Source organism: Marmota flaviventris, chromosome 17 (genome assembly GCF_047511675.1).
Source record: "Marmota flaviventris isolate mMarFla1 chromosome 17, mMarFla1.hap1, whole genome shotgun sequence".
Lineage (NCBI taxonomy): Eukaryota > Metazoa > Chordata > Mammalia > Rodentia > Sciuridae > Marmota > Marmota flaviventris.
Genome location: NC_092514.1, coordinates 20,910,693 through 21,487,408, shown reverse-complemented (window position 1 = coordinate 21,487,408; position 576,716 = coordinate 20,910,693). Strand labels below are relative to the sequence as shown.

Here is a 576,716-nt window from a genome sequence, read left to right as displayed (position 1 = left end):
CCGAGTGACAAAAAACTGGCTTCACAACTTAACCTGTTGTTGATCATGCCAACCAACAAGTAAGGCAAGTGCTTGGATTGGAGCGATACATAAACTGAGCAAATTTCCTTCTAGCTGCAGGGAAACCCACGTGGTGATAGGTCCGCCCACAGCCCCAGGGACCCTCCATCAGAATGGGTGTTCACACAGGGCACTGGGATAAATGAGGAATGGAAGGAAGATAATTTATCTGTTCATAATTTAGATTTTTGCTCTGAAATGGAAGACACCCTTCCTGCCTTCTGGGACTAAATGCTGGAAGAAGACATCTGTTTATAGCATTTTCCTAGGCATATTGCAGAAATTCATGTTTAAATAATAATTTCAATTGAATCGTGAGGAAAACAAGGGACAGGAACAGATCTCAGCATAGTCTTCCTCTTTCTAATAGAACCTTCTATTCTGGGGGTTTCTTGACCTCAGCTTTGGGCATTTTGGACTTTGGTGGGGGGCTGCTCTTGTGGGTTGTCAGATGGTTAGCAGGATCTCTAACTTCTCATCAAGGCATCCTCCACCTCCTGGTCCCCATTTACAACAACCAGAAATGTCTCCAGACATTGATTGAAAAATGTCCCCTGTGGGGGCAGAATCACTCCTGGGATAGAGCCATGGTTCTTTGCCAATGTTTCTCAAATTTTAGCATGCACAGAAAGAAATCAACTGGGGACCTCATTCAAATGTAGATTCTGCTTCCTTGGGTCTGGGGGAATGCCTGAGAGTTTGTATTTGCAGGAAGGTCCCCTGTGAGGGCCAGGCTGTGGCTCCAAGGACTGCAGGCTGAGAGGAGGCTAGGTTTTACCACTGCCTATTTTTTTTTTCCTCTTCTACACACACATATTAGCATGAAGGGTGGGTGACAGCAGAGGTCTTACTTGGGGCTCTTCTTTTTGTGTCAACAAGGACACCCACCAAGCAGGGACCCCCTGCCTCATGTCTCAATCCCTATATCCTCAGTTGGAAGGACCTAGAACAGATGGGAGTAAATTAACAAGGCACATTTTAACTTTATTGTTATGGCCTCCAAGGTCATGTAGAAAGCCTTAGGCATCTAGGGATCGGAGGGGTCTGGAGAGGCCTACCCATCAGCCCGGGCAGCTGTGTCTCCGTCCACGGGGTGCAGTTCAGAGGGTACAACTATACTAATGGAGCCAGATGGTCTGCGCCTGGTTTGTGGGCACGTGCCTCCCCAGCCCCCACACTCCCACAGTGATTTCCTCCTTTGTTCTCTCTCTCTGGAAACAGAATAGCCATTTTTAAATTAAATGTGACCCAAGAGTTTCTGTCTTCTCAGTCTGTGTGCCATTGAGCCTTCTGATGTGAATATGTTTAATCCTGGAACTTGCTTTAAAAAAATCCTAGCAGCGTCTTTTTTTTTTTTTTTTTTTTTTTTTTTTTTGGAGAGCCAAATAAGGTCACAATTAGGAACAGAATGAAAAGAAATATGTTCCTTCACTCCTACTTTCCAAGGCAGGATTCCTAGGCAGGGCCTATCTCCCGTTGCATATGAATAATCACAGAAGGTGTCATGTATTAGCACATTACTAAGAATGCATTAGGGTGAAACCTTTATTAAAGCTTTTCCACAGAAGCCAGAGGAGAGCACCTCATTCCAGGTCCCTGCACCCCAAACCTAAGTCATAGCAGGGAGGCCAAAGGTGGTTGCAGGTCTCTCTGTTCTCAGCCCCCAAGTAACTGAGAACCGTTGGAAGTTCTCATCCTCAGAAGACATCCCACCCCTCAAGTCCTTCCAAGCTATGAGACAGGTACTTTCTTCTCTTTTTCCTATTTTCGTATCCCAACATCAACTTTTTAAAAATCAGCATTTTGAAAATGAGGCCAGGCATGTCAAACAAGCTGTGGAGAGCCCCTGAGGATCTCTGGTTTGTACACTTTGTGAATCTGTACATCTGTCTGTCCAGGGCTGGTGATAAAAGTGTCATGCCAGCACTTTGACCCACTTAGCCTTTAACTTCTCTTGAGTCCTGACCAGCTCCTGAATCCATGTTGGGGTAATGGGCCTCTATTCCAGCAACATGCCTTCTTCTCTTCCATCGCCCTGCTTGACCCCCTCTGGTGCTGACTGCTGACCATGGAGTGGGTGGGCACGGCCTTTTCCCTAGGAGCACCCTTTGCCTCTTTGGGATTCCTCCATCTGGCATGACAGTTCTACACGGTTTCATTATTTCTACTGTTTTTCTTCATCTAAAAAATTCATTTTGGGTTTAGGCCATGGAATGGGAGGAAAATCAGTGGATTCATTAGCTCATGGAAACAAGGGACATCATGACACCCAGAGACTAGCAATGGTGGGAAGTTGTTAACACCCCAAGGCCTCATGATCAGGCAGGGGAAGGCATCTTGTTACCAGAGCCAGTTAGAACTGGCACCGGGGAGGGACAGAATTGCCAAAAAGAATCTTAAGAAGATAAAATTCACTGGTCTCTCATTTCTCGGATCTTCCATTCATCTGCCAGTGCCTCCCATTGATGGCGGGCTGGAACGGAAGACCAGAGTCTGCAATCCATAGGGAAGTTTCCTGGGGCCCAGAGCAGGGACAGACAACAGATGGTGGGTCTGATGGACTGGGCATGAGGGGACAAGTGGATAATCATCAGCATTTATTTCTTTTTATTCCCATCATAATCTTTTTGGTGATTGATGAATATTCGGTGATGTTTACACTTAGGAGCAAAACCTCCCGTGACCCAAACACAAAGATAGGTTACATCGTGTAGCTCAAGAGCAACAGGGCAGCAAGACCAACGTGGCTAGCACCATCTGTTGGTAGTAGGCAGAGAGAATGGTTTGAATCCGCATTTTAATAAGATTCCCAGGTGATCCGGTGTGTTCATTAAAATGCCAAAGGCACTGGTGCAGAATTTGTTATGGAGAGAGAAGTTTCCAGCAAACGAAGCATGCACTGCAGGATTGGCTTAATGAGCAGACCAATGACAAGTCCCCATCTTCACTGTGGATGCCAACTGCCCCCTCCAGGTGTTCAGAGCTTCAAGGCCAGCCCAGACAGTCCTCATGACATGTGTTAGAAGTGGTGTGCAGGCTGCCCAAGCCCAGTTCTATTGGCCTGTGTGAAGCAGCTGCCTTTGGCTAGGCTCCATGGTGCTCTCCCTGTTGGTCTGCCTCACTTGCATGGAACTAGCTCCCAGAGCTGCTGTTTAGCAGTTGCAAACATCCTACACAATTATTCTCTTCCCAGTCACAGCAAAATAGCTTCCCTTACCCAACTTCAGCTGGAACGTCTTATTTAAAGTTCACACCGAGGAGATGAGGTTGTTAATGGCTCATTTCTTCTAAACAAGAAAGAGAACAAGGCGACGTCTTCCCTTGGGGTCTGTGTCCATCTGTCGGGACTCTGCCAGCTCTGCTGCTGCATCTGGGTGAAGGACCGCACGGGTGAGCTCTCAGTAGTACAGCATCCCTGCTGTTGATTCAGGGGTGCAGTATACCAGCTCACTCCTAGAACCATGGTGACCCCTTCAAGTTGCTCAGCAAAGTTCCTACTGGGTAACTAGGGGACTGATGTCAATAGTTTTCCTTTCCTCTAAACATTGCAAGAGGACCTGCACAGTAACTAAAGTAGGGATTTCCTGGATTTCCTAGGCTGAGGGAGGTCAAAGCTGGAGGGCAATCTAGCTGAGCAAGGATTCCCCCAAGCCTCAGCCACTCACCCTCATCCTGTGTCAAGGAAGAAGGCCAGAAGCAGGTAAAGAGGGTGCACAGATTGTGAATCTGTGGTCACCAGAGGAGACTGTGCTATGAGGGACTCCTCATAGTTCTTGAATTTTGACATTTTAATTTTTGCTCAATTTCTTAATAACCCCCTACTATTAAAATAAACACGATTTCTAAAAGGAAATGTTTCTAATTGTAACAGAAATACCTGCCCAGTAAGGAAAATTTGAATAACACAGAAGAGTGTTTAAAATTATTTATATTACCTCCTAGCAAACCCCTTGAGAGCAGCTGATATGTTACCCTCCTCCATCCCATATTTTCCACCCCCTTTTTTCTCCACAGATGTAATCACATTATATATTACTTGCAAACATTTTGCTTTCTTAATATGATTTTATGAGCATTTCTTATGGCATTAAAATATTTTGCAAAAGATAACATCAAATGACTGCATGGCATCCATCCTTTGGATGTAGCATAATTTATTCAGCCATTCCCCTGTTGATCAAATTTAGCTTGATCCAGTTTTACACTATTATAAATAATACTGTGATGACAGTCATTGAACATAAATCTCTTCTATGCCTATAATTATTTCCCTTGGATAGATTCCTACAAGTAGAATTATCAAGTCAAAGGGTGTGCCTGTTTTAACACTCCTGATATTTATTGCTGTGTTGCTCTAAAGTGATACCATCCCACTTTCTATCTTCTTTTCTGAATTGTCCATTCATGTCCATGGTCTCCCCGGCACACAAGGAAGTTCATCTCTTCTTGTAAAAAAAAGTTTGTTTGTTTGTTTTTGCTTTTCTTTTTTTTTGGGGGGGGGGTACTAGGGATTGAACCTAGGAGTGCTTAACTACAGATCCACATCCCCAGCCCTTTTTATTTTTAATTTTGAGACAGGTTCTAACTACATTGCTTAGGGTCTCACTAAATTGCAAAGGTTAGCTTTGAACTTGTGATCCTCCTGCCTCAGCCTCCTGAGTCTTTGGGATTACAGATGTGCTCCACCATGCCCAGCCGTAAGAATTTTTTTATACCTGCTAAATATGTTAGCTTTTTGTTTTTAAGGTAAAGCATACATGACATGCAATTTGCCATCTGAACCATTGATAAGTGTACAGTGTTCAGGAGTGTAAAGTCTTCACATTCACATTATTGTGCAATGGACCTCCAGAACTTTTTCCTCTTGTAAAACTAGAACTCTGTACCCATTTAGTAGCAATTCCCCAAACCCCTCTCCCTGTTCAACTTTCTATCTCTATGAATTTGACTAGCCTAGATATCAAAGTGGATTCAGAGTATTTTTCTTTTGTGTCTTGCTACTTCACTTTCCATGATGCCCTTAAATTTCATCTGTCTTGTAGCAGGTGATAAAATTCCCTTCCTTTTTAAGGCAGACACATTTTCTTTATCCATCCATCCATTGATAGATACTTGAGTGGCTTCCACCTTTTGGCTGTGTGGAATAACACTACTATATATGTTCATGGTGAGTTTTGACAACAGACTTCTGAGTTTTTGTTTTGTAAAATCTAATCGGTTAGTTCTTTGCTTTGATACTTCCTCTTTTTCTCTTGGGTTTAGTCATGTCTTGCTTGCCCAAGGTTAGAAAAATATTGACAAATATTATTTTCTACTTCTTTTAGTTTCTCATTTTTTTCGTATTAAATGGTAATAAGCTATAGCTAGAACATGTCTGAAAAAATGGTATATATTCTACCAAGAATATTTTTGTTGGCAAAAAATATAAACCCAATCAAAATACCCCAAATAAAAGCAGTTTGTTCAAAAATACAGGGGCATCTCTGACTATAGGAGCAGCTGTGGCTCCCAGGCTCTTGGAAGGGTCCTGGGAAGTGGGGAGGGGTCTTTCTTTGTGCTCGCGCTCTCTCTCTCTCTCTCTCTCTCTCTCTCTCTCTCTCTCTCTCTCCCTGCTCTCTTTTCTCTGGTCCGGGGTTTTTGGCTTTCATATGGTGTAGAAGTTCAGTCCATAGATGGCCAACTCCATTGTTCTGGTGAGGCAGAACATCCTGGAGGAAGGTTCTGGTGGAGGGAAGCTGCTTTCTTCATGACTGCAAGAAACAGAGCTATAAAGGGAGAGGGAGGAAGGGGCCATAAGAAGATGCACCCTTCCAAGGGATTCCCCAGGGACCCACCTCCTCCAGCTATGCCCCACCTGCTAATAGTTACCACCCAGTCCATTTTAACTAGTAGGGGCTGACTTAGGGTACAGCCCCCACAATCCAGTCATTTCACCTCCGTATAGTCCTACATTAACACAGGAGCTTTGGGGGAACACCTGGCATCCAAGTTATAATACCTTGTGCCTGCCGTCTGTTCACCTAATCAACTCTTGCCAATAAGTGGGAAAGGGTCATGTGACACAAAAGATCCAGGCTCTCCTGGCCCAGCCTTTTATCAGAAAATTAGAGAGGGGCTTCCAGATGGATGTGTGGGTTATGCAAGCAACCTACTGAAAGAAAATGTAGACATTTCTCTTGCTTAAACAGAAATGAGTACTCTTTTATCTCTTTGCTTTTATCTTCAGTTTAACTATAATCTTTTTCCTGGGTTTCCCATTTTCTTCCATTTATCTATTCTTATACTTGTTATTGTTTTGATTATTGTAGCCTTAGCATGTGCATTATCTTGTTCAACTTTTTCTTCTCATATCTTTTTCAAATGTCATGCCTCTTCATTACATTAATTTTTCCTTTCTTGTTCATTCTTGTGACCAAATAAAGGAAATGCAGTTAACCACACTTAGCATCCTCCTGAAGGAATGGATAAAGAAATGCTGGTTTTAATCTATGTACATGGACACTGATTTTATTTTATTATTATTATTATTATTATTATTATTATTATTATTATTATTTGGTGCTGGGAATCAAACCCAGGGTCTCATGCATGCTAAACACAGCTTCTATCACTGAACTACACCTAAGCCCAGTTTCCATGGACTTTGATCCAAGGGACTTAAAAAAAACTGAGATAATGATGTGGATACCATAATTAGAGGGAGGCATCTACTTGGAGGCAAAAGCAGTTTAGAGGTTTTTCTCACCCATTTCAAAGGTCTCATGCCTGTTTTATGACAATTCAGCACGTCCTATATGCAGATAAACATAAATGTTCTATGACTCAGAGCTTCAAATAATTAGAATGTCAACAAATGGTTCATGAGCACGTGCCACATGCCAAGCACTGTGCTAGCTGCAGGGTAGTGCAGAAGGTGGGACTGAGGCCTTGCAGTATTAGATATGGTGCCACTCACCAGTCATAGGAATGGAGGCGGAATTCTCTCAGTGCAATAAAGAACATGATGTGTGCTGTGGGTATGCAGAGATGAGATCAGCTCAGTCTCCAAATTTGGTAATGAAAGCCATAGCCTCCGAATGATGCATGGCATTTTTGCCAGAACAGGAGTGGTTGAGAGGTGACAACAGCAAGCCATTGAGATGATAATGGTTATGTTAAGCTGTGTATATTAGACCCCTGCTGTCCGCCTCAGCCTGCTACTTTGGAGTTCTCGCAGGGATTCCCAGAGAGTTCCCATTGGTTGGGGAAGTGCCGGAGGAGGGATTTCCGGTTTGTGGTTCCTGGAGGAGCCGGGTGGGTGGCGTTCAGGAGAATTCCCAGGGAGCGTGTGTGGAGTGTGCTGGTGGAGTTCAGAAATAAAGTTTGTTTCTGCTTCAGTGGCTCGTGATTTGTGCCCAGCCAGACTGCGGCATTTTGGGGAAACTTTTCCCTCTTCCTTGCAAGGGGGAACATATAATAAGCTGTATCTAATTGATCCCCTGGGGTGTCACCAGCAGGTGCTAAAGCCTGGGATGTAGTGCTCGATGAGACATTCTTCTTTCCACTTCTTACCATGGAGCTTAAATCTTGATCCCATGTCCATCTCCCTGGGCCCAGTTCCCTTGAACATGACCTCTGTTGACCTGCTCTCTGTGGCTTTCACTAATTTCACTTTCTTGCAGTACAGCACCGTCTTTATTCCTAATGGCAGCCTGACTCCTTTGAAAGATCTCAAGCTTTCAGTATAAAGGACAAATGATCTAAAATGAGGAAGATTTTCTTCTTTGTGTGTAGCGGTAGGGGGACAATTAATACATCCATTGGGAGGAGGTTTCAAATGCCCAATTAAAAGAGATTTTACAAAAAGCTTATAGTCAAGTGCTGCACCCAGAGTGGGTACCATTTTACTAATATTTGGCCTTCTCTTTGGATCAGAGTTCTCCTGAACCTAGAGGTTTATCACATGTCTTCTGAGTGGAGCCTGACTTCACCCTTCAGTAAAAATGATTCTTTTTACTTAAGTCACTACATTAGAAGGAGTTGGGAGCCTTCAACTTCCTGTCAACCATTGCACTAAGTTTATTAGAAGAAGAAATGTCTTCAGGCCTGCTGCTGAGATGGATACTCTGCCTCTTGGCATATACAGTCACATTGTTTCAGAGTATCTTTTCCTCATTTCTCACCCACGTTGCAGGCTCAGATACTACGGCTTTATTAGAGGCAGAGTTGACGCCTCTGCTCTGAATCCCAGCTGCTCAACATTGTTCCCATGGAATCCGTTCTCCATTTCTGCCCCGGGGCCGGTTACAGAGTGCAGAGTGCATTTAAGAAGCTCACTGATCTGTTCATTGTTGGGGGGTTGTTTTAGTCAGCTTTTTGTTGTTGTTGTTGCTCTGACTAAAAGACCTGACCAGAACAATTATAGGAGGGGAAGAGATTATTGGCGGGGGCTCCTGGTTCCAGAGATCCCAGTCCATAGACAGCTGGCTCCATTCCTTGGGGCTCAAGGTGAGGCAGAACATCATGGCAGAAGAGTATGGCAGAGGGAAGCAGCTCACATGATGATCAGAAAGCAAAGAGAGAGACTCCACTTGCCAGATACCAAATATACACCCCAATGCCTCACCTCCTCCAGCCACACCCTACCTGTTTTCAGTTACCACTCAGTTAATCCCATCGGGTGATCAATTCACTGATTCGATTCAAGTTTTCGTGACCTGATCCTTTGTCCTCTAAGCCTTCTTGCATTGTCTGACACGTGAGCTTTGGGGACACACTTCCCATCCAAACCATAACAGGGACCCACCTTCCCAGAGTCACATTCTAAATCAGGAGACTGGCGAAATGTATATTTCTGAGTAGTGTTGTATGAAGAAAAGAACATTCACTAGACTGGAAGGGATGAAGTAGGTTGCTTTAGACCCAGTCCTACCCCTGTGAGCACTGTCTTATAATTCACTTTCTCTTTCCAGACTTATTTTGTCATTTTTATAATGAGGGGTTGAATATTGCTGGTCTCTGCCGTTCCCTTGTAGTTCTGATGGCCTATGGTTTATAAACTTAATTAAATATGGGCATTCAGGGAACTAGATTACTAAGAATAGTTGCTTGCATCTTGTTGTTAGTATAATTGAGGTACAAATGAGAGTTTCATGCAAGGATTAAAAGCATGGATTTATAAAACTGAGGTGTAAGATAAATACTAAAATAAACAAAGCATGTAAATGTGAAGTATTTAACTCCACCCTTATCCAAGTGCCTAGGGAAAAAAATACAGAATATTTCCATCACCTGACCAAATTCCTTCATGCCTCTCTTCTATTTAAATTTAAAATTCTGACTTCTGTCATTTATCAAATAGCTTCACCTTTCTTTTGGAGTCTCTTTCAATAGCATTTGATCTTGACCTTCGCTGTGAATAAATTCATCCAACATGGGCTATCTTCTGTTTGGTTTTTCACTTAACATATTTGTGAGCATCATCTATGTTATTGCATCTGTCAATAGTTCACACTTTGCATAGTATTTCACTTTGTAGATAGACCACCCCGGTGTATTTACACAATCTGTATTTGATAAGCATTCTGGTTATTTCCTCTTTTTATTGTTGTAAGTAAAGCTACAATAAATATTCTTCACATGATTGTTTGTGGATGTACACTCCTTGATCTTAGATAAACACTTAGGCTAGAATCGTTGGAATGGAGAGCAAAAATATTTTATCTTCAGTACACACTGAAATAAAAGCTGTTCAAATGTTCATCACCAGCAATGTATGAAAGTTACATTTGTTCCACATTCTTAAGAACTTTTGTTATTTACAGTCTTTAATTTTAGCCATTCTGATAGATATCTAGTGGTACTTTAGTGGTTAAAATCTTAAATGTTTAGGCCATAAAAAAAAAAAAAAACAGTATTTTGGGGGCTGGGGATGTAGCTCAGTGGTAGAGTGTTCGCCTAGCATGCACAAGGCACAGGGTCAGATCCTCAGCACCACACAAATGTAAAATAAAGATATTGTGTCCACCTAAAGTTAAAAAATAAATATTTTTTAAAAACCCAGCATTTTATAATTAGAAAAAAGTAAATATTTTGAAATGCAAAAAATTTTAAAAATACATTTGAGCCTTAGGTCACCACTTAATGGGATCTGTGAATAGGGAGCAAGAAACATAAACACTCTGGGACTCAGTTTTCTCACCTATAAAATAAAGACTGTTCTGGTCTACCCCAAAAGATTTTAGGAAGATTAAATGAGATGATTGCTACCAATAGAGGCTCTGCCTCATAAAACCTCTTGGTATTGACAGTAGGCATTATAGCCATTGTTACTGCTATGGGTAGTATTAGTGCAATGAATATGATTTAGGTAAAGAAATCCCTTATTATTTTAAGGTGGTCCTACACACTGAGGAACATTGTTTTAAAAAATATTTTTTTTTAGTATAAGTTGTTTTTTTTTTTTAGGTAGCTCACATGAATTTAAGGAGAAATTTGTCTAGTCTATTCACCATTACAAGTGTGTCAGGTCTATGGGCCCAGTACCTAGGACCCAGCTACGTACTAGGTCCTCCTTCTGTAGAGGGAAGACAGACCATAGACAGTAACCGAATAGGTGAACAGAATAGTTGTGACACATGCCCAGGATGTAAACAGAAGTGCCATCAAGAACGCTGGAGCATCTACGGTAAATGAGGTGACCAGACAACACCTCTCTTAAGAGGTGACACTGGGAACAAGAATTCAATGATGAAGAAGAATCTGGGCTTCAAAGATCTGTAGACAGAGAGTTCCAGGTAGAAGGAACTAGAAGCCCAAAGTCTGTGAGACAGGCAGAAGCAGGGCATGTTTGAAGACTAGAAAGAATTTGCTGAGGGTCGAAGCCAGCAGATCCATGGCACATAGCACCTACAGACTGTTTAATGTGTTTGAATATGCAGCCTTGGAAGATTTTTAAAGAGAAGTATTGTGCGATGCCTGTTTTCAGATGACTTCATGTGTGTTGTTCAGAGAATAGATGGTTGGAGGTACATACATGAAGGAGGAAGCTTGGGTCTACTATTGCACTTGGTCAGATGAAAGATGGTCATGGAGTGGCTGGAGAGAAAGTGGGCATGAGATGAATTTTGCAGCTAGTCCTGATAGGCCTTGCTGATGACAGGGAGGATAAGGTAAGGTGAGGATCAAGGATCCAGGATTGGGGGAGTGATGATGAGGAATACTAGAAGAGAAGCAATTGGGGTTGTAGAAATAAAATTCTCTTTAGAGCCCTGTTATGAGTTGAATTGTGTTTCTCATCTTAGTTCATTTTGCATTGCTGTAACTGAGTACCTGACACTAGGTAATTTATAAAGAAAACAAATTTATGTCTCACAGCTCTAGAGACCGAGAATTCCAAGATTGAGTGATTGAGGTCCTTGCTGTCTTATTAATATGATGGAGGAGCCGCACAGCGAGAGAGAGAAGAAAGATGCAATCTCAGGTCACCCTTCCTCTCCTTAAGATGTCACTAAATGCCATCACAGGGTCATTCAAGACTTCATCTTACCCTAATTTCCTCCCAAAGGTGTCACTTCTAAATATCATCAAGATATGAATTATAGGGAACCAAGTTTCCAGCATAAAAGCCTTTGGTGGACACATAAAAATTGTAGCATCATCTCCCCAAAAAGGTTATGTTTTTCCTGGTCACCTGGTAAATGTGACCTTCTTTGTCAATTGGATTTTTAGAGATGGACTCAAATAACACAAAGTCATGCTGAATGAAGGTGGGTCTTAACCCGTGATGACAGTGACTAATGCCAACAAGCAGAGATGGATGCACAAGCCTAATAGGAAAGAACTGAGAACAAAATGTGAGGTGAAGAAAGCTACTATCAGCAACCCTTTTGAAAAATGTCACTCCGACAGATAGCAGAGAAATGAGGCAGTGTACTCAGGCGAGGGTTGTAGGTGAAGGGGGGATTGTGTTGAAGGATAGAAAGTCTCCAGAAGTTCAAGTGTGAATGAGCCTGTTGAGGGAGAGAGCTCGCTGATAGAGGACCAGCCCGGTAATTTCAGGAGCTAAGTCCTTGAGAAGATGAAAGGAGATGGATGTTAGGCAATGACAGGAACAAGGATATTTCACTTGCTTAAATAGCAGAAAAGACAGAGTGAAATGAAAAGACAGAGTAGATTCCCCCTGTAAATGAGAGAGCTCCATTTTTACTGCTCCAGTTTCTCCATGGAACATGAGGCAAGGTCATCGATTGAAGGGTACGGGGAGCAGGAGGTGTCAGAGGTTTCAGGAACCAGGAAATAGGGTGTAAGACATTTGGGAATTGGAAGAGCCAACCCTCTAAGGGCAAAGAGCAGAATTATCAAAAGGTTGAGGGGTCTTTGGAGATTTGTGGTCCTCAATTCTGAGAGACACTGGGCAGACATAGTGCTTACCTGCTCCAAGGCAATGTTCTGTTCATTTACTTACTGAATTCTTTCAATAGGGAGAAGATTCTACTCTTTTCCTTATTTTGTTGATGAGTGAACTGGGAGTTTTAAGTAATTTTTCCCAAATCACACAGCTAGCAAGAAGCAGAGCTGAGCTTTTAATCTAGACGTATCCATGTGGCACCAGCAATAAGGACATGTCTTGAGCACTGTGCATCATTTTTCCTAGTTAGAAGCACTTGCTTGGGCCTTGAGTGGCAATGACAATCACTTATTGACTACTTAAGTATGTCTAGTTAAGTCTTATTAAACCCTTTCCAGTTATTAATTAATTAAATTATCACAAACCTTCATTAAGTTCTGTCGTTGATCTCATTTTACAGTGGAGGAAATTATCTCATTTTACAATCCAGGAAATTAAGGTCTACAGAGGGAAATTAATTGGCCCAAAGTTGCATTGCTACTCAATGCAGACTGGTAGACCTTCAATGCCAATAGCTTTGCTGGACAAGCCTGTGGAATGTGGTGGAGGTGGGGGATAGTTACACGGATGGGCCATGATAGACCATGTGTCTCAACTGGATGAGGAGGGAAGGCTGGCTCAGGATAAAAGAGTCCATAGAATAAATCACCTTCCCCTGGGGACTTAAAGTCTGAAAAAATGACCACCTGTCAAATTCTTCCCTGTGTAATTTTTGATCCTGCTCTAAGAGGGTCTCTCTTCAGTGTTTTGCAAGAGGTGGGGTTCTTTGAGCAGAAGCTAACAGAGCAGCCACCCCACTTGGAGTTCCTTCACCCCCTCAAAGTTGAATCCATTGAATCCCTAAAATCTCATGTGACCCACATTTCCAAATAACTAGATCCAGTAGCTGATAAATGCCACCAGATGCCCCACACAAGTGCCATCACTGGAACACTACCCTTCTAAGCAAAGTTCTGTTTCTAAACCAAGGACGTGCTTCGACCCACATGAACAGGAAATGAGGGTCACAGGATCACAGGGGAAACCTGTGCAGGCAGGTATCCGCGGCATGTTTCCTTTTTGATGTGAGATGAGCTAGGTTCAAGAACATTCTGCTTCTGCCTCCTCAAGTGCATGTCCACTAAAACTGGAACAAGTACCCTAAACCTCTGGGGGAGAGTGATACCACCATTGGGAGCCTAGGTACTCTCAGGGAAATAGTGGGTAGAGGTGACATTCCTGGAACTTTTGAATAACATTGAATCTAAGACTCCTTCTTATCTTCCTCCCTGTAGTATTTTGAAATATTTAACACATTTGAGGAAGTCTCCATGTCCTCTAGTCATATTAGTAATAATAACCATTGATTGAATAAATACTCTGTGCTTTATATGCATCAATGCATTTAATTTACTCTTCACCATCTATTTATGAGGGAGGCACTATTCCCATTTTACAGATAAGCAAAACTGATACTTAGAAAGTATGAATGGTTTGTCCAGAGCTACCTAGCTGGTGTGATTTGTTGGCCATTGGATGTTAGGATTCCCTATGAATGAAAGAGACGTGTCTGGAGTCATTTGGCATCTCGGGCTTAGCTTTCCTGGAACAGGAAGTCCCAGCATAGACAGCCAAGGGATTGAGAGTCTATCCTAAACCATGGGTTAGTCATTCTGTGACTTTGATGATTATTTAACTTCTCTGAGTCTGTTTACTCATCTGAAAAAAAATCGAGAAAACATTCATATTTTCCTCTGGATAATAAAAGGCACTAATTGCCAATGTCTCAATCCCAAGGCACATGAGCACGTTATATAAGGTGGTGGCAGTTTCTCAAGATCATTTCATTAAACTCCGTTAATTTGGATGCACTCATAGGAAGCTCAGTGGTTTTTTTCTTGCAGAGTGTAAGAAGTCAAGAAACCGAGAAGAAAGCAGGTCTCATTCTCCCCACGGGCTAGCACGCTGTACCTCTGCAGGTGATAACAAGAGGGACTTGACCACTCCATGTTTTAATGGAGCCCTGAGGTCAAACCTAATCTTGTAAGATGCTGGGAGCAAAGGAAAAGTCACCCTTCCCTGCAGAGAGCACCTGCATCTTCTGCCTCTTCTGCTGGGGTCTTCCTTCAGGACCCTTCCTGGCCAGGGTCCTGCTCATGACAATGAGCCAGCACTGAGATACTGATTGCAGAGATGGGAATTTGGTCAAACTGGGCATCTTTCCAAGGGATTGCAGCCAACGTTATCTGAAGAGAAAATAAATGGCACACTGGGGTCTCCTGGAATGGAAATCAGCCCTGGCACCATTTCCTCCAACACGGAGCAGGCTGTGTGGGCTCTGTGGTGCATTGGGAAGAGTTCTGGTCTGGGAGGTCAGAGTCCAGCCGTCCATGACCTTGAACTGCTTAAGGTCCCTCCCCAGCCCTAGTTTCTTCATTGATACATACAGAGACTAGAAAAGGTGACATCAAATCCTCCTTTAGTTGCTACATCCTGATTCTGTCTTGGCAAGGCAAGATAGAGGGTTTAGATCTCCTAAAAATCTCTAAGGATTAATACTAATACCACCAACAAGCAGTCTCCCCCCCCTCATTCCCTTGGAAAATAATTAGGATACAAACTTTTATTTTTAGACTATGTAATGCTTTATTTAAAAAAAAAAAAAAAGGTCTTCTTCCCAATCCTGCCCTGCTGGAACTCCTCAGTTGTAGTGGATGAGGTTGATTTAGAATTTGTCCTTGTCTACCCTGCTTCTTTGCCCTTGGTCACAGTGTGAGATCTCCGTAGAGCATCTATATATTTATTTATTTTAAATGTTTTTAGTTGTAGATAAACACAATACTTTTTTCCATTTATTTATTTTTATGTGGTGCTGAGGATCAAACCCAGTGCTTCACACATATAGTCAAGCACTCTACCACTGAGCCCCAGCCCCATAGCATATGTTTATGTTTTTGTTTGTTTATTTGGGTTTTGGTTTCAAATACAAAGGATCAGGTTTTTTAAAATGTCATCAACAAAACTCATGGGGGGATGCATTTATTTGTAGTGAAAGGAATTTTTTTTTATGAATAACTTTCTGGTGGGTTAGGTCCCTTCATTGAGTGGTTATCCAATAGTATTCTAGGTTATTACTGGCTTCCGTCCATCCTGCCTGGGCTCCCCATTCTCTTACATTTGATAAGATCTTCTGCTTTCCAAAGGATGAATGAATGGTAAGACAGAGTGCTGTCTTGAAAACCAGTAAGTCCAAGTCCAAAAGATCTCCCTCTGTGACCTTGAGAATGCTACTGTTCTCCTTTCTGGGCTTATTTACTCATTTGTTCAGTCAGAAGTTTGGGCAAGGCAGTTCCCAAACCTCACGGGAATCTGGGATTATTTTTCCAGAGCTCTCACAACTGTGTCCACCTAACTTCACCAGGTGGACTGGTCCCTAATAATGGTCCTCAGCTTATGGGGGGCCTAGGCAGAGGAAAGACCTCAGAGGGGAGATCTTTGGAATTGCCCAATTCTACAAGCATTGAAAGACATTGCTCACTACACTTGTGGGAGCAAACATTAGAATTCTCACATTTCCGGGAGTTACTTGAGAGATTCTTAAACTGGAAAATAGTCCTTGTTAGAGCAAAGCACAGATAGACCAGCTCTGCCCCACTTAGCTTGGTAAGGCAGGCTTGGAAACTGCCTTAGCGAAGAAAAGTGTCTGCATAGAGGAGCACAGGTATCCTGGTTCACAGCCCCCTCCCCATTGGAGAGCCAGGGCTGTAGTTTCTTGGGAACTGAAAGGAGCCCCAGGGTTTCTCCAAGGGAAAGGGCCCTCAGGCCAGATGGTAAACCTGGGACTCTCTGAAGCTCCCTCATCTTTGACATTCTGGCCTGAGGTCAGCTTGGGGAACACACAGAGTGAGAAGACCCCTGGGAGTTCCCGACCTAGGAGAGAGGAAAGACTGTGGTCTTAATGCAAGAGAAGCTCCCATTTTTTGAGGGCTTATTGGTGCAGAGCATTAGAGGAAGCACTTTATACATCTCCCATTTAATTCCCACCACCCTCCCGTGTGGTAGGTATTGATAAGTGACTTGTCATTTACACAAGGAAAGGTGGGCACCTCTCCCTTCCTGACCCTTATACTTCTTTTTATAAAATGACTTTTAGTGGAATTTTCCTCATAGAAAGAAGCCAAAGAGGGAAGCAGAAATATGGCCCATGACCCCACTTCATAATCTCAGATAAACTTCACAAACACTACAAAAATAAACCTAATGCACATACTAGTTTACGAAAATTAAATAGTAAACAGTAATAAAAGTCAAAGGGAGACATCTCTCTCCTTTCATCCTAGTCTCTCTTCCCAAATGAAAGAAATTTTTAATAGTTTGTGTGCATGATTAGTTCCAGAAAAAAAAAATTTCATTATATAAACCGTCTTCCTTGCAGAGTGCCTATAGATACTCTCTTTGTAGGAATTTTAAAAAATTATTACTTATAAAAAGGAACCAGACTGAAGCATTGCTGTTCTTCGTTGTTGTGTTGTTGTTTTTTACTATCTATATTTTGAAAATCTTCCCCAAACAGCACGTATAGCTCTGCGTCATGCTTTTTTATAGCTGCATCGTCTTCCACCATTACAGTTTAGTCAGTTCCCCATTGATTAAAAACTGTTTGCAGTCCATCCTGGACTATTTATCCTGGTTCATAAATATTGGAAAAATCTGAGTGCATCTTTGTAGGGAAAATTTCATGGCAGAGGGAAAATAAGTCAACTAGGCATTACCCATTTATGCTTTCACGAGGGGTAATGAGAGTGTCCATTCCCTTGGCATTGAGGATGGTAGAATTCTTAGGTCTTGTCGATGATTGTTGTTGTTTATTTTTTTTTAAAAGATCTCTATTTTGATTTGCATTGCTTTAATTAGGAGTCAAGGTTGATAGACGTGTGTGTGTGTGTGTGTGTGTGTGTGTGTGTGTGTGTGTATGCCTGAATTTTTTTTTTCCTTTCTTTTTTGGGGTAGGAATGAGAGTAACTGCATATTCCTTTTTTTTTTTTAATGTACTGTTTCTAGTTGGTGTGCATCTTTCTAGATTGATATGCTTGAGCTTTTTGTAAGCAAAGGAGAAAGCCCTTTATCTCATGTGTTCAAAATCTGTCCCTAGGGTTTGTCTGGCTTTCGTCTGTTGTCTGCAGTATGTCCTTCCATAGGGAGGCTTTGGCGGGGCGTGGGGCTGCAGGGCGGGCCTGAGCATCCTTGCAGATCACCCTGCTTCCCAGAGGCCAGTTCCAGGTGCGTTCCAAGGTCGCACTGTGCATTTCAAGCGGGCTCTGAAGATGGAGAGCAGTTCTCCCCATCCCTGAAGCTGCTTTTGGTTTTATTTCATCTCCATAGTGTGTTTTTATTGCTCTGTTTGCACACCAGATTTCCCAGAGCTGCTCCAGCCTCATTTAACTTTGTGTCTGTCCATAAAGACAATTCATTAAATGCTTAAAAGCATGTCATCTAATTTACCGATCTTTTCTCAATGAATTTTTAGATTTCTGTGCTCCTTGAAGATCACAAATAAATGCCTGCCGTCATGGCTTTAGAAATTCTGTAGTTTTGCCTCTTGATTGACAGATTTCATCATCACCTAGTTTTATTATCCCCCACCCCCACCCCACAGTGGGGGACTCAAGAATACTTTAGTCTCCAAGTTCTTAAAACTGAAGATTCTTTGTTACCTTTATTCTTGAAGGGTGATTTGAGAATGAGTGAAAGCCTCAAGTAACACTTACTTAACCAAAAACAGTTGACCATTCTGTCCATCCATTCATCCATCCATCGTCTATCAATTCAGTATCTATCACCTATCATCTCCTTTTATGTTATAAATAAAAATAAAATAAACATTATTTAATAGTTGAAGCTGTCTCCAGCTATCCAGCATAAAAAATAGAATCCAGTAACTCCTATGTGTTATTTCTGTCTTATATTCTACCTCTGACCCATGGAAGTTATCTGTTATCTTGAAATATATAGTTATTGGGTTTGCTGAACATCTTTCATTTGTATATTACTACCTATGTACACGTCCTTAAACAATATAGAGTTATACCGCATATTTGAAAACTCGCCCTATCTCATACCACTCTATTTTTTTCTGCAGTTTGCTTTTATGTGCTCAACTTTATAGCTGAGAATTGTCTCTGCTAATATTTAGAGCTCTGGTTCATTTCATTTCATTGCATTGCTTTTCTCCAGTTGTACAGGATTGCATTATACAAGTATACTGCTGTTTATCACTTTTCTCTTGGAGTAGAGATTCCCCCTCCAGTTTGTCTCTATTAAAACCAGTGTCACACATGAACTTGCTGGTGCAAAGCTCTTTATGTACATGTGTGAGGATTGTCTAGGGCACGTACCTAGAGAAAGAATGGACAGTTCTAAGATACGTCCACATTCAACTTCCTTACCCATTGCTCAAGTTCTTTGCAAAACAGTTGTACCAATTTACATCCCCACCAGAAGGTACGTGAAGGAGACTTCCTGCTTATCCATGTCAGTAGTCTCAGGCATTTTAATTTTTGCCACTCTACTGGGTGTGAAATGACATCTCATTATGGTTTTAATTTGAATTTTCCTGATTATTTGTGAAATTGAACCCTACTCTATGTATATTGGCCCATTGGGTTTTCTTTTCTGTGAGTTGCATATTTGTTTCTTTTGCTTATTTTCTCCTATTTGGATTGTTTTCTTGTTTATTAATTGGGAGTTATTTATGTGTTCTGCATGTTGATATAAATGTATTTTCTAGTCTTTGACTTACAAGTTTCACAATTTTTCGATGTATCATGGTTTAAAATTTCTCCAATGTTCCTTCTCTAGGTTGTACCTTTTGAATCTTATATACTGCTCTGAGATCATTAATATATTTTCCTATGTTCCTTTCTACCATTTTTTTAGGGTTTGCTTTTATTATGTATTTAGGTCTTTGGTCTTCCTTGAATTGACTTCTGTGTACATATTTTTGGGCATATTTCTCTGTGTATATGTAGGTATATTGTTCTACCTCTGTTTAGTGAAAAGCCTGGACATTTTTTTAGTAGTTTTTTTTTATTGTTCTTTCTTTTCATTATTTCCAATGAATTTTGAGTAAGAAAAATGGAATAAAGACATCTTAATTCAAAATATTAGTGAACCCTTAAATAGCACTGACAGTGATAATCTAGAAACAATATATAGTATGAATTATACACATGCATTTTGTGTGTGTGTGTACACTTGTCATTTGAGTTCTAGATAAGATTGTTCCTCAACCAGTACATCATCTTACTTGCAAGGAAATAAGTCTCAAAACATTAAAGAAGGTTGCTTCATGTTTTATAGGTTTCATATCATAAGCAATTGGCTTAAGTTTTTTTTTCTTCTTATTTATTTTATGAAGGCATTTTATCAGGACATGTGTAGGTATGGAGTCCTTCGAATATATAGTCTGATATTTGATTCATTTTTTTTTTCTTTTTGGATCTAGAACTTAAACCGTCCAGCTGCTCAGAAAACACACACACACTATTAACTTTTAGTTATTGCTTCTGAACCATCCCTCCCGCCTCTCCTCTGGGAGTCTTACATTAAGTGGCTCCTGGGTCCTTTAGTCCGCGGGAACTTGCCTTCACTCTCAATGTCCTTTCCCAGCACGGAGAACACGGTGTGCTTCTCTCATTAGATGCTACATCACCAGTTTCCTTCTGCATCCATTCTGTTGTCTGGATCTGCAAATCCAGGCAAACAGTCCTGATTGGTTTGTTTCCCTCTCATGGTTGTTGATCTAATTTCACAGGTGCACAACCCTGTTGAATCTCACAGAGAGCATCATTTAGATTGTATCTCATTTTCCCCCCTCCCATGGCTTGCATTAAATCTCCTGTACAGAGAAATTTTCCCCTCTGGTCACTTCCTTATCAGAGCCAGCAGCACTGCACCACTCCAGAGCTCAGCCTTGGACCTCTCTTAGCTTTAATCTGCCTCCTGCCTGAGGTCAGTTGTCTCTTGTCCCTCTGACTTCTGGCTTCTGCTGAGACTTAGGAAGGGTATGGAATTCTGATGGGAGGTCAAGGAAGTTTGGGCAGTAAGTGAGCTAGAATAAAACCTATCTGGCTTTGGGAAGGGCTATCAATGTGAAGGTCAGGGTGCAGTGGCAGAACTGGAGATAGAAACATCATTAGATGCTGCTTTGCACAGTTGGGTTCAGCAGGTGGTAGCAGTCATGCTCTGAAGCCCGAAACCACCCTTGTTTCTGGCATGGAGTCTGTATTTGTCTCTACTGTGATACAGGAAGTGCTCACACCACTTTACCGGGATGCTTCACAATGCTCTTTCTTCCTTTTGCTTAGAGCTCTGTTGGATATATGGTTGTTTCTGTGTAATTGCAATTTGATCAAAGTCTGTACTCCTTTGTCCTCTGGCCCTGAGAGTTGGCAGTTGGGCCGAGACCCAGGATTGTTGCTACAGGACAGAGAAGGGAGTAGCTCTTTGTGGTACAGCTAATGAATTCTGTGACACCCATTCATGCCATTTATACCAACCCATCAACTCCACGCATCACCAAGAAACAAAGATGACATTGACTCCTCTCTCTTTTGATTATCCACCTGCATGGAGCTTCACTTTTTACTAAATCCCCTTTATTTCATAATTCCCTGGTTCATGGGAGGTACAGAGCATGTAAATAAATCATTGTTGACCTTGTCCATGGGTCCCGCCGAAAAAACTTACCTGTCACTAGCCCTAATATAGTGGTTCATGAAACATGGTCCTGGTACCAAATGGGCATCATCTGCATCACTTGAGAACTTGTTAGAAATGCTCCAGCCCAGTAGACTGGGAATTCTGGGGCTTGAGCAGAGCAATCTAGGTCCATCCAAGGGGGTCTAGTGCATGCTCGAGTTTGAGTGCCAGTGCTCAAATTGTCAAGCTGTCACTCTACATTTTCCACCTCAACCTCAAGGGCAGCTTTCTCAAAAAGTGTCCCAAGAGATGCAGTTGGCAAAGAAAAGAAGGGCTCCAGAGAGAGTTCAGTGCTCATGGCCTTTGAAAAATTCTTAGACTTGGTTTTCAGGTAGCTTTTCATTTTGTTTAACTCGATATTTTTAAACCGATTTAACCATACATTTCTCTATTCCTGCCCCAGTGTCCTGGGTCCTGCCTCTATACCTCAGTATCTATTTCTCTTTCTTTTCTTTTGTCCCTCCCTCCCTACCTACTTCTTTCCTCCTTCCTTCCTTCCTTCCTTCCTCCTTTCCCCCCCCCCCCATCTCTCTCCTCAAAACTTCCAGACTCAAAGCTCAAAACCTCTGAGTTTTCACTTCTATGGACTTGGGTGCTACCAAATGGAATTCTCCTGAACTCACATCTCCACTACATGTCCTAACTACAGTCTTAGAGAAGAAACACTGGTCAGGCCGTAGGGGTGAGGTTGTAGAAAGACTGTGGACTTGGAAGGTAGTTAAGTCTTGGAAGAGATCCAGGATCTACCACTGACTGGCTCCCATTTTTCCCAGGGTTCTGGTGACACATAAACAAAGCTGGGTGTGCACAATAGAATGAACATGGTATTGGGAGTCAGAGAACTTGGGTATGAGTGCTTGCTCAATCATCTACCAAGTTCAGCTCTTTGGTCTCAATTTCCCCATCCATTAAATGGGAAATAATAATAAACCACCTACCAGGCGGTATTAATGGAAATGTTCATAGTGTATGGAAAAGATCTTTGTAATCCGCGAAATACTATAAAACATTTGCTAAATTATTATATATTTTAGAAGCTGTACTATCAAGAGCTCCATCCTTCTGCCTGGCCAACAAGTAGATGATCCGGAAACTTCAGTTCCTTTTCAAACAAACAGAGCCCCAAAGCATTAGAGCGATGCTTAGTCCTGAGGGACCTTGTTCCAGTTGACAGACAAGAATGATTTGTAAATAGCACAGGCCTTGTTTTATGTTCCATCTTCCTTGGTATTGATTTGTTTATCAAAAATTTTATTTATAAGAAGCACAAAAATAAACCAGCCCCAATTCTGCAGGATGTATCACAGGTTGTGAATTAATGAGGTCCAAATTTATGAAAGTTTGGGCTGGGGATATAGCTCAGTGGTAGAGTACTTGCCCAACATGTGTAAGGCCCTGGATTACATCCACAGCATTGCAAAAAACAAAACCCCAAACAAATAAAAACATAATTTATGAAAGTCCAGAGTTGTTCCTTCTGTTTCTTGCTGTTATTGGTGAGGTGGGGAGAGAGTGTTACACAAGCAGGGTCCCTGCACTCCCTGAGGTTGGGAGCACATCTTCCACACATCCCTTGACCTCTAGGGCAGATGCATTTCTCTGGGTACCAGAGTCATGCCTAGAGCTGTCACATGACATGGTTTGGGGTAGAAGTCTTTATCTCAGTTCTGACAACTCTATGAAACTATATGCTGTGACCACAGAGATTTACAGTAAGAATGTTCTTTGTGAAAAGCTGCATGTCCTGAGGAATGAGGTAATTTATTTCAAAGTCCAGGGAACCAGTGGTAAAATGCTCATGATACTCATGCTGCAGGACAAGGGATGTCAGCGTGTGATTCCTGGACCAGCAACACTGGCATTAGCAGGGACCTTGATAGACATGCAAACTCCTCAGCTCTAATCCACATCTTCCAAATCAGGCCCCCACGATCTGTTTTAAGCTTTCCTGTTTATTCTGATGTGAGCTTAGGTTTGAGATCTGGAATAAGAAGGGAGGAGTTGGGGCCAGACTCTACCCTCCAGAGGAAGAGCTTCAGAGTTGTGCACGTCAATAGTGGATGGTGTACCTATAGTGGTCCCAGTTAACCCACCCAAATAAACTCAATTTAGGTTGTTTCTCCACTTATGCAGAGGTTCTCATTGCCTACAGTGAGGAGTTGGAAACCCATGAGTCAAAAATACCCCTGTCTAAGCCTTCACTCCCCACCATTGAATTAGCCTCCCTGGGAGTTGGTCTGGGTATCTATAGTTTTGAGAGCTTCCAAATAATTCCAATATGCACCCTTGGTTGAGATCTACTGATCTAGAAAAGATCCTGGCTAAGAAAAATTGATTTGTTTTGTGTTTGCACTTATCAAGAATTTTTCTGTTGGACATTTACTTTGCCTATTTAGATTATAAAAATTTCATATTCATTCTAGGAAAAACTTGGAAAATATAGGCAAGTTGAAAGGAGAAATAAATTAACACTCATGTTCTAACTATCCAAAGGCAACTTACAATATCTTTGTGAGTTTTCTTTCAATCTTTTCAATTTTTTTTTTTTTGTGTGTGCAACTGGCTTGAATTTTTACAGCACTGTTATCACATTTAAAATCCCGTTTTCTATCCACTTTTTAACTTTATATCTTAAGTGGTTCCACACATTATTATAATTAGAATTTTTCATACATGCTTTTGGTAATGTGAAAAGAAAAAAGACTTTTTCTCCATTTTTGCATGTACCTACTTCAGGATGGCAGTTAGAGAGTTCTTTCTTTCTTTACAATGCCTATATTTCAAGAATATTATAAAACCCTACTTTGAGTGTCCAGAAATAAAATATTAACTTCCTACTCTGAATTTGTTCTCCCACCGTGATTCCCCTGCCCTTGGCCTTTCTCCTACCCCCATCCTATAGGTAAGACGTCTGCATCTGGCTGATGGAAGATACAGTCTTATTGCAGAAATTAAAGAAAGGAAAACACATAAATATTTTCCCAGTGTTTTATAACCTCCATTTGACTTACCAGCTTCAGCTGCTGTTAGATTTTTCTTAAGTTACCAGCCTGTAATCCCATAGGTTGTGTATGATTCATAAACATTCACAAACAGAGCGGTCCCCATCAGGCCCACTCCTGCATGCTTTGAAAGAAAGAAAATAAATGTACAAGGCAAGAAAGAGAAAGAAGGAAGGTGGGACAGGAACAGGATGTCCTTGACCTAGGGTAGTCCAGTGGGCATTTTTTTTTCACTATAATGGTACAAAAGTAACGCACATTCAGTAGCAACCACACTTTGCGTTTTGAATTTTGATTTATTTTCCTGGGCTAGCAATATGTTGTGATGCTAGGCATTGGGAGTGAGCCACAGCCCCCTGGTCAGCCATGGGATCAGTCACAAGGGGAAAGAGCAGATCCTCAGTCTGCTGTGTGGCTGAGCTACGCGTTCAGTCGGGTAGACATAGCAAACGAATTTTCATCATGGGACGTTTCAACTTGCCCTGGGTTTATCAAGAGGCAACCCTATTGTCAGTTGAGGAGCATCTCTAAAGAATGTTCTGGTGTTTTGTACTTGGTTAGAAATGCCAAAATCAATTCATGTGTCTCCTTTTTCCCTTCTCTGCTTTCAACATGATGTTATTCTTTGTTGAACAGTAACAAATATATACACATAAAGGTATCTATGTGTATATATGTATGTGTATGTATATATATATATATATATATATAGAAATATATTCTCAGTAATATATATTGTATATATATTCTATTTTTCCTTGAGTTCTTCTGCCTTCTGACTCAGCTGCTGATTTGAACCTAAGTGCACCATCACTCACTGCTGGTTGATGGAGCTGCCATTGTCTTCTGTTTTGATGTGGTGGATGCGTCAGATAATTGTGCCCCATCTTCTTGCAGGGCATTATGGGAAGGATGCTTACCGAAGTGGAGGACCCGATCTCCATAACTTCATCTCTTCTGGATTTGTCACGTTAGGAAGAGGACACACGAAGGGTACAGTGGAAACCATTTTTTACTAAAAATACAGAGGTTGCCTAGGGAACCCCGGTCTGAAAATTGGAAGATGGTATGGAGGCCAGAGGCTTGGTCCAAGACAGGAAGGAGTAAGTGGGGTGGTTCCATGGCAGCTTGTCCTGGTCACATGCGTGGCTTCCGACAGGAGTGACCAGGAGGTCACAGGTGTGACTTTAGAGGTCAATAGACTTCCGAGAGACATCCATCCTGTTCTGCCCATGGCGGGGGAACAGGACTGAGATGCTCATGGCTCCCCATGGGAAGGGACCACAAACAGCGTGGTGGGAAACACTACCAATGGATGTGGCAGCATTTGATAAGTGTATGTTTGCCTCTCGGGGCTGTTATTCCCCTTCTACTCGAAAGTCCCATTCTATACCCTGATGTCAATGTCCTGTACTGTGGGTTTCTAAGCCAGCGTGCATGTGGAGAGTTTCAGCATCCTAAGTGTGTTTCTGTAAAACTCTATGATGTGGACCCAAAGCTAGAGGTGGCGCAGACCTTCCTGCTGCAAGATGAAAGCTCACCTAGAGTTCTGTGAGCTGCTTTAAGACCTAGCTGACAGCTTGCAGAGCATCTGGGCAGGGGGTCTGGAATCCTCCTCCACTCTCTCTTTTGTTTAAACAAGCGTCCTACTAGTGTTGTGAGCATTCTGTCACCTCAAGAGTAACTGGATCCCTAACTCCTTGATTACCTTCCCAACACCTGTGTGCTGTTATCCACCAAATGTGAATCCTGTTGTCGGGGGAGTATATCCCTGTCTTCCTCTGAAATATGTGTCTGTTCCCAGTGTGAGTGAACAAGGAACTTTGCAATATTTTCTTACATTCCATGCATCTACTTTTTAAATCCTTCTGTGATGTTTGTTCATCCTATAGAGAAAAACAAATCTGTATCTGTGTATGTACTTTCTGTTGTGTCTATTTGTGTCTAAATAAAGTTTATTAAGGATACAGGTGGCATTTCTGGCTACGAAAATTGCAGAATTAAATCGGGACCGACCAAGGGAAACGGGTTGCACGGTTAACCACTGGGAAATACAATCTTAGAGACACTCGGATCAACTCGAACCTGGGGTTGCAAGCCCCCATGTTATTTGCTTCATAATAATTACCCATTGCTGTGAAACAGATCACTCTAAAACTTAGCATCTTAAAACAACAATAAATATTTATTACCTCCTATAGTTTCTATGGGTTGGAAATGTGGGTGCTTCTGAATTGAGGGGGGTGTCTCTCCTGAATTTGCAATCACAGTGTCTGGCGGGGTTGCGTCATCTGAAGGCTTGACTAGAGCTAGTGTATGTGATTCCAAGATGGGTCACTCACATGGTGCTGGTCATTGGCAGGGGGCCTCTGCCTCCATCCCTCCCTGTGACCTTCGTCTCCATGGGTTACTTGAGTGTTTTCCGTGGTATAGTGGATGGGTGATCCAAGAAAGAGAAAGTCACATGCCACAATGTCTTTCGTGACCAAGCCTATTGTTTACACACCATTATTTCATAATATCTGACAGGTTACACAAGCCAGCTCCCTTCAGGATGGGAGGTAGCTCTACAGGGACAGGGACAAGAACATCAAGAGCTGACAAACCCTGGGGCCATTTTGGAGGTGGGCTTTCTCATACCTACAAACCATGGGGTGGAGCTACAAATCTGGATTTTTCAAACAGAACCCAGCAACTCTTACCAAGACCTCTCAACTGCCCGGTTCCCCACCGTTATCCCTACCCCTTGTAGGTGGTTCACCCTGAAACATCAAATGGTCCAAGCAATAGAACTCTTTGTAGTTGATAAATATTTAAGAAGTCTACTGTATGCTAAGGAATAATCAAAAGTAAACAACATAGAATCCATCCTTATGGAGAACTCACATTCCACTGGGAGATACTGACAAAATAAATTCTTGACAGTAAGTGCAAGGAGAAGAATTAAAGCTGGTAAGATTATAGGGAGTGCTGTGGCGGAGAGCTACTCTGGACAGATAAGGGGATCATTGAACGGGGACCTGCAGAGACCAGTCACAGGCAACAGAAAGGCTTGAGGTAGAAAGTTTCTTGTTGTGTGAAGAAATAAAGAAGGGGGTCCACATGCATGAAGCAAGTGCTGGGGCTGCCCTGAGGTTACCTGGGAGATGGAGACAAGGAGAGAATGTGAGAAGCTGCTGATCTATGAGAACCTTTCCAGATCCCACAGAAGGATCCTGAGCAGATCCCTTTTCCTGTTTAAATGATAATCCATGGAGATGAGGCTGGATATGGCCAGTCCTGCTGCCCAGCCAGACGCTCCATGGGATCTGAGGCAGAAAAGAAGGGAGAGGAGTAAATGTTAAGAAAGGGATAAGGACATCATCGAAGTGGGTGATGAGATCAAAGCTGGCAAAGCGACAATCCTGATAGCAATTTGGGAATCTCGCCGAGCACAGGAGTTCAGGGTGGCCCTGTGGCAGTCTAAACCCACAGATCCCAGCAGAGACAGCAGCAGAGCTGGGGGAGTCCCAGAGGCTGACCCAGTGGTACCTACTTTATTACTGACTCCCTGAGAAGGGAATGAAGCCAGGAATTGATTTGAACATTTGGAAAATGTACAGATATACAATGATAATTCTGGATGAAGGTTTCTAGCAGGAGTTAGAGGGCAAGGGCAGGAGGATGCAAGTCTGAAAGGTTTGGGGCCAGATTGGGGGAATGCTAGAGTGCAGGATTTCTGAGGTGGTGCAGTTTTGGGTAATGAGAAGGGCAGAGGATAACTGTGGTTAAACACAGTGGAAGAGTTCACTAGAACTTAGTTCAGGAACCTGCTTCATCTTCTTCAGGTTCCACTGCCCTGTGACATCCCACCCAGCACTCTCCTGGAGGTCTGGGCTCACGCTTGTCTTCCCACATGTCTTCCCCAGCCCACCTGCTAGTCTGATCTACTTGCACCCCTGAAGCCATATTCCAGGACTCCCACCATTCCATTTGACTGGGTGCTCTTATGGTCTTATCTCAGACAGGGAAGAAGTCAGGTCTTCTCTTTAGAAAAGAAAGGAGGGATGCGGATGCACAGGCTTCTGTGGAACCACAGGCTGCCACCCCCACCTCAGGATTTGAGCCAGAACCCTCTGACCATCAGTAGATTGTGGCAAGGAGTTCCCTGAGTCATTTGACTAAAGGAATCCAGCTTGGAGATTTTCAGTCCGGGGAGCCAAGAGAGTGAGTGGGTTGGACTATACTAAGGTATTTGAAGGCTGGACTCCAGAGAAAGCATAGAGCTCAGAAGGCGTCCTATCTCCATGGTAACAGGGAGGCCTGCAGTACAGCTAGAGAGAGAGAGAGAGAGGGAGAGGGCTGGACCTGTTTTTGCCAGAGAATGGCCTCTGTGAGGCTTCACTTCCTGGGGGCATTCTTTCCTGTCCATAAGGGAGGGGTGGGCGGAAGGAGTGGGAGCTGAGCAGGGAGGAAGCTTTCATTCACAGTTGAGGGCACCGAAGCTCTAAGCCATCGACTGGTGGTTTGGTCTGTGCACGTGGGACAGCTCCCTTGTGTACTCTCGGCTTGTTCACTGCTGATTAATGTCGGAATACTGAGCACTAGTCATTAACTTGGTGTGCTCAGCTTTTATTCAGTGGTGTTTCACATGATCCTGGCCAGCACACAGAGCTGTCCCTAAGTATTGCCCTTATGAAAATACGTGGCATCAGTATGGTTTCATGTTTTGTTAAAAATTGAGTCAACCTTGTATGGGGCCTGATTGCTTTGTTAGCAAGGATGGAGCTGCATGAATGGTGAATTCCACCTACACCCAGTGGATCCATCTCCTGATATAACTTCTGTTCAAACAAAATAAAAAGAATTAAGGCAAAAGCAAAACCCAGTGCAATACCTTTGAGATCTTTCAAAGTTGGATACCTCTGTTTGCAAGCTCAGCCATTTTGCTTAAAGGCTGTTCCACAAAACTCCTATTTCCTTATGGCTTTGGTTAACAAAAATATGCATGACCCTTCAGAAATCTGAAAGGATGCTCTGACTCTCCTCCATCCTGCTCAGCACTCTGTTCCCCCCAAGTTTACTTTCAGCAACAATTAAACCATAGCGTCCTGGACCCACTTCCCAAACTACCCACGAAGTTCACCTCTAAGTCAGCACCACCCAGTATATCTTCAGAGACCCACTTGAGGCAGTCAGTCTTCCACCTCATAAGTCAGTACAAGCTGACCAAAGAAATGGGCATCATCCCTCTTTGGCTTATCTCCTCATTCTAATAGAGTATTTGGGTTGAAATGACACAGAGACTGTTGTCTTCATGGGGCATCTAAGCCGTTACCCAACTCACACTACTTTAATAAATATGTCACAGAGAAAAATTTCCATGCACCAGGCCCTATGCTGAGCCGTAGCCCATGCATGTCCCTGTTAAATGCTTCCCTATGGACCTACTCCCATTGGACCATGCAGGTGCTGGACCAGTCTACTGGTACAATCTGCTGGGCTGATGTAAGAAGAAAGGTAGTATAGGACAAAGGATGCAAGTCAGGATGCACTGCAAGTCTCCATGCTTTGGGTAGTTTCAGTTCTTCCTTGAAAAGTGCATGTATATTCAACTTAGGAGGAGAAACCTGGGTACAGCTAAATTTCCCATGACCCTCAGCAATAAGAAAAGAGACAAGACTTTCTGGATCTTGGGATCATCAATGCATCCCTTATTCCTCAGTACCACCAACCTGGCTCTCTATCAGGCAAGAGGGGGAAATCACATGAGGCTTTTCACTCTGAGTATTGGTGCTGTCTTTCAAACCTCTTTGGGAGAGGAGAGAGGATTAAGTTCTGTTTTCATAGAGGCTGGCTTGCCCAGCCAGAGGTCCAACATTTCTGTGCTCTTGTTCTTCTTTTTTTCCCCCCAATCCTTTTTTTAGTGACAGAACTGAGCTGTCTCTTGCCATGACCTTTGGCTCAAGTTAGCTGAAGGAGCAAGTTTGTGGCCAGTACAATCTCTCTTCCTGGCACTGACCAGTCATCCAAGTTGGGAATCTCCTCTCCCAAGGAGCCAACTTTGGCATTTACTCCCCTCATTTTCTTCTCACTGCCAAGAGTCTCAAACACCCTTAGCTTTGGGACTCAGTCAAGTCACAGGAAAATGGTAGAAATAGGAACTTTATGGTACCAAGGGTCTATATGGACCTCTCCATCAACAGTTACCAGAATTCCATGGGGTCCTAGAAGTGGGGCATACGTCTGGTATTGTTAGGAAATTATCATCTAGAACACAACCATGCTATTCTGGGGCTCTGCTCTTACACTGATTATTAACAGGGCAGAATAAAGAATTCCAGTCTTTCCTGCCCAGAATCATGACCTCAGCCTCAGTCTTATTCTCCTCCAAATATGGATATAAATTACCCTCATTAGATCATGGTGAAAGAAAAACAAATGGCAAAAAGAAGAGAGTCATTGCGGGTCAGACATGGTCAACTCCTAGCTCCTCCATTTGCTATGTGACCTTAACCTCTATGACATTCTTCTATAAGCTAAGATCATATGTACCAGTTACCTCTCAGAGCTGCTGTGGAGATTCTAGAGAAACACATGCACCAGATCTCTAAGCACTCAGGCAAAGTAGTCTTCCTTTTGTTCTAGCTTCAGAGAGAAGTAGAATAACAAAACTAGAGTCAGCAGCAAGGGCTGCTGGGCAGCTCGTTAGAAATGCATACTTTCAGGCTCTACCCCAAATCAACTGAATCACAATCAGTTAACAAGATCTCTAGGAAATTCATAAATACACATTAAAATTTGAGAAGCATTGATATGATTTTTTTTTTAATTTTGGATAAGGTCCTCTTGATGGTCTCCAAGGTCACCTCCATTTCCGAGATTCATTTACCATCCTTATGGATTAGAAACCAGATTCTCCTGTAGCTAAGAAGAGAAATATCTGAGCTCAGAGGGGTGATACAAAGAGACCAGAGTTAGGACTCTGGTGTCCTGTCCAAGATGGGGAACCAAACAAAAATGGCAGCACAGATACGGGCATTTTCCCATTTCCACAAAATTAAATATTGGTTGAATAAAGATAAGCAAGACAACATCTGCCTTCCAGAAGCTGGATGGTCTGTTTCCTGTCAAGTGAATGGGGAGTTCCATGCAGCAGATCCAGAGATGTGCCGAAGGGGTTTAAAGGAAGGAAACATGGCCACTGAATGAGGATGTTCCTAAATGGCTTCCTACAGAAGATGGGATTTGAGATGTTCCTTGAGTAGCAGGAAAGTGACCAGAGCCCAGGCACCTGTAGTGAGACCACAGGAAACGGACTTAGAAAGGTAGGTTGGAGATAGTGTCTCAAATCCTCCTGAGCACAAAATATAGGTTGAGTTAAAACTAATGGCAGAGACTAGGGAGAGAAGGGAGGAGGAAGTAATGGGAAGATGTTGATCAATGGGTGCTAAGTTGCAGCTGGGTGGGATTAATAAATTCTGGGGTGCTGTTGCACAGTCAGGTGACTATAGATAATCCCAATATGCTGCACACGTCAAAGAGCTGGGAGAAACCATAAAGCAATGATAAATGTCTGAGGAGACAGATGTGTTTAACCTGATTTGAACATTACCCAATGTCATGGTACCCTACTAATATGTGCAGTTAGTTTTGTGTTTTTATATATTGGTTGAGGAATATTTTTAATTAAAAAAAATTCGAATTGTTTACCCCTTCTTTCTTTCTAACTCTTCTGCTTTATAGAACAAAACTAAGAAGCAAAGTAAACACATGAAAAGCAGGTCTCTGTATGTGGCCGACTCTGAGGGCAGACAGGGACACAGAAAACTGATCTTCAGCTCCTCTTGCCTAAATCAGGGGGTTGGGGCGGGGGATGGGGAGGTGGCTGGGGCTGCAGAGCTGGATGCAGTTGCATGAGCTCAGGGCTTCAGTGTTCTGTGGACGCTCAGTCATGGCCTAGGTTGCAAATGTCTCATTGTGTCCGTTTCCTCATGCAAATCAGAGCACTGATAAAACGCTTCCTTATTTGATATTCTGGGATCATTTCAAGATAAGGCACCTCCTGAACATAGAATTACTGCATAGAATAAAGCAGGAAGTTTTTCTCTCGGAGGAGGTGACCTTTTGGGTTTGAGTACCCCATGTGTTCCCGGGGTGGCCTGTTTGCCTGCACTTCAAAGTATCAGCAAGAAGACCCTCTTAATATGAGCACAGTGATGGAGAGAGATGATTTCCCCCGAGGTTAACAGCGTTTTGTTCATAGTTCACACCTGAAGGCCCTTCCACCAGCAATTCATAAATGTGCAGTCTGGCTTCAGAGGGGCCAGCGCTTATAAAGTATTCATTCCTTGAATAGGATGAATGCTGGAACCTTGTTCTCTTCATCCGCTTCCCAGTGAATCATTTTTGCTTTTGCCCTGGGGGAACAATTCTGAGGGAGCATAATGGTTTTCTGGTTTTTTTACTAAGAGCAATTGAACGCGTATGCCTGAATGCATTCAGCTTGAATATCCAGGGCCGTGGCACAGACTGGAGTGTGGCAGATTCCTCAGAAGCTCCTGATTGTGCAGATGAAGATGTGGGTCCCAGAGCAAGAAAAGAAGGGGGAGTCAAAAAATGTGGACCATAGGGTAATGAGGGAGTGGAACCTAAGCCAGAATCCAGGTGGGCTAGAACTGAGGGAGGCACAGTCTTTGGCAGCCCTGGGCAGGGGTGGTGGTAATTCTAGGAGCAGAATAAGCAGCTTTCTTGGCCAGTTTTTGAATGTGAGTTGATGTGTTCTGGGGAGGCTTTTGAGCATTTGCCCCCTCACCTTATTGTTCTGCCCACATTCTATCATTTGACCCTTTATGTCTGAAACATTTCTAGTTTTCATGAGACCTCTTTTAATAAGTCCCCAAATTTATCAAGGTAGATTCTTCTGTGTGGTTGTAGATTTTTTTTTTTTTTTCGCTTGATTCGGTAGGCAGAGGTTTTAACTGTGCACTGGCTCCTTAATCCCGGTGTGCTCTTCCCTCTGTGTTATCCACCCTACTAGCTACTCAGTTGCTCAAGCAGAACACTATATATTGAATACTAGCCTTTTAGTCTCCCTCTCCTCCCACCCAAGTCCATCACCCTCCATTACTTTCCCTTGGATTTGTACACCATCTGTCCCCTCCTTAGCCCAGCATCCCAGGCTGTACCTCTCTTCCTTCTTATCCTACAACTCACAAAGGCCTCCTACATGGGAATCCACTCTTATCTCCCACTCCAGAATGATCTAATTCACTCTACCCAGATTTAACGTGGCTTAATCCAATTTACTTGCCTACCTTAGAGCTCAGATCTGTTGTGACTCCCCATTTTACAGAATTTCAAATGCTGCCTGTTAGAATAAGAATCTTAAATATTAACTCCTCGGAATAGTGGTGCCTGACATAAAAATACTGGCTGAACCAGGTGGAGCAGTGGACATCTGTCATCCCACCTACTCAGGAGGGTGAGACAGATGAATCACAAGTTGCAGACCAGCCTCAGCAACTTAAGAAGACTCTGTCTCAAAAAAAAAATAATAATAATTAAAAGGGCTGGGGGGTGTAATAAGTGGTAATCAGTTGGTTCAATCCCTAGTACTGAGAAAAATATCCTAGCTGAGTTCAAAACTCTCAAGAGGTATTATGCACAAACTCTCCCTCTTTTCCTAGGTGGACAACAACATAGCACTCAAGGCCCTAAGCCATCCAGCCCCTGCCTACTGATGGAGATTCTTTCTTGCTGACTGCATGCTTGCCAACATGGACTCCTCTCCTTAGAACCTTTGCACAGGGCTCCTTCTGTCTGCAGTGGTCATCCCTGTTGGTCCTTACTGGACCACTACACCCATTGCTCAGGGTCTCAGTTTGACTTTTCCCTTTCTCACATCTTACTTGGCCCTCATCTCAGTTCATTCTGCATTGATGGGACAGCATGCCACAATGTCTATAAATGATATTTAACTCATTAATTGTCTATAAATAATATTTAACTCATGATTCCCGAGGCGGGGAAGTCCAAGATTGAGAAGAGCTACTGGCAAGGGCCCTCTTGCTGCACTGTAACATGACAGAGGGCATCACGTGCATGGTGAGAGAGCACGAGTGCACAAGGTGGGGTGCCAACTCACTCTTCATGAAGACACCACTGTCACAATCACAGTATCAATCCGTTCTTGGGGGCAGAGCCTAAGAGCTGCACATATAGAGCTAGCTTAGTGTTTTTCCCTCTCGATGACTGTTTAATAATCCATCATATCATACCATCATTTATGCAGCCAGTGTTAGATCCACGACCGATTTTTTGTCACTGACTTATTTTTAAATGTTTTTATTTAGGAATAATTTTAGACATATAAAAGTTATGAAAACAGTGCGAATTAATTCCTGTATTCCCTTCAAATTTCCCAAATTTTAACATTTGATCACCTTTGCCTTATCATATTATCTTTGCTTATCTGTCTCTCTATTTATGTGTACATGCACATACAAAATAGATATGCAAACATTATATATATATATATTATATATGTATATACATATATATATATATAACATATATATATATATAACATATATATATTCATATATTTTTCCAAATACATAGGCATGTGTAATTGTATGTCTACAACACTAAAGAGAAGGTTGCCAATATAATGGCCCTTGACCCCTAAATACTTAAGTGTATTCTTCCTAAAATCAGAGACACTCGTTTTATAACCACAATACAATTATCAGAAAATTAACCTTGCTAAAATACCAGCATCTAATCTATCTCTTTTATTTAAATGTACAATGAATATAAAAAGGAAAATGTTTTTCCTGGTCTAGGCTCATATGTTATGTGATTTATTAGTATATATTTAGTTGTCTTTATTGGCATTTATAAATATGGTTCTCTACCATATCTCTAACTGGTTATGTTTGGGTATATGAAGGCTATTGATTTCTGTGTGATAACTATATATCTGGCTACCTAAGTGATTTCTTTTATTGTTTGTTATTTTTATCATTGCCGTTCTAGGTTCACTGTCATATCATAGGCACACAGAGGCAATTTTACTTCTTTATATTCTAATTAATTTATCTTGCCTAATTCTATGGCTTAATACTACCAGCACAGTGTTGAGGATTCATAGATATAAAGGGCACACTTTGTTTCTGACAGTGTGAATACCTCAAGAGCTTTCCTAAGATACAGTCTCTAGAACTGAAGTAGATACATGAAAGTGATAGATAGCTTGATAGACAGGCAGGCAGATAGATCTACAAATATGTAGATATAGATTAATTCATGTTAAAAAATGTAATACTTAATTTCCATTTCTTGAGTTTTTTCCTTATTAATCAAAAATAGGTATTGAAAAGCTTTTTAAGCATCTGAGAAAATAATCATGTTTTTTCCCTTAGATCAACTAGCATGGTGGATAATACTAGTGGATTTTCTAATATTGACTCAGTTTTGCATTCCTAAAATAAATCCCACCTGGATATATTGCATGCTGCTTGTTAATATTTCATTCAGTGTGTATCAATATTAATGAACAATACTAGTCTATGGTTTTATTTCTTGTGATATTTTCATATGCTTAACATCAATGTTCTATTTGCTTTACTAAAGGAAATTAGGAATTTTCCTTCATTTTGGGTGCTGTGGAAGCACAATGTTGAGGCCATCTGGTCTTTGGAGGTTGGAAATAATTCTCCTGTGAGAACATCAGCGAATACTGCTTTTCAAGAATAGTTTATTAATAACTTTTCTCTAAGATGTGCATTTTTTTGCTATTTAGCTAATTTTTAAATTTTGGGTACTTAGATATATTTTAATGTGTTTTTCAGTAGTTATCTTCATTTTTAAGTTTTTATTGCTATTTAGTTTCAAGCATTTAGAACTTTATCTTTTTATCTAGTTCATTAGTTTTTAACAGTGTTTAACTTTTATTTTTTGCTTATACAATAATCAATGTGTTTATCCTGTTTTTATTTCTGTGTCCTTTCTCCCTCCATTTTATTTTATTTTGGATCATTTCTCCTTTGCCACATATTGCATACATATGCCAGTTGTCTACTTTCTGAACCACTTCTGTTTTAACTTTTGATGTGTGTATGCACAGGTATGTGCATACTAATATATCTAATCTATAGATTTTTATTCAAATATACAACAACTATAAAAAGGAAAATTTTTTGCCACCTTTATGTTTCCTCTGAAGTCTGCCCACTGATCTCTCGGTTGGATGAAGTTAATCTGGTAGACTGCTCAAGAAAGGTTCATGGCTGTGCGATTCTCTCTTGAACTGTTGTCCTGTAGACTTGACACTTGAAGGAAAGTTTGCCTGGTAATAAAATGCTAGGTTCACACTTTTCCTGACTCTTTTGAAAATTCTGCTCCCTAGTTGCTATTTTTTTTTTACATAAATCTGATGGCAGTTTAATTCTTCAGATCCTCAGAGCTTATAAATTATTTGATCTTCCTACTTAAAACGTTGAGAATTATTTTCACCTTTAAAGTCTGTTAGTTTTACTAGGACATCGTCATGTAACCATTCCCAGGCCAGCTGTCTAACTAAAGTTCCTCTTTCTGAGCCCTGATCCTTTTATTGAACTTCATTACTAAAGCTTTTTAGCAGAGCAGTGGCATTGGATGTGAGGGAAGGAAAGACCTACTTGCATTTCCTAAGGTGCATCTGCATCTTTCCCCCAAAACTCAACTGCTTAGAGGGGTGAACATGAATTGACATTATTCTCCTCTATTACCCAAGCAGAAAACATGGACAACATTTAGCTTGACTCTTTCGATACGCATTCCTCCTCACTGCTGATCCTTATTCTGTTGACTCCCATTCAGTGCATCCTCAGGTTCTTTTGCATCTGTCCCTTCCCTCAATGCAAACTTTTCCCAACTCATTTCCAGTTTAATTTAATAGCTGCCTACCTGGAGCTCCTGCCCCCACCCATCTGCTCTTCACCCTCTCACAGTCTTTTGCCAAGTTCATGTTCCTTCCATAGAGTTTCTAGCAAAGCCCTCCCCCCTGCTCAGGATCCTAGAGTGTCTCCCAATTTCCCCAATTCCTACATTTCTTCCATTCCCTAGGCACGTTAGTTTCTCCACCTCTCCAGTCATTCTGATTATCTTCTCACTCAGTTCCAAACCTCGTATGGAGAGCCTTCCTTGTATGCCTTACCTTTCATTGATTCTTTCTGCATCTATGAATCCTGAAATGTCTGGTTTCCCACATTTTTACTTACTTGAAATCCTTCTCCTGCTTTATGGCCCTATACAAGTCTTACTTTTCTTCATGCACTTCAACCTCCAAGAGTTTTCCTCATCTGAGTCTTCAGGTATACCATTCTTTATTATTATTATCATTATTTGCCTTATAATGCTATTTGTGCATATACATATGTCCTCTGTTTCTGGTGGGGTTGTTAGCTCTTTGTTGAGACTAGATTTATGGTCATGGTATGGAGCAGAGACTTGATATTACCTGGGGACCTCTGGATCTAGCTCTTTTTATAAGGCCCCAGACACTTAAAGGTTTAACACTGACAGGAGTTTTCAGAACTTTTACAGGAGAGTTCAGAATAGATCATCTTAGACTTGAGTTTAAGAGGTCTACAGTCATCGTAATAGTAGGTGACGCTGGAATGACAGCAATAAAAAAAAATTGGTGGCTGAACACCAACAAAGATTTATATATATTTTTTCCTCACACAACAGTTTACTGGAGGTTTGGATAATCCTTTAAAGCAAATATCCTCCATGGGGTACCTCAGGAATTATGACTAACAGGGATTCCGGTATTCTGTGGCTGCACTGGGACAAGAAGCTGGTTTTGTTGACAAAATTGAGAAAGAAGAAAACTGGCCTGGCTTGGTGGCCCACACCTGTAATCCGGAGGCTGAGACTGGAGGATGGGGAGTTCAAAGCCAGCCTCGGCAAAAGTGAGGTGCTAAGCAACTCAGCGAGACCCTGTCTCTAAGTTAAATATAAAATAGGGCTGGGGATGTGGCTCAGTGGTTGGGTATCAAAAAGAAAAAATAAAACCAGACCTTGATTCCTGAGTACTTCACCCTGAGATGACAATCACATCTAATCACATCAGTGAGTAAAGCAAGTTGCATCCGAAGCCTAAAACCAAGGAGAGGATGAATATGATCTTCTAGGGAGGAGTAATCTTTCCAGTCCTCCAGAAGAAGAAGAAAAGAGGATATAATGGTCAACTCTAGTAATGTTTACTGTGGCCCGGAAATCCAAAGTAATTTTACTCTCTTTGCAATATAAAGGATACATTCACTTCTTCTCCAAGGTGGGGGGTAACTTCAAATGCCCAGGTACTCATGGCATTGAGTTTACACATTACTTTAGACATTAGGCAGCACTCCTAATCTAGACTAGGGGAAGATTCCTTGATTAGGTTTCACTTCTGCTCTCTGAAGGGGTTTCCTCGTCCATTGTTTGCCAAGACTCCTGGCTTGACCCTATAGGAGATTTTCCATGGTCTACTGTGGCCACATCTGAAATAGCTAGGAGCCCCCCAGCTTCCTTCTCTCACCAACTTCGCCGAGATAATCAGAGGTCCAGGGATCATTCGAAGTCCTTACTGGTTACAGATTCCCCGCTCCTTTGGCAGCTCAGCTGTTAAATCGTGAGGTTTCTTATCTGTGTCATTCTAGTCTGTTCCATATGCTAGTAAACACACACAATTCTTGAGACTTAGCTTCAAGATCTCTTGCTTCCTTTGCTTTTTAGGGCCCTCTTTCTTCATTTCATGAGAGCCCTTTATACTGATTCACTTTATTCAATAAAGTACCTACCTCCTCATTCAGTGTAGCAGGAGAAGAGGAGCATAGACAATGTTTTCACTTTCACTTGATGCAGGTGACTACCATTCATATGCTATGGACCAAAGCAATTCATGTGGTCCTGCCATACTTCAAGGTATATTCTTCTCTGCATTGGAAGGAAGACAGCTATGCTAACCACTATACCACCAACACGGCGATTATATTCTTCTCTGCACTGGGATGGAAAGGAGAGGCAGATCAATTAGTGAAGGTAATGGGGTGTGTTATTTTCATGGAGAGTTGTAGGCTCCAACTGTGAGGGCACCAAGGCAGGTCTCAGAAAAGCAGTAAGCAATGACGTTGACCAGAAGATGCCAGAAGGTTCAGAATCGCTGGTGGTTGCACCTGTGGAAGGAATTGTGGTACTTACTCTGGAAGGTTCTGCAGCTCACAGTCTCCTATTCCTTTGATAGCCTGAAACAACTCCCTCCTAGAGAGTAGGTTTGAAAGAAAACTCATCCTCCACGTGGTTGCAGATCCTAGAGAACAAGGCCAGTCTTGCTATTGGTTAAGCTAAAGCAAGGAGAGATGTCTGTAAGGGTTCATAAAGTACTCGACTTTCACCTTGCACTCCCTTTTAGCTAAATCCTCTCCAGTGAATGTAGATCGCTGGAGTCACTCTAATTGTTAGGGAGTAATTGCTCTCAATACTAAGATTTGCTAGAAGGAAGTTCAAGAGCCATCAGGGAACAGAATCGAGTCTGAGCAGGGCTTTGCATCCATACTCCATCTTTTCATATAGATTCAAATAATTCTCAAGAGCCACCCAGCCTGCCAGAAGTCCTGGGAATCTGAATGTTTTGTTATTTATTTTATTATTCACAATTGCCTGGTTCAGAGGGCCATCCTGGAAGTTTTACTAGGGAAGCACAAGAAAATGACTAGCCCTATTGTTAATGAGATGGGTTCTTGGGATAGAGGTCAAACACGGAATGACCCCGTGTCCACATGGGGTCTGGAAGTGCCCCAGCAGAGTGGGCTTTCCTGATAGTCAAGGGAGTCATCTGGATGGGGGTAGGCTTGGAGTGGCTAAGACAGGTGCCGAGACTTAGCCAGCCTCTTCTTCATTTTGATTAATTGGTTTCTCTTTTGTTTTATGGAACTTGACAGCACTGGCTGTGACTTTTTGTGGTTGACTACCCCTGTAGTACCTAATTACACAGGAGATTTTTTTTTTAAAGCAGCAGTGAACGCATTTTCTAAATATGTTCTCAATCCAATCCCTCCCTTGGTAATTGGAGACAGAGGAAAAGGAGGGTTGGGGGGTGGGTGGGTATTCCCAGAGGTCTCCTGTCAGTCAGTCCCAGACAGGTCCCTCTGTGGCCATTCAGGAATACGGTCACTGAAAGTCACATGACATGGAGGGCAAGGGACACAATGTGTTGCTCTGTGGCCATACCCCAGGCACATAAAGCCCTCACACCTGCTTCACTACTCCTACACATGAGCGCTGAGGTACCTCTCAAGAGCCAGCTAGGAAATTATATATTTTAAGTAAAAATGTGTTTTTTCTGTCAAAAGAAAAATAAAAATATTGAGCAGCTTCTCGGGAGATCAAAGCCAGATTCAATAACAGGTCCTGACACAGGTGATTCTGAGACTCACATCTTTGCCTTTCGAATGAAAAGATTAATTGCAAAAAAAAAAAAAGAATGACATATTTCATGTATCCATTCATTCCTTCTATGCATTTGACCCTGTGTGAGGCACTGGAAGAATCTCTTAGCAAGGCTCTCACTGGGCAGGGGAAGAGGATACAGAACAGGAGTCCTTGTGTGAGCCACGGAAGACTGGGGTGAGCATGGAGAGCCCAGGGGATCTGTGCCTGGGTATCCCAGCACCCTGCTGGTGCAGGCACCAAAATGCTCCCAGCTCTCTCTTCACAGAGGAAGAGAACAAGAAAATGCCCACGGGCTGTGACAAACCCACATGGCTATTTTTGTTTGGCTGCCCTCCATCTGCCCTCTCGCTGTTCAGAAGGGCTTGGAACCCTCTACCAATTACAAACTGCAGACCAGGTGGCAAAGGAGGTCAGTGTAAGGGATGAATCATAGGGACTTTGAACTGGTGAGACTTTTTTTATAAGAATGGAAGGAAGCCCAAGCACACAGGGAAAAAAATGCCTTTTTTGTGTGTGTGTGTATGTGTGTGTGTGTGCAAAGACACACACACACACAGATGAGCTCAAAGAGATTTAAACTTTTTGCCCTTTGACTTTCCTTTTGGGAGGACCACACTGAAGTTGTGAGTCATTTTAGAGAACAGTGACTTAGTTCATTTTCTATTGCCATAACAGAACACCTGAGGTCAGGTCATTAATAAAGTGAAGAGACTTATTCTGGCTCAGGGTTCTGGAGACCAAGAATTCCAAGAGGATGGTGCTACTTGGCATCTGATGAAGGCCTTGTTGCTGGGGGCATGATGTGGCAGAGAGCATCCTGTGGGGGAAACAGAGCAAACAAGCCAGAGAGAGGTTTACTTTTATAATAAAGGCCTCCTGTGATGACCCATTCATCCTGTGAAAACTCATGAGAGCAGAACCCTCATGATCCAGAAGGCCCACTTTACAAATACCATCAACATGTGATATGGGAGGTTAAATTTCTAGTACATGAAATTTGGGGGATACATTTAAACAATAGTACCTCAACCTTGGGCTCAGGTTTATCACTATCTATTCCCTTTGCTTCTATAAGGAGCTGTACGGCTCTTTAACCAGATCCATTCTCAATACGAAGTTCCCTTTACATGATGAGGAGGACCACCCGCCTCCCCCAACCCTCCCATTTCCTCACAAGGGCAGTCTTACACAAATCCCTCCCTCAAGGCCCTCTGCCCAACTTCATCTGCACAGTGAGACCGTAGTTTTAAAATCCAGTTGCATATCAAACTCACTAAAACTTTTAAAATATGCATGTGACCATATGCATCAGACACTTCCTGAGACATAGTCTATAGAATTGGAATCTATATAAATTTGATAAAGCTCCCAAGGTGATTCCGACACACAGGGGTGGTCAATGCTTCTCAACTTGTCATGTGCTGTTCAATCACCGAAGAATGTTTTTAAACTGTGGATTCTGACCCAGCAGATCTGGAATGGACTTAAGATGTGGCATTTCTAACAATGTGGCATTTCTAACAGTGAAATTTGCTAGTTGTCCAAGAGCAAATTTTATTTAGCAAAAGTATAGAGTTAGGGTTCTCAACCCTGGCTGCCTATTATAATCACCTAAGGAGCTTTGAAAGATCCCTTTACCTAGGTTGCAACCCTGAACAACTAAATCATAGTTTCTGAGGCTGGAACCCAGGCATCAGTAATTTCCAAAGCTTCCCCAAATGTTAGAATTGTGCATCCCTATAGAGAACCAGTGATCTAGGAACCATTTCAAACCAGAGTGGGTCTACGATTCAGCTGCTTAGTTCTCAGCCCAACCACAGGGCTGCCACCTACCTCTCTAAAACCTATTTTCCAGGCAACTGGGCACTGCATATGTTTTTCCAGACAGCTAGACAATACATATTATCACCACAGAAGAGCTCATTGAAACCTTTCCCCTTCTATAGATAACCAATAGCAATATTTGCAAAGTCTGTACATCCATTCTGTTCCTTTTGCACAGAAAAATTAATTCCCAATGGTTGGTTAATGACTTCTAGGCTTCCCTCTTTCTGGAGTGATCCATCCACATGGTTATATATTTATACAACCATATAGTCAGAGATGCACAGACACACTACAGGTTACTCACTCACACAATCTCTCACTCACACAATCCCTCCATTTTTCCTGTCTTTTTATATTCTATGGTCCTCCTTTAAAGACTCCAAGAACTGATACCTTGCTTCCTGGCCTCTTTCACCTTTTTTCATGTCATCCATACCTCTGAGCTTTTTGCAAAGCATTCCTCAGAATGCTCTTCTCCACCTTGTCATCCTGGTTGGCTGCTCCTTCCCTTCTAGCTCTTTCTTGCCTGCTTTTGGACCTCTCTTTTCAAGCGAACAGAGGCACTGCAATGCTAGGCAATTTTTATGTGTCCATGGAAATGTCTTCTGAAATCCTGAGTGCATTGTGCTGTATTTATTGATTTTTCCCAATCTGTTTTCTCCACTAGACTGTGGAGCTCTTCATGGGTGGAAGTGCCTCGTCCATGTCTCCATCTGCATCACAATACTCCATCCTGAGCACAATGCTCCAAACACAGCAAAGGCTCAACCAACATGTTATTGAGTCAATCAATGGTTCCTTTCCAATTTCCACCTTTTTGTCTGGTTCCTCTGTTAGGTTGTATAAAACGTACAGAAAATGATCTGTTTTAGCACAATTCTGACTGGCATATCTGCTCAAACCAGTCCATACCCGACAAGAATATAATTGAAATACCCAGGCCTTCCAAAACCCTGCCAATCATTCTGCTGTGTAAATAGGCACAGGTGATTGGTTCTAATCAAAGTCATTAGGGTGGTTCTGGAACGATCTTGCTGCCATATGTAGATAATTATGGCAGAAGTCTCCATTTTGGATGTTAGCCAATCTAAATAGCATCAGCATGAGGAATTTGCATAGAACAAAAGAAGAAGGATGGCAGAGTATTTGGACATAAATGATAATGGCTAGCACTTATATAGCATTTTCTATGTGCTGGCACTCTTTCAAGTACTTCACATCTATTAACTCATCTACCCAACACAGCAGTTCCAATGAGATGAGAACCATTCGTTCATGAATTTTGTAAGTGAGGAAACTAAGTCACAGAAAGATAAATTGGCCATGACTGTATAGCCCATAAAAGGTGGAGTCTCTATTAGGACCAGGTAGATTGGTAGCTCCAAGTTTGTCCTCGTATACTGCACTACAGAGTGGATGTCTTCCAAGAAAAATTAATTACACTTCTCATTATGATTCTATTAACTATCCTGCATAGCTCATATGTTAATAAATAACAGAACAAATTGATCCTGGGATATAGGTTGGGCCATCTTATTAGTGTCTTCTAATGAGAATAGCAGTTCTCAAATTTTAAGTTTATCCAGTTCTGTTTCTTTCTTTTTTTCTCTTTCTCAGATACACACACACACACACACACACACACACACACACACAGAGATATATTCACCTCTCAGGACAAAAAAATAAAATCTCAGGGATCTTAAATGAACAAGTTGCTTAAAGAAGCAAAATGAAAGTATTCAGAAGGAGAACAGTGTTTTCTTTTTCCCCCTATGGTTTTTTATTTGCTTTTGGAGGTAAGACTGGGGTGTTGGAGTTTGACTGATGGCTTCTGAGTTGAACATCCTCCTGAACATCCTCTGAGTTGAACATCCTCCTGTTAGTGATATCACTCTTTGCTATTGCTTGATGGTTCTTTCCTGGGTCCATCAGGAACCCAGGTCCCCCTCCTGTGCTCTCTAAGATGTGGTCCAATCCCTTGGCTCCAAGAAGACTAGAGTGGGAGGAGCCTGTCTCCCATTACAGAACCTTCCTGTGAAAGGAATCTGTCCTCATGACCGGAGTTTTGACCTTTCAGTGACCTCATTGGTGACCTCACATTTGAAAAGCTAAGAGCCAGAATCAGTATTTTTGCCTGGCTATTTCTTCCAAGATAGGGTTTCCCTGACATCTACAAGGAAGCATGATATGATGATGTGCCTGGGCCACAGTGACCTGCTGCCTCTTCCCATCTCTGAGGCCACTGGGAGGAGCTGGGAGCTAGTGTTTTTCACAAAGTTCTTTACCTGGACTCTTCCTCTTTGAAAGGAAAATCAGCAAGGTAAGGACTTCACCATGGTTCCCACATTCTCCATCCGTGTTATGCCATGTTGGAAACCACTAGAACTTAATTTGCAAATAATAATAAACTTGGTATCAGTACCCCTATGGCACTGGTTCTCAAACTGTGGCCTCCACACCAGAAGCATTAGCACAGCCTGGAAACTTGCTAGAAATGCAGATTCTTGGACTCTCACCCAGAATTACTAAATCAGAAACTCTAGAGGAGGGGATCAGCCAGGCATGCTTTAATTCACTCTCCAGGTGATTCCAGTGCATGCAAAAGTTTGAGAACTAGTCATTAAAGAATAAAGATATTTGGTCCAAACATGCTTATTACATATAATATATAACATATGTATACAGATAAGCAGTGCAAATACATGGATGCAAAGATACACCACAACAACATTGTGTCCTCAAAGGGTGACTCAGCTGATATTACCTAGAAATGTAGTTCTTTATAAAGCAGAAAGCTTCAACCTAATGATGAGATCCACTGCTGGGAAATTAAAGCTATTCGTTCATTACTGACCCCGGAAAAATACCTCCGCTGTGTACAAACCATCATTTGCTCGTTGATCAAGGTGGGTGGGACATGGTTGGAGGCAAATGATTAATTTAGGTGTTTCTGACTTGGAAGAGCTCATCTGTCCTCCTGCTAGCAGCTGCCTTATTGAAGTGATGATATTAGTAACTGTGAAAATTCTGAAAGCTAATGCAACCAACTGACTTTAATCACCCAGGGTGACAGGACACACTGAGTGACTATAAAGACTGGGGCTTTGGTCAAATTTGAATGTTATTACGTTTGACTAGGACTATTGCAAGACTCACAGGGCAAATGGAACTGGCCATGGTGTGATCTATAAAATTGGTTACAAAGATCAAAACATTAAAAAAAAAAAACTGGAGTGATTTTTTCTGAGCATAAAAATTTATCCTTTCAGAAATAATTAATTTGATAAAATTACTCATTAGACCCATGTACCGTTGTGTCATTATAGCTGCAGTGTCTAAAATAACTTAGCTTTTCTCTTTGAAGAAGCCAGTACAAATTCTAAAAGTTACACACCTAATTAGGTCAGACAGTAACTAACTTGCCTTTCCAATATTGTTCTAGGGAGAATATTAGTTATAATTACCCTCTCAAAAGAAAAATTGGACATGGGTTCACATGAAAGATTAAGAATAAAATACAAGGTCATTGAACTCAGAGAACCCATAGTTCCAAATCCCTGGGCTATTGTCTTGTATTGTCTACATTAGACTGTGTCCAAGTCTCCTACTTGCTCTCCTACTAATTTTGAGAAAGCCAGTTTGTGATGTTACCTGACTACATAAGAGTAGCATCATATAGGATCAGAGTTGAGAGTCACCACATGCGTTGGGTACCACTACCAAAACGTATCTAGGTAAACTAATAGTATGATCTAACATGTTGATTTTTTTTGGGGGGGGCGGGGGTAGGGAATAGCCAGGTTTGAACTCAAGGGTGCTTGACCACTGAGCCACATCCCCAGCCCTATTTTGTATTTTATTTAGAGACAGAGTCTCACTGAATTGCTTAGTGCCTCACTTTTGCTGAGGCTGCCTTTGAACTCGATATCCTTCTGCCTCAGCCTCCCGAGCTGCTGGAATTACAGGCGTGCACCACTGCACCCTGCACAAGTTGCTTCTTCTACACATATCTTTGATCATTTTCCTTTCCCTGAATCCAGAGGCACAGATGAAAGGTTTATATGGAGGTGAAGGCAAAGTGATAAAAGGTCTTGATATTCACAGATCGGGTGGTGTTGGTGGAAGGGGTCAGGTCTCCTCATCCCCTCTGCTGGCATTAACCACAAGTTGTCCTTTAAGGTCTGGATGCTTCTCAGTCTTTCTGGAGTCTCATAATTATCTCTGATTGTTGGAGATCTCTTTGATCTGATCTTAACTTTCTGAAGCTACCATCCATAGAGTCAGGCTCAAACAAAGAGGAATAACTCATGTTGGCTCTAACCTCACCTTCCCAAACTTAATCCCCTCAATCAACAACCCTCAGAAGAAGCTGGCTAAGTTTACCCAGTTCCCTGAGTCAACATTAATGCTTGCACATCAACTCTGTGCCTCCAAGTCCTCTGTCTATGTCTTCTTTAAGACCCATGATCCTACAATTTAGGTACTTCTACAAGTTAGGTAGTAAGATCTCTCAGGTACAGATGAGGAGAAGGAAGCTTGGAGTGATGAAGTGTTTGCCCAAATTTACACAGCTATTAAGGAGCAGAGCCAATATTTGCACTCAGGTCCAATTAGAGTCAGCACTAGAGTAAGATCTCTAAAGCAAACTCTTTCCTTTTTCTCTTGTTATGAAAGTGTCTCACTGACTGATAATGTGGAAGATCTGCCAGTGGGTGCTCACCGGGACCCTAGTCTATTCCTTAGATTCAAGATGCCCCGTGCATCTACTTCTCTAGTTTGGCTCCAGGAATAGTTTAGGAGTTGGTGGTTGTCAAAAGGTGGCCCTTGACCTGCAGCATGTACCACCTATTAATAAGTTAGAAATGCAAATTCTTACACCTACTGACTCAGAAAATCTGGATGTGGAGTCCAGAAATCTGTGTTTTAACAAGTCACCTGCATTGATTCTAACCCACGAGCAAGATCTGAGAACCATCGTTCTAACAGTTTTTGGAGAAGCCTGAAACAGTATCACTGAGTCTAATTTCAACCCTTTAGTTTCTCCTACTTGCTCTCCTACTAATTTTTTATCTTTCATGTATTTAAAAATTCCTCAGATGGACTTTGAAGCCCTATATTGTTTTTTTTTTATTTTTACCAAAATTACTTCTATTTCATTAAAGTTACCATGGACTCCTCAAGCCTGGCACAGAGAGTTTCTCCATTTTAGGGGACAGCATCTGGGTCTTCATTTTGCAGCTTTGACCTTGCCAAGAAATCGGATTTTCTTCTATTTACTTGGATCTTTATTTACCATACATACCCCAGGATTCCAGTAGGTGTGTTCCAAGAGTTTCCAGACCTTTTAGGATAGAGTGACGAGAGAGAGAGAGAGAGAGAGAGAGAGAGAGAGAGAGAGAGAGAGAGAAGCCAAGATACTGTCTCTTCCTTCCATTTTCTGTAATTAATCAATGTCTAGCAAGTTATAAGTCCCTTTTGAAAAGAGACTCTACTCTGATTTTATTTTAGCTTCCTTTTCCCTCAAGGATATTTGGAAAAGAGAAGGAAAAGCTTTTCTCTTATACGTGGGACTGTTGCTTATCAAGGGCAAGTTGTAGAACAGGAGATGAGCTTTGAAGATGTTCAGAACCGAGTTTAAATATCATTTCCACTTTATCCCTTTTGAGGGCTTGAGAAAAAATAATTGAAAACCTCTGGACTTTTTCATCTTTAACATGGAGAAAATCATACTGCATAGGGCGGAAAATTATATGGCACATGAGAGTGAAGTACCCTACCACAATGATTGGCATATTGTAGGTGTTAAATAAATAACACCTGCCTAGTGCTATTGTGGAGAATAGCATGGTCTTGCTTCCTTGGCAGCAAAGGTATAGAAGCCACAAGATAAATGGGATGTCTGCTCCTCAAGTAGCAGTTATTTCCCGGTAAGAAATAAAAATACGATTTCTAAATTAAAACAAACCAAGGTTCTCTTTGCTCTCTCCTGTGTTTTTGAACGGTTGAGATAAAATGTGATTTTGAAAAAAAAAAAAAATTAGACTTCTCTCAGTTCCCATTGTCGTTCTCTACTCCAGGCCCACATCCTAGCCTCTGTGTTTCACCTCCTTTCCCTTGACAGACTTCCAAGAAATGATCTGAAAAGCAATCAAATGCAAGACTGTGTGGAGTCCGAGGCAGGAGAATCGCAAGATTAAAGCCAGGCTGGGCAACTAAGTGAGATACTGTCTCAAAATAAAATAAAAAGGTCTGGGGATGTAGCAGTAGCTCAGTGGTAGAACACTTGCCTAGCATGTGCTAGACTCTGGGTTTGATCCCACTGTACTACAATAAAAAGAAAAAAAAAAAGAAAGAAAGAAATTGAGATTGTAGCCAGCTGATAAATGCAATGGGTAGGTAGATGTTGTTTTAATTAGAAGTCAATTTGTAATAGGAAAAGGGCTGCCTTGTAGTTAGAAACCTGCCCCAGGTATCCTAAAGGGGGAAACTGGGAGGAAAGTAGGGCTTGGTTATTCCTCATGTCCTCCCCAACCATGAACCTGTAGGGTGTGATTAACAGACACTTGACTCCCCTGCCCCACAGGGTCTGCAGATGGGCACTCAATGCTTATTTAAATGACTGAGTAAATGAGTGAATGAATGGGCTTTTATATTCCCCAGGTCACTGTCACCTTCCAGTATGCCTCCTACTCTAGTATGACTTTCAATAACACCTCGCTTCAGTTGGGATTGTGTTGAGCTGCAAGTAACAGAAAACCTGGCTTCGCACACAGGGGTTTAGGTACCTCACAAAAATGTCTGTGCTTCTCCTCCTAGTTGCTTGGTGCTTGGGGAACTCTGGCTGTGATATTATTCAGCTTCAATGCCACCTTCTAGGTATTTAAGACAGGAAGAACACGAACCGAGGTGGGGAAACACCACCAGACTTCTGTCTTTGTCTCACTTCTGACGCTCACAACCACGGTTGTTCTCAACTAACAGAGATGGGGAAGGCAGTTAGGGGATGGCTCCATGGGGCTCTTCTTTTCCTGTGTGTTTGGACTTGGTGGATTGAGATCAATGGGATGGACCAGCTCCTGTGAATGGGGCCAATGGATGAAGCGTCTTTAGTCACCAGGTAGGCTCACCTGGGCTTGGTTTGGCCTGCTACCCAGCAGCAGTGTCTCTGGGGGGGGAAGTCAAAGTCCTCTGGAGTCCTATAGCCTCAGAACTGGTGCAATGTCTCTTTGCCTCACTCTGTTGGCAGAAGCAAGTCACAAGGTTAGTTCAGCTTCAAGAAGTAGAAAAATAGACTCCACCTTCTGATGGGAGTTGCTGACAGTCACAATGCAAAGAGACACACATACAGTAGAAGAATAAGGACTGTTAATCTCCTGCAGACCCAGGAGACAGACCCCAAACTGGGAGTGGGAGCCTTTTCCTTTCTCCCAATCACTCCCTTTCTCCCACCCTCCTCTCTACCCTCCTTCTTTTGTTCCTTCCTTCCTCTCCCCTTCACCTCTTCTCCTCTTCTTCTTTCTCCTCCATCTTCTTTTTCTTCTGATCTTGCTCCTCCCTTTCCTCCTCCTCCTCCTCCTCCACCTCTTCCCTGCCCCTCTCTTTTTCCTGCAAGCTTACCAGATCCTTAAATAAAAAGAGTATAAAAACAGGTTAGGGAAAGGGGGTATCAGGACAAGATGCTTTGCAATGCTTCGCAAAATATTCAACTCTCATTCTGGACTTTGACAAGAAAGTTCTTAAACCAGTATCACTATCTTGTGAGGCTCCTTAATGACAAGTCAGAACCCTCCACCTTGGTTGGTTCCTATGGCATATCCCTAGAAGTATTCATTTCTGACCCAGGCAGCCCTCCAAATGGCACTGGGTTCCTGTCGAGGCATGAAAGGAACTTGAGTGATACGGAGAATATGCCTCTTTTCTTTCCCTGCCCCTCCCTGCCATTGAAATGTCAGTCACTGCAAACTCTGGCAGAGTATTTGTGAGTGCAGAATGGTTGGTTTGCTTCCCTGGGGTTTTAGGAGCGCTCCTCAGAAACACACTCTGTGATAAGGTATGAAAGGAGACCTTCAAAAACCCGCATATTATAATAATAACTCTCCCTAAGGATTTTTACTTGAAAGCCAAATGATTTGTAAATGGCACGTAGGTAAATACCAGTCTGGATGCAGAGCCATGCTGGCTACATTGGCATTTCAGTGACTATATATATTCTGAGGATAAAGGAGGTTGTTATTCAAAAAAAGAAAGAAAGAATCAATTTCATGACCTGAAGTTCATAAAATAATAGCCTTGATTAAGCACTTACATGCCTGGGAGTTTGCTAATAAGCATTTTTGTGTGACCTCATTTAATCTTCAGTCTAATGAAGTAGGAAATAACCCCATTTTACATATGATGAAATTGAGGAACAGATAGGTAAGGTATTGGGATTTCAAATTCACCTCTGTCTGATTTCAAGCCCTCACTCCTGACCATTAGAACTCACGACATCCTGTTTGTTTATACTCCATGTGCAAAAGTAATTATGAATAAATAAATGATTCATGCTTCTGAAGTATCAGCTGATGTCTTGATTGAGTCTGTGTCCCTGTGTGAGAGCCCAAACAATTAAAACTCAAATGAATTTGCAGTTACTCACAGGCTCTAATGACTTTAGCATTGTTTAATGAAGTAGAGTCTATGACTTAAGCTAGATGATTATTGATAATGTTAAAAGGTGTAAACAAGATCTTTATTAATGAAATTGTTCATTATCTCTGTCATTTGTGTATATTAAACTGAATTTGCAGGATTGAGGTCTGCTGTGAGTTTTGCTTTTATTGCTTATTGGTTTTTGTTTGTTTTTGTGCTTTAGGATTTTGATATTTCGCAACAGATTAGAATTTCTCAAACTACATTCCTTAACTTGTCTCTGTTATATGTTTGTTGTAGCCACTCTGAGCTGCTGTAACAAAACACCCTAGACTTGGTTGCTTTAACCACAGAAATGTATTTCTAACAGTTCTGGTAGCAGGAAGTCCAAGGTCAGGGTACCAGCAGACCCAGTCTGAAGTAAGAATCTGCTTCCTGGTTTGCAAATGGTCTTCACTTTCTTATATTCTTATAGGACAGAGGCGCGTGGGGGAAAGGTATAATCTCTGTCATGTCTTTTCTTATGAAGACACTAATTCCATTTATGAGGACTCTACCCATGCAACTTAATTATCTCCCTAAAGCTCCACCTCCAATCACTTATCACATTAAGGATTTAGGCTTTAATATATGAATGTGAGGGGGTAGAGACATTCAGTCTATTATAGTATTATTCACAGGTGACCCATCAACAAAAAAGGTCTCGTAGACAAATAAATGGGTAAAATACAAGATTCATTAATATTTGAAGTGTGCTTGCTCGTTTACTGAGAGACTTACCAGAGTCTTTTACACATTGTAGCTGCATTGTGTCATTTCTAAAGACAGCAGTATTATTTGCATTGTTGGCCATACATATTTAATTGCTAGTCAATTTGATGTCATCGTGGTTGATCAGAATTCATAAGTATCAGCAGAACTGTATGGATCTCCAGTTCCACTTGTGAATACAACAATGTTGAATGTATTTTTAAATTATGTTCTTCCCATCCTTCTAAAATTTATTTCCATTTTGAATGAAAATGACTTGGATTTTAAAGATTTATGACTTCCTGTGTTATTTAGCTAAAAATAAATTGAAAACAGAATTTGTATGTTGGCTTTTAAACACCAAAGAACATTCATTATATTCTTGGTGAAGATTATGTCCAAAAATATGATACATCCTCACTTGTATATTATTTTTGATCTCCGATGCCAAATTCAAGGAAGACATAATAAAAGTGAATTGGAGGAGGAAAGGAACATTTCTGGAGAGTTTCCCAGGTGTAAATCATTTTTATGTCTAACTTAATTCTTTCACAACCCTTTAAGGTAAGCATTCAGGTCCTCACTTTACAAATATGAAAACCTATGCCCTACAGAAATCAAAACCGTTCAAGTTTTCACAGGTTTGAACCCAAACTGACTCTGAAACTCACACTCCATTTATTATGAATAAACAAGCCCAAAGAACAGTTAAAATCCAAAGGAAATCTTCCAATCGATAACGGACATGGCTAGCCAACAAATGACAATAATTTTATAACTTTCATGTGACAGGAAAGGCTAAAGGGAGATAGAATTCATTTGTGTCAAACCGTGAAAGGTGACTAAGAAACTCATCTAGTCACCAGATCCTTTAGCCTTGACAAAGGTTATTTTCTGAATGTTCAAACTACTGATGAACAAAATAAGTAATAGAATTATTCACCCAATTACCGCTGAGGGATGATTTATTCTAAACAACGTAAGTAGGTGGAAGAAGTAAATGGATACATTGCTGGTCATCTGAGTTCCAAACATGTGGCTCAAGGTCATGGAAGACAACCATGTTTGCTTGCAATAAGGCCCTTAGGAGCCACCTGATAACCAGCGAGGCCATTGAGTTTATGGTAAGAGGAATTGTAGACTCACCTGGGGTTACTGACAATCAGTTAAGACTCTCTGGGACAGATTTGGCTTTTTTTGTAGGCTGGAGAAGAGTTTAGAGATAACCTACTCTCCCATGAGGACTTATGAAGACACAGTGGATGAGGAAGGAAGGAGTCCCTATTTTCCTTCTTTTCCTGGAGACTTAGTTCTGCCCCCCACTCCTGCCCCGGCCCCACCCAGCTCCCTCACAGTGTCAAATCATCTTCTAGGCAAAGTCACTACTGTTATTTTGGACATGGTGGGAAATGGAGCTTCTGGAATCTGAGCAAGGTTTTGTGAAGCCGAGTAATTAACATATCAGTCTGGATGTCTATTTCCATCTGAATGAATTCATCCTCCATTATGATCAGAAAAGAGATCTAGGAATATGCTGGATCTATTTTTAAGGGGATGATAACAAGGAAATTACTGTGGGTACTTGTTTAGTCTTAAGGGGAAGGTGACAAGGAGAAGAAACACACAGAATGTCTTGTGAGCAGGGCCTACATGTGCTACTCCCTAACCTAGAACCTTACACCTGACAAATGTTGGAAGCAGGACAGAATATGTCAAAAGCATCACAAAACACTGTGACACTGAAGTCATGTTTCCTTATGCTCTGTGGTTTTATTTGTTGTTGTCTTGTTTTTCTTCTTTAAAAAAAAAATCCTTATGATAGGGAATTTTTTTTTTAAAGCTGTGACTGTCTATATGTTTATGTAACAGGGTGAATCATTTATATCTCTCTCCTTGGCTGGGAACCTACTGTCTCACCTCTCCACAGGGTAGGAGTGTATCATGGTGGGGTTCCATCAGCATCCTTCCTTTGAGTTCCATTCTGTGGTCTTGAGAGAGCTCTCCACAGTTCTTCCCACCTCCTCTTCAACTCTCTCTCCTTCTTTTTCTTTGTTCTTTTCCCTTCTGTTTGCATTCCTTCCCTCCCCAACATCAGGTTAGCTCAACTCTTGGCCTGAACAATTAATGGCTAAGCGATTCTTGGCTTGTCTCTAAACGGCGTATCTTGGAGCCTGATTTCCTTATATTTAAAAGGGAATGTGAGGCGATCTGTCCGCCTCACTTTGCAAACTCTTAAGTGCTACCTAAAGTGTTTGTTGTACTTACTATTGCCCTTCTCCCCCATGTTGGCCTAAGCATGTCCCCAGTGGAGGTTTTTTGCCCATTTTGTTTGTTGAAAGGACTAACAGAGAAGGGAACACCTCTCCTCATCCCCCCAGTTTATTACCGCCATCACACTCCTGGGTTTCTAATGGATCTGTGAATTTCCCTCTTGGCTACTTGAATCTTCTGTGGTCAGTGGAGTTCATTCCATTTCCATCCCATTTTTCTTGCTCAGCAGTCACTACTAATTGGGGTGCTGCCTGTTGCTCCATTCCTCTGTCTACCTGCCTTTCTTCTCACCAGGAGAGGAGATGCTGTCAGGGATGTTCAAGGATGTGATTTCGTCACAAGGTTTAACAAGAGCAGATGGCAGAAGAGACAGGAACTGAAAAAAAATAATATTCCGACAATTTGGAGAGTGTTGAGATAATTAAAGCAGATTCTCCAGTGCTGTCATTAATTTACTTATAGTTCCATCTCTTGCAGTAGGTAACCTTGAGTGGACGGTTAGGACTTAGAGGTGACAGTGAAGGCATTTTGGTGGGCTTCTTAAAAACTCCATGCAAAGATATCTTGAATTTTTTAATATAGCTAAGAAATGTCTCATTTTATTCCTAAACCAGCTATAAAAATAAGTACCCAAAAGAGTAACCAACCTATAAATTTAATTAAGCAAATGCATTCCTTTGGAATGAATTGAAAAAGACACTGGATTAGAATTAAGGAGGTTTCTTCCACCTTCACCCTGGGTGACCTTGGACAATAATAGGAAACATATAATGCTCTTCAGTTTAGAATTCATCTTTACGGTCATGATCTCAGTTTCAACCCGGACAGGGAGACAGTGGTGACATAGGAAAAGTGTGGGGAATTCCAGTGGGCACAAACCCTTCCCCCATCCAGACTGGTTGTGTGACACTGAGCCGTCCACGGACTCCTGTGATATTCATTTGTTCTCATCTGCACGTGTATAATCATATACATATGACTAATCAAGCATCCCCACCTAGTTTATATTGAAGATAAAATAAACCATATGTACAAAAGTGCTTTGCAAAGGCCAAAGAGTCACACAACAATTTATGGGATTTATGAACAGTTAAGGAACTTTAGATCTTCCACTAATAGGATTTTGGATTGCAAGCAACAAAAATATAATTCTGCAAGTTAAGCAGAAAAGAGCATGTTGAAACGATATCACATAATTCAGAAATTCTATAGCAAGGCTGAAATCCAGTCTCAAAAAAAATAAACCCTAAAAAATGGGTCTACCATATGATCCAGCTATCCCACTTCTAGGTATATACATCCAAAGAAAATGAAATCAGCATAATGAAGAGATGCCTGCATCCCCATAGTCTATTGGATCAACCTAGGTACCCATCAACAAATGAACAGATAAAGAAAATGTAAAATATATTTATATTTATATATATATATATATATATATATATATATATATATATATATATATATATATATTTTCACAGTGGATTATTATTCAGCCATAAAGAAGAACAAAATCTCATTTGCAGCAAAATGAGTGGAACCGAAGACATCATGTTAAGTAAAATAAGTCAAATACGGAAAAATACAGACTCCATGTTCTCTATCACATGTGGAAACTAAAAACAGTTAACCTGAAAGTAGAATAACAGTAGCAATTAGGAAAGGTGTTGGGTTGGGGGATTGGAAAAAGGGGGAGGCTGCTGGATTTGATCAGTTCACACTGTCTGCCTGTTTCAAAATATCACTTTGAGTGTCATTAATATGTACAATAAATACCTATTGATAAAAATGCAGGAATCAATAGCAAGTAGAGCAGATAGAAGCCAGAAAGCTCAGCAGTAAAATGCCACAGGGAGCATGCATTTGGGCATTGCTGTTGCCAAGCTGGTGCTACCACCACTGATCACCGCAACTGACTACCAACAGGGGGTGACAGTGCCACCACCCAAAATGAGTTCTCAATGGCCATTATAGCATCATTTACCTTATAGCATCATGTGCTCTAGATTTGAAGTTCTGGGTGGCAGCAACTCAGGAGGCTGAGGCAGGAGGGTCACAAGTTCAAGACCAGCCTCAGCAATTTAGGGAGACCTTGTCTCAAAAAGTAAAAAGAGCTGGAGATCAGCTGGAGGTCAGTGTTAGCATGTCCCTGGATTCAAATCCTAGTAAAAAAAGAGAAGGGGATGGGAGGAAAAAATGAAAGAAGGAAGGAAGGAGAGTAGAGAAGAGAAAGAAGAGGAAAATAAAAGAAGAGTCAAAGTCATGGGTGGCCCAGGACTAAGATTGGATTATCTGCCTACATTCTACATTTTACATTCTATATTATCCCAGGATAATCAGAAGGAAGTAAGCTTCTATCATCCAGTTTTTTCTAAGTTTTCTCCCCAGAGAAATCCTGAGTAAGAACCCTCAGAGATGCCTTTTTTAGGGCCCTATGGGTTAAATGAACTACTCAGGGGCCCTAGACTATTGATGGCAAGGCTAAATCCCAGGTCTCCTCATTCCAAGTGTTACTAGATCTTTTCACCCTTTCTTGTGACCTCATCTAAATTCCTTCTAAACGGTAATAAACATGGAATCCTTCCCAAATACTCTCCACGGTGGTAGAGTTCCTCTAGCTCTCATATTCTGAGATTTTTTTATGATGAAATGTTTCTGTGTAACATTTTTCCTGGTCATAAAACACCATGTTAAGGATATTGCTTTCATGATGAAATGTTAGAGAGCTTTAACTTTAGAATGAAGATGACTATCAGAAGTATCCTGCAGACTCAGCAAAAAGGCATGGCTAGAAAAGATAACTTGTGCAACAGAAAGAAAAGACAAATAACAGCACCAAGGAGATTTCTTGGGCCTCAGCAATGTCCATGGTTAAAGTAAGTCTGTTATGGAAACCAGAGAAGGGGTTGGTTGTACGGTTCGAGGACCTTCAGCCCACACCAAGGATCTGGAATTCCGCACTACCTAGGTTTTGGACAGTAAGTCATTTCCATCCACCTTCTCCACTCTGGGCTTGCATTGGGCACCAAGATACAACACAAACACGAGGTAGAAAGCTTAGAAGCTTCTAGAGTCTTTTTCAGGCTGCTATCCACATTAAAAAACAACGGGGGCTGCAGTTATGGCTTGGTGATAGAGTGCCTGCCTGACTTGTGAGGCACTGGGTTCCATCCTCAGCCCCACATAAAAATAAATAAATAAAATAAAGGTATCCAACTACAACTAAAAAAAAAAAATAAATATTAAAAAAATTAAAAAGGGCTACAGATTTACAGATTCCAGTAGGATAGCCAATAAATAGTCTAATCTGAGTTCCCTGAAAAATGAAGCAGGAGGCAAATTTTTAGGTATTGAAAAAAATAGGGGTGGGGGGAGCAACTCCAGGCAATTCAGAGTGTGGGAAAAAACAGGAGTGTGTCTAGGGAGGGAGGAAAGCAAATTTAAGGGGTCATTTTGTGGCTTTTATAAGCACAGTTGGGGCTGGGAGTGGAGCTCAGTGGCAGAGGCCATGCTTGGAATGCACAAGGCCTTGGGTTTAATTTCTAGGACCAAAAAGAAAATTAAAACTAAAAAATAAATAAATAAAAATCACAGTTGGTTGCTTGAGCTCTTAGACTGTCTTCAAGGAGGCCTCCGGAAACTACTGTGGGTTCTGATAATCCACCTGGGAAGGGAAGGGAGAAGGTTTTTGGTTTTTTTGCTTTTTAATGTCAGCTCTTGTCCCCCTCTGGTCAAATAAACACCCATTCTCTCATACTTCTGGGTTTACCTCCTAGTGCCTTCAGGAGGTACTTGGCAAGCCAGATCACAGGATATTAAGGCAGCATCTATGACATAAGCCACAGCAGCTAGACCGAGCCCATGATGGAAGCCTACAGGTGGCAGTCCCCCTTTCTCTGCCAGCAACCTCGACAGGCTGCGTGGGCAAGACATTACGTGTGTCAAGAGACCCTACTATCTCACATACCTCCACCGGAACAGGAAAACGCAGAACAAAGAGGCTAGAAGGATGCAGAACGAGGCACAAGACCATGCTTGTGAATGACTGGAGGGACCTAGAGTAGCCATGGAAGAGAGACCCATCAGCTAAGCCAGTGACACACCATGAAGGAGGCACAGAGTTCCACAGAGATGGACACATTCCACTGCACCGACAAGAATCCATTTGAAGGTCCCCAGGTGATCCTCCTGGTGCCTCATCAGTACCTCCAGCAGAAAACACAGCCAAGGGTATCCATAAAGGTCCATAAACTGGGTTAGGTATACTGAGTAACTTGGGGCCCCTTTTGCTACACACATGAAAAATTGCTGGATAGAATACAAATAAGTTAAAATTCATGGCTGGAATCCTAATGAAGAAGGGGAAATTCTTAGGCTTTAATTTCCTCTTTTTTTCCTGGTACCTGAGTTGTTTTTTTATAAAAGGAGTGAGTTTTGATGCCAGTAAGTTTTAAAGCCAGGGTGGGATTTTGAGTTTTTTCCCCCCATGTAGAGGAAGTCACAAAACCTTGGGCATGAGCAAAGTGAAAGGCATAGTAAGGATTCTCATATAATTGCATCCCTAGGGCAACTAAAAAATAGATAGTTACCCATCAGAACAAGGCAATGCTAAGGAAGCTTGTCCATACCTGTTTTTTTTTTTTTTTGGGGGGGGGCGGAATCTTCTTTTGAAAACTCAAACCCAGATTGCCTTTATTTTTTTCCTATTTTTATCCTTTTCCTTCCTTCTTTCCTGTCTTTATTTTTTTTAATTTTTTATTTTTTCAAAACTTGACCTTTATTTGTTGTACTAAAGTCTGTTTAACTTGTGATACAAAGCGACACGTTAGTACAGAACATCTCAGTCTGTCAGATCCGGCTCTGCCTATGCAAGTTACACCATCACAGCCCAATCTGCCTGAAATTTAGAAAATAAAAAATAAAAAAAACAGTTCCCTTTCCCCTGCAGAGGATGCACAAGGAATACCTCAGCAATGGGGTAGGGTTTTCTTCAGTTGTATGGAAAGTTTATATCTATCAAGCAAAGAATGGTATTGAGGATTGAGACTTGTCTCTCATTTGAACAACTGTGCAAGAAAATATATCCCTTTTAAAAGATATCAGGAATGACTAAGCTACAATCTAGTATCTAGAATTACAAAGAATCAAATGAAATTAAAGACTCCTTGCTTGTAAAAATTAAATGTTAGGAACAGTACTAAAATATAGGTCCTACCTCCAATAACACATACAAGGAGCCAGTATAGTACCTATGAATAATGGCACAACACAGTTTAAGGGAGAAACAGTTCTTAAAGTTACTGATTTAATGTGTAGGGAGCAATGAAGTGAAAATATATCACAAAACATATCATAAAAATATTGATTCTTTGACAGTGATACTCCTGGGATGCTCAAAAGAAACAAAACCAGAAATCTATTACAAAGGGGAGCCAAAGGCTTTCTCCTAGGAAAACACACACACACACACACACACACACACACACACACAAGGACAGTGCATAATACAGCCAAACAAACGTCATGAAAATTAGATTTCTGGACCTTAAACATAAGAGTCTGGAAAACAATATAAAAATGTGTTTAAAATTATTTCAAACATAAAGAAAAAGATTAATTTACTAATGAAAGATTAAGACCCTATGAAAAGGAAATAGGGACTTTTGAGAAAGTGCCTATACAACATGTAATTATGGAAAAAGTAGTAACTGCAATTAAAAACCAGTATCCAATTAAGTAATTTATTAAACACCCCTGAAGAGAGAATTAACAGATTGGAAAACAAATTTGAGGAAATTTTACTGCAAAACAGTGAGAGAGTTTAGGATTAACTGAAATGGTTTAGAATGTATAGATCTCACACATATCTAGAAGGATTTTCACAATGAAAAGACATAGAATATTGGGGGGAAAGTATTTGCATAGATAATGGTAAAGTATTTTCCAATATTAATGAATGAACCTGAATCTACAGATACAAAAAAAAAAAAACAACACAGTAAGTATTAAGGAGGTAAAATAATAAAAAATCCAAAATTATTTGTAACATTTCAAAGCAGATATAAATTAATAATAGGAACCAGTGGTTGACTGCTTAACATATACAATAGTTGTCTATGATGATGCTGAGATAAGGTGTAATAAAAATTCTCAATTTAGAAGTCTATAACCAGGTAAACTATCATTCAAGAGCAGGACAAAAGAAAAACAGTTTTATGCAAATGAAGGCTAACACATCTACCTCTACCAATATAAGTAAATCTCCAAATACAATGTAAGTAAGCAAAGCATGCCACAATAGGATTTGTATAATACTATTGACATAAAATTATAAACCCTGTTACTAAAGAATTTAGTATTCGTGTATTTAAAATAAAAAGCAATAGGGAGAAAAATGCGACTACGCTTATTATAGAATAACTACTACTGCTGCTGGGCAGGATGGAGGGCAAACAGAGAGATGTGATTGGGAAGAAGTGACACAGGGGGGACTGGATGTCCAATGTAGACCATGTCCCCACCTCTACCACCAGGCAACCATGGGAACACATGCACTGGCTTTTCCTCCCTGCTTCCTCATTCTGCTCAACATATACAATAGTGTCCCATGATGCTGAGATAAGGTATAATAAAAATTCTTCAATCTAGAAGTCTGTAACCAGCTAAACTATCATTCAAGAGATAGAACAGAAGATGACAGCTGATTAACGTATAAGATTCTTTGCATTTCCACCATCCCTCTGAGCTTTGCCTTTGATTTTTCAGATGGCCACATGTTCAGGCATAAAAGAGCCTTTTTACCATATTAATAAGGATTCCTTTGGCTTTAGGTGACAAACTTCAGCCTCAATTGGCTTAAAGTGAAAAATTATTGTTTTATATGAGGTGAAAACTTCAGGGTAAAGTCTAGTGTTAAAAACAACTAAGTTTGGGGCCCCCAAATTCTGTCATGAGCCCCAGGTATGTTCTTTGTAAGTTTTCTGTACTGTGCCTTCAGTTACGCTGGCTTTCTTCTCAGCCATGGTGTGATAAGCCAGATGGTGGTTGCAACCAGATGGTGATGGCAGTCCCAGCCCTTAAGTCCTCTAGAGTTTTCTGTGCTGAAAGAAAATAAAATCTCTTTCACCCACGTCCCAGTGACACACTTGTTGTGTCTCAGTCGTTTTGATTGAGTCCGAAGCCCAAGATGGAGCCACTCATTGTACACAGGGCAAAGCTATGTGCTGCTCAGCCTTAGCTGTGAACATGTTCCTCCTGTGTCAAGAGGCACATGTTACCTTTCTTCAGTATAATGAAGCACCTTAGATAATTAATTCTGGCTCCCAATCTTGGAAGTTTCATTGGAAGATCAGTTGGCTCCCGTGGGCCTGTGGCAAGATACCACATCATGGCAAGAACATGTGGCAGAGCAAAGCTGCTCACAGCATGATCCAGGGAAACAAAGAGAAAAAGACTGGAAGAGATCTGGCCCCCAAATTCCTTTCAGGTCATGCCCCAATGTCCTAACTCCTCTGAGGTTCCACAGCACCAATGCCATCTTACGGACCAAGCCTTTTAACATAGGGGCTTTTGGGCAACGCTCAAGATCCACTTCCCAATAAAGACAATCTAAATATTTTAATCTCTTTTTGTACCAAAAGACAGAAGGTGAGGGGGAAATGTTAAAAGCAAGGAGCATTCTAAGTACAAAAAGGGGCCATGCCAAGACTTAACATATACCAGTCTCAATATTCATCATATACCAGTCTCAATATTCATGAACTAGACAGGGACCTATTTAGCTCAAAAGATACATTTTTAAAAATCCATCAGATACAGTTATCATTGGACTGACAGATAATAATCAGAAGTAAAGTCATAATGATGTTTGCTAATCGTAAAAAATAAGAAGAAAGTGGTTTAGGAGGGGGCTAGGTACTATGGACATCTGTAGATGGTGAGATGATTGGTACAGTACATTCTCTAAAGAAAAGGGTGCCGGATAAGGCAAGTATCAGTTTTTTTCCATAGCACCACTGTCAGAAATAGACCATGAGAATTCTATAAATCATTAATCTTCATGGCACTGCAAGAAAAAAAATATATTTAATTTTGAACCACTCTCAAAACATGATAAATCTAAATAAATGTCACAATACATTTAAAATTAAAATAGATGTGTATATAATAGGTGAACAGTAAATACTTGGAGATGATTCCCATGGAGTTAAATAATTCTGGAGGTGGGGTAGAGTAACCTACAGGGCGAGGAATAGGTAAGAATATGTCCATCTTTCCATCCTCACCTGTTGCCCTAGCTATTCCAAATCATCCACTTTCCTCTCATCTGCTCCATCTTCCTTCCCCTTCTTCCCAGAAAACAGCAACATAAACCACATTGCATTCCAAAATCAACTTTTGCAAGGGGCTGGAAAGACATTCCCAGAAACAGCCATGTCGTGTATCGCAACTTAGGAACTTGCTCAAGACCCCTGAGGATAGTACAGAAGTTTTCTGAAGTTCCTTTCTGGTTGCATTTCAGTCAGAAGACCCCCACCCCTCCCTCATATCCCTTCATCTTGCCTTTTCTTCTCCTTCTCTCCAGCCTAAACTTTATTCTGCCTGTTCCATCTCAACTGACCCCCAATCCATGCTGCTTGACAAATCTTGCTCCACCCTGGGCTCTTGCTCTTCAAGGAGAAATATCATAAGATTAACTCATCAAATAACTTTAAAAACAAAATTCTCGGCACAACTTGCCTCACACAGGCTGTGTTCATGACCTGACTTACATGAATTATTGTGCCAAAGGATTTTCTTCTTGCCATAAGTGAATGGTATATAAGGGTCAATGGGAAGTGGAAAGACAGGAAAAACCTACTACGTAAATGAAGAAAGATAAGACCTCTGTATGGGATGGATTCATGGAGGCTTGTTCTTGAGTGGAAGCAAGGGGCAACACATAAATATAGCTGAGCTGAATTGTGACCATCCATGCCCCTGGCTGTCCCTCCTCTACTAATTTAGATTGAGTGTAATTGCTGAGACCAGAATAGTACTGAGAGCATAGATGCTCACCAGAAAAACACTCTGCCTATAAAATGTGGCATATGTCTGAGATTAATGACAGTGAGCATCTATCAAGCACTTAACCACTTCCCAGCCCATAGGCTCTGCTATTATGCTAGATTAGGCAGTAATGATGCTCATTTTACCCTCTTGATCCTGAAGTGCTATTTTATCCCCCAATATTGCACAAGAAGACAGAAACCCAATGAGGTAGAATTTTTTTTTTTTTACAAAGGCACATAGTTAAGTGATGTAACCAAGTTTAACGCTAGATTCTGTGCTTATAACCACAGCACACAATTGTCTCTTGATAAAAGAGCTGGAACACGACTGGGAAACAGGAATGGGCTCAGTCTTTTAAAAATCTAAGGTAGAGTAAATCAAGCATGAGAAAACTCTAGGTCAATTTAAGCACTTGTGCTCTCAAACAGCCCATGTGAACATGACCACTGGATTTAATGCAAGAGCTTAAAGGTGGTGGCCACAAGATTCTCTTTTTATGGAAGGGATATGTTTTGCCCATCTGTGGTTTCTACACCCAGCAGGATGCTTGGCATATAGTTGGAAGTTCCGGTGGAAGATCAGTTGGCTCCCTTGGGCCTGTGGCAAGATACCACATCATGGCAAGAACATGTGTATTGGCTATCTACTGCTGCATAACAAATTATCCCCAAGATGATGGCTTAAAGTAAGATACATTTATTATCTCACAGGTTCTGGGGGGTCGGGAATCCAGGCGTAGGTTAGCTCTTTGCCTCTGGCTCAGGGTTTCCCTCTAGGCTACAATCACAGAGTGGCTGGGGCTACAGTCTGCTAAAGGCTCAACTGGGGAAGGATGCACTCTCCAGTTCACTCATATGTGTTTGCAGGATCCAGTTCCCTGCAACTGCTTTCCCAAGACTCTAGTTCCTTACTGGCTGTTACCTAGATGCTGTGCCCTCACTCCTCATCACCTAGCCCTCTCCAACATGTCAGCTTTCATCTTCAGAATGGAGGGAAGGGTAGGAAGAAAGAATACCAAGATGGAAGTTACAGTGTTTAATAGCCAAATCTCAGAAACAACACCCCAGGGCTAGGTACATTTGAGGGGAGGGGATTCCACGAGGGTGTTGATATTAAAGGGCAGAAATCATGAGAGCCATTTCAGAAGGCTTTCAAAGCTTATCTGTGCAATTGAACTTTGCCCATCAAAATGTAAATATCCCTTATAGGAGTTGAGCATTACAAAAAAAAAAATTCAATAAACTCAAGTTGTTATCTCCATTTAGCTTTCTGGTTGAAAGTGACTAGTAAATCACATCCCTCAAATGAATTTAACAAAATCACATTATGTGCATATAGAAATATACCACAGTGAATTTTACCTTCATGTATAAGTAGAAAGATCCAATCAAAAATAAATAACTAATTAAGTGGAAGGAAGATCAGTAGAGAAAGAGAATACAGGGAAGTAGGAGGGGAGGAAAAAGCGGGGAGACAATGAATGAAATCAAATTCCATGCATGTATGATTCTGTCAAAATAAATCCAACTACTATGTATAACAATAATGCTTTCATTTAAAAAATTGTGCATAAAAACAAATTACATCTATCAAGATAGTTACCTGCACCAAGGTATTTAGTAGGGAAAGGAAGGAAGGAAATGAACTGGTATTTGGTGGGAGCCTGTTTTATGTACTAAACACTAGTAGTTGTCCCAAGGCAGATATTATTTCTCACCTCCCAGGTGAGGGAACTGAGGGTCAGAAACTCAGATAATTTGCTCCATGTAACAGAGCTAAGCAGAATTAAGACTTCGACCCAGGGTTTCCTGCCCAGTAAAACCACATTCTTTCCATTTATGTTAGTTGTTAGTGTTACTTTTCAGATTTTTTTTTCACTTCTTCTAGGAGGAATGCACTTTCTGGCCCTCTTATAATTGGGTGAGGCCATGAGAGTAGACATAGCCCTTGTGTTGTGTATAAGTGAAGAGTGTCACTTCCAGGCCTAAGCATCTCATTGCAAGACCCTTCAAGGGCGCTGGATTGGTACCAATAAAGCTTAAGTACCTGGGTGGCTGTGATGAGCAGATGCTTTTATCCTGCCCCCACCAACCCACCATGGACAGGTACTATGAACAAGAAATCAACTTTTGTTGTCTGGGATCTCAGGTTTGGGGGCTTGCAAGTATTTGTTACTCCAGCATGATCCAGCCTGTCTTCGCTGATGTATTATTAAAGAGAATATGAAGGAGTAGGGAGGAAGGGGATGTGGGGTCAACTCAAGGGATGTCCTCCGTATGTCTTAGGGCAGCATGAGTGTATGGAAATAGCTTACCTTCACCTTGGTTGACCTTGGCTCCATGGTGTCTTCAGACTCACAGATTTCTATTTCTGGGCACAACTGGGCAGAGTAAGAGGTATCTGACAGCATGCTCAGAAGTAGGGTGTGAACCTTGTTACCTCCTTCACTCTGAACACCCCTTGCTTTAGAAGAGCAAGGAACACATGAGCAGGAGAAGGGTTATCCCCACCCAGGCCTGTTCTGACCCACACAGCACAGCACGAGGCCTTTGACAGAGGCTTCAAGGGAGCAGATCAGCTTGTCACTCAGGAGACTTTGCTGCTGGGGTGGGCATTCACTTAGTCAGTCTTCCCTCATTGGTCTGGAGACTGGCTCACACAATGTGAGGAGGCACCAAAGATGAGATGACTTTTTAAGTCAACTTCAATTTCTCACCTCTTCCACCAAGAGGGTGGGATTCTCGTCTCCTTTCCTTTCAGAGTCATAAGCCCAACAGCTTGTTCTACTTTTTAGCAGAAGTGAGATAATAAATGTATATTACTTTAAGCCATTGAGCTTGGGGATAATTTGTTATGCAGCAGTAGATAGCCAATACAAACTCAACTATTTGCCAAGCATTCTGCCGGGTGCTCATTGTCCTCCCTACCAGTGAGGACTTCCATGGTTTGCTACATGGATGTGGATCCCTTGATAGACAACTGCACCCTTCATACAGGCAGTCGCAAGGAAGGTACTGTGGGGCAGGGTATGCTTCACAGTATGGCTCTGCTCCGTTAACCCATGCACACAGGGTTATATGGTTGCATCAGATTTCACCCAAAGACTGACGCCTCTCAACCAAGCACAAGAAGTAACTTCTTCAGCTGCCTACTAAGTCTAGCTTTTCCCATGATCCAAGGAAAAGTCACCCTTTGCAAGGAGTGACATTATGGATACCCTAGCTTTTAATGTTGTTTCTTTGTCCTTAAGTCCAAGAGGTATTTTTTTTTTTTCAGATTCATTCCTTCTTCCAACTTGTACACATAAATTTGTCTCCCCCTTTCAGAAAACCCCATAAAGATTGATCTCTCCTAAGAGCCATCTGTTCTCCATTCATTTCCATTCAGCAGAAAGTTTTCTTAACCCTAAGTTGCTCAGACTACAGACACATCCACGGCTTGGGGTAAATGTTCTAGCATTGTCTTCCAAGGTAGACTTAGGTATTCTGAGTTAAAAAAAAATAGAGTAACTCTTCCTCAAATGCAAATGATTTGAAGAACATGCATTTGAAGAACAGGTTCTATTCCTACATAAGATTGAAATATCACTGGTTTATCTAACCACTGCACCTCATTTTACAGATGTAACAAACTAAGGTCAGATGTCTTGCCAATGACAGAGTACCCTTCAGGTGCAATAGAATCCTGCACGCAGCTTATTAAGAGGGAATGAAAAGATTCACACTCACACTGAAGGTCTATGTAATCAATATTAAATCCTTCCATGAGGCTAGAGGTTGAAAAATTGTGGAAGAGAGAGGCTAACACACTTAAGGTGATAGTGGAGGGATGGTCTATGCAAAGGAGAAAGAAAAATAAAAATGATTTCCATGACTTCACACTTAAGCATGGGGTAGGTTCTGCTGTTGTTTGAGAGCATTTCCCTTGGGACACTAGGTAGAGCGGACCCCTCCGAGACAGAATGGAACAGTTGAATAGACTTTTAAAATATTCAGTCATCCAAAAGTTCTGGTCTGCTGCCCTGATGTTCGATTGCTAAATAAACAATTATCCTCAGCCTGCTTCACTGAGATCCTGTAAAGAAAAGCTACATTTGAATGAGGCATATAGCTCTGGGTACTGCCTGAACCCCAGGTCCACTGAATCTGAAGTAGATATCAAATATGCACAGTTATAGAGGAAAATTTTATCTGTTACAGTTGTTTTGCTTCAAGCAATGAAAACTGAGCCTGCCAACATTAAGTAGGAAGGGAATTTATTGGGAAAGCATTAAGTAACTCATAAAAGTAAATGGGAGAAACAAACCACATGTCCATCTACTGCTGAATGGATAAATAAAATGTACTGTATCCCGACATACAAAAGAATATTATCCAGCCACAGAAAGGAGTAAGTACTGACACATGCTACAGGACGCACAAAGCTTGAACACATTATGCAAAGTGAAAGAAGCCAGTTCATTCATAGGAAATGTCCAGAATGGGCAAATTTATAGAAACAGAAAGTAGACTTGTGGCTGCCCAGGGATGGAGAGTAGTGGGAAGTGGAGAGTGACAGCTGATGAATACAGAGTTTCTTTGTGGGGTGGTGAAAATGTACTAAAATTGATTGTGGTGATGGTTGCCCAAGTCTGTGAATGTACTAAATTAAAGATCACTGAATTGAATACTTGTAGTGGGTGAATTGTATCTCAAAATAAAGCTGTTACATATAAAAAAGGAGTATAACCATTTTAAAATGTTTTAAAGATTACATTCAGAAAATCCTTAAAAAGTCAAATAAATCCTGACTTGACTACGTTCAGGATGCTGGACGCCCTACAGGGTCCTCTTGTGACGGTGCCCTCCCTGGATTGAATGACCCTCACCTCCTCTCATTTCCATATTTGCTGACTCTGTTCAAGACCCCCAAAGAACATCCTCTGTACCTGATTGAGGGTTTTCAGTCCAAATGAGACTATACCAAAAGGAAATGAAGTAAATTCCCAAAAGGAAATCAAGAGGGATTATTAAAGGCCAGCATGAGTGCACACCCATCTCCAGTGTGTCCAAAGCCTCGTTCTTCACATCACAAGAGATTCCTTGTTTCAGATCTCTTTTGTCCAATCACCTGGGCCCAGACACACAGCCTAAATGGTTTTCCTTCCCAGTTATCTCACAACTCTCTGCTCTTTTCATATTTGCAGTAGTGTCTACAACCAATGTATGACAACTGGCCTGAGCTCCCCACCCTTCTGACCTTCACTCCCAACCAAGTCCTTCTATAAGGTTAGCATCCCCGTGTTTCTGATCCTAAAAAAAAAAAAAAAAAAAAAACAAGAAGGGTTTCTAAATTCAGACAGGTTCATCTTCAGTGTCTTCAGTTGTTCCTCGTGTCATTTCTAGAGTTTATCTCAATCTAAAAGAGAAACATAGACAGCGTATGGGTTTTTACGTATTATTTGACTGGTGTTTCTGGTGCCATCTTCTCCCATGTTTTAAGTTTTTCTGGCCTAACGCATGGCTCTCGTCTCTACTTACCTGGCATATTTAAACAAGTTTGGAACCTGAAATGCAAAGAAATTCCCAAGGCAGAGAAGAGGCAAGGAAGAATTGATGATCACGTTCCTTAATCTTCCTACCCTGGACCCTTTCACGGGCTTTAAAGATGGAGAAAGTTAAAGATTATTGAAAGAGACACTGTTACGGACTGAATGTTTCCCCCAAAATTCATATGGCGAGGTCCTAACACCCATAGTGATGGTATTCAGAGAAAAAGACTTTGGGAAGAAATTTGGGTCAGATGAGGTGTTTTAGCCAGCTTTTTGACTTCAGTGATTCAAGGACTCAATCAGAACAATTACAAAGGAAGAAAAGTTATTGGGGGGCCCACAGTTTTTGAAATACCAGTTTTATGGACTGCTGGCTCCATTCCTTGGGGCTCCAGGTGAGACAGAACATCATGGCAGAAGAGTGTGGCAGAGGGAAGCAGCTCACATGGTGATCAGGAAGCCGAGAGAGACTCCACTTGCCAGATACAAACATATACCCCAAAGCCACACTCCCAACGCCCCACTCCCGCCAGCCACACCTTACCTGCCACTCAACACCAGCAGGTGATTAATTCACTGATTGGGTTAAGGCTCTCAGAACCAAATTATTTCTCCTTCAAAACCTCTTGCATTGTCTCACACATGAGCTTTTGGGGACAGCTCACATACAAACCATAACATGAGGTCATGAGGATGAGATTTTGCTTGATAACGAGATTAGTACCCAAATAAGGGAAGACAACTTAGAATGCTCCCCTGCCCCTTTCTATGTCTACCCCACTCCTTTCTCCTTCCTTGCCTCTCTGCACACACACTAAGAGGAAGTTATGTGAATACACAGCAGGATGGGACCTTATGCAAGCCAGGAGAAGAATCCTCAGAATGACATCCCAGCTACCATCTTGATCTTGGAGACTTTTCAAGTTCCAGAAAACCCTGAGAATTAAATTCTTACTGTTTAAGCCACTCAGCCTATGGTATTTTGTTTGGTAAAGCATTAAGTAACTCATAAAAGTAAATGGGAGAAACAAACCACATGTCTAACACCAGCCTAAGTGGATGAACATGGCCACTGAATTGAATTAGCATATATATCCATGTAACATGTAAGAGATAGCTTGTATAGTTTTCTATAAGCTATCTCTTACATGTTAATAGACATTTATGAATTTTTTACTTCATCACAACCTCTTCTTCTTCAGATTTCTCTTATTCTCATTCACTTCATCTACATTTCTTCTTAGTTGTATTTACACTAACCTAATTGTTTAATGTCTGTGTGTTCTGCCCCATGAGGACAGGGACTGGGTCCTGAACTCTACTATAAAACTAGGACTTATCATAGCTGATAAATAGTGATTCACTGATAAATAGTCATTCAATATATCAATGCATAAATGAACGCCAGTGCTGTAAATAAAAATAACTTATTTTGCTTAATTGTTTTAGTAAATAATTCCATTTTAGACTCTTAAAGAGCTTAATAGAATTATAAAAGTCTATCTTTACTTAATGGAAATCTGGCTTTTCCAACCATAAGGTCCTAACATGTCAATGGCTGTCCACATTATGGCCACCACATAACCAAAGCTAAAAGGCTTGGGAGAAAAATCATAAGACTTCTGTGTGTAACACCTGTGTTGCTAAATCATGGCTGACTTTGTTCTTTCTCCGAGAGCAGAACGTGTGCCTTGGGTGCAGGGAAAGAATACTAAGGAAGAAATAGTGAAAGACAGGGAGATGAGAGAGGAAAAGGGTTGAAGAAGGTTGCATTTGTTGAGGTCACTGCTTTAGACAACAGAAGCTCAATTAAGCTATGGCCTCTGGGAGGTACACAGAAGTGTGTGCTTGAAGGATGATGGGAGGTTGGTCACTTACCCACCAGCCCATCTCCTGTTGGCTGACAATTTTTCCAGGATGTTTCATTCCAACCCTTAGGCTGCGTGTGGGTGAAGACGAAGAGGACTTCCAGAGGTTTGGAAGAAGGTGCTGAGTCACTAAAGTGGGAAGAAACAGTGCATTCTTGAAATGGGTCACAGGTCAGCATAAACCTACACTTGTAGGGAGCTGTTTCCCATAACTGTGTCTGAAATCAGAGGTGGGATATCACAAGGGCACGCTACCATGGCAAACATCAGCTTAGTATTTTAATTTAATTTTATTTTACTTCATTTACTTATTTTGCAGTAACATATTTCCTTTGCTCTGTCACCTTGTGCATAAGTGGATGATACACTTGTTCTTTGCTCATGAGCACACTTGGATCACAAGGGGCAAAACAGTGAGTGAAGCTCTTGGTAACCAGATAGAAAGATGCCTCAAATGAATAGCAAAATAATCAGTCATACTCCAGGCCCCCAAAGCAAAGCTCCCAAAGCCCATTCTACTCTGAACTTGCCAGTCTCTTTAACTGCCAGTGTGCCATGTATTATTTGTTTTCTAATTCTGTGCATGTGTCCCCATGCGTGACAGGTCTTTGTGAGCTGGTGGTGACTTTGGTTTGAAAAACAACCAACACAGCCTAGGTGCTCCTGGAGAAAATTTTATAGTGGCTCTTTGATATTGGGGTTGCAACCACTCTTGCTTCTTATGAAGACAGGGCTAGTGATGACAGTGTTGGAAATGGTGACAGAAGGACTGGCCCCAGTGTCAATGACTATGGTGATGCTTTGAACCTTTGACTATGGTGGAGTTGGGGTGGATGAGGATTTATGCCAGACTTATTTTCTGCCCTTTCTCTTTATTCTCTGCCCCCTGAGGCCCAGCACTGTGTGTTATCCATCTTTATGTCACACATTCTCTGCCTGGTATGTGGGTTTGATTGCATTATTAACTGATGAATGATTCAATAAATTATTTTCCCGTAAGCATTATTTTCACAACTATATGGTTTTCTCCTTGTTTTCATCCTCTCCATTCTCCAAACATTCAGTAAATATAGTTTATGTTCAAAAACCTGGAATGTGTCCTTAGCGATAGTATTACTTTGCTAGGGCTGCCAAAACAAAATACCACAGATTGGGAGGCAGAAATTTGTTTTCTCACAATTCTGGAGGCTGAAAGTTCAAGATCAAGGTGTCAGTACGGTTGGTGTCTGGTCAGGCCTCTCTTCCTGGATTGTAGACAGCTGTCTTCCCACTGTTCTCACAGGGCCTTTGCTGTGTGTGTGTGTGTGTGTGTGTGTGTGTGTGTGTGTGTGGTATGATGGGCGAAGGAAGCTTATGGAGCAGGAGAGAGAGAGAGAGAGAGATATTATGACATCATTTCACCTTAATTACCTCTTTAAAGACCCTTTCCCCACATATAGTAATTTGGGATTAGGGCTTCAAAAAATCAATTGGGAGGAGGAATAATTCAGTCCATATCAGTAACCACATGCAGCAAAATCACTTTATTTTAAAGATACTATGAATTAATCCAGCGGCAAGCAATGAGCTACACTTGAACTTACTTTAAGGACCCAAGTCATAGAGGATGAAGTAGGAATTGTGGAAAGAGTGGGTTTCCCTGAGATGAAGATTCATGGATAACAGATTTATGGGTTTATAGCAAGTCTCCAGAAGTCTGGTTAGGGAATGAGGGAAGAAGGTCAGGGAAGGAGAAGGAAAGCAAATATGCAAATCCAGGCAGTCCTACCGGGTTCCCTGGAGTGTGAATTACACCTCACCTCGGAGTTCTGCTGATATAGGGTCTAGATTTTTGGACTCCTGACCCTTTCAGTTATTGGCAAAGGGTCTGCCTGGCAGATGTTGGTTTCTAAGCATTCTTGGTTGTCTGTTATCCAAGAAAACCCTTCAAAGAAGAAGAGAAACAAGTAAGTCCATTGTAGGCAAAAAGCATACTAATCCCAAAGTGCCAAAAGAAGTCAAAGGAATCAGGGAATATCTAAGTGGATCGCCAGCTGCATCTGCAGCAGAACTCTAGAAGTATGCATATCTAAGGCAGGAGGAGCACCCGCACAGGAGTTGGAGGAGCACCCACACAGGAGTTGGCCTTCTGGGAGCCTTCAGCCATTCCTCCCAGCCAGGCTTCTTAGATTACAGGTACAAGGTTGTTTGGAGAGGGAGAGTTTTGTGGTCTTGATGACAACCTTTCCTTCCATGTTTCCTGGACCTTTGTGGAGGAAAAAGAAGAGTCATCCTCTACTATCATTTGCAACATACTGGGGAGATGGAGCCCTGTTGCACTTTCGTCAAGGAAAGAGAGAGAACCCAGTTGGGGTATAGCACAGAGCATCCCAAACAAACAGGAGGCAGCTGAAGGCCTTCTGTGTGCTGGTAGGAGTCATTCATTAGTTCATTCCATTTTTACTCAGTACCTGCTCAGTGCTGAGCACTGAGTCCCCAGAACTAAAGAAAGATCAAGATGGTTATCTTGCCCTACAGATATTTTCTCTTTTTCAGTGACTAAAAAGAAGTCCAGAAATAGAAGATTGGTGGGAACCAGAAGCAAATGTTTGCTACTTCATAATTTGCACTAAACTCTAGTCAACAACAATTGCCATCCAGTGACTTCTGTGGGTTTGAGAAGAGAAGGGGGGTCCTCAAGAACATTAGGGGAAAATCCAGTTTGTAACAAGAGAACGTGTCAGGTTTTGATTGATTCCTGCTTTCACCTTTGATCTTAATCCTCCATGTGTTCCTGCTGGTTCTGGACTTAAGCCAGGAGTGAAGGTAGAAGCAGGTTAGCATGGTAGAAGATTTGGATTCTCTGTTTGGATCTAAATAGCCATGATGCTGAATCCGACTATCACTTACCTTTCCTTGGGGTTGGACAAGCTCCAGTTTCTCCATACATCAATCTGCATATCAGAGTCAGGGATTAACATAGAGCAAATGTTGGAAGTCCAGCAGTAGCCCCCTAAAGGAGAGAGGGTATTTTATTATTATTTTTGCCCCTATCCTGCTAGTCCTGCTGTCACTGGCCTGCTTGCAATACCCAACTGTAGCTAATAATGGAATTTGGGGTTGGTCCCCTCCTGCTCCAAACACTCCTCACCATGTTCTTCCTGCAACTCCGTGGAGGAGGTTGGGTTCCAACAACAATGACAGATCAAGAGGAAGGTGGAAGACAAAGACTTGGTGAAATAGAGGACAGCAATGGGAAATAGAATGACAGAAGAGGGGATGAAGATGAAAACATTGAGTCTGTCATGGCCATCTTCCCACGAAGCTTCTGCCTCTTATGAGCAAAGGGACTTCTTTCCACTGTAAGTCCAACTCGAGACCCATAGCAGTTCCTCCACTTTCAAGAATCCAAGCTGAAAGCACGGACTGGGACATTCCAAAGACTGCCTAACCCTGAAATAGCCAACTTTAGGTAAGAAAATACAGGAGAGCAAACAGAAAGGATTCCAAACTCCCCCAAAGGGGAGTATTTGAAAAGAAAAAGACTCTGGGGATACCAATGTGAAGGGTGCTTCAATTTGAAGAGGGACTGGACATTCTAGAAAGGGGGACATTAAAAACCATTAGGAACATGAACACAGGTGGACTCTTTATCACAAGGAAGGTATGAAACCATCCATGCTACCCACGGGTGGAGTGGGCTCCCTCCATCTGCAACGAAATGATCATCAGTAGATATCCCAGAGCATAAGCTCAGTGAGATGAGATAGTGTTCCATGTTTTAAAGAGTCGCTCTGGTTTGAGCATCCATGATCCATACATGAAAGACTAAAATTACTTTGCATTTTTGCCTGTCAACTGGGAACTCCTAAATGTTCTGTCTTGAGGATGCATAGGGGGGAGGGATGAGAAGAAAGGATAGTCATAGATTTGTGACTTAAGCCCAACAGAACTCACTTTATGAGTCTCTTCTTGTCAAACATTTTCTCCTACACTAAGTTGGTATACATTCTGGTACTTTTTCACACTAACTCCTTCTGGCTGGGCTATGAGCTGTGTTTGGCACCATAATGAAGAGCATTGACCCAGCACTGAGGAACCACTTAGCAGAAAGTTCTGAAGGAGTCTTCTGTGAGGAGAGAGCAACTATGCAGAGACCTCACCTTTGCTAAACGAGAGCATGCTGGAGGCCTTTGGTTTCTAACAAGTACAGTGTCTAGAGCCACTCCTTGGAGGTAGACCAGGAATAAAGCCAACAAGTAGGGAAACCATTAATTCTGCCTCTTTCCTCTTTGGGGAGCCCTTGTTTCTTCTATCAACCCCTCTCTGTATGAATACACTTGTTCACCATCATCACTCTCAACAGACCTGATACTATGCTCTGAGGCTGCTCACAGATATTTTGGCATTTGATGCTTGGGATTCTATTATTTCTGGTATTGTTATTCCTATTTCACAGCTAAAGAATCTGAGGCTCAGCTCTAAGGTCACACAAGTGGTAAGTGAACTGTCAACAACAAATCATTCTGGAGTCAGTGTGAACCTGCTCCCATTTGGATCTGCCCACAATAGAGCCTCCCAAGTTTTGGCTCTCTCCTTTCTTTCATACCCCCTCTTCCTTCAAAAATCCGGCCTGTCCTTCCTGTCACTCCATCAGAACCCTGAACCAGCAGGGAAAGCACCGTGCAATGAAGGGCAATTCTCTGGTTCCAGTCCTAACTCAGCTCTCACTAGATGTGTGACCACAGACAAATTGTTCAACTTCTGCAAGCCTCCGTGTCTTCACCTAAAAGTGAGACTAATGTTGGTACCTCCCTCAGTGGACTATGGTGAGGATTAAATAAAGAACATGTTTGATGTAGTTAGCCCAGTGATGCACAGTAAAATCCCAGAACTGTTCACTAATAGATTCCAGTGGTCAAGGGTCAGCTTTGGGGCAACATCTTCCTATGGACAAAGTGCTCAGTGCATGTGAGCAGGATGGGAAGGACTCTTGGATACATGAGGCTACAGGGTCTCCAGCAGGCAGAAGTGTGGTATGGGTGGCAGAGCGTTGCTGGGCTGCAGTAGTCTTGAGCATCTGGTCTAATGCTATCTCACCAGTCTTCAGCACCCTTAGTTTTAGCCCATCCATTGTTCATTAGCTCTTCCTCTGGATCTCAGGTAATGAAGAAAAGTGAGACAGAGTTAAGATCTATCTCGCCTGATGATTCTTAGAAGAAAAAGAAAGTCCACAAACTAGAAAAAAGTTGAGTTGAAGTTGAAGTCGCAGTGATGAGACAGAGGTCTGCTGCTCCCTCCCACCTCGGCAGTCTTGGGTATTTGGGTGGAGATTGTATTTGACAGTTTTGACACATACACTTGACCTAGCCTGAGAAGCTTTGTCTTTAGGAATCTTGAAGGACACCCCCGGGATTTGAAGAGTCTATTCTCTATTGCAGCTGCCTGAGCCCTTGGAAAAAGGCTACACATCTTGGCATAAAAGCATATGCCTCAGAATTTACACATGTGGATTTGGGCTTCAGAATAATTAGGGCTGCCTCCATATCCCTATCTCAAAATGGGCAGCATCATGTCCCTCACAAAGATATAGAAGTAGTAAGTATGATCACTTTAAATATTCCTAATGTTGAGCAGGGTTTTAATGCATAGCTGAAGGCCCATTAGATATTTGTAGGACAGGTGCTGAGTAGATGATGTTTACAACTTAGGAACATGAACACAGGTAAAATCTTTATCACAAGGAAGGTATGCAACCATCCATGCTACCCACAGATGGAGTGGGCCCCTTCCATCAGCAATGAAATGATCATCAGTAGATATCCCAGAGCATAGGCTGAGTGAGTTGAGATATAGTGCAAGGAAGGAATAGTGAAAGGAAGGAGATGTAATACAAGCTGGCCATGACAGACTCCATGTTTATACAAGATGATGTATACTACCCAATGTCTTCAGTAGGAGCTGGATATAGAAGTATGTTTTCTTTTCTTTTTTTTTTTTAAGGATTTGAGACATCTCATAAATGACAGCCATAAAATAAATTCAAAAAAATAAAAGAGGAATAGAAAAATCAAGATTAAGAAAGAAAGAAGAAAATGAAGTGGGTTTTTTTTCTGTTACCACACTTCATGCAAACAGCCATAAAGAATTTTTTTCCCAAATTACACAGTGCATGTGAAATTCCTTTTGATGGGTTATACAGGAGCCTCACCAAGAAGAGTGGCCTTTCAGAATAGCCCAAGTGAGGTCCACTACCGCTCACCCACTGAGAGTAAGGGGGATATATAGATTCAGATGCTCTGGACCTATGTGACATAAAAATAATAACAACAATGTTTTTGCACCAAATCCAAAGTGAAACAAGGGAGATACTTCTAGCTAAAGATATAGAACTGGATGGACTTGCTTTTCCAACTCCACAAAGCTTATAATGGTGGTTTGTAATTCTCTCAGGAAATACCAGGAGGCCAGAAAGGAGTTAACAGAATGATTGAAAATCAGTAAATAAAATTCAGATAGCATTCTGAGCATCCTGGAAACCATGCCCCAAAGGAAAAAATGGCAAATTATATACATCTAGTTATTAGAAAGAAAGAAGCTTACCAGTTCCACAGAGGAGACCATGATTATCTCCACATCAAATTCTAAATTAAGCTTACTGTACAATTCAAATAAGTAATAGAGGAGGCAGTGAATAATAGTTTTATAGATAATGCAGGTGTTGAGAAGTGGTTTTAGGTAGGGCCTTTTTCAAACATCGTTTTGATGAAGTTGAATGTGACCCTAAAGCAAAACTCAGTAGCAGTGTTTAAGAGAGGACCTGCATGTATCTTAATTCATTTGGGTTGCTATAACAAAGCATCATAGACGGGATTGCTTAAACACAACAGAAATTTGTTTCTTACCTTTCTGAAGGCTGAAAGTCCATGATCCAGGGAGGACACCATCACAGGGGGGCTGTGGCAGGGGTCCTCTTCCAGGTTGTACACTGATGACTTTTGGGGTCTTTGAATGCTGGAAAGAGGCAAGGGAGGCCCCTGGATTCCCTTTTATAAGGATACTAATCCAATTCAGGAGGCTAATTCTTGACTTAATTAGCCCCCAAAGATCCCACCTTTGAATATCATCACCTCAGAGCTAAGAATTTCAATGTATGAATTTTGGTGAGGGAGACACAGACTTTTAGTCCACTGAAGTCCTGTACAGCAGAATAGCACTTAATACTCCTGAAAAAGAGGTGCAGTTATAGGCAGACATCATTATACATACTCACACATATATCCTTGCAAAATAACTCAGATTAATTATATTTTAATATTTCAGCCATAGGAGTATCTCTAAATTGGTCAAGTATATTAAATACTAATACTACAATAGATTTCTCATGCATGGTTTTACCCTAAGCCACTGGACATTTATTCTTTTTAAAACTCAATCACATTCAGCCAACAATGATTGATTCCCTACTATGTATCAGGCACTAGGTTAAGTACTGTTGATACAGAGACATAAGATACACTGTTCTTAACTATAGGCAAGGGGACACTTTAGCAATTAATAGATAGGAAGGGTTATAATGGGGAGCACTTCTCCTGGCAGGGGCGTGTCAGAGGCACAGAAAGACTTGTCTACAAGTTGACAAGAGATCCACAGCACTTTTTTAATAGGAGGTAATGTATGGGCTGAGTCTTGAGGAGTAATCCAAACCCAGGAAAAGCAAGTGAGAAACATAATGGATGAAAAGAGTAGAGCATGGGTCCAAATGGGATGCTTGAGTGGAACTGTTTGTCTATTGACTGTCAGGGTTATGTGAATTTGCACATGGTCAAAATGTAGAGAACCACACACACGTGTGTGCATGCATTCATATGCATCAAACACACCGGCCCCTTCCCTTGTGGTGGGGACTGGGGGCTTGGGAACTATAGTCACATTGCATAAAACTTTTCAGTTAACAAAAGTCTGAATATATAAGGATGGTCCTATAAGATTATAATGGGGCTGAAAAATTCCTGTCTCTGGTGACATTGTATGTATCCTAACCTAGTGCTGTACTTTGATCATTTGTTTGTGGTGGTGCTGGTGTAAACAAACTTACTGTGCTGCCAGTCATACATAAATAATACTAGGCTGGGCGTAGTGGTGCACACCTGTAATCCCAGTGGCTGGGGAAGTTGAGGCAGGAGAATCGCGAGTTCAAAGCCATCCTCAGAAAAAGCAAGGTGCTAAGCAACTCAATGAGATCCTGTCTCTAAATAAAATACAAAATAAGGCTGGGGACGTGGCTCAGTGATGAAGTGCCCCTGAGTTCAATCCCCAGTACCAAAATATATACATATATATATATATATATATATATATATAGCAGTACAATTATGTACACTACATGTAACTTGATAATAATAACAAATGGCTGTTACTGGTTTACATATTTGCTATACTATACTGTTTAATCATTATTTTACACTATACTCGTATTTATAAAAATAGTAAGAATATGCCAAGGTAGCAGCCTCATATATCTTGTGTTTACAGTGTCTTTATTTTTATATTTATATGTAAATTTATTATAACTTATATGATTATAAGTTATTATAATATATATATATATATATATATATATATATATATATATATATATATATACACCCATATATTTTCTGGTACATTTGATTTATTTAGAGAGAGGATAATTAAAATTTAATATAAGTTTCAAGAAACTATTTCAGATAGTCCTTCTAGAGTAGGAGGTACAGGACCACCCTCTTTCTGAGATCTCACTTTCCATGGTTTGTTACCACCCAAAGAAGAAGGAACAGGACCATTCCTCAACTTTGCCTAGCTAAAAATTTCATTCTACTGTCTAGCTCCTTTCTATACTAAGTCCCATCTGAACCTGTCGTCTGTTAGCTCTTTTCTTCCAAAAGAAGCAGAGAGCCATTGCTTGTGCTCAATCACAATGAACTCTACGCAGATATAAATAAAATCATAGGAGCATGTTAACTAATACACATTTGCACACAAGAAATAGTGTCGAGGTGATATTCAAAAGCAGAGCAATCTACAGCAGAATTTTCTGAGACAGGAAGAAGAAGTAAATAAGGAGAAGGTAGGGTCTCTGAATTAAGGACGATATCATCAGAAAATTAGGGCTGGGCTAATGCACTCAATGTGAGCCTATTATCTGGTTCCCAAAAATACTCTGGGGAAAGTGGTGTAATCTGTGGGAATAATGAGCAGTTGAATATTTTAACTTAACTGCTGCTGACCTCAGAGAAGATACCCCACAGCTTCCCGGAATGGGCTGAATCAAATCTGGGAATGGAGCCACCTCTCTTGGGTTAACACAAATCTCTTAATGCCAGATTCATTAACAACTCACCCCATTCCAGCCTCTGCAGGTTTCCTTTTCCTTTTTCTTTTTTTTTTTTCTTCTTCAGCTAAACCTTTTCAGAGGAGGTAGACATTTCATATTTCACCATATATAATCCCCTTGCTGATTTAACAGATTCTTACTGTGTCCTTCATGATGGATTTATGAGACAGCTGACTCATTAAACCATGATCACCATCTTCATCACCATCTCAATGGGTTTTTCTTTTTTTCCATTTTCTTCCATTCTAAACCCAAGAGTTTGGCAGCTGGCATATTCTGAAACGGATGGAAATACCCCCATATATGTGTGTGAAGGGGCAGGATCTGAAGACAGAGGCTGATAAGCCAGTGGAAGGCTTATCAAAGCTAAAATAAGCAGTGTGCAGAGCCACAGGGGCAGTGAGTGTGAATATCTCCATTGTAGAGTTCCACCCTGCTGGCTGTGCTTTGACTTTCTAATGTTGCTTTGGAGTCTCTGGTGGGACCATGTATTGTGGCTTGCCCAGAACTTAGTGTGTTAGGGCGCACAATGGAAATATCACTGAATCCCCTGAGAGTGGAAGGGGGAAAACGAAAGCAATAGAGAAAACTAACATTTATGGAGTAGCTAAGCATTGGAAACATCGCCTACGTTATTTTATTTAGATTTGATAATTGCTGTCTCTGAAGTTGGCTTAATTGTCCTAATAAAAAGATAAAGCAAGGAGGGTCTCTAAGACTTGCCAGGCCAGTGTGCACGTACCTCCATGGAGATTCACTCAACATACATTGTGTCTTTTGCTTCCTAATGATATTCTTAAACTCTATGATTTGAGTCTATTTTATGTGTCACCTGGACTTATTTCTTTGGGAGACACTGTATAAAAACAACAACAACAACAAAAACGATTTCTTCTTTTAAGGAATTTTCAGTGTCTTTGGAAAGAGAAGGAAAATATTCAAAAGGAAGAAGAGAGCTCATATTTACTGTCCGCTTCTTGAAAGTCTGACACTTTTCCTATGTCATTTTGTTTAGATCACATAACAATCCCTTCTAGCAGGCATTAGTGTTGATGGGGAAACTAAGATGCAGGAGGGTTAAGTAAACTTTCCAAGTTTTATAGAGTAAATAAGTGACTGAAATGGAAATGGGTTTTCCATTAAACAGTGATACCTAAAAACAGGAGAAAAAAAAACTTAACTAAGTCCTGATTTCCCCTCAGACCATTTTCTGTGATGATCCGGAAGCAGAAAGACAGTAGAAGCATTGTGGAGGAGTGGGTCTCGAGACCTCTCTAGAGATTAGGTGTGGGGTGGATGGGATGGAGAAGCCAAAGAGGGGACATTTGAGCCTCAGAACAGAAAGAGTAAAGGCATTAGTTACACACTAGCCATTGCTACGTGTTCCGTTGTTAAAAGGACTTGCAAAACCCAAACATCTTATTTCGAGGAACAGCTTTATGACAGGCTAGTAACTCTGCACAGCAAGAGCAGGAGAAGGATATGCAAGAGGTCTGGAGGTTTCAGGTGCAAGCTGACACATAACACAGGTACTGTCATCAGGTCTTGAATCACCATCTGCACATTTGCAAAGCATCTTGATACCAGGAAGCCCCAAGTTTGCTCATGGTGGGTGCTTTCATAAGTGAGCTTCTTATATAAGCACATTCTAGCTACATCCCCAGTGTTAAATGTGGAAAAAAAACCCTGCCCCCCTGGCCTCCACTAAAACCAGTTGCAGATCATAAATCCAGTCATTATTACTCAACAATCCAAAAGACAACTGCCTGCTGCTCCACAATAATGCCCAAACTCATGGTGAGAGAGTATCCTTATCTCTACATCCCACAGTGTTGACTGAAAGTCAGTAGCTCTGGATATAACCATGTAGTCAATCCAGAGCAGCAAGATTAGCCCATGGAATCTATGTGAAATGTTCATGAGCAGAGGAAGGGGCAATTGGAAGATGGTCAACGTGGGGCTGGAGCTAGGTAATGGGAGACTAGCCTGGCATGAGCTGCGTATTGCTAGAGAAACCACAGGCTTTTGAGGAGGAATGAGTACAGTAAAAGCTGAGTTTCAAGGAGCTTATTGCCCATAGGTGAAGCAAGACTGGAGACAAGGGTGTGTTAGTGGGCTATTACAAAGACACAGGTCATGTAGTCTTAAAGTAGTAAAAAGTGGGAAACAGGTAAACATGAAAGTGAGAAAATGACAAGTATTCACTATAAATATGAAAGTTGTCCTTATACAGTAGAATGTACCTGTCAAAGATTTCAGGTCTGGGTGAGAAAAAGCATCAGGGTATCCAACATTGGAAACAGTTGGATCAAGGAGAAAAGATGAATTGTATCATACAGGTTGAATCCAAAAGGTTCTTGGAGCATCCGGATTGAAGGTGTGTAGGAAATTGAGGGGTGGGGGTAGGAATAGAAATTGAGGCTTGGAAGCTTTCATTAGAGAGGTAAGAGAGCAACAAGAAATGGTGGAGCAAAAAAAAAAAAAATGGGATGAAAGAATAGGAAAATCCCAGATGACTGCAGACAGGAAAAAAGAAATCAACCAAGCAAAGGAAGAAAGAGTACTCCAATTTGCTAACAGAGTTCAAAATACTAGGGGATCTAATTTCAGTTCTTGAGGCTGAAAATCTCCAAAGTCTCTCTCTCCCTTTTAAGGGCTGTGAGGGAGACTCTATCCCACATCCTTCTCTTAGCTTCCGGTGATGGCAGGCAAGCCTTGTCTTCCTTTGATTGGGGATGTTTCCCACCAACCTGTGTCTCTCTCTTCACATGGTGTGGCTTTCTTCCTATAAGGACACAAAGCCAAGGTAGATTTGCTCTGTGTTGGTCCAGGAGGTGAGCCAGACCCAGTGAGTAGAAATTACTCAGAGGCAGAATCAGGCACAACATAGGAAAATCTTTTCAGACTATTGGAGCCACCATCTATGGAGTAGGCTGCCTGTGGTCTTAAGCTCTCCGTCTCCAAAGGTGTTCAAGCTTTAGGAACCATGACCATCAGTAAAGACTGTTGAAGAAATTTTTAGATCCTGTGCAAATTGGGCTCAAGAGGGTTCTTGATCTCTAAAAATGTGTGATTCATCTTCGAGGTCCTGCTCACCCGAACAAGACAGTGATGTTGGGCTGGGGATACAGCTTAGTTGGTAGAGTGCTTGCCTCGCATGCACAAGAGCCTGGGTTCAATTTCTAGCAACACACACACACACACACATATACACAACAAAGGGCTTAGGTGGTTAAGTGCCCTTTGGTTCAATTCCTGGTACACACACAAAAAAAGACAAGACGGTGATGTTTGTCTCTGGACAGGAAATGAGTCCATATGAGTAGAGAAAAACTCCACCTGCAACAATGATCAGAGGCTTGGCCAATCTCATGGAACCTCTCCAAGAATACAGTGTTCCTTTGTGGGATGAATGTGTATTCGATATGGATCTCTACATGTACAACCTCAGAGTTGTGTTACTGGTATTCTAAAAAAAGCTTTGTCCTGCTCATGGGCATGTCCCACATGGACATTACCAAGCATGTAAGCCCAATCTTGTTCCCTCTGGGGTTGGCATTATTGGTTTGCACATAAAGAAATCCAGCTAGTGACTCAAGGCCAAGGTAGAAGAAATAAGAATGATTTTAGTGGATTAATAACTTTTGTTTCATGCCAGACACAGGTGGGGGAAGAATCCCATTAGCCAGTCATACTGAGAGTCTGGCACAGCTTTGTGATACTTTCCAAGGCCCTCCAAGGATCACTTCTCCCCCAGGTCCCTGACTGACTCAAGCAGTCATTCAGAAAATATTGGGAACCACCACCAGGTACAGTGGCTCATGCCTGTAATTCCAGCAACTCGGGAGGCTGAGGCAGAAAGATCACCAGTCCAAGAACAGTCTGGGCAACTTAGCAAGACCCTGTCTTAAAATAAAAAATCAAAAGACTGGGGGGTAAAATTCTCTAGTAGAGCATCTTTGGATTCAATCCCCAGTACTTGAAGAAAGAGGAAGGAAGGAAGGATGCAAGGAAGGAAGGAAGGAAAGAAGGAAGGGAAGAAAATATTGAGAACTAGTCACATGTCATACCTTGGTCTAGACTAATGCTCTCCAGTAAGGTAGCCACAGGTGGCCTTTAAGCACTTGAACTGTGGCTACCCAAATTGGCTTGTGCTGTAAGCCTAAAATACACACAAGTTTTTGAAGTCATGAGTACAAACACAAAAAGAATAAAAAATAACCCATTATTCATTTTTTACTGGTCACAGATTGAAATCCTAATACCTGAGATAAATATTTTAAATCTAATTTAACCATTTAAAATGTAGCTACTAGAAACTAACTTAAAATTATCTATATGGTTTGAACTATATGTATGATGGAGAGCTCTGAGTCAGGCATTTGTTTTTATTTATTTATTTATTTATTTATTTATTATTTATTTCTATTTAGGCAATAAATGTTTGTTGAGCAACTACTGTATCTGAGAGTGGAAGGGATACTCCTCATCTCAAGAGAGTTTGCAGAAGATCCTTTCTATGATCTCACACAGTGATAAGATTTTCCCATGCATCACAAAACCGCCAAGGGAAAAAGTAGATGCTGTGATACAGGAGAAATTCAGAGATGGGAAATGAGTGGCAAGAGCTTCCTGATGGTTCTGTGCCTTCTGCTGTCCCTGTTTCTGTGTGGAATCCGTGGGGTAGAATCCTCAGTGGTTTTCCTTTCAGGGACAGATTTTTTTCCCCTGAGAGTCAACAGAATTATACCACTTAAAAGAAATCACTGCTCCCAATTTAGTGTCTCCCTTTCCGACTTTTTATACCATAAACATATAGTCCATAGAAACAGTCTTTTCCTTATTGTGAAAGTGGAAATTGAGCAAAGTTTGACCTGTGTCTTGCTTGCAGAACTCACTTTCAGTGAGGTAGGCTGGACACGCTGGAGCCTGGAGAGTCTAACCAGAAAGCTACCATTAAAAAACCCTGTGGAGCCAGCAGACTTCCCTCTCCTCCTCTTCTCTTTTCTTCCTCCTCCATTTTCTTCTTCTTTTCCTCCCAACTCTCAATCTGGACCCAAGTGCTTGGAAACACCCCCCCTGACCAGAACATGGATGGCATCAGTTTCCCTCCAGCCCGTCTTTGCCTGGGCTTGTGGTTTTGGAAAAGGACCAGGGATACGAGTGTGGACCCCAAACAGGATGAGACCCACCTAGGGACATCAGAGATCAGAATTGGGTGGCAAAAGCTCATTTTCCCAGGCTGATCCAAGGACTGTGCTGGCCATAGAGCAGACACCTGATGGAGTATAGCAGGAGCAGCTGCAGAGGAGCTGGGGGCTCATGCCTCCTCTGCCTTCTACGTCTGACCTCCTCCCTTGCATAGTTCATCCACCTTGACTCCCAGAGACCCTTAGAAGGTCAGAGCTGCTGCCGAACCAAACCTCCTGCTAAGTGTAACACAAGCCTACTGAACTGGAATTTAAGGAATTTTAATATAGCTTTTTTTTTTTTTAATCAACCCTCCATTCCACCAAACTATTTTTTTCTCCATTTTATCCATCTGAGAAAATGGTACAACTATCCACTCAATTTTTATCGTCTCTGTCTGCCCCCTTGCTCTTTTCCCATTAAAAAAAATTTAAATTTTATTTTCAAGTTCACACGTATTAAATTTTGCTTTTGGTGGAGACGTTGCAGGAAAACTCCTCAATGATAAGAAGGAATGGACCCTTGAAACACGGACGCTTAAAGTATGTTGGGTCTCAAAGGCATATACTGAGTGAAAGAAGCCAGTCTCAAAGGACTACACATTTATAATTCCTTTAATATGACATTTTGGAAAAGGTCAAACCGCAGGGACAGAGAGCAGGTCGGTGGTTGTCAGGGATTAAGGGTTAGGATGTACTGCAATGTGTTTATCAATTTAGCCACTAAAGGGAATTTATGGTACAAGTTTTTGTTTGGATGTAAGTTTTCATTTCTCTTGTGTAAATGCCTAGGAGTGGGATGGTGGGTCATATGGTATGTTGATGTTTAATTCTGTAATCTAAATCAATAATTTATATCGACTTTTATAAACCAGGAAGCCAAACTATGTTCCAGAGTAGCTTCCGTCCATTTTTAAGGTCAAAACCTGGAAATCATTCTTTATCACTTCTACGTCCATCTCTCCCCACGCTCTATTTGCAAGTCTTCATGATTCTGCTTCCAAATTATAGCTTCAAAGAGTCCATCTTCCCCCCTCCCACTGTCACAGCCCCCACCTGGAAGGGAGTTGTCATGCTCTCTTATCTGGACACCTACAAAAGCTATCTTCTAGGGCTGGGTGTATAGCTCAGTGGTAGAGTACTTGCCTAGTAAATGTGTGAGACCCTGGGTCCATTCCTAGCACTAAAAAAACTAAAAAAGGAAAAGCTACCTTCTCATCTCTCACATCCTCTCTGTTCCTGTGTCTATAGCCTATTCTCCACAGAGCAGCCCCACAGATCTTTCTCAGACACTCTTATCAGACAACGCCCTACCATCAATGTCCCATTGTACTTGGCCTTCAGAGGGTCTGGCAGTCTGGCCCTTGGCTACATCTCCATTTTCCCACTCTTCTGTGCATTTCACTGCTGCAGTCAACCAACCTTCTGTAAGTTTCCAGAATGGACCAATCTTTCCTAGACCTCAGGATCTATTTCCTAGACACCTGTTTCCTCTGTGAAATACTCTTCTCTGGGCTCTAGGCATGGGGCTCCTTCACACCGTCATTTAAATACCACCTTCTCAAAATGTCTTATTTATCAAGGCACGTATATCCAAAGTGGTTATTTTTATAGTTACTGGTTCATTCATTTGTGTCTTGTTTGTCATGGTTTTTTTTTGGGGGGGGTGGTATTGGGGATTTAACCCAGGGGCACATTACACGGAGCCACATCCCTGGCCTGTTTTATTTTTATTTTAAGAAAGGGTCTTACTAAGTTTCTTAAGGCCTCACTAAGTTGCAGAAGCTGGCCTCAAATTTGCAGTCCTCCTGTCTCAACCTCCCAGATTGCTGGAATTACCAGCATGTGCCACTGCACTATACCAGGAGCACGTTTGGAATAGGAACTCATCCTGACAATCACAGATACCTGGGACAGTTCCTCACACATGGTAGGTGTATCCTAAACTTTCAGTGAGTGGGTGAATAGATGCCCTAATGACAGCCTGCGCTCCTGATTTTTTTTAAACTAAGGTATCAGGACCTACCTCATTGGGTAGGATGTGAGAGTCTGTGCATACCAGATACCTACAATAAGGCCTGGCACACATATATGATATAAGATGAGCTTGAAACTAGAAATGAAAAGCTTGACTTGGTGGTACACCCCTGTAGTCCCAGCTACTTGGGAGACAAAGGCAGGAGATCACCTGAGCCCCAGCGTTTGATTCCAGCTAGGGAACATAGCAAGATGCTGTCTCAAAGAACAAAAAGAAAATGATAAAGATGATGATGGTGGTGGTGGTGATGGTGGAACTAGATTCATGAGAAAGAAGGAGTTTCTGTCTTCCTAGGAGAACACATCGCTTCATTCTTCTAACAAATACTTGCTGAGTCTGCATGGATGGAATTCGTGCACAGATGTAAGCATGGTGCCCATTTGGCATTCCTCAGGAGACCGGAAGGCAAAACCTTCACAGTTGGCTCCAAAGAGAGCCAGGAGTGACAGTGCTCACCTGATTGAAGGTTTCTCTCTCTCTCTCTCTCTCTCTCTCTCTCTCTCTCTCTCTCTCTCTCTCTCACACACACACACACACACACACACACACACACCTCCAACCAAACAGAAGCCACTGAGTCAGTTTTCATTCCACTTGAGAAGGGCATCCCTTATGGTAGGTGTCTCAGTCAGCTTTTCCACAGCTGCGACTACAAGACCTGACCACAAGAACTGTAGAAGAGGAAAAGTTTATTTGGGGCCTCACGATTTTAGAGTTCTTAGTCCATAGGAGGCCGGCTCCATTCCTTGGGGCTCAAGGTGAGGCAGAACATCCTGGTGAGAGAGTGTGGCAGAGGGAAGCAGCTTACAGGATGATCAGGAAGCAGAGAGAGACCCCACTCTCTGGATACAAAATATACACCCCAAAGCCACGCCCCCAATGAGCCATGTCCTCCAGCCACACCCCACCTGCTTCCAGTTACTACTCAGTTAATGTCATCAGGGATTAACTCACTGATTAGGTCAAGGCTATAATCCAGTCATTTCTCCTCCGAACCTTCTTGCATTGTCTCACACATGAGCTTTGAGGGGACATCACATCCAAACCATAACAGCGGGGCACTGCTCTGGGTACTATTTGCATCAGCAGTGAATGCACCACTTCTTAGTCATTCAATATCTCTTAGGAGGACCTTTGCAATCAAAGCAATTTAAACATCATTTTGAAATCGTCTCCACATCACATTTGTATTAAAACGAATCCACTTTCTTCTAGTGAGCACAATGGATTGAAGTTTGACAGCAGAGATCCAAACATATAGAAGTCCACATCGTCTTCAAAGCAGCTTTCCTGTCACTCATCACCCTCTAAGTATTTTAAGCCTCTTCAATCTGGTACTCTTAGTCTAGCAATTTAAATTGTCATGGTTGGGAAAGTGCTTTGTAAATTTAAACCACCGCTTTCTTTACCCAATGGTATTCATCACCAAATGAGTCATGAAGCTGCCATTGTGCATGCAGGAAGCACTTATTTAATGTTTTTTTTGGGGGGGGGGCAGTAGTACCAGGGTGCTTAACCACTGAACCACATCCCTAGCCCCTCCTACTTTTAGAGCCTCACTAAATTGCTGAGGCTGGCTTTGAACTTGTGATCCACCTGTCTCAGCCTCCAGAGTCGCTGGGATTACAGGCATGTGCCATGGCACCCGGCTAAATGCATATTTTTAAATAGTGAACATAGAAGACTATCTTCTATCTAGAGGGAAGAGGATACACAAAGGCATGGTGAACCCCTCCAGACCCACTTCTAATTTCTCTTCATGTAGTGTCATACAGGGAGAGCTCTGCAACCAGGTATCCCTGTGGAAGGGACTTTTTGCTCTCTGGGGCTATGATCACCCAGAGGAGTCCCCCTTTCTCTAAATCACCTGAAGTCACTAACAGTACCAATGGGTGACGGGCTGCCTGGACATTCTCCTTCACAGACAGAAATAAGCAAAACCTGGGCTGCTGGAGTAAGTTCTAGCTTCGACTGTGCTACTAACTTAGGACTTTTTTCTGACAGCCAGCATGCACGTGATAAAATGATGAGTTTGGACAAGACAGTTATTTTTCACACATTTTATTTTGTAGCTGCAGAGCCACGTCCTCCAGTGAAATTGTTCTCCGAAGCTAGTGAGTAAAGCAGATGACCTTGAGGCTGTACTGCTTCAAGAAGGAGGAACTCTAAGGTGGCTGTGCCACACCCTTTCATACACGGTGAAGAGCAGCAGGAGTCCTTGGCTGTCTTTAATGCCCTTTTTAGTGCCAGATATCTGTGATTTTATAAGAATCTGCCAAGCAGGGAAATATCCCCTAGACACCGGAGAGTTGCACAAATAGAAATCATAAGACTCACAGTCCCACTGTGCATCCTGGCTGTTCAACTGGGCAATGCTTTGCATACCATCCTAGCTGGGCCCTCAGCTCCTTTCAAGTTGTCATTCATGCACTATTCTTCATTAAAACTTCTAGCCCTTTGCCTCCACCTATGATCCCATCCAGTTCTCTGCGGTGACACATGTTCCTTTAATATTGGGTGATTCTTAAAAGAAGTCAATCCCCCTTGTCATTTCCAGCTCCCTCAAGAGCCTATCTGCAAATCTGTGCCTAATTGAATATTCATGGTGACCAACTGAATATTTATAATGCCAAAAAAGCTCCATGGGGCCCTTCTCCTCCCCTCCCTACACACAGTCTTTCTAATGCATGCAGCCTGCCCTCCCTAGGTGGGGCAGCAACTGATGCCCCCTCTCTCCTGCCTCCATCCTCCATCGATGTCCCTGCCACTCATCTCTCTCTGCCCCCTCCCCTCTCTCCTGCATTCTTCCTTCTTTGCTGTTGATCTCCATCTGTCAATTCTCAGTCTTCCTAAGGAGACTCTTTTGAATTAACCTCCACCCACACAGTGGGCAGTTATAACACAGATTCAACCCTCCCTTTTCCGAATAGAAGCTTTCCGTGAACTTCAGGGGGCTCATTTCTGCATAAGAAAATGCTAATGGCTCTCAAAAAGAGAGATGAAATAAAAATAACTGTGATGATTACAGCATCATCCACAAAACAGACTAGCATTTATTGAGCACTTATCGTGAGTTAAGAATTGTCATACATACTGGACAAGTCTTATCTTTCTTCAGTCAGACCAGGGACTATCTCTCTCTTCAATCAAAACGGAACTTTCTCAGCCTTCGGCTTTCCATCTCTCTTTCCTGCATGTCGTGTTGTACATGGATGAAGTCATGAAAGCCAATCAGTTTGCAAAGCTGATTGCTGAGCCCTGATAGTAGTAGTCTTCCTCTCCCCCTGGTCTTCTCTCTCTTCTCTTGGATATTTTTTTTTGGCCAGGGAACACAGAAAGCTAAATATCTCAAGGCGTGTGTGCTGAGCCCTATCAAACCAGACACTGGAGGAGGAGCAGTTATTTTCTATGGCCACCCTGTTTGGCATAGCAGACCATGTGCTAATGAGGATGGATGAGGCTGGGCAGCAGAAAGGATCTGCTCTCCCAGAGGACGCTGAACTGTACATTTTGGAAGTCATGATGGCTGGGATGAGGAGCCCCCCCTACAGACTTGCAGACTGGATCACACTCCCTGGTTCACGGTATAAACCACCTTGGTGTCCTTGTACCTACCTGGCATGCACTTGGAGAACTAGCCCCAGCAGCAGAGTTTTCTGGCCCACCATCCCTTCTGAGAAAGCAAGGTGGCACCTGAGAGCTTTTAGATTTAGACCAACTCCTTGAAGATCTGCCACCTACTCTTTGTGTGGACTTCCATAGGTCACAGAGCCTCTAAGCCCTGATATCCCAGTTCACAAAAATGCGCATAATCCTGCTCTGTTCCTATCATTGTGTGGCTCTGAGAATTAAAAGGAGTCATGGTGTAAAAGATTGTGAATACAAGACTAATTTCAAATGTTTCACTCTTCCATGAAAGCTCTTGCCCATATCCTCCTACACTGAATTAATCTTGTATTCCCCATGACCGCCTCCTGAATATTAATAACGAACCCCTGTTACATAGCATTTCACAGAGTCTTCCCTGAATAACAGTTATTCACATGCACTTGTTGACCTGCTGGACCATACTCTCTAGGGAGACAAGTAGACAGGGTATGACGTTCATTCATCTCTGCATTAACTGCTGTATACGGCACAGTGTCTGGTACATTGTAGGTGCCCGATAAGTGTTTCATAAAAGAAACCTGAGACCTCTTTCTGCAGAGAGTCTGTGTGTTATCTTTTATGTGCCCGTCAACATCTGCAGGTAGGAGAAGGAGGTTCTCTAAAGGTCCCCACTCCCTCTCCTGGGGGACAGGCTCAGTCCAGCAAGCTGGTCACATAAGTGGGAAATGATAGGATGAGTTGAGATTCTGTAGGTGAGACATAGAGCCGAGTTCCTTCACTCCATTTTCCTGTGTGCAGATAGAGAACACATCCTAGGAACTGCATGGAGTCTTGGAAGCAATTGCTTCTTGTCTTTGAAATTGCTTCCTTGTCTTCTGGGCAAGTATCTGAAATGGCTGCAGAGAGACCCAGCTGTTTAATAACCACCCAATGATAAGAGCAATTGCTCATCAAACCCCAGAACCCTAACGCTGTACAGGAGGGACTGTCCGCAGCCTTGGTTGTAGAGGTCTCAAATAAAACGGCCACTGAGTGGATTGGCCAACGTTAAGCAACAAACATGATTAAAGGCCAGAAAATAGGACCTGGGAGGAAAAGATGAAGCCATTTGTTTGATTGATTGTGGAGGAGAACAAATAACATTGTGTCAGTCTGTGGAAATATTCTGCAAGAAGATAGCAATGCCCAGTTCAGGGAGGCCCGGAAGGGGAAGAGAGGGCAGAAATGGACACAGGCAGGATTTTGTCCAGATGTAGGAAGGAAGGACTTTTCCATGGCTGGGCAGCGGTTCAGCCAGGCGCCAAGTGGGTCTCCCCAGAGAAACCCAACAGATTTTGTATCCGGAAGCCGAGAAAATGAAAAAATCATGAGCTTTTAGATTTCTCCATTCTGAATACATCCAGAGACCTGGGTAATTCACCAGACAGACTGAGAGAGGAAGAGGGCCAGCGGGACCCTCAGACTTTGGGTCTTCCATAGGCAAAGCCCACATCCCTCAACATGGGTCCTGCCACTGGCCCTGAGGCCTGGCTGAGCCTGCAGAGAGCTGATAAATCCCAGAATGTCTAATCACCTCAAGATTAACGGGCTGTCTTAATTAATGAATTGTGGCTGGGATAACAAGGAAGCTTACAACATGGATTTTTTTTTTTTTTTTTTTAGAATAGGGTGTTATCAATTAATTCTATCTAACTGTTTTATCTAACGGTTTCTGTTTTCATGAGGAACTATTATGATATCCAAAGAGTGTGTGTTGAATCTGTTAAAAAATAATTGAATATGTTAAAAAAAACATTTTATAATAAATGTAAAAAAAAAATCACTTACATAGAAAACACTCTTGTTTTAAAAAATGTTCTGGGTTTGTTTTAGTCAAATATATGAGAGAGACACAGAAATGATTGTCATGAAAGAAGAGGAAGGGGTTTTTGTTGTTATTGTTTTGTTTTTTCTTTTTACATTTAGAAGCAGGCACATGTTTCATGCTCGACCACACCAGAGAGCACCAGGGTTAATCAGGAGGCAGAGGGAGTGAGGGGGAAGAGCCTCTATTATGTTTCCATGGGAAAGACAAGGCAAGATAAATGAGTTTAGGATTGGTTCCTGTGGATCATTTTGGCAAGCTCTGGAACACCTCTCTAGATATCCTACACCTGGCCCTGGGGTGATTAAGGCAGGTAAAGGGTGGTCCATAAAGTAAGAGCCCCAAAGAAGAGGAGGTGGAGGCAGGTGTATGGGCTCTGTATTCCATTACTTTTTCCCTCCCTGTGGCACTGGGGATTGAACCCAGGACCTTTTGCATGCTGGGCAAGCACTCTGCCACTGAACCACATCCCCAGTTTTGGGAGTGTGGCTCAGAATTGGTTAATTTGCATATGAAAGACCTACTTCTCCCAAGCAGGTTGATCACTGTTTCTAGGAATTAGGTAGCCCTAGGAGGGATAGTTCCTTCCCACAGCAGGACTCCAGATGCCAGAACAACAAGAATATGGAAAATAAATGAAGCCCTAAGCAACTTAGCTAGACCCAGTCTCAAAAAGAATAAAAAGGGCTGGGGATGTGGCTCAGTGGGTAAGCACTCTTGGGTTCAATCCCTGGTACCAAAAACAAACAAACAAACAACTACAATAACAACAACAAAAGACAAAACAGAAAATAAGAAATTATAGTTAATACAAACTTATATGGAGGTACAAATATGGGTACAGCTTACTGTGTGTTGATATTGATAGAAAACTGGATTATCAGCATACCCAAGATGCAAAAAATAATTCATGCAAAGACATAGTCACGGGGGCAGGGGTCAGTTGGATAAGAATGAAAGAAGGGACAAAGAAATGGGACAAAGTGAAAGTAGAAATTGAGGCTCACCTCTTCCTTCCCACTCCTTCCCTCTGCCTTCTGGGGCTACGGGTGGGTAGGGCAAAGTCAGTGTGAACCTGGGATCCAAAAGGCATGCCCTGGCAGCTGAATGGGTAAATCAGTTGTATGGTAAGGACAGCACACGTGTTTGTCCCCAGGCTGGTCTAAGGAGACGCGTCTCTCTTCCAAGACCAGAGATTCTCATCTCAACCCAGCTGTCTATCAAGTGTGGTCACTGGGAATGGGTCAGACAACCTGTGAGCCCAACTGAACCCAGGATGCAATGCTGTACAACGGCCATGGTCAATGCGATTAGCAAAGTCTACTGCGTGGCGACCACCCACATCATGTCCATGGTGAGGCAGCCCCCGGTTGTGGGGACCTCTTTCCAGAGATAAGAAACACACATAGCAGATTGTCAACTAGGACACCTTGAGCCAGTTCATGCACTTGAGGAGCACTTGAAGGAACATCTCCTGGGGCTGGGCATCCTGCTAGGCGCTGGGGATGCAATGATGAGCCCGGAAACTCTGGGTCATGTCCTTGTTCAGTAGAAGGAGATCAATGATAAGGAAACAAAATAATTGGTTTAATTGATTTCACACTGTGTAAATGCAGTGACGGAAATAAAGAGGGATGTGTGGAGGAGAATAACAAGGTGGGTCTATTTAGAAATGTCAGGTTCGGCTGCTCCAAGAGGAAGAAAGCAGAGATCCGGAAGCTAAGAGGAAGTCATCTTGTGACGAGGCAGAGAAAGGGCTGCTTTGCACAGATGGAAAGAGAAGTACGAAGGCCCCAAGGAGGGAGGAACGTGACTGTTTCTAGGAACTGGACTGGGAGAAATGTCAAGGAATTTGGATTTTATTCCAAGGGCGGTGGGAGGGTTCAATGCAGGGGGGGATGACGTGGTTCAATTAATGTTTTTTTCAAAGATCATTTTGGCAGCTCAATGGAGACTGAATTTCAGAGCAGCAAGAAGGAGAGCAGAACAATCCGTGTGGAGGCGGTGGCAGTTGTGGAGTTGAGACAGACAGCAGTGCCTGGGGCAGCAGCTGGATTCAAGGTGTCCTTTGGAGGGTCTGTGAAGTGAGATAATAGAGTGGGGAATAAGGGGAGAAAGAATCAAGGCTAACCTTGAGGCTTCTGCCTTTGGATACTGGTTGGTTGGTTGACACCATCTTTGAAAGGGAGAAGACAAGCTTGAGAGTCAATTATTGCTTGCTTTTATCATTATAATCATTCTTAATAAAGCTCACTCCAACTGAGGTCTTGGAAACAGGCCCACAATTTCAATACTCAGGTTTAATGTATCACTTTCTCTCTACCTGGACAAATGCTTTCTAGCTCTTTACTCAATAGAGTTTTTCAATGAAGGACATGGGGGGCGGGTAATTTTTCTTGAAGGGGACTGTCTTATGTATTGTCCTGACATTTAAGGGCATAATTCTTCATTGTGGGGTGTCCTGTGTATTGTAGGAAGGTAGCAGTATTCCTGGTCCCTACTGGGCAGTAGCGTCTTCTTCCTCTGTTAGGATAATAATAAATGTCTCCAGATATTGCATGTGTTTTATAAGGAAAAAGTTGCCCCTGCTCACGAATCCTGTTCCAGGAGAGGTCTGGAGCTCAGGATCTGGGAAGAATTGTGAGAATGCATCTAGGAAGGATACCCCTGCTAGTTGGTTCAGGGATTCTCTAATTTGCCCTTCTCTTGACTTGATATTTCTCCCCAGAGCTGCAGAGGCCTCAAGCATACCATTTACTAGTCCCAAAGATAGAACTTGGGAGGATTCGATTTTACTACTTAACTCAGGCCAGGATCAGTGGATGGCCACATTATGCCTACAGGCTGCAGGAATATATAGGATAGGTTGCATACCCACTCCATGGTGGGTTTCTTGAGATGTTTTATAAGTATGTCCTTTATTTTACAACCAGGGTCACTCTGTTTAGATCCTCTCCCAAGGACTGGAGACAAGAGAAGTGGCCAGTTCCCCATCCCCAGTTCTCTGGTTACCACTTTCTTTTAGAGACCATCTTATCTCAATGCAAGCTTTTCTAGGCACTGGTTAATATTTAACTCATCATGGGAACATCCTGCAGATTCTGGGCAAAGGGAATTCAGATAGAAGCTAGGAGAAGGCCTCACTTAACAGCAAAAAATGGACATTAAATTAAATAAGTGAATGAGGGACTGGGGTTGTGGCTCAGTGGTAGACCACTTGCCTAGCACATGTGAGGCACTGGGTTCGATTCTCAGCATCACATAAACGTCTGCTCTATGTAAAACCTAGATATAGAACACAGAATTATTCACTTTTTGAAGGGCTCGTCTAAGAGCAGTTTACCAGCCAAGACTGGCCCATAGAGTGACCAGGGTACAGATGAAATGCTGACTCATCCCATGCTAACGTGGGGGTCTTCAAGTCACTTAGCCTGTTTTGTCATCCATAAAATGGAGCTCATAATAGTATCTACTTCAAAAAGGTACTGAATCAATGAGATAATGTGTGTAAAGCTCTTGGTGCAGGATTTGGCATCTAACAAGCACTCAACAAATAATAGCTGTTATTCTTTTTCACTTTACTAAGTGATTCACTACTCCTTTAAATAGTGAAAACCCTTTATGAACCTTATAAATTGTTTTTATTTTATTTCTTTCAAAAAATATAGGGAACAAAAAAAAAAAGAAGAAGATAAAAGTTGCCTCAAATCTCACCATCTATAATGATTAGAGAAAGAAGTGGAAATTACAGCCTCTTCTCCAAACTCATCCTAGTCTAGTTATTTAAGTGCTTTTAACAGATTCTTTTCCAACACGGTGCTAAGTTTGGTTTCATATCTGTATGTAGCCATATGTACACATGTATCTTTTTCTGTAAAAATGAGGTCATGCTGTCTGTACTGGTCTGGAACTTGTTTACTTCACTTGATGATATGTGGTAGAAGACGCTCAGATACTCTTGTTTTGAACACCATGCACTGCTTCACAGAATAAATGTATCATCCCTCATTCGGCCCATCCCTATTAGATGGACATATTTAGCTTGCAATCTTTATATTTCCCAAATGGGATCTGATGTAAAAAAAATCTTTTGCTCATTCATCTTGTAAGTATAGGCCAAACACCTACCAGTATTTGGACAAGGGGTGTCAAATTTAAGAAAGTACAGAGCTTTTTGCTTAAATTTGTAAGACTTTCTTAGCCACATAATCAATAAATAGATTTCCCCTTGCTCCTATTTGAAATAACTGTAATTGTTAACACCATGAAATTGACTTAATCTCCATGCCCACCTGAGCCTTAGTCCCATCTCTCAAAAGAGAACATATTTCTCAGAGATTCTGGAAACTGGAGGCAGGAGGCCCCATTTCTCATCATGCCTGAGTAATCCTCAAGTCTGGTCCCCTTGGAAAAGCTGTGTCATGAGGTGCAACTGGCCACCTGCACCAGGTAATAGCTTTCCTTTGCATGCAAGCTCCAATTTCATGCTTGCTTCCTGGAAACAAATGTGATGTGCCCCTGGGGAAGAGAGCCAGGAATACCCAGAGTCCCACAGTGGAGGATGGCCCCATGTTGCTCCCAGGCAAAGAAAACCATCAAGCCAAAGGAAATCTCCCTTTATAAGCATCAGGTCCAGACTGTTCATTGAGAGAACCAAAAAAAACCACTACCTTGATTATGTTTCTAATTTTCTCATATATTCTCAGTTTCTTTCCATTATTTACCAAAAGCTTAATCTCCCAAGACTGGCAACTTAAAGTCTTCCACGACTTGACCTTTACTGACTGTTCTAGCTCCATGTCCCAGAAGATCTGGCCCAACACTCCCCGCTCCCTGCTCCCCCTGTCTTTCCAACACAATGCTTCCCACTCTCTCTCTCTCTGCTCTCCCTGCCTTCTCATCCCCAGCTGACTGAATCCTGCAAGGCGTCAGAACTCAGCCCAAAGGCCACTGCTCCGGGAAGCTTTGGCTATAACAACTGTTCCTCTCTTTTAAATTATTTTAATATTCATTATGCATCTCAGCCGTGCATTGCTACTGTTTGCATATATATGGCTTATGTCCTTTATTAGATTATCAAGTCCTAGAGGACAGCAACCAGCCCACATAAACCATTTTTTTTTTACAATCTAATGTACTCTGCACGTAACAAGCACTTAATACATATTTTAAAACATTGCACTAGGTTAAGAATGTGACTTATCATCACAATGTTCATTTTTCGAGGAGTGCTTGCTAGTTTTACCAAATCAGCACCTAGTCAATGGGCTTTCATCGCTGTGTAGAGGAGATTTGGCAGTCTTCCTGAAACACACCATTCAGGCTTCAGTTGGGCTGGGGCTGGCCTAACTGTGGGGGGAAATAGGGAGTCTGGTCCTCAGCCCAAGGGATGGAGGGAGCCTTTGGGGATCCAGGAAGTTGACATATTAGAGAATTTAGAAACAAGTCATTTAGACCTGGAAATTTATTTACTCAGTTTTCCTTCTAGACATATCCTAGCTGCCTGCTCCCAACAGATCTGTAAACTTCTCCTGGATGTTGGATTCATGCCCTTCACATCCCAGTCCCCTTCCAACTGATATCACTTTTCCCAGCTGCTCCCACTTGGGCTCCTATTCCCATCCCCACTGTCCAGTCTCCTGAAGACCAAGCACTTGCTCTTCCCTGCAAAGAAGTCTTGTGTTTGGTGGGACGAATAGGGGCAGGAGGGCACTTCTCCACAGTGCATCACCTTGCCATGCCCTTCAGAAGGACATGCTGTGGGCCTACTTGCATCCATGCTAGGATCTGCTGCCAATGTGTTCTACACACCTTTTCCCTGGGCTCCCAAGGAAACACTCTGAGAACAGAGAGCTTGTAAATCTCTCATATTGTCTTTGTGGCTCTCAATACCATTCTGCTAATAGCTGAAACATTTTATCTACCACCACCCCAAAGCCAGTGTATAAAAACTCAAGGCAGCTGGGCATGGTGGTGCATGCATGTAATCCCGGTGGCTCAGAAGGTTGAGGCAGGAGGACTGTGAGTTCAAGGCCAGCCTCAGCCAACTCAGCAAGGTACTAAGCGACCTAGCAGGATCTTGTCTCTAAATAAAATATAAAAAATGACTGCGGATGTTACTCAGTGATTAAGCGCCCCTGGGTTCAATCTCTGGCACCAAAATAAATAGATAAACAAATAAATAAAAATAAAAGCTTGAAGCCAAAGGAAGTTCTCATACAGTGGAGTGCTGGGAAAGGGATCAGAGGTGAATGTGTGAAGTAAGACCTCCTGCTTTGGTGCAGAATATACTGCAGCAGCCTTTGTCCACATGTCTACAGGCTCAAACTAGGATCTCTAACTTGTCATATATGCAGCTGCTGGCAGAGTTTTGCACATAGTAGTTGCTCAAAATACCTGATGAACTCACCAATCAATGAATGCAAACACACGGAGAGTAAGAGAATACTATCTGTCATTAAGTCAAGAATGCTGAGGTTGATGGAGCCCAGAGGTGCTTAGACTCCACTATCAAAGGGCTCCTAATCCATGAGGGTTGGTTGCAGAAGAAATCCAAGGGAACCCAGAATAAGGGAGCTTGAGGAAGAGAAGATATTACTCAAGGAAGCAAACCTCCCAAGGTTTCCCCAGGTATCCCTCTGGGTTGGTGGCAGCTCTGACTACAAAGTCTGGTTATAAAAGGCTACAGCCTGATAGCCATATCCCCAACCTGCATCCCATGAAATGCTCAGACATGGATACTTCCACCTTGAGGTACTCAAGGGTCTATGGTTACTACTGAGCAGAAGAAACTAGATGACCTGTAGTCACAGTTAATCTCACAGGCACTTGAGACTAATTCACTTGCCTATCCATTTTAGCAAAATGTTTCCTGTAGAAGAGTGGTGAGACAACCCCGTGTTAGGGGCTCAGGGGTTGGCAAGGGTGTTTCTAGAACCAAGCATCTAGAAATCAGCAGTCTGAGGTTCGGATTCCACATCGACCTCAGATAGTTCAGACTATCTGAACCTCAGTTCTTCATCCATGAAATGAGAAGCCTTGGATGAGGGTCCCACCAGCTCTACAACTGGGGAATCCTCCATTTCTGCTCAGCAGTCGAACCATTGGACCAGTCTTCATCCCTGGCATCTTGGCGGGGGCTGATGGATAGGACCAGAATCGTGTGTATGTAAAGTACAGTTTCTATCTCTTCCAGCCTTTTCCTGCATCCCCATGAAAAGTTCATAGACTAAGATGAAGAAAAGGAAGGAACATCGAACCACTTATTGCTACTGTTGCTGAACCCCAAGGTTGGGGTGATCAGAAATCACCACCTTCCACATACACACTCATCTAAACTCTGCTGTTGGCCTCCCTTATTAGCAGGCTGGCTAATAAGGAGTTATTAGTGGAGTTATTGTCCTGCCTTTCTGTGGAAAAGTGTTGTGTTAGTTTCCTGTTGGGGGCTCTAACAAATCCCCACCAACATGGAGGCTTAGAATACAAATTTAGGATCTCCCCATGCTAGAGGTCAGAAGTCCCTCGACATAAATCTCACTGGGCTAAAATCAAAAGTATCAGCATGGATGAATGCTTTTTGGAGGCTTTTGGGTAAAATCTATTTCTTGGATTTTTCTAATTTCTAGAGGCCTCTCACATTCCTTGGCTCATGGCCACGTTACTCCAGTCTCTGCTTCTGTCATCACATTCTCTTAACCTTCCTGCTTCCCCTTACAAGAGCATTGTGATTGCTTTGGTCCAGCTGGACAGTCCAGGGTGATTTTTCCCATCTCAAGATCCTTAACTTAATCATGCCTTCACAAAATCCTTTCTGATGTGGAAGGTGATGTTCACACACATCAGGGACATCCTTTGGGTAGGGGGGATCTGTTATTCACCGGTCACTTTGTCCCGTCCACTCCTGGGTCACACTGTAGCTTTCACCTCCATGAGCCTGTCCATCACTGGTCTGTTCCTCAGGCATCCTCTTTTCCGACCACCCACCTCAGACACTGTCCATCTTCCTCTCCAAAGAATCATTAGGATAAGATTTCATAAACATTTTTTTTTCTGTAATGAAGTTAGAAATATAGAATAAAAGGCTGAGAGCAGGAAACAGTCTAGAAACTTCTGTCAGATGTCATCACCCTGGCCACTGCCTCCCACAGGGACTTGTCGCACAGCCCATGTTTTGTTCTGAGCTTGTCTCTTGCAACCTGCTTGACATTCCTCCCTTCTGCTTACTAACGAATTTTATGGGGGTTCTCTCTCTACTTATATGCATCTCTCCCATGGAGGCCTATTTTTTGCATGACTTCAATGTCATTAAATGATGCTAAACAAAGGGTCAGGGCTCTGGATCTCCCATCTCACTAGCTACCAGGAAACACCAGAAGTCACAAAATTATAGGTTTTTTCTTTAATGTGGAATTACTCAATATTGCTGATGCCCTTATGGGAAACATTACCGACATGTATATATTCACCATCTATCCACAGTTAATTCCTGTTGATTTTAGAATTGCTTTACCTCCTAAGTATTCATTCATTCACTCAGTGAATATGTAGAGCATCTACTATGTCCAGATACTGTTTGTGTCCAGAAATATAATGCTGTTTTATTCTGCTTTCATTAATATAACAAATACCTGAGATAATCAACTTATAAAGAACAAAGGGTATTTTGGGGTTTATAGTGTTAGCCGTTTCAGCCCACAGTTGGTTGGCCCCATTGTTTTGAGACTGTGGTGGTTTATCATGGCAGGAGCACATGGCAGAGCCAAACTATTTGCATCATGGTCGGGGGTGGGGGAGTGAAAGAAAAGAAGAGGAAGAGGTCCCATAAGACCCTTAAAGGGCATATCCCCCCAGCAACTTAATGACTTCCCACTAGGCCCCTCCTCTTAAAGGTACCACCACCTCCCAAGAGCACCAAGATCAGGATCAAGCCTTTATCCCATGAGTCCTTGGGGTACACTTAATATCCAAACTATAGCCATCAATGAACAATCAATGTTACACTGGTCCCCATTTGAGACATAATTCATGTTTAACTTCAAAGATAAACTACCACTACCACCTTCAATTTATAAATTTTAAAGATCCCCTTTAATTTGTTACTTTGTCCATAGGATTGCAATGGTCATACAGTGTCAGTATGACATACATCATAAATTTGTCAGTCCTTTTTTTTTGTATTTCTTACATGGCAAAAAGACATGTCACAGTGAATTTGCTTCTGCACACACACACACACACACACACAAAGAAAAGCTAGAAGGTTGGACAAGAGAGGGACCCATGGCCCTTGCTGTGATATCTAAATCTCATGCACTTCAGAGTCTCTGAGCTTATAACCAGAACCAGGTCTCATCAAGGGTTCTAACAGGAACTCCACTCCGTCAAAACTGCTTCTCACCTCTTTTGAGGAGTGAGGATACGTGATGGATTAAAGAGCCTCTTCTTGTAACTCCCGAGATGTAAGAAGAAAACAATATCCCTGTTCTGAGAGCTTAGTGCAGCTGAATAGATCCAGCGTAAGTGCCTGAAAGCAGGTTTGCTTTGGATAAGCCTCCATCCAGATTAAGGAGAGCCGAGTATTCACTTTTCCCTCTAGGCTTTCCCATGTGTGCAGCAAACATACTTGTTCCTGTTAGCTACAGCTCCTAAAACCTTTAAAGCTTTCAAAATCTCCTTGATATTAGTGGTTGGTTTATTCTTTTCCCCAAAAGCTTATAGAAGCATAAAAATTTTAATGCTGGATGGGACCTCAGAGAACAGATGCATTATTTAATTTATATTCTTAATTTTCCTAATTCAACAACTTCAGGGAGATGAGTTTATTCGCTCCATTTCCCTCTGCTCCCTGCTCTCTTTCCATTCAATGCCCACTCCCTGCTCTTTCTTCATGTCCTTCCTCAACTCCCCAGGCCCAGGTTCCTACTGCAAAACCATTCCTTGATGTTCCTTGCTCTCCTGAGTCACCATCCACATGGGTTCTGAGGTTTCTGTGTCCTGTCCTAAGTTAGGGTACAGACGCAGCTTCTGTCTTCCTTGAGCATCAGAGCCACATTACAAGAGACAGGCTGTGCATGCACAAGACCCAGATTTTATACGTGGGGACAGAATCAGCCAGGAGCATCCCCCAGGGTGCAGCCTGCATGCTAGAGCTTGTGTGAAAGTGGGTTACTGTGCCTGATTCCGTTAGGAGAGTGAGAACGGAGGAGCCTGGAGGTGATTTTCATCTGAACACTAATCTTAGGAGAAAAGGAGGCCTGGTACTTTGGGGTTATCCCTGGAGGACTCACAGGACAGCACCTGGCTTTGTTAGCAGAGAGGTTGGTTCAAGCCTGTTCAGGCTTTATGAGAACAAAGCCCATTGTTCCTTTCTGGAAGAGAGGAGACAGTATGATTTCATGAGCTACAACCACAAAACTACCCAATCCCTCCCACCCTTGAGGCTTCTGTCTAGAACACAGGTCAGTGTCCTGGGGTGGATACCTTTGTGTCCACCATGAAGGACCTCAGTTTCCTGCACGTGCTTCCTGGGGACAGAACCTATGTGGTCCGGGTAACCCTAACATCCAGCTCTGAGCATTCTTGAGCTTTAGAGTTGAAAGTGCATCTGACTGCGGGGACTGCCCAGCTCTTAGAGTCAAATGCTAACGTTGCTGCTGTGCTAACTCGCCCCACTGGCTCACATTTACCAGGCTGATAACTCCTGCCTTTCTAATGACACCTGAGCAGGCTGTTCCTAAAGAGGCCCTCAATCAATGCCTCATCCTGATCTGGATGCTGTGGTGTCTAGTATTCCACCCGAACATCACTCTTTGGGATGCAGTGCCTTTCAAGGAATAGAAGACAACCTCTAGCATATGCAAAATAACCATAAGAGTAGCAAAATAATGGCATTAAAGATGTCCACGTCCTCATCCCCCAGACTTGTGAATATGGTATCTTACTTAGCAAAGGAGATAAAACCTGGAAAGATAATCCTGGATTGTCCAGGCAGGATCAGTGTAATCATAAGAGTCCTAATAATAGGGAAGAAGGAGAGTGTGACAGTGAGAAAATGTTTCCATGGTAGGTTGCGGGCTGTGAGAGTGGAGGATGGGGCCAAGATCTAGAAATACAGGCAGCGTCCAGCACAAGAGAATGGATTCTCCCCTTCAGTTTCCACAAGGAAGGCAGCCATGGTGACACCTTGATTTTACTTCAGTGAGCTCCATTTTGGGCTTCTGACCTCCAGAACTGTAAGGAAATAGATTTATGTTGCATTAAGACACTGGGATCATGCTAATTTGCTACAACTGTAATAGGAAAACTAATGTACCCCCTAAAGAGGAGCACAGCCCTTGAGGGTTTGCTGTCAGCCTGTGGGCAAGGTCCCCCTGATCTAAATGGGCCACCTAGGAGATGTCCTCAGAATCTCCTTTGTCTTGGATCCCATTCCCCAGCACTGGACCTTCCTCCTTCTTCCTCCTCCTTCCCACTGTCCAGCATGGCTTCAGCCTTACACTCAAGTGCGTCCCAAGAAAGTGATTTCCTCTACTTTGATCTCCCGCCTGGGCTCAGCAACAGACCTGTCGACTCTGGATTTCCTCACAACTACAGATGGACTGCGTACCCATGAAATTCACTTGTTGAATCTCCAACCCTCAGTGTGACAGTATCTGGAAAGAGAGCCTTTTAAGGAGGTAATTAAGATTAAGTAAGGTCATAAAGGTGGGATCCTGATGTTACAGAATTATGGATCCCATAGAATTCTTATAAGGAGAGGAAGAACCAGAGGCCTCCCCCCACCTAACCCTCTCTCCACACAAAGAGGAAAGGCCATGTGAAGACACAGCAAGAAGCTTGCTGTCTGCAAGGAAAAAGGATCTTACAGGAAACTAACCCTGCTGGCACTTGCATTGGACTTCTAGCCTCCAAAGCAGTGAAAGAACAAGTTTCTCACTGTCCTTTACTCCACCCTGCCTGCAATAGTTTGTTGGGACAGCCTGAGCAGCCGAGTTTACCCATCCTGGGGTGAGTGTGACTCAGTGCAAAGCCTCGACGCCCTTAGCTCTACCTTGCAGCTGGACTAACACCGAGCACCTCTGCTATTTCCCTCTCCGAGCTTCCCCATTTCAAATGACCCATTATGCACACACAGTGAGAAGGAGGTCAGGAGCCTCTCTAGGGAGCATTCCTTATAGCATCAGTCCCTGAAGACACATGCAGAAAACTGCTGATGCTCTTCATCCCTCTCTTGCTTAGGATGAATGTCCCTTTCAAAGGGACCCCAAGGTCACACTAGTCCTATTGGTTTTGATTCTTTCCCATAATGATGGCGACATACATTCCTTAGGGAAGGCCAGGATCTGACCTTGCAGACAGAGGGCATCCCCTCCTCAGGCTATCAAGATTAAAATGATCAAGGAAGATGTGCAGGGGACAGTAGTTCAGTCCCATAAACACTGAAGTCATAGCTCCGCATCCAGTAGGTATGTAGAGGTAAGGTGGACAGCGGTCATCTCGGTGCCCTGACAAATGTGTGATCCATCTCCTGGCAGACAGCAATGGTACTTGAGGAGAGAGTGAGCATAATTTAGGATAACTAACATGGACTATTGCATGCAGTCACTGTGGGAAAAAGCGGGTGGGGGATCATGAGTTGTCATGATCCCTAGGACTAAAAGGGCAAGAGGAGGGGTAAGTTCCAGAACCCAAAGAAGACAGAGAAAAACCACACACAGAAGTGATCCAAGTGGGCAGGAACTGGGAGATATCGACCCCAGATGACTTTCTTGTTCACCCTTCTAACTCCTGCTGGGGTTCTCCATTGGCTGAGCTCAGCTGGCAACCAGAGGGTCAGGGAGCTTGGGGTGCACAGTGGAGAGGCTGAGATTGGGTCTGGAGGACTGATGGAAGGTACCAGCACTCTTACTTTGCTCTGACATACTCCTTTCTCTTCTTAATATGATAGACTCTTATTCCATGTCTGAGCTCAAGTGCCATCTGCTCGGAGGAAGCCTTTGTTGACCTCTCTAAATAGTGATCTAAAGTAACGGCACTTGCCTTTCTGGATATCTTCTATAGCTTCTGCTGCAGTCTGTAATCAAAGTATTGCTTCCTTGATTGGTTGTTTACTCCTTTATTGTATGTCACTACACTGGAACTTTTGAGCGTGTTTGAACCGCTGAAACAAAAGCACACGGAGGGGACCTTGTAACTGGCACTGTGCCTGGCACCCACATATGATAATAGAAGTTTTAGGCTCACCGCAAAATTAGTAGGAGGAGATTTGCCACATACCTCCCATCCCTACATGTGTGTAGCTCCCCTATTATCAACATCTCCCACCAGAAGAGTACATTTCTTACAATGCCTATAGCTGCACTGCTATACCATTATCACCTAGAGTCCATAGTTTACATCTGGGTTCAATCTTGGCAAGGTAAATTCTGAGTTTTCCCACATTGTGATAGTAATGTATCTCCCGTATTTTCATTGCCCTAAAAATCTTCTATTCTCCACCTGATCATCTGTCCTCTTCCAATTCCTTCCATAATTTTGCATTTTCTAGAAGGCTATATGGTTTGAATCATATAGTATGGAGCCCTTTCACATAGGCTATTTTATTTGTTCATATGAATTTCTGTTCCTCCCACATCTTTTCATGGATAATAGCTCATTTCTCTTCAGCACTGAGTAATATTTCATTGTCTGGATATACCACAGTTTGTTTATCCCTTCATTTACTAAAAGACAAGTTTTGGTAATTATGAATAAAACTGCTACAACCATCATGTGTAGGAATGTGTGTGTGTGTGTGTGTGTGTGTGTGTGTGTATGCATGCACGTGCATGAGCCACATAGGTATGTGGATGTACAGTTTTTCAGCTCCCTGGGGTACATATCAAGTAGTGCAACTGGTGAGAGTATGTTTAGTTTTGTAAGAAACCACCAAAATGTTTTTCAAAGCATACCATTTTGTATTTCCACCAGCAATGAGAGAGAGTTTCTATTGTTCCAGACCTTCACCAATATTTGGTGGTATCAGGATTTCAAATTTTACTGTTCTTTAGGTGTCCAATTGTATCTGGATGGTGTTTTAATTTGCATTTTTCCTGATGATATCTTGTCATATGCTTATTGCCACCTGTATATCTTCTTGGATAAAGTGTCTGTTAAGATTTTTGTCACATTTTTAAATCAGTTGTTTTGATGTTGTATTGCTTTCTGATTGTTGAGTTTTAAGAACTCTGTGTATATTTTGGTTAATAGTCCTTTACCAGATGTGTGTTTTGCAAACATTTTCTCCCAGTCTGTACCTTGTCTTCCCATTATTTTGAAATTGTCTTTTAAATAGAAGAACTTTTAATTTCCAATGAAGCCCAGCTTATCAATTATTTCTTTCATGGATCACACCTTTGGTGCTGTATCTAAAAAGCAATTGCCTAACCCTAAGGTTTTCTCCCATTTTTTCCCTCTAGCAGTTGTATAGTTTTGTTTTTTCATTTGAATCTATGAGTCCATTTTGAGTTAATTTTGTGAAAGGCGTAGGGTCCGTGTCTAGATTCACATTTTTTGTATGTGGATGTACAGTTTTTCTAGCACCATTTGTTGAAGAGATTGCCTTATCCATTGTCTTGCCTTTGCGATTTTGTCAAAAGTTCAGTTCACTGAACTGATTCTTTGCTCCAGCTTTTGTGTTCCACTCTCTTTTCTGCCTTGTACGGTTTTTAATGGAAAGTTCTGTGTGATTTCCATTTCCTCTCCTTTCTTAGCATATCAGCTATACTTATTTTTTTAAAATATTTTTTAGTGGTTGTTCTAGAGTTTAAATATACATTTACAATCAATCCGATTCCACTTTAAAATAATATTATACTACCTCACAAGTATCAGTATCTTATAATAACAAAATAATCCTTATTCCTTCTTCCTATCCTTGTGTCATTGCTCTCATTCATTTCACTGATAAGCACATGTAGCAATACACTTATACATGTACACACACATGGACATATGGAAGCAAACATTACTAAATACATTGCTACCATTTTAAACAAATTTATTGCTGTATCATGTAAGAATAAGAAAATCAATTTTATCTACACTTATTCCTTCTCTAATGTAGATCTGAGGTCTTACCTGTGACATTGTCTTTCTCTCAAAGAACTTCTTGCAATATATCTTGCAGGGCAGGTATATTGGCAACATTCCTCAATTTTTGTTTGAGAAAGTCTTCACTTCTCCATCACTTTTGAAGTGCATTTTTCAGGGTACAGAATTATTTGGTGTTTTATTCTCTCCACAGTTGAATTATTTCACTCTACTTTCTATTTGCTTGCATAGTTTCAGAGAAATTGGATGTACTTCTTCTCTTTGTTCTCCTTTAGGTAAAACCCTTCTCCTCTAATGTCTCTCAGGATTTTTTTTTAAACTTTCTATAGTTTGAAAACGATGAATCTGGGTAACTTTTATGTTTTTTATTTTCATTTCTTGGAATTTATTCTGACTGTCATTCTCTGAGTTTCTTGGATCTGCCATTTGGTATCTGACATTCATTTGGGGAACTTGGCACGTATTTCTAAAACCTTGTTAAATGAATCAATGAACTATCATTTATTGAATGAATGAGTGAGTGAGTGAATGAATGAATGAATGAAATGGGAATCTTAAGAATGAGTAGGAGTTAGCTAGGTGGCACACCACTATGCCAAAAAAAAAAAAAAAAAAAAAAAACTGCTAGGAGAAGCAGGCTATGGCCAGGCTCACCCTGAAGTCACAGATCTCCCCTTCTACCCAGCTTTCCCCTGACTCTCTGGGTTGCTGTCCTCACAGTGGTATTTTCCTTTACTGAGCTCCCAATCTGGATTCCAGGAAGTGACTAAACTCCCCCACATTGGTACCTTCGAGATAGAAATCGCTAATCTTGGGCAGGATAGAAATGTCACAGTGACCATGGTCCTGTGGGGAGTGGTACACATGCTGCTCAGGCTATATGAGTGCTGAGCCAAGTGTAGGTACACTTACACTAATGTTGTGTCCAAATAGGGAACTCATCCAGGATAGAACAGGGAGAGTCCCCAAGGAGAAATACTCATGGGCTTGGTCCCAATTGAGATAGTTGTCTAGTTTAAGGTAAACCAGTTGAGGTCTGGGGAGGTAAAGCCTGTGACATATATGGAGAATACAAAAAGATAAATGCTATTTATGAATTAGAATAAAAATGATCTTTAAAATATCTAGAAACATATGTTAACACTAGATAGCATTTATTTCAATCGAAATAGAAGAGACTAGACATTTAATAAGATAGGAGACAAATGACTAAGAGGACAAACTGAAGATTATTAAAGGGCACAGTAGGCTAAGGAAAGAATAAAAGAAGGCAAATAACATTGGAAATGATATGGATGGGGTGAAAAAAAATCAACAGGGATGTGAAAGAGTCTAGAGATGCTTCCATGATGTTGAAGAAAGGGTGAAGAGGTGAGAGGCACCAGAGGAAGGACCTTTGAAGGTCGATCCCTGAATGTAAAAATTAATGTATAGGTAAAGGAAGCTCTTGAATAAGAGACTTTTTAAAAAAAAAAAAAAGGAAATGAATCATTATAAAGGACCAAATAGAGTAGAGTGAAAGAAAACTTACCGGATCTTAGACTTGCACAGGTAGATGAAATGGGCAAAATTAATTAAAAGCCACCATAATATAGACATATGTTGGTGATTTTTAAAAAATTATTTCAAGGATAAAGAAGAAATCTGAAAAATGCCCAGGCAAGGAATTTTAAAAAGAAAAAGCTATAAAGGAATGTGATTTGGGTTTGCCACAGGGATCTCCATAACATAAGGTTATGTAAATTCCACAAGATGGCAGCTACCCAGTGGAGAGGGCTTGGATCCCAGAACACGCTGGCCAACCAAGGTGTCATTTACTTTTCAAGGCAACATAAGGATTTTTCTCAGATATGTACAAATTCCAAAATCATAAAATGCAGCTTTGTTCCTAAAAAATAGATGATGCTAAGATATTTATGTAGGGCTGCGGATGTAGCTCAGTGGTTCAGTGCTTGCCTAGCATGTGTGAGGCCCTGGATTTAATTCTCAGTAACTAACACAGACACAGACACACACACACACACACGCACATACATACACACACACACACACACACATACATACACACGGCTTATGTGACAACTATGCAATGAGTCAAAGAGCTCATGAGAAAAGACTTGGGCTCTGGTGGTGAACCTGGGAACCAGTCATTAACCATACCGGTCTAAATAATTATTATCAGTGGTTCAAGAAATACAATTTGTCTTTATGTCATCTACATGGACCTACAACACAATCGCCAGCCCCTCGAAACAAACAAAATGGAATGCAAACATCACAGTTCTTGGCTCTAATATGTGTTCACTTTTTCCTCCTCTATGTATATAAGTCATCAGTTACTCTTCACCATTGACCTTGAGAATTATAAAAGGCAGACCTGACAGTATTTATAAAATTTGAAGAACTATTGGTGGAATTAAATACAACACTATATATAGAGAAAAAATAGTGAGCCCCCACAGACCTAATGCTATGAAATAATGCAAATAGCAAGAAAGTATAAAAAGAAAAATCTGAAACAATAACAGGAATAATACCAACATAAGAATAAACAAACCAGATATGGGACAGAGATAAGTGGACATAAGTCCTCTACTAAAAAACAGATTTCAGAGTGGTTCAAAAAATACAGTTTGTCTTTATGTCATCTACATGGACCTACAACATAATTTACTCCAAGAATTTGAAAGTTAAGGTCTGAGCAACAAAACTAACAGATAAAATACCAGGTAATGCAAATAAAAAGAAAGAAAGGCTTGCATAGAATCCAAGTGATGAATCACTTATAGGACACAGTCATTTTTGAGCAATGAAATTAATAACATATGATGAAGACTGAACAGATCTATCCTTTCACAACATAATAATGCTACATAAAAATATTTAAAGCAAAACAGTGAAAATTGAAGGAAATTTTTTAACAAAAATAATAAAGGGGAGTATTTCTTGAGCAAGCCAGAATTCAAAGAATAAGGCAGTGATCATCTGAATGTTCAATAATTAAATATTTATATTACTAACCTACAAAGAAGTAAAAATGATTTCTTTTCTAGTGAGCATGGAATATTTACAGAATTGGCCCACATATTAGGCTATAAAGAAAATGAACAAAAACGAACAAAAATGAATTGAATTGCCCATTCATTGAAGAATGTGGAGGGAGACAATTAAGTAAATCCTGCAAAATTAGGAGTGCATAACTGATAAAGATAAAAGCAGAAATTAATAAATTAGAAAGCAGAATTGATTAGTCAATCCAAGAACTGTGGATTAAACAACGTATGAATAAAATATACAAAGCCTGCACACACATTAATCAGAACTGGAGAGAAAACTCTGAATGCACAAAATAGGGTAAGAAACCACAGGCTTAAAAAAGTAGGTTTTGTAACATCCACTAAAAGAGCTATTTTCAAGGAAACTATCAAAATTGCATATTACTGAAATTGACTTTTTTAAAAAGTTGAAAAGCCTGAAGAGGTGAAAAAATCACGACAGAAATTGAGAAACCCATCAATGAATTTCCCCCAGAAAAGACACTGAGCAGAGATCAATTTGCAGACAATATCGGAACCAGATACCACAAACATTACCAAAGTGAATCTGTAACGATGTGACTTTTCCAATTGAATGGAGAATTTGTTTTAGCTTCACAGTATCAGCCCATTGGATAGCTTAAAATCGGCAGGCCTTGGGTTTCTCCAAGCTCAACATATCCTATATGCTCCTGATTTATAAAAAGGACCAGACTTTTTTCCCTGATGTCCCCTATAAGTATCATCAATGAAACAATATCCTCTCCCACTTTCCAAACCATTGCTAAAACAAAAATGGTATTTCTGTGGTCAGGACAGATGGGAAAGTAACTCTGCCTTCCCAAAGAGGTAGAGGTCGGAGTGGGAAAATGGTGTCAGAGGAAGGAGAGATGCTAGAGCCACCATAGATGGGGGCATTTAAAATGCTCACTTTATAACAATCTGGGGAATGAGGGCATGGTTCTTCTGTCTGTCAAGAAGCCAGGAGCATCATCGTGGGTGGTATATGTGCTGAGCTAAGTGTGTGTGACCATGTCCCGGGGACTTTGGCATCCAGGTGATTTCTGAGCAATGCCCTGTCATTTTATTTATCCCCAATTGTTATCTTTGCCATACCCAAGGCCCAGAGTTTCAGGAGACACCGGAAATCCCAGGAAACACTGCAGAACACTTGCAAATGCTACTACCCTGGAGCACTGGCCCAAGCAGGCAGCCTGTGCACCAGATGAACCCTTCTCTCTGCAAAATGAGTTTTCACACAATGATTACAATAATGACCTGTGAGAATGAGGGGATTCAAGTTGGCCCGGTTCCTAAGGGCAGACCCAAAAGACAGGAAGTAGGAGAGGAGAGGGAGAAAGAGAGAGAGGAAAGATGCTTTGCCAGCACTTAAAAAAAGAAAGAAAAGAAACCACTCCTAAATGACTCTGGATCTATGCTCTTCATTCAGGCTGGATGTGCTAAAGCATTTTGATTTTGCTCCACGTCCCTCCCACCCTACCTTCCAAGCAGATTCCATGCCAGTGCTGTTGATTTCTGTCTTGCGACCATTATGGAAATCTGGCTTCATTTCTCCTCCTAATTTATGATCTTGTTAACATGCCCGCATGCCAGATGGTCCCTGTTCTTCAGGTTGGGAGATAATGAGATAAACAAAAACTGCTGTAAGAAGCAAAGAGGGGGTGTTTTTTTTTTTTCTTTTCCCCTTGAATGGGCCGCTCTTCATTTCTACAAATGCACTTCCCAGGCCTCTGCTGCAGCTCACTGTGAGTCTAAGCAGGTAAATGGCTGCTCCATGGTGCTCCGGTGGCCACTCAGAGGTGAGTTACTTCTTCTGAGTGGCACTGTGCTCTGGACTTCTGTCCCCCTCCTCAGTCTGTGATAAAACCTGGACCTGCTTGTCATCTCGTAGTAGTACTGTTTGCTCTCCACGGTCACCACACCGATCAGATTGTACTGCAATAGCTCCTCTTCCTCTGTGTCAGCGACACTCTGAGCTCCCTGGGGCCAAGGACTGGGGCTTTTCCCTCTGAACCACAATGCCTAACCCAAGACCTGGCACTAATTGGCAGATATTCAACAAATAATTGTGCAACTTCTCCACTACAAGTACGCAAAGTACTGCATGAGAACAAGTTGAATTGAATAAATAATAGTCATCCCTTGGTATCCATAGGGGATAGGTTCCATGATCCCTGGCAAATTTCCAAACTCACAGATGCTCAAGTTCCTTAAATAAAATGGAATAGTATTTGCATATACCCTATGCACATCATCCTGCCTACTTTGTCTATTTTTATAGATTTTTATTTTAATTGACACATGGTAATTGTACATATTTATGAGATACAGTGTGATGTCTCAGTATGTGTACACAACTGTAATGATCAGATCAGGATAACTGGCATATCTATCACCACAAGCATTTATCATTTCTTTTTGTTGGGAACATTCAAGATCATATCCTCGCTATATGGAAACGTTCAGTTGTCAACCAGTTATCCTACTGTGCTAGAGAACATCAAAGGCTACTCCTGCTCTCCAGTCACACCCCCTGAGCCAGTTAACCATCCTCCTTCCAATCCCTCCCCAATTCCCTTCTTAGACTCTGGTAACCACTATTCTAATCCCCATGTCTGTGAGGTCAACTTCTCAGTTTCCACATATAAATGGCAGCAGGTGAGATTTATCTTTCTGTGCCTGACTTATTTCATTTTACATAATACCCCCCAGTTCCATCCTGTTGCTGCAAGTGGCAGACTTTCATTATTTTTTGTGAGTGAATACTACTCCATTGTATGGATGTATACGTGGAATGGAATATATATTCCATTGTGGGGGGTGTGTGTGTGTGTGTGTGTGAGAGAGAGAGAGAGAGAGAGAGAGAGATTTTCTTTATTCATCCGTTGATAGGCACTTCGGTTGATTTCCTACCTTGGCTGTGGTGAACGGTATCACAATGAACATGTGAGTGTGGATATTTCTTTGACATCCTGATCTCAGTCCCTTTGGATATATACCCGAGAGTCTCTCATATACTTTAAATCATCTCTAGATTCTTTACAATTCCTCATACAATGTAAATGCAATGTAAATAGTTGTCACACTATATTATTTAGGAGTACTGGCAAGGAACAGAGTTGAATAGTTGTGATAGAGAACCTATAGCCTACACAGCATTAAAATACTAATTCTCTGGCCCTTCACACAAGATTTGCTGACCCCTGACTTAGGGGAAACACAGGTACCGCTGTCTGCACTCGCACCCGAGCCTGCTTAAGCACAGGTCCCACTGTTGCCACCCCCACCATCAGGAGGCCCTGAGGTCCACTGCCCCTGATGGCACCAAAAATGTCTGAATGAAATCACAGGTGGTGCCAGGTTCTGTCCCTCTGAAGTCCTGCCCTGATCTAGCCATGCACCCAGGAAATATCGTTAAGGCCTAAGGATTAGGAAGGACAAGCAGTCCCCTGCCCTAAGTTACTCCTGAGATTAGTCTCCAGCCAGAGGTACTGACAGAGCTCCAAAAAACAGGATTAGCCTCAGCCAGAGGGTATTAGTCTCCTCACTCTAAGACCAGAAGCACTTCAATTGAGCAATTTGCTCATGCTAGGACCTTCTTGTAAATATCCTCTCCAGTCTGCCTGCCTATTTGAGTTCTAGCCTGGAATTAAATTAGTTTGCATTGCCCCTAGCCCCACCTCTGCCCCCAAGAACCTGGGGTCTGGTCTTAAGAATGTGACCCTTCCGGGTGGCAAGTCCCTGGTCCCGACTCAATTTTAGGCCAGCTTCTCTGAGAGTCACAAAGTGCCTCTGAGGGAAGATTATGAGGAGCCTGGCCCAGTATATGCCCGTGTTGTTTTATAAAAGCAAAAACTTATTTGAGTCTCGTTCAGACTAAAGGGCAAAAGTCTGATAGCTGATTGGTTTTTAATCTGGTGGGATAAAAAGGTATTGAGATGAAGAACATAGAGTTGGGTGACACTGGAGGAAGAGTTATGTTTCCAATGGAGAAAAACTTCCCTGACTTTATAGTGTTGTCCAAAGCCAGCCCTGTGAGTATTTAGCTACCTGTGCAAATAGATCATTGGAAGCCATCCAGAAGAGCTAAATTGTGTCGAGGACCTGGATCTGAGGAAGTCCCGGTGCTCATTTATAAGCAGGAATTATTGGTAATAGTCATGTTTACTAGTATGAAGCGTCCTTCAACATCAGCTTGTTCAACACCCTCTTATTATAGATGAGTAAAAACTGAAGCTCAGAGAAGTGAGATGGCTACTACAACCAAGATTAGAATTCCTGACGCCTTCGCCAGCCCTTCTGCTGATTTATATCTCTGACGCATATTACTATGGATGACTTCAGAAGTAAATCCCAAATGGACTAAGCAGAACTTTAAAACAGGATTTCTGGTTTCATTTTACCAAAAAATGCCTGGGGTATTGGGCTTCAGACACGGCTGGATCCAGGTGAATAGATGGTACTATCACTAATCTATCCCTGTCCACCTCTTGTTCTGCTTTGTTCTGTATTGACTTAATTCTCAGAAGGGATCCTTTGTATTCTTCCAGGTTAGCCACCTCAGCTGAAAGAATGTACTTCCTGTCCTGTAATTGTTCAATTCCCCAGGGTCAATTGTTCATTCCCTGAGATTGGTCTCACTTGGAGTTTTATGGTCCTCCTGAGTCTGTGAGTGCATCCTGGAGGATACGATAGATACTCGCATCTACTCCTGAAGTCACAAGGACAGAGAATGAGAAATGGGTGGTTCCCCAAAGAAAAATCAGAGTACTGTGTCCAAAGGACAGGGCAAGAGATACAGGGAGCAAGAGTAGCAGATGTCCACCCCACTCCCTAACAGGTCCTCTCAATTAGGTATCGAACCCAGAGCCGTGCACATGCCAGGGAAGTGCTCTATCACTGAGCCACATCACCCACTCATTTTAAAATATTGTTTGGAGGCAGGATTTCACTAAGTTGCCCAGGCTGGCCTCAAATTTATAATCCTCCTACCTCGGCCTCCCAGATCACTGGGATTATAGGCGTGCGCCCCCCATATCCTGCAGAACTCTCTTTTTTTGGCTAGTCCCAACATCTCTAAGATCTTCAGGCCTTCCCACTCACCCACTCTAGCCACATTTCACCTGGCCTTCCTCCGCTTCTCAAATCCTTCCCTCCATTTGGAGAAACTAGCCCAGACCAACTGTTGCTCTCTTAGCCAAGGTGCTTTTCAGGGCTTCGATCTGTATGGAAGTCTTCCTCTTCTGCTCCATGTGGTTCTCCTTCTCCGATCCTGACGTCAGAGGCCCTCCTCCCTTTAAACGGTTCCTCGAGAATCTCCCCGTCTAATCAACTGTGAGCTTGGAGGGTCCTTCCTCAATCCCCCTTAGAAATGAACTCTTCCCTGGAGTATCCAGCTTCAGTCCTATTTGCGTTTAATAACATAGTGTAGTGCTTAAACATATTTTATGTAATGTTATGTGGTACTTTATAGTTTGTATCTCATTTGTTCTTCACATTAATCCTGCAGAGTAGGCAATGGCCTCATTTGTAAAATGAAAGAGAAAAAAAAAATCAACTCAGTAAAGTGCTGCAGAGCTGGGGGGTGGGGGGTGGTGGGGGGGGGGGGAGACACAGGACACAAATGCCAAGACCCATTGTTCCTGTTTAAGCCTCGGAGGGAGATCATTTAAACATAACAATGGTCAAGCACACAGGACAAAGATTTATCCAGCACCAAATGTCAGTGGTGTCCCGGTTGCAAAACCCTGGCTTGGGAGTGACCAAAGAACCCAGGTTTCCATTCATAGCTCCTACTGGCTTTCTCTCTGTCCCCGGCCACAGGCCAACTAATGGTCCGTTACCATTATTTCCTCTTTGTCAGAAGAGATTGGAAATATATATGACTGAGGACACAGAGCTGGGGAGACAGACACCTGCTCCTGCCAGTCTTTCTAGTTTTCATATAAACAGAGGATGCCCAGGGTTTGGTCCATGGTCATCATTGCCCAGCAGAGAGACCGAGTAGATGCATAACACAGGACTGTCGGTACCCAAGAGGACAGATAGGAGGGGAGAGAAAAGAGTGGTGAGTGACTGTGAGCAACAAAAAGTCCAAGTGCTGACACCGAGAGAGGGTAAGAGAGGAGGAAGGAGCAGAAGGAAAGGATAGAAAGAGAATAGAAGCACAGGAGAGGGACAGGATTCTCCTGCCTTTGCCATTGGAGGTATCTGAACTCAGGTAGATGAGAGAGCATCCCAGGTCACAGCGGGGAGGCAGGAGGCCTCCCCATGCCTCTGCAAGCTTCAGGGAGGGCGATGTTAATGTGAATCTAATTAAGTCAGAAGCAGTTCCCATTATTCACACTCTGCTCTGACGGGTTTCTGAGGCCATGTGCTGTGCTACACTCCGGAGAGGTTCAGCTGGTGGTAACTCTGCACGCTGCAGAAAGGAGGGGGAGGGTACCCTCCCTCCTGACCGTGGGTGGTCAGACCTGAGCCAATGACCTTCCCTGATAATCCCTGTTCTGATAGCTCCAGGTTGGGTAAAGAGTGGAGGGGCATTTACGGATGGATTTGTTTGGAGCCAAGATGCCCAAGGAGACATGGGGTGTTCATCCAGCCTTAGGACTCGAATTTGACGTCCGCGCCCACCCCACTGATGGCTCAGGGCAGAGGGAGGGGTTTTCCCCGTGGTTTTGGGGGGCATATGCAGCAAATGTGGTCTGGTTTACCTGGCCGAGCCCGGCAAGCACTGATGCAGGCTCAAACTCCCATCTTACACTGCCTCCTGACCTCTGAGGACAGGAGGTGAAAGGGATGCTCTTTACTAGCCTGTCCTCTGGGATCCCTTCAATGCCAATATGTGGTTCACCAATGGTCTCCCTGGCATCAAGACTCTCTAAGAGGAACTAGGCTAGAGGCCAGGGAAGAGGGGTTCTGGGGAGTAGGCACAGCTCTGTAATATATTGAGGGACCCAGAGGGAGAGACCTGCTGTGAGCAGAATGAACCAGTAAACTTTGTGGCAGTACGTTCTCAAGGGGTGACTTTGCCAGACTGAATTTTGTCTGAGAGGAAAAGAGTTTTGAGAGCAAGGATCTATCAAAGAAAACAGCCCAGGAGGTGTCCCTTTTGATTGGAGCATGCAGGAGTCAGGGGAAGAAGAGCTTAAAGGGCCCGGGGAGGCCATATGTGCAGGGGTTTAAATGCCAATTTGAAAATTATTGTCCATTTTTTGTGCACTCGAATGGAAACTGTTGAAGGTTTTTTGAGACGTGACCTGTGATTCATTTGAATTCCCTGCCTTCAGCCCAAGCCCCCCACCGTATCCCTGCCTTGCCCCTTCTGTTACACGGTGGCCCTTGCCCAGACCCATTCCCAAATGTGGCTTGCTGCCCAAACCTCGTCCTCAATTCCGTCGTCTCTTTTCTTGAATGACTGGTTTCTTGAATTACTGGTTGATCGGTTAAATGTGTTATTATTTAACCTAAAAGTGCACCACTCTGGAACTAACTCCAGTGAAGAGGGGAAGCTTCAGAAAGGGACTGGGAAAACAAACTTTCTCCAAATCTAGGGGCCCCTTGCTGCAGGATTTCTAGGTATAACTGTTTAAAATACCAGATGTTATATCTGAAATAGGGTGAAAACCTAAGAGAACTAAAGAAAGATAGATCTTGAAAGTTAGGCTGGAGCCATTGGGGGAAGCTCTTGGAAGCCAGACTGAAGACTTTCTACCTATTTTGGCAGGAAATAATGAGTCATGGGAAGGATGTGGACAAAAGGTTAACCAGTGACAGTATCAGGCTCAATTCCTTCACTGAAGCCAGGGGTTCTCAGCTGCATATTAGAATCATCTGGGAAACTTTTGGAACTCTTCGTTCAAACTCCAGGCTGAAAACTGGATGAATTAAATTAAAATTCTGGAGTCAGGATCCGGTCATTAATATTATTCCAAATGCCCATGGCTGCACAGGCAAAGGGAAGATCACTTGGTCATAGACCATCTATCTTTTTACGAGGGTGATCAGCCACACTGAGTTGCCAGGTAATGTGGAGTCCCCTGAGACTGGGATTTTCAGGGCAAACCCCAGGTAAAGACTGAGAGAGCTGGAACAAGCTGGTCCCCTGCCTCCAATAGAATTCTCAGAGCTCTGCGTGGGAGAAATACAAACCTCAGACAGACGCATCTTGCCTATCATTAGGTCTTTTGCGTGTATTCATCTAACGGTGTGAGCCTTAGAGTCAGCGAGCGAGTCCTCCACTCTATTGCTTGGCAGCTCTGTGCCCTTTATCACAGAGTATCTCTCCGCTTTGGTACTTCTCTGCCTTTTCTCTCTCCTTCCTTCTCACCATCTGTGAAGTTCAAACATCAAGCTGCCTTCATGGGCTGTGTTATCCAGCACAGGGACCAGATGGAAACAAGTTCCACAGAGTTCAAGAGGTTACCACAAAAGGGCAGGGCCAGGGGATAAGGGAGAGGAGGAGAACCTGGCGGTCCTCGCCAGTCTACGTGTGTGCCCTGAACCCACGTACTTTCCTTCCAGCTCCTTCCAATACCATTTGGTGGGATTTTTCCAAACAGGCACCCTGAATCCAGGCTCTTCTCTCAGAGCACTTCTTGAGGTAGCTGCCCGTTTATCCATTGCCTAGGTATGTCCTGGCCCCGCTGTGTGACATGAAGGCTGTCAGACGGCAAGGATGCCAAGACTATTCCTGCTGCTCCTGACATGAGCCAGTCACAGTGCCGTCCCTCTGAGAACCAAGCGGGCTCACACATTTGGGGCTCACATTCTCTCAGTTCCCTTGGTTTTGAACCATCAAGGGGTTTGGTTTATCTAAGGAATGTCTAACAGTTGTGTTGTTTGGGCTGCAGCCTAGATTTTTTAATCACACCTTTGGAAGCCGAGGGAAAGAAGTATCAATTGTTAAGACAAATTTGCATATGGAAGAATCCAAAAGAGATTTTTCCCAGAGAACCTGCATCTTGCCTGGCCCATGCCCCCACTCATCCATTCATTCTTCCATTCATCCACCTACCTATTCAGCCATTCACCATATTTATTGATAGCCTATGATGTACCAGAAATGATTGAGGGCCTGCTGTTCTCCTGCTTATAGTCTACCTGCAACACTTCAGATTCACCAAATTTAATCTCCTGGAATTGAATGGGCCTTCCCATTGGTCAAACAAAGCTGTCCAACCTGATTAAGATTTCCAGGTCCACATGAGGGTATCCATTCTCTTACCATCACTTTCCTCCCAACCAGTCTTTTGCTACCTTAAACTTCTTTAATACCCTTCAACCCATGACAGATGAGACTTCAAAGCAAGCTTTCCAATAGATGCCATCTTGATTTTGATTCATTGCAGGCTAAAAATAACAACCTAGGATGAAAGAGACTTTAGAAGTTGTCCAGCCTGGGAAAATTACAAATTCAAAGATCTGTGTAAGCTAGTCATAGAATGGGGGGCAAAGTGGGATAGGTGGAAAACAATGTGGAGTGGTGGGGACTGTGGCAAATTGGAAATCATTACCCTATTTAAAGGTGCCAGCTAATTATTGAACCTCCTCCAAACAAATCCTCTGTGACTGTGTCTGTATCTTCTCATTTTTCAAGAAAAGTCAGGAATCCAAATTGTTATACAATTTCCTAACTTTTAAAGCAATGAAGAACCACAAAATACCTATGTAGGCCAGATTCAGTTTGCTTGCCACCTCTCATAGTTGTGGATCCTGAACCACAGAATCTTACAGAGAGAAGTCCCAAGACCCCTATTTTCCATGAGTGTTCTTTAAGAGGGAAAGGAGGCGAAAATCAGTGTTAGAGGGGAAATAAAAAAAGAAGAGAAGAAGGGGAAAGGAGGAGGAGAAAGGTAGAGTCTGGATTGTGGAGCCAGACAGAACTGGTTTAAACCTCCATCTCATCAATATAGTTAAATGTGTGACTTTGTAAGAGCTATTTGCCCTCCCTGAGCTGGAATCCTTGAAATTTCCAAGGAGTTGCCTGAGTCTGAATCCCTAAAATCATCAAAGAGTTGCTGGAGCCTGAATCCCTGAAATTGTTAAAGGTTTTCAGGAGCCTGAATCTCTTGAAATTGCCAAGGAGTGGCTTGACATTCTGGTGAGGTGATGGATATAAAGTGCTTAGTGGAATGTCTTGCAGTAGAGTCCTCATTCAATAAATGTTTGTTAATGTTTCCTTGTTGTCATTATTAGTATTAAAAGGGAGAGGGGGAGGGAGAGGAATAGGAGCTGCCTCTATGCTATCTTGCCGTCACAGCACATCCAGCGGGCCTCCAGGGATTGGCTTGGCAACAGCTGTGGCTGCACCCCTCAGCAACAGTGGCACATGGACTGGCTTCCTAAGGAGGCATAATTAACATCCAGCCAACTGAAGCTTCTCTACTGCATAGAAGAGTGAGGATGCAAAACCCGGCACCCCGCCCCAGAACAGGGAGTCCACAGAGCCTGGAATTCCCTGCATCACTGAATTGAGAGAGGCAGTACCAGGCCTTAAGAGGAGAAGCTGGTAGGAGCAGCACTACTGATCTAGAATAGCTGCATCCAGGCTCCCTCAGGGCTGGCACTGGGCCCATGCGGGCTTTCCAGGGAATGGGCAAGGGAGCACCATGTTTCCCCTCTGCCAGGCTCCTCCATTCCTCTTGCACATGCCTCCGCAAACACGCACCCAACCCTTAACCCCCTGCTCAGCTCTCCCACCATGTCCCTCCTAGGTCTCTCTTCTCAATGGCAAGCCCCAAATGTCTCTCTGCCTTAGCCAAACAGCTCTCAGCTAGCTGGCACTTGAGAACAGGGTAATTTGTGTTAATATATTAATGGCTCCTAAGACTTCCCATAGGTACTCATTCAGTACCTTAACCAGGAGCCATGCCTTATGTTAAATAATGGCGACAAGACAGTGGAGTCTGAGCCCAAGGAAGATAGTTGGGCAAAAGGAATCCGGCCTAATGCCATGAGTGCACCCTTCCCTTCTGCCCTCACAGATTGCATCCTGAAGCATTCTGGAAGCCCCTCCTAACTTGTAGGAGGTCATTTGGAAAAGCTGCTTTGTTGAGCCCCAGAATGCTTAGAGATGGAAGCAAGTCTATGAGGCTGCACAACTCCAGGGGGCTCCTTCACACAACAGTCTCTGTAAATAGAACCACCACCTGCAATAATGCTGTGCACAGCCTGTGTGCTCATATGGAGTCCACTGGGATGGAAGGGGTCTTGAAACATTTTGCACAAGGTCCCAATTTTGTGAGGGAAGGAACCGAGGCCCAGAAGTGAGCTGACCTGCTCCAGGTTCCATGATAGTGTCCAGTGGGTACCTCCCACTCCCAGCCACAACTGACACCACACGTCCCCTGGCTTGTTTAAAAAGGCCTTCCCTTGTGCACAGTGAAGATATATCCACCGAGAAAGCGTTCTGCCTTTTCTAATATAGTAGTCACTAGGCACAAGTGGCTGTTTAAATTTAAATTAATTCACATGAAATAAAATTAAAAATTCATTTGCTGAGTTGCACCCAGCCACATTTGAAGGAATCAATAGCTCCATGTGGCTAGTGGCTGCTGTCTTTGAATTCTCATCATCTTAGGAAGGTCTACTGGACCTAACTGGATTGCGGGTCATACTTGGGTCCACAGGGAAACCATAGAGTTGTGTGTGTGTTGGGCTGTCACTGTGCCAAGCATCGTGGCAAAGCACTTCACAGGCACGACCCCTCCAGTCTTCCTGCATGTTGTAGGAGGTGCTTTCATTGGTCCCATTTTACAGATCCAACTGAAGCTTAGAAAAATAATGTCACTTGCCATAGTCACACGGCTCATAAGTGTACTTGAATTCTGACTTCAGGGACCAGGTACTTAATTACTAATTCCCACTACTTCCAATGGATTGAAAGAGCCTAGATCACTGCTGCTGGCTCAAAACCAACTGCAGGAATTATCAGGGCTTGTTAGGAAACCTGCGGGTGATTTGATCCCATCGGGAGGCTGCTGGGTGGGCAACGATTCTGTTGGTGCTAAAGGCCAGCAAAGAGGGTGTAGGGCAAAGAGAGCTCTGGTGGTCACAGACTGGTGGTCTTTGAGTTCTGAGCCATGACAAAGGCACAGAGGGAGATGATCACTGAGTCTCGAGGGATCCAGAGAAAACCCTCCACGGCTCCAGTGGTGCTTTTGGATGGGGACAAGGACAAAAGGCTCTGGTTCCATCTCCTAATTACAGGGAAGGAGAATAAAAGGAAGAGAAGACAGACAGAGGTTATGGGGGAATCTTTGTCCCCTGGCCAGTGCTTCCTTAGGAAGTAGGGAATTCCTTGATACCAAAACACTTTGATTTTCCTTTTTTCCAACTTTTTTTTTTTTTTTTTTTTGAGGTCTTTCTACTTACAGGGCCTCAAGAGCAAAAAGAGAACCTGAAACGCTGCTTGGAATTCATACCTAGCGGAAAGTCAGTCCAACCATTAGGCCATATTAAAGTTGTAGAAAATTGGGAATAAAGCAATTCTTATTTTCCAAATACTGGATTGGGGTTTACCAAGCAAATACAATATCATATATAACTTTATTGTACTAGTTTACCTCTAATTCCTTGAAGTCTACCCTGAATAGAACAGGAGGTAGCCTTTTGGGATGACTTTGGGCATAGAGCCATATTCCAAGGTATCTAATTGCTAGATTTCAGGGTCTCGTCTTTGGGTATAACAGTGATTTGGGGGAGGAGGGTTGGGAAGCTGTATTAACTTTGATCAACCATTTCCTTTTTGTTTTATTTCTCCTTCAGAAAAAGGTGCTATTAAAACTCACCTGAATTTCCCTCTATAAGATCTGGAAGGGATCTAGAGATCTTCTAGGGGCCTACAAGAGCCAGAGCCCTCATATAACAGATGAAGAAACTAAGTCGCAGAGAGGTTAATTGACTTGCCCAGGAGGGCTCAGCTAGCTGATTGCAGAACCAGGGCTAGAACCCAAGGCTGACAACACAGAGGCTTTGATGGCAGTTCTCAACACACAGGGATGACATCCTTTGACTATTGTCAAGCGCTGGGGACTTGGCCATCAAATAGATATTAAACCAAACCAAACAGGCTCCTCGTTGGTCATTTCCAATCCCTGGATTTTTCCAGTCAAGCTGGAGAATGGAGACGGGGCTGGGGCTGAGGTTCTGGACTGAGAGCCCAGCCCAGCCCAACCACAGGGATGAGTTTTGGATGTATTACTGAGGTTCTTGCAAAACATGGCTCCTTTGCGCATCTGACTCTCCCTCATTGTTCCCACTTAGCTGACAGTTTTCCTTCCCTCATTATCTTTGGGGTCTCTGCCTGCTTCTTTCCTACCCCCAGAGCCCTGCAAGCTCCAATAAGCTCTTTGAGGTTTGTTAGAACTATTTTCCCCCTTGGAGATGTAACGAGGCTTTGTATATTGTTGTCAAATGTAACTCAAACAGCTGGATTTAAACTGACGATGTTTGTGAATTGACATCTGCTTGTCTGTATCCTATGCTGTGCTTCGTGTGGGAATGTCACCAGATGTGACCAGCACGCTGTGCCTGTTGTCTGTAACCGTATGTGTATATGTATGCTCTGTCAGCGTCTCTGTACTCCTTCTTTATGTACAAGCATGTTGATGTGTATGCTCTTTGCAGCCTTTGGATGTCTGTCTCTGTGTATTTAACCTTGTACCAATGTTCACAACGTAATAAAAACAGAACCGAAAGAACATGACGCCTTCTGGCGATTTTTAAACCTAGGGGAGATTCTTACTTATCTGGGTTGGATGCCTGAGTTATAACTAAAAGGCAGTGGGCTGGATAAAATGACTACTCCGTGACTTTGGAAGGGTCCCTGAGCCCCCTTGACCTCTGCTGAAAGTGCTCACATGTGGGGAACAAGAGGGAACACTAACTTCACTTATGTAGGCAAATCACCACCACCCAGAGTGTTCTGGGTGAAATCTCCAAGCGCAGAGCAGAAATGGGGCAGCTAATTAGCAGATTGAGTTTCTTGGTGTCCAGGGAAGCTCCTTGGAATCTAATCTTTAGTAAGAATTGTTAAACCGCTGTGCAGAGTTTCACCTTGAGAAATGCTTTATTGCCACGAGGAGGAGGTAGACCAACCCTCCTACCCCTCCTCTCTGACCTGATCATAGAAACCCAGGCAGCTTAACCCACTTAGGAGAGATTTGCCTCCAGATTCTGACGTGGTCCTGTTGTTAAGGAATAAAATCCATATCCATGTCCTTGACCAGAGATTTGAAGACATGGCAAAGAAAAATTCCTAGAACTTTCAGATTAGGTTTGAAAAGGCATGTTTCTCAAATCACAGGGATCAATCTAAGTAGAGGAAGGAGTCTTGCAAGAAGAGAGATAGGAGAATCTATGGTGACAACGTAATCCAGGGACTTTCTAGTTTCTAGTGACCTGAAACATCTGGGTAAAATTCACACTGATGGGATAAGGGGAGGGGCACATATTCACATTCCTCATTGGAAGGAGACAAACTCTAAGGATTTGAAGATACTAGGATTGAAAAGGAGATGCTGATCCCAGACATGGAGTCTCACTGGCCCTTGACAGGGACCAGACGACCCACAAAGAGGACATGAACATAGCACCTGTGTCCCAACAAACATGTGGGTCTCATGCAGATAAATGTTTGGTTGATATGTTTCTAACACTGCTATTCTAGCTGTCCTTATCCTCGCTGACCAATGGTTACCTGGGATTCCTGAAACTGGACTTCTGAGTCTTACTTACCTGGGACTGGCATGCTTTTAAAAAGCCTCATTGATCAGGGACTAAGTCTTATTTTTACATTCTTGGGAGGAAAATTCCTAGTTCTTTCAGAAAGTCTAGACAACTTGACCTCTCTCCTTTCTCCAGGAAAAAAAAAAAAAGTTTATAATCATTTTCTCTCCTCTCTATAGGGGGTGTCATGTGGCTTATGCCTCAGAATTCTGAATTCTCACACCATAGTCATTTGGACAAGTTCTGTCCAAAAGAATCCTTCTTGGACATTCTTAGATTCATGAAGGGGTTCCAGGAAAGGAAATCTTCCTCTCTGCCAGCCTTGTAGAATAGAGAAGGATATAGCTCCATGATTCAAGCCCCCTGTTTTAGTGTAAGAAGACCCTAGAGGGCCTATTATCATTTATCTCCCAACAGCTTTCCTCTCGAAAGTCTCCCTGGTCTGGCCACATTACCCATAGACTACAATACTCTGGAAACATTACCTTGGAAATGAGCTGTCTCATTTATGAACACCCAAGTCAGTACTCCCAAGCTCAAGGTGCTCCCCAGAGCCTTGGAGCAGATGGGGTTGCACAAAATTAAAAAAAAAAAAAGACTGGACTGTGAGCCAGACAGAACACCTTCAGTTATTTTATCTCCACATTATCTCTATCAAATTAAGTCCTTGATGCATTCTAAAAAGGATTTCAACAACAAAAAAAATCCATTTACTTAAATAATCCCCAGTCCTTTCTTTGTGAGCCAGTGTGTTTGGTGTTATGGGGGACAAGACCCAAGGATTATGGGAGAAAGATTCCACCTTCCAAAATGATGGAAATGCAAACGGAGAAGAAAGAGGAGCATTCTACAGTATCACAAGGCGGTCCATGATGACTGTCCCAATAGTGATTCTCTCTAAAGACAATGGAGAATTCAGGGAAGGGGAGGTTTCTCCCAGGTAAGACAACCTAGGGAAGCTTCCTAGAAGAAGCGGGAATGGAGAGGGACTCAGGAAGTTCAGTGGCTCTCTCAAGGGCTTCATGGACAAGGGTCCACTGGAAATATTTGGGCAAAGGAGGCAGAGAGGTGGGAAGGGGGAGGGTGGAAGAAAACTCGAGGGGCTGGGGAGATGGTAGAACCCGAAAGAGAGTTAGATTCTGAATCTGTAGAAAGAATGTGATGAGTGGTCACTCTTCGTGAAGTTTCCACTGGAAAGGTAGGTAGGAAACAGCATATCCAGGGATTATGCTCTTGAGTAAGACATGGGTACTTATGAAGCTGATGAAAACTTGGTCTCTGAATGACCCCAGGGAACTGGCCAGAGCATATCCTGTTCCTTTGCCCTGACCCTTGACACCTCGCTTCCTTCTCCTTCCTGGCCTCCCAACCTATCCTTTTCCTTTGCCTCTTTCTGTCTCTATTTATTTATTCTTTCTCTCCCTTTCTTCCCCTCTTTGATTTCTGTCTGTAATCACCTTGGGGAGATGACACAGAATAGCCAAATCTTTAATACAGATCGGCAGACCCTAGGTCTCACACTCAAGTAATTGAGCGTTCAACAAATCCCTTGGTCGCGACCTCTTTTTTTCTCTTTTGGAAAAGAGTGACATCTTCCTTATTTTCCCTAATCTCTCAAAACCCATCCATTCTATTTAATTAGGGGAGAACTGAGATAGGAAGGAGCTTCACAAAGTCAAGCCATGTATTGACCCAGGCTATTATGATGAGGTCCCACGGTCATGTTCAGCTGGTCCTCTGGGGTCATTCTCAGCCCAGACCAACAGGAAGTGGAGTTGGGACACTTATCTGAGAGCTTCTGGTCTGGCTACTCTGTGGAAAAAAAGCAGTGATCTCAGGCCACACGCAGCACAGCATGGTGAACTGCTGCGAGCTTTTTTATAAAGGAACTTAAAACTAGAATTGGTTGCAGGGGAACCCTTCTGTTCTTCCTCACACCTCAAATTTTACAAAATAAAATTCAGCACCTAGGACAGCGACCCGGCTCCACCCCTCCCCCCATAGGGTCTTCTAGGGACAGAAATCCTCAGGAGTGAACACCTCCTGACTCAAGGATGGGTGTGAGGGGGCATGAGGACTACTGTCAAACCTGCCTGCTGAAGAGGAGATGCTCTTAGAGCCAGGGCATGTTGGGGCCATGTCATCTAAGGGCCCAGGGTGGGGTTCACATCTTTACCCTGCCACTCACAGACTCTGCCTCTCCAATGGGTATCCTGGCCTCTCTCAGCCTCAGTTTCTGAATCTGGGAGAACTGAGATAGAAAGGAGCTTCACAAAGTCAAGCCATGTATTGACCCAGGCTATTATTAATTATTCCTGCTCCACCAGTATCTCATAAAGATTGAATAAACTATATATATATGAAGTGCCTGTGGAGCAAATTGCCCAACAAATGTTACTTTTTCTATTCTTCTTATTAGTAGAGATGACAGGCAGGCTGGAGAACAGAATGTCTGTCTTCTTTGCAAATAGCACAGAAGACTGGCCACTCGTGTCAGGCATAGGATTCCTTGGCCTTGCTGATATATGGCACAGAGGAGTCTCTTACTACCTCTTCCTTCTGCTTGGTGGTTTCTTCTCCCCTCAGCCTCCAGGCATCTCTATCCATCCCTCTTGTACCTCATCTGGGTACATGTCAGAGTATGCCACATCCTACATCTTGCCTTAAGAGATGTCTCACATTTGCCACCTAATGAGGAGCATAACCCATTCTCTGACATTTCTACTTAACCTTAAACAAATGTAGCCTCCCCAGATCTCTGAAAGAGGATACTCTCCCACAATACCGAAGTGATAATCTCCTCCCACTTCTCCAACTTTATTACAAGAAAACAGCATTTGGAGAAAATGAGTGCAGCACAAATCTGCCTGCTGCTTCCCCAACACCACCAACTTCAACATTATGGTCTTAATGTGTCTCCTGCTGCTAACTTCAAAGTACATATTTCCTTAAAAACAATAAGATTCTTTAATTTCTGATCTTTAGCACCCCTCCAATCTCATAATGTCCTCATCCTTGGTGTATTTCCTCTTGAAACATCTGCTCATATCTCACTTGGACTGTGGCTTGTAAGCACTGAAGCACATATCGCCTTCCCACACCCAGAAGATGAGGTCAAGGGAATGACTTAGCTCAAGGAATCCAGCGTTAACTGGCAACCATTGGCACATTTTCCCCATCCAGGTAACCTCTCATGGATACACTGGGACCTTTGCTGAGCCTTATGCTAAAGCTGCTGTATTTTTCTCTATCCCAGACCTATAGAGGCAGCTAGGCACAGCAAGAAAACACTCATCTAGAAGTTGAGGTCCAGTTCTAATTCTTGCTCTGAAATATACTAGCTGTGACCTTCCCAGTCCATGGGTGCCACTATCAAAGAATATCACAGTCTGTGTCATTGATGAAGAACAGAGATTTGTTTCTCACAGTTCTGAATTCTGGAAGTTCAAGATCAAGGCACCAGCACTTGTGTTTTTTGAGGGTCGCATCCTTACCTAGCACAAGTCAGTTGGGCAAAAAGGATGAACTCCCTCTGTCAGGCCCCTTAGTAGGGGCACTCAATCCACTCATGGAGGAGGATATCCCATGACCTGACCACCTCCTGAAGGCCCTTATCTCTCAATTCCACCATTAAATTTGGAGAAGACACATTTAAGCCATGAAAGTTACTTTGGGCAAATGTCTGAACATCTCTGAGGCTCTTTTCCCACATTTTTTTTAATAAGAAAGAGAAAGACTTGAAAGTGAAGACCTCTAGACCCAAGATCTTGTGACCAGGTTCTCAGGTCCAGCAGTTGCTGAACCTGCACCTTGGACTTCCCTATACCCTGTGATGCTCCCTGGCCATCTCTCCAGAGGTAGAACCTCAGGTGGTTGCTACAAACAAGATGTCAGATACAGAATCCAGAATCCCATTGCCTTCTCTGCTCTCCTTGGCTGTATACTCATTAGGCTTCCTCTTTATTTGCCAATCAAATTTTTATGAAGTTATCAACTAATACCAGGCACTTTAAGGTATTAGAGATAAATAGTGCATAAGACCAACATGATCCCTCCCTTAAAGGAGACATCTTTTAGTGGGGGTGACAGCCAATGACCAAGCCCACAAATAAGCAAGAGCTGAGGGCAAAGAATACAGAGAAGTCTCAGTCTCAAGTGGCACACATTTGAGATGAGCAGGGTCAGTGAGCCAGGGAAGAAGGGCGTGGACTTTAGCTCTAAATAATAGGGAGGAATTAGCCTGGAAAATATCTAGAAGTCTTCCAGGCAGAGGGAACACATGCTATGGACAAATTCATGAAGGTAGGGATGAACTTGCTAGGCTTGCAAAAACATAAAAGGGGCTTGCTTGGTGGGAGACATGTGTGAGAGAGAAGGGAAGGAGATGCACTCAGAGAGCACAGCAAAGGCTAGAGACAGCAGGCTCTGCGAGCCATGGCATGGAATACAAGTTCTATTCTGGCCACCAGGAGAAACCATATGAAGATTCTGACCCTCCCAAAACGGACCATGCCAAAGTCAATATATTGAAAAAGGGATCGTGAGGTGTGCAGGAAGAGGAAAACTGGGAAGGGTGATACTAAGTTTATGGGGGGAGACAACTCTGTGAAAAAGGAAGCTCCCAGATGATCCACCCATCCTCTTCCTCCCTCACTCTGAGCATCTGCTACATGCACCACATACCCACTCCAATCTTTCCTGCGCTTCCTGCTGCCCTCTGCCCACACACCCCAAGTAAGAGGGAGGTGGTTGGGAGGGAGGGAGGGAGATAAGACAGACAGGACTGCAGCCTTTCCCATATGCTTTAAGGGGGCTGTCTCTCCCACGGTTCTGTGTCTGTCCCCATCCATCCCAGGATTATTTCCTTTCCAAGGGATCCTAGCAAGTTTCAACCAAGCACTCCTGTGTCTCAGGATTACATTCAAATGGTCCAAGTCAATCCTTTTCATTTATAGAAATAATGAGCCCTGGGGACAAGATGGCCTACCTGAGAGGGATAACAATGCCACCTTAGAGTCCTTCCAGGAAGTTGTGGCTCGTTAAGCACTGGCTCTCTCTCAAGGGATCAGCAGGCAGAGGGAGTTCAGACTCATGCCTGCGAAGGCTTCCACTCTCAGGTAATCCAGGTCAGGGAAGGGTAGGAAGGTCCAGTTCTCTAACCGGTGGTTTATGGGAACCCCAGGCATTGGCAGGAGAAGTTGCTTAGCCCATTAGTGATTGTGGATGAGTAATACACATCCACGCCCAACCACAGCAACACACAGGACCCTTCATCCCTGTGCAAGACGCTGTCATTCATAAGCACTATCCCCTTCTGTGGAGGCTCAGCACACACCTGTGTCTGAGAGGCAGCTAGGAAATCGAGCTTCAGGCAGCTGGAAGAACTGTCTGGAGTCACCTCTCCTCTTGGTAGTATAAATGGAACAGAGCTTTCTACTCAATGTGGAGAGCGGGATGCCCACATGTGCTCGCTCTCACTTTTGACCTGCTGTTGCCTCCTCCACTGAACCATAGCCTCCTGGCCTCTCTTTGAAACTCCCTCCTTTTAAGCATCTATGCTGCCTCTAAGAGAGACCAGAGCAAAGGAGTTAACACCTGAAACAGCAAGAAACAAAGGGTTAGACTTTCGCCAGAATGAATGGAGCATGTTGGGTGGGTGGGTGGGGGGGTTCCCACTCTGGCATAGAAGAGAGAAAGCTAAGGTGGCAGAAGGCAGCATGCAGACAGAGTCTTAGCCTCCTAAAATCCTGTAGTCCTAGAGATGCTGTGTGCACCTTGGGGAGAAGAACATTTGTGGCCCTCTTGATTGTTTGCACCTTGGGGAAGAGAAGCTTGGAAAGCAGGAATCCTGCTGGGTGAGGTGGTGCAGGCCTGTAATCCAAGGGATTCAAGAGGCTCAGATAGGAGGATTGCAAGTTGGAGGCCAGCCTCAGCAACCTAGTGAAACCCTGTCTTGAAAATTTAAAAAAATGAAAAGGGCTTGGGGGTGTAGCTTGGTGGTAGAGTGCCCCTGAGTTCAATACCAAGTACCAAACCAAACAAAAACAAAAACAGGGATCCACAAACCATACCTTCGAGGTGGGCGATGGGAGAGGACAGAAGAGAAACAAGAAAGGAGCAAAAGACACATTAGGTAAATGCTGAGGAGCTGGGAGGGAAGAACACTTGTTGCTTGCTGTGTTGCACAAAACTGGCCCCTCCAGGGACATCATCCCGCCTCTTGATGGTTCCATCCTGGGAAGTTCTGTCCCTCAGCCTCAGCATTCACAGCCCCCTTCCCAAACCTCACATTTCCAGTTATTTCTGGATATCACAGATTAGATGTCACTTTCTCCAGGGAGCCTCTCCTGATGCCTAAACCCTCCAAAGGGCCTGTGTGCCCACAGTGCTCCATGGTCCCCCACAGGGATCCCAGAGAGCAACCATGTCCCCCAAGTGCCGGAGTGGTTTCTGAGTCCCAGGGGGAGAGAGAGAGGAGCATTAGCCTCTACCTTTTCTTCAGTTGAAGGTCTTCCCGGGCTGGACAGGGATGACCACATCTGCAAAATGCAGAAATAGCCACCTGGTGGCCCTTGCCTGGTGATGGGGCTGCCTCTCCCACACCCCATGACAGTCTAGGTTGTACTTAAGCCACAAATCCTGGGATCCATCTGAGAGGTGAGTAAAATCCTTCTTCTGCCCTGATTCCTCTACAAAGGTTCAGAATTTGCCCTATTGTGGTGGGGGTGCATGGTGGGGTCTTTTGTCTGCATTTGATCAGCTAGAGACAGCACAGACATTTATGAGATATGGGTCTCGATCCAAGTTTCTCCACTTAACCACTGTCTTAGATTTGGGTAAATAATGCCAGTCATCAGATTGAATGCAGATACTCCTACCTGATGAGTGGAAGATCCAAAGGAACCCAGATCAGTGCCTAACTCAAGCATTATCATTCTTGCTGCTACTCCAGAGGCTCGGTGTAGTTGGTAAGCTAAAGATCTGGACTGCAAAACCCATGGCCTTGGTTTTAAATTAGAAGTTCTTCCATCTTCTAGACGTGTTACCTAAGACTAGTTGTTTTTCCTGCATGGTGCCTCAAAGTTTCCATCTGTTAAATGGGACCAGGTGGAGCGCTCACTTCATAGGGTCGTGGCAATGAAATGAGAAGCGTACCTACTCGGAGCTCAATAGGTACCATAGCGCTTGTTATTCTCAGCCTTTGATGTTACGCTAAAATTTCACAGCTACACAAAATTAAGCAAAATTATCATAGCATTTTCATCATCTGCATGATCCCTCCATTGACTACAAATCAATAAACCCCACTCCACGTGCCTTCTGCTTATAGAGAACTATGCAGCTGGCATGAGCGATAAATGAGATTCCTGTGACAGCCAAGATGGTAATACGGAGGGTGGGTCAGACATAGTCAGACACAAATTGACACACAGCTGTTAACAGCCAGTCCGGTCCTGAATGTGTAGACAAGCCAGAAGCCGAGAGAATGGAGGCTTTGGGGGTGTGGAACAAAGAGCATCAGGCAAGAAATCAAGAGACTCAAAATTCTAATCCCACTCTTCCAGTTTACTGAGCAAATTACTTCGCCACCCTGACCCTCAGTTTCTTCGTCTGTAAATGAGTTTGATCCCCAAGGTCCTTCCCTTCCAATTTGAAGGCTCAGCAATTTCTAAGCTTAATTTCATGGTTTTAGCTTTGCTTTACACCTGTTGTTTTGAAAGAAAGTTTTAAAGGACTAAAAGTTCTATTCAAAATTCCCCTCCTTCAGTAAGGCTTCTGTGATCTTTATAATAAAGAATGACTGCATTATCTACTAGCCTTAATGGATGATGAATGCATCTTGTTTTACCTTTGCACCTGGAGGAAGGGACTCTATTTGCCTTCCCTTTCCACACATGGAAACAGCATTACTGCCTGTGTTTCTTTCTGCCTTAGCCACCAGGCGACTCACAGACAAGTGCCCAAAAAATCCATTACTGATCAAAGTACTCCACACACCCAGTTAGTATCAGCTCATTCTTTCACTAGCTGAAGCAAATCTTGTTCACATTACACATGTATCTCTGTAGCTGTAGGTTAAGTCAAATAAAGTCTGTTTTGAAATTGGCAAAGATTAACTCACACCTTAGTTTTCTTAAAGTTCTAAGTAACCTTTCATTATTGCAACAGTATAAGATCGTGGAAAAAATTAGAAAGTATGTTTAGTCAAAGAGCAAATAGAAATACCAGTGATCCTACTAATCAAAGGTAACATCGTATATCTTTATAGATTGTTTAATGCAAATTTGTGAAAGTAAAAACAGAGAATCACATTCTAGTATAATGTTTTCAATCTGCTTTCTTTTTTATTTAATATGCATAAATGTGTTAGTTATTTGCATTACGAGCTGTAAAGGCGGAGTGGTGTTTCATTACTTGGAGTTCTATAGTTTATTCAACTGGTCAGTTATTGTTGGGCACTGAGGTTGTTTTAAATTTTTTGCTATTACCAAGAGTTTTGCAGTGAATTTGCTAGATTATTTCCTTGGTATTCATTGCTATTGATGAAATGGCTAGGTGAAATGCTCTATGTATTTTTAAGATTTTTTTTGTTTTTGGTGGTTCTGGGAATCAAATCCAGGGCCTCACACACAGTAGACAAGTGCTCCACCACAGAGCTATACCCCCAGCCCTATTTTTAAAGATTTTTTTGATGCATGCTACTTTATTTACTTCCAAAAAAAAATTTGTAGCAATTACATAGGTGTTTATTTTCTTTTTCAGGATGTGTTATTTGCACACATACAACATATTATTTATTTGTGTGTGTATGTGTATATATGTGTGTGTGTGTGTGTGTATCTGAGATGGAGAAATAGAGTATTGTTGTTTTAATAGGCATTTCTTCTTTCACTAAGAGTGGATATTTTTTCACGCTTATTGATCAAGCACATGTCAGCTATTCAACAAATATTTATTGATCATCTACTGATGCCAAGAACTTTTCCAGTATTTCTTCTTCTATGAATCCCCTCTTAATGTAGAACTATGTAACTTTTAAATGAGCAATTTCTTCTTCTTAATTCTCTTTTTTGTTCCCCAACTAATCCCACATCTCTGGAAAACAGATCTCATAAACTAACTTATGTAAACTCCCTCCCATCCTCCATGAAGATGATATGCCAAAAAACTCATTGTGGATCTCCCTTAATGTGGTCTCCTTCTGCCCTTTCATTATTTGAAGGCAGGGTCCCTGGAAGGATGCCAGCTAAGTGACCATAGGAGCCCTCCAGGAGGAGTTGTCTTAACCAGGAACAGATTTTAAGTTGGTGAATTCACTCCACCCAGAAGCCAAGCATGTCTAACATGTCTAGAAACTTGACCTTGTTAGTACCCCAAGCAGGCTGACTCACAGTGACTAAACTCACAGGAGACCTGAGTGTATAATCCAGAGAGCCAACTTATTTGTGATGAGAAATATAACTGCCAGGCAGACCAGATAATTGCTGGACTTTCTAGTACAATTTATCCCTCAGGAAAGCTACAGAAGCAGCCAACTATTTCTAAAGGGTGAGCAGAGAGCAGAACAAGGTTACAAGATCAGGAAGTTTTCTAGCAACATGCTCTGATGGCTTTCTGTAGCCATTTCCTGACATTCCCTGGATGGCGCCTGGGAGGATGCAGCCAGTTTGGGCTCTGGGCTTTGTGGTCGACCAGCACCCTCGCCTCCATGTGATCAGCCCCGTTATGCCTTAGCTATGATCATGGCATCAGGAAGAGTACCATCTGATTTTACTGTGCTGTCAATCATTCTGTCTTTTTCATGGGATCTGATGGATGCTAATGTCTTGACTTAAAGTTTTGTGCTTCATTTTGCTTTCCTCTTGTGACCAGGCATGTAGATTGAGATGGCGATGGTGTTGGACATAGACTGACTTCTGGTGGGGGTTGAGGTAGCACAGTGGTAAAGCATGATGGTTGGTCTTAATATTTTTAATGGGAATTGAGAAAACAGATGTAATTATGTCCTCCTTTTTGGAATTTTCTTTTTAGCCACTTTGAAATGATACGGATTCTGCTCCCTGATACCCCAAGTCCTTGGCTTCTCTCTGCTTTCAGCATTTGCTTCAGGGGACAGTTCCATGGAACCTCAGACTCCCTTGCATGTGCAGCATCCAATCTTAAGCACACATCTTTGTGCTTTTTTCCCCAAGGCAATGCTCAATGCAGTAGAAGCCCAGAATCTCTAGGGATTTAATACACCCAGGGATCTCCCAGCCCATGTGGGATGGGAGTTAACTCTGATGTGCTCCTGCCTCTTTTCCTTCAGGTGGGCAATGCAGGAAAGACCTGTGCATCACTCAGGAGGTCCCTGAACAGAGCACATGTCCTATTGCATGTAGCAGTAGCTTTACCCACATTCCCAAAATGGCCAGTTTTCCTTCCCTGCTCAATTCCAGAGTCATCCTGCAAATAACCCACACCCATGTCCTTGTCTCTAAGTACTTTTGTGTAGGTGCCATGGAGGCCAAGGTAGGTGGCCTTACAATGTCACAGGGAGCTAGGAAGGCAATACACAGAGCCCTGTGACCTTCCTTTGGAGACTACAGCAGGAGATGGTATCCCTGCTAGTTAGCCAGAGGTCTCACCAAGAGGTCAGAAGTCCCTAAAATTCTTCTCTCGGTAAGTCTGGGGTTAAAAAGGTGACTTTACCAGGAGGACTCTTGGAAGATATTTCAAATAACCATTAAGCTTCCTTTATTTCTTGAATCCCCAGAAGAATTTCCTATCTTGGGTGGAGTTTCTTAGAAGCCGAGCCTAAGAGGGAATTCTTGGGCAAGTGAGTGATTGAGGGAGTTTTTTCAGGAGAAGGGAAATAATGAAAGGAGAATGAGACAGGGGAAGAAAATTAAGTAAGTGTCAACCCGACTAGTGACTTGTTTCTGCATGATCCAACAGTAGACCCTGGAGCACAGAGTAGAGCAGATTGTCAGTCTTCCCTGGAGATAAAAGGTACCCCATGTCAGACACTGGCTGAAGGTGGCCTTCTCTTCCCCAATATTTCCCTAGTGAGGTGGTCCAGACTGGACCAGGAAATATTCCCAAGAGCTGGAAGACAGGGGCTGGGAGTGTAGTGTGGTGATAGAGCACTTGCCTGCCATGCATGGGGACCTAGGTTTAATCCCCAGCACTATACAAGTAAAGTATAAGAAATAAGGGTGGAAAATCAGTGTAGGGGCTTGCAGAAGGGGACCTGGGCAGGCACGTGCGGCAGCATCCACTATGTTTCTCTAAGTAAGGAGATCCTAAGGAGTGAGCCATTTCCCTCCAACTCTGATGTGATGCAGACTTCTGCTCTGGCTGCATGCTCTGAAACTTCCCTCACTCAGAGTTCTGTTTAATCATTAGGAACCTCCTTCTCATCTTCATCCAAAACAAAGTTCCAACTGAGAGATCTCAGAGGAGTGCCAGGGATTTGAAGATTCTGTCAATGTTATGACATCATCCCAGTCATTAGCATGAAAATGCTCATAAATCTCCACCATTCCTGCAGGGTTGCACGCTGATAATTAGGAGTCTTTTTATAAGCTGAACACCAGAGCGTTTCCCCAAGGATGATAGCACTGCCTCAGAAGACAAAGCGGCATGCTCCCCTAAGGGTCTCTGACACAAAGCTCAGGGGCTATCTATCCTGCCTAGGCGTTGGTGGCAGATGTCAAAATGACTCCTTGTAACAATACATTAGGATCTAATTCCACTGTCTGCAGTCCTTCCATCAGAAGCCCTAGATTCCAATTCCAGTTCTGCTGCTCACCAGCCAAGGGACCTCTGACAACACCCTCACCTCCTACAACCTTGCTGAGCTCACTGACAGGGACAGAATAAAGATGAGATTCCAAATGAACATAACAGCATCTCATTAGAACAGGCATTAAATCAGTGATGTGCTAAATCCAACAAAATGGTAGTTCCTGATACCTTCCCAGATAGATAAATAATTTAGGAAAGGGACCAAGTAGGACTACAGCTTGCAGTCACTGAGCGTCTCTGCAGTGACGTCTGAAAGAATCAGGGTCTGATGCTCACCCAGACCTTCAGTCATGTTGATCCAAAATTGCCACCGTGCCACCACTTGTTCTACTGATGTCAACAATGGATAATTGTGAGTTCAATGAGCTTGTACATCATTATGGTGTAAGTGTCTCTGAGACTCCAAACTGTAACCTGCACCCTAGAGATACCACCAGACACAACCACTCCTATCTTTGTTTTCCAACCATGCAACTTTGCCATGGACCTCAGCACAGGTCACATTCCTCTAAATAACCCACTGTCCCCAGTGCTGTGAGTCATGGGCAGTGTAAGATGCACAGACAATACCAAGGAGAAGATGCAAGATAGGTTTCAAAGTCTGCCTTATGCATACCTGTTTGTCAAAGTTGCCCCTGGGTGCCATGGCTCCTGGCTCTTCTTGGAAGCCTTCTCCTTTAGAATGTGGAGGAGTTCAGCTCCACCCTCTGGCTTGCATTCTGTGTTCCTGGAGGGTCTTCTCCTTGCCAGAGGGTTTGTCAAAGTATCTCTCCCAACCCTATGAAGTTCTCCCCAACACACAGGAATTCTGGTGAATTCCATTTTCTATGTTTTGTGTTTTCAGAAAGGCAAGCCTAGAGATCCATGTTTTAGACCACGTGCATGGAGGGAGTGTGGTCCGTAGCTCAGACCTGAGGTCCAGATTTCCTGGATGCAGGCACCACAACAATTTTGCCTTGGTTGTGTGTTTGCAGCTGCCCGATTTCATTTTTGTGACTCATTTTCTTTTTTGTACAATGGGCATGTTGGCTCTTGTGGGGACTGAGGAATTGATAGTAAGATGTTTAGAAGCATGCTAGGCACATAGTGACATTAGCTGTTACTCTTATGGAAAAAATGAATGATTGGCCCTCTGGTGAGTAAATTTAAAACGAGAAACACTGATGACAGAAATTTACTGGACTTTAACATTTGGGGCCAGGGAAACACACATACAGCCTATAATCCATAATGGTTCATTTCACTTGAAACTTATGATTACAAATCTCAAATTGGGGGGTTGACATATTCAGGAATCCTATCATTGTTCTCTTAACAGTTTTACTTTTCTACTCTATGTCATTTCCAACCCATGTGGCACATTAGAATCACATAGGGAATTTCTCACATATTGGCAAATTATTGTTGCATATATTTATGTGGTACAAAGTAATGTTACAATTTTTAATAATAATATGGCATGATTAAATCAAGCTAGTTAGTATCCATCACCTCAAATATTTGATTTTTGTTTGTGATGGGACTATTTGAGATTTACTTACTCTCTCAGTGATAACTGAAGTGTATGGTACTTTGTTATTGGCTATATTAACCATGTTATGCAGTAGAACTACAAAAAAAAAAAATTGAATTTACTCCTTCTATCTTCAACTTTGTACCTTCAGACTATTACTTCCCCATCCAACACCCCGGGTTCTGGCAACCACCACTCTCTGCATCTGTGAGTTCAATTGTGTTTGATTCCATATATGAGTGTAAATGCTTAGGATTTGTCTTTCTGTGTATGGTATACTTTGCTTTCCCAGTCATTCTCAACCAATGTAGCACATCACAGTCACCTGGGGGATTTTTTTTTTTTAATTTTAAAAAACCCAGCAACCCCTAAGAATTATTAAATCACAATCAGAATGTGGAGCAGGTAGCAGCAAACTCAAGTTCTGCATTCAGGTGGGTCTTCCAGGTAACCAAGACAGAGACACGTTCCTCTAAGAGATGATTCCACACTTCTCTCTTTAAACTGCCTCCTCTCCTGTCTCCTTTCAACCCCCATCCGATGAACTTGCCTCTTATTTCATAGAAATAGTTGGAGGAATCCTTCTCATCCACCCACTGTCAATGCTATCCATGTGCCTGTCTCTGGAGCCACATCTGCTGCCTTCTCTTCTGCAAAGGAAGCGTGTGTTCCCTGCCCAAGTCCCACCACCCTCTGTGTCTTTGTTGAGCTTGTCCTGGTTCTCTCTTCCTGCTCCAATGGTCCCTCTTCCAGCTCAGAGTTTGTCCGTTATTCTTCACAGAGTCACTGCCCATGGTTTCTCTTAGCCTGGGAACAGCAGAAACAAAAGCATACCCTCTCCCTTGTCTACACCCCCCTGTATCTCTTGCCCACATTACTCTAGTCCAAAGAGCTTTCGGTGAACATGTGGACAACAGCCTTATTCAGAATAGCCAGGGGTGGAACAAACCACGTGTCCAGGGATGGATGGATGAATGAATGAAATGTGCTGTATGCCTACAATGAAGTGCACTCCCCCGCCAGTATCAATGGGAAGAATGAGCCCCAGGATCCCCAACAGACATTGAAATCATGAACACTCAAGTTCCTTGGAAAAAGTGACATCGCATATGCATATAATTTAAGCAATCCTTCCCTATACTTTAAATCATCTCTAGATTACCATACCTAATATAAATGCCATAGAAGTTATACTGTATTGTTATACTGTATTGATTAAGTGTCAATGATAAGAAAAACTTTGTACATGTTCGGTACAGGTGCAATTTCTTTCCAAATATTTTTGCTCTGGTGGTTGGTTGAATCTGCAAATGCAGATCCCACAGAGGCAGAGAGTCAATTGTATTATTCAGTCTTTAAAAGGAAGGAAATTCTGATACACACTGCAAAGGGGATAGATCTTGAGGACATTATCTTTAGTAAAACAAGCCAGCCACAAAATAACAACTATTGTAGGATTCCACTTGTATTATGGATTTAGAGTGAGCAAATTCATAGAGACAGAAAATAGAGTAGAGTGTAGTGTCTTCAATTTTTTTCTTTGGTATTTTGTATTTTTCTTTGTAGAAATATTTAACCTCTGTGGCTGGGTTTTTTCCTAGGTATTTTCATTTCATTTTATTTTTTTAGGCCACTATGAAAGGGATTGCTTTCCTGATTTCCTTCTCAGAGTATTCATTATTGGAATATACAAAGCTACTAATTTATATTTTGATTTTATATCCTGCTACTTTTCTGTATTTATCAGATATAAGAGTCTTTTGGTGAAGTCTTGGATCTTCTTTTTTTCCCAGTACTGAGGATTGAACCCAGGGTCATTCTACCACTGAGCTACATCCCTCGCCCACTCCACCCCACCCCACCTTTATTATTTTGTTTTGGGTTGTTGTTGTTTTATTTTGTTTTGCTTTTTTTGCTTTTTAAATTTTGAGACAGGGTCCTGCTAAGTTTCTGAGACTGGCCTCAAACTTGTGGTCCTCCTTCCTCAGCTGCCCCCGTAGCTGGGATTATAGGTAGGCACCATCACAGTCTTCTAAGTACAGAATCAAATCATCTGCAAAGAGGGATAACTTGACTTCCTCCTTTCCTATTTGTATTCCTTTTATTTCTTTCTCTTGTCTAATTTCTCTGGCTAAAATTTCAAGTACTACACTGAATAAGAGTTGTGAGAGTAGGCACCCTCGTCTTGTCCCTGATTTCAGAAGAAATCATTTCAGTTTTTCCCCATTCAGAATGAAGTTAGCTATGGGTTTGTGGGTTTGTCCTACATAGCCTTTATTATGTTGAGTTTCAATCCTCTGCACCTAATTTGTTCAAGGCTTTTATCATGAGAAATGTTGACTTTTATCAAAGGTTTTATTCTGCATCCATTGAGATGATCCTGTAATTTCTCTCCTTGATCCTAATCATATGCTGTATTACATTTACTGATTTGCATATGTTGAATCATTCTCAAATCCCCAAAATGAAATCAACTTGATCATGGTGTATGGTCTTTTTAATGTGTTGTTGAACTCAACTTGCAAATATTTGGTTACATCTGTGTTGATCGAAGATATTGGTCTATAGTTTTCTTTCTTTGTTGTGCCTCATCGGGTTTTGGTAGCAGAGTAATCCTGATTTCATAGAATGAGTTTGAAAGGGTTCTTTCCTTTTCTGTTTGATGGTATAGTTGGAAGAGCCTTGTATTAGTTCTTCTTCGAAAGTCTGGTAAAATTCAGTAGCTAATCCGTCAGCTTTTTTCATTTTTATTATGGTTGTTGGGAGACATTTTATTTCTGCTTCACTCTTATTGTTTAAGTTTTTAAGATCTCAGTAGCTCAATTTGGGTAGAACATATGTGTTTAGAAATTTTGTTCAACCTTCTAGATTTTATAGTTTATTAGCATATAGTTTTTCAAAATATTCCCTAAGGATCCTATACATTTTGGTGATATCTGTTATAATATCCCCTCTTTTCATCTCTAATTTTGTTTATTTGGATCTTATATTTTAGTTAATTTTGACAAAGGTTTGTCAAGTTAATGTCTTCAAAGAACCAACTCTTTGTTTCATTGACCATTTGCATCGTTCTTTTGGTCTCTATTTCATTTATTTCCATCCTTATCTTTATTATTTCTATGTTCTTCTGCTAATTTAAGATTTAGTTTGTTTTTGTTTTTCTAACTCCTTGAGATGCATCATTAGGTTTTTTATTTGATCTCTCTCTTTTTTAATGCAGGAACTCAGAGTTATAGCTTCCATTTTAGTACTGCTTTCTCTGTATTCTGCAGATTCTGGTATGTTATGTTTCATTTTCAAATGATTGTAGGGATTTTAAAATTTCCATCATGATTCCTTCAATAATCCATTATGCCTTTGAAAATTGTTCAATCCCCATGTGTTTATATAATTTCTGCAGTCCCTCTTTCTATTGATTTCTTGCATTATTCCATTATGATCTAATAAGATATGAGAAATTATTTCAATTTTTTAATTTGCTAAGCCTTGCTTTATTGCCTAATATATGATCTATTTTGGAAACAGTTCTATGTGCTAATGAAAAGAATGTATATTCTGCTGCTTTTGGATAGAATATTCTGTGGATGTCTACTAAGTCCATTTGATTTATAATGTAATTTATATGATATTTCTCTGTTGATTCTTTTGTCTGGGTGACCTCTTTGTTGATGCAAGTAGGGCACTAAAATCCTCCACAAATATTATGTAGGGGCCTATATCTCCCTGTATGTCCAATACTGATTGTTTTATAAAATTGGGTGGTCCTATATTCAACACATATATATTTATAATCATAATATCCTCTTCATGGATTGTTCATTTTATCAATATGGGGTGGCCTTCTTTGTCATTTTTTATTTGGGCTTAAAGTCTATTTTGTCAGATATGAGTACAGCTACTCCTGCTTGCTTTTACATTCCGTTTTCTTGAAATATAATTTTCCATCCTTTCACTTTCAGTCTGTGTATGTCTTTGCGGCTGAGATGAGTTTCTTGCAGGCAGCATATCGTTGGGTCTTGCTTTTTAATTCAATCAAGCTAGTCTGCAATTTTTAAATGTTTTTTTCTTCATCCTCTATTATTTACCTTAGGGATTTGATTTTTTGTATTAATGTTTGATCCTTTTCTGAATTGTCATTTGTTTATTTATTCTTTCCCATGCTCTCATACATCATCTTTCTTCCCCTTCAGAATGTAGGGATTCCCTTAAAAGTATCTTTTGTAATACTGCTTTAGTAGTCATGAATTCCCTGTTTCTGCTTATCATGGAAGGTCTTTACTTCTTTGATTCTGAAAGATGAGTTTTCTGGTACAGTGATATACTTGGCAGATATTTTCTTTCTGGACTTGAAATACATCATTCCATGCTCTCCTGGCTGTTCAAGTTTCTGCTGAGAAATCTGCTGTTGCTCTGTTAGATTTATCTTTAAATGTGACTTGGTGTTTCTGTCTTGAACTTTCTAAAATTCTTTCTTTGTTCTGTATTTTGGCATTTTAAGTGTAATATGTTCTGAAGAAATTCTTTCCTGGTTATGTCTATTTGAGGTTCAATTTGCATCTTGTACCTGGATAGCCATATTTTCCCCAAGATTTGGGAAATGTTCTATTATTTCACTGAATAATAGCTTTAATGTGTAGCTCTATGTTTTCTGTGCCTTTGACTTATAGCTTTTGTCCCTCATGTATTCTGATTATGTATAAATTTGGTCTTTTAATTGTCCACCAGGGATCTTGCATGTTGCTCGTTTTTTTCATGGTTTTTACTTTCTTTATTACTGTCTTAATGTGATAATTCCTCAACCTTGATCTTCAAATGCTGATATTTTTTCTTCCACCTGAGCTAGTCTTGTGGTGATGTCTTCAACTGAATTTTTTAAAAATATATTTTAGTTGTAAATGGATTTTTTTATTTTAATTATTTATTTATGTGCAGTGCTGAGGATTGAACCCAGGGCCTCACACATGCTAGGGTTTCAAACACTCTACCACTGAGCCACAATGCCAGCCTCAACTGAATTTTTAATGTGACTTATTAAACTTCTTATTTCCAGAATTTCTGTTTGGTTCTTTTAAAAAAATCTCTATGTATTCATTAATGGTTCATTTATAACCTGCATTTTCTTCCTTGACTCATTTACACTATTATTTTGATTCTCTTAAAATTCATTAAAACTTTAAAAAATAGTTATTTTGAACTCTTTGACCAGCCTTTCAGTACTTTGCTATCTCTGAAATCAGTTATTAGAGTGTTATAAACTTTAGGAGGTATCATGTTGCCTTGGTTTTTCATATTTCTTCTGTTTTCTGTTCAGAGTTGTGCATCTGCTCAGATAGATATCTCTTCCACTTTTATGTGAAACCCTTTTAGTACGCATTTTTCTCTTGATGCTTACTGGGATATTGGGTGGTTGTGTAGTGTTGAGTTTAATTTTATTTGGACTTCATAAAGTAGTTTCTCTACGACTTGTGGGCTATCATTAGTGGATTTGAGCATAATGTGCACTATGTCAGAGACTGAGGAAGCTGATTTCTCTGTAGGTCTTGCACTATTGGGGTTCTTTAGGTAGTTGAGACAGGTGTGGTATAGACAGAAAAATATATGGTGTACAGTCTTTGTGGTATGATAGCATCCTATACTGAGGTCCCTCCTAGATGCACTGTGCACAACCATTGGATTATTTCTCTCTGCTATAGCTATGGAGGTGAACAGCCAGGAGTGAAAATTCATCCCCCTATCCATGAGGACTTGGGGCCAGGTCAATAGCTCAGGGCTTTTACCTTCCTTGTACCCTAAGTTTAAGTGATTGGCAAGGTTTGAGTGGGACTAGATCATCAATAAAGTAAAGTACAATTTCCCTGAGCTAGCTAGGAGTATAGCTCAGCAGCAGAGTGTACATCCAACATGCTCAAAGTGCTAGGCTGTCTCCCTAGCACCACATAGAAAGAAGGAAACAAACAAGAATAACAACAACCAATACAAAAGGTAAACCAGATTGAGATATAAAATAAACTCAACAGCCACCATGACACCACCACCAACAACAACAGAAAAGAAAGGGACAAAACCAATATAGAATAAGCTAAAAGGTTAAGCAAATAAAATGAATTTTAAAAGGAAAAAAATTACAAATTAGAAAAAGAGAAAAGAAAAAAGGGGAAAGTATGTAAAATATAAAAAAGGGGGAGATAAAAATAAAAATTAAAGGGAGAAAAAATATGTATGCAAATTATACACACAGACACACACACACACACACATACACACACACAACTTCAAAAGAAAACAGCAATAACCAAAATAAAATAAAATAAAATAAATGGCACTGCAGGGCATGGTGGCATACACTGTAATCTCAACTATTTGGAAGGCTGAGGCAGGAGTATTATAATATCAAGTCCAACCTAGGTAGCTTAGCAAGACCCTGTCTAAAAATAAAATAGGAAGGCCTGGGGATGTAACTCAGAGATAGAGCACTCATAGATTCAACCCCTGGGATCAAAAAAAAAAGGTATTAATAAAAAACAAAAATTTCCTGTCTGCCAAGATGTTCAATTGCTCAGTTGTGTGAGGAAGAGTGGTTGTTGACAACCAGGGTCCATCAGAGCTTCTTTCCATGGCTTCTAGGGCTGTGTGCCCCTTGGAGAGAACAAAACCTGAGAGTTATTTACATCCTTCTTCTTTCCTTTGTGGTGCTCACCAGGTGACCAAAGAAATGGTTTGTGGCCCAAGTCACCTGGAACCCCTCTCAGCTGCCCTGCATACCAGAATGAGCCATGGTGGAACTCAGTTTCCCAGGCAAAGATCTACTTGGGACTTATTTGGACTGCGCACTCTTAGAGGACACTGACATTGCAGAAGTCACCAAGCTAGTGCGGAGTGCAGAACTCATCTGGCACAGGTCCCCCTCTGCTGACCTTTGCAATGCACACTTCAAAGACAGGACTAATTTGTCTGCTACAGAGTGTCAAGAACTCTGGCACCTTTTGTGCTGCACACTCCAAGAGTGTGGAGAGGCTATGGAGCTGCAATTATCTATGAAGAGGGTGGGTGGATGCAGCAGACCCCACACATCCACCACTCTGGTGTTCTGACACAGCTCCTGCAACAAATTGCACACAGTTGCTCATTCTCCAGATTCCTGCAGCTGGCTCCCCAAGCCACTGGTTTTAAAGGAAGTGTGCCCTCCATTCTCTTTGGAATAGAAGTTACAGTTTAGTTTCCCTGGCACAGGATTCTCAGCATATTTGTGACAGAGGTTCTGCCCCAGAGCTAAACTGATGATCCAGGCAGGCAATCACTGAGACAAGGTAGTGATATTGCCGCAGGGACCTGGAGACTGGAAAATGCAGGAGCCTTTGACTCCCAGAGCAGTGTGTTCATACAAGACCATCTTAAAAATGGGTCCCTATTACAGCATGTTGAGAATATGCCTGGAAGGGCAGAGAATTTCTCAAGGCCATTTGCCAAGCAGATCCCAGTCTGTTTAGACTGTATTTTGCAAGGTACCAGTTCCTGTGCTAGTGGTGCTCTCTGGGGCTCTTCCTCTTTCATCTCTACCCCACCCTCTGCCACACGCTAAATGATGGGACAAGGGTACCTAGTTTCGTCCTGTGTTCCACTATCCAAAGCTCCAAGTTTCTCCAAGTTTCTGTACACTATTGAACTTCAGCAGTCTCCCACGGTCACCCGTCTCCATATGTAGTTGCTTTGATCCTACCTCATGGAGAAGCTGGGGTGCCTCCAAGCCACCATCTTGAATCTCTCTCCTTATTACCTCTTTAATCTGAGTCACTCTCTCTCTCCTCAGCTGGACAACTGCAGTAGCTTCCTAACCCATCCAGGGTCCTAAATGATTATTCCTTATCCTCATTTGTAGCCTCTCTGTGTCTTGCCCTCAGCCATGATGCTGTTGTCACATCGGTCATTTCAGTGTCTTAACTATGCTTATGCTCAACTTAGCTCAGCTCTTCTTCAACCCAGGGTCTTTGCACACACAGCATACACACACACACACACACACACACACACACATACACACACTTTTCCCTCGAGTGTCCCCATGTCCATTTGCATGGCTGGCCTTGACTCATCCATAAGATCTCTGTATAAATATCATTTCCTCAGAGAAACCTTCCTTGACCGCTCTAAATAGGCACCAACTTCTGTTATCATCTGTCCCTTATGTCTGTTGACATCTTCTTGGCCTTTATCACTCTGAGCTATGCTTCATGTGTGTTTGTTAACTTGCTGTTACCCGTCTCTTCTGATAAACTCTGGACCCCTCGAGTACTGGAGGTACATCTGTTTGGTTCGCCACTGTGTTTCTGGAGACCCTCTGATAGTATCTGCCTGGGACATGGTTACTCAATAAATCCTTGTTTGACAGATTGGAGTACAGTGTCATCCTAGGACAAGATGCCTTGGATTTAAAGCTTAAATTCAGATTAAGATACTTTTATGGTCATGTTCCAGAAATTTATAGTCCTGAATTTCTCCCATTTTTATGAACTAATAAAATTTGTTTATGAAGACAACTAATCTCAAATAATATTAAACAGTAGATTATATTCATCTTAAAGTAAGTTTTTGAAGATAATAATTAAATATATTCTGAACTTAAAGTGAGATTTTTTTAATAAAAATTAGTATTTGATATCTTCATAATTTCCAAATATCAATATATTCTTATCCTAAACTTGGTAAAAGACCCTCTTTAGGACTTGAGATTTCCAATCAACTTGACTTCAAAAATACTTGCAGTGTATCTTAGAGTTGCTGGTCTAAACTAAAAGATACTTTCTCTCTTTCCTTCCCTTCCTGCCTTCCTTCCTTTCTCTTTTGGGTGGTACTGGAGATTGAACCCAGGAGTGCTCTACCACTTAGCTCTATCCACCACCCTGTTTATTTTGAGAAAGGGTTCCACTAAGAGGCCCAGTCTAGACTTGATCTTGTGATCCTCCAGACTCAGCTTCCTGAATTTCTGGGAATACAGGCCTCTTGCTATAGCACCCAGCAAGACCCTTTCTTTCAATATCTACCTTTCAATTGGTAGTTTGAAGCTACTAGCTAGACATTAGCTCTTCTCTCACACCTATCTTTTCTCACTTTGCAGAGACAGAAGAATTCTCTTCTTCTGTCTCTGTGAAGGGGAAAACTCTAGAGTATACGTCATTTTTGCATTGAGTGTTTTAGAAGAAAATCCAAACTCATAATCAGGATCTGTCTCATCAGTAGATGGCATATTTCATATTATTTAACCTGGGCTCTTGTTCCCCATTCTAATGAACTATTTTCAACAAGGATTTCTTGCATGCCATAATACCCTACATGTAGGCTTCTAGAAGCTTCTTTGCCTCGTCAAATTCCCAGACATACCCTGAGATCACAGATGGCGTCAGAGTCTCTGTCTTCAGAGCTTCTTTTCCAAAACAACTTGTATGCTTTGCTTGAACAGAATTTTTTAAATATATTTTTTAACAAATACTTAAACACAGTTTCTCAGCAGACATTTATACCTCTTTCATCTGGATACTGATGCTTAGCTCTACCTCAGCCTCTTAAAAACCCAATGGTACGTTTTTCTAGGAACCACCAGCGAAAACTGTTAGTTAACAAGCAAGGACCACGTTTACAGGCACGTTTGGGGGCTGAGTGAGGAAGCTGGAGAGCTCTCCTACTCAAAAAGAAAGAAAAGCAAGAAAACCACCCTGTTGGCTCTGACTGGATTTGCGGCTGCCGCTACACAAGGCTTTAGCTTCACTGTTTTCATTTCTAGCAATTTATTCCTCCCGTCGTCTGTGGGAGGATTAGAGTCTGCAAAGGGAATCTGACAAAACACTGAAAAGTGTGGCTGAATAAAAATGCTGAAATATCACTGGTGCAGCAGGCAGATGCCTCTCCTGTGAGCCTGAGAGATAGACATGCCTGAGAGAAGAGAAAGGCACAATTTGCCCAAATCCTGAGTGAGAAGTCAAACTTGTAGCTTGTGCTGTTGGGGGGATCTGGCCACCTCAGAGTCAGGCTGATTCTAATTATAATTCTCTGGCTGTGTGTGTGTATGGAGTGGGGTGTGGGGGGGGAGTGTGTGCACTTTGATATTTATTTAAAATGTGGTTATGAATACCTATATCCTTTATACTCCATTCAGTTATTTACTAGATGGAGAGGTAAAGAGTCACAATACCAAACTCTTTTGAATATAATATGTGTATTTTTCATCTTGAATTATAGAACAAGGTCAGACCTCTGCCATTTGGCCATGGGACTCCAAAATGCCTGAGATAGGGACTGGACCCGATCTCTTCTAGCAAGCCATAACAATACCGAAAATCAAAAGATAGCAACTTGTGGCAAAGTAAAGCACAAAAATAGGTATTTTATAAGGAGGAGTTGAATTTTTTTCTTCTATAGATTAATATGGTCCTGGTCCTGAGTCATTTAAAGAAAGTATCCCAAAGGAAACAGGTTGAACTCCTGGGTAACAAATGAATAATGTGTTGATATTAGTATTACTTTTCTTAATTTTTTAAATGTTTTGCAAATATCAATTCCTTCTATAATCTAAAACTTTAAAAATGATAATCTCAATTTTAAAATGCAGAAGCCTGGCTCTACTGTGTTTATAAAGGTAATTCCCACACATTTGGAGACCCTATGAGTTTGGACAGACCAATGGAGACCAGCAGGGTTTGGTAGTTGCTGTTTTAAATTTGATTTTTTATCCTTGTCTCAAAAAAGAATTAAAGGAGCCTTTCAAAGGCAAAGGGGGACTTTAAAAGGGAAGAAAGCAAAACAGGTCAAGGACACAAAGCAAAGACAAGAACTCACCTGTATATTTATTTGATCAGGCTCTTCCAATTGCCAGCTAGAGAAACGGAATCTTCCCAGTTGTATAATCCATGATGCCCTGAAGAAGAAAGTAGCTGCCAGGTGCGGTGGCACATGCCTGTAATCCCAGCGGCTGGGGAGGCTGAGGCAGAAGGATCACATGTTCAAAACCATCCTCAGCAAAAGTGAGGTGCTAAGCAACTCAGTGAGACCCTGAGACCCCCATATTAGCAACAAATAAGACAAAATTCAGACAAGTTTACCCAGCTAGAGATTTTGATCAACTCCCATGGTAAAAAAACACAGTGTAATTTCTGTATTTCCATCCATACCAACGAGGTATGCAGAATTACTATAGTTTAACCACCTGAGCTGATTCCTACAATGATCCAGGACACTTCATTGAATCCATATGTAATCTGTAATTTGGGGGTGCTAAAGGGTTGTGCTCTTGGAAGATGGAAACCCTTTCCTCCTAGTCCAGGCAACAGGGTCTCCCCTGGAGTGCCTGCTAAGATCAAAAGCCAGCGAAGGGCAGAGCCACCATGCAGAATGGCCCAGAAGCAGCACTAGAAGAAAACACTGGTCTCAGGGGCCCCATCTTTCAGTGCTCTACTTTGGTCTGTTTTTAAAACTCAGCTCTATAATGAGGAGCTATCACTGGTCTCTAAGTAGAAAGAACTCTGAGATTTTTAAAGGAATCAGATATCAAAGCCAGGGTATATACTCTAACATTGACCTACACCCCCACCCCGCCCATGCCAGTAACCCGGGCTTAGAAATGGAACACAAGAGGCTGGGCATCCACCAACAGTTACCTTCCACTCCTGAACGAAACCACCCTGTCAGAATTCCTTAATCTATCAACCAGGCTCTTCACACAAGACTTATTCATAACTATTTGTTGGTTCATTAGTTTGTTTCTTTTCAAAACAAAGAAAGAACTTCACAATAAACTTTAAATATAATATATTTCCAGAGACTGATTTCCAAAGAAAAATCTTTTTTTTTTTTTTTTTTGGTAACTTTATGACTTCCCTAAGTTGTTCTTGGCTGCCTGAGAGTATTTATCAAACTAGTTATTCACATAACTGTAACAAGAAAAAAATACAAAATAATTACAAATAAATTTTATTATTAAAACAGAATCAACAGAGAGAAGACAGGGAATATTTACTAAGAAGCATAATAGAGTATTTACATAAGCAAGGGATGTATATTATGTGTATGAAAGGGGAAAATTGAGTTATTTCCAAATTCATTGACAAAAGTAATACCAAACAAAAATCCGAATTTGTTAACTTGACAAAATACATTTATAAGAATAAATGTATGAAACACATATATAATGGGTATTTGCACTGCTGGATATTTAGACAGTTAAGGGTAATGTGAAATTTTAATGAGAATGGTACCAAAGAAAGATAGAATAGGCAGCATGGAATTGTACATGTGATGAATTCTGGTCCACAGGGAAAGCATTGAGACACAGACATTTAGTGGGAATAAACGTTCACTTAATAATAAAGAGCTGGCTTGTACTTCTGTGCCTATTTGAGACCCCCCGGGGACAGAAGCACAGGGTATTCAGAAGCACCCCAGCTGGTGTCCAAGTCCCACAGAGAGGCTTCTGGCAGCAAGCCCTGATGGCAGCAGCCTGCATGGGACAGGCTCCACCAGCTCTAGCCTAGCTCTTCTTCTATACTCAGCTGTTCTTTATTTTATGAGCAAGGTCAAAATCTTGATTTCCGCTCCACAATCAAAATAGTCTCACACCTGTTGACCAAGGTTCACTGACCATTTGCTCTCTATACATCCCGTGGGCGACCCTCTCTCACTGCCCACCTGGGGGCTTGGCTGCCAGGCTCTGCAACAGCTAATGACGTGGCGTGGGATTAAGATGGATATTGCACTAGAATTAATCTAGCCATTGAATAATAAATTCTTATCTCATGACATATAAAAATAAATTCCAGGCATACTGGAGATTAAAATACCAAATGGGAAACCATTACAAAAAAAAAAAAAATCAGAAAACAGTATGTGTGCCATCTGAGAATGGGAATGATCTCTTTGAACGTATCTCAGCACTAAGCCCAGAGTCTGTGCTCAAAAGTGGCATTGTGTGCTGGGGTGTAGCTCAGTGGCAGGGAGCATGCTTAATGTATGGCCCTGGGCTCTAGTCTCAACTCCACAGAAGGAAAAGAAAATGCTCTATGAATTTAATTAATAAATTGCCAAGGGGACAAAACACGGAGGAAGGTACTAATAAAGTTGACTGCCTTTGAATGTAAGATATTTGTTGAGTCAAAAGAGTTAAAGAAAAATAATAATGTCTTTTAAAAATTGGGGGAGGTGGGATAAATGACAGTTGGGGTTGAAATCCTTTATACAGGTGACTCTTTAAAAAAAGATTGAAAACATATGATCACCTCAATGGAGGATAATGAGCAAAAAAAAAAAAAACTATGAAATATATTCAAATGTTTATTTGAACATATCTCCTGTATTAAACATAGGAGAAAGGAAAACATGGTTAATTTCACTAGTGATCAATGGCATTCAAAAGTAATTGGACACTCACATGTATCTCTCAGGTTGGCAAAGATCAGCCCCCCACCACGAAAAAAAGGGAAAAGAAAAAAAATCACCCAGTGCTACTCAGAGTAAGTGGAACTTGTCATTGAATTCTTTATTATTAGCTAGCAAAACAATTCTGACGAAAAATGAAACTGAAACCTTTAAAACTACATTCCTTATAACCTGGAAATTCTGATTCTAGAAATTTTCCTTAGGGAAAAAACAATTGAGGTCTTCCTACAGAGGTACAAAGCACCATTTATAACAAATGGAAACAACTTGAATATGTAACAGTAGGGAATTGGTTAAAAAAAATTACCACCACAAAGATTACGATGCATTTATGGAGCTGAATGCTAAGCTGCCATTTACAATCATAGAAGTGTTCATTATTGGCTTGGAAAAATATTCACAGTATTTTGTGATTGAAAAAGCACATCCCAAAATAGTTTGTTCAGTGTTATCCTGTTTTTACGGATGAAATACACATAGGCATCTTTTTATTTGTGTGCTTAGTTTTATTTTCTAGTTTTCCAACAATTACATGTGTTAATGATATAGCTTTAAAAGATTAAAACCAGCAACAACTAGAGTTGTTTGCAGAGGGGAGACCAGAGATCCTCAGCTGTTCCCAGAAGCCCAACAAATGAGCACAGAAATGGAACACTTATTCTCCTGCCTATCACACTTGAAGGAATGTCTCAGAACACCATGCTATAGAGTTATAGCAGCATCATTGACACGTCTGTTGTCAAGGTTAGTCATTTATTTAAGATGTTCTTTGTGGAGGGCTCTCCATGCTCATGGGGAAAAGAAGTGGTGTGTGAATTTTTCACAAACAAAGCAAGGATGGGTTTCATAGCAGGGGAGCTGAACTAGTTGTTTCTAGATCTAACAAGCTAACGAGGAACCATACAGCAAATGGTGAGCTTATTAATTGTTCTTTCTTCCCTACTCGCAACATCAGCCCGTGCTCTGTATTTTATTGTAATATTCATATGGATGGGATTCCCAGGGAACCAACACAGTCTTTTCAGTAGTCTTGAAACTGATTTGAGTAGAATACACCCATGACAAGATTAATAGTGTAGTACTGGTGAACAAACACACAGCTCTGATGTGGTTAGTGAGAGTTGAGAGAGTGGCTCTAGAGTTGGACTGTCTGGGTTCACCAGACTGTGCCACTACCCACAGCCATGGGACTTAACCAAGTGGCCACTCTGAGCCTCAGTTTTCTTATCTAGAAGATGGAGATAATACTCCTACCTCTTAGAGCTGCTGCAAGTATTAAATAAAGTAATGTACATAAAGAGCTTAGACAGACCCTAGAGTTCACTGAGTTTTTTTTTTTACATTTATAACATTGACACTAATCAGTGCCTTTGTGCACAAATTCAAAAGCAAATACCTGAAACCAGAGGAACAAGATTTAGTGATCTATTGACCAAAATGGTGAGTATAATATTACAATAATGCATTGCATGTCTCAAAATTGCTTAAAGACTTTGAATGTTTTTATTGGAAAACACTGGTGAGCACACGAGACGCTGGCCATGTGAATTGATTTAATCATTCCACAACGTAAACAAATATCAAAACATCGCATTGTCATAAAAGGGGATCTGATCTACCTTTTTTCCCCAGAATGAAATACAATTGTTTAAAAATTAAAAATTGCAAAGCCTGACTCACAAGGCTGAGTCAGGAGGACTGCAAACTTGACACTAGCCTCAGCAACTTAGCGAAGCCCTAAGCAACTTAATGAGGACCTAAGCAACTTAGTGGGATCCTATCACAAAATAGAAAATAAAAAGAGCTGGGGATGTGGCTCAGTGATTAAGCACCCCGGTGTTGAATCCCCAGTACCAAAAATAAATAAATAAATAGATAAATAAATAAATAAATAGGAATATAATGCCTGATGAAATCCATCCAGAGGGAATATGACAGAAATCAGGAGAAAAAGAAAGTCCTAAGAAGTCAGATGATAAAAGACAGTGACGTAGAAAAGGCAATTGGGAAGGCTAGCATGCTGAAGCAAGACAAGTTTGGAGTGACAGGTGGTAACTTGGCCAGCACCAGTGGGTAGATTTGAACTGGCATAAAGTGGTACAGAGTTGGGGAGACATCAGGAGCTGTATCTTCTCCCAGGAGTAGCAGGCATATTAAGTCACATGTCCTATTTTCCCACTCCTAGCTGAGCCTTGGATGAATTGATAAAGGTAGGACCGTGAATACAGGAAAGCATATTTACCTGTTTGGCGCCCACTCAACTGATCCTTCTTTCTTCCCTCTCTGTATCTCCCCATAGCATCCAATGAACAGAGGAGAAAGCAAAACACATTGTGTGTGTGTGTGTGTGTGTGTGTGTGTGTGTGTGTAGATGTCCTTTCCCTCAAATTCCTGATTTGGGAAATTCCCCCACAATGTCATGTGCTTCCCTCCAGGGAGCATTTCAGTTTAAGTACACACACACTTCTCAGAGCAAGTTAGCCACAGATGGATTTTGCCACAGTCTTGAAATTCAGGTTCTGAACCGAATGCACAGGCCAGGAACCCACGCCCTTCTATCCTTCACCATTCCACCAGGGCTTCTTCTCTTTTTAATTTTATTCCAACCCTATGGGCCGCCTCCTCACAAGTATCTCACCTTTCAGTACAGAATGACACCCAGAGGCTCCCCTGAGTTTCATCAGAAGGCACCCCCATCCTCTCTCCTGGGCTCATGCTTACCTGAGATGGATGTGTTGGAGCAGTGATGGTGCCCTCTCTGAAAGAGGTGGGGAGAAGGACACAGCATTTCTCCACCTCTCTCCTGACCCAAATTTCACTGAGAGCCCCAAACTGACCTTCTCAGGGATCTGACAAACCATCCGAGTGTGAACTGCCATTTTGGTACCCTGCCTCTTTGCCAAGAAGCCTGTCCAACTGCCTAAGACAAATGCTACACCCCACAGCCAGCAGGAATGTGTCCCCCAACAAGGAAATGTAACCAAATATTGATTATCAGCCCTCTTTTTAACAAAGATCTTCTACCTGGTCTTTGGCTCATGAAACACGAAGACCATAAATTGTAGAGACCTCAGTATGGAAGAAATCTCAGAGTTAATTAATCTCCCATTATCTCCCCCACTGCATTTCTTCAGTCGCCTCCCAGCTTATCTCCCTTCTTAAATCTAGTCCTTTCCACTGACTACTTCTTAGGAATCAAGGTCATGTCACCCATAACGCCTTTCAGGATAAAGTCAGTCTTCAACCTGCCATTGAAAGCTGCTGTAATCCCCCCTTTTTCCAGCCATCTTTATTGTGACCCTTCCCAGAAAGCATACAGTTGTCACACTCCATCCTCACGTTTTAGTCTTGTCCTCTGTTTACACAAAAGGAGACCCCCCCCTCCTCTGACCTACTCTTCTCCCCCTTCCAAAAATCAAGACTCATATAGCCTCATGCAAAATATATGGGGCTTCCCTTCAGTATTCTTATTGCATTAAAATCTTCAAAATATCTTATGTACTTTCTGCAATTAATTATGCATATATTTGTTCTTTCATTTAAAAAAATTCATTGAACACCTATTATGTACAGATTGGATTGTGTCAGATCCACCATCACATCTGTACAAGTGCAGATGACCAGCATCATTGGGTCACCCGATAGAGGCTCATCGAATGAAAGGAATGTTAGACTCCCTGGGAGATGCCAAGATGAATCCTCTATCACCCATCCGTCATCGTTAAGAGACTGAGTGGTTTAGAAGAGACAAATCATACAGAGACACAGTGATAAGGAAATGTGGCACGTGGTGAACCCTCCCAGGATGTCTCAGAGCTTCAGTGAGTTCACAGGGAGGAGAGATAACCTGCAGAGACTGGAGAAGACTGCAGTGGAGGAGGCCGTGTTGTGTTGTAGTTGACCTTGAAGAATAGATAATAATGGAGAGAGTGGTAATGGGCTGAGAGGCATTTCAGGGCGAAAGATACAGAAGTCAGGAAAGTGATGACTGCATTGGAACTTGGCGGAAAGACCAATAAGGAGTTAAGTGCTCTGATGAAGTCAGGAAGGCAGGAGTAAAGGGCAGAACAGCCCAGCATGTTGACCCATATCCAGATGGCCATGGCTCATTGTCAGGAAGCAGTGATGTACATAATGGTCTCCAGAAAAATTGTGCTACCTGCCCCACTCCTGGGCTTATGGATCTCATGTCCTTCCCTAGTAGCTTCTGCCAGGCTGCATTATCCAATGGAGACTTCAGGTGAAGGAACGGAAGGGTTGCAATGGAAAGGTACAAGTCTGTCATCACTGAGGAGAGGAGGCATGGCTGGGGGATGGATAGCTGCTTTGCTGTGCGCTGAGTCAGAAGCAGCACCACGGAGGAGCTGGAGGTGGGTGTGAGAACAGGTCCTGTGGATTAGAAATGGTATCAGATTTTCTCTAAGTATCAGCCATTTATGACCAGTTTGCAAATCCAGATCCTCTGGAAACTCAGTGCAACTCAACACATTGAGTATGTATTTGTACATATCAGCAAAACAGCAGTTACAGTGTAGAGTTCAAGAGCATCATTTGGAGTTTGTAGACGTGAATTTCAATTCAGATTCAGCCACTGCTTTTCTGTGCCGCCTCCTTGGGCAGCTCGATGTCATCTTACAAAATGTGAATGACCTCACTCACAGAGTTGGGATGTTTCAATAGGATGACATTCATCAATTACTTCACAAAAGGTCTGACACAAGAGGTAGATGACAGAAGAAAATACATAGCTAGGTAGACAGTCTTGGTCTAAATGTTACTTACACTGAGACAACAATATGTGTGGGAAAGCAATGACCACGCTTAGAGTATCTTCCAGTTGTTGCAATGTAGAGAGCAAATATGAAGGTTAACATAGAAAATTTCACTCCCTAAAGAGAAATAGTCAGATGCATTCCTAATATTACCAGGTTCTATTATGCAAGTCCTATGGTGATCTACTTTGTTTAAGACATATTTGGGAGTTTCTCAGAAGTCTGCACACACCTTTGATAGATTCACTGTCCTTCTCTTCCAGTTATTTCAATTTGAGCCACATGCTTGAGATACTGAGCTACTTTGTATTTCCCAGGAGAGATGTTGAAGGCCTATATCAGGGTTTGGGAGATTGTTATATGGGGTGCCCATGAGTGGGGGGTGAAAAAGTCCTAAATTTGCAAAAGAGTTTTCACAACTGCATCTCACTTGTGATGGAATACCATAGACCTTGAATCTCCAGAGTCATCCCAGCTGAATTGCCAGCTTGGCACAGCCACAGAAGCCACGTCCAACCCATCCTCTCTCAGTCGCCTCATCACACACCTGATGCTCACACCTGATCCCACTTCCAGGTAATTCCAGGGTATTCCAAGGTTGTCTTTCCAAAGGCATGATTTAAATAGCTTCCAGGGACTCCCTTGAGTCTGCCTTGATGCCAGGAGGAGGATTAGTGCCCTGCAGCTCAGGAGAGGAGGGTAAATACTACTTTGGTGCTGATTACAATAACCATGATCAGAACAAACACTGTCCCAGCCTCTCCAGGCTGAGACGAGCCAGAGCTGAAGTGGATCATAGCAGGTGGCAGGCAGCTCTCCGGGAACCTAAAGTTTGTCTTTTTAAGTAAATCTGGCAGAAAACACATTGTTTCCCCATGTGGGCATGACAACCCACGCGATGTCATTTTCTTTTTCCCAGGGAGAAATGAAAATGAAAATTTTTGCTAAGTGGGGAAGTGGAACAAGCCCACTGGGGAGGAGCTCCCACAAAGCTGGATTCTCAGGGGCGGGATGCAGGAGACCCTGAATGAAAACTTCTGGAGTCAGGGGGGAAAGACTGAGAAATAGGGAAGGAGGGAGCATGGATGGGGATCCATGACCTCACAATGTCATTGTCATGGGAGGAATCCAATGTGTCATGCTACCCCAATTAAAAGAGTTGGGTTGCATGCCTTAGAATGGCAACTAATCCTCAAGAAGAAGTGCCAAGTGTGGGCAGGATTTGAGACGCCTGCATTCTCCAGACATACTCACACATGCTAAATATTACAAAATGCGTTCACAAGCCCAGGAAATGTGCCACTTTGGGCATTAAGAAAAGAGTAGAAAATAAGAAGAAGAAAGGTAGGGAAAAACAATCAAGTATTACCACCGTGGCTTCTTGCCCATATTTTTTGCTATCTCAAGTGTTGATGCATTTATTCATTTGATAAACATTCAAAAAGGTGCACAGTGCCTCTGGGGAGCCCAGGAAGTATTGTACTAAGGTAAACATAAAAGAAAGATCACTCATGTCATCCTCAGAGATGTTCAATGTATTAATAGTTGGGGAGAAGAGCCTGACATGCAAGAAGGTGTTAATCACTGTCCAAAGAGTGGACGAAGGAGATGAAGAACAACAAAGCCAAACAGTACATGATTAAGCACCCAAAGGAAAGGGCAGTGGTCCTGCTAGGATTGTCCTTGTGCATTGTAGGAGCTGAGCATGGCTTTATGGAGATGAAACTGGAGTTTCATCTCCAAGGACTGGAATGATTTGGGCAAAATGAGGAGAAAGATAACCATCCAGGTGGAAGACATTATAGAATCAAGCACTGAGCTGGTGACAGATGCAGAGGAGACCAGAGGGAAAGCCAGTCCACACGAGACCCTGGCATGTGGGGGTGAGAGGAAGTGGGCCTGGACTAGAAGCTTTGAAAATGCAGCAATATCTGCAGCATTGCTCCAAGGGTAGTGCGGTTGTAGCTGAAAAAAAAAAAAAAAATCTCTAGGATGCTTTGTTTTTTTGTTTTTTGGTTTTCTTTTAGTTGCCAAGATTTCATCTTTTTCTATATATTTTTTTTAATTTTGTACAATATAGGTGTACATAATGATGGGATTTGTTGTTACATATGCATACCTGCATATACTATAACAATATAATTTGGCCAAGATTATTCTCTAGTATTTCCCCCCTGGATCCTATCCCAGACCTCTCAAATCATAATTCATGGGGTAAGAGAAGGGCCAGATTTTTTTTCAAGCAATTCTTAGATATAGTAGAGTTTAAAACTCTTTGGCCTTAGGCATATAAAATTTAGCTTACAAGTAGTTTGTTGTACTTGTAGGCTCAAAGCTAGGTTGACATTTGCATCTGAGAAAACCTAATCTAGCAGACATACAGGGTGGCCCCAATGGAGTAGAGACTGGAAGTAGGAAGGCAATCAGGAAGTTATCATAGCAGTTCTGGTATGTGATGATCAGGCTCCCACTTGACTTCTATAGGCAACATGTACATCAGCTTTGTATTCTCAGGACCCCATGAATCAAGACATTATTTACGTGCCCAGGTATTATTTGTATCTCCCTCCTCAACATTCTCATGATTCTTCAGACAGAAGAACACATTCTCTACGTCTATGGCTGAATAATCAGCAAGACGGCACAACACCAAATCACCTTCTTCACTTTCCCTCCTTCCCACCCAAACACACACATAAGCAAATACAAGAACCCATGTGCACGCTGTTTATTATTTTCATAGAGAGAACTGGCCACTTAGTAGTTAAAGCTGGTACCAACACCAGGAAACTCAGTGTCAGTCCTATGAGCCTTGGACACAGAGGTGAAAAGGGAAGTTCCGGTTCTTAGAGATCGGTGCCCTGCTACCAGGGTTCCTCATGCTCTCAGTGGGCAGAGGCCCCCCACCCTGCTTCTCGGCTGCCTTGAAACAGCCTTGCCGCTCAGGTGGAGATTGTTTTGTCACTTTATGGGCTTGTCAGCATATCGATCAATGAGTCCTGAGCGCTAATTAATTGTTATGTTATCCTGCTCAATCCATCAGGAAGGCTGGTGGCCTCCACTGGGCACTATGCCAAGAGCTAGGACTCACTAAAGGGAGAAGGAGGGGGGGAGACTGGTAATTGAGGTAGCAGAGGTGTGATCAGTTGATAAGTCCAGAGAGAGACAGGATGCCAAACTGAACAGACCACATACACATGCCCACAGAGAAGAGCCCCAGGGAAAGTCTGGGATTTGTTAGCCTTCCTATTCTGTGTGCACTATGAATTCTGCTTTTCTCCCTTTTGCATGAATGCCTACTTCCCACATACCCCAAACATGCATTTGTCACCTGGATTGCCTCTCTAGGTCCCCCACAGGACATCTTTGAGCTACTATAGAAAAGCATTTGTTAGAATGGATTAATAAACCTATGTTGAGCAGTTTTTCCATTTGACCCTCCAGATGGACTCTCTCCCCTCTCCCCTCTGTTCTCAGATGCTGACTTCTATGGACTGCTTTGTTGGGCTACCTTGTTCCATGTCTGTTTATTGGGTTTGATAAATAGTAACTCCCAAAAAGACAGAAGAGGAATGGAGGACAATAAAGTTGGGGACACTTCATTCCTGGACATGCACAGGGATCTGGCTGTGTTCCCGAACCAAGACCAGAAGGCCCTGTCCACTCAGCTCTCTCTCCCTAGAGGTTCTGGTTTGGATAAAGCTCCCTACTCTTGCTAATCCCAGGGTCCTTCCCCATCCTTGTGGATTTCCTATATCCAGCTCACACCTTTGAATATAGTCCCTTTATTAAAATTTCCCCCCCATACCAAGATGAATGTGTATCTGTATCCCGAATGTACCCTAAGTGATAAAAGTGGCCCCTCATCAAATAACTAATGAAATAGGCTGTTTATGGTTGGGCTTCTCTGAGCCTTTAGTATGCATAGTAAATGTCCAAGAAGAAGGGTATAGCATGCAGGATCCAGAATCCATAGTAAATATTTCATGGAAACCAGTTATATAATGTACTGACAGCTAAAGGGAGCTGGCAAAGAGGTGTACAGCCACCAGAGAACCAAGAATTGCTCCTTGGACCCTCTGCTGGGGAACACAATGAGACTTATAAACAGTATGCAAGCTTTCAATGACCATCATGAAAAATCACAACCCTGGGAAATGAGACCTAAGACCTAAGACCTCTGCCACTGACTCTGTAATCTACAGTGGGCCATCTTTCTTTGGTCCTCTTTTCTCACCAATAACAACTTGATCAACAGATTTTAAACTTACTTATTACCAGTGTAAATGTTTCTTCAAATAAATGAATGCTTAGGTCAAAGCCTAATCCAAAGAAAGGTGGAGATCAAGCAGCTTTGCGTGAGGCCTGGGTGGAAGTGACGCTCCGTCCCCTAGACATTATCCCTAGACAGTGGCCTTTGGTTAGTTGGAGCTGGGTTGGAAAACACTATCCTAGAGGTACCCTTCAGCTCCTGCTTTGATGTGAGCACAGAGGAGGTCTTCACAGGAATCGCTGCTGACCTCGACATGGGGCAGGTGCAGGGAGCCACTGGGTCTGCATTTAAGGAAAGGTAGGTGAAGAGCCACAGGGAATCTTTACTATCATCACTTCTGAAAATATGTCAGTTTTAGGCAATAAGTAATTCCCCTTTCTCAGGATAAAGCAACTGCAATGCCTATAACACTCTCCTTGCGGGTGTCTTCAATACCGATTGATTCTTCCCAGCCAATATTCTCACTACTAAAATGTGTGAATGAATCTGAAAGATGGACACAGATCCTCTTCTCCCCAGCTACAAAATCTTAAGTCTAAAATATGTTGGGAATTTTACTGATACCAGAAGTCTTAGAAATGTCTTTAAGCTACTGAGGACTGAGGACACAGCCAAGTTCCCTTTTTCCCTACATCCATCCATCTTTGGTTTAACTCTGAGGTCTCCAGGCTGATAGGGAAATGAAGAACAATTGGGGAGGTTCTCTCTAGAACGCAGGTAAAGCTGGTCATGCCCTAGGGACAAGGTGGGCAAATCTTCCTGTAAAGCAACTGTGAAGCTAAACTGCCTGCTTGGGACTTCTCAGCCACCATAATTATATATGCCAGTTCCTCTAATAAATCCCCTCTCATATGAAAAGCTATGGGTTCCATCTCTCTGAAGGTCCTGGAATCAAAAACACGGACCAAAGTTATTCAACTCTCTACAAAACATTTATGCTTTAAAAAACTACTGAATTTCAGGTAAGAACAGGGAGTGCTTATTAGCTCCAAACATTCTTGTCTAAGGCTGCTCCATCCTCCCAAGGGTGGTAAGCACAGAGGTCCTCATAGGTTGGGCCAGGCTGGGAGTACTAGTGGCTGTGCTGTTATGGTTGAAAGGGACCCGATGAATTTGGAGTGCTGACTGGCCCCCCCTTCTCCTCATCCTATAGAGGAACAGCATTGCGGTTCAAGACTGATTTCTCATGCAAAACAAAGGTGGTCAGAAGCCATTGGGAAGACCTGTTCAAAGTGCCAAAAGAAAAATTGCCAATCACCAATTTTACATCCAGCAAAATTAACCTTTGCAAATAAAGGTGAAATAGAGACATGCTTAGCTAAACAAAGACAGAAAATTCTTTGCTAACAGATCTGACTTATAAAAAATACTAAAGAAATCTCACAGGCGAAAAAGAAATGGACACCAGGCAATAACTCAAATCCATAGGAAGAAATGAAAACCATCAGAAATGAAAAATATATGAATAATGTAAAAGAATCTATAAACATAATTTATTTATATCTTTTAACTTTTTAAAGATATAATATAAAGAGCAATAGTTTTAATCCTGTATTTTTAGGTGTAACATATGTATACATATGTGCCTACAGTATTTTTAGGTGTAACATATGTATACATATGTGCCTACAGATGATGTAAAATAACATTATGTGTACATGTGTACATACAAATGATGTAATGTATTGATAATGATAATACAAAGATGTTATAATTTGAAAAAAGTTCCCATATTCTATGGGGATTAAGTTGATTATGAAGGTTGTGATAAGCTAAAATGCATATTATAATCCCAGAGCAACCACTAAGAAAATAACTTTTAAAATATAGTATAAAATGTCAAAGGAATTAAAATGATACAATATAAATAGACATATCATACTTATGAATTGGAAGACGAAGGCAGAGTAATGATATCAGTTCTACCCAAAGTAATAGAAAGATTTAATAAAGTTTCTATGTCCCTGCAAGAGTTTCTGTACATAGTCAATATTATTCTAAAATTTATATGAAAAGGCAAAGGTAGTAGAATAGCTAAAAGAATTTTGAAAAAAGAAAAACAAATTGGGAGGATCAGTCTAATCAATTTCAAGAATGTCATTTAAGTACCATAATCAAAACTGTATGGTGTTATCAGAGGGAAAGACATGCAGATCAATGTAAGACAATAGAAAACTCAGAAACCGACCTATGAAAATGATTCTTGACAGATTGAAATCTACTAATGGAGGAAATATTATTCTTAAGATATGATCCAGGAGCAGTTTTTTTTTAAAAAAAAGAACCTCAACCTGAGTCTCATAGCTTATATAGAAATTAGCTTAAAATGGATCATATATTTAAATATAAAATTATAAAATATTCAGAAAAAACAGGAAAAAAAATCTTCAGGATCTGGGGATGAGAAAGAAGATCTTAGACTTGAAACCAGAAAATATGTATACATATATATTTCTGATATATATATATATATATATATATGAAAAGATTGATAAATTGAACTTGATCAAAATTAACATTTGCTCTGAAAATATGCTATTAAAAGTATGACAAGATCACCTACAGACTGGGAGGCTATATTTGCAAACCATATATCCAACAAGAGGCTAGAATCTAGGACATATAAAAGAACTCTCAAAACTTAACTGAAAGAAAAAAACAAACTGCTTAGAAAACAGGCAAAGGGCTGAAGAGAGATTTCCTTGAAGAAGATGTTCAGATGAAGAATGAATACATGAATAGGTGCTCAATATCATTAGCCATTAGGGAAATGAACATTAAAACCACAGGAAGGTATCTCAGTAGATACAAAGAGCTAAAATCAAAATTAGTGACAACACCAAATGCTGCCAAGGATGTAGATAAACTGTATCACTCATTCTCTTTGGGTAGAAATGTAAAATGCCATAGCATAGCCACTCTGGAAAACAGTTTGACAGATTCCTTGAAAATCAAACATGCAGCTATCATACAATACAACAACTGTGCTCCTAAAGATTTATCCCAGACAAATGAAGACACCAAACCTTGCATATCCATGCATATTTATAGCATCTCTGCTTATAAGATTGTAGAACTGAGAACAACCCACACATCTTTCAACAGGTGGATGGTTAAACAAACTGTGGTGTATGTATACCTTGGAACATTTACTACTCAGCAATAAAAAAGAGTGGACTGTTCATACATATAATATTGGTACATAGATTCTATTTGTGAAACTCCAGAGAATTATGCTTCATAAAAGAATATTCAATTCCAAAAGTTACATAGCCCATGATTCTATTTATATTATATTCTTAAAATGATAAAATTATAGAAATGGTAACCAGTTCAGTGGTTGTCAGGGGCTCATGAGGGGATGGGTACAGGAAGGAAGTCGATGTGGCCATAAAAGGCAACCTGAGAAATCTTTGCAGTGATAGAAATGTCTGTAACTTGACTGTATCAATGTGAATATACTGATTTTGATATAGCACTAAAGTTTTGCACTGAGGAAACTGGGCAGGGTGTACAGAGGATCTTTTTGTATTTATTATAGTTACATGTCAATCTGCAGCTACCTCAAATAAACATTTAAACTGAAAAGGGCACAATAAAGCCAACCTCCCTTTTTGCTTATAAATCTGTGATTTTGGCAAAATTCAGCGGGATAGCTTGTCTCTATTCCACTTGATTCAGCTGGGGCTGCTAGAAGGCTAAAATCAGCTTCATCTGAAGTGTTGCTCACCCCCATGTTTGGCCTGTGGGTGTTGATATTTACAAAGACCTCAATTGGGATTATCAGTCCTTATGTGTAACCCCTTCATGTGGCCTGAACTTCCTTACAACATGGTGTCTAGGATCCAAGTTTGAGTGTGTCAAAAGAGAGAGAACGGGGGAGGGGGGGGCGCACATCATCTTTTGCAACCTAGTCTCAGAAGTCATGCACCCTTACTTTTGCTGCGTTCTATTCATTAAGGAGTCACAATGGCCCCCAAGTTTCATTATACTTTTATACTCTTCTCAAGGGGGAAAGGCAAGGTTCTGGGGAGCACATGAGACTAGATATATAACCAGGGCCATTTTGGGAAAATGCAGCATCCTACAGTTTCTAAAGACATATTTTCTCTCTCCTAAACCCACAAAATGATCCAGAGCTACTTAGTTTACATGGTCACATTTCTAGCCATACAGAGACTACTGTTTCTCTTGTAATGATTCCTTATTTCTAGAGTAGGAATTCCAATTGGCCCAGGTGAAGTCAGGTATAAACACCTGGTCAAATTATCTAGAACACCTGGAGTTTGGGGTGCATGGTGGGGTGCAGGAAGCAGGGGGGATACTCCAGGAGAACACAGGACAGTTTTATGAGCAGGAGAAATTTCCTTTAGCTATCAGGACAACTTAGAAAGCAGAAAGTAGTAAAGCACATAAGGTCTCTCTCTCCTCTCTCTCTCTCTATATATATATAGATAGATAGATAGATAGATAGATAGATAGATAGATAGATACACACATATGCATATACATATATAGAGAGAGACACGAATACATAGAATATGTTTAATATATATTACCTATTTCATATATATTCACACATGTGTATTTATATCAAGAGACAAGCTTAAAATAGCATAATATAGAAAGGTTAGATATCAAAAGATAGACAAAGTTTATCAGAGAAATGCAAACAAAAAAGAAGCTGGACTGGCAATATAAATATCAGATTCCATGAACTTAAAGGTAAAGAAAGGCATTAAACAGGACAGAGAGTGTTATTTCATGTCAATAAAGGTACCATCTATGAAGAAGATATAAGCATCATGAGGTCTTTTTTTTGGTGCTGCATAATGTAGCTATGAGATCTATAAAACCATTTCTGTAAGAAATACAAAGAGAACATGACAGGTGCGGAAGAGTAGTGGGAGACCTTCACACAACTCCCTCGGTCTTTGACAGATTAAGTAGGTAAAGAATGAATTAGGGTATAGAGAAACTGAATAATGCATGTCATGTGTCTGATTTAATAGATAGATGTCAATTTTGTACTCTACAAAGTGAAAATATACCTTTTCTCTAAGTACTCATAAAACATTTATAAAAATTGATCTTCTATTAACCCACAAAGGAGATCCCAGTGAAATTCCAGAAAGCAAAATTCGGACAGGCCTTGTTCTCTGACCACAGTACAGTAAAACTGGAAATTAATGGCAAAAGTTCAAATCAACAACACTTTAAAATTTAACAACACTCTACTAAATAACTCTTGGGTCAGAGAGGATAGCAAGGCTGCAATTACAGATCACCGAGGACACAACAACAATAAGGACACTGCGTACTGATGCTCATGGGATAATGCCAGATGTAAATTCAGAGCAGAAAACCTTATATTATTAATAGAAACAAAAAGAAAAATAAATAGCCTAAGATTCAAGCCAAGAAATTATAAAACAATAACAAACCAAAACCAAAGAAAATGAAGAGGCAGGACTTAACAAATCCAAAAGCATACAATAATTATTTGAAGATAGAAAAAAAATATAGGATCAATACATACAGGTCATTTTTTTGGAAAAGGAGAATAATATGAATACATTACTAATTCAGAAAACATGGATACAAAAAATAAAGAACAATGAAGGGGAAATGCCTTCGTGTATAGAGAATGTTGTAGGGGGTATTTCAGTTTTCAGGCAATAATATTTTAAATGTCCAATAAGGTTGGTTTTTTTTTTAAAGAAAAAATATAAATTACAAATTGAAATTAGTATCAGAAAGCTTGAATGAATCAATTTGCAAGGACTATGTTGCCAAGCATGAGAAAGCAAGATACATATTGGTTAAGGATTTGGGATCTAGCGCTAGTCTCCTAGGATTTGCATTCCAGCTTCTTTTGCTAGCTATATAACATTGGGCAAAATATTCAATCTTTAAAAACCTGTTTCCTTATCTCTAAACTGGCAATGATAACAATATCTACCTCCCAAAGCAGTGAAGCAGTCAATGACATAATACAAGCCACGCCTCTAGTCCTATGCTAACAGAAGGACTGCCCCCCCAAGACATAAGGCATTTTTATTGTTACATTCCTTCAAACTTCCAAAGAACAGATACTTCACATGCTATATAAATAATTTCAAAGTAGAGGAAAAGATTCCATGCTATCCATTTGGTTTCACAAAAATTATCTTCAAACAAAACTCCTTGACAGTGTTAGCACAGAAAAATACAAATTTTATGAATGCGTAATGTATGTCAATTAAATATAAGCAAATACAAGCCAGAGTTGTAATGAAATAAGAAGACAACAGAATCAAATAGAATGTGTTCCGGGAATAGTTCAGTGTTTCAATATGAGGAAATCTATCATCTACTTTATCACACTGTTGGGTAATTGATGACATGCTGACTTAGAAATGTTTTTAATTATTAGCCTAGGGAAATGATACATTGCCACAGATTTGTATTAAGGTTGTTTGGTATACCATTCTTAAACTTTTAAACAATCTAAATACCAAAATATAGAGGTATGCTTAAATATATATACTTCAATGTATAATGCTTAAACAAATATATTTTTCTGTATTTGATAAAAATGATGTATAGAAATATTATCTAAAGAAATAATATACAGAAATAAAGAACAGGTTATTCTATACAAAGACCATTGTGAAATTATAGAAAATATTTCAAGGCATATTTTAAAACATGAAAATATATCCAAGAATATGATGTTTGATAAGTATGAAAAAATTAAAGTAACATGTGCAGCATGCTTGCAATAGGGAAACTATATATTTTTATCTCTATGTGCATATCCACACATATGTATGAGCATTTGGATTGTTTCCTTGCTTTTGTTAATGTAAAAATACTGCAGTAAATAGCCTCATACATTGGAAATTTTGCAGAAGGGTGAGGATCAAATCACCATCATGTTTTAATCCATTTTAGAACTATAATCTGTGTGAAAAATGACACACATCTACAGAAGTATTCATGTAACATTATTTAAGTATGTGTGGGGGTTGTGTGTGGGTGTGTGGGTGTGTAAGCACACACAGTTATTTATGCAAGAAGTGGAACAAAAGAAAATGTCACAGTGATTATCTTAGGGCAGTTTTAATTTTATCTTTATATTTAATTGAAGATATTTCTCCTTAATACCAACACAGGAAAAATTCAAGTGTTAGAAAAAAAACATTTTCAGTGAGATTCAAACAAAAGAAAAAGCATGGTATTTACATACAAAATATGTGAACTCAAGACAGGAGTTTGCAGATGAAGTTCATGACCTCATCTGTAAAAGAAAAAAAGACAAATACATAAAGATTGCAATTAAGGTATTTAGAGAGTTTTATAGTGTCTGGCAAATGATAGGCCAATAATCTATATTCATTCTACTCTTCTCTGAATCACATGGGGATCTTTGGAAGGATTAGTTTAGAAAAAATGCATGTGAAAATCAATGGAACTGGGGGAATTATGTTAAGTGAAATATGTCAGACACAGAAAGACAAATACCATATGTTCTCTCTCATATAGAAGCTTAAACATTGATCTGAATGTAGTAGAGTGATTACCAGAGGTTGGGAAGGAGGGGGGCCATAGGAGTAGAAGGGAGATGGATAATGTATACCAAAACAATTAGACACAAGGAATAAGTTCTAGTGTCCTGCATATAGCATAAGGGGAGGGGCTACAGTTCACAACAGCCTATTATACACCTATGGATAACTAGAAGAGAGGGATTCAAAGACTCCAAATACAGAGGAGAGATAAGGAAAAGGAAATGTTAATTATCATGATTTGATCGTACATGTTATACGCATGTATTGAATGTCACACTGTAACCCATAAATATCTACAAATATTATTTGTTGATCCAAAACATTTTGTTCAATGTTTTAGGAGATGGAAATGCTAACTACCCTGATTGGTCGTTACTCAATATATATATATATATATATATATATATATATATATATATATGGAATTTGAACTTCATAAATATGTACAATTAAAATTAGAAAAATAATTTTAGAAGAAAAAAATCCATGTGAATGAGTTTAGCACAGGGCATAGAGTATAATCGGTTATCAGAAATTATCTGAATCTGCATTATCCATAATCCTTGCCTGGTGTTGCCAAGACCCTAGATTAAAAACTCTCCACCATTTAACCTGGGCAACCCCTGTTGTTGATACTGCCATATTGCTTAAAAACCAACCAATCAACCAAATAAAGAAAGGGAAATATTGAGAGAGGATAGGGAGGGAGAGAAGGAGGGAGGGAGGAAATGAATCACTTTTCTCCTTGTTTCTGGAAATGAGCAAGAGGAAAAAAAATATTTTCTCTCCTTTCCTGGATTTCCTCTTCTTCTTAAATCCAGGTCCTATTCAACCTTTGGTAAATATTTTCTTCCCTGGCTGTAACTTTTATCTTTCTCAGGAAGGAACATTCTCTTCAAATGAGAGATTCTGGCCTGCTGCCCAAGCCCACATCATATTAGATAGTGTGCTTGATTTTTTAGAGTCCAGACTTATTGGTTTGGGGAATGTTATGTGGTTAAGAGGATACAGGATGATTTGTCTTAGAAATTGCCGGAGCTTAGAGCTAAGCAAAATCTTGACAATATAGTGTGGGCCTGGATTCAGTAGAAAACAATTGGAAGAAAACTTTGAGGGTTCATGTGAATATGGAGAATGAAAGGAGGAAAACAATCAAGATGACTGATGTTCCACCTTCCACACCCATGAAACATAAGTACCTAGAACTTGAACAAAGGAGAATAAAATGATAAACTCACTTTGGGACTTATGGTCTGGAGTAAGGGCAGGAATGTCAAGGGATGTCCATTAGCAGTTTAAAATGTAAATTGCAAATCAGATTTGCCTCAGTCTAAAGTTGCAGATTGGCGAACTATCACTTTGGGCAAGAGGGTGGAATATTTTGAATGGCATTGAAGTCGGCATTGAAGTCTTCATGAAGAGTAGTGTTTTAGGAGATGGAAATGCTAACTAATGCTTCTCTAAGAGCCTCCGTTCTTAGAGAAGAGGGAAAGGGATACCATAAAGGAACTAGGGAATGAGTAGCCAGAGAATATAATGCCAAGGGTAAGAAAGACAATTTCCACAAGATGTACAGAAATAGAGACAGATGTACTAGCCCTGTGAAGATGATGTACTAGCCCTGTTAGATCCTCAGCGCCACATAAAAATAAATAAACAAAATATGACAGAGCCATATTCCACAGTGTAGGTATAATAAAGCAAAGACTGCAGGCTGGTGTGGTGGCACTCTCCTGTAATCCCAGTGACTTGGGAGTTTGAGGCAGGAGGATCAGATGTTCAAGGCCAGCCTGGGCAACTCAGTGACACCCTGTGTCAAAATAAAATTTTAAAACATTGGGAATGTAGTTCACTTATAGCCCCCTTGGGGTCAATCCCCAGTACTGAAATAAAGAAGAAAAAATACCTTGTGCCTCTTGGTTAAAATTAGATACACACACCAGAGAAATCAAGAATACAATACTGTTGGGCTGGGGTTGTGGCTCAGCAGTAGAGCGCTCGCCTCACATGTGTGAGACTAGGGTTAGATCCTCAGAACCACATAAAAATAAATAAACAAAATAAAGATATTGTGCCCTCTATAACTAAGAAAAATATTTTTAAAAAAATACAACACTGAGTTGTAGCAATAATACAATGTTGGGAGTATACATTAGAGGCAAGCTAAATCTCCATTCTAACCATTTAGAAGCTCTTGGAATGCCCTGAACTCTGGACTTTGACAGCAATACCCAAAATCTGTTTATTTTATGGATCTATCTAAGTAGGCTTTTGCAATATTAATAAAAGAAATTCTTCTAAATTATTGGGTATGTCATTTAGCCTAGAACCCAGGACTCCTGATCTCAGGCAATGGATAGTTCTCATCAGCTTGCTGCATCTCAGGATATCCCCAGACACCTGTATTTAAAATTCTTAAGCTGGGCACGATGGTGCTTTGGAGGCTGAGGCAGGAGGAAGGTGAGTTTAAAGCCAGCCTCAGCAACTTAGTAAGGCCCTAAGCAACTCAGAGAAACCCTGTCTCTAAATACAATACAATAGAGGACTGGGGATGTGGCTCAGTAGTTGAGTGTCCCTAGGTTCAATCCCCAGTACCAAAAAAATTAAAAAAATAAAATAAAATAAAACAAAAACCTTAAGTCAGGGATCCTAATCCTGGTTAACCACACCCTAGCACCCCCCCACCAACTCAGTTCCCCATCCTATGTACATATGCTTGCCAAATGCTCCTTTTCACCTCCCTCTATCCCAACAAGTATGTATAGCTGGTAAGCCACATCCAGGGACGGGTGTGGGTCACCATGGTGACAGAGGAAGCCCAGATGCAGCAGGAGAGAGACAAAAACAGTTTCTTGGAGCATAATACACTAACTCCTGCCTTTCTTAGAAGTATTTCCCTTGAGTCAGAAAAAGACTTAGAGGTAAAGAGAGCTGCTGTCATGTTGGGGAGACATTGGAATGTTTGAGCCCTTCTTTAAATTTTTCTTTTCTGTGACTTTCAGGTGATCATCAGTATAATCATCCGATTTTAAGCAGTGCTACCCAGACCCCTACACATGGTGAGAGATGACTGAGAGCACTCGGCATTCCATCCTCATTCCAAGTGGCTCCATTCCAACCATGGATGCCTATCCAAGCATCAAATGCATGGTCATTGACTCACTGAAACTGAGGAGCCACATGCCTGCCCTCCTCCTGGCCACAAATCTCCACTCTCCCTTCGTCCCCTTGGTGCTTCTGTCTCTGATAGCAGAGTGATTTCCTGCCATGAAAGAGAAGAAGCAAGATCCTTTCTCAACTCATTTACATTTGCAATACGTGTCACTTCTTGCGGTCATAGATTCTGTGTCTACGGCAAGAAGATGAACACACTTCTTTGCCCAAATCTACTTTTGGCATCATTAATACAAATGGACATGAGACTTGGTTAAACTATCTCCATCTTCCCCAAACTAATTAATATTTGATGAAACTCAGAGCTGATTGGGCTTCAGCCTCTTGGCAGGGAAAGAGGCAGAGAACCCTTAGCAGAGGAGGACAGCCAAAGAGTTACAAAACCATGTTTTTCCCTCCCCGGTTCTAACATCCTCCCACCAGGTCACAATATTTGGGACCACGGAGAAAAACCTATTTGGGGAGTCCCTGTTCAAAGCTCAACAGAACATAAGATGGCCATGTAAACTGTGAAGCTTCAATTATTCCTGTCTCTTTGCTATGAAAAAGCATAAGCATTATTCACGTTTTAGTGAGAGAGAGAGTCTGAAAAATATAAAGATAAATTCAACAACCCACATGGTAGAGACCTACCACTCTCATGTGAGATTGCACAGTGCCTCAGCATCGAGGTTGAGGGACATTTTAATTAAAAGTAGGGGAATAGACTGTTTTGATGTGCCCCTCAAGTGTAGTGCTCCTAGTAGAAATATATGACTAAAGAGTAGTATAATCAGATATTTCAGGTTGTAGGGTCTAGCTAGAATTACAACTGAGAGAGATCATTGAAAAGAGTGGCAGTGTTGAGGGAGCAGGAAGGAGGATCGATATATGAAACATGTTGAGAAAGATTTGTTAGTAACTGAGCAGGGCTGAGGAGAGCCATGAAGAATAGCAAGCCAAGGTTAATGAGAAGAGTGGAGGAGGGGCTGATAATACCACCTAAGCAATCAGGAAAATCATGTGTACAGGGAATGGAGTTGTTCATGGTGAGTTTGGATCTGGACATCAAGAGTTTGATATGAGTATAGGATTTGCAAGAAAAAAAATCCTTCAATAGGCAGGTAGGGATGCAGAAATGAAGTCTGGAGGAAGGTTAGTGCAGAAGATCCAAGTTAAACTTTGGAGACAGCAACAGAAGACTTGGGAGTGAGAACAATCTGTGCAAGAATCCCAAAAGAGAAAAGCAGAGGGTAGAGATAGGGAGCCCTGGGATGCCAATGGTGTCGAGAGCTTCCACTGACTCAGTAACATTATGGGAAGAGCAAAGGCTGAGCTGATTTTTTTCCCAGAAGGAGCCAGCACAAGCACAGAGGACCAAGTACAAAAGGAAGAGCCATCCTCCCTCTCTCTCTTCCTGCCATCTTTCCTCCAACTGAGGCAAGGAGATGGGGGTTGATGAGTTCCAGTACCTGCCCTTGAGCAGCTTAAGGTGTGGGGGGAGCATTCCTGTCTTAGATATTACCTTTTCCCCAGGAACTGGCAGAGAAATTATTAAGAAAGGAGGAGGCCTGATTAACCACAGAGGTCCAGTTGGATCCTGGTTTGGTGCCAAGTAATAGGAAATAATCAGGAAAATCCGAGAGCAAGGCATATGCTGTCAAGAAGATGGCCATCGATGAAGAGCCACAAGACCAACTCAGGTCCAATTATGAGAGACCAGTTAGACACTAACCCAGGTGGACCTTGCGAGAAGGGTTAAGTGAGCCAGAAGAGAAGACATCATTGTGAGCTGAAAAGATGTGACATGATCACAACCAAGAGCTTGGAGTTAAGGGAGAATCTGATAGAGGAAGAGTAAGGAAGGAGAGAAAGCATGATCAAGGGGCCAGGGGCAATCCTGATGGGGACAAAAGGCAAGTTAGAGTTGGCACTGACTCAGTGTCATGCTTTAGAAAACAGTGGGGGAGCAACAGTATCCAGAAATATTGCATTTGGAAGGGGGTGAGCTGAGTGATGTCCTCCTTGGAAGAATGATGCCAATAAGCAGAAAAAAGTGTGCTCTTCTCAAGTACATCCAGAAGTGAAGAAACAAAGGCTAAGGGACTGGTGGCTATGAACCAAGTCTAGGGATCAGAGCTCTCAGCTTCCTGCCCACCCCACTTCCTTGGCATCTGTCCTGGTCCATGCCAGGGAGGTGCTCTCTGTACAGTATGTTCTGATCTCTCAGGGATGCACAGCATCCCCCACCCCCTCACATATGTACCGAGCTGGTATGAACAACAGCTGATTGGCTGAAATCCTCTGGCTCGATCCCCAGTTCTGGGGGTGACAATGCAGGCAGGAAAGGATAGAGAAGCCAGGAGTTCCCTATTCTTGGAGTTGCCCTTGGATAAAGCCGAGGAGGGTTTCTCACTCCCCCACTGTCCACAGAATTCTCGTGGTCCATGATTCCAGCACACTCTTTGCCAAGAGGTGTGGGAAACTACAGTCCATCTGCACATCTGTCCCAAGACCCCTTCTTAGAGGTATACCAACCATGGAAGATGGAGGGGATGATGCAGCCAAACGGTAGCCTCTTAACTGCCTGGTTTCTGAGAATAGTACCACTATTTCCACCAGCAACTACCTCCTGTCGTTTTTTGTGTGTGTGGCTCCTCCTCCTCCTGTCAAGCTTTAAGGCATGCTTGCCTGCCTTTCCACCACTCCTTTCTGACCCCAATGCTCACCACCTCTCCCTTACCCAGCCATGCCCCTGCTCTCTCCCTTCCTGTGTTATTCCTAATCTGGCTCCTAGCTCACCCTGCATGGTGCCCCCATTGGTCATTCACTCCATTTCCCTTTTACCATTTTTTCCATTCCTTCCTCCATTTTCTCCCCAGGTCTGTCACTGGGCGATATTCCATCCTCTCTCTTCTGACCTTGGAATCTCAGGGGAAGAGGGAAAAATCTCAGGGGAAGAGGAAGGGTGTGATGAGCATGTTTGCCCACATTCTTTCCTCTAGCACCTTAGAGAGGACTAAAGGGGCTTCTGGGAAAGGGATTAAAGTAAGATACTTGGAGGGGAGGCTCACAATGGCTTGTCAGGTGTGGAGCTTGGAGAGGGCCAAAGGAGCAGTAGCTGTCTGAGGAGTGGAATGACATCGTGCACAGAGCGTGGGTAGGAACTTCAGCAGAGTTGAGTCCTAGGTGCACTTCCTCCACGGGTATGTAGAACAAGTCACTGCAGCTCCTCCCAAGTCCGATTTGTCTGAGTCAGAGAGTGGGGTTTTCCTGCAGCTATTAGTAGAGGATACTTTAGCATAGAAGTGGATGATTTTATGATGCTCCTCAGTTACATCTGGCTTACATTTTCATCAGACAACCTAGTGATGTCCCAGGAGAAAAATTCTACTTCTGAGTCTGAGTTCAGTCTGCGATTCAATGAATGGTCAACACCATAGGAGCCAGTGACAGTTAAAACCTCCTCCTAGGCTTATTGACAACTGGAACTGAACCCGAGGGAAACTGAGTCAACAGCACCTGCTGTGTCCTAGCATAGTGGTTCAGGAAAGCAGAATGGGGACTCTAGTGAGTGATGAGGCAGAAAGTGGAGAGAGGGAACCTGGACCCTATCTCTTGTCTACCTCAGCTTTTGTCTTCACTAATACAATGCACTTTCCTCCCTTTTCTTGCAGAGAAGCCAAGGATGAACAACATCCTGACATCAGCCACCGAGCCCTATGACCTCTCCTTCTCCCGCTCTTTCCAGAACTTGGCTCACCTTCCCCCCTCCTATGAGTCTGCAGTGAAGACCAACCCGAGCAAGTACTCATCTCTGAAGAGGCTAAGTAAGCCAAGTTCCCCTCGGGGCTGAGGTCTGTCTCTGGGGTCTCCAAAGCATCCTCCTCTGTCTCACTCTCTTGTCTGGTACCCAAGAGGACAGGTGCAGAATCCCAAGGACAAAGAGGGGAGTGGTACACAGGAAGGTGTACATGGTCTGAGTTCACTCTTTCCATAGATAGAACAGAGGCCACAGGACTCAGATCTACATTCCCATAAGTGGCAGCACTTCAACTCATGCACCAGTTCAACTGCAAGGAGCCTTCCCTAGCCTACACACCACCTGTGTTTTTCAAACCATGGGCACTTCTTGCTCTATATCCTATCTTGAAATAGACAGTAGTAGTGTCCAGAGCTTTCTCTGAGATCCTTCAAAAGCCTCATAAACCAGCTCCCTCTCTAACCAAAGCAATGCCATCTTAAGGACCAAAGACTTCTACCTCTCAGGTGCAAATCCCATTTCATCAGTTAAAGCTGGTTTATCCAGGGACTGCAGTTGTGCCATTTGAGTCTAGGTAGGCTATGGTATTGATGGGTTTAAGATACTAAGAAGTCAAGAAAGTTCATTGAATGACAGCTCTCCTTTCCAGATCTTCTGACCCTTGGACCACTCTTGCCCCCTGCTCTCCCCATGAATCTCTTTTGATGATCATCCAACTGTGATTCAAGACTCAGGGCTTCTGGGTAGAATGGCTCAAGTTTACATCAGACACCTCTGTGGTGGAACATTGAGTTTCTCTGGCAAGAGGAGGGCATCTCTGATGAGTTGAGGAATCTGGTGGATGTACTGAAATGAGGGAATGTTACTCATTAGGCAGGATATATCCATCAGCGACTCCTCTGGGCCAAATGAGAAGCAGGCCCCATTCCTGCATTTGGCAGAAAATTCAAATGCTGTCTATAGGAAGTCTCATGGCTGAAATTTGGAGCAATGCAGGTTTGTGTGTGTCCTACATAAATTCAAAGGTCTAGAGGGAAGGTCTGGAAGAAGAGCATGGAGCATCTGAATGAAATGCACACATAGGATCCTTCCAGCCTGCTATAGTTGTGGGTGCAGGCAAGAGTTTGTGTAGGCTGATTGTATGGCTGTGTGGGGGCTGGATGCCTGTGTGTTGGCTTCCTGCGCATTGGCTGCTATTCCAGAGAAGGTGTTACTATATTGCTAAGTTAAGGATTTTCACAAGTGCCTTGTAGTTGGAGCATCTTACTTATCCTACCAGGAGGCTGATTCTGTGACCCAGCTCCCAAAGAGGCTCTAGACCTCGTATCTGAAAGCTGCTGAGTGCTACTTAGATGTTTCAGCAAGACAGGGAACCATTCTATTTCAGGACTGTGGTGAGATAGGTACAGCGTCAGGGCAGGAGGGCTCAGAGAGTTGGGCTTGTATCAGCTCTGCATGAACTCTCTGGTAATCTTGAGGAAGCCCCTTAACCTCTTGCTACTTGAGGTGGTCCTTGGACCAGGAGCAGCACCTGGGAGCATGTTAGAGAGGCAGACTGTTGGACCCCTACCAAACCCCTGAATCAGAACATCAGAACCTGTACTGCACAAGCCCCCAGGGGTTAGTTTGCACATTCAGTAGAGTAGCATGGCCTTCACTTGTCTCAGCCTCTGTGTCCCACTCCATCAACTAAAGGACTTTGACTATGTTGTCCTGGAAGAGTTACAGGTCTGTGTTAATCAAGTTGCCTGAAGGACTCTATCCAAGGCCCTGGCTATGGGGTCACGTGTTGTCTTTTCTCTCTCTCTCTCTCTCTCTCTCTCTCTCTCTCTCTCTCTCTGTCTCCCCTGCAGCTGACAAGGAGGCTGATGAGTATTACATGAGACGGAGGCACCTGCCTGATCTGGCTGCCCGGGGCACTCTCCCCCTCAATGTCATCCAGATGTCACAGCAGAAGCCGTTGCCCCGAGAACGACCCCGCAGGCCCATTCGGGCCATGTCCCAGGACAGGGTTCTGTCCCCAGAGCGGCGCCTGCCTGATGAGTTCAGTATGCCCTACGACCGCATCCTGTCTGATGAGCAGCTGCTCTCCACCGAGCGCCTGCACTCCCAGGACCCGCTGCTGTCCCCAGAGCGGACGGCCTTCCCCGAGCAGTCGCTGTCACGGGCCATCTCGCACACGGACGTCTTTGTGTCCACGCCCGTGCTGGACCGTTACCGCATGACCAAGATGCACTCCCATCCCAGTGCCTCCAATAACTCCTACGCCACCCTGGGCAAGAGTCACTCCACGGCAGCCAAGCGCCACGCCTTTGCCTCACGCAGACACAACACGGTGGAGCAGCTGCACTACATCCCTGGCCACCACACCTGCTATACCGCCAGCAAGACTGAAGTGACCGTGTGACTGGCGGGGCCCGGCTGGGGCCATCTGATGGGCTGGGACCGGGCAGGGCAGGGCAGGGCAGGGCAGGGGTCAGGAGCAGAGCTTCTCTCCTTGTACTTCTCCCTTCCCTGGTCCCCTCTGTGGTAGGTGGGGGTGTGCACCTTGGTCGAGAAAGCCATACCCCCAGGGGACACAGCCCCTTGGCCTGGTCCAACACTCAGACCCAGTATCTGGAGCGACTGCTCTTACTCTTCCAGTAGAGTCCACGGGGAGTGAGGAGAGAGGCGAGGCCCCAGTCTCACTCCCACACCTTCATGGGCTCCCCTCTGTCCCACGTCCCCTCCTCCCCCTTCTGAGGACTCAGTGGCAGGTTCTGTCAGCCAAAAAGACCCTCTCCTGATCTGAAGCTGCCTGAGTTGGAACCGGCCAGCGGGTACAGTCAGTGGGCTGACCGAAGAGGCTGCTCGGTCTCATTCATTGACCTAGAATGCATCACGGAAATCTTCTAGTGCCTACAAACTGCCTGCTCGCTCTCGCAGTCGGAGAGCTGCTGTGTTCATAAGCACAATAACGATTCTCTTCTGCCTGCTGGAACTCTCTGGTCCCCACCAAGTGGCCCTTCCTTTGCTGACCCCACCCTGGCCCTCCTTCCCTCTCTTCAACCCGGCGACAGGGAGCATTCTGTCCTTCAGCGACATCTTTGCTGTTGGGACCCCTGTCCTGTTCCAACTGGAGGCCCTGGCCCCCCTCCTATAGGGGACTGGCTTTCCCTAGGCCTACCTGACTCACCCTCAAGTTCTCTGGGGCTTTAGCTCTTGTCCCCCTAGCCCAAGGGGAGTAGCAGTGGGCTGCAGGGACTTCAGGAGTGCCCTTCCTGATCATCCCCACATTTCTTCCAGGCCTCTAAGTCTGAACTATGACCGCCACTCAGGCCTGCCTTCTCCACCCCTGTTTTGCTCCCCGGAGGCACCTTCGGTGGTCAGAGAGAGGCAGGGTGGGGAGGGCCACTGTGATGCCCAGGATCTCAGGGGCTCACCATTCCCATCTTTCCAGGTCTCTGCTTGTCCTCCACCATGAGCCTCAGGCAGGACAGAGGCAAATGCTTCTAGAGACGGGATGCTCAGCACCCCCAACAAGAAGGACATCCCTGAGGTAGTTGTCCTACACCATTCACACTCCTCTTTCCCCCATTTCAGCCCGTTTGCTGGGCTCCTTCTGGGTTCAGAACTCCCTCTCCCACTCTGGCTTCCCTTCCCCCATAGCTCCATTACTCTGTCCTGGCTGCTCTTTTCTCAGACCACTGGCCCAAAGGGGTACAGACACATTGTCAAATGCATTTAAACAATGGTCTTCTGGGCTGCTGATCTGGGAGCTAACTAGCCCCCCCCCACACACACACACCTCATTAATTTTTCCCTGCAGTGGGCATCAGGCAGACCCGCGCCCACCCTCTCTGTGAGGGGCTCCACTGCCAGCCCATCCCAGCCCCTTTTCTGTCTTCAACCTAGAGAGTGGACAATGGTTGACCGCTCCTGGGCAACTAACCATGAACAGAGCAGTGTCCGCACCCTCCCCCCAAGACCAGGGGAAGGGAGATGGGGGCTCCTCCATTCTCAGAGCCAGGGCACCTTCCCCAGCTAGGGCTGGGGGAAATCAGTTCCAGACTGTTTGGTAAAGGCATGACGAGAGAAAAACAAGACTCCAGCAACCGTGCCCTTAACTGGAATTTGACATTCCCTCAGTTCCGCATGGATGGCCCTTTATAAAAAAGAAGGGTGGGAGGATTCCTCAGTATCTACCCTGGGGATATTTAATCAAGTCCACGAACAGCAGAGAGATCAATGGACTGCTTCCTCTTACAGATTTCAAGAAATTGCAAAGCTCTTTTTCTCCTCCCTTCCCCAAGGCTCACTTCCCAGAGTGAACAGGAATGCCCGGCATGAATCCTGAGGGGATGGAGGTTTGGGGTTACAAAGATGCAGCCCTCAGCTTCCCCACTGGGCAAGTGTCCCTGGGACTGTGGTGCCAGGGAGCCAGGGTCCACTTTGCTTTCTTCCCCACAAACACATAAACCTTCTTAAGGGCTGGTCCCCATGGGTTTATGAGTGTTTGTTCTAGAAGGCTGGAGGCTTCTAAGAAGGCTCAGAAAACAAGTAATCAGTCTAAATATAGCAGTTGATCACTCCCGGATTTAAAGATGTGTCTCATAGCTGGCCCCTAAGCCTTGAGAGCCACTTGTTGGCCGAGGGGGTGAGGACAGGACATGGGTAGGTAAGAATTCCCTCCCCGGGTGTCTACACATGCACACACTAAACCCGAGAGCTGGGCACATCCCATCTAGGCATCTTCTAGCCACCAAGTTCTCCATCCCCCAGGGGGATGCTTTTCCCTCAGCCCTGTCTCTGACAAGGTGTCTGTCTCAAGGGTTGTTTGACAGGTTGATCTCAGAAAATTTCTCATTCCAGCCTTACCACTGTCTGGTTGAAAATCTTTGGTGTCCGTTGGAGCAGAAAATTCTGCTTAGAACCCTTACTTCTTTTAAAGGATTTTTTTTTCCCTGTCTCACCCTTGAGTCGGGAAGGAGGGAAGGAGGAAAAGAGGGAGTGAAGAACAGAAAGCAAGAGAAAAAGGGATAGAGATGGGTTTACATAGAGACAGGTCTACAAACATACTCCAATTCAGTCCCCCTATAGCAAAATCCAGAAAACTATGTCTTTTAACTGGGGCAAAGAGGGACAGCAGTCCCCCACTCATTCACAGTTTTGCATCACCCTGTTTCCATCAAACATGGTCCTAAAATATTAATATCTGTCTTGACTCTTTTAATAGAGAAAAACTGAATTCATATAACTTTTATCACAATATATTGCTATAACTATCCTATCTTATTACTACCTGTTGTTGCTAATCTCTTTCCATGTCTGATTTCTAAACTTTATCACACATGTGCATGTATAAGAAAAAAAAAAAAAAAACATATATACAGAACTTGGTACCATCTGCATTTTCAGGCATCTACTTGGGGTCTTGGAGGATATCCCCTGCCAATAAGGGGGGACTGCTGTGTCTTGTTAATTCAGTTGTCCCATCATATCGATGGAATAAGCAAAGTCACATTACCAGGTAAGTTCCCATAAAGAGAGGGTTCTGGGGCTGGAACCTAGATTCACAACTTTCAGCCCCACCAGGTCAGTGGCCTTTGCTACCCCCAGAGGAGCAACACCTCCTTCATAATAAAGTGCCCCTGTCCCTCCCTAGTAAAGGAAGCCTAAAGCCCAAGATTTCCCTCTGCTCCTTTTGCTCTTTCTTGCATGTCTCCATTGCTCTGATAGAAATGGACAGGAGTCGGCACAGGTCTCTCCTGCTCTGTGTGTTCCTCCTGAAGATCTCAAGATCCCTTATGCCCTTCCATCTTTCCTGTCTTGCTTCCTCCTGCCTAGGATCCCTTAACCTCCGAACTGGGCTTCTTGCCTCAGGATTCCCCCGTGTCTTGGGCAATGGGTCTGCCTCTTAGAAAGTTCCAACCTTCTCCCCTTTTTCTAAGCTCACTCTCTTCTCAACCTCAGTCTCTCTCATGTGCCAGTTTTCTCTTTCTTCTCATTTCCCTCTTCCTCCATTTACCTTCCTCCATCCCTAATTTCTTTTCTCTGGTCCTGCTAGAGTCTCTAGTTTCAAGAACTAGAGCTTTGGGTAAAAACTGTGGAAGAATCAGACATTGCTCGAGTCCTCTTTTGGTCTTATTGGTTTATACTTCAATTCCTACACCTGTAAGGTGATAGCCCAGGGTTTAGAGCCAAGGGCTCTCCCCTGCTGATCTTTGGGCGGGAAGGGAGAGGGTTGCTGGGTTAGAGGTATCATGGCTAAAATATCAGCCTTGGTTTCTATAGCTGCAAGACCCGTGAAGCCCCTGCCCCAGGCTTCTACTAGCCCAGAGGCTCCTGCTCTGGCCAAAGATTCATACCCTTGGGGGCTCTCAGCAACTGCTCTTACTCATTTCTCCTTCCTGATAGTGTGCATCACAACCTCCGCCCCCCCATTTGTTCCAAAGGATTTGAAAGACTCACAGCTCTCAACACATAGAGGAGTATCCATCCCAAGTCCCTGCCACCAAACTCAATCCATTTTCTTCAGAGATACTCTGTCTGCCACCAGACTTCCACCCTGATTCCTTCCACAGGCATCTGTGGACTTGACCCAAGGTAAAAGTTTGAAAGGGCTTCAAATCCCTTGGACCCTGGAAGGCACCTATTCTAAGAAGTATGGACATATTACCTCCCATTCACATTCCTGTCATTCTCTCCAAATCTGGGAAACTTTGCTCTGGAATATTTTCAAGGAAGCATGTTGTGTTTTAACGAAGTATTTTTCAGGGTTCAAATGTTATTTTTTATAAAATGCAGCATTTTAATGGCAGATTCAATGTGAAAGAAGTCTTCCTGGGCTCTGTATTTGGTTTTGGAAGACTGCAGACTTGGGGAGAAAAAGAAAGCAGAGGGCTGTGGCTCCAGAGATGTGGCTTCCAGCCCTGGCTTTTTCTCCATCTTGCCATGTGACCAAGGGGGAATCATGTTCCTGCTCAGTGCCTCAGTTTCCCCCATCTGTAAAACAAGGGGCTTTGTCTAGATGAGCCTCAAAGTCTCACCCAGCTCTTACATTCTAGGGCTCTCATGTCCATCAACCTCTCATCTACCATCCTTTCTCCATATCCTTTCCACCTCAACTGAGCTGCACATATTCCACTATGCCTGCCCCTGGTGACATCCTCAGAAGCCCTAGACAGCCACCAGACTCCTCACCAAAGCTTGGGGTGGGCTCAACAGGCTCAGCCACCCACAGTTACTCTCAGACCAGAAGATGAAGGGTGTGACCATTCAAAAGGTCACCAACCATGCATCACGGAAGCCTCTCCTGTAGACACACACCTAAACCACCCAGATGTCTATGTCACTGGGAAATTCTGAGTCTGGAATTTTCATTTTTGAAGTGGCCCTTTATAGCTGGAGGGAGGCGATTCCAATTTCAGATAGGGAATGGACTGGAGGAGGAAAGTTCAGAGCCGGCCTGGGAATTTGGGGCATGAAGTTTGTATCTGAGGACAGCTGGGAAATACATTCTGAGCCCCAGAGTTGGCAAAGACTCTGTGTGGCAAAGAATGTTCTTAAATCCCACTCTGGAACATGCATCCTGAAGACCAAGTCTGGACGCGGAGGCTCCATTCGAACCAGAGAGGAGGAGGCGCCGCCACCTGGGCTGCTAGGAGGTGGGCACTCACCCCACTCTAGTATCTTTCTAGTCCCTCCTGTGACACTATTGTCCTCCCCATGAAGGCTTGTGAAGCAGGAATGGAGATTCCAAGTTGGTCTCATCCAAACCATCTTGTAAATCGGCAAACACATAAACCTTTCATTGTTCAGAAAAATGATGCTGTCTGTTTCCTTAATCCCCTCCCTGCAGAGGGAGAGGAAGACCCTGCTCAACTGTGCTGCCCACCCTGCAGTGACCCTTGAGAGAGCCACTCCATGGGAGGACCCATTCATTTGCTTCGTAGTGGCAAATATTCCTCTAGTTCTATAACTCCACTGGACATTTTGTAGTAAAGAGTTCTTGAAATTCTCTAATAAAAAGCAATTCTTACTGTAATATTTTTAGTTTGGGGACACAATTTCCTAAGGGGGGGATTAATGAACATTTTTATGCATTAGCCCAATTTATGGATTCTATGTTTATTATATGGTAGTATTGATGAACAGTACCTTTCTATCCGTACCTTTGCACAGTTTATTCATTACCCATATGTAAGCTTCATGGCGAGCAGTGCCCTTGTTACTGCTTCTGTACAAATCTCATCGTCCTACTTACCTGTCAAAGCACATTCTATATGTACTGTAAACAGGTATCACTTTAGTAAGATTTAGTCTTAAGGATTTTTCCACTTTTGTCAGTAACAGATATTTATGGATTAAAAAAAAATAAAGCTGTTTCAACATAACCCATGTCTCTGAAAGTAGCCACCTACTTACTTTTACAGGGTTCAAACCAAAGCTAATTGAAAAGTGTGAAAAAGATGTAGAGCATCATCGGAGGGGACGGTGGAAGCAGGTATCGGCTGCAAACAGGATCTCGGGAACACTTGGGGTGAGCAGGGTTTTAAAACCGGGTTGTGGTATTGGGTGCACAACCATATACATTTACTACAATCACCAAAGTGTGTATGTGGGTAAATGTTGCAGTTTACACATTAAAATTTAATAGTACTTTTGAAAACGGGGAACAAAAGGAATGTAGGAAGGTGGACCCAGGACAGGTACCATGGACAAAGTATACCAATTCAAAACAGAGTCACAAGTTCTAATGTTGTGTCCATATTCATAAATCCACTGTGCTTGGACCTTAGGTCTTAGCTGGATTTGAAAGTTAGGTGCTATGGTTAGCATGAAAGTAGTTTCGTGTCCAGGCCACTTAATCCAGAGGATCATGCTACACCATGATAACTGATTTTAGATCTGGAGTTGTGTGTGTTCAGGGCTCTCTTTCTCTAGCCGCATCTTGCATATTATTTTCTTTGAACTTTCTCACCTTTGCTGTTAAGGTAGTCCATTATTCCTCAGAGCTTAGGTACAGGATGAGCAAAAACAGTGTTACCTAACAGGATGGTTGACTAACCCCCAACTTCAGCATCTCCATTGCTCCCAGAATTCAGTCAGTCACGCTCTCTTCCCAACTCTCCATCCCCTTTAAAATAAAATCCTTCTCATTGGATGCATTGGGCTTACATGAAAAATCATCTGATTTTCTCCTATCTTTATGTCATTTATTACCTAGGATGAAGTTTCAAACCTGTTTACTATTCTTGAACGCTATAACACATAACTACACCTATTCTGAACTATACTTAGGCATTACAACAATCACTATTTCAGTGTCATTGCTTCTAAGTCAGAGTGTCTCCAACCCGGGACAACTCAGAGTAAGTACACACATGCACACACTGTGAGTATAGAAAACTTCACTAAGCCATCTCCATTATTAAAAGGAAACCCAAAAGAAAACAAAACTCTGAAGTGGAAGATTCTTTCTTCTTTCAGAGAAGTACAATTTAGTTATATTGCTTAAACTAAAACATATTCCCCAATATAATCTCTCATGAGATGGGGTAGAGGTATAGCTCAGTGGTAGAGCACTTACCTCGCATGGGAGAGGCCCTAGGTTCCATCCCCCCGCACTGCAAAAAAACAAACAGACAGATTTTAAAATTCTCAGATCACGGTACAGCTAAGAATAACATATAAATAAAATGGTCAAGAGGTATAGGTCAGGGTTCTGAACATGCTATAGATAGTGCTTCTACAATACTTTAAAACATCTTTGTGTGTGTGTGTGTGTGTGTGTGTGTGTATGTGGTGTGTGAACTGGGTCTTGAGCATCCTAGGCATGTGTTCTACCACTGAGTTCCATCCACTGCTGTAGACTTTTTTCTTAAATAGGCTACCGATCTCTCTTTAAATATCATTAACTCTAACAATTTGTTCAACTTTTTCTCTTTACTCCTAAGAGGTAAATCTCAGTTTAGTCCCTGTCACAATTACTGTTGATTCCAAGTCAGTGAGATCTAAATAAAGGAGGTTTGAATACACCATCATTAACAAGCGAAGACCAAAGAAAACTTGCTTTGGACGCACTGAGATCCAGGGATCTTGGCCAGCTTTTCACCAGCAGTGTCAGTTTGGACACTAATGATCTTCTTTCTCCTCTCTGAATATGAGAATGAGGCTCAAAACCTCCAGGAAGAAGCAAGAAATATTTTTCCTTTCAGGACTCAAGACCAAAGACAGTCACATTTGGGCTGCAAGTATCAGGAATGGGAAAAGCAGAAGGGGTTTGGGAGCAGAATTTGGAAAAGCAATGTCTTAAATTTCCTAAAGTAAGGGAATTGGTAAATTTTATACTAGGTATGTGTTGCCCAGTGTCATTATTGAAGAGTTAGAGAATGGGATACATTCTTCCCAGGTCTGATAGTTTACAATTTAGTGATGGCAGAACAACATTCAAATTGTGTCTGGGCTTCTGGGTAGCTGAACGAATGTTGGGTGCCCACATTGCTGTCTTCCTTTCTCCTGTTCATCTCAATTTTCTGATCCATGAGAAGTGTATGCAGTTGAAAAACACTGGACTGGGAAGGGGTTAGGAGATCCTTTTCACTGCACTGGCTCTGCCAGGGTTCTGCTGTGTAACCTGGAAAAACTTATTTCTCCCCTTCAAATCTCAACTTTCTCATTTAAACCAAAATGAATAGACTGGACCAGGTAATCTAAACTGTTGCATGACTTTGTTAAAATGTTTCAGGGAATTGAGGAGCTTAGCTGATATTGATCATAAACAAAGGATAGAGAGGGTTGGATGAGGAGTAATAAAATACTTGGCTGGGGCCACCACTTACAGGACACTATCTACCCAGTTGTCAACCTATCTGCCATTGAATCAAAAAGATGGCTCTAGAGGAAGCGAAAATGTTGAGAAAGAAGAATGAGGCCTCTGTTTCACATAACTTTTTGTGAGTTCCCAAGTTCAACAACTGGCTGTCAAAGAAATCCCAAAGATTGCATTTCCATAGAAAGTTCTCAACAGTTGATGATTTAACTGTTATGCCCTTGGAAATAGAACACAAGCCTGATGCTGTGGCACATGCCTATTATCCCAGTGACTTGAGAGGCTGAGGCAGGAGGATTGCAAGTTCAAGGCCAGCCTTAGCAACTTAACAAGGCCCTAAGCAACTTAGTAAGACCCTATCTCAAAAAAAAAAAAAAATGGCTGGGGATGCCACTCAACGGTTAAGTGCACCCGAGTTCAATCCCAGTACCAAAAAGAAGGAGGAGGAAGAGGGAGGGAGGGAAGAAGGAAGGAAGGAAGGAAGGAAGGAAGGAAGGAAGGAAAGAAAGAAGGAGGAAACAGAGTACAAATGTGTGATTCAGGGCCAGACCTCTGCCTACAAACAGGAGAAAAAAAAATTTCACCTCCAGCCTTCACTCCAAGTTGTAAAGATATGAAACAAGTGCAAATTAACAAGATTTCCACCCTCCCCCATTCCCAATGGAGCACACTTTAGTAATTCTCTCTTGAACCAGTTTTAAGTGATACTCATGCTAGCTCATCACAGCAATTATGGAGAAGATCTCCTCTACTCCACAGAAGATATTGGTTCACACACTGGTCTTTATTTTAGACTTGGAGAAAACTAAAAACCATCATCTGAAGTCATGCTACTTCAAGTGTGGTCCACAGAGTAGCAACATGAGTATCCCCTGGGAGCTCACTACAGTGCAGATGGCCAGTGCCCTCCCTAGACTTTCTGAATCAGAATCTCTTGCAATGGAACCTTGGAATTTGCATTGTATCAGCATCCCTACATAACTCTAAACATATTTGAGTTTGAGATGCCCATCATTTTGACCTTTTTTTTCAATTTTGAGAGTTTTTAGCCATATGCCCAGAATAAAGACTAGATTATCAGAATAGCCTTGGTCTGTGTAGCCTGACCAGGCTTTAGGGAAGCGATTAGAATAAAATAAGTTTCCAGAAAACTGAGTATAGGAAATGAGAAGAAAGCTGAGGCAGGGTATATAACTATATATAGGAAAGTTTCATAGGTATTATATGACTCTTAAATGGCAAATCCCAAAGATTGCATTGCCGTAGAAAGTTCTCAACAGTTGATGATTTAATTGTTATGCCCTTGGAAATAGAACACAAGCTGGATGCTGTGGCACATGCCTTAAGTGGCATTATAAGGTTGAATGGGAACCCTTAAAACCTACACATACCCATACCGGAGTGTGTCAAAATTCAAAGGGAATATGTAACAATGAATTCCACCGTTATGTGCAATTATAATGCACCAAGTAAAATAAATACAGAAAAAATTGAAGTGATATATATATATATATATGATGTGTGTATGGTGTGTATGGTGAGGGATCATGAAATCAAGCAAAATAGGCAGGATTATGCTATGATGATAAACAACTCCTACATCTCCTTTAAACCTCCAAGGATTACTCTTCAGTCCCACTGTACTGTGAATCAGCTGGGTTTCTGTTGCGCTTTCTCATTCCTACTCAAGAGCACAGAAATAGATGGAGCAGCCACTCTCAGCAATATCAACTGGAAACATGGCAAAAGCAAGAGAACAATGGAGAGTCTGGAAAAGACAATTCAGTGGCGGCTCAGAGTGGCACAGAGCAATTCTACCATACCTTCCTGGATGGATCTGGTTACACAATCCCACACTACTTAGGGATTGGCTTTGGGGAGTCAGGAAATGTGATCCTACCATGTTCCAGGAAGGCAGAGAACAGTAAATAGATAAATAGTAAATAGCAGCATCAGTGACCACCAGGGTTGCCATGTTGTGTTTGGAGCCAAAGGCCAGGAGTATATAGGTATAAAGGTCCCCTTCTCTATTACCAGAGCAAAACTATTAAGGTGTTCTTCTCTAAGGCAGGTAAAACTTTTCTGCTCCTGATTTATTGCATATGAAGCCAGTGGTATGTCTACTTCCATTTCAAATTGGTTAGTGAGTGTCTTATGCAAGAGTTATTTGGCAGAAAGAAATTAAAAGACACTGAAATTAGTTAAGGCAAATAATGAGAATATAGTCACTGTTTATTCTTATTGTAGATTATAAAAGCCGCTCATAAGATACAAGGCCTGAATGTACGACCAGCCTTACAGAAGCTAAGAAGTAGAAAGTCTTCAAATTTCCATCACGCCCTTTCATTTCCCTCTCTGAAAATTCCCATTTCTCATTTGCATGGTTCCTTTCACATATGGATAAACCTTCAGCATTTAGGTCTGCATAATCTTCCAGCTCTTATGGCTAATTGGCATAATCTCTCTGTGCCTCAATTCCAACACTGCTGGGAGAAAATCCAAAAATCTCCACGACTCCTTTCGTGTATCGTTTATCTGTTGTTTCATAACAAAATGCCCCAAGATGTAATAGCGTAAAACAATAGCAACTATTTATTGTTATTGGCTGTCATGATACCGGAAGCCAACTGGGTTCAGCCAGACAGTCCTTACTCGGGATCTAGTACACGGTTGTAGTCAGACAGTGAGTGAAGCAGAAATCATCTTAAGAGCTTCTCATGCATGTGCCTGACTGCTATTGCTAGTTATCAGCTGGCCCTGATAGGAAGAGGAGGAAAAGGAGCCATCATCTGGAGTGTTCACCAGAGGTCCCTCCTAACAATAGCAGCTGAGTTCTAAGAGCATGTGTCCAGAGAGAGAGGAAGAAAGGTAGTAGAGAGATTAGAGAACGACCCAGCCAAAAGCCATATCTTCTTATATGATATAGTCTCAGAAGTCACAGAATATACTCTTTGGGTTAAGTATTTGTGAAGTTCTTCCCAGATCCAAGAAGAGAGAGGAAACAGATGGCTTGTTTGAAGGAAGTGTAGCCAGGTTCATTGTAAGAGAAGAAAGCTGATGGGTGTTATTGCTGTGGGTCTCTTTTAAAAACATAATATGCTACATTTGGGGAAAAGAGCCTATTCCATCATCAGTGGTCAAAGAATCTTGAATCAGATACTAAGAAATGGTGGGAAATACCAATTCTAGAGTTGCAGCCAATTTTCAGAAAATGAAGTAAGCTTCTTCATAGTGGGACATGCCTGAAATGTTGAGAAAGTATCCTTTGAAAAAGCATCTACTCTTTAGTTCCAATCCCAAGTCTCCAGAGAAGATGGTGGGCATGACTTCTGACAGTAGATTCTGTGGGATCACATTAAAATATTCCCTGTCATATGTAACTAATAAAAAATAAAATAAAATAAAAATATATATATATTCCCTGAAGCAGAATGACAGTTTTAAACTCTGATGGTTTCATCCCCTTTCCCTTCCACTCCTTTTCCCCCCACCAGTAACAATAACAGTAACCCTCTACCTACACGGCTCCTAGGGAAAAAGGTAGACAGAGACCAGAGGAAGAAGTCTTCGTGAACCTGACTTTCAAAATGGACTTTTTCAATCTCACAGTGCCAAAACTGTCATGCACTGGGAATAGGAGTCACCTAGGGAAAAGAGAAAATCTTATATTTAACATTGAAAGCTGACTTTTGAGTATCAGTGAATCAAGGTTGGAAAACTTGAGGGTTTTTTTTTTACAATAAGGTTTTTTGTTGTTGTTGTTTTGTTTTGTTTTTTGTACAGAGGAAATAGCATACATGATGTGGGAGGAACAGGTCCTGCTATAAAGGACACTTAGTCATATCTTCCCTCTCTGGGGAAAAAAAGTCTCAGGGCCAAAGAGAGGAAAATATTTAGATCTCTGAGAAAGCCCCAACCCTGATCACACCCCATGGGATGGGCTCATAGGGGATGGGAAGAAGCAGTCAACAGAATCACCCATATAGTTTATGGAGGATTTGAGGACAGAATGGACTTCTAAAGGGTTTTCTGCCTAGACCTCTGGGAAGTATGCTCCTGATGGATGTTCTATGCCATCATGTGGCAGTACAGCAACACAAGCAAGATGGGACCACACAGAGAGGGGGTGCCCCGCTCAACCCCAGGTCACCAGCACATAATACCCAGAAAATGAGGACCCTGGCTGGGAATTTGAAATATATTTCCAAAGATTGGGTATGTCAGAGCTCATAGCAAAGGACCACCACTGCAGATAAATAGAGACAAGAACAGGTCTGCATATATGAGTTATAGCCATAAAGTCTGAAGCTCGTATATTTGTATCTGAAGCCTTTCAACCGTGGTTGTCAAACCCTTTTGTCTCAGGAACTCTGCACACACTCTTCAAAATTATTGAGAACCCTAGTGAGCTTTTGCTTGTGTAGCACATATCTAAATATGTTTACTACACTTGAAATTAAAATGAAGAACTTTTAAAATGTATTTAATAATATTGCAACCAGAAAGAAGGAATAAGTCAGGTGTTCTAGTATACCAAAGGGTGATTGTCGTTAATAGCATTGTATTGCATACTTCAATATAGCTAGAGGAGAGAAAATTTAAATGTTCCCCATCACAAAGATTAGATAAATGATAAATGTTTGAGATGATGAAGAACCTAAATATCCTTCCACCGATATGCAACAGTATAAATACCGAAACATCACTTTGCTGTACCTCATAAATATGTGCAATTATAATCTGTCAATAAAATTTAAAAAGTATATTTACTAATTGATTTTACAACAACAATACATCCATGATTATTGGATTATGCTATTTATGTTAACATAAATAACATTTCGATCACAAATAACTACATTTTCCAAAAAGGAAGTTATGGGGAGTGGAATTGTTTCATATATTTTTACAAAGTTCTTTAATAGACATTAAAGAACAGTACCAGAAGATGACCAAAATTCTGATGTCTGTTTCTGTGGTAAATCTGCCACAACATCACACCTTGCATAGCCCCCAGGGGCAGACTGAACACTGCAGGAGGAGGAAGAGGAGGGAGAGGAAGAGGGGAATGAGGAAAGAGAAGAAGAGGAGAAGGAGGAAGAGGAGTTCCAGGCAGAGGAAATAGAGATGCAGTCCCTCTTTCCCATGGCCACTGGCCAGCCCAAAGAAAGTATGAGTTAGAGACTGGAAGAAGTTGTAGCTTTGTAGTCATTTTAAAGTTCACATTATAATGGACTAGACTTATTTATTATTAAGCTAGAGAAGTAACAAAATGACTTCTTATTTTCTAAGAAAAACCTGAAGAGTAGGGGATGGGAAGAAAGGGTAGAGTTGTCTAGGGAGGACACACTAGGTGGACTTGCCTGCCACAATGGTCATGCAGATAACACACCTGGCACAGGGCTGAGGCAAAATAACCCAGACTAAAAAGAGGGATATTATACTCAAGAAGGAGGAATGTACAGGGATGGGAAACTCCATTGTACCCTTGATGCACTACAAAAGAGGGACAAGACTTTTATAAACGAATAACAGAACATCTCCAAGAGAGAGCAAGGTAGGTGGCAGGAGATAGGGGTGATAAGTGCATCTCTGACTCATTGTTCTGCATCAACCTGGCTCACAGTCTACCACACACACTTCCCCATAACAGACTCCAGCCCTTCCCCAGCCACCCGTGCAGGCACATGCCCAGACCAGACCAAGGGCAGTCTTTCTCTTCAATTTCCAAACTAAAAATTAAAGAGAGAAAATTCTACAGGAACCAGAGCTTACTTAATAATATGAACCTGGGGTTGCCCAGAACCTTGTCCCACACAATATGGAGTATGTATGCCGGAGGTAGAAAAGCTTGACAATGATAGCTGACATTCCTGCAGTGCCAATGGGCATTATGCACTATTATGCACTATTCGAAACCACTGTGCATGCATTCACTCGTTGGATCCTTACACCATCTCTTGTGGGCAGGAATTATTGTGTGTCCCACTGTTAACGAGTCTGGCCTTATCCTAAGGACAGGAAGCCACTGGGGGACAAGGGAAACACAGGGCAACAGCAAGGGTACACTTCAGAGTTGTAGGCAGGGTTACCCATGAGGAGCATAGTGAGATTTACTGAATTTTTGCCTGTCCTTAGATTCACTTGCAGAGAACAACATAGTAGTCATGGAAGTCTTTTGAATCATTTTCTCGTTATTCAAAAATTATGTTGAATGATCTGCATCGTTGATTTTTTTCAAATGTAGATTAATCAACTACTTAGCAACAGGTTGTATTTGCCACACATCCCCCCCTTCCACTTATCTTCTGTTTAGGATCGGGATTATTCTGATGTATATTATGCTTAAAAGTCTTAAGTGTGTGTGTGTGTGTGTGTGTGTGTGTGTGTGTGTGAGAGAGAGAGAGAGAGAGAGAGAGAGAGAGAGAGAGAATGTGTACACATGCATGCAAAATCTGGAGTAATATTCCAATGAATCAATTATTTTATCATTAGGTGGTGGTACTATCATTTTTTAGTGTTTTTATGTTTTCTATAGCTTCTAAATTTATATAAGAGGTGTATATTACTCCTATGTTCAGAAAATATCAGCATATATATATAACGTTACAATATAGTGAGATAGGAATTTGGAGTTACAGAAAAGGATAAACTGAGTCTCAAGAGAAACACCCATGAGACTTGTAATATAAGAAACATCTATGAACTTTTGAAATTCAAACAAGAATTCCCAAGCAAAGCAGCCCATGTCCTCAGCCTGAGTCCTTGGCCTGTGCCCTTGACCTATGACCTTGTCTGTAAAAATAACATGAAGGCAATGCCCAAGTGCTGAAAAACTGGCATGAAATTGTATCACTCTGCCCTGACCCCACCTCTAGCCCAGCCCCCACACCAGTAGGGGCTGTCTCCCTATGGAGATGGCCCACATTGTTCCTTCAATGAGCAATTCTTACTTTATCCCCCAAAATGTCTCTTCCCTGAGATAGATTACATTCTCCCTTGAATGTCTATCTGTTTTCCTAAATAAACCTGTTTGTGTCTCTATCTGGCTTGGGCTAAAATTCTTTTCCATCATGTACTCCAAGGACTCCACTGTCCAGAGTTGAGGGAGGTCCCTCTCTCTGGGAATTTCTCAGATCTCTGGTGATAACTGGATCATTACTTATGAATGTGTGCCACTCATATAGGAGTGTGGTAGGAGCATGGCAAAATGACTGGGAAAAAAATTCTCCAAATTATTAACAGTGATATGGACTCTAGGTAATTTCAAAATTTTCTGTACTTTTATGGATTTCCTAATTTTCTATAATGAGAATGTATTGCTTTCTCAAAGGATTTATTCTTTTAATTTTTAAAAGGGATGGGGTTGGAGACTCAGTTTGGTTAAAGATGTTATCCAGTCCTAGAAACAGCAGGAAGTGTTTTAAGCCCTTCTGAATAGAAGCCTCTTCTCTATCTGTGCCACAATATTCACATAGAGGTTGGCTTAATTTAGGAAGAGTTCAGAATAACTGGGAGGGACTGTCCTGTGCATTCACCTTGAAGGGCAATGTCTATTATCCGCCTGCTCTTAGCCCTGCACCCTTTTAAAAAAAAGAAAAATTATTTATTTATTAAAAAAATTAGTTTTAGGCAGACACATTATTTTGTTTTTATGTGGTGCTGAGGATCGAACCCAGTGCCTCATGCATGCTAGATGAGCACTCTACCACTGAACCACAACCCCAGCCCCTGCACCCTTTTTCTTTGTTTTCTGGAACAGAGCTTTTATCACTCTTTAGTAGTCTCTTTTCCTGCAACAGTTCTATATGTAGTTGGAGAATTAGTAGATTATGGGTTGCAATGTGCGGGGGTGGTCTGGGTAAGTGGCAGCTGTCCTTTATAAAAGATATGCCCTTCACAGTCTGCTCAGTCCCCATCACTCCCTGCTGTATCCTTTACAAATAAGTCAACTACTACTGCCTTTAGGGAGACACCATTCCTAGGCTCTCTTTAACTTTTGCCTAATATTATATTTGTTAGATTCATTAGGAGATGACAAAGACTTTGTCAAAGTGAAGAGCAAAAGTCTCATCTAAAGAGAATTGTACTTTTCAGCTCCATCATAACAGTACAGATAGCAGCCCAGAATGACCTGACCCGTATTTTGTATTTTTAAAGCATTAAAGAACATGCTGATTTTAAAGTAATGTCAATTAGCACATTTAAAAAGAAAGCATTCAATGGGTCAATGAGCTCTGAGTAAACAATATCTCTGAACCACAATTTGGCTGGTTGACTAAAAACACATAATCTCCAAATCAAATAGTCAGAACATGGATTCCTTCCCTCCCCAGATCTAGGGCAGCTCTTAACTACTCACAATGAGTATTAGGCATGACACCTATAATTCTGAAAGTCCTGGTATCAATAAATGAGTAATACATTGACTTGAAGGGAATGGCCAGGGTTATTTTGGGAGCCCACAAGATCATGGACAATAAATCTAGACATACACATTTCCTTGCAATATTGAAAATTGGGGATAGACAGGTACAGTGGTGCATGCCTATACTACCAGCTGTTTTAGAGGCTGAGCAGGATGATCACAAGTTTTGAAGGCTGATTTGGCAAATTAGTAAGACCCTGACTCAAAATAAAAAGGGCTGGGATGTTTCTCAGTGGTAGAGAGTCCCTGGATTCCCTCTCCACTATCACAAAAATTAAAAAATAAAATAAAAAGGAAAAGAAGAAAGAAGATTGGGGATAAATCCTACCTCATTGTACAATATGGGCAGAACATAATCTATTTAAACCACTGACAAAGTTGGGTTTGCTGAACTGGCTCTGAGATATCATTTTGCTCACCTCCATGATGATTTTTCTCACAGTAAAGCTTCTGAAGACTCTTAGCTGAATCAGTCTTTGCTCCCACTGGTAGCTCTGAGGCCCCTGAGAAGTTGTGTCACCAAGAAAACATTATGGTGGCAGTTGATTAAAATCCTCAAAATACAGCAGAAAGAGAAAGATAAAATACTAAATCCCAAACATTTCAATCACCTCTTCAAATTTCCACTTCTCACTGCAAAAATCTACTTCTCACTTCAAAAATATATTCCTTTTCACTGAGGAACATATAGGCAATGAGAAGAGAACAAAGGAAATAAACATTTATTATTGTCTGAGGCCTGTGTAGAATTTTACTGAACTCAGCTGAAATTCATGGAAGATTCCTATGGTTAAGAGCTGAATGAAGAATAAGGTGGGGCCCGGGGGAGACTGACTCTTCTTAAGCCAAGGACACAGTGGTCTGAATCAGAATGCCAGCCCTTCATAGACCCAGGCAACTCCATCTCAAGGAATGTTCCAGGTCAGCTGAGGCTACCCATAAAGAAGAAAGATCTCAGAGAAAGAAAAGCAAAAAAGAGAAAGAAAATGGTGTTATGGTTTATATGAGGTATCGCCCCAAAGCTCATGCGTGAGACAATGAAAGAAGGTTTGGAGGAGAAATGATTGGGTTATAGCCTTAACCTAATCAGTTAATTAATCCCTGATGGGATTAACTGGGTGGTGACTGGAGGTGGGTGGGGTGTGGCTGGAGAAAATTATTTCATTGGGGTGTGGCTATGGGGCATATTTTTGGATCTGGCACATGGAGTTTCTCTCTGTTTTCTGATGATGATGTGAACTGCTTCCCTTTGCCACACTCTCCACCATGATGTTCAGTCTTGCCTGGAGCCCTGAGAAATGGATCTGGCCTTCTAGGGACTAAGACCCCTAAAACTGTGAATCCTCAAATAAACTTTTCCTCCTCTGCGTCTTTCAGTTGCAGCAGTGAAATGGCCTGCCTTTCTTTTTAGAAAAGAAAAGTTGTAGCCCAGTCTTATTTACTCAATCTTGCGAATAAGCAGGTTCAAACGTATAGTGGGTCAGGTAGGGTGGAGAGTGCAGTGTAGACAGCCCAGGTGAAATTGAGCTGGTTGGCTCCTCCCTCCACTTTGAGCCATCCCAACCATCTCTTCCTCTCTGGACCTGTGGAGGAAGGGTGTCCTTTTTGTTCATTCAAAGCTCCAACCCCCAGGACTGGGATTTAGCTAATGGAGGGCAGAGGCCATTCTCTTTGAACTTAAATTGGGTATACAGGGGAAAAAAGAGAGTCTGTGAGCAGCTATGAGATTCCTCACCCCCTGGAGACCAGACATTCCTCTATTTTCCTGGGTTCAGTGGCCAACCATGAGGCTATGCTGTGCCTTTGTTGGAAAAATCAGTGAAGTCCAGAGAAAGTCTACAGTTCTGCCATCACCTTTATATTCTGCCTTTCTAGTTGTATCTGATCTCTTCTGACCCCCATGATGACCAATGAAGTGAACAGCTCACCCCTTACTACTATTGTCACTGTCTCTTTGATTTTGCTCTCAGACTCTGATGAAACCGACAAATCCACAACTGTGAAAATTAAGTTGCCTCTAGGCCAAGCATCACTCTCTCTTCTGTCTCTCCTCAGAAATTAAGGTCATCTCCATCCCCAAAGAAGTTCACTAAATAGGGCTATACAGGATGCACCAGAAAGCCATCTAGGCCCCATAATATAGCAGCTTTCGTTTGAAATGTCATCCCAGAAAGTTTCACATGATAGGCCTTGTCAATCCCACCGAGGAAGACACAAATCTTCCTGTTTTCATATTTGTCAGGGTGGTAGTCAACACGTGTAGGTTTTTTATATCATCTATCCCTAGTGGATATAAAACTCAGTTGGGAGAAATCTTCCTGCAAAGAACAAGAGATGGCATAAGAGAGTAGAAGGGACTTTGGCTTTGGAGCTAAGACACTTACTATCCAAAGGCCTTACATTTAAGATCTTCATGCCTTGGTCAACTAATCTACAAAATAGAAGTTACAATTATACTGATTCATGGGTTTTTTTGTGAGGATAAAATAATAGGTTTTTTTTAAAAAAACTTAAAATAGCACTTAGAATAGAGTAAGTTCAATCAATGTTAGAATAGATGGTGACTTACTTTCTATACAATAGTTGTGTATGGGGAATGTATAGTTAACCATGTAACTATATATATTTTTCTCCTGTCTCAGAGAGTGCTAAACCATCCTACATTCCTGCAATGGGTATACCTCTTGTCAATCAAGAGATCCTATAGTCTCCCTTGTATATCAAAGTTTCTGAAGTCTGGCTTTCAGGGACTTCTATTTGTGTAGAAGATGGAATAACTGGCATGAGATTTATCCTCCCACTTGAAACAAGTAAAAAAATTTGTGAGTGTATATGTGTATGTGTGTGCCTTAGTCAACTTTCCATTGCTGAAACCAAAATACCTGACAAGAACAACTTAGAGGAGGTCAAGTTTATTTGGGGCTCATGGTTTCAGAGATTTAGTCCACCATCAGTTGACTCCATTGCTCTGGGCACAAGGTAAGTCAGAACATCAGGGCTGGAGAGTGTGGCAGAGGGACACATCTCTGCTCTTGGTAGCCAGGAAGTAGACCACAGGGAAGATGCCAATTTCCAGGTCATGTCCCCAGTGATCTGCCTCCTCTAGAGGAGGAGGCACCCACCTGCCTACAGCTACCACCAGTTAATCCATTCAAACTAGGATGGACTGATTAGGTTATAGCTTTCATAATCCGATCCTTTTACCGCTGAATATTCCTGCAATAACACAAGGGCTTTGAGGGATAATTCATATTTAAACCATAAATTTTAAAATATATATAATACATATGCATATATATTTCATATATATATGTATATGAAACAATAGCCTGAATAAATTGGATATCAGGTAACAAAAGACAGAGATCCCTGTAAGATGGGAAACAGACAAGGTGAGCCCTATGATTGCTCCAGCTCACTGTCTGGAAAGAATTTTGAAAACAAAAAGACAAGTTATAGCCTGGGGAAAAATAGTACTTGCAAACCTTATATCTGATAGAGGACTTGTATCCAGAATATATAAACAATTCTCAAAAGAAAATAAATCAAACAGCCTAGCCAAAAAAAAAAAGAAAAAAAGAAAAAAAAAACAGCTAAAATATTCGAACAGGCACTTTACAAAAGAAGATGTGTGCATGTCAACTAAGAACACGAAAATACACTCAACATCATTTAATCATTCAGGAGATACAAATTAAAAGCACAGTGAGACTATTAATTTTTTTAATTGAAAAAATTAAAAAGACTAATCATAGCCACAGCCAGCAAGGATATAGAAAAGCTAAAATGCTCATTGACTGCCGCCTGGGATGTAAGATGGTACAAGTGTTACCCAAAGCTCGGTCCTGGTCCCCGATGCCAATCCGATAACAAGAACACGGTTTTGAGAAAATGGAAAAAGAAGGTTTATTGCTTTTCTGGCAAAGAAGAAGCACAGGGGACTCCTGTCCCAAAAGCTGTAATTCTGCCCATCAGCAGGAACAGGGGACTTTGAAAGAGGTGATTCAAAGGCTACATTCCACATGTTCTCTGTTAGAGTTGTAATTCACTTGTTAATTTGGGAGATAGTCATTTCTGTGATCTTCTGGTACCGTCCCCAAATTCTGGATTACTTCTTGTGCTCTAGGACAGATAAATCTGCCTTTATGTAGGAATAATAATAAAATGGGGAATACAGGTAATCCCATTTCCCCTGAGATTAGGGAGGAGGAAAGATTAGGGAGAGAGGAAGAGAAAGAAACCTGTCTGTTTTAAAATTAAGTTGCCGTGGCAGAGCAGCAAGGGCTATATTCAAAGCATAATGTGGACACCGTTACATAAGCATTTTGGAATACGGTTGGGCAGAACTTTTTTAAAGATAAGCACATATCTACCAGTCCAGTCGTACTACTTCTTAGTATTTACCCAGGAGAGATGTAAGCATAAGTCCATATAAAAATGTGTAGTAACAAAAAGCTGGAAACAACCCCAATGTTCATCAACAGATGAGTAGGTAAATAAGTGTGGTACATCCATACAATGGCACACCACTCAGCAATAAAAAGAAATGGATTTTGGATGCACACAGTAACATAGATCACAAAATGATTATGCCAAGTGAAGGAAGTCAGCCCTGAGCCCATATTCCTTGATCCTACTTATACAAAGTTATAGAAAATGTATACAATCTAGACAGACAGAAAATAGATCAGTATTTCTGGGGGCAAGAGGCAATAAGGAGAGGTAAACTGAGATATTAGCCCAAGGAAACTCTGAGGGGATGACTGCGTTCACTATTTTGATCATGTTGATAGCTTTGTGGGTGTATAGCCATGCCAAAATCTGTCAGATTTTTAAATGTGGGCAGAGTGTTATATGTGAATTATTCCTAAATAAAGCTGTGAAAAATACATTAGCCTTCTAACTGCTCTTTGGCCAGGTCCAAGGACATAAACACCCTGGGTCCTATGAGCAAGCACTCCCATACCTAGAAGAGGCACTTCTCCCACCACCTCTGCACGCCCTGATCATTCATCTGGACTTCCCACATCCTACACTTCCAATGTCCTTCTTACAGTGCCTAAGACAGATGCTTCCTCTCAAGGCCTGTGAATCCTGCCTCTTGGGTGAGAAACCTTCCCTGGACCCATATTTTTGTCAGACACAGACTTTAGAGTAGTGTTCAGACGGTAGATTTGGGATTCAACTTGCCTTCACTGTCACTTGCCAGCTAGATTATAATGAGCAAGTAACTTGTCCTCTGGGCCTTTCTTCCTCTGTAAGTTGGCCATACTAGTGATGCCCCTTTTATAAGGTCACTGAAGATCCACCAGTTTTAATAGTGCTGAGATCCATGCCCATTTTTCAAAACATAGGCCATGGAAATATTCTTATTCTTTTACTTTTACTATTTACTTTGCTGGAAAAAAACACACACACACACATCTAAACATTGTTTTAAGAGTTGCCCACCCACATTGGGGAGGGCCATTTGCTTTATATAACCAGTCCACCCATTTCAGTGCCAACCTTTGGGAACACTCTCAAGACACAAGCAGAAATAATGTTTTACCAGCTATTTGTATAATCATCCTGTAACCCAGTCAAGTTGCTATTAAAAAAAAAATTTAAACATCATAGTCAATGTTTTCTAATTTTAATTAGTTTCCTAATTTTTGCCCCTACTGCCAACTCAGGAAGACAAATATGCATCTCTAGCTTGTCACAGGAATGCCCCATTTCTAGGTAGCAGCTCCTGCAGGCCAAGAACCTCCAATCAGGGTACACCTGACACAATCCCTTCCTGACACTGCAAATCTTTCCCACTCCTCTGCCTGCCTGCAAGTATCCCCCAAGCACAAGCAATGGTGGCTGCTCCCTCAAAACGGCAAACTCTGATTAAATAGCTTTGCTGCGTCTCACTTGGGTGGTCTTTGTTTATTTCCACACATGTCACTGAGATTTGGGCTTGTTGCTTTCAGCAAGCAGCATTTTGTTTACTTGGATAAACATAGGTCCCAAGCAGATTGTGAGCTCAGAGGCTTGGAGAACTTCTATTCACGGCAAAGAGGCCTGTGAAGAGGAAACCAGTAAATGTTCCTCCCATGGAGCCTGGTTCTCAAATTTCAGCATGCTGCAAAATTATCTGGAAATGTTCTGAAAACACATTGGCTGAAACCTGAAATAGGAGATAGGCTGAGTCTCAAAAGAGAAGTGCCCATGAATCCTTGGAATGCAAGAAACCTATCCACAGACCACTGGAAGGCAAAAGGAGAAACTCTTGAACAACCTAGGCTATGTGCTTGCACCCACACCCTTGCCCACAGAGTGTATGTAGCATAATGCCAGGGGAAGGCATGAGCTTAAGGAAAGCTGGTGTGAAACCGTGTACCTCCATCCTGACTCTGCCTCTATTTCAACCCCCTTGATATGTCCCTCCATAAAAATCCGAACCCCAGACCAAGACATTGCTTCTTACTTTAGAGATAACCTCAGTTTCCCTTGAGTGAGTAATCCTTGCTTTCCTACATAAATCCCATAAATTATTTTCTGTGATGTTTGTCAAGATTTAACATGTCAAGACATGTTAAGTCTTCCACTCACCCTGAGTTAAGGACCCCGTCTCAGGACTTCTTGCAATTCTCCTCTGGTGACAGACCCACGCCTCGAGTTTCCTTTTCAGTAGAGGTAGTTGGGGACTGAAAAATTCACATTTCTCATCAGTTCCCAGGAGCTGCTATTACTACTGTCTGCCCAGAACCACACTTTGAGAACCAGAGCCCAGACCATGAGCAAAGCAGACCTGACCATTGTACCCCAGGGTTGCTTAAAACTGGGATCAGCTTCCCACTCCAGAGCTCTTGCAAGTCCTTTCAATTATGGCCTCTGAATCTGAAGGGATCTTAAAGTGGCAAGTGGAAGAAGAGGGAACTTAGTCTTCTCTTAGGGTCTCTGTCCCCTCTCCAGATTTATATAAGTAAGAATGTTTGGGGGCAGGGCGCATGCCTGTCACTCCAGCTACTCAGGAGGCTGACAAGTTCAAGGCCAACCTGGGAAATGTAGCCAATCTCAAAATAAAAAATAAAAGGGCTACAAAAAGAAATGTCTGAAGAAACAAAGGAAGACTGGTAGAGGTAGAAAAACAGACGAAGACATGTTAAGTCAGAGAAAGAGAGGAAGGCTGGGTAAGATATAGCCCAGTAGTAGAGGTATATGAGGCCCTGGTTTAATGCCGTTAGAAATACCAGGGTACCACAAGGAATCACACAGGAGCTCAGAGGTAGCTTGGCAAGACCAGCTTTTCTTCTGCAGAAGGGTATGCTACCAAACAAGTCTGGCAAGCAAGCACACCTGGGTGGCAGTCTGGCTATTTTATCCCTAAAGCAGCACTGCCCCTTGCTCTAATAGGAGGAACTTAGAGTTACTACCATCTACACAATTGGCCAATTTTATTTATTTATTTTTAAGTTTTTGAAAATTGGTTCTTTTTATTTATTCTTTTATATTTGTTTTATATATATATATATATATATATATATATATATATATATATGCACACACACACACATAAAATGTAAAAATATATGCATATATATTTAAAACTGTAAATGTATTATGTAGATATATTATTCAAAGGGGAAGATTATTATATTTTATCTAAATACACAGACACACAGACACACACACACACACACACACACACACATATATATATATTACATTTTAAAAAGAAGAAAGAGGGAAGCTCTCCCCATTAGTTTGGCCCTAAAGAGGGAAAAGCTTCCACTGGAATCACCTGAAGACCTTTTAACATACACCTAAGACTGGGACCCTGTCCCAGATAATGCTTCAGTTACACTAGGACAAGAAACTGGTGATTTTCTTTTCTTTGTCCCCCATGCACTCTAGGACCTCGTGCATGCTAAGCATGTTCTACCACTGAGTGACAGTGGCAGTCCCTGTCAATATTTTAAAATATCCTCAGGCTATTTTAGGGTGCAGCTGCAGTAGAGAACCACCGGCATAGAGAGCAGCACCTTTAAGGTGCACTTATCCCTAACCCCTTGGAAAGCTCCTCTCCGTAGACAATGGTTTATTGCATCCTAGAAGCAAAATGACACCCCTCTACCTGACCACCACTGAGGTGAATACGATTATTTAGTCTTTTAACAATGCATATATGAATTCACTCACTTGTGCATTCACAAATGAGTACCTACTTTACAAATTTATAAGCCCAGTGCCATCAGAAAGGCTGACTCCCTGGGCCTCTAAGAAGTGTAATTTCCTCTAAAATCAAAAGGACCATATCTAAGAGCTAAAGCTCACCCCCAAACCCAAGAATTCCACAATCACAAAGAGTCAAGAAGGTGTGCGTGTGCTTCTTAGTCTGCAGCATTCCTTGTTCTGCCCACCCATATCCTGGGGTGAAAAATGGACAGTTACATTCTACAGATTATTATAATTAAGGAGTGTGTGGAACTCATTTTTAAAAATAGCTTCGTCGACTTTTCATAGCTTTTTTTTTTTTTTTTGCAAAGACAAATAGGTGAAAAGCAAGTGAGGATTGTTATTGTTTAGCACATTTAATTAAATAGATCTTTCTTTCATCCTCCTGGGAATTAAACACTGAACAGTGGATAAACACAGGGAAACCTACCCGTATTAATTTCTGGTTTACTGCCTTTATTCAAAAGCAGGGTGAGAAACAAGAGCTATGTGATCTGGAATCTTTGTGTATTAAGCAAAGCAGTGAAGGTTTACCCTTCACATCTCCTATGGGATTATGCCAGTTCGGTCCCCCTTTTTATCTTCTCTCTCTCCTGTCTCCTTGATGAACCCTGCTCCCTTACCAATTAACACCTGGAATTAAATTAAAACTTTTCTTTACTCGCCACCTACATCAGTTGTGACTCTTGTTTAAGAAGGACAGAAAACATAACTGAAGCTGACCTACTGGGCAGAGAATGTCTTGACCTGTCCAGAGGGTGTGCTGGATCTATCGGTCCAACGTCACCAGCACTTATTTTCTTTCATTCTTTCTTTCTGTTTTTTTTTTTTTTTTTACTTTTAGCTATACATGACAGTAGAATGTATTTTGATATAGTATACATAGATGAAGTACAAATTCCCATTCATCTGGTGGGACGTGATGTGGAATTACATTGGTTGTGTATTCCTATATGAACATTCCTATATGTCCAATTCCTTCTACTGTCTTTCCTGTTCCCATTCTCCCTTCCTTTCCTTCATTCCCCTTTGTCTAATCCAAAGTACTTCTATTCTTCCCTAATCCCCCACTTATTGTGAGTTAGCCTTTGCATATCAGAGAGAACCTATGTTCTCTTCTCTGTCTCTTGGTTCCATTTCCATTGTCTTGATTCCATTTCCTGATAATTCTTCCCTTTGTGGAGCCCAGATGCCTGCATGATGAGTTTTGTCTTTCATCCTCCTTGGTTGGAATCCAGGAGAACATAGGAAGTTTTTGTTTACCTCCACAATCCAACTGAGACTCAGGTCTTGACTACTGAGCTGCTGGAATCACATGCCATCACTGGCCCGATGACTTAAGACCAGGACACTGAACCACAGAGCTCAGGCCAAGTCACATCATGAGGCATACAGTTGGGAGTTGAGCACAACAGAAGTACCTGGACTGGGAATGGAGTGGAAGGGTGTTAGGGTTTGGCTCCTGTCTGAGATAGTGCAGAAACACTCAGAGGTGACATTAGGTTATGAGAGGTATAACTTAATAAATGACTTCATCTATTGATATGGATTAACTTGGTTGTAATTGTAAGTAAGTAGGATGTTGCTGGAGGGGGTGGTCACTGGGGACATGACATTAGGGTTTATATTTTGTCCCTGGTATGTGTAGCCCTCTCTCTCTGCTTCCTTGTTCCCATGGTCTGACTACTTTTCTCTTTCACATCCTTCCGCCATGATGTCCTTCCATGATGTTGGGCCCAGAGCTATGGAGTTGGACAGCTATGGACTGAGACCTCAGGGAAAATAAATTTTCTCTCCTCTAAAATTGTTCTTGTCAGGTCTTTTTTAATCACAGTGGTGAAAAAGCTGATTTAAAAAAGGAGAATTCAAGAGGTGGAAGTAGTCCCCCCCCCCCCAAAAAAAAAAACAATGGTGAACAGTCACAAGAAGGGCAGGTAAAGAACATCTTGAGTTTTACTTAATGAAACAGACTGCTCTATACCTTCCCTTGCTGGAGTCTTTACCAATCAAAAGATTTGGTAGTTGCTAATCAAGCTGTTTTTGATAAAGAGTTAGATGGTTTAGGCTTTAGGGCCAAATCATCCCTGTATAGTTACAACTATTCAACTGTGCACTTTGTGAAGAAATAAATAAATAACACCATAGACAATACATAAAGGAGTGGGCTGTGTTTCAATAGTACTGTATTTGCAATAACAAGCAGTGAGTTGAGTTTTCTGACTCCTGATGTTAATCATGGGAGCTAAGTGTGTCCAAGAGACAAAGTAACACTTAATCCTCTCCTATCCTCCAGTTTAACCCTAGCCCACACTCCAGATCCTCGCTGCCCTTGTACAATCAGAAACAGAAAAACAGAAATGGCATAAAACAATGGGACTAGCTGGGTATGGTTCACGCCTGTAATGCTGGCTGAGGCAGAAGGATTGGAAGTTCAAGGCCAGCCTCAGCAACTTAGTGAAAGCCTGTCTCAAAACAAAATTAAAAGGGCTGGAGGTATAGCCTACTGGTACAGTAAGAGAGAGCCTACCTAGCATGTACAAGGTCCTGGTTTCAATTGCCAGTTCTGACAAAAGAAAAAACAAAAAACAAAACCCACAAAACTAAATACAGATCGGGTTCTGGTAAGTATATGCTAGTAGACAACAAATAGTTGTATCAGCATATGGTGAAGGTACATATTCCGTAGCCACAAAAGTCACATTTAAGAACCAAGAGTGATAGCTTGAGAGACTAAACAAATGGATTCATTTTATTGATTGATTGATTGATTGGACTTTACCACTGAGCTACATCCCTAGTCTTTTTTATTTTTATTTTTATTTTTTATTTTGAGACTGGGTGTCACTAAATTGCCTAGGCTGGTCTCAAACTTGCAATCCTCCTGCCTCAGCCTCCTTCATCAGAGAGATCACAGGCATGTGGCTCAGGCTTGACTCTTAATTTCAGTGTGTTCCATACTTCTCTCCTTGGTTCCTCAACCCCTCTCCCCAAGTCAGGAAAAGCTCTTATCTCATTTTTGTAAGGAAGTCTGCTTATCATAGTGCCCTGCATTCTTATCCAATCTATGATTTAGCAAATAAACTCTAACCTCCAGTCCTCTATATTCAACTGCAACAAACAAGCACAACAATATAAACCTTTTCTCCCTCTAAGTGCTTGGCTATTGCAATATATGGAAATAAATAGCATGGCTTTCATTGCTATTGTCTCTGCTATATGTTTAAAAACTATTCAGAGTCCATGGACTGCTTTAGGCTATATCCACACTCCCCTGAGGCATTAAGTGTTGCTAATTCACTGAGTGGATGGCCAAAGGATAGCACAGAAATGGGAATGAAAAACCACAATTAGTATTTCAAAATGTATTGTCTACTTGTAATTGTTAGCACATTCTATCAGTTTACATCACCAGAAAGCCAGATCCAAAAGTACAAATGGAACATAATAACCCAAGATTCCATAGAATAAATTCATACCAGGAGAGATTTTTAAAAGGAGAAGACCAGAGGATGTAAGGCAGATGCCTACACAACACCAATATTGAAATAAGTCTAGAGAAGGTCAAAGAGAATGGGGGCAGAAAAACTAAGTGTGCTTGTCATAAAGTCAAAAGAAGAAGATGTTTCCACATGAATCAGGAGTCAAATAGGAATGGAGCCAAGAATTTAAGTAAGATAAAGAGCATTGCCTATTAGATTTGATGACAAAGAAATCATCAGTAATAGACTTAATCATGAAATTTAATTGTCAAGATGTTTGAATGTAATTTTACAAGTATAATGAATTATGAGAGTTTAAGTGAGTAATAATACAATTATTTTCATAACCAGAATGAATTTCCCTGTAATATTCAGATTACGTGAGATGACATATTTCCTTTTTATTTATTTTTGAGAGTGAGTTGCATGAACACAAAAAAGTACATAATATATGTCTGTAGCTTAAGAAGAATGATAAAGATGAAGACCCACAAGCTAGGTCAAGAAATAAAACATTACTAAAACCTAGAAATTTAAAAGGCCTGAGTGCCCTTCACAATCTATGTTTCTTTGAAATCTGTGTTTTGTGAAATCATTTCCTTATTCATGTTTACATTACTACTTACGTATGCCCCCCTCTAACAAAATATTATTCATTTTATTTGGATTAAAACCTTAGTAAATATAACATAGAATGTATTCTTCTGCAGCTTGCCTTTTTTATTCAATATTCTGCTTTTAAGATTCATCCATATTGATGTACAGGACTACCATTTTCACTGCTGTAGGGTATCTTATCCCATGAATAATACATAATTTATTTATCCATTTTTCTACTGATAGACACTTGGTTTGCTTCCTATTATTTTGTCTCATTATTAACAATATAAGTATTAGTGTTCTTATGCATGTCTCCTAGATGGAGTCACAGGTAATTCAAACTCTCCTTCTACACATATATACATCTCCCCATTCATGTCTGATGTCCTTGTTTAGTGACAATGAGGATAACTGCAAGGAGACTATCTTAATAATGAATGGATGTTCTTTGAATTAGTATTTCATCATTATTTTGAAATATTTGATATGGAAAGATTGGCTTCAATTCAATGTCCATTAGCAGCATCACAAGAAATTTCAACATAACATTTGTCAAAGAAGAAAAGAACAGTCGGTTAGATTCTGTGTATAATGATGTCAACTGCTAATTTTTGAACAATTGTAAAAAGGGCTTTAAATTTTGCATTACCTCCTGTGTGACCAAACTTCTTGCCATTGTTGACCATTCAGAATCTCAGAATTTAAAGAGACTATTATTAAACGTCTTGAGCAGGCAGTTATTTCAAGCAAAAATTCTGATTTTACAAAATGGTATGCTCATGGAAACAAGTTCAAGTTCCTAATTTTTAAAAATGTAAATTATTTAATCTGAACATCTTATGCAAATTCAATACTGTCCTTAATGTCTTTTGTAGTAGCCAGCCTCTGAGATGTCACCCTGATTTTTGCCCTCTGCCATTCACATCATTGTGTAGTTCCCTCTCTCACTGCAAAGGGCAAACTTCCGTAACTCAAAGGGTTATGGCAGAAATGACAGTGTGTGACTTCCATAAGCTAAGCCATAAGAGACACTGTGGCTTCTTTTTCTTCTCAATCACTTGGTCTGGGGGAACCAGATGTAATGTTAGGAGGACACTCTTGCCCTCTTGCATGCTGAGAAATTGAAGCATCCTGCCAAACAACTGCACTGACTGGCTAGCCATGAGAGTGAGTCATCTTGCAAGTGACTTCTCCAAGCCCACTCAAATCTTCAAATGATGTAGCCCCTGGTGACATCTTGCCTGCAACATCATAACAGACCCTAAGCCATAACCACTCACCTAAACTGCTCCAAAATTCCTGATCCATCATAAATCCTGCGAGGTGATAAATGTATATTGGTATTTAAGCTGCTAAATTTTAGTATCATTTGTCTCACAGCAATAGATAATTGATATATTTTTTTGCTTTATGATTCTTATCATAATTATACAATGTAAGGAAAATAACTATTTTCAATAAATCCTAAAGAAATGTCTCCCCTAAACAATCTTACAAAATGGAGAGGTATCCTATGGAGGAAAACAAAAATAAAAACTGGGATTGCAATGTTCAGGAGACTTCAACCTTAGACAGACATCTTCAGGCGATCTTCACGGGCTCTTTTGTTTTAATTTTTTGTATGTTGGAGCAAGGGGACAAAGGAAATGAAGGGCAAAAAAAAAAAAAAAAGCCACACGGGGGATGGCACAGATTTTATTTGAAGGATTTATTGAAAGTGAATGATCCCCACTTCATTCTGCATACCAAGCATCAGTGAGACTGACACATTTGGAGGCTCTAGGTATCAAAATGATAATGATGCTCCCTATGTGCAAGAAAAAAAAGAATCTATATAAAATTATATATGTAAGATGCCTCTGACATTTCCATTTTTTTTCCTGAAGCTTTTTTGAAGTGTCAACTATCAAATTCATTTTCAAAATAATGTTAGTGCCCCACTTTGTCCCTTTCTTCATAATTGGCCCGATTATTGTTTAATCAAGCAATGATAAAACAGTCTTTACAGACATAAAGATTCATTTTTGAAAGTGAAGATTTTTTTATCACAGCAATGCCTGTGTCCCAGTTATTATGAAATCAATCATTTCACCTTCTAGGCAGTGGTGTTTTCCTGAGGGGCTCTTGTTAGCCAAGCTGCCTTTGATAAGTGCTATTCTGTTAATATTCCTTTGAAGCCTATTATAAACATCTACTTTACCAGAAACTCTGCAGTCCCTGGGAAGTTACGAAAACCAGAGTGGAGGGGCAGAAGGAGCTCCTTGCAAATTTGCAGGCCTCGTGCTGACTCACTTGTCCATTTCTTTGGTACCCATATATCCTAATCTTCCATGCATATAAAGGGCCAAGCTCTTTATCCTGCTCATGGAGAAGAAATCAGCAGATGACAATTGCTAATTCTAAGGTTAGGAAAGACTCTTCACGCTATTTCTTTTTGGAGATAAGTTTTGAATATAGGACAGGATGAGGAGGCTCTGAACATCTTTCAGATTTATAAGAGCTTCACTACATATAAGAAGAACTGATTGGGGTACTTGCCTATGGAAATAAAGGGGATCTCAGATTATGACTACTCTTTTGACAGACGAAGCACATGTCTAAGACAGGGTAAAGAAAGGCACTGAAGAGTAAACTTAAAAAAAAAAAACAAAAAAACCCTGATATTATGGAGCTGGAGTTGTGGCTCAGTGGTAGAACACTTGCCTAGCACATGTGAGGCACTGGGTTTGATCCTCAGCACCACATAAAAATAAATAAATAAAAATAAAGATATTTTTAAAAACCTGATATTAAAAGTTTGAAGCTGAGCTTCCCAATATGATAATGATTAGCCACATTTGCCTATTTGTTCTTCAAATAAACTTAAAATTTCAATTCATCAGTGGCACCAATGCACTTCATATCCCTTAAGGCACACCTGTGGCTAGAACAAATATGGAGTGCCTCCATCATTGCAGAAAGTAGTATTGGGCTAGTATTGTCCTAATGTATTTAGTTATCATCGTGAGAAATAAATTTTAAAAATTCACTGAATTTCCTTACATCGACATTATGATTTGGCACTGTGTTTAAGTTTTCTAGATTACATATTTAGGATACAGATAAGAGAATCATACTGTTTGCAGCGTCTGGAGACCTTTGAAGAACTGAATCTGACCTTGGCCAAAAGGATCCTTAATATGTCCTATCCTTCTATCTACATATGGGACACCGATAAAAACCTATAAAAAGCTCAATTTAAGGTTTTTAGGTTTTATAGGTTTCTTACATATAAGACGATGGGATATGAATTAACAGTATTTGTATGTTTGACCTCTTATCCATGCACCCGACCAATAAACCATGGCCTTCCACAGTCACCCTTTAGCACTTCCAAGCCACCAAACCCGCAATTCAGTAGGAGCCTAGGCTCGTTTCCTAGCAACAGCGACGCGTCCCCGCCCATTCCCGCGGCTCCCCGCCTACCTTATTAGCCTGGAAGGGGCAGGGCTAGGAGCCCTATGCCCAATAGGAGGGGAGCAGAGGAGGGAAGTCCTGGCCGCGTCCCCGTCGCTAGGGAAACCGATGCAGCTGGAGGCCGCGCGCGATGCCGAGCGCTGAGGAGCGGGCCGCGCTCGCGGCGGAGAACGCGGACCCGGAACCCTGCGCCGACCCGAGACTGCGTCTCCTAGGGGCCTGCGTGGCTCAGAGCCTGCGGCCGGTGGCGGGAGCCTGGGAGCGCTGCTCAGGGACGGCTGAAGCGGAGCAGCTGCTCCAGGCCTTCCTTGGGCGCGATGCTGCGGAGGAGCCGCGGCCGCTGCTGGTGGTGCGGCCTGGGCCCGGGGGCCTGGTGGTGCGACCCGGGTTGGACGCGGGACCCGAGTCTGGCCCGGCCCGTGCTAAGGGGCTTTTTTTCCTGCGCACCAGACCCGAGCCTCCAGGGCCCCACAGCCTCCGCGGCGCTGTGCTCTGCGGGGACCTGCCCGCGGCGCCTCTGGAACACCTGGCTGCGCTGTTCTCCGAGGTGAGGGTGGGTTGGTGGCCCCGCTCTGGCTGAAACTGGGGTGGGGGAGGGGGAGGAGCCGAGGGGGCGGAGGCGGGGCCATAGGGGGAGGGGCGAAGCTGCAGGGGAGGGCTAAGGGGCGGGGTCATAGGTAGAGGCGCAAGGCAAGGGCTGGAGCCCTGACCAGGAGCCCAATTCTGGAATGAGGAAGGAAAATGGGGGCTGAGGCAGAGTGGGAGAGGAAGGGCTGGAACTGGATGGAAACTAAAATCAGGAGAAGACATGGTAGGCGTGGATGGGATGGGTGAGCTGTAAGATGGGAGCCAGAGGAAGTCTTGAGTGGAGGCCAAGCCAGAGCTGAACGCGAAGGAGCTGACTTGAGTTCAGGTCCCAGTTCAAGCCAAAGTGGAGAAGAGGCCCGAGTCTGAAGAGTGCCCAAGTCCTGACCGGTTTTTAAGTCAATTTTTTAAATCTCTTCTGTAAATCAGGAAGGGCTGAGGACAGGAAGTGGTGAATAAGGGTGCATTTCTAATGCACCCGAGGAATGAAAAGCAAAGTTTTTACTTTTGCATAGGAGTTTAGATGGAGGTGTTGATTTCAATTTTCACCTCATTCATTCATCACATAATCATTTGCCAAAAGCCATCCCTGTGCCCACAGAAGTTTGAGCATCCTTTTGGAGATGCCCAGAAGGCATTTTGGAGGGATCTGCCTGGAATTCAGGGAGAAAGGTTGAGATGTGGATTTTCTTGGTGGCACTATACTGGAGCCCTGGAGAATGCAGGAGGTTTCATGGGAGTGCTCAGGAACGATTCTTGGGCCACTTAGACCTTCTGGAATGGGAGCCAATGTCCTTGCCAGTTGGGCACGTGAGCTTCTGGAGACTAACGCTCTGGGTCCTACCAATTGTGAAACAAGTGTGTACAGAGAACCAGTTAGATGTTATGGGAATACCAAATAATAGAAGACAAGTTCCCATCCGTGAAATGCTTAAAAAGCCAAAACATGTAATTAATCATATATTCCAAATATTTAAAACTGTTTTGATTGGGGTGAGGGTAGAGCTTCCCTAAAAGTTGTCCCAGAGCTGGAGCCAAGCCCTGGATGTGACATCAGGTGTTAGTTAGCTCCTTAGTTAACTTATCATGAGACTGTGAGGAAAGAGAATTCCAGGAAACCAGCAGGATGGGTAGAAGAGCTCTCAGAGGATTCAAGGAAGCCAGTCTTATCAGTAGTGTGAAAGCATTTTTACATCACAATGGTCTTATCACTGTACATTTTCCAAACACTATCTCCACATAAGTCCAAGCTTGGGTCAAGTCCCCTAATGAATGATGTTAGAAAGTGTCCTCGGGTTCAGAAAAGAGAGGTATGCATGGTCTGAGAAGCACTCTTGGCCTTAAGTGTTGAACTGGCTTCTGAACAAGGAGAAGGATCAGGGTAAGTAAGGATCAAGATAACTTTCAAGGAATGAGGACAGCTTGAACAAAGATTCAGAGACAGGACAAACTAGTGCATATGGGGGACAATGTGCCCATCTCAGAGCTATATTGTGGCTAAGGAAATACAGTCCAGCAAGCAAAAGTAATTTTAAAATAACTCAAATCCTCACATATTCAAGATTTTTTCTTGGTGCATTGAAAAGGATTGGAGACAAATTGAATATTCTTCATTTGGAAGCTGGGTGAATGAATTATAGTCCATTTATATAGTGAAATATGTTGGAGCTGTTAAAAAGAATGATTTGATATAGAACACCCCCTTAAGGTAATGCTTTTAATTTTGGTGTAAAACCCACATAACAGAATTCATTCTCCTAACAATTTCCAAGTATACAGTACAATATGGTCAGGCATATAGAGCAGATCCCCGGAATCTCCCATCTAGCATGACTGAAACCCTTCATGTACCAAACAATTCCAGCATCCCCTTTCTCCAGCTCCTGGCAAACACCATTGTACTGCCTGTCTCTATGAATTTGGCTACTCTAGGCATCTAAGTGAAATTGTGAAGTATTTTTCCTTTTGTAATTGTTTTCTTTCACTCAGGCTAATGCCTTCAAGGTTCATCTCTGTTATCACATATGGCAGGAATTTCTTTTTTTTTTAAGCTGAATAATATTCTGTTGTTTGTATATCCCACATTTTATTCATTTATTCATTCCTCTGGGATACCTTGTTCACTTTCATCTCGACTATTCTGAGTAATGCTGCAACATAAGATAACTGTTTAAACAGGTTCGGAATTACATGTATGGTATGACACCATTTATGTTAAAAAGAGGAGTGAAGATTCTAGAAAGGGTAGAAGGGAGAGAGAGAGAAAGAAAAGAAAGGAAGGGAGCAAAGGGGGAGGGAAAGAGGGAGGACCCTCTTTAATAAAGTGATCCATATTCTAGGGGATCTGAGTGGTTGAAGTACAGGAGTAGATAGAAGCTATATTTTTCACTTTAAAAGCTTTTGTATCTTTTAAGATTTGCACGATGTGAATGTATTATCTATTTAAAATTTAAAATAAAGTAATTTATTTTTAAAATCACTCAGGTCCTTTACTTGCATTTTTCAAAAGCTAAGATAGGCATCCTCAGTTCATTCAACCCTCTGTCCTCCCATCCACCTCTGTTACATAACCTGTAGCTGATCCAGTGTCATTGGAAAGTGTTGCTCACCCCTCCCATCCGCTGAGTCCCCTCCCCTTCTCCCTGCCTGGTGGCCCTCCAGTCCACTTGCTCTCCTCTGTCTCAACCACTAAAGCCAAAGAAACCACCTGTCTGAGAGAAGTCTCCCTGCCGTGTGTGTGTGCGTGTGTGTGTGTGTGTGTTGGTGGCGGAGGGAGGCGTTGACAAGAACAACAAGCTATAATTTCAGCATTATTTTCATCCCATTACACAGGTATGAAATAAAAAGGAAAACGCATCTCAGAACCATTTGAAGGAGCAATTAACAGAATTTAGTAACTAGTTTCCCTAATTCCTTTCTCCCTCCTACCAACCACTTGATGCCCGGCTGCCAGGTTATTTTTTCTAGTTTTCTGAGACATGGCTGCCTCTTTGAATTTCTGTGTTTTGGAGAATGAGTGAGGAATTTGAAGTCTGACAGGCCAGTGTTCAAACCCCAGTTCTCTCCCAGTCAGCTTTAGGATGTGAGTGGATTAACCCAGCCATCAGACCCACACTGTCTCATAGAGTTGTCTTGGTCTTAATATACTAGGACACCCGAAACAGTGTGCATCGCATGTAGGTGTTCTGTAAAGGATAAGAATCACTGCCCCTCTATGTCCCATTCACAGTCCTCCTCAGATCCTTGTTACCTTGCTGTGGCCCAGATAGGCTCTCCCTAGAGGATTCAGCTGAATTTCCCCCCAGGGTCCTTCTTCCTGTGAGCCTGGAGGTAGAATGGCTTCTCCATTCAGGTTGATAAACCTCCAGTTTGGATTTCTTAACATCAGGGTCACCCATTTTGACCTCATATCCTGGGTTAATGACACTGTCGTCATTTCTCCATGACTTTGACTCCTGGATCATGTGACTCTCCCCGACACTGCTGCTCCAAACATGTGATTATTTCTATAGACATATAAAGGATCCTCCCAATAACTTGGCCTCTGTGGCTTCCTAGTTCCTTTCTTCTCCTGTGATCCTGCGCTTTCTAGCTTCAGTGCCCCTCCCCTGGCCATTCCCAGGCCCTGTATTACCAATAATCACCACTGTTAGGATCCAATTCCATGGGCCTCCTTCTCTGGCCACTATCCCTGCCTTTCCCCTTTTCATGCTCTGGCTACAAACAACCCCTGACCTTGCCAGGACCTCCAGGGCATGGGCTTATACATTTTCCAAACACTATCTCCAAATAAGTCCAAGCTTGGGTCAGGTCCCCTATCCCACTATCCCACACCGTGTTCTTTCCCCTGGCTAGCTTGAGAGTCATACTCCATCCTTTCCACTATTCCCCTGCATCACTTCCTGACTTCTTCCTCACTGTGAAATCCAGCCCTCTGCACACTCCACACCTGCACCATGAAACCTGAGTGGGGCTAGGGAAAACCAACTGGCTCCTCTTGACATTCTTGACCTTGAACCCCTAGTGGATCTTTTCTGCTTCCCAGAGGAAGACATCCTATTTGTTTTTCTATTCCAGCTATTTCCTTACTCTTACGAATCACTATTTCATAGCTTTCTTTTTTCTACCTTCCAACAGTCTAAAGCTCCTCTTTTAACCTCCCTCTATGATGCTCTTGACTCTTTCTTTAACAGACAAGGAAAATGCCTATGCTTATACCCTCTGCTTCCATTTTGCTTGCTACAGATGAACTTTGATGCCAACCCTAAGATTAAAACTGCCATTTTTTTGCCCTGAATCCTACTCTCATAATCCCCCCGCCCTTCCATTCTTATTTTTCCCCTCTCTACCAGTTATACCCTTCATCAAACAAAGATCCTATTTCCCTCATCATCTGCCACTCTATTTCTATTATCCTCTTTACAGCCAGACTTCTGGAATGTGTCTCTCTTCTTGCTGTGTCCCCATCTTTTCCTGTTTTATCACATACTCATCAGACTTTTACTCCTGTACTTCCCAGAGGAGGAATACAAGACCTTGACAATGTTTCCAGTGATCTCCACTTGGCCAAATCGCATGGCCATTCATGAGTCCTCACCCTGCTTGACTGGTGAGCAGCATTTATCACCGCTCACAATTGATCTCTTCTCCCAAAAGCACTGTCTTCATTTGCCTTCCAGGATACCAATCTTCAGATTTGTGACTATCACCATGACTATGCCTTCTCAGTTTCCTCTGATGGCGGCCCCTCTTTGATTCCCCCTCCTCCTCTTCTTCTTCTCTTCCATTTCCCCCTCCTCCTCCTCCTCCTCCTTCTCCTCCTCCTCCTCCTCCCTCTTCTTATTTGCAAGTACTATTTTTTTTTTATTTTTTCATTTTTATTGGTGCTTTATAAGTATATACAGTGGTGGAATTAGTTGTTATATATTTGTACATGCACACAACACAACAATATAATTTGCTCTATTTCATTCCCCAGTATATCCCCTTTCCCCTCTCCTCTTCCCTCCCACAGTTCCCCATCTCTCTACTGGTCTCCCTTCCATTTTCAAGATAACTTACCAACTAGCTCCATTTTTTTTTCCTCTAGCTTCCACAGATGAGATAAAACATATGACAACTTTTTGAGTTTGACATAAGTATGTCAAAATGCTCTCAAGTTCCACCCATTTTCCTGCAAATTACATAATATATCATTCTTTCTATGGCTGAATAACACCCCTTCTATATATATATATATATATATATATATATATATATATATATGGTGATAGATATATATAATGTGTTATATAGATGTTGACCCGATGCCCAGTCTGGTTCCCATAATAATTTGGCTACTGTGAATTGTGCTGCTATAAAAAATAGATATGCTTGTGTCACTATAGTAGGATGACTTTAATTCTTTAGAATAAATACCAAGGAGTGGTATAGCCAGATCAAGTGGCGGATCCCATCCTAGTCTTTAGAGGGATGTCTGTACTGATTTCCATAGTGGTTGTACTAACAGTTTACAAATTCATTCTTCCCAACTTCTTAACATTGAGGACTTTGGGGCTCATTCCTTATACAATCTCTGTCTCTCTGTCTCTGTCTCTCTTGATATTCTTTATTTATATATGTATTTATATATATTATATATGTTTATATATCTATATGTATATATAAATATATATATATGTATGTATATATATGTATATGTGCATATACACCCCTTTAGTTGCTACGCACACATATGCATATGTGAGTGTATTCTTTTCCCTAGGGAGTCTTGATTTCAAATTTTTATAAGCCATCTGTATGTGACAGCACCCAGGTTTGTTATCACCAGCCTTTTCTTCCCCTCTGAGCCCCCACCAGCATTTCCTATTGCCTATTAAACATCATCTCCTTGAAGTCTAGTGAATACCCCAAATTTCAACATGTCCCAGTGCACCCCCCCCCCCCCCCCCCCCCCGCTCCTCTCTCGAGAACTTGACCCTGACGCTTCCTCCCATCCGTTCTTGGCAATCCCATTCTGCCCTTTGCTCAAGCCCCAAATCTTGGACCCATGCTGGCTGCTCTTTATCTATCACATCCCCCAAACCAGTTCATAAGACGTCACATTGGCTCTACCTTCAACATGGGCATAGAATCAGATCATTTCTGACCACCTTGGCTACTACCCCAGGCCAAGCCACCATCTACTATATTATAGTCCTAACTTCTTCACCGACCTCCTTTGTCACTTTTGCTTCCTAGGGTCCAATCTCGTCACAGTAGTAGAGTGATACTACTAAAAGGTGTCAGATCATGTCACCCCTTTGTTCAAAGCCTGTCAGTGATGTTCATTTCTCTGAGACTTAAAAAAAAAAATAAGTAAAAATTCTACAGGCAAGGCTGTATGTGTTTGTTCCCCTTTATTACTCCTATTCTTGCTTACCTGTTCCAGTTTCACTGGCTTCCACACTTTTCCTTGATTCAATCAGGAATATTCCCACCTCGAGGCCTTTGCACTGCCTATACCTTCCACCTGCCTTGTACTTCCCCCAAAGATCTACAGAGCACTCTCCCTTAGCCCTACCTTTATTGAATGTTATCTTCTCACTGAGGTCTGCACTGACTTCAGTAATTATAATGACATCTCCTCCACTTCAGACTTTTCATCTGCCTCCCAGGTTTTATTTTCAGTCACAGAACACATTGCTTATGGACTTTTATTGGAACATAAACTTCATGAGGTCAGGAACATTCATCTATTTTGTTCAGTGATGCATCCTTCTAGCACCAGAACAGCACTAGCACATAGTAAATGCTCAGTAAGTGAATGAATGAGTAGATTTCCATTTCATAGACAGTTCACATTTATTATTTTCCTATCACTCTGAGCTCTCCAAAATCCAACCCAAGATAGGCGTGGTGACGCCAACCTATAATCCCTGCGGCTGGGGAGGCTGAGGCAGGAAGATCGCGAGTTCAGAGTCAGTAAAAGCAAGGTGCTAAACAACTCAGTGAGACCCCATCTCTAAATAAAAAGCACAAAATAGGGCTGGGGATGTGGCTCAGTGGTCGAGTGCCCCTGAGTTCAATCCCTAGTACCCTTCCCCACCAAAAATCCAACCCAAGTCTGAATTCATAAAGTTGTATGTGATGCTCCCTAAATGCCAGACCCTAAGAAGAAGTGTGGATATATAAGATTCATATGAAATATATAGTCCCTGCCTTTGAGATCCTAGAAAAAAATTCAGTTCATCTTCTTTCCTTCTTAGACTGTCTGTCCTGGGCCCAAATGGTCTTTTCTCAGCATCAGTGTCATAGATCTTAGTGTACAACTTTATATTTTTGCTTTCTGATGTCGCAGTGCACCTGTCATGTGTCCTCATCTCAATGAATGTTTCTAGAAAGACCAAGCAGGAACCACCATCATCTAGAATGTAAGATGCTGGCTCTATCTGTTCTGTTTGGCAGCTCCCAGGACTTACTGGTTGCATGCAGAACCTAACCAGGCACCTGCATCCTACTTCCTTTTCATCCGTACTCTTGCCCATCATGTTGCCTGTCTTTCTAGCCTTCCCTTTCCACTCCCTGGGAGATTTTTACAGGCTAGAGCTTCCTCATGCGTTGAATGGACAACTCTTTAAGTTGCTAGAGATAGAAACTCAATTTAAGTTCAGAAACTTCAGAAGCAGCTTGATTCTGGAATTCGAAACCATCCTCAGGATGTGGTTTCTCTCCATCTATAAATTCCCTCTGCTTTTTTATTGACTTTATCCCAAAAGACTCCCTATGGGTACAAGATGACCACTCAAAGCTCCAGACTAGGAGAAAAGAGAAGGTGTCTCTTCCTTGAAAAGTTGAAATAAGACTTTGGCCTGCTCTCCCTGCCTCAGAGTGGGTTCCATATCCACCGCTAGATTTAGGGACTGGTATTTAAAGAAGAGGAACTCTGTTGGGTGGCCAAAATTAGCTAATGTTCGCCCTAAGATGGATTCAAGATGCTCAACTTTGCTTACTTTTTAAAAGTCCCCCTGGTACCCCACTGTAAATAGATGGCCGTTTTTACCTACATTGGTCCTTTAATTTAATTTAATCAATTTTATTTATTTATTTATTTATTTTGCTTCTGATCTTTAGAATTATTTCATTCAGCTTCTATTCACCATGTTGACAAGGAAGGGATTCCTGCCTCAGGATAATAGTGATGGCCGAACCCAAAACACCCCAGCTGGGTGCAGTGGTACACACCTGTAATCCCAGCTACTCAGGATGCAGAGGCAGGAGGATCACAAGTTCTAGGCTAGCCTGGGCAACTTAGCAAGACCTGGCATCAAAAAAAAATCTTTTTTTTTTTTTTTTTTTAATGGTTGGATTGTAGCTCAGTGGTAGAACATCCCTGTTCTAATTCCCAGAACAAAAACAACAACAACAACAACAAAAAAACCACAATAGCATAATGACATGGGCAGAAGTTTATTAGTCACATATATTCACAGTCTAGAGGAGGGGGAGAACACTGTACCAGGCAGAGCTGTGGAGCTGCATGGGGGGTTCACTTGGGAACAGAGTGAACAACCAGGGGCTGTGGGAGGAACACTTAGTAGCATCCGGGAGGGGTGGTGTCCCCTGGTTCCCATGGGAGGATGTGATGGGCTGCTTTGAATAGTTCCCCCGGCTGGCAGGGACCTGAAGCCTGCAACTCAGGGATGTGCCTGGTTCTCTTCATCCAGGTTGTTTAGCTCCGGGGTCTTACCTGCGGGAGTAGGATGGGGGAGAAAACTTGTGGGTAGGCAAATTCAAGGTCCTCCTGATTTTACCAGATGTCAAAGCCCCACAAAATTCTGGACTTTAGAATTAGGCCTTTTGGCACAGTGACCTGCCAAAGGTTGAATATAGCTTTGTGGACCTTGTTCAGAATAGTCTTTTAAAGTCTCCGAAATGGAAGGCCTGCCTTTCTTCCCTGCGTCCCTCTGTTACAGGTTGTCATTCCTGTCCTGGCCAATGAGAAGAACCACCTGGATTGGCCCCACATGGTGTGTCAAGATGTCCAGCAGCACGCCCACACCCTCCAGTGGGACCTCCTGGTCATCCTTGAGCAAGTCAAGGGGAAAACTTTGCTGCCTCTTCCGGTGGGCTCCGAAAAACTGAAGTTTGTAGATTCAGGAAGTGAGACCAAGTAAGTCCCTCGGCCAGGCCACATGGGCCTCTGAGACCAGGGGGAAGCTGGTTTCTCTGAAGGTTTTCTTTGAATGACTTTTCGGTTCCTAACTCTGCACATCTCCTTCTGCACTTAAGTGCACCCTGCTCCCTTTGGCAACAACCTCAGATTCCCTGTTTGTGCTGATTACTTCCTTTGCCTCCATCCCTCTGCCTGAGATCTTTTAAAGCTATGGCAACATTGCCTTCTTTCCATTTAGAATCATTTGGGGGTTCAGAGTAGCCACACTGATTTCAGTACTTCCCTTATCAGGAAAGCAGTTCCTCGTGGGTGCAGACCCAGATCCAGTCTGGGAGGCCGTCCCCTGCTCCCTGTTTGCTCAGCCCTTGATATCACAGAACCAACGTTGGCAGCTCTTGTTATGGTCCCAGCCTCTCGTCCCCACAGCAGCTGCAGGCATTTTTCAGGTTCTGGGGAATTCATTTTATGTTTATTTTATTTTTCTCTTTCAAATAGGAGCAAATCTGGCTAAGCTGGGGAGTCCATGCCTCCTGTCCCTGAGGGCGGGGGGGGGGGGCATTCAAACCTTAGCCTCTTCTCCTTTGATAAGTCATGTCCACCATCAGCTTCCATCTATCATTCCAGCTTAGACTTGCCTTCATTTCTGTCCCCTGGTTATTATTTTTTTTCTTTCCAGACAGGCTCTCTATATAAATAATATATTATGTTATATTTTATCCATCATTTCTATGTGTTTGTGACAACAGGTGGCCTTTCTGCTGGTACCTGGTCTGCCATATTGCCAGGAGTTTCTTGATACATTACTATATACATTGTGTATTCAGGAGCCAGGAGACATCTGAGGGATAAGTAACAAGTGTAACAGCAATTCACTTCCTCACAAGGGTTTTCTTTTTTTTTTTTTTTTTTCTATTGGAAGTAACTTGCTACATATATAATTTGAAGTAATTTCCCCGTTAACTAGAAAACTTATTGTGGCTTAATAAAAATATCCAATTTTGAAAATAAGTAAAATTTAAACTACCTTTTTCCTGGTCCCTTTATACTCTAACTTAATAACATTCAGCATATATATATATGTAATTCTTGCTGAGTTTGACTCCTTTGTTCAAATTGGATAATTTCCCAAAAGGCCAGATCATTTTGGGGGAAGTGAGTAACTTCTCCCTTTAATGGCTTTCATAACCACTGGGCTCATTTCTCAACAAATATGAATTTAATTAAATTAAGTGAAGGTGGGTATTTTTTTTACCTGAAAATATGAACGATAAACTCCCTTTGTTAAAGTGTCCTTGGTGTTTGATATGTACAATTTTCAATTAGGACTTTACAAAAAGATAGCCAGAATGTAATTTTTAAAACAATTTTACTATGAATTGAAATGCATTTTGCTGTCATATATAACAAGTTAGAGCAAATAAATTAATTAAAAAAAATTTTTACTTCCTTCCAAACACAATGAAGTTATTTAAAACAAATTAAACAAAAAAAGATGTATGGGTGGGAAAGTTGAAAATCCCATTTTTGGGGGGAAATGGAGATAAAGTCAGGTCATGATGGTGGTATTCACAGAGTTGATGGTTTGCCTGGCAAAGGAGGGGTCACCTGTTTTCTCTTGCTGCAGACATTAGAATTCAGAGCAGACTGAGGAAGTAGGAGGGAGGTACATTTTGTGCAGTGTAGAGACAACGGTTCTCCCTGGGGAAAAAAAATGGGATGCTTAGTTAAGTTGGGAGTTTGCCGTTACTAATGAGATTCAAACAAGAGCTGGGTGGTCATCTAAATGTTTCCTGTCCAGAGTATTCCTCCATTGACAGGTAGTCTTAATGGCATTCAGAATTCTTAAGCTAATCTTCAGAATAGTTAGTGAGCCCCTGAATATCTATATAAGTAATGTTGGATGTATATGCAAATAAGAATGATTTCTTGAGAAGGAATCTGTACATTTCATTGACTACTCAAGAGGATCTGTTACAAAAAAAAAAAAAAAAAAAAAAAAAGATTTAACAATGTGCAGGTTAGGTGGAGTTTCCCACCTGTTTTTAAAAGATTTGAGGTTCTCTTCTGGAGGACACCCAGTATAATGATTTGAATATGGCATGAGTTTTTTTCTCCCACAGGATCATGTGTTGGAAGCTTGGTCCTCAGTATGGTGCTGTTGGAGTTGTTGGTACCTTTAAGGGACAGAGCTTAATGCAAGATAGTTAGGTCATCAGGGTCATCGCATTGCCCTCAGAGGGGACTAACATAGATCCTGTGGAAGCCCAGTTAGTTCCTTCCAGATGAATTGTGATTAAAAAAATCAAGACTGGCCCCTGCTGTCAGGCTTTGGGCTTCCTGTCTTTCTTTGTGATCCCTCTTCACACACACCCCTACCCTAATACCATCAGGCAAGAGGCCCTCACCAGATGCCAAATTTGGGATGCTTATACTTTCAGCCTCTGAAATCATGAGCTAACTCAACCTCTTTTCTTTATAAGGTATCCAGTCTCAAGAATTTCGATATAACTATGAAAAACAGACTAATACACCCAGGCTTAAGTTATTTCCCCACATTCCAGGAAAACTTCTCTTGTCTTTCACAGCTTGGACGCCATAGATAAGTCAGTCATCTATGCCATTGAGTCTGCAGTGATCAAGTGGAGCCACCAAGTCCAGGTGGTACTCAAGAGAGAGTCTTCTCAACCACTCTTACAAGGGGAGAATCCCACCCCAAAGGTGGAGTTGGAATTCTGGAAGAGAAGGTAAAGAGTGAGGCACAGGCCTGAATTTTGGAAGCAGGGAAGATATTTTAAAGAAGACAAAGTGAAAGCTGGCCTGGTGGGGGGCGGTCACCATTGAGTCTGGTCCTTTCCTCTAAATGCTTCTCCTCCTCGATGGGGCAGACAGCTCAACCTCATAGGTCAGAGTAGTTTTTCTGTGTATTGGAAGAGGGACTCTTTCCACAAGATTCAATAGTCATCCTTCCTATCTTGAGTCCAACTTCTGGCATGCCATTAAAGACTCTTTCTACTACATGTAAAATTAATCAGCTTTTGTATTATTATTTTGTTCATTTCTACTCTCTTCTCCTTGGGAAGTTGAGGCTGGGTGCACTTACCTTTTGTAAAGATATGAAAGAGGGAAAGGGTTTTGAAAGTTGGTTGCAAAATAGCCTGTCCTAGGTCTCTGCTCATTAATAGCAGGGCTAGAAAGTCTGTCATCCATTATGTGTCACCTGCCCTGGGTGAACAGAAATACCTCATTATGGCTCATGGGAGCCTCTTATTTTCTCTCTTGCTCCTCATTTTCTTGCTCTTATTTATCATTGTGCTGATAAATCCTTTACTCAAAAGGAGACAGACAGATGTTGGAGGCAGATGTTGCTGCCCTCACATTGGAGAGTGTCCATATCCCATGACCAGGCTTGCCTGTAGGGCTCCAGCCCTGTTTGAACCACCATGCTGAGATGGTCCAACTTCTTGCCCAGTTTCCGGCCATTTGCTGACCCCCAGCAAGGCCCTTCTCTAGCAGCCTTGCTCCGACAACACTTCTCTCATCCTGCCCCAGCCTTACTGCTAGAGCTAATGACCTCCAGCTGCCAGGCTTTGAACCACCAGATGGTCACAGCAGTGTTTCCTGGAGCTGCCCCCCTTTTGAACCTGTGTTCCCAAATCAGGCTTTTGCCCTCATTGTTCTGGAACAGATGTCCAAGCTCCGTGGGCTGGAGCACCCTGAGGCTGGGGTCCTCTCTGCCTGTGTGCAGATGGGTCACCACAGTGTGACTTGCATTCCATGATGCTCACCAGGATTCACCCTTCTCTATGGTATTGCAGGTATGAGGATCTGGAATATATTCATAATCAGCTGCGAACGATTCAGGTGAGGGGCATGGCTGGGCTCCTGGATAAGCTTCATAGCAGCTATTTACCAGCTTTCAAAGCCATGTTCAGAGACGTCATCTCAGGTGAGGACCAGCAAATGCTCTCACAAATATACTGACTCAAATTTCCTATTTAGCAATGCATGCACTGGTCTCTAATGTCAGCATCTTCAAGTCCTTAACCTGGTACATATAACACGGTAGCAAGGATACCAAATCTGGAAGCAGAGGAGCAGCTAAATAGAATTGCACTCTTTTTGCAGTTCAATAACTTTGTGACCCTGGGAACAATCAGCCAACATCTCTGAGCTTCACTATGTAGCATGGTTATAGGACACACTCTTCCTACCTATTGTACCTCTCTGAGCCCTTGTGAGATAATCCAGGTGGAAGGGCTTTGTCGACCCCACCACATTACACAGATACGTTTTGTGTTGTTATCTCTCATCTCTGGAAGTCAGGCTCCTCCACCCTTGACTCCTTGAGAAATCTCTGTTGTTTTTCTAGCTCTGTTCTGCATTTTCTGTTCCTATGGTTATATGGGACAGCAATTTCCTGTCCCTTTGAACACCAGACAAGATCAGCCCTTGTCAGTATTGCAAAGCTGGTAAAGTCTATGATTAGAAGCAGGTAATTTTTTTTTCATTGGTGTACTTTGATACCCCTCACTCTTTTCCTATCAAACCTCCTCCTTGCTCTATAGTACTATAGGTCAAAATTTGCATTTAAAGTTATTTGCAGTTTCATACAAAATTTCAGCTTAATCTAAGCAGTGATTTTTTTCAAATATTTTTTCTCTCCCAGAACTTTCTCTAAATACAATTTCCAAGGTTATGGGATATAGTGATAGAGTGCTTTCCTATCACACACAAGGCCTTGGGTTTGTTCTCCATTGAAAAAAATAAATAATGATGATGATGATGATAATAATAATAATAATAATAATAATAATAATAAAAATTAATTATCTCTCCCATGTAAGTCCAGAATAGAACACTAACAAGGTCTTTTTGCTTTGTTAAAGAGGGCAGTGTCCTGTGTCCAGAGCCCATTATCTAATCTCTCAATCCATCTTCTCCTAGTGGCATGGGGTATGGAAACCACTTAGCTAAAAGGTCTAAAAGTTAGTGAGGGTGTTTCTGACATGAGCTATATGATAAAAAAGACCTTGAATAAGAAGTTGGTTTTTGAGGTCATCCTGGGCCCTTTATGTGCTCTGCTAATATGTAAAGCTAGCTTGGAACAAGATGTCTCTTGAGGTCTCAGTTTACTGCTTCACTGAGACTTGCTGTTCTCAGAGGAATCCATTCTTGTTCCCAGGCTATGTTTCATTTCAGATATTCAGGCATGCCTCAAAGCAGTATGCCCACCACTGTTGATATGAGAGATGGTGAGAGGTGTGTGGACAGGTAGTTGGTAAAATGTCTCAAATGGTCACTCTGTTTTTGGCAAAGTATGCTGATTTTCCATTCTGGGTGGTGATTTAAAGTTTCCATTTTATATGGAAACTTTCCCACCTGCCAAGCAGCACTCAGTGAATTCAAATTGGTGACTTGAAATCAGACATGATTGGGAATATCTGCACCACAGGAACTAGCAAATGTTACACACAAAGACATATGTGTGGGTTCTGCACCCATGAATTCAACCAACCAGGGATTAAAAATAATTTTTAAACTTATGTCTGCACTGGACACATGCAGGTCTTTTATCTTGTCATTATTCTCCAAATAACACAGTGTTAACAACTATTTTCATAGAATTTACATTGACACAGTTTATAAAACGATGGATGGAGGTTATATGCAAACATTATGATGTTTAATATAAAGAACTTGAGCATCCTAAGATTTTGGTATCTACAGGAGTCCCTGAACCCAATCCCCCATGGATAAGGAGGATATAACTATGATTTTATTTAGGCTAAAATGGAAGAAAATTCAGTGGAAAAATATGAAGAGAGCTGTATTTAACAGGTTGACACAGCTACAACACAAATAAATGTTCAAAAGCCTAAGATTTGGGACTCTGAAATGAAATAACATGTAATAAAAGTATGTTGTAAATTGGTTCTTTAGTACCCCAAATATACCTGTGTGGATTTAATAAACTATTTATTCACATAGATTAATAGGTGCAAAAGACTCATTTCCCGCGGCCAACTTTAGAAAATTCTTTTCAGAAGAATATATACTGACAATGTAATTAGAAAAAAAATGCCATTATAATAGTACAAAATAAACACTACTATAATGGTAGGAATCCTTTAGAAGTGTAATTCAATTCTAATGAGGGAAGAAGAGAAAATTTGATTAGAGGTGTTAAGCAGAGACTGGGTCAGAAATTTTGGCAGGGTCTACAAGAATAAAAAGATTTTAAAGGCTGTTGATTGATTTTATCATTTCCAATTTAATTTCAGAGCATCTGGCTTCCTTTATGCTGAACAGATATACTATGTGCATTATTCTTACTAGTCACAATCAGGGTAGTTCATTGGTTCAGGGATGGACTAGAGGGAGAGGAAAAGAAGTATTTCTGGATTATAAGCATGAATTGGAAAGCAGTGAGAAATAAAGAAGGGGGCTAAATGGGTGGAAGAAATGGGTGGAAATAGGATTGTCAGGATTGGAATTGATTGAATGATGAAAAACCTTAGAAGAGAGGAAGTAACTGTTTTCTTGGGGAGGGAAAACAGGGCAATAAAGATTGATTAGGGAGTTGTCTCCCCGGTTCCTAGGAAAGCACGTTTGGCCCAGTATAACCCCCTGGCCAGTTGTCTTACAGTTGTGCTTCTGCAACAGGCAACCAAAGACCAGATAGTTTATAAAGAACAGACATTTATTTCTCACTATTTTGGAGGCTGGGAAGACCAGAATCAAGGAACTGGAAGGTTCAGTTTTCTGGTAAGGGCTACCCTCTGCTTCCAAGATGATATCTTTTTGGTGCATCATCTGGGGATCGGGGAGAAGAGCGCTGTGTCATCACATGGTGGAAGGTAGAAGAGCAAACTAGTAGAACACTCTCTGAAGCCTCTTTGAGAAGAACCTGCATCCCATTCCCAAGGGAGGTGCCCTGGTGGCCTAAGCACCTCTCAGAGCCACATCTACTTAGTACCATCATAGTCAACATTAAGTTTCAACACCTGAGTTTGGGAGGGGACACATTTGAATGCTAGCCGCAGTCATGAATGATGGAAGGTGTGTGTACGTGGGGAAGAAGTTCAAGTCCAGTGCTGCTCTGGAGGCAGCTTGGGCTGGCCCACAGTGGCTCCATTGCATCTGTTTTTAACTTTCCCACCCGCCAAGCAGCACTCAGTGAATTCAAATTGGTGATTTGAAATCAGACATGATGGTAATATTGGGAATATCTGCACCACAGGAACTAGCAAATGTTACACATAAAGACTTTTGTCACTGAAGAGACCATTGTTAAAGATTTACCAGCAAACCACTGGACATCACTGTGCAATTGGCTATTTATATTTGCAGTCAGCCCTCAATATTCAAGGGTTCCACTCCTGTGGATTCAACTACTTGAGGATTGAAAATATTTTAAAAACTCAAAAACATAACAATATAACCATAAAAACAATACAAATTTTATAACAGTGGGGCTGGGAGTATAGCTCAGTGGTAAGAGTACATGCTTTCCACATTCAAGAAGGTCATGGATTTCATCCCCAATCCCACACACAAACACACACACACACACACACACACACACACACACACACAATGCAGTAGAACAACTATTTCCAATAGCATTTACATTGTATTAGGCATCATCATCAGCCATCCGGAGATGATTTAAAGTATACAGTAGGATGTGTGTAAGTAATATGCAAATACCAGGCCATTTTTATATAGGGGACTTGCACAAAGGACTTGAGAGCATCCTTGGATTTTGGTATCCATGGGGGGACCTGGTACCAATCTCAACTGTATATATTTTTAAAAGGTGTAGCCTAGTTCTATCTGTTGCTATGTCTTTGTAAGACAAGGTGATTGCACCTGGCTTGGACTAGAGTGCTCTTTGTGTCTTCTCAGTGGAATGCCTATTTGTGTGAGTAATGGAGATTTTGGCTTCTTTAAAGGCCTTAAAACACAGAGTATCAGAGAGAGAATGAGCCAATAGTACGATGGTCGCAGCTCTTCTTCCTTATATCACATAGAATATGTGTTCATTGGAATGGCTGTTGGATTCTCAAATCTCCTGCCCAGCTCAGTGGTTCTGATGCTCACCATCAGCCCCCAACTCTAACCAATTTACCAATTTCGCATGATATTTGACTTCCCATCAAACCATATGGGATGTAAGGTACAAACATGCATGTCAACATACTCCTATGTCCAGTGAGCCTCACAACCATCAAGTCAGGAGTTCAAGGTAACTAACTTGATGTAATCTCTTTGCTCAGCTAGACAGGACTGTTCAATCCACAGAATGAGCCTAGGCAAGTCTTAATATATTCACTTAAAAAGCCAGCAAGGCTTTCTATAAGATGTGTATGTCTAGCGGCTCAGGAGGCTGAGACAGGAGAATCAGAAGTTCAAAGCCAGCCTCAGCAAAAAGGGAGGCACTAAGCAAATAAAATACAAAATAGGGCTGGGGACATGGCTCAGTGGTCGAGTGCTCCTGAGTTCAATCCCCAGTACCAAATAAAATAAAATAAAATAAAAAAAGATGTGTATGTCTGCTAGATAGAACAATTCCTGGAATATTGTGATCTGTTTGCTAAATAGGAGTTTCTTTTAAGATGAATGCAAACACCACCTCCACATAATATAACCTGAAACCATCTGTTCTGTGATACTGCCTGATTACCCACCTGGGAAAGAACCACTTTGCAGATGCTAGTTTCCAGTTCAGTTTGCTCAGTGGGCTTTCATATTCCCTCTAAATTGCTCTGCAGGTGTTAGTGCCCAGTGCTGCTGGGTTTCCTGCTGTCCTTTCTATGTTACCCCAAGATGACTGAATATATCCCTTCTCTTTCCTTGACTGTATTCAAAGGATATGATAGGCATGAAAAATCATTACAACCTTGCCATCATGGGTCTGCACTAGTTCTCTATTCCCTATGACTTCTTCATAAGAGCTCAGTGAGAATTTTTATTGAGAAATCTTCATCAGAGACACTACCATTTATCAGACACCTGGTAGGGTCCAGGCACTGTGCTAGTTGTTCACAAAGTCTTTTTGTTCTTCCCTTTGCATTATAGGGATCCTTGAAATTAGATGCAGACAGACTATTCTTGAGGCTTAGAGAGGTGAAATGTGCTCAAGGTCATACAACGGCTAAGTGTCTCTGCCAGCATTTGAAGGCAGACCTTTTTCATTCTGAAACTTGTTCCTTGTCATCTGTTTTGTATTATCTTAAAGATATCATCTGTGAAGTAATCAACCAATATTCATTAAGTGAAGTGTCTGCCCTAACACAGCACCAGACTGGAGTTGGGAAGGCCAGGGAGAAATCCAGACAGAGGAATGGTATCCAAGAGAACTCATCCAACAATTGCCCTAGCTGTTTGAGGCTCAGAAGATTCCCATATTCTGCATAAGAGCTAGAGAGTTTTCTGGAACCAGCCTTTCTCTCTGCCTTCTCTGTTTAGGAAGAAATTTGTGGCTTTGCAAATCCTTCATTTCCCAGGCACCAGGGCTTCACCTGGTAATTTGTGCCCTAAGCAGAGATTAGTGACCATCTCCCATTCCTTTCAGCTCTGAAAGAGGCGCAGGACATTCACGTGCACCTGTTACCCCTGCACCACCACCTGGAAGTCCTGGAGAGTGTGGAGTTTCCCCAGGTGAAGTCCAAGCTGCGGCCTCTGCTCCATGTGGTCTGCCTGATTTGGGCCACATGCAAGTGCTACCGCTCCCCAGGGAGGCTCATGGTGCTGCTCCAAGAGATTTGCAACCTCCTCATCCATCAGGTGGGCTACCTGGGCATTCCAACAACATTTCCCTTGGGAGCTGATTGGCATTAAAAAGAGGAAAAGGTGCTTTCTTGGGGCAGGGAAATACTTATGGTGCAAAGAGTTCTCACATTTTAACTATTGTACTTTCACAAGTCAATAATTCACAAAGTGTAATACCAGAACACTTGGGGCTGGGGGCAGCCTTCCTTTTCCCTTTCCCTAAGCCCTAGGGTGGAGAAAAGGGCAGGCTGGGTGAATTTCAACCTCCTTCACGGCCTGTGCAAAGTTTGGAGCAAAGTATAGCAATGAAGAATATAGCCTCCGAGCCAGGCATGGTGGGACACACTGATAATCCCAGTGACTCAGGAGGTTAAAGCAGGAGGAGGGCAAGTTCAAGACCAGCCTTAGGAGCTTAGTGAGACCCTGTCTCAAAATAAAAAAATAAAAGGGCAGGGGATGTAGCTCAGTGGTAAAGTGCCCCTGGTTTTGGTTTCAATCCCCAGTACCACCCCTTCATACACACCCATGCAAAAATATAACCTCTGGAATCAGGTTATATTGCCAAACCCTGGCTTCACTACTTGTTAGCTACGTGCTGGGGCAACACCTTGCTCCCTGCCTCATTCTTCTCCACACAATGTTACAAAGACAAGGACCCATTTCAAAGGGGTACTTGCTAATTGTGAAGCTTTAATGCAATAAAGCATGTGCCCTGCACATGGTAAGAACTTGGTATATGTGAACTGTTAAGAAGCCGCCTCTTACTTTATATATTTTTGCTCCTTCTTTGTATGGAAACTTGTAGTATCAATCAATCAAGGCAGTGTAAACCTTGAGGAGTTGAGGAGTGTGTCTGTAAATAGAGCTAGATACCTCAAGGAGGTTCGGGTAAACTTCTCCCCTCATTGCCTTCTTTTGCCCCTATGGAACTGCAACCCTGAGAACCTCATAGTAACTAAAACCCATGGAGCACACTAAGGCTACAAAATGCTGTCACATTCTTGATCTTGATCAATTATCAGTTGAACCTTGAGGGGGAGACAGGAAGGGTGCTATTATTTATTACTTCTATTATTTATTTAAAGACATGGGCTAAGGCTCAGGAGATTAACTGCCCCACCCAAGGACACCCACACAAGGTCCCAAACCAGGTTGTTTGACTCTTAAATCTGCACTTTGCCATCACTCACTCCATGCTTATCAGTCAAGACTTTGTTGGTTGAAAGTCTAATAAACCCAACTAAAAGATGCATCAACCAGAAGAAAACTGATTCACTCCTGTTCTCGAAAGTCTGAGGTAGGCTTGCTTCAGCCCCAACTTGCAATGTGGCCTTAGATGATGTCACCAGGGCCCAGCTTTCTCTGCCATTTCCTGAGGTGAGGAAGGTGACTGTCAACAGCTCCAGCTTCCCAACCTTCCAGGTTCAAATCTCTTGGAGACAGAGAAGTAGTTATGGCTGAAGAATTCTTGCACTCAAATGACATTGCTATTCATTGAAGAATACCTAGCAGCAAACACCTGCCTTAGCCCCAGCTGGTCCCCAAAAGTTCCACTGTGTCTCCTTGCCTGACAGGTCACTTGACCAATGACAGTGATTGTGTCAAATCACTGTGACTGAATGGTCACAAAGACTCTTTGGCTTAAACCCAGATCCAATCCACTCGTGGAACTAAGGGTAGAGTCAGATGTTTCCTATATTGTACCTGTAAAATCCATTACTTGGACAATTATGCAGTTCTGAGTTGGTGTCAACTAGGTTATGGGATGTCCTGTGTCTGCAGTTCAGACTCAGTGACACTAATCTGCTTGCATTTTAGGCCTCTAATTACCTCAGTCCAGAAGAGCTCCTGAGAATTGAGGTGGAAGAAAGTCAGAGAAAACTGCAAGTGGTCTCAGACACCTTGAGCTTCTTCAAGCAGGAGTTTCAGGACAGAAGGGAGAATCTCCATACTTACTTCAAAGAGAATGAGGAAGTCAAGGAGTGGGATTTTCAGTCTTCTTTGGTGTTTGTGCGTTTGGATGGCTTCCTGGGCCGACTGTATGTGGTGGCAGTGAGTACATCCATTCACCTCAGCCCCCAGCCCCATAGAGGAGTAAGTCCGGGGACCTCAATGTATACTAAGGGAACACAACCTGATGGCCAGCCCTTCATTGGTTGGAAGAACCCATAAGGAGGGTTTGAGAAATAGCTGTCACTTGGATTGATCATTATGTAGTAGTGATTCTATCAGAAGTTTACAAAATTCTGATCACAGACCCACTTAGGAAGAAGACCCCAAGGAATCCATCAGCTAATCCAATTGGTTTTCAGATTGTCCATCATCTTTAAACTTTGCTTCAAATAAACTTGAACTGGTACATCAAGTGTGCGAAATGAAAGTGAGCAGATCTGGGTGTAATGGGCCAAGCCCACAAACCAGCTGCTTTGAGCTCTTCCCCCCACCCTGCACCCTCCAGTGGGGTCTAAAAATCCCCAAAGTAGTGAATCCCTATGCAAGTGAGAAACATACTTTGTATGCACATTTGTCTTTCCCCTGATTATGGAGGGTGAGGCAGGAGCATCATGAGTTCAAAGCCAGCCTCAGCAACATAGCAAAGCCCTGTCTCTAGATAAATACAAAAAAGGGCTGGGGCTGGGGTTCAGTGGTTAAATGCCCCTGGGTTCAATCCCTGGTACCCACCCTCCCTGTCCAAAAATGTGACTTTTAATTCATATACTAGGGTTTTCTTTAATTGTTTCAATCTTCAGAATTTAGTATGGTGAACATCTTACAACTATAGATCTGCCAATTGGACTTTGGTAGGAGGATGATGGGAATAAAAAATGAAATACATACTTTTATCCTGGTTTGATAAATTCAAGGCCAAATTCAAGATAAGGGCAATAGCCAAGAGAAGGAATTAGAATTGTGTTCCCAACTATGATTAGCAGGTTTGGAGTAAAGAAGATGTGTTGGGAAGGAGTTGTGGATGAGCAAAATAAGACCATGGGATGATAAGGATAAGAGAATATTATAGAGTCTGATCATTTTATTTCTAAAAATACAGATCCAGCATAACCAATCTGCAGGCACTGAGCTGGGTACTGGGATACAAAGATGACTGACCCCTCCACTCTTTATTACCCTCATCTCTCGCATCAGTTCCTTTGCTATTGTTTAGCTAAGGTGATGGACACTGGACTCCAGCCTGCCCCTGGCCTCCACTGATCACGGAGAAGGAATAATTGCCTCTGTCCAGCCCTGAGAATGGCCCTGGGATAGTGAGAGAGCAAGGTTCAGAATGACTGCTTGTGCAGAGTCCTCAGGCCCTGTGCACACATGCTAATGATGTGACTTTGCATATAGACAGCTATTCTAACATTAGGGCACCTAATCTACTGGGTATATTCAGTAAACATAAGCAGAGATGCCACCAGCCTCCCCGGAATCATTACCCTCACAATAGCTCACTCTCAGGCTGCTTTTTTTTTTTTTTTTTTTTTTGAATCAAGGGCACACATGCATAAAAAAGCAGTTGCCCCAGTTTAATTAAAGGAGGAATTGAATGCCACTATGCTCTCTGTCTCTCTGAAGTTTACTTTTTTGCTCGTGGGCACAGCGCCACCATTTCCTCTATTTTTCGTCTCCCACACATTGGCAGAGACTCATCCCCCTTGCCCTTTGCAGGCCTCCTCCTCCCTCCCCCCTCCCCTCTCAGTCCCTCAGCTCAGTGCAGCAGGACAGGGGACGATCGATTGTCTCCTGGCATATTTCATGTAGCCCTTTAGTTAACATTCTGTGTATCACTGTGATCGATGCCTGTTTGAAATGGGATTAATCTGCTTCTCTCCAGCAAGAATTAGCATGAATTTAGTCATCCTCGTCTTCTGTTCTAATACAATGTATGACCACAGAGATGAAGGTAACTGCAAGTAATAAATACATGGAGCCAAATGAAGAAATGACATCAATGTCATTAGAGCCCTGCTCTGTGCGTGCTCAAACCAAGAGGTTTTATTGTGAAAGGCTGGTTTTTCATCTCCATGATTCACCCACTTTTTTCCTCTGATTTGTGATGCTTTTAACTTTTTTTTTTTTTTCCACAAGAGAATTTTTGATGTGCGGGTCCACTCTTCCCTTCTGGGTGCTCAGTAAATGAAGGTGGATGGGGCCAGAAGGCGCTGCTTGGAAGGAAGGGTGTTATATTGCTGAACAGTTTCCAACAGGTCTGCGGTATGTGGACTAATTGCATTCTCAGGATGCCAATCTCTTCCTCATTCCTGTCTTGATAACTAATCACCTAGACAGCTCACTCTCCTGGAGGTTAGGAAGAATAGGAAAATGAAGAAGTAGTATATTTCAAGAGCCTCTCTCCTTCCACAGTCTGTATCCTTGCAATCATCATAAGAATTAGTTCTCAATGCCCTTACTTTAACAAACGAGCACAATTAAATCCGATATGTAAGTTAACTCTTCCGGTATCACATGGCTCAGAGTGATTTATCTACAGTATGTACCCCAGCTAGGGCATGTGGTCTTTTCACCAAAACTTTTATATCTTCCAGGGAGTTACAAAGGTCTATTTCCCTTTCTTTCTTCCCTTCCTTCCCTCCCATTTGGAAGGTCTCAAACTTGCTTCATAGTTTCACTCTATCCTTATACATTCTGCTCTCTGTGCACCCTATTTTTATGATTTCCAGGTCTTTTTACCTAAATAGATCATTCAGGTAAAATTATGATTCCCATTCCACGAAACAGCCTTCTTCGATTTTATGACTTACGAAGGAGACCCCAGAAGTATTTAAAATTTTGCCATTTGAATCAACAGTCAAAAAAAAATCGAAGAAAAAGAGACATTTCGGTTGCCTCTGGGTTTCTTCCATGATCTAGCTTTTCACAGAAGCTCCAGCAGGCACCCGCATGCGTGCGCACTCACACACACACACACACACACACACACACACACACACAGAGTTCATTTTTGTGCCATAATATTGTAGATTCTGCAGATCCCCTGTTTATGTTTCTGCCTGCAGCCTGTTCCCTGCAAACAATGCAGTAAGCAGCTTGGAGAGAACTCTCACTTCTTTCATTATAAAATTGCTCTAAAGCTGTGTTTCACTTGGAGACTAAATGATTTCCTGCTGAGGCTCTATGCAAAGTGATTAGCAGGGAGATAGGTAATAAGCTGACCTAATACACACCACATTTCCTTTTGCTCTTTCCTCCATCTCCAACCACTCCTCAGCCTCCTTTCATTCCCAGCCTAATTGGACAGGCTTCCCTTTTAGCCCAGCTTGTACACGTGGTCGCAGATGAGACCATTAGCGGCATAAGGTCGGTGGCAGTCGAGAGGTAAAGAAAACAGTCTTTTTTTTCCAAATGACCTTTTGAGATTTTCATCTGTGAATGTCTGCTTTGTGCTCTCCCTTAATGAATTCTGAAGACATTTCTTTGAAGACGGGCGGCGTGACCTCTCCTTCAGGAATAGGATTGCTGTTGGTGGAGCTTGCCATTATACCTGATTTCGATTCTTCACTTCATGGGCCAGAGCCAGAATTGAACCCTCCCAGTCACCCTCCACTTGCCACCACCGTTAAATATTGTGCTGTTTTTCATAGGAATAGGACCCAATCAGTCCAGTGAGCCACCTGGAATCCCAGAGCTCTTAAGGATGTCTATTTTGAAAGGAGCGACAAAATGACCCCTTTATAAATCTGTTATGCATCTAATATCTACCAACCTCTCCTACTGACATCAGGATGATCATAATTAAGTATAATGGCTACCATTTATTGAAGTCCCATAAAAGGCACTTTCCATGTAACTTGGAAACCCCATGGCAGGTTAAATATTATTGTCCCCACTTACAAGAAAAGAAAGCGAGCTGTAGAAAAGCCAAGTGTCTCCCTTGAAGCCACATCGCTAGTAAATGGCAGAAACAGGGTGGTGCGAACTCAAGATTTATCTACAATGCCACTTGTTCTCTCCCAAGGACGATGTTTTCATCCTGAGTATAGTGGAATGAATTTCATGCATTCACTACCATCATGAATAAAAGTGGATATGTTAAAATATTATTTAAACCTCTTATTGGCTTAAATTTGCCCTTTACACATTTTTTTTTTTTTTGAGAACTTTTAAATAACCAGTGGGGAAAAAAGTTTACATCTAAGTTATTGAAGAATCAAAGGGTTAGCCAGGATCAGTATGAAAAATCTATGTCTACACTGGTGAGGCAATTTCCCACCTGCCTCAGAATATTTTCTACAATACCACTCCTGTCAAATTCTGCTAGAGCCCATCCATTGACGGGAGCTTGCTCCTTCTCTCAGCAACCCATTCTAAGGCTGGGCATGTTCAGGCACTAGATGGTTCCTTTTGATTAAATGAAGCCACGGGAAATTGTCATCTTTTTTTTTTTTTCGTAGGTTAAAACGATCACGTTTCAGAAATCTCATGGGTTCAACCCTCATGGTGAGACCAGATCTGCTTCTTTGTCTCCTTTGCTCCTCGGTTTTCATTCAACGGTTGAAAGTGGGTCCATAGAAGTTTCTTTGAACTAGTCAAGGGCCCTTTTGACATCCAAAGGCCTGGCCTTGTGCTTCTCTCCTCCGATCTCACTTTCCTTGTTTTCACCAACCATTCTTCAGAGGTCCTGGTTCCTTGGTGCTTTGTCACCCTTTCAGCAGTCTTCTGGATGGGTGCTGCTCTGTCAGAGCACCATGGGGAGGCACCCGTTCATTCAGCAAATGTTTGTTCAGCATCCAGGACTCTTCCAGGCACTGATGATATGGAGACCCTTTTGGGACATTTACAACCTACTCAGAAACGTGGATAGAAAATAAGCAAATTGTATAATATAACATTAAGCAATCATATTAAAATGCCACAGTGGGATAAGATTTTTTGGCCCCCGGATCCCAGGCTTTATCTACAGTGCCACTTGTTCTCTCCCAAGGGATGATGTTTTCATCCTGAGTACAGTGTAATGAATTTCATATATTTACTACCATCATGAGTAAAAAAAAATATAAAATCAGAGAAAGGGACGGAGAATTCTGGGAATGGTAGAAAGGGGGAGAATAAGAAAAGCCCTAAGACCTTTAATTGAGCCCTAAATAAATGGGTCATCCCCCCCCCATGCTTGTTAAGTTAGGAAAACATTGTTTTCAGCAATTAGACTTTCTCTAAAGGTAGAATATTAACCATCTCTCTAATATCTACGATTTACCTGTTAGATGAGAGATGAAACACCTTTCACTGACCATCCAAGACCATGTTTCAAGTGTTCATCATAGTATGACAAAATTCTCATCTTGTTTTCTGATGTAACCAAACATATCAAAATGGATCTATCTTTTAAGAGGGTCAGATAGTATTTCCTAAAAACGGAAACTGACAAATTTATGCAATTGTGAAGAATGAGTACGATTTTCTCCTGTAAAACCAATGACAACTAAGCCCTTTTTGAGAGATTTGATGACTGTCGATGTCAATTTCATTCAAATAAAATTCACTTCAGTTTTCTTCCCACTACATAAAGTTGAACATGTATTTTTATTATTTCTATTGTACAAAATTATGGGAAACAGTGTCATAATTTAGTACACATATACAGTATGTAATGATCTAGTCAGGATAGTTAACGCTTCCTTCTCTTTAAACATTTTAAATAATTTTTGACTTACTCATGATAATTATACACATCTATGGGGAGCAGTGTAATATTGCAATACATTATACAATATGTACTAAACAAATCGGGTAATGAATGTTTCCGTCTTCTTACCATTGCTTTCTGTGTGGAGCCTTTGAGTTCTTCTCTTCTGCTTACTCATAACCTACGATAGATAATTTTGAATTATAGTCACCACAACTGTGCTGTAGAATACTAGAACTTACCATTTATATCTACTTCTGTGTGGGTACCTTTAATCTGACTCCCACTTCCCCCTCCCCACATCCTTCCCAGCCTCTAGTAATCCTATTGTACATTATGACCAACTTTTTTTGGATATCCACGTGTGGGAGAGAACATGGCATTCCTGTCTCTCTGCATCTGACTCATATCACTTAACATAATGTCCTCCAGTTCTATTTTTTTCTGCAAATTATAAGATATCGTTTTTTAAAAAATTTTATACCACATTTTCTTTATCTATTCATCCATTGATGGACATCTCCGCTGGTTCCATATTTCAGCTATTGTGAACGGCATAATGCAGCAACAAACATGGGCATGCAGGTGTCTTTTTGATATGCTGATATCATTTCCTTTGGGTAGATACCCAGAAGTGGGATAGCTGCATAATGTGATAGATTTTTTTTTTCATTTGTATGAGAAACGTCCATACTGTTCTATATAGCAGCTCTGCTAATTTATATTCAACGGTGCATGAGCGTTTTCTTTCTCCACATCCCCACCAGCATTTATTTTTGTGTGTGTCTTTTGGATAACAGCCATTCTAACGGGGGTGAGATGATATCTCATTGTGGTTTTGACTCACAGTCCCCTGATACCTGGTAAAATTGAGTATTATTTTTTTCATAAATGCATCGGCCACTTGAATTTCTTCTTTTGAGAAGAAATACCCTTTATCCAATTTATTATTTCATCATTTGAGGTTTTGTTATATACATTATATAAGAAATATACATATTGTATATTCTGGATATGAATGCTTTGTCAAATGAACAAGTTTGCAAACATTTTCTCCCCTTATATCTGTCTATTGATTGTATCCTTTGCCATGTAGAAACTTCTTACTTTGATATAATCCATTTTCCATTTTTTGCTTTTGTTTTCTGTGGTTTGAGAGTCTTGTTCAAAAAAAAAAATGTAGCCCATACCAATGTGTTGAAGTGCTTCCCCATGTTTCCTTCTAATATTTTAAAACAGCAACTACTCCATCCTCTACCAAGGTTAGCAAGAGCCCCAGTTCTAATGTACATCTTCTCTTCCTTGGCCCGTGTCCTCCTCCCTTCTCTCTGACCTTCCATACACTACCATTCCCTCAGCCCTTTCTAGCTGCTTGATGCTGACCATCCCCAACATAGCTGAGCAAAAATGTGGACTACTTGATGTCTGCCTAAGGCTTCATGGGTAATCCCCTGGGAAAAGTGGGGGGGGGGGGGTGGAATCAGCCACTTCTCCTCACTTCCAGTGACTCTGTCACTGCTGTTGGACTTGGTGTCCCAGAGAGAGAAAGGAACTAAGCAGGCTTGCATCAGCCTGATTGTCAATCGTACCATAGCTACTGGCTGTGGGGATTTCCCACACTGCTACCAGGACCTTCGGTATGGTCCAGCATCGATGTCTTAGCATACTCTGTTCCTGCCCTTCCAACCTCCTCAAGGTAGAGGAACCCCTCCCATGGATCCACGCAAAATATTTACCCAAACGACACAAAGGTAACCTTAACCTTCCTCCTTCCTGTTCATAGATGGGAAGTCCTGCCAGCACATGTATCTTGGTTTGGAGGTTTTGTGATTTTAGACAGGTACTCATGAGGGATAAATTCAACCTATGCTTTTAGACATGCTCAGGAGGCTTTTGTACCAGCAGAGTAACTTTTTACGGACTTGGGAGGGACCTCTCCCTGAGGCTTCTGGGTTGTGTCACCCATCTGTCATTTCATTCTGAGCACAGCTGGGGATGCTGCCATTTCAGCAATAGTGACAGTAACACATACGGTGTGCCACCCGTGGCCTAAATCCTAGAGCTGCATTAACTGGTTTAGCTCTCACAACCATGCCCTAATATATTACTGTTATCCTGTAAAAGACAAAGAAACCCAAAACAGAAAGGACGAGTGAGTGACTTTTGTTCCCTATGGTGCCATGGCACAGTGTGCTGCAGATGCTGGGCAAAGATGCTCTTCAAGAGAATTTTTTTGCTTGGCAGAGGACATTGTGTAAGAAGGCTGATGTTACCCCGTGTATGTGTCCTTTGAACCATTTGGAGGGTCTGCTTTCCCGTCCATATCCCCTTAAACAACTGTCTAGAAGGAGATAACAGCCATTCAAAATCGACTTTTTAAATAAAAATAAAAATTGGTGGTAAATCCATCAATCATGAAGTGGTTGTGTTTATAATTCCTTCTAGAACACAAAGAGAAAAGTTGAAGCATGCATTCCATTATTTATCTTGGTGTCTGCGAATCTTATCTATCTCCACTTTCTTTTTGGATTGTTAATGAGTTTAACTAGGAGTTATTTTTACCAACCCTATCTAATAATAAGGTTACAAAACTAATCAGGCATCGCACTTTCCTAAGCAACCACCACCCACCCCCATATCATTTCCAGCTCTCCCCATCCATGGTTGTGATGATGATGATAATGATGATGACTTTAACTCATTTGTGAATTGTTCCCATAGGATCTTCTGAAGACAGCCTTGGATTTCCACAAACTGGGAAAGCTTGAGTTTAGTGGCATCAGAGGGAATTCCTTAGGTCAGCAGGTCCAGCAAATGTATGAGGAATTTCAAGAGATGTACAAGGTCTTCTCAGAGTGCTCCTATGACTTCTTGGACCCCTCGAACATGGTAGGGCTCAGAGGGACTAACCTGCAAGCTTTGTCCCTGTCTCAGATGCCTTTAGCCTATAAGGTCCTGGCATTTACTTGCATTTTTTCCTATGCATTTTATTTGCCTCTGTGTTCTAGTGGTTTTATCAGTTACTGCTTGTACCTGGAGAAATTATTATTATTCCTGTATTATTAAAGAGATCCTAATTATTGTTTGTGCTAGGAGAAAGATCAGAAAGTGCCTTTCTCCACCATTAACTGCTCCAGACTAAGCTAGCTGGGTGTGGAAATGACAATGGAAGCTGTGGTCACCAGGTGGCTTCAAACATTTTAAACTAAATAAAATAAGCCAATACTGCATGATTTCACTTATCTGTGGAATCTAAAACAGTCAAACTCAGAATTAGAGAACAGAGGTCACTACTGGCTATAGGAAGAAAGTGCTATCAAAGGGTACTAAGTTTCAGTTATGAGAGATGAATGATTTCTAAACATCTAATGTACAAAGTGATGATAGTTAACAATCATTTACTATGTACCTAAAATTTTTTTTTTAATTTTTTATTGTTGGCTGTTCAAAACCGTACCTAAAATTTTTTAAGAGAGTAGATCTCAAGGGTACTTACCCTCCACCCCACATACATACATACACAGAAGAAAATGGTAAATCTGTGACTACATGAGGTGATCGATATTCTATAGCTTGGTTTTGTTTATTTTAAGGTGTGTAACATACCAAAGCATCAAGTTCTATACCTTACATGTACAATTTTTAATTTGCCTATTATACCTCAAGAAAAGTGGGGGGGAGGTCTTAAGCTTGAAGCAGAAACTGCAAAGTGAATATTATCCAAAGTACATGTACGAAGACACAAATTGGTACCAACATACTTTATTTACAACCAGAGATATGAAAAATTGTGCTGTATATGTGTAATAAGAATTGTAATGCATTCCACTGTCATTTATTTTTTAAAAAATCAATAAAATTTTTTTTTTAAAAAGTTCAGACATACCTGGACAGAAGTTTATCAGTGACTTGTGGAGGAATAAGTGAGGATATCCCTTGAGGATAAAGAAAAGCCAGGGATGTGTTTCCCAGGAGTGAGACCAAGAGCTGGTATCCCACCTGTAGCTCTGAAAAATGAAGACCTATGGGTTCTAAAGCCCAAGAGCAAAACAGAAAAGGAGCCAGTATGGAAGTAGGGAATGGAATTTCCTAAAAAGAAAGACAAAGTCAATGGATAAGAAATTTCAAGAGAATGGGAGGGAAAAGGAGAGAGAAATTAGGATAGTAATCTACTCTGAGTAACTTCAGACAAGAGATATTGGTTGTCCAGACCCAAGAGATGCCACTTTTTTTTTTTAAGAAATTCCATTATTCTAAAAGAGACAGAGAGAGAGAGAGAGAGAGAGAGAGAGAGAGAGAGAGAGAAAGAGAGAGAGAGAGAGAATATGAATGAATGAGGGAATTCAAGGCAGGGTAAATATCATGTGTTTGCAACTATAAAATAAAATTTTAAAACTCCCAGAAACAGGTAAAAAAGATTGTAAGGAAACATATCATCATGTAAACGTGGATGGGTTTAGGAAATAGAACTATACTATATTTTCCTACTTTTGAAAATATGCATTACTATTTTTAAACCATTACAAGCAGTCATTGCACAAATTAGAGTTTTGAACCAACAAAATTTTTCCTGAAAGTTGCTGTACTCTAAGAAGAGGGTTGCCAGACACAACAAAGTAATTGGATTATACTTACATGTTTTAAAAAAATTCATTGTTGATTTGAAATTCAAATTCAACTGGGTGCTGAGTGTTTTTATTTGCTAAATTTAGCAACCTCCACAACCAATGGCTAGTTGCTGTCTCAATTAATTAGGTTCTACTTAGAGGAAATAGTATATATTCATTTAGTTAGCTTACTTTTTTTTTTCTAATGGCTAAATTAACTTGGTTACACACAAAAAAATGGGGTTTTGACTTGGGGAAGAAAAGACAGTAGGCAGTAATGTTGGAATAGCCCCCATTGCTGGGATGTTGCTGTTGTGATGTATTGTGAGGTTGTATGAGCTGATGTTGTGGGTGAGAGAAGGGGATCCAGGATGTGGAAGAGATGGGCACAGAAAGAGGGATAAAGGTCCCGACCTCACATTTGATTCACTTTGCCATTTTGCCCAGCGTGTGTAGGTAAAATGCTTCAATAACAGGGTAACTCTCTACATGGACCATCCTTTACCAGAGGATGATAAGGATAGTATCCCAAGTCATAGCACAATGAATTCTAGGGAATAAAAATAAAATAAACCTTTGACATGGCTAATTCAAGCACAAAGGTTAATAGTGACGACCATAGTGGGACTGGTGTTCAGAAAATGGTGTTTTTCTTACATATACTTTTCTCTCCTCAGGAATTTGAAAATGACATCTCTGAATTTAACCAGAGAGTAGAAGATCTTGACCGAAGATTGGGGACCATCTTTATTCAAGCTTTCGATGACACACCCGGCTTGGAGCATGCCTTTAAGGTTTGTACAAGTAGGACAGAAGCCATCCCGGGCTCCATACTCCCCTGGCCTTTACCAGAGGATGGTAAGGATAGTATCCCAACTATTTTGCTCCTAAAAATCTTCTTCTCTGTCTGGTAGATAGGGATGTAAATGTCCTATGGCAAGGGAGTGTGCAGAGTCAGATTGATTACTTATGCTTCTCTGAAAACATGGCATTAGAAAACACTTTTAAAAAGAGTTTCTTCTGCAATGCCCTCTTCAGTGCCACACTTTATCACCTTATAACCAGTAAAAGTGAGAAGGTCTACTGTGGTCACCATCTGAAACCATGGCTCTGCAATACCATGGCTGTTTAGCCATGCTACCAGGTTGATGCAAACTAGAGCAACCCACTTACCTGTGATCCTATGATGGATCTCAGGACCAGCGTCAGTCACCAGAATAAGACCTGTGCTCTCACTCTATCTAGTCCAGATCGGGTGGTCCAGAGCATGTGGAGTTGTGAGACTGGAAGATGTGATAACACAGGAGAGATCTAACGTAAACTCTGAAGAGGCTTTTAGAGTCAGGAGGAAGTTACAGAGAGGCAATAGAGGACAGAGACATCCTTCAAAACTTTAAGGTGGAATGGACTTCTTTGAAAAGTAGTTTACTTTCTGGTCACTGAAAATGTCCAAATAGAGACTAAATGATCAGTGGGACAATTGTAAGAGAGTTTAAACCTTGGCTGGATGAATCTGTGCTATTTTGGAATATTAAGTAACCCAAATAGTCCAGGTCTTACCAGCCTCTGTGTGTGTGTGTGTGTGTGTGTGTGTGAGAGAGTGTGTGTGTGTGTGTGTAAACTTTAATAATCACTTTATCTTTCATAACTCACTGAATAAAATTTCCAGGAGTCCCTCTTCAAGCACTTGAACTAATTTTGAAACCATAACTCCATTCATGCACTGAGAATGCCCATTCCACTCATATGAATTCCTCTAAACAAGAGCTTTCAAGAAGTCTTCAATAGAGCCCTTCCATGTATTCTCAAGTGGCTCTATGAAATCATTGTGCGTCTCTACTCTATGTTTATAATATCCCTGGGGAACTTCATTTGTCCAGGAGGGTGTTTGAAGAAGTCTTTCCACTGCTTGTTAGATGGTTCCCACCATGAAAATACGTACACGTAGGCCAAAACATATCTCTCTGGGTTCTACAAATTCTAATCCTTGAAATTTTATTGAAGAGTCTGGGTAGAAGAAAAGGGAGCTCTTTCCAATATTGTTCCTAAAGCAGCACTGTTTATATGGAGTCTCAAATGACTCTCATCAAAGCAGATTCTTTATCTTCTGGCCATGACTCTCCTCAGCTGCCCATTAAAAGTGAGGCCAATCAAGGTGGTTCCCAAGGCCCTTTCACATGCTTTGATCTCCCTTGTTGGCCAACTCAACAATAAGAAGTCAAAACCCTTCTCTCCTCCTCCAGCCAAAGCAAAAGTTCCAATGGATATAACTTCATGAAAATAAGTGCTTTTTCAGGGTTCTGGGAATAGGGGCTGACCAGAGAGATCCTCTGACTTCTGTTAACCCTGTTACTGCCGTACAATCATCCAACCACTGATGTACCTTAGAGGTTATGGCCAGCCAAGGTACATCCAGGCTAAAGACCAGGAGTCAAACAGTGTAGGCTGGCCCCAGGGCTTCCTCAGCTGACAGGTCTACACATTACCAACAGGAGATTTGAGCCACAGGGCTCAGTGGAGACCCACTCTCTTATACCTCCTTCAAGAAGCAACTACTTTCTACCAGGTATCTAGGTGATTTTTGTTGAGGAAAAGCTGTTTTTAATCTTTCAATGGAAAGCTTTGATACCTTTATCAACTCCTCAGAGTACACTGGAATCATTAAAGGGCCTTTGAGTTGTCTGACCTGAGACATATCTGACCCAGGATTGCACCCCACCCCAATTTGACCCAGGACTGCACCCCCCATCTATATGGGCTCTTCTCTGCATGTCATGATCATTCCTTATGACATGTCCTGGAGACCCAAAACCATCTCCAATTCTGAGCCCATGCCAATCACCTCCTGGAGCTCACTCTCTCTCTCCTGCTCTGGACTCCGAAAGGCAGTAAAGAAAAAAAGTGGTGAGAATGTCCCAATGTGAAATAAGGTGTCAATAGAACGAGCATGAGGTCTCAGACAAATGGGGGTCTACCCAGCTTCCAGGATAGATATGTGGATAAAACCTTGACACTGTGTCTCTTGTACTCATTAACTTAAAAGCAAGGGTTGGCAAACATTTTTCTGCACAGAGTCAGAGAATAAATATTTTAAACTGTGGACACATATATTCTCAGTCACACATACTTTAGTTGTTTTTAGAAAAACAAAATGTTTTTTTTTGAAATGTACCACATTCCGAGATCAAAGGCCAGGTTTTATCACCCACTGCCTGTCCCTGGTCAACTTCTGACTAGAAGCACCCATAGAGATGGGAGACTATACTGGAAGGCAAGTTTAGAAGCAGTGTATTGGTATGTCCTAAGTATACCTGATGTCCTTCATAGCCTGGCCTCAGAGCAGCCTCACAATCAAAGAAACGCAAGCCAGGAACAAGAGGTAATTAAATGCATTTTACTTCTTGATTCTACTGCTTCAGGAAGCACCAGAGGGTTAAGGCTGTTTTAATACATCTTCAAATTATCCTTAACTATTACCTCCTTTCTCAGTGCAACTCTTCTCTGCAATGTTTTTCCGGCTCTCACTCTCACTTTTCAGCTCTACAAATTCTCCCCAAACCCAACCTGCTTAGCTCATTTCTTTTCTTTTCCACGATCACCTCTCTTCTGTTTTAGGTTATTATTTAACCTTTTTAAAACTTCGACCTTTAAATCAATTTAGCCTTCCTAGCATCCTTAGTTTTCCGTTTGTTCCGATTTTTATGAGAGAAAAGAGTCTGGTACGTAGCCCAGGAGACAGGAGTCCGTCTATTTTAGAAGCAAAGGAAAAGGAGAAACAGTAGGAATAATCTCATACTAATAATTACTGCTCCGATTCTGCAACAATTGTGCACCCCTCTTGCATTAATAGACATAGGAAGGAAAAACCAAGAAGCAGGATTTATGGAAGCTTGGAAATGTTTAATGTGTGACCTTTTCTTCTTCAGCTGCTAGACATAGCAGGAAACCTCCTGGACAGACCACTGGTAGCACGGGATGTGTCAGATAAATACCTCGTCCTCATCGGAATGTTCAGTGAAGAGCTGGATGCGGTGAGGACCATCTACAGTCAGCACATCCAGGAAGAGGCAGAACTTGGTATGTTTGTTACCAAAGGGTTTTGATAGGGAAATTGAGTTACAGGAAAGGTTCAATGCATTGTCCTTATATTTGTTAAATGTCTATATATGGGTCTATGACACTGTCCAAGAAGGGCAAGCATGACCCTTTTGCTTGAAATTCCAGACCATCTTGAGTGATTGCAGGGTTCAGTGCACTGTAGGTTTCCTGTATCTAGGGCTGAGACTGGCAGGCTGAGCTAGAGCAGTGAAACCTTGAACGTCATAGTGACCTTGGCATCACATGCGAGTGGACCCCTGATCACTGTTGCCACACTGATTAATCTTCAGCATACCGCCATTCAGAATAGATTATACATGCCAGAGAAAAGTTTCTTATCCCTTCCACTGCCATGGCAACCATGCTTCTGGTGGGAGGAACCCGCAGGAGCCTGACAAAGGGCAGCTCGTTACCTTGCAGAGGTGCGATGTCTCCATTCTTATTACAGTTCAATGCCCTATTGTATTTGTTTGAAAGTCAAACCAGTGAGTTTGTTTCAGCTTTACAAACATTTCTTGAGTCACTGCAAGGTTTCTTTGCAGGCACTTTGTGTAACGGGAAGTCTGGTTTAAGGGATAAAATAATAACTATTTTATGGTTATTTTATTCTTAGTTATTTTATGATCAAGAATAATCAACTATTTAATTAAATAATGAATAGTGAAAGGCATTTGTTCATAGGGTCTGAATAGTGTTCCACCTGATTGATAAGGACAAAACAAGGTGAATTGTGGCTGAGAGATTCCCAGGTAAATCTATGGGAGAGGAGTATGGAGCTGAACCCTAAAATTTGGGGGGATTGAGAGCAAGGGGGAAGAGGCAAAGGGCTTCAAAGAAAAGACATGAGACAATGTGGAAGATGATCAGCCAGTACTGCCTATAACCAAACAAAATATGCAGAGAGAGAGAGCAGTTCAGTCATGGAGTTTGCAGTCCAAATGTAAAATGCTCTGAGTCCCACATTAAGGAATTTGAAAGACCTTATTATGTGGGCAATGGGAATTTGTTTAAGGTTTATAAGTAGCTAAAAACCAGGACCATTTTGATTATGAAACAGGTTTCAGAGTGAAGTCACTAAGAATGGCCTTCACTGAAGAAATCATTCTCAGACAGTTGGTTGGTCCAGCTTCATGTAGGACAACTCTCCTCACTTCTTATAGTCAAGAACAGAGTATGAGAACTCAAACTCTTCAGGAGCCATATGGGTTTTCTGTTTCTGTGTGGGAAATATGCACAACTGTTATTAGCTTTAAACAGCACCCATCCTTCAGCCCACAGTTCCTGAAGGACAGAAGTCCAGTATGGTGTATCTGGGATCTCGGCTCTACGTCATGAGACTGACATCGAGGAGTTGGCCAGGCTTAGTTATCATCTGGAGGTTCTCGGAGGGATAAATCCACATCCAGGTTTATTCCTGTTGGTAGAATCCAGTTGCTTGTGACTGTAGGCTTGAGGTCTCCACTTCCTTGTTGGCTACCAACAGAAGCTTCTCCCCCAAACTGGAAGCCACCCACATTTCTCACTAGATAGCTACTTTCATCTTCAAGCCAGCCATGGCACACTGAACTCTCCCACGCTGCCAATCTCTGACATCCTCTTCCACCTCTTGCCAGAGCTCTGTTTTACCAATTTGCTTGATAAGGTGAGGTCCACCCAAGATCCTCTTCCTTCTGCTCCATAATGTAATATGGACATGGAATAGCATCTTATCATGGCCACAGTTTCTATCCACACTTAAAGAGGAGAGGATTATGCAAGGATGAGGGTCACTGGGGTCATCTTAGAATTTTTATGATCATGAAGACTCACAGGAAGTGAAAATAATGACCCTGGGCTGAGTGTGAGACATTAGGGAGTGATAAAGGAAGTGTCCACTCTCAGAATCCCATTGCTAGTTAGAATTGGCATTGGATTGTTGCCAATCTTCTCATTTTACCAGGAAAGTTGAAAACTGTGTTCGTTTATTTTTTTAAAAAATAAAATCTCACATTTGGTAAATCTTAACAAGTAGTTATAGGTAAATGTACAAAACACATGAACTAAAGTAAGAGTGTCTAGGCTGCACTGACCCTGCTCAGATGCTTTATGATTCACATGACTTGTGTCATTCTTAACCTTGTTGAATTCTCATGGAAACTTTCCAAGTTCATTAAACAGGGAAGATATTATTCTCATTTTATAGATGAGAAAACTGAGGCCCAGAGAGAGTTGTCTGTTCAAAGCAGTATCTCTCCACCCTGTTGGTAGAGAGATTATCTCTACCAAATTCTAGAGGTAGAATTATCTTCAGAGCTTCTAAAAAAATTACCTATGACCAAGCACCCAGACCAATTAAATCAGAATGGCTCGGCAGGGAACCCATGTCCTCTGATGCTCTTATATTTTTTCCAGGGTTGCTTTTATTTCCTCTTTAACAGAACCTGGTGAGCTTGCAGGAACTCCTCAGTGTGAGCCTAGGTGACCTTAGTGTGGAGGTAGATGCAGCAATATCGAAGTAACTGGCAGGAAGTATCCGCAGGGTGGAGGGAACTATAGGGGACTGTAGCCTCACTTCAGTCTGGCTGTGCCATGTCCCCAGGGTTCTCCCCGGTGCACAAGAACATGCCTGCTGTGGCCGGGGGCCTCCGCTGGGCACAGGAGCTGAGGCAACGTATCCAGGGTCCCTTTGGCAACTTCAAACTCATCACGCATCGGTGAGTATCTCATTCCTGAATGTCAGGTTTGTTCCTGCTGTGGTGCATTTTTTGAGTGTAGAAATGCAGCTCACTTGCCTAAGGCATGAAAACCATCTTTATTTCTTTCTATTTCCAACAATGGTCTAGGTACCTATAGCCAAATAGTAAAGATACTCATACATTTGAACTGAGTTCCGGGTCCCTTGATATTGAGTGAGGCTTAACCAACCACAGTCTAGCAGGCTTTGCTCTGTGACACTCATTTCTAGAGGAAAATAAAGCAGGGATTTCAAGCTCTGTGGAGGTCTTCCACATCTCTCCCTTTCTGTGACTCAATGACTCTGCAGCTGAGGCTACTGAAGATGAAGCCTGTGCTTTCTAAACTGTAGTGTGAGTACCTTGTTGAATAGAACACCCTGGGGCACACCTGTTACCTGCTGAATATGAGCCTGGTCTGGACTGTGAATCTGTTTCTTCAGCAAGTTCCTCATGTGCTTCTGATGGTAACCCCGATGCGAAACTGTGGGCCTGTTTTGTGGCTGAGTCTAGAAACTGAGATACTTAGAGTCCAATAGGAGGGAGTGAGAGTAGCTAGTTGGGACATCATGCTTAGGATGCTCCCTAGGTACAGGAAGTCTTTCTCTGTGTTGAAAGCACTTGTCTTTGGCAAGCACAACAGAAGCAAAGGAACTAGAACTGGCTGTAGGTATCACAGGCTTTTGGAAGTTAGGATGAACTGTGAGACCCTCAGGTAGTGAAACTAAAGACCTTCTGCAACCTCAAGAGGCATAATAACTAGTGAGGCAGAGGGTATGTATGGGAGAGTGGGATGGGGTCCTCAGGGGGCTGCCACCACTCCATTTGAGTATCACCATCTCGAAAAGCAGCCCCCATATTCTTGAGTGTTGGATAGAAGCTGACTTTTTTTTTGGTGCCAGGGATTGAATCCAGTGGTGCTTAACCACTGAGCCACATCCCCAGCATATTTTATTTTTTATTTTTTTAAATTTGGAGACAGGGTCTCACTAAGTGGCTTAGGGCCTCCCTAAATTCCTAAAGCTGGCTGCCTCAGCCTCCCAAGCTGCTGGGATTACAGGCATGCACCACCATGCCCAGCAAAACTGAAAATTGTTAGTGTTGAATATCGAACTTTAAAATGATTAAGGATTCCATTTCTCCCCAAACTCTACACAGATCTAACAAAGCATGCCTGTGGGCGAGGTCTGCCCAGTGTGTGGCCATTTGGAGCATCTGCTCCAGTCTAGGCGAGCTCTTTATTCTGCAGATAAAGAAAACAGACAGAAAGAAATGAAGTGACTCACCTAAGTTCTTAGAGACAGCCAAGGAGATGACTGAAAGATCCGTCTGGGTCTTTAGTGCTTCTAGCCCAGAGCTCTTCCCAGGGGTCTCTGGTTTGGCCAGGAGTAGAGCACAGCTAATCCTTCATGCTTTTCAGACATGTCCCTTAAAGTGGAGGGGAGTGAATGTGGTGGGGAGGGATGTTTGGGCTGCTTCCAGGAATATGGACTGCAAAGTTGTCATTGGTCTGTCTCCGAGAAAGCAGGCATGTGTAGTTACTGACAAAGATGCTCTCAGAAATAGCATCTGTGAGGTAGTAAGAGAAAAGAGATTGAGCAGAGGGAGAATCTGAACTGCTGTGTAGTTGCAAATAAGGCTTCAACAGATCCTTCAGGGAGGACCAGTTTCTCAGAACTGTCTGGCTGTTGCACCCCCAACATCAGCTAGTCCTTGGATGTGAGGTTTCCTGGGGAGGGCTTGACCTTGATCAAGGTGTCTATCTTTGGCAGAACTATTCTCCAATAGGAGGCAGTTGTGCATCATCTTCAGCCAACACACCTGGCTATAGGGGTCTGGGGTTGGGGAAATTTAGGGAATGGGAGGCCTGCAGAGATCCTGCAGCTTGTAAAGTGAGAGCAAGGTGTGAGCCGGTCCACCTGCCCTGGAGCACTTCTGCTTCTCCTTGCTGCTCATTTACCACAAAAGGGCAGTGCTCCTTCAGTGGGTGTGAGGGATCATATGAAGAAACACAGTAATAGTTTAAAGAGCAAATGAATTTTAAAGAATCATTACAATAAGCTGCCTCACTTTACTAGCAGCACAGAAAACAAAAACAAAAAACCTAGACCTCCAAACAGTTACTGTGACAGTTTCTGGAAATTCAAGATACTTCATCCATCTTCCCAGGAGCTGGACTTTCGTTTCATGTTGCAGCAAGTGTCAAAAGCAGAGGGAGCAGTTATGGGTAACAGGGCGGCAGGTTAGACTCTGCTGACTCCTCTGTGGGCCTCAGCATTTCTGCAGAGGCCTTTGAGTGTGTGTGAGTACACATGTGCACATGCATGTATGTCTATGTGCACACACATATATGTGCATTGTGTGTACATGTATTTGGGTGATGAGAGGTGTGTAAGACCCTCATGAAAATATAATAAGGATTATCAGTGTTTCTGATCATGTGTCCTGGATGGATTTTAGAGAAGGGGAAATATCATTATATATATTATATTATATATATTATACTATATATCATTATACATAATATATTATATATAATTTTATGTATATTAAATATATATTATATATTAAATATAAAACAATGTTTCATATATAATATTGTTATATATTATATATAATTATATTGTATATATTATATATAACATTATATATAAAACATTGTTATTTACATATGTTTATATACACACAATGCTAAATTAATCATTTCTTAAATATGGAAAACTATGGCATCTAGAGTTTTTCTTTAATAGCTCAGTTTCCCTTTTATTCATAATTTTGAGGGACCTCAATTACCTCCTGCATGACTAACTTTGCTAGCTGAGGGGTCTGGAGAGTTCTGGGCAGGAAAGGTCATAACATGCATACCACTTGTGGGACCACCTGTGTTCTAGCAGGTACAGCTGCCCCCTAGTGGCCTGAGGAGGCTGTAGAAGAAGAAGAAGAATGTCAACTTATTTAGGGGCATTTGGGAATCAGCCCCCAAAGCCATACAGTTTCTTCTTTCTGAGATGCAGAGGTGCAGTTTGTTCCTGAGACAATTCCTTCACCGTCTTCTAATTCTGTGTCATTTTTTTCTCCTGGGTGCCCACAGTTGCATGGAATCTGCTGAAGGAAAGAGAATAATACAAAAATATGAAGATATGCTCTCATTGCTGGAAAAGTAAGCAGCAGCTTTGGGGATCACATGGTTCTACAAATTGCATACCCTCCCCCCACACAGGGCCTTTTGCTAGTTCTAAGTTTGTACCGATTCCTTAGAAGCTCTGAAATGTCACTGTGTTTTATGTTATAGCTACAATGTATGTGAGTACAGTATTTCTGGGTTAATGCACAGGGTCTCTGGAGAATGCTGCTGTATTCTATACACAAATACTTTTCCCGTGTAGATTTCCTTGGAGTAGAAACTCTGCAGAGCTAGAAAGAGTGGGGTGCCACTCATGGCACTCCCAGGAGAGTCCTGGAATATCACAGCCACTGCTCACTAAGCGGAATGCAATAGTTCATGCTGCACATAGAGGAAATAAACTCCACAACACTTTTAATAACTAATAAGTCTATACTGCAGAGTACAATGCACATTTGAATTCATTTTTAAATGAATGTATATAAACATATGTAAATAATAAAAATACTTCCTGCATCCTTCTTATGGAGAAAGCATCAGAATAAAACTTTTATAGAGGTTCATAGTTGATCTTGCTTTAAAAGCTAAGTCTTTGGGGGGTGCAACGGCTAGAAACAGCCCCTGGTCTCACCTTTCCCCTCTGCCTTTTGCTCTTTCTCCTGATTTGGGAGAGTAGGAAGACAGACATTACGATTCTGATCCTGATTTTTCTTAGCACTGTGTTACACAAATCAATTGGTGGTACCTCCACCTGCCAGGGACCCACACTCTACCCCTTTTACCTCCAAAATAGCTTCAAGCATCTCCACTCCTCTTTGTTCCCACCTTCAGCATTTTCACAAGAGACTGAACTTCCCTGGCCTGAACTTTCTAACAGTTCTCCCTGCCTCCAGATGAGTGCCCCTTAGTGCCCACACCATTGCCCAATCCCATAATTTCATCACATCGCCCCTCAGCCAGAGACCTTTCAGTAATTCCCATCATCTCCTTAACCTGATATGAAGAGCCCTCCATGATGTGGTCTTTGCCCTCCTCTCACCATATCCAGCCTCAAACATGCAATCTACTCCTTGTCCCCAGGACACAGTCAGGCCCCTCCCCTTCAGCCATGCATTGCCTTTATCAGGAATGTTCTCTCCCCCTTCTTTGTGCCACCTCTGATCATCCTCTGATGTGATCCTTTTCACTCTGCTGTCCTCTGCCTCTGCCATTAGATGCCTGATGCCCCGCACGATTCTCCAGGGTTGTACTTACTACGTTATACTACAGCGATCTGTTTATCTGCGTTCTTCACGATTAGTCACATTACCATTGTTTATTCCCCAAGCCCACGCCTAGTAGATGTTTGGTCAACATGTAATGACGGAATGATGAATGTCCATGAGCTGCTTGAAGATTAGTGTGAAACCCAATGTTACCTGGACCTTCTTCCAACATGTACTGAGACTAATCACAACTTCCCATATCCCCCTGAAAAGAGCACGTGGAATCTTTCTATGTGCCTCTGATTGAAGCTGAGTCACCATTGGAAATCACTAGTTTTATGCAGGAACTGACCCAGCGTGGCCTGATCAGTGATTAACAGTTTCTTCAGTTCGTGTTTTGGAGAATGGCCAAAAGCTGGGGAGCTGGGAGGGTGTGTAAGAGGTGGCTGTTGTCTCTGATGATTGCAGATATGAGACAAGACTGTATGAGGACTGGTGTCGTATGGTAGCAGAGAAGTCACAGTACAATCTTTCCAGACCACTTTTGCAACGTGACCCAGAGACGAAGCAGATCACTGTCAACTTTAACCCACAGGTCAGCTGAGAGGCAATAACTTCCTTTTGAGTTCCTGGAGAGTTTCATTTAACTCTACTAATGAAAGGCAAAAAGGTATAAAAATATGCAAAAGTTGCTCAAAAGAATAGACACCCTGGATTTCTTGGGGGGGGGCGATGAATCTTAGGGTGTAATAGTTTCTTAAGTCATCAATGTTCATGTTTTTCTCTAGAGCTGATTAACATATTTGCTTTGATTTTACATAAGAAGACACATGGACATGAGTCGCTTATGACATACTTTCTGAGAAATGCATTACTAGGCACATTTGTCATTGTGCATCACAGGGTGTAGTAATACAAGCTAAGACAGCTATGACGTCACTAAGCAATAGGACCTCTGTTGTATATGTGGTCTGAGACATCATCTGAGACATTGCTGACCACTGACATTTCGTGGCTCATAAATGTATTGTGAAATATAACTGATGGTTTGGTACCAAACATTCAAACCCTACTTGGAATACTTATAGCATGTGAAGGCCACTGACTAAATGCTGAAGGCTTCACCAATTGTATTTTAAGACTTGGTTTCCACCTCAAAGAACCCACATATAGGTTGGATCCAGAGTGTTAGCATGCAAAAATCTATCTTTATTAGATAGCATATGATAAATTTCTAAAGAATAACTTTAGGGGGAAAAATGGGATTAGTGGTTCTCAGCTTGGGATAATTTTGTCCACTTGAAATCATTTTGGTTTGTTAGATTTGGAGGGGGTGTCAATGGCATCTTATGAGCTGACTCCAGGGATGCTACTAAACTTCCTATGATGCTCAGGATGGTGCCCCACAACCAAGAGTTACTTGTCCCCAAAGTGTCAATAGTGCTGAATTTGGGCATCTCTGATCTATATGGTTAGGAGGGTAGAAACTAGAAACCACAGAAAGCTTAATGCTGTAGAAAATAATAACCAGGACGTGCATTACTCATATATATATATATATATATATATATATATATATATACATACAGATATAGATATAGATATAGATATAGATATAGATATAGATGCAGCACTGAGCTGAGCAGGCACCTACTTCTGCCTTGGTGGCACATTCCCTGGTAATGCACTTGATATAGTCAGCTTTTTCACCACTGTGATCAAAAGAACTGACAAGGACAATTAGAGGAAGACAAGTTTATACTGGTGGCTCACAGTTTCAGAGGTTTCAGTCCACAGATAGCCAGCTCCATTCCTCAGGGCTTGAGGTGAGGCAGAACATCATGGTTCAATAATGTGGCAGAGGAAAGCAGGTCAGGACATGGCCACCAAGAAGCACAGGTTGGTTGGGGGAGTGCTGTCCTCACCAGGACAAAATATGAACCCCAAAGGCACACCCACCTCCTCCAGCCATACCCTACCTGCCTACAGTTACCACCCAGTTAATCCCTATCAGATTAAAGCACTGATTAGGCTAAAGCTTCCATAATCCAATCATTTCGCCTCTAAACTTTCTTGTATTTTCTCACGCATGAGCTTTTGGGAGACCCTCATATCTAAACCATCACGGCACTATAGACAGAGCTGAAAACAGGCTGTATGTATTGCAGGTACTGGGGCCTTTGGATGTGTTTGTAAGCAATAGAAGGGAGAGGATGGAGAAAGGAAAGGAAGGGGGGAGAGGAAACAAATACCTAAACTACAATAGGAGTTGAGAAGGGACGGCCAGCAGCGTAACAAACTAAAGAACTGTAGTCACCCTTGCCATCCCACTGGGGTAGCCATAGCTTTGCTACTTTCTAAGAATGAGCAGTAATGGACTTACATTATTAGAGATCTGCCCTTCTGGGTACAGACTGAGAATTGTCTAGGTTATTTTTTTTTAAATTTATGTAAAGTATATTTAAAATTTTATATGCCCAATTATTGGTTATTTAAATTACTTTCCAGTTTCATCAGTCTGTATTTTATTGAATGTAGGATCCACATTTGTTTTTACATATTTATATCCCTAAAGTTGACAAGTGTTTGCAGTTTAATAGTGGTAATTCTTTTTTCTTCAGTTGGACATAAACTAATAGTGAATTTTCTAACCCTTGACTTCTGACATTGGATAAAACTTTGTATAAATAGTGCTATAATAAGCATCTCTAGTTATTGTCATATACATTCTTAATTATTTCTTTAGGATAAATGCTTAGAAGTAGAACTGCTATGCTATAGGGTATTCATATTTTGTGACTTTTCATGTGTATTATCCACCTGTTTTTCAGAAAGATGGTATCAGTTATTCTCCTGCCAACAAGATAGCTTCCACTTCCTACAATAGTTTCCAGACTGTAGAACTATAAACAAAAACAAATCTCAAATTTTAAAATTTTAATTTATCTGATGACTAATAGTCTTGTATTCATTGGCCACTTGCATTTTTTTTTCTATGAATCGTGTGTCCATTGGCCCAATTTCTGGTGGAAGTGCCCCCCCTTTTCTTGTGAATTTGTTAGAAAAATTGGGAAATATTTTTTAAATATTAAGAAACTCTAAAAAAATTTCAAATAGTTTTTGCCAGTTTGTCATTTTAGTCTGTGTCGGGTATTTTCTACAAATAAATTTTTGTGTTTCACTTTGTGCTTTTATGTTTGGAATGGTCTCCTCTACCTCAATATCACTGAATCACACTATTTTCTTTTAATTTTTTTATTTCACTTTTTTTAATACTTGTTTTTAATATCCATCTTGAGCTTATTTCAAAGTAAACCAGGAGACTTGAGTTCATTTTTCCTCCAAATGGGTATGATTTGTCTTCATTCTGCCTAAGACTAGCTGGTCAAAAATGGAGAATTCCTCCAGAGCCACAGGAAGAGGAACTAGGAGCTGGGATGTCTTTCTTTCTCTTTTTCTTTCTTTCTTTCTTTTCTTTTCTTTTTTTTTTTTTTTTGTCTTTGTTGGTATCAGGGATTGAACTCAGGGTCATTCGACCACTGAGCCACATCCCTAGCCCTATTTTGTATTTTATTTAGAGACAGGGTCTTTCTGAGTTGCTTAGTGCCTCACCTTTGCTGAGGCTGGCTTTGAACTCCTGATCCTCCTGGCTCAGCCTTCTGTGCCACTGGGATTATAAGTGTGTGCCATGGTACCCGGCTGGAATGTCTTTCTATGAAGCAGAAGTGGGGAGAACTGTGACTTTGTGCTTGCTTTGTCACCTATACCTGTACATCACCAGTCCTTGTAGGTTCAGATAGAAACACACTGATAAATAGACAAGGGCAAAGAGGGTGCCCAGAATCACACTATTTTCTGTCAAGGTCTTTCTGGATTTTCTTTAGACCATGTCTACTTGGCTTTTCATTTCTTTGGTTGCCTATAAACTCAGGGGCTCCACAGAAGTTCAGAGAGGCCTGGATGATTTGTGTTTCTTGACCTTTTAATATATTAAAACACAAAGAAATGCCAGCACAGGGTTACAGACATTGTGAAATATTCCAAATGATGCTATTTAACAATTAAATTTGTATCAAGTACTTCTCTCAGTCTCATCAGTGTCTCTCAGTGACTGATGAGCTCCTCTGGAGAGAGCACCGGAAGTCTACATTTGAGGCTTTTTGCATGCATACAGGTGGCCCGACCAGCTGATCCTCCTCCTTCAGGCCAGCAGCCCTCAGTGGAACTGGCTTGGCCAGCAGCCAAGTGCAGCCAAGGGTCCCCACACTACCAAAGGCAGAGCTCTCCCCTGCTGTTCCTGGATTCCCTCTTCCTGGTCTTGTTTGTGATTTACATATCTGGGTAAATCTTGCTGCTTTCTGAGTCATCTACCTTCTGCCTAATACTTGATTTTCCTTCTCTGAGACTAGATTTAAGGAACTGACAGAAATTGAGGTTAAAAAAAAAAAAAAAAAAAAGGCCCAGAAGGTCTTTGGGTCCCCAGGGATGTTCCAATCCTTGACGGATGTGACAGCTCTCTCACTCTCAGGCAGTCCTGAACTACTGGTGTTGATTCTTTCCTCCAGCTGATTTCAGTGCTGAAGGAGATGAGCTATCTTGAGTCCAGAGAGACAAAGCACCTCCCGGAGACAGCAACAGCCATGTTCTCCTCCAGGGAATTCTATCGGCAACTCGTGGCCAACTTGGAGTTGGTGGCAAATTGGTACAACAGGGTTATGACAACTCTGCTAGAGGTGGAATTTCCGTTAGTGGAGAAGGAGCTGCAAACCATTGATCTCCAGCTGAAAGCTGCACAGGAGACTCTAAACTGGAAAACAGAAGGTAATGGCACCACCTGCAGTCTGAAAGAAGCATTCAGATTCTGGGGTCTAATAACGTCAATAGAACCTCAAATCATTCCCTGGCAAACTGATTTGGTCAGATTGTCTTGTCTTCTCCCTGGGCACACAAGCCATGTAGAGAAGCAAAGAGGGTTGGTATTCCTCCTCTTTCTCCTCTTGGGATATGACTGGTCAATTTAGAAAGCTTCATTTACTTAAGATGCACCATGATCTCTAGCATATGCATGGAATTCCATAAATGAGAGCTCTTAACTATATTTGTCATCATTTTTGGGTTTTCTTAACTAGATTGCAAACATCTTAAAGAGGTCACTGTGCATTTACTTCTTTACTGTCCCCCAATTCAATTCAGTAAATTTTCATTTGATTGGTTAACACATTCAGGGGACTATATGCAGGGAGATATGACATGAGCTATATGGGACCGTTCTCTACCCTCAAAGAGCTCATCTGTAGTGAAGACAAAAGGCATATGTACAACCCAAATCAAACAAACCTGTCCACCTGTCCATGATTTAAAAAAAAAAGCCATCCTAGGGTTAAAAGGAACAAGTGACAAGTCACAGGGGAAGGAGATTAATTTAAATAAGGGTCCTCAGAAAAGTTAAAATTTGAAAATCCTGGAATGTTAAACAATTTAGGACTTTATTCAATATATAAGAGGGAATGACATTTTCAACCTTGAATGCATTAAAAGTACTAAAAAAATTGATTAATCCAAATAAAGTCATCATGTTTCACTGATGCTAATTGTAAAATTACATTTCTGGGCAAATGTACCAGCTGTGAGTGTGGTAGGCGTCACTTCTGTTTGCCTTCCTCTGTAGTCAGGATTATGGTAAGAATTGGTTTGTTAATACAAGTTGGAAGAATAATATTCTGATTATAATGGAGTAACCTGTACAGAAAATTCTCATAAAACCTGCAAGCATTAAATCCTTATCTCTAATAATGAGTAGCCCTTCACTGTAAGGTGCTTCGTTTAATTATATTTCTTTTGGGGAGCAGGCATTTGGGATTATGTCATTCAAATCACCAACAGTATTCATGATCTTGAACAAAGAATTCAGAAAACAAAAGACAATGTGGAAGAGATTCAAAGCATCATGAAAACGTGGGTGGCTCCAATATTTAAGAGAAAAGATGGGAAAAAGGAATGCCTTCTGTCTCTGGATGATCAGCGTGATCGCGTGGAAAAATATTACAGTCTCATCAAAGAATCTGGCATTAAGATTCACGCCCTTGTTCAGGTAATAACCAACCTCTCAGACTCACGTCCTGAGACTAGAGGGAAAGCACCAAGATACATGTGTGAATGCAAAAAAAATGCTCTGGAAATGAGAATGATCAGTAGAGACTGTGTCTTCTGCAGTCAAGAATAAAAGTTCATACTGAGAACAAAATAAAAGAAGCTAGTAGGGACAATGAAGAGTCACATCCTGATGCCAGTGTGTCAAAATTAACACCACGTTAGTGGTGTCACCACTTAGTCATCACATGACTTCAGTCTCACACCCAACCCCAAGGGTATATAAGGAGATGCCAAGGGCAGAATCCTGGATTATCTGCTGCACCAACCACCCTTGTTCCCAGCTCACCCCTGCAACCTGGTGTGGTCCTCCGGCAACATTCTTATAATTAGCTCTTTAGAGCCCAGAGGCATGAAAGGGTACCAGGCATCCCTAACTGTATTCAAAAAGAGGAAAAACTGCTGAGTATAGTACTCCCTGCAGTAAGGCTTGTCCCTGCATTGTGACCAAGGACACTTCATGTCCCATCATCAAAAACCAAAGCTTCATTGTAAACAATGGGAAAGGATAATGTGACCAGGTCCATTTCTACTGAAGTAGCCATAAGACCGTGTCTACAGGTTGACAGATGCCAGAAGTCAGGAATGAATTGGCAGTTATTATGTATGGCTTATCTGTGGTTTGAAGCACAGTAAGATCGGCGGCCTTAAGCACTAATGATGACTGGAGTTAGGTGATGGAAATCATTACCTAAATTTTGCCTTTGAAATCCTCAACTTGATTTATATTTAACCTCTCTGGCTCCATATTCAGCAATTCAGTATCTAGTTTTGAGCCCATGCATCCACTCTTTCATTCATTTTTCTTCCTTCCCTCCATCGGCCCATCCATCCATCCATCCATCCATCCATCCATCCACACATACATCCTCTGTGTTTCCAAAAATGTCAGTTATGTGCTGATTGGCTCAATGTATATATATTCCAGTGTGTATGTGTGTGTGTGTGTGTGTGTATGTGTATATATACACACACACACACATATATTCCTGTCTGGAGGGTCTATTTACATCTTTTACACATTTTAATAATGTTGTTAGTTCCAGGAATCCTTTATGGCTACATATCTTTTGTCAGATATGTATATTGTGAATATTTTCTCCAAATTTGTCCCTTCTGCATTTTATTACTGGTGTATTCTGATGAGAAATAATTTCAAATTTTGATGTAATCTAATTTACCCTCTTCCCTCCCTCATCCTTTAAGTCCTAAGAAAACTGCCTATCCCAAGTTTGCCATAATGTTCTTCTAGATTTTCTTTTAGAAGCTTTATAGTTTTAGCTTTTACATTTAATATTATAATCTGTCGTGAGTTAATATTTATTTTTGAGGTGACATGGGAATTGAGTTTGTTGTTTTGCATATGAATAGCCAATTTTGTCAGACTATTTTTTGAAAACACTTTTCCCTATTGAATTTTTGGAATCTTTGTTGAAAACCAATTAACTACTTAAAATACCTACACAATTTTTTTTGTGTGTGTGTTGTTAGTTGGTATATAAAATACCAATATAAAATTGTTTACTAACAATACCACTCTTTCTTGATTATTATAATATTATTGATAAGTCTTAAAACCAGGTACTATATGTCCTCTAACTTAGTTTTTCTTTTTCAATGGTTTTATCTTCTAGGTTCTTTGCATATTCTCATAAATTTTAAATTCAGCTTGCCAATTTATAGTAAAGAATGGTTTTTATTGGAATTGTATCAAATCTATAAATTAATAACAATCCATGAACCTGGCATGTCTTTTCACTTAGGTCTCTCTAATTGTTTTCTGCAATGTTCTATAGTTTCTTCAACATTTTCTATTAAATCTATCACTAAGTGTTTTATGTTTTGGAGTGCTATTGTAAACGGAATCATTTGTTGATTTTGTTTTCCAACTACTATTAGCTAGTATATAAAAGTATAATTTATTTTTTTCATGTTGATAATGTATTTGTGACCATTCTAAATTTATTAGATGCAGTAGCTATGCTACAGGTTTCTTATGATTATCTGTGTAAATAGTCATGTCATTTGCAAACAGAAACAATTTTCCTTCTTTTTTTTCTAAGCTTTATGTAATTTACTTCTTTTTATTGCCTTATTGCTCTGGCTATGATCTCCGGTACTATGCTGAAGTGGTGAGAGCGAACATTTAGATATTCTTCCCTCATTTTCAATAATCTGGAGAACCATTTAATAATTCACCACTAAGTATAAAAATTTGCTGGAAGGTTTTTGTGGCTATTCATTATCAGAATCAGGAAGTTCACTGTCTGTTCTTGCTTGGCTCAAAGATTATGTCATGATTGGATGGTGAATTTTATTGATGATCTTTCTGCACCTTCCAAGGTGGTTGCATAATTTTCCCCTTTATTCTCTTGATGGGTGTATTGAGTTTTTAAATGTTAGACCGACCTTGCATTTCTTAAATAAACCCAGTTGGATATGTTTTGTTATCCTTTATATATTTTATGAAATTTGACTTGTTAATTTTCAAGAATTTTTATTCTTATGTTTTTGAATGGTATTGATATTGACTGTTCTTTTGATGTTTTATCTAGTTTTGGTGTCAAGATGATAGTAGTCTTATAAAATGCATAATATTTCCTTGGTTATTTTCTGAAAATTTTATAGAAGGCTGATCTTATCTTTGCCTTATGTTTAATAGAATTCACCAGAGAATACTTCTGGACATGGAGTTGGCTTCTGGGGGGAAGTATTTGATGATGATTTTTGGGGGGAGGTGGTACATAAAAGATAGTTTTGATAGATTTTTGCATATCACCCTTTTTCGGTTTTTCAAGTTGTTTTTCTCAGCAAATTTGTTTATTTTATCTATGTTATCAATTTGGGGGCAAAAATTATTCATAATTATTTCTTATTATCATTATGTGATTATAGGTTCTACAGGAATGATTTCTCTGTTTTTTTTCTTGAATTTTATCAATCTTTTCAAAGAACCAAATCTTGTCTTTATTAGCTTTCTCTACTGGTCTTTATATTTTCTAATTCACCTATTTCTACTTTTTGTAATTACATTCTAATTTTAGAATAAATTCCTTATCTTTTTTCTTGCCTCTTAGGGTACAAACTTAGGTTATTGATATTCAGCCTTTCTTTCTTTCTTTCTTTCTACTGTAGGAATTTGATGATATTAATTTCCTTTTTTTGGGGGGGTGTCTTACTTCTTCAACTTAATAGTCATGTAGAAGTGTGTTGTTTAATTTCCTCATTTTCAAGGCCTCTCCAGCTATATTAGTGAGATAGATATCTAATTTCATTATGGTCAGAGAATATGTTCCATGAGATTTTAGTTTTTTTTTGGAATTAATTAAGACTTGTTGCACAACCTCGAATATGGTCTATCTTCATGAATATTTCTCGGGCACTTGACAATAATGTGTATTCTTCTGTTGTTGGGTATAGTGTTTTATAAACATAAGCTCAAAGCAATTTTTATTGTTATGATATTACTAAGGATGGAGTATTGAAATCTCCACCTATGGTTGTGTATCTATCTACTTAATTCTTTAGTTCTATCAAAATTTTTATCACATGTTTAAAACTCTGCTATTAGGTGCAAACACATTTGTTTCTGTTATAACTTCCTAATAAATTGACCATACCATCATGAAGTTCCCTTTTTATTTCTAATGATATTCCCTGGTCTTGCAGTCTATTTTTTTCTGATCATAGTGTCACCTTTTGCTCCTAATTCATTATTTATATTTTTTGCAGTACTCATCTTTCCTCCTATTTTATATTCAAACTATTTGTTTCTTTGTGCTAAAATTTCTTCTCCTTAGAGTCAGCGCACAGTAAAAATGTACTTGTTAGTCCAACAACTCTTACTTTTTCAGTCCAACAATAAGCATATTAATTGAAATGTTTAGACTATTTACATTCAAATGCAAATGTTGGTATATTAGAATTTAGTTCTAGCATTTTGCTACTTGTTTTCTATTTGCACCATTTTTATTTTGTTCCTCTGTTGTTCTGTGCCCACCTTCTTATTGGCTAGTTGTATACCTTTTAGTATTCTATTTTAATTTCTTCATTAGCATTGCAACTGTACATTGTGGCATTGTATTTCTAGTGATTTTTCTAGTTTCCTATATGCATCTTAAAATTTTCCCAATCTGCTTAGAGTTTTGCTATAAAATTTAGAAAGTTTAGAAAGCAACAGTATAGTTCAATTTAATCCTTCAGCCCATCTTTTGCACTACTATTGCATGACATATCTGATATATATTTATAGATGTTAAATATGGCAGTATATTTAATATATACATTAAATCCCACAGTACAGCAATATAATTTTGCATTAAAAATATTTTTAGTGTTTTGTATTTACCCACATCCTTGCCATTTGCAGGCTTGCTTTTCCTTTCTAGAGATTTGAATTGTCTTCTGGGGTTATTTCTCTTCTTCCTGAAGAAATTTTCTCAGTATTTCTTGAAGTTCGGGTCTGTTGATGGCACATACTCTCAGTGTTCATATAAAAATGTCCTTATTTTACCTTTGTTTTTGAAAGATAGTTTCATTGGATATATAATTCTGTGTGGTTTTGTTTTCCTTTCGCAAGTTATTCATTGTCCTCAACCCCCCAGTGTTTCTCATAAGAAGCCAGCCAGAATTTGTTTCTTTGTTCCTCTGTAGGTGATGTATTGCTTTTTCTCAGGATGCTTTTAATAGATTCCCATCTCTGATTTTTTTTTTTTTCATTTTGGCTATGATGTACATAAGTGGGTTTTCGTTGTACTCATCTTGCATGGAATTTGTAAGCTTTTCATCAAATTTGGGGAGTCTTTTGCTTGTTTGTTTTTACAAACAAGATGTTCTTGGCTGCTAGTTTTAAAAATCTACGTTATTTCCTGAGTCTTTTTTTAATGAGACAAATTTGTTTTTCTCTCACATAAAATAAGTTTAACCAGTGAGAATTTCAAGGTTGTTATGTCAGCTACAAATTCAACAACCTACCCAGATGATTTTTAAGTGACTATTTTCTCCTTGGATTAAATGTTTTCTCTCTCTCTCTCTCTTTTGCATATCTAGCAATTTTTTATTAGGCGCTAGGCATGTTGGATGCCATTCGAGAATCCGAATGTAATTTCCTTTAAAGAGTTTGGGTTTTTGCTTTGGTAGTCAGTTAACTTTCTGATAAAACCCCTTGATCCTGTTGAGGTTCACTTTTAAGCTTTTTGAGCAAAGGTCTACAGAGCACCTACTCTAGAATAGCACAGCTCTGATCCTAAATCACGGAGTCTCGACTTGAGTTCCTCAGTTATCTGCAAGGTTTTTCATCATTCCTAATAGGACTCTAACATCGTTCAGCACTTTATGTCCTACATAATTTTCCTTCACATTAGGGCCTCCTGTATCAGTTTTCAGCCAGCTCTTGCAATCTTGCCCTAAACATGTACAGCTTCTGCTAGGTCAAAGACTCAAGAGCACCCAGCCACCTCAATAACCCTAGCTCCAGTTTCTGTCTTCTCTATCAAGACAGATGTTCCAGTTGAGGTCCACTGTCCTACATCATGGTTTGGAAAGTGCCTTCAGGTAGAAAGCCACATGGTTGTGAAGTCCCTGCTGAATATTTTCCTTCTCTCAAGGACTGCACCTCTGTAGTGACCAATACAAAGTACCCCAAACAAGTTATTTCTTGTATCATGTCCAGTTCTATAGTTGTTTGTGGCAGAAGGACAAATACAATCTCATTCTTATATCTTGGCCAAGACTAGAAACCTATTTATGCCAACTTCACAGAAAATTCCAACACATTTGCTCCTTAGCCTAGTAAAGATTTGAAGTAATAAGTAAAGGTGAAAGGTATGTATAGCTATATTAAAAGCTCAGTAATAAGAAGTAATAAGAACAATCATATAAGACCGTCATAAATTCTGAAAGTTATTTCAAGTAGAAGCACACATACACATCTTAACACTTATAAGCAACTGCATCGTCCTCTGCTATGATTTGCATAGTGATAGACTTTAAATCATTAAGAAAATATTAAATCTACTCAGGAAGGAAAGGTGTTGATAATACATCTTAAAAACTTTAGAATTGTGTCACTTAAAAGCAGGATCATAAGATTGTTTAAATCCAGGGGGATTTATAACATGGCAGTGTTTCCTGAAGGGGTAGGCATGAGTCATCCGGGAAAGTTACTTCTGTAACTTAGGTACTGCCTCCTCCAAAGATATCAGATAATTGGAGAGATGCTATAAAAAGTCTTAATAATGAAAATTATGAAAAGTAAATGGAATGTCTGTACTTGTCATTGCTTAGCATTTAAACTCCCTCTCCTTAATGTCCAAGTCTTGTTACCATGGTGATGTTGGGCATCCTCCAGATCAGGAGCTGCATAGGTGAAAGAGATGGAGAGAGAGAGAGAGAGAGAGAGAGAGAGAGAGAGAGAGAGAGAGAGAGAGAGAGAGAGAGAGGTGAGAGAGAGGCATTTTTTATGTTATGTGTTTTTATGTGTGCGTGTATGATGAAGGCTTTTAGTTAATATCAGAAGTCAACTACAATACGTTAGAGCTCATTGTTAAAGATTAGACCTTTCCTTCTTTGAACCTCAAATTTCTTTGACCCCTCTACCCTTTGACCTCCTTCCTCTGCCTACCCTACCTCTCTCTGCTCTGATGTTCCTTCACAGTTCATCGGCCATCTCTACAAAGCACACACTTTGCATCTATCAGAATTCCTTCTGAGAAGGTAGCCTTTCTCAGGAACAGGAGGAGACCCATATTTCCTTCATGGAATGAATTTTGCATTCCTTTCAATCAATGGTCATACCCTTGAGATAAGAATGAATTCCATAGACATGCAATAGCCAATTCTTCATAGAAAGACTTTTTTTTTTCCCTCTAGGTGTTGTTTTCATTCCTATGAATGATGATTATGTCAGATATTTCATGCTATTAAACATGGTTTATATCTTTTTTTTTTTTGTAGGAAAACCTGGGTCTCTTTTCAGCAGACCCAGCCTCCAGTACCTGGGAGACTTATGTTAACTATATTGATGATATGTTGCTGGATGGATTCTTTCTTGCCATTGAGTGCTCCCTCAAGTACCTTCTGGAAAACATGGGTACTTATTGGCTTATGGATGTGGGTTATTGTTGGGAAGAGAGGATCAGTAGCATTTGTTGAGTTAAAGTGAAGCACCATTGAGTGTTCTATGACTTTCCCCAAATGCCATGGACGTTTTGTGAATGGTACACAATAAACTAGCTAAGTTATTGAGTTTCTAAATGGTTCAAAGAGATAAGATTTCTGATTTTTAAAGACCAGGTGACAAAACAGTCTCTAAGATGGTGAAGCCCATCACAAAAGCAAAAACATAAAAGTTCATTCAATCGAAGTCCATCTCCCGTAAAGAGCCGTGGGTGAGAACCTTGAAGCAGTAGGAAGCGGAGTTAGCAATGAGGGCTTCCTTTACCCTTGACTCATGTGGTGATGGAAGAGGGCATTCTGTGCCTTCCGGCTTCAAGTTACTTTGTCTCTGTTGCTTTTTGAGGTTGTGGCAGTCAGGTTAAGTGGAAGAAACAGAAGGTTTTCTAGGTGGAAAAAAAAAAGTTAGACAAGAAGCAGGAGGGAGGTAACTTTGAGAAGGAAAAAGGAATGCTAAGAATGTCATCGGCTTTCTTTGAAGCTATAAAAAAATAGGTAAGAACTTCACACTTAAGGTTGATAAATTGGGTTAAGGTGCACAGAATCAAAAATCCAGTAAGGGCTAACCTTGGCTTAGGGAATGCTGAGAAGGTGCAGAAGAGTTCAGGACTAAAAGTTGAATTACACCTTCACATTCTGGAAGGTTCTGAGTTGCCTTGCAAGAGTCATACTGAAGGATAAGTCAGAACATCAAGGTGGAAAGAGTATTTTTGAAGCCAGAAGGTGAAAGTAAGAGATGTCAAGTCCAACCCAAAGATAGAAATCAAAAGCAGAGTTAAAATCAGTAGGCCAACATGTGTACACAATATCCAGCCCATAAGAGAGCACATGCAGACACCCAGGTTGAGAATACAGAGAGGAGCAAGGCCCAGCATTGAGTGTAGTGGAAAGGGCTCTTGGAATTTTGGTAGGTGGAGAGGCTGAGGTATATGCATGATCTTGGTCTATATAATGCAGGGGTACTCCAAATCAAGGATATCTGTCAGTGGGACCCAGGGGATCCAGCATAGTTAGCCAGGTGGAAGATCATCTTCTAAAGCAGGAGCAAGTAACTAATGGGGCATAGGATACCTGGCACCAATACAGGTGAACTGGTCCTAAGGCCCCTGCATTGGGAGTACTAAAGTAGTACTTTCCTTAGTAAACTGGTCAAACTTTCTCTGAGATTAGAGGTTCAGGGAGCCTCCTCACTCAATCCTTCCTCCACCTAGAGAGACGCCCCATGTGGTATAGGCAGTGCGTGGAGATCGTATGTCAATGTCCTGACTCTACTCTTGCCCAGTGGTACCTGGATCTCCTGACCTGGGCTGTCTGATATGCCACTTGTCTTCTTGAGGGAAAGTGGGAACAAGGGGATGGAGAGAAGAGCTGGCAGCCTTTCTCCAAGATTGCCAGTGATACCCTCCTCCATGAAAATTGGAGGGCGAAACACCTTTGCTTCACCACATAGGGCCTTAAGATTCTTTGAGTAGGAAGGCACTGGGTTTCATGGCTGCCTGAACGGAGACAATACAGATAAAATTTAAAAGGTATTGATTACCAAAGGAGGAATGAAGTAGCCTGAAGAGAGGAGCTCTTCCTTTCCAGGTCCAGTGTACCATTTTTTGCTTTCTGAATGTGGTCAAGCCCATACCATTTCCATAGCCTGGGTTGGCCTGCCTGTCATTCTCAAAGTGTAAATCCTGAATAAATAGGGTAAATGCTATACACTCCATTAAGGAAGGTTCTTCCTCTTCTTTCCTTCTAAAACAACTTACTCATACCAAGAGTGTGGATCCAGGAGAATCTGCCTCTTCTGATTACATTTGCATTATATCCAATCTAGGGATTAGCTTCTCCTGTCAGCACATGGGGCAAGTCTCTGAGTCAAAATGCTCTTTAAGGTCTTCTAGATCCTGTAAACTGTATGCAATTTTATCTATTAATTTGTTAACATATAATATGAATAGTAATACATAATATACCACGAGAATATATGGACATTGCACATCCCATTTGGAAAATCTGAAATCCAAAATGCTCCGAAATTCTAAATTCTTGAGTGCCCAGAGTTTGGGATTTTAGTGATTATTTTTTGGTTTGCAGATGCTCAATCAGTAAAGTCTATGCAAATATTCCAAACTGAAAAAAATTCCAAAATCTGAAACATCTCTAATTCTAAGAATTTCAAATAAGAGACGCTAAACTAGCATAAAGGGTAATGCACAGTCTCTTTTCAGACTATTTTATATTAGTATTATTATCATGCTTTCTGGATAAACCTGTATTTCCCTTAAGTTAAATATGGGTTTGATGGGACTCTCCTGAGTCTCATAGCAGAAATTCATCATTTGTTCCTCCAGTTTTGAAGGTAAATTCTATAGATATTTGATCAGAGCGAATCACTAAGGTAAGAACACCTCCATATTGGGGCTTAAACAACAAAGAAGTCTAACCCCTAAGTAGTGGTCCAAAGGGATTGTTACCATTTTTCCAGGAGGTCCCTCCCATCCTGTACTTCCACCATTCTCTGGGGCCTTGTCCTCATTCTGTGATTGAGCCAGATCACAGACACATCCAGGTCTATGGGAGAGGAACAAAGAATGTATAGAAAAAGCTCACATACTGTCTCTGGATGTTCTCAGTCTAAAGGTGGCCTTGTTGCTTGTCCCCATATTCCACTGGTGAGGAAATCACATTGTCACCCCCGCTGCAAGTAGAGCTGAGAAATTTGGTCTCATTCTCTAACTCTAGGGAATAAGAAGACAATGGATTTCAGTGGGTTGTCTCTCCACCCACAGCACCCAACCCATAAGAGCCTTCTAAATGTTTCTACAATCAAAAACATATATGAAAATAAATGGTCACTGATAAAAGCATAAGCATTTATCTTTGACTTGGAATGTGGTATTCCATCTTGTATTATGATGTAAATTTAGCAAGGCAAGTTGGCCTAGCAAGTAATGGGGAATTTGTGAATTATTTATACTGTTTTTAAAATTTTTATCACTCTGGGACTACAGAATTAAAATAAGTTCTGTGTTTTTAGAAAAGGAGCTGGAAGGGCAGGATGGTAACTTCTCTTTGTTTTTCAAGCCTTGTGCAACCATCCACAAGCATACCCCATTCAGCTAGTGACTGTTAGTGAAGAAATGGGCTGTTTCAAAGAGCTGGCTTTGAAAAATCAAGCTCTTCTCAAGGAGAGGCCCCAGTAACCCCAAGCAGTACCTGAAAATGTGGAAGGGGACTGGCTTGGCTTGGTCAATCTATGGATTGACCAATGAGGAAAGAGACAGAAAAAAGTCCTGTAATGCCCAAGAGAGCCCTGCACAAAAATTGGTTTTTCCAAAGTGTTATTGGTTCCCCTGTTGAGAAACACTGCAAGTGTTTCTTTCCCCCCTCACCTTTTCTGTAAAAATTTATATTTCCCATTTTTCTATACTCTAAAGAAATGCTTTGTGTGTTTGAAATCATTATTCTGCTTTGACATCTCATCCATTCATCATGGTTTTGTTGGTTTGTGTCTTTTGTTTTTCAGAATGTAAGGCAGGACTCACCCCAATATTTGAAGTACAGCTTAGCCTCGCTGTCCCAGACTTAGTTTTTTATCCATCGCTGGAGTCTGGAGTGAAGGGGGGCTTCTATGACATTGTTGAGGGTCTTGTCAACAGCATTTTTGGGATGTCATCCTTGGTGCCACGGCTTTCCCCACAATCTGGCTCTCCTCATTATCAGGTACTCTGTCTGCACCCCTCTGCCCTCCACCACATCTGGAGCTTCCTACCAAGCACTGATATAACCCCTGCCTGCTATTGTCTCACCTCCCCAGGTTGATCTGGAGGACATGGCTGATTTGGCAAGCCTGCGGAGCACACTCATGGAAAGGGTCCAGAGCATGATGACCCTCTGCTGTGGCTATCGAAACACCTTTGTCCAGTATTCCTATCTCTACGTGGAGGACCTGAAGGAGATTCTGGGTCAGTTTCTGTTGTATGGGCATGTCCTTTCACCTGAGGAAATGGAAGCCCATGCAGAAGACGGCATCCCCGAGAACCCACCCCTCCTCCAACAGTTCAAAGTGCAAATTGACTCCTATGAAAAGCTCTATGCAGAGGTGTGCAAACTGGAGCCCGTCAAGGTGTTTGACAGCTGGATGAAAATTGATGTGCGACCTTTTAAGGCATCTCTGCTGAATATAATTAAGAGGTGGAGCCTCACGTTCAAACAACACCTTGTTGACTATGTCACTAACAGGTAACACAGCATTCCAGGTTGCCCGTAGCACCATGCTCGTAACCGTCTTTGTATTTTCCCCCACGGATTCATTGGTTAGATTAAAAATTAAAACAGCTGGTTAGAGGCTCCAGTCTTTTGGACACCATGGTAACTTCAGTCCTGTGCTTTCCTTTGCTCACCCGCTAAGGCCTCTGTTTCATTTTCCACTTGGTGCCCAGTGGGGGAATGGCACCCGGTAAGTGGTAAATAATGTTTAGAGACAATAATCGCAGATTCAGCCTCCCTTCACAACTCTGACTGTGAAATCTCTTTAAGCCTGGGAAGCAGAGGGGGTCTAATGGGCCTCTTAGATTTTATTTCTACCAATTACTTGTTGCCTCGGGTGATCCAACATGGAAGTCACTAGAACCCTATGTCCCTCCAGGCCTGTCTGTGCCTTTCTAGCTACCACAGAGTGAGTCTGAGATTCTGTCTGTCCCACCACGGACCTAGACCACCCAGTTCAGCACTATGCTCTCTAATCCAGAGACTCATCATCTGGATGAATAGTCAAGACGGTCAGCAGTCCACTGATCACTTCACCTTGTCCCCAGAGAACTGTCACAGTCAGAATTTCTACCCCTATCTCCACCCTGACTCCTGGGGGGCAGGCACAGCCCCTCTGTTCAGCAGTCACCTTCCAGATGACATGTTAAGGAAGACAAATGACCCGTCTCGTTGGTTCGGTGCTGGTCTTGCTTGATGCTGCGGCTTCCCTGCTTCATGATCTAGAGCTAAGCACAAGGAAATAGCAAAGCTGAGAATTTATCGATATAAAATTAAACTCCAGGAGACTTTGCAAGGGTGGTGTCCCCCCATTCTAGAAAACCCCAGGGAAACATTCTGGAGATGCTTTGAACAAGGCTTCCCAGGTTTTCTTTGGGAAACAGAACCAATTTTCTACATTCATGAGGGCTTTTGCTCACCAAGGAACTTAGAGGTAAGATGAGGGAAGGCTAGTGGGCATCAGAGCAGCAACAGTTACCCCCAGAAGAAGACTGCTTGGGGGTACAGCTGCTTTGTGTTCCTCCATTGGTAGGCCTGGTAATCCAAGAACATGGGTGTGTTTTAGAACATAGGTTTTGTTATTATTTAGGTATGGTGAGACCAACAGACCAGGAGATGGCTGCCATCAGAAATATCATTCATCCTTCACAGGAAAGTAGGGCCATACAGGAAAGCACTCATGTCAGGAGGCAGGAAAGGAAGGAAAGGTGGGCAGTAGTCTTTATTGTGGTTTCTGTGAAAAGGAATGGGTAGTAAGGCAGAGTACACTGGTTTAGGATTGGAGTATGAGTAATTTCAGTGGGCTCCACAGCACAGTAGCTATCCCTTATTTTCTGATACCTGGCCCTGGAGGGATTAGGGCAGAAGTGTAGTAGCCCAGAGTATAAGAGACAGTTGCAGGAGGTGGCTGAGCTCAGGATTAGTCTATTTGCATATGAAAGATAAGCTTTTGGTCAGGCATGACTATCTCAAGGAATTGGCTGTGCTTGCAACAAGTAGTCCCTTCAGGGTTTTTAAGACCCAGATGGGAACAGGTCCAAAAGCCCAGGGAACCAGGTAAAGCCTCAGAGGATCTGACAAGTGGTTTACCAAGTTAGACATCTGGTAGACCAGTGAGGGGGCTTGAGGTCTTGACCTGGAACCCCTGTTTCCTCATCACCAAAAAGACAAGCAAGTACCGCAGGATTCCTCCAAGGAGACTTCTGGCTTTAACATTAAGTCAGTGATTTCCTTAATTGGCTCCTTTGCTATGCTTGAGGAATATATTTTAAAATTTTCCTGAGGATTAGAAAAAAAAATGGAAACAGAAAAAATAAAAACTGCTTTTTACTGAGTATATCCTCTATGCTAGGTAATTAGAGCCCTTGCACCTGTATCCTTCCACCCATCTTTTGCTGTCCCCTTTAGCAAACACCCACTGATATCTCTGTCCACCTTCAACACTTTTTTGCTCTACCTGAAACCTGTCTCTCCTCTAAGAACAGTGCCTTCCTACAGATCCTCCCGAATGGAGGCTGATTCTTTAATAGAGGCTGATTCTTTTTCCTACCTCCCTTTTACCATGAAGTCTAGAGGTGGGCAAGGTATCAGACCAGTTCACCACCATTCTCCCTCCAAATCTCCAGCTTCTCTGAAGTGACTTCTGTCTGACAGTGCTAACTGCTACTTGTAATTCCCACAGTCACTCTTAGTCATTCTTCCTTGTCATTGCAGATATTTCCATGTGGCTCATGTTCCTCCTTTCCCACCCTTCTGCCCAACAATCACCCTTGGTGACCCAACATCAGCATAGAGTCTCCATTACACCTGTCCCTTATTTAATGGACCCCACTCCAGTGCCCCTTCCCTCTGCCATGTGACCTCTACTTTCTTGTACGTTGGGCTGTCAGTCAGAGGAGGGAAAGATGGGGAAGCAATTGCACTCTCTTCAAAAGCTCAGGTGTGCCTGATGCTGTAGCTCATACCTATAATCCAAGCAGCTCAGGAGGCTGAGGCAGGAGGATATAGAGTTCAAAGCCAGCCTCAGCAAAAACAAGGCACTAAGCCACTTAGCGAGACCCTGTCTCTAAATAAAGAATAAAATAGGGCTGGGGCTGGGGCTCAGTGGTTGAGTGCCTCTGAGTTCAATCCCTGGTACAAAAAAAAAAAAAAAAAAAAAGGTTAGGTGTAACATTCCATTCTCTGACCACATCTGGTATCTTCTCATTCTGCAGCTGCCATGCAGAATTCTTCAGTCCCATCAGGAGTTCTAATTCCTTGACCCCAACTTCTTCCCTATGTCTATCATGCAAGCTCCCCATTCCCTGCCATTCCCACTTTGCAAACCCCTGACTATTTAAACTCAAGTGCTCCACATCTGCTCCTAAGCAGCTTATCTTTGCCAAACAAAAACAAACTATTCTCCTGACTAGAATTACGTTTGAATATTTATCACATTACATTTATGAGCATCCATTTCAAGAAGGCCTTTTGCGATGGGAAAAGGGAAGAACAGTGGATGATTCTGACTGATCTTTCCTATGCATGTACATGAATACAGCACAGTGAATCCCAACATCGAATACATCCACAAAACACTCACTTATGAAAAGTGTAAATAAATTGCAGAAGATCAGTTGAGTAGCAGGAGGGGAGTAAGGGGAAGAAGGGGAAAGTGCTGGGGACTGAATTAGAGAAAATTATATCTATGCTTTGTGATGATGTCAAAATATATCCTGATGTTATATAAAACTGAAAAGAATCAATTAAAAAATAAATTTAAAAAGCCCTCTGCATTTTCCTACCTCTCCCAGACTCCTCGTTCCTTGCTCTTCTCAAACTTCAATCATCCTCTCTGCCCTTTTGACCTTGCTTCTTGTTTCACTGAGAAAATAAAAGAAATCATGAGAGAACTAGCTCAGCTTTTCACTAAGTCTACCAGCCTACCTGCATTTGAAGCTCTACATCTATTTTCCCCACCTGTGACAGAGGATAAGCTGTCCTTGCTTTTAGTCCAACCTCTTCTACCTACTCAAGGATTATAGTTTGAACATGGTTTGAGTGTATTCCCCGAAGGTTGGTGTACTGGAAATTTTTCCCCAGGGTTGGCTGGGTTGGGAAGGTAGAATCTTTAAGATGTGAGAATTAGTGAGGAGGTTTGGGGTCGTGGGAACATCACCTGGAAGGGATTAATGCTGGTCTCATGTAGTGAATTAGTTCTCACGACAGCAACTGCACCATATACTTGGCCCCTTCTGCATGTGACTGAATCCCATATTTCTTTTAGCTGTTGTGATATAGCTAGAGAGCCCTTGCAAGTACGTCAGTTTCTGTCGTGACACATGACTCATCTGTCAAGGCCACTACAGGTGAACTGGGCTGGCACGAAATAGTCACACAAAGACAGAGAAATTACTTACCTTTTTCTTTAGGTCCTGTGACAGCTCCTCTGACCCAGCTCCCACATAGGGGGCAAGACAGGCAAGAAAGAGAAGGGAGAAGCCCTTGAACCCAGGTTTTATTGGGGGAGGCTGTTTGAAAGAACATTCTATCCATATAAGACAGAGGGATCATGCTACAAGGGGCAGTCCACTCCCACTGGGTAACACCCACTCTCAAAGCTATGCTCCTCTGCTGAGGGGAAATGGGGACCCACCTGCCCGCTGGTCAGGGAAGCCAGTCTCCATATTTCCATCACTCAAAGCTAGGGGCCGCTCAGCTCCTATGTGGCAGCTCCTGACAAGCACCATGCTCTTTGGACCCTCTTTAGTCATGCAAATCATGAGCAAAATGAACCTCTCTCCTTTATAAAGTACCCAGTCCACATAAAATGGACTAATAATGCACCCTAAATATTCCCTATCTCCAAAATTATTCTTTCCTGTGTATATTCTCAATAGCATGTGAACAGACTGCCTTATCTGTCATATCTAAAAGGAGAAAGTGTATATATATACATATATATACGCACATATATATAAGTGAATACATATAAGAGATTACATATATATTAGTGCCTTATAGTTATATATATATATATATATAATAACTATATAACTATAATTATATATATATGTCATCTCTCATTCTGTGGTCTGTCTTCTCTCTTCATTTGTGGTTTAGATGGCCCTTTTATCCATAAGGTCTACATCTGTGGATTCAATCAACTAGGGATCAAAAATAAAATTTTTGATAAAAAAAAATAAAATTAAAAAAAAATTAAAAATTGCATCTGTACTGAATATGTACAGGCATTTTTTAATTGTCATTTTCCCTAAGAAATACAGTATAACAACTGTTTACATAGCATATACATTATATTAAATAATTACAATAATCTAGAGATGTTTTAAAAATATGGGAGAATATACATTGGATAGAGGCATATACTATTTCATTTTATATAAGGGACTTGAGTGTCCATGGATTTTGGTATCCAGAGGGGGTCCTGGAACCAATGCATCATGGTTATTGAGGAATGATTGTATTTTGATGAATAATTCTTAATGTCGAGGTAACCAAATGTGTCCATCTTACCCCTAGGTTGTTCTTCTTTTGTATTAACGAATCCCCTTTTGTTAAACGAATCCCCTTTCGCCCAGAGATCCTAATGGAACCTTTATTTTCCTTTAAAATTTCAGAACATTCTCTTTCACATTGAGTAATCCCTTGTCTGTGGCTGCATGAATACTGAAATACCAATCACCAGATTTATTACAGTAATAATAAATCTCTGTATCTGTAATAAATCTCGGTATCTGGTAGGACAAGTCACAGCTTTGTTCATTTTCACGAAGAATATCTGGGCAATTCTTGGCCATTATTTTTCAATACAACTCATCAGTGTGTGAGAGAAAAAGGCTATTGAGAGTTTGTTTGCATTTGCACTGACTATATATAGATCAATTCGAGGAGAATTACCATCTTCCTGGTGTTGGGTGTTTCTGTTCCTGAACATGCTAGTTTTCCACTTAATGTCCTTTCATTGTCCACCAGTGAAATTTTGTAATTGTCACCTTTAAAATAATTTGAATATCTTTGTTCAGATTTATTCCTCAGTGTTTTATTTTTTGATTCCTAGTGTAAAACGTTTTTATTAGTGCATTACAGTTATACCTAGTAGTGGGGTTCTTTTTGACATAATAATACAAACATGGGATATAATTTGGTCCATTAAGTCCCTGGTACATCCCTTTTCCCTTCCCAATTCTCCCCACCCCCCAGTTCTCTTTCCTCTTTTCTACTTTTATTTATAGCTTTTAAAATGAGTGATTTATATGTGCCCTTAAAAGTGCAATTCACCATGATTTATTCACATTTGGCCAATTTCATTCCACCATTCTTCTCTTTTCCAATTCCTCCTCCTTCCCCTCCCTAGCCCCTTTCCTCTGCTTTTCTAATTTTTCTTCTATTTTCATAAAATTCTCCTCATCCTTTTTTTCTCCCTTATTTTGGCCTAGCTTCTACATATGAGAGAAAACACTCAGCTCTTGACTTACTGGGTCTGGCTTATTTCACTTAGCATGATGTTCCCCAGATTTTCTATGGAAACAGGATTGATTTTTGAATATTGATTTTGCATCAAGCCACCCTGCTCAATTAACAAAATATTAATGCTAATAATTGTGTCTAATCCTTGAGTTTGCTGTGTACATCCTCGTCACAGACAGGTTTCGTTTTGTTTCTTGCTCCTCAGTCTTGAGGCTTTATAACCCCATTTCTTATCTTACTGCACTGGCTAGGACTTCCCATATAATGTTTAATAGGGGTGGTGATGATAGACATCCCATCTTATCCTTGTCCTTAGAGTAGTTATTTTCAACTTTTTACTACTGAGTATAATGTCTGCCATGAGTTTTGTTTTTTTTTTAATAGATTCTCTTTATCTGATTAAAGAACTCTCCTTCTATTCCTAATTTGTTAAGAGCATTTAGCATAAGTGGATGTAAAATTTTATCAATTGCTTTTTTCTAAGTCCTTTAAGATAATTCTGTTTATTTCCTCAAAATGTTTAAAGTGGTGAACATCAGTATTTGATCTCCAAAATTAAACTAAACCTAGCGTGACTAGGTTTATACCAAACACAAAGTTTTATCTTTTCCACTATATCCAGTGGTTGATTTTGTTTGCAAATATCTTGCTGAGCGTTGCTGTACCTATGTTTGTGATGGAGACGGGCTTTCAGTTTTCCCTTTTAATACTATCTTGGTCTGATTTGGGTTTCATGGTTTTGCGTTCATAAAATAAGTTAGGAATTAATCCTTCCTGTTTATTTTCTGGAAGAGCTGGTGTAATATTGAAATTTTTTGATCCTTGAAAATTTGATTTAAATCTTTTATAGAGGCATCTGGGCTTGTAATTTTCTTTGTGAGAGGATTCTAAGCTACAATTTCTCTAATAGTTATAAGGATATTAAGATTTCTTCTTCCTTAGTAAGGCACTTTTAGGAAGTCATGTTTTCTAGAAATGTATCCATTTCATATATGTCATCAAATTATGGTTGTAAAATTTATAATTTCCTCTTAACAGTTTAATCTCTGCAGAGCCTACGGTATGACCCTTTTCATTTCTATTCATTTTTATTTTGTGCCTTTGGCTTCCTTTCTTGATTAGTCTTGCCAAAGATATACAAAGAACTGTCTTATAAACTCATTGATTCTCTTTCCTGTAGTTTGATTTTTATTTCAATAATTTATTACTTTATGTTTATTATTTAATTTTCCTTCTTCCTTTGGATTTATTTTCTATTATTTGGCTTATTTCAGATAGATGATTTGCTTATTGATTTTGAGCCTTCTGCCTTTTCGAAGGCTAGCATTTTAAGGTATAAATTCCCTTCTACATGCAATGTTACTTATATCTCACAAGTTTTAGTAAGCAACATTTTCATTATTATATAGTATTCAATATTTGAAATATTCATTACAATGATTTTAGAGCGTCCTAAATGTACAAACATCGGGTTTTTCTGTTATATTTCTGTTTTTTAATTTCTAACTTAATTGCATTGTGGTCAGAGGATGTAGTAACAGCCTTCTGAAATTTGTCGAAATTTGCTTTGTACACTGCAGCATAGTCAACGTTTATAAATGCTCTTTGCACATTAGAAAAGAGTGTGTACTTTATAGCTACTGTAATTTCCGTGCATGCCTATTTTATCAAGCTTGTTAATTGTTCAATTCAAATCTGACCTTTTCAATCTGCTTAATTTATCAACTACCAAGATAATTGTTTAAATGTGGCTAATTTCTCCTTGTAATTCTGTCCCTTTGTGTTTTCTATATTTTTAGTTTATGTTCTATGGGCCTACAGAGTTTGACATTTTATGTCTTCCTCAAAAACTGAACCATTTAACCAGACATTAAAGAATCTTTCTTGTCACTAGCCATATTTCTTTTGATAAAGTCTGTTTTGTCTTGTGTTAATGTAGTTAACTACATTAAACCAATTTTCCTTTGTGTGTTATTTTCCTGGTGTGTCTCTTTTATCCTTCGGCTTTGAACCTTGCTGTACAATTACGCTAAGAGATTTTTATAATCAGTGTAGAACTGAATTCTTTATCCGTTTTAACAATGTTTATCCTTTAACTGGAAGGCTTTCCTCATTAATGTTTACTGTACTATATTTGGATTTAATTCTACCATTTTAATATGTGCTTTCTATTCCTTTTCTTTTTTCTTTTTTTTCTCCTTTCTAGTCTACTCTTGGATTGAATTTTTAAATGTTTTCTTTTCCTTTCTCTTATTTCATTTTTCCCTCCGCTAGTTTGAATGTCATACTATGTAGGTCTCCCATTCCACAGCTTTTTAGTAAGCACCCTTAAAATAAATAACTGTACTAGCATGTTTACTATCCTCAAAAAACACAAAACAAGAATAGTCCTATCTCTGTTGTTCATTCATCAAGTTAGATCTTTACATTCCTAGTAATTTAGATAGTTGTTTTATTATTTATTGAAACTCCTCAAAGTATACATTATTTTAAATATTTATACCTGATTTCTTTTTTTATTTTTTTTTTAATGCTGAGGATCAAATCCAGGATCAAACCCAGGATCTTATGCATGCCAGGCTAGTCCTCCACCACCAAGCCACCCCCCACTTTTTATATTCATAACATATTTATCAGTATCATTGCTCGTTATATCTTTCTACATTACAGACCTGTTGCTGAAGTATATCAATTTTGGTTTATTAATAAGGATCTATGAATGAAACACTCATTCTTTCTTCATCTGAAGTGTATTTATTTTGCCCTTGTTCTTTAAAACAAGGGTTTTGGAAAAATAAAATTTCTTTGATTGCTGAAATTTTATTTCCTGGCATCCATTTTTGCAGCTAAGTAATCAGCCATCATTCTACCTCTTCTTTTTCTTTTTTTTTCTTTCTTTCTTTTTTTTTTGTAAAAAATGTGTTTTTGCTCTGAAGCTAATTTTAAGATTTTTTTTAATAATGCACAATTTCATATTGAAGTATCTGTATGAGAGTTTCTTTATGTTCGTTCTACCTAGTATCTGTTTGTACCATCTTGATATTGCATTCATTGTCTTTCAGCAAGCCAAGAAAATTCTTAGCCAGACTATCCTCACATTTTTACCACCCCCCCCCCTTTTTTTTAACCCATTCTCCCGATTTCTTCCTTGTAGGGCTCTTGCTAGACTTATCTCAAATCTTTTCACCATCTCCTATGTTTTAAAACTTACGTTTCTTCCTTTTTCATTTCTATCATATAGCAGCCTAATTTTCTCTTTCAACTTTGTCTTCATCTCCAGTTTAATCCATTCTTTGAAATATAAATTTTAATTATATTTTCCATTTTGGGATCTTCTACTTGGTTGTTCTAAATGTTTCTTTGATGGCACTTAAGCTCTTTTATTCTTTACTTAAATGTTGAAGCTTCTCTTTTATTTAATCATTTAAAACATTTTAGAATTTTGTTTAGACACTTTTTGATTTTTCAACTTAAAAGCATTGTTTTTTTTGTGTGTGCTATTGAAGGTGACATACAGGCCTACAAAAAATTATTGGTCTCATTGTCCTGGAACTGCCCTTTAATCTCTATGATAATTTTTGTAATGCTATGACATATATGACAAACTTTTCCTATACTTCTCTTCAAAAACAAAGTCACCATAAGACATTATTCTCCTAATTCTAGAGTTAATAATCTTAACTTTCACAATATTGTGATTATTTAGCTCAGTAAATTTTGTAATTTTTCTTTATCCGTCTTTCCATACAAAGGTCTACACAGCATTCACATCTTCATTCCCAGTACAACACCAAATTTATTCTTGAATGTAAAGGGCAAGTTAGGCCAGGTCAGGTACAGGGATAGGTACCCACAGAGACCATAAGAAGCTACCTAGGCTCTGAGGTGGGTTCCTTAAGAAAGCATTTCTGTGTAGACTGATCCGCCACAGTTGGAAGAAGCTATTTTTCTTAGTCTTGAATTGATAACCAAGAAACTACAGAGAAGGTCACTTTCTCCTGCTATGTGGGACAGAAGCAAAGAAGCAAGACCCCTAAACAAGAACCTTTATGTCTTGTAAACATATCACATTTTACATTTTTTTTCTTTCTGCATCTGAATTTCACTATCTGAAATCTTTTCAGTATCAATTTTACTATTTGTCTAGTTGACTCCTACTCATGGTGACTTCTTTCCTTGTGCATCTTATGGTTTGGTTTGGTTTGGCCCTAGGGATTAAAGCTAGTGATACTTTACCACTGGACTATATCCCCACTCCTTTTTTTTTTTTTAAAACATGGTCTCACTAAATTGCCCAGGCTGGCCTCAAACTTGCAATCCTCCTGCCTCAGCCTCCTGAATCACTGGGATTATAGGCATGTGCCCCCACATTTGGTTTGTGATTTTTTTTCCAATAAAATAATGTTCTTTGGAATTTTACCTGTGGGGAGTCCTTTGAGGACTGGTCCTCGTTGTCATCCTTCGGTAAGGATTTGCATTTGCTCCTGGCAATCCTCAAGGGACTCTACCAAGCCTGGACCACTTGGACTGAAACCTGCTATGTCTACCCAGTGCGGAGGCCTTGGCAAGTTTCCCAACCTCTTATGTCCCCTCCTATTGGTTTCCTCACACTGAGTGAATTCTAAGCCAAGTCACCTGCTCTTCAGCCCATAAAGCAACCAAAATACAAGCTTAAGATTTCCAAGGTTTGGTTGAAACTTATGTAAAAGCGACTGTAGAGCCTGCCTACCTCCAAGTGTTCTTATTTTCAGCCTCTAGAGATTCCTTCACTTCATGGCACTTTAGAGATGCATTTTAAATCCAGTTTGAAGTCTTCACCTAAGTATTTCAGTTATTTTTTCGAGAGGATTATTCATATTTTCATGAACTCCATTCAACTAGAGATGGAAGCCTGTCATCCTCTGACTACTGTCCATCAGCCTTTGCCATTATGGCCCCACGGAAACCTTTCTTGTCAAAATGACCAGTGCTTTTCATGTGGCTGAGCCCAGTGGTCACCATGTTTTCATTTACTTTGACTCTTCAGCTATATTTGGCACAGTTAATCCTCCCAATTTCCCAAACAGGATCTTCATGTGGCCTTCTGTAATTCCTCTCTTTTCTTCTTTTCCTTGCATCTCATTAGCTGGGCCTTTTTAAAAATAGTTTAATTTCGAGTCAGAGTCTCACTAAGTTGCTGAGACTGGCCTTGAACTTGCAATCCTCCTGCCTCAGCCTCCTGAGTAGTTAGGATTCTAGGCATGCACCCCTGTACCTGGTTGGCTATACCTTCTTGATCTCCTTTTCTGGGCTCATTTCATCTCCAAATCCTCAAAATACTAAAATTATGGTAGCCTCAGTCCTGGGCTTTCTTCTTTATCTACAAGCATTGTGCTTGAAAAAACCTCCATGGGGCTGAGGGTGTAGCTCAGTGGTGGAGCACTTGCCAAGCATGTGCGAAGGCCCTAGGTTCCATCCCCAGCACTATAACAATGAATAAATCAATGGATGAAACTAAAAGCATATGTGCTGATAACTGCCAAGTTTCTGTTTTGAAGTTCTATCTCTCTGGAACTCCAGACTTACACGTAACTTCCTAATCAATATCTGCCTTGGTGTCTAGTGTCTGCTAGCGATCACAGATGTAAGATATTCAAGACATATTCCTCTTCCGTTTCCCACACACACAAAAATAACTAGCCTCTCCCATTACTTCCTCATGTCTGTAAATGATGTCACCCTTTACCACATGGCCCGGGGGGGGGGGTGTCATGTTTATTTTTCTCAATTCCTTACACCTCTCATCCAATCCCTCCTTGAGCCCTGTTGGCTCCATGTACAAAATTATCTTGAATCTGACCTCATCTCACCTCCACCATCCAGGTCAAAGGCAACCTCCTCACCAGGACAACCCTAATAGTCCCCAACTACCCTCCTGGCTTGCATTCTTGTCTTCCCGCCAACATTGCCGCCATCACCAGCAACACAACCTGCAAAGCTAAAATCTGTTGTCCTTCAGCTACAGATCTTTTCATAATGTAAATTAGATCAGTCATGCTCCTACTCAGAATTCTTCTAATTAGAATAAAATCTGGAATTATAGCCAATAAGGCCCTATGTTATCTGACCCCTCATTAGTCCTCCGAATCTTTTTCTTTGGCCTCTTCCTGTGACCTTTAGGCTTCTGCCACCATTACTCTTGCCCTTTCCCCCAAACAAACCAAAGTTAACCCAGCCCCAGTACCTTTGTTCATGCCATTCTCTCTGTCTGGAGTTCTCTTCTCCCATGTATTTTTTTTTTTTTTTGCTCACTCCTTTACATTAATTATTTTTCTACCTCAATATCACCTTGTAGCAAGGTCTTTGCTACCATCCCACAACAAACAGTCCTATCATGAGTTTTCATTCCTTTATTCTGATGTTTTTCATTAGCACTCATTACTATTTGAAAATACACAATTTATTCTATTTATTTGTTTCCTATTACTTTTCTCACTAAAAATAAGCTTCCTACAAGCAGAGACTTCATCTTATTTATCATTCTACCTCGAGATCTGGAAGTAACTAAACCTCACAATACATGCTCAGTGAATATTTGTTGAGTTACAGAATGAACCTCATTTAACTCTCACAATCCCTAGAGAGAATGAAATCATTCGTCCAATCATCTGGGTAAAGAAACTGAGGCTCAGAGTTGTTAAATGACTTGGCCATGGTCCCATTATCTAATAAGTGTCAAAACCAAACGTAAATGTGTGTGACTTCAGAGGCCAGAACATTTACATTTTAAAAAAATTGTCTTATTTTTGGACTGACCACATTAAAATCATTTCAGACTTAGCCAAAAAAATTACAAAAATAATACAAAGAGTTTCTGTTTAACATCTGATCTAGCAATAGTAAAATGACAAAACCCAGGAAGTTAATACTGATTTAACTCACTTATAGACTTTATTGCACAAGTTGTTTCATTAATAACCTTTTACTGGTTCAGGATCCTGCCTGAGGCTACACAGCACATTCAGATGCCATGTCTTCTGAGGCTCTTTCTAATGGCACAAGTCTCAGCCTTGGTCTTTCATAGTTTTCCCACTGGTGACAAACACCCTATTCATCTCAGGGCACAGGTCTACCCAGCCAGTGCCTGGCACATGGTAAGCTGTCTGTAGCAATAGCTATCATTGTTAGGGACGTGTTTCAGCCAGCTTTTTCTCTGTTATGACTAAAATATATGACAAGAACAATTTTAGAAGAGAAAAAGCTTATTGGGGGCTCAAGGTTTCAGAGGTCTCAGTCCATAGACAGCTGGCTGAATTCCTCAGGGCTCAAGATGAGGCAGAACATCGTGGTGGAAGAATAGGACAGATGGAAGCTGCTCACGTGATGATCAGGAAGCAGAGAGAAACTCCACTTGCTAGATACAAAATATGTACCCCAAAGGCATGCCTCCAATGCCCACTTCCTCCAGCCAGCCCTACCTGCCTTCTGTCACCACTTAGTTAATCCCCTCAGTGGATTAATTCACTGATTGCGTTAAGGTTCTCATCACCCAATCATTTCTCCTCTAAACCTTCTTGCACTGTCTCACATATGAGCTTCTGGGGGGCACCTCACATCCAAACCATAACAGGAAATAAAGTAAATATCCCTTTCTAAGAGTGGAAGGAGATTGGCTTTGTAATGCCAGATTCGTGGGACCCCAATAGACCCCCAGGAGCCGAATCCAATGCAATCACACGAGAGTCTTTATTGCAAGCTCGAGCCTGGACTCACAACCATTTCCGATACAGCAGTCCTGAGGAGTGAGTCCCGGCTTTTAGTTCAGTGAGGATTTATAGTTTTTGGGGGGCTAATCTATGCATCACAACATCACACAGCAAGTCATTTCATACTTCGGAAAAATCAAACAACTCTTAACATTGATTAGCACATTCACTGGCGGGAACAAGTTGGGTAAGGGTAATTGGTTAATATAAGAGGGGGATTCCTTTGAACTGATTGGTTTAAGCCACGAGGGGTGTACGTGCTAAACTACATGGTTTCCCAACATGTTATCAACCACCATAAACTACTGGGGGGTCATCTGGCATTTCAGGTATTTTCCCTGTCTCACTCTGATTGGTTATTGCTATGGTCCGAAATTAGGTCTCAAGCCTTCTTTAGTCTTGCATTGCTGAGTCAAGGCTATCTGGTTACTGTAGTTAGGGGTATCTGGCTCCACAGGCCTTTCCTGTTATTTAGGACAAATGGCTCAGTAGGGTGGCTATGTGCCTAGGAATGCTGGGTCATCCCCCTCCCACTTTGGACAGGTCTTGCTCTGAGGTAGAGGCTGGTTTTTTTCAAAAAGGGAGTCACATCAGTTTCTCAGTTTCTCATGTTTTGTTTATGTCACCAGCCTGGCTGACCTTGAAGTTTTTATAAAAAGTAGCGAGATTGGCTTGCTCAAGAAAGTCGAGAAAGGAGATTTCCAAGGATTGGTTGAGATCATGGGACACCTTATGGCTCTTAAAGAACGACAGAACAGCACTGATGAGATGTTTGAGCCCCTCAAGCAAACCATCGAATTGTTGAAGACCTATGAACAAGAGTTGCCGGAAGCCGTGTTTGAGCAACTGGAGGTCAGTGTGTTCGTGTGTTCTTCATAAAAGAAATAGAAGTTTAGAATACAAATAATAAATGCTGGGAAGCAACACTTATGCACTGTTGGCGGGAATGTGCGTTAGTACAACCACCATGGAGATCAGCCTGGAGGTTGCTCAAAAGACCACCATATTATCCAGCTACACTCCTCCTTGGTATTTATCCCAAAGAATTGAAGTCATTGTACTATGGTGATATAGGCATACCCATGTTTATGATAGCATAACTCACAATAGCCTAGTTAGGGAACCAACATGGGTGTCCATCAACAGATGAATGAATAAAGAAAATGTAATGTGTGTGTGTGTGTGTGTGTGTGTATGTGCACTGGACTTTTATTCAGTTATAAAGAAGAAGGAAATTATGTTTCCTTAGTGAGATTAGCCAGACTGAGAAAGTCAAGGTTCACACGTTCTGTCTCACATAGGGCACCTAGTGAGGACAAAAGGAACCTCATAGAAATAGAAGAGACACCCACAGACTATAGGAAGGAAACCTGAGGAGACGAAGAGAGGGAAAGGAAAGGGTGTAGAAGATGAAGCAGATCAAATATGCACCATGCATGTGTGCCTCTATCACAATGAATCCCATAATTAGGCATAATTGTAATGCACCAATAAGAAGAGAAGTATTAGGATTGTGAGTGGGGCAAAGTGGGGTGAAATAATTGAAAAATGGGGTCCGATGATTGCTCAAGGAATTATCATATGTAGCACAATGTAATGTCCAGCACATTCTAGAAACTCCGTAAATGCAGAAAAATGTGATGCTGGGGATATGTAAGAGAATTAATATGAAAGAAGATAATTTTTTCCCCCAGAATTAGAGATAAGCCAACTTTCTGATTTGGAGGAAACAAGCAGGTCTGAGTGATTTTTAAGATGGTCTCTGAGGAAATGTGGGGCATAAAAGAAAATCAGAGAGCCAGAATAAAGAAAAGAGCAAAAGTTGCAGGGTTGGAGGCTGAAGGTGAGAGGGAGTCAGGAGGAGGCCATAGTGGAGAGAGGAGGCCACAGTGGGGTAAGTCAGGCACTTGGAGAAGGGTGAGTGAAATCCCCACATCATGTATGATCCCAGAGCAGAGATGAGCACAGCGCGGCGAAGTCCAGCTTCAGGCCTGCAGGAGGAGGGAGCTCTGTGGTTCTGACCACTTTGAGGTCTGCTTTGCAGGAGCTGCCTGAGAAATGGAGCAACATAAAGAAGATGGCTGTTACTGTGAGGCAGCAGGTGGCCCCTCTGCAGGCGAACGAAGTGACCCTCCTCCGCCAGAGGTGCACAGCCTTCGACCTGGAACAACAGCAATTCTGGGAGCAATTCCACAAGGAAGCCCCCTTCCGGTATGGACCACTGTTGCCCCTGCTGCCCTCTCTCCTGTGGACATTGTAGTCTTTAAGTCACTGGTGGTCTTACTGCCACTTTTCAGCAGATGAAAACTTGTCAATGGTATTTGCTTCCACGTAGGCCCTTTGGTGAAGATGTGGTGCTAATGTGGGCAGAGTCCTATTGTGACCTGCATGATCAAAGGTTATATGGATGTTTTTTTTTCTTTTAAAAATAATCTAGAACCTTCTATGTCTCCATTTGCAAGGGTATCACCTGTGGTAAAGTGATTTCAGGATTTCCCTAAAACTTTAGCATTCTAAGTTCTTACACACTTCTGTTCTTTGGGTTGGAAAAAAAAAGGCAAATTAAAAACATTCAATTATGTTGAAAGGCATTTTGGTAGCCTAAGGGAAAGATTCAGGTGAGGGATTTCTTTGGGAAGTTTTCTCTGCGTTTGTAATATTGGGCCCCTCTCTACTTGTAAGTTTTTACACAAATACAGCAACCACTGGATGGAAGACCATTCACACGTGCACACCCGGCACACACACCTGGGTCCCTTTCTCGGCACCTTCCCCTCCTGGTAGAGAAGTCTATCAGGCTCCCAGTGCACAGCTCGGCATCAAGGGCTCCATCCAGGAGGACAAGTGGTTCTGAATGGTCCTTTGTCTACCAATATGCTAGCTGGAGTAGCTTTCCTCCCTTCATTCCAGCTCTATGATCTGTTCTCTGTTTCCCAGAGCTGAGCTTCTTGCTGGGTAGACAGATTTGGAAATGTCCTATGTAAGGAATGAAAAACCTTTTCATTTTCAAATATTACTTATCCACGGAAATAGTAAAGCAAGTCGTGCACAAGGGCGCACATGCCTGTTATTCCGGCAACTCGGGAGGCTGGGACAGGAGGATTATAATTTTGAGGACATCCTCAGCAACTTAGTGAGACCCTATCTCCCTATCTCAAAATTTAAAAATAAAAAGGGCTGGGGAAGTAGCTCAGTGGTAGAACCCTCCCCGGGTTCAATACCCAGCCCTCCCCACCAAAAAAAAAAAAAAAAAAAAGAAGAGAAAATGAAAGTTAAAAGATAACAAATCAACAAACTAAACAACAAAAAATATTACAACTTTATTTTGGGGGAATGTAGCATAATGACTGAAGCTTCTGGCTTTCTGGGGTCTAATTTCCAAACTACTACTTATTCCTATATTATGGCAAGTTACTTAATACTTCTGTGTTTCAGTTTCCTTCAGTACAATGCAGATAATCATAGTATCTACCTATGATTAGGATGAAAGAGAGAACTTCTGTAAGCGTTAAACATTGTGGCTGACAACATGGTGACCAACTCTGGTGGCGTGCTGGTTCTGTTCTGACTCAAAGTGTCATGTCTAGGAAAGTCTCTGTTCTGGGAAACTTAGCAAAGGACTATTCTCTCTCTTTTTTTTTTTTTTTTGGTACCAGGGATTGAACTCAGGGGAACTCAACCACTGAGCCACATCTCCAGCCCTATTTTTTTTTTTTTTTTTTTTTTTTAGAAACAGGGTTTCACTGACATGCTTAGACCTGGCCATTGCTGAGGCTGGCTTTGAACTTGCAGTTCTCCTGCCTCAGCCTCCCGAGCTGCTGGGATTACAGGTGTGCACCACACCCAGCTAAGGCCTATTCTTTCTGTCAATTTATTTTTAATTCACAGATAACAACTGCATATCTTTAATATGCCGCTCTCCAGCTGCAGCAAAATAGCCGGGGGGTGATGAGCAACTTGTGTACATTGATACAGCAGGAGTGGGAGCCGTTTATTGTAGGACAGGAGGGGTATATATTCATTACACACAGCTTATCTTAATTAACATAAACTAGATACAGCAGTCAACCAATAAGGAATCTCCACACTAATGGCTCGCTGGTGTTACTTCTCAAACCACTCCTTCTGGCAAAATGCCAGGCGCCATCCTGACTTGTTTACAGACCCTAACATTAATAGGGTCCCGTGTGATGTGTTGATACATTTATACTTTGTTGAATGCTCAACTCGGGACACTGAGGCTATGCGTCATCTCAAGCATTTATCATTTCTTGGTGATGAGAAAACTCAGACTCCTCTCTTCCAGCTGTTTTGAATTATGTCACACAGTACTCATGACTACAGCCACCCCTCTGTGTGATGAAGCACTAGACCTTATCCCTCCAGGTGGCTGTGATTTTTGTATCCATTGACCAGTTTCTCCTCACACCCTTCTCCCCACCACCCTCAGTAGGAGCTCATTCTCATCATTCATTCATCTGACGTTCACCAAGCAGCTGCCACCTTCAAAGCTTTATTCTTGGTGCTGTAAAGAACAAGAAAAGTCCATTAAGAGTCAGGGACAGACAGAACTACACACATAAAGTATAAATATATTAAACACACAACTTGAAAGCAATTGTGCTGCCATCTTAGGCTGCACACAAGAATCACCTGGGGAGCTTTTAAAACAACCAATGTCCAGATTATCCTACAGACTCTCTGGGTGAAACCTGTGTGTCAGTGTTTTGGGAAGCTCCCCAGGTGATTCCACGTGCAGCCAAGGTTGAGAACCACCACTCTATAAATGACAGCAACTATTTTCCTTTAAACAATCATGCCAGGGAATCAAACTCGAAATGATTCTGTGTCCTGGGATCATTGCCTTAGGAACCAAGACCTTGTTCCAAAGAAACATCTATTGCTCAAAACATTTTGTAGAACTCACTTGAGGATTATTCTTTCAGAGTCCGAGCCTTATTCTTTTGGCTGTCCTTTGGGCATGCAATTGAATTTTCAAGGTTGAACACTGTCTGTGAAGAGTCTGTGCTGGTGAGGGAAAGTGGGCTCTTGAGCTACCTGGTGTTATCCACAATCTCCTCAATGGCAGCAGTCATAAACATTATATTTTTTGCCTCAACTGCCTCTTCAAAAACATTCACACAAATTCCACAAATGTTTGCAAAATTATCTTCCCAGAGAGACTTCTAAGACAGCACAAAAGAAACCCGCACTGGTGGACTGTTGTATAATGAGAATAAAAAGAGACACAGAGATAAGGTGCAGAGGCAGGAAAGATGGCTGCTCCTCTAAGCTGTCAGATTTATTTATACCAATAGGTTACATTAGGTCATTAGTGGCATAACTACATTATTGTTTATTGTATCAAATAAGGTTGCTTATTCTGCAGTTACATTTTGCAAGTGGCAAAACTACATTATTATTTATTGTATCAATAAGATTGCTTATTCTCCAGTTATATTTTGCAGTTACAATACGCAATGTTAGGAGCTTTGTGCAGCTCTCAAGAAAGCCCATTGTCTGAAGTTACCCTTAGGTGGGCAGGTCCAGGAGCACCAGGGCTTGGTGAAACATTGTAGTTATTTTGCAAGCAAGTTCCTTTATTCCCAAGAGCTATGTACCTGAGATCAAGGTCAAGGCTGATAAGACACTAGCATAGAGCCTCCTCATGCAGGGTATTGCCACAGCAGCTAGATATTGCACATGTAATTAGTTATCTTATTGGTTCTTAGGAGAAACTGCAGAGCATCCTAAGCATGGGAAACAGGGTGCCTATTACCCCCTGGGAGTTTGCTTACCAGAGGAATGCTTCCCTGTATATTTCCACAGTCAGAATCCCTACACTGCTGTATGTCTGTTATGAACCTGGTATCCCCCATTCATTGTTAGATCATGTGTGTGTATTGATCAGCTGTTGGGTTTTTATTTTATTTTTATTTAATAGCTGCATTTGTGTTTTCTTCTTTGCACTCGTATCTGCTGGCTGTTAGGATATTGCTACTCTTAGCTGGGTTTTCCAAATTCACATCTGTTAATTTGACATGCAGATGAATCTTTAGAAGAGAATGCTTTGAAAAGAACTGCTCACAGCAGTGCGGGAAACCAAACGTTACTGCAATTTTGATGTATTTTTCTTCTTGTCAAGAAAACCATTAGGACTGGAGCAGAATCGTGGATTTATTGCTAAGGGGAATCTTAAACGGTGTCAACTCGTGTATTTTGCTTCTTACTTTGGTGCTTGAGAGTTTTTAGAACGGTTGGATACTGGGTGTGTAAGGGTTCCTTCAATTTTAGAACATTTATGAATTTCTAAACTGCAGACTGGTGCATCTCTCTGTAAGTGGAAGTTTCTGTTTCAGGTTAGGTTGCACAGGTTAGCCCAGGTTCTGATGTCCTAGTCCTGGAGAAGGAAAAGGAAAGTAAGTATCTTCTTAGGCCCTTGCCATCTGACAGGTTGCTTGGGTGGAGATTCCCTCTTCTTCATGTCCAAGTCAAATTTCACTTTCTCCTTTAGTTCTTAACTTTAAATTATACCAGCATATGCCAAGCTGAGTTTTCACATTTCACAGTAATTTGCTAAACTACCATACCCAGATGCAAGGACTTTCTACAACTCTTGAAATTGGCGATTAATTCCTTCTTCATAAATAGAAGGAATGCTGCATGCTTCTGGCAGTTTCCCCACTTCACTTTGGTCTTTCTGACCTTGAGCATAGTCTTGCTGACCTTAAAGAATGGCTCCATGATGTACAATCCTCTTATACCAAGACCAAGGTAACCCAGGGATTTCTTTGTCTGTGAGCTCCAGGTGAATGGAGACCATTAGTGTTTTCAGCTGGCAAGCAGATTCTGTGAAGAGCTGGGTATCCTTCTTGAAGATACCCTCCCACTGGCAGCTGTCCTCTATCTGTGACCACTAGAGGAAAATGAGGCCTTCCAAATGACCTCACAGCAGACAGCTGTGAGGAAAGAAGGGCTTTGGTTCTGTTGGAGCAGTGTCTGTTGTCTCTTCAAAAGCTGGAGAAAAGAGCAGTAAGAGTCTTTCAATCTCTCAAGAACATATCCATATCCTAAGCCATGATATTTGTTCAGGTTGACCCTGTTCTTTCAGTTATTCTGACTCATTCACCCGATTAGGCTTCTGTAGAGTAGATAAAGCTGTGATCTCAACAGTGGACTTAGCAAAAAGTGTCATAGGTATTGGGAGTTTGAGATAAATGCATTCTATGACCTCCAAGATTTACTGCCTCATGAACACTTTCAATAATGAGTAATAAAATTCATATACTGGCTACCATCTTAACTGAGGCAGCTCGTACTCTCTGGAAGAAAATGCATTTGAGCCAATGGCAAGAGCAGTTTGGGATAAAAAAAAAAAAGGAGAGTCAAGTGAGGGTATTCTAGAAAAGAGAATTATATATATATTCCAAGGCAGAGAGGCTGAAAACTTCCAGAAACAGCTGGGCAACCAATGGAATTGTGTCCAGATAGTACACATTGAGTACGTATTTAATGCACCCCACCCAGCAACATGGCTCACTGTAGAGTCTTTGCTCTTTCCCCTCACAGTCATGGAGTTAACTGGCACCTGAGACTCACAGAGGCTGCCTAGCTTCATGAGAGAGTGTCAGCCTGGAGAAAATCAAAATTCACAATTTACAGTACAGGTTCTATTGAATGAATAGTATGTTTTCACCATGCCAAGATCAAAAAACTCAAAGTCTAACCATCGTAAGTCAGGGACCCACCCATAAAATAAATCCTACTGTGTGTGGGTATGGACAAGCCACAGCAAGACAGACTCAAGACCAGGTACTTAATGGAAAGGAGGCTACAACATCCCAGATGAGAAGTGGGAAGGCCTGAACTGAAGCAGTGGAAGAGATAATGGAGAGAGAGAAGTGGAATTGAGAGAGAATCAGCAGAACTGATTGAGGATGGGTGGCAATGAGGGAGAAGAGGAGACCACGTCTTTCAGTATGGACAAGTAGGTAGAAGACGGTACTGCTCCACTGTCCACTGAGATGGGAAGGAACAGAATGCGAAGGACTGAGGATCACAAGTTCAGGGTGGGACAGGCTGAGATTTATGTACCTGTTGGGGATTATGCAAAGGTGTGCCTACCTTCCTCCTCTGTACAGATATGGTACTGACATTGACATTGATCAACAACTAGCTTCCCCCCAAAAAATCAACTGAAGTCATTTATTCTCTCTCTCTCCTTAAGCTCACGTTTGGGTGCAGCCCACATCAATCACTCTTTCAAGATCATGCACAGGAGCACCATATTTCCATTCCTCTTAATTATAATTTTATTCATGCAGACTTCTCAGCCATTTCTCTTTGGGATTCAAATACTCTTTGCATTATTATTTCAGTTTCAAAGACTCAGCACACCCTTTTCCTTCCTACCAATTTCTTGTTCTTAAGTTATATCATTTCCCCCCAGGTTTCGAGAACTGCTTTGGATTTATTAGACACATGAATCAAGTATATGAATATTCTGACAATTTGCCCTAAAGTTTTGAAATGGTAAGAGAACTGACTATGTGTCCTCATGTCTAGAAGTTCCTTTCAAAGCTTAGGCCAAATAACCTTTTTATGCACATTGAGCTATGGAAGATGACTAGCTACAAATTTAAAGAATAAACAAAAATTATGCCAAGAGGGTGAATGAAGTTTGAAATAGGTATGACAAATACTTACCTCTTACAAATATTTAAGGAACCAACATTGATTTAAGGATGTTCATACATGATATGGAAGGAATTGTTAGCAAGCATTTATTATCTTCTGTGTACCAAGCAAATACTCTAATAGATCATATCTAATAAGTTATTCTGGATCAGAGTCCATTAGTAAATTAAACAGGCTTCTTGAGTTTGCCTGAATTTTGTAGATCTTATACTAACACCGAGAGGCTGATTTCACATTCCAAGTTCCCTCTAGTCAAGATAAAAAGTGGAACCTACACAGACCAACAATTAGTCTCTGAAAAGGAATGCACAAAATAATCCTCTCGTTTGGTGATCCTGGTTTGTGGGTCACTTGCCATGAAGATGTTTCCCTTCTTTCCAGCTAGTCCTTCATCTGCTATTCCACACAGGAGATAAAGCTTCTCATCTATGCAGACAGAAGGTGCTTTTCAACTCTGAAAACTCCAGGCTTGTGTTCTGCTTTGAAATACCTTGGAGCTGAGGAATATCACTGACAGAGAAGTGATGTTCAGTCTCACTCTATTATGATGTAGATCTACACCCACAGTCTATGAGCCAAAAGGATTTAGATGAATGAGTGGGAATCAAAACATAACACACATCCAAGTTAATCTGACACTCATTTAACGATATGCCTAACTGTCACTGTGTCACCTGGTAACCTGGCATAAGTGGCAAGCAGTTCAGGTAGATGACTTAATGACTTTAATTACGATGACTTTCCATTTCCAAAGTCACACATTTCTAAAGGCTACTGAAAGAAGGGGCAGTTCAAAAAAAAAAAAAAAAAAAAAGAACTTGTGTGTCATTCTCTTCCTTTCTACCTCCCCTCCATATCCTAAGAAACACCGTACTTGCTGGTGCACACCTGTAATCCCAGTGACTCAGGAGGATCACAAGTTCAAGGCCAGCTTCAGCAACTTTGTGAGACCATGTCAAGAGAGAGAGAGAGAGAGGAAGGAAGGAAGGAAGGAAGGAAGGAAGGAAGGGCATATGGTTCAGTGATAGAACATCCTTGGGTTCAGTCCTCAGTACCACCAAATGGTACTGTAACTATTTAGGGCTCCAGTGAGGACTTTGAACTCAGCCTTCATGGCCATTAACAGTGGTTCTCCAAGTTGGGTCACTATAATCTAATGCTGATGCAATCTACTGGAGTAAGCTCCTCCCTGGCATATTGGAATCACCAGGGGAGTTGGAAAACATACTAGATCCTGGATCCAATTCCATTGATTCTCATTTAAGTGGTCTAGGGAGAAGTCTGGGCATAAGGATCTTTTAAAGTGCCTAGAAGATCCTTTTAGCCAAGACTGAGAGCCATGGCCCTAGATGGAGCAGTTCTCTCACTTAAAGACTGACCACCACTAGTTCTCTGGAAGGGGCTGTGGCTTTCCAGCTTCTGCAAGAACATGACCATGCTGTTTTAGGTCAAGTAGTCTTGCATAAGCTAAATAAAGGACAGAGGTTTGAATGGAGGTGTTTCCTTCTACATCTGACTAGGCAATATTTTTGTTACCTTCTCAGGTGTGAAGACAGGATCGAAACCTGGTGTTCCCCTTGAATGCTCCCATACCCCAACCTTGCCTGAAAGTCTTTTCTTTCCAAGGTTAGAAGGTTTGGTGAAAGTCACTGCTCTTCCCTAGAATACCAAGCATTTAAAGATGTCATCTGGTATTACCTTGGAGATTCTAGGAGTCCAACCCTGTGTGTTGTACTTACCAAGGGAACACATTGTGTTTTGTAGGTTTGATAGCATCGAGCCGCATCCAATGCTGGACGCCTGGCACATCAAGATCCAGCAGATGGAATCCACCATGGCTTCCATTTCCGAGTCCGCCAGCTTGTTCGAGGTCAATGTTCCCGAATACAAGCAACTGCGCCAATGCAGGAAGGAAGCCTGCCAGCTGAAGGAGCTCTGGGACACCATTGGGATGGTGACCTCCAGCATCCATGCCTGGGAGACCACTGCGTGGAAGGATATCAACGTGGAAACCATGGACTTGGAGTGCAAAAAGTTCACCCGGCACATTCGTAACCTTGACAAGGAGGTAAGGGCCTGGGATGCATTTACAGGACTAGAAAGCACCGTGTTGAACACCCTGACCTCCCTAAGGGCCGTGGCAGAGCTGCAGAATCCAGCCATCCGGGAGCGGCACTGGAGGCAGCTGGTGCAGGCCACAGGCATGAACTTCACCATGGACAAGGACACCACCCTTGCACACCTCCTGCAGCTCCAGCTGCACCACTTTGAGGATGAGGTCCGGGGCATCGTGGACAAGGCCGTCAAGGAGATGGGTATGGAGAAGATCTTAAAGGAGCTGCAGACCACCTGGGCTGGCATGGAATTCCAATATGAGCCCCACCCACGGACCAATGTCCCCTTGTTGCAGTCTGATGAGGACCTCATTGAGGTTCTGGAGGACAATCAAGTCCAACTTCAGAACCTGATGATGTCCAAGTATGTTGCTTTCTTCCTGGAGGAAGTGTCTGGCTGGCAGAAGAAGCTGTCCACAGCGGATGCTGTCATCTCTACCTGGTTTGAGGTGCAGCGCACATGGTCTCACCTGGAAAGTATATTCATTGGATCCGATGATATCCGGGCTCAGCTGCCCCAGGTATGTGCTAAGGAAATCCCACTCTGTCTATTCTCTGGCCCAGGTCCTACACTATCTGGATTCTTTCCTTTTCTGCCTCCTTGCTTTGGAGGGCTCTTCCCACAAACTGACCACATCTACCACCAAAAAATCAAGCAGAGGATAAGAGAGGAGATGAAATGCACTGCACACTTATCAGTTTGTCTTTAGATGAATAGAAAAAAGAAAGGAGAATTGGTTTTATCTTTCTATTTTTTTCCTCTCTCCTTTTAAATGCACACAAGAACAGAGGTGGAAAATATTAGCAAATATTGTTTGGAGTGAGCTCCTCATGGGCTGCTCTGTAGATCATTAAAATGCAGGTACTAACCAAAAATGAGTTTCCAGACAAATTCAAGTTCCTTTCTCAGCAGTGAGCCATTCTGTAAACCCCTGGTCTGTGCCAACACACTCAATGCCAGCTGTCAGCTAAATACTCAACAATGGATTTCCCTAAAATACGTGTTCTTCTTGTGTTTGCCCCTTCTAATTAGCCCTAATGAATGTGCTGCTCACTAACCCCTCCCTCAGTGGACTCCAATTCTTTTTTTCCAAACATCTTCAGCACCTTGAGTTCTTTGCTTACAAATTAGTGTGATTCTAAAATGTCACTGGTTGTCCGGGTCTTGTTGAGAAATTAAAGCACAACCCATCAGAACATTGCAGTTTTCCATCTCATGGTACAAAAGCACAGTTAGTGTAATAATGTAGATTAGGGGTTGTACACGTGCAGTGAAAATTAACAGGACATTCTGTCATAGCAGTTGTAATTAAGCCTTATTGAATAAACCAGATTTTATTTATCTCAAATGCCTGCGATTGAAGAGGAGCAGGCTTAATTAGAAGCAGACAAGAACATAGGTGGAGACTTTGGTAGGAGATGTTTGAGAACTTTTCATTAAAAATATTAAAGGACTTAGTATCTAAACAGTGCCACAAGGTTGTGTACAAAGCGTGAAAATACATTTATTTTCTTTGTATTAACAATATAACAGAAGGGATTTCAAAGCACAATAAAATCAGTCATAATCTCTCACCCCCACTGGTAACTATTTTCTTTTATTGTGAATATCTTCCAACTTCTGTGCATGTATATACCTATTTTCACATAATTGCCCTCAGTGTAATTACAATTTCCTGTTCAGCTCTTTTCATTCAAACATCCCTACTAGATATTTTCAATACTATAATCTTGATGCAGTTTCATTTTTAATATGAGCAGAACATCTTATTAAGGGAGCATAATTTACCTAGCCTCTAGTTTTTAAGCCTTCCTGGGAGATGATGTGGATCACAGGGGGCAAGAATGGCAGGTTTGGGCTTCAGTCCTAACTCTCTCACCTTCAGCTGTGGGACCTTGGGAAAATTACTTAACCTCTTAGTGTTTTGGTTTCCTCATCTGTAAATTAGGAAAAATTCTGGTGCCTACTTCAGAGAGTTCATTAAAGCAATGCACAGAGCACATACCTTTATGATTATTGTTTCATAATAATAAAACCACACACTTCTGCTAAGTGCCAGATGCTGGGCTGAAATGCTTTGCATATATTAGTCTCTCAATCATCATACCGACATTGCAAGGTTGTATGTATTTGCAGAGGGAGATAGATGATGGCATCTAATTAAAGTTTTACTTTGGCTATATAAATATTTTCATGAGCCTAGAAAACACATTAGATCCACTCATCTTAGGAATCATGTATTTTATGCCTGAGGTGGGGGTGGGGAGTCCCTGACACCTTTCGAAGGGATGCTCGAAAATAAAACCATTTTAGAGATCATACTGAAACATCATTTGCTTTTGTTACTCTCATTCTTCTATGAATGTACAATGGAGCTATGGAGGCTGTAGTATCACCAAACAGTGCAGAAGCAGATGTGAGGATCCTACTAACTTCTACTAAGTCAGTCACTAAATTTTAATGAAAAAAGAAAAGTGAAAGGATGCCACTTTTTCTCTAAGTTAATTTTGTTTTGGAAAATATAATTGTTTTAGATTAAAAAACATTATTTTTTGCTATCATATTGGGTTTATTATTTTTTAATAAATTAAATATTTTAAGGTTTAAAAAAATATATTCTATAAGACATAAAATACTGATCGACATGTTTGGTACATAAACAAAGGCCATTTGGACTCTTCAACAATTTTTTTTTTTTTTTTAAATCAAGGGGTTTCATGACTGAGATATCTGAGAACTTCTGTTTCAAGGTAACATATTTCCTCCTTGGAGTCCAATTGCTATATAGGATGGCCCAGGAACAGATTTCTGCTTCTGATATGTGGGGAGCTTCCTGGAATTGAAGGGAACAGTTTGCTAAATTTTTTTTCACATTTTTTTTTATTTGTAGGATTCTAAAAGATTTGAAGGCATCGACCTTGACTTTAAGGAGCTAGCTTATGATGCTCAGAAAACTCCAAATGTTGTGGAAGCCACCAACAAATCGGGTCTTTATGAAAAACTGGAGGATATTCAGAGCAGGTGATGGTCCAATTGCTGCCCCTTTCCTCATGAAAGAGGCAGTAGTGCCCTTTCCTCTTCTATCTCTGAGGCTTCTACTTTATTTAATTGCCTGAGTGTGTGAATGAGTGTCTGTGAGTGCCTCTTGCTTTTCCTGTATTGTTTGGGTAATATGGGCTATTATTAGGGGTGTTGCTACCAATGTGAATGTGCGACTATGTGTGTTTGCAATCATTCCTAAGCATTTCTATTGCTAACTTCTGTATATATCTGAAATATTGCATATGCAGCCATCCCTCAGCATCCACTGACCCCCTGCAGATATTTAGGACACCCTGCAAATATGCAAAAATCTGCATATACTCAAGTTCCTCATGTAAAAACAGCATGGTATTGTGTATAATCACCACACATCCTCTTATATACTTTAAATTATCTCCAGATTACTTATAATATCTAATACAATGTAAATGCTATGTGAATAGTTATACTGTGCTATCAATGGAATAATGACAAGAAAAAGTCTGTCCATGTTTAGTACAGATGCAGTTCTGAATATTTTCCACCCACAGTTGGTTGATGGAGTCCTCGGGTGCAGAACCTGTGGATACGGATGGCCGATTGTGATTGCTTTTGGGTAATGTGTGTGCACCTTTGGGTCTAGGCACACTTAACGAGCAGATCCCGTGTTCTGTGCCCTCAGATTGTGCCTATGTGGGAAGGCCCTGGCAGAGTACCTAGATACCAAGAGGCTTGCCTTCCCTCGGTTTTATTTTCTCTCCTCTTCTGATCTGCTAGACATCCTTTCTAATGGCACAGATCCACAACAGGTAAGCTGGGGGAGCACCTGCAAAAAGGGGAGGAAAAAAAAGGTCCAGAAGGACTGAGTAGCTGCATCCTCTCTGGCAGTGAAGAGACCTTCATTTCAGGCCCTTGTTGCCACCAGCGATGGTTCACTAACCTCAGCGCTATCTTCATTCCCATCATTAGTTATCTCAGCCCAGGATGTCCTCCTGCCCTTTAGCAGCCATTCCTAAAGTAGAACTGAGGATGCTTTGAGAATGCAAAAAAAAAAAAAAAAAAAAAAAAAGCCTTGAATCTAATTCTAAAGAGAGATCCAGTAAATAGCAATCAACAGTGACAACTGTATAAAAAAAAGAATGAAATTCTGTTCTTTGCAGTAATGTGGAAGGAACCAGAGGACATTATGTTAAGTGAAATAAGTAATTAGAAAAAGATATGTTCCATAATTGTATAATTGTATCAAACTGGACTCTATTGTCATGTATAAAACTCTAAAAAGAACCAATAAAAAAAGAAAGAAATTAAGCACAGAAGGACAAATACCACGTTTTCACATTCAGAAGCCAAAGTTGATCTCAAAGAAGTAGAGAATAGGCCGGAGGTTGCCAGAACCTGGGAAAGATATTGGGAAGGAGTGGAGAGAGGATGGTTAATAGGTATAGGTGTGTGAATACGCAGAAAAACTTCTAGTGTTCTGTAGCACTGTAGGATAACTATGATTGACAAAAAAATTATTGAATATTCTTAAATAGCTTGCGGAGAGGAATTTGAATGTTCTCAACACAAAGAAATGATAAGTGTTCGAGCTGATGGATGTACCAATTATTCTGATCTGATCATGACATGTGACTATCACTCTGTACCCCACAAAGACGTACAATTGTTATGTATCAATTAAGAATAGAAACATATATTAAGAAGAGCAATAGCTGTAATTTCTATGGGGAGATAAGTTTGGAAGGTTTATTAATTGAAAGTTGAGGGGGTTTAGTGGAAAATAAGTCCTGAATTTTAGGTTCTAGTCTTATTCCAGCCATCATTAGTTATAGTCTTGGGCATATCACTTCTTCAAAGAAATATGAAATAGGAGAAGCTTGCTGTGTTATAAGGTATTTGGAGTATTAAGGTGGCTAATTGAAACACTATAGGTATTGGAAGCTCTAAACAACGGTTCTCAATCTTGAAAATACATCAGAACCGCCCGGAAGGTCTCTTAAGTACAGATCTCAGGTCTTAGTCCCAAAGTTTCTGATTTGGTACATCTGGATGGGTCAAAGAATTTGCATTTCTAAGAATTTCCCCAGTGGGGCTGTGGGACTGAGGACCACATTTTGAGAATAATTGCTGTCAACCAGACAGTCTGCATCTCAAAAAGGATGAATATGAGGAAACGAGCTGTCCCTACTGCATGCTCCCTTCTCACCCTGAGGACAGACTATAGTTTTTTTGTTTTTTTTTTTTAATTTTCTTTAGAATGAGGATATAGAGCCAAAATTCTGTGTTCAGGAATTAGTTGGATGAGTTCTTTCCCATTTTCATGTAGTTTTGTTATCCATTTGAAGTATACGTGCGTACATTTATTTCTGCTTTCAATTTTAGTTTTTTTTCTCTTTATTGATTTTACTTTTTGAACCTTTAGAATACTGATTTGATTCTAAGAACCAAACCATTACCAAAAGCTTTGTGTTCTCAGAGAAGTGTTCCTCCTTTCTCTATTCTCCCACATCATCTCTATCTCCCCTCCACTCCCTGGAGATGGCAAGTTTCATTCATTTCTTGCTTATCTTCTCTATGTTTATCTTTGCAAAAATAAGCAGATGCCTATTTATAATCATTCCTGTACATTTCCTTATCTCCTCCTTTTTTTACACAAGAGGCCAGCATGCTATACTGTATGCCTGTTTGGACTTGGGTTTTTTCCATTCACTTGTATATCCTGGAAATCATTCCAAATCAATTTAGAGATATCACTCTCATTTTACTTTTTTCCATTGGCATAATATTCCATGAACCAATATATCATAGTTTGGCCACAGGTCATTTATACTATTTTACAATTACAAATGGTGTATCACTAAATAATTATGTACTTTGTATTGCTGGAGATCTATTTTCCAGGTGAATGTCTAGAAGTATGAATGCTAACTCAAAGGGTGAATGCATATATAGTCTTGTTAGATATGGCCAATTTCCCTCCATAAGGAATTTTACCCTTTTGCATCACCATTATCAGTACATGAGAGCTTCTCCAACAGAGCCAATCGATGGTACATGCACATGGTTTTGTTACTAAGAAGCAAGTACTAAGGAGAGAGTATTTCCTTTAGCAGTGGCTCTTCTTTTCTTTTTATTATTTCCTACAGATTGAAAAGTTTCTAAAGTAGCCGAGACATGAAGGAGTTGAAATATGAATCATATCAGCCTTTAGTTTTGTAACTATATTTTCACTAATTCTGTGTATAGAAGGGATCAGATCACTGCCACCCTTTGTATGTCTGTAGTACACAAGGTACTCATTTTTGAAATATTTTGATTTATTTCTCACTGGTTTGAGTAAATTTTTGAGTAGCTCCCCCTTGTACCCTAAGAGTTGAAGTACAGTAGAATAATTCTCCACTCCTACATCTGTGAGTCTATGTGTTTCATACATTAGTGATGGAACAATTAGATTTAGAGGTCACAGGTCACAGTAATTTCCTCTCAATCCCTACAAACATTGCTGTGCTATTCTCTATTACAGAGCAATCCCCTGAGGCCTACCTGCTTTTATTTTTTTTAAAACCTTTTGAGTCAGTCAGTCTTTCTCTCTGGATCCCGATGGAAATCAAAATTCAAAATAAAATTTTAAAATTTGTATTTGCTTAGGTACTTACTTTATTTTTTGAACTCCCCCATCACTTGATGAGGATTTTCCCCTCTCTAAAAACTAGAGTCTTTGTTATCTTGAAAAATGTTTTCTTCTACTGAGTTTTAAATTCATATTTCTATTCAATTATCTGACTATCTTTGCCTCGGGCTCATCAAATTTCCATCATATATTCTGTTTTCTTTGTGCTGGAGACATTACCTTCTCTTTAGTCACGCTCTTACCCCAGTCCTCTTCCTTGGCATTTATTCTTCAACACTTTCTCAAGTTTGTCTAACACCCTGGTTTTCTTGTGCCAATCCAGCCCCTTCGTATTATCCACACTGTTATAAACCGAGCTGTGCTGCTGATAGATTTTTTTTCCCTTATTTCTCAACCAACTCATCTTTCACCTTGTATTTTATAGAGTTCATACTGATTTCATTGAACTGAAAGCAAAACAAACCGATATTTCTTTCAAAATTATTTGTTTCGCTTAAACTTTAAAAAAAATACATGTTCTTTTATTTAATTTCTCGAGTCTTGTTTTCTTTCTCCTTCTTTTCTGTTTCATGATATTTTCCTAAGTCCCATGAGGGTTGCTTTTTTAAAGTCCCTTATTTTTGTTCTTGGATAAATAAAGGCCCAGCCTATCAAGGTGTCCATCCCAAATAAGTGTGGGGGCATCTTCTTCTGGTACCCTCACAGTTCCCCGGAATACTCTTAGATTTTTCCCTCTCATCTCATAGGCTGGAGAGTTGGATGTTGTAAATTTAGCATTGTAATTCCACAAACCAGCAGACTGAGGGCGCTTTGCATCTTTTCAAGAAGCTGTTTTAGAAGGCGGCTTTTCTGTTTGTTCTCCCCCCACCCCTTCATCCTGCCATCTTCTTTACTTCCGAACCACAGTGTGGCTGTGTTCATCCTCCTTCCCCGCACACTGCCCTGAGCATCACTGTGAAGGACTTTTCTACCACGAGATACCACTCCTGGGAGCAGCCTAGCAGGGCCAGGCTTTCTGCTTGATGTGAACATGCTTGCTCTTGCTTTGCACCCTCCTGGTTTTTGTTTGCTGAACTAAAGAGATTCCAACAATGGTACAGCTTCTTTCAAGGTCACCCCTGCTCTTGACCCTCCAGATTTGCTCTCTTCTGCCAGACTATCCCCTGCTCATGCCCTGTTTCACGATTGTGTCTCCCTAGAATGAAAGCTAACAAATCAAACATCACATCGTATGCTCTCTAAACTGGTCCTACCTTTAGCAGATCAAGTAGGAATCAATCAAACCATGCGGTTCCATCAGTTTGTAGCTAATGCACTATTCCCAATGGTTTTATATTCCTTTGGCCACTTCTATCCAATTCATTTAATTCCCATCTTCCCTTCTCCATCTTTCCCACAAATAAATATCCTTCTAAATGCTTGGTGTTTACCGTTCTGTTTTTTGAAAGGGTTGCCACATGGCTGGCTTCTGGAAAACTTTAATAAGCTGCTTCTGGACACATTCTCCAATATTTTGGCACGGTTTCCTTTCATAGGTTCAGCGTCACCTTTCCAAACTTTTTGACAACATGGCCAAGATGCAATTCCAGCTAGATGCCAGTGAGAACCCAACCAAGACAAGTCTTGGCATGTACAGCAAAGAAGAGGAGTACGTGGCCTTCAGTGAGCCCTGTGACTGCAGTGGGCAGGTAATGAGATATAGTTCTTTCCCCTCCTGTGCCTTTGTCATGCATCAGTATTCAAATATGGTTAGCATCAACTCTGGGGAAGCTGGCCTTGGGCCAGAGCTTCTGTCTGTGCCCTGGGACAGCCAGCTTGAACTGACATTGGAGCAGCCTCTAGTGCCCGGCTGTCCTCTCTCTGGGAAGGACACATGACAGCATTCGTATTGTTTTCTTAACTAAAGACCTGTGGTGAGAGGAATAAAATGCACATAAACAATTCTGTGAGTCAACCAGAAAAAGATTCAAGGATGGTTAGCTGCACCAGGAGGTGTTAGCATGGCGACCCTGTAACAGCCCACAGGGGACTTTGGAACCCTGACACCTTCCCCTGGAGAAAGTGTCCTTTGAAATCACCCACTTTCCTGAGATGTTCCGTCTCTGCACAAACACACCTCAGAGTCACTTCCCCTCACAGTCCTAGGAGAGCCAGCTACCACCCTGTTCAGGAACTCTTACTGCACCTCCAAATTTTCCACACACAATTGAGGCACATAAAGCCCAAGTCTATTCTCTCCTAAACCTCTTTCCCATCCATCAACACCACTAAAGTTGTAAATCCTGCCTTGTTCATTATCCTAATTGATCCAGCACAGCATTGCTCCTGAGGGTTCTAATCTAGTGCAGAATAACCCCTGCTGGGAGTGGGGTCTTTTATAAGATTCCAACCTTTATCAACATGTATTTTGGAAAGCAATTCTAGTACCAGAAAATAATTTGAAAATTCAGTTAACTGGGGATGGCCAGCAGTCCTGAGGTTTAATTTAGAATGTGTTCTTTTTGTAGACCCTGAAAATAGTTAGTGGGGAAATACATTCCTGGTGTATAACTCCATACTCAGTATGGACAAGTCCTTGAGAATCCACTTAACTAAATCTGGCCCAAACCAGATTTGAATTTCCTTGTGTGAACTCTAGGGAGTAGTCCCTGACCCCTGTAACCTGTTTCATTGTCCTGTGTGTTCCCAACGAGCACATCTACCTAGTTTTCATTTATCACCAGCTCAGGCTACACAACCCAATGTGTCCCTATGCCTTCTGATAGGGCTTTGGGGTCATATACCATGCCTGGGCTGAATTCTCTTCACTCCCTGCCTAAGCTAGGTGAAGAAAACCTGTAGTACTGATCAAAGCTTTTTAGATTCACAGTTTCTAACCCAGAGTTCTTCCTCCAGGTAGAAATATGGTTGAACCATGTGCTCGCTCACATGAAAGCAACTGTTAGGCACCAGATGACAGAAGGAGTAACTGCCTATGAGGAAAAACCAAGGGAGCATTGGCTGTTTGACTACCCGGCTCAGGTATTCATAATGAGACCTAAGGGATGGTATTACTTAAGCTCACCCTTGTCCCACTCAGGGGATGGAAATCGGAAATAAAAGGTTGGAAAAATAGAATGACCAAAAAAACACAGGACACAGAAAATAATTTCAAAAATCAGGCACAGAACAGGCAAGCCGGTCATTTGGATCGAGCTCGTATACTATGGCAAAATGGAGCCTGTGCCTGCTTTATTTATATCAGGGGACATCAAAGACTTTCGATAGAATGTTCTTCTCCCAAAAAGGTTAAAGGTGGGCTGTCCAGTTCCCAGTGGGTTACGCCCATTGAAGAGAGATCTTCCTAGCAGAGCAAAGATAAAGGTCATGTGCCTTGGATCATCTATTGCATGAGAGAACCACAGATAGTTCCCAAGGTTAAATCTAAAATCTCCCTGGCTTCATACCATGAGAAGATCCTCATGTGGTTTTCACGGATGGCTCCCTGCAACTTACTACCACAAGAGTCCCTATTTCACAAAATGAATCACTCCCATCAGGATTCCTCATGGCAGAATTGCTGATCGGAATCTTGAGACAAGAAAATATGTTGCCTTCTACTATTGCCATAAATACCATCTAGAACAATGTCTCCCACGCCAAGTGGAAGTACGGATGAGCAGTTTTTCTCAGTTTTCTACCATGAATACTCAAAATGTTGCATTTTCCATATAAAAGCAAATGAAAAATATCGATTTGAACCCCCTTCCCCACTTATTTATGTTTAATCTCTGAAAAATAATGCAAATCCTACTGACTATACTGAATTTTGCTATTATTCATCATTGCCTTTAAAAAGTAGCCATTATAAAATTATATGTTTTCTAAACTTAAAGATGTAGTGAGAGTCTTCTGGAAAAGCAAATATGGGCACAGATGATAGCAGTGGCCTACTAAATTTGAATCCTCTGACCGTAAGCGGATCCAGAAGAACCAAGTAAATACTGAGTGTCACTGAGATGCTCAGTCAGCAAGTTGTTATCCTCTCCAGCTTGGGAAAAATGCTATCTCTAGGAAGTAGAAATGGAATGATCTGTTTCTAGAAGCCACTGGCATTGACCAAACTCTGGTTATTGTCAAACAAATGATACATTTTTTTCAGGAGCAAAAAGTGCCATCCCTACTTGTGTTATAATCATTTCACGTACCCAAGGGTTTAGCGCAGATGGTTCACTTAGTCATTGCTGGTGGAAGAGGGTGGGAAGGGGCCTCTATCACCCACACAATTACATTCTGAGCCCTGGCTGTCTTATAAGTGGGCTGGTTGGAAATAACACTGGTAACAGCTTTACCAACCACTCTGATGTCACAGGTTGCCCTGACCTGCACTCAAATATGGTGGACAACAGAGGTGGGCATTGCATTTGCCAGACTGGAGGAAGGTTATGAGAATGCCATGAAGGAATATTACAAGAAGCAAGTGGCCCAGCTCAAAACTCTCATCACCATGCTGATTGGCCAGCTCTCCAAGGGGGACCGGCAAAAGATCATGACCATATGCACCATTGATGTGCATGCCCGGGACGTGGTGGCCAAGATGATTGCTCAAAAGGTAGGTCTAAAATGTCCAGGGGTGTTCCTCTGTGTGGGCAACTGTACCAAGGGAGCAGCTCACACGTGGCTTAAATATAGGGTCTTGGGGTCTGCACACCAACTGGGTAAGGATCATGGTGGCTCTTTCTACCTTTTAGAACATCCAGCAAAACAGTGTGTGGATGTTCCTCTACTCAAGATGGTTTGACTTACACTTTGTTCTAACTTTACAATGGTGCAAAAGTTATATGCGTTCACTGGAAACTGTACTATCAGTATAGGAGTCAACGAATCACATGAGATTTAACACTGTATTATAAAATAGGTTTTATGTTAAATGCTTCTGCCCAACTGTAAATGTTTTGAGAAGTTTAAGGTAGATTAGGCTAAGCTATGGTATTCAGTAGGTAGGGCATGTTAAGTGCAATTTCAATATTGCTGTTATTTATCAGGCCAAAATATCATCCTAAATCAAGGAACACCTGAAATTTGACAGCTTGTGTTTTCTATGCTGTGATGGTCATAGCATGCCACACTCTTGAGTGACAGACAGCACGCAAGCCATCCAAGGACTCATGAATTCTGATACCAGGGAGCTACCTGCTACCTGTTGAATGCTGTGGTTCACCCAACTGCTTTGGTACTCTTTCTTTAGGTGGACAATGCCCAGGCTTTCCTCTGGTTGTCTCAGCTACGCCACCGTTGGGATGATGAGGCCAAACACTGCTTTGCCAACATCTGTGATGCCCAGTTTCTATATTCCTATGAATACCTGGGAAATACACCTCGCCTAGTGATCACGCCTTTGACTGACAGGTAAGCATCACAAACAGCCCTACTGCTATTGGGTTTAGGCTATTCAGTGGGTGTTTAGGGTCAAGGTCACCATCACTTGCTATTACTCACAGAATTGGAAGGGGAGAATGAGAACGTGACTCATCAAAGCAGATGCAAAATAAAACTGAAAGGAAATGGGGCAGAATCTTCCTTGGAACAAACTTGAGTCATGACTTTCTGAGGAGTTATACGTACCTAGGTTAGACCACCAGCTCTAACATATACCAGCTGTTTAACCATGAAAATATTAAATATTTTCCTTGTATGCAAAATATTAAATATTTGGTTTCCTCATATGCAAAACAGAGGTAGTAACTCACGTCTCACATGATTTTGGTAATAATGAAAGAGGAATACTTATGGAGAATTTAACATATAATAAGGGCTCAGTGATTTAAGCCCTATTATTCTCTTATCAATCAGTTGATCAATCAACCACCACATTTACTTAGTGCCTCTCACTCTGAGAATACAGAAATATAAGCAACGTAGTTCTGATCATTAGGTGCTTATAACTTTTTAGGGAGACCTATTTTCTCTCATTCATATGAATTCATACCTGAATGAATTCTGCCAGACACTGAACTAGTCACTGGTAATACTAAGATGACTAAAATGGTCCTTGCTCTTAAATTCCTTCTCGTGGGGGGGGGGGGAAATAATGCATATTAAATGAAAATTTAAGTAGCACAAGGGAGAAAAGTACAAATCCATGGGAAAAAATAGGGCACAAAGCTCTATGCTACAGATTACCAAACACACGGTACAGGGGTGAGCCCTCAGAGCCCAGAGGGGAGAAGAAGACTGAAAGGGTATCTGATCAGGACCTTGAAGGATGCGTTGGATTCCAATAGGAAGTTGTAAAGTTGCTTCCAGTGTGTCCCTAACATTGTATGGAGAGGGGTTGATGTGCTCCTTTTTCTATCAAGAGGATCTGTAGCTTTTGCTAATTGTTAAAACAGATCTACTAAAGTTAAAGAGCTACTAATAAGCATTCCTGGAAAATGGAAGGTTGTAGGCAGTCATGGAAATGGGAAAACTCAGGGTGTGTTTCTAAGAGAGGAATATAGAATTCTTGACTCTGAGAAGCTAGTCGGCCATTGCAGAGTCAGACTATAGAATATCAGTTATGATAAACTATTGAAATTTTTTTATCAGAGGAGCAAAAGAAGGAAACCTGTGCTTTATGAAAATACATCTGTCAGCAAGGGCTAGGGCAAAGGAGAGAGAAGGAAGGGCAATAATGTCGTGAGAAGTGACATTTAAATTCTTCTGAGATTTCTGTAAATTCTGCTAAAAGTTCATACCCTTTCCCCATGACACCATTAAACACTAAGTCTCATCTCCTTCAGAAAGAGTGATATATCTGCATGACTGGCTCACTAAAGCAAATGACTTTTATGTAATGAAGAGATTGTCATGAATTGCAGAGGTTAAAGTTGCAGGATAGAATCTATGTCATCTTTCTCTTAATTTTTTCTCTCTCCTGTGTTAAGTCATATCACCTGGTTTGTGGCCAAATCCTCAAACACATTTCCAAATATCTGATGCAAATTTCCAAATCAGTTAAATTCTAATCACTGTTCATAGAATGAATAACACATGAGAAACCCAACATCATCCCTGGACGAGGTTATCCTGGTCACCAGCCCCAGTGTTTTTTTTTTTTTTTTTTAACTCATTTTCTTGCCCAAGTCTGAAAGGCCTCTTCCACCCAGAATTCCACTCAAATCATTCCCCCTTTACAATAATCTTTTGTGTGAACTCTGAGAGCATCTCCTGTTCATCTTTCTCTTCCACTGGTGACGCCTCACACTTTCTTCTTCTCTCAGTTCTGAGAGGTCTTCCCTGACCACTCTTAGTTTCTAAAAGACAGTCTCCCGCACCTACAAACACACACACAGAGCAGATAACCCTGAGGGCATCTCCTGTTCATCTTCTCCCTCACCTTCTGAAATGACCTCTCTTGCTTGCTAGCTGTCTGCACTCCTCTCTGTGACTAGGAACCTTTGTCCCCGTGTGCAAATTCACCCAGTACCAAGTCGGTGCTGAATTACTATTTTTCAAATGAATGAATGATGGTTGAATATTGAAAACCTCCAACATAAGAAGAGACTGGATCAAGAAAGGCCAGTTGACTCAGGGTAGGGCTCTGCTCAGGACCCTTGCAGATCTCTCTGCAGGTGGGATGGTAAAGGCAGCTGCAAAATCCGGGAGGTCTGTCGTCTGAAAGATTTCACCTGGTTTGCTTGGGCCCAGCTAGTTGGAGGGGCTCTGCCGGTGTGAGTTGAAGGAAAAGTTTTCCCACTTTTAGCTTCACTCAGACTGGACTCTCGAATGTCTTTGGCTTTATGGTGATTCTCAGCAAGACTTCTGTCACTAGCAGAGAGGAAATCTGGCACAGTCTTTTTGCAAGGATTTTTTTTTTTTTTTTTTTGCCTGTTTTGGAATATGAGCTAATTTGTTTGAAAATTTATATCACTTGAAACAGAAATAATGAAGCCATGATATATTTGAGCAACTTGATTCATGTCTATCCCCCCACTGTAGACTATATAACTCCATGATAACATTGACTTTGATTCCCTCTCTGCTCTACTCTCAGGACCTAGCACTGTGCCAGCGCATCAAAAACATTCAAGATATATTTTCTGAGCAAATGCAAGGAAATGATTTCTCTCTCAGCTTCCCTGTGCCATCCAGAATATTTCCTTCTTTCCCACTGACCTATCAGACATTATCATTCCAAATGATAAAAAGTACAATTCTCTTTTGTTTCCCCGGGTCTTTGCACCTGCCTGAGAGTTGAAGAAGATAATTGCTTCTTTTGGATTTAGAGGTCTCTAATATGCTTATGCTGAATGCCTTACAGAGGGAAAGGGTAAAGTTTTGACAATGAATTATTTCTAAAATAGGGATTTATCACCTCTTCTGTGAAATGAAGCAAATAAAAAATTGAAAGGAAGGTTTGCTGCAAAGAATGGCGAATACTATATAGACCTTGACCTTGTTGGGCCCATTAGGTACCTTTCTGACAAAATACTACGTAGTTGAATATTTATATGGTAAATTCCATTTTCTCATTGACTTCTATTATTATCTCAAGAAATGTTTTACCCAGAAAAAAAAAAAGAAAAGAAAAGAAAATTGGCCTCCACATAAAAAATCACATTTTAAAGAGCATTCAACCTTTACTGGGGTGTAGCGTAAGTACATTTAATTCCCTCCTGCCAGAAGAATTAATCAAATGGACAATTGATCCGTACAACCTTTGCACATTCATTAAAAGCACACCCGTAGTACAGTACATCTGGCTGATTATGCCTGTTTCTTTGGAATTTCCCACTGCCTGGATGGGACTTGAATATATAAGTAGGTACCATGGCTCAGCCATTGTCGCAGGACTTTGGCACAACCCTAAGTTGAAGAAATAAATGGAAATGTTTTTCCAGGCTGAACAAAAGCAATTCTCATAAGTAGTTTCTTAGCCTTTGGATGATCTCCTTCCCCCTTCTCCCCTTCCTTCACCTTCACACACAAATGCCCCTTTTCTATTCTGTGTTAAGTACTGTTTTAATCAACTGTGTACTAATTTGGAGTGCCTCTTAATTTCTCAAGAACTACTACACATAGGTGAGGCATAATTGATGTCAAAGTCTTTGAAGGTGGTTTGCTGGACAAGGGCATAACTTGCAAAACCATACACTTTCTTTTGAAGTTTTTCTCTGATATTTTTATTAGAGAAAAATCTGGAAAATTTAGTAACCTGTAACAAAGAACATAAAAGTCACCCAGAGATAATCCTTGTTAATATTTAGTCTATTATCTTCTACAGGTAGATTTTAAAAGATTAAATTAAGGTTATATGCTGCGTATAAAATAGCTAGATTGCTTGTTTTACTGAGCACTATATTTTGTGCATTCTCTAACTATCCTTCTAAAACACTGAAATGCTGAATTATAGTCTATCTGCAAGTATCCCATACCTTATGTAGAATAACCATATTATGGGTATTTAAGTTATTTCTAAGCATTTACTATTAAAGCATGAAATCATGTGTAAATTTTTGGCCAAAATTTATTATTATTTCCCCAGGATAGAGTTCAAGAAGCAAGACAATTAGATAATACATACTTACAAATTTTTCCTGAAAAATAATGTTTTATGAAACTATGGACTTTCATAAAGCTGTTCTTACCGGTGGATTATGAAAGTATTGAGTGAGCAATATCTTAAACAGCATTAAATATTACTGTAGACATTTTAATTAATTTTATTAGTCAAAATTATGTCTTGTTTGGATTTAGGTGACCTTAATTACAGGATTCAGAAGCACGTGTTTATTGACTATTAGATTTTCTACTCGGTGTATGTATTATTACTATCATTGCTCACTTTTCTCTGTTTTTATGATTACTTTTATGCTGAGAAAGTCCCTATTCATCTAAAGATAAATTTAATATTCATCGACATTTTATTCTAGTTCACTCTACCTTTTTCATTCAATCTTTTTTAATTCTTTGAAAAACTTTTTGACTGTCAAGTAAAATGAATCAATTTTTTATCAAAACGTTTTCAGTTACAAGTAATAGAGGTTCAACTCAAGCCAGCATAAATAGAAAAGAGTTATCTCACCTCCTTAGGAGATATGTCCAGCTTGCTAAGGCATGACCAGCTCCAGGGTCTGAGCAGGGAGATATCAGACCTTGAACTCTTATGGGTGTTCGACATTCTGTCTGTCCATACACCACTGGTGGGCGCTTGCATGGTTTCTAGTTGGAATCATTATAAACAGTACTGCCATGAACCTTTTCATGCAGGTCTTTGTGTGGATATGTTTTTGTTTCTCTTGGATGGGAAAGTATTGGGTTCTATGTACGTTTGTGTTTAACTTTCTGAGAAATTGTCACACTGTCTCCCAAAGGGGATGGTTCCTTTCACATTTGCTCTGGTGACATGCAAGGGTTCCCATTGCTCCACTCCTTGATGACATTTATTACTGTCAAATTTATTGTAGCCATTCTGGTGGATGTGAATGGTTCTCATTTAGGTTTGACTTGCATTTTCTTAGTGACTAGTGACAAGCACTTTTCACATGCTTATTAGACATTGGTGTAATGTCCATTTATATCTATTGTCCATTAATTGATGGTCTTTTGTCTTCTTACTGAGTTTTGAGAATTCCCTGTGTACACTGGATATAATACATATGTGTTTGTAACTACTGAATCCTAGTCTATGGCTTATCTTTTCATTTTCTTAAAAGCATCTTTTGAAGTACAAAAGTTCTGAATTTGACAAGCTACAATTTATCCATTTTCATTTAATGGCAATGCTTTTGGTGCTGTATCTAAAAAAGGTGAGCCTAACTTTATTACATTTTTAACATTTTTTCACCTGTATATTGAAAAACAATGATTTTTTGTGTATTTATTTTCTATTCTGCACATTTTACTATACACTACAAATTCTAAGAATTTTCCTCTTGATTCTCTTGGGTTTTCTAAGTCACTTCTAGAATTCCTGATCATATTTAAGACACCCAAGTATTTCAGAGCATAGTCATAACTACTTGAGTTTAGTGACTAGGCATGCTGTTATTCTAAAGTGATCATATGTGGGACATTCGAGAAATTCCTCTCAGTTCTTTCTGTCACATTTTGAGAAAGTCACTTATGAGGTAGTGTAAGCAGAAAATATAAGCACTGGTTGAAAGGATCTTATAACCAAATGATATATGTAATATATCCTAGAATTGGGAACAATTATTCTGTCTGTCCATGCACCACTGGTGGACGCTTAGATTGTTTCTAGTTGGGGTCATTATAAATAGTACTGCCATGAACATTTCCATGAAAGTCTTTGTGTGGATGTGGAACAAGAAAAATTTTTAAAGTCAAATATTAAAATGTTATAAAAGGAACAGACTAGGCTTTGCTTGACACTAAGGACTTTTTTTTTCTATTAATGCTGTTTGTCATAATGAACTTGCAATCTACTAAAATCTCTGGGTCATGTTCATGTGAACTGCCTTCTAATCATATCTCCCTCCCCTTCTCTATACATTCAAGTGTTTGGAAGGTTATTTTGCATTGCCCATTTTAAATTTGATTTTGTTGAGTCTAGCTCATCATTTTGAATTGTAAAACTATTCAGAAATTTGGTCCATCTTCTATCTAGTTCTAGCTAGTCAATTATTTCTTTTTCTCTTTTTGTGATATTGGGAATTAAACCCAGAGTCTTGTATATGCTAGGCAAATGCTCCACCACTGGGTTATATCTCCAGGCTGAATATTTGCTAATTCGAGTTGTCATCAAAGATATCAAACATCAGGAAGAATCTGAGTCTGGGGTACGTCACTGGAGGCTTCTCTTCAGGTAGATATTTTTGTATCACATTCATTCCTCAGTTATGATTATTGAACCATGTGGTAGTCAGAATTCCAAGACTGACCCTCAGTGTCTCTAATTCTTGTAAAACTCCCTCGTATTTGAATGTGGGTGAAAGTCGTGTCTTTGGTGATATCATTTTCATGATCGTGTTTGTAATAAGGTGCTTTCCACTGCTGTAACAGAAATATCTGAGGAAAAAAAATCAAAGGAGGAAAAGTTCATTGGGGCTGACACTTTCAGAGGTTTACATTCATGATTACTTGGCCCTAGAGTAACAAAAAAAAATTATGTACTGTGGCAGCATAGTACATCATGGCAGAGTGCATGGAGAAGGCCTATCTACCTCATGGAGGCCGGAGAGTATATATATAGAGAGAGAGAGGAAGTGACCAATATCCTGTTCAAGGACACAACCCCAGTGACCTGACTTCCTTCCACTGGCCCTACCCCTTTAAAGGCAGCACCACAACTTCCCGGCAGCCCCACAAGGTGGAGACCAAGTCTTTCCCTCATGAGCCTTTGGAGGACATTGAAAAATCCAAACCATAACCTAAGGTAAAAAGGAAATTATTCAGATGGACCTAATATAAGGTCATGTGCGCTCTTAAAAGCAGAGCTTTGTTTTGGTAAAAACAAAAGAGAAAGTCACAATAATCTGAAGCCTAAGGAGAATTTGACATCCCATTGCCAATTGTGAAGGGACCATGACAAGGAAGGTATAATGGACTCTGGGAGCTGAGAGATCCCCTGGCTAACAGCAACCAACAGGGCCTCAGTTCCACAACCAGTAAGAAAGTTAATTCTGCCAAGCACCTGAATGAGCTTGGAAGCAGATCTCCTTAGATACTAGCCCAGCCCAGCTGACACCTTGATTTTGGTCTCATGAGCCCCTAAGCAGAGAACCCAACTGGACTTCTGACCCACAGAATTGTGACATAATACATGGGTGTCGTTTTAAACCACTAAGTGTGTGGTAGTTCGTTACACAGCAATAGAAAATTAATGCAGACAACCCTGACTCCACCAATTCGAAGATTATCCAGACAAAATTTTTGTGATAGCAACAGCTATTCATATTCAAAATCAATACACAGAATATTTGATATTTTCTTTATCTGCAAGTTGAACAACTGTATAAAAAAGAGAGAGGAAAAAACTATATTTCAATTATTTGTTACCTCAAAAAATAACACCGCTAAAATTTCTACCTTTCAAGTTACTTTTTTTAAAATATTTTTTTTAGTTGAAGACACACACAATGACTTTATTTGATTTATTTATTTTTATGTGGTGCTGAGGATCAAACCCAGTGCCTCACATGTGGTAGGCAAGTGCTGTACCACTGAGCTACAACCCCAGCCCCCTTTCAAGTTACCTTTAAATCTCTTGTCCATCTTAAACTTTTAAGACCCTGGTGGGGCAGATAAGACTAGAACTCGTAAAAGTCATTTTCCTAGAGAAAACAAGACTACTTTAGCTCAATGTTAGGAAGACCTTTCAAACAATTGGAATTGGCCCATTGTGGAAGGGACTGCTGTAAAAAATAATAATAATAATAATGAAATTAAATATGCCAGAAGAAAAGGTCACATGTGATGGACCTATATTAACCCACTTTCCATTGCTACAACAAAATACATATAAAGGAAAGGGATTTATTTGGTTCATGGTTTGGGGGGATGGAAGTCCAACATTGGGTGACCCTGTCTGTTTAGTCTTGTGGCTGATGGCATCACAAAATGGCAGACCTACGTGCAGAGATAACATGGTGAGATAGGAATCCCGAGAGCAAGGAGGAGATGGTGTTGCTCCTTTTGTAATAATTCACTTCTGCAAAAACTCTGGGAGACCAGCCTTAATCTCTTTCAAAGGCACACCAATGACCTAGCCACCTTCCAGGAGGCCCCGCCTTTTAACCAATGACCTAGCCACCTTCCAGTAGGCCCCGCCTTTTAAATCTTCTACTACCTCTTAATACCACCACACTGGGTACTAAGCTTCCAGGACACAAACTTTTGGAAAGACAAACCACATCCAAACCATAGCAGGACCCTGATGACACTTTTTTTTTTTTTTAACCCAAAACTTTTTTAGTAATTTGGCTAGACACAGCATAATGGAAGCAAGGTTGGAAGTCATTCTGCCTGATTTGAGTCCTTGCCTTAAAAGGCTATAGCATCAACTCCCAACCCACACTAAGAAGCAGGAGCAGATTGAAGGAGCTGACTTGGGTATTTAAAGGAATGAACTCTTTAATAGACTACAGAGGGTTTCCTAAAGCAGGGATGTGTCTGAAGATAGCAGAGGGATATAACGGCTCCTCTCTTTTCTTTGTGTCTTACAAAGCTTTGTGTTAGATGCAGTGTTTCTAGTTTAATTCCTAGGTCCTTGATCTAATTTGAGTTGAATTTTGTGCATGGTGAGAGATAGGGCTTTGATTTCATTTTGTTACATGTGGATTTCCAATTTTCCCAGCACCATTTGTTGAAAAGGCTATCTTTTCTCCAATGTATGTTTTTGGTGCCTTTCTCTAATATAAGATAATTGTAGTTATGTGGGTTAGTCTCTGTGTCCTCTGTTCTATACCATTGATCTACAAGTCTATTTTGGTGCCAATATCATGCTGTTTTTGTTACTGTTTTTCTGGAGTATAGTTTAAGGTCTGGTATAGTGATGTCACCTGCTTCACTCTTCTTGTTAAGGATTGCTTTAGCTATTCTGGGTCTCTTATTTTTCCAGGTGAATTTCATGACTGCTTTTTCTATTTCTATGAGAAATGTCATTGGAATTTTGTTTGGAATTGCATTAAATCTGTATAGTGCTTTTGGTAATATGGTAATTTTGACAATATTAATTCTGCCTATTCAAGAGCAAGGTAGATCTTTCCATCTTCTAAGGTCTTCTTTAATTTCTTTGTTTAGCGTTCTGTAGTTCTCATTGTAGAGATCTTTCTCCTCTTTTGTTAAGTCGATTTCCAAGTATTTTATTTTATTTAATGCTATTGTAAATGGGGTAGTTTTCCTCATTTTCCTTTCAGAGGATTTGTCACTGATATACAGAAATGCCTTTTATTCCAAATCTCTGTCATGTGGGATTAGGCCCCAAGCTCCTCAATAAGACTCCTATAGCACAAGAATTAATTTCAAGAATCAATAAATGGAATGGATTCAAACTAAAAAGCTTATTCTCAGTAAAAGAAACAATCAGTGAAGTGAATAGAGAGCCTACTAATTGGGAACAAATTCTTAGCACACACACATCATATAAAGCTCTAATCTCTAGAAAATATATAAAGAACTCAAAAATCTCAACACCAAAAAAACAAATAACTCAATCAATAAACGGGCCAAGGAACTTGACAGACACTTCTCAGAAGAAGATATATAATCAATCAACAAACATATGAAAAAAATGTTCAACATCTCTAGTGACTAGAGAAATGCAAATCAAAACTACTCTAAGATTTCATCTCACTCCAGTCAGAATTGCAGCTATTATGAATACAAACAACAATAAGTGTTGGTTTGGATGTGGGGAAAAAGGCACACTCATATATTGCTAGTGGGACTGCAAATTGGTACCGCCAATATGGAAAGCAGTATGGAGATTCCTTGAAAAATTGGGAATGGAACCACCATTTGACCCAGCTATCCCTCTCCTTGGTCTATACTCAAAGGACTTAAAAACATCATACTACAGGGACACAGCCACATCAATGTTTATAGCAGCACAATTCACAATAGCTAAACTGTGGAACCAACCTAGATGCCCTTCAGTAGATGAATGGATAAAAAAAAATGTGGCATATACACACAATGGAATTTTACTCAGCATTAAAAGAGAATAAAAACATGGCTTTCGCAGGTAGATGAATGAAGCTGGAGAATATAATGCTAGGTGAAGTTAGCCAATCCCCAAAACCAATTGCTGAATGATTTCTCTGATTTAAGGATGCTGATCCACAATATGCTGTGGGGGTAGGGTGGGAGGATTAAATGAACTCTAGATAGGACAAAGGGGAAAAGGGGAGGGAGGGGGCATAGGGGTAGGAAAGATGGTGGAATGTGATGGTCATCATTACTCTAAGTACATATAAGAAGACAAGAAGGGTGTGACTCTATTTTGTGTACAACCAGAGATATGAAAAATTATGCTCTATATGTGTACTTTGAATTGTAATGCATTATGCTGTCATATATAACAAATCAAAATAAAAAAACATAAATGATGGTATCCAGGGGGAAAAAAAGAACTTTGTGTTAAAACCCTACTCGTCTTCTCTTAGTTAGTAGGACTCATTAGACAGCCCAGTTTCTCTCCCTGAGCCTCAGTCCACTCAACTGTAAAATATGAGAATTGGATTAATCCACTTAGGAAATCTCTCTCAGATCATGAGTTTTATTGTCATTGGGGGAGAAATAATATTTTGACATTTCCCCTGGATTTGACATTTCCCCTCCAGTGCTCCTGGAGATAACCAGAAACTCACTAGATGCTCAAAACAAGAGTGCATCTAGTCCCAAAGATTTCTTTCAAAGATTCTTAAGTTTTTCTATGAAAATTCTATTTGGTAAAACCTTTTAGATTTCCAAATTTCTTGTGTTCCCTGTGCCTCTGGAAAAAGGAGACATGGGATGGTGCTTTAGATGCAGAAAAGGCATCTGTGGGGGACAGAAAGTAGGGGAGAGTGAAGATGGTGAGGTGAGTCCTAGGGGGATTAGGACTCTGCTCCTTCAGGCCTTTCCCTCTGAAGGATATAGGGCTACAGTGGCTCTGGAATCCAGAGAGGTGGATAGTATGGGCCAATCTGGAGCCAGAAACTCAAGAGTCCCGAAGGCTGTACGTAGGACCATGAAGATCCAGCCATGAATGTTTAAGAGGAGAAAAAGTAATTGAATGGTAACAGTGGTCTGTTGCAGTCCGGCTGCAGCAAAATAACCAGGGGGGTGACGAACAACTTTTGTAGATTGATACAGCAGGAGTAGGAGCCCTTTATTGTAGGACAACAGAGGTATTTATACATTTTTCACAGCTTATCTTAATTAGCATAAACTAGATACAGCAGTCAACCAATAAGGAATCTCCACACTTAATGGCTCCCTGGCATTACTTTACAAACCACTCCCTCTCGCATTTTGCCAGGCACCATCCAGACTTGTTTACAGACTCTAACAGTGGTCAAGAAAGACAAGACCCAACTTTTCACTTTCACCCTGACTCACCTCACCTCATGGCCTGTCTGATGGTCAGTGTCCTAATGTCCACAGAAAAAAAGTCAGGCAGCTGCAGGATCCTGGATGGCCACGGATTAAAGTTAAATATAACCCCAATTCGCCTGATCCGTGGAGTCACTGTATCCCATCACACAGGAAAATGTGAGATGAAAATAATGATTCCACACACCTCTCCTCTCTTCTTATGGAATCTGCCTTCCTGGGTTTCACTTACAAAGTCTGAAAGAAATAAAGTAATTTTGCAGTTCATTAGAGGAGAAGAAAGGAACTGACTTCAGGTCCTTTCAAAACCATTCTGCGGCTAGGTTCAGTGCAGTGTGTAGAGATCCAGGCACCATCTGGCACAAGAGGCAGAGACCCACACATTGCTCTGATGAAAACTCTTTTCTTTGTGTGGCACTGTTTTTGAGCTCTCTGGAATGCAGCCATTCCCTAGCATATTTTGTGAGACCAAGTGTGACTTCTAAAATAGAAGAGAGTGACCCCACTCATTGCAAGAGATGCCTGCAGGAGTCAGGTGCAAAGCTAATGTGCTTTGTTCAGACACTTGTCATTCTTAAGAACTAATGTGCTCCAGGTTGTGTCACAGAGAAAAGCCAGAGAAACAAAAGGCCCACGAGGTCCCTTCATTGCTAGAAATGTTCTGTTGACACTGAATTCATTTTCTAAATGTGTAGTAATACCTTCACTGTCTGCTGTCCCATTATTTTTATTTTGTTATATTGTATGTGTTTTTGTCAACTGCCTTTGGTCTGTCTTTGGTCAGCCTGAGACATCAGGTTCAGAAACAGAATTAATTTTGGATACCTCATTGGACCACCCAGCCTGCAAGTTCAGAGTCTACGTATTGATTTGCTGGGTATTACAAAGTTAGACCAATGGTGTAATTTTCACAGCTTTATTGAGGCATAATTTGCAGGCCTCAAAGTCTACGCATGACAAGCATACAATTCAATGATTTTTAGTAAATATGCTGTGTTTTTCAAGCATCATCTCAATCCAGTTCTGGAACATTTCCCTCATAGTATTTGCAGTAAATCTCTGCTCCCATCTCCATCCCTAGGCATCCACTGATCTGCTGGCTGTCTCTCTCTGTCTTTTTGGACATTTCATTTAAATGCAATAACAATATATAATTTTTTGTGTCTGGCTTTTCTTTCACTTAGCATAATCTGTTTTTGTACCATGGTCATCATCTCATTCCTTTATAATGCTGAAGAGTATTCTATTGCATGAATTTATTACGTTTTGTTTATCCATTCATTGTTGGCAGGCATTTGGCTTGTTTTTAGCTTTTTACTGTTAAAAATACTGCTGACATGAACAAGGTCAATAAACAAGCAAATTTATTTCTCTTGGAGGAATAAATAAATTCATAAGAGAAGAATTTCTGAATCACCTGCTAAGCTTTACTTTTTAAGAAACTTTTAATCTGTCTTTCAAAGCGACTATCCCCTTTGACATTCCCACCAGCAATATAGGAATTTTCCAGTTTTTCCGCATCCTCACCAATACTTATTATCATTGTCTTTTGGATTATAGCCATCTTAGGGCTATGTAATGATATCTCATGGGGGGGTTTAATTGGCATTTCCCTAGTGACCAAGGATTATGACCATCTTTTCATGTGCTTATTGCCCAAAAGGCACATTTTGAAGTGAGACCAGTAGAGTAGACTCTGCATCCTTTTGTAAAGTGCCAGAAATAATCTTAAAATGGAGGTTTATTTTCTTACCATTAGTAAAATAGTCCCAGGAAGATTAAGTAAATTAAATAATTGATGGATTCATTGATGGATTTATTCCCATTTAATAAATAGCTTCTGTGCACTTACATGTACCAGGAGCTATATGCTAGACTCTGAGATGAAATAATAAATAAGATATAGCTCTGCTTTGTGTATCTCACAAAAGTACATTCAGAAGATGTATGAGTAGGAGCTCATCTGCTCACTCTCTCCAGTGTTGGGGATCACGCCTAGTGAAGCAATGCCAACTATGAGTCCCTAGGGGGTGCCAACCACTAGCCAGGTGACAAGTGAGAAGGAACATGATCCAAGATGAGGGGAGGAGAGAGGGTCAAGTTCAATCCTACCGTGTCTAGAAAGCCAATGTAGCTCCCTGTGGCTAGAGGCTTCTGTGCTGGGGGAAGGAGCAGAGCAGCAGAGAGCAGTGAACTTGGGGGAGTCGGCAGGGTCAAGATCAAGGTGGGCGTGGCAGAGATCTGCTGATGCCCTTTAGGGAGGGGTGCCAGGATCAGGTTGCCTTCTGGGAAGTCCTCAGAGCTCTGTGGGGAGCAGATGGAGTGGCTGGGCTCTGAGCATTCCTTTACAGAAGCTGTGTCCGATCTCGCCTGGCCTTAAACCTGGATTTCTCTGGGACTCTGCAGGGCCCACCTGTTTCACTGAGGATGACATTTGCCTTCCTGTGCTTGGCAGGTGCTACATCACCCTCACCCAGTCTCTGCACTTGACCATGAGTGGAGCTCCAGCAGGACCTGCAGGCACAGGCAAGACCGAAACTACCAAGGACCTGGGCCGAGCACTGGGCATCATGGTCTATGTGTTTAACTGCTCGGAGCAGATGGACTACAAGGTACAGGTCAACCCAGCTTTGGGAGAGATTAGGAGTTGGGCAGTAGCACAAACCAGGCACAAGGTTTATCCACACTCTGTTTGGCCATCTCCCCGAGGTCAAAGAGTTCAGAAAAAGGGGTTTCTGTTGGCTCCTTCACAGTGAATCTGAGAATCTTTGACCCTGAACCTGTGGGTCTCTCTGCAAACCTCTTATGTGACAAGGAGGCACAGCCTCACACATTCTGATTCTACTAATAAGCTCTGTGTCCACAGATGAGTGACTTCACCTTGTGGATTTTCCCTTCATCATCTGTAAAATGAAGAAACAACATGCATCTAAAGCCCTATATAAAGTTTACTATTTGATCTAGAAGCCCAGAAAGGCTCATAGTGGCCCTGATAAAGACTCCTGTCTTTGTGTGGCACTGTTTTTGAGCTCTCTGGAATGCAGCCATTCCCTGTCATATTTTATGAGACCAAGACTAAAATAGAATAGATTGACCCTACTCATTGCAAGAGATGCCTGCAGGAGTCAGGTGCAAAGCTAATGTGCTTTATTCAACAACTTGTCATTCTTAAGAACTAATGTGCTCCAGGTTGTGTCACAGAGAAAAGCTAGAGAAACAAAAGGCCCATGAGGTCCCTTCTTTGCTAGAAACGTTCTGTTCACACTGAATTCATTTTCTAAATCTGTAGTAATAGATTTCCTCACTGTCCACCATCCCATTATTTTTATTTTGTTATATTTTATGTGTTTTTGTCTACTGCCTTACCTCCCTCTTATAAATAAGATAACTACAGTAGAAAAATAGAAACTGCTGCATTAAATATATAAATCATGTAATACATCACCTATAAAATCAGTTTACTGTAGAAATCATTTTAGAGATTTCAACATAACTCTTGCAGTTAAAGAGTTACAGGGCTTTTTAAATGAGACTCTTCTATAACTAATAATGTCTCTTGTGTGTGGCTTTTCTGTGCAAAGACTAGCAGAGTCCTGTAACACTATGTGTTCTCACGGCAAGCAAACAAAACTGCCCTCCCCTGGGTCCATGTCCCCTGAATTTTAGCACAGCTGCTTTTCTTCGATGAGTGCAATCAGATAATGTTTCTTTTTAAATCAGGTTGGAAGAAAATATTGTTTCCCCCATAAAGAAATAAATTCAATCTTAAGGATGATTTTAAGTTTCTAGATTCTTCTATAATGGAGAACTGGCAATATGGCTGCAATGAGTAGTTTCCCCAGGGGAAAGTTCTAAAAGGCATACTTATTTTGATGTAGAAGATGCACTATATTGACTGAAGACAATCAGTGGACATCTTCAAAGCCACACCTAGCGTAGCAGTCAGAAGAGATGAGTTGACTACATACCCAGGGATCACCAAGGCCATTTTACCCAATTCACTGAGCCCTAACCCCACTCAATCCTCTCAGAGTACAAGGTAGGAGGAAGAGTGGTTCCTTGGTTCATTTGAACTATGAGAGAAACTTCAGCCATCATATCTAGACCAGACACAGAGCAGAGCAATATCAAAAGGTACAGTCTTAATGCCACACACCAGAATAAAGGTGACCCATGCTGGGCACCAAATATCCCTGGTAGCCGGACAACCTCACTAAGCTGTTCTTAAGCCTCCTTGTCCCTTGGTCATTCAGGAGTTACTTTTGATTATGAAATCAAGCTAATTTGTTGGGTACTGTCACTGCTCAGCATGGGTTGGGCATTGTGGAAGGATACCAAAAATAGATGATGTTTCATCCTGACAAAATCTGCAGCTGGGGTCACCCCAGAAGCAGCTGTAGGGAACTTCCCACAAGGGAGTGCCCCAAACCATCCCAAGATGGGGCTGGATGGGATTCCAAAGAAAGAAGGCACTGAAGGCTAGGGGTGCAGCTCAGTGGCAGAGCACTTGCTCACCAAGCACAAAGCCATGAGCCCATAGTAGTACCAATCCTCAGCACACAAGAAAGAGATAGAGGGAGAGAGAAAGGGAGGGAAAGAAGGATAGGGAAGAGGAGAGAACACTAAACGCCCTGGTGATCCATCCAAAATATTAATTAGAGGAAGATAGAGTGCCTTAGCTTCTCCTAACAGCAAGTGAAAATGGGTGTTCTGCCTAAGAGTGTCTTTGGCAAGGGGGGTCAGTACATGGAGTAATTTATATGAAGGTTTAAGGAATTTTTGATCAGAGCTGAAACCAGTTTCTTTCAGTGTTTTGAGCGATAATCTAAACACTATTATCAAAACCCCTGCAATGGCTCAGGCCTGCTGGATACATCCTGCAGCTGGCTAGGTCATAGAATGGCCAAGGCAATTAACCACTATTTTTGGTTAGGACAAAGAAAGAAAGTGGGGGGAACAGTGAACCCTACAAATGATACAGATAAGGAACTATATAGATAGATACATTCATACATGATTGATGGGTTATACATGGTGAATGGTTGATAGATAGGATAAATAGATGATAGACGGGTTACTAATAGATGATAGGTCAACCAGAAAGATGGATAGATAGGTCAGGCCATCAGGAGGGCCAAAACGCATGCTAAATAATCAGAGGAGCTGATTAGCACCCAGACAGCACAATCCTGGGTGCTAATGTGTACTTTACAAGCTCCAAGCCCTGGAACATTCCAGAACACAGGAAATCCACAGAGGGTTCTGGTGACATTAAGGAGCACATGAGATCTGGGGTGTGGCATTTTAACACACCTAACCCATTACAGCATCAACCTTGAAGCCAGGATTGAGTTCTACATGGAGACAATACCAGTCTCCACACCCTCAGTCTGCCTTGACCCCCTGAGCTCTTCTTACAGGAGCTGGCCATATAAATTCCATTCATGGCTCTCTAGAGTAAAAGCTAGAAGAAATAAGCATGCAACAATGGCCAACGTACCTTAGAGGGCATTGGGGGAGCAGAAGAAGGGTGATGAGTAAAGAAGGAAAGGACCAGAAGCCATTGGGAGAATCTAATTTTGAAGAGCTGGGCTGAGAAAGACCTTTCACTCCTACAGAATAGGAGTAAAAACAAATATATATATATATGAATTAAGTTGGGGAGACTGGAAGGAGGAAAGGTCTTTAGTGAGAACATTGCAGAGGAGAGCACAGCAAACAGAGCAGCTGAAGAGTTTAGTTTGGGCAGTAGTTGTAGACCCTCTCATGTCCCCCCGTGCCTCAGGAGTTCAATAAGGGGCATCTGCCCATTTAGCTCCATGAGGATTAGATGTGCCGGGGAACTGGTATGGCCACAGAACAGTATGAAGATGTAGGGAAAAGGGGAAGTCATTGCTTTCCTCTATAGAAACCCCATAAATCTAGCCACTGTCTCCAGAAACGGTTGCAGTTTTAGTGCTGAGATGCTCTGGATATTACAGTAGCAATACTTCCCCCCTGACCTCAATTTGAAGATGCTATCGGAGAAACATCAAATGGTGTTTGAACCTGAGAATGTCTGGAATTACTCTGAGCCTTTCTGAGCCTCAGACTCCCTTGAGACTCCCAACTCCCAAGGCTTCCAAAACATGACCCTGCCACAGCTCTCCACCTAACTCTCTGATCTCTTGGTCTTCCAGTCACATTTACCAGTCATTTTTCATAATGTCCGTTTTTACATAATGCACACGTCTGTTCTCCAACTTCACCCAAGTTCTAGTTCAGCCTCTGACGAGGCAGCAAACATCTCTGTTAGGATGTCTTTCTCTTGTATTGTGATTAACACTTCTGTTCCTCCCAGGTCAATCCCTCCCATCCCTTCAGTAAAAATGGTTTCATTTTCTCTGAGGTCCAGCTGAAAACCTGGGCCACCCTGGCCATTTGGTGTCCTTCTTCCCCCAGTGCTGGGCTGCAAGCAACACTGAAGCTCCCTACAGCATGCCCCTCACCTCCAGGCTTTTGAACACTGTCCTTCTGGCTGTATCTCTGTCCGGAAGCTCCCTATCTCATGGTCTGGTGAGGTCAATGCCTAGCTAATAACACCATGAGTATGTGGGGCAAACAAATGGGGTGATGTGGCATCCAGGGTTCTGCGACAGGTCCTCAGAGAGTAATGAGTGGGGTGACAAGCATCTACCTATAGAAAGTCTACTTTTGAAAATTTTATATCTTAGGTTTCCATTTGATGAAAGGGATACACAACTTTAAAAAGCTTTTAAAAGCATGAATGTTGGTTCCTGAATTTCTACTTAGTTTTTGTACCACTTACCAGGTTGAGACATACAGATATACAGAGAGATGGACAGACAGATGGATGGGTGGGTGAATGAGGATGGATGGATGGACAGATGGATGGACAGACAGGTAGGTAGTAGTAGATAGATAGATAGAAAATCTTTACCTATAGGATTACCCCAAGAATAGAGTCTTTGTCTGTCTTCTTGATTGCTGATTCTTCATAACGTAGAATATTCTCTGGCAGATAGCACATGCTCAATAAATAGTTGTTGAATGAATAGATGAATCTATCAATTTCAGGAGCTTAGGAAGAGGTGGGAGTTGTTTTCCTTCTTTCTTTAAAGACTGCTCCACATCCAACCTGGTTTATGTGGATGTTTGATTCTGTCAAAATGATGCTTTAATCATGTTCTCTGCTCCAAACCTCCTCCAAAGATCCTTTATAATAATTCAAGGCTTTTTATAACCAGGACTCTCTTTAGTAATTCAATTTTCCATCCAAATTGGCACCTTTATTTTTCCCTGGACACATCATTTATTTAGCTCGTTTTCCTTCCATTATCTTTCCTCCTTCTGGAAACTCTTTCCTCTCTTATGCTGCCCACACAGATACAAGCCAGCATTTCCCATGTGTGTTCTGAGGCATAGAGTTCTGCAAATTCTGGTACTTGGGTCTTCTGACAATGTTCTTGTGATCTTCCCACTAAAATGATGCTTGCCAGAATAAAGCAATATTTTTGTTGCAGAACTTCAAAACCTTTAAAATTTTAGTGTGTGTGGTTGTTGTTGTTGTTTTGTACCAAAGATTGAACACAGAGGTGCTTAACCACTAAGTCACATCCCCAACCCATTGCTATTTTTTATTTCGAGAAAAGGTCTCATTAAGTTGCTCAGAACCTCACTAAGTTGCCAAAGCTAGCTTTGAACTTGGCATCCTCCTGCCTCAGCCTCCCCAGCCACTGGGATCACAGGTGTGCACTACCGTGCCTGGTTCTCTCTCTCTCTCTCTCTCTCTCTCTCTCTCTCTCTCTCTCTGTGTGTGTGTGGGGGGGGGGGTGTTTCCTGTGCTGGGGATTGAACTGGCGCCTCACACATACTAGACAAGTGCTCTACCATGAAGCTATCCCCTCAGCCTACTAGTGTATAATTGTAATCTAGAAAAAGTGAGTTCTGGAACACAGGACCTGACTACAAAATCTTTCTTCAAGGAACATCTAGTGTTTCATGAAATAAATTTTTCAAAGTGCTTTGGTACTACCTCTTTGGCAAAACTGGAGCACTTGGATCCACTCCTCTCTGAACTCCATAACATTAGTGCTCTGTAGTACCCATTGGAATTCAGAATTCATGTAGCATTTTTCCCCCTTTATTTATATGCATTACCTCTGCAAACTTACCTGAAAGTTCTCGAAGGGTCTGAGCTTGCCTGTATCTAGCACATGATCTATGCATAGAGCTGACAGTAAGAAAATCCCCACCGAATAAATGAATGGGACTTCCACTAAAATTGCGTTTTCCCAGCATTTTAAGGTTGTCATCTAGCCAGTGACCTTGAAAGCATCTTCAGTTTTACATGGGCATTGTGTATGGTATTGCTCTACAGTTGACTACTTCGCATTAAATGTTAGAACACTTCTTACTTTTAGGACAAAAATGCCTTCTTCCCTTTGAAATTCTTTTCTTGCTCACCTCCCATCTGAAAGATTATTTTCCTGGTTCTGCAGCCGTCCACACCTCCAGCTCTCCATCACTCTGGGAAACCTGGGTAGTCCAGCCTGAATTTAAAGATACAGACATAAACTTTTCCATCAGTGCATGCCAAAGACTTGAGTGGAAGGCTTTTTGTCTATATGGTGTAAGAAAAAAAAAATCATCTTTTATTCATTTCCTGGGAGTTTGAAAGCTGCAGAATCCACAGTAATGCAACCTTGATGACATTTGAAAGAGATTTTTCACTCAAGTATCTTGTAAAGGTTCTGTTTGATTCTGCGGTTTATGCTGACACACCATCACCATCAAAAATTTAATTGTTCTTGAAAATTTAATACAAGCCTCTGACCAGGGGTTTTCAGGGCACTGGACATATCTATAATAAAGAGGATGGAAGAAGACTTTAGGTGGGCATTGATAAGCCTGGAGCTGCTGATAATTTAATCCTTGTCTATTTCCTTGCAGTCTTGCGGCAACATCTACAAAGGCCTCGCTCAGACTGGTGCCTGGGGCTGCTTTGACGAGTTTAATCGAATCTCCGTGGAGGTCCTCTCAGTAGTGGCAGTGCAGGTATGGGACTAGAAGTTGGGGGAGAAGTTGGGGCAGCCTTGTGGTCTTCATGTGGAGCACTGTGGCCTCTGTTTTCAGCCTTCCCTCAGTAACCACTTCCCTTCCTCCTTCCCATTGTATGCCCCTTCCTGCACCCTGAAAAATAAGGTCTGAGGAAGGCTCTTCTCCAATATAAGTACCCTGCCCTTACCCTCCAAAGTGTATCCATTTTCTGGCCACCAGAGTGTTTCCTTCTCTGTAAAATGAGAGTAAGCAATGTCTATCTTAAGTGCTTCATAGAAATGCAGAAAAGATCAACTAAAATGGTGGAGCCTGCTCCTTAGAAAGACTATATATTTTAGCTATAGACCAGGATTTAGATTTCAGCTCTTTCACATCCTGTCAAAGTCTTGGGGTAAGTTACTCCACTTCTATTAGTACAGCCTAATTCACTCAATGACACATGAATGAGGAGTTTAGCCTCAATATTGTTCAATGAAGTCAATTTTTGGTCAAGTTTATGTCAGCATACCATTTGTCTTCCAAGTCATCCATGAAGTGTTCATTGAACACCTACAGCATAGTAATCACTGTGCTAGACAAGGGTGGAGCTGCCCAGGTGAATAGAACTTGACTCCTAACTTCAAAAAAAAAAATAATTAGTTCTTGAAACAGACATAAATACTTGCAATGTTCAAGAAGTAAATTGAATTCTGACTCATGTATGGGACAAGACGCCCAAATATGTTGTCTTCAAGTCAGTCAGAGGGATGCTGAGATTTGGGTAGGGATTGTACAGACAATGGAAGCAACAGATGAGAGGAAAGCAGGAGGTGAACAACCCTTCATTAAAACTCTTTTCTGTACCACACACATTTCATGTATCATCTCTCATATCCCTACAATAGCTCTACTATTCTACCCATTCTATAATTAGACAAAGTCTAGAGAAGAAAAGCAACTTGCCCAACGTCCCACTATTAGAAAATAGCAAGGTTAAAGTTTGAACCTGGCACCCCCAACCATGTCATCCAGCTGTAAATCTGGACGTGTCTGGTATCTAGGAATTAAAATGCTAGAAACAATCAGACTAGAGAGACAGGTTCCAACCAGATAGGAGACAGACTTCAATGTCTTCTGTAGTAGGCAGCAGGGAACCTCTGAGGATTACTGGGAGGAACGTTATCCATTGTTGAGCAGAAATTTTAAGGAGGGGCTGGGTAGAAGGAGGATGGAACTCAAGTCACGGGTCTCTCACCAGTGTCTTTATTGTAGCTGCAAAGGTTCCAATCTCCCTGGGCCTCCCCATCACGAAGATGAAGCATATCCTTTTCCAGGACCTTTTTTTTTTTTTTTTGCACCGCTCCCTGTAAACCAAGTATTCTCATTTCCTGCTGGGGGTACGGTACCTGGTTCCCTCCCTTACTTCCACAGGGCAAAGCCACAGAAGCTTCACTGACGTGCTTGGAACAGTGATGTGCCCATTGGTCCTAGTTTGTTGAGGACACACCAAACAATCAAAAATGATTGCGCGTTCCTCTTTATTTGCTTTTATTTCCAAAGCATTATGTATATAGTACCGAAAGAGAAAACTAGCTCTGAGAGATTCTCTAGTCTCTATAAGTCTCTGGGTAGTTCTTTCAGGACCAGACAAAGGAATTAAAAAAAAAAAAAATATCTTGACGAACATGGCTTTTTAGGTAAGAGCACAGGATTGAGGAAAAGGTTTTTAAGAACAGGGGTGGGATGGAGTGTCACGCAGGTCATCCATGGTAGGGAAAACTGGCCAACTCAGGCCTGCCTGCCCTGGTAGGAACCAACCTCATTCCACATAACTAACCCAGGTTGTCACCCTCTCACTGTCCCTGACACTGGAAGGCTGGACTGGAAGCTATGGACAGGGTACTGAATCTCCAGGCTGAACAGAGGTAGAATTCACACCATCAGCTATTTCCAGACCCACCCTCATCTCTAGCTGCCATTGGGAGCCATAGGCAACTGGGAGGCTCTGCAAGGTCCCTTTACTTCCTCCCTCCAAGGTGACCAGTCTTTCCATCTCTCACATTTGATAGTCAGTGGGCACTCACTCACTCACTGACCCTTATCCAGACTGTTCCTTGATAAACCTTCTGAAAGTTGCCCAAATGCAGGACTTGGTTCCAGTGGTGAGATAATGTTTTCCTTCTCCTTAGGTTTGCTCTATACAGTGGGTTCTAGTAGGGGAAGGGAGACAAATGGGTCACCTCAATACTCCCGTGGACTGAAACCCTCATTTAGGTTGGCTCAGAAGAACTGATTGTGTGCATCTTAAGGATGTCACATTGGCATAGCTTGAGATGAGCCAAAGAGAAGTATTTCCATCGTGAAAACTGCCAAATTCTACAAATCAAGGCACTTTTGTTTTCCCACAGAGCCAGTAACATTTACCAGCACACCTCTGCCTTGCAAAGATGTGGGCTTGATGCTGCCAGATCTTTTCAATTTTGGAGAAACTAAACATTCAGATTTTTGTAAGAAACTCTATCAGTCTGTTTTCTATTGTTATAACAACACACCTGAGGATAGGTAGCTTTATAAAGAAAAGGTTTTTAATTTGCTCACAATTCTGGAGGTTCTAGGACTTGCACCTGGTGACGTCCTTCTTACCGAGTCCCAAGGTAGCAGAGGACATCACATGGAGAGAGATGGAGAACACACATGCATGTCTCTTCTGATCTCTCTCCCCCTCTTATGAAAAGTTACTCATATTCAGTCATAGGGCTTCACCCTGATGACTTTTCTGATCCTAATCACCTGCGAAGTTCCTACTTCTGAACACTAGAGTTGGACAAAGTTTTTACCCTCTCGATACCTCACAATGGGATTGGATTTCAACACATGAACCCTTGAAGAACACACTCAATCTATACCTAGCCATAGCAGAAATCAAACATGTTTTCCAGTTGTTTCCACCTTTGGTGGCCACTTCACAACCTGAAACCTGTACTGATGCCCTGCAACATCTGTTTGAATTTTTGGTGGGGGTTGGGGGTTGCTAATTCACTCTGGGTTGTGCGTGTGAAGTAAAAAAAGGAAAATAACCCTTTCTTGGAGTATGAATTCCAGCCCTAGATTGGATTCTGAAGATCTGGAGGGAAGCCAGAGCTTTTCACCACTCTGGCCATTGGGAATGATCTTGTGTCCGTCCATTACATTGCGGCTCCTTCCACTGCATCTTTACATCTTCCACTGCATCCTTACATCTTCCACTGCAGATATTTAGTGCCTATCTTCTTTTATTTTTATACTCCCTTGCCTACTATCCTCTGTTATCTCTACTCTCCTTCAGGTCTACCTCTTTCATCTTTGCATTTATGATCTCCTACACCTTCCCCTCTGGCTGCTTGCCACAGATTTCAAAGGACATCTCTTGTTCTCACTAGCCAGGTTGCACTGCTGTGCCTGATGTCACTCAAGTCCAGGACCATTCATCATGCTTCATTGCACATATGGAGGGGGGTACTCCCAGCATGAGGCTCAGGGGTGGGTGCTGCCAAAGTCTGTATCAGTATGCCCCTCAAGAGGCCTCTTCTCAAGGTGTCCCCCAGGGACTCCAGAGGAAAATCAGAAAGAGAACAGGGAGAACCAGACCCGGGTTGGCATAGAGCCTGTCTTGATCTCCAGAGGTTGTATAAGCAAGCTCCTCGTGCAATTGGGATTTTCAAATACAGCTTTTTAGACAGCAAAATGAGCCAGGCAACGGAGTAGAAAGTGGCTCAATATGTGGACTTTGAAATCCATCTGCCAGTATTCAATTCTGACTCTGTCACTGATTAGCTGTGTGACCTTGGGCAAGACTGTGTCTTAAGTTTCACATGTGTAAAATAAGTGAATCATTAAATCTACTCAAGCAATTGTAAAAATTTTTAAATGAGTTAACGTCCAAAGCACCTAAATTATAGCCCTACATATAGTAGGTACTCAATAAATGTTACCATGATGATGGTAACATTTGGTTACCATCTGGTTAAGTTCGGTAAGATAGCTTTAAGATGGTGATGATGCTGTTAGCAATGATGATGGTGATGGTGATGGTTGATGGCACCTGTGATAACAGTGACAGTGGTGATGATAATGATGGTGATGATGGTGAAGATGGTGGTGATGACGGTGAAGATGGTGATGGTGATGGTGGTGATGATGATGAAGATGGTGGTGATGGTGGTGATGGTGGTGATGATGTGAAGATGGTGATGATGTGAAGATGGTGGTGATGGTGATTATGATGGTGGTGATGGTGGTGATGGTGGTGATGGTGATTATGATGGTGAAGATGGTGGTGATGATGATGAAGATGGTGGTGATGGTGGTGATGGTGGTGATGGTGGAGATGATGGTGGTGATGGTGAAGATGGTTGTGATGATGAGAAGATGGTGGTGATGATGGTGAAGATGGTGGTGATGATGATGAAGATGGTGGTGATGGTGGTGATGGTGGAGATGATGGTGGTGATGGTGAAGATGGTTGTGATGATGAGAAGATGGCAGTGATGGTGGCGATGACAGTGTTGACAATGATGATGGTAGTGATGATGATAGTGGTGGTGATGACTGAGGTAACAATGATGACAGATGATAATGATAGTCATGGTGGTGTTGATGATAATGATGATGTGATATGATGTGTAGGTGGTAATAATGGTAGTAGTAGTGGTAATGATGATGGGGAAGTAGTGATAAGAGTGATTACTGTCATTATAACCTGAACACTGCAAGAAATGGATTAAAGCAAAGTGGATGACTGGGACATATGGGAAAAGGAAGGAAGACCCACATCCTGGTTCCACAGGTCTCCTTACCAGCCTCACCTTTTCTCAACTGGACCATCTTAAGGCTATCTTACCAAACTTAACCAAGCACTAACAGTAGAGACTGGGCTCAACAGTCATTGGCCCCACTACTTGGTAGACAATGAATTTTCCTGATTTTGAAACTGCTCCACACAAGGTCAGTCGTGGGTTTCCTGCAATCAGTTAATTCCCTCTTGTTTCTGAAATTAAGTGAAATAAGTTTAACCTGGAATTCCCTGACGTTGTCACTCACACTCTGGTCCAGGAACACACCCATAGAAGACATCCTCAAGAAAGTCGTCTGACAACAGCTCGGGTAAAGTCTGAGCTGGTAACACTTAAAAATCGTATACCCATCCAAGGAGAAAATTGCACTTAATTATTCACACAGTAATCCAGGCTGGCATATTGGTTCAGAAACTGCACCAGCTGCCGACAGTTCTTCTCCGCCACCCTCCCTCTCCCCTTCTCCTTTCCTCACCCGTCTGTGCTCTTCATCCCAGTAGCTACTGCAAGAGTGATTGTACTTCAGTGTCTTTGTTGGTGGATATTTTCATGCCTCTGTCAAATTGGTCAAACAGAATTGCATAGCCATTTGGGGAAAAAAAACCTCAGTGTGGCAATTCCAAGAGAAATTACTCTGCTATTTTAAAAATGTATCAGATACTACTTAATTCTTTTCAGAGACTCTTTATTATTGTTGCAATCAGCTTTCTAGACCTTGGATCATCGGAGCCCTGAGACATCTGTCACCAGAACACACCCCATCATCTTGTACGTCCAACCCCCTGTCCAACCCCACCGCCATGTTCTTTAGTTAGGTATTCCTGCCACTTCCTTCTCTCCCCTACAAGTTCAGATTGTGGGCTAGGCTGAAGCAGGAAGCAGCTAGAAGCAGAAGATCAGCTAGCAAAGGAGCCCACCATAGCACAGTTGCAAATTCTCCAGGCACGGAACAAGTGCTCTGATCTCAGAGCCAAAGGAATGTCCCAAGTAACACACTTTATAAAGGAACTAAGTTCTAATGTAAAACACATGCATGTGTGTGTGCGTGCGTGGATAACAGGTCTGTTGCTTGCACACACACACATGCACACGCAGAGATATGAAAAAAATGTACAAAGGAGTGAGTGGGTTGTGCTTCCTGAAAGCAGCAGACTCCAGTCATTGCAATGGGAATCATGAAGTGAGCCAGGCAGGATTTTAATAAAACATGGCATCTGGGGTGAAGGCTTGAAAAAATAATGCCCACAGAAGGGCCACAGAATGGGCCACTTCCCTAGAATCAAAGGGTCAAAGTAGAAGGCATGGAGAAAAAAACTGAGAGCATTCACATAGTATAGGGCCAACCTTTGACCTCCTTAACTTATGTCACTTGCAAAGAGATAGGACAACCTAAATGCTTCACTGCATGAGTCAGAGGTAAGGCCCTAGCCTGTGGGGGAGGAGGCAGGAACAAGATCACCAGCTTCTGGTCTAAGAGGCAAGGCAGCCTTCTCAAGGAAGAAAGCAGGCCCTGGTGGTCAGAAGAGCACATGGGGCTTGTGTGGGTAACAGGTTTGATGTGAAACCAGGGCTGGCCTGCCACAAGATCGTCACATTAACAAGCCCCCTGTGATTCCTACATATAATGAATTGGAGACTGGTGCCAGAGCCCAGTCATCTTAACCCAGGCTGCCCATTAAAATTGCCTGGGTAGTTCTGGAACAGCCTCCACTCCCAAAAGATTGTGATTTAACTGGTGTGGGGTAGGACTTAGGCATTGGTATTTTAAAGACACGGTTTGCATGTTCAGCAAACTTTAGGACCCAGCTTAAGGGGGGGGGGGGCTATCAAATAAGAAAACCATCATTGAGAACTGTAGAGTGTGGGTTCATATCACAAACCCCAAGACTGGGCCCAGTTGGTGCTGACTGGTCATCTGCAGAGACAAGACTTCAGGCTGGGTAAGGCAGAAGGAGGTGGAAGACTCAGCCTTATCTAGGGAAAAGCAGGTGTGTGTAGAAATCTAACAATTGACCAGACTTCAATAGTTCTCAAAGTTCAATACACATCTGGACCACCTGGAGGGCTTGTTAAGATGCACCTGTTTGAACTCACTCCTCCAGAATTTTTTATTTGTTCTATCTTGGATGGGGGTAGAAATTTGCATAAGAATTTGATTGGGTCCAGGCACATGCTGTAGATGGTGGCAAGTCACTGATATCTTCTTGGCCTCTGTCTCCCAATCATGGAAATAACTGGTATGGATCAAGGTTTGGCAATCTCAGAACTATTAATGTTGTGGACTGAGAGTTCTCTGTTGCAAAATTCTGTCCTGTGTGCCGCAGGATGTAGAGGAGCATCCCTGGCCTCTATTGGATGGATGCTGGCAGCATCCTCAGTTCAGTTATGACAGCAAAAATGGCTCCAGACACTGTCATATGGGGGTGGCATATAAAATCTCCCTCCATTGAGATTGCTGATTTCTACAAAGATTTCCACATTGTTTGTTTTTTTTTTAAAAATAAACTGGTTAATAAAATAATTTTTGTTATTTTGTAGAAATCATAATAACCAGTATTATTTTCAGAGCAAATCACATTACTCTGAAAATGTATGACAGTCATGCTCCACATAGCAACGTATCAGCCTATGACAGACAGTATATATGACAAGAGTCCGGTAAGATATCACCTTACGGCATTGCATCCATCTTAGTTTGTATAAGTACATTCTGTGATGTTCATGCAAACATGAAATCATCTAATGGCATAGTTCTCAAGTTATCCCCCTGTCATTAAGTGACCCGTGACTATATCTGATGAGGTCCTAGTGTATGACTGGCATGGTGCTTTTTTTGGTAGAAGGGGACTTGGTGAAAAGCAAGTGCTTTGGCACCAGACTGCATGATTTTCGATAAGGGTTTCCCACTTACCAACTGTTGGATAGCAGCCAGACTTCCTGTTTTTCTCAGTTAACCTCTTGTTTTGAATTTTAGATTTATAGAATTTTAAATTTATAGAAAAGTTGCAAAAATGTTACAGATAAAGTCCCTGTATATCCCTCCCCCAGCCTCCCGTACAGCTAACATCTTACATAAGCAACATAAGCAACGGATGGTTTCTTAACTGCTTTCTGCCTCAGTTTCCACATCTATAAAATGAGGATCTAAGACCAACCCATCTCATACAGCTGTTGAAAGTTTTGAATGGAATAATTTAGGTAAAATATTCAGAAGCACCTGGTACTCATCAAGTGCTCAAACTATTTTCAGTTATTATTTTTTATCATTCCCTGTGGCTTTAAAATCTGCAAAAATGGATGAGTCTGTATGGAGAAACAGACCCCCGTGAGTGCAGAGAATATCTAGCAGCTTTAGCTGTCAGTCTGTGTCTACATGTGTGTGCACTTCCTCCTGGCTGAGATTGCATTGAATCTAGTTTTCCAGCCCACCTGCTTCTCCCCACTGACATCCTGAAGCTTCTGGACTTTGTTTCAAAGTTTGGACTTTATCCATGACTCATCTGGACCCTGATCACCATCACATTGCAATGGTTTATCCTGAAGAAAGTCCTGGCAAACGGTCTCCACCCTACGTGAGCCAAGCTAAAGGAAATGTCTGTGAGCACCAATGCTTCAACATTAACCACATCCTCCAGTCTGTTCAGCATTCTCCCTCCAGGGGCCCCCTACAGAATTTTACACAAAAGCACAGATGCCTCCAATTCAAAAGCGCATCGTAAAATTCTTGCTGCGTGTGAGGTTTCTGGGCTTTGGTGTTTGCAGAGAGAATGCTGAGTCAGAACCAACAGAAGAAAGGGTCCTGGGCTCTGGCCTTTAGTCTACACCCAGAGGTAGCAGAGCAATTTGTAAATGCTAATCAAACTCACTTCCCTGCTCCCTAGCCACGATAGTGTTCTGTATATTTTATAGATGGGAGGACTGGCCACAAAGGAGGAGACCAACCTTTACCAGCCATACAACTTGCAGAGTGACAAGGACAACATGGGGCTCCCCAGCAGACCTGGGCTGAGCTGTGAGCCCCACACAGATCAGCAGAGCTCAATCTGTTTGGCCAGTGTGCTGGGTGCTAGAGACAGCCTCTGCCAGGATGGCATTGGTATTCTGCAGGGAGAAAAGAAGTTTCACTCTCACACTAATTACTGTGAGCTCAAAATGCATTCAGTCATTAGAGCTTCACTTTGAAATGGGAGATGAATCCTAATTGCGGAGTTGTCACACATGGTGGCAAATGCTGCCCTTCTAGGTGCAGGGAGATAGCCTTGCCCATAGATAGCTGATGGTCCAGCTGTTTTCCTACTCATCTCTCTCTCTCTCTCTCTCTCTCTCTCTCTCTCTCTCTCTCTCACACACACACACACACACACACACACACACACACACTCACCTCTGCAGCCCCATCTTCACAGACATAAACTACCCTCATCTGTCCTTCCAGCCTGGAGCTTGTGCACATGCTAGAAGCTCATTGAAAAGCCTGCCACTGGTCCCCGACATTCTGGTTTTGCTCTCACGTACCCTGAGAGAGACTCGAAATTCTCAGGGACACTCTCGGGTCTGGCTGAACAAGGCTGGCTTGCAAGTGTTGGCCTTTTGACTTCCATTCCTCTGTTGCTGATCATTTTTGCATGTGTCTTTCAAAGCACCAGGTGTGAAACTAAGTGGCTGAATTTCATTTCTGCCTGTCTTCCCACTACCATAAAAGTGATCTATAACCCATATAGCTCTGACCAGGTCAAGCTTCAGCTTCAATATCCCTCTGGCTCCAGAACTGATTTAAGAAAAAGTTGATTCTCTTTTAGAAAGGCACTTAGAGCCCTTTGGATTGGGGGCCCCAGCTTACCTGTACCATGTGGTTCCTGCCACTCCTCATCATAGACTGGATGCTCCACAAAGGAGCCGCCATCTTCTTTCAGCCTGTGCATCATGCCAGAGACAAAGTCTGGGGGGAAGGTGGGGAGGAGTTGTCAAGGCAAGGACCACAACAGCAGTGATAACGGTCACATTAACATCGTCTGTGTATGCTTCTATTTTTAAGCATTTTCTGTACACCAAGCTCTTACAGACTTTATTTAATTCTTAGAACAAGCCCAGGAGGTAGGGACTGGCATCTCACCATCACACAGTGGGGAAGAGCACAGGCCGGCATCTATTTCCCTGGACCCAAATCTGGAGCCCAGTTAGCATTTCTGTTAACTGTGAGCAAACTTCTCCATCTCTCTGACCTTCTGTTTTAACCTAGAGCAATCAGACTGATGGGATTAAAATGCTCCCCACCAAGGATTGTAGGGAGTTAACACATAAAAAGAATTCAGCGACTGGGTGTGTAACTCAATTGTAATGTGCAAGGCTCTAAATCCAATCCCCAGCACTAGAAAAAAAAAATAGTGCTCAGAATAGCACCTGGCATGTAGCTGGTACTAATATGCTTTAGTTATTATACAGAGGAAACTTACATTCAGAAAGAAATACCTGCTTGCTGTTCACTCTCATCCTGTTAGCTACATTGTTATAAATTTGGGTGTGGGCAGCCAAATTTCTTCTTCTTTTTTTTTTGGTAGTGGGGGCAGGGTGGGTAACCAAGGATTGAACTCAAGGACCCTTGGCCACTGAGCCACATCCCCAGCCCTATTTTGTATTTTATTTAGAGACAGGGTCTCACTGAGTTGCTTAGCGCCTTGCCATTGCTGAGGCTGGCTTTGAACTCCCGATCCTCCTGTCTCAGCCTCCCAAGGCACTGGGATTACAGGCATGTGCCACTGCGCCCAGCAAATTTCTTTTAGATACTACCCAGCACTCATTCAGCAAAGGGTCCAGGGTGTGTTCATGGTGGCTGTCCTTCAGTGAAATGGACCACAGGGTAGTTGTTGGTGTTGTGTGTAACTGGGGAGTCCCTAAAGCACCTGGAGGCATCGTCCTCTGATTGGCCCACCAGGTAAAAAGCATCCAAGATGCAATTAGAGATAAGAAGCAGCGGTTCAACTTCCTTGGGGAGGAGATTAGCCTGAATCCTTCCGTGGGCATCTTCATCACCATGAACCCAGGCTACGCCGGCCGCACTGAGCTACCTGAGAACCTCAAGGCTCTCTTCAGGTAAGCAGAAGCTTTGCCCCACAGGAGGGACTATTTTTCCACTGAAAATATATGATGCATATATTAGAGAAAATTTGGAACATTTAGAAAGTCGATTTCTTAAATCTGCTTTTTCTGTAATGCCATCAACTGTAAAATGATTTTTTGCTTAATTGCGTTCAGTTCCTTATGTGTGTATTTGAATTTTATTACACTTGTAACCTATATTTGTGGCCTGTGTACAGTTTTGTATTGTCTTATTTTTTTTCATTTCATAGTCTATCAACAATACTTTCTTCTATTAGATATGTTTAATGAATCTCATTTCATGATGGCATATTTTTTTTAATCAAGTACATGGCCCACAATGTAATTAACTGGTCTCTCATGGTTGAATATTAAGACTATTTCTAACATTTAAAATAAATTCATACATAATGCTGCAGTGTACATTTTTGTATATAAATCTTTTCTTTTTTCTGCATGCCTGATTATTTTGTTTGGCTAACATCCCAGAAGTGGAATTACTGAGTTAACGAGTAAGAACATTTTTAAGGCTCTTGATACACTTTGCCAAATTGCTTTCTAAAAAGCCATAGTACCAAATTACACCCCTAGTAGTGATGCATAGAAACACCTCTTTTATTTCACCCTTGCCACCATGCATATTGCTATGTTTTTAAATCTTCCTTATTTTGATAAGAAAACACAAATGCATCTCCTAGCAGGAGTTGGAGTCTACATTCTTTTTGCAAAAACATGAGGTTGGCCAACAGAGGGAAAACTGAAGGGTGCTCCCAGCTTTCTGATTTTCTGCTTACTGATTTTAGGAGAGGTAAGTAAACCATGAGGAGCTATGACACCACTGTCTCATATCTTGGAGTGAGACTCAGTGCTCTCTGCCCAGGTGAAATCCACACTTTTATAGACTTCTGAAGCCTTGGGAGGCCCTGTGTCCATTAGCCCCTCACTTTTCTTTAATTTCTTTTTGGTAGGTGGACACAATACCTTTATTTTATTTATGTGGCACTGAGGATTGAACCCAGTGACTCACACATGTAAGACAAGTGCTCTACCACTGAGCACAGCCCCAACCCCTAGCCCCTCACTTTTAAATCACTCCAGTCAGGGCAAATTCCTGTCTCATGAGTAGTTTGGGTGTATCCTCACTCAGGCAACTTTGCCCAAGAAACATTGGAATGTTAACAACTTGTCTACACTGCCGCAGAATACTGCATTGCATACAATTTATTTATGCAAAGTATTTATTAAATGAGCTTTGTGTTACAAACAATAATACAGGTAGCTTCTCTCACCCAAATAAAAATTGTTCTTTTTTTTTTTTTTTGGTACCAAGGATTAAACCCTGGGGTACTCAACCACTGAGCCACATCCTCAGTCCTTTTTTATACTTTACTTAGAGACAGGGTCTCACTGAGTTGCTTAGGGCCTCACTAAGTTGCTGAGACTGGCTTTGAACTTGTGATTCTCCTGCCTCAGCCTCCCAAGCCACTGGGATTATAAGAGTGCACACCACACTCGGCTGTTCTTTTTTTTTTTTTGTAAGAATTATTCTTGACATTTTTTCCCTAAATGTAAATGGAACTGCCTTAGTCCATTCAGGCTACTATAACAAAGTACCTAAACAACAGACATTTATTTTTCTCAGTTCTAGAAGCTGGAAGTCTGAGTTCAGGTTGCCAATGTGATTGGGTTCTAGGGAAGACCTGCTTCCAAGTCGCAGATGGCCAAGTTCTCCTTGTGTCTGCCCTCTTATTATAAGGACACTAATCCAGTTCACAGGGGATCCTCCCTCATGACCTAATCACTATCCAAAGGGCTTTTCTCCCAATGCCCTCATAAGGGAGGTTCGGATTTCACTACATGCATTTTAGGAGGACACAAACATTCAGACCATCACATATATTCATAGAAGAAAATTTGGAAAAAATGAGAAAAAATAGTTTGATAAACAATAAACACAAACTCTACTTTTATATTCAATTTTTATAAAGATCCTATGAGGTAGATACTACTAGTTTCTCCCTTGTATGAGAAAACAGATAAATTCAGCAAGTTGTCCAGGATCGTCAGCCTGGTTGCTAGAATTGGCCAGTAGCCTGACTAGTAAATGGAAAAACTGAAGCTTGAACCCAGAGTCTCTGCTCCTCCCCAGCCCAGTCTTGTCATCCAGAGATAATCAGCGTCACCGCTCAGCATGTCCCCTCTGCTACTGTATTGGCAGAACATTGCTGAGATCCAACTCTATATTGTTTAGTTTCTTGTCTTCACTGATTAATGTTTTCCCACGACATTTAATAGTTTTCCTTCTATAGCATTATCTCTCATGGCCACATCACATTCTGTTGTGCAAATGTCTATTCTGACCTTCTGTCCAAGTTACCAAATAAATCTTGAGAATCTAATAAGTATCTTGTAGCTCCTTGGAATTTGAATGCAATGCAAAATATTTCAAGGAAAATTCTGGGCTTGAATGAAATGATTTTGAAATCTTTGCATCAGTGTAGGGAAAACGCAATTAAAGAATTGTAGCAATGTTAGGCTCCAATTACTTACCTAATCAACTAATAAAAATAGGTCATTTTAAAACCAAATGCCTCTAGTGCCAGAGTTTTAAAAATCATGAAAAAAAAATGTTTATATAGAGACAAAACTCTCTTTCTGTGTTCTCATACATATACCATTTTGAGTCAATGTGGAGTTAATAGGTACCTACCTTAGACCTCAGCATTAGAAATTTACATTTGTTTGCAAATAAATACAGAATATGCCCTGAGTATCTAGGATTGGGAGCATACATATCTCTTGAGGATGGGGACTAGGGAGACTCTAAGTTTCTTGAAGACACCCAGAAAGAATCAGTTCCTCAATCTTGGCCCCAATCTATCCTGGATAACTTGCTTTATGGATCCACGCATTGTGTAAAGTGCATAAGTCTCAAGATACAAGACCCAAGTTATAGCCCAGCACCACCCCGTCTGCTAACATTGTCATCACCTTGAGTAAGACAATGTGCTTCCTTTATCCTTAACTAACTCAACTCTAACTTGGAAGTCTTAGATGAAATAATTGCAAAAAATTTTCCATGAGTTTTTTGAGCTCACAGATGCCTCTATGTGTGATCTCAGTCAATGTCTCTTGTCCTATAAACTCTCTTCAACTCTGTGGCTGGGAAACTGTCTCTACTTCTGTCTCCCTGCCCACAGGCCTTGTGCAATGGTTGTTCCAGACTTTGAGTTGATCTGTGAGATCATGCTGGTGGCAGAAGGATTCATCGAAGCTCGGTTATTAGCCAGGAAGTTCATTACCCTTTACCAGTTGTGCAAAGAGCTTCTCTCCAAACAGGTAAGACCTCTAGAGAGGATGATGAACAAAAGGCCCACCAAGGCCCCAACTCTGGAAAGGCTCTGGGGCCAATGTATTAGAAATTTCTAATGTAGAGAATCACTGTGCCCATAAACATTCTACAAGCTCTGAGTGCTTCTGAAATAAAGATAGGTGCTCACTTTTTAGATCAACATTTTTTTTAAAAAATTCTTCAACCAAAGAACTCCATTTTTCACTAGAATACTTAGCAACGCCTCACGGACATAATTGTCCCCTAAGAAACATTGAAATGGCTAACAAAAATCCTTGGAAGGAATAGTCTCTACCTGAAGGGCCATGAAATGAAAAGGGTGTTGGGAAAAGAGTTAGGTATAGCTAGCCTCCTGCTTCTCACTGCTGTTTGTCCCTCAGTGTAGCCTCTGGCTAAGACAGGCTCCCCTTAGGGGAAAAGCACTTTAACAAAATACGTCTAAGCATCTACAAGGTTTATTCCCTGGATGGAGAATTTCTTGGTGGCAAGGACAGCTATGAAGTTTCCCTGAGCTGTTCCAAGTGCGTTTCGCTTCTCTTTGGGGTCTTCTTGCATTGATCACCTTTGCTGTCACAACACAGGCTCTCTCCGTCCTCTGAATTCTGTCCAAGGAGGAGGAAATTCTGTTTTCATCTCATTTCCTGTAGTATTGATTCTCCCTGAAGCCTCATCCCTTGTCTGGGCTGTGCCTGCCTCAGAGCCAGAAAATGCCAGACCAGGACTTGGAACTGTGTGATCGGGATTTTCTAAGTCCTGAATCCTCTCCCAGGCATTTGCCTGGACTCCAAAAATGACCTAGAATATGTGTTATGTATAATTTTGTAACCTGAGCATATGGCGCTCTGCATCCCAGCAACTTGGGTCTCATCTACATAACTTGCCCACAGGATCACTATGACTGGGGCCTGCGGGCCATCAAATCTGTACTCGTGGTGGCAGGATCCCTGAAGCGAGGGGACCCCGACCGACCCGAGGACCAAGTCTTGATGCGCTCCTTGCGAGATTTCAACATCCCCAAGATTGTGACTGATGACATGCCTGTGTTCATGGGCTTGATTGGGGACCTCTTCCCTGCCCTGGATGTCCCCCGAAGGAGAAACCTGGACTTTGAAGCCTTGGTCAGGAAGGCGGTAGTGGACCTAAAGCTCCAGGCTGAGGACAACTTTGTGCTCAAGGTACTTGATGCTTGTCCTCTTGAGCTCTGTCTCTTCATGTTGTTCTCAGACCATGAGTTGTCCCATCATCCTTAATCCAAAGGGTTTCTTTAGATATACGGAGATTATCCAGTTAGAAGTAGTTTAATCCATTTCAGCCATTATTTTTGGTTGCTATTTTTTTTTTATCAGAGCTTTATAGTTATACACAGTAGTTGGGTTCATCCCAACAAACTCATGCATGCATAGAAATTGATTTCAGTTCACGATCCCACCTTTTCCCTCTCATTTTTTTCTCTCTCATTCTCCCTCCCCTCTCCCCTTCTCCTTCCTCAACTCCACAGGACTGCCTTTTGCTTGTCTATTAATTTAGATTTGATCGATTCTTAATATGATCCTATCCTTCCCTCCCCCTTTCCTTTATTTTACTCTAATTCCTCAAAGGTCAGCAGTTCTTTATTGGGGACCCACAATGTGGAACGCCTGGTAGGAAATATCAGAGAAAAATGGAGGAAACCCCCACCATCTGCATCAAGAGGAAACTGATGGATTTCACAGTAAAGACCTGAAGGAAAAAAAACTGGACCTTTAGTACAAATAGAACTAGCTTAGTGGCTGTAGGAGCCAGTGTGCATTGAACGACTCTTTGTCGGCTACGGGGGCTGCAATTGCAGACGAAGGACCTGTAAAGCCATCTCCCCTTCGTGAATTAGTGAAGAAGGCTCCATCTGAACTGGATCCTCAATTGTGATTAATATTATCTCTATCAAAATCAAACATACTCAGCTTCTACCCCTGGAATAAAGAGGCACAGGATCTCAGGTTTAAGGGTGCAAAGGATGTACTGACTGTGAGACAGGGTGCAATTGCTCAGGGAATTAACTGCGCTAGCATTTTCACTGGGGTTAGAACTCGGTTTTTGAGTTTTGAGGGCTTGCATACAAAATTCTCCACATTTTGAATGGCCTATCCCCACCCTGTTTTTCCACAAGTCTGTCTTTTTACAGTGTCATTGTGCAGAAGGTAATGTTTTCAGGATGAATAAAATGTCGTGGTACACGTAGTATAAGTAAAGCTTAGAGTGGGAGGAAACAAGTGCCACAAAGAAGGGCGGGGGTCCTGAAATTCAAATAGACGTGGACAGATTGTTTTCCTGTGCAATAACATGTGTAAGAAATACATCTGCACTGTTTTAGAGTTCGCAGGTGGTTTTATATTGTGTATCACATTTGATCCCTCAACAACCTCTAAGGCAGAGGATGCAGATGAAGCATTTTACTTTTCCAAGGTGCTCCACTAAGATATCTCCTGGGAGGGGAAAGTGCTCCCCCTGCAGGAACTACAGCTAAGGGGCAGGTCCCTTCTACTCCACTCCAGAAGCTGTTTCTGGTACACAGTAGTTTCACTGGTAGAGATTTAAGCCCCAAATATATATAAATAGAATTAAGGATGAAGTGAAATATCTCCTCCTTACGACAAGCAGGTGCCTGCTTTCATTTATGGGAAAGAGAGCAGAGCATCACCCCGTCCTCTGCAGCTGTGACCGTTTCTGCCAGTTGGCCCCTTCTCCCCACTCCCTATGTCCCTCCTTCCAAGTTCAGAGTGCAGGTTTTTGAAGTAGAAAAGAGGGTAGGATGGCCTTCAACGTAGAGAGAAAAGGATCAGCAAAGGGGCATATTGCGGGAAATAGATTGTACAGGCATCAGCAGGAAGTCCAGTGTTGCTAAAGGCAAAGGTATTAAGGCGATGGGCGCCAGAGTAGGGGAGAGCAGGACACAGGCAATAAGACTCAAAGGACAATATGGGACCATGATACACAGGGCCCTGAATGCCAGGTCAAGAGCTTTCCACTAAAGGGTCTAATCCTAAGAGACAGTCTCACCCCAGAGATGGGTTAAATGCCATGAGGTTCTTAGAATCAGGACAGCCCACATCTTGCCAGACCTTCTGAGATCTGGTCATGTCACCTCTTTCCTCCACATCCTGCATCTTTTTCCCTTTCAGAGCTTTACCCTTTCTCTCTGTGTACTTATCAGCTGGGTGACATCATGCTTCCTTCATTTCTTACCCTTCTTTGTAACAGCTGTTCCATGATTCTCTATTCAAAGGAAAGTAGAGACTCTCCACTTGGAATAGATGATGCCTCTACCCACTTTTTATTTGCACCATCCACTTGAATTTGGGGGAAATAATTTCTCGAAGCTGATGTGTGAGGCTCTAGTGGCATCCCCAAATCCTTTAAAAGTGGTACTACGTACTACAAATCTTTATTTTTTAAGAAAGAGGAAATGACTCGTAGAGTACTAGAAACTTGAAAGGGAGCATTACAATACATTTCTGGAAGAGGGTTAGATCCAGTGGAATAGAGGGGGCTGCAGAACACTTTGAAAGGGCTTTGGGGAAAAATGGGGCCAGGAGGCAGCTATTCTGCCAAGCAGAACCCTGGAGAAGCTCTGGGCTTGGAGTTTCAGGAGGGCAGGAATGAGAAAGAGAACCAACATAGCTGGGGGTGGAGGGAGCATCATCAAATCTATTTACCCTACAATTCTGCTACTTGGCTTTCCACACTCTTTTCACATTATCTTCTTTCAATTCCCAATTCCCAAGCAACGCAGGCCATCCACAAACAGGCATTTAACTCAAAGCCAAAAAGAAAAAAAAAGAAAGTCTTTAAGAAAATTTAATAAAGTTCTTTGGGGGAAACAGAGGCTACTATTGGGGTATTGGTATTCCGAATTAGAGCCCTCCATTCTCTTCTGGGGCCCTCAATAGAAGGCCAGTTTCAGCTCTGGCACCCACAGGTGAAGGGATAAAGATGAAGGCCAAGGTCTGATAACGTCCATAGAGCTTCTCCTCGGTCCTCCTACCCTACGCAGAGACCTACATGGAATTGTACACGTTGAAGGGTTGAATTTTATGGTATGTGAAATATATCTCAAGAAAGCGGCTGAAATGAAAAAAGGTGGAACTAGGAAGTGATTTCCAATGGATTTAGTTTTCACGGGTGCCTATAGTCCTACACAGAAGTGGAATTCATTATGATCTGCTCCTACCTGCACATGGCACAGTGTGGGTACTTTCATTCATCCCCCGCTCTGCCCTCTCAGTCTCCTTCCTATACTGCTTTCCCATCCCTTTCATGAGATTCTTTCCACCACCCACTTTTTCTGAATTCCTTATTTCTCTCTAGCTTCTGTATAGAAGAGAAAACACACAACCTTCAATTTTCTGATTCTGGGTTTTTTTACTTCACATAATGTTCTTCATTTACTATCAAAAGACATATTTCCTTCTTTATGGCTGACTAAAACTCCATTGTGTATATGGACCACATTTTCTTTACCTGTCTATCCTGCTCCTTGTTATTTATCCAGAAAAACTAAGACCCACATCCTTTAGTAATACATGCACATTCATGTTTATAGCAGCACAATTCTTGGTAGCCAAGTTATGAAACCAGCCAAGGTGTCCCTCAGTAGAAAATGATTTGTTGTTGTGGTGGTTGTTGTTGTTTGGCATCAGGGAATGAACCCAGGGATGCTTAACCACCAATCCACATCCCCAGCCCTTCTTTTTTTAAAAATATTTTTTAGTTGCAGATGGACATGATACCTTTATTTTATTTGTTTATTTATATGTGGTGCTGAGGATTGAACCCAGGGCCTCACATGTGCAAGGCAAGCGCTCTACTACTGAGCCACCACCTCAGTCCCTCCCCATCCCTTCTTACGTTTTAATTTGAGATCGAATCTTGCTAAGTTGTTTAGGGCCTCTCTAAATGACTGAAGCTGGCTTCGAACTCGTGATACTCCTGCCTCAGCCTTCTGAGCTGCTCCGATTACAAGCATGCATCACAACGCCTGAAAGAAAGTGATTTTAAGTCTTACTAATATCAGGGTAGGATGCCATTGTTCAGTTGATTGTATGTGGGGAGAAAAAAAAAAAGGGAAAACCTGAGTACTTTAGTCAGCTTTTTCACTGCTATGACTAAAAGTCTGACAGAACAATTTTAGAAGAGAAAAAATGTATTTAGGGGCTCATGGTTTCAGAGGTTTCAGTGCATAGATAGCTGGCTGAATTCCTCGGGGCTCAAGATAAGTAAGAACATCATGGCAGAGCGTATGGCAGAGGGAAGCAGCTCACAGGATGATCAGGAAGCAGAGAGAGAGAGACTCTACTCACCAGTTGCAAAATATATACCCCAAAGGCACACCCCGCCAATGCCTACCTCCTCCAGCCACACCCTATCTGCCTTCAGTTACCACTCAGTCAGTCCTGTAGGGGATTGATTAACAGGCTCTCACAACCCAACCATTTCTCCTCAAAACCTTCTTGCATTGTCTCACACATGAGCTTTTGGGGGACACCTCTCATCCAAACCGTAGCACCTGGGAGTATAACATAGTCTCTACTCAGCAGCAAAAAAACCCACAACCACTACTCTCCCTGTCCTCCTCCTCCTGTTTTTCTTTCTCCTCCTCCTCTTCTCTTCCTCATCTCCCTTTTCCTCTACTTCCTCCTCTTCTTTGCTTTTTAAAAACCCAATGACCTCAGGTCAACAGCACGTTTAAAAACCCTCCAAATGTTTTCAGTCATACTCAGAATAAAACACCAACTACCAATCCTTGCATGTCTGACCCTGCTTAATCTCATCTTCTACCATCCTCCCATTTTTCCCTTCCCTCCAAGCTTACTGCTCTCACTCTACCTGGATGGCTTCCCCCTGCTGGTCCTTACATGGCAACTCTTTGTCATTTATAACTTAAGCATCACTCTCTTGACGATTCTCCTTCCTCATTATTTTCTGGGAAGATTCTGCATCAAGCCCACTAGCTCGTACTTAGGTTTTATTTTGAGACAAGTTCTCTCTCTCGCTAAGTTGTTTAGGGCCTCACTAAGTTGCTGAGGCTGGCTTTGAACTCACAATTCTCCTGCCTTAGCCTCCTGAGCTGCTGGGATTACAGGCGTGTACCACAACGCCTGGCATCCTAGGAAGAGTAATGCCTTGAGATAGAGACAAAAAAAAAAAAAAACCTTAAAACAAATTTTATTATTTAAATTCTTAAAGCATGAGGACTCATGATCCTCCTGTCTCAGCCTCCTGAGCTCCTGGGATTACAGGTGTGCACCACCTTGCCCAGCCTCATCCTTCATATTTTCAAACAATATTTATCTGATGCTCTGGGAAACAAAATGCAAATTAACATCTCAGTCAATTCTCCTGCCACAAGAAAAATTGGCCATCTTGCCTCAAAATAGCCATTTATCTGCTGCCTTCATGTTGAACCCGTTACTACCACTCTTGTCTTATTTCGCTGGCTATACAACTCTAAAATTCTTTTTAACATCAGTATTATTTAAATTCTTAAAACATGAGTCAACATCTACCATTTTAAAGTATAGAATAAATAAATTAAATGCATGAGAGAAACTTTCCATTTTTCTCATCACCCTGTGAATATTTGGGTGCATTTTTCTACTCCTCTCCTGAGAAAGTTTTATTGTGCAAAATATGAAGAAACCTGATCTACTAAAACATTCAAATATTTTGACTCATGATACACAAGACCATTCATGATACAAAAATCTAGACCTTTCCAATCATCCTTTTTTTTGGAGGCGGGGAGGTACTGGGGATTGAACTTAGGGGCACTCAGCCACTGAGCCACATTCCCAGACCTATTTCGCATTTTATTTAGAGACAGGGTCTCACTGAGTTGCTTAATGCCTCACTTTTGCTGAGGCTGGCTTTGAACTCACAATCCTCCTATCTCACAATCTTCCTCAGCTGCTGGGATTACAGGTGCGCACCACCGTGCCCAGCCTCATCCTTCATATTTTCAACCAATTTTTGTTCAGTCCTTGGCATGTGCCAGATTCTCTGTTAAGACACTAAAAGGAGAGAGAGGAATCACAGCCCTTTGTACCTTCAGTGAACTGATCAGCAAGTGCTGAGACAGAGAAGTAACTACTGCAATATCATCAAGTGCTAGGATGCAGGCTGTGGGTCCAGCACACCTACCCCACATGGAAGGCTTCTCACAGGGGTTGGCCAGAGGCTAGCAGGAAAAAGGGAAACTTCCAAACAGGAGGCAGAGTACGTTCAAAGGCACAGGGAAGAAAATCATCGATTGGAGAGCTCCAAGTAGTTGTTAGGATAGAAAGTGCAGGTTGGGGGATGAGAGATAAGAGTGGAGGCTGACCTGGGTCAGATTGCAAAAGGGCCTTGTAAACCAGTCTCAGGATTTAGGTCTTTGTCACTAAAGGTATGGAGAACCTTTGAAGAGCAGAAGGACAACAGTGGCCTGATTCCTGTAGGTTTACTCCTACGACACTGTGGAAAGCTGCACCTGGAGGCCAGGCAGACCAAGAGTCACCTTCAATGCCACTACTCTCATCCATCCCACTAACCCATCCAACCAACCACATCAGGCTCTGTCACATTGCAAGACTTTGATGATCTGTTAGGATTAGGGTTAGGGTTACCTCTACTTGAAATATCCCCCCTGGGCATCTTTTAGATAAACTCCTACTCATCCTGGGCCTCCAGCTCAAATGCACCCTCCTTTGGGAATTCTTCCTTGTTCCCATTATTTTCAAAATCAATTGTTCCCTCCTCTCCATTCCCATAGCACTATATAAACACCTCTATTAGCTGGGAGCAGTGGCACATGTCTATAATCCCAAAGATATGGGAGGATGAGGGAAGAGGATCTCAAGTTGGAGGCCAACCTCAGCAACTTAGCTAGACCCTGTCTCAAAATAAATATATAACAAGGGCTGCAGATGCATCTCAGCACCCCTGAATTCAATCCCTAGTACCAAAATAAATAAATAGTCACCTTACATCATAATAATTTGCCAACATGATTTTCCTTTTTTAGTTTTTTATTGGTACATTACACAGAATACTGGGATTCTTTATTATATATTTGTACATATTCATACCCTCATAATACTGGGGAACAGAACTGTCAACATAACTTTCTTCTCCATCAGACTATAAGATTGCAAATCAATCTCCCTCTTCTGGTACACTGTTTAGCACTCCATTGGTGACTAATAATTACATGACTGCATGAGGAACACATAAATAAATAAATTGTGTTGCCCTTATATCCCAAACTCATTCCAAATACATTTTGGGGGTAAATAATGCTTCCTCTTTTGACTGCAGTTCTCACCTCAGACTGGCTCCCAGAAGAGCCATGGGCATGTAGTTGAGTGACAAATTGGTCCCTCAGGTCCATCTTCCTGTCCCCACAGGTGGTCCAGCTGGAAGAGCTGCTGGCAGTGAGGCACTCTGTGTTTGTGGTGGGTGCAGCTGGTACCGGCAAATCACAGGTGCTGAGGTCCTTGCACAAGACCTATCAGATCATGAAACGTCGCCCTGTCTGGACCGACCTCAACCCCAAAGCAGTCACAAATGATGAACTCTTTGGCATCATCAATCCAGCCACGAGAGAATGGAAAGATGGTAAGAGTGGGTCTCCCGGGGAGAAAGCTCCTGCTATCCTGCAGTCCTTTGGACAGGCTTCAATATCCTGGGGTGAACTGCAGCCGAGAGGGCTTTGAATGATGAGCTTGGGACCACAGGAGATGTGAACACCATTGAAAAAGAAGAGTTTGGGCTGGAAGGGAACCTCAGCTTTTCAGATGTTTTCCCTCCTTGGAGACCTCTTTCAGTTACCTTTTGGAAAGGACTCCTAAATAAAATAAAGCAGGGCAGGTTTTCAATGGTATTTGATGATTCTGGAGCCCACAGCAGTATGGAGTCCCTACACTGCCTGGTGGTGAGTGGGTTTAAGGTGTGGCGAGGTAGGGAAGCCCACGGTTCACTTCCGAAGAAGAGGTGCAGGCTGGCATGCCCCAGGCACACCTCTCCCCCATCAGCAGGGCCCCATCAGTGATGGGGAGGCTGCATGCCAGGGAACACTTCCCTCACCAGGTCCCTGGTGATGATGCTCAGATGTCCTTTCAACTTCAAAAGGGTTCCATATTCCCTTCCATGGTGACTAAAAGGACCCCAGACCCTTGTTCACCCTGTGCTTCTAGAATGAGGAAATCCAGCTCCTGCCTGCTGTTTCAATGTCTGCCTCCATCAGAGCCAAACTGTCTGGATGTCTTTAATTTAGGAGCGTCCGTCAAAAGCCTGGAGCAGGGAAATTGTAATGAGCAGCATCTCTAATTTTTATTTCACTGACTGTTAGTGAGGCCTAGCATCTTTTCATTCTCATTGGTCTTCGTGTGTTTTATTTCTCCCTGTTATTTTGAATCAGTGGGTAAGAATTCTTCATATATCAAAGATATTAACTCTTCATCTGTTATTCACACTGCGAATGCCCCCCTCCCCATGGATCATTTGCTCCGTAGACTTTTTATGGCATATTGAGCCATACATTTTTTTTTTTTAAAGAAAAGGAAAATTATGTCTGTCTAGTCATTTTAGCATCTGGGATTCCTATTTAGTTTATAACTCCTTCTAATTTTCAGCTACAGATGTAGTATCATAAATTTGGTCAATAAGGATTTTTTACATTAACTTTTTTTTTAATCCATCTGGAATTTATTTTGGGGCTTAGTATGAGGTAGAATAGAAAATGAACTTTATTTTTTTCCAGATGGGTAATTGATTGTGCCAGTATCAGTATCATTGAATAAACCATCCTTTCCCTCTGAATTTAAACGCCAGCTTGTCATTTATTAAATTCTACGTACTGAGTTCTGATTCTGGCCTTTCTGTTGTGTTCCACTCCCCTACTTATCTAATCCTGTACTAATGTCAGTCTATTTTAGTAACAATCATTTGATAGCATATTTTAATACCTGATAAGGTTAGTTCTTCAATAGTCTTCAATAGTCTTATAATTTTGTTGGATAGTCTTAGGCACTTCCTTTTCCATTTTATATTTAAGTTCAATAATATAATTCCACATTTTAAATTTTGTTGGGATTATGACTAACATTTTTATTAAATGTATTCATTGAAGTTGGTGAAATTAACAAAGATAAAATAATCACAAATCTATAGTCACTGAATAAGATATCTGTAAAGTAAATGGCATATAGGCTTTTAAAGTTTTTAGGAAAAACTTGATAAAAATAAAATATTGTGGGTTAATTTTAATATATTCTTTTCAAAATTAGAAAATTCCAGGAGACGGAAAAATAAGTATATATAGAAAGGAATTTGTAAATACATCATCAAGCTCAATATAACACATAGTCACAGAACTCTGCATCCTATAAATAGAAAATATTTTTTTCTTAGTTGGTTCATGGAATATTTCCAAAAATTAAAAATTTTGTTGGCTTCGGAGGAAGCTATATTTAATTCAAAAGCATCAATTTATAGGCCACATTCTCTGATATTGCAACAGGATTAAAAACAACTAACAAGAAAATTATCCAGGCTAATTTTACTACTTCCAAATCAAGAAATGTTCTATACCTCTGGATCCAAAACAAAATTAATTCCCAAGCCTCTCGGAATTAATAAAAAGAATTCTTTATATTAAATCCATGGAATACCTCTAAACCCTATAAGGAAAAATTTTATCATGGAAGGTAGGCTAGAAATAAAGGAAGTTAGCATCTGTATTAAGCAATTGCTCAAACTAAACTTGAAGAAAATGAGTGAAAGGAAATTAATAAAGATAAAATCTGAAATTAGTCTGGAACAGATGCAAAACAAATCATAGAGAAGATAAATATGAACATTTTTACATAAAGAGCAATACGTTCATTGTGTACATAATTAATGGGGAAATGGGTAAATACTTATATATGATTAGGAATTAGAAAGGATATATAACAGTAAATATAAACAAGATTAGCGTATATAAGTAGATGACACATATTTGACAAACTTGAAGAAATATAAGATCACCTAGCAAAATATAAATTAACAACATGTATTCAACAAGAAGTAGAAAAGTTGAGTAAACTAATTTAAACAAAATATACAGAAAGTAAAAGAACAAAAACAAATAATTTCAAAAATCATAAAAAGGATAGCTCTGAATTAGTTCATTTTATGGAGCCCGAATAATATATATATATATATATATATATATATATATATATATATATATATATATATATGAGAATTTTTATATATATATAAAAGAGATAGAGAATTTTTATATATATATGTATATATATACATATATATATATACATATATATACACATATTTTTTTTTTAGTTTTTGGTGGACACAACATCTTTATTTTATTTTTATGTGGTGCTGAGGATCGAACCCAGCGCCCCACGCATGCCAGGCGAGAGCGCTACTGCTTGAGCCACATCCCCAGCCCCTGAATAATCTTTAAATCAACTTGCATGTGGAACAACAAAAACATAATAATAAAAGTTCAGTTTTACTCATTGATATAGATTAATATAGATGCAAACATTCTAAATAAAATATCAGTAAATAGAATCCAACAGAATCTCAAAAGAATAATACAGCTGTAATAGTGTATCAATTTACAATATCAATAAATAGAAGGGAGACTAATTGCCTATAGGAAGGGGTTGAGGAGAAAGAAGAGAAGAGGAAAATGCATAATACTAGGGATTGAAATGGAGAAAACTATGTTATATGCATTTATGGATAGGTCAAAATGAACCTCACTGTTATGGATAATTGTAATGCACTAAAATTTTTTTAAAATTAAAAAAAGAAAAATATCACTTTATATTTCATGAGTCAAATAGGTACAAATAAAATATCCAAGAACCAGAAAAACTTTGCACTTATGAATTCTATGTGTTCTTACCTATGGCAGAATTAGAATAAAAATTAACTACTATTAAAAAAAAAGAATGACACAATTAAACAAAGTAGAATCTATTCCAGGAATATAAGGATAGATTAATTATTTTTTTAAAAAAAGTATTAGCTAAAAGTATTGACATGTTAAAGGAGAAAATTATTTGATGAACCTATAGATACTGAAAACCTAAAGCCATTACTGAATGTACTAAACAAAATTGGAATAGAAAGATATCCCTTAAATATGGTACCTAAAGTGAAGAGGAAAATGAAATCACTCTGAATAATGATACACTAAAGTCATCCATTAAAATCAGAAACAAGTTACTGAGGCCTATTATCAACGTTATTATTCAGCATTCTCTGCTGAGATTCTAGAAAATGCAGTAAGATAAGAAAAGGGAATATATGGTATAAATTAGAAGAAAGGAGAAACATTATTGTTTTGCTCATTCAGCAACTTTATGCTTAGAAAACCCACAGGACATTATTGCAAAAAAAAAAAAAAAAAAAAGTCACTAGAGTTAATAAGAAAATTTATTAATGTTAACCAAACATAAAATAATTACGCAAACTTTCATAGCTTATCTCTATATTCTATACAAGTAATATCCACCTAAACATGGAAATATAGGGGGAAAAAATCCCATTCACAATAACAATCAAAAAGATGATATACTTAGGAATATCCTTAACTAAAGAGGTATATTTAAAAAGTGATAAAATTTATGGGCATGGTGGCAGGCACCTGTAATCCCAGTGACTAGGAGACTGAAGTAGGAGGATTACAAATTCAAAGCCAGCCTCAGCAACTTAGCACAAGACTCTGTCTCAAAATATTTTAAAAATGGGCTGTGTATGTGGTTCTGTGGTTAAGTGCCCCGGGTTCAATCCTTGATATCAAAAAAAAAAAAAGCTATAAAATTTTATGGTGGACATAAAACAATAACTGAATAAATGAAGAAAAAAAAGGCAAACTGTATTATTGAGTGGGAAAGTTTAATATCATAAAATCAATTCAATCTAAGTTAGTGTTTAAATTTCATGTAATGACAATATGAATCAAGGGAGAGGCCCAAGTCCTGTCTTAGGCAAGATTTACCAGGGCTGCAATTAGGAAGGGTGAAAATTTCACCTAACCAAGTTAAATGTCATTCTGTCATGTTACAGTCACTTGCTGAAATGATTCACAGAAAGTTACTCTGAGACCCAGAGAGAGCGCACCTCTGGTGTGGTCAAAGAGAATTTTCGGTAGAGCAAGACACAGAGCCTCGTCTGATCTACCTGTTCTATTTACCCCTCCTTTTGAGTGCTAGTGGGGCAAAGCTTTGTTAAGACAAAGATTATTGATGTCGAATGGAAAATAAGTTACCAGTGCTTCCTTTTAGGATTGTTCTCTTCCATCATGCGGGAGCTTGCCAACATCTCCCATGATGGACCTAAGTGGATTTTACTGGATGGTGACATAGATCCAATGTGGATTGAATCTCTGAATACTGTCATGGATGACAACAAGGTATCAAAGCAAGTGGGGAGGGAAATCCCCATATCATCCCTAACCATCAATACAGCCAGTGCTCCAAGCAGGTGCACTTGGAAATCTAGACTCCTCACAGTGGTTGGCCCAGGGATTCCATCTGTTGCTGGTGTCTTCTGCAGACATCTCAGGACTGACTGATTATGTTCCCACCTTGACCTGCTTCAAGGGCCCACTTTTGGGATGGTGTTCTGTTTCCTTTAAAAACTTCTGCCTGCAGATTCATTTGACATTCAGAATGGAAAGAAATCATAAATCATCTATTCAAGTCTTTTTTTCTTCCTCATACTTTTCCTTTTCTAAAAATCAGAAAATGATGGATCAGAAACATTCTGAGCCTGTCAGACTCCCTCCATAGCGGTAAATATCTATCCATTGTGAGCCTGTGTTATTTTTTCATAAAACAATGAAAGCTAACTGAACTTCCAGTAAAACGTCTGTTAAGCTGGTAGCTAAACACGTTCAGAAAGCCCATCCACATTGGAAGTGTTCAGATGGCTGCAACATTCACAGAACCATTAGAATAAATGCACACCCTCCCAGTGGGACTGCTTAAAAAGGAAGAGTAGAAACTTGAAACTGAAGCTCTTTTCTTTTAATAGTTTTATTATTCTGGTGTGGTCTGGTTCATTCAAATTATTGGCACCGATTTAAACTGTTTAAATAACTTTTTTCCCCTGATTCAACAGACACACACACAGAGGATAGAGGGGAAGGAGTGGAGGGGAGATAGGAAGGGAGAAAGAGAGTTGCTGTAGAAAATTTAGAAAGTACTTACAATCAAAAAGAATAGTCATTCTGACTTTGTTTTGTGTTACTTTCACAGAATACTGGAGCCTGGGAATTTTATAAAGAAAAGATATTTATTTGTCTCATGGTTCTGGAGACTAGAAAGTCCAAGATCCAGGGCTCAGGGCCTCTTTGCTGTGCTCATCCCATGGTAGAAGGGGGAAGGGCAAGAAAGCATGCACAAGAGAGCAGAGACTGAACTGCAGCCTCAAGCCCTTTTTAAATTAGCTTTGGTCCATTTATGAAGGCAGATGCCTTTTCGTCTCGTCACCTCTGAAGGCCTCACTTCTCAATGCAATTGCATTAGGAATTAAGCTTCCAACACATGCTTTCCAGGGAACCTATTCAAACCTTAGAACATCCATAACCCAATCAATAATATTCCGCCAAGCCAGGCGAGGTGGCACATACTTGTAATCCCAGGGGCTCGGGAGGCTGAGGCAGAGGAGTACAAATTCAAAGCCAGCCTTAGCAAAAGAGAGGTGCTGTGCAACTCAGAGAGACCCTGTCTCTAAATAAAATACCAAATAGGGCTGGGGATGTGGCTCAGTGGCTGAGTGCCTCTGAGTTCAATCCCCGGTACCCACACCAATAATAATAATAATAATAACAACAACAACAACCACCCACCAAATCCTCACCAGCTGGCAGTGTGTCCTAACACCTCCCTAACGGGATATCCCTCCTGTGGTTTCCAGGTGCTGACCCTGGCAAGCAATGAGAGGATCCCTCTTAACCCTACAATGCGGCTCCTCTTTGAGATCAGCCACCTGCGCACGGCCACTCCAGCAACTGTCTCCAGAGCAGGTATGGCCCTGAGGGTAAAGCTGCTAAACTGAGATGGGTACTTTTGAGTTGGACATTGGGTTTTTCTGGCTCTAAAGGAAGTCAGAAACCTGCTAATCCAAAACTCCAGCCTAGTTCTCAGGACTCATCCACAATCACAAGGGGAAATGGGCACTATAAGACCAGAGTCAGTGGTTTTGTTTATTCAGAAATGTGGCAATGGGAAGGGAAATAGCCTGCAAGCCAGACAAATGTCCACTGCACAGAAGTGTCTCAAATTAGGCTACTTTGAGGCTCATTCTAGCCTCCATGTCAAATCATCATTTCTCATTAAATCCTCATGGAAAATAGCAACATTACCTTCATTTTCCTGTATCTCTGCTAACTAAATTCATTAGCAGAGCCTAGAGGTTAAAAGAACTGATTTGGGAAAATAATCAAATTTAAAGAAATAGAAAGGAGAATGGTAATTGACAGGCCCTGGGCAGGAGGGCACAAGGGAGATTTTGCTGAATGGGTACAAAGTTTCAATTATGCAGGGTGAAGACATTTTGGAAGTAATGGATACATTTGTTAACTTAATTGTGGTGATGGTTTCACAGGTGGATTTGGGTGTCCCAAATTCATCAAAATAGTTTGCATTAAATATGTACGGTGTTTATTTATTTATTTGTTTATTCTAATCAGTTATACATGACAGCAGAATGCTCTTCAATTCATTGTACACAAATGGAGCAGAATCTTTCACTTCTCTGGTTGTACCCCCAATAGAGTCATGCCATTCATTCAATCATACATGTACCTAGAGTAATGATGAATGTCTCATGCCACCATCTTTCCTACCCCCATACCCCCTATTCCCCCTCCTCTTTGCCCCCATCCAAAGTTCCTCCACTCATCCCATGCCCCCCTCCCTATTATGGATTAGCATTCACTTATCAGAGAAAACATTCGGCCTTTGGTTTTGGGGGATTGACTTACTTCAGTGTACAGTGTTTTGTGTATCAGTTATGCCTAAATAAAGTTGTTAAAAAAATAGTTCATCTGTTTTGTATATCAATTATACCTAAATAAAGCTGTTAAAGTATTTCATCACATAATAATAAAATAAAAACTCATAATAAAAAAGAGAAACTTTTTGATCTCTGTCCTCAATATCAGGGTCCCCTTCAAGAACCTGGATTAAGGTTGGTGAACACAGGTCAGGAGAGTTCTCTCCCACTCTGTTTTAGTTAGCTAGTGTCACAGTAACAAGTGTAATAAATCACCATAAACTTGGTGGCTTTCAAACCAGCAGAAATTTATTCTCTCACCTTTCTGCAAGTCAGGTATCCAGAATCAAGGTCATCAAGGCTGCACTTCCTCCAAAAGCTGTAGGAGAGACCCCCCTGCTTGTATCACCCATCTCCATTCTCCTTGGCTTATGGCCCCCATAACTCCAACCTGTGCCTTCTTCTCATGGCTTCCTCATCTGTATGCATCTCTTCTCCTTTATCTCGTATAAAGACACTTGTAAATGTCCCATCCAGACAACCTAGTGTAACTTCATCACAAGACCTTTAGCTTCATTACATCTATCTGCAAAGGCTCCTTTCCCAAATAAATTCACGGTAACAGGTTCCAATGGTTAGGATGTGGTCATATCTTTTAGGAGACCATTATTTAATCCACTGCACTCTCCCACATTATGACAAGTTTTGCTGATCAGTCACAGTTTTCTTTCTTCCCAAGCCTTGATTTGTGGTCTTGGGATCCTTCCCAACCCAGCTCTTCCTTCATCTGTCATGGATCAGTTGGCCTTGATCCTCAATAGTAAACACATGTGCCCTCTCTGACCAAGGCCAGGTCTCTGTTCTTTTTATGTCCCAGTCTCCTGTACAATATTTTAAACAGAGAAGATAACTCCCTTGGGGAAAGCATACTTTGACCTGTATGGAATCCTCAGTGCCCAGCATTCTCTTTCCTCCCAGGGATCCTCTACATCAACCCAGCAGACCTGGGATGGAATCCTGCAGTGAACAGCTGGATTGACCAGAGGGAAATCCAGACAGAGAGAGCCAACCTAACCATTCTGTTTGACAAGTATCTTCCAACCTGTCTGGACACACTCAGAACCAGGTAAGCCCAGAAACAACGGTAGCACATGAGCCCAGCCGCACAGAATCCTTGGCTCACAGCTGATGCCCTGCTGATGTTCTGTCCTGATCCCAAAGTCAGAACCCTCCAGGCACAGCAGATGGCAGAGGGGAACACACATTAGGATGGCCACGGAATGCCTATGGTCAGTTCAGGCAAGAAGAGAGGTGACTGAAGAGAAGGAAGGTTTAAAGTACCTTTCATAAGTGCCACACTGGTATATGTACATGAAGGAGGCAGGTGGCTATAATATCAGATGGTAGTCCTGAGACTCAAATCCTTCTGCTCACAAGGATAGCACCTGTCTCTCCTACAAATGATCCACAGGCCAGACCAACAGGCCTACAAATGAAGATGACGCTGTCAGGGACACATGGGGCCTGTTTTCTGTTTCTGATTCTGGGTATTCACAATTCAGGAATTGGGTATAATTTATCATTTGACCTGTCCTTCCCCACTGAATACTGGGAGGTCACTTCTGCTCTTATGATTTTGCAAAAGTAAAAGCAACAAACCCTGACCACCTGTGTGAGTCAGCTTTCCGTCACTATCAGTTCATGCCGAAAGGACTTAAAATCAGCATACTACAGTGACGCAGCCACGTCAATGTTTATAGCATCTCAATTCACAATAGCTAAACTATGGAACCGACCAAGGTGTCCTGCAATAGATGAATGGATAAAGAAAATGTGGTATATATATATTCAATGGAATATTACTCAGCTTTAAAGAAGAATGAAATTATGGCATTTGCCAGTAAATGGTTGGAGTTGGAGAATAGCATGCTAAAGCAAAATAAGCCAATCCCCAAACACCAAAGGCTGAATGTCTTCTCTAATATGCAGATGCTAATTCAAAATAAGATGGGGGACACTAGAGAAGAATAGTGTTACCTTAGATTAGGTTGAGAGAAGTGACAGGAGGGGAGGGGATATGGGGATAGGAAAGTTAGTAGAATAAAACAGATATTATTACATTATGTATATATATGACTGCATGACCAAAATGATTCTGCAACATGTACACTCAGAAAAATGAGAAATTATATCCCATCTATGTGAGATACATCAAAGTGCATAAATGCATTCTACTGTCATGTATAACTGATTAAAATACATTTAAAAATATTGAATTTACCAAAAAAAACTGAAATAATCAACTTATAAAGAGAAAAGGGTTGTTTTAGCTCACAGTTTTGGAAGTTTCAATTCATGATTAGTTGGCCCCCTTACTTTGAATGTGTGGCAGCACATCATGTCAGGAACACATACATGGCAGAGCAAAAACCTTTCATCTCATGGCTGGGAAGCAAAAAAGAGGAAGAGAGTAGGGTCCCCGGGTCCCCTTCGAGGGCATGCCCCAGTGGTCTAAAGACTTCCTGCGTGGCCTTACCTCTTAACGTGTCCACCGTCTCCAAATAGCACCTCTCTGGGGACAAAGTCTTAACTCAGGGGCCTTTAGGGGAAACTCAAGATCCAAACTATAGCAAGTACCACCTTTCACTCAAATAAGGTTAATGACTCTTAACCAAGAGGATAGTTATGACAGTAAGAATGTTTGATGTGTCAGTATAAAGGGGTTCTTGTGCTTGGAAACCTCTTTCTCTCCCCTTCCCCCACCTCTCTCATTTGATAGATTATTCTATGAACATTTCACCCATTCCCATAATTCAGCCAAGAAGGGGCATCAGAGGCTAGTGCCCAAGACTCTGAGATCCATAGTTCCTGAAGATTCTAAAATTTGGGGTCGGGATTATGTTTCCAAGAATTTACAGTCCATCACTCAAATTGATCCCTGCCTCCTTATCCATGGGCCTGTCAAGCACAGGATAGGATTGTGGCACCAATTGTCCAGTCACCCACAAATGCAGAGGCAGAGGAAAGGGAAACCCCAGACTGCGATGGCAATATGAAGGGCCATAGGCAATCTGCCCCTACCCTAAAACAATCCACCCACATTAGAAGTGACCTTTGTATCAATAAAACTGAGTTGTAATCTAGTAGTCGACATAGTGTATTTTTTATATGCTTTTATATTTCAGGGTCAATAATTATTTTTTTTCCAAATGTCAGTATCTTTTTCAAGGGTTTGGAAAGCTTTCTGCCCCTGATCACCCATGGACTCTAAAGCCTTGGAGTCTAAGGCTGCCCTGGTAGCGAGCAAATTCTGACTAGTGGCTATAGTGGGCAATCAAATGGGCAGATTAGGGTAAGGCTTTAGGAAAGCAGTCCACCCTTGCTCTTTATCTTTGATTGGGACACTTGTCAATATAGTCTTTAGCAAAAAGTCAGGCTATCCCCACTCTCTGCATTTAAGATGAGAGATACCAAAACTCTTGTGTATTTGCATATCTGTGTGTGTACACGCGCATGCGTGTGCGTGTGCACGTGTGCACATCTGTGCTGGCACATACACAAGCGTTTGAAACAAGCCTCGAAGATTGACTGTTTTAAGTCTATGCAGACTGGCCCCCCAGTTGTTGAAATCTATGGTTATCAGGGAAGAAGAATAGTTGTCATTCATGGGTGCCCGCTCTGGGGTGTGATTTCATTTTTTTTCTTGCAGCTCTCCAAAAAGGCTACACATGAGGGAGCAGAGCTCTGTGATGTGGCAGTTAATAAGTAACAGATGCTTTTACTTCAAGGCCTTACTTCTATTTTATAGAGACACAGTATCCTGATGCTGGTTTTATGCCACCCTGTTAAGACAACCTGTGCAACGTCAACACATATTAATTATTTTATTAGACAAGGGCTGAGTATAAATCGACCTTACCTTGTTTGTTCATTGTTTCCTCAAAACCATTTTATGTGGTTTGTTCTCCTCCCACCCTAGCTGAGATCTAAATCAATGTCCACAATTTTCTGGCCACTTGTAGTGTGTGTGTGCGTCTCTCTCTTTCTCTCTCTCTCTCTCTCTCTCTCTCTCTCTCTCACACACACACACACACACACACACACACACACACACACACAAATCCAGGGAAAATTTAAAGAAGTAAGCCTCATCTACAATGAAAGCTTCTGCCCTGCCCTGCAGCTCATTGGGGAAGGGGAGTATTCTCACCTCTTTTTCTCGTTTCTCAGAAATTGTATCTTCTGATTTCTCAGGGTTGAAGGGTACAGAGAGACAGGAGAGGTATCACTTGGCTACACCTGTGTGGCTATGGCTATGATAACTACAACAGATCTTAAAATCTGATGCCTTCTCTTTGGGGGATCTTGGGAGTTCTGTGTAGTCCTCCCCATCACTAAAGATCTCTCATCTGCATTCCCTGAAGAAAGTATGTGCCTCTCCTTCATCCAGTCGTGAGCTACTCCTTACAAAAACCTCCAGTACCTCATCCTTCCAACAGCCCCATTAGCCAGCCTCTCAAACAACCCCACATGCATGCAGCTCACACTTGGATTCCAGGAAATATTCCTTCCTGTTTGGCTTTAATAGACTGGAGCTCAAGCTGCCCCAGCAAGAAACCTCTCTACACACCACTGTGAGTTCTACAAAGCTTGATGGGGCTTACTGGGGAAAGTAAATAAGCCTGGACTAGTTCAGTTGAAGTTTCTTTGCCCTGTCTCTCTATGGGGGCAAGCCCAGCCTTCCCTATAGGGAAGGTTGCACTCACTATATGCCAAAGCTCTCTCCAAATCCTGTATTTGTATGTACAGCCTCCCCCCAGCACCTCCCACTTGGATCCTCAATACCACTGAGAAGGTAGAAAGGTCAGGGTTGAGAAACCTTTTTGCAAATCCCACCTAGGTTGTCTGGAATCTCGTTTGGGACTGTAAGGGCTCCTGGTACCCACTATTATGGTGCCTTACCCAACACTGAGCCTGAGATGGTTTCCTTTTATCACTTGTTAGAAATATGCATTGGAAAATTGAAGGAAAGACCATCAAGACTAAGTTTTCTCATTACTCATAACACCTAGAGTATTATATGGTAATAACATTATGGTAAGGATAAGAAGTAGATAGGGCAGAGGGGTGGTAGGGAAAGGGAGGGGGCAGGGGATTATCAAGGATGGCGGAATGTGATAGACATCATTATCCAAAGTACATGTATGAAGACACAAATTGGTGTCAACAAACTTTATATACAACCAGAGATATGAAAAATTGTGCTGTATGTGTGTAATAAGATTGTAATGCATTCCGCTGTCGTTTTTTTTTTTTAATCAATTTAAAAAAGCAGAAAGCTAACCAAAAGATTAGAAAAAGAAGAAGTAGACACAAACACAAAACACTGATGGGAAGAGCACACTGGACCACTTGGAGGCCCAAAGGTAGTGAGTGACTTCTACAGTGGCAATAGATGATGATATTCATCTTGTGACAACAGACCCATTCCCTGGGCAGCCTGGGAGCTCAGACTGTGATAGTGTGGGTTGAGTGTGTGAGTCTGTGGTGTACACCCTATGTACACATGCAGGGAGAGAGTACCCAGGGACAGATAAGTTCCTGTGTGAATATGTGTGTGTGCATGTACACACTCCTGGTTCCTTGGACATGTCTTTTGTGCATCTCTTGATATCTGCCTTTTAGTTAAGACCTCCAAAGTCAAGATCTAAAGTACAAATAGAAGACCAGGAGAAAGTCACAGAAGGTACATTTTCAACTAAGGAATTCCATTCAGTTCAGGATTATATAAAAATCATCATTGAAAGAACGAACAAGGCTTGTCAACGGAGAAAATGCCCGTTTATTGAGGAACAGCTCTGCATATTTATAGAGCAGGGGGTGGTTTGACAGTTATGACAGTTTAATGGTTGAACGGTTTGACAGTTGGCAGGGGTGCTTTCTGATTGGTGGGTAAGGATCATGTGAGCCAGCAAGGCTCACCATTGGACAGCTCTTCTTGGGGGATGGGGAAGTTAGTTTTTGAAGCCCAGGCGACATTTCCCCTTCTTTGTTATTAAATGAGAGTGGACATTGACTCATTCTGGCTGCTTCCTGATGAAATGGGGCGGTGTGGGAGAAAGAGGAGGGAAGTAAGGAGCACCCACAGGAGGGCAGAGAAGACCAGTATCAATAAAGGTTCCTTGCCACCACAGATCCATGATGATGTCAGTCCATTTGGCATATGTCTCGACTGGAGGTATCATCAGTAGCCAGGAGTTGATAATTCCTGAGGGGAAGCTGGTAAAAGCTTGATTAGAAATTTTTTTACCCACCTGAGTCTGAATGAACTTTATGATAAAGGGAAGGAACCGGCACAGGGAGTTTTTATAGCCCAAATCTAATGGGGTCTCTGGTTCTGCAAGCTGCCTTATTGGCACAAGGGGGGTTAAGTGTTCAGCCTTGAGCGGGGGCGTGGGCGTTTGGGCTTGAAGCAAACAGGTGTTAAAGAACCAGACAGAGGGTTTGAGAAGCCAGGTCATTCTGCAGCTAACTTTGTTTGGCATGCCCTGCAGATGAGCCTGTCCTGCACCTAACACCCTCAATCCTAGTCCAATCTAGCTCCCTCCCCTCTCTATTAAGGCTGCTCTTCAAACTTTCTCCTACCTGAGTGTACCAGCTTGCTTCTCTCTTTGCCTTTCTTGAAGGCAGCCAAGGGAGGACGGTGGCCCATTGTTACCATATTTCCCTTTGAGAGCAGTCAGATCTCTCCCTGTCCCCTCTACTATCCAGACAAGACTCTGGCCCCAGAAACATTTTTCAGTGTGTTGGAAGAAAACCACTGAGGAGAAGATGTAAAAGAACAGACCTCAAAATTGTTCCCAAAGTGCCTTTTCAGGTCCTTTTGGACAATGTTTTCCCTATTTTTATTGATACAGTATAATTATACATAATAGTGGGATTTGTTGTTATATATTCATGCATGTCCTTTTGGCCATTGAAGAAATTAAAAGAAGAGAAAAAAAGTGAGATGTTGACTTGTTTTGTTGCATTCTACTTTCCTCAAAATCTGAGAAGGGATTATCCATGCAAGGAGCAGGAAAGAGAGAGGGAGAGGGAATCAGAAGAAAGAAAGATGAGAAATGGAAGCTTCTCAGCCGATCGCCAGGCCATTGCTTCTTTTCAGAAGAAGCTGACCCTAGAATAACTGAGAACAGTAAGATTTGTGTAACATCAAGGTCCTCTGTAACCCCCAAAGAACTTGACCAGTTCTGAGTCCCCTGAAGCCAAGAGATTTCCATAGTTGTCCAATGGCTCTTCTAGAATGGAACATCCATAGTGTTTAATAGCATGTCCTGGTCTTTATTCACAGATTTAAGAAGATAATTCCAGTCCCAGAGCAGAGCATGGTTCAGATGGTGTGCTACCTTCTCGAATGCCTCCTGACCAAGGAGGACATCCCTGCAGACTGCCCCAAGGAAACCTACGAGCTTTATTTTGTGTTTGCTGCCATCTGGGCTTTTGGTGGAGCAATGGTTCAAGATCAGGTAAGAGGATGTACTGACGTTAACCTTCACATGGAAATGTGCAGAGGCAAAATTGGACCCTCCATCCCAGAGTTCGAAGACAGGAAAGTTTCATGTTGAAATTAACAGGAAAACATTAGATTCTATTTAATTACCGTCTGCTCTGTTGCTAAAGATGTCAGTGCCTGTGCAAAAGCCTTCAAAAAAATATACTACAAGGTTGTAGTGTATTTGGGGCTGTTGCCTTTTGAGTTCGTGAATATACCTCTGCTTTTGTGGAAAGGTGTACAGTGTTGGAGTCTGAACAACTTCTGTAATATGTATACAACTTTGCCAGGTGATGGGTGTGTTATAGAGAGAGGTGGAAGGATACCGTGCTGTAGGAACTCCAGTGGAGGGAATACCTTCAGCATTCTAAACATCTTCCAGAGGATACACTGCTCTATACCAGGCCAGGGCTAACCAGCATGACCCTACAGCCTCAAAACACAGGGCTGTCCAAGGAAGGTTAGGCCAAATGTTAATTGGCACCTAGGAGTGGAAAACCAAAGCAGTAGTTAGCTCATGGTGTTTATTGCTGTAACCTCAAGCTGTTTGGGGACAGGGATGTGGGCTTGGAACATCTTGATATCCTATCCCCTAATCCTTCCTGTGTTTCAACCTTTTTTCTTCACCTATAAATAATCTAGAGCCATAGCACCTTGAATGCACCTGATCCTGTCTTTATTTATAAATAAAACATATTTTACCTAAAAACAACATCTTCAAGATTCTGCAGACAAATCTCTTAAAATTGACTCTAGCTACCATGCAATATCATATAGAGGATAAGAAAGTGGACTCTGTTAGCAAATGTTTATGTATACAATGGGCATGGTGATGCTCACTTGTAATCCCAGGGGCTTGGGAGGCAGGAGATTGCAAGTTCAAAGCCAGCCTCAGCAATTTGGTGAGACCCTAAGCAACTTAGCAAGACCCTGTCTCTAAATAAAATATTTGTAAGAATGGTTAGGGATGTGGTTCAGTGGTTAGGCACCCCTGGGTTTAATCCTCAGAACCCCCCCCCCCCCCAAAAAAAAGTATACAATAAGTTATTGTTAACGATAAGAACCCCTCTGTACATAAGAGTCATTTATCTTCAACTTAGTCATCCTGCACGATTGAAATTTTGTATCCACTGAAAAATACCTTTCATTTCCCCTAACCCCCAGCTCCTGGCTGCCATGATTCCATTCTCTGCCTCTGAGTTTGACTATTTTAGATTCATCATATACATGGTGTTAGGTGGTATTTGTCTTTCTGTGTCTGGCTTATTTCACGGAGCATGATGTCTCCTAGGTTAGTCCGTGTCGCCTCAAATGGAAGGCTTTCCTTCTTCTCTAGAAAAAAACTGTGAAGACTGTAGATTTTTTTTTGGTATACTTATCATAAACAATAACAAAATTAACAATAATAAATAAAGCTGGAGAAAATTTGAAGATGATGGTAGGTTTATGCATCATTGTGATAATGGTTTCACAATTGTATACTTATCTCCAAACTCATCAAGTTGCGTGCATTAAATATGTACTGTCTTTTGTTTATCAATCATACCACAATAAAATGGTTTTAAAAAACAACCTAAAAAAGCCACACACACAAAAAACCAAAACAAAACAGAACAAAAAACCACCATGGACTATGGCTTTGAATTGTTACTCTGCCACTATTACCTGGGTAAACCAGGGGCAGGAAATTTAGCTTCTCCCTACTTTATTCTTCCCATGTGTCCAAAGGATGATGACAAGATAGCCCTTTCCTAGGATGATGGTGAGGATTAAGTGAATGCATGCTGTTCTAATCACCCAACATGAACACGTGCAAAGCTCTTAGAACATGGCTGGCATGCATATGTGCTTATTGCTAATATTCTCCTCACATAAATATTCATTTTTATAGTAAGTGTCTGGTGCCTCTCTCTCTCAACAGGGGATCAGACCAAGTTGCAGTTTTTGGAAAGTTATGATTTTTCCCTTCTGGTCTGGGTTGATTGTGAGGCTCTTTCAAAGAAAGGCAAAAAAAAAAAAAAAAAAAAAGTTTCAGCCTTGCAAGGCAAAGTTATGTTTGAGAAATTCAAAAGGGAAATAAGCTGGGACCAAAAGAATTATCAATTAACTTCTTTTGCCTTTTTACAAGCTCTGGTTTTAATACTCACCCCACTGCCCATCATTCCCTAATGTGTCCTTTAGAAAGCAGTTATCATAGTGTCTCCAGAAGTGTACCCCCCCCCACCAAAGGGCACAAGGATGCACAAACTAGGAATTTGATATCTGAGAATTTTGTGCAGAATTTTCTGCAGTCTTTGCAGCTTTTCCATTGACAGCTTTACATTCCCCTTAGAGCAAGGAGGTGAAGAGTCCAGCAGAATGAATGAGACTTGGCTGAACATCACAGGGATCTCGAATGCATAGCTTATTGCTTCCCATCAAATTCAGTCTCCGACCTTTCAGTTGATGAAATGTCAGACAGCAACCAGGCTTCTCTTCCATATTGGTACCAACCAGGCAGCGGGGTAGCAGGGTGAAGAGTCTTGGTCCATTTTTCTATCTCTGTATTGAAAACTTTGAATGCATTCCACTGCTTTTTAAAGCCCAGGAGAAAGCATCCCCCCACCATCCGTTTCCTGGGCTCTGGAACACTTGGAGCTGCAGGCAGCCATGTTGGCACCTAGGGAAAGGACACAGGAGAAAGCTTTTAGCAGCAGGGAATGTTCAAGCCCCCTGCACAATCTGCATTAAAGCAAAACACCAAAAATAGTGCTGAAAACCAGAGTTAGGAAATTGGCCAAAATATTGGCATCAGGGACACCAATGGTGCTTACAGTTTAAAAGTTGTGATTAAAGCAAGGTGGAAAGACAGAAGAGAACTGCCACTCAGCAAAAGAATCATTAAAAAAAAAAAAAAACTATCCTGGCTGAATACTTTGCAACAGTCATAGAAAATGAACTCCCGGAGGCATATGGTAGACGGAGCACCAGATTGGGAGACTGAAAATCTGGGTTTGACTCCCAATTCTGCCTTTAAATAGAAAATTGGGATAATTTTAATTAGCCAGCATAATTCAGAGCATCATGAGGATCAAATGGGTTGAAATTGGTCCTCAAACTCTCCAATAGTGTACCAGTGAAGTCTTAGCATCATCCAGGTTAAAGGGAGAAGGAAGCTGGGCTTGGTGGTGCACATCTGCAATCCCAGCCACTTGGTGGCTGAGGCAGGAGGATCACAAGTTCAAGGTGACAATTTAGCAAGACTCTGTCTCAAAATAAAAAAATTAGAAGGGCTGAAGATGTAGCTCAGTGGTATAAGGGCCCCGGGTTCCATCCTTAGTACTGCGATGTAAACACAGATACACACACACACACACACACACACACACGAGATGGGGAATTCAAGAGGAGTCACTAACATCCATTGCTGGGGGGACGGGGAAGCCCATAGAGATGAATTGAGAAAGAACCATTGACCAACCTAGGTGTCCATCAAGGGATGAATGGATAAAGAAAATGGGGTACATATGCACAATGACATTTGTTTAACCATAAAGAAGAATGAAATTATGTCAATTGCAGGAAAAATGGATGGAATTGGGGAGCATTATGTTAAGCAAAATAAGCCAAACTCAGAAAGTCGAGGGTGGAATGTTTTCTCTCATATGTGGAAGCCAGAGAGGAAAAAAGGGAAAAGAAGGGGCAGGGGTAGGGGGCAGAATCTCATGAAAATTCAGTAGAGTAGAGGAAAGGGACCAGAGGGAGGAAGGAGGGATGGAAAGTGGAAATACTGGGCAAGGATACTGGCCAAATTATATTATTATATTGTTTGTATGTATGTACACATAATAACAAACCACACCATTATGTATAGCCTAATGCACCAATAAAAAATATGGAAAAAGAAAAGAGAAAGAACCATTGGATCTGCTCAGCAGTCACCATCTGACTTTAAAGTGTCCACTTTTAGCAGAAACTGAGGTCAAGTGCCAGATTACAGGAGGGTTAGATGATGATAGTGTGGCCCAGCTAACAGCTTGCTTAAGAAGCTGACCAGGTCGCTCAAGGTGGACTCAAGAGTGAGTAAAGGAACATAACTTCATATCCTGTCTCTTTACAGAAGTTTACAGTCTCCTTATAAACCTAAAATCAGCTTTTCATAGGAAGGTCTAAAATGGAGGTTTTTCCCTAGGCTTCTGCTTAGAGAGAACAATATTAGCAAACTACAGTGTCCCCTTCATCTGAGTTAAAATCACAATCAGAACAGCAAATAAATCTGTCCATACCTAAGGGCCTATTTCCATTCTCATTTTAAAGCAAAAGAATTCAATCCTACTTAATTAACAGACAGTAAAAATGAGAACACCTTCGTCAGAGTCCAGATTTCCTCCCATGGACCCAGCTCCCTGGTCTGTCCAGCCTTTGACCCCTTTGTCTTGACCTCTGTATATATTTCCTACAATGCCCAATCCGGACCTCTTTCTTTTGTGGGATTTTCTTATGTCTCCATGTTTAAAGGGTGGGTTTGCTCTCCTGGAGGGTTTTCAGGGGCAGTGGGAATGGTGTGTGTGTGTGTGTGTGTGTGTGTATTTCAGCTTAGAGATGATAGGACAATTTGATCACACAGATCTATCTTTTAGGGGTACATTATCTATATTAAGACGTGTGGATTATATGCCTCTACCTATTCCTTCTGCCACCCCCTACTTCCCTCCTCAAAAAAAAAAAAAAACAGAATAGCTTTATCTCCCCGGTTTCTCCTAGATTCCAGAATTTTATGGAAAGAATCTGACAGATTGTCTTCTATAAGACCCTTATTTTATAGTTGAAGAAACTGAGGCACAGAAAATGGTGTCCTGAAGTTACATACCCAGCTCCCTTCCTGAGACTCTTCTTGCTCACCTACACTGTGTGCCCAAAGTGTCAGCAGTCACCTCTGATGGCCATCCTGAAAATTGCTCAGTCTCCGGGGTCTAGGAAGATGGGAGCCAGTCTCTCTCTTCAGGAGCTCTTGGTATCTGCTTGCCTTCCTGTGGCCAAGGGTACCCACTCTTTTCTGTGTTCTTACACCTTCCTTCCTCTCAACTCTTGGATGACTAGAACAAGTGCCTGTGCCAGAATGGCTCAGCAACATGGTCACACAAAGGCACTTGTACACATTTATCTTAGCCCATTTTCTATTGCTATAAGTGAATGCCACAGGCTAGGTAAGTTATAAAGAAGAGACATTTATTTAGTTCACAGTTCTGGAGCCTGGGAAGTCCACAAGCATGCTAGCATTAGCTTGGCATCTGGTGAGAGCCTTTCTGTTGCATTGTTGCATGGCACAGGGCATCACGTGGCAAGACAGAAAGAGTATGCTAGCTTGGGTCTCTCTTGTTCTTCTTGCAAAGTCATTAAGGCCATCATGGGGCTCCACCCTCATGATGTCATCCAATCCCAATTATCTCCTAAACCCTTCATATATAACTTTGGGGATTAAGTTTCTAATACATAAATTCCACCTAAATTTTGGGACTCACACCCAAATATAGCCATGCTCCAGATCTATAGCTGCCCCAGGGCAGCCCCTGCACACCTGGGATTGTCAGGGCTGATCCTCAGGAAAGGACCATCCTTCCTGGAGGAATTGGTCCATGCAGAACGTCAGCACAGGCAGGAGCTCTTTGTGTCCCCACCCCAACCTCTGACAATGCCAGAGCCACCTGCTTAGGCTTCTTGAGCTTTGGAGGACCTTGTTGTCTGACCTGCTTTGCTTTTGCAGCTTGTGGACTACCGGGCAGAGTTCAGCAAATGGTGGGTGACGGAGTTCAAGACAGTCAAGTTTCCTTCCCAAGGAACCGTCTTTGACTACTACATAGACCCAGAGACCAAGAAATTTGAGCCCTGGTCCAAGCTCATCCCCCAGTTTGAATTCGACCCCGAGATGCCTTTGCAGGTGAGTGTGGCTGAGCAGCCAATGACGGGCCCTTCTCCCCTGAGGATCCGCAGCACATTTTAGTGGTAATCTTCTCCTGGTACCCAAGAGTTTGACCTTGCTAGGAACCTGTGGGCCCCAGCTACATGCATTTTCAAATTATAGCTATAATTAAGCCACAGGCTCCCCTAAAGAGAGCAAACAAATACCAGACCCGCCTAGCATCCAGAGAAGAAGAGATGGTAGGGCCAGAAGATTCTATAATACATTGGAGAGGCCACAGGGACACAGAAGAAAGCAATAGGTAGAGATGGGATGCTCCTACTGAACCACAGAGAGCCAGGAATGAGTCCAGAGGCTAGACTTACTGCTGATATCAGGAAAGACCCTCTGGCCCTACACTTATTTGTTGAGCTCCACTGTGACAGAAGCCCCCCTTCTGACTGCTCCAGAACCTGTGTGCTGCTGCACCTGTTTCTCCCTCCAGCCCCTGGCATGCTCTCATGTTTCCTTTGCAGGCTTGTTTGGTGCACACCAGTGAGACCATTCGAGTGTGCTACTTCCTGGAGCGGCTCATGGAGCGGCGGCGGCCGGTCATGCTGGTGGGCCCCGCTGGCACCGGCAAGTCCGTGCTGGTGACAGCTAAGCTGGCCAGCCTTGACCCCGAGGAATACCTGGTGAAAAACGTGCCTTTCAACTACTACACCACGTCGGCCATGCTGCAGGGTAAGGGGCTCAGAGAGGGCTGGGGCTTGGGGTGTCTGTCACCTGACGCGGGGCTGGAGCAGAGAGTCCTGTGACCACTTGTGGGACTTCCTGCATGCACCTGCCCTGCACCTTTCCTCCCAAACACTCCCTCTCACCTCTCCTCTCCTTCCTCTGTCCCACTTTTCCAACACTGCCTCTTTCCCTGCCCTTTCTCCCCACATTCCTCCCTGGCTTGTTGACTTCCTCCAGGGTCAGGTGTTCAGGACAGAGTCCTGCAGTACCCTGATGACACAGCTGAACCCCACTGAAGATCTGCATGGACTTGTAGACTGCAGGCCCTGGAAGTGTCTCTAGGGATCCTTTTATCCACCCCTTGTATCTCATAGGTGGGGAAACTGAGGCTCGGGTAAGAGGATGTATGACCAAGGTCACCACCAAGAAGCAGGGTGCGTGACACACTCCGTCCTCTGAATCCACATGGAGAGCGTGCCTTTTACCACATGTTTACACACTGGGCTCTGAATGGGGATGGGACCTCCAGGTGTGACTTCAGGCTCTGATGCTCACTGCAGATGTTTTCCTCCCCCTCTAGGTGAAGCAATTTCCAGGATGGCAGTCAGGGGTGACCGTTGACACCTGGGGCACAGTGCAATTGAGTTAGAAGAGCCTTAATCTATTATAGCAGGGTCTCCTTTTTGATAGAAACACTCAACACGTGTGGGGTCAGCGTCTTGTCACTGTGACCATGGCATAAACAATTTAGTGAAGGAAAAGTTTAATTTAGCTCATGGCTTCATAGGTTTCAGTTCATGGTCAGCTGATTTCCATTGTTTGGGGCCCTAAGTGAGGCAGGATATCATGATGGAAGAGCATGGTGGAGGAAAGCAGTTCAGCTCATGGCAGACACAGTGGGGTGGAGGGAGACTAACTTTTTAGGGCACACCCCCAGCAACCTACCTCCTCCCACTAGTTAGTACCTCCCAGTAGTCCATTCATCTATCGATGGATTAGTCCATTGGATGAAGGTCAGAACCCTCATATTCTAATCATGGCCTAAAAACCCTACCTCTGAACCTTCCTGCATTAATTACTATGGTTACACAAGATATTGGAGTATGCTCCAGATCCATATCATAGATATTAACTAAAAACAGCTCTCTTGTGAAGATACATCTGAGCCAATCTTCCAACCAAACAAGGGGAGAAGTAAAGCAGGGGATAAACGATAAACTGATAAACCCTATCCTTACTTTCCAAATAGCAACAGCCCTGCCCCATCCTCTGTTACTTGACCTGAGCTTTCAGGTGATGCTACAGTAGGTTCTTATGCCTTAATGCAAAATTCATCAAAAGTAAGACATTCCATATATAGTTGTTTGCAAAACTGATCCACTTCAAGCTATGGTTTATAACATGGAAGGTGAGCATGGGACTTTTTCTCTCTTACTTTATTATCCAAGCCTTGAGCCAACAGACTTGCAAAACAGGCTTCATTTGGACCAAACTTGCTCAGCCTGGACTACTTTGCCCAGTCTTTCTGTGATCTCTGCAGGTGTTAACCCCAGGTCAACTAAAGTGGTGCTATAGTTTTGTCTCAGCTTACATTCTAGTTCTGCCAGCTCACTGTGCTACCTTCCTTCTGCACAGTTTTTCCAGCTTTTCCAGAATCAGGGTCTAGCCAGCTCCAAATGCTGAAAGGTTGCCGTACTGACTCTGTTCTCTACATCTGACAGCAGTGAAATGCCTGATTGTATTGACATAAGCTCATGCCACCACCCACTTCCCTGTAGTGACAGTGAGACATTATCACCTCTGTCTCAAACTAGCTGCTGGGCTTCATCTGCTGTGGGGCTGGTAAAGGTCACACAAGGCCTATCTCAATCCAGCAGTTCATTATAGCTCCAACATAAGTGAAACGATTGAAGGTTCATGTTGGAACTTCACTCATTTGTCAAAGAGGTGAGCATTTTCCATCTGAATTCCAAAGGCGTAGTTCTTCAATTCTTTATGTTCTCCATAACTGTAACAGCTGCAGATATGATACACTTTTACATTTATTCTGCATTATTAACATTTTCCTCTATCATGATCTTGGGTGTGCAAAACAAATCAAGCCCTTATTTGTAGCATTTACCCATTTCTGTGGTGTAAATAATCCCACCATGGCCAATTGTAAGCTATCCATGCAATAGCAGTCCACACAGTGTCAGGAAGACATGTACCACAGCATGCCATTCTAAAGTGTTTTCACTTTAGGTATAATAGATGGAAATAACCTCAAGGGCATAGATAATGAAAAAAATATGGTAAATTAATTAGGTTGTGATGAGTTTTGAATATTTATCATTATTGCTCTTAATGTAATTTACTTGATTTCATGTTTATTAATTTATTTTTGAAATAACAGCCTTAAAACCAGGTTACAATATTCCTTTGGTTTCGCCAATCACCTCCAGGAAACTTCTGGTTTCATCTTTACCCCATGAGGTCATCATGCCATGTGGTGTCATGATGTGGTTGGTCACTGTTACCTTAACACCTAACCGTGAGGGGTAAGAAGACTTGATGGTTCAAATATGAACAACTGTCTGTCTGCCTCATATAGTTATTCTTTCTTGCTCAAGGAAACCTCTTTGTAAGCCTTCGGTACAACAACTGATTCAATTACCAGCTCTGCTGATTTTCCCCATTCAAACAACTGCTACACCTGCACTCACAGTTATCAACATTCACTAGGTGTATGCCAGGCATTCACCTGGCTTTAGACTTTTACACACCATTTTTTATATACTTATTTAATCTTATTGGGCTCTGGGAAATAAATACTTGCATTGCCTCATCTTATAGATGAGGAAACTGAGGCACAGAGAAGTTTAATACGCTACTATGCTGCATCCAGTAGCTGGAGGAGCAAGGCTCTGAACCCAAACTGTCTGAATCCAGAGTCTGTGCTCTGAACCAGCCAGCTCTGCTGCCTCCCTCCCTGCTAAGAAAGTACTGGAAAGCACAACAAATATCAGATATTATGTTATCATTAGTAGTACTGTTCAAGTTTTCCAGCACTGTTCAAATATTCCTATTAAAATGGTTTCATAATGTAAAAAAATAAATAAATTTAAATAGAAGGTACAAATTTTAAGCTAAAGAAGAGGAAAGTAATTATTCACCCTGCCTGGGCCTGTCATTCTCAAGGTCTTGTCATTCTCGCTAACCTAGAGAAAATTTTTTCTTTCTTCTTGTTGGAATTCAGGAGAATTACTCGACAATGTCCCCAAAATGCTATCAAATAGAGCCAGGATGAAGGTTAGCTGTCACTGTAGCTGGACATGCAACAGAACAGCACTTTGTTTTTTTTACATTTTTTATTGGTGCTTTTTAGTTACACATGATAGTAGTGACACTTTCTGTCCCCCATTAATTCCCTAATGGCCTCTTCACAGAATTACACCTTAATGTCATCCCTCCTCTCACACCAGGGGAAAGAAAAAGTAGACTTCTAATGACTTCCAGGACTAACTAGGAGCTGCAGAGGCAGCCAAAGCCCTAGAGTAGACTGCATATATGTCCCAAGGCCATGCAGCAAGAGAAATTCTGTGTTCCCTTACCCGGGTCCTCCTTCTTTCTGCTTTATCGCAGTCCAATCTTGATTATATGGCTCCTTCACCTGAAATACTTTACAAGCAAAGAAATGGCAGGGGAAATGGTGCTACTAACCCTTAGAAAAGGGGGAGCCCAAATCCAGTATCAAGAGGGAATTTTTGGAATTAAGAGGGGGGCGGGAGGGAAAGACAGAGGCAGAGAGAAAAAGAATGAGCTCAAAAGATAGTTGTTCTGGTATCATTCAGCAAAGAGGCGAACTAGTGCATCTGTTTATGAACCTATCACTCTTTTTCCAGCCCAGTGTTTTAGCTGCTGTTTGTACACAAGACCCTGTGTATTTAAGAAAAGACTGAATGTGACATGGCATAGTCTGCTTTAAAAGACAGGTAGCACACCCAGATGGAAGTGCCAAATGTGTGTTTATAATGTGTCTGTAATGAGAGATGATGGGAAAGGGCCTAATTATTCATTTGACGGAATACTAAACAGCATTCCAAAGAATGAGAAGATTCTGTATGCACTGAGTTGGAGCTATTTCCAAAGTTTTGTTGAGAGAGAAAATGAAGATAGAAATCTACGTAGTATATTTCAAATCGTATTTTGTTTAAAAAGAAGTATAAAAGTGACTCATATATTATTTTTAAAATACAGATATATAAATTTACATATATGCAACACACACACATATATATATATATATATATATACTCTCACACAAACTTATGTCTACTTACATACTTATACTTAGATATCTCCAGGACATTTAAAAAGCTGGTAACAGCAGTTGTCCCTGGCAAGGGGAACTAGACATTGAGTGGGATGGGTAATTACTTAAACTTTTTTTAAAACTATGAAATATTTCAAGCATGCAGAAAAAGTACAGAAAATAATATAACAGATGCCCTTGTACCACTACCAAGATTTAACAGATGCTAAAATTTTATCATTTTTGCTGTGGTCTTAGTATGTAAGTACAACTGATCTGCTGCCCCCATCCCTTCGTCTGTCCTGTTCCTCCTTAACGAGAGTACTACAGTCAGTATGCATCATGCCATGCTTAAATTTTTGATACACGTATTTGCTCACGAAATATACAATGTTGTATTTAAGTTTTAAATAAAAATTAGTATCTACTTTGACAGCTTACTTTTAAAATCAGTGTTTTGATACATGCAGATCTACTTTGTTTATTTCTGCTGAGAATTTCATTGTGTGATTATTAAATCACAGCCCATTTATCCATTGTCCTGTTGAAAGGTAGCGTCATTTTCTACACATTTTTCTTTTTTAAAAAAAGAATTATTGAATTATAACAGACACATAATAAACTACATATATTAAAAGCGTACAATTGGATGTTTTGAGATATACACCCACAAAATCATCATCATAATTGAAATAATAAACATATTCTTCTCCAAAAGCTTCCTCGAGTAATCCCTTCCTCCCAATTTTTGACACCTTTCCCTGTTCCAGGAAACCCTTGATCTGCTTCCTCTCACAGTAAATCAATTTTTGCATTTTTCACGATTTTATATAATGGAATCATATAATATGCATCTCTTTTTGCCTGCTTTTTTCACTTGGCATGATTTTGAGATTTATCCATGCTGTTGAGTGTTTCAATAGTTCATCCTTGAAGAGTAAGACAAAATTTGTAAAACACTGAATGATTCCTAGCATACAGTAAGTGATTCATAAATAGAAGCTATTATTATAATAACATTAACAAAATGCTTCTCAAATTTAAGTATGTTATACAATAATTTCTAAGTCTCAACTGTCAAAACAAGAAGAACACAAGGAAAACTTGCTTTACTTAAAAAAAGAACCTTTAATGAAAACTATGATGCTGAAAAAAATAATAATGTTTTTGGGAGAAACATTGCAGCTTTCAAATAGGCAATAACTCTACCCAGCAGGTCAATTCCTAGAGATCTCCAGGGGTACATTTTGCAACTCACATATCCTGCTAGCCCAGCAAATATAATTTTTCTCAACATCAGATGGTCTTTTATTACAGACCAGGCAGCTGTTTGGTAATACCTGCATCTCACCTCTGTTTCACATCTGGTTCTGGAGTCTCCATTGAGTGCTTGTGTAACCACAAATTCACAACTCTTTGAAATACAAATAAAGGCTGTGCTTCAGGCACTGGATTAGCTCCCCAGCATAGACTGTATAAACTTTATTTAACATTTACAATATGTCCACCCTTTGCTAGGGGATTTACCCCCTTTAGTTCATTTAATCCTTCCCAATTTATGAGACTCACTATCTGTAATGCTTTGGGCAGCAAGTAGCAGAAAATCTGGGGCTAGTGGCATAGGAAGAGATTTTTGTTCACACAACAGGAAGTCTGAAGGTAAACAGTTACAAACTCTAGATCAACTTAAAATTATATCAATGCTGAAACATTTCATATTCCCGTGGCTGTTCCTTCAAAGTGGCAGAATGGTTGCTGCTTCAGCCATCACATCTGCATTCAAAATGCCGGGGGGCGGGGGGGGGGGGAATAAAGAGGAAAAATAATGTGCCTGACAAGAAATGATATCTCTCCAGGAACTTCATAGATTTACACCTGTGTCTTACTGTTCAACTGTGTCACATGAGCGCCCCAGATGAAAAGTGATCAGAGAGAATGAGGCTCGGCATTCTGTCCATCACTGGATCTGATGATACTTGTCGTTTTTACAAGATGAACAAATGAGGCTTAAAGGTGTTCCCTGGCTTCCCTTAGAGATACCCTGTGAGTTAATAGCAAAGCTGTCTTACTCCATCAAGCTAAATGGACCTTCTGTTTTTATAAGGCTGTAAGGTATTCCTCTTCCCTTCCAAAATAGAATGCCAACCTTGCTTCTGCACATCTGGTGTGTAGACACATGGCCATCTTGCTCTTTGACAGCAAATGTTTATAACAAATCATTATTGAAAAACTCGATTTTTGACTCATTAAAAGCCTTGGATTGACTACTCTCCAACACATGTACAAACCACAGATTAATAACAATGATATCTCCAGTTGAGAGAGGCAGAGATTTGTATGCATCCCCCAGTCCACCAGCTTCCCTGAAGTCCACAAACCCAATTACAGTGTTTTTATTCCTTTCACTGAGTTACAGTTCAGTGGCCCACCCTTGGGTTTCATTGAGGGTGACTATGATCCAAAGTCCTTTTACATTATAACTTCTGTAAAATCTCAGTTGATACTGTGAGTATCCATGATATATGCCTTCTAGAATTTAGTGCCTAGAAAAAAAAAAAAAAAAAAAATATATATATATATATATATATATATATATATATATATATATATATATAAAATATGATTTACAGCAGCAATCCAGGACGACATGGTTACTGTAATTAAACACGAATTTAGTTCTGACTTTCAATAAGCAGTTCATAAAGGAAAATGTGAGATAAATGTTTATGTGGTTACAATCAGTATGTCATCCTGGATTACTGGTGCAAATAAATTTCCTCTCATTCCATGTTATTTTGCAATCCCTTTTTTGTCTTTAATTGGCCTGTTTTATGTCTCTTCAGATACTTTAATCTCTCCTCATTCTTTGTGAACATGTAAATAGTATTTTTAAAATAATAGAATTTGCAAAGATCTACAAACAGAATAGTTTAGCAACAGAAAAGGAGAAACAAAGAATTTGGTTAAGGCATTCATGGGCTTATGGTTTAGTTGTAAGGGGAAAGGGCTCATCCTAAATTATCTTGCCATCCAACTGTGATTTGAATTATTAGTTCAACAAATATTTGAGTGCTTAATTACACTAATTAGAGAAGAGCTCAGATGTCTGGAACTGTATATAAAATAAATCTCTGTAACCTGTCCATTAAAAGCTAAGGCCAGACAGTACTCTATAAGATATAATCAAATTCTCAGCTTCAAAGTAAGATTTTACATTATTACAGATAGATCACTCTCTTGTCACTGAATGTCTTCCAAAAAGAAGATCACACACACCAAAGTTAAATTATCCATGATTTATCGTCTAGTGAGCAAGACTTTCTGCTTGAAATTGTAGGGGGTTCAAAGTAAAATAAAATTGAAAACACACATTTCAGACAATAGAGAAATAATTTCATACATTTTGATGCATCCAAATTTTGAAACACAATGTGACAAAATTGTGTTTTAAGAGGGTATTTATTATAATATAAAAAGGTTTAAAATATATTAAATAAAAATAAAAAACATATACAAGCAGTATATTCAGTTTAATTCTGTTTTGTAGAGGAAAAAAATCTAACAGAAAAAAGCAACTAGAATGAAATACACCAAAACATTGAAAATAATGCTAACTGCTAGGTGACAGAATTATGGTCAGTTGTTACTTTCATCATTGTGATTCTTCTATGCTTCCTAATCTCTCTTAAATGAATATGTATAAATTTTATAATCATGCAAAGTATACTATTTTTAAAAGAATAAATACAAAGCCCTTGCAATATGACTGAAATGTCTTAACACATGAAGAATTAGATAATATGAAAGGAAAATAGTTTGAAGCATTCTATTTGTGCATTATAATAATGTACACAAATCCTGCTTTGCAAAAAAAGACATGATTAATTATTAATGATATCTATAAAAAATGTGCAATGAATTAACTAAACTGAGAATTTCTCAAGGGCAAAAGCCATATTGCAGTAATTAATGTTTAAGAAGTGATTTGCAATCGTGGTTCGTGAAGTCCCACAGCCAGGCCAACTTGGCTTAAAATCCAAGTTTTGTCACTTGGTAGTTTGACCTTGAATAAAATCCCTTAATTTCTCTAAACCTCATTTCTCATTTCCTAAGAGACGTTTCAGAGGTAATGAAAATATATCATGGGGCTGTTTGAGGGGTTCGTGGTTTAGCATATGTCCAGTACTTACTACAGATGGGTCCCTAGTAGTGATGCATGAATGAATGAATGAACTGATCTCAAGTTCACAGGCAGGGAACCAGTGAGACCAGAATGGTCAGGAACAGCTTGGAGAATGTTGGGACATGAGGGTTTACGTGGGCTCTCCTGCCCAGTGAGATGAAGACACATTAGAATCAGTATCTAAACACTTGGATTCTATTCCAGCAAGGTATTGAACCTGCCTTAGCCTCTATGTTCTTGTTATGGTTTAGATATGGGATGTCCCTCAAAAGCTCATGTGTGATACAATGCAAGAATATTTAGAGATTAAATAACTAGTTTATGAGAGCTGTAATCTAATCAGTGGATTAACCCACTGATATGGATTAACTGGGTGGTACATGTAAGCAGGTTGTTTATGGCTGAAGAAAGTAGGTCACTGGGGGCATGCCTTTGGGGTTTATATTTTGTCCATGGTCAGCAGATATCTCTCTCTTGGCTTGCTCATTGCCATGTCCTGAGCTGCTTCTCTTCTGCCATGATGTTCTGCCTCACTGAAGCCCAAAGCTCTGAAGTCAGCTAACTGTGAACTGCACTAGGAGCCACCGCAAACCTTTCCTCCTCTAAGTTGTTCTTGTGAGGTCTTTTGGTCACAGCAACTAACTAAAGCCATTCTTCATTGCAATAGAGAAATAATGACTTTCTTTGCCTATCTCATGGGGCTTGTTTTAACAATGAAATGCATTCATTCATTCCCTAATTTACCAACTCATTTCTGAGCATTCTATTCTGTGTCAGATACTTTCTAAGTTCTGGAGGTCAAGATATGGAGGGAAAAAAAAAGAATAATCCCTGTCCTCATGGAGTTTCAGTTCTAGTATGGAGGAGGTTGGTGAGATGATAAAGATAAATAAAAGGTATAAGATATTAATCGGTGATGTTATGAAGAAATCAAAGCAGGGGCCCGGGAGAGGTGGGAGTTGATTTTTAGATAGAGTACCAGGAAAGTCTTAGCAGAAAAAAAAAAAAAAGGAGGGGAGCATTTGAATAAGTAAGTGAAGGAGCAAACCGTGCTGGCATTTGGAAGAAGAGGATCCCGGGCAGGAGAAAACCATCAGAGGAAAGGCCCTGGGGCAGTGAATCAATGAGTGCATCAGGAGCAGGCTGGCTGGAGCAATAGGAGAGAAAAAGAAAAGAAAGTTTTATTGTTTTTGTAAATTTTTTATTTGTTCTTTTAATTTATGCATGACAGTAGAATGTATTTTGACGTATCATGCATACATGGAGTATAACTTCCCATTCTTGTGGTTGCACATGATGTGGAGTTACAATGGTTGTGTATTCATATGTGAGCACGGGAAAGTTATGTCTGATTCATTCTGCTGTTTTTCCCATTCCCATCCCCTCCACCTATCCAATTCTGTGAATCGCTACTCCTTCTTCTCCCCCGCCATTGTGAGTCAGCATCCACATATCAGAAAGAACATTCTGCCTTTGGTTTTTGGGGGATTGGCTTATTTCACTTAGCACAATAATCTCCATTTCCATCCATTTACTGGAAAAATACCATCATTTCATTGTTCTTTGTAGCTGAGTAGTATTCCATTGTGTATCCATTCATCTGTTGAAGGGTATCTAGGTTGGTTCCATAATTTAGCTATTGAGAATTGAGATGCTATGAACATTGATGTGGCTGTGTCACTATAGTATGCTTCTTTTAAGACCTTTGGGTATATACCAAGGAGCGGGATAACTGGGTCAAATGGTAGTTCCATTCCAAGTTTTCTAAGGAATCTCCATACTGCTTTCCAGAGTGGTTGCACAAATTTGCAATCCCACCAGCAATATAGGAGTGTGCCTTTTTCTCCACATCCTTGCCAACATTTATTCTTGCTTGTATTTGTGATAATTGCCATTCTCACTAGAGACGAAATCTCAGTGTAGTTTAATTTGCATTTATCTAATTGCTAGAGATGTTGAACATATTTTTTACATATATATTTTGATCATTCGTATTTGTTCGGTGCCATTGCCTGTTTATTGATTGGGTCATTTGAGTTTGGAGTGTTAAGTTTTTCTGAGTTCTTTATGTATCCTGGAGATTAATGCTCTATCTGAGGTGCAGGGGGTAAAGATTTTCTCCCATTCTGTAGGCTCTCTGTTCATGTTCTTGATTGTTTTCTTTGCTGTGAAGAAGCTTTTAGTTTATAAGTCCTATTTACTAACTCTTGATTTTACTTTTTGTATTTTAGGAGTCTTGTTGAGGAAGTCAGTTCCTGAGCTGACATGATGGAGATTTGGTCCTACTTTTACTTCTAGTAGGCACAGGGTCTCTGGTCTAATGTCTTGGTCCTTGATTCACCTTGAGTTGAGTTTTGTGCATGGTGAGAGATAGGGGTCTCATTTCACTTTGCTACATATGGATTTCCAGTTTTCCCAGCACCATTTGTTGAAGAAGCTATCTTTTCTCTGATGTGTGTTTGTTTATGGTACCTTTGTCTAGGATGAGATAACTGTATTCATGTTGGTTTGTCTCTATTTCTTCTGTTCTGTTCCACTGGTCTTCACGTCGGTTTTGATGCCAATACCATGAATTTTTGGTTAGTACAGCCCTGTAGTATAATTTAAGGTCTGGTATTGTGAGAGAAGCAAGTTTTAAACACAGAAATAACCAGACTGGCTTTTCTCTCCAACTGAGATGAGGTGTCATGGAGATCCTTAAGTAGGAGCCTGGCACCATCTGGCCCATACTTCATGAAGGTACCCCATCTGCAGCTTTGAGGATACAGTGAATCAAGGAGTCCAGAGGAAAGGCAGGGAGATCATTGGGGAGGATGTCACAGCTATCAGGTGAGAGCCGATAGACAGGACGATAGCCACAGAGAAGGTGACATGAGGTAAAGGAGAATCCACTTTGGAAATTCAATTGCTTTTCACATGGGAGCCTGGGGAACGGCATGAAAAAATCACAGACCCTGGTGGGGCAGAGGGCACTGCTTCAAGTGGCCACAGGCTGAACTCAGTCATTCCATACAGGTCTCAAGGAGAAATTTCCTAAGAACATACATGTGAACTGAGGGCCTGGGTATAAACTGGGGTCTCCAGACTTGTTTGTGATGATCAGAATTCAGCCAGAAATGCAGTAAGAAGGTCACGTTGCTTCTTACCTCAGGCCTTCAACCTCAAAACTTTTTCTCAACTTAAACTGTCCCTACTCCTCCAGTTGCAGCTGGAGAAAGAACATATCATGTCATTCCATCTCAGACACGATGCAGAGCAGACTTGGTGAAAAAGGTATCACAACTGTGTCCGCCTTTCCTAGGTTTCTCTGGAGAACGTCCCATCATCCGTTTGAGATAATCCCGTGCACTCCAAGGCCACTTCTTGCTAAATGACCCATTTTTTTTTTCTCCTGAACAATTCTTTCGATGCATTAAGAGCTTAATCAACCAAAATTACAGGGTGTGCTTAATTCCAGGGCTTGATTTGAATATCATTGCCTTGGGAGGAGGAGAAAGTGAGCCTTCCTAAGTTGAGAATTTCCTATTCACCGGACTGTTCCCCAAAGCATATCCTTGGCAGCCCATTAATTACATTTTATTTTGACAGATCTCATATATGATTGTTATATCTTTAGGGGGTACAAAGGTGTTGGGTGATTAATTGGTTGATAGCGTATGTTAATTGAATGCTAATTAAATTTAAATTTAATTCTTATTTGCAACACTTAATTGAACACAGGACCAGGAAATTAGAATATTCAAGCTTCTTGAAGGAACTTGTCTTTCTATCTGTCACCTTCCTATGTCTATTGACACTCTCTCCTTGTTTACAAACTTGTTTTTCAAGAGAAGAAATCAGACGGTTCCTAGAGCTTCCAGCTGTAATAAAAAGTGTTGGTTCTTTCAATCCATAAATATTTAATTGTGTCACTGAAAAAAAAAAGATATCTATCTCCACCCTATTACTTTAGTTTGTTCTAAACAAGTCTGGTCAGGCTGGAAACTGTGCTGATTCCTTCCCTTTGGTTTGATAATTGAAGAAACAAGTCCAAAAGAAAGTCTCCTCACTTAGACTCCAGAAAGGCACATGACAGGGGCCCAGAATGCTGAGGGCAGGGGAGGGGGCTGTTCATGACACTGGAGGCATCCAAGAAATTCTCTGAAAATCATTGGGAAACCACTGGGTGAACTCTCTGCAAAACTGTTGGCAAAAGAGCCAACGGTTCCTCTCTTAACAGCCTCGTGGTGGAAGGGGCTAGATCTAATCCTGGCATAGGATCCCCTTTGCTACTTTGGGTGGAAAGAACAGGTCTACTCAGGATCCAGTTATTTGAAGATTTCCTGGGGTACCTGGCCTTGGGACTATAAGGGTATCTTCAATTCCTAATCTCAAAAAAAAAATGAAAATATTAAGCCAGAGAGAAGCAGGAACTTTGAAGTTTAACTGTTCTGGTTTGTATCCAGGGTCCCCTCTTAGAAGCATTGCTTAGTTCTTCTGAAATGGGATAATTTAATGTCATGCATAAGAATTAAATGAGATAATAAGTATTGGTTGAAACCTAGCTCAGCACTTGTATAGAAAGACGTTCAACGCCTGGTAGGTGTCGTCATCATCCCTGCCTAGTAATTTCCACTTCACTTCCTGGTCCTGTGGAAAGCCTGAACCTAGTACCAGCAGGTGTGGGTGTGGGTGTCTGAACACACATGCATCCTATACGTGCAACGGCCATGTCTCATTCTCAATCTTTGTGCTGTCTCAGTAGTGGCCTCTGAGGCTTGATCCTCCTTCTCTCTCACTGCATCTCTCCTCAGCTGTCCTGGAGAAACCTCTAGAAAAGAAGGCTGGCAGGAATTATGGCCCTCCGGGCAACAAGAAGCTTGTCTATTTCATCGATGACATGAACATGCCTGAGGTGGACACCTATGGGACAGTGCAGCCCCACACTGTCATCAGGCAGCATCTAGATTACGGGCACTGGTAAGAGGACAGGCGGTGGGGGGGGGGGCAAAACGTGAGGCCAACCTGGGGGCCACTCACTCTTGTGCTGAAATAGCAAATCTCAGTTCCGTTCTGGGGCCAGATGAGAGTCTCATGGGTCAACCCCCACACTCCTTATAGAATTCTCTATTCCTCTGGAGTACTCTTTCAAACAAGGACACTTAGGACCAGGTGAAAATTAGGCCAGAGGATGTACTATTCTCTCATCCAAGAAAGAAACCTGTTATTTCTTTAAAACTCATCTCAGTAATAGCTAGACATTGCAAAGGGTGCTTGTCTTGGGGGAGCAAAAGATGGGGAAATGGAGGTTGAATTTTTTCTTTCTTTCTTTTCTTTTCTTTTCTTTCTTTTTTTTTTTTTTAATACTAGAAATTGAACTCAGGAGCACTTAACCACTGAGCCACACCCCCATGCCTCTTTAGTTTTTGAGACAAGATCTTGCTAACTTGCTTAAGACCTTGCTAAATTGCTGAGGCTGGCTTTGAACCCTCCATGTTCCTGCCTCAGTGTCCCAAGCCACTGGGATTATAGGCATGCGTCACCACACCTGGCAAGAGGTTGGTTTTTATCAGTGCCTGCTGTATGCACATCTGGAAATATCACACTGAATCCCATTTATATGAATAATTAATATGTGTTAATAAAATGTTTTAAAAATAAGCCCAAGGGATAACTTAAAATGAAAAAGAAAGGAAAAGACTCATTTCAAAAGTTGCATTCTTCTGAGGCTTTCCCGAAGTTGGTGGGGAGGTAGTTAAGATAACTAGTTTTACTTTAGATTCATGATCACAAATCTTAAAGAGGAAGTAGGAGCTTCCTGGAAATGCTACTATATTGTCTTACCTGTGTCTCTCAGAAATACCTGTTTCACACCATCTCCAACTTTCACACCTCCACCTTCCTACTCCACCTCAGTGGGTGATGTGGCCCTCTCAGCACTGAGACTAACTCCATTTCTTATTTCCACATCTGTTCAACTTACTGCATCTTCCTGCATCCTGTGCTCTGCCCTCCTGTTCCCTCTTACCTAAGGCTAAACTAGCCACAGCATCGTGGCTCTGCTGTCTCCCACTCCCCAAATCCTCGCTTCCTCAACTAGTCTTCCTATCTCTTTGCAGGCTCCTTCATTCCTTCATGTCATCTGAACTTGCACAAATTTCTTCTACTATGTTGTAAAAAAAAAAAAAAAGCAATCCTCACACTCGATTACCATTCTCTCTCCCTCTGCATAACCAACTTCTCTCGTCTGTTCCTACTTCCTATTTCCCCACTCACCCCTTAACCCACATTATCTGATTTCTGTTCCCTCTACTTTACTGAGCCTTTCTTGCTGAACCACTCACTGCATTTTTTTTTTCAAAGCCAGAGCAACCCTTTTGGAGTTCTGTCTTTCTTACTCTCTCTGCACTTGGTGTAGATAACCACTCTCTCCTTTTGGAAATACGGGTTTCCTTTGCCCTCTGGGCTACCACATGCCCCTGATTTGCCTCGTCTCTCTTAGCCCAGTCCTATTATCTCTTTTTTTTTTTTTTCTATATGATTTCTAGAGAGATTCTCAGAAATTTGTGTTAGGCGCTTATCTCGTCTCCATGTCCATCACGGGATCTGGGTTTTGTTTGTTTTTCTACCCAAGCGTATGGATGATAGGGTACATCCTACTTAACTCCTTGCAATGCTCACCTGCATAGGCCCTCCCACAACCCTCACTGGAATTTTCTGAATCTTCCAGGTACGATCGGAGCAAGCTGTCCCTGAAGGAGGTCATGAATGTACAGTATGTCTCCTGCATGAATCCTACGGCCGGCAGCTTCACCATCAACCCACGGCTTCAGGTAGGGTGCCGCCAAGTAAAGTGGTACGTGGTCCTAACACCACCTTATCAGGACTCACGTCACTTGATAAGAAGGGATTACTGTCCAGCCTCTCAAAACGGTTAATCAGGACGCCAACATGCATTTCTAGTGGGATAGGGAAACTCCTAGACCCAGGGTCACAAAGCTTTTAGAGATAGAAGAGGTCATGGGGTTCATTTGATTCGACTCCCTCGTTCCTGAGATGGGGGAACTTCAGAGGGATGAAATGACTCACCCCAGGTCATATAGACACTTTGAATCACATTCAGATTTGGACTCTGTTTTCCTGTTACCCCCATGTACCCATCTTTGATCAAAGATCCACAGCCAATGATTCCCCCAATCATTTTACATTCAACCTCAATTTGGGGGTCTTGTGAAATACGTGACCAAGATGTAGCATTTTGAGTGCTTTTACGAATTCTCCATTATTTTTTCCTAGTCTGGAAGTGGTGATTTTTTATTTATTTATTTTTAGTTGTAGATGGACACAGTACCTTTATTTTTATTATATGGTGCTGAGGATCGAACCCAGGGCCTCATGTGTGCTAGGCAAGCGCTCTGCCACTGAGCCCCAGCCCCAGCCCCCGCCCTCCCCGAAGTGGTGATTTTGATTCTGTGATCAAGCCTGTCCAGCTCACGGCCTCCACCTCATGTCTTTGCTTCCTATCAGCGTCACTTCAGCGTGTTTGTCCTCTCCTTCCCGGGAGCAGATGCCCTCTCCTCCATCTATAGCACCATCCTGACACAGCATCTGAAGCTTGGACACTTCCCAGCCTTCCTGCAGAAGTCCATCCCCCAGCTGATTAACCTGGCCCTCACCTTCCACCAGAAAATCGCCACCACGTTCCTGCCCACAGCGATCAAATTCCACTACATCTTTAACCTCCGGGATTTTGCCAACATCTTCCAGGTGAGTTCACCTGCTTCGAGACGCTCTAAGAGTCTTAGGGATGCTCCAGAGTCTCCCATTATCAATAAAATAAATGGCAAATGCCAAGATTTTAGGCAAGGACACAGTTTATGTGGAATCCTGAACATAGACGGATATACAGCACCTGGGCCTCTGTGAGGACGACCTCAACAAAACAGAGTTTTATTTGGAACTTCAATATGCCTCAGAAAAGAGCATGTATTTACTAAGTTGGTTCCTTTAGGTTGAAGAAGGCTCAGCATCTCAGAGATAAGGTCATATAAATGATTCCAGTATGCTTGGGAAGGAAAATGGTACAAAATAGAAAGTATTTTCTTCTTATCACTATTCCCTAAACAATAGAGAACAGCAACTATTCACGTAGCATTGACATCATATTAGGCAATCTAGAGATGATTTAAATTAAGTTATATACAACATTATTCTATTTTCCATAAATGAACTGAATATCCATGGATTTTGGTATCTGTGGGGGTCCTGGAACCAGCCTCCCCTGGATACAGAAGAAGGACTGTATTTCTAATTTAGAGATGACAAAACTGTGACACAGGCAATCAAGTCCCTTGAGCATGATCATATAACTGTCAAGCAGCAGCATTGATAGCCACAACTAGAATGTTCAGCCCTTCCATCCAGGTAATTTGGGGTGATGAAAGGCTTCCTGAAGAAAGACCAGCTATTCCAACTTTGTTTTCATGGTAACTGGTACAATGTCAAGGAGAAACCAGAAAGCAGAGATATCCGGGTGGATATCTTGTTTCCCCTGGCCTGTGTCTTTGTCTGATTCAGGCAGCTTGAGTGGCAACCCCCTGGGCTCTGGATCCCAGCCTGGCCTCTTTGCAGCCTGCCAGCTGTCAACCTCCTGCCACAGCATAGGAGAGGACATCACACTCTCAGCCTCACAGTCCCCCATCCTCGTCCTCCAGAGGGGAGTTTCAAGCTCAGAGCTTGACCACAGCCTCCCTCTGTCTTTACCACCTCCTTCCTGACTGCTTGTCTGAGGCCTGATGGAAGAGATGAAGGGGATGGTCAAATGTCTGTTAGGAGACAGGCCCTGTCTAGAGATCCAAGTCGCAATAATAAGTGCTTCTCTGCGCTTCCCTTACAACAAATCACAACGGAATTGAGCAGGACTGTGAGTAGCAGAAATCATTAACCACTGTTCCCATCTCAGGGCCACACATCAGAGATGGTGCACAATTTGTACCTAACAGGCTCACATTTACTCAGCCCTTAATTATCTTCCTGACGGTTTGACGGTAACAGGGGTTATAAAGATCAGCTGATAGCTTGCCTTACTGTCAAACACAAAAATCCCAGAAGTCAGAGTTTCTGGTTGGTGATTTTTTCCTGACTTCCACATTTTATATATGATTGATACCCAGAAGAGATGAGAAGGAGAAAGAGGCTAAGATAAACACATGGGTGTAGCCAAAGGGAGATAATGGAATTTCTTTTTCTTTTAATAAACTTTCATTACATTATGGCATACAGACAGAAAAGCACACAAGCCATAAGCATCCATCTTGGTTAATTATCACCAAGTGATCACACCTATTTGAATTCATAATTTAAACCTTCCATAAAGAAATTCCAGGTTACACCTACGTAACCATGACTTGGACCACATTTTAGAACATTCCAGCATCTCCAAAGTACCTTTTTTGCTTCCTTCCTTCTATTTACTCTTTCCTCTTTCTCCTCAATTCAGTCTAGACTTTTAACACAATATGTCATTTTGACCTATTTTTGAACTTAAAACAAATAGAATGTTAGTGAATGTCCCTTTGTATCTTTGTTCAATATTATGTTTGTACTTATATTTTCAATCATGGTGTCAGTTTAAAAGTAACAATTTTTTTTTCTTTCTTTCTAATCCTGAAATCTTTTAATTTCTTTTTCTTGTCCTATTTGTTGGCCACCAGCTGTCAATACAATGTTGAAGAGAAGTAGGAAGAGTGATATCTTGTCACGTTTCAAATTTTAGAGGGAAAAGATCTTAATAGCCTGTCATTAAATATGATAGATACTGTAGGTCTTTGTGGATGCCCTTCATCAGATTAAGAAAACTTCCTGTAATTTACTAAAAGTTTTAATCACACATGTGTGTGGAAACTTAAGTGGTCTTTCATGCATCAGTCGGAATACTCAAATCATGTTTCTCATTTATCCTGGTTATATGATAAATTACACAGATTATTTTTAAGTGTTAGATCAACTTTGCATTCCTAGAATCAACTCAAGTGGGTAATTACACGTTGTCCTTTAAATATCTTCCTGGATTCCATTTGCTAAATTTTCCTATAAATTTTCAATTATATATATGAGATTGTCTTTTCACTTTCCTTTCTCTAATATTCTAAAGTAATAAAGTCCTCATAAAATATTTTGGCAAGCATCTCCTTTTTTTTTTTCTTCTCTCTAGGAGATTTGGTAAAACATCATATTGTGTCTTCCTTAAATATTGAAAGAATTTCCTAGTGAAACCACCTTATGGAAGGTTTAAATTATGAATTCAATTTCCTTAATACATATAAAACTATTCAGATTTTCTGTTTCTTCAGGTGTCAGTCATGGTAAGACATCAGATTCTCAACAACTTCTAATTTATTGCCATTAGCTTGTTTTTAATTGCTTGTATTATCTTTTAAATGTCTATTGCATCAGACATTATGCCCTTTTTCTTATTCTGGTTACCAATTACATGTGCCCTCTCTCTTTTTCTTTTCTGTCACCCTTTCAAGGGAGCTGTCAATTTTTTGCTACTCTTAAAAAAAACTCAAAAATTATAACAATATTACTATTTAATTTCTTGACTGTCTCAATTTGATAACTGTTTTTAATATTATTAATGTTTACTTTTTTCTTTTTAATTCTGGATTTGGGCTTAGTTTGTTCTTTTTCTAACTTCTTGACATGGCTACTGATATCATTAGTTGTCAGCTTTTGTCTTTTCTAAAACACCCACTTTTAAGGCTCTAAATTTATCTCCAATTATACCATCAGCCATCTCATAACAGCTTTTATATGCTGTATTTTTATTATCTTCAGTTCATAATATTTCTTAATTTCCACCTTAATGTTTTCTTTTTTGTTTGATCCATGGAATGTTTAGAAGCATATTGCTTTATTTCCAAAACTGTAAATGTTTTCTAGTTATCTTTCCTTTAATATCTAGCTTAATTCCACTGTTCTCAGAAAAAAAATATTTTATATGATTTTTGTTCTTTTTAAATGTGTTGGGATTTGCTGTCATTCAAAATATAATAAACATGCACATTAACAAATGTATGCTACCCAGGCAAGGTGGCCCATGCCTGTAATCCCAGTGGCTCCGGAAACTGAGGCAGGAGGATGGAAAGTTCAAGGCCAGCCTCAGCAAGTTAGAGAAGCCCTTAGTAACTTAGTGAGACCCTACCTCAAAATAAAAAATAAAATAAAAAGGGCTTGGGATGTGGCTCAGTAGTTAGGTGCCCCTGGATTCAATCTCTAGTCCAAAAAAGAAAAGCATTCTAAGATGTTTAGTGTAGTTTCCCCAACATGTTAATTAGGACAAGATTGTAAACCATGTTATTTAAATTTTCTATGTATTTAAGATTTTTTGTGTGCTTTTTTTTTGTATATTTTTTAAGAAGGCATGTTAAAATCTCCCACTGTGATTGTGGACATGTCTATTTTTTCTTTTATTTCTGTTATTTAAACCTTCTTGTACGTTGAAGCTATATTATTAGATGCATAACTTAATATATCTTTTTTATTTTATAATGAGTCTTGATATAATTTATTAATGGGCTATATTTGTAATTAGTATATCTTCCTGACTTTTTTTCTTATTTATTAAATGTACTTCCTTATCTCTAAAAGTGATCCTTGCTTTAAACTCAACTTTGTATAGTATAAGTAGGACTACTCCATATTCTCTTTTAGTCAGTATCTTCATAAGAGTAACCCCTTAGTATCATGGGGGATTGGTTGCAGGACCCCTCACATATACCAAAATCTACAGATGCTCAATTTTTTAAATTTAAAATAGTGTAGTATTTGATATAAAGTACACAGCTTCCCATATACTTTAAATTACAATGTCAATGCTGTGTAGATAGTTACTGTACTCTATTATTTAGGGGAAAAGGAACCCCCCCAAAAGTTCATTCTTTTCAGTACAGGTAGAATTTTTTCTGAATATTTTAAATTAATTTGTATTCACACATTATAATTATACATATAAGTGGGATTCATGGTGATATATTTACACATGTACTATAATTTAGTCAGTTTCATTCCCCAGTGCCTCCCCTTTCTCTTCCTTCCTCCCTTTCCTTGATTCTCTTCCTCTGCTCCACTGGTATTCATTCTAATTTCTTCTCTCTAGCTTTTCTGAATATTCTTGACTCATGGTTACTTGAATCCATGGACGCAGAACGCATGGTTACAGAAGACCAACTGTACACTGTTTTCACTTTTTATGCTCAGCTTGTCTATATTTTTATATTTAAGAATAAACCTAAGCAGGATATGGTAGTTTTTTTTTAATCCAGCCTTTTATCTTTTAATTATACTGTTTAATTCATTGTTATTTTTATGATAATGTATTTGGGATTAAATTACTTATGCTATTTGTTCTAAATATATTCTACCTATTCTTTTTCCTTTCCTCTTAATTATTATGTTCCACTCAACTAATAATATGTTTTTTTATTATTTTATTTTTCCCTCTTTTAGGATATTATATATCCTTTTCTTTTTCATTTAATGGTTGCCATATTAATCATAGTTTTATTACAGCTTGGGTCTGTTCATTTCAATAGCTAGATCTTCTGAGTCAGGGTTTTCTTTTGTTTTTTACTCATTTGGTCTTATCTCCTACCATTCTACTGTCTTTCCCACTCCTGTCCTCCCTACCTTCTCCCCACTCCACCCTGCCTCATCCAGTGAACTTCCCCTTCTCCCTCGCAGCCCACCTCCACCCACTTATTGTGAGTCAGCATCCAGAAATCAGAAAGAACATTCGGCCTTTGGTTTGAAGGCATTGGCTCATTTCACTTAGCATGATAGTCTCCAGTTCCATCCATTTACCAGCAAATGCTATCATTTTATTCTTCCTTATGGCTGAGTAATATTCGATTGGGGGTATATGTACCACATTTTCTTTATTCATTCATCTGCTGAAGGGCACTAGATTGGTTCCATAGTTGAGCTATGAATTGAGCTGCAGTAAACATTGTTTTCATTTGTTCTTTTTAGTTTTACATGACAGTAGAATGTATTTTGACATATCATACATACTTGGAATATAATTTCCCATTCTTGTGGTTGTACATGATGTGGAGTTACTATGGTCGTATATTCATATATGGACATAGGAAAGTCATGACCATTTATTCTACTGGCTTTACCATTCCCATCTCTCCACCCTGATTCCCCCTTGTCCAATTTGGTAAACCTTCACTCCTCCCTCCCCACAACCTATTGTGAGTCAGCATCCACATTATCAGAGAGAACATCCAGCGTTTGGATTTTTTGGGATTGACTTATTAGCAATGATTATCTCCAGTTCCATCTGTTTACCAGCAACTGCCATAATTTCATTCTTCCAAAAAACAGAAATTTTGATAGAGGTTCTTTCTATGCTGTATTACAGTGTTTGAAGGATTTAATATCCAGCTACAAACTTTTTCAATAAGAATTCATTAAGAATCTACTATACATCAGGCACCATGCTAGAGAACAGTAGTACAATAATAAAAATCAACCATCACCAAAATGAAGTCTGTCAACTTCCCTGTCTTTGAAACACTTTCCATGAGCCATGAGAAGCAAATTTGGGAAAGAAAAAAAAATAATAATTTGAGAAAATAATAATTTTTCCTGACTGGAGATTTATATATAAAGGGCTCTGTGGGGCGCATCAGAAGGAATGTCACTGGGCAGGAAAGGAGATGTCTTAGAAGACTTCAACAAAGAGGGACCAATTGAACTAGATCTTGAGCACAGAAAGCAAAGCAAAGAAGAAGTGGAGGAGGTGCAGAAAGAATACAGAATCAGAAAACAATTTGAGTTTTCAATGTGATATCTAGATTTTAAAGGAAGTAACGGTAAGAGTGATCATGAGGAAGCAGATCAGTGATCACATTGTGACCAGATATTTATGCCTTGCAGATGAGTCTGAACAGCATTCTGTCAATGATAAGGAACCAATAAATGACCCTCATTTATTCCAAGACAAGAAAGAAATCAATGAGAGAAAACACAGAGATGAGTCTGAAGTGAGAGGATTTTTTTGGGTTGTTAGGGGCTGGTGGTCTCCATTTCTCCAATGAAAATAAATACTAGGATTTGGGATAAGGGTAGCAGAGTGAGGTGACAGAGGAATTTGAAAAGAAAAGTAAATATTTGGAACAATCACTGTAACATATAGGAAAGGGAATGGTATAGGGATGACTAAATCAATTACGGATCTCCCAATGTTTGCCACATCTATTGCAGTCTTTTCTCGTTGTTCTGATTTTACCTGGTCAATCATGACATCAATCAGTTTTCAAAATGGCACTTGTAGAATTGAAATATAGTGAGAAACCACTCTGACCTCATTGTGGTCATCTGAAAAGTAGTAGTCAAAATTATAGACCCTAAGGAAGACCTAATGTTAAACGTTGTGGCTTTGAAGGAAGGCAACTTATAACTTATTCTGTGATACTGGGCATGTTTTTTCCATATTTCTAAATCCCAGTCTCCCCAGTATACAAGATACATGCAGTAAAAAATTATTTTATAACATCATTATGAAGATTAAATGAGCTTTGTCTTGGAAAACGTCTAGTCCAACGTCTGTCACATAACCGGCTTCGAAAAATTATAGCTGTTGCAGCATTTTTAAAAATAATGAGCAGAAAACCATAATTCCAATTTATGGAGTGAGATCCATCATCCTAGGCACATTAATTTGAATTATTTCAACAACTCCAGAAAGTCAATATTGCTATTTTGGTTTGAAAAGTGAGCAAATTAAGGCTCAGAGATGTCACATGCCTTGCCCACATAGTTGCTATATGGTTGTGACAATATTTGAGGTCAGATCTGTCTGCCTCCAACACTTGGTCTCCCCCCACACACACACACACACCCACACTTTATGATACACTCATTAGTGAGATAATTTCAGGCATCATTCCAGTTTGAACAAAATGTTCCAGAAAGTTCTTTTAGCTATTGTACTTCTGAATTGCTATTAATGTTATTTTGTCTGTTCTTCTTGAAGGGCATTCTTTTTTCTTCAGTGGAATGTATAAAGTCCACACAGGACTTAGTGAAGCTCTATCTGCATGAATCCAATCGGGTTTATCGGGATAAGATGGTAGAAGAAAAGGACTTTGATCTTTTTGATAAAATCCAGATAGAAGTACTCAAGAAAATTTTTGATGTAAGTATTTCCCTGTGGATTTGTTTTACATTTAAATTAATAATAATATGCACATGGTCGCCCAAATGACACAATCCAGTTCATTAACTAAGAAAAGGTCAGAGATTAGGTTAAAGAAATAAATTCTATCACTGTTTTGTCCAGGTGAAAAATGGAGGGGTAAGAATAGACATAAACTCATTGCAGATCTCAGTGCCGAGAGGTCCACAGTGATCAGCTGACCCAAGTGCTCCCATGCTGGTCATCCCACATGACATTCCAGCATCCCAAGAACATACTATCTCCTCTCCCATGGAAGCCATTTCAGAAGTGCTATTAACTGGACTTTGGGAATAATTCTGACAATTGGAACATTTGGAACCATTTTGAAAATTGGAACATTTGGAAAATTTATTGTAAAAATGATTTCAAATCTATTCTCCCACCCATTAGTCTTAGGTCGACATGACAAACATCTAAACATGTTGGGACCATTGACCTTCCCATACTGAGTCTTCCCTTCTCCAGGTCAAAGAACCTTAATCCTTTTAGCTGTGTCTGATATGTATTGGTTACAAACAGAGAAAAACTTGATATCATCCCTCTGAAATTGTGGTGCCTGACTTCATCACACAACCCAGCTGGGGTCTGACCCAAAGCAAGATCAACATCTTAAAATGTGCCCTGCTAAACAATTGGAAAGAAGGTGTCCATCATGACATGAGTGAAGAAAGCCCTTCATGTTATATCACGCTTTTGGAAATTCACAGTGCACTTGGCACATTAAAACTCAGAAATCTAGAATAATTCTAACTCACATACTATTTTGCAAATGTGGTAGACCCTAAAATTTATTTTCCCTTCATAAACTTCTGAAATTATTTTTCCATTGAACTATTATTTAAAGGAATTATTTAAAGAATGAATGGCCCATTTTTTTCTTAAAGAAAGGATGATATGCCTTGGGAGAATTTGGTATATTAACACCATCAGAGATTATATCAAATTATCAGTGTTAAAAATTGTTCCACAATTACACTGACACTTCTGTTGACCAAAGACCCATATTCTCCATATACTGCTTATCTGTCCTCTCTTGAACTTAGAAATAATCAAACTTGAGTATAATTGTATGATGTAGTTCTTATATTCACTGTGTTAGTCTGCTTCCTATTGCTATAACAAAATACCTGAGACTGGGTAACTTGTAAAGAAAAGAGGTTCATTGAGATTACAGTTTTGGAGGCTGAATGTCCAAGATTGAGTGGCCCCATTAATTCAGCCTCTGGTGAGAGATTCATAGTGAATGGCACTATGGCAGGAACATGTATAGAAGAACTATGGTGAGGCAGGAAATGAAAAAAATATTCAGGAGTCACATTTGGTCTTTAATACGACCCACTCTTGCAAGAACTGATAACTTATCCCATAAGACCCGCAGCAGTCCCTTCAGAGGGCAGCTCCTCCTCAGTGATCTAATCACCTCCTATTAAGTCACACCTCTTAGAGGTCCCACTACCTCTCACACAGCCACACCAGGGACCAAGCTTCCAACACATGAACTTTTGAGGGACACACCACATCTAAACCATAGCACTCACTCTGTTTTAGCACCGTTTTTCCTGATAAGATGCTGGATCTGCCTCTGAAGGTATTGACAGTGCATCCCAATTTTTGTGGCATCTTTTGAGTTGTCAGTCAGAATTTTATATAACGTATTTGAGTCTTCTATTTCCTAGGCTAGAGTTTCTAAATTCCTTCACTTCTGTCATTGTTTGTAGGGGTCCTGATGTTCAGAGTGCTCACATCTTAGATGCCCCGCCTCTTAGCATTGCAGCATTAGCCAGTTTATGTACTCATTGCTAGCTCTGCAGATAAGCCTGGATTGTCTTCATAAGCTGGTCTGAGCTAGCACTTTAACAGCACTCAGTTTTTGAAGTCCAATTCCCTAAGTGGTTTTTGTATAGGAAGGTGCCTCCTTTTGATCACAGACTTAGATATAATTGTTACTGCCATTATCCTTCCCCAACATTTGAAATGCCAGCCTGAAGCATCCTTGCTCCCCCAAATCCTGATATTAGTAACAAGGAAAAGTTGCCAAATTCCCACCCAAGAAGTGCTACAATCCTGTTTCCACCATCAAAAGCTTAAAGTTCTCTGGTTCAGAGCCCTGTGTGATACCATGTTGCTATTAAGGAGTTTTTGATTCACCGTGTTGGTTGATTTTTTCTCTCTCTCTCTCCCTTCTGTGCAGCATGGCTCTGATCATAAAATTGGAGACTTGTTTTGTTCATCAAAGAACCTTTGTAGATCAGGCTTTTTCAAAACTCACCTTTTGTTTCTTCTCTGCTAGATCCTCAGTGTAAATTGACTGCCATCAGAACTCACCCCCAGTATGTGAGTCTGTTCTCAAACTGGGTCAATGTATTCCTGCATTACTTTACTGTAAAACGACCCAAAGTAGCTCTCTTGCTTTGCATTTACATGTTATACAAAATTCAGGAGCATTTATGGTTACTCTATAACACAGTGTAATGGTTTTCTACAGTCCTGAAGCACCTTCAGAATTCTGTACAATGACTCTTTGATGTTTAATTCTTTCTAGCCTTTTATTCCTCTGCTCAGGAAGCAGTTCTGGTTTCTCTTAAAGTATTATTGTCATCTTCACTTTCCCTGCATTAGGAGGATCTTGTCCCATGTGCTTGTAAGGCTACTCCTTTAGTGATATGTCCTCAGCAGTGCCCCTGCTGGTGAAGAGCATGCTGGTTACCTGGTGATTCACAGTTAGGGCTTCCAGTCTGGACTTTAGGATAAAAGATTTGCACTCATGGAGCTTCCTACTTGTGTCTTAGGAAATGTATTCTAGGACTTACCTTATATAAAACCTATCTTCTTACCTGAAGTCTCAGGTATTTGGATTTTGACAAGTAAGTAGTTCTTTTTGTTTCCTCTAACATAATATTTTTAAAAAATTAGTCATATCTTTAATACTCATAGGGTAATTTGGTAGTAAGTAGACATAGAGTCCATATCTTTTTGTTGGGGTGGGGGGGTACCGGGGGTTGAACCCAAGGGCATTCAACCACTGAGCCACATCCCCAGCCCTATTTTGTATTTTATTTAGAGGCAGGGTCTCACTGAGTTGCATAGCATCTTGCTTTTGCTGAGGCTAGCTTTGAACTCAAGATCCTCCTGTCTCAGCTTCCCAAGAGCCACTGGGATTACATGCATGCACCACTGCACCCGGCCCATATCTTTTAAATTAATCAAACTATACCTGGTATTTATTCCCATAATAATGTTTATCCTGTGGGTATGATTTGATACTCAGTAAGTATAAATGCTTAGGAAAGTTTTTATAAATAAGTGGTTCTATTTTAAGTTCTTTAAGATTATCTATATGTCCATGAATAAAACAATTACCCAATGGTAGCTAATAGCAGATTCCTGAGAACCATCTGGACAAAACATCTGGAATTGGAACTTGAAAACTATGATTTGCAATCTCACAAGAAACAGGAAAGGATATTTTATGATAATGCCATTGATCAGGGTGCTAGACTTGTTGGAATAAATGTAGAGAATTGAGACCATCCTGCCCTGATCCCTACACCCGACACTGGTGAAATAACCCTTGCTTGAAGAAATCCACTCTGTATCTTCCTCCATTCTTCTGATTGCAGCATTCTTCCTGGGATTAGGAGGAATATACCTTCTATTTTCTATTCTCAGCCCACAAGGAATGATGAACCATATCCATGATTTCACTGAGCTGGTAAATGAAAAACATCTACTCTATAAGGGCATCTCAAGAGGGAGGAAGCATTGAAAGTAGCACTAATACTTAATTTTCAAAAAGTATGCAGGGAGGAAAATAAATAGATGTCTCCACTCTATTGTGTGGAACCAGAATTGGGAGTCAATAAGGAAGGTCCTCGTTCCTATCTCACTACCAGGATATTGAGGAGACCGTGGAACAGACCCGAAGCCTGAATATATATTGCCACTTTGCCAATGGTATTGGTGAGCCCAAGTACATGCCTGTACAATCGTGGGAAATCTTGACCCAGACTCTGGTGGAAGCCCTGGAGAACCACAATGAAGTCAACACAGTGATGGACCTGGTTCTGTTTGAGGATGCCATGCGCCACATGTAAGTGAGCTTCTCTTCCTGCCTTTCCTCAGTGCTTCTCTGTTCTAGTGGCAGGCATCCCATTTGGCTATTTAAGGACTCTGTGGGAGAGCCAGAAAAGTAGCTACTGCTATTTCCTTGAAGGTCAAGATGGCGGAGCAGTAGCTGCAGGCTTCTGCCACTGGCCCTAGGAAAAAAACAGGTGCTGGACTCAGGCAAAAGTGTATCTGTCTCCATGCCTGCCAGTTACTGTCCCTGGCCATGATGGTAATGACACCAAGAGAAGATCTGCGATCAGAAAAGAGGCACCAGAACAGCTCAAGGTCCCCAACCCTACCCTCATACTGATCAAAGGAAGAGTTTTTGATGTGGCCATGTCCCTGTAGTATGTTGTTTTTAAGTCCTTTGGGTATAGACCAAGGAGAGAGATAGCTGGGTCAAATGGTGGTTCCATTTCCAGATTTCCAAGGAATCACCATACTGCTTTCCATATTGGCTGCACCAATTTGCAGTCCCACCAGCAGTGTATGAGTGTACCTTTTTCCCACATCCTCGCCAACACTTATTGTTGTTTGAATGCAGAATAGCTGCCATTCTGACTGGAGTGAGATGAAATTTTAGAATAGTTTTGATTTGCATTTCTCTAATTGCTAGAGATGTTGAACACTTTTTTTCATATATTTGCTGATTGATTATATATACTCTTCTGAGAAGTGTCTGTTCAGTCCTTTAGCCTATTTATTGATTGGGTTTTTTGTTTTTCTGGTGTTAAGGTTTTTGAGTACTTTATATATCATATGCTTTATATATCTATCTGATGTGCTTGTGGTAAAGATTTGCTCCCATTCTATAGGCTTTCTATTCACCTGATTGTTTCTTTTGCTGAGAAGAATCTTTTCATTTTGAGTCCCTCCCATTTATTGATTCTTGGTTTTAATTCTTTCAGTATAGGAGTCTTATTAAGGAAGTTGGGGCCTAATCCAACATGATGGAAATTAGGGCCTACTTTTTCTTCCATTAGACGTAAGGTCTCTGGTTTAATTCCTAGGTCCTTGATCCACTTTGAGTTGAGTTTTGTTCATGGTGACAGACAGGGGCTTAATTTCATTTTGTTGCATATGGATTTCCAATTTTCCCAGCACCATTTGTTGAAGAGTCTGTCTTTTCTCCAAAATATGTTTTTGGTGCCTTTGTCCAGCCACATCAATGTTTATAGCAGCACAATTCACAATAGCTAAATTGTGGAACCAACCCAGATGCCCTTCAGTAGATGAATGGATAGGGAAACTGGTATATATACACAGTGGAATAGAACTCAGCATTAAAAGATAATAAAATCATAGCATTTGCAGGTAAATGGATAGAGTTGGAGAATATCATGCTAAGTGAAGTAAGCCAATCCCCCCCCAAAAAACAAAGGCTGAATGTTTTATTTGATATGAGGATGCTGACTCATAATGGTGATGGAGCGGGGGAGCATGGGAGGAATGGAGAAATTTTAGATAGGGCAAAGGGGAGGGAGGGGAAGGGAGGGGCAAGACGGTAGAAAAAAAGTGGAATAAATTAGACATCATTACCTAAGTACATATATGAAGTCACAAATGGTGTGACTCTATTTTGCATACAACCAGAGAAATGAAAAACTGTGCTTTATATGTATACTATGAATTGAAATGCATTCTGCCATCATATATAAAAAAATCAGAATAAATAATTTAATAAAAAAGGAACACTTTTTTTTAATGTTATAGGGTTTTTGTTCAAGTGCACACATTTCAAAAATTAATTATTCTTTTAAGTGTTGTTGCTATCCAATGAATGAATGATTGGCAGTAATCGGCAAGCTTTCCAGATAAATTCCACTTACACTACCAGTGCTAGCCCCAGAACTGCTCTACATTCCCCAGTCTGAGTTCCATCCACCACACTCCCTGCCCTACCAAATCCTCCCTCTCTGCTTGTGGTTTTCATGAAACAAAATCTGCTTCATCTTCCATTTCTCTGAGTTCATCCTTCTCTGGTGGACCTGAAAAATCAATGGACCCCTGAGTGGAGGAAAGCTGTTTCCTTCCTGGGCCCAGGTACCCCAGAGTCTAGGGAATTGTAAGTCTCCTCCTTACCCCCTTCCTCACACCCCCCCCAGGCATGTTCAAGTCATTTCTCCTTTTGTCCTTCACAAACCACAGCTCTTTCAAAGCACACGGAATCCAGGTTCCATGCTACTTCTCCCCTTGTGATTGTTGACAGGTGACTTCCAGTCGCTCCTCAGTGCTGAGCCATCTCTCTCTCCTCACCCATTGCTTTACTCATTTCTGGCCTCTAGTCCCCCTTCTTTCTGATCCTTGGTCTCCTGCACTCCTATGATCTTTTCTTCCACTTCACTTCAGCCCCTTATATATAGTCCCTGCCCTAGAACATCTACCATCAATGGTGAACTCACCTCCAAAATCTGAATTTCAATTATCCCACTCTCCACCCTGTACCTCCTACCCTTCCACTCACCTGTCTTTTAGTCCACCTCTTCTTAAACTTCATCAAGACTTTGCTTCATGGGCCACCTACCTTCTCAAGCTCCCCCTACCATGTCTTTACTTTCTCCCTCACCTACAATCCTACAATGGATTCCGTCATCCTGGTACAAACTCCCCTACCTCTCCTGTCATTGTACCCACATGGAAAAGCCCCACTTTGGTGAAACCAGTCTGTTACCTTGTTCCACATCTGTCCTCAACCAGCTGTTTTTGGTTGAAGAAGAGTCCCTCACCATGTTTGTGCTAGTCATTTTTTTTTTTTTTTTGCATTGCTATGACAAAATACCTAACGATGACAACTCTCAGGAGAAGAGATTTCTTTTGGATCATGGTTCAGAAGATTCAATCCATGGTCAACTGGTTCCAAGGCAGAAATATCATGGTGGAAGGGTATGGCAAAGGAAAGTGGCTCATCTCGTAGAGGAAGGAGCCAGGGAAAAGACAGACCATTCTAGGACACACTCCCAGTGACTTACTTCCTCCCAGTATCAGCTGACAGAGACCTCACGATTTTATCATTCCCTAAAAGTGTGACCTCTGAATCTTGATGCATTGGTGGCTACATTTTAACATATGAGCTTTTAGAAGATACTCCAGATCCAAATCATAACAATATTGACTAGATTTGCTTTAGTGTTGTGGCCACAATATCAAGTAGGCCCTCAATGTTGCTAGAATTCCTCCTCCATGATCTCGAACATTTTGTTCCCTTGTCTTTCCAAGATAATTGCACTATATGTTTTTCCTTTCTCATCAAACTTCTAATACTTCTCCCCTCTCTTTAATCCCAGGTAACAAACACATCTCTTGATTCACTGAGAATTCTTACACCTGCCTACCTGGGATACCTGTACAGCCCATGTATTTCATAAGCATCCTACCTACAAAATTGTGCCTTCCTTGCTGTTTTAATTAATGAGTTTGGTTCTTACCTGGGGCTGATCCCTTCATACATGTGGATGGGATCCCAACCCTCCTTATCTTCTCAGTGACTTTACTTCTTCCTATAATTATCATCTCTGCCTCTCTATCTCTCCTTCTCCTTTTTCTTCTCTCTCCATTTCCCTCTCCCTCCCCTCTTTTCTCTCTCTCCTTTTTCATGTTACCCCATCATTAATTTCTGTATGCACATTAATGTACATACACACCTACCATGTTACCACTTACCCAGGAAATAATAAAATATTCCTTGATCTTCGTATCCCTTCCCATCTACTACCCCTCATTTCTCTCCAGCAAAACTCACCAAAGAAATTATCCATGCTTGTCAGACCTCCTCACCTCTAATTCTCCTCAACCCACTTCTTACCATCTGAACAAAGCAGTTCCCACTGTAATCACCACAGACTCACCTCTTGCTAAGGTCAGTTGACATCGCTCGTATTACTGGACACCCTGTTGCATTTTTTCATGATTTATTATTGTGTCTACTTTCCTGGCATGCATCCATCCATTCATCCAACACATGTTTATGGATTAGACCACCATAATATGGGTGTGGGGGATCTTGGTTTTATTGACTACAGATCCCCAATACCAGGACATTGTCTGGAATCTAGCAGGTGCTCTATAAAACTTTTTAACATATCATATAGGAATAAACCAAGTAGAGGAGAATAAAGGGAAGGGGGAGATGCTGGGAGATGAAGAATCCAATTTCAAATAGAGTGATCCAGAGGCCTTACCAAAAATGCAGTATCTGATATGACACATAAGACATAAAAATTACCATGGATCAGGTTCACAGTGCTTTGAATATATAAAATTTTTAAAACATTTGTTTTTAAAAAAATTCATGTCCCATTCCTTATAAAAAGACCTAAAGAAGATAAGGCCTATTGTTCTCCCTATATTGTAAATGAGAAGAGAAGTTGCCTGAGGTCACACACCTTATAGATAGGAAGTCAAGTCTCACACCTGTGCAGTCTGGGTCCAGAGTCTGTGCCCTTGGCCTTCACACATGATGTTTTCCCATAAGCTTCTCCCACCCTCCATGAATCCAGTACAGGTTCCTTGGGTACACAGCCTGTCTTGCTCATTGCCGAATCTCTAGTACCTTGGACAGTGCCTAGTACATAGTAGGTATTCAGTAAATAAGGGCTTAAAATGTCTATTGACTAACCCTGTGATGGTGCAGCCAGTATTTTCCCTCCTTTTTAAGAGCTACCAGCACCTCTGCATCAGTTTTGGAGCTGAGGCGAGTCTTTGCCCTTTAAGGGTGAATTTAATTTGGGAGAACAGCTAGTGATTCCCAACATGGGTGATCAAACTGACGGATATTGTTTTTAGGGAAAAAAAAAAATAAGGGCTGGTTATGAGAACTGGCTTCTCTCCTGAGGCTCATAAACAGAGTCTAAAGATCATTTCCAAAGAGAGGCCTGAGCCACTTTTAGTGATGGCAAAACAACTGGGAAAATGAACTGTCTTGAAGGGGCAATGCTGAAGCACAGAGTGTATTTGGATGTATAATTTCCTGTACATTTGTTTTTAAAAAAAATCCATGTCCCATTCCTTTCCCCTTGCCCTGCCCTTCCCTCCTCTCCCTGTGGGCTCATTGACCCCTCTGCGCTGCCCCTACCGGCCACATAACCTTAGACCACAAAAAAAGGGAGGCCAAACAATGCACTGAGAAACATGAATGATAAACAGCAAGATGCCACAGCCTCTAGGTGTCCAAGACTCAGAGCATTTAGGGCTTGCTCCGGGAAAATACCACCCCCTGAGACCTGAGTTGGGAGTGGCACAGGAGAAGAAAATTATCTGTATGTGCTTTCTGAGGAACCTAGGAGTCCTGTGGGGCAGGGGATGCAGAACAAGGTGAGAGTCAGCCTATTTTAATGGTGCAGGACGACCTATGTTCATTGTGACTTCATCTGTCTATTTTCTTCTTGTCACTAGAACATTTTAGTATTTTCTTTTGTTGGATGCCCCGACACCTTCTCCCAATGTTATTTCTTTCCCTTCTCCTGCTTTAAACCCAATAACGGTAGGTGTAGGTTCTGGAGGGTGAGTCCCAGGTCTGCCATGAATTGGCTGGGGTGCTTTGGCAAGGACACCTAACTTCCCCAAGCCTCACATTCTTCATCTGGAAATCGAGAATAATAAAAATACCCTCGTGGTAGGGTTGTTGCTGCCTACGGGAAATGCTTCACCCCGAGAAAGCAGTCAATACATATTCATTTTTCTCTTGGTGCTCTTGCTTCCCTTCTCCATAATACCATTGAATTTGTTCTTCTATTGAATTCCTTCATTTTTTTTATTTTTATTTTTTTTATTTCTTACATACATGACAATAGTGGAATGCATTACAATCATAATTATCCATTCACAACACCTTCATTATTTCATCAGATTCTCCTTCTGCCTTTTCTTAAAGCCTTCAACTAGATCTTTTCACCCACTTTTGACACCGTCTTCATTCATCTTTTTCTTTGCCTCTTTGTTTTGTTTTTTTGCACTCCCACGTGGATTTTCTGCCTGCTCCTTTTTTTCTTTGAGAATCACTTAGCCATCATTAGCAAAAAAGAACTTCAGATGTACTTCTTTTGTGCCCAAAGTATCTTATTAGTTCTCCAGGGGATTTGTGTGTGTGTGTGTGTGTGTGTGTGTGTAGTCTTCAATAAACCAGCCTTCTCCAGCTGTGCTGTGTTGCATCTTCAGCTTTTGTTTTTAATCTCCCAGAAATTCAGTAAAGAGCTTAACATAGACTGGCGGTGGCTGGCTGGCCCAGGAGCTCTTTAGAATATTGATCTTCTTTTTAAATTTTGTAATTTAAATGCAGAACCCTTTGCCCTCCTCGGAGGTTGTTAATGAATCCCCAGCTAGAACCTGATGCTGACAACTGCAGACTTAGCCATTCTTCTTTGGAAACTTCATCACTAACGATGTGTTTTCCATTTAGATATCGAATGACATGAGCAAAACTGAGTTCAGGCCTTCTAGAATACAGCTGGGTATTGGACATCCCGGAGAACCCAGTTGGAGTCCAAATCTTCCCCCCAAGATTGCCCCTCTCCTCCACGAATCCATTCCCACCTCCCCTTTTCTAAATCAGGAGAGAGAACCTGGATATCTTAGCACCTTTCACAAAGGAGACACAAAGCAAATGACCCCTTGCACATAGCACCATGAATAATTACATACATCGTCCCAAATGTGACACTGAGTTTAAGGCATGGACATGTTCTATTTTACTTCAATAAAATTTTGTTGGATATCTTCAATGTGCCAGCACGGAAATGCATACCAAACAAGTAGGCACACTCTTCAGATGTTGTGAAATGATGGTTTAATAAGAGAGCAAGAGAAGTAAAATTCTAGCTGAAAAAGAGTATAAATCTTCTAATTAAATTATTAAAGTGAAAAAGTAAAATCATTAAAAAAAACAGTAAATGCAGATCAGTAAATAATTCCTAAATACTTAGATGAATGAATTGTAACTACATAAAATTCAGTGAGATATGATTTTAAATTCTGAAAATTTCTGTGCATCCAAAGTACCTTAAAGAAAACTAAAAGGTAATAGTGAAAAGTTGGAGGGTAATTCAAAACATACATAAAAGGTCCTTACAAATGTAGAAGCCCACTTAAATTTAAAAGTGGGCAAAGGACATGAACAGAAAATTTACAAAATAAAAAAATATAGAAGGATCAATAAGCATGATAAAGGTTCAATTCCATAAAAAAATTAAAATTAAAACAATAATATTTTTAGCCACTAAATTGGCAAAGATTTATGTACGTGTGTGTGTGTGTGTGTGTGTGTGTGTGTGTGTCTACTTGCATGCATGCATGTGTGAGGTTGGGCACCAGGCCCCCCTTCATGCAGCTGGTACTGATTGTTGACACACATATACTTGTGCCATTTCCTTCCCAACAACAAATACAATGAGGACCCACAGTTAGTTTATGCTAATTCTGACCAAGTCATCAGTACATGCAAGAAATTTGCCCTAATAAGAAAATTCATCCCAAAGAAGCTCAGCATGAGCCCTGTGACCTCACACATACTTATTGTAACTTGTCAAACCCCACCCACCAAAACTACTTCCCAGCCCTCCCTCCAAACTGATGTCACACAGACCTTAAGTCACTGCACCATTACTTAATTTGGGTATAGCATTCCTAATTATAATATCATTAACATAGACAGGAAAATACGAATGTATTCTGTGAAATTCAATTTCAAATGTATCCCTGTTCTATTTGGCCAAATGCTACCTGAATTCTTATTCTACATTCACGGATTTATATTCTAATTCAGTGACTACAATCCAATAAATCCTCATCCTGCAATACCACAGATTCACCTTTTGATCAGTTTTACCTTAGAAAGGTAAAACTTAGTGCTATCTTCTGGGGGTGGTTTTCTGGAACATATCAAAAGCTACAGAAAGTGTCCTACTGCCTGACTCAGCAATTTTACTCCTAGGAACTTATCCCAAGGAAAAAAATTGAGATCGAAACAAAGAGATTATATTTTATTATTTATAGCTGCACTATGTTGGAGACAATCTAAACATCCAACAGTAGGCTATTACAGATAAGCAACTTATTCTATTTTTATACCAATATAATATTCATGTTTTATACAATATTGTCCCAGCATCAAAAGCAAGATTCAGCAGATTGTTACTGTCAGAGGGAAATAATCAGAGTATAATGCTAAATGAAAAAAAAAAAATGGTTCAAAACACTACCTTCAGTCTAAAGGGTGAACCCAAACCCAATTTTTAAAAATTGACAAGATATAAATATATTGACTTTTTAGGTGTAATGAATGTATGTATGCATAACTACGTATTTACAAAAAATTTAGATAGTAGGGAAAAGTCCACGAGGCCAGTTAATTATTAATATCAATAATGTTTCTTACTAGATAGCAGCCAATTGTGTATTTTTTCCAGTGTTTTATAGATTTTGTGCAATGCATAGCCATTGTTTTTAAGATGGACATGAAAAGGGAACAGGAGTTCTTTTTATAAATAACGTGCACCCAGGAGTAGGCTTAGAGAAAAGGTTGGCAGCGTCTCCTAGAGAGAGTTTGGAGGGCTTGATGCAGAGTGGCGTTTGAGGAAGGCTTGGAGGGACCAGGGCCGTGGCTTCCTTTGGAGAGGGTGGTCTAAGCCCAGCATGAGACCTGGAATATTTCCCCATGCTGAGGTGGACACCGAGGGCGATGAGAAGAAGCTAAGCCATGAGGGGAAGAATCCAGAAGCCAAAGATGTGGGGGTCTTGCAGGTTGGCAATGAGAATCTGCAAACATTCATTATAAGAGCATCGAGGTCCATCAAGGACTGAAGGAGGCAGAGAGAAACTATGTCAGGCTCTGTTCTTACCCTTCCTGCCTCATGCTCCTCTTCTTTCCTAAGACGAACACACTGTTCTGGTCTTGCTATGTCCCCAAGCCTCCCCTGATATTAATAATAATAATAATAATAATAATTATTATTATTATTATTATTATTATTATTATTATTTTAGTAATATGTCTTCTACTTTTCTCTTTTTCCTGTTCCCTCTTCTTGCCCAAAAGCACAAATAGGGGAGACTAAGTGAAGTGGGATGGGGGGCGGGCAAAGTCAGGCTTAGTGGGGAGAAGAGGGAGAGGAATCCTGGGCCCTCCCCATCCCTGTGGCTGACCCCTGCACAGTGCTGCCTGCCTGGCCTGGACTTGTCTCTCCCTGGTTCACTGAAGGCTATGGATTCAAGCAAATCAACAGCAACTTTAGCCCACTTGGGCAAGAAGGCAGAGCCAGGTTTGGGGACATTTTATCAGGTTCCCCATCACTCAGCCCATGATGCGCTGCTTCCAAGGAAAGTTCCTATTCCCCCTAAGATGGTTATATGCCTCGTACTGGGAAAAGTCTGATCAAAGCAGCAGGCCTCTGCTTCTTCCTCTGTAGCTGCCATATCAATCGCATCTTGGAGTCCCCACGGGGGAATGCTCTGCTGATTGGTGTAGGTGGGAGCGGCAAACAGAGTCTGACAAGGCTCGCGGCTTTCATCAGCTCCATGGATGTGTTCCAGATCACGCTGCGCAAAGGCTACCAGATCCCTGACTTCAAGGTGAGAAGGCCCCCCCAGCGGTGGGGAGTAGGCTCAGCCTCTGTCCAACCACCCACGACTCCTTGTCAGCCTTCCTTAGCTCTCTAGTTCCCCTGTCCAGAGTCTCCCTTTAATTGTCCATTTTCTCCTTAGTGTCTGGGTTGGTGACAGGAGGGGCTCTTTTCTTATTAGACTCAGCCTGTGCAAGCAGTGACCTCTCCAAGGTCTGCCTTTGCAAGTCCTCAGCTGCCCTTACGACATCCGTGGGACCTCAGCTTTTGCCCCAAATCTATATCAAATTCAGCATGCAGCTTGCTAGCTTCCCTAGTACATGCAGGAAGAATCCCAACAGTCTTCCCAAGTTTTATTAAGAAATTCAGATTTTAAAAGATGGATTCAATAATCACTGGCCCCCTCAGGTCCTGCAGTGACATTTTCTGGTTTCAGAGAGCAGCCCTTAGGAGCCATGCATGATGCATGTTCTGGAAAGTGAAGAAAGGACACATACAACCTTCAGAGATCCTTTGTCTCGTCCTCTCACTTTTATGCATGGCCACAACCAAGTCACAATAGAAAGTCATGGTGTAATTTATATCAAGATGCTGCCTTTCCTGTTCCTGGAAGAACTCCAGCCAGCCCTGAGCCACCTGCTCTCATAATATTCCAGCCACTGATGGGAGAGGCACATGCTGGCTTCTGCTCTGAAGCCACAGCTCAGGCTCTTGACACTGGCTGTATCCAAGGTCATGCATCAGGTTCACATTAGGTCTTTCTTCGGTGTTTCAAAAAAAAAAAAAAAAAAAGACAAAACAAGACAGCATAGTAATGGGAACTATGCATTTACAGAATGATGTAAGACAGTAGTTCTACATTGAGACTTTGGCTAAATCCCAGAATCACTGGGGATCTTCAAATAACGCCAAAGGCTGCATCCCATCCCCAGCTATTCTGACTCAACTAGCATGAGAAATAGCCTGGGCATAAGGGTTTTTCAAAGCATCCTCCAGATGATTCTAATGAGAGTTAAAAAACACTGCCTTAGATCATTTTGTAAAAGCATAAGGTAAGAACCATTGATCTAAAAGGAAGTGTATTATCTTGAATTATTTGGATACCAAGAAAGCTCTGCAATAATGTTACTAAAAGCTCAGTCCTTGCCCCCTATGCCAATCCAATAACAAGGACACAGTTTTGAGAAAAAGGAAAAATAAGTTTTATTGCTTTGCTCCGAAAGGAGAAGCACAGGGGATTCCTGTTCCAGAGGCTGTGATTCTGTCAATCAAGGGAAGCAGGGGGCTTTTAAAGAGGTGTTTAAAGGCTACAGTCCAGTGTTCTCTGTTGGAGATGTAATTCACTTGCTCATTTGGGAGATAGTCATTTCTGAGATCTTCCTGTGCCATCCCCAAAGTCTGGATTACTTCGTTCCTGTGGTGGGGTGTGTGCTCAAGGACAGATAACTCTGTCTAGCATGGGAAGAAAGGTAATCCTGTTTCCCTGAGATTAGAGTGAGAGAGAGAGAGAGAGATTAGGGAGGGGCAGGGAGAGAGGAAGCGAAAGAAACATGTCCATTTTAAAAATAAGTCACAGTGGCTGAGCAGCCAGGGATGTATTCAAAGCACAAAGTGGACCACTGTTATAGTAACAGAATGTAGGAGGCTGTTAGGAAATGATCTCTGACAGGTGATAGGAAAGAGAGCAAGGTGTCTGGGGCTGTAGCTCAGTGGTAAAGCACTTGCCTCGAATGCGTGAGGCCTCAGCACCACCTAAAGATAAATAAATAAAATAAAGATATTGCATCCATCTACAACTAAAAAAGCTATTAAAAAGGAAGAAAGAAAAGAGAGCAAGGTACTGAACAATGGCTGAGCTTCGTGAAGTTGATATAGCAAAGGAACCGAGACTGACCATGCTGGGTAAAATTCAGGGCCCGGCATCCTTACCCCAAACTTCATCCATCCATAGTTTTGAACGTATGATTGCCTACAGGTGATTGTCTGTTGCAGGGAAAGTGTATTCCCCAATCTATATTTTTTTTCAACAAAAGTTTTGCTGGAGCTAGTCATAAGAACGCAAGATGCTGCCAACGTGAGATAGCCCCAAGAACAAAATCCTTCTGTCAAGACCAAAAGCAGTTACCTGCCTTCTAGAGCAGGTCATTTGCTTGCATAATAATACAAGTAAAACAGATGAACAGAGAACACCTCCATCCTTCGGAAAGGACCACCTCTCTTGTATCTGCACAAATCAAAAACTACAGGAGCTCATTAAGGAGTCACCATGGTTATATGAATTAGAGGTCCTCCCTGTGTGGTTTTACTCACCCAACTCCATTGGCACTGAGCCTGGGAGTGAGGCAGATTTTCCCTGCCTCTCAGTGCAAGGTAGCACTTCTCCCTGCCTCCCACTGTCACCTTGCTTTATTTCCAATTAAAATAGATAAGAAAATGGTTCCATTTCTAAAGAGTGGATTGGGGATCTCTTTCAAGAAGGTCCCCTTCTCAGGATTTCTGGTATCAATTTTCCCACAGGTGGACCTGGCTGGCCTGTGTCTGAAAGCTGGGGTGAAGAATCTCAGCACTGTGTTCCTTATGACTGATGCCCAGGTGGCTGATGAGCGGTTCCTGGTGCTCATCAACGATCTCTTGGCATCTGGTAAGAGGTTATTTGCATTTGAGTGTCTCTAATAGAGTCATTCAGAGGTGGATACATCCACCAAGGTCAGAAAAGATGAGTCATAGAAATGAGGGAGAAAATTGATAACAGTGAAGGACTGGGTCATTAAAGCCCTTCCCAGGTTTGGTGCTGGGCCCACTATCCTGGCTCTTAGATTCTACTTGCACTGCAAATCAGGCAATAATCTTGAGGCTGTCTTACTGGGACAAGATCTGGTTATGGGAAGAAAAGCAGGTAAGAACCTGGGAATCTGCTTAGTCAGAGAGAAGGTGCTATTTCTTCTCTATAACCATCATGAAGAAGAGCTGGAGGTTAGGTATTGGCAGAAAGAAACACACAGATAATGTATACCCAACACTGGTACAACTGGAAAAAATTGGGTTGTCAGTGTAATTCACCAAAGATTCAGAACCCGCTGGAAGCAGAAACAGATGTAGAATATCTCCGCATCATTTTCCTTAGTTCCTGATGACCTTGAGAGGAGTTGTCTAGTGCCCTGTGACACTATCTGTGTAAGATAGGACTTCACAGAAAAGCTTGACTCTTGCTACTCTATTGTTCTTATTGATTAATGTGTAATTCCCCCAAAATCATATATATATATATATATATATATATATATATATATATGTGTGTGTGTGTGTGTAACAAATTTACATGAGACAATAGAGTACATATGAAAATATAATGCATAAATTAAGCATCTATATAAACATGTATATATTTATATCAATTAAAGGGAGAACATATATTCCTGCCTCTTAAACCAAATGCAGCCTCTGTAAAACCACCTCTTCACCAGGGAAAAGAAAACAGCATTCCAAGATGTTCCTGAACAAAATTTCTTCCTCCAGCTTCCCAGAATTTCAAAAGTCCATTTCTCGACAACTTACCCCCTGGCTCTACTGAACATTCTTTAGTTTATAAAGTCAAAGAAATATGGTCCCAAGGTACATGTGTCCATCATCTGTCCCATGCCGTAAGTAACTTATTTCAGGATAGCTCCTGACAATCTCCAGGAGCTTCACTGCTTCAGAACATAGCCTGCTTCATATTTTGTGGCATTCCTCCTCATGCTCTGTCACTGTCATTCCATGAAGAGCCACTGGTCACCAGTCCAGACCATGCACTAGCAGGTCTTGTTTCTGAGGAGGGTCTGTGTCCCAGGTTCTTTAGCATGCTGGCTCCCCACACTCATTTCTTCCCCAGACTGCTCTGTTTACATTAGCAGACACTTTCCTACCAACTCCTGTGCATTTTCTGGAGTTGCAGGTATAGCTTCCTTATAAGGCTTCCATGTCAGAAAGAATCAAGGTTTGCATAGACGTATTAAGGTGGAGATATAGTTAAGATTAGCACTTTTTTTTCCTAATCTTTTTTTTTTTTTTTTTTGGTGGGGAGAGGTTGGGGGTACTGGATATTTCCCTTCCTAAATACTGCCTTTAACATCTCATCACTGTAGTAGTTAACCTACAATATTATCTCACCTTTTATTATTTTATTAAATGAAACAAACAAACAAAAAGGAATCCAATTGGCCTACCACTCTGAAACTATCCTACAGCCTAATTTTTAAAACCGCCTAAGAGAGTAAAAATGTGTTTCCAAAAATGTGTAGCTTTGGAGACGTCAGGCCTGGTGCCAGCCTCGCTCTGTTATTCAGTTGGCACCAATCCAGCCAGATCACCTTCTCCTAAAATAATGCCTGGGACATAGAAGTTGTTAGACTTTTGCCAAATGAAGTTTTAGTCCTCAATTAAGTATCTTTAATTTTTCATTTGGACAACAACTTTTCTCAAGTGCAAATGAATTTCTGAAGCCTTGCCCAGTGAAAACTTAATGAAGTCAGCCTCCTCCAAAGGCTTGGAGTTTCCGCTCACAGTTTCCTTGCAAGGCTTCTATGTCAAAAAGAAGCAAGCTTTGCCTAGACATGTTAAGGAAGAGATATAGTTAAGATTAGCACATTTTTTTTCTCCTAATCATTTTTGAGGGGAGGGGTACTGGATATTGAACCCAGGGGTGCTTACCACTGAGCAACATCTCCAGCCCTTTTTTATTTTTTTATTTTGAGACAGTCTCACTAAGTTGCTTAGGGCCTTGCTAAGTGGCAGAGGCTGGCTTTGAACTTGCAATCTTCCTGCCTCAGCCGTCGGAGTGGCTGAGAGTTAAACAGCCTTCTTTAACTTGACCACTTCAACAGGGAGGATTAGAGCATCTCTTAGTCCTAATTTCCCCTATCAAATAAACAATTTCTGGCAAGATTGTAACTGATTTCCAGGCCAATCAAGGTTGCAGGGACTTCTCAAAATCTCACCATCTTCTTAATTTTTTAATGTGGTTGGGTCATGTAATTACTCCATCCTTGAAAAGCACAATAAAGACTAGGAAAGTATACCTTGGGCTCCCTTGTCCATAACCCACTACTTCGGAGTTATCTATAAGTCCTTCCAGGTTGGCTATAAAAGCACAGTTAGTGGATGTCAATGATGCACCTCTTACAAGCTGGGTGGCCACCCAGGTTACAAGCAGATGAAGCGTATCTCTGAGCCATGTCCCTTGGATGCCACCATCTTAAATAGGGATCATGCAGATGCTGGTGACATTGTGCATTAAATGTGGACCCTTGCTGGATCTATAAAGCTTAATTCTTGCTATGTCCTTATTGGCCTGTTATGATAGACTCTGAAGAATGTACACCATCAAAGTCATGTATTTAAGGAACCCTTACAAAAGTTGTTCTCTTGTTCCTTGACCCAAGTTTAGCAAGTCCCCATCCTAATTTAGAAGAAGAAAAGAAAATTATCAGGTCAGCATCTCACCCTCTAGTTTTCCAGCCTTCCAGAAAGTTGGTTCATTTATTGCAGTACCCCTGCCCAATGAGCACTAACTGGCTAAGAAACTAGGAAACTATACCTTATATTTGGACCAATATCCTATTGGTATATAGAACAGTCGAGTCCAGGTGTGAGTCTCTTCCTATGCTAACTCTGATAGATTTCATATTTCATTTTACTCTGAAATTTTATGTTTGGAATTTGCTTTCACTTTTCAGAAGTCTTAATTACTTCCTTCCAAAATTAAGATCTCTTTTCCTTGACTTAGGCTAGATCATTTTCCACTTCTTCATTTACCCAACAATCACTTATTAAGCTCCCATGCTCCGGTCACGAGGTCCTATGCTTCTCTGAGAAACAGGTAGCCTCTGTATAGTCTAGGGAAGAGTGTAGAGCCAATTGGGCCCCTTCTCTTCTAAAGTCATAGGCACAGTTCAGTCTCCACCTTTGACTCAGACTGTTCTTTTTATATTTGGACCAATATCCGGTTGGTACACAGAACATGAAAAGATCACCTCCTCTTCTAGGTTGCCGTGTTAGTGTTCTACACATATCACATGAAGATGCAGAGTCTGGAAAGGTTTATAATGAACTTGGCATTAGAGGGTTCTCTTGTGAACAACTGGAACTGGGCTTCCATAGATGAATGAGCCTTCTATGCTGTTGTGTAAGCTGACTTCTGACCCAGTTTATCTGAAAGAAAGAAAAAAAACACAAAACTTGGAAAGTACGCATTGAACCTCTTGAATGTATTCCGTGGACTCATCATGGATCTGATCACAAGCAGTGCAACTTTGAACTCACATCTGATTGGTTCTCCAGATGCAAAAACAGAAATCCCAAGAGGGTGATGGAAAAAGATGCTTAAGTAATCAGCGTTTTGTGTTCCTTGTTGTGGTACCAAAGTCCCATACAGGTTCTTCTCAACTTTGTGTCTCTGTGGATTTCCTTACATGGCTAAATTTTCCTTCACTATATCCAAGGCAAAAACAATGGCCACCAGTTTTTCTCCCTAAACATTTCTGAATCCATATCTTCTCTATCAGAGTGCCTCTGATCTTGTCACCTTTTGATTCACAGACAATCCCCTGGTATTATACTTTAGACAAGGCTTATCAAAAGTACAGTTCCTGTATTAATTCCTAACTTAGTACAGGATAAAACCCAAGCCCCTTTTGTATCAGGAAATGCCTTAACTCTGAAGTAGCATATTATGCTGTTTTCTGACATCCTTATTCATGATGCTCATTTTGAACCTCATTTCCTTCTCTTTCTTGGTCTGGATTCACTCCTACCCATATTAGAAGACATGTCTTAAGTGTTATCTCTCTACTGATCCACTGTCACCCCTATGTAAGTCCCCTCTGTGTTCCTAAAGCAGTTGATATCATCTTTATATTGAAACAAGATTATAAATTCATGAAAGGCAAAGACTATATTGTGTTGGCTAATTTTATTTCGTAAATAATTCAGAGATACAAAAACAGAATGATTAAATACCTATCATCCAGTTTAGGAAGTAAAACAAAGCAGGTAAAACTGTAGCCACCTGCAGAGGCTGTATTTTTTTCTTCTTTCATACCTTCTGTGCTCAGCCCGTCTCCTGGCCCATAATTACTGTTCAGGAGGCATTCATTCCTTGAACAAAGGTGTGTAATATCAGGAAAATGACGTGCCATCATACATATTGCTTACTATCAAGGGACAACAGGTTTTCAGAAGTCTTCTTGCCATGGATAGACAGGAACAGACATACCAAAATAACTGTCACACTTCTCCCTTGATACCCAGGAAATATTTTTGATTTTTCAAAATGTGGTCAGGTTGAAACTCATAAGCAAGTGTAAGACTGGGGTCATGGAGAATCTAACCCTTAGTTTTACCCTTTTAATCACCACACTTCAGTTAACAGAACTTTGTGAAACTATCAGGGTCTCTTCTCACTCAAGCAGTTATGTCCTCTGAGGAATCTGAAACTAACACAGAGAAGATGAGCATTCATCTGTTTTGCAAAACGTTATTTTAATGACAAAACTATTTTAATGACCACAGAAAACCTGCAAGCACTTAGAGGCAAAAATAGTGTTTCCCAGTTTCAGGCCTCAGGAGGAAAGTTTTCAGATGTCTCAATAGCTTCTCCTCTGTTCCCATCACAAGTCCCCCCCCACCCCCCGGCAGTTCGTCTTCCTGCTTTCGACACGATGTGGCACATCACAGAATAAGTGACAGGAATATTGTCAGGAGAAACTGGAGGAACACATCTGAAAATCAGACTTTGCTAGGAATTCAGAGGCATTTATCTCTAGATATTTCATCTAGCAATCCCTTCTTACAGGTTCTTGGCATCCTGTGACAAACACCACCATCCTATGAGCCTGGAAAATCTCTAAATTAACTACATGCTTTCAGCATCTTGGCTCTGGGTAGCTCAGAAGCGGTGGTCAGCAGACATTTCTTACAAAGCATCAGGAAGTCAATACTTTAGGCTTTGAAAAGCACACATCTCTGTCACACCTACTCCACTCTGACATTGTAGTGCAAAAATCACCCCAGATAATACCTAAGAGTCCAGCTGCACCCAGTGAAGTTATTTATGGACAATAAAAGGTGAACTTCAAATAATATTCATGTGCCATTCAATATATCCAATTATCAAAAATTATAAAAAACATTCTTTGCTTACAGACCATACAAAAAGGAGGTAGAGAGCTACAGTTAGCCTGCCGGCCATCATTTGCCTCCTCAGTATCCTGCATCTTTTTTTTTTTTTTAAATAAATGATAGCAGAATGCATTACGATTCTTATTACACATATGCAGCACAACTTTTCATATCTCTGGTTGTATACATAGTATATTCACACCAATTTGTGTCTTCATACATGTACTTTGGATAATAATGATCATCACATTCCACCATCATTAATTACCCCCATGCCCCTCCCCCCCACCCCTCTGGCCTAACTAGAGTACGTCTATTCCTCCCATGCTCCCCCTCCCTACCCCACTATGAGTCAGCCTCCTTATGTCAGAGAAAATATTAAGGATTTGTTTTTTCATAAGGTGAAGGTACCACTGTTGTAACTGTAGACAGGTAGGGTGTGGCTGAAGGAAGTAGGTCACTTGTGGCATTTCTTTGGGTTTCTCTTTTGTCCCTGGTGAACCAAGCTCTCGCTCTCTCTCCCTCTCCCCCACCCTCTCTCTGCTTCCTGGTTGCCTTTGCTCTCCTCCTCTACACCTTCCACCATGATGCTTTACCTCACCCCAGGCCCACAGCTATGGAGCCAGCCAACCACGAACTGAACCTCTGAAACTGTGAGCCAAAAATAAACTTTTCCTCCTCAAAACTGTTCTTGTCACATCTTTGGATCACAGCAATGAAAAAGCTGATGAAAACACATGATATATAGTGTTTCCAACTTTTTAGCTATGCCACTGCTTCCTTCATTCCTCTCTCCCAATCTCATCTGTTTTATTTAAAGAAACTTATCTCATTCAGGATGAGCCTCTCAACTACCTTTACGCAACACTGTCAGTTTTCATTTCTTTGTATATTTCTCCCTTTCTCCAATATTACCATTCCACCTCTCCAAGACCAGTCCTTCATACTGAACTAAGAACCTACCCCCTGTAGTTCCTAATTCAATATTTTGTTCTAGTCCATCTCTTCTTTAGGAAAAGTCTTGTCTTTCAAATATGACCAAGTCTCTCCCTCAAAAAGAAAACTGTAAATCACCTTTCTCTCACTTGAAATGCAAGTAACAATCCCAGAGTATTTCCCCAGACTAAATTCTTAAAAGTATAAAACTCACTCCTTTCCCATTCTCCCCACCCATGTTAACTTTTTTCCCTTTGTTTTTCTATAATTTCTTTACAAGATATTTTGGGAGTCAAAATGTAATAAAACAAAAACACCCATGCAATTATGAACAATGTTGAAAAATAGAAACTTGTGCAGTTTGTCAGAGTTGCTTTAAATAGATACTCAAAAACTAGATCACTAGATTGCCTTGTACCTACATTTCAACATTGCTAAATAAAATGTCAAATTATTTTCTAAAGTAGTTCTGCAGATTTAGTTTCTGGTGCATGAATACTTGTTTCCTTCCAACCTCACCAATATTTGGTTTATCTGACGTGTTAATTTTTGTCAATAGGAATGAAAGGAAATCTCACTCATTCCTTTTCCCTTTTTTGCTAGTGACACTCAGGATCTTTTTGAGTGTTCTTTGGCCATTCCTGTTCCTCTTCTGTGAGTTGCCTATTTATATAATTGGTCCTTTGGCTCTTGGACTCTTTCTTATAGATTCATAGGATCACATAGAGCATGGAAGGGTGGTGTCTTTGTCTGGTGAATTTGAGGAATGAAATCCATGGACATAAGGGTGAGATCAAAGTAACAGGATTTATTGAAGTAAGAAAGAAAAAAGAGCTCCCAAAGAGGAGAGGCCCCAAGAGAAGGATGCCAACAGGTGTCTATGGTCTAGGTGTTTTTAAAGGTATATCTGATAACCCAGTGCAAGTGATTGGTAGAGTCAGGGATGCCAGCATGGACCAATCAAACACTTCAAGTTTTAAGCTTAATAAGCCAATCATAAGTGCATAATTTCAATCCCTTATTTACATAATTAGGGGGACAGCTCCAACCTTGTGGTTTGACACATTAGGGAGAAGAAGACACTTCAGGTAAGGGTCTACTTTGTGATCAGATGTTGCTAGGGGTAGGGACAAAGGTGACTAAAGAGGGGCTGCTCTGGTTGAAGCTGTGAGGAACAGAATTAGGAATTCTAAATCAGTCCTCCAGACCTGAGGTCTCCCTTCAGGTTGGCATGATGCCCCCTCCCCTCCTTACCTTCTCCAAGGCCCTTATCCTGGCTGTCAATGGAAGACCTATCTCCCTGCCTCAATAGGAGTTCTGTATATGCTTTGGATACTCACCCTTTTCTTATAATATGGGTTGTTAGTATCTTTTCAAAGTCTATGTCTGACCTTTATCATACCAATCTAGTTCTGATGTTATAAAAGTTAATGTTATTTTTTAATGCTTTGTGCTTTTCATGATCTATTTCAGAAATTTTTTCCTAACCCAATGCCATAAAAATGATTGCCTGTGTTTTAATTTTTTAATTATTACAGTTTTACTTTTCACATTTACATCTTTAATCCACCTTGAATTTATTTTCATAGAGTGATCTAATTGCATTTGCTATACTAATATTGAATTATCTTAGCTTTACTTATTTGTTCTCTATACCTTTACATGCTGATTTTTTTACATCAATTTCCTGTTCATATCTGTGTGTGTTTCTAGGTGGTACACATTCACTGTAATCATTTAGCCCAGTACTAACTTCACATTGCTTCAACAAACGTAGCTTTATAAAGAAATTTGATTTCTGGTATAGCAAATCCCTCCTTCTGGTTATTCCTAAAGAATGTCATTTGTTAAATCAAGTTTTATTATTTTTTATTTTTTAGTATCTTTTTCCATATTTTATTGGTGCATTATAATTTTCATAGTAGTGGGATTCATTGTTACATGTTATATATTACCTTTTTACCTCCATTGTTACATAATAATGGGATTCATTGTTACATGCTTATGATATAGCAATGTAATTTGGTCTCCATCCTTCCCCAGTATTTCCTCCTGTTGTCCCTCCCCCTAGCCTTTACTCTTTCATGTACATTTCAGAATATGCTTATCAAGGTCAAAACACAAACCCATTTGATTTTTTTATTGGAATTGTATCTTTGTGATAGTAGTACTACCACATCAATCCCCATGAACACTTATTAAGGGTTTCATTTTTTTCCATTCAGTAGTATGATGTGATTTTTACATTAAGATCTTGCACATCATTTTACGTATTTATTACTTAACTGCTTATAATGTTTGCTGGTATTCTAAATGATAACTTTTAAATTGCCTTTTGTTTTTTACTAGAGAACAAAAATGCAATTTAATTTCCAATATTGATTTTGTATCCAGTAAGCTTGGTTTTGAACATTCTTATGAGTTCTGATTATTTATGTGGATATTCTCTTAGGTTTTCTATGTATAAAATTAGATTTCAAACAATAATAGTTTTATTACTTTCTTCACTCTCCTTATACATTTTCCTTCTTTTTTCTCAACTTTGTGCAGTTTAAGACCTCCTATATAATGTTAAACAGAAAACAAGATAGTGATTGTATTTGTCTTGTTCTTGATTTAAAAGGGAATGTTAAATATTTTACTACTAGGATGTTTGTTTTGGGCTGGGGTTGATATCTATTATCAAATTAAGAGAAATATCTTTATTGCTAGTTTTCCAACAGTGTTTTAGAAATCCTATGTATCTATTTCAGTAGTTACACAGTTTTACTTCCTTAATCTATTAACAGTGAACTATTTCATAGAGTTTTTTTTAGTATTTGCTAACTTCACATTTCCAGGATAAGCTGGACTTAGTCACCATATATTGACTTTTATACAATAGTTAGAATTTCTTAAATTTTTATTTATCAGTGAGATCAAGCATATAATTTTATTCTCATATGCTACCTCATTAATACAGTGTTTTATTTAACTTTCAGAATTTTGCCCATCTGGTAAAAATTGATAATCAGGGTTGTTTCAATGTACATTTCTATTATTATGAGGCTGAGTGTCTGTTCATGTTTGACATCCTAATTTGTATAAGCTTAAAAGTAACTAAGCAGTTTGGATATGCATTTCTATGGTTACAAGTAAGGTTAGACCTCTATTCATATGTCCAAGAGACATTTTCATTTCCTTTACCGTAAACTCCTTTTCCATATTCTTCATTCTATCATTCTATTGATTTTCTGATCTTTTATTTGTAGATAATTTTTTACATATTAAAGAGATTGATCATTTGACAATAATCTAAATTAACATATATTTTCTTAATTTTTCCTCATATTTTTCTTAATTTTTCCTTTGTAGTTGTTGTTATTCTTTACCTATGGTATTTCAACCATGAATTTTAAAAAAAAAATTGTGTTGCCAAATTTATCAAATTTTATGCATCAAATTTATCTTTCTGCTAAAATAAATTAGTTGAGTTATAGTTAGAAAGTCCTTCCCCACTCAGAGGTTATGAGAATATTTTCTTTTTTGTTTTTATGGGGATTTTTTTTCCTAATAGTTAAATCAATGACCCATTTAAATTTACCTTAGCATACAATGTAAAATAAGAACCCATGATTTTTAGTTCTGTTTCCTTAATACTACATATTGAATTATTAAATAGTTCATCTTTTCCCCATGGATTTTAGGTATCATATTTATTTTATACCAAATTCTATGAAACCACTACTGCTTTCTCCCCCTCCTTTCTTATAGAAAATGATAGTTCACTCTTCTGAAATATAAGGATTTGCAATATATGTTTCTTATGGCTCTTTTCACCCACTATCTTAAAACTAAATAAATCTCCAGATTAATGTTAAGCTCTTTAAGAACAAAATTTCCAGAAGGGCCAACAATACAGTAATTATTAAATAAGTGTTTTACGTGAAAGAAGAAAAGTCTATTGAAATGCTACCAATTGTCAATGCCGGGACAATGCCCTATACCAATGCCAATGCCCTCCTCCTCCCTGCCCCATCCATTGCTAGACACTCCCCTATCCTGGGTCTGGTGTATTCATGGTGTCTCTCCAGCTCACCAGCAAGAGAGGTGGAACCTGGTGTAAACACCAAGACACCCGTGCTCCGAGGCAAGATAACCTCCCATGTCTGATTGCATCATTTAGCAAGATGCCAAAGCTGCCCATCCGCCCTCTGTTTATTCCCAGGAGAGATCCCAGATCTCTACTCAGATGATGAAGTTGAGAACATCATAAACAACGTGCGGAATGAAGTCAGGAGCCAAGGTCTGGTTGACAACAGGGACAACTGCTGGAAGTTCTTCATAGATCGAGTCCGACGACAACTGAAGGTAAAGAAAGATTGACCCACCGGGTAGACAGGGACCAGAAATGGTTCACGGGAGTCTACTGATATTTTTGGACATGGCCATCCTTACTGATTTTCTTGAGGGTAGGGGTGAGAGCGCAGTGCCCTTGTCAGCCTGAGCACCACTGGAAAGATGACTTTCTCATCTGCTTTATGGACCGTGCCCTCCCTTACATAATGTAGTTCCAGCATTTCTTGATCTCTTGCTAGGAAAGCTGGCTAGTGTGTATGGATGTGGTCTCTGTTAGATGTGCTTCACAATTCCCTGGAAGATCAGGTACACAAAGCCATGTCTGCTTCTCCCCCCACCTCATTTTTTTTTATTGGTGCATTATAGTTGTACAGATGGATGGGACCTTTTGTTACATATTCTCACATACACACAACATGCCAATATGATTTGGCCAATATCCTTCCCCAGCATTTCTTCCGTGCCTCCTCATTCTCCTCCCTGTGGTCTATTTTCTCTACTGATCTCCCTTCAATCTTTAGGAGATCTATCCTCACCTTCCTTTTCTTTTCCTCTCTAGCTTCCATATATGGGAGAAAACATACGACCCTAACCTTCTGAGTTTGACTTATTTTGCTTCACATGATGGTCTCCAGTTCCATCCATTTTCCTGAAGATGCCATAATTTCATTTTTATTTATGGCTGAATAAAACTCCCATATATAACAATAGTTACATTTTCTTCGTCCATTCGCCCATTGATAGACACCTAGGCTGACTCCAGAGTTTCACCTCTGTGAATTGTGCTGCTGTTGGCTATGCATGTGTCAGTGGAGTAAGGTGGCTTTAATTCTTTAGGGTAAATACAGAGGAGTGGTGTGGCTGGGTAAGATGGTGGTTCCATGCCCAGAATTTTAAGGAGCTTCAATACTGATTTCCATAGCGGTTGTACTAACTTATAATCCCACTGATAGTATAAAAATGTTCCTCTTTCTCCAGCATTTATTATTGCTTGTCTTTTTGACGACTGCCATTCTGTCATGTCTCCTTCTCTGTGTTTCTCTGGTACCTTTCTTTGCTCTCTCCATCCTTCTGACTTCTCAGGTGACTCTCTGTTTCTCCCCTGTGGGGAACAAGCTAAGGGTCCGCAGCAGGAAGTTCCCAGCCATTGTGAACTGCACGGCCATCGACTGGTTCCATGAGTGGCCTCAGCAAGCCCTGGAGTCTGTCAGCCTCCGCTTCTTGCAGGACACAGAGAGCATTGAGGTGAGAGAGGGAAAGGAGACACTCCTCGATGTCCTCCTCACCTCAGGACACAGATGATTTTGCATCCAGAGGTCAGGGTTAAACTTCAAGCTCAGAAAGAACGGTTGGGACACAATTTTCTATGTGGTGAAGGAAGAACTGGGGTGGGCTGTCACCTTCAAGCTTCATGGCAAAATGATCTCCTTATTCCTGCTGTGTGATTTTTAGCCCACAGTCAAGCAATCAATTAGCAAGTTCATGGCCTTTGTCCACGCGAGCGTCAACCAAACCTCCAAGTCTTATCTGAGCAATGAGCAGCGCTACAACTACACAACTCCCAAATCCTTCCTGGAGTTCATCAGGCTCTACCAGAGCTTGTTGTGCAGGAACGGAAAGGAGCTAAAGTCTAAAATGGAGCGACTCGAGAATGGGCTTCTGAAGCTTCATAGCACCTCTGCCCAGGTGAGTCATGTCCTTCTCTCCTGCCTGCAGAGGACTTAGAGGAATAGAAATGGCCCCAAACCAGCACACTGGAGGGATTGCAATCAAGATCTGGGAAACATTTATGATTTTCCAGGAGTCTGCAGCAGAAACAGTGCCAAAAGTTAAGGCTGACCTCCCCCAACAGAGACACATGTCTTTACTTTCATATCAGGACTGCCCCCTCTGATGCTGGCATCCCCTGAGCCACCTCTTCTCTTTTTCCTCTTTGCAATCGTCTCCTTTTCCTCCACTTTCCTTTTCTCTCCAATTCACTTCCCTCCTGCCTTAGTCTGTTTTGTGTTGCTATAGCAAAACACCTGAGGTGGTGTGTTTTATAAAGATAAGAGGTTTATTTGGCTAACAATTCTGAATATTCAAGTTCATGGCACCAGTATCTTATGGTGGTTGGTGGGAGCACATATAGAAGAGGTGTGTGGTGTCTACAGAAGAGGAGATCAGGACTGATGCCAGGTACCCTTATGACAACTATTTCTCATGTGAATTGATCCAGTCCCATGAAATCAGACCTACTCCTGAAAGATGACATTAACCCATTCATGAGGGTGGAGTCCCTGTCACCTAGTTGCCTTCTGCCAGGCCTCATCTCTTAATGATTCTATCACCATACTAGGGACATGGCTTCCAGAACATGAACCTTTGGAAGAAAATCCATATATAAACCGTAGCACCTTCCTCAGAACAAGGAAGAAATGGTGGAGAAAGCAGTTTCAGGGTTATAACAGTTTTGATTCTTTTCTTCCTGTGTTATCTGTCAAAGAGCCTTTGGGACCCACTTCTAACTTCTGCCTCATTTCAGGCATTTCTTCTGATGTTTCCAAGTTGTTGGCCACACTAAGAAGGCCCTGTCCTCCGGCCCTTGTTAGATTTTTCTACTTAACTCTTGAAAATGGAACAGGTGTGTTTCAACCTGCTCTTCTGCCCTTGAAAATCGGGGATCGCTCTGGCACCACCAGCTCTGCCCCTGCCTTTGCTCACCGAGGATCACTGCTCAATTGATGGCCCCTTTCTCTTCTCTGCTTACCAGCAGCAGAGACGGCCCTCATTCAGGTGATGAAATCGTGATCAACTTAGTTCCTAGAGGTCACATGTTCCTGTGAATGTCTAAGCCTTTTTTTTTTTGGTCTCAGAATTTTGCCTTTGGGGGCTGGGGTTGTAGCTCAGTGGTAGAGTGCTCGCCTTGCATGTGTAAGGCACTGAGTTTGATTCTTGGCACCATAAATAAATAAATGTCTGTTGACAATTAAAAATATTTTTTTAAAAAAATATAATTTTGTCCTTGGAATTACTCTTTTGACTTGCCCCTCTGCTTCAGTTTCTTTATTTTGTTCCACATTTTTTTGCATTATAGTTATATACACTGATGAGATTTGTTGCTACATATTTGTACATGCACACAATACACAATATAACAATATAATGTGTCCAATTCACTTCCCAGCACTTCCAAACCCTACCCTTGGTCCTTTTCTTCTACTGATTTTTCTTTGATTTTTAAGAGATCTGCCCCTATCTTTCTTTCCTTTCTCCTTGCTAGCTTCCACATATGAGAGAAAACATGCAACCCTTGACCTTCTAAGTTTGACTTATTTTACTTGACATAATGGTCTCGAGTTCCATTCATTTTTCTGAAAAATGACATCATTTTATTTTTCTTTATGGTTGAATAAAACTCTATTGTGTATATATAACACGTTTTCTTTATCCATTCATCTGTTGATGGACACCTAGGGTGGTTCCATAGTTTGGCTGTTGTGAATTGTACTGTTATAAACATGGGTGTGCATGTATCTCTATGGTATAATGACTTTAATTCTTCAGGGGAAATACCAAGGAGTGATACAGCTGGGTCATGTGGTAGTTCCAGGCGTAGCCTTTTGAGGAGCCTCCATACTGATTTTCATCTACTTCAGTTTCTTGATTCAGAAACATAATCTGTCTAAAGGATCTGAGTTCATTTAGCAGGGTGAAATGGGCCCCTGTGATCCCTACACCATCTGGGACTGAGGAAAGCCCTCTTCTGTTATCTGACTTTGTCCATCTGGTCTGGCCTCTCCTCTAGGAGCACTGGTTTGCTGAATGATTTCCCTGTTCCCTTTATCCATTATGTTCTTGCTCATTATTTCCATCCCTTTGGCCTTTTTCTTTGTGTTCTAGGGCAGCTTTTCAAGTTTATCTTCAACAATACTGATTTAATGGTCTGCGATGCTTCTCTGCTTCCTGTACTTTGCAATGAAGACTTTAATCATTTCATTGCATTTTTAATTTCCTAACAGCTCTTCCACATCTCATCCTTTCTGCTTTTTTGTTAAAAAGCAAATGGTATTCCCTATTGCTTTTTAATTTCTCTTTTCCTGCAACTCTTTCACCGAACCATTCTACAGATGACGCCAAACGGTTTCCGCCATATTGTTTTCTAGGTCTGATAATGGACCATTTTCAAAGTGGTGTCGATTTTCCATCTTCTAGATGTTATTGCTTTCTTTCTCTGTTCTATAGTGTTGTACAGATAATTTTTTTCTTTATTTACCTTCAGGCAAGGTGAGATCATTTCAAATTCAATGTCCAACAGCAAATGGCATAGGAAAATTATCCACGATACTACTCCCTTTCCACTTGTGTCATGACCAAAAAAGCAATTTACCTGATTGTTCACCTTTGCTACGGAAAGGCAGCATCTTGTCCATCAGTCGTCTTCTGTTTCTCTCAGTCTCTGAATTTATAGAACACAATTCTAGAATGTAGTACTATCAGATTCTTTCAACATCGCCCACCTCTTCCCCTTCCTTTGATTCCTCATACCTTCAATGCTCCTAGAACATTCTACATTTCTACCAGCCGTTCCCTGTTCTATTTCCTGCCCATTTATCCTCTAGGAATTGCTGGTTGGTGTGTGTAAAGAATGGCGGCCAGGGAGCAAGGGACAGGAGACACTCTGACCCTCTCTAGAGCAGCAATCTGTTTTGTACAGATGCAGGGTCCTTGAGCAGACAATGATGAAGGCACACAGATCTGTGTTCCTGTTTTAGATGACCTCTATTTAATAAGAAGAAGACTGGTGATATTGTTAGGTGAATTCAGCTCTATTCTCCCATGTCCTGGCATTAAGTTCAGTTTCAGACACCACAAAGGCCATCTTTTCCATCTACCCAGTTACCTAGGCCAGAAACCGGGAATTATCCTAGACTTTGTCACTTAAACATTTAAGAATGAACCAATCTTAGCCAGGCACAGTGACACACACCTGTAATCCCTGAAGCTCAGGAGGCTGACACAGGAGGATCACAAGTTCAAAACCAGCTGTCAGCTTATGCAACTTAGTGAGGCCTTAAGTAACCTAGTGAGACCCTATCTCAAAATAAAAAATAAAAATGGCTGTGACTCAGTGGTAAAGCATCCTGTGTTCAAACCCCAGTATCAAAAATCAAAAAAGAAAACAAAAAGTCCTATGTGTTTCTAAAGATCTCTGAAATATGCCCATCCTTCTGTATCCCTATTTTCAATGTCTTCATTTAGACACTTATTAACAGGATTATTTCAATAGGCCGAACACTCAGTCTCTCCCTGACTCCAAACCTGCCTTACCCACAACTTGTGGCATCCTCCACACAGGACAAAATCCTTGGGGTCATCCTTGATGCTTCTCATTGCTCTTTTTCCCTTATATGTACACCTAAACCATAAGAAGTTTGGGGGCCGTAACTTCAAAGTATGCCCCAAATCTCTGCACCCATCCCCTCACTGTCGGAGCCACTAGCCCTATTTTACCTGGGTAGCTATAACACCCTTCAAACTCATGGATCTGCTCCTACTTTGGTCCCTCTATAGTCCATCATGAAGTTGAGCAGGCAGAGTTGATTAATTTAACACATAAATGAGATCATGTCACCCTTTTGGGTAAAACCTAATGCTAACTCCCACTCCCCCAGGGGTCCGGGCTCCTCTCTACCTGTGACTCTCAGATCTCATCTCCTACCACCCCGTACCTGTGGCCTCTGTCTCCATCAGACTTTCCCTTTGCTGTCTGCTCAGACACTAGGCCTTTGCACTGGCCTTATCCCTCTCCCTGGACATCTCCCCTCTAACATCACCAAGGCTCAGTTCTTTGCCCAATGCCACCTCTTCAATGAGTCCTATCCCGATGACCCCATTTTAAATCACAACCCTTCCCTTGGTTCCCTTGCTATAGCACACACACCCATCTAACATACTCTATCATGGACTTCATGAGTTGCATTTATTGTTTGTTATCTATCTCCACCCTTTGGCTCTAGGGTCTTAATGACAAGATCCTTGTCTGTTCTGTTCACCCATATATCCCAGTGCCTAAGAGTGCCTGCACAGAAGGAGCACTCATTTTATATTTGTTGAACAAATGAATGAGCAGTGCTCTTGATCAGTGCTACCTTTGCATATTGTTCCATCCTTTCCCTCCTCCACACTGGACTCTGGAGTGCATAGGTGCTCTTTGCGACTCCCCCCAAACTCCTTTCCTTGTGCCTTCACCTTGTCACCTCATCCCTGCCAAGACCTAAACCATTTTGCTACCCACCCACCCACCCCCAATCTCTTTCTAATCTCCAAGCCATTATGAATTTCCTTCTCTGAGGTTGCTTCCTTGACTTCTCTTTCTTCTGCATATATCATACTATGCTATTATCAGTTCTTCAAAGAAAAATACCAGGACCCATTTATATTCTATCTCAGAGACCAGCACATAGCAGGTGTTCTGTAAGTTAATAGCTAAATGGTATAGGTCATAGGATGATGATTGGATAAACAAATTAGCAAATGAGCAGCTCTCAAATCGCCTACAAGTGCAGAGAGTAGATGTGGAGGGTGGTTTGGGGCAGTAATGTACGCATGGAATAGATTCCATAAATACCTATTGATGGTTATAATGATGATTCTTCTAGTTAAAAATGGCATTTGGGGTTCCTAACTCTGGAATAAACTGTTCATCTGTAACCGTTTCTATGGTAGAAAGAGACTAATGTGTACCATCATAACTAACATAAGGATAATGACTTGAATCATATTGTCATTAGACTCCTGTTGCCTGACTATGACAGTTTCCAATACTTATCATCTAGTGGGAGCAGGCTAAATGGCTCAGGATATAACTTTATTCAGCCATCTTAGTTGTAGCCAAAGTAGTAATGCTTGTGATCTGAGTAACAAAAATCAACCATTTGTGATAATCTAAAGCTTATCATCTTTAGCCTTACAGTTCATACTTAGAGTTGATCACAAATGTAGCTTCAGATTCAGCATAACTGAATTTGACTTAGTTCTGCGTCATCTTGATTATTGAAGAGCAGAAATCTTGCATTTCAGCATGAGTAGTCATTTCAGGAGCTGTGGCTTGGGTATGTTTGGGGGTTTCCCAAGGGCTCATAAGCGGAGGCTTTGTCCTCATCCTGGTGGTGCTGAGGTAGTAGAAACTTTAGAGATGAGGTCTAATACAAGGTAATTAGGTCCTGGGGTCACTAGCCCTGGAAAGGATGAATAGTCTTGCAGAGTTACTTAGCTCCAGAAAGAGTGAATTGTTATAAAGCGAGGCCATTGCATATATTTAGCCTCTTCTATACATCACCACTTCACTTTCCACTTTTCTGCCATCTTGTGATGAAGCTAGAGCACCCTCATCACCAGGATATTGATGCATACTGTTTGGACCCTTCAGCCACCAGAATCATGAGCCAAATAAGCCTTTTTGTTTTATAAATTATCTAGCATCAAGTATCTTATAGTATTGGAACAGGTTAAAAACTTCTTGGAGTCAGTTCACAGTTCAAACTCTACCTTAAAGTGTTTTCCTTCAAGGATCTTTGTACCTTCTCCTCTCTGTGGTAGTGTGAGGTTTCAAGAAGCAACTGATAAACATCATGGTGTGATTCACCAGATTTCACTGGCTCTCATGAAGGTAGGCTGGCCCTGCAGGGTCCTTAGGTATCATCTTCTTCTGTCTTTGCATCAACTTTAACTTCAGGCTTCATGGTTGGTGCAAATTGTGGTCTGTTTCCTGGCATATTCAGAGCCCTCAACCTGACTTGGGTGCCTTTGTCCCTCCCTGGCACTGTCCAGAAACCACTGGGATCATCATTTCTATATAAAACTCAGGTATATTCATGAGGAAGAGGAGACTGTTGGTTGAAGAAATGTTCACAAAAGGCCTAAAGGCTATTGCCAATTCCCTGCATATAGGATTTAACCCACACGTCTGTCAATCTGAATGCTCTTTTCTTAAACTTAATTTTTTTGATTGACACATGATATTTGTACATATTTATGTGGTATAATATAGTGCTGTGATTCATGTATATTAAATTCAGCTTATCTTGGGGTTCTCAAATAATCTCATGCCACCAATTTTACCTGAAATTAGTGATTTATTAATTCATGATGTTTTTGTCTGGATTTTTTTTGGGGGTGGGGGGTGCAAGTGAAAGAATTCAAAATTCATTTAGCAAGAAGAAAAGTACAAAAATGAAAGGAAGAAAGGAAAGATGGGAAAGAACAGGAGCAGAGGGAAGGAAGAAAGAGAAAACCTTAAGAACACATGAAATAGTTATCAGGACTCTTTTTTTTTTGTTATCAGGACTCTTGATGACAACAAAATTTACCTTAAGTTGGTCTAGACCAAACAATTGACTTCATTGTTCACCTGCTTAAATAAAAGCAGGTAAATTCTTTCAAACTACTAAAAAGTCAAATACAGAGGTTAATTTGGACAGAGCTGAAACTAGTTTGTTGCAAGATGTCCTGTGCAACATGGTTCCTCCATTCATAACAATGGGAATCAGTCCTCCCCAGCAATCATAAGGTCTTGGGAAGGGCACGTTTTTCAAAATGAAAATTCAACTATATTGCCAGAATAGGATGCAAAGTTTTTATCAGACCCATCAACGTAGCGGAGATGGAAGAAAAAAAAAAACACATGTACCCCAAGAGAAACCTCCTTGAAATCCAAATTCATATCAGGAAGTGTTGAGTGACTACAGAGACACAGAATAAGCACAAGAATTCTCTAGACTGCCAATCCATAGGGCACTATTCATTGCTGCTAATCACCCTGCTTCCTCTTCTTTGGCAAATGGTGATATTTTCCCTCCCTCCCCAAACATCCAGAGGAGCCAGCAGGATTTTCCACCCTGGGCAATGTGGGCATGCATGTGCGACTTTGACACCCCCTGCTCAGCTCCTCTGATTTCTCCTCACATCATTACCAAGGTGGCTGGATCTCTGGGGGAAAGGCCCTGAGCAGCTTGATCTCTCTGTCATCATGTGCTTGGTCCTTGAAGAAGGGGCCACCCGCACCCCCATGTTGTCACCTGTCTTCTCCAAAATTCCCCTATTTACCACTCATGTTCACAATTCATGGGGGCCAACAGGACTGAAGGAAAAGGTCTCTCCTATGATTGGGGCACTGTCCCTCCTAATCTTCCCATCCAGGTTTGGGGGTGTCTAAATTAGGTAGAAATCCAAAGTGTGACTCAGGTGTTTTGAATAAAGGAAAAGGAGAAAAGAAAGACTTAAATAATCTCTTCCAATTCCCTATTCTACTGCAAAAGAATCATAAAACTAATCTGTGTTCTGCCTTCTCTGATTTTCAGGGGAGTGGCCTAATTCTGATTGGCAGGACCCTCATGTTGCCCCATGTCATTGCTGAAGGGCTATTAAGCTCCCATTCACAGTGCAGGGGATTATTTACCTTGGGGCTGAGGTCACAAGCCATATCTGCAATCAACAAAACAAAACAACAATAACCAAAAAAAAAAAAAAAAAAACCACTTCAATTTTCTCAACTCTCCCAAGATTTAAAAAGGAACAAAAAGTTACTGGTGTGTTTGCTGACTGGAGTGATTATGCAACTCAATCATTTTGATTTACAATTGCATCTTTGTCCTTGTAGAAATAACTCTCTGCAGCTGAACAACGGGAGATGGAAACAGATTAACCTTCCAACATGTGAATATAAGAGGAGTTCTAGGGTGCAAGCCTCTATTTGAGGTTAACACAAAGTCTCCGGTTTCCATGAATACACAAAATTAAAGAGCATTCTTTTTTTTCCCCCTTTCCTTTTCTTTCCTTTTGATCTCCCATGAAAAGGGAATTATCAGTGGTGTCTAAGCCTCAGTTTTATATTCGCCCTGATTATTTTGCATCATAAAGCCTTTGAATCTGTTTGACGTATTCCAGGAGCTCTGAATTTTTGCTTGTTGTGTGCAATAGGCCGAAGGAAAAAAATAAATAAAAGGCAAGAGGTCATTCTGGAATGGAAAGTTTATGAGCCATATTGCAAATACAAATAGCTTTTCGACTTTCAAGAAATAAACAGGTCTGTGTCTTCCCTGTGCATCTGAAAAAGGCCGTTACACTCCATCAGTGATTCTCAAACCTACGTGGACATCAGAATCAACCGCAGGGCCTGTAAAACACAGATTGCCTTGCCTCACCTCCAGAATTTCTGGCTCAGTAGGTCTGGAGTAGGGCCTAGGGGTTTGCATGACTAATAAATTTCTATGTAAAGCTGATGCTAGTCCAGGAAGCACAATATGAAAACCACCGCACTGCTGATTTTGAGTGTAAACAGAAGACCATTCCTCTCTTCCCAGCTCATGAGATAAATAGATGGTTTGCCAGCACTGATGTTCCCATCACTTCATCATATGCCTCCAAATGACATTTGACTTCAGAAGCTGGATGGGGGAATCGGGTGGCCTGGACCACCGGAGTTCTTGCTATCACATTATTTTAACCTGGTCATCTATTTCTATTGAGGATTGTGGAAATCAATGAAGACCAACCAGGAGAAGTATCCAAGCTATTTAGGGAGAGCTTACTACAGGCCAGGGAATCTGCCACCATCACTAGTATTTAGCAGAGAGCCAAAACCAGGCAGAGAAGTGGAAGAGCTTGATGGTGAGGAAGGAGGAGGATGACCAGTGCACCCTGAGAGCAGGCTAGGGAAGGGACAGGTAGGCTCACTAGAAGTGGGTATCCTATATAACTGGTCAGGGAGATGTGTTGGGGTTTTTGTTGTTGTTGTTTTGTTTTGATTGGTCCTACATTGGAATAAGGGACAAAAATGAAGGAAGTTGGAGCCAGGCACAGGGGCACACACCTGTAATCCCAGTGGCTCGGGAGGCTGAGGCAGGAAGATCTTCAGTTCAAAGCCAGCTTCAGCAACAGCAAGGCGCTAAGCAACTCGGTGAGACCCTGTCTCTAAATAAAATACAAAATAGGGCTGGAGATGTGGCTCAGTGGGAGAGTGCCCCTGAGTTCAATCCCCAGTACCAAAAAAGAAAAAAAAATGAAGGCAGTCGTCCATTATTAATCAAGTCCTAGCCATTTGAGGCTGATTGTTCTAGGGTTATTGTAAGTCTTCCTGAAGGTTGTGGGTCAGAGTTCTGTTTTTATATACAGTCTTGCCATTGTTCATGTTCATCTGTATATTCAGTCTCTCAGACAACACCATAGACATCCCCTTTATGTATATCCTAGGAAAATCCCACATTGGCCATTTTTTATGTAATTTTTTTAATTTATGTATGACAGCAGAATGCATTACAATTCTTTTATTACTATTATTTAGTTGTTGATGAACCTTTACTTTACTTATTTATATGTGGTGCTGAGAATTGAACCCAGTGCCTCACACATGCTAGGCAAGTGCTCTTCCACTGAGCTACAACCCCAGCCCATTACAATTCTTATTACACATATAGAGCACAATTTTTCATATCTCTGGTTGTATACATAGTATATTCATACCAGTTCATGTCTTCATACATGTACTTTGGATAATAATGATCATCACATTCCATAATCATTAATTACCCCATGCCCCCTCCCTTCCCCTCCAACCCCTCTGCCCTATCTAGAGTTCATCTATTCCTCCCATGCTCCTGCTCCCTATCCCACTATGAATCAGCCTCTTCATATCAGAGAAAACATTCAGCATTTGGGTTTTGGGATTGGCTAACTTCACTCAGCATTATCTTCTCTAACTCCATCCACTTTCCTGCAAATGCCATGATTTTATTCTCTTTTATTGCTGGGTAATATTCCATTGTGAATATATGCCACATTTTTTATCAATTCATCTATTGAAACATCTAGGTTGGTTCCACAGTTTAGCTATTGTGAATTGTGCTGCTATAAACATTGATGTGGCTGTGTCCCTGTAGTATGCTTTTTTAAGTCCTTTGGATATAGTCCGAGGAGAGGGATAGCTGGGTCAAATGGTGGTTCCATTCCCAATTTTCCAAGAAATCTCCATACTGCTTTCCATATTGGCTGTACCAATTTGCAGTCCCACTAGCAATGTACGAGTGTACCTTTTCCCCCCACATCCTCACCAACACTCATTGTTGTTTGTATGCATAATAGCTGCCATCTTGACTGGAGTGAGATAAAATCTTAGAGTGGTTTTAATTTACATTTCTATAATTGCTAGTGATGATGAACATTTTTTCATGTATTTGTTGATTGATTGTACATCATCTTCTGAGAAGAGTCTCTTCAGGTCCTTGGCCCATTTATTGATTGGGTTATTTGTTTTTTGGTGTTTAGCTTTTTGAGTTCTTTATATACCCTAGCTATTAGTGCTCTATCTGATGTGTGAGTGGTAAAGATTTGCTCCCAGGATATAGGCTCTCTGTTCACCTCACAGATTGTTTATTTTGCTGAGAAGAAGCTTTTTTAGTTTGAATCTATCCCATTTCTTGATTCTTGATTTTTAATTCTTGTGCCACAGGAGTGTTATTAAGGAAATTGGGGCCTAATCCCACATGATGGAGATTAGGGCCTATTTTTTGTTCTATTAGATGCAGGATCTCTGTTTGTATTCCTAAGTACTTGATCCATTTTGAGGTGAGTTTTGTAAATAGTGAGAGATAGGGGTTTAATCTTATTTTATTGCATATGGATTTCCAGTTTTCCCAGCACCATTTGTTGAAGAGGCTATCTTTTCTCCAATGCATGTTCTTGGCACCTTTGTCTAATATAATTGTAGTTATGTGGGTTGGTCTCTGTGTCCTTTATTCTGTACCATTGGCCTACCAGTCTGTTTTGTTGCCAATATCAACACATTGGCCAGTTTTAATTAAACAATTGATATTTATTAAGGACTTTCTATGTGCAAAATTTCATTTGGGGATATAGCTCAGTTGGTAGAGTGCTTGCTTTGCATGCACAAGGCCTTGGGTTCAATCTCCAGCACCATAGAAAAAAAATTTTGTTGTTGTTTGGTGCATGAAATTTTAAAAGACATACCAATATCAGTGAGAAGAAACCTAAAGCATTGAGATATCAAGGAGAAGTATCAGAGTGCCTGTTGTTTAGAATATTCCATCACAGGGGAGAGAGAGTCCAGTTCCTTTCCTAGATCAGGGAGCCAGGTTTCACCAGAGTATACATAGCTTTGCACCTTTGTTTGCACCAGGAGTTGGCTCTCTGTTCTGCATAGATGGAACTTCGGGGTCATGCCTGCCTTACTTCTGCTAAGCCTTTTACTTCTCTGATGCAGGTGGATGATCTGAAAGCCAAACTGGCCACCCAGGAAGTGGAGCTAAAGCAGAAGAACGAAGACGCAGACAAATTGATTCAGGTGGTCGGCGTAGAAACCGATAAAGTGAGCAAAGAGAAAGCCATTGCTGATGAGGAGGAGCAGAAGGTGGCGCTCATCATGCTAGAGGTGAAGCAGAAGCAGAAGGACTGTGAGGAAGATCTGGCTAAAGCAGAGCCGGCACTCACGGCCGCCCAGGCCGCCCTCAACACCCTCAACAAGGTAGGAGGGCTGCCTGCCACACCTGACCACCTCCAGGGGAGGGCCAAAGACCACCTGGTGTCCAGAGTTGGGAGGGTTCCAGGTGACCCCAGATGCCATTGCTTTATTCACTAAGTAAACAAATACTCATTTAACTGACTCTTGTGTCAGGGTCCAAGAGCTACCAAAGAAATCCCATAGATGTTAATCATAGAACCAACCAGAACATGGAAGAGCACTTCACAGATGAGAAAACCAAGGCTCAGCAAGGTCACTCACTTTCCCACAGTCACAGGTGTCAATATTAGAGTCAGGACTTGAACTTACATCTTCAGAATCCAATCCCTAGATCTTCCAGTGTGGCAACCCCATGGTCCTTTTGACCTTTGGGTACCATAGGGCACAAGAGCTTTCTAAGGCTCCTTCATAAATGTTTAAGATATAAGTCTGAAATAAGATACAACGTCCCCTCTGTCTAATCGAAAGTACCTCTATTCTTCCCTACCCCTTCCCGTGTTGTGAATTAGCATACTCGTATCAGAAAAAAACATGAGGCCTTTGGTTCTCTTGGGATTGGCTTATTTCTCCTAGCATGATATTTTCTGGCTCCATCCATTTACCAGCAAATGCATTGTGTATGTATAGCACATTGGTTTTTACCCATTCATCTGTTGAAGGACACCTAGGTTGGTTCCAAAGATTAGCTATTGTGAGTTGAGCTGGTATAAACATTGATGTAGCTGCATCACTGTAGTATGCTCATTTTAAGTCCTTTGGGTATAAATTGAGGCATGAAATAGCTGGGTCAAATGGTGGTTCCATTCCAAGTTTTCTGAGAAATCTCCATGCCACTTTCCATAATGGTTGCACAAATTGGCAGTCCCACCAGCAATATATGAGTGTACTTTTTGCCTCCATCCTCTCCAGCCCTTTTTACTTTGTATTTTGAGAAAGGATCTCACAAAATTGTTTAGGGCCTTGCTAAGTTGCTGAGGCTGGCCTCAGACTTGCAATCCTCCTCCCTCAGCCTCCCAAATTGTTGGGATTAAGGCATATGGCACCATGCCCAGCAAGTCACTGAAGTTCTTGATCCCTATGACACAGAAAAGAAAGAGGAATTAATGTGCTCTTTACCTCACACTCCTATACAATCTATTAACAAATTTGATCATTTTCAAGTATATCCAGAATTTGAATGCTTTATATCATCTCTACCGCTGCCACTTGGTCCTAGCCACCATCAATCATCTCTTCCTTGGGCTATTAACAGCTTCTCCATAAGTCTGTGTCCACCCTTGCTCCAGTGCTGTCTTTGCCCATTAGAGCAGTCTGAGTAATCTTTTTAATTATTATTTGTCTTTATTGTATACTGACAAATTATAATTGCCCATATTTATGGGGTATGAAGTGATGTTATGATTTTTTAATTCAATGTGGGATGATGGAATCAAGCTAGTTAGCATATCCATCACCTCAAATACTTAACACTTTTTATGAGAGGATTTGAAATTTATTCCCTTAGTGGTATCAAAATGCATAGTACTTAATTATTAAATTTATTCACCACACTGTGCAGTAGACCTCAAAAAACTCAGATGTATTCCCCCTGTTGAGAGTTTGACACGTCTCATTTTCTTTAAGCATTCATCCAGTGATAGACCCTTGGGTCCTGAGGTTGATTCCATATCTTATCTAGTGTAACAAATGCTGCCACAAACCCAGGTGTGCGGATACCTCTTTGCAGACTGGTTTGAAATCCTGGAGTAAATACCCAAAAGTTGCATCACTGGATCATCTGGCAATTCTATTTTCCATGATGTCTATTCTGATTTACACTCCCACTGACAGTATGCAAGGGCTCCCTGTTCTCCATCTCCTCACTGTTGTGGGGCAGGTCACTCAGAAAACACACCAAGTCCCAGTTTTGTCCAAATGGAAGAGTCTTTATTTAGCTGGCTGGTAGGTGACTGCTCCTCGCAGGACCCATAACTGTCGCCGCAAGGTACAGCCCAGAGCCTGAGCATTTTAGAATATTTAAAGGCAAAAAACACATCTAGGTTGACATAGCTGCAAGCAAGCAGGTACAGAAGCTGAATTGAGCAATTAGCGAGACAATGCAATGGGTGCCTTGGTATTTCTCAAGGGACTTTCCAGGTTGGCCTAGCAACAAGCAAGCAGAAGGGAAGAGGGTCAAAATGACCTTAGTTCAGTACACATTAGAGAATGGTTACTAAGGTCTAGACAATCAATCTCTGACAAGGTACATTGCCCAAAAAAAAAGGGAAACCAAAGAGAACAATTTTACATTGTATAAGAATTACCATTTTGTGTTGCCAAGTATATTATGCTAGGTGACTATTAATGGGTACAGAGGCGGGGCTTTCCCATGGAAGAAACATTTCTTACATGGTATGGAGTCTGTTTGGTCATTGCCCATTTAGCCCATAACTCTCACCAGCACTTGTTTTTCATCTTTTCTATAATAGCCATTCTAATAGGTATGGATGATACCTCACTGTGGGTTTAATCTCAATCTGCCTGATGATTAGTGACATTGAGCTTGTCCTTTTTTTGGGGGGAGGGGGGGCGGTTGGTTGTTTGCTTGTTTTCCCCTTGTACCTCTTAGCCACTCATGTTGGTCTTTTTGAGAAATATCTATTCATGTCCTTTGCCCATGTCTTTTCCCCTCTGCCTTTTGTTTTGGTTTGGAGATTCTGGGGATGAACCAAGTACTCTACCATTGAACCACCCCCTCAAGACCCTGACTATTTGTTAATTGGACTATTTTCTTTCTCTTGAGTTCCTCACATGTTTCGGACTTAATATTCCTCAGTTGGATTGCAAATATCTTCTTTCAATCACTGGCTGTCTCCTTATTTTGTTGTTTCTTTTTTTTTTTTATTCAGAAGTTTATTTCAGTGTAATCCAATTGGTCCACTTGTGCTTTTGCTTTCTATGCTTCTGGAGTCCAATCTGAAAAAATCATTGCCCAGAACAATAAATGTACATTTCTCTCCTATGTTTTCTTATAGGAAATTTATAGTCTCAGGTATTATTTTAAAGATTTGAATCCATTTGAGTTGACTTTTTTTATGTGGTATGATATAGGGGCCTAATTTCATTCTTCTGCCTAGAGATATCCAGTTTTTTCCATGCCACTTATTATTAAACAGACTATATTTTCCCATTGTATTTCCTTGACACTTCGTTTAAATTTAATTGACTGTACAAATGTAGGTTCACTTTGGGGCTCTATTCTGTTCCATTCATCAAGAGATCTATTTTTATGCCAGACCTATGGTGTTTTAATGACTATAACTTTGTAGTATTGTTTAAAATCAGATATTGTGAGCTAGGTACAGAGAGGCACAATTATAATCTCACCTACTGGGGAGACTGAGGCAGGAGGATTACAAGTTCCAGGCAAGCCTGGGCAATTTAGTGAGACTCTGTCTCAAAATAACATAAAAAAGACCTGGGGATCTAGTTCAGTGGTGGGGTGCTTGCCTAGTATGCAAAAAGCCCTGAATTCAATCCCTAGCATTAGAGAAAAAAAAATTACATATTGTGATGTGTCCAGATTTGTTCTTTTTACTTATAATTGTCTTTGCTATTTTTTTTTTTTTTGTGTGTGTGTGTGAGAGAGAGAGAGAGAGAGATTCCATATGAATTGTAGGGCTCCTTTTCTTATGTCTATGAAAATTACATTGGAATATCAGAAAGGGTTGCACTGAATCTGTAGATCACATTGGGTAGCTTTTTAAAAATATTAATTCTTCCAGTCCATAAACAAGTATGTATTAGTGTTTTTGACTTTCACCTTGGTTAAATTTATTTCTAGGATTTTGTTTTGTTGTAGTCATTGTAAATGGGATTATTGCCTTGATTTCCACTTGAGAAAGCTCATTCTTGGTGTGGAAAGATGCTACTGAATTCTGACTGTGGATTTTGTAATCCTATAAATTGACTAAATTTGTTTTTGGATTCTAACAGGGTTTTTTTTTTTCAGTGGAAACTTTAGGATTTCTATATGTAAGATCATGCTAGCAGCAAACAGAAATAATTTCATTTCTTCCTTTGTAATTTGCATTCCTTTTATCTCTCTGTCTTGTCTTATTGCCTTCCAATGACTTCCAATACTATGTTGAATAGAAGTGTCAAGAGTGAGTATTTTTGTCTTCTGAATCATAGAGGAAAGGATTCCACTTTTTCTCCATTAAGCATATTAACTCTTGACTTATTATATATTGTATTGAATATATTGTATCCAATTATATATTATATTCAATATATTGTATTGAAATCCATTCATTCCACACCTAATTTGCTGAGTGTCTTAATCATAAAATAATGTTGACTTTGGTAAATGCTTTTTCTGCATCTGATGAAATGATCATATGATTTGTCTTTCATTCCGTTAGTGCATTCTATCACATTATATTAATCTGCAATACCATTCTTTCATCCACTTGATCATGTTGAGTGATCATTTTGATGAATTTGGATTACTAGTATTTTGTGGAGGACTTTTGCATCTACGTTCATTAAAGATATTGGCTTGTAGTTTTTTCTGGCCTTAGGTATTGAGATCCTGCTAGCCTGATGCAAAACTTATAATCCTACTGAATGCTAACTTAACTAAAACTGTGACATAACTACAACAGAGGAAGACATTGAGAGAGAAAGAAAGTCAGAAAAATAATAAAGTATTCATTTTCTAGAGTACTAAGTCACTTGATAACGTTAAAATGTTTTTAACAGCAGTCTAAACGTTTGCTTTATCAGTAATGCATAAAATCTGGAAGTAATCATGGAATAAATTATGGGGTGATTTTGGGGAGCTGAAGCTGGGGAGGTGTTTTGTTCTAAGACTTGCAGCTCCAGTAGAGTTTATAAACCTGTGCATGCATTACCTAACAGAAATAAAAATTAAACATTTTCAATGACTTGACAGCAAAGAAGAGGGCAGAGTTAACTGCCTGGCCAGGTAGGAAATAAGGAAGACACAGTTAATTAATCAGTTACTATTGGATGAATATTTTACTAGATGGAGGTAGTAGAAAAGAACACTCCAGAAAGGAACAATCTTTGCAGTGTATCTGAGTGGTGGGTACAAAAATGGGGTCCTGAAAGTCAAACACAGAGGTGCACATCTGTAACCCCAGCTTTTTGGAAGGCTGAGGCAGGAGGATCTCAAGTTTGAGGCCAACTTGAGCAACTTAATGAGACCCTGTCTCAAAATTTTAAATAAATAAATATAAAGTGAGGTCCCCAGGTAAGGGTTCTGAGGGTGAGTCGACCATCCTTAATAGTCCCATGACATCACTAAGAAGTTTAACTGTAGGCCAGTGATCACAACCTGCAGGTGGGCAACCTATTAATGAGTCTGTTTTAGTTAGCTTTTGATCACTATGACCAACAACAACAGCTTAGAGAAGGGAAAGTTTATTTGGGGCTCACAGTTTCAGAGGTCTCTGTCCATAGAGAGTCTACTGAATTGCTCTGAGCTCCAGGTGCGGCAGCATATCTTGGGAAGAGCCCAGTAGAGGAACTCTGCTGGGCTTATGGTGGGGACTGGAAACAGAATTGGCAGGGGTTGGGGAGAGGAATGCTTCCAGTGACCTACCTCCTCCAGCCATGCCCTACCTGCCTACAGTTGCCACCCAGTGTGTCCTGTCAAACTAGGATGATCTGATTAGGTTACAGCCCTCATAAAGTGATCATTGTACCTCGGAATAGTTCTACCTTTCCAGGAGCTCACTGGGGACACCTCGTACCCAGACCATAACAGAGTCTCAAATAGCACTTCTTTTTTTTGATGGAGTAGAATGGTCCTGAGTGTACAACATGTCATAAGGACATATCGCTTCATGATCCCACGGACTGCAGGACACCACAAACCCTTCTGCACTCACAGAACTTTGGTATTTAAGGACCATTTCCCTGTTTGCTCATTATTTTCAAAGTTAACTATAAATTTTTAGTTCATACATAAAGAATACCTGTAAATCAGAGGCGGGAACTACGTCTCTGCACATTCTGTCTCCATCTCAGCAGTTTTATATTGCTTTTATAGCTAAACTGAAATAAATCCCATACTTTTTTTTTCCTGCCTTAGTTTAGGAATGGTATATCTTGCAATGTCATGGCCTTTTCTCCCTCCACAAAATTACTTGTAATTTTCTATTTCCCATGCATTTTTATAGCAAATTTATTTTTATTACACACATAATATGTAACGGCATTTTTATTGTTAAAAATAATTCAAATAGTATAGGCTACATAGGGTCAAATATGAAGTCACTCTCATTTTCTACTCCAGCCCCAGTTTTTTTCCCAGAAGATAATTTGGGTGTATCTAATTCAACAATTTTTCTATGCATTTACATTTGAACAAATGCATACATACCATATATACATTCTAAAATATGCCATATTTTAAATGCAAATAAATGCTACCAACTTATTTTCTCTTGTTTCTTTTTCTTTTTTTTTTATAAAGAGAGAGTGAGAGAGATAGAGGTAGAGAGAGAGAGAATTTTTTTTAATATTTATTTTTTAGTATTTGTCGGACACAACATCTTTGTTTGTATGTGGTGCTGAGGATCGAACCCAGGCCGCACGCATGCCAGGCGAGCGCGCTACCGCTTGAGCCACATCCCAGCCCCATTGTTTCTTTATTGTATATATTTAGGGTGTAAACATGGTGATTTGGTATACATAGTGAATAATTACTATAGTCAAGAAAATTAACAAAGCAATCAGCTTATCTTGTGGTATGGCATTTGTGTGTGTGTATGAGAGAGAGAGAGATGAATTGAAAATGTAACACGTACAATGAAATACTACTTGGCCTTTAAAAAGAAAGAGATGCTGCTGTATTGTGACAAGATGGTTAAATCTGAAAAATATTATGCCAAGTGAAATAAGCCAGACAGAAAGAAAAATGCTGCATGAATTCACTTATATGTGGAAACTTATTTTCTCTCTTGAAACAAGGTCATTTCTTGTGAGTACCTATGTTGAAACCTCGTTTATTTATTGCAAGTAGTATTCCATGTTATAATTGTACTGCATTGTATTCATTCATTTTTCATTGAGCTTGTAGGGCTTCCTCCTGAGACAAATATCTTGGTACATACACCTTAATTGCATAAGTGCAAATATTTCTCTGGGCCAAATAAGTACAACTGTTTGGTAGAACAAAGTGGCAGTCTGAATAATGCCTCTCCCCCAGAGAGCCATATCCTAATCCAAAGAACATAGGAATGTTACTGTATATGGCAGATATGATTTTGCAGATATAATGAAGTGAAAGGCCATGAGGTAGGGAGATTATCCTGGATTATTGTGAGGGCTCTAAATGTAATCACAGAGTCTGCAGAAGAGAGAGACGGAAGGTTGAAAGAAGGTGACTGATGATAGAAGGAATGGAAAGTTGGAGTGTTATGGAGCCGTGAGCCAAGGAGCAACAGTATCTAGTAACTGGCAGAGACATGGGATGGATTGTCCCTTAGAGCCTTCAGAAAGAACCAGTCCTGCCAACACCTTGACTGTAGGACTTCTGACCTCCAGAACCGCACACTAATAACTCCAGGTTGTTTTGAATTGCTACATTTGTGGTAATTTGCTACAGAAGTCAGAGAAAGCTCTATAAATAATACTTTAATTTTAAATGGTTTCAATCTAAACAGACCAAGAATCTTTCCAAATATTTAGACCTTCTTTGGTTCATCAATTGTTCAGGTTCTTTGCCCATTTCTTTTGAGATTGTTTCTCTTCTTGCTATTGATTTACAGTTATTCTTTACAAATGTTTCCTATTAATTCCTTGGTGTGTGTGTGTGTGTGTGTGTGTGTGTGTATTTTCTCCCGGTCTGTTCTTTGTCTTTTAACCTAACAAGTAACATAAACTTAGATTTTATAATCTATTCATTTGGGGAATGCTAGGATAATAGACAAACTTCTTCCCTGTGGAACTTCTCAGGTTCTCCTTAAGGTGTTCAGCTCAATACTAAAAGTGATAGACACAGCCTCAGATTAATTTATGAATGATGGTATAAGGTATGTGCATAAAAAATACCAGTCCATCAACTCCGGCAATGTGTTCAAACACCCATATGCCAGCCACCAGAAAGGTTTATCCAGTATACGGCAAGGGAGAAAAGCTTTTTAGTCCGAGAAATGTCAAAACGGTATTTAACACAGTTCAATATTCATTGCTTATTAAAGCTCTTAGTAAAGTAGGGATAAAAGGATAATTAGATTTTTTTTGCTAACAGAAGGCAATCAATCCCAATCCAAGGGCAAAACATCCTATTTAATAGTAGGCCACTAGAGACATTTCCATTCACATAGAAAAGACACTGTGGTTGCCCCCTCTCTACTGTTACTAAAAAAAAAAAAATCTATCCTAGATTCCTAAACAATGCAATAATAAATGAAAAATATTAATCATATGAATCTTATCAATAGCAGATAAATGTCTTATTCTTCATACACGTTATAAAATATAGTAAATAAATGTGAAAGGTTAAGGGCTTATTACAAAAGAGATTACAAAATGTAATAGCTTCCGTAATATCCACAAAAGCCATTTGGAAAATGTATTTTCAAAGTAACAACCAAAACACAGGGTCCAAATAAGTGTAAGGAAATCTGTTGAAACTGTGAAGAAAACTGCACATCCTTAGTGAATTAAAAAAAATGTGAATAAACATATGCCAAGTTTGTATACTGAAAGATTCAATTTCATAAGGATGCCACTATTTCCCCCAATTTATTCATAAGTCAAATACAAATCTAATTGAAGTCCAGTTTGGATTTTTGGGTTTTGTCTCTAATATCATTAAAAGTTAATATCCTTTAATCAACTATTAATGTGAAACAATAGGAAGTTGAGCCAATTATGTACCTGTAAGAGAGAAAACTGCATTTCATATCTTAAATCATACTTTATAAAAATAATTAATAACATTAGAATGTTCAAGATGCTTTGCATGAAAAAGAAGGTTAACATAAATAGGGATATGTATGTGTCTGGGTGTGTGTATATTACTATATAGATATGTAAATTAATTAAACCAATGTTGTGATATCATTTTCAACTTATCAAATTAAATATTGAAAAGAATGGGCATGTGTCAGGCTCTCTTGAGCACTTGTCATTGAATTTCTGGGAAATAACTTGATGGTATACACAAGGAATGCTAAAAATGTTTCTGCATTTTGACCCAACCAATCCACTTCCAGGAATATTATTATCCTTAAAAAAATGACTCTAAGATTTTTCACACAGATCTATATAGAATCACATTCATCAAAGCATCCTGCATGAGGTAAATTTTTGGAAATGACCTAGGTTTCCTGAGATTCGATTTGTTTTGCATAAATTGGGTTCATCCATCTGAAGGATGAAAAAAATCCTGCTGAAGAATTTTTTTCACTTCTTGTTGAGCCTGTCAGTAAGCTCTGACTATACTACCCCAAATGGGTTCCAGTTCCAATCATTTCTCATCACGTGCACTGGGGAAAAACCTGGACCAAGCCCTCTTCAGTCTCCTTCTTCGTAAATGACTAAAGCAGCTTCCCTTGACAGTGCGGGTACACCCCAGCCCTGTCCCCCACACTGCAACACACTCTGGTTAAACTGAATTAAGTTTGACCTTTAGGAAGTTGGCCCAATCAATTATGTACCTGTAAGAGAGAAAAGTGCATTGCTTATTTAAAAATCACACTTTATAAAAAATAATTAATAACATTCATAAGTCATTAATTGTTCATTAAAATATGCCTCTGGACATATTTTAAATTTGGCCTAAAGGTTTCTCCATACAGAGTGAACCATAGCCTATCTTGAAGTGAAGAGAGTCTACAACCTCCTCTCATAATGAATAACCACGTCTTAACCCATCCCATCAGCAGAGTTTCAGCCAACCAAGGACCCGCTGTTCAAAGCAGGTTCCAATAAGGCCAAGGTCAAGCTGTAACCTGTGGCGCCGTCTCTGTACCTCACTTCTTTCTGCTTCCTGTAGGTCACCTCCTTCTCTCTGGCTGTAAACATAACCCACCGGTGCAGTCAGGGAGCATTCTGACCTGTTTTTGTTCGAATTGCTGCCAGAATCTAGAATCACAAACCAAAGCCAATAAAGATCTGCAAAGCTAGATATGTTGTAATTTTCTCTTGTGACCCTCTTAAAGCATAAAGCAGATAATTTCATTTGCTGTCTAAGGCCTCCAAGTGGCTGCCTGCTGAAATTAGAATAAAATCCTAACTCTTCCCCATGGTGCCTACAGTCCCCATGGTCTAGCCCTGACTGCGCCTTCAGTTTCATCTCCACCAATCTCCTGACTCCTCTGACCCCTACATCATGGCCCAGTGCCTTCTTGCCTCTGGCCTCTCCATTGCTGACTCAGCAGCCTGCAACAGTCCTGCAGATCTCTCTAGAACTGCTTTGCTCCTATCTTTTAGCTCCCAGCTGGAAAGTCAGGTTCTCCAAGAGGCCTCTGCAGACCTACCTTCTTAGCTAACATGGTATTATCACCTCCCCAAGTAGTCTCTATCCATTAGCCCTGGTTTGTTTATCTTCTCACTGTCAAAAATATCAAAGATTATCTCTTTGTTTGACCATCTCCCCCAGCTGAATAAGTAAAAGGACTTTTCCTCTCTTGTGTTCCAAGTATCTTCATCCCACAAAACAGTACTAGGCACTTATTAAATTTTTGTCCTGTGAATGACTCTGGACGTACATTTGTTTATTTATTTATTCACTCAATGAAGATTTATGGACTGCCTTTAGTGGACTAGGCAGGAAAAAAAAAAAGAAGAGCTGTGTCTCTAGGATGCTCATATTCTAGCAGAGGCGAGACACCATCAGCATAAGGAAGAGGTAATTTACACGAAGGGATACAGCATGACAGATGCTGTGGAATAAAAAAGAAAAATGTGGAGCACAGCGTGGAGGAGCCCCGAGCCCTGGCAGCTGGTGAGGATCAGTGGTAGGAGGCAGAAGGTAGCAGTTGGTGTTAAGGAAGGTGATGTGGACCATCCTGAGAAGTTTGAGAAAATTTTGGGGAAAGGACAAATTAATTAGGCAAGTACCTGGAGAAAAGCAGTCAAGGCCACAGCTAAAGTCATAGCCCTAGGACAGGAGTGGAACCAAGGCTGCCCAACGTTTGATAGTGGCCTCTTGAGAAATGTCTCTGCCAACCTTGGGCTTCTGTTAGTAGTACCATTGCTGCCTACCCCATTGTTATTGTCTTGAGAATCCATGTTCAGATCATTTCCTAGGGGTTTTGTTTGTTGTTGGTTTTTTTACTTGGGACTGAACCCAGGGGCACTCAACCACTGAGCTATATCCCCAGCCCTTCCTTTCTTCCTTCCTTCCAACAGGGTCTCATTAAGTTGCTGAGGCTAGCTTTGAACTCAGGATCCTCCTGCCTCAGCCTCCCAAGCCACTGGGGTTACAAGCATGCACCATCATGCCCAAAGCATTAATTTTTAAATGATGCCATTTCTTATTTCTGTCTGTGCCTATTTTCTCCCTTTGCCCTCTCTCACCTCCATGGAGGCTACCACTACAGGTATGCTAGCATCCCTCACACACCTATGCCATCCTTCATTTCTGCCCCTGCTGGGGAGTCATAACCACATGTGAAAACAGTTCAGGAACAAAAGGAGCATCTTCCTCAATCTTTCCATTAGGAGCTAGAAATAGTCCCCCTTCACTGGTGGATTTCCAGGCTCAAGTGCACCTCGAGTAAATTTGGAAAAGGCTTTCATCTCTGAAATCAAGATGTTCCCCCATAAGCGAGTGGTTTCGTTCCTGGGTGTCCCGTGGAATATCAGATAGAGTCTCACATCAACTTCATGAGCATTTAGAACACAATTTTATACATGAATTAGTGGGTGCCCCTGACCCCAATTTACACGTGAGGGCATCAAGTCCCGGAAAGTTTAAGTGATTTGCCAAGGTCAATCCTTTTAGCCACATCTCTCTAGCGCAAGTGAGACTTGGAACAAAGGACAAACCTGCGAGTGGGCAGGGGCAGCTGACTCAGGAGCCGTGCCTGGCTTTCTGTCTGAATTATTTCTTGGCAGAAAAAATGCCACTTTGCTATCAGGACAGTCAAGAGTAGTTAGAACGAGCTCATGGAACAAAGCAGTTTAATTAAAGAAAGAAAAAATTAGTTGAGTTTCAGTGCTATTCTCTTCAATCCGGGGTGGAAATTAATTTATAATAACCTTATCTTTTATTCATGTCATGCTGCATATTTCAGAGTATGTTGGCATCCTTATAGTTTTCAGCTGAATGTGAAATAATTGTGTGTTTCTAATGGGCTGAGAGTCAGTTAAAGCTTTGAAAGAACATAGCTGAGTCCCGTCTAACCATTCAGGGAAGTCTGAAGTCACTGGGGAGTAGCTTTGGTTTCCTTTTGATGAGTCATGATATTTAAAATTCAGAGGGCTGCTGCAGGCTTCAAAGCAGCCCATTCAGATTGATTGCTCCCCAGCCTAACTCCATTAGTGGCCGAGAGGACAAAGAAAACTCATTCGTTTTCCCTCTAATGACCTCCTTCTCTTTTCTCAGACCAACCTGACAGAGCTGAAGTCATTTGGTTCCCCACCTCCAGCTGTCAGCAACGTCAGTGCCGCAGTGATGGTGCTCATGGCCCCAGGGGGCAAGGTGCCCAAGGACCGGAGCTGGAAGGCTGCTAAGGTCACCATGACCAAAGTGGACAGCTTCCTGGATTCCCTGATCCACTTTGACAAGGAGAACATTCACGAGAATTGCCTCAAAGCCATCAGGCCATATCTGCAAGACCCTGAGTTCAATCCTGAGTTCGTGGCCACCAAGTCCTACGCAGCTTCGGGCCTCTGCTCTTGGGTCATAAACATCGTGAGGTTCTATGAGGTGTTCTGTGATGTGGAACCCAAGCGCCAAGCTTTAAGCAAAGCCACCTCGGAGCTCACAGCTGCTCAGGAGAAGCTGGCGGCCATCAAAACCAAGATTGCTGTGAGTGGACCCCAGCCCCTTCTTCACCCCATTGCAAACAGTGCAGCCTCTCAAACACCCTTCTCTGGCCATGACCCAGTGCCTAACATGATATCTAAGGAGAAATAGGAAACACCCCCCCCCTTTTTAATATTCATTTTTTTAGTTGTAGTTGTACACAATACCTTTATTTTGTTTATTTATTTTTATATGGTGCTGAGGATCAAACCCAGGGCCTCGCACGTGCTAGACGAGCGCTCTACCGCTGAACCACAACCCAGCTCCCCCACCTTTTTTATTTTTTTTAACAAAATTTCATTTGTCAACAGAGGCAACTCTTTATATTTCTTTCTCTAACATCTTTTAGGCCAAACAAGACAAATCCCCTGAACCACTGGCTTACAATTCTGGTCTGAAAAGATTTTTTTCCTTTTTCTCTGAAGAAAGAAAGGGTGACAGATAGGTAGATATATCATAGACACACAGTATTATCATGGAGCTGACTGTTCTCTTATTAACCATGTTAAATGTTAAAGTGAATTTAACATTTTTTGCACATTTGATAGTTAAGACCAAAAAGTTAAGACTTCAAGATTCTTTCCTCCTCATCCCCTTTGAAATGTAGGTTTTAGCCACCTCGCTTCACCTTTGGTACCTAATTATCTTCATTTCTGGCCAACTGTGTCTGTGTCACACTCAGCAGTGTGGACATGTCTTATGCTATCTGCATTGTTTTATGGATGCTTTTCAAAGCAAGCAGTATAGCTGGGCGTGGTGGCACACACCTGTAATCCCAGTGGCTCGGGAGGCTGAGGCAGGAGGATCACAAGTTCAAGTCCAGCTTGGGAAACTCAGTGACACATGGTCTCCAAATAAAAGAAATAATAAGAGCTGGTCTTAGGATGTATCTCAATGGTAGAGCACCCCTGGATTCAATCCCTAGTACTGGGGAAAAAGAAAAAAAAGCAAGCAGTATACTATGATTTCAGGGGTGTTCCATTGTCCAAAACTATAAGGGTCATTAGCTATATTAAACATTACATAGGTAGCACTAGCATATGTGCTTCACCCAGCACTGGGGGAAGGGGATGGCGATCTTGGGTTCACATCTATTTTAGAGAGGAGTCCTCTTGAACTTCACCTTGACCATGAAAATGAAAACTTCAAAAGTAAAAGATAGACATTAGAATCCTGGGGATAGCTCAGAAATTAAAAATATGTTCATCGATAGACTTTAATTCCAAACCAAGCTGTGATATTTACTGGTGGTGTCTTTAGAATGCCCAAACTAAAGTTTCCTAAAGTAAAATGGACACAATAATAGAAATGGCTTCACCAGATTGTTGTGAGGATTAAAGGAAATTGCACAAGTAAAGCTTGAAGCCAGACCTGCCCAGGACAGAGGGAGCAGCAGGAACAGCCTGTGGTCTCGCTGCTGCCCCTCTACCTCTCCTGCCCTCCTTTGCCTCACACACTGTCTATCACATGCATGTCCACTGCACGCAAGAATTCAGTCGCTCCCGTAATCAACTTCAATCCAAACAATTTTCTGGATATTTAATTTCTACACCTGCATTCCAGGCAAATGAGACGCTTGCTGCACATTTGTCATGACGATAAAGCAGGTCTTACAAATTGTCAAAAGCAGGATTTTAGACGTGCGGCATGCCTCATGTGGCGTGGGTTTATTGATTGCTAAATGAAAACCTGTGACTAATGTCTCTAATTCGAAGATCCTTGCCACCAATCTCTATTTTTGAAAGATACTTTGGGACTGGGGATGTAGCTCAGTGGTAGAGCACTTTCCTAGCATGTGTGAGGCCATGAGCTTGATCCTCAGCACCACTAATAATAGTAATAATAATAATAATAATAATAATAATAATAATAAAGGTTTTGGTAAAGCAGCTGATCTCTAAAATGCTTGCTTTGTAAATCCAGATGTTCATGGAACATTTATTTAAAACAGGTGATAATCTCCATAGCAGTTCCTCTTCAAAGAACACCAAGTGTAAAATACTGTGATATCCCCATTCCAGATTTCTGGGAGGAAAAGACCTCCCAATAATTTCATGTTTTTCAGTCTCTCCCAGGAAAGAATAACAAGAGAATTTTTGAGACTCTCTACTCAAGCTATTTTAACTAAAAGAACATTTGGTGCAAAGGGGATGTTTTCAAAATGTTTATACCTTTTCAGTAGCCGACATTCACATGATGAGCCCACTCAACCTGTGAAAGCAATAAGAATATGTTTAAAATCCTTGGCTACCTTAGGGAGGCACTTCTGTTCTGCCAAAATATTTTCTAGTGGAAAAATATATATATTCTTGCTTTTAACCACCTCCTCTCCATCCTTTGCTTATTCGTGTGCCTATTAACATCAAGAGAATGTGAACTGTCCCTGCTAATACCAGAGGACAAAGGCCATCACCTGTCCCTAATATACAGGCTCACTCAGAGCAAGAAAATTCCTCCCCATTTGCTGTTGAAGCCCTTCCAGCCTTCTCCAGTCATACACACAAACACACTCTCACTCATAGACACACACATACATGCTCACACATGCACACACATAGATACCTGCCACATGCATGCTTTGTGGTTAGAATTTAAGGATAATTTCCAGTACAGAATTTTATATTCAGGATGCATAAAGTGGGTTTCTTCTTTAATTTTTCTATGGCTTATCCTCAAGAAACTTTCTCAAAAAACATAAGTAAGAGGTAAATTATCTGAATAGTTTAAAAAGTCTGAAAATGCCTTTTTGTTTAACTGAAGTAACAATTAATTTGCCAAGTTTTGAATTCCGAGTTGCTATTTTTTCCCCTTGAAACACAGAGTGCTTTATTCTGTTGTTGGTGAGAAGTGTAATGAACCATTGGGGTCCCATTCCTTTGTGAATGCTGTTCCCCCCCCACACTCAACTTTCTGGAAGTCTTTCAACCTTCTCTTTATTCTTAGTATCTGAAACTTTACACTGTTGTGCTTAGCTGTCATTCTCTTTGTATTCGTTGTGCTCTGCATGTAAAGACTTACTGTCTTCAGCTCTGGAAACTATTTGGTATTATCTCATCCTTCTGTCTTCTTTTTCGTCCCATCTTCTGGAATGCATATTGGTTAGATGACAGCCCTCCTGACATAGTCCTCTATTTCCCTTCTTTTTGTCACTGTATGATTTCTTGTCATTTCTAGGAGATTTCCTCAAATTCCTCTTTTAGCCCTTCCCTTGAACTTAATATATTGTAAATTAACAATGCAATACTGGTCATCGCCACGAGTTGTTTTGGTAGCATCCTGTTCTCATTTGAGGGGTGAAATATCTTGCATATCTCTGATAAAATAGTTGGAAAAGGTTTTAACATTGCTGTTGTTGTTACTGAATTATCTCTTTTTCCAGACCCTCATTTTCCTCTTATTTACCTTAACCTAAGTTTTCATTAACATCTTCTTGTTCTTTCATGTTTATAAGAGGTAATGTTCAAAAACTGATTCTATGCACTTGACAAAATCATGCTATGTGCATGAATGAATTCCACCTTTAAGTATATGTGTAAGGCAGCAATCAAAAATAAATAAATATTGGCTGGGGTTGTGACTCCGTGGTAGAGCACTTGCCTTGCATGCATGAGGCCCTGGGTTCGGTCCCTAGCACCACATAAAAATAAACAAATAAAAATAAAGATATCGTGTTTATCTACAACTAAAAAATTTTAAAATAAATAAATAAATAAACAAGTGAAAGGAAGACCAGTAGGATTAGAGAAAGGGAATAGGGAGAGTGAGCAGGAGAAGGGAAGGGGGTACTAGGGACTGAAATGGAGTAAACCAAATCCCATTCAGTATGATTTTGTCAAAATGAGCCCAATTATTATGTGCAGTTATAATATTCTAATAAAAATATTCAGAAAGGCAAAAAAAAAAAAACCTGCTGATTCTAGTTCTGCAGGTAAGTGCAGAGCTGACTGGTATATTTGTTTTCCAAATCAAATAAGTTACGTTGGATGCTCCCTAAATGCCAAAATATGGTGCTTTTTCTCTGCCCCTGTTGACTCTCTTGCCTGGTGGCCTAGGTGCCGAGGGGCATTGAATGCTGGACATGGGGATGGAGATATGAAGTGGATCCATAGGCTCCCAATGAGCCCCCCTATTTCCAGCTCCTCTCTCCCCCATCACACCTGACATTCCCCAAATCTCCAACTCACAGTGGGGCTCTGTGGGCTCATCAGCTCCCCCTCTGGTGAGATATGGGAGCTGCAGCTTCCTCTTTCCTCCTCCTGCTCTGCACTCCCTCCATAGCAGGACCCTCCAAAGATCTTTTGGAAAGCCTCATCCTCCAACAGCCTTCACCAGTTTGCTTGCTGTTAAGGGCTATATGGCTTTTTTAATTGCTTTGCAATCATTTTAGAGAAGTCTGGGGAAGAGAGGTGGGAAATGAGTGGCCAGTCTGCCATCATTAATCAGATGGCTCACCACCTGCTCTTAAACCTACTTGGCTGTGTAAACTTGGCCTTGTATTTATTTCTCTTGTGACTTTAGTAATGGCTAACAGAACAGCCTGAACCCCAGTCACTGCACACACATGGGACACATTTGTAGGTATCTCCTGTGTTTTCTTTATACATACAAATATGTATTCTTGAGGGCATCAAATGCTTTATGCTCCAGTTCTAGATTATTTTTTATTTGTACATAATACATTTATTTTGTTCATTTATTTTTATGTGGTGCTGTGGATTGAACCCAGGGCCTTGCACATGCTAGGTGAGTGCTCTACCGCTGAGCCACAACCCCAGCCCCAGTCCTAGATTCTTAATAATTTTTTTTTAAAAATCAAAACTATGACTTTTTCAAAAATATTCCCATACTTTGCAATAACAGGAAACAAGCAATGAGGTTATATAAGAGTTGTCCTATAGGTCTAAGGCCTTCTAGTCAAAGGAGGACTGAGATTTCAGACAGCCCTGTCCTGACTAGACACAGAAGGTACAGTCAGTGATCCAGGAAGAACTGCCCTGGTATCCTCTGGACCATGTTTTAGTTTCCCCCAGTTTTAATGTGCTTTTGCTTTTAGTAGCAGGACTTGCACCATTTTGTCAGACCACAAGAACCCAATTTTCCCCAATACAAAGAGAGGTGGGATGTATGCACCCCACCTCCCACATCAGTCTCACCTCCTATAGCCTTTACCCCATGACTGAGGTGTTGGAGTGTGGGAGCTCAGCTCTCTCACCTTGGATGAGAAATCTCTGCATTCCCACTCTATAGCCTCACTACGGTATAAAGCCAACTTCTTCCCTGGGACTCCACTTGAGATCATTTAGTTGGCTCCTTTCCTTCCCTACCCTGCTTTCCCAGGCCCTTAAGCTCCCCACAGCCCAACAACTTCTTCTATAATCACATGAACCCTCATCTCAGAAGCACTGGAGGTGACCTGAGCTGGGATTACTGACAGACCTTTTGCTCCTTCCTAAACAGCACCTTAATGAAAACCTGGCAAAGCTCACTGCCAAGTTTGAGAAAGCAACTGCCGACAAACTCAGATGTCAGCAAGAAGCTGAAATGACCGCAGGCACCATCTCCCTTGCAAACCGCCTGGTGAGTGCACACCTCGGCAGCCTGAGCTCCAGTTACATTAGCAGCTCTGTGGAGTGTTGTGAAGGTGTGAAATAGATGGCACAGCTCAGCACTGCCCATCTTGAGGGGAAACATTAATACGTGCTGGGATGCAGGGACTGAGACCTCAGGAAAGTGTGGACATGCACCCTGGTCATTCCAAGAGTTTTCTTATAGAGATGGTCAGATGGAAGGAAACACTGGATCTGTCACACCCATGCAAGATGCAATTATGCTTGCATGTGTGTAGAAACATACTAGAGGAAGCATGTATTTTATAGGCAAACTCTAAAGATCTTATTTATGTTATGTTTTGATAATAAGAATGTAGTCTCAGGGCCTCTCCATGCAATCTCTCCTGCAGGCTAGCCAGATATCTTCCATAGTGACCCAGGACTCCGAGACAGAAAGTGGACAGTCTCAGTCTCTTAAAGCCTGGACACAAAACCCAGCACAATGGCACTTCCACTATCTTCTATCTATCCAAGCAGTCACAGATTCAAGGACAGGGAGATAGGCATGAACTCTTGATGAGGAATGTCAAAGAATTTGTGGCCTTTTTCAATCCCCCCCATTGTTTGATTTTATCATCATCTTTATCATTTAAGATCTTGCAAAGCAGTTCATTGAATGAGGTTACTCTTCAATTGAGAGTCTTAGCAACACCATCCCTACCAGTGAAGGGAAATATAATCGATTCTTTTTTACATTTATTCCAGACACCACTTATTTCTATAACAAAGCCATATTTTTTAATTTAGGGAGAAATGAGTCATTGCCACCATTAAACTGAGTCATGCATTAGTAAAGAAAGGCTGTACCACAAGTGTGTGTCTGTGCTTGCTTGTGGGACCAGCCTCTACATAATTTAGAGACCCTCCATTCAACTGAATGGTTTGATTTAGACACAGCACCTCCACAATTGGGCGAGAAATCATCCAGATTTCCTAGCTGGCTTGCCTTCCATTCAGCTCCCTGATGGGTTTCCAAAACTCAGCACAATTTTCTGCACCTGGCTAGAGCATTTTCTGAGATGGTTCTCATGGGAGGCAGGATGGCACTAGGCTAGAGAAACATGAGGCACATGTTCTGAAACCACCTCTTTCCTCTACCAGCGGATTGTGGGGAAATACTTACACCCTTCTAGTCTAATCTAAATATGGAATGGGAATGGTGAAGTTAGCGAATTCCTCAGGTCCTTCCCAGTTCTGACACTATATGGTGGCTTCTTTCAAGGGAAAAATGAAGGGCAAGTCCTCACACAGGAACGAAGCTCCATGAGACACCTTGCAATCCTCGGTGGAAAGATGGCTCTATTCCCAAGGAGAGGGTTGCTATCCCAAAGTGGGCCAGGTCAATCAGGGTGTGTTCCGGAGTCTGTGGTCCTCGGCACACACCCCTGTATGCACAGTACTTCTAGCATTTGTGTCTTACTTACCACGTGGTAATTATTTATAGCACACAGATTTGATTTTGTTTGTTTTCATTGTATAATGAAAAATGCGATGGAAGGCAGGCCAGCATTTAGAGAGGGAGAGGTGCCTAGTTTTCTGATAGGTCTTATAGACCAGGTATTGTGCTAAGTGATTAACACATAGATTGTATTTAATGTTCCCAACAACCTGTAAAGTGGATGTGTCAATCTCCACAGGGGGAAAAGGGCAGAGCCTAAAAGCTTGTTTTTCAGCAAACCATAGCAATCATGCATACCCATGTTCTTAGCAGCCCAATTCACAATAGCCAAGCTATGGAACCAGCCTAAGTGCCCATCAGTAGACAAATGCGTAAAGAAAATGTAATGTGTGCATGTGTGGATATATGTGTGTGTGTGCACACACAATGGAGTTTTGTTCAGCCATAAAGAAGAACAAAGTAATGTCATTTGTAGGAAAATGGTTGGAACTAGAGGCCATCATGTTAAACAACATAAGTACCAAACTCAGAAAGTCAAGCATCATATATTCTCACTCATATGTGGAAGTTAGAGAGAAGAAAGTATTTTTTAGAGGGAATCTCATGAAAATATAAGGAATCCAGTAGAGGATGGTAACCAGGGGTAGGGGGAGAGGAAAAGGAGAAGTACCTGCTCATGAAATTGATCAAATTATGTCATGTGCATGTAGAAACGTATCATAATGAATCTCACTATTATATATAATCATAATGCACCAATTAAAAAAAATACAGTCATCTTTCTGTGGTCCTCTTAATGCATAGCCCAGAACAAGGGCTTGTTTGCTGAAATCAGGACAAACCACACTAATTGAAAGGGTCAAACAAATGAAGTCCTGGCTCTTCCTGCTCTGAACGTGCAATGTGTGATCTCTGTGGCCAGATCCACTGCTCTTTTGCCTGGCATGTGACAGCATCTTCTCTCTGGCCTTTGAAATGGTAGGTTGGAGGACTCGCTTCTGAAAACGTGAGGTGGGCAGAAGCTGTGCAGAACTTGAAGCAGCAGGAAAGGACGTTGTGTGGAGACATTTTGCTTATTACAGCTTTCATTTCGTACCTTGGCTTCTTTACCAAAAAATACCGGCAGAGCCTCATGGACGGGACCTGGCGACCCTACCTGAGCCAGCTGAAAGTACGTACTTCCTGAATCTCTCCTGACTGTGTCCACTCGTGGGTACCAGTGAGGTCACACAACCACAGGAACTCAAACCTTCTGGTGCCCTCTTGCACACTCACTCCTACCGCTCTTTTAGCACCAGGCCTGGGACATGGGTGTCTGTGTCCTTCTACCCTGCCTTGCATTGTGGCCCACTACCCTTTAGGCCAGCCAAGGACAGAATCTCACTTCTCAATGAAGCTCTTCATGGGAATTTGGGTCCTCTGGCCAGAAGCTCTCTCTTGGCCCTCCTCAAAATAGTAAAACCCAGGAGACCCGAAAAGAACCTTGTTTTTCTCAGATCTTCCAGCTCCAGAGCCAAATGTCATAGGAGCAGCTGGGGAAGTTCCATTTCCCTACTCATTGCACCTTGTCACCAGGCCTCAAAGCCGCCTAATTTGTGCCTGGGACTCCTCCGAGACACGCCCACCACAGCTCAGGTGATTTTGCCATGGGCTGCACAGGTGCTCTTTATATAAGTAGATGAATCTATTCCCAGCTCCTTCCTCTACACCTCTCCCACCCAACTTAATGAAGTAGGGGAGGTGCTAGTTTCTAATCAAAGGGGAATCTAAGCTGCACTTGGATCCTATAGTCAGAATAATTCCTAATATTCCCATGGCATATTCACATCACTCATTATCATTAGTTCACAAATATTCAGTGAGCATCCAGTGTGCCCTACACTCCATTCTAAAGGAGTCTCAGAAGTCATCCAAGATCAGGATACCACCAACATGTTCACAGAGGATCTTAAATTCATAAAATTCAGCTATGGGAAGCATCAGCACCAAAAGTTCACAATGTACAGTAAGGGATGTCTTCCAAAATTCATTGGTAGCTGTATCCCCAGAACAAAAAAAATGCATTTGAGGGGGGATACATGGTTGATTTCCCAGATTATCTCATAAAATCCTACTTCTATGATGATTTGCTAAACAGTGATTTAAAGACTATTATAGTACTTGGAATGGTACAAGTACTAGTTAAGCTATTATAAGATAGCAGTACTCGTTGTGTTAACTAGTCATGTTAAAAGTACTAATTAAACTGTTATTTTGTTCATCTTGAACACTGGTGGAAATGAGGAAATTGTTGAAAGAACCATCATTAACTGAGCAAATGACGATGAGCTGCTTTGTAGCAGCTGGTGAGGATTTTGCTGGCTTTGTACAGGGTTCTTAAACATTTTTGTGCCATAGACTCCTTAGTCTGTTTTCAGCTTCTGTAACAGAGTACCTGAGACTGGGTAATTTATAAAGAGCAGAGTTTTTTTTGTTTTGTTTTGTTTTGTTTTGTTTGGCTTATGCTTCAGGAGTCTTGAAGCCCAAGAGCTCTGACGTCTGGTGAGGGCTTTTGTGCTGTATCATCCCAGAGTGGGAGCCAAAAATACAAGACAGGGTGAGAGCCAGAGAGCAAGAGGGGGCCAAACTCACTTTTACAACAAATCCACTCTCACGATGACTAACCCACTCCACGGTAAGGATAGAAATCCCCTTAGGAGGGCACAGCATCCGTCCCCTCATCACCTCTTATTAGGGTCCCCTCCCAGCTCTGTGGCATCACAAATAAAGTTCTCAGCACATGAATTTAAGGGGCACATTCAAACTATAACAGACACTCTGCTAAAAAAATACTAATGCCTTCTCAAAATAACGCCACTGTGAATAAGATTAAAAGAAAAATGTTAAAACTATACCCGATCCCAGGATGAGAACCTTGAAGGGGCTGATTTCTCTTTAACAGTTTGTTTGATGGCATAGCACCGGCCATTTGTGCCCTTAATAGATCAAGATAAGGGACAGGAGATGGTTTGAAGAGATTTTCCTGGAGCAACTGGGCAAAGCACAGCACAGAGAGGAGAGAGACAGAGGGGTTGAAAGGGACTACGTCTGACTCCCGAAAACATTTCACTAAATAAAAATAGCCAGGCACAAAAGGTCACATATTGTCTGATTCCATTTATATTAAATATCCATAATCAGAAAATCCATGGAGACAGAAAACATATTAGTAGTTGCCAAGAGCTTGGAGTAGAGAGAAATGAGGAGAGATTATTTCATGCGTACGAGGTTCCCTCTTGGAGCAATGAAAATGTTTTGGATATAGACAGAGCCGATGGTTGCACAACATTGGGAATGTTCTAAATGCCACTGAATCCGACACCTTAAAATGGTTAGTTTTCTGTTGTGTGAATTTTACTTCTGGTTTTTAAAAAGTGTGTATGAGTCATCGATGAAAAAGATTGCTTGTAGGAAAATTAAAATAAGAAAAGGAAGGGTCTGGGATCCCTGAAGGGACCCTGGAGAAGCTAAGGGGAAAAGTTCTCAGGGATGGTGGATGCTCTCTGCAGGCAAATGTGCAGAGCAGGTCCTGCGAGCAACCCTGGGAGTAGGATGTTTGGGGCAGGTGGGAAAGTAAGCCTTTCTAACCCTTTGCAAGGTGGTGCAATAGATGAAAGTTTCAGGCTGGTAACTGAGAGACATGGTAGAAAAATAAATGTAGGAGGTTCTATATTAAAATATAACCCATCTCTAGAATAAATTTGGTTTAGGTGAATATAACAAAGAGCAATGGGCTGATTTTCTATTATTATTTATCTATCAAGAGAAAAAAAGACTATCAGGACTTCAACAAAACACCTGATTCCAAAAAATGATCACACCCCCATGCACACTCTTTGGGGGAACCTTGATCTTGCTTTTTAAAGTGAGATCTGGGTCCACCACCACCCACCGCCACTGAGAAAATGCTCCTCCATTCTGAACACATGTGTTCACTTTCACCAGGTTCCCATCCCAGTCACCCCAACTCTGGATCCTCTAAGAATGCTGACAGATGATGCCGATGTGGCTGCCTGGCAGAATGAGGGCCTCCCGGCAGACCGCATGTCCATGGAGAATGCCACCATCCTCATCAACTGTGAGCGCTGGCCGCTCATGGTGGACCCTCAGCTACAAGGCATTAAGTGGATCAAGACCAAATATGGAGAAGACCTCCGGGTCACCCAGATCGGTCAGAAAGGGTAAGTAACTGAGCACGAAAGTCACCATTTTGCCATGGATGCAGGAAAAACAAATGTAAGTGTGTATGTATGGCACATCAAAATATTCTGCTGTCATGTTTAACTGAAAAGAACAAAAAAAAATTTTTTAAAGAAGAAAAGAAATATCAGGAGCAGACATTAGGCGCCCCCTAGCTTGTCTCTCTTTTCCTGATCTCACACAAGGTCCTTCCTGGTTGCTCCTGGTTCTCCTCCCAGTTCCCCCACCTCTAATTAGGGAGTTAGAGTGGGTACAGAATTTACAAAAAGTAGTTTTCTGTGAATGGATACTTGTGCTTATTATACAACGGTGTGAATGTACCCTTAAAGTGATGCAGATGCTAAATTTTATATTTTGTGTATTTTCCCATAATGAAAAATACAGTCACGCGTGTCATTTAATGATAGGGATTCGTGATAGATAGGTGCCTTGGTATGCAGTTTTACCATCGTGTGAACATCACATTCTTTTTTTGTTATTGTTATTTTTAGGTACATATGACAATAGAATATATTCTGACATATTGTACATACATGGGATATCACTTCTCATTATTGTGGTTGTTCCTAATGTGGCATTACACTGGGCATGTACTCACCCATGAACATAGGGAAAGTTGAGTTCAATTCACTCTTTCTATTCCTATTCCCCCTCCCTTGCTTTCATTCCCCCTTGTGTAATCCAATGAACTTCTCTTCTTCCCCACCACCTTATTGTGTGTTAACATCCACATATCAGAGTGAACATTCAGGCTTTGTTTTAAGGGGGATTGGCTTATTTCACTCAGCATCATAGTCTCCAATTCCATCTATTTACCAGCAAATGCCATGGATTTCCAGTTTTCCCAGCATCATTTGTTGAAGAAGTTATCTTTTCTCCAATGTATGTTTATGGTGCATTTGTCTAGTATGAGATAACTGTATTTATGTGGGTTTATCTGTATGTCCTCTATTCTGTACCATGGGTCTTCAATGCATTTTTTGTTACTATAGCTCTGTAGTATAATTTACTATAATTTAAGTTCTCATATTGTGATGCCTCCTGCTTTATTTTTCTTGTTAAGGATTGCTTTGGCTTATTTTTCCAAATGAATTTCATGACTGCTTTTTCTATCTCTATAAAGTACACCTTTGGAATTTGGTAGTATGGCCATTTTGACAATATTAATTCTGCCTATCTAAGAACATGGGAGATCTTTCCATCTTCTAAGACCTTTTTCAATTTCTTTCTTTAGTGTTCTGTAGTTTTCATTATAGAGGTCTTTCACCTTTTTTGTTAGATTGGTTCCCCAATATTTTATTTTATTTTATAAAGGGATCGTTTTCCTGATTTCCCTTTCAGTTGATTCATCACTGATGTATAGGAACACAAATGATTTGTGGGTGTTAATTTTACCTATTGCAACTTCGCTGAATTCATTTATGAATTCTGGAAGCTTTTTGATGGAGTGTTTTTGGGTCTTCTAAGTATAGAATCATGTCTTCAGCAAATAGGGATAGTTTGAGTCCTTTTTTTCTTATTTGTATCACCTAAATTTCTTTCTTCTGTCTAATTGCTCTGGCTAGAGTTTGTCAAATGCTTTTTCTGCATCTATTGAGATAATCATGTGATTCTTGTCTTTAAGTCTATTGATGTGATGAATTATGTTTATTGATTTCCATATGTTGAGCCAACCTTGCATCTCTGGGATGAACCCCAGACGATCATGGTGCACAATCTTCTAATATGTTTTTGTATGTGATTTGCCAGTATTTTATTAAGAATTTTTGTATTTATTAGCATACTATAGTGATGCAACCACATCAACGTTTGTAGCAGCTCAGTTCACAATAGCTAAACTAGGTGTCCTTCAGCAGATAAATAGATAAAGAAAATGTGGTATATATACACAATGGAATATTATTCAGCCATAAAGAAAAATGATATTATGGCATTTGCCAGTAAATAGTTGGAACTAGAGACTGTCATGCAAAGTAAAATAAGCCAATCTCAAAAAAACCCAAAAGCATTTAGATATCTCTCTGATATCTAAATGCTAATTCATAATAAGGATGGTAGGTAGGGAAGAACTGAAGTACTTTGATTAGGTTAAAGGGAATGGAGGGAAAAGGGAGGAATGGGAATAGGAAATTTAGTAGAATGAATCAGACATAACTTCAGTGTGTTCATATATGAATACATGAGCAATATAATTTCTAAATCATGTACAACCAGAAGAAAGTATATATTATGTATAATATATACTTTGAACTGTCATGTGTAACTAAAAAGAACAAATAAATAAAGAGTACTGGGAAAAGAAGAATTTTTGCATCTGTGTTCATCAGAGATATTGGCCTGAAGTTTTCTTTCCTTGATGTGTCTTTGTCTGGTTTTGGTATCAGGGTGATACCACCTTCATAGAATGAGTTTGGAAAGGTTCCTTCCTTTACTATTTAATGGAATAATTTGAGAAGGATTGTTGTTACTTCTACGAAGGTCTGGTAGAACTTAGATGAGATTTCATCTGGCCCTGGGCTTTTCTTTGTTGGTAGGCTTTTGATGGCATCTTCAATTCCATTGCTTGAAATTGATCTGTTTAAATTTTCTATGTCCTCATGATTCAATTTTGGTGAGTCATTTGTCTCTAAAAATTTTTCAAAGTCTTCAAGATTTTCTTTTTTTTTTTTTTTACTTGGTACTGGGGATTGAGCTCAGGGGCACTCAACCATTGAGCCACATACCCAGCCCTATTTTGTATTTTTTTATTTAGAGAACAGGGTTTCACTGAGTTGCTTAGCACCTCACCATTGCTGAGACTGTCTTTGAACTTGTGATCCTTCCCTCTCAGCCTCCTGAGCTACAAGATTTTCTATTTTATTAGAGTATAAATGTACAAAACAGTTTGTGATTATTGTTTGTATTTCAGTAGTGTCCATCGTGATATTTCCTTTCTCATCATGAATTTTAGTAATTTGAGTTTTCTCTCTCTTTCTCTTTGTTAGCTTGGCTAAGGATTTATCATTTTTATTTACGTTTTCAAAGAAGCAACTTTTTGTTTTGTTGATTTTTAATTTTTAATTTTTTAATTTTTTTTTCTTCAATTTCATTGATTTTTGGCATGGAACATTCTTACACAAAGTGAGATAGGTATGATGTCACTAGGTGGCATAACTTATAGAACCACTGTCATATAGGCAATCATTGATGACTAAAATGTTGTTTTGTGGCATATGATAGTCCATTAAATAGTTGTTTTGTTTTTTTAAGTGATGGAGGCAATATTTGAACCCAGGTTATCCTCACTGAGAGACCTGAGATTTATCCAACATAGCACAAGTGAGGTGAGGTTTGCTTCTCTGGTCATGTGTCCCTAACATGCTCTCCCACAGGTCTAGTTCACCCAGGATTGTTTATACCTAATGTGTAATGTTAAAAATAACAGTTAAACACCTTTAATCCCAGTTACTCAGGAGGCTGAAGCAGGAGGCTAGAAAATTTGATTCCAGGCTCTGCAACTTAACAAGACCCTGTCCAATATAAGTATTGGGGTTGTAATTCATTGGTAGAGGGTCCCTAGGTTCAATCTCATGATCTATAAATAATAATTGTAAAACAGAGCAAATGAACACCCAGGAATTACATGATATATTTTATCTACATCTTCAGTCACAGAATAATCTAACCTTGATCTTCTTCCCAAACTTTGGTTAAAGTATCCCTTTCTAGTCAACAGAATGCATTTTAGATAGAAGTGCAATTGTTTTTAGAGGTGTGGGGGGGTGTTGCTCATTGCTACATCCCCACTACCGCAAACACCGCCTGACACTTTGTTGGCCTTCAATAAATATTTATTCAATTAATTCTCCATTCATGTCTATTGACTACTTTTCTGTTGGATGGTTTTTTAGATTTGTTGTACTTTATTTGAATGCAAATGCTGTATTATCCATACAATGTGTAATCTTCTTTTGTCAAGTGAATGAAAAACCTGTCTAGGCTTTTTATTTGTGAGATTTGACATACTATTGTTCATTTAATTTTGCTTTTATTTGTTCAGACTTATCACCCATTTCTTCTGCGGATCATCTTTAGAAAAATGTCTTTTTTTTCCTCCAGAAATTTTATTATATTTTAGTTTTCTGTGAATTTTCTTTTTACACTGAAATCCAATCATACTTTAAGTTCCCTAAATGAGATGCAGACTAATTTTCCAAGTGGTTAGCTGCTGTCCCAGTGTAACCTATTACATTTTCCATCCTTTTCTCGATTAATTAGAAATGCCATTTTACTGTATCATTATTGTATTAAACAGCATTTTTGTTCTTTTTATGTGTCTCATACTAGCTTACTGACCTCGCTTTTAAATTATTTAATTATAAATTCAGTCACATTAATTGTAGTATTTCTCATTACAAAAGTAATGCATTAAAATTGTGGAAAAGGTAGTGAGAAGTAGTTACTGATAAAAGGAAAGAGGACTATGATTGTTGCTGCATGGTAGAGCACTTGTCTAGCTAGTATGCACAAAGTCCTGGGTTCGATTCCCAGCACATTACTTAATTAATTAAAGTTAAAAGGGTTGGGATGTATATAGCTCAGTGGTGTAGTGAAGCACTTGTCCAGCAGGTGTGAGACCTGGGTTTCAATCTCCAGTACTGCAAAAAAGGAAAAAGAGAAAAGAAATAATACTTTCTATAATTTATCATTCAAAAATATTGCTAACTTGCTAACTTTTCAATACTTGTCTTTTAAGAGTTCTTTTGACTGGGTATGGTGGTGCGTGCCTGTAATCTCAGCGACTGAGGAGGCTGAGGCAGGATTGTCACAAGTTCAAGATCAAACTCAGCAACTTAATGAGACCTTCATCAATTTAGTAAGACCCTATATCAAAAGAAAAAAAACTGGGGCAGTAGTTCAATGATAAAGCATCCTTGGGTTCAATTCCCAATCGAGAGAGAGAGAGAGAGAGAGAGAGAGAGAGACTTTTTTTTACATACCTGTATTGTTGAAGTTATATAAAATATTTTAGCATTAGATAATATGAGTCTTCTTTCTTCTTCATCATTTTATTTTTGTTAACTGGCCTTATGGTATTCCTTTATGATGACTTTAAAATCTTTGTTCAAGTTATGTAAAATGTTTTTGTTCTGTTTGAATTGGAATTACATCAAACTTATAAATTGATTTGGGGAAATTCATTTATTATGTGTTTATTAAATGCTACAAAGCACTGAAAAGTTAAAAGTAACCTAGATATTAATTGATTGATTGATAAATAAGTTAAGCTATATAAATAAAATCTAATATCCAGTCATTAATATTTGCTTTGGGAGAATATTTAATAGCACAGGGAAATGTTTAAACTATATTTTATTTATGAAAACTGGGTTTTAAAGTAAAGATGCCATATGAATTCAATAATATAAAAACTAAATTTGAAAATACAACATGGCCCTCTGTATCTGCAGGACAGAAATCCACAGATTCAACCAACCACACATCAGAAATATATGAAAAACACTGTGCCTATAGTGGACACATGTAGACTTTTTTCCTTTGTCATTATTCCCTAAACAATAGAGTGTAACAATGATTTACATTGAATTTACTTTGTATTAGGTATTGTATGTAGAAAGTATACAGAATGATGTGTCCAGGTTAAATGCAAATATTACATCACTTTATAGAAGGGACTTGAGCACCTGCGGATTCTGGTGTCCACAGGGGTCTGGAACCCCACAGTTACCAAAGGATCACTGAATGTCCAGATATACCCAGTAAATGCCACATTGCTAATATAGTTATGATGAATTTCCATAATCTTTTTTGTATTTTGTAATTTCTCCCCATTTCTAAAAATGTAAAAAATTACATAAATGTCACTTGAAATAGAGAAAAATGGGGCCACTGAAGACGTTTCAAATAGCTGTGCCTCCAAGTGTACTGCCGTGCCTTGGAGGCCACGGTCATCTTATTAAATTGCCTCTGAGTGCACACCTGGCCACAGGCTCACACTGCCTGACTCGCTCCCCCAGCTACTTGCAAACCATCGAGCATGCCCTGGAAGCTGGAGACGTGGTGCTGATTGAAAACCTGGAGGAGTCCATTGATCCTGTTCTGGGACCTCTGCTGGGGAGAGAAGTCATTAAGAAAGGACGGTAAGGTTCAGCTATGTGGCTGCCCTGGTGTGAAGAGCTGGTTCCCCACCCCAGTTAGAAATGTGGAGAGGTCTGCTTTGCTAGAATCTCTTCTCCTCTGCTCTCGTCAAGTAGCTCCCTGTAGCCAGCACACCTTTCTGTCTCCCAGCAGAGGGCTGCTTAGCTGCCCTTCTCTGGTAGAGAAGGCTTCCTGGCATGAACTTTGCTTTCTCAGTCAGCAACCCATTGACTTCCTTCTAAATGGCCACAGTGTACAGTTTAGGAGGAACCTTGGAAGGAAAGTGGTCAAAAAGCAGACTGACACATAAGTATGAACATTTGATCCAAGTCAGATATCTGGGTTCTGAGAATCCAGCTCCTATCATTTGATTTGCCTTCGACACATCAGTTCAGTGGTAGAGCCTAGAATATGCAATCAAGCCCTTGGGTTTGATTTCCAGCACCCCCCTCCACACCCACGCATACACAGTTCAGGTTCATCTTGGGTGCCATTACGGATTCAGGCTTAGCAAGAATAGGGCAGAAAGAGGATATGGTGCACAAGGGAAAGGAGAAGAAGTAGAAAAGCCATCCTCCCTAAGACAGGGAGTGATAATTATCATGAAGGCATGCTTGAGTTAGGATCTTAGTCCATTTTCTGTTTCTTTAACAAAATACCTGAGGCTGAGTAGTTTGAAAAGAAAATTAGTTTGCTCAACAATTTGGAGGCTAAAAAGTCCATGATCAGGCAGCTCCATCCTTTAGGCCTCTGGTGAGAGCTTTCTGGTTCCATCAAAATATGGTGGATGGCACTATGGCAGGAGGACATGTGAGAAGGACAGAGAGATTGTATGGCAAAACAGGAAGCAAGACACTGATTGAGGAGCCAGGCTCATTCATCTTGTAACCTACTCTCTTTGGAACTTATCCACTCCCACCAGACCTGACCCACTTCAGAGAAGCAGCATAAATCCCTTCCCACCCCTGTGACCTAATTACCTCCTTCTACTTGGTCCTGCCTCTTAACATCAATATCATAACACAGGGGAACAAACTTCCGGCCTGTGAACTTTTGGGGGACAAACCATATCCAACTGTAGCAAAAGTCTCACCCACTGCTCGGGCCCTAAGCTGCTTTTCCATGCTCATTTATGTGCTTAATTATTTTCACCCATCAAAGTCATTCTCTTGTCAGCCACGAGGAAAAAAAAAAAAAAAAGTATGACCTATCATAGCCTAAAAACACCTTTGTGCAAAGTACAAGATGCTGCTTCCTCCAAACACTTTACTGCCATCTGCTGGAGCTTTTCCATAATATCCTAATCTGTACTGACCACCACCAGAATGGCTCTCTCTAGAGTTGCACAGTGCACATATCTAACGTGGTGGCCAAGGGAAAGTTGGTTCCCTTCCAAACCTGTACCCTAAATTACGGCAAAGAAGGACCCAAGGGTGCATGCTAGACATGCCTAGGAAAAGTACATCTAAATATAGCCACATTGTTGGCTATGATCTTGGAAAAAAAAAAATCTCACAGGAAATCACCCCGCCTTCACATGAGCCTGTACGTTCCAGATTCATTAAAATTGGAGACAAAGAGTGTGAATACAATCCCAAGTTCCGGCTCATCCTTCACACCAAGCTGGCCAATCCTCACTACCAGCCCGAGCTGCAGGCTCAGGCCACCTTGATCAACTTCACCGTGACCAGAGATGGCCTGGAGGACCAGCTGCTAGCCGCCGTGGTCAGCATGGAGAGGCCAGATCTGGAGCAGCTGAAGGTGTGTCGGGTGTTCACCAAGGAAGGGAGGAGGAAGGTGCTCTGCTCTAGATCCTGCAGTTCACCCTACTCTGGGAGCAGGGATCGGGCTGCTTTCCTTGCTACCAAGAAAGTGAACTCTGCAATATGGTGGAAGAAACCCAACCCCATAGAGCCACCCAGAAACACCAAGTTAGGAAAAGGAGGATATAGTAAGTTAAAACAGAGGACAGGCAGGAAAAGGGACACTCCTACAGCCAAGAGCAGGGCCTGGCACAGGACTCTGATCCCATACATTCCCACGCCTATGTCCAGCCTAAGTGGAATCAAATCTGCAGTGGTAACAGAAGTGGGTTCGACCCTGCTAGGGTTGTGCCTCAGTCAGCTCTGGGTGCCATAACAACACACCACAGACTGGGTAGCTTTAGCAAAGCCATCTACTGTTCCACGGTTCTGGACGCTGGAAGCCTGAGATGAGGGTGTCACCATGGTCGTTTCCGGCGAGGACTCTCCTCTTGGCTTGTAGGCAGCCACCTTCTCACGGTGCACTGTGCTCCCCCATCTGATCTCCTCTTGTGCATGCACAGAGAAAGAGAAAGCTCTCCTGCATCTCCCCAAAAGAGTACTAATCCCAGAACAGGATTACAATTCTTAGGACCTCATTTAACCTCAGTCACCTCCCTAAAAACACTGTCTCCTATACAGTCACATAGGAAGTCAGGGCTTTGACAATTCAATTTATGAATTTAGGGCAAAGACAACTCAGTCCGTGGTGAATATCTCTATTTTCTCTTTTCTTGAATCACGATTAGGTTAGGTTACATGGGTTTAAAATTACAGCGCACGTGGGATTGATTTCAGGCCTTCCCTGGGGCTCTGCCTCTGCGATCATTTATTTATTGAACACCCATGGAGCACCAACCGCATAACAGTCAAGGTTATAGGTATAGAGGATTCAGCCTTGACCACAGGAAACCATGCACCTGTCCCCATGGAGCTTATGGCCTAGTAGAAGTATATGCAAAATAAGAATGTAAACCAAGACATGATATCATTTCAGCAAATGATAAGGATTTTTTTTTGGTATATGCACATAATGTAATTTATTTTTTAATTTTATTAGTTCTTCTTAGCTATACATGACCATAGAATCCATTTTGATAAAGTGTACAAGCATGAGGTATATCTTATTCTAATTCGGACCCCATTCTTGTGGGTGGGCATGATGGTGGGGTTCTCTAAGGTATTTTCACAGGTGTTCATAGGAAAATCATGTTGATTTTATTTATTTATTTACTTATTTATTTTTGTTTATTTATTTGACAGTCGAATGCATTTTGACACATCATACATAAATAGAGTATAACTTCTCACTTGCCTGGTTGTACCTGATGTAGAATCAGACGGGTCATGTAGTCATCTATGCACATAGGGTAATAATGAAATCATGTTAGATTTAGTCCACTGTCTTTCCTATTTCTATTCCCTCTTCCTTTGGTTCTCCTTTATCTAATCTACTGAACTTCTCTTCTTCTCCCTCCCCATCTCTTTATTATGGGTTAGCTTCCACATATGAGCAAAAAACATTCAACCTTTGGTTTGGGGGGATTGGCTTATTTCACTTTGCATGACAGTCTCGAGGGATAAGAAGTTTGAAGAAAATAAAACAGGGTGATACTGGAAAGCTAGGGGGCTAGTTTCAATAGTGGTAACCAAAAACAGTTCTATGAGGAGCTGGCATTTGAACTAATTCCTAAATAACTCGAAAGCTGCTCGACACAGAGCATTCCCAGCCAAGTGAGCAGCAAATTCTGGTCTTGAGATAGGACTGAGGTAGACCAGGGTGGCCACGGCTGAAGCCTCAACATGTAGCCTTTGGATCTTTCCATGGATCCAAAGGCTGTGTGAGGACAAAGGAGCTAGAGCTACCTGAACTTAACTTCCTGGCTCCCAAAACTGGAATAAAAGGTGCCCAGTACCTTGGAATATGAAGCCTAACCATCAGAAAGGGAAAAATGAGGTGGGATTCACTTGGATGCCAGTCTCTCTCCAGCCTTGGAGAAGGCTCTTGCAATGATCTTGTCTAAATTGGGTAAGATGAGTTTCTACTGTTTTGTTTTGTTTCTTCCAAGCAAAGCATAGGAGAGCTGTTCATTTGGGGGCAGTAAAGTGGTGATAAAGAGGACAAGCTAGAGAACTAAAACTTGACCTTTCCCTCTATTCGCAGCAATAAATTACATTTAGTGACACTGAGTATATCAACACTGTGCTAAGGATAGCACAAACATCCCGCAAATAGGAACTGATATTAACCCCACTGGAAAGAGAAAAATTAACCCAAGTCTCATGCCTCGAACAGTCATTCCCTTTGTCTGAGCGGAGGATGAGTTTCAGGATCCCTCTTGATTCCAAGACCAGTTGAGTTTCAAGCCACTGGTCTAATGGTATTTGCATATAATCCACTTGCAACCTCCCTGTACTTTTATGTCATCTCTAGGTTACTCATAATCCTAATGCAAGGTAAATGCTGTACAAGTAGTTTTTATACCATATTGTTAGGAAATAATGGCAAGAAAAAAGTCTGTATGTGTTCAAAAAAGACACCATTTTTTAAAATATTTTTGGTCCGCGGTGGGTTGAATTTGCACATGTGGATATGGAGGACAGTAGTGTAGGGTACTGTTGGGTTTTGACTTATCTGCTCATCTCCTGTTGCTTGTGGTCTCAAGCACCCCACTACTTGGTCTCCACTTTACAGTCTCGAAGGGCAAGGACTCTGGCCCTAGGAACGATTTTTTTTTTTTAAATTCAGACTTCTCCCCAGCATAGGATGCCCTGGGCATCTCTGCCTTACTCTTTCTTCCTCCTTATTTGCAGTCAGATCTCACAAAACAGCAAAATGGATTCAAAATCACACTCAAAACATTAGAAGACAATCTGCTCTCGCGCCTCTCCTCGGCATCTGGGAACTTCTTGGGAGAAACAGCTTTGGTGGAGAATCTGGAGATCACCAAGCAGACTGCTGCTGAGGTGGAGAGAAAGGTAACTTTATTCTAGATGGTCCAGGGAGGCAGCCCCCCATTTGGGTCCTCCTGTGATTTTTCTCTGCTCAGTCCCTCAGTCTGACTTTTTGAAAAAAAAGAAGAGTAACAGCATTTCCATCTTCCCACCATTCTTCCAAGCAGTGACTACCTCACATTCTGTGTTACAGTTTCTATTTTCTGGAAAATGCTTCTGACATCTGGGCTCCACAAACTTAACTCTGTGCAGTCCTGGCTTTCTGTTCAGGGAATCAGACTTCAAACTGAATGCCTCAGATAGTTTGTGGAATGGCCCCGAAGCTAAGGAATCACATTGCTGTTAAAGTTCTGAGATTCAGGCATGATTGCATCCTAAGAAAACCCACTGGACTAGCAAAATCTCCCAAGTCTGATTTTAATGAGAAAACTTCAATGACATGGCAGGAAACTCAGTTCTCAAACTCTCTATCATCCTGGGAAACAATTAGAGCAGATAGTTTCCTTCATCCATTTCACAACATTTGGAAGGTTTTTTTTTCCCCCTTGCAGAGAACTAGAAGATGACTTGACGAGGAAGAGAGGCCCAGTCTCTCATCCTTTCCCAACAGACATTCAAACCTGTATAGGCCCTTTTGCAATCCCAGTCCTGCTCTTGGATCAGAAGACCAGTTGTAATTACTCATTCTGATTCAGATATCACATACATCTTAACGGTGCCCGGGAACAGTGAACCTTGGAATGAATATGCTTATTGCCGACTTACTGGGGGTTCTCCAAATATGAAAGACTTTCCCAAGTAGAGACAAAGTAGAAAACTTGAAAAGTAATGGTTAGAGCAGATAAGCCAGATCAGACCCACTGTGGGATAACAGCTCTTCACTCAGATTGGAGTGATGATCCCCAAAAGAGGAGGGTATAGTCTAACCCTGGCTCAGCAGAGGATGTGCCCCTCAGCTTTTTTTTTTTTAATTTGTTCCCATTTTTTTAGTGGTTTTTTTTTTTGTTTTTTTTTTTTAATTTTTATTGTTGGTTGTTCAAAACATTACATAGTTCTTGATATATCATATTTCACACTTCGATTCAAGTGGGTTATGAACTCCCATTTTTACCCCATATACAGATTGCAGAATCACATCTGTTACACATCCATTGATTTACATATTGCCATACTAGTGTCTGTTGTATTCTGCTGCCTTTCCTATCCTCTACTATCCCCCCTCCCCTCCCCTCCCCTCCCCTCTTCTCTCTCTACCCCCTCTACTGTCATTCATTTCTCCCCCTTGTATTATTTTTCCCTTTCCCCTCACTTCCTCTTGTATGTAATTTTGTATAACCCTGAGGGTCTCCTTCCATTTCCATGCAATTTCCCTTCTCTCTCCCTTTTGCCATTTATCTATGACCTCTACCTCTCCAGAGAGGACCAAAGAGGTTGTAAAGCAATGATGGCAGAAAGTCCTCTGCTCTGGGCAGGAGACATCTGGCTCACATATGAGTAGGTCAGAGGATGGATCAGCTGTGTAAAAAATCAGTGAACATTTATTGAGCACTTGCTGTCTTCCAAGTATCACATGAAATATTTTTATTTCTTTTGTTCATTTTTTTTTTGGTTGACTCCATAGCTTAGCTATTGTAAATAGCGCTGCAATAAATACGAGTGTGCAAATATCTCTTTGATGTGATTTCATTTCCTTTGGATATATACCCAGTAGTAGGATTGCTGCATCATCTAGTTATTCTATTTTTAGTTTTTTTGAGGAATCTCCATGTTGCTTGCTACAGAGACTATAGTAACTTCTATAGATCTTTCCTAATTTTAAAGCTACTCACTTTATTTCACTTTATGGATTAACCTTGCTTTGTTTATACGTAAAAATATATGTTACTTTTAAAATATATTTTCAAAGAGTCCAAAATTAAGCAATGTATTTGCTTCTTGCCAAACAGCATAAGGATTAGAGAGTACTTTAATTCTGATCATTCCTTCCCAACTTCTGTTATTGTTTTATAATATAGCTAATGTTGTCTTGTTGCTGCTGAGAATCTGCTTTCAGTCTAATTGCTATTCCTTTTCAGCTTTGTCTTTTTTAGTTGCTTTTAATAGTTTCCCTTCTTCTGTGATGTTTCCGAATTTTACCAAATAGTCAGAATTTATTTTTTTTATTCGTTGTACTCATGATTGATATGCTTCTTCAAGATAAGCACTGTAGCCTTTTATCAATTTTCGAAAATTCTTAACTCCAAATATAGCTCCCAAAGTAACTTCCAGCCAGAAATCATGATGCAACTCAGGAGGCTGAGGCAAAAGGATCTGAAGTTTGAGGTCAGCCTGGGCAACGTAATGAGCACCCCTGGGTTCAATCCCCTGTACTGAAAAAAACAAAAGAACAACAACAACAAAAAAAAAACTTCAAATATTGTCTCTATTTCATTCTTTCTATTCCCTACTTCTTCCTACTAGGACTATCTGAATCTTCTCATTCTATCTTCCAAGTCTCATAAACTTACATATTTTCTACTTTTGTTTCTGAGCTGCATTTGTAACAATTTCTTTAGGTCTCTCTTCCAGTGTGTTTCTTTCTTTTCAATTCAAGCCTCTTATATTTACCTGTATATTTTTTTTAATTTAAATAACTGTCTTATTTTTAGAAGTCTAGTTCGTTCTTTTTCACATATGCCTGTTCTTTTGGTAATGACCTTATTATGTGCTTCTTTTATATCTACTTGTTCTGGAACAAGGACATACTTGTTCTGTCTGCCTTCTCAACCCTTTCTAGACTTTAAAGACCACTATTCATGAGATAAGGTTTTTTTTTTTTTTTAGCTTCCATAAATGAGGGAGAATATGCAGTATTTGTCTTTCTGTTTTAAGTTGTTCAGTCATCTTTAGTTCTCAGGGTGCCAATCCTTCTGGGATTTAGGAGGTGTTCACTTCATTGGAAAAGGTCTTCTAACTGTCCCCTTTGGTAGCACTTCTTCTTGTTGTGAGAACATCTTCAATAAGGATCACTGCTTTTTCTTGTGGACTTTCACAAGTTATCGGTAGTTGATTCTATTTTGGAGTCTGAGGGCAGAGAGTATTAAGGTTTGTATTTAAGTGACATGTTCTTGAAGAAATCTCTCTTCCTGTTGCTTAGGTTTCTCTTCTTATTTTTACCTGTGATAAGAAATTTTCTGAAAATAAAAATTCTTCATTAAAAGAGATTTTCTTTGTGAATTTATGTATTAACTATTTCATTAAACTTTTTTTTTAAAGAAAATTATTTTGCTTCTTTCCATGGACTTCCACTGCTTGGCATGGAGTTCATTTTAAAGCAATATATATTTTTCGCATTTTGAGGAAATCATCTCATCAGCTATGGAGCTAAGAAGCTGGCATATTTCCTAACTATGAGAACCGACAGCTCAGTCTGTGAGAGCAAGATTGTGTATATTGTCCTTCCATTCAAGCTTGATATAGGGCTTTTCCAACTTCTTCCCACTTTTCCCATTTCCATTCACTCCACCCCATACACAGACACACACTACGCACACAGAAAGATCAGCTTGATTCTCTGGAAGCCCTATTTAGTTTGAACAATGACCTGCTATTTATTTTCTCAACAGGTCCAGGAAGCCAGGGTGACTGAAGTAAAAATCAACGAGGCCAGAGAGCACTATCGGCCAGCAGCTGCCCAAGCCTCTCTGCTCTACTTCATCATGAACGACCTCAGCAAGATACACCCAATGTATCAGTTCTCTCTCAAGGTGATTTATACCTGGAGTTTTTTTGAATAATCGTAGTCAAGCGGTGTTAGGTCTCTAATGTAATTTCCCATGAGAGCTTATCCATGTGCTTCATTAGTTACGGCAGATCTTGAAGATCAAGGCCAGGAGTACTGCTTCATTGGCTTCAGACCTGTATTACAGGTCCTCATTTCTTTAATTGAGTCTTATATAATTCATTGGAACAGAAGCAGGTGCCACAGCAAGGCTTAGCTTCATTCATTCCATAAACAAATTCAGTATAGGTGGATAATGGATGTGTGCATGTTGGATGTGTGGACGAGGATATCAGAGAAATGTCAGAAATTTTTCCTGTCCCCAGAGAGGATTGAATATGCACATCACTTGTGTTGATGAAAGACCAATGCAGGCCATCATAATAGTCAACTTTAAATTACTTTTCTTATTACTTTAATATCCCCAAAGCAACTGTTTTATGGTTGTTGCAATATTCCTGAAGCCAAAGTTGTTAGCAAATTTCAAGTGCTGACTAAACTCATCTTACCCATGAAAAAATAAAACCCATAAATTTTAAGTGAACCTCGGAAACTATCATTCTCCCCTAGTGAATTCATTAAATGACCACAATTAAAGAAGCATTAAGAGGAGATCAAACGTTTCTGAGCAACTTCATTGGTTTGACCCAACAGAGAGGACATGCACATGTACAAATAGGAGAGAGACAGAGAGAACATATGTATATGGACACAGAGATTTCACACACACACACACACACACACACACACACACACACACACCTCAGTATGTGTATTACATGCTAAGTCATCATGTGGAGGTCAAGGTGTGGATATGGTGATGAATACCTGAGAAATCAGAAGCCCCCCAGTACCTGGGGCTCATTTAATTGGAGAGGGCTTTTCACCATTTCCCAATCCTTTTCCCTTAACTCAAAATCTCTGCAGATTGGAAGACATGTGGTTATAATATTTTATGTTTTTAAGAGAAACTCGATCCTTGGCCTTATAATCAGATTATGAAAACATATGAAAGAAATATAAGATATTTCAAAAACAGATATAAAAGTTAGCATAAGCCTATTAACTACAGGGTCATCTCCCTAGTTCCAAGAGTAGTTGAAGTTGACTATCAGAAGCCTACCATGGTGACTTGGAAAACAAGATCTGAGATGAAATTCATGAAAATATGTGCTAAAACATGTTATCAGTTGTTCTGCAGCAACAGCATCCTGATCTAGGAAACTCTGAAGCACTACTTTAAAAAAAAAAGAAAGAGGTGCACTTTGGGTCTCCATGTTGTTATGAAGAATTGCTAAGAACAACTACTTTTCATTGACCAACTAGATCATTGAAAACAGATGGAAATTCTGAGTGATAAATAGCTGTGGGATGGGTCTTCAAAAGAACAATGCATTTGAAAGTCTCCTGTGATTTGATTTAAAAAAAATCTGGCTACTGGAGTTTCTACAGTCTCAATTTTCATATGAGGATCAATTTTGCAGTTCTCATTTCTGGCACACAAAGGAGAGACATTCTCAGAGTATGAAAACCCCAGAGAGACCAGTGTGCCAGGAGCCACATGTCCCATCTTTCAAAGCGTTTTGAGCAAGAATGCGTTAAAACATTTGTACTTGCTTTTACACAAGCAGAAATTCATCCAAATGCAAGTTTTGAATGAACTTGAAGTTCAACATGTAGTTAAGATAGGAATGAAAGCAAAGTAACTTCTCTTCAAAACTCAACCAAAAGCTGGGAGACACACATAGAAGGCACCACAGTGTCATAGGTGAGAGGACACCTCCCTAGGATATCCTGCAGACTGCTGGGAGGCCCAGCGTAGCTGCTGTGTGCACTCTATAGAAAGGCATGACTGGAGGAATACCATTTCTCCATGAGATGGGAAAGGGATCATCAGATAGACAGAAGCAAGATGAACACAGATCACGGGTTTCAAACAGGGAACCCAAGGTCTTGTTGATCTCTTCTCTTTGGTCCACAGAAGGCTCTTCAAATACTTGAATAGGTTACCAATATTTTAAAATAAGGAGATTTAGTCTGAAGGTATACCTCAGTGGTAGAGGGCTTACCTAGATGCATCAGACTTGGGTTCCATCTCCAGCACCACAAATAATATTATAATAATATAAAGAGAATTCACATAAATACCGATTTGGGGCTTCTCGTGAAAATTGGGAAGATTGACAACATTGTATTCACATTCCACATGGCATGAATTTGTAGCTGCTTCTCCCTAGGTGGGCACATGCCCTCTGTGTCCTGGTAGTCTTCCTCCTCCCTATTTGGTCTTGTACACCTGGTTCCTGGAGGCATTTGAGTTGGACAGTCTTGATCTGGAGCATCCCTCATTCTCTTGGGCATTAGCAGAGCAAAGTGATTCATTCATTCAACAATTCTTTTTCAGTCCTATAATATGCACAGAGCTGGACTCGATTTTGAAAAATGCAACTATTTTTATTCAAGTAGAAAGACAAAACACTAGGCAATCACTCATGGGCCCTAAAAATGTTCCAAAAGCTTGTGAGTATCTACCAGGGGAGCGTAAGTCAATAACCAGACCATGTGGGCAGAACAGACCTTCTGGAGAAAGCTGTGGGAGTGGGGATCAGACCCAGCACCAGAGTTGTTCATAACCACAAAGGGAGAGAAACAGGGATGGAAAAAAAAGACAGTCAAATGAGCTTAGTGTAAAGAAAATCCTGGATGTATCCAGATTTTTCATTTTCTTTAACTCTCTTCCTGAATCGGGAATCATTTTATTTAAACTTAGTAACTCAAGATTCGTTGCTGATTACTGTTATTTTGATAGAGCCTTAGAAGAAAGCTATAGCAACCACCTAGAAAAGTACCCATCCATCTCCATGGACCTATTCTGCACATGGAAGCTTCTCAAATTTCTCTGTGTGGTTCTAGAGAGCTATGGCTTCATCAGCTCATAGTGAATTAATATTTCACCTAAAATCTACCAAGTGAAGGCAAACATCACAATGGATTGGGCTGAAGATACTGCTGAGATGAAGACTCCAAGGGCTTTGTTTAACAAGAAGAAATGTGGATCTGTGAATGGAGAGAGAAATTCACATTTTTTTTCCTATTTTGCAAATGAAGAACTACTGAGACTCAAATCTTATGTGGTTTCCATCTAGGTTCAAATACTTGGTCTCAAAAAGACTTCAGATTTTTTTTCTTCTTTTTCTTCTTCTTAAAACCACAAAAGGAAAATAGAGAAGAAACTAGAAATCTTCAGAACCAAGACTCTGAAGGGTCCAATTGTATCTTGGCTTTTATTTTCTTTAAGGATTTGTTCTATTCATGTCATACTTAAAGGGTAGCATTCCAAATATTCATTTTTTATGAATAGTCATTATTTAAGTTTAAAACAAGAGAAAATTAACTTATGTGATTTTTTTTTTACTGCCCATCATACCCATAATATGTAGTTCTAAAGAAGAACCCAAAGCTGGCTGTACTCCCACCATTGCAGAAGGGTTCATAAGGGAAAAAGGACACTTTCAAGGACTCTTCAAATGACTACAAAGTTAATAGGAAAAGAACAAATAATATCTGAGACTCTGATCATTATCAAAGGAAAAATCATTAACTAAAAATATTCTCACTGCCTGTTATGTGCAAGGGTCAGTTCAACAAAGTTTTACGGAGGATTGTTTCTGCCCCCAAGAATTTTATCCCATGCTGTAGAGCATCATTAATCCTAGCTGTGTCTACTTTCTATTCAGGTAGTTACCCAAAAAAAACTTACTGAATTTAAAGTATATTGACTACTGGATGTTTGTTCTTCACTGATCAAAGCCTTGGGCTCTTCTCTGTGTGTCCTTGTATTTGATCCTTTTCTTTTACTAAAAGAACAATATCATCACAGATTGGGGAAGTTTTAAAGTTATAAAGAAAAGAGTTTTATTTCTGTTCACAGTTCTTGGTCCAAGGTCAAGAGGACACATCTGGTGATGGCCTTATTGCTGGCAGAGTCCTTATTGAAGTGGGGCAAGGCATGTGTGTTTCCTGGTCTCTCTCCTTATAAATCCACCACTAGGGGGTGCAGGGACACACTCCTGTAATCCCAGCATTTGAGGAGGCTGAGACACGAGGATCACGAGTTCAAAGCCAACCTCAGCAAAAGTGAGGCACTAACAACTGAGACCCTGTCTCTAAATAAATTACAGAATTATGGATTGGGGATGTGACTCAGTGGCTGAGTACCCATGAGTTCAATCCCTGGTACTACCCTCCCCCAACAACAACAACAAAAAAATCTCTATTCAATTTTAGGGGTTTCACCCTGATGATCTTATCCAGTTTTACCTTCCTCCCAAATTCCCTTTCTCTTAATTACATAGTCAAATTAAGCTTCCACTCTCCTAAAACCTCACACTAGGGATTAAAATCCAATATGATTTTCAGAGGGCACAAACTACATTCAAACAGTGGCAGCCCCATAGCGATCTAATTGTTCATCTGAGCAAACTAAGAGCTAAAGCATCTTCTCTTGTTACCATTGTCTCTTCTTGTCTTCCCCAGATATACTGGGATCACTTTTCATTGGGTGGGCTGGAAAATTGACCACTCATATATAAAAGGAGGTTCATGTAAGTCACCAAGATGCTACCCTCTGTCCTCAGGCCTTCCGAATCGTCTTCCAGAAGGCTGTAGAGAAGGCCGCTCCTGGTGAGAGCCTCAAGGAACGGGTCACCAATCTAATAGACAACATAACCTTTTCTGTGTACCAGTATACGACCCGTGGACTCTTCGAGTGCGATAAGTTGACCTACCTTGCCCAACTCACCTTTCAGGTAAAAATAAAACGAAAAAATAATTTCTAGAAGATAGGTCATTTTTAGTGTCCAGTCATCAGGTCTTAAGAAATTTGCTTCTTTTTTTTTTTTCCCACTAGCTGGGGATGGAACCCAGGGCCTAAGTTAATGCTCTACCACTAAGTCATGCCACAGCCCTAAAACTTTCTTCTTCTAACATCACTTTCCAAAGAAGTTCCAATAGGTTACATGCATGCTGCCCCCACATTGTCCCCCTCATGACAGATATGCTGAATCAATCATTGTACTTTTTCTTGCTGATCCTGGATGAGCTCTGATCCTTCTAAAAATATCCCTCCAGCAGCCACTGCTAGTCAATCAAAACTGGCACTGAAGATGGAACTAGATGGCCATACTGAAAACTAGAAGATTTTCCAATGCCATCAGAAGTTTTGTTCCATCAATATTTATCTAGATAATAAGTTTACTGACCTAACCTTCTCCCGGGTTAAGAAATCACACAAGACGTTGTAGCAACCACGGCCTTAGAAAATTTTCAACAACTTTAGTTCTTAAAGGCCTGGGGAAATTGGAGACTTCTAATGTTGCTGCATCTTGAATGAGAAACCCTAGTCTTCCAGTTAATTTCAATATCAAAAAGTCATAAAAATTTACTTCCTTTCACTTATCCCCCTAATCGTTTAGAATTGGGATTTTTTTTTTCAATATATACATTGGTAGCACAGACTAGACTATCTCAAAGGCCACTTCCAATTCCAAAAGTCAGATATGGTATCATTTTGTGCTGACTCCATGTTCCAAAGTCGAGCTCTATAGATGTGAGCATCTCTTAGTCCTCTCATGTTCTGTAATTCCCAGGCCAGCCTAAATGATAGCTTGGCCTTAGAAAATACAGGGGTTCCACCTCTCACTGAAAATCATGTCTCTAACCAAGCCAAAAACTTTTCCCCTCCTGCACACACTGTTGTAATTCCCTTCCAAACCTCTGCATTTTTCATTTCCCCCCCCCCCATCTGAAAGTCCTACCTTCCTGTTCAATATTCCCATCTCTTAGCTTTTCAAGACCTAATTCAAACTGACTTAAAGAGGGCTGGGGATGTGGCTCAGTGATAGAATGCTAGCCTGGTAAATACAAGGCCCTTGGTGTATTCCCCAGTACTGGGGGCGGAGGCCGGGGCATGGGGGGGACTACTTATAGAAAATTTAGTCAATTTAACCCCTTCCTTCCTCTGGCTTGCTGGCCACTCCCTTGTTCAGGGACCTCTCTCCTATTTTTAATTCACATATGTGCTTCTATTTTGCATAAATTCACATTGTTGATTCATATGTGTGTTTCTATTTTGTGTGTGTTCATATGTCACTTTGGCACTTTCCTCAAATCATGTCATTTGTATGTGTCATCTGCTCAATTAAATTTCAGGCACATACTCCTTGGCATTTATGATTGATACATAATAAACGCCTGCTAACCAAGATATATAGTCATCCACTGGGTATATTTAAGTCATTGTGATATTGGGGTTGAAAACAGATGCACATAGGAGTAATTTGCATAAATATACACTTTCTTCCAATCCATCCTCTCTAAATAACCAAAATTGATGGGCAAGCTCTAGTGTTAGAGGCAGCAATAATTACACTGAGTGACAATCCCTAAGATCCCCTGAACCTGAGGCCACCACAAGCTAAAGAAATATGGTGTCATGTTCCCTCCTTTGCAGATCCTCCTCATGAACCAGGAAATCAGTGCAGCAGAACTGGACTTCCTGCTTCGATCTCCAGTGCAGACAGGCACCCCTAGCCCAGTGGAGTTCCTCTCCCATCAGGCCTGGGGAGGTGTCAAGGTCAGTACTGGTTCCTATGAAAAAGTCAAGTTCTCATCTCTTAGTCTCCTCCTGACACTTGTCCCTACAGTGTCAACAAGGATCTCAATTTTTGAGCTCAAGTATGGAGCTGTGTCCCTTTTCCTGTACACCTACAGCAGGCTCAACCTTCTGAGCATGCATTTTGGTGTGTGAGGGCTCTGTCTCCAGGGGAGAAAGGAACCTTAAGTCCCTATAAACTTCTCTGAGCTGCCTTCATCTACCAAGGCTCAGGACTGGAATACGGGCTCTGTGGTGAGTCCCTGGGACTGATGTGGCACTGCTGCTGCAGTAGCATTTCTAAAAAAGCAGACATCTCCACATGAATCTGAACTCAGACCCCAAGCAGGGAATGCATTCCAACCTGGGATGCTGGCAGTGATAAGAACTCATGCTTATTGAGTGCCTCAGAAAGGCAAGGTCTCATTTCACTGTCGTGTCCGTCTTGGCAATAGGTGTTATGGGTTTCCATTTAACATTTGAGGAAATTGAGGTCCCACTTCTTACTAGTGGCAAATTCAGAACTCACATTTTGGCCTGGCTGGGGGCCAAGCCCATTTTCATTCCATATTGTGCAGCTTAGTTGGGATTTTATAAATGTCGAAAAGAATCAATAAAGTCCTTTCAATAGGCACTGTGCCTACCTTAAGAGAACCTGACATGATGCCTGCAGGAAAGGACAACTGAGTGAATCCCAACTCCAGAGAGTCCAGTGCCTACCAGACTAGTCACCTATGGAATGGCATCTGCATAAGATGAATCCTACTTATGATCTTCCATATTTGTTGCATTTTTACAGAGACTTGATTCACAAAGAATTATGAGTCTACAGCAAGGGGATTGGTTTTCTTTCTCTTTATATATCTAACTCAGATTATTTTTAAGTAATTGTGGATTCACAGGCAATTGTAAGACATAATACAGGGATATCCCTTGTACCCAGCTTCCTGCAATGCTAACATCTTGTAATACTATATACAATCACATATCCAGGAAATTAACATTGACATGATCCACCAATCTTAGTCTGATTTCACCAGTTTTACAGAAATTCGTGTGTGTGTGTGTGTGTGTGCTTGTGTGTGTTTAGTTAGAGGACATGTGTAGAGTCATGTAATCACCACCACAGTCAAGACCCAGAAAGTTCCATTTTACAGAGCTTCCTTATGTTGGCCTTTTATAATCACAGTGTCCTCCTTCCTTACCCAGTTCCTACTACCAACCAACCATGAATCAGTTCTCCATTTATATAACATTTGTCATCTCAAGGATATTATTTGAATGGAAACATATGGCACATAACTTTTTGGAATGGGCTTGTTCACTTAGCATAATTCCCTTGAGATCCATCCAAGCTGATTTACTTTATAACAAAAGCCCCGAAATAAATCATTTATGTGCAGGCTTTCCTCTTTCAAAGGAGTCGTCTTAAGAAATTCTAGGCTAATTCCACTAATGCTACCATTGCTCAAAATCCTTTCCTAACTTCTTTTTCAGAGTCTATAGCTATCCTTTCAATCAACCTTAGGACTATATATAAATCAGGAATCATCAAACTTTTCATGAGGGACCACATAGTAAATATTGAGGGAACCACTCAACCGTGCCAAAGACACATACAGTGTGGAAATGAATGGACATGGCTGAGTTCCTGTAAAATTTTATTTAACAAAACAGGTGGTGGGCCAGATTGAGCCTGAAAGTTATTGTTTGCTGATCCTTGATTTAAATAATAAAGGTGGAATTTAATTTTTATTTAACTTCATTCATCATCCTGAGCCCAATCTGGTGAATGAAAAAGGAAATAATACATTGGGAAAGAAACAAAGGAGGATTTTCTTCACAACAGCAACCAAAACCACAAACTTACAAAACCTCTAAGAATAATTGTAATAAATGCAGATATCTGGGAAAACCATCAACTTTTCTACCACACAGAATATGAATAAATAGATACACTTTAGAGTGTATTTATTCTAGGGTAGCACTGTCCAAAATAAATGTAGTGCAAGCCATATTCATAATTTTAAATTTTTTATTACCCACATTAAGAAATGTAAAAAGAAATGAATGGAATAAGTTTTAATAAAATATTTTCTTTGACCCGGTACAGCCAAAAATATTATCATTTCAGTGCGCAGCTTTTATAAAATGATTGTGTTTGCTTTCCATTACTGTGACAAAATATCTGGAATAAACCACTTAAAAGGAGAAAATGTTTATTTTGGCTCACAGTTTCAGAGGTTTCAGTCCATGACTGCTTGACACTGATGCTCTGGGCATTTAGTGAGGCAGAAAAACATGGCAAAAGTGAATAGCAGAAGAAAGCTGTTCATCTCATGGCAACCAGAGAGCCAAAGAGAGAGAGAGAGGGGGGGGCGGGGGGAGAGAGAGAGAGAGAGAGAGCAGAGACCAGGGTCCCAAAATGTCCTTCAGGGGCACACCCCCAATGACCTAACTTCCTTCTACCACCCTCTGAAGTTTCCACTACCATCTAATAGTGCCACAGGCTAGTGGCCAAGCCTTTTTTTTTAATCATACAAACTTTTGGGGGACATTTAGGATCCAAACTGTCAATTAGAAAACAATTTTATATTTTTTTGCTAAGTCTTTGACATCCAATGTGTAATTTTTATACATAAAGCTTATCTCAATTTAGAAGTTAAATTTTCATCCAAAACACTTGTATTTCAACTTCATAAAAGTTAAGAGTTGAAACAATTGGTCCCTGTACCCAAGTCACCCTAAACATCCTTAAAAGTTTTCCTATTACTAAAATAAGTTCCAGTTTCTACATTTTAAAGCCATTAACATAAAATAGAATTAAAAATTCAGGGCATGGCCTCGTGCACCTGTGGTCCCAACTTCTCGGGAAGCTGAGGCAGGAGGATCACTTGAGCCTAGGAGGTCAAGGACAGTCTGGCTAATGTGACAAGACTATCTTAGATTTAAAAATAAATCAGTCCTTCTGTCACAATAATCACCCTTCAAGTGCCCAATGGTCACCCATGGCCAGTGGTTACCTTTTGGACAATATGATCCCAGACCTTGAGAATAACAACTCATAGTCTGATTACTTTATGGAAAAATAGGTTCTGAAAAGCAATTTTGAATGAGCCCATCTGCAGAACTAGAACAATGAGAGAAATGGATTTGTCAACACAGGCTCTGGAATCAGATATACCAGGGTTCTATTTCAAGTTTGTGTGTGCAAATGGCCTCTGGTATGTTGTCTTAGACCTCTTGTTGCCAGGGCAAGGGCAGGGGTTTCCAGGGGGTCCTGAGTCCAGGTTCTCCTCCTCCAGGGAAAAGAATTGAAGGAGACCCAGGAGATTGGCAGGAAAGGCAGAGGCTTATTGAAAGTGAAAGTAACACATTGTTGAGGGTAGAGTGGGTGGAGGGTAGAGTGGGTAGACGGTGGAGTGGCTCAAGGCTCTGTCTACACAATAGGCTTCACTTTTATTCTCTCCTTCTCCCTTAGCTGGATCTGAGGTTGATTGGTACCTTGAATGACAGCTGAATTTTATATAATTTCTTTTCTATTGCCCATGTATGTTTCTTTTTCCCTCAGAAAATGCACAGAAGGGGAGCAAACCACAATGCCAATGATAAGTTCAACAGCAAAAAGTTAACTTTAGGTCCGTCTCTTGGGCTATTGCGCATACCTGAGACTGAGAGCTTTCCCTTCGTGAGTGATCTTGAATTCCCTTTGTGGTCATCTAGCTTTCTCACTTTAACCACAAGATGGCCATGTTTTCCTTCACAAGAAGGGGCTTAAGGTACAGTGCTGTGAGGGCCTAGGTTGAGCTGAGAACCCTAAGAGATGATTCCTTCCGTGTGCCCTATCTCCTACCTTAACACTCTGAGCCTTCGGTTCCTTATCTGCAAAATGGCCATCCTACCTAGCACCTTTGTTGAGGGTTGTCAGACTGTGTTAATGTTCAGTAAGTGGAAGCAGATTATGGTGCCTTGATTTGAGGCACCATACATCCAATCTCAGTCTCTGACTCCACCATCTTCACATGGTGAAGGTGAAAGTTGGCTTCCTCTCTGCAGGTTTTTTTCCTCTTGTTATAAGGGCACCGGTATGAATTAGAATCTAGCCTTGTATCCTCATCTTAAATTAGTTACATCAACACAAAGATTCTGTTTCTAAATAAAGTCATGATCACAAGTCTGGGAGGCTAGTTCTTCAATGTATCTTTTTTGATGGGCACGATTTATCCTATAACAATTATGATTCTTCTTTACCCTGTAAGACACATAAGTGCTGTCATTGATACCAGTTGAGCTTGATAGAATTGTCCATAGAAAGAAAAACTTTCAGGAACTCTAAGTTGCCCAGTTGGGCCTAGTCCAGTTTCCTTTCTCTATATTATCACACAAAGCCCTCTGCAGTAAAAGTCAAGAAGAATAAGTGATTCACAGGCATTCATTTTACATAGCTCAACTCAAAAGCTATTGTGCAATTTCATTCCATTCCTCTTTTCACAAAATGAGTTGTTGGGTTGGCTTGGCTTGGCTTGGCTTCCTTCTGCTCTTTGTTCTGTTTTGTGGGCGGGGCTCATCTGGCTGTTCAAAGTCTTTTGCAAATGAGCAAAGCTTTATCTTTCTATATGAGTTTGTTGTGTGAAGCAGCAAAGTCCAGATCCTTCAAAACTCAATTGCAATCCAGGATGCACACAGGTGAGGGACAATGCGATATGTGGTATACATGGTCTTTGATAAATACTCTTTTAAATATCTGGTTGGATTTTAGCCTAAAGCAACAAAATAAGTATAATTAAATAGAACATGATCTTAAAAAAATTTTAGAGGCTGGGGTTGTGGCTCACCTAGCATGTGCAAGGCCCTGGGTTCAATCCTCAGCACAACATAAAAATAAATAAAATAAAGGCATGGCGTCCAATTACAACTAAAAAATAAATATTAAAAAAAAATCTAAAGCATTCTATCTAATGAGGAAGGTTGATTGTCTTGTTTCCCCAGAAGAACTAATAAGCAGGAAATGGATGAAATCTTTCTGATAAAATCCTGCTTTTATTATTATCCTTTGGAAGGATTTTTTCAATCCCATCAAATGCTGAACTGTAAGGTAATAGGAATGTTCTCTTCATTAGGAAATCTCATCTGTGATGGATTTCTTTGTTAACCTTTGAAAAGGCCTCTCACTACCACTCTGGTTGCCAGTTTAGCTCAGTTGTATTTTGCTGTGCAGTCCAAAGTAATTAGGTTAATTAGTCATTTCCATTTAGCTTATTAGAAGGCTAAAAATCCCTTTTCCTCATTTGGGAGATTAAACGTTGCAATTGTGTTCACTCCAGAGCTTCAAGAAACTGTGTTTCAGACCCAGTCCTTGGCAGCCGGGAGTGCTGGTCACAGTGTATTTTTCTCCTCTTTGTGGCGATGCTGGGGGGGGGGGTGTAATTGGCTTGCAGAAGGGTTAATGATGATGTAAGTTGAGGAGAGGAGGTGAGTGGCTATCTGGAAGAAGATGAAAGTCGGTTCCCCAGCACAGACAGAAATAATTACAGCAGCTGCAGCTTTTCTCAGTCCACCAAGAGCCCTCCTGCTGGCCACCCAGATGTCAAACTTTATTAATTGAGCACTCGCTAAGTGCCAGGCAGTGCCTTAGAAAGTTCTTGCCCACCGGGAACTCACAATCTTGTGGGAGTAACAGATAAGTAAACCGGTAATTGCAATTCAATAGCTATCCAGCCCCCGAGGAAGGACCAGGGAGGACTTTATAGTTTTCAAAACTTTGCATCTACTTGAGAGTGAGAGAGTAAGAGAAGCGGCAGGTGATTACTTGGCCTCACTTTCCAGATGAAAAATCCAAAACTCATGAAGGTTTAAAACCAGTCTCCAAGTCCCGTGGCTCATCACCAGAAATCTTGTTTATCTGAGCTTCTTCCACTGTCTCATTCACTGCTTCTCAGCATGAATGAAGATGTGGTCTTCCTGCTATAAGTGGTCAGCATGAAATCCAGAAGTCACAGAGTACCTGTGAAAGGATCTATGTTTATCCCCCTGGAGGAAGAGAACAGGCAAGTCCAGGTCAAGTGGATGGGTCCTTCTGCAGCTTCACCTTGCCCTTCTCACCAGATTCTTATCCTGAAACCACTCTGTTTTCTGCCATGCCCTACCCTCCAGACTATGGCTCTTGTTGATCCTTCTCATAAAATTCCCCTCCCTTCCATCTCTACCCAACAGAACTCTATACATCTCCTTCCTCCTCAATTTAGGCTTATAAGCTCCTTGAAGGTCCATGTCTTTTTGTTCACCATTGTGATTCCAAGTCCCTAGGAAGTAGTAGGCATGCAATAAATGTTAAAAGAATGATGAATGAGTCAATGAATGAAGGGATTCAAATAACAAGAATGTATTGGGTTTTTTCAAAATTCATGGCACTCTCATAGGTGCTTTAAACATGCGGTCTAGCTTTGGAGAAACCAAACACATCAACAGAGTTGAATAATGATGAAGGGACTGCAGGTCAGTAAGTGTCTAGGTTAGCGGTGTTGGTGGGCACTCTGGATAAACAGGATAGACACTCATCCATCCAAAATTTAGTTCCTGTGTCAAGACTGATGAAGACGCACACATACCAAAAGGGTATATAAAAGCTGATTATTCCAATAATGAGGCTTCTGGCAGAAGCAAGAGTGATCCCAAGCATTCTAAAAATGGCTTGAGAGAGCCAGGAAAAGAAACTACCTTGGGGTACTTATGGTAGTTAGGGGGTGAGTCCGGAGCAGGTGCTCCTGGGCACAGGCAAGGGCTTACCTGGTACAACATCCCTCCAGCATCTAAGGAGGAAATGGCCAGGCTTAGTGATCAGCTTGCCCAGATGTGAGCAGAAGAGGAAGAAGGAGGGATATGGCTTAAATGCTATCAGCAACCAAACATCTGAAACTGATTGAAGGTTTAGTAAAGTTTCCAACTCTGTGAGTAGCTCTATGTGCTCCACCCCAGGGGAAGGACTACATGTTCTAAGTTATAGAGTCTGTGCCTGGGGAAAGTCACTGACTTTGAACTGGCCCTTGACAACTCAGAGAACCTTAATAAATAGAAAGCGTGACCAGCACAAGAAAAGCAAGGAGTAAAATTTAGTGGACAAGGCAACAGAGTCTTGCACATGGTAGAAGTAGTACAAACAAGGAATTGGGTGGGGAACGAGTCAGGCATACTTCCCAGGTAGGAGACTGGTAAGCTGAGACAAGGTAGGACACAGCAGCATACCTGGTAAACTGGATGAATTGGAGGGAAGAAATACATGAAAAGATTTCATTACTTAGCTATGTCCAAATTGACTTAATCCATACAGAAATAGACAACTCATGGAAATTTTTGTAGTTGGCATTAATACAAAGTCAATGAGATATTTTGAGAGATGAATTGACAGGATTTGGTGGCAGAGTGAGTGTGCAGATGGAAAGAAGAAGCCTATGACTTAGGTGTCCATGTACCACAACCAGAATAATAATGGTACCCCTTTGTGCCCCTATTTTCCATATAATATCATGCAAGTGAGTGTGGCTCAGTCTCTGCTGTCTATAGTCTCCCAAACTGGTCATTTGCTAATTTTGCATATTACTAGGGGCAGTCTGATGAGGATGAGCTGGTCAGAATCCTCCCTCTTCTTTGATTTTTTTTTTCCTGGAGGAAGATCCAAGACTCCAAACAGACTGTACATGAGACAGAGTTGTGTATATAATACCACTTGCCTTTCAACCTCCAACGCAACACAAATTACAGCTTTCTAGAGAAACTGCATTTTGGAGCAAGATTCTTTGCAATTTCCCAGGCACTTTCATCAATGGAAGAATTCTCTAATCTGGATCGAGACATTGAGGGATCTGCCAAGAGCTGGAAGAAGTTTGTGGAGTCAGAATGTCCCGAGAAGGAGAAGTTCCCCCAGGAGTGGAAGAACAAGCCAGCACTTCAGCGCCTCTGCATGATGAGGGCCATGCGGCCTGACCGGATGACCTACGCCATGAGGTAGAGAACATGGGATGGTGGGAGGCCTGGGACAGGCACTCCAAAAGACAGTCTCAGGATGGCAAGGCTAAAGTGTTATCCAGCTCTTCACTGCTATGATCAAATTATCTGACAAGAACAATTATAGAGGAAGAAAATTTATGTTGGTTCACTGTTTCAGATGTTCAGTCTATGGTTGGCTGACTCCATTGCTGTAGGCCAGAGACAGAACATCATGGCGGAAGGGCATGGGAAAGAAAATCTGCTCAGGTCATGGCAGCCAGGAAGGGGAGGGGTGGGTCAGAAGGGCAGGAACAGATATAGTCCAGGTCATGCCCCCAGTGACCTATTTCTCCCAGTCACACCTCAGCTGCCTACAGTTAAACCACCCAGCAATCTATTCAAATTATTAATCTGTCAAGCAGACTAATCTACTAATGAGGTTACAGAGCCCATCATCTAATCACTTCACCTCTGAACATCCCTGCATTGCCTAACAAATGAGCTTTTAGGGGGATATTAATAATATAAACCATAGCGGTTGAGCCTCAAGGCCATGTGTGTACGGTAATAAGATCCTTTTTATCAACAACCAAAATTCCAAAGAACAGAGAGTTCATCCTTAGCAAGAAAAACATCTCTTTCATCAGATGTTTTTTAAAAGGGAAAGAAAGATGGTTATAGCTTTAAGTAATGTAATAAATGAATGGCAGAAAATTGAGGATGATTTTTATCTGCTGGCTTCTAATTTTTCTGAAGAGTTTGAAGACCATCAGTTGAATTTGTGTGAAAGGGAGAGGGGCAAGGTTGAATATTTGAAGAGAGTGGAGAATGTTTGAAAATGGATCTGTGAAAAATGGGAGAGAAGGCTGACCAGGGAGCTCCAAGTGGCGTTGAAGGGCCTGGTTACTGGTTAAGATCTTGCACTTCTGGTGACACCTGTCTTCACCATTGGATAATTTTCTCCAGAGTCCCAGGTGTAGATTCGGAGCTACATTGATCCAGAGCTCAGATCATCTCAAATTGGTGTGTTGAAATAAGAATTAGGCAAAGGAGGTGAGGATGTTGGCAAGAAAATGACTGGGAGTCATAGGCCATGTATTTTGCAGAGGCAGAAAGCAGATTAGTGGTTGCTGAGGACGAGGGCATGAGAATTGGAATCTATAGTGTGATGAAAATCGAGTTCAAACACTAGATTATGGTGAAGATTGTGCAACTTGATAAATTTACTTTTAAAACATTGAAAAATATACTTTAAAATGAGTGAATTGTAGGGTATATTGATTATACATCAATAAAATTATTTTTAAAAAGAAAGAAATTACAGGTCATGGAGTCTATACTGGATAGGAAAGAAATGAATAGAGTAAGGCTGTATGGGGGAAAATACCAGAAAGGCCAGGATACTGAAATTCCTGCATTTGTAATGGCACCAGGGCAAAGAATAGGTTAAGTAAAGGTGCATTACCAAAAGAACTATAAGGATAGATGGTGTTAGTCAGAAAAAGGGATAGCTCCCTTTATGGCATCAGACATAAGAGAAGTTTCCACGTAATGATATGGATGAAGGTGTAGCCATGGAATTAGGTAGCTGAAGAGGGGAGGAAATGAAAGATTACTCAAATTGAGGTCACTTAGAGGATAGAGGATTGTCTACATGGATATTGATGTTACCCAGGCAAGAGGAGAGGAAGTCCATGAGCCTAAGGCTCAAGTGTTCAGTAAATGAGAAGAGTGGCCAAATGAGGCAATAGATGACAATGATGTGCATGGATAGTGGTGAGACAGGGAAAATGAGCCTCATTGGAACCACGATAAAGGGAAGGTAATGGTTTAAAAATAGCATTGGACAGTGAGCAGCACCCTGATCACTGACAATCCTCAGGTGTAGGAGTATGAGCCCAGTTGAGAAGGCTGCATGAAGAAATAATGTCCTCGGGGGATAGTGGAAGTCTCAGTGAAGGTCAGGAGTTTGGCCAGACCGTCATAAAACATTTGCAGCTGTGAGGATTTATTTAGCCCAAAATGGGCCACTTTAGAAGGGAAGCATTGTTAAATGGAGTGAGAGGAAAGAAAACGGAGAATGACGAAAGATGAGAGCAAAGAAAGAATCTGATAGAGCTCTAAATCCTGGGCAGGAATAGTGCATAGCAAGGATCTAGAGAAGGTGGTCTAGCTGCCAAAAAGTATACAGAAGGTATTGGTCCTAATCAACCCTATGGATGGACTGAAGTGAGAGGGTGCCAGGCTAGAGTTGGCAGTGACCTAGTTGGACAGTTGTACAGAAGGAGCTCTGATCTAGATGAGCTGTCCTACAACTAGCAGCACAGTTTGTAAGTGTTGACAAGTTGTGGACTTGTAGCCAGTCCTAGCTCTATAGCTACCTAATCCACAACCCTGGGCATGTTCTTTCTTTTCTAGAGGCTTCCATTTCTCAAATGTTATCATTTTCTGACTATATGTGTGTATACTTTCTTTCTGGCAGAGATTTTGTTGAGGAGAAGTTAGGAAGCAAATACGTAATGGGAAGAGCACTAGATTTTGCAACTTCCTTTGAAGAATCAGGACCAGCCACTCCAATGTTTTTTATCCTGTCCCCAGGGGTGGACCCACTGAAAGATGTGGAAAATCAAGGTAAGGAAAACCTCCTCTTGGAACCAACGTTGCACTAGCCCCCTTTACTCTTGGGTCTATGGATTCTCTTTTCCAGATTCAAGGTTCACTATGCAATACTCTCCATTTGCAAACAGTAGAGAATCAAGGTCATTGCTGAAGCAAAACCAGAGAACATCATCAGAGAGAAAAGCCCACTCTGTGCTATGTAGGGTCCAATTTCATTGGGCCCCAGACAATCCAGGATAATTCCTGAATCTCGAAATCCTTAATTTACTCACATGTGTAGAACTCTTTTTGCTATGTGAAGTACATATTCGTGGGTTCCAGAGATGAGCAAAATGGACATATTCAGGGGCCTGTTCCTCTGCCTACCTATTCCTTTTGCAGTCTACATTATTGCACCAAATTCAATTACTTTTCATTCTCCAAAATATGCTGTTTCCCCTCCTACATTCTCTTCCCTAGCCTAGGTCTACTTATCCTGCTGGGTTGACTTTAACGTCATCATCTCCAAGAAGTCCTATTTGATTCCTGAGGTTGTAGGCTCCCCTCCCATGTATTTCTAGAGCACCCTATCTCTATGAATGCCACATTGTCATTGCCTGGTGACTTGTGTCTCTCTGAGTGAGCACTCCTTGTGAATAAGGTTTATTTTCAACCTTGGTATCTCTAGTGCTTAGTATTCTGCTTTTGATGTCATGGGTGTACTCCCCCCCTCACTCCCCCACCACACACACTCATCCATGGTATCTTTAGGGAATTGGTTCCAGGACCCCCTACAGATACCTAAACCTGTGGATGCTCAAGTCCTTTATATAACATGATGTAGTATTTGCATGCATTCAACCATGCACCTTCTCCCATATACTTTCAATGACCTCTAGATGAGGTCTTATTTTTTTATATTTATTTTTTAGTTATAGGTGGACACAATATCTTTATTTTACTTTTATGTGGTGCTGAGGATGGAAGCCAGTGCCTCATGCCTGCTAGGTGAGCGCTCTATCTCGGAGCCACAGCCTCAGCCCTCTAGATGACTTATAATACCCAATTCTATGTAGATAGTTGTTACATTGTTTAGGGAACAACAAAAAAAATCTGTATATGTTTAATGCAGACACAATTTTTTTTTAATATTCAGTCATGGTTGGTTGAATCTGCGTAAGAAGAACCCAAGGATACCATGAGCCAATGATTTAAGGAGTGAGCCAATGAATGACTAACACAAACTATAAAACTAGCAAAACTGTATTTTTTTCAGAGTTAAATAAAGACCTGATGAGTTTTTATAAAACAAAAATGCAGACTATGTAATACAACTTCCTGAGTAGTCAGTCTTTTATTCATTGTGTAATGAAAGGAAAATACAGCACATGCCTTGGGAGATAAAACTACCCTGGTCCTAAAGAGTGGATGAGTTGTATAATTGAAAGAAGGAATTACTATTCCTTATTCACTAACTAAATATGGACCTTCACAGTTTCTTAAAAAGAATCAAGTAACACCTGCTCACAGTATTTTTAAAGAATGAATAATAAAATTGAATTTAAAAAAAAACAAAAACAGCTCCAGCCTTCCCCATACCAAGTCCTTTCTTCCAGACACTGTTTTTTGTCCATTTCTAAATTTAGTCCTCCTGAGTTACTTTTCTATTTCATACTAGTGATCATTTGTCGCCATTTCTAAATTTAATCAGTTTTAGATACCTATTTATTCCATGAGATGAGAAGTAGGAATCTAGCTCCCATTGTTATCTGAGACTCCATGTGTCTGTTGGCACTCATGTGTCACACAGTAGGTATACAGACCACACTGTCTTTTTTAAGCTTATTTTTTTATTTTTTTAAAATATTTTTATTAGAGCTTTATGAGTTTTTTAATTTTTATTTTATTTTACTTTTGTTTTGTTTTCTGCTTTCTTGATGCAATGACATTAATGACCTTGTGGATAGGGAGAGAGACTGCCCCTCTCAAAGCTCCCAGGTTGGTCTTCCAGATAGGAAAGGGGTCACCTGAGAGCACACTTCTCCTGTACAAACTAACCAGTCTAGACGTCCACCCATCTCCTTGGTGAGCTCTCACACACCAAGCCCAGTATTCCTTCCCAGTATTCCACCAACCCACAGTCAGGTACCAGACAAATAGAGCCAGTCCAGATGCCCCAACGCTCACCAGAAATAATCATATTAACCAGTCCTGATCTACTTACCCTGCCCTGCCTTGTGTTCCCTATGAAAACCTTGATAAAGGCTCTGACCTGGATTTCCCCTTGCTCCCTTTACCTCCTGACCAAACTTAGTACTTCCCCACTTGGCCCTGCATGGTATAATATGTTTCTTTCAGGAAATGTGATAAAATGTGATAAAAAAAATCCTTTCAGTGGATATTGTCCCCTTATCTCCATAAATTAAAATCCCACAGATACAAATGAGATATGCTACTACTCACCAAGACTCTATCTGTTCTCCCAAAATTTTCAACATCTTTTGCTGAGATATAATTCATAATTCATACACAATTCACCCATTTAAAGTGTATAATTCAGCCAGCAATGGTGGTGCACCCTTGTATTCCCAACTACTAGGAAGGCTGAGGCAGGAGGATCACAAATCCAAGGCTAGCTTGAGCAACACAGCAAGAACCCCATCACATAAATAAATAAATAAATAAATAAATAAATAAATAAAGTATGCAATTCAAAATATTTTAGTATATTCATAAAACTGTGCAACATTCTAAATTTGGAAAAAATATTATTTTCCCCCCAAATAAATGCTATATATGCTGGCAATCACTCCCTGTTGAATCCCACCATCTCCCTAGAGTTGGTCAACCATCAATTTACTTTCTGTGTCTAATATATGCCTATTCTGGACATTTCATATACATGGAATCATACAATAAATGCTTCTCCTATGACTAGCTTCTTTCATCTCACAAAAGTTTTTCAAGGTCAAAACATGTATCAGAACTTTCTTCATGTGGCTGGATAATCTTCCATTATAGGACTATACTACATCTTATTTATGCATTCATCTGTTGATGGGCATTTGGGCTGTTTCATCTTTTCATTATCATGAATGATGTTGCTGTGACCATCCACATACAACTTTGTGTGTGCACAAGTGTTTTCAATTATAATAAAAGCATTAAAAATATTTTCAATTCTCCTGGGTATATACCTAACAGTAGAACTGCTGCATCATATGGTAACTTTATGTTTTAACTTTTTGAGGAACTTCAAAACTGTTTTCCAAAACAGCTGTACAATTTTATATGCCCACCAGTGATATGTGAATCCAGTTTCTCCACAGCTTTAACACTTGTTATTGTTCATCTTTTACCTAACTTAGTGGGTATGAAATGTATAGCTCCTTATAGTTTGGATTTGCATTTCCCAAATGGTTTTGATTATCTTTTCATGTGTTTATTGGACATTTATATATCTTCTTTAGAGAAATATCTATCCAAATCCTTAGTCCATCTTTAGAATCTTGGTTATTTGTCTTTCTATTGTTGAGTAGTAGAGTTCTTTATATATTCTGAATCCAAGGTCTTTATCATACATAAGATTTGCAAATATTTTCTACCATTCTATGGAGCTTTATTTTACTTGTTTAAGCACAAAATTTTTAATTTTGTTGAAATCCAGTTTATTTCCTTCTTTGGACAATTGTGCTTTGGTATTATTGCATTTTAAAAACTATTGCCCAACCCAAAGTCACAAAGATTTGTTTTCCCATGTTTTCTTCTAAGAGATTTATATTTAGGTCTATGATTCATTTCAAGTTAATGTTTGCATATGGTGTAAGGAAGAGGTCCAGCTTTGCCCTATGGCATGCGTATATCCAATTGTCCCCTGTGCCATTTACAGAAAAGACTACTCTTTAATGATTGAATTGTCCTAGAACTTTTAACAAAATTAAATTGACCATAAATATAAAAACTTATTTCTGGACTTTTAATTCTATTCTCATGATCCATGTGTCACTTTGTAGTAAGTTTGAAATCAAGAAGTATGAGTCCTTCAGCTTTGTTCTTTATTTCAAGATTATTTGGGCTACGTGAGGTCTCTCATATTTCCATATAAATTGTAAAACTAGCTTTTCAGTTTCGGCAAAAATTAAATAAAGAAAGAGCTCAGATTTTAACAGGGATTGTACTAGGCACATAGGTCAATTTTGGGAAAATTGTCACCTTAGCAATACTTAGGGTTTTGATCCATGAACATAGAGTGCCTTCCCATTTATTTAATTTTCTAAGTCAGTTTTTATAACAATATTGTGTAGCCTTAAGTGCACAAGTCTTGCACTTCCTTTGTTAAATTTATTTCTAAGTTTCTTTTTATTCCATTGTAAATGAAATAGTTTCCTCCACTCCAGTTTCACTGCTAGTAAAGTTTTATCCTAAAAAATTGCCAAACTTGTTTATTGGCCCTAGTATTATTATTAGTGGATTCCCTAGGATTTTCCAGATGCACTGTCATGTCACCTATATGTACAGAGAGTTCTGCTATTTCTTTTTTCCAGTCTGGAAGACTTTTTGTTTGGTTGGTTGATTTTTGTTTTGTCTTGTTTTGTTTTCTTGATTTCTCTGGCTAGAATTTCCTGTACAATGTTAAATGGGAGTGGCAAATTTTGATATTCTTGTCACTGATCTTAGAGGAAAAAATTTAGTCTTCACCGTTAAGTCTGACGTTAGCTGTGTGGGTTCTTGGCAGAAGTCCCGTATTGGATTAGAGAAGTTGCCTTCAAGTTCTAGTTTGTTGAGTTTATTTCCTCATATTGTGAAAAGGTGTTAAAAATTGTCAAATGCTTCTCCTGCAAACATTTGGTTACTGTACAGTGATAATATATCTTTTATTGATTCTATTAATTGGGCTGTTATAGTTTGATCTGGAATGTCGCCCAAGGCTCATGTATTGAAGGTTTGTTCTCCTATTTGTGGTATTATTGGGAAGTAATAAAAACTTTCAGAGGCGGGTCCTAGTTTAAAAAGGCAAATCACTGGGGACATGCCTTCAAAGGTATTATTTGTCCCCTGCCTCTCTCTGTGTCTCTGCTTCCTGAATACCATTAGGTGAGCACTAAATGGTCTCTATCATGATGTTCTGCCTCACCAAATGGCCAAAATGATGTGGACAAGTGACCATGGATTGAAACCATGGGCCAAAATAAATCTTCCTTCCTCTCAATGATTTTCTCAGGTATTTTGTCACAATGATAAACAGCTAACATAATAGTGTATTGTATTCATTATTTTTTAAAAAATTAACGAAATTTAAATTCCTAGGATTCCAACTGGTCCTAGTACATAAATTTTCTTATATATATTTCTGAACTCCATTTTCTAATCTTCTGTTGAGGATATATTTGGGTTATATATATTCAGTACTGAGGACTGAACCCAGGGGTACTTTACCACTAAACTATATCCCCAGCCCTTTTTATTTGTTTATTTTGAGCCAGGATCTCACCAAGTTGCTGAGGCTGACCTCAAACTTGGTGATCCTCCTGCCTTAGCCTCCTGAACTGCTGAGATTACAGATGTGTGCCAACATCCCCAGTGAAGATATTGACATGGAGATTCATAAGGGATATTGACCTATTTTTTCCTTTCCATAGTATGTCTTTGTCTGACTTTAGTATCAGAATAATCCTAGGAGTCTATATAGCAGAATGAGTTTCATAGTGTTCCCTTCCTTTTTTTTGTCTTAAAAGATTTTGTGAAAGATTTGCATCAGCTTTTTGTCACTACAACAAAAATACTTGAGGCAGTTAGCTTCATAAAGAAAAAATATTGATTTATCTCACAGTTTTGGAGGCTGAAATTCCAAATAGCACAGTGCAGGTTCTGGCAAAGGCCTGATGGTGGATGGCAGGGCCATATATCGGGAGAATCATAGAGAAAGAGAGGAAACAGAGAGGGAGGGCGGGACGGAACTTGTTGCTTACGTAACAGTTCTCTCAGAACTCAAGAAAAACACAAGATAATCCCTTTCTTGGGCCATACCCTCAATGACACAAGAATCCCCCACTAGTCCACACCTCTTAAAGACTCCACAGCATATCCTAATACCACCAAGGGACTAAGCCCCCAATCACAGGGACCCTGGGAAGATACCCAAAATATATCCAAATCATAGCATAAGTATTAATTTTTATGAATTCAGTGGTTAAGCCATCTGGTCCTGAGCTTTTCTGAAGTTTTTAAATTATTAGTTCAATCTCTTTTCCAGTTATGTGTCTATTCAGATTTCCCATTTCACCTTGATCAAGTTTCAGTAATTTTCTCCTTTCTAGAACTTTTTTCATTTCATCTAAATTATACCATCTATTGGTAAACACCTCCCAAATTGAGATCTCTATATTAAAATGTTTAATTCCTCTATTGAATATATTGTAACTTAAGTACTGTTAGTTAAAATTTTAATTTCTTGTGCCATGAATTTCAGGTAATTTCTCTTGACTTCCCTGTCTATGAGCTAAGGTTTCCATTTTCTAACTTGTGTTAGCTATGCCTTTATTTTTACACAATCAAGAACAAATTCATATTCATTCTCCTGTTACCATGAATAATTTTATGCATATCTGGTCTAAGGGTTAATTTTTAAATTTTAAAACCAATAAATAGCACATGTATCCTAATGAATACAAACATATTACCTGCTACAGAGGCAAGTAATGACTAGGATCACATCCCCTTCTTTTTGATTCCATATCATAATCTCTAGGTGTCTTCAAAGAAGAATGTTCCTAGTGTAGGGGTTTAAAATCATGTAAAATTTCAGTTTGCTTCATATGTAAATGATCATCTTCTTTGATAGCTTCTAGTTTTTTTCTTTCCCATGGAATTGCAAATTGCCTTTTATTTTCTTGGGGGGAAAAAAAGTTCCATTTACCATTTACACTGACTTCTTATTCATTCTATACATTGAAAGGAATCCATTTTATTCTTGAACATACTCTTCCTAGAGCCCATTGACAAGCCTATAATAATATTGATAAGTTATATTTCAGTCTCCTACGAAGTTGACATCCTGGGACTTATTTTCTTGGTATTCAGTATTAGTTCTACTGTCTTTATATCCCACATATTTTATTTCCTATTTTCCATCTCATCAGACAAGAATCATAAGAAGTAAAATTTCCAAATTCTTGTGTATCTAAAAATGCTTCCATTTAGCCCAAATAATTGTTTGATAGTTTTTCGAGTTCCAAATGATTTCTACTCAGAACTTTGGACGTGTGACTCTGTTGTCTTCTAAAAGCCAATTTGTTCATGAGTGGTCATTTGCCAATAGAATGATACTCTCTTGTTTTTTGGTTAGTGACCCATTTTTATTCCCTGGAAACTTTGGGATCATCTCTTTACCTGTGTCCTAAAATTTCATGAGTGTCTGGGTGTGGGTCCATTCCATTCATCCACTCAACTCTTGGCATGTCATTTTAGCTCCATAAATTTTACTCTATGATTTTGGTAAATGCCACCATTATTCACCAAGTTGTCAGTTAATCCTCTTAAACTTCCTCCACTCTCACCACATTTTGTCCTATTGATTCAACCTACTAAATGTGTCTCTAATCCATTCAATTGTTTCTATTTTCATTTAGATTCTAGTCTGAATCACCATGATCTTTCAACCTGGATTATCAGAATAGCCTCCTAATTCATCTCTGTTCTCCTGCAATCCTCTGAGCCCTTCCATCAGAGTCATCCTGCTAAACCTCAAATCTGATCATATCACTCTGTACTTAAAACTTTCCAGTGGAATTCCATTGTTCTAAAGGTTAAGTCCAGTATCATTAACATGATCTATGTGGCATTTATGGACTGTCCTTTCTGTCCAGCCTTAGGTCTTACCTTCCCCCATGCTCATTCTACGCCAGCCACCTGACTGTTTTAGATCCTCAGTCATACCCTGAGCCTTCCTGAACTAGGACATTTGCACAAATGGTTCCTTTTATCTGAAATATTCTCGACAGTCCAATGCCTATTCATCCTGCAAAGATCAGCCTCTCCTGACCTCCTCCCTGCAAGACAATTTGCTTCCCAATTATACATTCTTATAGCACTCTATATATTTGCACCAGGGCATTTAATACAATTCTAATTTAATTATTCTTGGATAATTTTACTTTACGCTTGCCTGCTTGACACTAACATCTTTGAGGTCAGGGACCTTGACATCTTGCACATCGTCTCTTTACCAGAGCCTAATTGTGAAACTACCACAGATGTACTCAGTAAGTATTTGGGGAATGAATTAACAGATAAATGAAGGACTGTCATAAGAACTATGGTCATAGCTAAGTTATTCCTGACTCTCAGTCTTGCAGAGTGTTCTGCATTCCTTCTGTCCACTGGAAGCTTTGCTCCTTTTATAGAGATAAACCTAGTTTCCTCATTTTTATTCAGTGTTTTTCCTCCTGGAGGCTTTTATATACTGTGTTTATGAGCAATTTCCTAGTGTTCCTAGCCAGTTGACCTCTAACTATTCCATCATGTAGTTTGAAGCTTTCTGTCAGTCAGGCAAACTGACCCCTCCCTGATCCATATTGCTTATTTGTCTCTGAATACATTATCTCCGGCTTGCCCTTGGCATAATCTCCATGCATATTTCTAGAAGCAGTATTGCTGTTCATCAGCCAGAGATTACTTAGACACCTGTGCCCCTCTCCCTCCTGCCCTCTTCATGGTATGATTTATTTTCTAATTCATCCATTTAGAACACATATTCTGGGGACATGCGTTTCCCACATCCTGAATCTAATCAGCTTGCCCAGTGAGTCTCTGTTCTCGGGCTTGGAATCCTCATGTTTGACACCAATGCTTTTTCCCAATCTCCCCTAGCCCCAGTATATTAAATAAACTCACTGTGTCTTTGCTTTGTTTGTGCAGAGTCTGAAATATCAGACAGTCCATTGTATTCTACCATTTAGATTCTTGAAATCCTTGGCATCCTTTCCTATCTTTGAGTATTTATGTTCTTACCTCTCTCGTTTCTCTAGTCCTTTGTCTTACTACAACAGTCTTTAAGGTTGGGTAGAGGTCAAAAATCCCAAAAATCAGACTAAAGATTTGTTCCATTGTCTTCATTCCACTCCCCACTCCAAATCTTCATGTTCCCATGCACAGATGAAGCTGGGAGTCTCCCAAGCTCCTGAAGTCCATAGTCTCATCCTTGGTAAATCATCTATACTTTTCTGGCCCCTTTGCACAACCCGGTCTTCTCTGGGATTTTCTTTCCTGAACAATGGTGAGGGGGGAAGGGGAGGAGAAGAAAGAAATTCCATCACTTTTTTGGGGTCTTTGTTTTCAGGTGAAATCTACCCCCATCCACCCTCTCTGCTTTTTCTCCTTCATCCTCCAATTAATCCTTTAACAGGGCTTTAATTTTTACCTTTATTCTCTCTCTCTTTCCTCATCACCTCCTTTCCAAAGGAACCAACACGTGTTTTCACTTTTGCTTCATCTACTTTTTCCTTGTTTTCTCTCACCCAAGATGCCTTCCTACCACCACCCCCCCCCTCAGGTTACTGTGAGGATAAAAATGGAATCTCAGATGTGAGAAGACTTTGAAAAGTTGAAAGCCCAGTTAGCATTGTGCGGCATTGTAATGACGAGGATGCTTCGTCTGTTCTTTGAGGCAGCTCAGTGTGCTCCTTCCCTTGTATCTTCCTGTCACATCCTTTCAAAGCTGAGCTTCATCTTTGGCCCTCCCCTCGCTGCCCTTCCACAGGCATCTTCTCTGGTTTTCCATTCATTCATCTGTAACATGGTCTTGCTCCTTCCTCCTTTATCCAAGTATCTGGTTTTGACAAAGTGAATTCTGCCCTGTCTATTTTGTGATCGGAAAAAAAAAGCTATCCCATATTTGGCTTATGGTTGCCCCTTTTTCTTTTTCCAGTGTTCTGGTCGGAATGATGAACTTGCTTCGATTCACGTAAGCCTGTTACCAAATGTGTTCAAAGAAGCAGATTTCTTTGAGGGTGTTTTGTCAGCCACATTATCGATTCCTTGCTCCGGGTTTCTTTTTCATTGCACTTACCTGTGTTCTCATTTCTGTAAGAGGCAATTAAAAGTATATTGGGCTGGGGCAAGTACATTCTTTTCAGAGTGCCTTCAGGATGGAGGGAGTGTTGTTTTTGTGTTGACAGAAATTCACTTGTTCTCCTGGCAGGGAGCAGATGAATGAGAAGAGAGATGAAGGTGGAAGATCTGAAAGGAGATGGAATTTGGATGATGGGGTTTGTAGAACAGAAAAGAGGAGGACAACTATTGTGGTTTAGATATGAGGTGTCCCCCAAAAGCACATGCATGAGACCATGCAATAAAGTTAAGAGGTGAAATGATTGGATTGTGAGAGCCTCAACCTAATCAGTGCATTAACCCACTGATAGGGATTAACTGGGTGATAACTGTAGGCAGGTTGGTTGTGGCTGGAGGAGGTGAGTCATTGGGGCATTTCTGATATATACTTTGCCCCTGGTGATGAGTGGATCTCTCTCTCTCTCTCTCTCTCTCTCTCTCTCTCTTCCTGAATGTCATGTCCTGATCTGCTCTCCTCTGTCACATCCTTCTGCCATTATGTTCTGCCTTACCTTGGGCACAGAGTAGTGAAGTTGGCCATCTCCAAAATCATGAGCCCCAAATAAACTTTTCTTCCTCTAAAATTGTTCTAATCAGTGAATAAGCGGATCAAAACAACACCATACAGATCGAGTGGCAGAAATTAAAGGAGTTTCTACCAAATGGCATGAGTTGGGAAGTAAAGACTGAAGCAAATTGCTGAGAATAAGAAGGATGGGGTCCATTAGGAGGCTTAAAATCAGATCAGCATAGTGACATCGTTGACTTCTGGACACACGGAGAAAGTTCCCAGTAGATCCAAGGTTAAGAATCATGAGCTTGTTGGGGCTGGGATTGTAGCTCAGTGGTAGAGCTCTCGTCTAGCATGTGCAAGGCCCTGGGTTCAATCCTCAGCACCACATGAAAATAAATAAACAAAATAAAGGCATTGTGTCTAACTACTTCTAAAAAACATAAATATTTTTAAAAGGATCATTAGCTTGTTGTGGCACCAATTTTCTACCTATATTACTCTTCTCTTTTTACTGTTTGGGTTCATTCAGAGTCAAGGTTTTATAAAAGTTTCATAATGAAAAAGTAGAAGGGGGCAATGGAATTGAGGACTTTATAAGATCATGGTTCACATGAAGGATTATTTGGTTCATATTAACATAAGACAAAATGGCAAATGTGAAGTTAGAAAAAAAATAGATGAGCCAGGCACAGTGGTGCGTGCCTGTAGTCTCAGCGCCTCAGGAGGCTAAGTCAGGAAGATTGCTTGAGCCCAGGAATTCAAGACCAGCCTGAACAATATAGCAAGACCTTGTCTCAGGAATAAAATAAACTTAAAAAGAGCTAGTAAGCTATCAGACTGGACATTTCATGGAGGTAGAAAACCAGGTGGTGAGGAAATAAGAGAGTGAACAATCTGGAAAGTAGGATGCAATAGTGATCCGTGGATATGAAAGAATTTCAGCCATGGGACAGTTCTCAGTAATGATGAAGACCTGGGTGCAGCCATTGGATGTGAGTAACAGAAATGGAATGGAACTAAATTTTGTGACGATGAAGAAATAAGGAAGCATGAGGCTAGACGTTGGCCGAGTCATCCCCAATGACATTGAAGTTTACCAGGATAACTGAAGCAAGAAGCTTCAATTAACCAAGCACAAATGCCTCTCATAAAAATAAGTCTCACTAAAAATTGGTCAGAGAACATGAAAGTTAGTAGCTAATCTAGCCAGATAGCCTTTGCTTTAAAGGGAGAAGGGTTTTTATATGAGGGTGGAGAAGAAATAGCCCACAAGGAGCAAGAGACTACTAGAAAAGTGTTTGCATTCCCATAGAGATATGTAACTAGAGAAGGGGGCCATAGGAGTCACAATGTTCCCCAAAATCCAGGAGGAAGATGCATCACATTATGAAGAGATTAAATGGTGTTTGCAATGGTTCCAGGTGACACTTCCATCTGGAGAGTTGGAAGGAAAGTCAAAAAGGGAGAGATGAGTCACACACAGTGGAGGTAGGACATGAAGCCATAGCACAAAACAATATGACCATGACAAGCCAAGAGAAGATAGCTACCAAGAAGGGCTTGCTCATGACCCAGAAGATGTCTGGAGAGCCTCAAAGGTGGAAATGGAAGGACTCTGCAGGTTCGCCCCACACACCAGGAGACTCACATGTGATACGGTCACGTGTGGCTGCGAGATGAATCAGTGAGAGTCCCATCAATTTTTTCCCTTCTCCATATTTCCAAGACCCATTTCTCTCTTCTCAAACTTATTGTCATGCCTCAGGCTTCGATTGATGCAGATTGATCCTGGCTGGGCTTTACCGTGATAGACTTGCCCTCACCAATGACCCCTCCAGTCTGCAGTTTTCAAACTAATCTTTATTAAGCACCTCTTTCCCCATCTCCTTCTCTTGCTAATAAAGAGAATAAATGGGCTCTTTTGTGAGCAGAAACGTCACAGAAGCCATCTAATAATCCTAGCACCTTTTATCCTGGTATTTTCTCTGGTATTACTTGTTTATCTCCCCAGTTCTAAAGCTGACATCAGACGCATTGCCACAGAGGATTTATAGCGTTTAATAAAGGTATTTCTTGGGTTCATCTCAGTTGAATCTATAATAACTATTTCTCAGTACAAAAAGTCATCATCTTGCTTGTCCTATACAGTTGAAGGAGAGTCTATACATTTTCTTTTTACTATTTAAAAGAAATATCCAATCTTGGACAAGCATCAAATAAGGTCTTCAATTTTTTTTGAAAGTAAATCTTTTGAATACATATTTTGAGTCTTTTTTTTTCTTTTTAAATTTCTTCTCTTTTCTCTCACCTACTTCACCTTCTTAGAAAAAAACAAATTGCTCAATGATTCCTTCATGGTATTACACATCTTTATGACTCTTTTATCTAAAGAATAGCATATAATTTCTCTGAACTTTATTGGATTGGACTAATAGCTAATGTGTAAACAAAATTGTTCCTCTATATTAAGGTGATTCTTTTATGTTAGGTATTCCTTGGCCTTGGAGAGCAACTCATGGACATTGGCCTTGCTGCAGTGGTACAGTTGTGATTTTTTCTTTGTACAGTCATTCCTTCACTATTTCCAACACCAAGAACCTTTATCAAGATAACAATAAAGCATCCACATCTATGTGTCCAAGCTCCTACTTGTCTTGCTTCTTGCCTCCATTTCTCTAATTCTTACAAAATAAAATGAGATAATTTTTTATTCTGTGTTGTGACTAGTAAGGGAGGAGATTAATATGTTGTAAAGTCCAGGAGGCTAGAATTAACTGAATCCTGGCCCCTACTGACCACACCTCCTAATAAAGTCCCAAGGAAGATGCTATATATATATATATATATATATATATATATATATATATATATATTCAGAGGAAAATCAACCCAGAAGAAACCACACTCACATCTTGCTTTTGGACCCTTTCACATACGCACTTTGAAGGTTTGTAGATAAGGCCCAGGATCCAAAAGGAAGCCACACAATAGAGATAAGCATCCAAAATCATTCATAGGATTCATTGAGGAAGGAGGGGTAAAGTGATTTTTTATATGAATCGTGCTTTCTTTTATCTGGGATTTAAAAGCTGGAAGATGAGTTTGGCATGGTGGCACACACCTATAATCCCAGTGAACTGGGAGACTGAGGCAGGAGGATCACAAGTTCAAGGCCAGCCTGAGCAACTGAGTGAGATCCTGTCTCAAAATAAGATAAAAATGGCTGGGGATATAGCTCAGTGGTAAATCACTTCTGGTTCAATCCCCAGTGTCAGGAAAAAAAATAGATAGATAGATAGATAGATAGATAGATAGATAGATAGATAGAAAGAAAGAAGACAGTTGTGGTCTCCCATGAACACAAAGTCAATAAATGAGCCTCAGATATGGGTTCAAGCACGCCTGAGTTTGAGGGGTGATATTGAAGTATGCCTTTCCTTATGAACATTAAACACACAGATCATTCGACTCAATAAATGATAATGCCAATTTCATGCTTCTTTTAGGAAAGAAACTCGGATATACATTCAACAACCGGAACTTTCACAATGTGTCTCTGGGGCAAGGACAAGAGGTAGTGGCTGAGGCTGCTCTGGATCTAGCTGCCAAGAAAGGCCACTGGGTTATTTTGCAGGTATGGCCCCTTGCCCTGATCTGGGTCAGTCTTGTGTGCCTGTTTGAACTTCGTCCCCAAATCTCTGCATTTCTCTGCACACTCGTACCCTCTTGCCCACCTGTCTTTCCATACCAGTGTCTCCCTTTTCAATTCCCTCACTCACTACATCCTCTTCTCCACTCCACCTCCAATAACTTCTCCCCGCTCGCCTGCTCTACCACTGTCTCTGGCTTAACTCGTTCTGCTTACAAAATAAAGTGAATTTCCACTTTGATGCACATTCAGAAAGTTGGCATTAAGTTGAAGGCTTGGTGGCTGGATTCTTTCGGTTGAGGATCCCTTCTTATGCATTGGTGTTACGTGTTAGACTCTCATACCTACAAGTATGACTTAGAACCACCTTAGCTGTTTCTTTGAGAGCTCATGTTGGTGTTCGGAAATCTAGAATATCTATTGCTAGTAATTTCACCAGTTACAAGGGTGGAAAAGCTGCCACTCTTCTAGCAAAGTTTGTCCTCTCAAACCTCTTTCATGCAATTCACATGGATTCTGAGGCTGTGGCAGAACAAATGGCTTATTCCTCTTTTCTCCCGTAGCACTCTAAAATCACTTCATTCAACCATCCATTGCTATGTTGGATGACATGATTTATTATATGATTTGCCCCATCACTAGGTTTCCTTAGGGAAAGTGATGTTCCTTATTTAATTTTTATCGCCAAGCTCACTGCCTTAAACATAGTAGATGTCAGACACAAGCCTGTTGGGTGAATCAATAAAGGAATTAAAGAGCTAGACGCAGTGGTGCATGCCTGTAATTCCAGAGGTTCTGGAGGCTGAGGCAGGAGGACCACAAGTTCAAAGCCAGCCTTGCAACTTGGGGAGGCCCCTGAGCAAGACCCTGTCTCTAAATAAAATATAAAAAGGGCTGGAGATGTGGCTCAGTGGTTAATTTCCCCTGAGTTCAATCCCTTGTACGAAAAAAGAAAAAGAAATTAAAGAACAAGTGAAAAGACCATTCTCTTCCTGTCCTGGCTTTCACTTCCCTGCACTTTATCTGTCTCCTGATAACTCACCGAATCTTATATTGCTCCTGAGTCTTCATCCTGTTATTTGTTGGGATCCTAGCAGCTGAAGGATCTGCCATTTCCTGGTACTCCTTTTTCAGAAGCTGTGGAAATCCCAGGATAAAACATGACAATTGCTTCCTCCCACAAGCAGGGAAGTGTGACCCCACTCTACCATCTGAGGTTCATTTGCCAAGAGACCTCATCCTGGGCACTGATGCCTTTGGAAACCCAGACATCAGCATGGAGGTCAGAGTCTGATTCTGGGACTGCAGTTCTGCCTCCAGGGAGCCCACTCAGATAACTAGCATAGAGAGTTCTCTCCCCCAGCACCTGCTGGCCAACCCAGACTCCCATGTCTTGGGCTGATGTGGCTCCGAGAGCTCTCAAAGGTCCCTCTTAAACCCTGCTGACTGGGCACTTTTAAGGAAAATCATTTCTCCCAATAAGTACTACACAATCTAGATGATTACCTTTTCCCCGTGAATGCAGCATTTTTTGAGTACTGACGAGATATGATCTGTCCAGACTGTGAAGTGGATCCCTGTTGGTTTATAAAATCTCTCCTAGGACTCATAGCTGCCCCAGTTTTAAGAATTTTCAGGTATAATGAACTAGACCAAACCAGAGTCCTATTGGACAGTGTCTCCAAGCTCAGGAACCCGAGAGAGTCTATGAAAAGAAGGGAAAATAGTTAACAGGTTCCTCTCTCAAAATGTGGAGAACTCCATGATATCGGTAGGTGAATGGTTCTGAGACTCCTGTGGTTATAGAAGTTTTTGTTTAATCCAGTGTTTCCCCAGAGTATCCAAAATCTATTACAACATCCATTGCACCCTTTGGGAAATGCTGCTGGAGGATCCCACCCCAAAGGTGTCAGGGGTCCTCTCCTGGGGGAGCTGGCTTCTGGGGAGCTGGTGTGGGACTAAGGCTAGGGCTGTCTCCCGTCTTCCTTCCTGGCTATGGTAGCCATGAGCTCCATTTCACAGACCCTGGTCATGGCATATCCAGGTCCCTAAACCTAGTGGGGCAGACTTAGATCCCTGAATCCACCCAGGCAACAGTGCTTCTTTCTCACAGCCCCTGCCTTTTCCTGCAGCTGAATTGAAGCAACTGCCACTAATAGGAACACTGGCTCTCCGAGTAGCCCACTAAATTCTCTGCTCCAACAGAGTGATTATAAATGAATTTTTAAACAAATTTTCATTTAAAAACCACTACTGACCCTCACACTGCCTTTTACAGGATAGAGAGCTCTTTCAAATTCATTACCTTTGGTTATTTGCAGAAACTCTGTGAAATCAGTATGGAAAACATGATTGTCATTTCTCTTTCTATAGAGGAGAAAACAGCACTCAGAGACCAAATTACCGTGGTCCTAATACTGTGCTCAGTGCTGATCTGTGTATTTAAGGCTCTGCAAGCCTATTTCCTCCAATATTGATCGAGGAACTTTTATCTATCCATCATAATGAAACATATTGCAATGAAGCCAAGTGAGTATCTTTACCAAAGTGAGAGGTGCATTCGGCAGAGCGGTGCTAAGAAATAAATGTAGGTTTGAATAGGAAGACAAGCAGACAGACAGATAGGAATCAGATTCGAGAGAAGAGAGAGGCTCAAAGACCAGCAGAGGAGCTTCAGATTGGAGTAGGGAGCCTCCATGGGTCTTAAGCAGCAATGACTCAGTGTGTTTTAGAAAGATAAGTTTGGCAACAATTAACAGAATGGTTTGAAGATGGGGAGAGACGACTCTGGAAAGCTAGCTAGAAGAAGTTCAAATCAGTGCCTTTCAAATTTTAGCACGGGTACAAATTACTGGAGGATCTCATTAAAATGCGCTGATTCAGTAAGTCTGGAAGGGACCTAAGATTCCGCATTTCTGACTAGCTCCCAGGTAATGCCAACAGTGCTGGTCCATGCGCCCCCCGCCCCTGCGACTCTGAAGGGTTCAAATATTGGCATCACCTGGTAACTTGTTAGAAATGCAAATGCTCAGACTCCACTCTTTAATTTATTTTTAATAGCTCATTATAATTATGCCTAATAGTCGGATTCATTATGACATGTTGGTACATATCAGGTTCGACTCTTGACCTACCGATTCAGAAACTCTGGGGTTGGCCCCAGAAATCTGTGTTTTATCAAGCCCTCGGGGATTCTCGTGTGCAGCCAAGTTTGAGAACACTGTGCTAGAAAAGATTGACAGATGATAGGACTAGAAGGTCCCCATAACTGGACATCCCAAGACTCGTTCTGTGATGTGGGTTAAGACATTTTTGCTGTCCCAAGGCATTTGGTGGCACAACAATGTGGGTACACATAATGCCATTGAACATTTTAAAATGTATCCACTTAAAATGGTTGAAGGGGTAAAGTTTGTAATACGTCTGCTTTACCACATTTTCATTGGTTCTTTTTAGTTATACATGACAGATGAATCCATTCGGACATAATTATACGCATGCAATACACCTTGTTCTAATTCAGACCCCAGTACCTCTCCTTCCCCTTTTCTCTCCCCACTCCCAGCTCCCTTCCCTCTGTGATTTATCTGCCACTTACCCATAGTTATTTTTTTAAATTAATTTCTTGGGTTTTTAAAATTTTTTTTTAAATGTACACAATGGTGAGACTCACCATGGTATATTTACATATGTACATAGGAACAACATTTTTAAAAACTGTGTTAAACTGAAGTCATGTGCCCTCTCTAGTTGCCTTTCAGATAACTGTATACTGTCAGTAGAACTAAGCAGAGACCTGAATTGGGGGGTTTCTTTTCTGCCAGAACATCCACCTAGTGGCCAAGTGGCTCAGCACCCTGGAGAAGAAGCTGGAGGAGCACAGCAATGACAGCCACCCTGAATTTAGGGTCTTCATCAGTGCCGAGCCTGCCCCCTCCCCTGAAGGCCACATCATCCCCCAGGGAATCCTGGAAAACTCTATCAAGATCACCAACGAACCCCCCACTGGCATGCAGGCCAACCTGCACAAGGCCCTGGACAACTTCACTCAGGTACTGCCCTGGGAGGGAGGGAGGAAGAGCACCCCACGTCACAAAGAGCTGATTCAAGTTGGGTGGGAGAAGAGTATGCACCCGGGCATGGGAAGGGATGCTGATTGGCTATGCACCAATGCTTATATGGGTGAAATATGTTCCCTGGGTGACTGGCCTCCACCCAGCACCCACTCGGTACAACCCAGCTCCCGATATCAGATGCACCTAGAGGAACTGAGCATAGGACCATTCTTTGGCAAAGTGGTGTGGGTGAGCTTTCTGCAAGTCTACTGTACACTGATATTCCAAGATGGCGAAGAGCATGGTGCTGAAAATCTAACATACCTGTTGGCTAAACATCTTGTCATCAATCAGGGGGATGATGTTCTCATTCAGTTGATATCACTTCCCATCTACATGCATCTTGAGTATCAAGGATTCAAATAATCTAGGTGTCAAGTGGTATGAATCTAGATTGGAATACAGCCACATGATAGAATCTTAAAGTTGGGCCCCAGACCGGCAGCATCAACATCACCTAGGAACTTGTTAGAAATGTCAATTCTCAGGCACCACCTGAGCCTACTGAACCAGAAATTGGGATGGAGCTCAGGAATCTGTACTTTAACAAGCCCTCCGGGTGATATGCATACATGATCAAGTTTGAGAACTCTGCTCCAGAGAGATTCAGAATGTTAAGACATATGATTCAAAAATAGACTGCTACATTACTGGAATTTCCACTACTGGGGATTCCAAGACTTGTAGAGTGGTTATTTAAAGCCAAGCCCACTATTGGTGGCTGATCCTGTAGTATCTGTGAAGTCTGCAGCTCAGGTCTTTTCCATCTTTGCTGGAAGGCGCCATTTCTTGTTGCTTCTTCTTAAGGAAATTCCACTTTCCGGAAAGGTGAAGACATAAAGGGCAAGGGCAGGGGTAGGGGTGGGGGTCACTTTAAAGTTCATCCACCACACCAAACCTTATTAGAGTCTTAGGATAAGCTTCTAGGAGTTATCAAGGAGGTTTTCCTCTATGATGTCATCTTATAATAGCACCAAAGACACTCTGGTTTCATAGAAGCCATGCTAAAACTTATTGTCCCAGACAGGTCACCTAGGAACTGGAGATGGGCCATCCTGGACAAGACAACTGTTCCAGTTAGCCCAGTGAAAACCAGCAGAGCCATTGACCCTTTGGGGCCTGGCTTGGTTTACAATATGTGGCAGTCAGGAGTCTAACAGGATTTTACTAACTGCGTGATACTCGCATAGCATAGGAGTCTCACAGTCCAACTTGGAGAAGGAAGATTCACAAAGTTCTGAAAGGCAAACTTATTCAGTATCCTTTTTCAGTCCTTTTTCCAACTCAACTCCAAACCCCACGCATCATCTGGAATAAAGAACGAGAGGACATTACAAAGACATTATCAAAAAATTCAGGATATTCTAGCTTTAAGTTTTTGATAATAAACATCCTGCCCGACACATTCCCTTATCCAGGGAATTTTCTTTCTTTTCATTCTTTTTTTCTTTTCTTTTTTTTTTTCTTAAACAGGCCTTGGCAAGCCTCCCGGATACTCTGAGCTAGAGTACAAAGGTTAAAACCTCTAAATTTTCTGGCTACATTTCACATAGAGGAAACATAAATTAATTTTATTAATTTTATTGGTGCATTATGATTACAAATAAAACTGGGATTCATTTTTATATATTTGCACATGTGTCTAACATAATGTGGTCAATTTCATGCCCCAGTACCTCCTGTTTCTCTCCCCAATCCCTTCTTCCCATCCCCATTCTTACAGGTCTCCCTCCCTTTTTTGTTTTGGTTTTTGTCGTTGTTGTTTGTTTTTATTTTGTTTGGTTTTGTTTGGGGTATGGGTGATTAAAACCGGAAGTGCTCTATCACTGAGCTACACTATACCCCCAGTCCTTTTTTTATTTTAAGACAGGGGTCTCACTAAGTTGCCGAAGCTGACCTTGAACTTGCCATCCTCCTGCCTCAGCCTCCCAAGTAACTGGGATTACAAGCATGTGGCACTGCTACTGGCAAAAAACATAAATTCTGAAGCTTTAAATCTATAGTCTTTCTTACAAGAGGTATAGCTGGTTCATGCAGAGATAATCCCATCCTCACAAGACACTACCTTGCAAAGTGATATGAGGGCACAAGATGCTTCTGAACTGCACACATAAAACTAGTGAAAGTGACAAATTGTATGTCACATGTACTTTGGCACAATTCTTTTTTCTTTTTCATATTTTTTTAGTTGTAGTTAACACAATACCTTTATTTTATTTATTTTTATATGGTGCTGAGGATTGAACCCAGGGCCTCGCACGCTCTAGGTGAGCACTCTACCTCTGAGTCACAACCCCAGCCCGTGGTACAATTCTTTCTTTTAATTAAAAGTTTGGGGAATAAAAGTTATTAGGATGCCATTAGCCAGCTCTGTCAAAGGCTCCAGTAGCACACCATTCTCGACTCTTCAACTTGAGGGTCTTAGACAGTCAGGAGGAAGGCAGCAGAGGATCACATACCACTCCTCTCAATGATTCGTGTTGGGCCTCAGTAGGATTATTATCATCTTTAGCCACACCTGGCTTTGTCTGGTCCTCCTCCCCAGGGAACACTGTGTTTGGGTTTTCTCCCTGCAAACTGGATGTCTAATCTTCATCATTGGACAACTGGGAAATATATCTCAAAAGATGCTGTCTATTTCTTGTTATTCTGTTCCTACAACAGTTGGTTTACTCATCATTTATGGTCACCTTTAGTAAGTCATTCTGACAAAGAGAGATAGCTCTATGTCTATGTTCACTGGTTACAAGAGTTTTAATTGCTCCATTCTGCTTTCATGAGTGCCCGGGAACAGAAGCCTCTATAACACTAACCCTGTTCCTTCAGAGCCCCATTCTAACCACCTAAGAGACAAATCCTAGAAATGAAAAACTTTTTACTCCTGTTTCCCTGGTAGCCATGCTGTTTGGAGATGATTATTTTATTCTGGCTTTTATGTGAATATGCCTTAATCAGAAGCTTGAGCATTTTGATGTGTGATTTTTTTATCTTTGTGCTTCAAGGCACTTTTCAGTAAGACCCAGTTTTTTTTTAATGTGTGAGAAGTAACAAATGAAGCATCCTACATGTCTGTAGAGAACAGCTCTATCCATAGAGCAGTTATTAAGTTTTTACTTGCACAAGGCAATAGCCTCGTCCTCTGTACCACCTCTGACCTTTCACACCAATGCCTTTGTGACAAGCATGATGCCTGTATCAGTCAGCTCTTTATCACTCTGACACACAAAAAAAATCTGAGACAATCAACTTACAAGAGCAAAGATTTATTTGGGCTCACAGTTTCAGAGATTTCAGGTCGTGGTCACTTGGATCCATTGATTCTAGGCCTCCTGTGATGATTTAGAATGTCCTGGGGGAGAAGGCATGGTGGAACAAAGCTGCTCACCTCATGGCTTCCTGGAAGCAAAGAAGGAGAAAGAGAGACAGGAAGGGCCTAAGGATATGACTCACCCTCCAAGGGCACACCTTGAGTGCCCACTTTCTCCAGCGAAACCCTACCTCCTTCCACCACCTCCCAGTAGCCCAGTTATAAACCCACCAATGCATCAATCCACTGATGATGTCAGAATCCTCATGATCCAGTCAACCTCCCAAAGGTGCCTCCTCCAAACACTGCCACACTGGGGACCAAACCTTCAGCACATGAGCTGTTAGGGAATCATTCAGATCCAAACCATAACATTAACCAATTAAGACACTGCAGAGACCCCACATGTCCAGAAAGAGAGAGAAACTGTGTCCGTGGGTTCTCCATGGGGAAATTAGACTCACCAAAAGCCCACTGTCCTGCCTCCTCGTCTGCTGCTGCCCATGTGAGCAAAGTCAAAAGATGAGTCCTAGAAGAAATGCCAGGACTGAGCTAAATTCAATTAGTGGGCGACTTGAAAGTGTCTTTCTTGGGCTCCAGCTGCCACCTCTTGCTCCATCTTGAACAGAAAATCTCACTTAGAGGATACTATTTTTAATTCCAAAGAGTTCCGGGGTTCCCATCCTATCATCCCTTAAAAATATAGGCATTCCCCCTCTGTAGCCACATTACCATCACCCTGAAAAATCTGCTAAGCACAGCCTCATTGCTTCCCTTTAAACCATCGCCTGCTTCTATTTTCTTCCATCTCTCTCTTCTTTCTTTCTCCTTCACTAGCTAAATCTTTTCCTGTGCCTCCTGCTATTCAGCCAAGAGTTCTCCATATTCTGGTTTCCTCAGCCTCGTGTTGGGTCATCCATGCTCAGGTTTGGGAGAGCAGTGAGGAGGTTGGAGATCACAGCACTCCTCCATCTCTTGTAGTTCTAGTTCCCAACCACTCCCTCATCTTAGCCGTTCCTCCAGCAAATGAGCTAGGGATTCCTTAGTCACATAGGCAGCAATTACACCTACTGAGGCTTCATGATAAACAAGAAAAGTATGGCAGGAAGGGAAGGTTTAGAGATGATACTGGGGGAGTCCCCAACCACACCCCAGTGCACAAGGACATTGTGGTCCACTACCCTGTTTTCTATTCATTATACCAGCTAACCTAATTAGTACATCCATATCTGCAAATTTGAACTATAAACCAAACCGATTATAACCTGAATGTAAACCTTAACTCAAACGTTAAACTAAAATCCAAGCCCTCTACAAGTTCTCTCAAGTTTGTCCCCCACATATACTCAGTGCAATCATCATCTGACTATAACTCAAACCCTAACCAGGATGAATCCCAATTATAACCCCAGAGCCTGACCCAGGGAAGGGAAGCTGTTGTGTCAATATTGCAAACAATGCTTTCCTTTCAGGACACTCTGGAGATGTGCTCCAGGGAGACAGAGTTTAAGAGCATCCTCTTTGCTCTTTGTTACTTTCATGCGGTGGTGGCAGAAAGACGGAAGTTTGGACCTCAAGGTTGGAATCGGTCCTATCCTTTTAACACTGGAGACCTCACCATCTCAGTGAATGTGCTCTACAATTTCCTGGAGGCCAATGCAAAGGTAAATGAGAGGGATGCAGGTGTAAGTCAGGAGGGTCACCTCTCAGTTGATGTGTCATTCTCATACAGAGGGTGGGAGAGATTCCCAGAGAGGTCTGTATCCTACGTGAGTGGGAAGAAGAGGTGTAGACCCCAGGACCAGTCTGAGACTGAGAAATATCATAATGAAATCAGAGGCGAAGAAGCTAGAAACCCAAACTAGTGACTCATGCCTGGTGTGAGTTGGTCCCATGAGATTTTGTCCGGGTACCCACCAGACCACTATGTGTACTCATAGCATAACAAGTGGTCTGTGGGTTGGCAGAAAGAGACCTCATACTTAGCTAATGTGAGTTCCCAATGTAATTAGCCAAGGATGAAGGCCTTGTCTTGGGCATACAGCTCTTCATCCTATGGCTTTGCCAAAACTGAAGAAGGAACCAAATCCTTGCTATACCATCTCTTCTGCTGTTGTGATAACTCAGATTCAGGGAAAACTTGCACTAAAAATTGATGATCTTCCACTTAAAGGAATGTTCACACCATCAAGTCTTTTCTTGTCCATGGACCAAACACAGCATCAGCAGGGCCAACACCTCTTCCTTTTTGGGGAAAATGAATAAGACCAACATGCCCTGGGAAATCCTTCTGCCTCCAGCCCCCTGGGTCCTGGGAACTCCACCTGCCCATATCACTATTTTTTCCAAGTGCCTGTCCACCCTAACTTTCATTTTAGAAAACGTATAATTTGTATTTTATTCACTTCAAAATTCTAAAGGGAACAATTAATCTTGTCATTAATGGCAGAAAATTAGAAAAGTTCCCTGGTCCCTGCGTCCCTCCATTTGACACTTACCTATTTAAAGCATTTCTAGGAAGAGCCTGACTTCAATGTCACGGTTAATGACCATGCGAGAGAGAAGGCATCTGTGTGAGGGGTTGGCACCTTATCTCTTCTTGCCCTTTGATATGTTTTCTCAAGTGTTAAAGTGAACTTAAACACTTAGATAAAATGCCTTTCACTTCTGGGCACTGAGGGTATGCAAGTAAATAAGACGTTGCTCCTTACCTGAGGAAACATCCCATCCTTTAGCTTATGCTCTGCCCGCATATCAAGCCAGCCCCAGCATCTGCATGTGGATCTTTCTCGCCTTCTTTCTTTCCCTCTCAGGTACCCTATGATGACTTGCGCTACCTGTTTGGTGAGATCATGTATGGGGGCCACATCACTGATGACTGGGACAGGAGACTCTGCAGAACCTACCTGGAGGAATTCATTAAACCAGAAATCTTAGAAGGCGAACTGTACCTGGCCCCAGGGTTCCCACTCCCAAACAACCTGGACTACAATGGTTATCATCAGGTAAGGCTCTGCTCCGTGTACCCCATAGCATGATGGTGCACACATGGTCTAGGTAATCCTCCCATCTGCCCCACATGATCAGTTCTATTCATGTTGGGACGTGGCTACAGGCTTGAGGTAGGGTCCTGAGAAGAGGGGCTTAAAGAGCTGAGTTTGTATCAACTTTGGTTCTTCACCCCAAGATTCTCTTATTTAACTTAAGAATGAATGTCTGGTCTAGCCTCACATTAATCATAAATTTGAGACTTTAGAGATCTTTTTTTTTATTCTAGTCATTTGATTCAATAATTCTATTTGTTGGGGCTGGAGTTGTGGCTCAGCGGTAGAGCGCTTGCCTAGCATGTGTGAAGCCCTGGTTTTGATCCTCAGCACCATATAAAATAAAATAAAGATACTGTGTTCATCTACAACTAAAAAATAAGTATTTAAAAAATAATAATTCTATTTGTTTTTCTTTTTTGCAAGTAGCATCTAAGACAGTTGTTTGGTTGTTTTTATTCGGGATATTGGCAAAGTCAATATTATTTCAAGTAAGAGCTTAGCAATTTTTAAATAAAGTTTCTAACAGTGATTCTAAATATCTTTATACCATCTGTGGACAGATTGCTCTCCCCTCCCATTCTCTGTTGATGCTATGAATAAAGGCATCCATATCCACATGCAGGAAAATAGTTCTCATAGAGATTTTTCTTACTGTTACTTTAGTTTTTCACATACTATTTCTACAGCTATTTTAAAAACATTCAGCCTTGCCTACTTAAACTACTTTCTCTGCCATAGAAAACACACTCAAAGATAATTTTTGAAAAAAAAAATATTGCTAGATTTTTTATCATGCCTAAAAGATCTTAAATTTACCAAAGTTTATACCAAACCCAAGGAAAATGCTGATCATAGAAATATTAAGTATAAGAGAGTTAATTATAAAAGTTATTTGATCCACAAAAACCATACCTATGAGAAGAAATTGAAAATAGTAAGACTCCTTAAGGAAAATAAGAGGAATTGGGTTTTGTTAGCTATCTTTAAAGGCAGCAAGGCTTTACCCAGGAAAACAGTGCAAGAGCGTCCCCTAGTGTCCATGAGATAGTTCGACAGGGGGCTGGAGCAGGGGATGAGCCAAGTGAGATAAGCAAGTGGATCTGAATCTCGTTTCCGTAGTAGCATGGTCTGTACATGTCCAAACAACTAAGCTGGGCTTTCCTTTCTTTACAACTCTCTTTCATCTGTGAGGGAATAGATTGTTGTAGGACATCAGGGCCCAGGATTGTCCTGAGTGCTGGAGGAAATACAAAGATAAACATGCAGATTTGTCTTTAACAATGAGCAATGTTTACCCAGGTGAGACGTCACTAACACAAAGTAATCATCAAAATCATATTTGGAGCGTAACGTGGGAGATAGTTTCTCATTATTATAAACAGATTTGTGAAGGAACACTCAAAACATCCAGAGAAGAAAGTGACCCTTACAAACTGAGCAGGATTTTTCAGGCGTCGCAGACTGTGGCCATTAGATGTGTTGTTGTTTGGGAGACTCGCTTTTTTTATAATGTTTTAATTGCAATGCTTTTCACCAGGGCTGTGAACTCTTCTGTTCTCAGCCAAACTTGCTCATCCTACAGCCCAAATCACACACTGACTTTGGGTTGCACAGTGCCACATATGTGTTAAAGCATGTCACCTCTGGTTAAGATAAACAGAGGGAAGAGAAAGAATTTAAAAGGAAGAGAATTCGTATCCTAAAAGACTTCAAGTAAAAACACCAGGGGGAAAAGATTTCAGGGATCATTTCTGCAGTTTGTGAAAATACCAGGGAGGTATTTATATTTTTAAAATACTATGAGAAGTCCTGCGGAAACAAGGATATATCAGTGAGCAGTGGAAAGGGCTGGAAATGGAGATGGATAGCATTGTCTAAACTTCCCCCCAAAAGAAGGGGGTGTAGTGAATGTGAAAGTTCTGTTCTGGGAAGCTGATCTGGCATAAGAAAATAAGTGAAGTCAAGGACGGACTGGGGAAGAGAATGTGCCCCCAAAGAGAATGTGCCTCTGCAGAGAAGGAGCTGCTGTAGGAGGTGGGAGGTGCATCTTGGTTGCTTTTTTAAGTGAGCTTGCCCTTGATTTCAGTACATTGATGCCGAGCTGCCTGCAGAGTCACCCTACCTCTATGGCCTTCACCCAAATGCAGAGATCGGCTTCCTAACCCAGACTTCAGAAAAGCTCTTCCGCACCGTGCTGGAGCTGCAGCCTCGGGACAGCCAAGCAGGAGACGGAGCCGGTGCCACAAGAGAAGAAAAGGTGAGTGGTGGGGATTGCCTGAGATCAAACTGGGGAGCCCAGGACTGTAGAGAGGCGCCCTACTCCTATCCTATTGGCCATGTTGGCGGTACAGAGCATGGATAATATACACAAGGCACAGTACCACCAGCCTGAAGTGTTGGCCCTTTGCCTCTAAGAGCCCCTCCCAGATTGGTCATGTCAAAACGCTGACTCTCTAGTTAAATCATAGGAAGCCTTTGGGGTGGGCAATGTACAGGTTTACAAAATATTAGTTTTTATTTGGTTTGTCTGCCAAAGTGAAGAAAGACCCGGGCTGAACAATGGTGGTTTGGGAACCTTGAAACTTAACTCAGGATTCTTTGGCAAACCAAGGAACGATGGATGCTTCTAATGCTCCACCCTCCTTCTACCAACTAATGTCCTTTCAGATAAATACTCCTTTTGATGAAAAGAACTTCTCTTTGAATAACTTCTAGCCAGAGTCTCTGAACACCAGTTAAGTGCTTCTACACGAGGATCTCCTGAAGTTTTAGGAAGGTGGAGGTGAATTATGGTGTAGAAAAGCAGACTTGGGTATGGGTTGAGGATAACTCAAGGCACTTTGGAGGCCCTGTTCCTGATGTGGGGATAGCAGAGGGCAGAAAAGAAAAAGGGCCACCACAGGGAAACTTCTCGGTGAAATTTTTCCAAGAGAGTACATTTGTCAACCCCCATCCACCCATGACACTGCTTGGATTCCTTTAATCAGAGATACTGTTAGGTTAGGGAAAGACTTTGGGGGAATCAAGGGTTAGGGAGCCTGGGTGACTACCAATGTTTTCATTGCAGGGACTGATTTTTTAAGAAAGTGAAATACCAAAGGATTTGCACTTTAATGGCATGGAATGCTGTCATCAGAATAGCAGTTCTCAACTTTTAATATGCCTAAAATCGAGCTTGAAATTCTGACTCTTAAGAATTGAGATTGTAGGTAGATGCTAGAGCATTTGCCTAACAGGCACAAGGTACTACTAGGTTCAATCCCCAGTGTGGAAGGAAGGAAGGAAGGAAGGAAGGAAGGAAGGAAGGAAGGAAGGAAGGAAGGAAGGAAGGAAGGAAGGGAGAGAGAAAAAAAAATTCTGATTCTAAAATCTACGGTTAGGTGCAGGAATTAATTTTGATGTAGGTGAGCACATGAGAAATCTTTAAATCATACTGCTCTGCCTATTCCACTCTTCCCTATGATATGATTTGAGAATAAAGGAAAGAATCTAACCACCCAGAGGGAAAAGCATTCTTAGCTGCAAAAAATGAAAGGTTGGAACTCAATAAGTATTAGACTTAGGATTCTTCAGGTCAAGTTCAAAGAAGCTTCCAACCTTTGTTGTTTCCTTACCCCTCCCCCAGATAACTCAAGGTATGATGGTGGTGATGGTGGTGGTGGTGGTGGTGGTTAATGTGTGTGATGTGTGCCAGAAATGGTAGGAACTGTGATCAACTGCCACTTGTGACACTGTGTGGGAGAAGCATGCAGTCTACTGGGCACATGACCTGTTGTGCAATGCCCCTATGCTCATGGTAGTGGTTTTCATATCATTCATATCTTCTTATGAGCTCTGTTCCTTCCCATCCATGTAGCAGGCCAAAGAAAGGGCAAAGAGCCAAGCTCAGAGACAGTGTTCTGTTGTTAGATATCAAATGATCAGGATTTGCATACTTTACATACACTTCTAATCTCTTAACCTAAATCTACTCCCAGTTAACATCTCTGTGAAAGGAAGCTGGCACAAGGCTAAGTTGTTGTGTTACTAAGGAAGAAGAAAGAAAAGCTGGGGCGGGGGTGGGGTGAGGGGGGGTTGTGTAGGGGAGTTAGGGAGAAGGCAACCCTATCAGCTACTATCTCTAGCTCAATCTGGAATTGTCTCTCTAGGACACAGTGAGTTCAATTGATGACTGTGCCTGAGACACTGCTTCCCTCCTGATGACTCTCTTGAGCAGATGGATGTGCTACTAATCAGGAGGGGTCAGCTTGGGCTGCCATAACAAAACACCACTGGGTGGCTTAAAGAACAGAAATTTATTTTCTCATTCATCTAGAGACTAGAAATCTAAAATCAAGGCATAGGTAGGGCTGACTTCTCCAGAGGCCTCTCTTCTTGACCGGCAGATAGCCACTTCCTTGCTATGTCCTCACATGAACTTTATGCTTAAGCCTTAGGTTTCTCTATTTTTGTGTCCATATTTTCTCTTCTTATAGGGCACCAGTGAGACTTGGGCTTACCTTAATGGCCTCATTTTAACTTAAACACCTCTTTAAATCCCCTATCTTCAAATACAGTCAGTCATGATCTGTGATACTGGGAATTAGGACTTCAACATGTAAATGAGGGGCGGGGCGGGGACAATACAGCCCATAGCACCAATTGGATGTATGACTTTCTTTTCTTCCTCAGGGATGAGGTAGCCCTCAAATCCCTCCAATACTGGATTCCTTTAGGCTTAGCAACTAGCTAGTAATTGAGAGCAAAGTAAAGTAGGTTCTCTTCTCCCTTTTACTGAACTATATCTCAGATGGCTGAAATATTTTAATGTGAAACATAAAAATCTAAAAAGCACTGGAAACATCTCAGGAGAATGCTTTTTTATGATCTTTCAAAGAGGAAGACACTTTGCAACTTAAAAAAAAAAAACTCAGAAAAAGATTGGCAAATTTGATGGCTTGAAAACTTTAAAACATCTGCAAAGCAAAAATCATCATGAACAAAGTCAAAGCCAAACTATGAGAGCCCATTTACAGCCCAGATATGGGGCATTGAGCAGATTTTCGTAATATAGGAAATTCTTACTTATGGAAAAAGAACCCGAGAGAAGAAGGGAGGAAGAAGATGAGCATCAGGAAAGTTCGCATGACAAATACAAACAGCCAATAAAAATTGCAAAATATTCTCAGTGTCATTCATATCTAGAAGAAGTAAAGTGACATATTATTTTTCACCTAATCGTAAGGGTTTTAAATTATGATAATATTCAGTAGTGAGTGCATAAAAAATAAGTACTCTTATCTCTGTTGATGGAAGTTTAATTTATAGTATAATTTGACAATAATTTATCCAAATTTAAAATGTTCATATTTTTATTCATGAGTCTATCTCTAAGAAATCATCCAGAGGAAACACTCAAAACTGCATGGGTTTTATGAAGTATTTATATTTATTTATTGCATAATTGTTTATAGCAGTAGAAATAGTAAACAAACCAAATATCTACCAGTAGGGAAATGACTTATAAATTTGGGGATGTTTAAATAGTACACACTGTTAAAAAGTCCATTTGTAATAACAAGGGATTGTGTCCAAGACTTTCTATAAGGTAGAAAAAGCAAGCTGAAAGGGTGCATAATAGGATTCTATTAGTGGGAGGGAGAGAAAGAGGGAGAGAAAAGCAGGGAAGGGTGGGGGCAGAGAGAGAAAGAGAGAAGAGGCTCAGACATGATGGATGGATAGATGAATGGATAATTGATAAGTAAAATGGTGGGTAGATGGATGGATAGATGACTGGGAGATAGAGTTATGTGCATTGAAAGATATCTGCAGAAATAAAAACAAAACAAAACCTTTTTTTCACAGTGTTGTCCCCTTTGGGGGAAGAGTTAAGATTGTGGGAGGGGTTTGCTTCTAATATCATATGTATCTGCAATGTTTAGGTTCTGGTATGTATCTATTACTTTTCTGAAAAGAAAAAAAGCAGCTGAACACAGTGGCACACACTTGTAATCCCAGTGACTCAGAGGCTGAGGCAGGAGGATCATAAATTTGAGACCAGCCTTGGCTGGTCTTATCTCAAAACTAAAAATAAATAAAAAGGGCTGGAGATCTATCTCGGTGGTAGAGAATGCCTAGGTTCAATTACACACACACACACACACACACACACACACACACATTTTTTAAAAAAAAAGCAAAACCATTTGCTCCTGGAAACCAAGAAGATTGGAGCCCACTCCTCCTATCTGAATGGGGCCGGGAGTTCCCTGAGCAAGTGAGTCCCATATTTGTCTGTAACCTGCTCACTTCCCTATCCACCCTCTCGCTTTCCTGGCCGCCAAACTTTTCACAGCCTGATCAGAGATGGGATGAAACTCTGTGTCCCCAAATTCAATGTATTTTGCAAAAATACCTCCTGACTGTGTTTTTCAACTCTGTGAATAAAATCCAAATGGCAGCTCACTGACAGAGGGTTGTTTCTTCAAATTCGACTCAAGACAGAAATATGATATACTGTTAGCCGTTTATCTTCCACTCTGGCAGTCACTTTGTGGTACCATTAAAATTCCATTCCTGTCTTTGCTGTGACAGCACTAGACCCTTTCGTGATGGGGTGATGGGTTTTTAGTTTCTTTTTTCCCAACATCAGCTCCTTTCCTGGAGAATGTATTGTATGTTAACCACACAAGGCAAGGGGGAAATTAATCATTCTTTACATTTATGTAGTTCTTTATAGCTTTCAGATGCTGCCACATCCATCAGCTTATTTGATTCGATCTTTGCATCAACCCTGGGAGTTGGGAAGTCAGGGCTGATTGAGAGATTCTTAGAAATTTTTATGGATGAAGAACTTGAAGTCTAAGTGACTTGCATCTATGCCTATGAGTCATGCTTACGGGTGCTGTATCACCCCAGTCAGGGCTCTTTTGTTGTGAGGAACAGACACTGATCTAACTGAATTAGGCAAGAAATGGTTCAGTATATCAAAAAAAATTAACCTAAGAAAGAACAAAGACCATGATGGCTTTAAGGTCCCAGGGAGAAAGCAGAGTGCCTTTCAAGGAACAGGCCTTTCAAGGAACCTCCATCCTCCCTCCCAATGGATCCATGGATGCCGGGTTTCATATTTTTTTTTTTGCTCTTGGGAAAGATAATCTGACTGGCCTAATTTGAATCAGGAGAGGCTGGGCCCAGTGACTGTCTTCCAGAACAATGGGGAAGAGGTCATTTCTCAAAGGAAATAGGGACCTGCTCCTAGAAGAAGTGGACCAAGAAGATGAACCGATAAAAACAGCAGAGTCCACGGCAGGCATATGGAGTTTGGCTCTCTTGGGACTCCAGGAAGAGCTGGTGCTCACTCACATGCTCTCTCCCGCCCTCTCCCTACATCTCAATCTGCTGGCCATATGGCCTATTATGTCTGCACTTGTTTCATTTTTCTGTCTTTGCTGACAGACCTCCCGGGCTTACTCATTTGCTCCAAAATGGCAGACTCAGCCTCCAAGTGCTTGCCCCCAAATAACCCACAATCTCTGCACCTCAATTCCAATTTTCCAGAAGACAGACCCTGGTTGTTCTAACTCCCTTGGTCTAATTAGATGGCAGTTTGTATGGGGAGAGAAATTGTGGGTAGAAGAGAAGGTTTACATGATAGATGACGGTGCGTCTTCAAGGATAGAAACCACAGTATCACCAAACTGAAACAGAGAACGGAGTGTGTGTGTGTGTGTGTGTGTGTGTGTGTGTGTACGTGCATGTGTGACTCCTCAGTCTCTATGGGGATTTGATTTAGGATCACCCCCCAAGGATGCCAAATTCCACAATGCTCAAGTCCCTTATGTAAAATAGCATAGTGGGGCAGGTCATATAATCTATGCACATCTTCTTGTATTCCTTATATCATCCCTAGATTACCTGTAAGACCTAATATAATTTAAATGCTATGTAAATAATTATTATACTATATTGTTTGAAGAGTAATGACAAGGACAAATCTGTACAAATGCAATTTATACACATACACACACACACACACACACATACATATACATATACACATTCATCACTGCTGCTCACATCACTTCAGCTTCACATGACCCACAAGGGCCATCCTAGGTCAAAGTCTACTTACAGCTTACTAGTTTTGTTCCCGTAGCTAACTGGGTCAGCCTCTGAGTTTTTCAACCCCAGTTGTTAAGAGAATCATCTGTGTTAGTTTTTTCAAGCTGGTCATACAAATCACAGAGAGCTGGCAAGCTAAGGAGAGGTGCTCCTGGAATCAGTCCTCAATCCCTGACCTAATTGACCTTTGCAAGCACACAAGAGGCGGAAGGCAGCAGGTGATGGGTGGTTGACCTCTCTGGCGCCATATTGCAGGAAGATGGAGTCCTTCTGGAAAATCAGAGTACCCTTCTTAATCGTGTGTTTTCTGCTGTGGGGCAGGTCAAGGTCCTTCTGGAAGAAATACTGGAACGGATGACAGATGAGTTTAACATCCCAGAACTGATGGCCAAAGTGGAGGAGCGCACTCCCTACATTGTAGTTGCCTTCCAGGAGTGTGAGCGGATGAACCTCCTCACCAGAGAGATTCGGCGCTCACTGAGGGAGCTGGACCTTGGCTTAAAGGTGAGTGAGATCTACAGGGGGAGAGGCATGGCTAGAGGACACATCTTTCCCCACAGGGGGAAAAAAAAAAAGCAACATGAGGGAACCTAGGAACCAGAAGGCATTTGTTCTAGAGCAACCTAAATGCCCAAAAGATGTAAGTCCAGAAACCAAAACCTGACCATGAAGTTGTCTGGAAGAACAAGATACTGCCCATGCTCTGACATTTCTCTTGAGCAAAGAAAGTCTACTATCTTCTAGAAATGACTTAGGCAAGTTTACTTTATTCACTGCGAGGTGATGTCAAGTATCTAGCCTGGAGCCTGTTGTGACTGTTCACCTGGATGACAGGTAAATGGGAGATCTTGCCACCTTTGAGGAACTGAGGGAGGTGAGTGTGGTCCATTTACACTGGCACGTTTATTAAAAGAATTGTAATCTGGGTCTGGGGCAGTAGCTCAATGGCAGATCACTTGCCTATCGTGTATGAGGCCCTGGATTCAACCCCTCATGTCATAAAAAATAATAACTGTAATCCCAAACAGGGGGAAAGTAAGAACCTAGTTTTGTAGCTGATGATAAAAGCTCACACGAGCCCTGGAGGTCTGGGTGTGGAACTGCTGGTGGCTTCGTGTATGGCTCTTGGAGTTATGGCCCCATGTATGTAGGAAGAACAGTTGTCAACTTTTCACATATAGACATATAAAAATTAGGAAACAAACTACAAAATCTAGATTACTAGGGTTTTTTTTTAAAGAAACCTTTTAATTTTCTCTTCCCCCCAATATGGGTGTAGAAAAATGAGAATAAAGATGAGAAAAGAATGGGTTTTTGAAGACCCACAGAGTTTGCCAGTGTTTCCAAATCCTGTACTGGCTTATAATCAAATGAAATACAAGATGCCACTTAACAATCTCAAATGTAAATAAGGATTTTGCCTGTCATGCGTCTCCGTTACTGTGGTAAGCAGGTATATATTAGCAATCATCTTCAGAAGTTTTGCTGCAATCTTAGCTTATTGAATCGGTGCAATTGGATGCAGTCTATTTAGCCATTTAACTTTCGATTCATTCACATGCATTTTTCTTCTGTGAGTCTTTGCTGTGACTCTGTGTCATGAATCACAGAGCATGGCTGGGCAAAGATGGAGGGGCAAGGGGTGGAGTCCAGTTCAAGCTATGTTGACGGAGGAGCTCTTCAGGCAAGTCTCAGGAGTCCGAAAGTGGAGCCTCACCTTCCAGAAGGACAGTCTTGGGGAAACAATCAAATGGATTATAATACATGGCAGAATTAATTAAATGTCACATAGAGAGAAGCCAGAGAAGAAAGGCGAAACAGGTGTGTGAGATAAGGCAAGGCCCCCATAGAAGTGGTATGGAGGAAGCTTTGGAAGAAAGATAAATTAAGACAGGTGACAACAAGAGAAGGGGGCTTCAGAGGCACAAAGCAGAGGAGCCCAGAATCTAAGAGGCAAATGGCTCACTTCTGTGGCTTATATTCCCTTTCACTTAGGGAGTGATATCTTAAATGGAGACAAGGACAGGGTTGACAACTATTTTTCATTATTCAAATGTTTAATGGCATCAGACTGTTCCTATGCCTCAGTGATTGATTTCCTCTGCTGATCAACAAAACAAAAAAATCGCTTCTAAATAAGTAAAGATGTTCAAAGATGTTCAGACGTGAAGTCTGACTTGCTGATGCCAGAATCTGTTCTGGTCTTCACTCCCACACACTGCATTGACTTAATAGTTCAGGTCTGGGAGGGACGGTTGTCTTGCTTGCTTTGGCTCTTTAATCATCACCTATTAGCTGCCCTGGTCCATGTGCCTTTGGTCATCTGGCACTCTCCCACAAACCCAAGATGCACGACTGCTGTCAACCTTAGTTTACAAGCCAGATGGAAAGTGGTGGGACCCTTACCATTTCTATTTCCTTCCAATCTCCTCACGTCCCCGTGTCTTATACTAATGAAAGCTTGTTGCAAAGAACATCTTCCGAGGGGATGGTGGTTCACCCCTGTAATCCCAGAGACTCAGGAGGCTGAGGCAGGAGAACCACAAGTTCAAGACCAGCCTCAGAAATTTAATGAAACCCTAACTCAAATTTTAAAATAAAATAAAAAGGACTGGGGATCTGGGGATGTAGCTCAGTAGTAAAGTACCCCAGGGTTCAATCCCCAGTACCAAATAAATAAATAAATAAATAACCATCTACAATCTCATTTCCCTAGGGAAGAAAGAATTGAAGGGAGTTGATCCTTAGGACAGGGTGTAGCATGGAGCCCCTCAAGGAGGGAGCTGTTCTGGGCATTGCTGTCCTGTCCCTGGTTTCTGTAGACTGAATGCTACTGCATGGCTGTGAGCCCAGGGCAGCAGCTGCTTGAGATGCCCAGAGGAACCCTTTCCAAATGGGGGTTTCCTACCCCTCACCCCTAGAGACTTGAATCCTTAGGTTTGGACTGTAGCCTATGAATCAGAACTTCTAACAAGCTCCCTGGCTTAAAGGAGTGAAAGTCTACAGGAAAAAATAAGGTTTGGGGTTCTTTTTTTCTGTATTATACCAAAGAAATATCATGAAAGCATTTATTTTTAGGGATGAATAAGTAGTTAAGGTCTCAGCCAGACAGCCTTCATCATAGCCAGGAAAAGGTGCCACGGACCCTGTAGTTCTCCCAGTTTCCCTTGCCACATGAAAATAAAGGAAGAATGTCACAGCACCCTGAATGTAGCATCTTCTTCAAAGTCCAGCGTTTTAAGTTTTCTTTCTGTGGCCTCAACCCATGAGCAGGTAATGCGGATGTTAATTGGTATTACCTAGATCCAGACCAGAGGAGTTTAGGAAACTTATGATTGAGTGTATGCAAGCAGGTTTCTTTACTGTAGTGTAGTTTGAGCCTTTAAGATGGGTCCATATATTCAGGTTTTGGCCACAGAATCTTCCTATCCACCCACCCTTGCCTCCACAGATCTGTCAACCTTTCTGGAAACTAATTTCTTTTTCTGAGACACCTTTCAGGATGTAATGGCCTGGGGTTTGTGGGCATATTCCTCTCCTCCACGGGAGGGGAGCCTGGTATATTTAGTGAACTGGGGTGGGGGTGGGGTTCTCTCTTGCTTTTTTTCAACTACTTCTTTACTTTTGCTCAAGGTCATGAAAATTCCTGAGTTCAGAAACCTAACTTTAAGATGGATGATTTCTTCTTTTTCTAAATCATTTCTACATCCCCCATTAAACTGGGGAAACCAAAGAGACAGTACATTCTTGAAGTTTCCACCACTTGCACATTCAATTAGTAAGTGCAAAATCACTGTTGGAATAAATTATAATCTTATTATAAGCAGATGTGAGAAATTTTTAAGAAAGCCAAGTCACACATTTTATGTTCCTTTGCAATCAAAATGAGTTTAGATTTCTGAAGGGTGTTAAAAATTAAGTGTTGTATTACATTCTTTATAAATTAGATCTTATTTTTTAGAGCAGTTTTAAGTTCCCAGCAAAATTGAGCAGAAGATACAGATTTCTCATGTGCCCCCTGCCCCTTCCCCACTAGCAACAGCCCCCACCACAGTGATACATTCATTGCAATTGAGGAACTACATTACCACATTGTTATCAGCCATTATCCATAGTTCACATTAGGATTCACTCTTGGTGTACTTTCTATGGATTTGTACAAATAAATAATGACATATATCATATGTATCAAACCACCATCATAGTATCAAACAGGGTATTTTCACTGCCCTAAAAGCTCTCTGCATTGCATGCATTTTAATCTTTTCTAAGCACATCATTTCTTCTTGCAACAAAACACAAGAGTTTACATGGCTTCACTGAGTCATGGTAACACAGACTCAGTGTCAATTTAGCCCCCGGAGATAATCAAAAACAAAGGACTTCTCTGTATGATAAGCACATGAATGGCAGCTGTCAGTGTCCAGGGACCCATTTGACTTCTGTGTTTGTCCCACTTTGGCAGAGTTGTCAAAGACTGGGGCATTTTCTTTATATCCCTTCCAGTGCTGCGAGCAGTCTAGGACCTGACACACTATGAGTCCTGTTGGGTCATGTTATAGAACAACTCCAGGGTGAGGTCCTTTATTCTCCCTCAATTCACGTGACAGATGACACTCATACATACAACATACTTTCATAGATGCGCTTCAATCTAATAATACCCAAAATGATTTTGTAGAAAATCATTTGTAGAAAAGCAAACTTGATAGCATTATTTATATTGCTGTATTGTTTGTAAAAATATTTCATAACCATGGACATATACTGGCTACTGAAAACTTTTAAAGGAAAAAATCAATATGGCCTATATTTTATTAACTCCTTTGTACTTTGTTTTTTGTAATAAATCATGACTTTTGTATATATATTTTCACCAGATTGGCAAGCGAATGGTGATGTTATGTGTACAAAAACATTTTTATTAAACACAGGCCTGGCAAAAACATACATAATACAGTTCACATGACCAACAGAAACAGTCTTTCTGTCGGAGAAAGTGTTGTCCTGTAAAGCTTCTGAACAGTCTGTGCTAATAAGGTCACATGTGGCTAGAGCATAAAAATGTAGCTAATGGGACTTGGGAACAAAAATTTAATTCATTTGCATTTAAATAGCCAGATGTGGCTAGTGGCTGTCATATCAGACATGGTAGGCCTGAAACATTTTTATTTGGGCACTGCAGTGTATGGCCAAGAACAGTGGGTAAGGGCTTGCCTTGTATCAGGTGGTTTTCCCATAAAGAACAGCCCCCCATCCAGCTTCCAAAGGGGAACATTAGTCCTCTTTCCTAAAATGGCCTGTAGCTCTTAAAGGTCTTTGTGTGTGTGCGTGCATGTGCTGTGTGTGTGTGGTGCTGGGGATGGAACCCAGGGTTTTGAATGTGCCTGACAAGCATTCTGTCACTGAGCTACACCCCCACCCATTCAAGGTCATTTTTTAAGTCCACCACAGTTACTTTTCCCACTAAATCTCCTGGTTCTCTTCCCCAAGGTTGTCTTAGCATGGGCTTCTGTAAGAAAATAACAAAGTTTGCTTTATATAGCCACAGTAATTAGGACTATATGGTACTGGTGGAGGGAGAGATCATCAAATAAAGGAGTTATGGGCTTGGGGTGTAATTCAGTGGTAGAGCACATGCCTAGTCCTGTATGAAGACCTGGATTCAATCCCCAGCAATGCTAACAAAACAGGAAGGAGGAGTGGGGAAAGAAGGAAGAAGAGGAGGAGGAGAATAAGAAGAAAATGGAAAAAAAAAAGTAGAGAGAACACTTCCCAACCAATTTTATGAGAACAGAATTGAGTTGATTTCAAAATCAAAGTCATTATGAGAAAGGAAAATGACAGATTGACATTCCTCATAGACACAAATGCAAAAATTCTTAGCCAAATGTTAATAATTCAAATCACACAATATAAGAAAAGGATTATACAGTGTGACCAAATGGGATTATCCCAGGAATGCAAGGTTGGTTTTAACATTAAGAAGAAATCAGTCCAAGAAGTTCACCCTATTAGTGTACTATATGAAAAAATATGTGATCATCTTTATACATGCAGAAAAGGCATTTGACAAAATTTAATATCCAGTTGTTAAACATCAGAAAAACAGATAAAAGAGGTCATTTCCTTAACTTGAAGAACACCTAATAAATTATTGTATTTAATGGTGAAAGTCCATTAAATGCTCTCTCTCTAAGTCTGTGAACAAATCAAAGATGTCCACCATCATTACTTTTGTTCACCATTATAATGAAGGTCCTCAGGTAGTACGAGGATAGGAGTCTCATGAAACAAAAAGTATGATCATCATTGATATTTTTTTCTTTTCACTAATCTTTACACTTAATATTATTTTATTAAATAATTGGATATTTGAAGGAAAACTTAAATTCATTTATAAATTATAACAATAAGTTATCACATAACTCCAGACAAGAGAAAGACCATACTGTCTCAGAAGTCTCAGAAGTCTCATGTGGGTTCAAGTAGACAAGAATTACATCCTCTTTTCAGATGCAGAGATTCCACATAGTGAGAAAAATATTTTTCTATTTTAACATAATAGTATTCATTTTAGCAGATCCTTCAGGAAATCTACCAGAAGAAACCTGTTCACCTAATTTGAATGTAGTTAAAAGTAATAACTTTGGTGGTAGATGTGGTACCCTCGTACTTCCTATTGAGCCTTGATGTGACCTCAGACTCCTTCACTGCTCTGGTCAGCCATCCCAATAAATCTAAGTAGGCACAGGGGTGAAACCTATTTTCTATTACTGTTAATAGAGTCCTCTTACTTGAAAGGTAATATATCTGTGATTCAGGCTGTATTCACTCATTTAGACTGACCCGTCTAGCACTGATATAATTAAGGATGTCTGTATTTCCTTTAAAATGTTAAGGTATTTTTACTTTAAAAGAGTTCAGCCATTAGAATCTACAGTGTAAAAAGAGTATGTGTAAACCGTGAGCACACACCTGTAATCCCAGCCACTCAGGAAGCTGAGTCAGGATGATCAAAATCTTGAAGCCACCCTGGGCAACCTAGAAAGACCCTCTCTCAAAATAAAGGTCTGGGGATGTAGCTCAATGGTATAGCACTTGCCTAGCATGCACAAGGCCATGGATGCCATCACCAGTAACAGAAAATAAGAAAAAAAAAATATGTGTAAAAACTATCTATGTGAAGATCATAAAGAATCTATTAGTTTAATCTACATCCTATTAATCAGGAATCTCTGGATATCATTCAAGTCACTGAAAGGCATTCATCATGAGGTAGGTGCACTTAACATTTCTTAACAGTTCCAAAAGTTAAGGGAAAGATTTGGATCCAGAATTCTACAGTGCAAGTCACAAGCAAGTGCAAGGGCAAATCAAGACCCCAAGGGAGAGGGTTTGCACACAGAGGCTGGCACTCTGCACTTAGGACAGAGTGAGCCAGACCCTGCAGGGTACCCTTATAATGCACAGCAACCTGGAAATCACTGCATTAGAAATGGGGCCTTCGGGATGAAGAATAAGGGAGGAGGGGAGAGCGTGGGGAAGTACTGGGGAGCAAAATCTAGCAAACTATGCTATGTGTATGTACAAATATACCACAATTAAACCCTTTTATATATGGTGATAATGCACTAATTAAAATAATAAAAATAATGATGGGAGATCAGTAGAGTAGAACAAGTTGATCTGGGGCAGAGAAGAAAGGGGAAGGTATTGGGGAAGAAGACAGCAAATTGGGTTATGTGCATAATAACCCAATGGTTATGAATATAGCGTAATGAATCCCACTATTATGTATAACTATAATACACCAATTAAAAATTAAAAAACAATAGAAAGGAAAATTAAAAAATGAGGTGGGGTCTTCAAGAAATTGCCAGAACCAATTTGCAAGAAATTTGACAGAACCAATATTGCAAAGTTTAATTTAAAGATGTTTTTTGATGTAAACCTTTCTTTACAAATTCCATCTAGCAGTTGAAAGAGGATCCCCTTAAAGTTGACTATATATCCATCACCCTGATCTATTGGATTACATAGGTCTTTGTAGGCTTTGGCTTCTGTATTTCTTCCCTTTATTTGTGGGGGGCAGGGAAGATACTGGGGATTGAATTCAGGGACCCAGGGCTCTTGACCACTGAACCACATCCCCAGGCCTATTTTATATTTTATTTAAAGACAGGGTCTCACTGAGTTGCTTAGCATCTCACTTTTGCTGAGGCTGGCTTTGAACTTGAGATCCTCCTGCCTCAGCCTCCCCAGTTGCTGGGATCACAAGCGTGTGCCACTGCATCTGTTGGCTTCTGTGTTTCTGAGTTGCAAGCAGAAGCCTGGAGGGCTGCAGGAAAGTCAAGCTTTGGAGTAGGGTTGGAGCACATGTCACTCACAGATGGTTTAAGGTCCAAGGTGGGAATAGGTCGTGTTTTCCAAAACACTATCAGCAGACAGTTGAGACTATCATCATTGGAGCAGGGAATGTTTTTAAGGACCACACTCTGTGACACAGACTTTGCAAAGAATACTGGACAGGACAGTCCTTGTGGCATCCACCGCTGGTGACACCTCCCATTGCCTGGGTGGGCAAGCCAGAGGAATCTGAGGCAGATTGTTTCCAAGGACCTCCTGTCCCCTTACTCTTTCCCCTCTCACTCTCTCACTTCAGGGGGAGCTGACCATGACCGGCGACATGGAAAACTTACAGAACGCCCTGTACCTAGATATGGTGCCAGAGCCCTGGGCCAGGCGAGCCTACCCTTCCACAGCCGGCCTGGCAGCCTGGTTTCTAGATCTCCTCAACAGAATCAAGGAGCTGGAGACGTGGACAGGTGACTTTGCAATGCCCTCCACTGTGTGGCTGACAGGCTTCTTCAATCCCCAGTCCTTCCTGACTGCCATCATGCAGTCCATGGCTCGTAAGAATGAGTGGCCACTGGACCAGATGGCCCTGCAGTGTGATGTGACAAAGAAGAACAGAGAGGAGTTCCGGAGTCCTCCTCGGGAAGGGGCCTACATTCACGGCCTCTTCATGGAAGGTGCCGGCTGGGACACACAGGTAAGACCTGGGATGAGCCAAGGAGTCTTCTCTGGTGGGCTGATTAAATAAATGTTGCCTCCCATAAAGTCTGACTACTAAAGGAGATGCCCCTGAATCTTCCTACCTAGATAACCTTTCTTTCTTGGAGGTCATTTTTACTCAGTCAAGGGTAGTGGAGAGAACATAGACTTTGCAGATGGAGTAGAACAGAGCGGCTGAAAGCAAGCACTCTGAGCCAGACTGGCTCACTCTGAAAATCATCACCACCATTTATTAACTCTGTGATCTCGAGTGTCGTTTTACCTCCTAAGATCTCAGTGTACTCAACTTCTAAATGGGAAAGTAGAGACACTGAAAATCGAAGATTCTTGAAAGACGCCTGGCACATCGACTGTGCTGAAAAGTGCTAGGGACAGGCATCTCTGCTGCCATGTGATCTCAGGATATTATTTAACCTCTCTGGTCCCACCTTCCTCATCTATGAGCTCTAGATAGGCAGGAATTCCTTCTGCCTTTTATATTGTTCTACATCAGCAAAAAAGAGCCCATAGATGTCATCTAAAGTGAATTTAAAAAAAAATCTTCACTGAAAGCTAATAAAAATTAGCCAAGTCACCATAGATTGGAGATGTTTAGTCACAGTCAAGAAACTGGCAAACAGGCACAGAGGGCTGAAGTAACAAAATGAGCAAAGGATAACTCTAAAGCAAGTTTACACTTGGTATACACATGATCTAGAAAGTCTACCTAGTGCCGTATCCCACTCAGTGGATGACACTAAACTATTCCCAGAAGACAATACTAATCTAACCATGCAAAACTGTTAAAAGATCTTGAATATCACAGGAAGCTCTATGAATATGCATATGAAAATGTATAGGGTTCAATGGTGTCCCCCCAAAATTGACATCACCCAGAAGAAAAATGAAACCTTATTTATTTAGAAATAGGGTCTTTGCAGATGTAAGATGAAACCATACTGGATAACCACAGACCCTAAGTCGAATGACTGGACCCTTCAAGAAGTCCATGAGGAGACATTAAAGAAAATGCCTTATGAGTACAGCAGCAGAGATGAGTGTGATGTGGGTGCCAAAGAATGCCAAGGATCACCAGCAGCCACCAGGTACTAGAAGTTTCTCCCTCAGAGCCTCCAGACGGACCACCCTGTCTACTCCTTAAGACCTCCAGCCTCCCAAACTGTGAGAAAGCAAGTTTGTTTATTTTAAGCCACCAAAGCTCATATGGCAATTTGTTAGACCAGTCCTAGGAAAACAATGAGAGAGCCAACAGAAAGGACAGTAAAGTAAAACAATGTTCAAACAGCCCAAATTTAAGAGGGTTTTCTCTCTCCATCTGAACCTTTGTAGAAGTCTGTCCATTGAGATCTCATACAGATTTTACTAGGTGCACGGTGGCCCAGGGCACTGAGCTAGAATCCCCAAGAACACCAAAATGAGACAAGTACAAAAAGGGAAACAGGAAAGAAGCCCAGAAGGAAGGACAGTAACACTCTGGAAGAGTAAAAAGTATGTCAGTTCTAATCACTAACCTCTCATTTTTTCATACCTTATGGTAAATTATAATTTTCCAAAAATCAACATCTGTCCCCCATTAACTCTTATTTTCAAGTGTTCTATCCCAGAAAGATGTCAGCAAAAATGAAAGTCAGTTTCAGGATATAGCTCAGTGTACAGCAAGCCCTTGTCTAGCAAGTGTCAGGCCCTGGGTTCGATCCTCACTACCATACATACAGAAAAAAAAATGGAAGAGTCAGGAAGTCTCCAAAAATTTTCCCTTCCATAAAACAGTATTAACAAAAAAATAAAATAAAATGAACTTTTATCAAAACTCTGGAAACTAACCAAAGGCTTTCAGCAATCCAAAGAGTTATTCAAGAAAAAATAGCTGAATGCCAGTGAGAAACTTTGTAGCCATTTCTTTTCTTTGGTGCATGTGTGTGTGTGTGTGTGTCTGTGTCACGAGTGTGTGTGTGTCTGTGTCAGGGGTACTATTTCTGAAACCCAGGGCCTCAAACAAGCTAGGCAAATGCTCTGTTGCTGAGCAACATCCCCAGCCCTTTTTATTTTGAGACAGAGACCCAAAAAGTTCCCAACCAGGCCTCAAACTTAGAATCCCCCTGCCTCAGCTTCCCAAGTAGCTGGGGTTATAGGCCTGTGCCACTGTGCATGACAGCAGAAGAGAAAATCAGCTCATTGCTTACCATTCTCATCTCTCATTCTCATCAATGAGATAAATAACTGACTTCTCATCAGAAACCATGAGTCCCAGAAGGCAGAGGGATTATTACATAGTCAAAGAGCTAAAAGAAAAGATAGTCAAGAATTCTATGCACAGCAAAACAAAAATGAAGAAATAAGACATTTCCAGGATAGAGGAGAGAGAAATAGGAATTTGTCACTATTTACAAGAAATACTAGAGGGAAATAGAGTACAGGGAGGGAACGGGGGAAAGAGAAGGGAAGGGAAAGGGAATCTGGGGACTGAATTAGAACAAATTATATTCCATGATTTTATAATTATGTCAAAATGAATCTTATTGTTCTGTATAACTGAAAAAGAACCAGTTAATAAAAGGAAAAAATAAATATTAAAGGGAATCCTTCAGGTTGAAACAAAAGAATACTACCTGAAGAAAAAAGTATAAGTGTATGAATGCACTTTTAATTTATAACCTTTATTTTTCTCCTGAGTTAAAGGACAACTGTATAAGGCAATAGTTATAAATCTGTGTTGATAGGCATAAAATACATATATAAATAAATATGTGATTTAAATGATGAAAACAACCCAGAGGGAGGGAATGAAGCAAGGATTTATATACTATTGAAATTAAGTTGGAATTAATCTGAGGTATACTGTTATATGTTGAATGTTTATTATAATCCCCAAGGCAACCACTGTGAAATAATTTTTAAAACAAGAGAATTAAAATAGTGAATTAGAAGATATCTATGAACCTGAAAGAAGTCTAATGGAAGAATTGAGGAATAAAAGCAAATACTTAAGTCTTATTTGATCAGTAATTACATTAAATATAAATGGACTAATCTTATAATGAAAAGGCAGAATGAAATTTATTTGTTCCTTTTAGTTACACATGACAGTAGAATGCCTTTTGGCATATCATACATACTTCCCATTCTTGTGGTTGTACATGATGTGGAATTACACTGGTAGGGTATTCATATGTGAACATAACCAAAGTTATGTCCGATTCATTCTACTATCTTTCCCATTCACATCCCCTCTTCGTTTTCCCCATCCCCTCCCCCCCACTGTCTGGCATATCCCTAACTCCTCCTCCCCCCCCCCCCCCGCTTATTGTGACTCAGTATCTGCATAGCATAGAGAACATTCAGACTTTGGTTTGGGGGGACTGGCTTATTTCACTTAGCATGATATCCTCCAGTTCCATCCATTTACCAGCAAATACCACAGTTACATTCTTCTTTGTGACTGAGTAATATTCCATTGAGTATATGTACCACATTTTCTTTATTTGTGGAAGAGCACCTAGGTTGGTTCCATAGCTTAGCTGTTGTGAATTGAGCTGCTATAAACATTGATGTGGTTGCATCACTATAGTATGCTGATTTTAAGTCCTTTGGCCAAGAAAGGGGATAACTGTGTCAAATGGTGTTTCCATTCCAAGTTCTCTGAGGAATCTCCATACTGCTTTCAAGGGTAATTGCACCAATTTGCAGTCCCACCAGTAATGTAGGAGTGTGCCTTTTTCCCCACATCCTCACCGACATTGTTACTTGTATTCTTGATAATTGCCATTCTGACTAGAGAAAATGAAATCTCAGTATAGTTTTAATTTGCATTTCTGTAATTGCTAGAGATGTTGAACAATTTTTTCATATATTTTCATATATTCATATTTCTTCTTTTGTGAAGTGTCTGTTCATTCAGTTCCTTTGCCCATTTATTGATTGGGTTATTTGGGGTTTTTTGTTTTGTTTTGTTTTGTTTGATATTAAGTTTTATGGGTTCTTTATGTATCCCAGAGATTAATGTTCTGAGGTGCAGGTGGTAAAGATTTTCTCCCATTCTGTAGGCTCTCTTTTTATGTTCTTGATTGTTTCCTTTGTTGTAAAGAAACTTTTTAATTTGATAAAAATCCCATTTATTGATTCTTGATTTTACTTCTTGTGCTTTAGGAGTCTTGTTGAGGAATCCAGTTCCTAAGCCGACATGATAGAGATTTGGGCTTACTTTTTCTTCTAGTAGGTACAGGGTCTCTGGTCTAATGCCTAAGTCCTTGATCCACTTTGAATTGAATTTTGTGCAGGGTGAGAGATAGAGGTCTAATTTCATTTTATTACACATGGATTTCCAGTTTTCCCAGCACCATTTGTTGAAAGGCTATCTTTTCTCCAATGTATGTTTATGGTGCCTTTGTCTATAACTGTATTTATGAAGGTTTGTATGTATGTCTTCTATTCTGTATCATGGGTCTTCATGTCTGTTTTGGTACCAATACTATGCTGTTTTTCTTACTATACCTGTAGTATAATTTAAGATCTAGAATTGCGATGCCTCCTACTTCACTTTTCTTGCTGAGGATTGCTTTGGCTATTCTGGACCTCTTATTTTTCCAAATGAATTTCATGACTTCTTTTTCTATTTCTGTGAATAACATCATTGGAACTTTAATAGGAATTGCATAAAATCTTTATAGTGCTTTTGGTAGTATGGCCATCTTGACAATATTAATTCTGCCTATCCAAGAACACAGGGGATCTTTCCATCTTCTAAGGTCTTTTTCAATTCTTTCTTTAGTGTTCTGTAGTTTTAATTGTAGAGGTCTTTCACCTCTTTTGTTAGATTGATTCCCAAATATTTTATTTTCTTTTAGGATATTGTGAATGGGATAGTTTTCCTAATTTCTTTTTCATCTGATTCATCACTGATATATAGGAACACAATTGATTTATGGGTGTTAATTTTATATCCTGCAACTTTGTTGAATTTGTGAGTTCTAGGAGTTTTCTGGTATAGCTTTTGGGGTCTTCTAAATAAATAATCATGTTATCAACAAATAGGGATATTTTGAGTTCCTCTTTTCCTATTTGTATCCCTTTATTTTCTTTCTCTAATTGTTCTTGCTAGAGTTTCCAGGACTATGTTGAATAGAAGTTGCAAAAGGGCATCCTTGTCTTGTTCCAGTTTTCAGAGAGAATGCTTTCAATTTTTCTCCATTTAGAATGATAGTGACCTTGGGCTTAGCATATACAGCTTTTACAATATTGAGATATGTTTCTACTACCCTTAGTTTTTCTTGTGTTTTGAATGTGAGTGAATTGTTGTAGTTTGTCAAATGCTTTTTCTGCATCTATTGAGATAATCATGTGATTCTTGTCTTTAAGTCTACTGATGTGATTAATGTTTATTTATTTCCATATGTTGAACCAAACTTTCATCCCTGAGATGAACCTCCCCTTGATCATGGTGCACTATCTTTTAAGTATGTTTTTGTGGGCAATTTGCCAGTATCTTATTAAGAATTTTGGCATCTATGTTCATCAGGGATATTGGTTCTCAATTTTTTTTCCTTGATGTGTCTTTGTCTGGTGTTGGTATCAGGGTAATACTAGATAGATATCTATGAACATGAAAGAACACTAGTGGAAGAATGAGGAACAAAAGCAAATACTGAAGTAGCAGACTTAAGTCCTATTTGATCAAGAATTACATTAAATATAAATGGACTAATCCTCATAATGAAAAGGCAGAATGAATTTTAAAAACCAAATGATAAACCCACCCATGATCCAACTGTAAGCCGTTTATAAGAGACATTTAAGATTCAAAGACACAATGGGTTGAAAGTAAACAGATGGAAGAAAATGCGCTATGAAAACAGTAACCAAAAAAAGAGCTTAGGGACTAAACTATTATCAGATACAGTAGATTTTATAAGACAAACACTGTTGCATTCCTGGAGAAAATGTAGGAGAGAGAAATCAGAGACAAAGTAGGACATTTAATGACAAAAATGGCAAGCCATCAAGAAGATAAAATGACTATAAACATATACGCACCTAACAAAAGAGCCCTCAAAATATATGAAACAAAAGCAAATAGGATTGAATATCCAATTCAACCAGTGCTAATGATAAATGCTAATGGTCACAGAGTTTCTTTTTGGGATGATAAAAATGATCTTGAATAATGATTGGTAATGATTACACAGATTTGTAAAATGTTAAAAACCAATGAATTTTATACTTAAAGAGGACTAGTTTTAGCCAAATGTGGTGGGGGCATACCTGTAAATTCAGCTACTCAGAAGGCCAGGGTAGTAGGATCACAAGTTTGAGGCCAACCTAGATAGTTTAGTGATCCCCTGTCTCAAAATAAAAAATGTGGTATAGCTTGGTGATAGAGCACTCTTGGGTTCAATATCCAATACCAAGAACAACAACCAAACAAATTGAAAGGGGTTGGTTTTAGAGTATGCAAAAAAAAAAAAAAGAAAGAAAGAAAAAAAAGATCTATCCCTGTTCTTACTCCTTATCATAAACACTCAATTTTGGAGGACAAGGGGGCCCCCATTGCTCATTTTCATTCTGGTACTCACCATGCCTTGTATCAGCCTCTAAATGAACTGAAAAGGCACATCTTTCCCTTTAAATAAACTTTATAACATAAACTACAACATAAGGGGCTCACATGACATAACACAACATGGACAGCATTAAGGAATTTGTGAATCACTCTGGATCATCATTTTCCAAAGTATGTTCCATAAAACAGCAGCATCTATGAGATGAACAGACTATGAAAAAAAAAAGTGGGTGGGAGGGTTCCTGTGGTCCTGTTTAGAAAACACCAGGTTAAATATAAAGTATTGATCTTTACTATAAGAACTTCTTGCCTTCAGTGTGCCAAGTATACATTATCGAGCTTCAAGTACATATCAATGGTGTGATGAGCACCATTTCCCAAATTTATTCAACCAAGGGACTCTCCTGTTCCTCAGAACATTTCTCAGGACTAGTAGAAAAAACTCAAGTCAACTAGATAACTATTGAGACATCTCAAAAAATCATAGGGAGTTGGGTGACGGATATAGTTCAATGGTAGAATGCTACAAGGAAGGAAGGAAACTCTAGGGAGGCTCCATCTGGAAAGTTAAAAATGGTTATATCTTTATTATATGATTAAAGTTAGATTATCTCTCTCTGCTCAAAAAGTTGACATAATCTAGAAGTGGATGAAATTGCATATGAAACTGAAGAGACGCAGAAACAGCACATAATCAAAGACTTAAGAGCTAAAGCATTTGCACAGTTAGCATCTGTGTCTTCATCCTCTTTAAATTCCCAACACCTAGTATGACATCCATCAGACAGCTGCACTCAATAGTCTTATAAAAACAAATGAATGAATAAACTAGGGCAAAGTCAAGCACCAATAATAAATAAAAAACTTCTGGAACTCTATATCAAGAGGTGATTTTAGCCTGAAAAGATAGAAATGCATTTTCCCAGTATCAGATGCCTTCCACTGTGGGTGATTGAGAGAACCCAGAAGAGGGCAGGCAGAAAGGCAGCCAAGGACATCCCACTCTCTTGTTCCTTGGATCTTCTAACGGAAGCAAGGATGGCTGGCTGGGCTCTGGGTCTGATCTAAGATGGTTCTTCTCATGTTCTTATCCTCAGGCTGGGATCATTACAGAGGCAAAGCTGAAGGACCTGACACCCTCCATGCCTGTGATGTTCATCAAGGCCATTCCTGCAGACAAGCAGGATTGCCGCAGTGTCTATTCTTGTCCAGTGTACAAGACTTGTCAGCGGGGACCCACTTACGTGTGGACTTTCAACTTGAAGACTAAGGAAAATCCTTCCAAGTGGGTTCTAGCTGGAGTAGCCTTACTTCTCCAGATTTAGCTTTCTGAGAAAACAAGAAAAGAGGGTAGGCCAGAGGCTCCCTGTCAGACAGGTGGGTGAGGGGTTACCACAGACACTTAGATAAGAAATCATAAGCACACAACTTCTGTGGGATTCCCCTATGGGACATGAGAGAAGGGTGCCTAAAAGTAAAGCTGAGCTGGCTTTTGGGCCCGGGAACTCTGGTAGGAGAATTTGTAGTACTGAACCTCTTCTAATAAAGTGATTTATTCTTCAACTGTGTCTAGTCCAGACTTTTGAGAGTTTCTGAGTCATCAGGGATTAGGAAAAGTCCAAGAGAAACAAGCTACAAACACAAGCCCTGTTACATGATGCTATCCTCAGTGCTCTAGCTTCCAAGGACCCCAAGCAGAATTGGCATCACCCATGCATGAATCAGCATCTCCATCTTCTTCAGCTGTCTGGGTGATTTGCCTGCATATTATAGAAATACTACACTTGATTAGAGGGTCACCCAGATTTTTCTGTAAAGAGCCAGATAGCAAATATTTGAGGGTTTGTTTGCAGGTCATATTGTCTGTTTTAACTACTCTGCCATTGTAGCCCAAATGCAGCCTAGTAATATGTAAATGAACAGGTGAGACTGCATTCCCATGAACCTTACAGAAACAAGCAACGGGTCATTTTAATGATCCCTGCTGTAAAGGCTAAGGGAAGTACATATATGATGTTGATCTTTCATTAATGCACATATCTACTGTTTTTGTCTAACCCCTACAATTTTCTGAGAATACAACTGTGAACAAGCAAGCAGGTTGTTTCTCTGTATCTCTATTATTTTAAGATCACTGAAGAGGGAGAAACTCTTCCTCTAAAAGTGTAGATGAGTTTTCACTACTCCAAGAGGCTATTTGGTAAGAAAAGTCTGGGAGGCTTTCCTCTGGGAGCATTATTGCTTCATATTCTTGCAGACTTTATTATTAATTACTACTTAATACAGTGGTTCTTAAACTAGAGCAGGTATTAACAAGTCCTCCAGGGTACTGAGAATTTCTGATTTCATAGCCTTAACAAAATGACACTGCTGCTGGTCTGGAGGCCACACTTTGAGAACTGGATTTAAAACACCAAATTGGGCTGAGGATGTGGCTCAGTGGTAGTGTTTGCCTGGCACAAACAGGCCCTGGGTTCAATCTCTAGCAAAACACAACACACACACATAACCCAAGTCCCATAATTCTATAAATCACTGTTATACAACATATAGAATCTAGTGCCAAATTTTTTCATGATTTTCCTGCTTTCTTCCCTACAGATCTGCCTCCCCTTAAGTAGAGTTTTACTCCTCATCTTCATGCTATAAGGGAGTTAACAAATTGCTCTTGGACTCCAGGAACTCTAACTGAAATTGTGTCCCTCCTCCCCAACAACTAGTACTTCCCATTATTTACCAACATTCTCTAGTTTCCTTCGTATTAGTTAACCTGTCTTCAGAGAAACCGCTCTGCCCTTCTCATTAGCATCATTGCTCCTGACCCTCACCAAAACAGGGCAAGAGGGCCCCTCGAGAACACTAAGGTGGTTGAGGAGAGACATCTCACTGTAATGAAAGCAGGACACTTTGAGGCAGGCAGTTTTTGAAGACAAGGACAGTGGATGGGTTAGATAGATATGTTAATAAACCTCCAGACAGTATTAAAAACTAGATCAATACTATTGATTTCTTCCTAACACCTACTGGCAAAATAAGATAATAAAGATCATTTTAAAGCATAGAGCACAGTAGCAAATATGATAAACCAAGTAGCATGCTGGGAGAAAAAGAGGAAGTTTGAGGCACATGATCGAGTGGCAGGGAGATTCAAAAAAGGCATACCAAAGACAGATATAGCTGAGAAAAAGTTGTGCCCAGCACTGGTCCTGCACTCATGGCCTGAACTATAGTGGAGCACTTTCCTATTGGTGTGCTGAAACATTACAAACTTGTAGGTTTATATGGGCTAGTCCTGAAGATCAACTCCCATTTACATTCTTCAATGGAAAAATATGTTTGGAGGATAGGGCATGGTAGTCCACACCTATAATCCCAGCAGCTCGAAAGGCTGAGGCAGGAAGATCCCAAGTTCAAAGCCAGCTTCAGCAATTTAGCAAGGTAACGAGGTAACTTAGTAAGACCCGTCTCAAAAAAAAAAAAAAAAGCAAATAAAAAGGGCAAGGGTTATGGCTCAGTGGTTAAACACCCCAGGGTTTAACTCCCCGTACAAAAAAATATGTTTGGGGTTACAGTCAATGAACACTTCAGACACAGATACATTAGGGAGTGATTCAACCAAGTTTATTTCAAACCAAAGACACTTGAAGTTAACTTTTTTACCCATGTGAGCTCACTGGCCCTCTATGCCTCCCCTTCTGCAACAGGATACCTGCTCTAGAACCCCAATCCTCAAGGGCTGATTTGAGGTTCTTCCCACAAGCAGTGATTGCAGCCACTTGGTTAATCTCTCTCCAGGGAGCACTTCTAAAACCAACCTCTGAGTGAAACTTTGCACCGGGTCCAAAAGAAGAGATGGCCTGAAACAAAAAAACTATTCTTTCTCCTGATAAAGAAGCAAGAATTTAAGCCACTGTAAAATCAGATCCAGAGGTTAATACACCTTCTAATCCAAAACCATGTCCAGGTTCTCTCCCTCCAATCCATGAAAAGAGAGAACAAGATATCCTCTTAGAAATGCTGTTCCTCCAGGTGGGACTGAGCATTTTTAAAATAGAGCTGGGGACACACGGGGTCTGAGCGAGCATGGCTACTGAAAAGGCTTCTTTCCTAAGTGGGATCTCTGATGTTTGTCAAGGCTTGAGCTCCAGCTGAAACTTTTGCCACAGTGGGAACATTTATAAGGTTTCTCTCCTGTGTGAACCCTCTGATGTCTATTAAAGTTCGACCTCTGAATAAAGCTTTTCTCACAGATGGGACATTTATAGGGTTTCTCTCCTGTGTGGATTTTCTCATGATGGCGCAATCCTGAGAAGTCACTAAAGCCTTTCCCACAGTAATCACATTTACAGGGCTTCTCTCCTGTGTGCGTTCTCTGATGTTTAACAAAGTCTGAGCTCCGCAGAAAGGCTTTTTTGCAGATGGGGCACTGAAAGTATGTCTCTCCGGTATGAGTTCTTTGGTGAAAAACCAACTGTGAATTCCTATAAAAGGTTTTCCCACATTCCCTGCAGGTGGGGAGTTTCTGGGCCATGGGGGCTCGAGGCTGCCCCTTCTGACTGGCCTCTCTTTTCTCCTCCAACCACATGGCAGACAGTTCTGCTGGAGGTGGATTTGGCATAGACTGACCTACTTGCTTCTCAGAACTCCTTCCATGAGGAGAGAGTTGTTCCCCTGCCCCCTCACCCTGAAGGTTTTCTGGTGCCTCAGGAAGATTTTCTCCTTCTCCAAAGTGTCCAGAGTCATCTTCACTGAAGAAGTCCTTCAAGGCAGGCTGAGGAAGTGCCTCACCCAAGGTGTGACATGAAGCAACCAGCGGTTCCTGGTCCCTGTGATTTTCCAAGTTCAAGTTCTCTTTGTCGTTCTCTTGTCTATCTCCTGAAAGAAAATTTGAAATGGTTCAATGTTATGCCCTGTTTTCTAACTCATCTCTCAAAGAAGGGGTCACCAGAAAATATTCTTCTTACCAAGATAGTATTAGTGAGACAAAAAGAAAACTGTCACGCAGCCTGATGCTCCACACTCGCTTCAACTGCACTGGATTCAGGACTATGTGTTTCAGCTCTAGAGCTAAGAACTTCTGAATAGCAAATGAGGGCTCACAGCAGGCTTTTCTGACCCCTCCACAAATCAGCAGCAAGCATTTCTTAAGGGCCAGGAAAAGTATACTATGCACCAGAAGTACTTTTAAAAATGATCTTTTTTTAATCTGATTACATATAAAAGATAAATATGATCACTAAAAAGAATTTGGAAGGAGAAAAAAGTATATACAGGAAAACCAAATCACCAGATAGAAGTGAACATATGCTTCCTCCCAGACTATTTATTTAACCTATTGTAAATGCTATTTCAGATACAGATGATATTATATTGTATATATAGTTCTATATCTGGTTATGTAGCATTTAAATTGTAAAGAGTAGTACTGGTCAATTTAACATGGATTCCCCCATTTGCAAGTAATTCAAAAATTCATGAAATTCATTAAGATGTTATTTTCCTATGGGTGCAATGCAACAGGACTTCAGTGTAAAAGTAAATTCTTCAGTCTTTGCTTGAATCCAGTATTTACATGTGCTTTATTTTAGAGATGAGTTCTCACTCAACTCAGGCTAGCCTCAAACTCAGTGATTCTCCTTCCTCAGCCTCTCAAGTAGCTGGGCCTATAAATGTGGGCCACTGTACCCATTTACCTATGCCTTATGAACTCACATAAGCAGTTATATTTATTTTCTCATAATGTAGGTTTTCAATTATTTACTGCTTACAAATGCATATGATAAAGATTTTTATTTTGGCTGTAGGATTTTTTCAACTTTCATAAATTATCCCTTAGATCTAAAGAGGCTGTTTAACTTTCTCTTTCATGGATTCATGTCTTTCCAATTATCTGCCAGAGATTTAGGCTTCTGCTACAGAACTAGGACTGAACTTGTTTATCCTCAAAGCTTTAGAACATGTTCCACTCAAATGGCAAAGGTACTGTCACTTTTCTTTTAAGAAGTCTTTATAAATAGCATCTTAAAGAACTGAGTAATGGCCCATTAGGAAGGTGTCATAATAAACACATGAAGTATTTAAGAATCCTCTCACTGTGGAAATCTATGTTGTTTATTATGTCTTTGCTTCTATAAATATGCTGTGATAATCACTTTTCTTCATAAGTTTTTGCCCACAATTCTGCTTACCACTTTAAAGGAATTCTTCAAAGTGGAATTACTGTGTCAACTGGCATGAATATTAAAGCTCTTGACACCTACTGGCAACCTGATTTCCTGAACAACTCTGCCGTATTCTAGTATGTGAAACAGGGCAGAGGGGGAGCTGAATAAAGACTCAAATATTCAATGCTTTTAAAATATATGCCATATATAGAGGAAAGGGGCCAAGTAGAGGGAGAAGGAAAGGGAAAGGGAAATACTGGGGAATGATGTTGGCAAATTATATTGTTATATTTTGTGTGTACACAAATATGTAACAATGAATCCCACTATTTTGTATAATTATAATGCACCTATAAAATATGAAAAATAAATATATGCCATCAGTGAAAAAGGCATTTTCATTGTTTTAAATTTTAAATTCTTGGTTATGAAAGGATATATTTTTTCATATTTATGAGCTATTTTTTAATATCCCAAACCTGCTGTCCATTTCTTACTATGAAGTTATTTTTCTTATTAACCTGCTTTAACTTTTTCTATATTAAGAAAAATAACATAGAATGTCATTTATCTGTAATGTTCCTGAAAAATGTTTTTCTTCAGCATAGTTACCCTGATTCCATTTGGGGTTATTTTTATGTATAGAAGTTGTGGGGGATTTTACTTTTTAAAGATACTCAAGCCAATCAATCTTTTCCTAAATAATTTTTTCATCATTTTTATACTTATAAAAAAATTTCCCATCCAGTCACAATAAAAATATTCACTCATTTTTTTTCTTCTTACTTTACTTTCATATTATATCTTTTAAAACTGTATTTCCAACTTATTTTGGTATAATACATTATGGTTTGGATATGAGGTATCCCCCACAGCTCATGTGTGAGACAATGCAAGAATGTTTAGAGGGAAAATGATTGGGTTATGAGAGCTTTAACACAATCCATGAATTAATTCTCTAATAAGGATTAACTGAGTGAAAACTGCAGCCTGGTAGGCTGCGGTGCACCTTTGGGCTATATATTTTGTACTTGATGAGCAGAGCACTCTCTCTTTCTCTGTTTCTTGGTGTGTTGTCTTGAGCTGTTTCTCTCCACCACCCTCTTCCACCATGATGTTCAACTTCATCTTGAGCCCCAAGGAATGGAGCCAGCAGTCTATGGACTGAGACCTCTGAAACTGTGAGCCCCCAAATAAATTTTTTCCTCCTCTAATTGTGCTACTCAGGTCTTTTGATCACAGCAGCAAAAAAGCTGACAAAAAAGAGACATAAATAAAAACTAAATTCATTATTTTTCCCAAGCATCTTTTTATTTCCAGTCTTACCATTAAAGAACAGCTTAGAAGTAAAATTATGGTTGGTGTAGAGCAAAGGTACATGTACAGTACATACCTAGCGTGTGCAAAGACCTGGGTTAGATCCCCCAAATTAATAAAAAAAAAAATAAAGAAAAAGAAAATCTTAGGTCTTAGTTGATGCTTTAGCAAAGAAAAATAGTTAATTAGACTACTGGGGTCAAGAACTGCTTCTCCCATCCTTTCCTTTTCTTCTTCTAGGGTTCTGGGATTTATTACATATGTAAAAGTGTGTGAACAGGGATGGGAGTGTATGTACTGGTTAGATAACTAAGTTTTGCACAATTGCCATGTTTTAGAAAAAGTATAGAAAGCAAAGGGTAACTGCCATTTTACAAAAGAATACATTCAAATTTCTTGTTCCCCAGTCTTAAAATACATGACTAATATGAATTATTTAATGACTGTTAGGTATGAAGAGATTAAAGAAAACATGTTTCTCTATTTGTTTATTTTATTTTGCTGAGGGTAGGTGGTTACTATTCACTATAACCAGAATGAGAAAATTCTAGTTACTTTGAACCTTCTTGCTAGGATTGACAATAATGGTTGTTATAAAATCTTTTTTTATGGAGTTCTTGCTATATCTCTACAGGTCCTCAATGTGTAACTCTTAACTCTGAGAAACAAAGCTATCACAAGAGACAAGATTGATGACAGCAAATCCAATGTGTGTGTGATCTTCCTTTCAAGATTAAATATATGAATTAACAGCCCTATAGCCAGAGAAAAGGACACTTAACTTTGGATTCAAACCAGACTGGCCCAATCAGGCTAGGTCTAATCAATGGAATAGAAACTAAAGTCCTAATACATCCTCTTCCACCTTCAATTTAAGAACAGGAAATAAGAAAGGGCTCCAGAGCAATGATAAATCACTCACCTACACAAGTGAGTCGTGGGATCTTCTCACTGACATGAAGCTGCAGTCCTGTCAGCTCTTCCCCATATACTGTTGAATTAGTCAGGTCAGGTTTAGTGTTGGAAATGCCTGTGACAGAAAGATAAGCACGTGGGCCTTCATGAATGGGGATGTCTGGGAGCTTGAGCTGTTTCTCAAAGGAATACCCCAGCATGAAGGGAAATGTGAAGGCTCCAAGACCACTTAGGGAAGCTTACCTGAGAATAGTGCATGGAAAAGGTTAAGACACCAGTTTTCACTATTAGACCAGGACATATGTAAAGGCCACAAAATTAAGAATCTGGACAGGTAACTAGCAGACCACTGTCAGGCTGGTGCAAGGATCATGATAGAGATTTCACCAGTGGTCATTCTGAGGCAGTGTGATTTAGTAGGAAAGAGCCTGGACTCGGAGCCAATCACAATTAGTCCCATCTTAATTTGGCACTTAAGAGCTCTGTAACAATGAGCAAGTGCTGAGCTGGCACTCACTTCCATCATCTTTAAAGGGAAATACCCACTTCATAAATTAAAGATGTTACTGTACATAACTCTCAAAAATGTTCCTGGAATACAGAACACTTTCAATACAAGGAAGTTCTGACTATAACTCTGCAACTAGCTCCAGTTCCTAACTGTGTCTCTAAATGACTTCCTTTACCCACAGAACTTAAATTTGAGCAGATATCTCTGAGTGCAAAGAAAATGCCTAACAGTTTTCCATTCTTTCCATCTCCTTTTGTTAAAGCTGACCCATGCCCTCACCTCCTGAGACCATTTTCCCATAGGTCTCCAGCATGAGATCCCAGTATTGCTCCTTTTGACTGGAATCCAGGTGTCTCCAGTGCTCCTGGAAAAAATACAATGCTGTCACTCCAATGAAGGTGTTTAAACCTGCATTTCTTTCCTATAGGAAAGCTGATAAGAATGGAATATGCTGTAGGATCCTACTCATCAGCAGATCTAAGAACTTAAGGGAGAATGGGTCAAGAAACAAACAGGGAAAGGGGAAAATGACAATACTTCACATCAGTATTTTTTGTTTTGGTTAGGGCTTAAGTTCTGGTTTTGTGGGAGACTGCAGGTATTTAAGAGTGGAAAACATACAGGAGAAGCCTTTTCTATACTGTTCCTTTTTTTTTTTTTAACTCTTTCAAGTGCTTATAGTATGAGTCTGGCAATAGAACCTGATATATTCATTATTTAATGAAAATTCAAGAAGGAAAACAAAGAAATTTAAAAGGAACTTGTTGGGAAAGCAAGTAAAAATCAGTGAAAATGTGAGAAGAGTCAATAGTGAAGCCAACTGTTTTGTAAGCCTTACTCTGAAACAAAAATTGGTAGATTCAAGAGACAGATGTTGCAGCCATTCACCCCTGGAATTTCTCAACAGTTCTGTATGCACAGCCTAACATCAAATTAGTTTTATTCCTAGTCAGGGGAAAACCAATATGTTTTCTGGAGCAAGCTATCCCTCTATTATCCACAAAGCAGCCTTCTTTTCCCATGGAACCAGACTAGAAACAAAATTGGGAATGCCACCCAGCTAGGATTTACTTTTATAAATTCTAATTTCAATCTCTCCACTATGAAGTAGACCATTGGAAACTTGGAATGATTAGCAACCATCCTTTGGAATAGAATATATTGGGCTTCAAGTCCCAGCCTTGCTAATTTCTAGTTGTATAACTTCGAGCAAGTTACTTAACCTTTTAGAGTTCTGGTCCTCACCTAATGACAGTACTGAACTCAAAAACTTGTAGGGAGGTTTGAAGAAACAAGACAGTGTCTACTGTTTTCAAAGCACATCATACATTTCATTTATAGCAATCATCAGTTTATTAAATACTTATATGTGTATGTATATATATGGATAACACACACACACACGTATTTGATTAATCATCACCTCTACTAGCACTAAACTCAAGAAAAGGACTTGGTCCTACTCTCCATATATTGTCAGGCTAAAATAAAGCTCTCAGACCAAGTCTTCAGTAGATGATTTATTATTACCATTCTCTGAAGTCTCCCGGACTCATCCCCAGGCTTTGCAGGAAAACGAAGGAAGGGATTCTGTTTATTTTCAGGGACCCTTAAGTTTATAGCCAGTCTTTATGTTGTAATAAGCCAGAGGCATAAATAAGGAGAGGAATGATGAAGTCATCTTCCTATCACATACAATACATATATCCCTCAGGAATGGCATTCTCAGTCCTGAAGCAAATCTGTCCTAGTCATCAAAGAAGATAGTGTTATGGTTTGGATGGTAGTGTTATGGTTTGGGCCTATTCCATGGGGACAAGAAGAATCATCAGTACAAGACAAAAAAGGATATAAGCCTCAAAGCCCACAAGGGTTCATCAGTTTATTCAAAAGCCAGAAAAGTTACTTTCAGGAGTCTCTGAACAGTGTACCTCCAGCTTAAAGTGACACACTTACTCAAGGAGCTGCCAATATGCTCAAGAGTACAAATGAAGCCCCCACTTGAGACACAGAATGCAAATATTAGCCATCTTGCTCTTTTCTCTTATTTAGAGAGAAGAAAAAAAGTCCAACTTCCAAACAGCTCTGTTTTTGTGTGGAAATAGCACCATCTTGTGGATTGACAAGACATTATGACACCTGACTTCACAAGGAGTGCTCCTATCCTACATGTTTGAAAAAAATATCTGGGAGGTAAATGCATCCATCCCTCCAGTCTAGATGAGGGTCCAACTTAGTCATGGTTTCTGATGATAAAGTACTACTGTGTAGTGATAGTGACCCCACTTCTTTATTCTAGTATTATTCACAAAGCTCCTAATGCATGCATTAAATCAGAAGTAATTATTTATATTTAAAATTTCCTTCAAACTTCCAATGAATTCATTAAATATCAAGGTTTTTCCTGAGGCAGATAATTGTTTTTAGTTTAGGGGAGGGATGTTGGGATTGGATGGGGATGATGTTTGTTTGAGTGGTTCATAATCAGTTACTAGCTCCAGGTAGAAACATGTATATGTATATGTAATAGTCAATAATGGATTGGTGCTGCCAAGTATTCTGATCTTTTAAAGTTCTCCAGAATAGGAAATGGCTAATGTCTGTGTACTCCACTAGTTAAAACATGTTAATAAGTTATATATGACTGTCATAGGGATACTGTATGTAAGAGGCAATAATCCTCTATGCCTGATTGAAATATTTCACAGAATACCTCATGCATTCATCCATTCATTCATTCATTCACTCAGCTAGAGATTAAACCTTTGTTCTCATGTGCTCTAGCACTGAAGTATATGTCCAGCATCCCAAATCTTTTTCACCAAGTAACCTCCTGCTTAACATCTTGACTTGATTTCTGGAACCCTGATTCACTAAAAAAGGCATATTCCTCTCCTGCCACCTCTTTGTTCTCCTTCGCCAAAGATAAACTGCAACACTGGTATTCTACTTTTTAAGTCTCTCAACCCAGAAAGCTGAAACTCAGACCCTGGTCTAGATATGGCATTAAGGACCACCTATTATTTATAGCCTTCTCTATTTTTGCCTTTACTCTGAAGTACTTCCCAAAACAAGTCCCAAGAAGAGCACTTTCAAAATTTTAAACAATATTTCAATTGAGATGTATTGATTCCTGAAGAATTTTTTAAATCAAATACAACTTTTCAAAGTTAGTAATTAACATAATCAGCACCACATAAAAATAAACAATTATACCTATCCCAGAGACTTTGTTTTAAACCCAGAATAGAGTATCAGGAACTAGGTTCTCTTTCTGCATTGAACAACTAAAAAGAGAGACAAAATATATGAAGTGATGGCTTCCAGATGTTGCACATTAAGCAGAAAAGAGGTCCCTGAAAGCAAGCAAACAAACTGGGTCCTATAGTTGTCCAAACATAATTCCTGGAGAACCCAGGCAGCAGCACAGAAAGGAGGAACCCGAGTGGAGCCAGGAGGCCCCCAGAATTAAGCAGAAGGAGCTCAGAGTCTGAAGAGGTCTCTGTGGTTAGAGTTAGCAGGGCTGAAGATCAGAGATGAAGAAGCTGTACAAAGAGAGGTTGAGAGATCTACAGAGGGGTCCTCCTCAAGTCGGAGAAAAGGATCACACGAAAGAATCAGAGGGAACATCCAAACTCACACAGCTACTTCTACCAGCTAGAGTGGAAAACCCAGTAGAGTAAGAGGTAGTAGGCAGAATACTCAGAAGGCTACTGCCACAGAAGGGGGTAAAATTAACCCTATATTAAAGGCTTTTCTATAAAGTAATCCCACTTAGCCAGACATGGTGATGCACATCTGTCATCCTAGCAACTTAGGAAGGCTGAGTCAGGAGGATTGCAAGTTCAAGGCAGGCCTCAGCAACTTAGCAAGACCCTATCTTAAAATAAAATTTAACAGGACTGGGGTGTAGCTCAGTGGTAGACCACTCCTGGTTCAATCCCTACTATGGCAAAACCAAAAAACAAAAGCTAGTAATCTCCGTTAATCCAAGTTTCACTTTCCATGGTTTATTACTCATAGTCAACTGTGGTCTGAAAATATTAAATGGAAAATTTCAGAAATAAAAAATTCGTAAGTTTAAATTGCATATCATTCTAAGTAGCAAGATAAAAACTCTCACAGAACATGAATCATCCCTTTGTCCAGCATATCCACATTGTACACACTACCCACCTTTAAAGTCATTTAGTAACCATGTTGGTTATCAGATCCACTGTTATGGTATCCCAGTGCTTGTTTTCAATAACCCTTATTTTACATAATAAAGGCCCAAAATATAAGAGTTGTGGATATGTCAAAGAGAAGTCATAAAGTGCTTCCTTTAAGTGAAAAATACGAAAGTTTTCAACATGATAATTTTTAAAACTCATACGCTGAGGTTGCACAAGTTATGGCCACAGTGAGCAGTAAATATGTAGTCATTCACTTCATTTCATCTCATCACACAGGTCTTGTGTCATCTCACATCACACCACGAGGGTAAGAACAAAACAATAAGATATCTGAGAGACCACATCCAGATATATTTTATTACAATATATTGTTATAATTGTTCTACTTTATTATTAGTTATTAACTTCTAATCTTTCCTGATTTGTAAATTTATCATAGGCATGTTAAGGATATGAAAAAAAAATTATATATGGTTCCAGGAATCCACTAGAGGTACTGAAACACATCTCCTCCAAATCAGAGGAAACCACTGTATAACAAATTTTGTCCAACCAATTTACTGCATCCCAGAGCAAAGCTCAAGAACACTTATGGAAATACAAAAATATCCACTATTCAGGCTGGGAATGCAGCTTCACAAGCACAAAATCCTACATTCAATCCTCAGCACAAAAAAACATAAATAAAGTTAAAATTAAAATTAAATAAAACCAGTGAGAGCTGGGGCTGTAGCTCAGAGGTAGAGTGCTTGCCTTGCACATGTGAGGCACTGGGTTCAATCCTTAGCACCACATAAAAATAAACAAATAAAATAAGGATTTTTTTTTTAAGTGAGAATATATTAAGGTAAACAAAAAACATATACTATATGCAGAACAACGAAAATAAAAATAAGACTTATTGGCATGATTCCATTGTAAATAAAATCTGAGAAAGCACAAACTAATGTGCGGTAACAGAAAGTAGATCCTTAGTTATCTCAGGATGATGTGGGAAGGCAAAAAGGGACAGGAGAGAGGAAACTTTAGAGTGTGGTGTGTATATTTACTATACTGATTGTGGTCATGGTATTAGGACCAAATATGATGTCAAAACTTTCCAAATTGTACATTTTAGATATGTGTAGTCAGTTTGCTTATTTTATTTTTACATAAAGTCGGCGAGTCACCTGTTGTACATTAGAAATAACCATTCAAATTAAAATGACTCCCATGAAAACTATACTAGGAAATAAAACAGATTTTTCTTTTCTTTTCTGTTTTTTGTTTTGTCCTATGTTACCCATTCTCAATTCTTCTAACTCAGGTTCCTGAATAGCCAGGATTATAGGCATGTGCCACCATACCCAACGAAGACAGTCTTGTCTTAACATAACCTAAAAGTAATAAAGAGATGACCATACTTGGGTAGAGACAGGATTTGCCAGATTCCTTTACTCCAGATGACAATTAGGAAACATTCTGTCTTAAGTAAAAACACAGAGTTCATTCTACATTTACTATAACTGTTACCCAACCAGGCCTTCCTGTTTACTCCCCTTCAGTAACTGTAACCCTGGCAATCCTCCTGCCCAATGACAAACCCTTGAAGCCTGGTTCCAGGGAAGAGAAGCAGGGACCCAGCTCACCTGAGGGGCAGCAGGGAGAAGTGCAGCTCCAAAGTCCTGGTCTCTAATGAGCCTTTCCTCAGGTTGGGCAGGAAGCTGGGAAGCAGCCAGAGCTGCAGTGAGAAAAGGAAGTTTTCAGAATCTAGATGTTTTCCTTAACCACTCCCCAGAGAGTACAGAAAATAATCCCCACAAATTAGAACAATCCATTCTGCTATTCGAATTTCAGGATTTGTGTTTACCTCCTAACAAATTCCCCCACCAAACTTCCAGTTTTCTTTCTTTCTTCCACTTTCTGTCCTCAGAACCAAAATCCAAATGGTCTGGCCTCAACACAAAGTGGTTTAAAATACAAAATTGAATCTCTATGTCAAACTGGTACATGTAAATCTACCTTTTCCAAACTTTCAGGGACAGCATATCATTTCAACTAACACTAGGCCTACTGACCACAATCCCTAAATTTCTCCAAGACAGCACCACACACCACCACGGATAACTGCTCCTCACCTAATTCTGGTTCCACTTCAGATTCCTCTTTCACCATGTGACTGAGCAGCTCCCGAGGTCCTGTGGATGTACTCTGAAGTCCCAACTCTGGAGGTGCCACTTCAAGCTGGGGCTCCACTTCACCCACCTGGCATATGGAGGATTCCTTCTTCTCAGATAAGATTTCCTGTCCTAGAACTTGAATGCTGATCTAGAGAACAGACAACACTAATTACTAAAGGATGCAGAGTTAGGATTTCTAAAGGATATGGAGCAAGCCTCCTGTAACAGACTGGAAGATAGTCTTCCTAGAAGATATGGAATAAGTAGAGAAAGAGAAAACCAGCTTCTACTTTTAGTCTAGCAGGAACCAATGAATGGACTATCAGAAGACACACTAAAAGCTAAGGCCTGAATCAGCCTAGGAGACCTCTAAAACATGCCACTATATTGTTTCTACTAGACATTCTCCACCAATTAAAATTCAGGTGTTTTTTAATAACTCAAATGTTCTAAACATAGAATGGGAAGGGAGACTTTATCTTCAATCCCCAATGGCTTAAGCGTTGAAAGTCACAGAGTCAGAATTAGGTGAGGTATGAAGAAATGCAGATGTGGTGTAAAAAACATAATTAAGACAGGTCTAGTGGCCCACATCTGTAATCTCAGCTAATTGGGAGGCTGAGGCAGGAGGATCACAAGTTCAAGTCTGAGGCAGGCTGGGCAAATTAGTGAGACCCTGTCTTAAAACATACAAACAAACGAACAAACAAAGGGCTGGGGATGCAGCTCACTGGTAGAGCATCCCTGGGTTTGATCACCAGTACCATAAAAAGAAAAAAAAAAAAATGGTCTTTGTCCTTGATTCCTGGCATACAGCTCCTAGAACCCTTGTAACTTCCTAAAAGAAATGTCTTTTGTTATTCATAATGGCCTTGTCAGCCATACCAGAAGTTATGCCAATGAGTTAACTATTAGTGATAGCTTCAGGATGAAGGTAGATTGACAGAGAAACTAACCATGTGAAGTTTAAAGAATTGAAACTTCAGTGCCCCGATATCCTAACTTCTGGAGAAGAAATTGAAGATCTTCAATCACCAATGGAAAATGATTTAATCAATTGTGTAGAAACAGTGAGACCCTCATAAAAACTTTTTCTTTTCTTTTTGTTTAATTTTTTTTTTTTTTTAGATATTGATGGAGCTTTGTTTTATTTATTTATTTCTATGTGATGCTGAGGATCGAACCCAGTGCCACACACATGCTAGGCAAGCACTTTACCACTGAGCCACAGCCCAGCCCTCATAAAAATTTCTTAATGTTGGAGCTCAGGGAGCTTCCACGTTGTTGAATTGACTGAGGAATTATTAAGGTGGCACACCAGGAGAGGGGAGGGAAGGGAAACACCCCATGCACCTCTCCCATTTGGCTGCTAGAGAGTTGTATCCTTTATAGTAAACTGGAAACAGTAAGTATAGTGCTTTCCTGAATTCTGTATGCCATTCTAATTATCAGATCTGAAGAGGAAACTGTGAGAACTGCCCGATCATAGCCAGATTTTCAGAAGGACAGCTCATGCCTGGAACTTGAGACTGGCATCTGAAGTTGGGGAACAGTCTTGTGGGAGTGGGCCTTGCATGGGTGGTATGTGTGCTAACTCCAGATAATGTCAGAATTGAACTGAAATGCTGAATGCTCAGTTTGTGTCAGAGAATCAGAGAATTGGTTTTTGGTGTGGAAAATCCCACACATTTGGTGTCATAAATGGTATCAGAAATAAGACAATATACGGGATGAGCACCAGAAAAGCTCTGTGCTTCACTCACAGATAATAATACTTCTGCTTACCCACTGCCACAGTCTCCGCGGATCTCCTTTTAAGCTCTCCACAAGCGTCACTGCTTCTTCTCCACTGCCTGGACACTGTTTCCGCACCCACATCTGGATCTCTCCAGGGAGAATGGTCAGAAACTGCTCCAACATGAGAATCTCTAGGATCTGCTCCTTGGTATGAACCTCTGGCCGCAGCCACTGGAAACAGAGCTTCCGAAGTTGTCTCAGGGTCTCCTGGGGCCCAGACAGCACCTGGTAACGAAACTGTCTGAAGAGCTGGCGTGCAGTCTCAGGGCTGGAGAGCTCCCCTTGAGGGGCAGCATCTGGTCCAGAGAATGAAAAGTCTTCACTCCTCGACAATGAGGGCAGCAGGCCTAGGGCCTGCCCCAGGTCAATGGGCATTGTCTGGCTTCACAAGTTCTTTTAGGAGAAGTGTTTCTGAGGTGGGATTGTCTCTGGGAAGAACCAAATCCTCTCAGGAATGCTAAAGAGAGAATGATATTGAGTGCTATACAGAGGAGAAAAACACATTTTCACAAAGAATAATGCATATGTCCTACCTGAATAGCCCTATGGTCAATCATGGATCTTTTGAAATGGCTCAACATATTCTATTTTGAAAGATGCAAACTTGAAACCTCAGAGCAAACTTGATACCATTATCTAAAGAGCCAGCATTGCCCTGATGTTGCATAATGTTCTCCCTTGGTCTTCAAAGGTCTAGACCATGTAAAGAAGGAAACGCATTACATAAGCATTTTCACTATTGGTTTCCAGGTAAACAGCTCTTCTGCAAAACATTTCTGTATCTGCAGGTTATAAAATGAAGCTGGACAAAGACATTCATGCCCTAGGAATATAGGCTGAAAGGATGAGCTGCTTCCATAACAGATGAACAGGCACCCTCTGCTTCATGCTCCCACTATGATACATATACCATGCCACCACATGCCAAAGCAACAAGGCCAAGTGACCATAGGTTGAAAACTCTGAAACTGTGAGCCAAAATAAACCTTTCCTCCATCTAAATTGTTTATCTCAGGTATTCAGACACAGTGATGAAGAGATGACTAACATAGAAATTCAGAAGATAGCTACTGAGTAGTAGTAAGTGACAAGGTTAATATTAATATATTTAAGCAGAGTCCAGTGGCACACACCTGTAATGCCAGCAACTTGGGAGGATGAGGCAGAAGAATTGCAAGTTCAAGGCCAGACTCAGAAACTTTGTGAAGCCCTAAGCAACATAGTGAGACCCTGTCTCTAAATAAAAAACAAAAAGGCTTGGGGACGTAGCTCAGTGACAAAGCACTCCTGGGTTCAATCCTCAGTAGAAAACAAAAACAAAAAAATATACACATAGTGTATATATATTTATTATATATATGTATATATTAAAAGGATCAGTAACTTCATATTTCATATTTCTGGTTAACTTTCATGCAGGTATTCCTAACAATGGATTAGTAGTCAGTCTGTAAATGTTATGATGGAGCAAAAAATCATCAGTCCTCCATAATACTAATGGCAATAATCAAAACACACACACAAAAAAAAAAGTCACCTGGATTTCTGGTTGAATCAGAGATCAGTACACAATTCTAGCTTTTTTAATAGCTGCATTTTTCTTGAGGTGTAATAATCAACATTCTTCAAAAATAATTCTTCCTTATCAGAATATCATTTAAAAATCAAAAAAGAGGAGGATGGCCCCATAAGCTCTTGGGATAAGGGTTGGATTGCAATCAGTATGATGAAACTGCAAGGTTTAACAAGGAGCAGTTGTGACAGTGTTAAAAGCAAAAGACAGAAGCCAATTAATAATGAGAGACACCAGAGTTTTCAACAATCCAGAATGAAAAGACTCCCTTAACAACTAGGAGGAAAGGTTTATTGGGCTCACGGTATCAAAGGTTTCAGTGCAAGGTCAACTGGCTCCACTACTTTGAGCTTGAGGTGAGGTAAAGCATCATGGCAGAAAGGCATACTCAACTCATGGCAGCAGGGAAGCAATATCAAAAACTGCACTAAATATAAACAGACTAAAAACTCAAATTACAAGACAGAGTTTATCTAATTGTAAAAAGCAAGACCAAATTATATGCCATCTGCAAGAGACAATTTAAATATAAAAATATGGATAGGTTGAAAATAAAAGGATGAGGAAAAAGTCTATGCAAAGAGCAAACATAGGAAAGTTGATATGGCTAGTATGTGACCAAGACAAAGAGAAAAATAAAGAGTCATTTCCTTATGAAAAATAATTCATGAAAAATAAATAATTACTGTGGCTATACTAGTACAGGTAGATGTCATATGAAGAGAAATAAAAAGACTATTTCAGGGCTGGGGGTGTAGTTTAACAGTACAGTGCCTGCCTAGCATGCATGAAGCCCCAAGTTCAATCCCTAGTTCTAGAGGACAGGGGGTGATATTCCACTAGAACAAATAATTCAAATCATCTAGAACACATAACCCTAAATGTGTATGTATCTAGTAACAACTCTAAAGGACAAATCTTCAGTGTGAGTTGGAGATTTTTATACCCTTCCTCAGTAACTGATAAATATGCAAAACCAAAAATCAATAAGATACAGAAAATGTGAATAACATTATAGCCAACTAATTAACATTTACAAGACACTAGACCCAACAACTGCAGAATGCACACTGATTTTTGCATAATAAACACTATCAAAACAGATCATATGTATGATTAAATTTCAAAAGACTGGAAACTTAAAAGTACATATTCTCTAGCCACAGTGCAATTAAATTAGAAATTAATAACAATATTTAGAAAAATCCCAATTTATGGGAATTATTAAAATAACCCATAGTCAAAAAATATATAGAAAAGAAAATTAAAATACATTTTCATAACAAATGATAATAAAAACAGTATCTCAAACTTTGTGGAAAGCAGCTGAAGTATTTCTTACAGGGAAACCTACATTCAAAGAAATATCTTTAAAAAAAAAAATGAATGAGGAACTAGGAGCATAGCTCAGGGCTACAGTACTTGCCTAGCACGCTCAAGACCCTAGGTTCAAGCCTCAGCACCACTTTAAGAAAAAAGTTAAAGCGTAATATATGTATTACATAAAATAAAATTTTAAAATGCTTATGTACAAAAATCCTTCACTATCTACATGAATTTGGCTTCTGAGTTTTAAATAACAAGTGCCAAGATTTCAAATAGCAAGATACTGATGTGTAAACTTATTCAAATTTAGTTGTTTCCTGAATTATGACAGCAATTTTGATAACATTTAGGAGAAATGCCATTAAGGGGAAAACTATACATCTTAAATAATATTTAAATCTGGTCTTAATACACACTATTATAGTAGTAAGAAAAACGTCTTTTTAAGTTTCAAAATTATTTCACTTAATAGAGGGCTTATGAGTGTATAGCCCATCGACTTCCGGAGGATCTGCTCCCATTAGTTACCAAAAAAACAAACAATAACACCTAAATTACCTACCACAAATGCATACTTGTTATTAAGGCTTTAACAAATCAGAATTTTTTAAATGTGCACCTATATATAAGCTTTATTATAAGTTACATGGTTACACATATAAGTAACCATTTGTTGAGCAGCTATTATTATCCGCTATTACACTCTGCTCACGTTATTTCTGATCTTTACAATCACCCTGCAAGGTTACCTATTAAAGTTCACAGATATGGAAACTTGGAGGCTCACAAGTGAACCAAATTCTAACCTAGAAAGTGCTAAAGCCTGCGATTAGGGGAGGAGCACTGCCAACGTTTTTTTAATTTGGGAGGCTGGCGGGGGGCACTTTTAGGGATGTCATAAATGGATGGGGGCAGCTACTGGCATTTAGTGCCTGGACTGGACTGTGCTAACCACTGGAAGGGTCTCCACCCTGAGTCCTCTCACCCCCACCGATAGCACCCTGATGAGAAAGACCCTAGGCTACATCAGGTCGGTAGCCCTCCTCCTGAGGCTCATTTTTCAGTCGTCCGTGGAAGGCAGCAGGGACGTTTTCCGTCCCGGCGCACAGACCGGGCAACACAACCAGGAGCCGGGCCAGGTCGGGTTGCAGGCGTGTCCCCGGCACCCGGAGTCTAAGCACAGCCCGGGCGGCCCCTCCCCCGCCCTCGCCGCGAGCGCGCTCCCTGGCGCACAAACGCGCGCATCCGCTGACTCCGCCGCCGCTCCGGGTGGCCCGCCTGAGTCTCTCGCTGACGCCGGGGAAGCCAGGCCCGACACGGAGCGACCAACAGCCGGGCCAGCCCAGCCCAGCCCAGCCCACGAGCTCACCTCGGCCCGCGGCGCCGACTCGGGCGCACTTCCGGGAGCTGGGCAGCTGCGCGCGCCACCGATGGAGAGCGACGCGCGGCGCCGGAGTGGGGCGGGGCGGGGTTAGAGGGGCGGGGCCTCGGAGCCGGAATTGAGGTTGAGGCTCCGATTGGCGGCCACTGAGCCACGCCCCATGGCCTCGCGCCGCCGCCCAGGATCTAGGCTGCTGTGGGTCCGCAGCAGAGCCTAGGCTGCCAGTCTTTCCTTCCTCCATTCATTCAAGCTTGGTGCATTCCTCCACTGCTCTCCAGACAAAAGTCGCTTGCCTACTCTGTTCAAGGCAGTAGGCCAAATACTGCGAAGTCTCCAAAGATAATTCTCTTGCCTAGCGCAGACCCCTTTGCTCAGTCTCTCATCCAAAGATGACATTTGCCATTATTCATGGTTTTTACCCCAGTGTCTCTGGCTCCTCTCTGCTATTCTTGCCTCAATTGGCCTTCCTGGAGCATTTAAGTTGCCCTAATCTGTTTTGCTTCTCCTCCAACTGTCATAAACTATGTGTTTCTTGGATCTCTCCTTCCACTTTTCATTCAGTGTTGCGCTGAAGTGAGGTGCCAAGGTCCCTTGTCACTTGTGTCTCTCTCCTCTTTCTCCTCTAACCGCCCCTTCTCATTTTACTGCATTTACGAATTTACGAATGTCATTCTTGACTCCTCCCTCCCCTTCTTCCACTTGACAACAATCGCCAAGTCCTCAGGTCTGGGCAGACACCTTGCCCTCTTTCCATGCTCACTACCTCTACCTGGTCTCGATTCCACATCATTTGTGACCCTAAGACTTCTCACCAGTTTCCACCCTTGCTGATTTCCAGGCCTTCCCTAGCTGGCCCACAATAATCGTCTTGTGATACTAAGTTGCATTAACAGAAGTATCATGTCGAAATCTGAGCTAATGGCAAACAGGAGAGTACTCAAAAACATCAGTATAATGAAATGTTCTCTGCCTGTCCCATGTTCAGAGGAATTGAAGATATTGTCTCCAGGGAGGTGGCATGATTTCTTCATATACTTCTAAAACCGACCAGTAGAAAAGGATTTGACATACTCTGTAGGTCCCTGGGGCCAAACACGGCCAAATGTATGAAACCTGAATGGAATTTTCCAATATTGACTTGTATGTCAGTGCTACTTTGTGAGCTCCTGAGACAGCTTAACTAACAAGTTACAGGACATTTATATGGATACTAGCCTTGGGTGTTACTTCAACACCAAGGTGCTTTCCTTCTAGGTAAGCAAAGAGATAAGATGGTTTAGAGGCAAAGATGATGTTTTATCTTCAACAGTAGTAGGTTTTAGCTGATCGGTATCCAAAGATACTAGCAGTACTTCAAAAGCTTTATATGGACCATGTACCCTTTTGTGAACCTAATGGAAGCTTTAAGACTTTTCCCAAGCATGGTGGTGTATGCCTGTAATCCCAGCAGCTTGGGAGGGTGAGGCAGGAGGATCCTGAGTTCATGGTCAGCTTCAGCAATTTAGCAAATCCCTGAGCAACTCAGCAAGACCCTGTTTCTAAATAAAATATTAAAAAGGGATGGATTTGTGGCTCAGTGATTAAGTGCCACTGATTCAATCCTGGTACCAAAAAAAAAAAAAAAAACCATTAACAAGGAAGGAAGGAAGGAAGCTGCATATAAACATTTTATTCTCAAATTCAAGGATCTAACAGATCTCTGAAGGCCATTCTTGGAACCCATGAACCTTAGGCTGAGACTTCTAATACTAGCAGACAGTTCCTGCTAATATGGATATGACACTTGACATTTAATAATTTATTTATATACCAGCAATTTGGGAAGAGGCTTAAAATTTACCTTCATTCTGAACAAAGATATTTATTAATTAGGGAAACAGGCATAAGGAATACTGAAAAGGTATCATCTACTTTTATTTGTTTACTCATTCAATAAATATCAGATGCCTCTTCTGTGCTCAGCACTGTTACATCAACTGTGTATAAAATTACACAGACAAAGTTCTGGCCCTCACAGGACTTTATATTTTGTAAAGCAAGCTAAACAATTAATAGATGCACAAGTAATAATAAACATTTTGGGTAATGATGCATTGTGGGAAAAATACATCAAAGTAAGGAGTATAAGTAGTGAAACTGGACTTTTGACATGAAATTGGATTCTTTGTTTCAGCTATTCTTTTTTCTGGGTTCTTGTCTTGTAAATTTGAAGAATAAAACCCATGGACAATAACAAAAGAGAAGAGTAGGAAAAGTAGGGTTTATTTATCTGAGAAGAGAAGAGACAGAACTGCAATGTGGGAGGGGAATTGATAGCAGGAAAATGATTCAGTAAGAAATTGTATTGCAGAGGAAAGGAGGGACAACTACTGAATAGTTAATTGTCCTTGAATAGAAGAGATGTCAGTTGTTTCATAACAAAGTTCTCAGGCACTCATACAACCTAGATCATATAGAAAACCCATAGGAAGCCAGGCATGGTGGTGCAGGCCAGTAATCCCAGCAGCTCAGAAGGCTGAGGCAGCAGGATCACAGGTTCAAAGTCAGTCTCAGAAACTTAGTGAGGTCCTAAGAAATTTAGCAAGACCCAGTCTCAAAAACAAACAAATAAAAGCATGGCTGAGTTTGGGGCTCAGTAGTTAAGCACCCCTGGTTTCAATTCCTAGGACCAAAAAATAAGGAAACAAGCTTCATGGAAGTGGAGCTTAAAGTCAAAAATTACAAGCCATGCAAAAAATAATCCATCATCTAGAGATAAGGGGGAATGGGGAAACGTTGATCAGAGGGTACAAAGTTTCAGTTAGGAGGAATAAATTTTATAGATTTATTGCATAGCATGGTGACTATAGTTAATAATGTGTATCTCAAAATTGCTGAGAATAGATTTTCATCATTCTCATCTCAAAAAAATGTATGAGATGATAGATATGTTGTTAGCTTGCTTTAATCCTTCACACTTTATACATAATAGCAAGATTTCCCATTGTACCCCATAAATATATACAATTATAATTCATTAATTAAAAATAATAAATTTTTTAAATCCATCATAAATGGCAGTTACAAAAAATTGAAAGAAGAACCTGTGCCCCAAGAATTAGAAATAATAGAGCAATCTGTATGCATGAATCCCTGGTTTCAGTTCCCAGCACCAATAAGTAAATAAATAAATTGAGCAATCTAAAGGAGATTTTAAAAATAAAAGTTCTGAGTTGTTCAAAGACATGAACTAGAAACCACAAAACAAAATTATGAGGAAAAAGGGTAAAAAAGGAAAAAAAAAACTTCAGGACCAAGAAAGTGTGTGTGTGTGTGTGTGTGTGTGTGTGTGTGTGTGTAACTAAAAGATATTTACTTTTTAAATTTGAAAACAAAATGTATAACTGAGATTCAGAGATCCTGCCTAATAAAAAGCCTCACCCAGCTGCTGACCATAATTTAAACTCTGCTTTTTCTGACTTCAAATACTAGTGTTTCAGTAAATGTTTTTGTCATTGGGATCAAAAGACCTGACAAGAACAACATGGAGGAAAAGTGTCTCTGGGCTCCTGGTTTCAGAGGTTCAATCCATGGCCAGTTAATTCCACTGCTCTGGGCCTCTGTTGTTCTGAGGTGAGGCAGAACATCATGGCAGAGGAACGGCAAAGGAAGGCAGCTCGGGACATAGAAATCAGGAAGCCCTGAGAGCTCTGCTTATAGGGGACAAAATATAAAACTCAAAGACAGCCCCCCCCACCATGTCCAGCCACACCCTACCTGTCTACAGTTACCAGCCAGTTAATCCCTATCAATGGATTAATGCACTCATGAAGTTAAGGCACTATACCCAATCATTTCATCTCTAAACATTCTTGTGTTGTCTCGAGTTTTGGGGGAACACTTCTTATCTAAATCATAACACCCAGGATCTCCCCTCTCTACTGCATTTGGCCCCAAATAAAGCAGAACAGACAGAACAAACTGTTTAAAATGATTGTGTAAGAGATTTTACACAATCTACTATGAGATTTTTAAATTCATACAAAGATGAAGTTAAATTGTATGAAATTATTATGAGCCAGGTCAGTTATTTCACCAATTCTCAGAAACCTAGGAGCAGAAATGTGAAAAGACACATTTGAACCGAGAAAGAAGTTTAGATTGACTCAAGATTAAAGGTACATGGGTATCATTAGAGGCAATCAGTGCAGGCTTTATGGAAAGGGCTGACCAAGGGACTGATCAGGGAAAGGAGACCCAGAACAGAAACCTGTCCCAAGTGCTCTGCCTCTGCCATTAAGATGTAGTTTGTATCCTGTTGACTTCTTTGGAGCACATAGTGAATTGGCAGAAGTGAATTGTCTTCTATGGGCCATTTGGAAAACAGAGAATTAAACAAATGCTAACTGTGTGCTTTTGTTTTTGTTTTCTTCCATTTTTTTTGAAGAGGGGGTACTGATACCATCAGTCCTGCTTCCCCACATGTTGAAGTTTGAACATTGGAGAAGCATGCCAGGCAAACATATAAAGCAGGGTTTATTTAAAAAAGGGTAGACTTCTCCAGGGAAGGAGAAGGGGGCCATAGCTGGTATCCTGGTATCCCAAGAGGGGAGGAGTTCTGCCCTTTTACATGTCCTAGGCTTCCTTTGTTCTCCTGCCTTTTCCCCCTTATCTTTCTTCTTCCTGTGTACGTGACTATTCCCAGGAATGCTCAGTGGGATGGCCAAAAGGTGGGAAACAGGTGGGCTGAAGGGGAAAGGGCAGGTTGCAGTAGCCAAGGACACTGTAACAACATTATAGCTCCCTGTGGGGAGGAGAAATTCCTGGGACAGTTTACCTTGGCAACAGGTTGGAGCAGGGGCAGGTTCTTGATAAGATTCCTCAGGGCACAGTCTCCAATTTCCCAGACTCACTCAAAACTGGCCTCCTTGATCTGACCTGACTTGATTTACCTATCTACACTGACTGCTTGTCTAATTCTGGCTTCAGTACTAGGGATTGAACTCAGGTTTGCTTTACCATTGAAGTACATCTACACCACCACACCCCACCCACCCATCGTCCCTGCTGCCTTTAAACTTTTATCTAGAAATAGGATCTCACTAAGTTGCTGAGGGCTTGGCTAAGTTATTGAAGCCTGCCTGGAACTTGTGGTCCTCCAGCCTCAGCTTCCTGAATCACTATGATTTCAGATATACTGTGCCCAGCTATTATTCTTGTGTTCTGGTTATAAGTTCATTATGAGGAGATCGTTAAGATGTCTAAGAAGTAGTCAGGCATGGTGGCACAAGCTTGTAATCCCAGCAGCTTGGGAGGCAGGAGGATTGCAAGTTCAGAGATAGACTCAGCAACTTAGAGAGGACCTAAGCAACTCAGTGAGACCCTGTCTCTAAATAAAATACAAAAAAAAAAAAAAAAGCCGGGGATGTGGCTTAATGATTAAGTGTCCCCTGGCCTCAATTTTATTCCCAGTCTCCCCCTAACCCCCAGCAAAAAAAAGATGTCCAAGAAGTTTCAGGTGGTGCTGGGAAATGACTTACTAAAAGTATCTCCAAATGACACAGAGGACCACAAACCTGGCTCACTTCCTGAAGTTTACACTTTTTAAAAATATTTTGTGGATGAATCCTGATGCTTCCATATCCAAACCAAATTCATTCGTAAGTACATTAAGTCTTTAGGCTAAGATTCTCAACCTTCAACTTCGAGATTTCAATTACCAACACCCTTTAATGCAAACATTTGTAGGGACAGACATTTTCCTTGAGTGTATCCATGTTTATTTTTAGGTTGACACATAATAATTGTACATATTTCTATGACTTTTTTTGTTTGTGATGGGGATCATACCCACAACCACATGCATGGAAGGTATATTTGCTAGCTTTCTATCACTGGAACAAAATATCTGAGAGAATCAACTTAGAGAAAGAAGGATTTATTTAGGTTCACAGTTTCAGAGGTTTCGGTCCTTGGTCAGCTGGCCCTGTTGTTGCTAGACCTATGGTGAGCAAGAAGGACAGGGTGAGGTACTTAGTGAAGCCTAGAAGCAAAGTGAGAGAGAGAGAGAGGAAGAGGCCAGGGACAAGATATATGCTCTGGGACATACTCCTACTGACTTACTTTCTCTAACTAGGCCCCACTGCCTATAGTTTCGTTACTTACCAATAATGCCATCAAATATGAATCCCTCAATGGATTAATCTATTAATGAGATCAGAACCCACATGATCCAACCACTTCCCCAAATGCCCACCTCTAAACATTGCTGCATTGGGAACAAAACCTTCAACACAGAAGGCTTCAGGGGAAATGGCAAACCATAACACTGAGCTACACCCCCAAACACCTATACATTTATTTTTGTAAGTTGAGAAGTCATTGCATGCTTAGGCAGACTCCTTTAGATGAGAAAGAATTTCAGCTTCACCAAGATTGGATATAATACACTGACCAGCCCCCTCATTTGGTCAAACATTGAATAGACTTGGGTGAAAGTATAGGAGGTGTTGCAAGGAAAGAGGAGGAGGCCCATGCCATGAAGCAGTTGAGGGTGAGTTCTGCTCAGTTTCATTTGCTCTCAATATAGCCACAGGTTGAAGTTGACATGTAGTAGATTCAGTGGGTTTGTGCATAATGTTACCTAGTTTTAACTAAACTAACCTTAATAAATGGACACACTATTCAAAAAGTTCTCTGCAAGCGAAATCTCAGTTTGAAGATAACAGTTATAATGCAGGCACTAAAAAAGAAGAAAATGGCAGAAATATACTTCTAGCCTGAGCCCTTTTTCAGATACAATGGGAAGTAATGACAGCATCAAACCAGTTGATCTGACAAAAAGCAAGCAAAATAATTTCAAATATTAAAAAGTCTACTAGAAATTGTGCATTTCTATCTACCACCATTAAAAAGGAATGTTACCTATCTCTTCCTCTCTCTCCTTCTATATATATATATATATATATAGATAGATAGATAGATATAGATATAGATATAGATAGATACATATGTATCGATATATTTATATATTTATGCTACATATATAAATAAACATACTTTATGTAAATATATATTATGTATTATATTGTATTTATATACTATATTTAAATACCTGTGCATGTGCATGTGTGATATATGTATATATACACAGATTATACATATTCAAATGTTTGTATATACACAACATATGTAATTTTTATAGATAATATGTGTATTCAGTGTGTATTTATGTGTGTATATAGCTACAGAATATGAAGAAAATTTATCAGAGTTTAAGATCATACAATATTATATCAAGTACTTCATGAAATTCTATTAAAGCCAATAAGAAATGTTTATCCAACTCTTTTTTTTTTTTTTTTTGCAGTATTGGGGCTTGAACCCAGGAGCACTCTTCCACTGAGCTATATTTCCAGCTCTTTTTTAAAATTTTTTTATTCTAATTTGTTATATATGACAGCAGAATGCATTTGTAATTCATATTACACATATAGAGCACCATTTTTCATATCTCTGGTTGTATACAAAGTATATTCACACCATTCATGTCTTCATACAAGTACTTAGGGTAATGATGTCCATCTCATTCCACCATTTTTTTTACCCCCTTGCTCCCTCCCATCCCCTCCCTCCCCTTTTTATTTTTTATTTTGATCCAGGATCTAAGTTTTGGAGGCTAGCTTTGAACTTGTGATCCTCCTGCCTCAACCTCCGGAGCTGCTGTGATTACAGATGGGTGTCATGAGAATCAGTACATAAAATGTTCCATATAAAAAGTTTTAGTGATTTTCATTTTAAGCCCATTGGTTGCAATTATTAAAATGCAGTGTATCTTCCAATTAGTTTGCAAGAGCTACTGCCTCATTAGAAATTAGTAGTGACATTTCATCAAAATTGTTTGCTAAATTAGCAGAAGCTATTGAAGAAATAAATATTATTTTATATGTGCTATCAATGATCTGCTTTATCTATTTGGAAGTTTGTGAAGTTTATTTTTTACTCTTCACAATCATTAAAATTGGGTATCAAAAATAAAATAAACTTAGAACGTGGCCTTAAAAACATCTCTGTATCCCAGAGTGTTAAACCAAGATTTGCTTAGATAATGAAGCATATTTAAATTCAATGTCCATTTTATTTTTAGTGATAACTTTATTTAATAAATAACACACATGGAGCTGAGGTTGTGGCTCAACCTCAAGCGGTAGAGCACTCGCCTAGCACGTGCAAGGCCCTAGGTTTGATCCTTTTTTTTTTTTTTTTTAATATTTATTTTTTAGTTATTGGCGGACATAACATCTTTGTATGTGGTGCTGAGGATCGAACCCGGGCCGCACGCATGGCAGGCGAGCGCGCTACCGCTTGAGCCACATCCCCAGCCCCACCTAGGTTTGATCCTTAACACCATATAAAAATAAATAAATAAAATAAAGGTATTGTGTCCATCTATAACTAAAAGATAAAAATAAATAAATAAATAGATTAATTAATAACACACATATTTTAAAATATTATTTGTTCATTCTTACCTCATTCTTTCTGCATATGTTTTATAGAGGTAAAATAATATCTGTATTTTTTATTAATAAATATATACAAAGAATAATTATTTAACTTCAAAATACTTTTACCCATAATAAGTGCTTAACCAAAAAAATGTAAAAACCCCTGTTTGCATATCTGGCTGTATGTCAAACTCACACAGAGAGTGGTTAAACCCACACTATTATGCCTTCTCCCCTAAATCAGATTCTCTGAGAAGTGGGGCCTGGATAGACATGGTGGTACACTCTGGAAACCCAGCTACTCAGCAGGCTGCTGCAGGAGGATGGCAAGTTCAAGGCCAGTGTGGGCAAATTAGAAAAACCTTGCCTCAAAATAAAAAAGGGCTGGGAATATCACTCAGTGGTAATATACTTGCGAAGTATGTTTGAGGTCCTGGGTTCCATTCCAAGTAACTACAAAAACAAAAACAAAAAAACAAACAAAAAAAACTGGGTCCTGGAAATGTGATTTCTTGAACAGACTTCCAAAGTGATGCTTTAGATACTGATCTGAAAGCAACCTCCCATCCATGGTCATTCATTAACATAAACTTCAAGAGACAAATTGATTTCCAATTTTCCCAGCACCATTTGTCAAAGAGGCTATCCTTTCTCCACACTATGTTTTTGGTGCCTTTGTCTAATATGAGATAAATGTATGTATGTGAGATTGTCTCTGTGTCCTTTATTCTGTACCATTGGTCTACCAGTCTATTTTGGTCCCAATACCTTGCCTTTTTTGTTACTATAGCTCTATAGTATAAGTTTAAGGTCTGGTATAGTCATGCTACCTGCTTCACTCCCACAGTTTCTTTATCTACACACACACACACACACACACACACACACACACACACACTGAAATATTACTTAGCATTAAAAGAGAATAAAATCATAGCATTTGCATGTAAATAGATGGAATTGGAGAAGATAATGCTAAGTGAAGTTAGCCAATCCCAAAAAAACCAAATGCCTAATGTTTTCTCTGATATGAGGAGGCTGACTCATATTGGGATGGTGGGAGAAGCATGGGAGGAATGAAGGAACTTTAGATAGGGCAAAGAGAAGGGTGGGGAAGTAAGGGAGTAGGGGCCTAGGAAAGACAGTGGAATGAGATGGACATCATTCCCTCCTAGTGCATGTATGAAGACACAAATAGTACGACTCTAGTTTGTGTACAACCAGAGACATGAAAGATTGTGCTCTCTATGTGAAGGAAATGGAAATGCATTCTACTGTCATATATAACAAATTAGAATAAATAAATAAATTTTTAAAAATGAGAGAGAGAGAGAGAGAAATTGATGTGGCTTGTTGCCGTGTTGGTGAGATGATTTCTGTTACTGTAACAAACACCCAATACAATCAACTTAAAAAAAAATGGTTTATTTGGGCTCACAGTTTTAGAAGTTTCAGTCCATGATCAGTTGGGTCCCTTGCTTTTGGACCTGTGGTGGAGCAGCACATCATGGCAGGGATTGTGTGGATGAGTAAAACCATTTACTTCACGGCTGGGAAGTAAAAAAGAGGAAGAGACTGTGGTGCCACCCTGGAAGTCACACTACGCCCGCGCGCGCACGCGCTCACACGCGCTCACACACATACCCCTAAAGACTTTCCAGTGGGCTCCACACCTTAAAGGTTCCATTACCTCCCTATAGTGCCACAATGGGGACCAAATCTCTAACACATGGGCTTTTGGAGGACATTCCAGATTCAAATTATAGCAGTTGCCAAAACTTATAAATCAGTACCTTTGACATCTGGTGAACATCAGGAGTGATGGTAGCACAACACAGGGACTCACCCAGTTGAATGACAATCAGGATGCCTTTGGGAACAGCTACTACAGAACCAATTCTTTTCTTTCTTTCACCTAGAAACTCTTAGCATAGAAATCCCTTTAGTAGAATGATACATTATAATAACATAATAATAACGTACATTATAATAACGCTCAGTCATCTTTAAGTGCCTCAGTTCTCTCATCAGTAAAATATATCACCTACCTCTTAGGATTATTACAAGAATCAAATGAGAAAACATGTGTAAAATACCTAGAACAAATAATGTCTGGCATGTAGGAAAAAAAATCTAGCTGTTATTGATACAATGTTTATATGCCATCTGTTTTAGGGTAGGAGATTCCTGGAGAGAATGGTAATAAAAAGCTATTATAACACAGCCTACAGATTCTTTTTAACCACACTGTTTATGCCACAGTGTTTCAACATGATATCCATATATCCTGGGTAGGGGGAACCAGATTTGTAACTATCAGTAATGTGATAAAGTCTCAGCTAAGTGAAGTGAGTTATGTACATTGTGACACATTCTGTAATACTGTAACAAATTAAAACCCAAAGTAAATGTGAACATTACCTCATAGAGATACCCAGCTATTATTAACTTGGTTTTCAATGAGGAGCCAATCTTTATTTGGCTTTATTTTTTAAAAGTTTTACCAGTGCCTCTGAGCTTAACCACTATCCTTGTAATGAGGTATCCAGAATCTGGCCTCCCCATCAAGAAGGGGTTAGGGACTTAGCCACAGAACCTTCTCTACAAAAGTCTGGGATCTTACCCCTTAAGACCTCTGTATATATTGATCACCTTTTTGAGCTTCAGTTCCTGCGAGAAAAAAAGAGGTCCAGCAGGTCAGAGGCAGATTTGGAAAGCTTCTGAAATCTACAGATGAATCTTTTTAATTCTTATTTAATAATATTATCAGTATTTGCAGGGCTGAAGATGGAACCCAGGGCCTCACTGATGCTTACTCATGCATACTCTAGCACAGACCTAGAGGTGATTCTTTATCTCATTAAATGACTAAGGATCCATTAACATTTAGGGAGTTCTGTCCAGGTTCTGAGCTTGGAGGGATCCGGCAAGAGCCCACATATGTTCATACACCCTTCACCACCCAGAATTCTCCTCTTTTGGCTGCCGTAAGAACCCCATCCTGACCCCTTGTTAACTGACTTTTGCTTGTCCTGCATTCACTTGGGTGCCTCCTTCACTTGAAGGTGCCCTTTGCTGAGCTGATGGCTCTGCTGACTTTGGAGAGTCAGACTTTGCCCTTGGTACATCTGTGAGATCCTCCTTACCTTGAAGGCCGGCTGGGACTCCTGAAAATCCCTTCAGCATTGAGCTGTGGGAGGCCCCATCTGTCCCTGCTGCCTGTGGGGGGATGGCTGGATGTGGGCCACCTTGAGATTCTGCCTGCATTTTTTTTTTTTTTTTTTTTTTTTTTTAAGAATGAACTCCTTCTGACAGATACTTCCAGGAGCATGGAGTGGCTCCTGAAGGTCACCTGGATTAATAGGAAAAGCAAGCTTCTTCTTCCCCTGGAGAGATGGTAAGATGTCAGACTCATCAGTCACTGCTAATTGGGTGTTTGCCATAATCCTAGCAATTAGGGAGGCTGAGGCAGGAGGACCACAAGTTCAAAGCCAGCTTCAGCAAATTAGCAAGTCCCTAAGCAATTTTGGAAGATCTTGTCTCAAAATAAAAAGGGCTGGGGATGTAGTTCAGTGGTAAATCATGCCTAGGTTCAATCCCCAGTACCCAAACTAAAAACAAACAAACAAACAAACTCAGTACAATAATTCTCTGGTGACTTAAAGGGGGAACAAAAAAGGAAAGGTGTTATATAAATAAAATAGACTGTAAGGAAAAGGTATCTATATCTTTTTGTTAAACAGATCTTTAAAAATGTTTTGTTTCTGAATCATATTTTTATTTTAATTTCTTTTATTTTTGTTTGTTCATTTGGTACCAGGGATTGGACCCAGGGGTTCTTAACCATTAAGCCACATTCCCAGCCCTTTTTATTTTTTTATTTTGAGACAAGGTCCCCCTAAGTTACATAGGGCCTCATTAAATTGCTGAGGCTGGCCTCAAACTTGCAATCTTCCTGCCTCCAGAGTCATTGACATTATAGGTATGCACCACGATGCCCGGCTGAATCACATTTTTAATGCAACTTAAAAACATTATGAATATATGATGAGAAATATTTTTTACTGTTTTGTAATGATGCTGCTGACATAACCAAGAATGGACAATTATTATTCCTGATTTAGTTACATAGTACTTCATTCATTTTCATTAAATTTTACATTCATTATCTTGGCAATTCATAAGCATCCAAAGAATATATAATGCAAAGTCTCCCTCTTAATCCTGTTTGCCATCACCTGATTACTTTTAGACATCCATTTTTTTTAGAATTTTGAGTATCCTTTCAAATATACTTGAAAAGATTTTGTGTATATTAAATATACATCTCCTCATTTTTATGGAACTGGGGATTGGACCCAGGTGCACTTTACCACTGAGTTACATTTCCTGGTTCTTTTCTTTATATATATTTTTTCTTTTCTTTTCTTTTTCTTTTTCTTTTTTTTTTTTTTTTTTGATATAATGTCTTGCTATGTTCCTTAGGCTGACCTCAAATTTGCTAATTTGTGTTCCTCCAATCTTTGTCTCCTGAGTAGCTAGGATTATAGGCATATGGCACTGCACACAGATATCTTTGTCTTTTTCTTTTCTTTTTTGGTACTGGGGGTTGAACCCAGGGATATTTTAGCATGCAACTATATCCCCAGTCCATTTTTATTTTTTATTTAGAGACAGAGTATTGCTAAGTTGCTCAGGGCCTTGCTAAGTTACTGAGGCTGACCTTGATCTTACCATCTTCCTGCCTTAGCCTCCTGAGGCACTGGGATTATAGGTATGCACCTCTGTGCCTGGTGAGAGATTGGATTTTTATTAATGCATGCTATATGTCACAAGATGTCAAAAAGAACAAAATAATATGAATTAGGATTTGCAAAAAAAAAAAGTAGAGAAACTTAGGAAAAGTAACATATATAGAGAGACTTATTAATATTATTATCAATACATCTCTGAAAATCATCCCACATGATATCCCATGAATACTTCATATTTTTGTTTGATACATTAATGGCAGAAAAACCTTCAATTATTTTGATATATAAAATGATAGTT

General features: G+C 41.0%; 3 protein-coding genes across 6 annotated transcripts in view; 2 read left to right on the top strand and 1 right to left on the bottom strand.

Annotated features, from left to right (window-relative positions):
• The window catches only part of Shisa6 (shisa family member 6), a 279,711-nt gene extending 101,553 nt beyond the window's left edge, over positions 1–178,158 (top strand). Inside the window, exons 3-6 of one of the 3 annotated variants that reach the window (XM_027954065.2) lie at positions 25,087–25,182; positions 171,838–171,894; positions 175,666–175,818; positions 177,605–178,158. In XM_027954065.2, coding sequence (XP_027809866.2) covers positions 25,087–25,182; positions 171,838–171,894; positions 175,666–175,818; positions 177,605–178,158 — 860 coding nt within the window. The remainder of the gene's footprint in view (positions 1–25,086; positions 25,183–171,837; positions 171,895–175,665; positions 175,819–177,604) is intronic. The other 2 variants (XM_027954066.2, XM_027954068.2) reach the window with 2 other exon arrangements.
• Positions 178,159–210,865: 32,707 nt separating this feature from the next.
• Positions 210,866–543,185, top strand: Dnah9 (dynein axonemal heavy chain 9). Its single transcript, XM_027954056.2, has 69 exons — positions 210,866–211,282; positions 220,275–220,471; positions 223,060–223,218; positions 224,290–224,420; positions 230,052–230,263; positions 232,067–232,300; positions 240,615–240,782; positions 243,178–243,294; positions 246,427–246,577; positions 249,177–249,291; positions 252,401–252,469; positions 254,107–254,233; positions 258,204–258,459; positions 259,488–259,729; positions 266,743–266,878; positions 270,479–270,675; positions 270,770–271,194; positions 285,566–285,788; positions 286,981–287,147; positions 295,398–296,268; positions 298,639–298,769; positions 299,452–299,578; positions 303,936–304,088; positions 305,296–305,421; positions 306,752–306,991; positions 307,628–307,788; positions 321,875–322,031; positions 328,372–328,476; positions 339,223–339,380; positions 342,587–342,725; positions 343,626–343,913; positions 351,159–351,369; positions 356,061–356,188; positions 357,697–357,805; positions 359,755–359,902; positions 366,128–366,302; positions 372,072–372,245; positions 372,743–372,950; positions 386,215–386,380; positions 388,131–388,233; positions 388,928–389,167; positions 396,447–396,608; positions 400,544–400,740; positions 410,156–410,318; positions 412,826–412,949; positions 423,609–423,751; positions 424,823–424,984; positions 425,192–425,425; positions 436,998–437,258; positions 449,827–450,252; positions 455,707–455,826; positions 458,240–458,428; positions 461,242–461,477; positions 467,514–467,636; positions 469,191–469,395; positions 472,251–472,415; positions 475,997–476,137; positions 480,789–480,959; positions 482,663–482,785; positions 490,611–490,804; positions 493,269–493,417; positions 507,512–507,639; positions 511,479–511,706; positions 516,549–516,740; positions 517,890–518,081; positions 520,210–520,380; positions 526,548–526,730; positions 534,892–535,281; positions 542,958–543,185. Exons 1-69 carry the CDS (start codon positions 210,866–210,868, stop codon positions 543,183–543,185), a joined length of 13,461 nt encoding a protein of 4,486 aa, XP_027809857.2.
• A 2,270-nt stretch (positions 543,186–545,455) lies between these two features.
• On the bottom strand, positions 545,456–563,240 carry Znf18 (zinc finger protein 18). 2 transcript variants are annotated; one of them, XM_027954063.2, is made up of 7 exons: positions 563,167–563,240; positions 558,887–559,379; positions 557,060–557,249; positions 556,571–556,662; positions 551,047–551,131; positions 550,264–550,371; positions 545,456–546,735 (listed from the first exon to the last, which is right to left on the bottom strand). In XM_027954063.2, the coding sequence occupies exons 2-7, from the start codon at positions 559,271–559,273 to the stop codon at positions 545,948–545,950; spliced, it is 1,650 nt and encodes a 549-aa protein (XP_027809864.1). In that variant the 5' UTR covers positions 559,274–559,379; positions 563,167–563,240; the 3' UTR covers positions 545,456–545,947. The 2 variants fall into 2 exon arrangements, with proteins under 2 accessions (XP_027809864.1, XP_027809865.1); XM_027954064.2 differs by having other exon boundaries at positions 558,887–559,355; positions 563,167–563,215.
• Between the last annotated feature and the right edge of the window lie 13,476 nt (positions 563,241–576,716).

What these genes read in the sequence shown, in the direction of transcription:
- Dnah9 (XM_027954056.2), top strand. Translation starts at nt 210,866, where the DNA reads ATGCCGAGCGCTGAGGAGCGGGCCGCGCTCGCGGCGGAGAACGCGGAC. An exon ending in TGGCTGCGCTGTTCTCCGAG is followed by an intron (nt 211,283 to 220,274) that starts GTGAGGGTGGGT and finishes CCTCTGTTACAG; the next exon opens with GTTGTCATTCCTGTCCTGGC. An exon ending in AGATTCACGCCCTTGTTCAG is followed by an intron (nt 259,730 to 266,742) that starts GTAATAACCAAC and finishes TTTTTTTTGTAG; the next exon opens with GAAAACCTGGGTCTCTTTTC.
- Znf18 (XM_027954063.2), bottom strand. Translation starts at nt 559,273, where the DNA reads ATGCCCATTGACCTGGGGCAGGCCCTAGGCCTGCTGCCCTCATTGTCG. An exon ending in TGAAGTGGAACCAGAATTAG is followed by an intron (nt 556,663 to 557,059) that starts GTGAGGAGCAGT and finishes TTCTCACTGCAG; the next exon opens with CTCTGGCTGCTTCCCAGCTT. An exon ending in TGGGAAAATGGTCTCAGGAG is followed by an intron (nt 550,372 to 551,046) that starts GTGAGGGCATGG and finishes TTTCTGTCACAG; the next exon opens with GCATTTCCAACACTAAACCT.